The 576,716-nt window shown below is 44.3% G+C and overlaps 1 protein-coding gene across 1 annotated transcript; it reads left to right on the top strand.

Moving 5' to 3' along the window:
* Nucleotides 1-173,049: 173,049 nt before the first annotated feature.
* LOC138265619 (putative serine protease K12H4.7) lies at nt 173,050-486,466 on the top strand. Its single transcript, XM_069213485.1, has 9 exons — nt 173,050-173,260; nt 196,392-196,579; nt 201,721-201,953; nt 258,365-258,500; nt 328,324-328,438; nt 386,167-386,368; nt 405,001-405,091; nt 427,694-427,902; nt 484,652-486,466. The coding sequence occupies exons 1-9, from the start codon at nt 173,090-173,092 to the stop codon at nt 484,759-484,761; spliced, it is 1,455 nt and encodes a 484-aa protein (XP_069069586.1). The 5' UTR covers nt 173,050-173,089; the 3' UTR covers nt 484,762-486,466.
* Nucleotides 486,467-576,716: the final 90,250 nt, after the last annotated feature.

The raw sequence follows: 576,716 nt of genomic DNA, 5'->3' as shown, positions 1-576,716 counted from the left end.
CTGTTCCCCAGAATCCTTTGCAAACCTCAAAATGTGGCTAAAAAAACACTTTTTCCACACATTTCGGTGACAGAATGGTTCTGGAATCTGAGAGGAGCCACTAATTTCCTTCCACTCAGTGTTCCCCCAAGTCTACCGATAAAAATGGTACCTCACTTGTGTGGGTAGGCCTAGTGCCCGCGACAGGAAATGCCCCAAAACACAAAGTGGACACATCAAATTTTCCCAAAGAAAACAGAGGTGTTTTTTGCAAAGTGTCTACCTGTGGATTTTGGCCTCTAGCTCAGCCGCCACCTAGGGAAACCTACCAAACCTGTGCATTTTTGAAAACCAGAGACCTAAGGGAATCCAAGACGGGGTGACTTGTGGGGCTCTTACCAGGTTCTGTTAACCAGAATCCTTAGCAAACCTCAAAATGTGGCTAAATAAACACTTTTTCCTCACATTTCGGTGACAGAATGGTTCTGGAATCTGAGAGGAGCCACTAATTTCCTTCCACTCAGTGTTCCCCCAAGTCTACCGATAAAAATGGTACCTCACTTGTGTGGGTAGGCCTAGTGCCCGCAACAGGAAATGCCCCAAAACACAAAGTGAACACATCACATTTTCTCAAAGAAAACAGAGGTGTTTTATGCAAAGTGCCTACCTGCGGCTTTTGGCCTCTAGCTCAGCCTCCACCTAGGGAAACCTACCAAACCTGTGCATTTTTGAAAACTAGAGACCTAGGGAAATCCAAGATGGGGTGACTTGTGGGGCTCTCACCAGGTTCTGTTATCCAGAATCCTTTGCAAACCTCAAAATGTGGCTAAAAAAACACTTTTTCCTCACATTTCGGTGACAGAAAGTTATGGAATCTGAGAGGAGCCACAAATTTTATTCCAGCCAGCGTTCCCCCAAGTCTCCCGATAAAAATGGTACCTCACTTGTGTGGGTAGGCCTAGTGCCCACGACAGGAAATGCCCCAAAACACAAAGTGGACACATCACATTTTCTCAAAGAAAACAGAGGTGTTTTTTGCAAAGTGGCTACCTGTGGATTTTGGGCTCTAGCTCAGCCACCACCTAGGGAAACCTACCAAACCTGTGCATTTTTTAAAACTAGAGACGTAGGGGAATCCAAGATGGGGTGACTTGTGGGGCTCTCACCAGGTTCTGTTACCCAGAATCCTTTGCAAGCCTCAAAACGTGGCTAAAAACTGTTTTTCCTCACATTTCGGTGACAGAAAGTTCTGGAATCTGAGAGGAGCCACAAATTTCCTTCCACCCAGCGTTCCCCCAAGTCTCCCGATAAAAATGGTACCTCACTTGTGTGGGTAGAACTAGTGCCCGCGACTGGAAATGCCCCAAAACACAAAGTGGACACATCACATTTTCTCAAAGAAAACAGAGGTGTTTTTTGCAAAGTGCCTACCTGTGGATTTTGGTCTCTAGCTCGCCCGACACGTAGGGAAACCTACCAAACCTGTGCATTTTTGAAAACTAGAGACCTAGGGGAATCCAAGGTGGGGTGACTTGTGGGGCTCTCCCCAGGTTCTCTTACCCAGAATCCTTTGCAAGCCTCAAACTGTGGCTAAAAAACAGTTTTTCTTCACATTTCGGTGACAGAAAGTTCTGGAATCTGAGAGGAGCCACAAATTTCCTTCCACCCAGCGTTCCCCCAAGTCTCCCGATAAAAATGGTACCTCACTTGTGTGGGTAGGCCTAGTGCCCGCAACAGGAAATGCCCCAAAACACAAAGTGGACACATCACATTTTCTCAAAGAAAACAGAGGTGTTTTTTGCAAAGTGCCTACCTGTGGTGTTTGGCCTCTAGCTCAGCCGCCACCTAGGGCAACCTACCAAACCTGTGCATTTTTGAAAACTAGAGACCTAGGGGAATCCAAGATGGGGTGACTTGTGGGGCTCTAACCAGGTTCTGTTACCCAGAATCCTTTGCAAGCCTCAAAATGTGGCTACAAAACAGTTTTTCCTCACATTTCGGTGACAGAAAGTTCTGGAATCTCAGAGGAGCCACGTATTTCCTTCCACTCAACGTTCCCCCAAGTCTCCCGGAAAAATGGTACCTCACTTGTGTGGGTAGGCCTAGTGACCGCGACAGGAAATGCCCCAAAACACAAAGTGGACATATCACATTTTCTCAAAGAAAACAGAGGTGTTTTTTTCAAAGTGCCTACCTGTGGATTTTGCCCTCTAGCTCAGCCGCCACCTAGGGAAACCTACCAAACCTGTGCCTTTTTGAAAAACTAGAGACCTAGGGAAATCCAAGATGGGGTGACTTGTGGGGCTCTTACCAGGTTCTGTTACCCAGAATCCTTTGCAAACCTCAAAATGTGGCTAAAAAAAACACTTTTTCCTCACATTTTGGTGACAGAAAGTTCTGGAATCTGAGAGGAGCCACAAATTTCCTGCCACCCAGCGTACCCCCAAGTCTCCTGATAAAAATGGTACCTCACTTGTGTGGGTAGGCCTAGTGCCCGCGACAGGAAATGCCCCAAAACACAAAGTGGACACATCACATTTTCTCAATGAAAACAGAGGTGTTTTTTGCAAAGTGCCTACCTGTGGATTTTGGCCTCTAGCTCAGCCGCCACCTAGGGAAACCTACCAAACCTGTGCCTTTTTGAAAAACTAGAGACCTAGGGGAATCCAAGATGGGGTGACTTGTGGGGCTCTTACCAGGTTCTGTTACCCAGAATCCTTTGCAAACCTCAAAATGTGGCTAAAAAAAACACTTTTTCCTCACATTTTGGTGACAGAAAGTTCTGGAATCTGAGAGGAGCCACAAATTTCCTGCCACCCAGCGTACCCCCAAGTCTCCTGATAAAAATGGTACCTCACTTGTGTGGGTAGGCCTAGTGCCCGCGACAGGAAATGCCCCAAAACACAAAGTGGACACATCACATTTTCTCAATGAAAACAGAGGTGTTTTTTGCAAAGTGCCTACCTGTGGATTTTGGCCTCTAGCTCAGCCGCCACCTAGGGAAACCTACCAAACCTGTGCATTTTTTAAAACTAGAGACGTAGGGGAATCCAAGATGGGGTGGCTTGTGGGGCTCTCACCAGGTTCTGTTACCCAGAATCCTTTGCAAGCCTCAAAATGTGGCTAAAAACTGTTTTTCCTCACATTTCGGTGACAGAAAGTTCTGGAATCTGAGAGGAGCCACACATTTCCTTCTACCCCGCGTTCCCCCAAGTCTCCCAATAAAAATGGTACCTCACTTGTGTGGGTAGGCCTAGTGCCCACAACAGGAAATGCCACAAAACACAAAGTGGACACATCACATTTTCTCAAAGAAAACTGAGGTGTTTTTTGCAAAGTGGCTACCTGTGGCTTTTGGGCTCTAGCTCAGCCGCCACCTAGGGAAACCTACCAAACCTGTGCATTTTTTAAAACTAGAGACCTAGGGGAATCCAAGATGGGGTGACTTGTGGGGCTCTCACCAGGTTCTGTTACCCAGAATCCTTTGCAAACCTCAAAAGGTGGCAAAAAAAACACTTTTTCTTCACATTTCGGTGACAGAAAGTTCTGGAATCTGAGAGGAGCCACAAATTTCCTTCCACCCAGCGTTCCCCCAAGTCTCCAGATAAAAATGGTACCTCACTTGTGTGGGTAGAACTAGTGCCCGCGACTGGAAATGCCCCAAAACACAAAGTGGACACATCACATTTTCTCAAAGAAAACAGAGGTGTTTTTTGCAAAATGCCTACCTGTGGATTTTGGCCTCTAGCTCAGCCGCCACCTAGGGAAACCTACCAAACCTGTGCATTTTTGAAAACTAGAGACCTAGTGCCCGTAACGGGAAATGCCCCAAAACACTATCTGGACACATTAAAATTATCAAATAGAAAACTACCTGTTTTTGCTGGGGGGCACCTGCGTTTTTGGTCCTGGGATCAGCAGCCATCTAGGGAAACCTACCAAACCCAGAAATTTCTTAAAACTAGACACCCGAGGGATTCAAGGGAGTGTGACTTGCGTGGATCCCCCAAGGTTTTCTTACCCAGAATCGTCAGCAAAACTCAAATTTAGCTAAAAAATCAAATTTTTCACACATTTCTGTGTGGAATCACCACACCGGGACAAATTTCCTACCACTCAACATTCCCCTTCGTCTCCCGGTAAAAATGATACCTCACTTGTGTGGGTGGGCCAAGTGTTTGTAACAGGGAAGAGCCAAAAACACGTCAAAATTGAGGGGGAACCACAGTGGGTCCAAAAGGGCAGTTTGAAACAAAACATTTTTAGGCTGACCAGTGCAGCAGAAATGTTATCGGTATAGATGAGATAATTATGGGTGGTAGGAATTTTGTGGATTCCTGCAGATTCCGGAAGGTTCCATCACAAAAATGTGGGAAAAATGTATGCTTTCGAGCAAAGTTACAGGTTTGCACGGCATTGTGGGTAAGGAAATGGTGCGGGGTCCATGTGAAGCACGCCACCCTGGAATCAACTAGATGTTTAGTTTTCAAATGTGTCTAGGTCTTGTGGATTTTCCTACATGGCAGCGTCCCAAAGTAAAAAAAAGTGCAGCCCTCACCATTCCAAGTGGGACGATTTTGAGAGTTACCTAGCTCTCATGGCCCAAATGTAAACCAAAAACCAAAAAAATCAAATGTCCTCTTGCATGCCATGGAGTAAGATGTTTTAGTGTGCGGGGGAGAGCTGAATGACTGTTAGTCCCTTTAGTTCGGGTGAGGGCATAACCAGGCTCATACTGGTTGGTAGTCACCACCCCACAATTTTTTATTTTTAAAAAAATGTCATGGCATCTAGTAGACTTTCTGCCCCCCCGGGGTGTGGATCAGGGTAATTGCCCCATCTGCCCACTGGTGGCCGGAACAACTTTGGCCCCATTTATTTGGGGTGGGGGGTATGGCTATAACCCCACCCTCTCATTTTGAAAAAAAAATCTTCTCCGGTCTCTGGTGAGCTTTCGGCCTTCCAAAAATAGGCCAATCTTCCCCCAACGGGGCAGGTATGGCCAAGAGTAATGTGTCCCCATGGGGAGCGACCCTTGCCCAAGGGGCTGTTCCCCCAAACAAAACACACTCATACACACATACCCATCCCTGGTGTCTAGTGGTTTCTGCCCCCCTTGGGGCAGATTGGCGTAACAAAAATAAATGGCCTAAGTACAATTTGCCCCCCAGGGGAGCGACAAACCTTTGTCTAAGGGGTCGCTCCCCATACATAAAAACATAAAGTAAAAAAAAATATAAATATATCCCTGGTGACGAGAGGTTTCTGCCCCCCCGGAGGCAGATCGGCCTAATTATATGAGGCCAATCTTCCTCCGGGGGGGCAGAAATGGCCTAAAAATAATATGGCCCCTTAGGGAGCGACCCTTGCCCAAGGGGCCGCTCCCTTTATCACAAAACACAAAGAAACAAAAATCCCTGGTGTCTAGTGGGCATTACTGCCCCCCCGGGGACAGATTGGCCTAATTATATTAGGCCGATCTGTCCCCGGGAAGGGCAGAAATGGCCTAAGCACAATTTGGCCTCCACAGGGAGCGACCCTTGCCTAAGGGGTCGCTTCCTGCACATAAAAGAAAAAAAAGAAAAAAACAATTCCCTGGTGTCTAGTGGGCATTTCTGCCCCCACCTCCTGGGGGCAGATCGGCCTAATTATTTTAGGCCGATCAGCCCCCTTTCCCAAGAGGCCACTCCCTTTATCACAAAACACAAAGAAACAAAAATCCCTGGTGTCTAGTGGGCATTTCTGCCCCCCCCTGGGGACAGATCGGCCTAATTATATATCCCTGCACATAAAAGAAAAAAAGAAGAAAAAAAAATTCCTGGTGTCTAGTGGGCATTTCTGCCCCCCCCCCCCGGGGGTAGATCAGCCTAATTATTTTAGGCCGATCTGCCCCCCGGGGGGGAGGCAGAAATTACCTAAAAATTATTTGCCCCCCTAGGGAGCGACCCTTGCCCAAGGGGCTGCTCCCCTCATGTAAATGTAAAAAGAAAGAAATTCCCTGGTCTCTAGTAGGCATTTCTGATCTCATCGCGATCGGGCAGCTGAAATGCTCAGAATGACATCGAAAGAAAGGAAAAGCCTTTCCTTTCTTCCGATGTCTCTCCCGCCCCCCTCCTCCTGAGCGGAAGAAAAATGCTAAGCATTTCTCTTCCAGCGTGACGGGAGGCGACGTCTGATGAGGTCAGCACGCGATCGCGTGCTGACGTCATCAGACGTCACAGAGGGGAGGTCGGGGGGTCGGGGATGAAAGGGGAAGCAATTCCCCTTTCATCCCTGACAGGAGGGCGTGGGTGGCGTGGGTGGGGGCCCCATGGGGGAGCGCTAGCGCTTCCCCCGTGGGCCCGGTGCAGGACGAGGTGGTCCGAGACCACCTTGTCCAAGGCACCCTAGGGGTTAAGACTTTGGAACTACTTTTAATTCCAAAGTCGAATTTGCATTTAACTTTAATTTAAAAGCAGGCCTGCCTTTAAAATGACACTGGGCACCTCAGCAGTCCACCTATGGGGGACTACCTGGGGTCCCTAAACCTCCATGCCCTCCCATATACTAGGGACTTATAGGTAGGTTAATTTTGCCAATTATAATTAGCCTAATTTGCTTATCCACTTTACACAGAGCACTGACCCTGGGACTGGTTAGCAGTATCCAGGGCACCATCAGAGTCAGGAAAACACCAGCAAAAAGTGAAAAATGGGTGCTAAAAGTTAAGGGGCCTCTGCAATCAGCCCTGTTCTCTGATACTGCTGTATTGCAGGAAAGAGCCTGGGTGCCTCCGACCTATGTGGCTATATCTAGAGACTCAAATTAAGTGGAGAAGAATAAGTTACTTACCTTCGGTAACGCTTTTTCTGGTGGATACAGTAACTACCTGTGGATTCCTCACCTAAAGAATTCTCCCCTCGTGCCAGCCTAGACGGAAATTTCTTCTAGCTCTGCACGTTGACGATGACGTCACAATCGCCCGACTCCACGCGACGCCACATGACGTCATCCAGGCAATAAGAAGCCCTCGTCGACGTGCAGACGTCAGTTATCACCATTTTTTACGTGCCATAGAGGCGAACAGGTTAAACTTAAAGAGTACACATTCATCCAGAATAGATGAAAATAAAACATTTAATGTAGAACTCAATATATATATCACAGCTATGAATGTTTAATTCAAGATAGAAATAAATATATATATATATATATATGTATAATTACAGTCCAAATTCCTCACCTAAAGAATAGAGTCCCAAAGCAGTATAACCTCCGGTGGCGGGTGCCCGAATGGTCAAACCAAGAAATCTTGCAGCACCGAGCGAGCAAAATGGCCATCCCTCCTAACCTCAGAGTCCAAACAGTAATGCTTGGCAAAAGTATGGAGGGACGCCCAAGTCGCTGCCCTGCAGATGTCAGCCACAGGAACACCTCTAGCCAAAGCTGATGAAATTGCTTTGGCTGTGGTGGAATGGGCACGAAGCCCCACAGGTGGATCCCTCTTCGCCAAAGAATGGCAGATCTTAATACATAGAATGACCCACCTGGATAGCGTTCTCTTGTGGACCGCTCTACCTTTCCTCTTCCCCGCGTATCCAACGAAGAGCTGATCATCCTGTCTGAACTCTTTCGTCCTGGCGACGTAGAAGCTCAGAGCTCTTTGCGGATCCAGCCGGTGGAGCCTCTCTTCCTCCTTGGATGGGTGAGGTGGAAGCATAAATAATCAGTCATAATAATAGAGCAGAGAAACAAAGGCCTTTCATCCCTGTGTGGAACTTAACTTAGTCCACAAAATGCTGGGAAGCCCTCTACCGCCTGCTTGGACCTCTCTCCCCCTCAAGCATCACGGTCAGCAAACAGGGAGGCAGTGCTGGGCCATGGCAGCTTTCACAACTCCATCTGCGAGCTTCAAAACCCTCACCCACACTTCAGTGCTTAAATAACTAGAAGCTTGGATTCTATCTCATTCTGGCATTTTCTAGCTATGTTATCAGTACTTGGCTGCTCTGCCCTTCTCTAGCCTTTGTTTTCATTCCATCTTTTCCCTGTACTCTCGTTCTCAAGGTTGAGACGGAGTCTTCTACACAAACAAGCTTGAAAATAATATCATGAACTTTTCAACATTGTTTTGGGGGGGGGTTTCAACATGCATCACACTCATCTCCACTGCTCAAGCTAATTACCCCTTCGCGTCACAATGTCTTCCGCACCTTTCCCTATACTGATCACTCCACCACTTAGATGAGCGTGATGCATGTTGAAACGGATATCATTTACTTTGACATTCCGCTAGCTAGGTTGCTACTAATACTGGTCAGCGTTATTCTAAGCGCCTGCATCTTTAGTATGAAGCTGTTTTGTGCATACATATAGTCTACATAGGGAGGAGCCAAGATGGCGGCCGGGACGGGAGCTTAGTTTCGGAGCTCCGGCCCGTGCCTTTTTAAAAAACATCCTGTGGGCGACCCCCGTGCCGCCGAGTGGGGCGCGGTTGAAGCGGGGAACGGCTTGGGCGCTCGACGACCCCCGGGACCTCTGAGCATCCGGCAAGGAGTCGGAGAGCCGGGAAGCCGCAAGTACCGAGGCGGAGGGTCCCCAGACACAACACAGCTCAGAGTGGGGGGGGAGAGAGCAAGGGGGTGCCGCCCCCCCCACACGAGTGGAGAGGAGCGGACGCTGACCTGTGCATGGGCCGCCCCTCCCCCACAGAAGATGGATCGGCTGCGGTGAGGGAGACGCTCGGCCGGCTGCCCGGGACTAGCGGGCGCAGCGGTGAGATCGGCGGGGGAGGGGGACTTGAGGAGAGGCTGCAAAGTGAATCACCTGCCTGTGGACCCCCCCCCCCGGCTGGGTGGAGGTGGGGGCACAGGTGAAGACAGCCTGCTGGAGGTACGCCCCGTGGGGCGCGTTTGGCATTGGACTGGGGGGTGGTGTTCCGTCAACCCCCCTCGCGTCGATTGCATCAGACTATTGCGTCTCCCCTGTCCCCCTCTTCCTGTGCCCACTGGGGGCGGGGGCGTGGAGGGCGGCGACGAGGGGAGAGATAGGCAGACCCGGGACCCCCCCGAGTGGAACAGAGGGGTCACCCAAGCGGGCCATCAACAGATGCCAAACTCAGGACCCAATGGAGCACGGAACGCTCAATCCCCCTGAGAGCAAATAGCAGCGACCAACCGGAAGAGTAGCAGGGCACCCAATAAAAGGCTCGAGCAATACGCTAGGTCACAGTGCCTGATAGAGGGGGAGCAAACGGGGCCCAATCCTCAGGGGGACAGGACGGAGCCCCCCGTCTCGTGTGTGCAGCGAGCGAGGGGAGACAGCAAACCACCTGGAGCGGCGGCCACCTGTTGCCCCCACGCTTGACCTGCGCGGTGGACTCTGCGGGCAGTATCAAAGGGGGAGGACCGTCCAGCTGAAATCAAGGGCCACGCCGGAGTCCTACACTAAATAGCAGTCGCATGAATATCTGGCTCCGCTTGCGGCGAGCCACCCGCCTGCCGCATACTATGGCTGCTAGAAACAAATCCACGAAAAACCAGGACCGGCACACACAGGGGCAGTCAACGGGTGATCAACAGTTAGCCCCAACCCTACAAGCTCTGGAATCTACCCTGCAATCCCACTCAACCCAGTTTGAAAAAGTACTGCAAGCAATTATGGACATTAAGGGGGTCATTCTGACCCCCGCCGCGCCGGATGGCGCCGGCCTGGCGGGAACCGCCAGAAGAGCGGTCATTCTGAGTTTCCCGCTGGGCTGGCAGGTGACCGCCAGAAGGCCGCCCGCCCAGCGGGAAACCACCTTCCACGAGGATGCCGGCTCCGAATGGAGCCGGCGGAGTGGAAGGGGTGCGACGGGTGCAGTTGCACCCGTCGCGATTTTCAGTGTCTGCCACGCAGACACTGAAAATCTATGTGGGGCCCTGTTAGGGGGCCCCTGCAGTGCCCATGCCAATGGCATGGGCCTTGCAGGGGCCCCCAGGGGCCCCACGACACCCGTTCCCGCCAGCCAGGTTCTGGCGGTGGAAACCGCCAGAACCAGGCTGGCGGGAAGGGGGTCGGAATCCCCATGGCGGCGCTGCTTGCAGTGCCGCCGTGAAGGATTCCCAGGGACAGCGGGAAACCGGCGGGACACCGCCGGTTTCCCGTTTCTGACCGCGGCTGTACCGCCGCGGTCAGAATGCCCATGGAAGCACCGCCAGCCTGTTGGCGGTGCTTCCGCGGTCGTGGTCAGAATGACCCCCTAAAACTTCCCTGGAGAACAGGATCGATTCAGTATCACAAGATCTAAGTCTGCTAAGAGTGGATCACCGTAACCTAGCAGAAAGGGTAAAGTCAGCGGAGGCGGAGATAAAGGAAATTAACCCCTCGGTCTTGGACAACCAGAAACAGATACAGCGATTGGACGCAGAGGTAAAAACACTCTGGCGCCGCGCCGAAGAGGCGGAAGGCAGATCACGGAGAAACAACGTGCGCTTCATAGGGTTTCCTGAAAAATTAGCAGAACAGAGCACAGAAATAATCCTGGAGCAATGGTTGATCAAGGAAGTGCTGAATGGGTCTCCGTCTAAATTCTTTTTGGTAGAAAGAGTGCACAGGATACCGGGGAGACCTCCGGCCCCGGGCCAATCACCGAGACCTCTGATAGCAAGATTTTTAAACTACCGGGACCGCGACTTAATTTTGCAGCTATTCCGCAGCAAAGGCCCATTCAGACACGAAGACTCAGAAATAAACGCTTAACCAGACTTCAAACAGGAAGTACAAAAACAGCGCAACTCATTCGTGAGGGTCAAACAACGCCTCTGAGAGCATAATATAAAATATGCACTGCTATTCCCTGCTAAGCTACGAGTCACAACGGATGAACGTATCCATGTATTTACATCCCTTGAGGATGCCTGGACGTGGCTGCATGCGAAGGGCCTGGCGAGACCCCAGTCCGGAACGGAGGACAGAGAGGAATGGCTGACTGCCCCACTGCGGCAGCGCTCCAAAAGGAGGCCAAGAGGCTGGCCCTCAGAGGAGCAAGCGGCGGAAGAAAGGGCAAAAGTTTTGAAGGCCACTCCACTGCACACGCAGAACACTTTTGCGGCTTTGAGGGAGATCTCGGCGACAGCCCGGACTCTGATTCGCTCAGCTCGACATCTGGCCTCACGGAATCGCCAGCAGGGCCGAAGCTCACCCCGAGCGGCGGACGAATTGTAAACATAGACAGACTCCTTCTCTTCTTCCCCCCCTCTTCTCCGTCCTTACTCTTCTCTCTATGACCCCCTTCCCCGCCCTATCTCTCTCCCCCCTGTCTCCTCCCCTCTTCCTCTCCCCCCCGGCGGCGGGGGGCAACAACCTGGTCGAGGTGCCGAGCCGAATCCACGCCTATCCACGTGTTGGTTAATGCTGCTGCGGGCCCTGAACGGCCTCGACTGTATCACGGACGGTATTGTTTGGCCATGGCGCCCGGGAGGGCGGGGGCTCCAGGGGGGCCCAGTAGTATAGGCAGCCGACGGCTGCGGAAGGGTGTGGGCCATGTGTGCGGGCTGCATCTGGTTGCTTATATGGCCACCCCATGGGAGTTGGAATGGACACCAAGTTTGTTGTTTGTTTGCGAGATTAGTAATTTGTTATTAGTTAAAAGTTTTAAATTGAGTGTGAGTGGTGGGTGTGCAGCGGGGTCAGTAGTTAAACTGCTTTCAAAAGGTCAACACAGGACATAGGAAATATTGCTAGCGCAGACACATAGTTGGGCAGAAGTGACTGAACAGGAGGGGACCCGTGTGGACACAGCTGGGCTGGTGGGATGGGAGGCAATCATACACAATGTAAAATGGCGCTAAGTGCAAACCCATCCACACACCAATATGATATAATCACGTGGAATGTAAGAGGGTTGGGGGCCACAAGTAAAAGAAACAGGGTACACGACCGCCTTAGAAGACATGGCACACATATAGCCATCCTGCAGGAGACACACTGTCTGGAAGCTGACATCTGTTCGCTGCGTGGAAGATGGGGTGGACAGCTGGTGGGCACTACATTTTCGGCATACGCCAGGGGAGTGCTGATTTGGATAGCAAGGGGGTCCCCTTTGTTATAACACACCAGACGATTGACAAAGGTGGCAGATATGTGGCACTAGAGGGGGCCCTTGACGGCAGACAGTTAACAATAGTTGGAGTTTACGCCCCTAACAGTGCCACAGCCGAATTCCTGGGTACACTCACCCCAGCTTTATTGGAGAACCCTGAATCCCAGCCATATGGGGAGGCGACTTCAACAGCATCCCAAACACAGAGCTAGATAGGTCCACCAGTGTCCCAAAAACAAACCTAAATAGAACAGCCAGAAGCCCCCTGCTCGGATGGGCAGCGGAAATGAGAATATTTGATTTATGGCGCATGAAACACCCCCAACGGAGAGAATATTCATTCTATTCAATACCACATAAGGTACACACAAGAATAGACACTATGTGGGGGACCCGGGATATTTGCGCCCTGACAAATAAGGCAGAATACTTGGCCAAAACACTATCCGACCATTCCCCACTACGAATAATGCTGAACTGGGGCAGGAGAAGTTCGCAGATCCCCACCTAGCGGATGCAGGGGGAGGCCCTACAGGACCAAGCGTTTAAAGAGGGATTAAATGCAGCAGTGAAACAATACTGGGAAATAAACAAGGAATCAACCACTTCCAGAGCATTAGAATGGGAGGCACACAAGGTCGTAGTAAGAGGGTACTGCATCTCAACTAGCTGGGGAGTTAGGCGCACGCTGCAATCGGAAATAAATAAACTACAGAAGGAAATGGGAAACTTGGAAAAAGCGGTGGCAAATAAAGTGATTCCCTACGTAACACTGAAAGAGGCACGTACAAAATACAACGAAGCAGACGACCGCCTCCGAAAACATGATCACAAATATCGCTTAATGTGACTACAAGCGGAGGGAGACAGGTCTGGTAGGATGCTAGCGTGGCTTCTCCGTGAGAATCGGCAACACTCTCCGATCGGATCCATAAAAGGGCACGCAGGTAAAATGCTCACCACGCAGGACGAAATTAATGGGGCTTTCAGGGAGTACTATACCAAGTTATACACCAAACGAACCACATGCACTCTCCAGCAACTGAGGTCCTTTCTGGAGGACTCCCCAATGACACAAATATCGTTAGCAGACAGGCAGCAACTAGATGCCCCACTCACAATGGAGGAAATAGACAGAGCAGTGTTGCAGATGCCCAGGAATAAAGCCCCAGGCACAGACGGACTCCCATTAGAATACTACTCCACATGCTCGCTGCACCTGAAAACACACTTGATGAAGGTGTTTGAAGAGGCATGGGTCAGCAAAACCCTACCACCTACACTGAGAGAGGCTATGGTGGTGGTTCTCCCTAAGGAGTGACGAGACCCCACCGATGTTAAATCCTACAGACCACTATCACTCTTGAACCTAGACTGTAAAATTCTAGGCAAGATTCTCGCTAACAGGCTCGCCCCGCTAATGCATACAGTGATACATGAAGACCAAAACGGCTTCATCCCAAAGCGCAACACTTCCTTAAATATCCGCAGACTCCTGGGAGTAATAGGGGACACCCCCCCAGAGGCTCATGAGGAGGTGGTACTATCGATAGACATCGAGAAGGCATTTGGCACTCTGGAGTGGGACTTCCTATTTGTCACAATGCATTGCATGGGAATAGGGCCGAATTTTATACAGTGGGTGCGGACACTGTACACCAAGCCACACGCCAGGGTGAAAACAGGTGGGGTCATATCAGATAGTTTCCCAATCACAAGGGACACAAGACAGGGTTGTCCACTGTCCCCCCTGCTGTTTGCCATGGCAATGGAGCCGCTGGCCATCCGCATACGGGCTGCACAGAGGAGTTGGGGGGTAGTCAGGAGCGGTCTGTATCACGCCATATCGTTGTATGCAGATGATGCGTTAATATATGTGCGAAAAGGGCCTGAGACGATCCCTTTGGTAATGTCTCTGTTAATTAAATACGGGGACTTATCGGGGTTGGTGGTAAACTGGGACAAATCATGTATATTTCCGTTAACCAGATGGTCCCCGGTAAGACAAGAGAATGCTACGGCTGGCCGTCTGAAATGGTGCTTCGACACATTCAAATACTTGTGGGTACATATATACCACAAAAAAGAAGACCTCAGAGACGGGAACCTAGGGAGGGCACTGACCTCCATGAAGGGGCCACTACGTTTTTGGACTAAACTTCCACTGTCACCCCTGGGCAGGGTGGCGGTGGCAAATATGTTACTGCTGCCTAGGTTATTATACTACTTCGCGGCTTTGCCTATCTGGGTCCCCAGGAGTTTTTTCAAAGGCCTGAACACAGTATTACTGCAACTAATATGGGGAGGCGGCAGGACAAGGGTTGCACTCGCCACCCTGCAGTGCCCGCTTGAGGCGGGCGGATTGGGTGCCCCTAACTTCGAACTGTATTATGCAGCTGCACAATTACAATGGATACTGAACTGGTTGCACAGGCCAACACAGGCGGAGTCCAAATGGCTTCTAGCGAGGCTGGAGGGGACACCGCTGACCTCATGGTTAATGAATAAGACACCCAAGGGGACCCCGGGCAATCCGCTTATGGAGGTAGCGCAACTATGCTGGCAAAGATACATACAAAAAGACCATAAAACACTCCCATATTCACCACTCCTAGCACTAGAATTGATCCCAGGCTGCGTTGATACGATGGGCTCACATACACTTAAGATCTGGACAGAGGCCGGGATAAGGACGGTTGGGGATTGCTTTGAAGACGGGAAACTGATGACATTTGAAGCTATCCAGGCCTTAACGGCAGTGAACCCTGGACAATTCCTGTCTTATCAGGCAATTACCCACCTGATCCAAAGGGCGTGGGACATGGGGGACGCGGAACCTGAGTGCTCTCCTGCACTTCACCACATGCTGCATTTCGATAGCCAAACAAAAATAGTATAGAATCTGTACAAAACTCTGAACAAGCCCTCCGAGCTCAACCAGGAGAGACCAAGGGACAGGTGGAACGCAGTCCTCACCGACCAGATCCCGCAAGAGGAGTGGTTGAAAGCCCTCAATCACATAAGGGGGGTGTCCAGAAACTCCAGGTTTCGCTACGCACAATTCAATTATGCGCATCAAACATACCTATCCCCAGCCAGGATATGCCGCATGTTCCCTGGGTCGACATTGAACTGCCCGCGGTGTGGCGCCTCAGGAGCGCACTTTTACCACATGGTATGGGAATGCGCCCACATACACAGGGAATGGAGGGGCTTGACAGAAGAGGTAGCGGAAATAACATGCCTGACACTCGCAGAAGACCCCAAATCTTGTCTGCTAGGGCTGAGAGCCAGAGAAAAGAAACACCGACATAAGTTTGCAGACCTAGCATTTGTGCTATACAAAAGGCTGATAGCAATGAACTGGAAGGCTGCCAGGGCACCCGACCTGAAGGTCTGGCTCTCCTTAACGTTGTGCTGGACCAGGACGGAGGCCCTAGTGCTTAGTAAACTTGCACGTACGGGACAAAATCACACAGGGGAGGAAACCTGGGAAACACTGATCACCCGGCTAGCTGCCAAAAACGATGAAAGGCCGCCATGACACAGACAGTGAGGCCGGGAAGGCACAGAACCACTAGACACCCTTGGAATGCTAGATTAAGCAACCAAACCCGGAGCACAATACAAGGCAGAGATGGAACTCATCCCCCCCACCCCCTCTCAGTGAGGCCACCACAAGTAATAACAGGGGCCCGGTGAGGAATGTACACACGCACCAGCTACATGCAAATAATGCATACCACCGAGCCACACACATGTCCCAAAACAAACAGCCGCGGCTGCGGAATTCCGCCACAGCTATTATGACCCACATCTCGGAATCCGCCGAAAGTCAGACACCCACACAAGTCCGCCACACCAAAGGTCAGTGTTAAACTGGCGAAAACAAAACCTCCACCTCCACGCCAACAGAAACACGCCCATGCTATTACGACCCACGAATCCACGCGGCGGTCTTTCAACAGCGGTATTCCATTGGCGGTACATACCGCCGCGCTCAAAATACACACACATCTCCAAAACACGGCCACATTGGACAATTACAAATACACACACCTGATACACATACAAACACCACTCCCACACACCCAATACAATATAAAACACACACCCACATCACCCACAAACCCCTACGGCCAGAATTCACGAACGAAGGCCAGAGAGACAGCACAGCAAAGACATCCCCACCATACAGAGGCACACAACACCATCAACCACACAACATCCACGCACAAAACACCACACACCACTACACATCACCACACACATCAACACTCACACCGCCCCACACATCACACACACCACCCCATGGCACGCCAAAGACACCCCCGCTTTTCCGAGGAGGAGCTCCGGGTCATGGTGGAGGAAATTGTACGGGTAGAGCCACAGCTATTTGGCTCACTGGTGCAGCACACCTCCATAGCCAGGAAGATGGAGCTATGGCGAAGAATAGTGGACAGGGTCAACACTGTGGGACAGCACCCAAGAAATCGGGAGGACATCAGGAAGAGGTGGATCGACCTACAGGGGAAGGTGCGTTCAACAGTCTACAGGCACAACATCGCGGTTCAGCGGACTGGCGGCGGACCCCGACCTCCTCCCCCACAACTAACAACATGGGAGGAGCAAGTCTTGACCATCATGCATCCTGAGGGCCTCGGAGGAGTCGGTGGAGGAATGGACACTGGTAAGTCATATCTTAACTATCATATCCCCCACCCTACCTGCATGCTATCACACACCCCCACCCTCACACCCTCCCCTATCACCCCAACTCCTCCCTAATTTACTAATAACCCAAACTACACATCCCAACACCAAGCCCTGCATGACACAACTAAGCATGGACACCCATCACCTAAGCATGCCCACTGCACATACCCAGAACAACCCCCTAACCATCATCACACAAACCCCCACTCAGGAATATTTTCACTGGGGTACACAAACACCCACCCATTGCACACCATCACACACACACATGCAATAATCATGCTCTTATGCCCCTGCAGGATCACGAAGGACCGTCACCACACCAGAGGGTCCAGACAACTCCACTCCACCCACAGAAGAGGCCCACAGTGACGATAGCAGCTCTGCCCTACTGGAGCCTGATGACCAGCCCGGACCATTGTGGGCCTCGGGACAGTCGCTTCCCCTTGCACAGGCACAGCTCAACACTGACCTTCCACCCTCTGGTAACACCAGCACTGCACCCACCCAGCGGGCCCAAACCTCCGTACCCAGGACAGGTCAATCAGCGGTGTGTCCACCACTACAGGGAACCCAGGATAACCCACCACCCCAACAAAAACAGGGACCTGGGGGCAGTGGTAGTGGGCACACGGTCCAGGGGACGGAGGCACAGGAACACAGGGGAATTGGGAGGGCTGCTGTGCGACAGGGGGCGGACAGGCCAAGGGAACCCACTCTCCACGAGGCCCTATCCTCCATCATGGGAGCATACCACCACTCCCAGGAGACTATGGCGACGGTCCTGGTCAAGTTTCAGGAGACCCAGCGCCTGCAGGTGGACCAGTATTTGGAGTTCAGGGAGGAGCTCAGGACCATCAGCTCCGCCTTGGGCACCATCGTAGGGGTGCTGAAGGACATACAGCAGACCCTGAGAGACACCGTGGCACTCCAAGGAGCCCCTGACACTAGCATGGACGATGAACTGCCCACCACCTCCGCCGGTGCTAGTGGACAGGACCCCCCGCCAGAGGACCACCACACCAGCACCCCACCCCCTGCAGACGGACAACCACCACGCAAGCGGTCCCTGAGAGCCAGGAACAGGACAGAGCAAGATGGCAAGACCCCCGTCAGGAAATGAGACCACCCTAATTGTCCCCCCACTGTCCCACTTTGTTACCCTGTCCATACTTGAACTGCCCCAGCTCCACTTCCAATGCCCATATGGGCAGTGCACCTATGAGACTAATAGACTGGACTCTGCCATGGACATTCCTCCACCATCACCCATCACCATTTTACACCCCCTTCCATTTTTGAGCACTTCAATAAACACCCTTGAAACACAAAACAATCTGGAGTCAGTCTATGATTTGGTAAAATGTAATATCTATGACAGTGTCAAAATGCGTTGTTAGATGTAAAGGCAACATACCAATGTCACACATCACAAGTCCTTGAAGGATGCAAGCAGATGACACACGTTGGTAACCACACCTGTGAAACCGTAATGGAAAGAAACAACTCAATTACCAAATAATCCCATGAAATAACACACAGGATAGAGGAGGACGTGTGACAGTGAATGTTATGGTAAAAATGAAAATGTTCTCACCTGTGTCACTGGAAATATTGCTGTATGACTGACTCTCTGTTGTCTTCTTCCTCAGCTTCCTCCTCATCACTGTCCACAGGCTCCACAGGCTCCACAGCTGCCACAACACCGTCATCTGGACCATCCTCCTGCAGAAAAGGCACCTCGTGTCGCAAAGCAAGATTGTGAAGCATCGAGCAGGCGATGATGATCTGGCACACCTTCTTCGGTGAGTAGAATAGGGAACCACCTGTCATATGGAGGCACCTGAACCTGGCCTTCAGGAGGCCGAAGGTGCGCTCAATGACCCTCCTAGTCCACCCATGGGCCTCATTGTAGCGTTCCTCTGCCCTGGTCCTGGGATTCCTCACTGGGGTCAATAGCCAGGACAGGTTGGGGTAACCAGAGTCCCCCTAATAGCCACACCCGGTGCCTCTGGAGTTGACCGATCATATCAGGGATGCTGCTATTCCGCAGGATGTAAGCGTCATGCACTGAGCCAGGGAACATAGCATTAACCTGGGAGATGTACTGGTCTGCCAAACAGACCATCTGTACATTCATGGAATGATAACTCTTCCGGTTCCTGTACACCTGTTCACTCCTGTGGGTGGGGGACTAGAGCTACATGGGTCCTATCAATGGCACCTATGACGTTGGGGATATGTCCAAGGGCATAGAAGTCACCTTTCACTGTAGGCAAATCTTCCACCTGAGGGAAAATGATGTCTCTCCTTACGTGTTTAAGCAGGGCAGACAACACTCTGGACAAGACGTTGGAAAACATAGGCTGGGACATCCCTGATGCCATGGCCACTGTTGTCTGAAATGACCCACTTGCAAGGAAATGGAGCACTGACAGCACCTGCATGTCAGGGGGGATTCCAGTGGGATGGCGGATTGGTGACATCAGGTCTGGCTCCAACTGGGTACATAGTTCCTGGATTGTGGCACGGTCAAACATGTAGGTGACGATTACATGTCGCTCCTCCATTGTCAACAGGTCCACCAGCGGTCGGTACACTGGAGGATTCCGCCATCTTCTCATATGTCCCAGCTGACGGCGCCTAGGAAGGACAACAGAGACGATCAAGTCAATTTTTTTCCAGGTATGTACCCACAGTTACACAGAAGACGACACCAAACACAAAACCCTTCCTGTATGTGTGTTGAGTGTAGGCCTAGCTATGTGTGACGCAGAAGTAAATGAAGCCATGTGGGCCCCTGAAATGGCGGCTGCCTGACCTCTAAACTGGGACAATGGGATTGTGGGGTAACTGCGTTGGCGTTGCACACCGTCGTGGTAGGCGGTCGTAGACCGCGGCGCAATGCTGCATTGGTTAACATAGGACCCTATGGGTCCCAGGAGCCAATGTACAGGTGCGCCGGCAGTGATCATACGCACCGCCGCGGACGTCACCGCTATTTTCTATCTGTTCAGTCACTAGATACCTGATCTTCGACAGGAGAGGACCTACACTGCAAGTGCTGCTGTGACCTCGGTCTGGAAGAGACAATGGCTGCTGCATCTGGGGAAAGGGCCCCTGCCTTCACTGCTCATGAGTTGGAGAAACTGGTAGACGGGGTCCTCCCCCAGTACACGCTACTCTACGGTCCTCCAGACCAACAGGTTAGTACACAGGGAGCACGTTGTATGGGCTAGGCCTGGGTGGAGAGGGCTGGTTGTAAGAGGGAAGGGGGCAGAGTTCAGGGAACATTAATGCATGTGAATGAATGTGCCACATGGCTAGAGTAGGGAGGGGGGCCACTCACATCGACGGTGCAGTTTGTAATGACTTCTCGTCTTCCCTTGTGCATGTCATGTAGGTCAGCGCCCACCAGAAGAGGGACATTTGGTGTGCCATCGCCAAGGACGTCCGGACCCTGGGGGCACACCAGAGATGGGGCACCCACTGCCGGAAAAGATGGGAGGACATTCGCCGCTGCAGCAAGAAGACAGCGGAGGCTCAGCTGGGGATGGCCTCCAAACGTGGGAGGGGTGCCCGACGCACAATGACCCCCCTGATGTTCCGGATCCTGGCGGTGGCCTACCCTGAGTTTGATGGGCGCTTGAGGGCATCACAGCAGACACAAGGGGGTGAGTACAACAACATTCTGCGGACTTTGCGCGTAGTGGAGGGGTCTGGGTGGGGGAGGAGGCCTGTGGGTGTACCTAGGCCAGCCAGAAATATGTAGACTAGGCCCCTCTGTAATGCAGCCCATGTGGCACTCAACACCCGCGCAGTAGAGTGACAAGTACAGGTATAGATGCCCCTGTGGCATCCATGTGTGCAGATGTCCACCATAGCCATGTAGGCCAGATCCCAGGAATTGCATCTGCAGAGGCCAGGAGCACGGTGTAGTGCAGGGGGCTGCTGTGTCTGTCTTGTCCGCCAACGGTAGCGGTATGCCATGCACTCAACCTGTTCTTCTTCTGTCTTCCCCCCCCTTTTGTGCATCAGCATCATCAGGCGGAGGTACAGTGGCACCGGAGCTGCATCCCACATGGCCATGGAGGGCCACACCACGGACTCAGAATGCACCAGTGGGACGGAGGGCGAGGGGAGCTTCACGTCGGCCACCGGATCACCAAGCAGCGACACGGACTCGTCCGCCGATGTGAGCTCCCTTGTGGTGGCGGCACCATCTGTGTGCCCCACTTCTACAGGTACAGCCGCCACCTCCCCTACCAGCAGCGCCCTCCCAGCAGCCCCTCAGCGTTCGCCCCGTGCCCGCTCACCCAGGAGGGTGGGCATCACCTTTGCCCCAGGCACCTCAGGCCCTGCCTCAGTCACCCCTGCTGCCCTCAGTGAGGAGGCCATTGACCTCCTCAGGTCACTCACTGTTGGGCAGTCTACTATTGTGAATGCCATCCAGGGTGTAGAAAGAGAGTTGCAACACGGTAATGCATCCCTGGGGGGCATTCATTCTGGTCAGGCTGCTCTTCAGCGAACCCTGCAATCTCTGGCCTCAGCACTGATGGCAGCCATTGTTCCTGTGTCTAGCCACCCCCTCCAACCTCCTCCACCCAGACCCATTCCCCTGTACCCCAGCCCATCCCAAGCACACCTACAGACCAGCATGCACACAAGTCAACACACAAGGGAAGCTCAAGCAAACATAGGCACCACACAACCCACAGGCACTCACGCAAGCATCACCCACATACAGACACAGCAACATCCACTGCCTCCACTGTGTCCCCCTCCTCCTCTTCTCCCTCCTCCCTTCCAGTGTCGTCTACACTCTCACCTGCATGCACTACATCTACAGACACCAGGACTCGCAACAGAACACCCAGCACCACACCCCGCTCACCTGCACTCACCACCTCCACTACCATTTACACGTCCCCTGTGTCCTCTCCCAGTGTGTCTGTGACGCCCCCTCCAAAAGTACACAAACGCGAGCACCCACACACCCAACATCCATCCACCTCACGACAGCCTCCAGTACCTGCACCTGCACCCAAAACACCTAAAGTGACACCTCCTACAACCACCTCCTCTTCCTCCACTCCCAGGCCCCCTCCAACTACCCATCCCAGTGTTCGTCAGAAACTGTCCCTCTGTAAAGTTGACCTTTTTGCCCACACCCCCCTCCAATTCATCAGTCCCGTCGTAGCGCCTCAGCCAAAAAGCCTCCAATACCAGTGGTGCCTGTTCAAGGTGTGTGGAGTGCACCGGCCACCAGGGCAGGCAGTATGACCCGGAGCCAAGGCACTGGTACCCCTCCCCCTGTAAAGGCTCTGAAATTGGAAAGTGGCCGACGGGACCCTGTGAAGACTCCTGGAGACAAAACAACTCACAGGGGTCCCAAGGGGATTGCAGAGTCAGCTGTGACTCTCCAAAGGTGGGGAAGGGCCAGAGGAAGTCTGCACAGCCTGTTGTGAGCATCACGGCGGAGAAGGGCAGCATCCTTCCCGGCGGTCGAGACGCCACCGCCAGCACCGTCGTCACTGGTCAGGAGGCCACCGCCAGAGTCAGTGCCCAGGAGGACCCAAGTATCGTCACTGGTCAGGAGACCACCGCCGGAGTCATTGCCCAGGAGGGCCCAAGTATCGTCACTGGTCAGGAGACCACCGCCGGAGTCATTGCCCAGGAGGGCCCAAGTATCGTCACCAGTCAGGAGACCACACCGCCACCGCCGGAGTCAGTGCCCAGGAGGGCCCAGGTATCGTCACTGGTCAGGAGACCACCGCCACCGCCGGAGTCAGTGCCCAGGAGGGCCCAGGTATCGTCACTGGTCAGGAGACCACCGCCGGAGTCAGTGCCCAGGAGGGCCCAGGTATCGTCACTGGTCAGGAGACCACCGCCACCGCCGGAGTCAGTGCCCAGGAGGGCCCAGGTATCGTCACTGGTCAGGAGACCACCTGGCTTTGCAGTCATCCGGCTGAGGTGCCCACCCTTCCCTTCCCCCTGAGGTGCCTGTAGTGTTTCTATCTGATGCCCCGGCAGTGTTCTCTCCGATTGTGGACAGGTATCTAGTGTGGGCCTCGCCCATGCATTTTTGGACTAGTGGTGCACGGACATTGATATGTGCATATCTGCACTACTTCTCGTAATGTATATATTTCTGACTGATTTTATAAAATATCTGTATATTTTTGACACATGTGTATTGATACATTACAATGTTTGAACTGATTTCGTTTTGTCTTAGCATTCTTCCGGGGGGATTGTGGGTTGTTACTGTGATTTTTGTAAATGCATTGGTGTGTGTGTTGTAATATGCGAGGGTGGGGGTGGGGGTGTTTCGTGTGTGTAACCCTAAGTTTTGCCTCCCCCCTCCCCTATGTCGGAAGTGCAGTGCTCACCGTTGTCTTCGCCCGCGCCGGCGTTGGTCTTCGTAGATGAGTAGAAATACAAGGGCCGGTAGAATGTGTAATTCGGGCTCCATGGAGTCCTCGTTCCTCGTGGGATGTGTTGAGGTGAGCGTTTTCCCATTGCAGTAACTGTTTCTGCCATGTTTTTATCCACGGTGCATCCGCCCCGGAAAAGGTGGCGGATTGGTGTGTTGTAATATTGTGGGCGGTACATTGTCTTCCGCCTGTCTGTTGGCGGTGACCGCCGCCCTGCTTGTCTGTACCACCGTGGCGGGCGGTGTGTTAAAGTGGCTGTCTTTGTTGGCGGTTTCCGCCAGGGTCATAATTCCATTTTTTTGTCCGCCGGCCTGTTTGCGGTATTGCCGCACCTTTAACACCATCCGCCAGGGTTGTAATGACCCCCATAGTCTACATAGTATAGTCATTAGCGTAACACAAACAATCAATAACCAAATTAGCTGTTGTAACACTATATTTAGCGTCTTCATAGCTCCTAGTGCCCAGCCTAAGAAGATGTCATACCAGTGATGCTCAGTTATTTGCTGGATGCATGAAGCAGTGTGCATAAGCTGTTTAGCGTTTATGGTCATCAGTATGGCTGTATCCTTGGTGTATTTAGCTGCCATATCAAATTTAGCAAAGGTAACTTTTGTGTAGTGCCTGATTGCCTCTAATCTGGGTAGCTTAACAACAAGCGAGATGTTCCACTCTAACTGCGCACGCATTTGCGTCTGAAATGTGGTTATGGTGAACTTAGTCGATCGGTACAAGATGTGAGTGCTTATGTCAATAATGATGGTAATATTGCGCATACACATTACTTGCTCTCCGGTGGTTTGTATAAATCCGTTAATAAGTAAGGGATGATTAATGACATAACATATACTCTCTGTCCCTATCTGATATAAGTCTGTGCCATTTAATAGGATAAGGTAACCATTCACATTCTCCCGGTATTGTGTGAAGACATGGATCTAGCACCCGTCCAGTGTGGGTACATACCCACCCCTTAGACCAATCTGCACATCTAGTGGGATCTACAGTGTGATTTGTTTAATCAATCTACTTTTTGTCAGTGTGAGGTATCCACCATTCTTTTACATATCACTACGGGGAGCAATATAAAGGGGCACCATATGTCAGGAGGCAAATCACTAATTACTATATCAAAAAGAGCATAACACATTTCTTCCTCACCGTGAAACTGTATGGGCTTTACCCATATTTCTTCAGGCAAATGCAATTGTTGTCTCCAATATTCACCCTGAGGCTGTCCCCATTCTGCGTTAAAGTCAGCATACTGTAGATTAACAATGCTATGCCATAGTATGCACTGGATGCCCTTGGACACTGCTTGTCGGTTTTAAAAGCTTTTTTTTTTCCGAATTGTTCATAAGTGAAATTATACCATTGCCAATCGCGATACAACCCACGCAGGACTTTCCATACTCCTTGTGAGTGTGTGGGCCCCCATTGAGAAATTACTTTTATGGCCTCTCCTGTACTATATCCTGTAGAAGATAGCTTATTCCTAATGGCTTCAACATCAAAAGAATTCAGGGCCCCTACCCCGATTCCGGTGGCCCCAGCTATCAAGGACCCTAGATCTCTTCTATTGCGTAACTTTGGCCAGGGCCATAACTGTGGTGTCCATGGTGCACATAATGGATCATACTTTGAGACATTCCCCTTGGCAATATTTATCTTTAACACAATACGATTAATTATGCTTGCATGCAGAACTTGCTTACATCCTATTCTATATCGCACTATAGAAACGTTGCTTAAGTTGTTAACCATGCGTCTTTCGATTACACAAAGCATGAAGGCTGGTGTTCTATTGTTCATTGTAACAACCACCATGTGTCCTGGTATGACAATATTTACATATCATGTTTAGCATATAACTCAAAGCCTGTACTGTTGCTGGCGTCCCCTTCACCTTGTTCAGTCCGTTGGCATGTCGGATTTGCTGTCCAGTTACCTTCCAGGTCACAGGTTTGGCAGCCATCCCCTTGCCTCCAGGTACCTCCATATTGCAAAGTGAAACATTTCCCTTGTCATCAGTTACGTTAGCGGCTTGAGGTGCACAAGTGACATGAAGGTTCATAACGGCATTCTCTGCTATCATCAACGCAGATGTCATTGTTTATGACCATGGGGTAAGTCTCACTGCATGTACAAATACAGGTACATTAGAGTTCTTTAAAAGTACAATATACGTACTCCCCATCCCTTGACTCAATATCTCTCCTGCCTCTGGCTTTTTCCCTGGATGATGCACCCATACTCTTCTTCCTGTGCTTCCAAATCCTCCCTCACCTCTCTGGGTGTTATCGGGGGGCAGATCTTTCTTCAATGTGGGGGGTATACGCTTGTTCACAAATTATTTGAGCAAGTCTGTCATGTGCTTGATACGATACAGTAGCATCTCCTTGGTTCAGTGATACTACTTTAACCTCTCCTCTAAAATCTGGGTCTATGACTACCCCTAGCACCAACAATCCCTTGATGGCTAGGCTGGATCGAGGGGAAATTCTACCATATGTTCCAGGTGGTACTCTTACTCCTATTCCTAAGAGAACAGTTTTCACCTGTCCTACGGGTATTTCTCCATCCTCTGGAGCAAACAGGTCCAGTCCTATACTCCCAGAAGTAGCCTGTAAAGGTAATCAAGCTCGAGGGTCTGTTTTCCAGACAATCATTGTGTGGGTGATTTCTTTATCATGCCCTGTCATCCGAATGAAAGGAGTCTGCTGCCCAACTGGTCTATTGTTCAATTTGAACAAGGCTTCATCTAAATTACCACTCCATCCTTTTAGAGTCTGATGTGCTGATAACTTTTTTAGCTGTTCTTTCAACAATCCGTTATATCTCTCAATCATGCCTGGAGCTTGTGGATAATAACTAAGGTGTAAAATCCACCGAATTCCCTGTTCCTGCGCCCAATCCTGCACTGTTTTATCTGAAAAGTGTGTGCCCCTATCTGTTTGGATTTCATCAAGTACCCCATAATGTTTTATCAGGTAGTTTAGCCCTCGCAAAGTGGACTTTTGGTCTGCAGACTTACAGGGCATACCCAACATAAGGACAGAGTAGGTGTCCACCATGGTCAATACGTAGTTTTTTCCTCCTTCCTTTGGTAGCGGCCCAATATAGTCCAATTGTCACACTGTAGCAGCTGCGGTTCCTCTTCTGATATGGCCGCTAGGCTTCTTTTGCAGGGGCATTTGTCTTATCTGGTTGCATGTGGGGCACTCTTTTACTGCTTGTTGCACCTGTTCTTTAGTAACTGGAATCTGTTGTTGCTGTGCCCATGCATAAGTGCCATTCTCTCCTAGATGTCCAGATGTTGCATGGGCCCAGTTTGCTAGAGCAGCTTCAGCCTCCTCATTGATGACCACTGTTCGTGTTTTGGCCATCTGATCTGCGGTGTTGTCGAATAGAGATGCAAGTGAGGTGTCCGATGGGCGATGGGCATCCACATGTCCCACATAGATTTTACAGTTTTGCCCTTTCCCCCACATCTCTTCCCATAGCTGCTCGCCTCCCGAAATGGGGGTGCCTTTAATTTTCCATCCATCCTTGCGCCAAGTCGGAGCCCAGCTTACTAGTCCTTGGTAAGTGGCCCGACTGTCAGTGTACACAAATGTTTTCTCTCCGATGGGGGTTTGTTCGATCACTGCTGCTACCCCCTGCAGTTCTTCAAGCTGGCTTGATTCATTATCCCCTCCTCACAGCAACATCGTTTCTATAGCAGGCTGGAATGCGACTGTTTGCCATTGTCTTTTTCCTTGATAGTACCGGGCGGTACCATCTGTGAACCATGCATTTTGCCGTTCTTCTTCAGTGAGTTGTTCAAAAGGCGGGCTGTCTTAAATGGAGAGGATTCCATTTCAGAGGGCTCTGGCGCAGGGGCCATTGCCTGCAAGTCCACTGCCCCTAGCTTATCTTCTTGTAACTTCAACACTCCTGCTGGTCCCGGTTTTGCCCTCTGCTGCAGATACCATTTCCACTTCACGATGGCAAACTCCTGCGCTCTGCCTACTTTATTGCCAACCCCTCCTTCTCTTGTCCAACCTAGTAAGGGGACCCATGTTTTTAAAGTGACCGGCCGATCATCAGTTATGGGTTCTATTTCCACTAAGGCCCAATCTTGTGGCACCCTCTTTTTTCCCTGCCTCTGCCATAGGCTCCACATCACTACATCATCTACATCATCCTGTACTATCATGTCCAGCTCAAACGGGTCTCCTTCTGTGATGGGACCTAACGTAAATAGATTCTGTAGTGCATCTTTTGCTCCATTGTCCCACGATCTCACCAACCATTTAAACAAAGGCTCTGCAGGCATCTGCCTAAACATACGGGTTCTTTCCAACAACTCACTCTGCGTATAATCTCATACCAAACGAGAATTCTGTATCTTCCCACCATTCACTCCCTTTTCACCTTCAATTTCACCTACACATCCTTCTCCACTTTCAACTCCACCTAGTTCTGTTACACATACTTCCACCTCATCCTCCCAATTCCAGTCATCATCTGAGACTGTTCCATCCCAAGTATATGGATCCCAATTTTCTTTGCATACCAATGCCGTCACTTGCACAGTTGAGGGTATTTTAGGCTTCTGCCTACTCTTCTGTTTGCGTATCAGTGCCCTCACGTGCACAGTTGAGGGCATTTTAGGCTTCTGCCTACTCTTCTGTTTGCGTATCAGTGCCCTCACTTGCACAGTTGAGGGCATTTTAGGCTTCTGCCTACTCTTCTGTTTTGCTACTCGTACTGCTAATGCGGTGCACCTTGCCTCCATTTGATCACCCCTAGTCACTGCACTTTCTATGGTCTCTTTCATAAGTAACTGCCTTTCCTGCAAGGCTGCAACCTCATCCCGCAGTTTTCTTATCTCTGCATCTTGTGTTAATGTTTTCCTGTATACCGTACGGAGCGCAGACAGGAAAAGCCATCCCACTGCTTTCAGCTCCAGCTTCGCCCCTCTTAGCTTCACGCTCTCAACCGCATTTTCCACTAAGAGAGGAGTCACTTTCTCATCTAATGCCTCCCATAACACCGGCGCTGCCCACCAGTTCAGGAGTCCTGCCACACCAGAGAACGGGTCAGTGGCTAACCACCCGGGAATGGATCTGGCTTCTGCCCCATGCTGCCTTCCGCTCTCTGCCTCACTTTTCTTACGTCCCCAAAGAGGCATTATTGACTTATACTCCACTCCTTGTACCAAATGTCTTATCCAGGTGACTGGTTGACACCTGTTCGGTATAAGTCAATAAGGACGCTCAATGAAGGACCACACGCCAATTATAAATACAATTTAGCTTTACTAGAATTGCAGGGAAATGTAGGCATTTAGCACATTAACAATAGTAGAATAAGAATAGCAATGAAAAGCATCTATTTATATATAAGTACACTACAAAGAGTATCTATGCATATATATGGAAGCAAAGAGTTAATTGACAGATATAAGTTTTGATTAACTGTATACCAAAATGCATCACGCTACGATATTCAGGAAGCAGAATATAAATGAGTTGAATACTTCAGATAAGCTTTGATTTACTGCACACCAAAATGCATGTTTCAATTACTGCAGCAGGCTCTCACTACGATGTTCCGGAGGCAAAATAGAAACAAACTGAATACTTCAAATAAGCTTTGATTTACTGCACACCAAAATGCATGTTTCAGTTATTGTAGCAGGTTCACACTACGAGGTTTAGAAAGCAAAATATAAACGAGCTGAATACTTCAGGTTATAAACACAGTGCAAGCATAAATAATCAGTCATAATAATAGAGCAGAGAAACAAAGGCCTTTCATCCCTGTGTGGAACTTAACTTAGTCCATGAAATGCTGGGAAGCCCTCTACCGCCTGCTTGGACCTCTCTCCCCCTCAAGCATCACGGTCAGCAAACAGGGAGGCAGCGCTGGGCCATGGCAGCTTTCACAACTCCATCTGCGAGCTTCAAATCCCTCACCCACACTTCAGTGCTTAAATAACTCGAAGCTTGGATTCTATCTCATTCTGGCATTTTCTAGCTATGTTATCAGTACTTGGCTAGTCTGCCCTTCTCCAGCTTTTGTTTTCATTCCATCTTCTCCCTGTACTCTCGTTCTCAAGGTTGAGACGGAGTCTTCTACACAAACAAGCTTGAAAATAATATCATGAGCTTTTCCACATTGTTTTGGGGGGGAGGGGGATTCAACAGGCATCACACTCATCTACACTGCTCAAGCTAATTACCCCTTTGCGTCACAATGTCTTCCGCGCCTTTCCCTATACTGATCAATCCCAATTTACATTTGTATCAGAGAATACCTTTCCTTCTGACTAGGTGGATAGGAGAGTTGATGAGGGAATATTCTGCTGACAAATTTTCTATTATATTGAACACATGCACCACATATATATTCCAATCTCTGTTGATAAATTTTCATGTCCTAGCTGACGACATAATACAGGTTAAAGTTTGCAGTCCAACTGATGGAACAACAAATCAGATTCCTAGCTGATGTGTGATTTGACTATGTGTGTAGATGCTGCAGCATCAGCATCTGTCATAGCAGCAAGGCAACACAAATGGATTAGGTCGAACAGAGGAGGAAAGTCCTCAAAATGGTCTGATTATGCATCTTCCCATCACCGATTCAAATGTTTTTGGACCTCAGCTTGAAAACCAATTTAAAAGATCAGTGCAACTACAGAATCCAATGTCTCCAGTCCATCCTGCCTTTAGAGGGCTAGTTGGGGTACAAGAAAAGTTTTTTGATCAGCCACACAATCCAGGACATCTTTTAAGCCCTCTTGTGGTAGGAGTCACTAGAGGGTAGCCACATCTGCTAAAAAAAAGTCTCAGCTCCAGTCTTCGGTTAGCTCCACCCTTCCTCTAACGAAGGTTGCCTGTTGGGGAAGTACTAAAGATTTTTTTGATAAGGCTTGCAAGCTTTCATCTCATGCTGCATATGCTGAATATCATAATGGGTGGTCACCAAGTTCAAAGAGCAACTGCCCATTTTTTCGACTAACTCCTTTTGGCCTATCCCATTCGTCATCAGCTCTCCTTCAGGGTATAAGAAAACTGCTTTCAAAAGCTGCAATTATACCAGTACCACAGGAAGAGGAGGGCTGAGATGTCATTCCAGGTGTTCCTGTATGTGGATAATTGGTTAATCTGCACTTCTTTTTTAAAGGGATGCAAGAATGTCAACAAAGAACACAGATTCCTGTAAAAAAGATAACATCTCTTCTAACTCCTGCTCAGATGCTGCAGTATAATGGAGTAGTATCCGCTTGGAAGTGAATCAGGTCTTTCTTACAGAAGAAAGATTACAGAAACTGAGATATCGCCTGAGAAATCTCTTATCCCAGGACAGTCCAATGGCAAGAGATTGGTTAAGACTCCAAGGAGACCTGGCAGAATGCCCTTAAGTGTTCCCATGCATCCGAATTCATCTACAGAGAATTACGAAGCTTGGATCCCAGTTTCATCCCAGAAATGCTGCTCCCTACGACCCTACAATGGGAGTTGAGTACTCAGAATGTGAACCAGGGGATGTTTCTGTGATCCCTCTTTCCCTTAGGGCTGACAACAGGTGCCATCAGGATAGGATGAGTGTCAGTCTTGGGTTGAAATGTAGCCCAGTTCCTCTGGTCTTGGAAAGAGTTGGGAAATTCAAAGAATTGGAAAGAGTTGGTAGCAGTGCAGTGTGTCCTTCAGTACTTTGCTCCTCAGATATGAGATTTGTCCATATGTGTGAGCACCAACTATCAGAGGTCAAAGCTTGCTGCCATAGCTCAATCAGGTTCTGGGCACAGAATCATGTTCCAGCTCTGAGGGCAGTATGTCATCCAGAGTGAGAATATGACCATTCTAGTCATCTCAGTCTGACCTTTCCTTCCTTGGTTGCTCTGACCTGTTGCCCCACAATTATTTCAGAAGCTTATGGCCAGGTTCAGTCAGCCCTGGTTTGATTAATTGCAAAAGGAAAAACTGCTGTGATTCAGTGGTTTTCCCTGTAACATCATGCCAGGAGGCCTGGGAGGGGGGTGTACTCTCACAACAGTGGCCAGAGAGTCTCCTGTATGAGTTTCCTCTGAATCCATTAATTTCTCAGGTTATTCGAAAGATAAAGTAGGATCATGCTAAGGCCCGTCTTGTGGAACCATGTTGGCCAACAGCTGCAGTTTCCTCTGTTCATTTAGCCATCAACCTGTCTACACTGAGCATTTCTGACTCTTCTGTTGCTCCTGAGCTATTCTTTAATACCTCCAGGCCTCTATTTGTTATCTAAGATTGGGGGTTTGGAGCTTGAGAGGCAGAGGTTACAAAGGCAGGCATGTTCAGAAGCAGTATTTATATATATCCAGCAATCTAGAAAGCCTCACAATGTGAAGGTCTTTGGTAGTCCCTGGCATACTTTTCAACCCTTGTGTGCCTCTAAAGATTTAGAAGCATCTTCCTGTGGGCCAGTTAGAATCTTGGGTATTTTTAGGGAGTGTTTTATCTTATGTCTGGCTGTTACTACAGTCAGGGCGGTGTGAACTGTCATTTCAGTCTTCATGGGGCATGAGGTTCAGAAGATATCTGAGCTTGCCACTAGACTCCTTAAGAATGTTTTCTCTCAGAATGCCAGTAGTACATTCTCCAGTCCTTCCTTGAGACCTTTCCTAAGTTATTTAAGTCTTACAGGAAAGTCCCTATGAAACCCTAGAAAAGTCAATTTAAAATGTCTAACTGCTAAGTTTTTTTTTCAGAGATCTGTTCTAGTTCTTGCTTGGTGTAGTTAAGGTCATTGCTTTCTACTGCTTTTGTCTTAGATCTTTGTTTTCCCAGGTGAGTTAGTCGTATCTCCAGTCCCATCTTTTGTACCTAAATTTCCGTCTGATTTTCATGTCTTGCAAGACCTAGAGCTTCCTGTTTATGGTTCCTCTCCTTCCTCAAACCAGTAGGTATGTTTGCACATCCTAGATAAACACAGAGCACTTTCAACATACCTAGAAAGAAAGTTTTTTGTATGTCACTTTTGATCTGCCTGTAGAGAACAGTTTTCACACAGTGACTTTTTAGGTAGGTGGTGCAAGTTTGCCCTTGCAGCTTTCTATTGGGTAGCAGGTGTAGATTTTCTTTATGGTGTACAGGATCTACCTGGGCAATGTTTTCTTTATGAGCAGTCTAGTGGTGGATATCTATAAGAGCTCTTGTTAATGCTGCAAAGTGGGTGTCTCATCAAAATGTTATGGTCCATTAAAGATTGGAAGTCAGAGCAACATTATCCTCAAATGTAGGGTCCCTATTTACTTACATCTGTTTTACCTGATTAGAAGGTGCATTTTACTCTTTTCTCATATTTTGGGTTTGGTTTGTTTTTGCACACTTTATCCAGGTCACATCTACCTTTTTCGGCTTTGGTATGTCCTTAAGTAGTAGGGACTGGGACGTGGAAGACAGATGAGGAAGTAATAATCCATCTATTTACAAATAATCTTCGTTACTCTAAGCCTTAACAATCTTCCTCATCACAGTCCTTAATTCCCTCCTTGCTTCTTTTTTACTGACCACAACATTGAGGAACAGCTTGTAACTGCAATGTGGTGGATGTGCGCTATCTTTCTACGATAAGAAAGAGGGGGAATCTAACCAGGCGGAACAGTGTTATGCACTGAAAGTAAATCTGTGTTATATTTTCCATTAGCTAGGATAAACAAATACTTTCCTGTTTACAGGGCAACCTCAGGAGGTAAGGATTGGAACAAGGAAGGTTTGGGCTAGGAGTAAGAATTTTTCTGGCCACTTGGGCCCAGATTTATTAAAAGTTAGCACCGCGTTTGCGCCATTTTTTGACACAAAAGCAGTACTAACCTAACAGCAAATTTAGATTTTAACACTAGAGTAGTCTAGCGTCAAAAGTTTCGACTTACCATCATTTTTGGGAGCGCCACCCCAAGGTAGGTGATCTCTCCCCAAAAAATGATGCTAGGCTGCTAGTGCCAAATTTACAACCTGACGGAAAATGATGCACACAAAGGACCGGCTCCAAAAAATGACGCTAAATCTGATTAGCAGCACAATTTTAAAACCTGATCAGACCAGGCATTAAAATTAGACCCACACACCACTACATATGGGAAACACACAGAAAGAGCATTGGAAAGCAACAGGATACCATGGAAGTGTTAATCCTACAGCTTGGCACCCGAAGATGATGACAGCGACGACACCAAGTGCCACCAGCACCACTGCAGCAACCGCAAACACCACCACAGCAGCCACAAAGGCAGCGTGGAGACAGGAGAAGATCTTTCGCCAGCGTGCAAGCATCCTAGCCCTCAGGGAAGAAGAGGTGATCATACTCTACCATCTGAGACGGTAGTCCATTGTACACCTGCTCCACCACATAGCACCAGACATCACAGCAAGAGTACGGAGTCACACAGCAATTCCACCCATGACCAAATTCCTGGCTGTCCTCCACTTGCTGGCATCATTAATTCCAAACAACTGCCGCACAAGTGGGTGGGGTCTCACAACCATTCCTCTCTGCCTTCCTTACAAAGGTTCTGGGCTCCATCATCAAACTCACACCCCACCACCTCTGCTTCCCCAACACCCAGGAACTACAGCAGGATCCCAAACAAGGTTTCTACCAGATTGCTGGCTTCCCGCATGTGCTGGGTGCTATGGACTGCACCCATGTCCAACTTGTCCCTCCTGCAGCAACCGAACACCTCTACAGGATACGCAAACATCACATACCAATTGTAACTTGCACATATCTCATAGAGCATGACTACACCACAACAGTTGTAAACAACTTTGGGACAAAGGCCCGGATTTAGGAGGAACTAGTACATCCTTGTGCAACAATGGTGTCATACATTTTACGCTAATGTGGCCCAACGATGCAAATATCTAAGCAGCAGACACTCATAGTGGCACAAGTCAGGCATTGTGCCACTTTGTAACACCTTGTGCCACAAAATGCCTGTCACAGGCATTAAGTATGCAAGGGGGGTGTACAGCTGGTAGGAGGGGAGCCAAAATGGTGCAGTGGACTCTAACAGAAACAACTGTGCCATATATTGCTGCTACTTTTGACACCTGCTCCGTGCAGTTGTTTAAAAGGGGCACACCATTGGTATGGCACTAATGGGACCCTGAGTACTGTTCATGGCCTAAATCTTAGCTAGAAACCTGAACAGTACATCAATGGCGTCTAATACCTCAAACGATATTGCCCCCTACCCGGTCCCATGGTATTGAGTTTGTAAAATACTGCGCACACATTGCTGTGGTAGAGGGATGCTAAGGGTAGAAAGAAAAGTGGCCCTGCACTGGCTTCTGCGCCATTGTACTTTAATCTGCCCCATAGTCAGGAACAGTAACATCTCCTAAATAATTCACTACCACATGAATGTGTTGGTGGAATGCAGGCATTGTCTCTATATAATACAATTTCCATTGCCACACACATGTCACACAAGTGTGTTGGCTTGACATGTGCTGTAGCAATCCAGGAAATATACGTGAAGACTAGCAAGTACCTACAATGGCAGGTTTGTGTCTGCTAGGTAACCTAGCTAAGTCTGAATGACAACACCAGACATGAGTACTGAGAAGAAACTTCTCAGTGCCACTCACATGTATTATCAAGAGAGTGATATACAGGGACCAATACACACAAAAGTCTAGTGTATTACATCCAATTAACTCAGAATGTGCATGTAAGTCAAGCAATGTACTAATAAGTCACAGCCCCCTGCCAAATTGTATGTGTGAAGAAGGACACAGAAAACTCGACTATGTCATTCCCTCTACTCATAGCTGACATGAGTAATCACAGTACTAAAATACACTCATTGGGAATGTTACATACGTTGTGGAAAGCAAATGTGAGCATGTAGCCATGTATGAAAAATAATGTCAAGCCACTGTAGAACAGTTGTGAGAGACAATGGAAGACTTGGAGGCTGGCCCTGCTGAAAGGATCTATGGCTACTCGTGGTACCTCAAAATACCAAGAGTCCGGAATGGACCTGTTTGTGGATGATCTCATCCTGAAGCAACTGCAAACATGTGGACTCACAAAAATCTTTTAGGTGGAGGGAGCCCACTGCATCCCAGGTGCACCAGGAAAGCCTGGAGCACACCCTCAGCTCATCATAGTGAGACTCATAAACGTCTGACACTGGGGTGTGAGTCACCAAGCAGCTTGGTCTGCACGCCATTGCTTATAGGTAGAGCTTGGGTTACCTTCATCCACAATTTCTGTCTTTGGGTCCAGAGGCTTCATCGCAGTATCCTCTAGGTGGATCTGAGAAAACAGGATCACAAGTAAACAATTACTTTTCCGGTACAGCTTTGATAAGTCGCAGCATGCAAAACTCACTTTTTAGCAAGCCCAGACGCTGGTTGTGATTGGCTGGATTGATTGCCATCTGGCAGGAGGGTCAAAACACTGGAACCGCCCTAAGATGTACCAGGGTGGCGGCATGGCAAAGGAGTATACTGAAACACTTGGAGGTTGTGATGCTACCTGTATTTAACCACCAATTCCATCTTAACCACTGACTTAATTTTGTGCTTAGCTTAGCTTCAAATGCCGTCACATTGGTGGCGCATGTATTTTTCCATGCACAGCCTGTTAACGTGTTTTGGCTTTTCTCACCAAGGAAGAGAACACAACATGGGGGATGCAACGTTGATAAGAGTGTGCAAGGATGAGAATGTTTATGGCAGAAAAGGGTACAGCCCAGTCTTGGAAATACACCTTGGGATCTGGCCAATCTCTTTGCGTGTTTTTCAACACTGACCTAGTACAGCCAGTGCTTTAATTTCACAACTTACCCAAAGGAATGGGGTTTACTGAAACCTTCCTCTTAAGTTTGTTTAAAGTATATAAGGTAGGGAAGCTTGACACTGGGGCAGAAGGAACTGCTTTCTGAGGGTGGACGCATAGCCCAGAACAATCCCATTGTGGAAATTCTTCCTGTCTCAGCTGCTCCGGGTTCCACAGCTTGACGTTGGCAGACAAGGATGATGTTGGATTCGATCCTCATGGTGATGCATTTTTAATTCTTATTATCTAGCTTTACTGTGTGCATGCATAACTATACTTATTCACTGTCTATATATTCATTGTTGATATATTAAATTTTCTTTGATTATTTTCTAACTGTTCTAATTATTTTAGTAGCTGCACATATGTTGCTGCATTCAAATTAAGTGCTCACATTATTATTTTTGTATATTTGTGTTTGAGACGTGGGAACTGTCTTAATAAATTCATTACTCAGACTAAGAGTGCTGCATTCTTTGCATTCTTCGACTTTGTTCCTTCTGAGTCCGAAGCAAAGCAGAACAGAGGTGTGGGTCAAAACATATAACGCCTAGCCTGGGGAATCATCCAGAACACCCAAATAGATCTTGGGACTCATGAGGAGAAGAGAGGGACTCATGGGATCGTAAATGTGGCCCTGGATATACACCCAAAGCATCTTGTGGGTGGCCTAGGAGCAGTTTGCCATGGTCCTAAATCAATAATTGGGAGCCCGATTGAGACAGAGGATATGAGACACCAACTTGATATAGACATTTCATTAAGGGGCTGGGTGGAGGCCAGAAGGCGGTAGTGATGCATACTAGTTAGCAATATGTTTGGTTGGGGCAACAGGTGCTATGTGATGTTGGAGAGGGAGGCAGTTTGGAATCTGCAGTGCAGTGTAGCAAGGAGGGGGGAGTGATGATTGCAGAGGGTTAATCGCAAGATACATAAGGCCAGTTAACATAGCTGAGGCACACAGGATAATCACTCTTACAGTTTGAACCCCAAACAGCTTAGGGCCGGCACCCCCAGTGTGTGGTCCTTTAACCATATAGTGGAATGTCCAAAGTTAGTACGTCAAAACTAAGGATAGTATCCTTGAATGTCAATGGCCTACCCCACAAAGTCAAACGGGTAGTGGTGCCCCAGTACATCAAACCAGATTCCCCTGAGATGGCTCTCCTACAAGAGACTCACCTCCTAGGCCATAGGTGGCCCTTCACCATTAGGGACATAATAAGGCTGCTGATGTGGGCCATACCACCTACTCTAGAGGAGTAATAATGTTTGTGACGAGAATGCTGCCTGTGGTCATTTGGTAAATATGAGCCGATCCGCCGGGTCCCTATGTGGAGCTCTCTGGAACCTGGGCGGTGGGCATCTTAAACATACCTCCAGTAGCTATCACAACATGACTTCATTACTCCGTACTACCAGCCCTGACCACTCTGCTACACAGTCTTCCAGATAGGGAAGTGATCATGTAAGGGGACTTCAACGCAAAGCCGAGTGATAGCATACACAACATCCCCTCAGGCCACTGTACTCAGTCAGATGACCAATAGGGGACTTCCTCACTGCCTAAGGACTGGCATATGTATGTTGTACACTTAACCCAGCAAGCCAGCACTTTATCCTTTTACATGGGGGTGCATGATAGTCTTTCCTGATTTGATCACTTTCTCATGCCTACTCACCAGCTGTTAAAAGTCAGTGAAGCCACTAACATAACCAAGGACATTTCTGACTTTATCCCCTGTGGCTGGTGAGTGGGGCCAGGAGGACAAACACTACCTTCATCATACTGAGGCCTTGGTACTTTAATGAGCCAAAAAGTAGAGAATGGATGTTAGCTGCAAAAGACCATCATTTTCTGGGAAACAGACAGTAGTCAAGGGGGTGGGTCTCACCCTGATGGCGCATGAGAAACAACTAAAAAGGAACAAATTGAAGGTTCTTGAACGTGCGTTTTTGTCCCTTGAGGCCGGCATGCCTGATGAGGAGGGATCAGAGGGAACCCACATCCTAGCCCTGAAGCAAAATCAATAATGAGATGTGACCCAGGAAGCTGCAAATATGCCCTATAGGGCAACACAGCACAACAACAGTGTAATGGGGGACACAACAGGAAAAATATTGATCTGGCTTAACAGGTATGTGGTGGCGGATAGATAGGTATCTGGGATCCAGAAGGAGTCAAGGAAACTTGCTAGTAGTGGACAAACCATAGCCCAAATGTCTGGCCACTACTGTGGGAAAATCGATTATGCAACGTATTTCACCACAAAAAACAAAGCAGGTGAGCTCCTGGGTGACATGCCCCACCCAAGCCTCAACACAGAGGACAGGGAAATCTTAGAAGACGCATTTTCCCTGGAGGAAATTGTAAGAGCAATCAGGGATGTGAAGCCCGTCAACTCATCAGGGCCCAACGGGGTAACAATGGAACCATATAAGTTGACAGCCAGTTAGCTTACCTCACATCTGAAGCAGATGTATGAGAAGAGCCAGAAAGGGTGAGTTCTCCTATTAGACCAGTGCCAGGCTTCCACAATGGTCATCTACAAAGAAGGGAAGCCCAGGGTGTACCCTGGGTCTACAGACAAGACACAGTTAAAAAATATCAATGACCTAACCAATTATCCAAGGAAAAACCACACTGATTCTTGGCAAATCATGTGAAACAATGGGAACTGTTGAGATATGTCCTACACAAACAAGCTGCCATTCACCAGTGTATGATAGGGCAAACCTGACATCAAGCCCCTCAAAGGCAACTACACATACTTGGCCATGGGATCACAAATGTGCAGATATATGCCTGCAGGGGACTGTGCATCGCAGTGAAGATGAGGCATCAGGAGTATGTGAGATCACCAACCAACGCACCCTCAGACTCCTGAGTAGGCTACATTGATCCTTGGCACAGTCAGGGGCATGCTGATTGCACACAGTGAACTGAGCTGAGGTGACCACAGTCAACCGGTGTTCATACATGCAATAATGGCCCTGTATGGTCATTCAAATTGCAAATTGATGACTAGGATGCCATCACTGCATGAGAGCACCCCTGCCGTACAGATTGTATTCAATTTCATCAATCTGCCAATACCATACATGCTTGAGTAATTGAACTTAGAAAATCTATGCTGTTAACACAAAATACCTAAATGTATCCACACATGTCCCAGGTAGGTGGACCAGGCTTGTTGCTGTCAAGTTTCGGATGGACAAATGAGTACAGTTAACATCATAAAATGTTTATGTGTCACATGATTACTTACAACTTATCATGGCCACTACAAATGCCCCCCCCCCCATTGTCAAACATGTGTTACACAGATATGAGTACACAGCTTTAGAACAATGGGCTCCATATAAGATAGCTGTATTTGAGATTTGGTATATTTCCAATCCCTAAACACACCACTGTATCATGAAGCACTTATCAGACTTGATACATATATTATCACACAATATACATGTCACATGTATACCTACAATGACACATGTCAGCACACTATCTTCAACATTTTGCATGCATGTGGAACCACAGCTTACATGTGTTGCTCTTCATCATTAACTCTGCTCCTTACAGCACACCAGAGTGTGCACATAGGTGCAGTCACATTTAAATGGCTGATAGGATCTTATGTTGGCCTTAGTCAACAGCATACTTTGCTAAAGATTTGTTAAGGGTATGATATGCCAGAACATGTATTGCACATGGGCCTTCCCATCCTATGTTGTATATAGTAATGTATAGTCAGAATTCTAACATGACAATGTGTTAGACCCACAGCATGAGTAGCATCACATATGTACACTCAGTACACATGTGTAAACATGTATGTAGCTAGAGTCTTCATACACAGGCACATTTGCAAACTGTATCAGTCCTCACATGCATCACACACACATACATACATATGGTAACACATTCCTATGTTACCGGTACACAATAAAATGCATATGCACACATGTAGCCATACCATACAAACTACATAGATGCATAGCCCCTGTAACAAAGAATGTGAATGTGGGTGCAATGTCAGCCTTTCCACCTAAATCCACGCATGGACGTTATGCGTCAAAGATTTTGAAGCATATGGGACCTCTCCATACAGCGCAAATCACCAAAATGACGCCTGGCACCATATGCGTCTCAACTGTCTTCCTGTCTCAGCCTTCCCTCAAAAGTCCACGCATGCCTGACACATGCCATTGTCCAACAAACAACGCAAACTCCAAAAATGACTCCTGACCTCTGCACGTCAATTGCAAGTCGACAGTCCTTGTCAGCCTTCATGGAGAAAATCCATGCATGGCCTTCATGCGTCAAAAAAACAACAGAAACATGACGCATCTACCCAGGAAGTGATGTAACAGGACTTACTTGCTGCACACATGGAAAAGTGAATTTACTTTCACTTTTACTGTTTGTGGTTGAGAGAGGCTGTATGGAGCTTGTGCTGGTTGAGGAGTGGTGGTTGGTGAGAGTTTTGTGCTGTCTCCTGTTCAGTCCTTTTTGTTGTATTTGTAAGTTTTGTGTAGTGTAATTGTCCTGTCATTGTATTAGTACTGTCGGGTGTTCATCTTGGGGTAGTTTGTTGTGTTATTTGGGGTTAGGTGGGCTTACTTGCTATTTTTTTTGAGTCATTGTTTGCTGTGGAGGGAGAAAGCAGGATATCTGGCAAGGGAAGGGACCAGTGCATGAGTCCTGATGAACTGGGGGTGGGGAATTCATTTGGTTAGTGTGCCACTACCTCCCCAATATGTTGAGAATGGGTGGCCTTGTGATCATGGGCTACCCTACGGAGGCCAGAAAACTGCGCTGAAGGAAGGTCCTGTTCCAGCTGCGCGGGATCTTCAAAGTGAAGCGCACAGACCACCAGATCAAGCACTGGTGAGCGCCCAGGAAAGCGATCTCCTGCATCACCGGATCGTTCGTGTTTGCGGGCCTGTTGGTAAGTAAACCTGTAGCATTGCTGCATCCTCCTTTGCATGTGCATGACAGTAGGGCATAAGGAAAATAATAGCATTTCATGAGAAAGGAGAGGACATCAAGGGACAGATGTAAGGCAAGTGGCTCTGCACGCAGTGAGGCTCCACTTTCCTTGCACCCCTTAGCACCCCCCTACCGCCACCGTGTGTGCGCTGTATCTAAGATACGGCGCACCATGGCACAGGTTAGGTGGCATTTGCGTCATTATTTTTGATACTATTGATGTGCTCTTCAGGGTCATTTCCATCAATTTGCCTAAAACCCTGACCAGTACATAGTGGGCCATCAGCATATGATGGTGTGCCCCCTTTTTAACACATGCTCTGGGCAGCGGTTCAAATTTGCAAAACAAAAGGTTTTAATGTGCTATTTCTTCAGCCCCCATATTGGGTAAACACCAACTTTGCATACATAATGGCTGGTGCAGGCATAATGTAGCGGAAAGGGTGATAAAGTTCCATTGTGCCACTTTGTGAGCCTATGGACAACATAATGCCTATGCCATGGATGATGTATGCAAGAGGGCCATTCCCCTGTTAGGGATGCCAAATAATGAATGGCATAGAGACAACAGAGAAAAATCTTTGTGTTAATCATTCTGGTATTTTCTATGCCTGCTCAGACCAGGCTTTAAAAGGGGGCACACCATAAATTATAAAGGACCCCTATGTACTGTTCTGGGTTGGACCAAATTCTTGCCACTAACCCTGAGCTGTACATCAATACTGTCAGAAATTATGATACCATTGCCCCCTACCATGCACCTTGGTGAGCCTTATCTTAGATACAGTGCACACATGGTGGCAGTAGGGGGGCGAAGGGGTGCAAGGACAGTGGCCAGACACTGGGTGAAGTGACACTTCCCTATTATCGCCCCTAAGCTTGGCAAAATGAACAGTGTCCTGTCCCCCAGTAAGTGTGATGAATCAGAGACATGTATGTATGGGTGAGTCACATTGCTATAAATGTTTTTGGGTGCTACCTATATCTGTGTGACAGACATGTAGATGGTAGTGGGTCATTCCGAACACTAAGTTGACTATGTTTTCCTGTCATCCCTTGCAGGTGAACCTCCAAACTACACCATAGGAGAGGTTTCAACTTTGGAATGACCCTGATGCAACCAGTAAGTGTCACCTTGTATTTCACATCTGTACATACGGGGGTCATTATGACGCCGGCAGATGGTTTACACCATCCGCCGAAGTCCCAACGGGTAGGTTGCCGCCAGTTCGGCCACCTTCCCACGGGCCCCTTTATGAGTTTCCCTCTGGGTCCGCGGGCAGGAACAGAGTTTCCGCCCCCTGGTCCAGTGGCAAATGGCCTACAGCATTGTCTCCTGCTTCTAATCAAGCTGGTGGCAATGCTGTAGTACGTAGAGTGCACCAGCACCTGTCCCAATGTTCACTGTCTGCAAAGCAGACAGTGAACATCATGACAGGGCTGGCCAGGAAAGCCCCTGCACCTCGTCTCTGTCAGCCGTTTCATGGCGGTGCTACTGCCATGAAACCGCAAGCAGAGAGGGGAGTCGTAATCCCCAGGGCAGCACTGCTTGCAGCTCTGCCCTGGCGGATTAGGACCTCCAGCACAGCAAGTCCATCTTATGGCAGAGGAGTGGTGGTGCTGGTGGTAGCGCAGCGGTCAAAGTGGTCCAAATACTTTGGCGGCAGTCAGACCGTCACTGCGACCATGGCGGTCAATAGACCGCCAGAGTCCTAATGACCACCACAGTGTTGTGTCTAAGAGGGTTTGATGTGTATTAAACCATGTACAAATGGCATGTGTGTCAATTAAGACTCCATCATCTATCCTTGGGTATTGACATCATGGCTGATGGTATTCTGAGGATGTGGAATTTATAGAATGTTGTACAGGTGTCAATGTGTGCAGCCATGGATTAGTGGGTCTCGGGAAATGTTTTGTGTGGCCAGAAACACACTGATGTTAGTCACGATATGTGTCAGATCTGCTGGCTCTCTGCAATGCATGGATATAGCAAACATATGTTTTCACAGCACCCGTTCCTGCACTGTGTGCCACACATTGCACAAATTTTATCAGGACAAAGTACAATATATGTACCTGGGGATGCTCTCCAAGAACCTTTGGCAAGGAGACACTTGCACCCTCAGTGCTTCACTGCTCTTCAATAATGAAGTGAGGCACCGGACATACAAGGAGCTCTGTTGAGAAGGGCAACAGTCAGTTGAGTACACATTGAAATTTGCGTTCTTCTCCAGATGGATGTAGGACAAGTCCCTGGATTGTAGCAAATAAGATGTGTGAAGATGAAATGACGAAATGACAGGTTTTAGCCATACTGTTAGTTGTTAGCATGCTTGTTCACATCACATGATATGAAATGTGCATGGTGAGTGTGTACCTGGTAGTTAGGAGGTTTATCAAGTTTGTGCACAGATAGGGGCAGATACAGGTAAATAGACACTGCAGCCAGTGTTGCACCACTTCTCTTGCGGTCCTTAGCTTCCCCCTATCCACCACCATATGTGCCGTGTATGATATACAGTGCACCATGGCACTGTGTATGTGTCAATTTTGATTAACATCTTGATGGACATGATGTGGTTAGTGCAAGATAATCTAATGCTAACCCTGGATTGTACATAGGGGCCCAATGTGACCAATGGTGTGCCCCCTTTTAGTTCCAGCTCTGAACTGGCATTAAAACTAGGGACAAAAATGAGGCAGACGAATCTCTTAGATTGCAGTGCGCCATTTTGGCAGTCACCCTACTGGGGTAACGGAAACCATGCAGGCATCAGGCCTTACACAGGCCTAATGTGGGGCAAGGGGTGACAAACTGGCACAATACCGTTATTTCACCACTTTGTTGAGATTCTGCTGACCATTTGGCCTTCTAGTGCCTTGTTAGCGTCATATTGCTTATGAGGCTAATGTGGTGGAAGGAGGCCCTAGACCCTCTCACATCTTGGCCGTAGTGTGCAACTTTGGATAGCCATTATCTCTGTGACATGTACTGAATACTGTAGATTCTTGCTAGGCAGATTTGTATGGACTTGGGCCTTGCCCTTGTTAAAGCTTACTGCTTGACAACATGTGTCATTGCAAAATGCTGTTTGCAATGCATGCTTGTTCTTCCTCTACCTAATGCAGTTACTGATGACATGGTCTCCTTATGTTTTAGCTGCCACAATGACTCCAGCACAGAAATTCACTAAACATGTAGAAAGGGTCCGGCACATTTTCAAGGTCCAGGCTGGTTACAGGAAGATGGCACGGAGATTCCACACGGAAAAGTCATCTGGGCCATGGAAGGCCTTCCCTAATGGTGGACCAGCCAAACATCCTAAAAACACCTCAACTACAGGAGTGTCCTCAGCACCCAGAGTCCGTAGTGCTCCTTCAGGTCCGGCACAATTAACATCTGCAGCACATCAGACGGCACCAGCACCACAACAGACACCACCATCTGCCACTGGGCCCAGCTTTGAGGCAGAAATGCGAAAAGACATGGCCAAGCTGACGGCTAGGTTGACCAGACCTGAGGCAGAAAATGGCCGAAATTATAAATTGCTGAAATTCATAAAGAGAAAGCTCAAAAAGCTGTAGGTGTGGCCACTCACCAGTTCCATGGGCCTTCCCTTCTCTAGTGTGCATCGTTCAAAATTTTAGTGGGGTTTATGGGGTTAGCCATAGGTTAGGTAGGATAGTGTAGGTTAGTTGTAGGATATAGCTAGTGTAGTTTGGATGGTGGGATTTAGGCATTGTTTTTGTTTTGGGGGTAGATGGGTGGGGAGTTATGTTTAGGGGTATATGTAAATAAATAAATAAATATATATGAATAAAAAAATGTTTTAAAAATGTAAAAAATATTTATTTAGAACATAGTATGTTTGTAGTTCAGTTCATGTTGTCCTACACGTCTATTGTCTCATAAGAGGAGTGGGGGGACAATGTTTATCGAGTGGGGTTATGTGTATATGTTAAATTCAGAATTGGATAGATAGCCGTAGGATTAAGTTAAGATAAATTAGTATAGGTTATCTTAATGTAGCTTAGTGAATAGGTTAGGTTTTTAATAGGTTGTGTTTTTAGGTACCAATAATTCCTGTTATATTTCTGACAATTAGGTGTCCATGATGATTAACTGTCTGGGTGTTCTCATGTCTGCACTGGCCAAGTTGGGGAAATATCTTAGGGTATTCATTCAGTATTGATTAACCTGTATGACTATGTGTATCCCCAATGACCAAGGACCTGTCTGATTGGCAGCTACTCAAGACAGTTTTCATTGCAGTTTCTGACACTATGATTGTGTATGGATTCAATATATTTGACATGTAATGATGCTACATTAATTGTCATTGCGGAGACTCATTTAACGGCCGCTGAGGGCACAGCACTGCACAGGAGGACGAGGGGGCAACTATTTTACACTACTTATTCAGCTTATGCAAGGGGCACCTTGATATGGATCAGGGCGGGAGTCCCGTTCCAGGTCACTAACACATTAACAGATCCCGACGGGCGGTATGTACTGGTTACCGGCCGGCTGGGAGGACGGGATATAACCTTGATCAATGTATATGCTCCCAACATAGAACAGGGCTCGTTTCTCAACAAACTAACAACCATGCTGGCACCACACATGCTTCACTCAGTGTTGAAGGGGGGGGGGGACTTTAATTGCGTGGCTAACCCAGGCTTGGACAGATCCCACCCACCGCTGCGGGAATCCCCATTTAACGCGCTTGCTAGAAAGTTCACAGATTGGCAGGTAGAGTGGCATCTGGTAGACATATGGAGAACTCTTAACCCTGTATCTAGGGAATATTCTCATTACTCCGCTGCACATGATCTCCATATACCGTGCACAGACACGGAAAGTGGAATATTTGGGGAAAACCATTTCCGATCATCATCATCCGTTACTATTGCACTTGTCCTGGACAGGAGCTGCCACTTGCATTCCCACCTGGAGACTTAAGCCAGACTCGCTGACAGACCCCGCTTTCAGGGAACAGATCAGGGAACACATAACCCACTATTTGGAGGACAAAGAGCCCACAGCTCCTTCACCGCAGACACTCTGTGAGGCCTTCAAAGTGGTGGTGTGCGGCCGCTGTATGGCGGCTTCCATCAGGATTAGAGGGTCCTTGCTGTGGGATATAATGATCGCAGAGAGAGACCTTAGGTCACTGGAGAAAATTGCACTGGATCACCCGGAGAGGCGAGGGGAGGAGCGCGAGGCCAGGGGAAAAGTGGCAGAGCATACAGAGACACTGAGATGCTTCGACTATAAGCAGTACACTGCAAGGGCCCACACTGAAAGGGATAAAATGGGGGCACAGCTGGCATGGTTAGCCAACCCCGCTAAGAGAGGGACTCCTATAATGGAGATTATCACCTCACTGGGTGCAAAACTTTACCATCAAGCCGACATAAACTCGTATTTCCACGATTATTACTCCGCCCTCTACACCAGCTCATCCCCCGGGACGGGAGCGGAGTTACAAGATTTTCTATCGGAACTGTCGCCCGAGCAATGACCGAGGCGGAGCACGCGGCCCTGGGTGGGGGTATCGAGATATCGGGGCGGCTATAGCAGGCCTGGCTCGCGGAAAGACCCCGGGCACGGCTGGACTCCCCATTGAGTTCTATGCAACTTATGCACGGACACTCTCCCCCAAACTGGCGTCACTGTATGACGAGGCACGAGCGACTGCCCGCCTAACGGCCTCGACAGGTGAAGCCTTAATTGTTCCATTGCTAAAGCCCGGTAAACCCCTTGACGAAGGAGGGGCATACAGGCCCCTCTCCATGCTTAATACAGACTATAAAATACAGAGTAGGGTACTAGCGATGAGATTACTACCACACATGACAAAGCTGGTCCACTCAGACCAAGCGGGATTCATCCCCACTAGGGGCACCGCCCAGAATGTGCACCGGCTGCTATCCCTCATGGAATTGGCGACCCCTGCTGACCCAGGTTCTGCGGTCCTTGCCATAGATATAGAGAAGCCATTTGACAGCCTGGAGTGGGATTACCTATATAGAGTTCTCGCACACATGGGTCTTGGTGAAGGCTTTATTGGGTGGACACAATTGCTTTACGCAGACCCCAAGGCAAGGGTAAGGACGGGCACATGCATCTCAGCGCAGTATGCAGTTGGCAGGGGCACCAGACAGGGATGTTCACTGTTGCCTCTGCTGTTCGCCCTGGCGATGGAGCCGTTGGCCACTCAGGCCAGAACAGCCACTTGATACCAGGGTCTGGTCAGGTGCGGCTGGCGCCATGTGATCGCACTGTATGCGGACGACCTCCTCTTATTCTTACGTAATACCGGACCGGAAAGGGAGGGGGCGCAGACACTACTGGCACGCTTCAGATGGTTGTCGGGGCTGCGGGTCAATTGGCAAAAATCATATTTGTTCCCAGTGGTAGGGGGAACCAGCACCGCCAACAGAGCTGGGCGGAGTGACATGGGAGCCGTGCTGTATCACGTACTTGGGGGTGAGAATCTTCCATTCCCAGTCAGATATCCTAGACGATAACATCGGAAGGGCAGTGGGAGCTCTGAGATCGTGCTTTGGTTTTTGGGGATCGCTCCCGTTATCGGTGGTCAGACAGGACGCTCTCCTCAAGATGGTGGCGCTACCTAGGTTGCTGTATTATTTTGCGGCATTGCCCCTATGGGTACCGCGCAACCTGTTTAAAGAACTGGACATGGCGATCACCGAGTTTGTCTGGGGAGGGGGCAAACGCAGGGTGGCATTGGCGACACTGAAGAAACCTCGTGCGAGGGGCGGTCTTGCAGTCCCCGATTTTGAAACATACTATCTCGCTGCACAGCTGCAGTGGTTTGTGAGATGGGTAGGAGACGGCAGTGTTGGAGAACATGTAGAGGGCCTGATGGTTCCTCAACTCCTGAACTGGCTGGAATCTTTTTTAATATTGCAGAGAGAGGACGGACGAAGTCTATTGAACCTGCCATTGTCCACAGATGCTGGAGGGGATGCCCCCGTAGGGCGGGACTGAGTATGCCGCACTCTACTGATATACCATTACTCTGGCTTCGCTGGCTTCCTGGGGTGGGAGAGAGGAGGGGCCTACTCACCTGGGCTGAGGCAGGGGTCGCCCGGTTGGGGGAGCTGTACAGAGGGGGCAACCTCCTACCCTTTGAGGATTTTAGGCAGGAACATGATCACCTGCAGGGTCATTTTCTATTGCACTGCGCGCTCACCCACTCCGTTGGGCGACATTTGAGGACGGGAGCTGCTGAACCTCCTCAACATGGTGTCAGTAATTATTTGCTGACAACAAGGTGCACACATAAAGCGGTCACTAGGCAGTACAGGGTGCTCATGGAAGAGGAAGGGATTCCCCTACAGGAACTGAAGCAGAAGTGGGAGCATGATCTGGGGGCGCAGATACCGGATACCGACTGGGTACGCATTCTGGCAAGAACGCCTAAGGTCTCCAGAAATTGTAGGTTCCAGCTTATACAGTTTTACATACTACACAGAGCTTACCTCCCTCCCTCAGATTACGGGATCACTTTAGAGTAGGAGAGGGGAAATGCCCCCGCTGTGAAATGGGGGCGGCGGATTTCCTCCACATGGCTGGAATCCTACTCTGGCCACAGTGGTCGCAGAAGTGGCTAACATAACAGAGATAGATATTACCCGCCCACCCGCTAGATGCATACTTCATTGGTTCCCACATACACCCAATAATAAGGCCACTAGCAGATTCCAAGACCTTGCATTTATATTAGCCAAGAGGGAGCTGACGAAGAACTGGAAGACCCCGGGGGGCCCGTCGGCTCTGGGACTGTCGAAGGGAGCTTAGGAAGTGGGCCGAAAGTGAGGGAGCAGTGCTATACACAGAACTTAGAAGAGGTATAGGGTCCCCTGAGTTGAAGGAAGCTTGGGATCAGATTATCATGGCATTGCAGATGGAGCATTCGGACCCCGGTAGAGATGCCCTCAACCAGGCAACTACACATGCAGATTGATGGCCTCTCAGGGTTCACGTCGCATGGCACACACTAGGAAAGGAGGGGGTCTCCAGGCGAACCACTTGGGACACTCCGAGTGACTAAGACTACCCCGGAGGATCAGGCACGACCAGACAGGATATATATTCACCACAAGGTATAAGCTGAGAGGGGAGGGAGGGGACTAGTTACATTTTGTTTGGGCACCATACACTCACAACGGACACGCATACTCTCAATCACCAGGTGCATTTCCATTTAGCTGTTATCTGTGCACGAACAACCGGATGAATAAGCTAGGCTGGCTTGACCCTCACGCTAGCAATAGAGATATCAATCAGAATGAAACTCTCTAACAATGATGGAAAATGTGACATTTGTATAAAATTGCTAACACCAGTTATCCCATTGATTCTGTAAAGGAGCGAACGGCAGCTACCAATATCATATGTACAGTAAGAACTTTAACGCACCTGACTCGTTAATATATGCACGAATCATCACCACTTTATGCCAATAAAATTTGTTTACAAAAAAATGAAAAATGCACAGGATACAACATCTGAGAAGTTTGGGATGGAGTATCCCTTTGGCCAAACTCTTATTAAGGCCGTTTTTCTTTTTGATTTTATCTAGCATATCAATCCATCATGTTTCAACCAATATGGCAGCAAACCTGTTAATTTTATGATTTGTTTTTTGTTTTAATTATTGTGACGTTGAAAGCTTGTCTCAACCACCATAAGCTTGACTGGCCTTTTGCTATGATTTGAAATGAGGGAAACCAGCTTTGCTTCCGTCAAACTCCACTCTTCTAATTTCTTTCATAATCCACATTCTTCTTTCTGCTATTCCAAGCCACCCAGTACTCAGCAGATCTTTTAGTGTAAGGCAGAGTGGGAGCTGAACCAAACTTGTACTTGGGGTAACCTCAGCCACATCTGGTGGCCGAATCTCTTAATCTGGTGGTTCTGTCACCAGCCCATCTCGTCACTAGATTTCCCTGCCTACCCAGGACCATCTTGCGGGCTTGGCACAGCGGGACAGGGTCACGACTCAGTGGCCTCCATGTGCAGGGCATGAGAGGGCAGTGGCTAATTTCAGCTAGTGGTAAGGTCACATTTTAGAGCAAGGTTTCAGTTCAAGACCCACAATCTATCACTATGTCACTGTTGGCTAATCATGACCATACCTCTCGCTCTCTTACTGGCCCACTAAACCCCTTCTTCCAGACAACTTCCATACCCTAGCATTAGCCATGTGGCTCACAAACAACCCCATGTAATGTCTTACATTTCCATAACCCACCACTAAAGAATGCCTAGGACACCAAAGAAATGGCTATGTCTAACCCAATTCAGAAAAAACATCTTCCTCCACTTAACACCATACAGCCATATCCAGAAAATATGTTCTATGCAAGCACACAGATGCAAATGTTCGCAACATCTCAAATCCCTTATACCAGGCCAAACCCTTTATTTGTTCTTTCTTAGTGAGACCTTGCTGCCACACCACCTCACCCCTAATTGACATAGTGTTACCACATAAGTATGCAATTATCACAGGCAGGACCAATAGGATGGCGGGATAGCCACCATTCACAAGAGCATATTATCATGCTCCATCATTTCTGCATAATCTTTCCCATCCTTCATGTATTACAAGTTGAGGTATCCACCAAATCCTCCTCCCTCAAATAACCCTCAAGGAAATAACTCCACATTCGTGTACAAATTTACTGAACTCCTATTACCTTCAAACATCCTCCATGTACAAAATGGGTTATTAGTTGGGGATGATGTGAGTCATTTCCAAATAATTAGTCCAAAATCCTATCAGGTTCAATACACAAGTGTGGAAAAAAACCTGGACTCGAGCCCTTGTAGCTATGGTACGTAGCAAATATGCTTAACTTAAGAAAAATATGAAAAGTATTTAGCTGTACCAAACAATCAAGAATGTCAAAACACAGCACAATAAAATATGCACAACCAAATAGTGACTATTTTATTTGGAAAAAAACACAAAAATTATTAAAATCTATTCAGGGGAACTAGAGATGTGGAAACTCGCCAAGAAAATGTTGTGTCAGTCATTTACTGTTTGCTGTTGACCAGGACCTAGGTGGGATTTCATTTCAAAGGCAATGGAGAAGACACTACCAGGTCGAAGATTTTATGTTCTGACTTAACCTCTGTAATGAATGTCGAAACCCTCGAGAAGGGCCAGGTTGTGCTGTACCCGGAAAAGTCCTTCCAAAGTCATATAGGCATTGGACTAAGCCCCACTGAAGCCTTTGGTTTTAGCAGGAAAAGTTCAGAGGGAGAATTCAAATTCTGCACCCTCTGAAGTCCTCTCGTTGGTCGTATACTCTTTGTGGCTTTGCACATTCAAGTCTTCTAATTTCAGAATTAGGGCCTGACTTACAGTTTGTCAAACAAGTTACTCAGTCACAAACTTTACATATATCCTGTCTGACCTAATTACAAGTTCTATAGGATAAAATCACACTTTTAATGAGGTGGACAGGATATTCGTCACATTTTTGAAAGAGTAACTCATTCACCAAACCATAAACTAGGGCCATAGTCTCTTCTCTAAGTCTCAAAAACTGTGTCCAACAAAGATCTCTCAAAATCAGATCTGTTTTTCATGAGATCCCACTGAAGCGCTGAGGTCTTAGAAGCCTAAACCTTTTGTAAATCCCAATTTTTCAGACTTTCTGGAGCTGTTCCTTTTGTTCTCTTCTAAGACTCCCAGAATCTCAAGTTCAGTTCTAGAGGCCAGAACTCACTCCAGCCGAAGCCACCAGCAGGGCATAGACCAAGTCAAGTTGTTCCTGTTTAGATGTCAGGAAAAATGCCTCTTGCAGCTTGATGTGTCTCTATATCCATAGAGGAGGTCAGCTAACAGACTCTTATGGCCTCATTATGAGTGTGACAGTCTGACAACCGCGACACTCAAGTTAACATTCAGACCGCCGCACTCTGGGCGATCCAACCATTCAGCTACAACTCTGGCACGCGGACCCGCCAGGGGACTGCCGTCCCCGCCGGGAACATGGTTCCTGATGGCATGATGACGGTCAGAGTTTTACTCAGCCAGGGCGGCGCAGAACCTAGCACAGCCTGGTTGATTACAACTCTCCTCACGGCCAGCCTTTCCATGGCGGTTTCGCTGATTTGGAAAGGCTGGTGGTGATGTTGTGCTGGGGGCCATAGGGGGTTCCTGCACTGTCCGTGCATGGCAAGGGCAGTGCAGGAGCCCCCTGCCCAGAACAGTCCAAATGTGCACTGTATGCCTAGCATACAGTGCGCATTTCAAGGGTGCTGGTCGGCCCCCTCTGAGCTTTAAGGGAGCTGAGTGCTATTTAATAGCATTGTTCCTGCCGTTCTGACCATCAGGAATGCTCTATTGCAATGTTTCAGCCAGTCAGACCGGGGGGAACATTGTAATAGGACAGGAGGTGGTGGCGTCCTCCTCATGAGTTTGGCAGTCCCGCGGTGGGACCGCCAAACTCCTAATGAGGCCCTTAGAGTCCAATTCTCAGCCCTAGGTATACGTGGGATCCAGTCCAGGCCCCTCAGGACTTCACATAGGTTAGAGAAAGCTTGTCTAATCCTCTTTTGTTCTTCCACAAGCCCAGAGACTGTTCTGATGAGCTGAGGGCAAGGTGCCACTTTAGCAGGATTCATTAGTCAGTGGATGTAGGTGAATCCTGGACACTCCTAACCAATGAGAACATTCCCAAGGCTAGTCTTCCCACTTTAGAAGCACCTCCTGTTTGCCTTGCTTCAAACTAGCCCACAGTGCACCATTCTGAATAAAATCTAACTTAGTGAAACCTTTCTGCCCATGTAGTTGGCTGGTGTCCCAAGTAGAGGAGTGTCTGGGGAAATTAGTAATTGTCTCCTACTCAACCACAGCAACCAGATTCTCAGGCCAGCTTCCACACCTTTTCCTCCCTGATTTGTCCAGAGCTGGCTTCAGTTGGCCCACGGAACAAAGACCTTTCTTCTGTAGGTCCCCCATTACACATACAAATGTATTGACCAGCCTGATCCTTATTCCTGTCAAGGTAGTGAAGTTCTGAAACCTTCCCAGCTGACCTTTCTGAGGTGAGAGGGATCACATAATTCCTGCCCAGGTTTTCCTGCCAAAAGGTCCAACTCATTGCTTCTGCTCTTGGAGCAGTTTTCACCCCGACGAGGTGGTGACAGTCAGAGTTGTGGTCAGCCACGGCAGCGTTGAGTTCAGAGCCGTCATGCTGACCGTGAGTCCTCTTTCCGCCAGCCTTTTCATGGGGGTCCCCCAGCACTGCCATGCTCATGCCCGCTGCCAACACTTTCGGAATGCGCACTGTCTGCACTGCAGACAGTGCACATTTGAAGAGTGCTGGTATGCCACGGCATTGGCCACGGCTTCCTTATTGGAGCCGAGGCCAATGCTATGGCACTGTTTCCACAGATCTGACTGGCAGAAACATCATAACATGATGTTTCTGCCAGTCAGCCCGGTGGAAACATCGTATTATGGTTTGGGGTGGGGCGCCGGTATGACGGAAGCCTCCCCCCCACAGCTTTTGTGGTCGGCTTAGTCTGACCACCAAAGTCATTATCAGGCCCAAAGTCTTACTTTGTAAAAGTAATTTTTCTTAAATAGTCATAAAAAATCCAAATTCACCATTGAATTGGGTTTTTAATAATTATATTATTATTAAAAACAGTGGTTGGATAATTTCTGTAGCTTATCACACAAAAGAGTTAGTAAACATTGTATTTTAAATGTACTTTCTTCTCACAGGATCAGCTACAGCCCTGTACAGTGAAAATAGCTTTTGGGGGTTAGTCACCATAAGAACATGCCAATACTGAATTCTTGTACGCACCACTTTTTTTTCCTAGAAATTGGTTTATTAAAGTTTTATCAGGAAATAAAACGAGACATGGTTTCAGAGTCAAGTCCACAACGCTTATGTATAGCATATTACATTGGTAATCAGCACAACAGGTATGCTACAATATTGAATTAGAGGCAGCTAGTGTCGAACACATTACAGATATAGGCAAGCGACGGGTGTACACATAAAAAAACAGCTAAAAACAAAACAAAGAATGCAATAAATTCCAGGCCATAATGCACCCCCGGGGAGAGCCAAGCCCACACTACTTTATCTGAGATGCGTGAGTTAGAACCATCTTATGGGGTAAGCAGAAGGATGTATTTCCAATACATAAGTCACAGCCATGTTGATGAGTGAGCCCCTTATTCAAAGGGTTGTAGTGCTTTTAGCATGGGTAGGATGAAGCAGGTTTGCTCAATCGGGACAGATAGTCAATTAACACCTATCAGACATAAGTGAACTCTTAATCAGTGTGTAACTCTTTGTAGGCTAAACTCCATTGCCAGCACATGCCAGAGATGCTTGAACCAGAGGGCTATAGTAGGGGCTGTGGGTTTCTTCCATGCGTGGCCTATGAGCTGTTTTGCATTGCCTTACACACGATTGTGTGCCAGTCTGCATGCGTCATAGGCTCAAGTGTAAGAGGTCGCATGCCTAATATGACAATGAGATAGGATGCTGGGATTGGGAATCCTACAGTGCGTATATGCTCAAGAATCACCTTCCAATATTTGGTAATAGGGGAGCAAGAACAGCAAATGTGGTGGAAGTCACCTGGCGCAAATCCACATCGCCGGCAGGTAATAAATGCAATGGAGAAAATGGCATGCAGGTGTGTCGGAGTGTAGTACCATCGTACCTTAATTTTATAAACTGTCACTCGTTGGGGTATACTTAGGTGTGTCACCCCAGAGTGTCTACCATTGTTTTTTTGAGAGATCCTCGGAGGTGCTGGAGTGCCACTGTATTTGGTACAGGTGAGTGCAGGAAAGCGTTCCGTGTTGGATAACTTGATAAGTTTTAGATATGAGCCCTGTGGACCATCGAAGGCCCTAACTAGATTCTCAAAGGGAGTGGAAACCTGTGTGCCTTTGTGAGTGTTGAGGGGGTGAAGTGCCCCATGTTGCATTTGGCAGTATTGCAGCCAGTATGTTTCAGGATCCTTAAAATTTAGTTTGCATTGTTCAAAGGACTTGATATTGCCACCTATAAAAAGGTCACACTGGTTTCCACATTTGCCAGATTCCCAACTTGAAAATGTGGGAGGCTGAAGGGCAAGAGTAAAGTGAGGGTTTCGGGCAATCAGCTTGTTGGGTAACGGTAAGGTAGCGACACCCCTCTTGAGTGCTAGTTGATCCCATATCTCACGGACTGTTCTGGTGGGAGTAGCAATACAGGTGCTTCTAGATGGGTGTGTTTGGGGAGCAACGCTAAGTCCCACAAAGGACAACAAGCCTCTGCATGGTCCATGTGAAACCAGTGTTTGTCACTTATGTGAACAACTCATTCAGAGATAAAGTAGAGATGAGCCGCCCACTAGTATTTCAGTAAGTTAGGTCAGGCCAGTCCCCCTAACTCTAGGAAGCATTAGTAAAGAGTTAGAGATCAAGGGTCCTTCACATCCCATTGTCAGCACATGATGTCCTCATAAGGGATGGGTGTGGGTAGAGTTTGGAAAAGGTAAAATATCCTGGGGAAGACGTTCATATTTATAACATTAATTTGACCCAGCCATGAGATGTGTATTGGTTTCCTGAGACTGAGTTCTTCTTAGATGGATCACCGGTACTTCAGCCAGTTGGCTTGTGTCCAAGAATGCAATGTGGGGGTGATGATAAGGCCAATGTATCGTATTGAGCATGATGCCCATTGGAAGGGGTCTAGAGACTGTAAAAGGAGCAGTTCCTGCTGAGGAATAGTAAGGTTCAATGCGTAAGATTTTTTTCATGTTTACTTTAAAACCTGACACTGCTTCAAAGACAGCGAGGCAGTGGACACCTGCGGGTAAAGAGGTAGCAGGATGTATGAGAATAAGTAGCAGGTTGCCCACAAAGAAGCTACTTTGCAGGACTGACCACCAAAAGGGATGCCAGAGATGGCAATAGCAAGCTGGATAGTGATGGCTAAAGGTTCGACTACTTGGGCAAAGAGCAAGGGTGTTAGTTAGTAGACACGCCTGTCAGGTGCCCCTGATGAGTGTGATAGGCCTTTTGTGTTGTCCGCTAAAACAAATTTAAGCTGCCGGAGCTACATAAGATGCCATGATTTTACCTATCATTCCAGGGCCAAGTCCAGTCGTGCCCAGAACTGTGCGAAGAAAGGTCCAGTTTACCCTGTCGAATGTCTTCTCCACAACTAACAAAAGAAGGCACGCTGAGATATTGTAAGGATTGTACTTTTCGACCAAGTTTGGAATTTGATGTATATTGTGAGCACCCTGTTGATTGCGAATGAATCCAATCTGATTGGGGTTTATAAGGAGGTGCAATTTAAGCCTATTAGCCAAGATTTTCATGAAGATCTCGGTGTTTGAGTTTAGGAGAGCTCTGGTGTGGTATGATAAACATAATGTATGGTCCTTACCAGGATTAGGTATAAGGGTAATTTCTGTGGCGGCCATGGTGGGAGTTGGGCCTATATCCTGGTTGAATGAATTAAACGGTGTCAGCATGTGATTATGTAGGCTGTAGAGGAACGTTCTGTAAAAGATGACAGGGATACCATTGGGCCCAGAGTTTGTCTAATGAGAAGCTCCCTGAGGGCCCTGTGGAGCTCTGCTATTGTAACGGAGGCATCTAGGACTTCAGTGTGACGAGGGTCAATTGCAGCCCAATCACATTTGCTAAGATAAAGGGCCTGAGGGAACTCGTTCTGTCTGTAAAGTGTTTGGTAATAGTTGTGAAAGGATTGCTGTTTGATTCCTTCAGTGATTGCCCAGGATGTGCCGCCTCTCTGTATTTTAGAGATGTGGCTTTTAGACCATTGGTGGTGCAATTTACGAGCAACTAGTGAGCCAATTTTACCACACAACCACCCCTCACCCCCCATGTATTATTTCTGTTTCAGGGCTAGGAGGGAACGCTCTGCTTTATTAGTCCTGTATGGTGGGAGCTGTCCCTGCAGGATAGCAAGCTGACGCTTGTTGCGTCGGGTGGGAGCAGGGTGATCAATTCGTTCAAGAGGTTTAATCCATGCTGTGAGGCCTGCCTCCATCTATCAGGATTCCCTCACTCTGGCAATTGAGATGGTCAAAATTACTTTCTGATCGAGGCCTTAAACCTTTAACCCATCTCAGAGTATATGGGGAGGCTTCTCTGGGAGAGCATTTAGCTAGAAATATTCTACAATTGCCCTTTGTATCTCTTTTGTGTCCACGGAGTGTCTGAATAGCTGCGGGTGGAATGACCAGCGAGGGGGCCTGCTGAGAGGACGTGCCACCAGTTCCACATGTACATGGTCAGAAATCAAAGATTCAGAGGTAGCAACCGAATCAAGCGGAGCAGAGGGTGTGTAAGGAAGACATAACTAATGAAGGACTAGGAAGCATAGACGTGGGCGTAGAAGGATTAATCTCTTGCATCAGGATGTCTAGAACGTCAAGAATCAACCAACCCCAGCTCCCTGTAGAAGATTGTGCTAGAGGCTAATTCTGGGTTCCATACAAGATTAAAATCGCCACCCATAATTATACCTCCCACCATGTCAACAAGCTGTTCCTTGAGTGTACATCATATGTAGGGGTCTTGTGCTTGATTGGGGAGTAAATTTTAAGCAGGGTTAGAATGTGGTGCCTCCTAGGAGGTTCAATTTCAGAAAACTTCCTGCCTTGGTTGTGGAGACTGAAAATCTTAGAGCAAAAGCCTGCTTTGCACAGAATGGCTGCCAAAGAGCGTAGCAAATGGAGCTTCCCATTCCACTGAAATATAAGAGCAAATGGGTGGCCTCACTGGTATCAGATGTTCATCATCATCAGTTGTCAGCGACCGGCTTGAAGTCACGCTTCTTATGCAGCATGACTGGCGAGAGGTCCTGGAAGAGCTGGATGCTGTGGCTACAAACGACCAGGTCTGCTTTCCCCCTTGAAGCTCAAAGAATAGCTTCCTTTTCTGAGAAGAAGTAGACCCTTGTGAGGATGTCTGGAACGGCACCAGGATGCCCTGGGATAAAGGACACCCAGTGAGCCCTGTCTAGGACCAGTATGCAAGCCCCCTCATCACCCCAGATTGCCTGAAGGAGCTCTGTTGTGAAGGCCATGATAATGTCACCTTTGATGCCCCTGGGAACTCCTTGGACGCGAATGTTGTTGTGGCAACTTCTGTTTTCTATGTCCTCCTGCTTCGCTTTCGGTTTCACCTGCTGTCCTTCTAGTGTTGCACCCTGCACCATAGCATTTCTTGGCCTTCCGCTCGGGAATCAGCCACTCGTTCCAAATCATCCACTCATGTCCCTATTGTAGAGATATTGTGGAGTAAGTCTTGGAGACAGGATTTATAGTCTGCTTTCAGAGATCCTATTTCTGAGTGGATGTCCTTAAGAAATTGTTCAATGTATTCCTGAAAGATGGGCATAGAGGCTGAGCCACCAGTTGCAGCTGAAGGCTTGCTCTCCCTAGTGTCCCTGTCAGCTGTTGAAGCTTTATGACAAAGGGAAATTAAAGAGCGGACTTAAGACGTGGCATAATGCGTTAGTTCGTCGAGGGGAATATGCTGAGCCAGCAGTGGGTTGCTGTGGCTGTCAGCACCTTTTCAAGCAGCCGGTGCCCTGCAATACTTGCAGACAGCAGTGCAAGCGCCCTCAGTTGTCCAGGTGGCAAAGGCAGGTGCCAGTCCCTGTGCAGCTCAGTTGAAAAGGGAGGTGAGTTGCAGAAAAGGTCCCTCAAGTTGTAAGACATACACACCAATTCCCCGGGCCACAGTTCAATGACAGCTCACCCCTTGGGGCCCTCACCTGAAGTGACCCCCAGCTTAATCATTATCAACCTCAAGCAAGCTCTGAGGGCAACATGACCACGCGCTCCCCCAGCTGTACCCCCAGCTCCTCATGGCTCACCAATTTTAGCAGGGGGACCCCGCCGGGTCCTAGTCGACCACACATAGTCTACAGCAAGGGCAGGGTAGCAGTTAGGGCAATTCCAATGCCCCGAACGACAGAGCTGCCGGCGGGGTGCACCACAGCTGGTCCTGGGCCAGAAGCTTTAGCTATCTCTGACAGGGGCCAAATCAGGAGGTGCTGAGCGTCATGCGGGAGTACATAGGGGGCCGAGGCAGTTTCATCATCCACAGGTGCTCCTCACAGCAGTAGGCAGGCTGGGGGGACCTATTTTCTCAGAGGCCGAGAGCAGCCAATGAGGACCTAGGATGGCTGAGGGCCTGCAGCTTCAGCCTCTGGCCTAGTCCAAGCCTGGTCCCGGAAAATCTTCATGTCGTGCAGACCCCAGCCCCTGGTACAATCACTGTCCACAATGGCTGGCCCAGGGGGCGCCCAGGGGGCGCCCAGGCGCACCCTCACACTACCACATTTCAGGCCACAAAGCTCAACGTGTGGTGGGGGGTCATGCAGAGTGTTAGAAATGCGGTCTTTGGTTGGCAGTCAGGTTACCCCCTGTCCAAGTAAGGACCCTCACTCTAGTCAGGGTAAAGGAGAATCACCCTCAGTTAACCTCTCTTCACCCCCTTGGTAGCTTGGCACGAGCAGGCAGGCTTAACTTCAGAAGTAATGTGTAAAGTATATGTAACAACACACACAGTAACTCAGTGAAAACACTACAAAATGACACAACACAGGTTTAGAAAAATAGGTAATATATATCTAAACAAAACAAGACCAAAACGACAAAAATCCCACATGCACAAGTCAAGATATGAATTTTAAAAGAATGAGAATCTTAAATCCTTTAGGAAATAGTGAGAACGCTGTTCACACACAAAAGTACGCGGGTAGCATGAAAATAAAGCTACACGGGTGAGTGAGCGTCGAAAAAGGCCAGCGATGCGTTGATTTCTCACATGCAAGCGAGACCGTGCATTGTTCCTCCTCCGGCCGGGTCGGCATGTGTCGTTTCTTCTCTCCTTCGAGGGAGCGATGCATCGATCCGGACATGCACCTCAATTCCGGGCAGGCTTTGCGTTGTTTTTCCGCACGTTATAAATCCGGTCGCATGGTATCCCAAAACTGCGCTGCTTGGGGTTTGTGTCATTATCAGCCTCCTTAGCGGGTGTTGCACGTCGTTTCTCCAGCCCAGTTGCATCGATCTTCGAGCCGCAGTGCAGGTGGAGCATTGATTTCAGCCGCTAAGCCAGCGGTGAGTCATTTATCAGCCGCATCACGGAAGATGCGTTGAAAATTTCCCCACACTGCGGTCTGTGCGTGGATTTTCAGTCTTTGTCTGCCAGCTTCACCTTTCAAGGGCCCAGGAATTGGATAGGGCACCACTTGGCAGGGGAGGTTTCTCAGCAGAGAGTCCAGGTGCTGGCAGGAGAAGTCTTTGATGGTCCTGAGACTTCAAAAACAGGAGGCAAGCTCAGTTTAAGCCCTTGGAGATTCTTCACAAGCAGGAATGCACAACAAAGTCCAGTTTTTGTCCCCTTTCACAGGCAGAAGCAGCAACTGCTGGATAGTTCCACAAAGCACAGTCACAGGCAGGGCAGCACTTCTCCTCAGCTCTTCAGCTGTTCTCCTTGGCATAGGTTTCTCTTGATTCCATAAGTGATCTAATTTTCAGGGGTTTTGGGTTCTCTTCATCAGCACACATCAACAACCTGGGAAACAGAGGCAAAAAATTAGGGGAGACCATGCCAAGGATGCCAAGTCTAACACGTCTTCCCCCAGCTGAAAGTAGGGAGCAACTACCCAACCTCATGGGAGTTCTCATCACTAAGGCAGAAGAAACTGGACAGACCATCAGCATTGGCGTGTTCTGTTCCAGGGCAGTGTTCCACCTCAACAGTTTTGGATTCTCACCCCTCATCTGCATTCACCATCTGAGGGGCCTCTTGTTGGTCTGAACCCGGAAGTGAGTCCCAAACAATTAGGGTCTTAGCTTCTTCACGGCCCAGACCACAGAGACACACCAGGGGGTTGGAGACTGCATTGTGTGAGGGCAGGCACAGCCCTTTCAGGTATGAGTGACCACTCTTTCCCTCCCTCCAAGCAAAGGTGGCTCATCGGGATATGCAGGCTACACCCCAGCTCCCTTTGGGGCATATTTATACTTTGTTCGCGCCAAATGTGCGTCAAATATTTTGATGCACATTCGGCGCAAACCTTGCCCCATATTTAAACTATGATGCCCGACCCCACGGACGGCAAAAAAACCTCTGTGTGCATCATTTTTGGGATGCGGGAAACCACCTTGCATTAATGACATGCAAGGTAGGCGTTCCCGTCCAAAAAATGACTTTAAGGCATGTGCGCCTTATTTATACTCCTGCGTCATTTTGACGCACGCGAGGGAGTGGGCCTTAAAAAACGGCGCACAGCCTGATGTGCGCCATTTTTTAACGCCTGGGTGAGGGCAGGAGTTAAGGGACCTGTGGGCTCACTTCCATGGTCTCAGACCATCAAAGGAGTCCAGAGGTGGCCTGCCACCCTCGCCCATCCCAGGAGGACACCCGTGGATGGGGGGACCCATCCCAGGTAAGTACAGGTAAGTTGAGATAAGTATTATTTTTTTATTTTTTTAAGTGGCATAGGGGGGCCTAATTTCTGCCCCCCTACATGCCACTGTGCCGAATGGCCATGCCCAGGGGACAGAAGTCTCTGCTAAGACAGGAGTCATTTTAATGGGGGTTGTGCGTCAAAAAATGGCGTAAGTCTGGTTTGAGCCATGATTTTTTACTCAAACCTGACTTGCACCATTTTTTGACGCTCAACCCCCATTTTCCCCTACGCTGGCGCTGCCTGGTTTGAGCCATTTTCTTTTTACTTTGACCAGCCCGCCGGCTAACTTCAATTCTTAAATAAGGCGCCCGCATGGTGCGTAGGAATGGTGTTAGCCGGTGGTAAATTTTTTGATGCAAACCAGCGCCGGCGCTGGTTTGCGTCAAAAAGTATAAATATGGGCCTTTGTGTCACTGTCTAGAGACACGTGCAAACAGCCCAACTCTCAAACTAACCTAGACATGGAATCCACAAACAGTCAGAGTCACAGAATGGTTTAAGCAAGAAAATTCCTACTTTTTAAAAGTGGCATTTTCAAACACACATTCTCAAAACCAACTTCACTAAAAATTTATTTTTAAATTGTGAGTTCAGAGACCCTAAACTCCACATGTCTATCTGCTCCCAAAGGGAATCTACGCTTTAATCATATTTAAGGGCAGCCCCCATGTTAACCTGTGAGAGAGATAGGCCTTGCTACAGTGAAAACCGAATTTGGAAGTATTACACTGTCAGCACATATAAAACACGTTAGTATATGTCCTACCTTAAACATACACTGCACCCTGCCCATGGGGCTACCTTGGGCCTACCTTAGGGGTTTCTTACATGTAAGAAAAGGGAAAGTTTAGGCCTGGCAAGTGGGTATACTTGCTAAGTCGAATTGGCAGTTAAAACTGCACTCACAGACACTGCAGTGGCAGGTCTGAGCCATGTTTACAGAGCTACTTATGTGGGTGGCACAACCAGTGCTGCAGGCCCACTAGTAGCATTTGATTTACAGGCCCTGGGCACCTCTAGTGCACTGTACTAGAGACTTACCAGTAAATCAAATTTGCCAATTATTAAACTCCAATCACACATATATTTTACATAGGAGCACTTGCACTTTAGCACTGAATAGCAGGGGTGAAGATCCCAGCGTAACAAAACCAGTAAAAACAGAGTCCATCACACATCAACAACCTTGGAAACAGAGGCAAAACGTTAGAGGAGCCAAAGCCAGGATGTCAAGTCTCAGGTCGCAATGCAGGTCAGCAGAAGGCCAAAGCCACCCACCGGGAGGCCGGTGGAGTTCATGGCAGGAGGAGGTGGCCAATTTGGGGCAGCGCAGGGTTTGGCAAGTGCCCCAGGATGACACCAGCTATTTTTCACGGCCTCAAGGGAGGCCGGCATCGGCACTGTGTCCGTGCCACACACTCAAGATGGCAGACCAATGAAGCTCCTTTCAACGCTGTAGCTCAGCACCACTCCTGAATCGCCACGTGTCAGGAGTCCAGGTCCTCAACCGTCTGCAAAAGACTGCTGGGGAGCTGTCCTGGCAGGGAGAGTCACTGCAGGTAAGTCCCAGTGTGTTAGAATGGTGTTAAAGGCCCACAGGAGCTGAGACAGTGCACGGCTCACTCCATATCCATCAGGCCATGTCCCTACAAGCACCACTTTTAAATAAAAGTCATCCTAGATTGTAGGCTACAAGGCCTAGTTAGGGGGACTTATTAAATATTTAAAATTGGGGTTCACTTTGAAAAGCCACAAAAGTCAGGCTGCACAGGTAGACCTAAAGCCCTATTTTCTTTGTCAGATGAGTAAATGGCACAACGTCTGCTAAGTCCACACGTGGAATTTCACTTTCCATGCTATTGGTATATTTTCCTGCACCATGTGCAAGTCTTATTGAAAAATTCAAATATGACAATTAGGAGTTAGCCAATTCTGCAAGGTTTTATGGGTCAGAGTGCAAACACTGGAGCCTGGTAAGCAGTGCCCATTGTAAAGATTAAAAAAACAGCAACATCACTCCACAAAAAATGGGGATGATCAAGAAGAGGGCTTTTCTCACACTCCAGCTTGAGCTCCCTCAGAGACATCAGTATTAAATTGAATCATTTCTCTAACCTTGCTGTTGCTAAACGTGCACTATTCAGCTAAGAATCTGACATAATACTGCACAAACCCCACACACATCCATGGATTTATACTCAACTTCATTACTGCTAAACAAAATGTAATAAGAGCCATGGAACCTGTAAAAGTCAGTTAGTCTTACAACTCCATAATCCCCTTCTCTATCTGCCACCTAACTTCAGCCAAAATGTTAATATTCACAGGAGAGAAATGTCAAACACATAAACATAGGGGATTTTAATACAATGATCTCCTTGAGAATAGCACACCTACATCCCAAACCAAACTCAAATCTACAAGGAATCTTGTCAGCTTTATGTCTGTTCATCTGTCCATTCATTTGGAATATTCTCAGACCAATGGATGAACAAATACGCAATATGCCTTTCAGTATTAATGTACAACAATTATAACAGAGCAGAAATCGTCGAAGTAGGGGAAGAAGATGCAAGACCCACATCTATATCTTTTGTATCAAAACTATACATTAACTTCCACAGTTTAGTAAGCTTAATGTACGTCTAGGCCTGTATCTCACCAATAATAATCACAATAGTAATCACTGTTTAACAACTCCTATTTAAGTAACAAACTGTCACAAAGGTAAATATCGGAGAATATAAAATCAGATACTCATATTAAAGATAACAATAGACTTCATCATAGACTCCTCATCCAGATACCTAGTGTATCTGAACGGGCTCAACCTTGATAGCCAAGTGTGGTCTTTGGCTATTTAGGGGGATCCTAGATTTTAAATAATCTACAGTGTCCAGGGGCTTACATTTATTATAAAAGGGTCCCTATATATGAGTATGGTGAATAGAAGTGTCACAATTGAATGCACACAAATAGGATACTTGTGAGGTCCTGATGAAAGCCACCTAGCCCAGTGAGGCATTGGTATGATTGCTGAAACAATTTGGCACAGGGATATAAAGGACACCAATTGCCTTAGTGTATCCCAACCTGGTTTTTAACTCCGTCAGCATGCCCTTTGAAAATAAAACTAACTCTCAGGACACTCTGGGCTATTTTAAATTTAAAATCACATCCAATAACCAAAAAGCTTCTTTGGTTGCCAAGCCTGAGCCTGTCAAGATACACTAGGTATCTGAAAGAGGACTCTATGATAGGCATGCCTCTTGGAATCCCAGTGGGTAAGAGTCTTTTTGAAACCATAGGGTGCACCCCATGGACTGGCGTGGAAGATCAACAAGCACAGTAGGGGTACTCTCCTGTTGTTTTTTGTATAAAATTTACATTTACATAGTGCCTTTTACAAGCTATGGCAGATACAGGGCCTAAGAGATGAGGGGATGAGACCTTCTTCTCACTCTACCCACTACCCAGTGTCAAAGTCACTCTCAAAAAATATATCCAATAACTGAATGGCTCCATAAACTCAATGACAGATGTGCCCTGTTACTCTGTCCCTCCCTAGTGAGTCTGTCTATGCACAAGTTGGAGTAATGGGGACAGTGATGAATCCCACCTTGCTGCCTGACCTTGGGTCCCCTCAGTGGTGGCATCAGTGCAATGTGTGTTGCAGCCAGTCACAGCAAGCAGAACACACATCATGCTCTCATGGCCCATGCAAAGGTTAGTTAATGACGACTTCACAAATCCAATTCCTCAGGCCTCCACTCTGGACACCAACATTGTCACAGCCCCCAAGATGCATCCCGAACATCACCACTCATATATTTTGAACACGTTGCTGCATTATGGCCCTTTTCAGGTCCACTCTAGGATTGCAGCAGAAACCACCTCTGAGCACAACTCTCCTGTCACCACTGCAAGCAAATACTCAGCACGCACACCGTGCCAACCAGCAAATTCCAGGTGCCCATTGTCAGCACCACTCTGAATGTTTTCTTTCTAAATCTCCTCTGGGGTTCCAAGCATGCAGGTAACTCTGCTGTGCTCTCCTCAGCCTACATGTGAGGTTTAGCAGTCACCATCTCAGCAGAGCATCGTGTCTGCACTCCCTGGAATGCAGGGGTCTCAACTTCACAGTGTGAAATTGCAGCTTTCCAATTGGGCATGTGCTTAGTTTTTGCACTCTGTGCGATATCACTCCTGCATACCAAATCCATTATAGGTAGGCAGTGATGATGAGGGTCTGTGGATGGTAGTGAAGGGATCTCAGGTATGTTGGTTGTCATTGACAGACTCACGTTTTGTCATTTATATTGTGGGCAATGTCCACACCAAACTCTAAACACAGTTTCCAGCTTTGATAACATTAATCATTCGTGCATGACCTTTCTGTGACAGAAAACATGAATCTGTGGGTGTTTGCGTGTGTGGATGAGTGAATGTCTCCATTGGCAAACCAAGAAAGGTGTTGTTAGACCTGACAGCCTTAGGGTGGTCACCCCTAATTTTTTGCCTGCCTCCCTCCACTTTTTGGACACTGTTTTTGCTGGCTTTTAGACTCTGCGCACTTTACCACTGCTAACCAGTGCTAAAGTGCATATGCTCTCTCCCTTAAAAACATGGTAACCTTGAATCATACCTGATTGGACTATTAATTTACTTATAAGTCCCTAGTAATGTGCTCTCTATGTGCATAGGGCCGGTAGATTAAATGCTACTAGTGGGCCTGCAGCACTGGTTGTGCCACCCCTTTTCCTTGTCTCAGGCCTGCCATTGCAAGGCCTGTGTGTGCAGTTTCACTGTCACCTCGACTTGGCATTTAAAAGTACTTGCCAAGCCTAAACCTCCCCTTTCTCCACATATAAGTCACCTCTAATGTGTGCCCTAGGTAACCCCTAGAGCAGGGTGCTGTGTGGGTGAAAGGCAGGACATGTACCTGTGTAGTTTACATGTCCTGGTAGTGTAAAACTCCTAAATTCGTTTTTGCACTACTGTGAGGCCTGCTCCCTTCATAGGCTAACATTGGGGCTGCCCTCATACAGTATTGAAGTGGTAGCTGCTGATCTGAAAGGAGTAGGAAGGTCATATTTAGTATGGCCAGAATGGTAATATAAAATCCTGCTGACTGGTGAAGTTGGATTTAATATTACTATTCTAGAAATGCCACTTTTAGAAAGTGAGCATTTCTTTGCACTTAAATCTTTCTGTGCCTTACAATCCACGTCTGGCTGGGCTTAGTTGACAGCTCCTTGTGCATTCACTCAGACACACCCCAAACACAGGGTACTCAGCCTCACTTGCATACATCTGCATTTTGAATGGGTCTTCCTGGGCTGGGAGGGTGGAGGGCCTGCCCTCACACAAAGGACTGCCACACCCCCTACTGGGACCCTGGCAGACAGGATTGAACTGAAAGGGGACCTGGTGCACTTCTTAGCCACTCTTTGAAGTCTCCCCCACTTCAAAGGCACATTTGGGTATAAAACAGGGCCTCTGCCCTACCTCATCAGACACTTGCTGGAGAAGAAACCTAAACCAGAAACTACATCCTGCCAAGAAGAACTGCCTGGCTGCTCAAAGGACTCACCTGTCTGCGTTCTACAAAGGACTGCTGCCTTGCTGTTGGCCTGCTGCCTTGCTGAACTCTTGTCTGGCTGTGAAAGTGCTCTCCAAGGGCTTGGATAGAGCTTGCCTCCTGTTCCCTGAAGTCTCAGGACCAAAAAGACTTCTCTTTTTCACTCGGACGCTCCGTGCGCCGAAATTTTCGACGCACAGCTTGTTCCGCGGCGAGAAAAACGCCGCAAACCGACGCTGATCGACGCAACGCCTTTGGGAAGACCGGAACTTCGACGCACGGCTTCGCAAGGACAACGCCGCCCGACCTCCAGAGGAGAAATCGACGCGACGCCTGCCGTGAGATCGTAAATTACGACGCACAGCCCCGCAGAACTACGCGCAGCCGGAAAACAAGCAGGAAAATCCCCGCACAGACCCGGGACATCTGGTAATCCCCGCGATCCACAGAAAGAGACTGTCCGCGTGCCGGAAAATGACGCACGACTTCCCCGCGTGAAAAATAACGACGCAAATCTGTGTGTGCTGGGCAGAAATCGACGCACACACCCTTTTTCCACGTATCTCTTCTTCTGTGGCCCTCTGAGGAGATTTTCCACTCCAAACCAGGTACTTTGTGCTTGAAAGAGACTTTGTTTGCTTTTTAAAGACTTAAGACACTTTGGGGGTCATTCTGACCCCGGCGGTCTAAGACCGCCGGGGCCAGGGTCGGCGGGAGCACCGCCGACAGGCCGGCGGTGCCCCGCAGGGCATTCTGACCCCGGCGCTTCGGCCGCGGTCAGAAGAGGCAAACCGGCGGTCTCCCGCCGGTTTACCGCTGCCCTTTGAATCCCCCATGGCGGCGCAGCAAGCTGCGCCGCCATGGGGGATTCTGACACCCCCTACCGCCATCCTGTTCCTGGCGGTTCGCCCGCCAGGAACAGGATTGCGGTAGGGGGTGCCGCGGGGCCCCTGGGGGCCGCTGCCGTGCCCATGCCAATGGCATGGGCACGGCAGGGGCCCCCGTAAGAGGGCCCCGCAAAGTATTTCAGTGTCTGCTAAGCAGACACTGAAATACGCGACTGGTGCAAACTGCACCCGTCGCACCCCTGCAACTCCGCCGGCTCAATTCTGAGCCGGCGTCCTCGTTGCAGGGGCATTTCCTCTGGGCCGGCGGGCGCTCTTTTGGAGAGCGCCCGCCGGCCCAGAGGAAATGTCTAAATGGCCGCCGCGGTCTTTTGACCGCGGTGCGGTCATTAGAATCAGGCCCTTTGGATCACTTTTCAGTGATATCTCTACAAATTCACATTGCAACTTTATTCGTTTTGACCTACAATTATCCTGATAAATATTCTATATTTTTCTAAACACTGTGTGGTGTATTTGTGTGGTGCTATATGGTGGTATTGTATGATTTATTGCACAAATACTTTACACATTGCCTTCTAAGTTAAGCCTGACTGCTCGTGCCAAGCTACCAGAGGGTGGGCACAGGATAATCTTGGATTGTGTGTGACTTACCCTGACTAGAGTGAGGGCTTTTGCTTGGACAGGGGGTAACCTGACTGCCAACCAAAAACCCAATTTCTAACAGGTGTGTATGTGAAATCAATCGATATTATGATGGGCAGAAGCATATGAGAAAATTCAATGGTAGTATGATGCTACCAATGGATCATTTTTCCATCAACTTAGCCTGAAGGGTAAGATCTAGTGGTGAATTTCGGAGTGTCTACATTATAGGCCCCAAACGGCATCATTCATCTGTAGCTGCTCATTACGTTTATAGCTTGTATGTTCAAAAACATCCATTGTCCTTATGGGTTCTGCCCATTCTTGTGACTTTGATGGTACTATGGATATCCAGTGTCGTGACAGAAAGAACTGAGTTTAGTAATCGATTTTGGTGATTGTTCAATCCCTCTATATCTAGCGTATCATGCAGTAGTGTCATTTCCATAGTCTGGCCTGACGTGATTGGAGATTTACAGAGCCGTTGTGCTTAAGGGAACTATTGCCACAGTACATTTCTGGCTGGACCTCACCTGGTGGGGTGATCTCTCCCTTCTGATATTGAATTATGTTCTTGTGATCCTTGTGCCCCGTGTTGTAGTTGGTTTTCAATACCCACCCAGTTTGGGCATTCCACGTGTTTGGCACAATGGTAATCCAGTTGGGAAAGATGTTTTGCCTTGTGATATGTTTCTAGTTTCAGGAGTCGAACTCTGCTCAAGGCGGTAGTTGCATAGAGCTTAGGCATGGCTGTTCTCGGTTAATCATCCTGTCTTATGTACTGTTGAATGACTTAGGTCCTGATTGAGATCTTGGCAGATGAGTTACCTCATCACAACGGTGACAGATATCCCATCACCCGAAATATAAACCTCATGGGATATTTGTGCGGATGGGATATACACCACTGTTGTGACGAAGTAACTCATCCACCAAGATCTCAATCAGGCCTTGAGTCTTTTCAACAGAGCTGTGATGAAGGGACTGGGTAGTGGTAGCATGATAAAAATGTAGTTATGTCTTGAATCCACCCCCATTTTTATAATCTGGATTTAGGCTCACGTTGATAGTTGCAATTTGCTCCACTTTGCAAACTCTCTCTGCATTTGTGCATTCAGCTTTGCCAAATGTACTTTAATCATCATTTGGAAGTTGGTGCTGATCATCATCCCCAAGGTCTTCATCTTATCAGGCAACCAGATGAATGGATGCATATCAATGCCACTTTATATGGTGATATGAATAGTCACAGGTAGGGCTTCACTTTCGTCCAATTCATTTTATAGATGGAGAACTCTGAGTAGGCAGAGATGATAGACATCAACACAGGTAATGAACTTTCTGGTAATGTAATGGTGAGATGTATGTGATCTGTCTAGAGCAGAGGTCTTCAAACTGGGGGGCGGGCCCCCCTAGGGGGCCTCAAGTGGTCCCAGGGGGGCAACAGACTCTAGCCAAAAGAAGCATTATACAGATAACAGGCCTTTGTTTTAAGCAAAAGCATGTTATTGCATTTTTTTTAAAGTAACAGTACTTAACAGCAGTGTTTAAATTGGTCTAGACATATTTAAACATTGCCATCTTTATAAAATAATTGTGAAAAATTCCGAAGGGGGGGCACAATGATTTTTATTTTTCAACCGGGGGGGGGGGGGGCGCAGCATTAAAAAGTTTGGAAACCACTGGTCTGGAGCATTATTTTGAGAAGCTGGAGTGACAATACCTTGTTTCTTATCTGATCAGCATATTGTGGTCATTGACGCTCTAGAGCAGTTAAAAGAGTAGGGGGTGAGAGCAACCCTGTCTCATGCAGCAACCTATGACTGTGTATGGGAAATAAAGCCATAACAGTTGACCAGAGCTGTTGGTGACCTGTATAACCACTGCGTCATTCAAATACATTCAGACCAATCCACATTTTGGACATCATTTGAAGGAGGTAACTCCATTCCCCGGTATCAAATGCCTTTTCAGCACAGAGGGAGAGGGCCACCATCACATCCACATTGTTTCGGGCTTTCCAAAGCAGATATAGAAGATTCTGCATGTGGTTGTATGATGATCAGCTGGAATGAATCCCATCTGAGGTTTGTGCACTAAGATCAAGATACACTTTTTTACGCCCTGGCCAGTACTTTTTCCAGAATTTGGATGTTGCAGTTGATAAGGGAGGTTAGCCAGTAGTTTCCTCAGTGCAAAGGGTATCTGCCCTATTTAGGGATAAGGGATATGAATGTCCTATTCAATTCCTGTTGCTGGTCTTTTTCTTATCACGGTTCTTGAAATATCTTTTCCAGGAGCTGGACTGTATATTTAGAAGTAATTTTATAGTATTTGCCACCTTCCAAAGGTGCTTTAATGAGTTTTCCAAGTGATCCTTTTATGGGACTTCTGTTGTGTACAGTGTGGAGTAATAGGTGGAAAAAAGCTTGGTGATATCATTCAGACAAGTAAGTAGATCAAGGTGGGCATTGTATAGTGCCAGTGTTGTAGACTTAGATTCTCCTTGTTTCAAATGAAGAGCAAAAAGTCTCCCAGCATTTTCTCCATGTTTGTAATGGTGCTCTTCAAGTTGTTGTAGAATCTTCTCTGCAAGATGGGTAAGCAGTGAGTTAAGTTCACATTTCTTTCGTGTTTAGAGTCGAAAGTGTGTATCCAAGGCATCAGATTTGTATAGTGGGTACATTCAAGATATTTCTGCTTCCAACTCTGTGAAATGTCCCTGATACTGTTTATGGCTCGCAGAGGAGTCATTCATTAGTAGGCCTCTCACATAGGATTTTCCAGCCTTCCGAAGGACTTGTGATGAAGAGACAGATCCTAAATTAAGATCAAAATAGTCTTTCAAGGGCTAAAAGGTTTTTTTCTCCTCAGGGAATTGCAAGATGTTCCATTCTCCAGGTTCTGCCCTTTAAGGTCAGTAGATCCAAATTCAGTTGCAAGTTGACCAAAGAGTAATCAGCTGCATTACAGTCCCTAATTGAGCTGCTGACAGTTCTGGAAAGAACAGTGACATGGGTCAACAAATAGTCTATTCTGGATTCAGTACCATGTGTACAAGATAAAAACATGTATTCTCAATCTGTTGAGCAGGTGTGTACATTCACAGGAAATAACTAGGGACAGTTCCAAGATTAATACCCTCATTATGACATTGACAGTAAATCCCGCTTACTACCACGCTGACCGCTGCAAACTTACCACCGCGGTGGCGGATATTCGTTCACCATATTATGACACACACACACACCAACCGACAGAAATCTGCAACATACTCAAATCCGCTAGACCAAAGGTCAGTGCAAAAGTGGCGGTCCCAAAACCCATACCGTTACGCCATCAAAACAACGCCTACCACATTATGACCCACGAATCACCACAGCGGACATTAAACGGGGGTACACCATTGGCAGTACATACCGCCGCACTCAGAATGGACACCCACAGACAAAACAACACCACATTGGCCAATACTAAAGACACACACCTGACACTCATACACACACCACACCCACACACCCACACCACTATAAAACACCCACCCACATTACCTACAACCCCTTACAAACAACAATTGCCGCCAGGAGACTGAGAAGAAGAGCATAGAAACAACTAGACATACACACCACTTACACCAAAACACCCCTCACGCACTCCACATCACACACCCCACCACATTACCCAACACACCCTTACCAACACACATCGACCAACACCCATGGCACCACAAAGGCACCCCGTTTCACTGAGGAGGAGTTAAGGGTCATGGTGGAGGAAATTGTCAAGGTAGAGCCACAGCTCTTTGGAGCACAGGTACAGCAGATTTCCATTGCAAGGAAGATGGAGCTACGGCCGAGAATCATGGGGAAAGCACCCAAGACCAAGGGTCGACATCAGGAAGAGGTGGAACGACCTACGGGGGAAGGTACGTTCTATAGAGGCAAGACACCAGCTCGCCATACAGAGGACTGGCGGTGGACCCCAGCCTCCTCCCCCACATCTCACACCATGGGAGGAGCAGGTACTGGCAATACTGCATCCTGAGGGACTTGCTGGAGTTGCCAGAAGACTGGACACTGGTAAGTCAACATTTACTACTTATCACCCCTAATACCTGTATGCCTTCTCACACCCTCAGCCCCACTCCCATCAATCCACTACATCCCACACATCCCACTAATCCCAGTGCCAAGCCCTGAATGCCATACCAATGCATGGACACCCCTTGCAGCCCTGCATGGACACCCATCACTAAAGAATGCACAGCATAGGGAAACTAACAATCCCACAATACATCACCATACACAAGCAAAAGCTGGCAGGGTAACACCAACCATAGAGGGGAAGCTACGGAAGTACACATGTCATACACATGGAGCATAATACATCATTTACATCCCCGCAGGTACCCCAGCCAATGTCAGTGGAAAGGATGTGCCACCACTATCCAGTCCCCCAACAGAAGAGGCCCCCAGTGATGATAGTAACTCTGGACTTCAGGATCTGGATGGCCTACCTTGCCCATCAGGGACCACTGGACAGTCAGTCACCCAAGCCCACTCACTTACCACAACAGGGGCCTCCCCCATCAGGACCCAATACCACAGCACCCACCTAGCATACACACACCTCCGTCCCCAGGACACGTCAATCAGCAGTTTGCCCACCTGTACAGGGACCCCAGTCCACATCTCACAGCCAAGAAAATCAGGGGCCCGGGTCAGTGGCTGAGAGCACACTGTTCAGGGGACAGAGGCATAGGCCAACGAGGACACTGGGAGGACTGTGGGCACCAGGGGAGGACAGGACCATGGAATCGATCCTCCAGGAGGCTCTACGAGATCCTGGGAGCCTACAAACATTCCCAGGACACAATGGGCCAGATCCATGACAACGTGCAGGAGAACAGGCGGCTGCACGAGGGACAGTATCAGGGGATCAGGGAGGACGTGCAGGCCATTAACAACACCCTGATCTCCATAGAAGGGGTGCTAGCAGACATGGCCAACATCATGAGGGAGGTAACAGCACACCAGCAGGCCCCTACCACTAGCCAGTCCATCGACCAGCCCTCCACTTCCGCTGCCGCTAGTGGGCAGGAGGCCCCGCCACAAGACCCATAGGCCACCAGAATCCCTCCCCCTTGCAGAAGGTGAACCACCCCGCAAACGTTCTCTGCATCCCAGACAGAAGCCAGAGACAATTGCCAAGACCACTGCCAGGAAATGAGACCCCCCATGATTGTTCCCCTTGTGTCCCACTCTGTGACCTTGTCCACCTTTAACTGCTATTGCTCCCCTTCCTATGTCCTCCTTGGCCACTGCACCTGTGCTACAAACAGACTGGAACAATACCCTGGACTTTCCTCCATCATCACCCCATTCCATTGCACCTTCCCCTCAATATCTTAGTACTACAATAAACACCCTTGGACAAACTTCGACTACTAGTATTTCATGTATTGCAAATTGGTATTAATTGAAACAGCTACATCCATTGCAAATGAACTGTACACAGAGAGAGCATAGAATGAATGACCTGTTGCTGGCTGTTGTGATCACATCAGGACATTGTTGTCATATCACCAACATCTGTAAATTGACAATCCATAGGTAACAGTAAGTAGGGAAAACAAGTGGGTAATGCCAGCATGCCAATTACCACACAGAATCCAACAACAATAGTCATAGAAATGTGAAGTTGCACTGTCTCACCTTTGTGTCACTGGAAGTACTGACGGATCACTCATGCTCTTTTGTCCACATCTTCATCCTCTGCCTCCGCATCCTCACTGTCATCAAGGGCCATAGCTGCCACAGCGGCATCTCCAGTCTCCTCCTCCTGCAGAAAAGGTGCATGGCGTCTGAGGGCCTGGTTGGGCAACATGCAGCATGCCACTACTATCTGGCAGGCCTTCTTGGGTGAGTATCACAGGGATCCACCTGTCAGATGGAGGCACCTGAACCTGCCCTTCAGGAGGCCAAAGGTTCTCCCAGTTATCCTTCTGGTTCACCCATGTGCCTCATTATAACGTCCTTCTACCCTTGTCCTGGCATTCCTCACAGGGGTCAGCAGCCATGATAGGTTTGGGTAACCAGAGTTACCTAAAAATATTGAGGGATAACAGTTAGCCACACACTATTCTGCTTGGCCAACAGCATAGGCATACACCAACACACACTGGGTCGGGACCAAGGCTCACCTGTAAGCCACACCCTGTGCCTCTGTAGTTGGGCCATCACATTTGGGATGGTGCTATTCCTCAGGACAAAGCATCATGCACCTACCCAGGATACTTAGCATTGACGTGGGAGATGTACTGTTCCGTCAGGCACACCATCTGCACATTCATGGAGTGGAAACTCTTATGATTCCTGTACACCTGCTCATTTTGCCGGGCGGGGACAAACACAATATGTGTACCGTCAATCGCCCCAATTATATCGGGGATATGTCCCATTGCATAAAACCCGGCCTTCACAGTGGCCAAATCTTCCACTTGGGGGAAAGCAATGTAGCTGCACATGTGTTTTATCAGGGCGGACAAGACTCTTGCCAGCACTATTGAGAACATTAGCTGTGACATTCTTGCTGCCAAGCCCACTGTCACTTGTAAAAAGAACCAGTTGCCAGGAAATGGAGCACTGATAGAACTTGCACAAGAGGGGGGAACCCAGTGGGATGACGGATAGCTGATATCAGGTCAGGCTCCAACTGGGCACACAGCTCTGTGATTGCGGCCCTGTTCAGTCTATAGGTGAGTATTATGTGCCTGTCCTCCTGTGTAGCTAAGTCCACCAGGTGTCTGTACACGGGGTATGTATACATCTCCTATTCATCTGCAGCGGTAGGTATCTAAAGGACACAAGAGCGAGTAGGCTGCCATAATTTGAACAACTATACCACAACAGCAGTCCACATCGTACAATCATGTTTTAGGACAGTGGAATTTAAAAGTATCTGCTTTTTATCCTGTGACACAGCAATTATCGATAGGCCTGTCCCCACCTCTTGAACGGCAACCTCCTGTCCTGTGTGGAGGGACAGGCGGAAGTGAGGTAATTACGCCGACGTTGTGCGCCGTAGCAGTAGGCGGTCGTGAACCGCTTTGCAATTATTCATTGGATAATATTAGGCTCTCTGGGGTACAGTGGCCAATGGGGATGTACGCAGGCGGTGACGGTATACACTTCTCCGCATGTGACCGCCATTTTATTTCTCAATCCTCATTTGTTTCCTGACCTTCCACAGGAGAAGACCTACACTGCATGTGCTGCTGTGACCTGTGTCTGGAACCTACCATGGCCCATGTGACCGGGGAAAGGGCCCCAGCCTTCACTTCTGAGGAGTTGGAGCGACTGGTGGATGGGGTCCTACCCCAGTACGGACTGATGTATGAGCCTCCGGACCAACATGTGAGTACACTGTGCATGTGGCATGAATGCATGTAGTTGTGTGCGAAGGCATTGGTTAAGGGGGGGTGGATTTACTCTTGGCGGTGTTGTCATGACCCCTCAAACCTGCCATGCTGTAACCGTGAAAAGTCTAAGAAGAGCAATAAGAATGCAGGCAAAGAAGTATCCACAGTGGAGACAGAGACATCCTAGTTGAAAGAAGGTTTGCCGAGTTGTGCTGCGTTTGTTACAAATAAAAGGCCAAAGAAAGGAATCCAAGATGGCCGACGAGAAGCCGGAAGGTTAAGTTCTAGTTCTAGTGTTGCATTCCGTTTAGTTGCTAGGATACGCGTGCAGCACTTGGGAGCTTCGCACTTCAACTGTGGTCTGACAGGAGTCCAGATGTGCAGAGAGAGCGCGCCTTTTGAGGTAAATGTTCTTGTGAAGAAAACTAAACGTCACATGTATTTTCAAACATAACGGGTTAACTGCAGATAATAATAATTCATGGAGAGCAAATACAGAATTTTTTTTGAGTGCTCTAAAGAGTTTATGACAGGAATGAATTATTAAAAACATTAAAAAAATATAAAGACAATTAAACAACAAACCAAATTATTTAGTTACCAATATACAATAATGAACTTAAGAAAAACTATATATCAATTCAACAGAATAATTAAATGTTAATGAATAAGAAAGTATAGTAACAGATAATAGTGTGTCCCTAATTGCGAATGTGATTTTTCAGGTGCCGGTATCCAGTCAAATAAGGTGTGAGGTGGCAGATGAGTATTTGATGAAACATCATCTCTGAGGCAGTCTCTCTGAATCCCCTTCCCCTTTCCCCTTCCAGGGTGCTCAATACGGAGATTCTAATTCATTGCGAGTAGTCTGGGTTGGGTCTGAGGATATAGCTTCTGCTCCTGAGGAAATCAAATCAAGGTACTCTGACAGGTGTACATGTTGTGAGCGGGCCTATGTGTTTTGCCATGGTGATGGGATGGGTATGGTGGGCCATGTGTGTGACAAACTGGACTGTTTGTTTAAAGGAGTTTTCCTGTATGTATTACCTCTGCAGGTCAGCGCCCATCAAAAGAAGGGATTATGGTGTGCCATCGCCAAGGAGGTGCTGACCCTGGGGGTCTATTGCAGGCGGAGCACTCACTGTTGCAAACGGTGGGGGACCTGAGACGCTGGGCAGGGAAGACCGCGGAGGCCCAGCTGGGGATGGCCTCCCAACGAGGAAGGGGTGCCCATCGGACCTTGACCCCCCTGATGGCCCTTATACTGGCGGTGGCCTACCCTGAGGTGGATGGGTGCTTGAGGGCATCACAGAAGCCACAAGGGGGTGAGTACAGTGGGTATAGTTACAACTTATGGCTGGTGGGGTGGTATCCGGGTGGTGGTTGGGTGTTAGTGGGTGCCCCTAAGGCCAGGCCAGACATAGCAGCGTAGGTCCGATGAAGGGTAAGGGTTGCATGACAAAAACGTGTAACAGGCTGTTAGTATTCACTTCTAGGCAGGGCTGCGTGGGACCCAGGTGTGCTGCAGTTGGCGGTGTGTGCTTCTCCTCATGCCTTGGTGACTAGCCATATCACAAGTAGTGCAATGCATAGTGCGTAAGCCTGTTCCCTGTGTGGGAGGGTGCTGCGTATGCTAACAGTGGTATTGGTGCAGTCATTGACTCAGTGCATCCTTTGTCTCTCTCCCCCCTTTCTTGTTTTGTCATCCTCTCCTTAAGTGCATTAGCATCATCTGGCAAAGGAACAGATGCACTGGCGACAGAGGGAGCTGCATCCCACAGGACCGAGGGAACCAGTGGGACGGAGGGCAAGGGGAGCACCACGGCGCAGACTGGAGGGGACCACACAGACTCTGATACCTCCTCTGATGGGACCACCCCAGCTGCAGGTACAGATGCAACCCCCCATACCATCGCCGCCCTCCCAGTAGCCCCTCAGCGAGTTGGCTGTGCCCACTCACCCAGGAGGGTGGGCATCTCCTTTGCCCCAGGCACCTCAGGCGTTGCACCAGTGAGCCCTGCTGCTCTGAGTGAGGAGGCTACTGACCTCCTGAGATCCATCTCTGTAGGGCAATCAACCATTGTGAATGTCATTCAGGGGCTGGCATCCCAGATGCAGCAATGCAATGCATTCTTGGAGGGCATTCATGGTGGATTGGCAGCGCAACAGAGCTCGATTCGGCCTCTGGCCTCCTCTCTGATGGCAGCCATTGTCCCTGTGTCTACCATCCCCCCTCCAACTTACACTTCCCAGTCCCTTTCTCCTCAACCCCAACCCATCCCAAGCACACAAACAGACGAGCATGCACACAAGACAACACCCATGAGTGACACAGGCAAACACAGGCACCGCACTTCATCCCACAGGCACTCACACAAACACCACACCGTTGCAGACACAGCAACATCCACAGCCTCCACTGTCTCCCCCTCCTCCTCCTGCTCCTCCACCTCCCTCCCAGTTACATCCACACTCACATCTGCATGCACTACATCAACATCCATTACCAGCATCACCACACCAAGCAGAACACATACCTTACTTGCAGACACCTCCACAACATCCATGCACACGTCCCCTGTGTCCTCTCCCACCGTGTCTGTCCCCCCAAAAGACACAGACACAAGCACTCAGACACCCAACAGCCATCAACCTCACATCAGCATACAGTCCATGCACCTGCACCCAAATCCAGCAGACATACACCTCCAAAAACCACTCCCTCATCCTCCACTCCCATTACTCCTCCCCCCTCCCGTCCCAATGTCCCTAAAAAGCTTTTCCTTTCCCAACTTGATCTCTTCCCTTCCCCTCCCCCCCATCCTGCACGTATGGGCAGGGTACCAAGGACACAGCTCAGCACCTCAGCCAAACAGTCCACGGGGACAGTGGTAGCACCACCTACTCGTGGTCATAAGGATACAAGACCTACGACACTGAAGGTGAAAGCGCCAGCACCACCAGCGATGAAAGGGCAGAGTCCTGCACGAGCTGTGAGAAAGGGGAGGAGCCTGAACCAGCTGCGAGGAAGGGGAAGGAGCCTACACCAGCTGTGAGGAAGGGGAAGGAGCCTGCACCAGCTGTGAGGAAGGGGAGGAGCCTGAACCAGCTGCGAGGAAGGGGAAGGAGCCTACACCAGCTGTGAGGAAGGGGAAGAAGCCTGCATCACCAGGCAGCGAGGGGAAGAGCCCAGACACCCCTGCCAGGAAGGGTAAGGGATCCCCGACCCATGAACAGGAGGACAAGAGGCACTCTACGCCAGCAGAAGCTGTCAAGCTAACACCGCCACCACCACCAGCTGTCACGGGGCTGTGGATGTGCAGCCATCAGTGAGTGCAGGGGCTACCCAGGAGCCTCCCCCAACCACCACCACCATGCAGCCAACAGTGAGTGCAGGGGCTGCCCAGGAGCCTCCCCCAACCACCACCACCACCAGACAGCCAACAATGAGTGCAGGGGCTGCCCAGGAGCCTCCCCCAACCACCACCACCATGTAGCCATCACTGCCGGCGGACGCCCCCTCCAGAATTAGTGGGCAAGACACCCACTCGAGAGACTGTGGCCTTGCACTCCCCAGGACAAAGCAATGGGCATGTTGCCCCCTCCAGAACCATTGGGCAAGTCACCCACTCGAGAGACTGTGGCCTTGCATTCCCCAGGACAAAGCAATGGGCATGTGGCCCCCCCTCTAGAACCAGTGGGCTTGTTCCCACATCCGGCTAAGGGGCCCCCACTTGGATGCCCGCCTAGTTGTAAACTGATGTCCCTGCAGTGTTCTATCTGGATGTGTTGAGGATTCGAGTTGGGCCTTAGACTGTGCCCTGTGGCCATGTGGGCCCTTTGAACTTTGGACTGGGCAGTGTCCCTTTTTTGTACATGTGTACATATCTGTTTCATTGCCAAATCAAAGTATTAATTTTGCTGTTGATCGGATTACAATCACTTTAGTCAATTCCTGTTGCCCTTAAATTATTCTGCCGATTTTCGTGGACAAATTGTTTTTCTTGTGCAGCTGGTTGTGTGTATGGTGTGTGTCGGGTGTGTGTGGTGCATGTGTGTGTCACTCTCACTTTCTTCCCACCCTCCCTTGTGTGCTAGGTGGCTGTACTGACCGTTGTCGTCTTCGTCGACGTTGGTGTTCCAGGTGGAGCATAATGTATAAGATCATCGGGAACACTTGCAATTCGGGTTCCATGGCGGCGTGGTTCTTCCCTGTGTCTCCAATGGTGAGTCCTTTCACTTCTAAGCTCCGTTTCCGCCAGGCTTTTGTTGGCGTTGGTACTGCCCTGGAAAAGATGACGGTTTCCTGTGTCATAATATGGTGGGCGGTACTTTGTCTTCCGTCTGGCTGTTGCCCGCTACCGCCGTGGTGGCTGTTGTTCCGCCCTGGCGGTTAGTGTGGTACATTGGCTGTCTATGGAAGGTATCACCGTCATGGTCAGAATTTGGCAGTAATTACCGCCAACCTGTTGGCAGTATTACCGCCACTTCATCACCCACCGCCAGGGTCGTAATGAGGGCCTAAGTCCTTTAACAGTCCTCTGTCAGCTACATTCTAGAATCAGGTCTACTAGACCAGTCTAGCATTGGAGCAGAAGCTAGATTCCAGTTCCCAACAATCAACAACTGGTCTCAAACAAGCTCTTAGGGGACACTACTTAGAGAAACAAAGAAGGGAGATTTTACAGTGTTAGGAGCATAGATGGATCCAATGCCTAGGGTGGGGTGGTATTTAAAAAAAACAATCTCTACCTTGGGGACCGGTCCATATTTTTTGTATTTTTGCAGGAAAATGTGGGTGGACCAGGACAGCATCTCCTTTTGATCTGCTACTGTTAGGGTGGATTGAATGTGCATGGCAGAAGGGGTGGAATCTGAGGCAGATATGATTTTTTTATCCACCCAATCGCTTTTTAGTTTGTCCGCATCTAGTAGCAAGAGGTGGATCTACTGGAGGAGAGATATATATCAGTTTTCTTGGATTTGAAGTAGGAAAGAACTTTCTTACGTTTTACAAACTTTGTGAGGATGTTTAAATTGATAAACCAGATAGAGAGAGTTCTGGCCATAGTATGATCTGGAGATGTTCATAAATGGAAGAATATATAGATGGTTGGGTCTCAGTTCTCACCAAGATATATAAGACAAGGAAAATACAGAGCACTAAACAATACTGTCTTTATGAGGGTGAGATCATCTGTAGGAATCAACAGGTCATGCCACATTTATTAGCATTATGGGGTGTACAAATGCTCTGCAAAGTAACAAAAACCATGGATGGGAAGGTTTGAGCAGCAGTGTACTGCATGAGAGACTTGTTGTAGGTGAATCGCTGTTATAAGAGTTTATCTTAAGTCTTGAGGGTAGATCTGGATTTATATCTGTTTCATGGTGAAGTATCTTCTTACATTTAGGGGGTCATTTTGACCCCGGCGGGCGGCGGTCGCCGCCCGCCTGGAGGGAACCGCCATATGGCCGCTCCGTGGTCGAAAGACCGCGGTGGCCATTCTGGCTTTCCCGCTGGGCTGGCGGGCGACCGCCAGAAGGCCGCCCGCCAGCCCAGCGGGAAACCCCTCCCCACGAGGAAGCCGGCTCCGAATGGAGCCGGCGGAGTGGGCATGTGCGACGGGTGCAGTTTGCACCCGTCGCGTATTTCAGTGTCTGCTAGGCAGACACTGAAATACACAGTAGGGCCCTCTTACGGGGGCCCCTGCCGTGCCCATGCCATTGGCATGGGCACGGCAGGGGCCCCCAGGGGCCCCGCGGCACCCCCTACCGCCATCCTGTTCCTGGCGGCCGAACCGCCAGGAACAGGATGGCGGTAGGGGGTGTCAGAATCCCCCATGGCGGCGCAGCAAGCTGCGCCGCCATGGGGGATTCCAAGGGCAGCGGTAAACCGGCGGGAGACCGCCGGTTTACCCTTTCTGGCCGCGGCAGAACCGCCGCGGTCAGAATGCCCTTTGGAGCACCGCCGGTCTGTCGGCGGTGCTCCCGTGGCCGGTGACCCTGGCCGTCACCGGCCGCCAGGGTCTGAATCAGGCCCTTAGTCTCTGTGGTGATTTCTGTATCACTGCGGTGAAAGATGACCATCTGTCTTGGAGGGGTCCTTAGCAGAGGGAAGTGGGCTTTCAAGTACATGTTTTTCTATATAGGAAAATGGCATCACATCAATAGAAGGAAGACCCATTGCATCAAAGAAGGATCCCAGCTTTTGCAGATCTTGAAATTCTTGTGTTCTCCCATCTATTGTGACTAACAAACATCAAGACAGCTTTATTTAATACCTCTGTGTTTCAATGCTGGACTGAGGAAAATAAATGTCTTCACGATCACATTAGTTTCATGGGAGAAGTCTCCTGCAAAGGATATTCTGGAACCCTTGTACATGTATGTAAAATGTTGTTGGATCATTTGGAGGATGAGCCATACCTGCTGGTGATGAAGATGGTACATGATAATGAGATGCAAAGAGTTGTGCTATCATTTCTCCTTGTGCAACGTCTGCACCCTGCTGGAATTCTAGAGGTTCAGTGAAGGTAACCTCAAACAGCCAGGGTATAAAAGGTACTAAGAAGCCCATCAAGCCACACCCGTCTTCTCACTCGGAGGCTGTATAGGTGAATATTATCCCTCTGACTTCTGTTGCCCAAATAAGTGATCTTCCTCTGCAGATACCAGATGTCTGTGCTCCAGTCCTGTGTTTCCTCAACCATGCATTCTAGAGTTTTGATGCACTTTTAGGAGTTATTGAGGTGAACCTTGACAAGCAACAGTCCTGCATGCATTGACTTCAATTCCTGTGTTGTCCTCATCGATTAGGTTTCCACTTTAGCAACTCTGGACTTGATATTTTGAGTTCAGCCATGAGACTTTCCAAGGTTATTGAGGACCGAGCTGCATCTTAAGATACCTTGTTGGGTTTCTTCTTGCCATCAGTCACTGCTTTTGAGAATGAAAAGGAAAGACACCTGGGCGCGATTCAGGTGACAATGGTTTAGCAGAGAGCTAGTGAGAAGAATAAAGGAATGCGGTCTAAGTGTGTGCAGTTTTCCATAATTGTCACTATACGGAAGAATCACCATAAAAACTAACTGTCCCACCTTTAGAAAGTTATGAGGGACAGTATGTACACACCTTTCTCAAGCCAAGATGCACACTATCAATATAAAAGGGTCCCAGATCCTGTGATCTCTCCAAGGGGGCGTGAAGATCCAGAGCAGGCACCTAGAGGATGTTAGAGGCAACCCAGGGGTGCATGAACTCAAGCAAGTCCCCTTTATGAGTGATGTAGGTGTCCTAGTGGTGGTGTTTTGGAAGCAGTCATGCAGATTGGCGCATGAGGGGGGAAAGGACTGCTTGCCAACACAGATCTCCAAGGCGGCAGCACCAGCACCCTTTAAGCTATTCTAACGACCTCCTCTCCCTCTGCTCATGGTCATTCCTGGAAATTCCCCATGCTGCCAACTGCAAGCCGCCATTGTCTCTATAGGCAGCAGGTGAGTAGAGATCATCAAGAGCAGTAGGCCGCTGATGGTGGGACCGGCGGCGCTTGCTCCTTGGTACCTTATATTGCTCAGTATTGATTGCTGCCAATCCCTACAGCAGGAGTAGGCATGGCATCTGTTCAGAGATCCTCAAAGCAGTAGTATGCAGCTATTAAAGCACAACTTTGACTGGAGTTTACTAAAGACTTGCCATGTTGTCTCCTAGCTAGGCTCTGCCCCCCTCAGCCCTCCTCCAAAATGGTAAATAAATATACACATTGTCCAACCAGAACATGTTACTTGGACCTTTTTCAAGGGACACTGACTCCAAATCCCCCTAGCCTAAAGGCCCCTGATTCTGAGAAAACCTCAGGCCCCCTAGGAGATTATTACTAGAACACTTGCCTAGGCTGTGTCTCAGGGTATAATGGGCAATTTTAATGGTAATTGGACCATTCACACAGACTCATGTTGAAATCTTACACCTTAAATATTGGTCAATTTACACATCTTAGTGCATTCCTTATTGTTCTATTTGTATAAGAGCCCAGCCCTACCTCAATACTGAGGAGGTCTGGCATCAACAAGAATTTCAATAGCTATTACGCTTCTCTTGTAGAAATTCCTGTCACAGATTCCTGTAGTGCCTCCCGCAGAATCAGATGCCTATCTCTAGGGACCCACTGCGCAGGAGAAGTAGGGCACAGAATCTGGCTATTCCCATACGGAATAGCGTCTTGTCACCACGCAATCTGTAGCACCTTCGAATATCCTTACGAGAGGTATTGTCAGTAATCTAAGAAAAAATGTTCACATTACCTCAAGTATTGTAAATATATTCCCTGATTCTGGCTTCTTAAGGAATACTATGCGTTGTAGTACAATACCCAAAGAAAAGTACAGTTTCACTTGTAAAGTTTAACAACAAGTAAATAGACGAGCATATTGTGAGAGCAACATGCATATACTGTTAAATAGGTAGCTCTATTTAAAAGGAAAGATATCGGATTTGTACTACTAGGTCGTCATTTGCATACATATAATTCATTATGTGAGATGCGCTTGCATCAATGATGTCATTCTTTTTTTTTTTGTCCTCATTCATCCCAGGCTCCAGGTCTTTCTTCACTCTTGTAATCGACCTGCCTCCTTAACCGGGGAGAGGGCCTTCTTCTTGCTCTCTCATCATACCCACCGCGGGGTGGGTAAACATACCCCCTGATTTCACAACTATGAGAGACACGAGGGAAGAAGAATCATAGGACAAATTTACGTAGACTTCACCGTGTGTTCCTCCAACCAGGCTTTAAATGGTGACCAAAATTTATTTGGCTTAGTAATCCCCATTACCGTGTCCATTTTATACACATATGTCAGTTGATCCAACCACTCTTTATAAGATGGAGTGACCTTACCTACCCATTTCCTACAAATTTCTTGCCTAGCTAACAATATAGCGTAGAACAGCAATTTCTGCGAGCCACTTCTTAGATTTCCTATCTGCTCTAATGTTCCAAAGATAACTAATAATAAGGTAATCTTAATCTCAACACCCAATACCTTTGAGGTCGTATACCTCACTGCCTCCCAAAAAGGTTGGATTACCGAACATCCCATAAACATGTGAACATCCATGGCCTTTTCCATTCCACACTTTCCGCATTTAGCCACCTCTCTCTTCCCCATTTTTGAGAGCCTACAAGGTGACAAGTATGCCCTATGTATTACAAATAAGTGATTTCTTCTATACAGGGCAGGTTTAACGTACGCATAGATGCCTGCCAGACCTCGCACAACTGCATTTCTGGAAACAAAATCACTCCATAAATCGTTGGCTAACCTAAACTCCCCATCTACTACATCCACCATCTCCCAATACTAAGTAGCCACTACTTTTCTTTTTTTTTGGGGGGGGGGGGATCTTCCGTAATCTTTTCCTCTATCTGATACTGCAAGCCACAACTCTTGCCAGCTTTCCGTACCTACCCATTTAGTTGGAGGTACTTTAGTTTTAACAAGCCCCCACCTGTTTTCACCCAGAGTTCCTCCCAGGGGAGTAAACAACCTTCCTTAACTAACTCACCCGAGCATTTAAACCCTGCATTTTTTATTGGAGTGGCCAATACATCTTTAAGGCACTCTGGCGTGCCTGCTGAATCCCAAATGGGTGCCCGACTACTGTAATAATCCATTTTACACATACACCTTATGCTATACCATAATTTTGCTGCATCCCTCAAAACCTTCACTTCAGCTAGCATAGCCTTAAACATAAACCCCACCTCTGTAGCGTCTAGGGAGGAGCAGAGCATCCTTACGTTTTTAAGTTGAAAAACCCAACCATATAGCTGCAGATCAGGTAAACTAATCCCCCTTTTTCCCTCCTGCGTAGCTTCTTCCAAGAAATTCTTGCTCCCTTCTGTGCCCATATAAATGAATTAATATCTTGTTGAAATTTGGCTATCAATGTTTTATCAAATTGCAAAGGGATTGAATTAAATACGAAACTAAACTTGGGCAAAATTACCATTTTCACCAAATGTATTCTACCCAAAATTGACAAAGGTAAATACATCCAACTTTTCATCAGATTACAACACTCCCTGTGCACTTTTTTAAGATTAACATCTGAAATCTGCTCAATATCTTGCACTATCTTGATACCAAGGTATCTCATTTCAATTTTTATTAATGGGCACTCCGACCACTGTTTCCATACCATAATTTCTGTTTTATCGTCATTAATCTGATAGTCCGAAACTTTACCGAAATCCTCAACTATATCCAAACCTTCCGGCAATGCTGTATGTAGAAGAGGCGTACACAAGAGCAAATCATCAGCACATAGAGAGACTTTTTTTCCCATCCACCATACGAGAAAGATGGGATCCTCTGATCTTGCCTTATTCTTCTGGCCAGAGGTTCAATATATAAATTAAACAATATCAGTGAAAGTGGGCAACCTTGTCTCGTGCCCCTAAAAATTTGGAAAGTAGAAGTCAAACTCCCATTTACTAAAACCCTAGCCGTAGGTTTCAAATAGATTTGGCTCATCATCCGACAAAATTTATCCCCAAAATCATATTCTTTTAAAATGGTAGCTAGAGAATCCCAATTCACCCTATCAAAAGCCTTTGAGGCATCCAGTGTTACCACTGCTAAGGGGAGGTTAAATGTTGTTGCCATTTCAATAGCCCCTATTAGGCTGGATGTCAGCTTGTGAAGGTGCCTACCCTTTGTAAAACCCTTCTGGTCTTTATGAAGAAGGCCACCCACCACTTTATTCAATCTTTCCGCCAACACCTTAGCAAAGACCTTATAATCTGCGTTTAACAATGAGATTGGTCTGTAGGACATTATTGGCACAATTGCATCCCCCAATATTTTATACAGCTGCAGCTTTCCCTCCCTTACTTAACATGATTGCAAACTTAACCTCTTCCATAGTAAATTATTTTGTTCATTGTTTCCTTCTCTGTAGCTCTAATTTTGGGGAGTATATCCGCACCCAACCATCTTCGTACCTCTTCGGTCAGTACCACGGTATCCTCCTTATATAACTCTGAAAAAAACAATTGGAAAGCCTCCCTTATGTCGTAACTGCTGGTCCGTCTCGTCCCCATTTGATCAATAATCTATCTGATATAGTTTTTGGTCATGTCTGTCTTAGCTTTCCAGGCTAACAATTTACCTGGATTCTCTCCATATTCAAAATGGGCCAATTTACTAGCCTCCCATCTTTTTTTTAACTTTGTCTGTAGTAACTCCTCCAATTGGGATTTCAAATGTCTCCCCGTGGCATCCAACTTATCTAAAGACTCTGACCCACCCATTTCTAGGTGATCACACTCGATCAGTTTGCCTTCCAATGTGCCGATTTCTATCTTATACTTCTTATTCCTAGCAACAGTGAGATGTGTTATTTTGCCTCTTAGAAATGCCTTAAACATGTCCCACACTTATTGAGGCCGATCCAATATTAAATTTAAAGAACTCTTCTGTCTCTATAAACTGTTGCGTCTTGACTACATTCTCCAACAGCAAAGATCTATCTAATGTCCACCTCCTCCCTCTCTTTTGGTGGTGAATTTAATTGTTGAAGCCACCGCCGAATGGTCCGACAAATGAACAGCCACATATTCTAAATTGTCAACCATTTCCACTAATCCTTGATCTATCAAGAAGTAATCTATCCTAGATGCATGGCCGTATTTCTTATTCTTAAAAGAGAAAACCTGTTGAGTTCCTGCTCTTACTCTCCAAATATCACGCAAACCCAGTTCTCTCATTCTTGACTTGAGGAAACTCTGAGATTTTGGCATAACTGTGGACCTCGCACTTGATGATCTGTCAAAGTTATTATCCAACAGCACATTGAAGTCTCCTGCCATAATAACTGGGCTGGGAAAGTCCAAAAGAAGCAGAAACATCTTCCTCATAGGCTCCACATCATCAGAATTTGGCCCATAAAATACGACCACTGTTAACACTGTGTCATATACCTGAAGTTTAGCAATAGCCCAACCTCCCATGTTATCTGATACAGATTTTAACACTACTGCATTAAGTTGCTGCTTAATAATTATGGCCACTCTCCTAATTTTAGAATTATTTTCAGTGAACACCACATGTCTAACCCACTTATGAGCCTTAAATAGCTTACAACATTCCCTCCCTGTCAAATGGGTCTCCTGCAAAATTAAAATGTGCCTGAATTATCCCTCAAGTATTGCAAAATTCAGTTTCTCCTTCTTCTTATTCTCAACCCGTTTACATTCCATGTCATGACTTGCAGCAAGCTACTATCCCTACCAGGAATCATATCATCTTTACCCATTTCTTCTCCTTTTTCCAAATTGCAATGCTACCTGGCGTGCCTGAGGTGAAAGAGGTTTATTTCCCCTTTTTTCTCCCGAATGCTCCCCACCCTGTGACCCCGACCCTCCCCCCCACTAGGGGAGCCCATCCCTGACTCATAATGGGCTGGATGGTAAGCCCCAGTTAGGAGCGCCTCAAAGAAAGCCTGGCTAGAGGGTCATGAGAAAGGAGGACCCAACCTTCATATCTAGGATGATCCATTTCTAATCGACCCTAACAACTCGGCCGCTGTTTTTATATCTCTTACGTTGTAATTCTTATTGTTATACATCACACGCAAGAAGGCTGGGAATTTAAGTTGCGATGAAGCACCTAACTTCTTGAAATCCTCAAGGCGATTCCCTAGTTCCCACTGTCTATTGAGGGTACTTCTAGCAAGATCCGACCTAAATTCAAAGGAGAAATCCTTCCCCCTTAAAGTTTTTTGCTTTAATGCTTTTGACAAGATCTTCTCCTTTAATGCATATGTCTGAAAATTAATCACAGCCCTACAAGTTTTTTTTTTTACCAGGATCTCTCCTAAACAGATCCCTATGTATCCTCTGAATATATGCAGCAATATCCTAATCCGTCTCTTCCAACTGCAGAGTAATCTTGATGAGTGAGGCAATATATACGACTTGATATCATCACCTTCTGCCCCCTCTGGTATATTTAAAATTCTCAAATTATTCCTCCTTGCTGCATTCTCCAGCCGTTCCAGTTTATCCTGTAGTTCTTGTTCGCTAACTTTCGATTGCCGCAAGTCCTGCTTAATTAATGCTACATCTTCTTTCAGAGACTCCACTCTGTCTTCCAATACCTGTGTTCTTTTAGCCAATAGATCAAATTTTGTTTCCAATATTTCACAGGCCTCTTTTATACTAACTTGATTTGACTCAGACACCGAGAACCCCTTTTTAATCTCCTCCATTAACTTTACTATCATCGCTTCGATAGGAGAGGTCCTAGGGATTTCCTCACCTTTCTCCATCATTAACGTTTGTGGTTGACCTGGTGCAATGTTTTTTTTTTTTACTGTTACAAAGGGGGTCTCTCCAGTCTGTTCATCTTGCGACTCCGAATTTACCGCCGGAGCAGGGCACTGATCTTTAGTTGTCTCACCCTTGTCCACCATTACCATCCCTACTCCTTGTGCCTCAGCCCCCACCTTCTCCACCACTGTATTAGCAAGAGGCTCTGTTCCCTCTTCTCTCTCTTCCTACATGAGCCTGCTAGAATTGTCTAACACCACTAAGGGGAGGATTTTAAAATAAGACTGTAATGATGGGGTGATTCTTGGCCTTACAATCACAGGGGGCTCCGCTTTCCCTTTTTATCCAGCTTAACTCCCAAGTCACTTTTCCGCTGCGAGCTCTCTATCAGGAACTCCTGAGTGCTCTCCGACTACTTCCCCCGCAGCCCCAACTCTTCCCTTTAATGGTCACCTCCCCAGTGGCATAATCTTCTTTATTCCTCCAGAGGCTTCTCTCCCCGCGCTTCCTCCTGCCTCTAGCCGAACCTACTGTCTCTTCCGCAGTTTGGCCGGTGAAACCTCCTCCTCTCACTCCAGCTGCAGATGCTCCATTTTCTGTCCTCTCCTTTAGAGCCAGCAAGGTGCTTGTACTGACTCTGCTGCTGCTACACCCTCCTTCCCTCTCCCTCCAGTCAGGCCCATCTACTTGCGCGCTCCACGGCCCGCCTCTCTGCCGGCCTCCATATTCCCCCAAAGTTATGATGATGTCATTCTTGAAGCCATGTGTGAAAGTCTTTGGCATTTTAACTTTCTCTGAGCTTTTGGAAAATGATAATTTTCTTAACAAAAGTGTTTATTAAATACACACATTTTACATCTTTTCGGTAGATTCGGACCCTGATGCACCCTCATAATGGATGACCTGGCTATGGGACCATTTATATTTGATGACCTCTTGAAAAATTTGGGACTCAATAGTTGCTCAACGCAGCCAAAATATCTTTGTGACTCTCAGTGGAAAAACTGTGGATTAACAGGGAGTAAAGTGTGAAATTCCCTATTCCTCCCATAATTGCTCCTCTGTGATGGTACCCTCAGACTTCAACTCAGAATCCCGCAATATACACTACAAGGGCATCAGTAACTCTGGGAGAGAGTGGGAAACACCAGGCCATTTTACAGCCACTTTCATTTTGTCTCTGCACCGACTTCTCTGAGGTGCAATGTCAGAGAAGTGTGATTGCTGTTAAGAGTTTTCATCCAAACACCACCCTCACCCTTAAATCTTTGCCTCTTCAACAGTCCTGACCCACATGACTGGCTCTGAGCCTCAACTGGTTCAAGGTCTTTGACTTTTACAATTAAGCTAAGACATTAATAGAATTGGCATTCAATACAAAGAAATAGATCCAATGCCGTGTAATTAATATTTGTAAAAAATAAAAAAAAAGTAGATACATATTATATGCAACAATATACCTGGACCTAGAAAGACTGGTATTATTTTTGTAACCTGAACCTACAAGTCTGACATGTTGCTGGCCTTCAATATATACTTTTAAATATGAACACTGGAAACAAAGTCCCTTGCAACAGTGCTCTGTCCAGGGTACTAACTGGTGAATTGGGCTACCATCTTGTGATGCATAATTCATACTTTACAGGCTAAAAAACAATCATACTTATGTCTAATAATTCTGAAAAAATTATCAAGATTAATATGAATGTGTTGTTTAGTCGATCACACTTTTGGTTTTACCTGGAGAATGAATGTGAGGAGTAGATTTACAGGATGCTTATTTCTACATGCCAATCAATTCACTCCAACAGACGTATTGTGCTATGTAAGGGGGCCCCTGACTGACGAACCCTAATCAGGGCGAAACTGGTCTTGGGTTGCCTATGTTCCCGTTCAGAGAGGACCTGGCCTGACAGTTCAGGCTGGATTGTTTCTGCTAGAGCAGGAACAAGAATGATTTGCATATGGCTGTGTCCAAGCTGAGGTGCCATGTTGTGCAAAATAACGATGAACTGAGATACTACCTCAAGCGATTGATAAGACTTATTGTAAGCATTCTTCAAACCAACTTGTTGGTATCTGTGTAAGGGGGTGCCATTGGCAGTTTCAAGACCTTCTCTTTGGCCTCAAATCATTGCCAAAGATTTCTTCAGAGGTACTGGCTCCTCTTGTTCCAGTTCTACACAATTTAGCCATTCCGATTCACCCTTTAACTGGATGACTGGTTGGTCTATTTTCCATCAGCAGCTATAATCTGAAGGGACCTGGAAGAAGCATTCTGGTTTTTTTTACATTATTTTTTATTGGCATCAGTGTGTATAGTCAGTCAGGCAATGCATAAGCAGTACATATTGGTGATCAAAAGGCAAGTTAGTACTTAGACACAATCTTCATATTTGGGAAGCGCCTTTTCATAATAACACATTCAGTGGGTTTTGCATTGTATCTTGAAATTGCTAGAATTTACCAATGGTAGATGCCATAAACTGGGAAACCAACCCATCCTCTCAACTCTGTGAACAGATAACAATTAAGAATCACTTCATCTGACCTCACTTCTTGAACCAGTAATAGTTATGTGTTGTCAGAAGGATTCAAATCTAAGGTGCGGTTGTGTGTGGGGAGGGGGCAGGGGGGGTTGCGAAGAGGTGGCGGAAAAGGGGAAACGGAAGATCACAACCGAATCCCTCTTTTAGCGCATCACGTTAGACCAGGAGAGCAGGCTATCATTTCCACCTATGCTTAACCAGCAGCCCCTCCTTGTTACCTATATCAACTGCTAGAATTGCAGGGGTGGTACTCGTGCCTGCCAGGTGCGTGCAACTGAGGCTACATTTAGTGAGAACGAGTCATGCACGTGGTGGATGGCTTTAGTGCTTTCCATATGTTAGGCCCTCTGGGGGTTTATTGCCATTTTTAATGTGGGCCTGCAATTGTTCCATGAGCTTGCTCAGTCTGAGCTAGGGGAAATTTTGGAGGCTTCTCGATTCTTCAGCATACAATGCTTGCTGTTCCTCAGTTATCCACTGTTTCAGTGCATTCTGCCATTGAGTCAGAGAAGGGGGATAAAGACTTTTCCATGCCATTGTTAGCATGCGTAGGGCTAGTTAGAGAGCTAGATCCACCAGCCAGGTCTTCTTCCTGTCAGTCTTGGGTCTCTTAAATAATCTAATATACAAGTATCAGAGGTACATAAGCCAGACACTCCAAGTGCAATAACTAATGTGTTAGTCTCTCGCCTACAATAGTGGGTAAGCTGTGGGCACGCCCATGACATGTGGAGGAAGTCAACTCCAGTGACGCACATCTGGGGCAGTGTGCAGGAACGGTCTGGAAGAGTTTTCCTAGTCTAGGTGGTGTAAACTATGCCCTGTGAAGAATGTAAAGCTGTATTAATTGAGTTATGTGAAACTCTGTGGGGGTATTGCATCACTCTCTGCCAGTCCTTATTATTGAATGTCCTACCTATGTCTAGTTCCCATGTGTCTTCTTTTGAAGGCAAAATTGATTTTTAATCGGCCTGCATTATCCCAGTTTCAGGATTGCAAGTTTATTGGGGCACAATTCCACACTCTACTGTGGACAATGTGTTTACACGCCCTGAGGGCTACAGAGCTTCAGCAGCTTTCAACTCTATTGAGTTGCCACCAAGCTCTAGCCAGGGACTATCTCCAGTTTAGGAAACCCTGGTGAGCTTCTATTGGGTACAAACCTGGGAGAGGGCGCCTGACTTGCTTGGTGTAACCTCGTTTTGGGTTTCTATTTTGTGTTTCACTCTAGGCTTCACCTGTATTCGTATTATCATAGGCCTCCCCACATCTGTGACACCTGGTTCCACATCGCCTTCACCATTGGAATTCTGTATCCAGGAACCCAACCAAACTGATACAGTAACTAGGAAGATATGCAATGTATTTCAATGGTGAGTGATCACAAGAAGGTTGTCTTCTTGTCCTTTTCATCACAAATGGTGTTGACATTGGATGCCAGCATTTGACACAGGGGACTGACTCCTGGTTCTCCTGTGGTATGCTGTAGCAGCTTCTGGTCAGAGGTTGAGGCGGAGGTACTCTCCAGGAAATTTGTTTAGCAGCTACTTGGGGCTTCGCCCTCTACAATATTTTTTCATTACATATTATCTTTAGGAGATGTACGATTTTTGGACTTTGGTACAAGGGTCCCAGCAGCTGTCACTTCTGTTTACATTTTTTTTTAAGGTACTTCTTTAAATAAGGATATGCATTACATTACTAAAAGAATTGGGGTATTTTGTTTGGGATCAGCCTGAGAGGCTATGGCCTTGGGCCATGTTCCTTTCGTAAGGACTGGTACAAAGTAGGATTGAGAAGGTAATGTGCCAATACTGCTATATTCTTTACTTGGATTGCTCTTTTTTCTCCCAGTACTTACAATACCACCATTCACTTCTACTCACAACTTTGAGCGCCAAATGTTTGGAGACAACAAACTGTGGGCTGGGTCGAGTTATTCTTCAATGACTACTCTACTGTTGTGTCCATCAAGGTTCTGTGGGAGAAAAAGAGGTTTGTTCATTTTGCTGTTTGTCAAGCAACAATGTGGTCCCTCATTTCATACGTGTGGGGGCAAGAAAAGGTAATGAAGGTTACTCAGCACATTATATTTAACATCTAACAGTTCTTCTAATAAAAACACAATTTTTAATCAGTTCTTCTTTATTTAGTTTTCATTGTTGAGGACAAATATCATGATCCTTAAAAGAAGTCATCCCTCTGGTAGCCTGATCGCATTGAAAAAGTATTTCTATGTCTTGTCTTGACTTCCATATCATGAATTTAGGAGAGAAACATAACGATGCTAGTGCACACACCGGCGAGATTCAGCAATATATATAGTAGGGAAGCCAATACAGTTGGAGAAACAGGAGCAAGTTGATACACTCATTCTCTGAGTAGCCCCAATTGGAAAATTGTTAAACAAGGAATGATTCATCAGAATGACTTTATCTTAAGCAGCCAGTCTCCTGAGATATCACAAGATCGCTGCTTTTGTCAATGATCTCAAGAGACCCTGGGAGCAGGCTATTTTGAGGTCAAGCTCTCCCCATGTGGAACAGAACAGCAGAGCAGTCAATTTAAAGTCAGGGTTGCAAGCAAGTCCTGCGTAGAGCATAAAAAGCCTTCGGGACTGTCAAAATGGAACAAAAATAAATATTTTCTGTGTACTATGCATGTATGAAACCAAGAATGTAATGTGTTATGTTTGAGTGCACTTTCTTGCTGTTAAAAAAGCCAGTTATGCATTGCAATGCAAACTGCCCACAAGAGATGGAATGGTACACCAAAGAGACAATATCATGAAGAGTGAAGGTAATATTCCTGTGGGGAGTAGTCAAAGCCAACTCTTTGAACACATTAAACCAGAACTGAAAACAAAACAATGCAAATCAGTGCTGTGTACATGGAAAGTGTAACACAATTCGTCTCACAGGCCTAGTCCCACACCCTCTACCCTTTTTTCGTCACACCCTCATCTGCAAGGATTCCAGCTGATGAGGTTCAACTCTTCCCTAAACAAACTAGAGGTGCATTCTGCTACTGGTGCAAGCTGTGCTACTGTTTTTAATATCAAGCTGTGCTACTGTTTTTAATATCATTTTATTGCCACTTCATAGTAATATGACAATGACGACAATTTGTTAGCCTGTAGTAAGTATTATTATAATAATATTTGGTTTTCCCTTCTACATTTTCCTAACACCAGTTAGTATCAAACAGACAATTTTGTCAGGATACATACTATACTTATTGTAGTTATTAGTCCTACATTGCAGATTTATTGTTCTTTGTGCATGCATTGTTTGTTGATGCAATGATTTGTATGTTCAACACCACATTAGCATTAAAAAAATTACACTAATGTGATTTAAGGAGGCGCAAGGGGCTCTTAAGTGTGCCCCTTAGTATCTTCTAGATGCAATAATATAGTTTTGGTTTATGTCCATTTATGGCGGCCTAGTTGCCATACCTTGAAAAAGGAGACCAATATGGCTTTGCACTTTATACAATTCATATGCTTTGCCGTGCATGCCACTGACCAAGAAAACTGCCCTAAAAGGAAGCAACTAGGATTAAATGTGTGCACGTGCCCTGTAAGTAATGTCAGTATATTGTAACTTGCATCTAATATTCACCTTTAGCCAGGCATTCCCAAAATACATACCAGAAGCCAGCCGGGTCACATGAACATCTCGGGCACTTTGATGTGGCAATCAGGTATATCTTGGGTAGCGTTTCAGGAGCTAAATAGACTGTGTGAAGGATGTTAACCTGAATATATTTAAAACAGGCATTCTGAGAGATGCTGTTGGTGTTTCGTTTCACACATAAGCTTTATTCGGCCACAGACCATCAAAGCAATATAATACAGTACAATATAAATATAAATAAACATCATAATATCATAGCAGAGTTTAAAAAAAAGAAGTAGAGTCCATGTTTGCCCGACTTGGAACAATTTCAAATCATTGTAAATAAAAAATGCGTATGCGCCATGCCATTACTAAAAACTTACTTACTGCATAAATTGTCACATTTGAATTATGGCTTTTTAAAATCCTCAAAGCTAAAAGACATTTCCTTAAGTTCAATTCCCGACATATTTTGTGAATCCATTTGAACCTTGGGATTGAGTAAGCGGGACAAAAAAACATAAAATGTTCTACTGTTTCAGAAGAAGTGCCACATACAGGACAGATATCAGAGTTTAACTTGGGTCCCCATCTGCTCGTCAAGGCCTTCAAAGGTAACGTTCCAAATCGAAATCTGGCATACAGACTTTTGCCTAGTAGATCAGGTATTATATCTAAATATAGTTTGAACTCTGGATACCATTTAAAGTCAATAAACAAATTAGTTAAATGACCATTCGATTTTTGAGAAATATAATTATTACGTATGTGGGACCAGTAAGCTCCTTTCAGTACTTTTACATGAGACTTCACGAGTTGCTGGTGATTTTTCCAAAAGTTCCTCAATCCCAGCGTGCAAAACCAACCGGATACGTATTTGATCCATGGAATGGACGTCGAGTTAGGGCATTTTAACAATTCTAATAGAGAAAACGTATATATGGCCAGTTCAGGAACTACCCAAAGCCTCACCCAATATAATAGAGGCCGTAAGATAATTAAATCAGCTATTCGTTTAAACCCTAGGTCTAAAAATAGGGGGGTTAATGGGGTGCTAATAGGGCAAGCACATAAAGCCCGTGCAAAGCTATTCTCAATTTTTGTTATCCTACTACTATCTGATGTGCCCCAGATCTCTGCGCCGTAAACAGCAGCACCCTGTGCCTTAGCCACATAAATCTTTACTGCTGGAGACACAACTTTAGCAATCGTATTCCTATAGAGGCGCAATATGGATGCTGCCCGGTGTTGCAAGAGCCCAGCACTCTTGCCAACTTGTTCCTCCCAAAGGAGTGAATCTGTAAGTCTCACACCCAAGTAGTCAATGGAGCTAACCTGGTCCAAAATAGCTCCATCTAACCTAATAGTACATTTCTTACGAGGGCCAGAGCGAAGCACCATCAATTTTGTTTTCTTCGTGTTCAGCTCCAAACCAAAGTTCCAGCAAAATGATTTAAATCTGTCCACAAGAATTTGCAACCCCATAGGGGTTTTTGAAATCAATAGAGAGTCATCCGCAAAAAGGAGAATTGGGATTTTCTGATTGACTAGGGTGGGGGCATCGTTCTGGCATGTCAATAGTTCTTGGACCACCTCGTTGATGAATAAAGAAAACAGAAGTGGTGCAAGCACACATCCCTGACGGACACCTCTTTTAATGGGAAATTTGTCAGTCAATTCACCTTGATTGCCCCATCTTACTTGCGCATATGTACCTTCATGCATGCGTATTAATAGATGGATAATATCGGGTGGTGCCCCTATTTTGTGTAACACTCCCCAAAGCTTATCTCTTGGGACCAAATCAAAAGCAGAACGCAGATCAACAAAAATGACATGTAAAGTTTGCTTTGCCAAAACTACATATTTCCAGTGTAGCACGGTCAGCCTAAAAGCCTGGTCAACCGTGCTAACTCTGGAGCGGAACCCTGCCTAGAGCGGTGAAAGGATCTGCTGCTCCGTCACCCAGCTCGATAGTCTGACTAGCAACTGTTTGGCAAAGATTTTTTGTAAATTATCAATTAAACTGACCGGTCTGTAATTGATTGGAAGATTTACATTACCCTTTTTGTAAATTGGGATAATTTCTGAACCCTTCCACGTCTCAGGGATCTGTCCTCCTTTTGTGATTTTATTTGACAGTAGGTTAATGTACCAGGTCCATATAGATAACTCTGATTTATAAAGGTCGCCTGGAATTTTATCGGGATCTGGGGCTTTACCTGACTTTAAAGAGTTGATAGCCTCTGCAGTTTCTTCTAAGGAGAAACAAATATAACTCTCAGAGTTATATAGATTCCCATCGAGTGGAGAAGTTGCAAGGTTAGTGTTTTGTAGAATTAGGGGGTCTAATCCCACTTTATCACAGTCAACAGCCCCAGTGGAGATAGTTCCTTCATACAAGAGAGAGAAGTGCTCCAACTAGGTTCTGGGTTGAATATGGTTCCTTAGATTAGACCTACCCCCTCTCTCATGCTTAGTCAGCAATACCCAGAAAAGCGTATTGTTGTTTGCTTTTGTAGCATCTAACAAGTCCTGCCAAATAACATCTTCCCAAGTTTTCTTTGATTGTAAAATTGCCTTTTTGTACATACATCTTGCTTGTTTGATCGCCCCGTGGACCCGGCCTTTATGGCCTTTCTTAGCTCGATCTTAGCCCTCATACATGCATCATTAAACCATCTACTGTTAGATAAACCCCCGTGTTGCCGGCTTACCATGGCTGCCTTTTTATAAAAAACACTTTGAAGTTTGACCATCATATCTTCGTGGATATCAAGAAGTGGGATGGCTTCGGGCTCGAGGTCTTCGTAAGCTGACAAATTATCTAAAAACACTTGATAAATCTTACGTAGCAAATAGGGGTTTGACATGACTTTAGGCCATCTCACCTTTGTATTAGCGTTATTTAAAATAGGGGGAGGGACCATTGATGGTTGCGTATTTGAGGTTCTGCCAAAGATATTCCCAGAAAGGGTAAGCAGCAGTGGGAAGTGATCACTCTCGCATCTTGAATCTACCCTCATGTCTAGCAGCAGTGGCCAAAGACGCACATCCACCAAAAAATAATCAATTACACTGGCCACAGAGCCTCGTAGGAATGTCGGTGCGAGGTTTAAATCAGAAAGGGTTCGACCATTGCAGGCCCTTAGGCCAAACTTTAAGCATAATGTAGCGAGCTGTGCTGCAACACGAGAGCGTGGAGGATAACTATCACCATCCAATTGTGCAATCCCCCATAATTCGTCCTCTTCCACAGTTAAATCACTAAGAAATGCAGAGGGTTCAAAAGTGCAATTAACATCCCCTGCGATAATTAAATAGGAATTAGTTTGTATCGTGTCTAAAAAGTCAGAGAGTAAAGTTAAAATATGTGATTCTGTACCACGGGCAACAGAGCGGGCATAAACATTGATAAGAGTTATGTTAAAATTTTGATGAAAAGAAATTTGTAAGCCCATCAAGTCGGGACAATCAAATTCTAAAACCTTATAATCACATTGGAGCTTTGAATTTAAAAGAATTAAAAGTCCCCCTTTTGCACGACCAGTTGCTTTCTCTGATGGCTGTGCAGGGATATTAAAAGAGAGAAACCCATCCATACTTGATTGGCCCTCGACCCAGGTTTCTTGAAACAGACACACGTCTTGTGACTTGATGTAGGCAACCCAGTCCACATCATCCAGTTTCCTAGCAAAGCCAGCAAGATTCCAAGTCATAATGGATACCCCATTGGTTCCCGTTACAGTCCCATGTTTATAATTCGGCTCATTAACAAGGGTCTTGTCTGATTTGTCTATTGAGGATGCCACTAAATTATCCTGAATGACGGCTTTCTGGGCGGAAGACAGTCATACAGAACCATGATGCAAAAATACGCCTTCCTCCCTAGAGCCTCTCTCAATAACATTGGCAGTAGGACCAGACACAGGAACCTGTTTGGAGTCAGTTAGATTAGAAACTAGCCTGATGCCTCCTCCTTTTAGCTCCTTGTGCTGTCCCTTGCGTGCAACAGAGTCAATAAGTTGGTCTGCCAAGAATTTATCCAAAAACACAATCATAATTACATCAAGATTTGACCCAGAGGGGCTCCATCTTTCAGTTTTTAGAATGTCCGAGCGTATAACTGAAAGGCATCCCTGCCGATTGCGTAGCCAGTGAATAACCTTGTTAAGTCTGGACTCTTGGCCCTCAACAGACCTGGATGGCAACTTTGGGACATTAGTTAGGAAAAGAGTGTTGGCTCTGTGTCTAGAACTAATACTATTTGGAGACACGTCTAGAGCACTGTTCATTCTTCGAGAGGAGAAAGTGCAAGCTGGATCCTTAGTTAGAGGGTTAACAAGTAACTTTCTATTAGTTAGAAAGGGGCTATCCCTATTTTTTGGTATATTGGTAGTAGGATTTTGCCTCGTAGTGGAATGACAATTCGGTGGTGCAAAGGAACTACCGATAGGGTCTTCCCCATTCCTTATCTTATCTCCACCGAGGGGAATACTGTTGCCCCCGGTGTATTTATTTTTAGGATGGATAATGTGAGAAGAAGTGTTACCTTCTACGGCCCTCCTATAGGATCCTGATCTCTGGGCATGGTAAGTTGGCCCCTCACATATTTTAGCATTAGATGTAACAGAATCAACTACCAAGGTTCCACCTGCCCCTTCTGCCTCTGATTTCTGACATTTACATCCCAGTTGATGAGCCATATTCCCCTTAAGCATTTTAGTTATCTGCAATACTAGTTCCTTGATTTCAACTACTCTCTGGAGAATTAAAGGCAGTTTAGCTACACTGGCAGACAAATCGGAATACATGTCAATAGTAATAGGAGGGGAAGTGGCAGCTTCAGTAGCTATGACAGCTGTATAGGGGTCGTGGGCCTCAATCAAATCGCTTTCGTCAGACAGAAGCTCAAAGCGATTTTTGCATGGAATATTAGGGGCCAACCTTATCTCAGGACTCAATGGTAGGGGTATACGTTGTATTTCCTCCACTTGCAAAATCCCATGGAATTGTGAAGGATTAGAGGTACTGCTGCATGCCACAATACCCTGTTGAAGTGAGGGGGCAGTGGCATTAGCAGTCGATGACCCTACGCAATCTGTTGAGCCCCCAGAAATTGCTGATTGAACTTTCTTTTTCTTGGTGAAGAACTCCTGGATCTTTTTAGGTTGGAGTGGAAGCTTCTTCGGGGACAAGAGGCCATGTGAACCTAGTTCGCTATTAAGTATAGCCTCCACCTCCTCAAAAAGTAGATCAATCTCATCAAGTGATTTCGGTTCCCCTTGAGCAGACTTAATAGTTGATTTCCTAGGTCGCTTTTTCTGCTTTTTTGTACCTTCCAATGGAGCCGGTGGGCCAGCAGCCTTTCTTTTCCCCATAATCCGAAATAGAAAACAACAGGAAGATATAACCTGGAAACTGTGGTTGTGTCCGGTCTCTTGGCAGCGAGACGCTCCTTCTAGCAGGCAAGCTGTGGCTTAGGCCAGATCAGGCTCCAAGATCTGGATGAAGGAGTAAAGAGACAGGGCCCGGCCCGTCCTCAGTCGGTTGAAGACGGGCGTAGACGGGCCCGTCTTGGCCCGGGCAGGCCCGCGCGCATCCCGCGAGGCGGGAGCGCTATTGAAGATTTAAAGGGCTCCTGCCCTTTGATGTGAGTCTGTGCCGGCCCCCGGATCAGCTGTGCCTGAAACGAGTCCCGCGAGGCGGGAGCGCTATTGAAGATTTAAAGGGCTCCTGCCCTTTGATGTGAGTCTGTGCCGGCCCCCGGATCAGCTGTGCCTGAAGCGCGTCCCCATGCTGTTGGTGTAAGCTAACATATCATTCCACTGTGTGTCACTGACCTATCTCACTAGGTCTATATTCCATTTATCTTTAAGTTGAAATATATGATCACTCATAATCTTCCTCAGGGCCTTGTATAACCATGTAACAAGATGTTGCCACTCTCCCATTGTGTCCGTGTTCTGTATATGCTTGTGGGCAGCTTGTTCAGTATCCGTAATGTGCCAATGTGCTTTAAGTGCTTTATTGAGGTCACTATGGCCCTCATTACAACCCTGGCGGTCATAGACCGCCAGGGTTGAAGTGGCGAACGTACCACCAACAGGCTGGCAGTACAATTCGCCATATTTTGACCGCACACCACTGGGACCGGCGGTTTTCCTCCATGGTTGTCCCGGCGGTTATAATCCGCCAGGGCAGCGCTGCTTGCAGCACTGCCCTGGGGATTATGACTCCCCTTCCCACCAGCCTGTCTATGGCGGTAGAGGCCAGCCTGTCTATGGCGGTAGAGACCGCCATGGAAAGGCTGGCGGGAAGGGGAGTCGCGGGGCCACTGGGGGGGCCCCTGCACTGCCCATGCATTTAGCATGGGCAGTTCAGGGCACCCAGGCACAGCCCCGTCCAGATTTTCAATTTCTGCCTGGCAGACAGTGAAGAGCGCAACGGGTGCTACTGCACCCGCCAAACCGATACATTGCCGCCGGCTGCAATGTTACGGCCGACATCCCCGCTGGGCTGGCGGGCGGAAACTCTGGTGACCGTCTGGCGGTACAACCTTGGCGGTCGGCCTCGTCCGACCTCCAAGGTTGTAATGAGGGCCTATATGTTAGAAAGTGACCTCTGTGTAATCCAAAGTTATTCATAATAGAGTCAAACAAAATAAGCTGACCATCCTCACACAGGTCTAATATTGTAAATATTCTTGCTTCGTCCCAATTCTCTAGGTCTTTAATATTGAAATAATTCCTTGCTTTAGGAAGACCTCTTAGCAGTAAAAGAGGGGCAGATTGGAATTCTTACGCTGTCTTACGTGTAACTGCTTTCAAGTACTGCAGTGCTACGTTCAATAATTTGGGGCGCGAGCTAGCAGATTATGTTTATCATACATTCTGCTAAATTGCTTACTATGCTGTAAAATATCAAGAGTGCAACCAGTCTCAGAGGTGTTAAACCAGCTAGCCAACGTGTCAACCACTAAAGCTGGGACAACAGGTAATATAGTTCTGTGTCTGGAGCCCCTAGCCCACCTTTGCCTGGAGCAGTGCTTAATTTGAGCTAGTGGTTTTCAGTGTGGGCCCAGCACTTACTTTTGAGGGCCGGCAGTTATTTTTCTGCCTCAAGCATTTACTGCAAGCAAGAGACACATATGGGAAAGAAGGAGGAAGAGCTAAATGGAAAAGCGTAACAGAGGGAAGAAGCAGAAAGCTGCAAGAGTGAGCTGAGGGGGCAGGGAGTGCCTGTAAATGGATTAAAGAGGCCCGAGATGGCTTTAGGATTACGCTGCCTCAGTATTTTGTGCTTGCACATTTAATTGCTGCAGCCGCATGTTTCAGAGGAGAGCTTTGGGCACTTTTTTTTTTTTTTTAATTTTTTTTACAAATTAGGCACTGGCCTTCAATTTAGCCAGTGCAACTCATCTCCTACCTTGCCCCCATATCTGTTCACCCAAGAGGCTATCTATTACCTTAAAGGTAGTTGAGGGAACCATCACTGGTAGGTAAAGCAATCTGGGGAGCATCATCCTTTTCGCAAAAGCAACTCGCCCAAATGTGCTAGCGGTAATCTCTTCCAAAAGGCAACCTGTGGTTTTAGAGAACCAGTTTTGGTTCCCAGGTTGCCCTCAATATATCTTTATCATTTTTTGGAAAACACTGAACTCCAGGTATCTAAATGTATACAGCTCCCATGTAATGTTAACTGAACTATGATTGAAGTAAAGTGGATGAGTGCTATCTACTGTACGATATTTGCAAGATTTGGATGTATTTAGTTTTATTCCAGTATCTCCATTTTGTGGAGTATCTCAAATATGGATTCTAGGCACAAATCCTTAATAAAAATGATCGTGCCGTCTCAAAGCAGTTGTAGTGCGGTATCACTCGAGGGGATACCGCAGTCTGCACCAGCTCTTCTCAAAGCTTTAGCAAACAGCTCCACTGAAAATGGAAATAAGATTGGTGATAGTGGCATCTCTGTCATGTTATATTTTCAATAGTATATTGTGAGATGGAATGGCCTATTTTTACTCTAGCTGTGGGACTTTTGTGTAGTAATTGTATTCATAGGAGCATATGGTCAATAATTCTGAATTTGTGTACTGTGCAGAAGTATTTCCAACTTAATGTGTCAAGTCCTTCTCTACAGCTAAAGCAAGTATGTCAAATATTGGTATTTTTGGAAGAACTTTTTTACTACATGAAACAGGTGGCTAGTTTTTAATGACACCCTGTGCTGTTCTGGTAATTTTAGTGGGTGTGTGTGCGAATAATGGGGATTATACAGTTTCTGCTGCGCAATGCATCCCCGATGCAGGACCCCTCAGATCTTCAGAACCACTGCTGTGCAATAGCTTCTCAAAGCAGGACCTGGCAATGCAACTCCCCAGCACCTCGGAACCACTGCTGAGTGATGCAACCTCTACAGAGGACCTTGCATCGCAGCCCGCACCTCATCAGAATTGCCGTTGCTTGACACATCCTCAATGCAGGGTCTTCCAAAACTCACAATCAGGATTTAAAGTACTTTGTTCAGCACTTCTAACTTGGGCCCCGTATCCAGCCTGTGCTTCAGCACAGTAGACCTCAACTTGAGACTTTGACCCGGTCCGTGCGATCAGACAACCACAGTTGCAGATTTGTACTTCTAAGCACTATTTCTACTGCAATGTTTAAAATTGGATATCTTTGGATCTACTGATTGAATTTTTGTCATTTTGGTGTCAAATAATTTATTACATTTTAGTCTATTCTTCTAAACTGATGTGGGATTTTACTTGTGTTGTGTTCTCACTTCATTATTATTTGAAGTGTTACATAAACACTTTACACATTGCTTCTAAGTAAAGGCTGACTGCTTTTGTGCCAAGCTACCAGAGGGTTAAGCACATGTTAATTTGGGGTTTCCTCGTATTTCACCCTGACAAGGATTGTGGTTGCTGCTTGAGTAGAGTTTCAGCCCCCTTAAACAGTAACCCAGTTTTCTACACCTGCGACTTCAGATTTACAATGCTCACTTTTCTTCCTAGAGGCCTTCTGTCAATACTTTGAACTTGACATTCTCTTTTTTTCACTCTATACCACCTCTCTCAGGGACATCATCTCCTCTTTTGCCTTTGCATAACAGACCTGACAATACTGAAATCTTTATCTCATTTTTACATTTTCTCCCCTCCTTCAGCTATGTGATTCAAACTCTCTCTTTGCACTGGATGATCTAATGCCCTCCTGTTTAACACCTCTAAAACCTAGGTCATGTATATTTCATCCACATTAGCACCTAAATCAGTAACTGAATCTCTCTTTTCTACATCACCACCTCTCCTAGAAACTGTGGGGTTATTCTCGGTCCAGCCACGAAGAGTGAATGCTTCATAACCAAATATCCACCACAGCACAATATCAAATATTGAATATACACAAGACACTCCTATTAATCCCATTAAGCCCTTCCAGAAAGTCGATCAGCTCACTGGTAGTCACCACACAAGGCTACTGTATTAGTTTACCAGCTCACCTACACCAAAATCTCTTCTCCTCTGTAGGCAAAGTCTAAACATCACAACTAGGAGTGCGTACAATCTAACTAGGGATTCTGCCACCTGGTCAGATCTCTGCCAAGCTGATTAGCTCTCAGCCAAATACAGATGTCTACACAAGCTGTTGATGCTTATACTGAAAGTGGTGGATGGCAATCCCACAACTATATCTCTGATCTCTTAGTCTGCTAAATCCCATCCTAAGGATCATCACTTTGTTGCATCCACACAAACTCTACCTGCCACAAAGTTCTGTTCCTTTTCCCATCCAGGCCCTCTTCTCCGGAACTCTACACTACATGACATATGGGCAACACTTCCGCTCTATAGGTTTAAAAAACATTGAAATGTTGTCTATTGCAACTAGAAATATGCAAATGAATTCCTTCTCACTTACTACATAGTACTGTAAATATGTAAATGCCATGCTTCTTATCTCATATTTATTTATGGTAATACACTTAACTTAGTGCCTCTATGACTTCACCAATGTTATCCATACCAGAATCCATCACCCACCGTTATTATACTAAATCCTGCTAATGATTATATTACAAACCGTTTCAGCTGAAAATGTAAGGTATTAAACTAATAAAGTAAACATATATTAAAAAGTAAAGCCAGCATTGTGCCCACTAATCACAAAGGGAGCACCTACCTTCATCCTTTTTTCTGGGTGCCAAAGCACAAGCTATGACTATACCATGAAGGTCACATTTCCAATGAGGATGGTTGAAAATTGTAATTTGTGCTTCTCAGGAGTCAGGATTCCCCAAACGTTACAGGATATACCACTCAAAAAACCAATTAGAACCGGTTAGGAACATGGATTAGCTTGTCTTGGTTCTTCTTTTCGTACATGCCTCGGGACAGATTCCAGTCCTTGCAGGGTCCACTTGAATTTATTAGTCTTTCGGCTCACCAGTGCTTTGCCCTGGTAAGGACTGAAAGTCTTAGCAACCATAGAATTTACAATAATCCATATTTTAGCACATTCGTTTGTGTTAAAATACAGCAAATTTAATATTGAAAGAATTATCTTTAAGAGAAACAGTGCAAATTAAGCATATTATGAGTATTAAATAAAAATGAATTAATTGTACTAATATTTATTTAAATGTATTTTATTAACGTGAGTTACACATGCAGAAAATAAATGCACATTTAAAAGTGTTCTAAAATGTCGTAAATGATGTTTGCTATAAATAATTTGATTTGCTTATTTGATTTAAATTGTAAGGTGCACAATAAGATTTATGTGTATTAATTGAATTACTGTGTATTTAGGCTTTTTTAGCTTGACAAGCCCTGAAGGTTTATTTTTGCAGCGGTTGAGGAAAATTATTTGCTTATTCTTTTCCCTCTGCCCTGATATTTTCCCTAGATTGCTGACATGATATTGAATGTTCTGTTGTATTGAAGACGAAGGACATGTTTCAATATTAATTAACAATATTTATTCTAGCTTTCGAACAAGACAGAATATCTTATTAATTTTCATGTGAGAAATGTTTAGTTCATCCTGTGTACTGTGAGAAAGGATCCCGAAGTAACAAACAACTAGAAAATGTAATATTATGGCAGATCTGTATGAATACATTGGGATGATCATGTATTTTGTTTGAGAAAATCCGGAATAGTTGCACAATTGAGGGTGTCAGCGGCTACCATTGGATGCTGAATCTTGTGCATAAGATGAGTCCACCTGAAGGACCAATCGAAAGGTCCATGGATATTTCTAATTAGTGAGAGACTTTGAAACTTTTAGTCAGTCTACTCCTGCCTTGAGTCTGCTGCATTCTGTTGAAGCCTGAAAGTTCTTCATGGGTGCTCATGCTGTCACGTCCTGTGCCTCTCTACATGTTCTAATGAGGGTTCTCCTAGGTCTAATTCCCCACTTGCTAATGCTGTTCAGTAATAATATGCTCAATCAATTCTGAACTGCTGACCTGCCCTATGTGTAGCATGTGTTCTGCACTGTCTGATGCTGCTGTCTACTGATGTCTTGAAAGGTGAGTGGTCTGTTTGACAAAACGTACGTGTCTCTTGTCCCATGAAGAGAGGTATAATATAAATGTGGTTTCTTGTTTCCTTTTAAGCTTCGATAATTACATCAGCATATTTTTACAGTGAGTTACCTTAGATGATTTTTCCAAAATATTTTTGTCTTTTTTTGTTTGGCTGCATGTGTTAGCCCGTTCCCACACATGCAAGTCTGAATTCTTGTTAGAGTTAAGGATCACCCAGCCCTGAAAACTGAATATTATTAGATTTAATTTTGATGATTTACTGATGTCACCATCATCTACCTTGAAATCTGAAATAAATGTGCGTATTGTAGTTTTGCTAATTTATATTATCCTTTTGGAGTGTTAAACAGCTATGATGTTTAGTAGGCTATATCTCTTTAGACTTTTTTGGTCAGTCTATGGTATTCATGTATGTTTATAACTTAGTTTTGTGCACCAATTACATTGCATTGATTTTGGGATTGTAATAAAGCTATGAAACTTTATTTAGTTTGGAGTTTGATTTAGTGTTTACATTATTCATGGTGTCTAGAATTGTTGATGGGTTATGTTACTGGTTTCTGATTGAATGAATCTGGCTACCACACTCCTCACTGAGTCCAAAGATCCAGTCCACTTCTAATGGTGGGATAAGGTATGGTGTCTCACCAGAGCGTTTGCGGTTTCTGAACCTGAGGTAGGAAGAAGACCTCAGCGAGCACTACAACAGTTTTTGGTAGCAGAGTTATGGTTTTGCCTCATGAAGAGTGGAGTCAGAATTGACCCACCTTGTGAGTTGTTTTTGGTGAAGTGTAGGGGTGGATGAAATTCCAGCATTGGGTTACAAGTGTATGGTATGTGTTTTGAGTAGGATTTGCACTTGCAATGCTGTTGGCTAAACTGCTTGAAGTATAATATATGAAGTGAGCATTGAGTGAGGAGGGAGTTTGCATACTCCAAATAAAAAAATGGGGACTTGGCGTACTTCAGCTGAATGTTGAGCTTTGTGCTGAAAACATTTCCCATGTGGTTGTTGTTATTGACGGGTCCTGCGAGGACTAAGATTTCAGATTACTGCACAAGTGTATGGAGACACTTGGTTAATTTATTGTCTGCAGTGACTTGTTGGTCAATTGAGCGCTGTCGACAATACCAGCAGATTACTTGAGTGTGTGGGTTGTTGGTTGGTATTAGGTGTAATCCTGAGTGCACAGGGACAATCCGTATCAACCAGAGTGAGATTTGCAGGTCAAATCTTATTTGCGCATCTGCAAAAGCTGCAGTTGGACGTGAAGTCGTACAGCTTTCAAAGTTATTGAGTACCTACTCGTAGTGAGCAGACAGGTTTGTTTTTTGGTGCTCACAATAGTAGCATTTAGGCGTTTACGTGGGAGGTGAATGAGAAAGCTCTGAAGGGAGTCGCAGCTGCCAAGTGAAGTGTGACATCATTTGGTCTGCCCTGGGGTAGGTCGGCTGGTGAGAAAAGCTGCGCACTGATTAGTGGACAAGACTGCACTGCTATAGGTTGAGAAAAGCTTGTGATGAAGTTTATCAGATTTAAACTATTTCCTGGGTTCGTAGAATTTGTGTTTGTGAATTAAATGTGTGTAAAAATGAAGTTTTTAAAAGTTTTAAGGAGTGCGTTGAAAGGAGACGTTTTTATTCCAGTTAGAGAGGGTGAGCCTACTCCACCTGAGGGTATGCCAGCATTTCAGGCAATGGATGAAAGAAGAGTTTCAGCACGCCTTTGGGTAAAACATGGTGGAAAATAACTGAGAAGGAAGGTACCTTGGCTTTCCCTGTTACAGAACCTTTAACTTAAGAGTATTAGAGAATCTGAGGAGGGTGTTGCATGAGTCAAAACTCCTTCCTAGACCTGCACAATTTGAAGCACTTGCCATTTGAGAATTATTTGCGAGGCAGAAAGAGGCTCATGAATTTGAAATGAGAATGAGGAAAGCAGAAAAGACGTTAGCAGAAGCTAGATGGGATGAGGAGCTTAGAATGTGGAGAGCAGATACTTTACATGCAGTGAAGTTATTCTCAGCAATTACACAGAGAGGTGATGGAAATGTTAATTTTAAGCCAAAAAGTATTCTGAAAAAGATCCAGGATAGAAGTTAGTTGAAAATAAAAAGGTTACAGACACCAGAAGTGATTCAGAGGATTAATTTATAATTCAGTTGTTGCAGAATCGCCCCCCACCATATAATACAGTTTAATAAGTAAATCAGAATGTAGTCCTGAGTATAGCCACAGCCCCATTTACACAAAGCCAGGCTTGGATGCCTCCAAACATACCTTCTGCTAATATTACACAGGTGCAACGGTTTATCCAACTGTTCCAATTGCCAATACAGTTCAGAATGTCACAGTTCTAATTGTGCCACGGCCAATTTAGAATTCAGGAATGACTCAATTTTAGTCAACGCCTTATATACAGACACATGCACAAATTATGAACCAGAGACAGACAATGCCTATGTATTACCCAGTAACAACGCCACAGAATGATGCCCCTAATCAGTCAAATCAGGCTCTTGGTACAGTATTAACTGGTCAAGGTAAGTGACTAAGGTTCCCGCTAAGTCAAATGAATTTTTCTGGACCAGATGCATTGACTGTTCCAGTGACAATATGTCCAGTTGTCCTGTTGTATGCCCAGGGTAATAAGAGTGGTTCACAGATTCCTATTTCAGTATCAGTTATGAATTCTCCTTTTGGAACTAATGCAGAATTAGAGAGACTGAGCACTACAGGGCCAACCATTACCCGTATGAATTCCTTTGGTTTTAATCAAACGTGATAGAGTAGGTCCACAGATTGATGTGGCATGTCCATCATGCTCTACAGGCCCATCTGTAATGATTCAGAAGCATGCTATGAGAGCATCCTGTACTCATCCACCGCCCCTATCTTGAAGCAATAACATTAGTTTACAGTGGTTATCAGCACAACAATTGACCAAATGATTAGACAGTCTAAATGAAGGGTCAGGTTTGAAAAACACCCCAGAAGGAGAAAATACATTGAATATGGCTAGACTAAGGCAGTAATTAAATAAAATGATTGAAGTACCACTTGAATTGGACAGAGTGGATTCTTACAATGAAAATGAATTAAGCTTTATTTGCAAGGACATTACTCTTCGAGCAGGGCAGATTTATGAGAAATTATGTAATTTAGCCGAGAAATAAGAAACTGAGATGAAAAAAAATCTAAATAGATAAAGGGAAGTTACAGATTAGAATTTGATTCGAAAGACATTGCAGACATGAGATCACCTGGAATGAAAATTCATATTCAACAATTAATTCAGAGCATTCAAACATGGGGTATTAGATAAATGGGAAAGCAGATGGGCAAAAAAAAGATAATAGAAGAAAAAGCTGACTGCTTCTTCAAATGATGTAGAGCAGACTAAGGGATCTGTAAAATGATGCCAATGTCATAAATTCTGGGAGGGAATTTTGTTCATGTTCCATGGAACAAAAGTGGCATATTGTCATTTACAAATGATTACCTAAAGTTGAAGGCAAAACAGTGGACTAGTACCAGCAAACTGAGGGATTTGTCAAGCTTGCAAAGTGCCTGTGGTAAGATTTGAACACTTAATTTGAGATCATGGTTCCAGCAGATTTGTGGGTTGATTGTAAGTGGAGTGTTGATTGGCCGTCTTGTGAGCAGCCAAGGGTTGCAGTGACAGGTGCGCCGTCTGAAGAGGTGATGAAAAGTTACTACAAGGTCATTTAATTTTTGATAACTAGAGTTTCCCCTAAATATGTTGGCTGGCAAATAATTGACAGGACAGGTCAGGAGACAAACTGGTATGTTCATGCTTATTATGAGAGATTGTTGTGGCATTCACGCAATATAGTGGCACAGAGATTATTGAACTGAGAGACATGGGTCATTTTGTGTTCAGATTTGTTCAAGGATTGAAGTGTAAAATCGGCAACATGATTAGGAATCACTTGATTTGCTGGCAGGGAAAACTAATGGGTGAAGTATTGCATTACATAAAATACTGCAGTGAAGAAATTGAGTTGAAACAGAAAAGAATAAGGGAGAAGGCAATGGTGATGCCCAAGCAGCAGGTATGCAGGGATTGCAAGGAATGGTGAATGAGGAGGAATGCAGGGAACACAACAGCAGGGCAAAATGGTGCCTCAGTTCAGAGGTAGAGGTCATGGAATTTCAGTATATTCAAATGTTAATGTGGCTGATGTTCAAAATATGAAAAAAATGCTTCCTTGTCATGCATGCGATTAACGTCAGACACTGTACACAGGAATGTCCCTATACTAACGTAAATAATTTGGTGCAAGGTGGTGTGGTTGCACAGATGGTTGACAACAGTCAATTTCAAAATCAAAGAGTTCAAAGGCCCCAAAATCAAATGCAAATGTTCCTACTGAGCAGTGCAAATGCAAGTTCCCCAGCAACAAATGCAATTTCCCCAGCAGCAGATTCAAGCACCACAGCAAATGCAGATTCCACAAGCTCCAATGGCACAGCAACAGTAATGGTTCCTCAGCAGAACACTAACCAAAAAACAAATGCAGATGTAAATCAGTTAATCACACAATGCCCATTGACAGATTTCAGTGATGATGAAATTAGTGAAGAATGTATGAGTGAGAGTTCAGAAGAGGAAGAATGTGTGTTGGCTCCCACACTGGAGGTAGATCAGCGTGGTCCTTATGTGAATGCAAGTGTCATGGGTCATGATGTTTAATGTCTGGTTGACACTGGAGCAACTTGTTCCACTGTCAGATTTGCTGAAGTCCATAATGTGCCCCTTTGCGGAAGGACAGTTCAGGTTGTAGAAGTAGCAAATTAGCACTTGGCAAACCCCATTACAGAGTTAATTCCAGTTAAAATAGGAACATTTGAGGATTAGCACCAATTTGTAGTCTGCGATTCCAGGCCTGTGAGTCTGTTAGGAAGAGACTTACAATGCAAATGAAAATGCTCCATCACTTGTACTTATGAACGAATAGCAATTTAAACAAATAGTGGTGATGAAACTTCCAATCATCATCCTCTCATTCCATTTTTTCCTGCCATGACAATCAGAGACCTGCCTGATGAATTACAAGACACGGTAACGTTGAGAGTTTGGGATCTCTCTGGAAAGTATTTAGACTAATATGAGGTGTCAAACTAGTCAAAGTGACTGTAAAGCCAAATGCAGTTTCCCCAGAACATCACAATATAACATGACCTTACAAGTAATTGAAGGAATATTCTAATAGTTGCAGACTTTTTCAAGCAGGGTGTTCTGAAAGAAGTGATGGGCAGCCCATGTAATTCTCCTATTATGGGATTGCGAAAGCCAAGTGTGAAATACCGCATAGTTCAGGATTTGAAAAAGGTGAACAAAATTGTGGTATCCTTTTGTCCAGTGGTGCCAAATCCAGTAGTAATTTTATTCCAAATTCCATGTAAAGCAAAATGGTTTTCCATTATTGACTTGTCACAGGCGTTCTTTTCTGTGCCCTTGCACAAGCAAATTCAATTCCTTTTCTCATTCACATTCAGCAACTGTGTATTCATGGTGACGCACTGCACAGGAGTTTTCAGAATCTCCATCTAGTTTTATTCAGATCTTGAAAAAGAACTTAGAGTCTTTAAAGCTTCTGCTTTGGTGCAACACATTGATGATTTGATGGCTGCATTTAATACACGAGAAGCTTGCAGACAACTTATTATAGTGTTGTTGAATCATTTGGCCATAAAAGGACAAAAGGTTTCCACTACCAAATTACAGTATTGCCAGAAAGAAGTATTGTATTTAGGTCACCAGATTAAGGAGGGTGCAAGGAAAGTGTCCCGAGAGAGATTTTGCAGCTATAATGCAAATGAATCCCCCAGTTACAAAGAGAGATGTTAGAATGTTTTTGGGCATGGTGAGATACTGTCGCCAATGGATTCCAAATTTTGCAGTAATTTCCAAACCACTGCAGAAGTTAACACACAAAGAAGTTACAGACACAGTCCTCTTCAATGAAAAATGTATGAAAGCATTCACTGAGCTGAGAGAGATTTTGTGTAGCGGTCCAGCCTTGGGAATGCCTGATTAGAAGAAAAGCTTTTTCACTGTTTTGTCATGAAGTGATGGTTGTGCTCTTTCTATTTTGAAACAGTTGCATGGAGGAAGAAACAGACCTGTGGCATATTTTTCCACCACACTGGAACCTGTTGCTGCTACTTTGCCTGGCTGTTTAAAAGCCCTGGCCGCTGCTGGTTTAACATAGGTAAATGCAAAGGCATTGTGATAGGAAACCCTTCAACTGTTTATGTCCTACATTCTGTTGAGGTTCTTTTAACCTGAACTAAGCCCCAGTATTTGACCAGTGCCCATCTCACTCGTTATGAGCTATTGTTTCTTGGATCCACAAATGTGACAATCAAAAAGTGTTCTGAGCTAAGCGCAGCTACTTTGTTACCTGTTATGTTAATGATTCAAACAATGTTAATGAAATGGAACTTGACTACCTCAATGTCACTAAACTGTGCACCAAATCCAGCCCTGACATTGAGGATACTCCTTCAGAGGAGTTTGATCAAGTTGTATTTGTTGATGGCTACTGTTTAAGAGACAATGAAGAAACTCAGAGAGCTGGTCATGCAGTTTGCACCCTCTAAGGAGTAGTCAAAGCTTCATGGCTTCAAGGCGTTGTCCCTGCCCAAGTAGCTGAATTGGTTGCTCTTACAAGAGCATGCTGCATATCTAAACAGCTCAAAGTGACAATATTCACAGACAGCCAATATGGATTTGGTGTGGTTCATGTTTTCAGTCAGATATGGCACCAGCCAGGTTATGACCTCTTCAGTATCACCCATTTGAAATGGTGAGAAAATCCACTGTTTGCTGCAAGCTTTGCAGTTACCAGAGAAGATTGAGGTTGTGAAGTACACATCCCACCAGAAGTCAAATGATAATGTATCATTGGGCAATTCCTAGGCTGCCCAAATAGCCAGATATTGTTCACTCCATTGTGTCATGTTCAACAAAGAGTGGGGTGGTGGAAGTAACACCAGTGAGACAAATCAAAGTTTCCAAATTTTAGTTGTTGATACCTGGGATGAAATTAAGAGGTTGCAGGAAGAGGCAACAGAGGATGAACACAGATTTTGGACTAAAGCAGGTTGTGTTCAAAGGGAGGAACATGATGTCTGGATTTCAAATTAAGTGAATGTTATGTTGCCGGATTGTTTGTTGAACTCAATGGCTAGATAGTATAATGGTCAAGTTTATCTCTGCAATGATTCGCACATTTAGACAGACATGGTACAACCCCAGATTTAGGTTGATTGCAGAACTGGCATGCAACACGTGTCACATGTCAACAAATGAATGTAGGGAAATGCACTGTGGTTAATATGAGTCACATAGGCAGATCAGGAGGTCCATTTAACAGAATGGAACTTGATTTTATTGAGATGCTTGCTTAGAATGTATTGAAGAATGTATTGGTTGTTGTTCATGTGTTTTCCCATTGGATAGAGACCAATCCAACAGGTAGGAATGACAGTCTTACTGTAGCTAAGGTGTTGCTCAGGGAACTAATACCAAGGTTTGGCTTCCCGACTTCTTTGTAATCAGATCAAGGAACTCATTTTAATAATGTGATCATAAAATTGCTGTGTGCAGCACTGAACATTGAGCAAGAAAGAACTGCACTGCAGTTACAGACCAGAGGCATCTGGATTGGTTAAACAGATGAATGGAACACTGAAAGCTCGACTGGCAAATGTTTGTGCTTCTACAACGTTGAAATGGCCTGATCATTGCCACTTGTCCTGATGAGCATGCGTCAGGAAGACAGGACTGTCACCACACAAGATCCTTATGCAATATGATTGCCAGCACTACCTGCAAATGCACTTGTGAACATAACAGATGACTTACTGCTGAATTATTGCAAAGGTCTAGCTGATGTGGTTCACAATTTGTCTCATCAGGTTGCTGCAACAACAGTTCAAATGGCTCAAGAACAGTGCTACAGCTTGAAAGCTGGAGATTGGATTCTTATTAAAAAAAGCACATAAGGAACACTTGTCTAGAGCCAAAGTGGAAAGGACCATATCAAGTTATCTTGGTGACAACAACAGCTGTGAAATGTGCTGGTCTTTAGATCTGGATTCATACAAGCCACACGCAAAACGTTCTGTGTCATCTTGAAATCACAGAGTCTGATTCCCTAAGAGGCAATGCAGAAGAAGGGGTTCAGATACATCAAGCTGTGAGAACTGAAAAAGTGTCTAATGCAAAAAATTGTGAAAATGCAAACATTCCAAATGCAAACAGAGATGCAGGTCAAAGCCAATTGACTCCTGCCAGCACAGCAAACATTTTGAGCCCAGTTGAGCCCAAAAAGAGAGCTGTAAAAGGAGAGCTTGGCCTGCAGCCACACATGAACTACTTGCTGATAAACTCCCAGCTATAACAGAAGCAGCTGAAGAGCTGAATCAAAGTGAAGACGAATCTGGTCTGTGAGAGGAACAAAAAGGGAAAGAGTGCCAAGCCATAAATACTCTTCACCCGAATAGATCTATTTTGTAACAAATGAATGGAAGAACAAGTTTATGGCCTTTTGTTGTGACCATGAGAATTCAGTTAAACATTCTGGAACTTCAAATCGCATTTGAACTGAGTTTTGAAATAACCTTTCCAATTGATCATCAGACTGTGTTTTATTGAAAATGAACATTTTAACTATTTTTGGGAACTTTATAGTTGAAACTTGATCTTTTTGAAGATCAAGAACTTTGTAAATAGTGCTGAAAGACTTTGAAAAGCTGCTTTGGATTTGATTTTCCCTCACTTTTTTTTTGTTGCTTTTGTTTTTTTTCTTTTTTACAGAAGCCATGAACCCAGGACAGGGTAAACTCAGCAAATGTAAATAATTCTACATTGGTTTAGTTATGGTATGTATGACTGTGTGCATTTTATTGTTTGCAGAAATTAGTGTTTCAATGAAAGGAGAGATGCAAAGCACAGCAGAGAATGACAACATCTAAGCAGGATAAGTTTTATAAGGATGAGGGATTGCTCAATTTAGATGACAGAAAGGGAGATTTGTCTTACAGTGTTTATTATAGCTTGCTGTATGAGTATGTGGGCACAATGAATGTGCATGATTGTTATGTGTGTACACAAATTCCTTTGTTAGTACAAGAAGGAATCACCTATCACAGCTTACCACTGACTTATGGCATTAGTTGCAACTTATTATTAACATGTTTGTACAATCAAGAATACATTCAGTATTTATATTCTAACTTTGATTTAGTCTTCTCTTTTGTTCCCATTAATCAGCATTTGAGCAGCATTGTAAAGGCTAAGAGCATAGATATAGTAGGTGGGTTCTTTGAACCTACACTAACTTTTGCCACTGTATATGCACACCAGAATATTTTAACGTGTCTTCTTACACACGTAGAAAAGGAGTTCATTAATCAGGTTAATGACAGAAGGAAAGCAATGAAAGACAAGATAGATATGGGTATAGTTTCCAGAAATAAATTAGTTCACAACAAACCTGATACCCAAGGACGCTTAGCTTGAGATTGGCAACATGTAAGGAAGCTTCGTTTATATAGACCGCAATTGAAAACTGACCATAAGTTTGTAGGAACGAGTGAATGCAGACATGTGTTTTGGCTTAACAATGTATGGGATTTTATGCTAAATGGACAAGACCCCGCTACACTTGGTTTATATTATATATGTGGAAGGAATGCTTATTATAAGTTACCGAAAGATTGGTATGGCACATGCTATTTAGGAGTGGTTTTCTGAAAATCTACCAAGTAGACAACATTGACAATCCAGCAGGGATTGAGAGACTTGAAATGGGATTAATAAAAGGAGCGAGTCTTCAGAGATTACTGGAGATATTTTTTGAGCTTTTATTCCATAAGTGGGTGTGATCTTGAATGACATATAGATAAGGAAGTTACCTACGATTGTAGATTGAATCTTAACTGATTTTTCACGTGCAATGCTCCTAATGGATATGGAAATTGTTGCAGTAAGATCAATGGTTTTACAGAATCGCCTTGCGTTCAACATCCTTTGAGCAAAAGAAGGCAGAGTTTGTTGAACTTTAAAGACGCAACACTGCTGCACTTACATACCAGATAACAGTAAAGAGATAAAGAAATACCTTTCTAATCTGACGAGTCTGAAAAATGATTTGAATGACCTAAAACAGACAAATGTTTGGGAGACAATAGGTGAAGGATTCTCAAAAGTAGGATCTTGGGTTGGAGATCTGGGTAATTGATTTGTGAGAATGATCCTGAAATCTTTATTGATTGTGACAGTGAGCATAATTTGTACATGATAAATGGGGTCTCTGGTTGGCAGTCAGTTTGGGCAGTCAGTTTGCACTCTGTCCAATCAGGGACCCTCACTCTAGTCAGGGTAAAGGAGATACACACCTAGGATAACCCCTGCCCACTCCCTTTGATAGCTTGGCACAAGCAGTCAGGCTTATCTCAAAAGCAATGTGTAAAGTATTTGTACCAAAACACACAGTAATACAGGGAAAACACTACAAAATGGACACCACACCAGTTTAGAAAAATAGCCAATATTTATCTAAATCAAACAAGACCAACACAACAAAAATCCAACATACACAAGTAAAGTTATGAATTGTTAAGTTAAAAGGAGACTTACTCCATAGGAAATAATGGATGCGTTGATTTTACACAAAGTACCTAGTTTGGGTAAAAAATAAAGCCATCAGTGGATTCCATAATTGCATGTGAGGCCGGGTGTCGTTTTTCTCTCCCGCAAGAGAGTGATGCGTTCATTTCAAGACGGGCACCTTGGGTCCAGGCAGGATCACGTTGATTTTGTCGCCCAGCAACAATGCGTGTGAAATATGGCCGCAGTGATGACGGACCACGCTGCATGGGGCTTGTATCAATTTCAGAAGCTGTAGGCGAGTGTTGCATCATTTCTCCAGCTGCGAATCAGGTGATGCATCAATTTCCCAGCCGCGATGCAGGAGGTGCCTCAATTTCCCAGCCGCGATGCAGGTGGTGCATTGTTTTTACAGCCGTGTTGCAGGTAGTGCATCAAATTTGTCACCGCACGGCTCCTGTGCGTAGATGTCCACCTTGGTTTCAGCAGCTTCACCTTTCCAGAGACTGGAGTGGGCAGCACTTGGCAGGGTAGGAGTCTCAGCAGACAGTCCAGGTACTGGCAGAGGATGTCTTTGACGGCCCGAGACTTCAAAACAGGAGGCAAGCTCAGTCGAAGACCTTGGAGACACTTCACAAGCAGGAATATACCACAAAGTCCAGTCTTTGTCCTCTTTCAGGCAGAAGCAGCATCTGCAGGCCAACCCAGCAAAGCACAGTCACAGGCAAAGGGGCAGTACTCTTCCTCCAATTCTTCAGCTCTTCTCCTTGGCAGAGGTGCAGAAGTCCAGAAGTAATCTAAAAGTCTGGGGTTTTAAGTCCACTACGTATACCCTTTTCTGACTTTGAAGCAGACAAACTTCACAGGAAAGTCTCTGTTGTTCACAAGATCCTGCCTTGCCCAGGCCTGGGCCTGGTCCCAGACACACACCCACTACGTTGTGTGAGGGCAGGCACAGCCCATTCAGGTGTAGGTGTCAGCTCCTCCTTCTACTCTAGCCTTGATGACCCATTAGGATATGCAGGCGACACCCCAGCTCCCTTTGTGTCACTGTCTAGTAGAGATTCACAAACAGCCCAACTGTCAGTCTGACTCAGACGGGGAATACACAAGCAGGCAGAGTCACAGAATGGTTTAAGCAAGAAAATGCCAGTTTCTAAACTTGGCATTTTCAAACTGACAATCTAAAAAACAATGTTACCAAAAGTTGTATTTCTAAATTGTGAGTTCAGAGACACCAAGCTCCAGATCTCTATCTGCTCCCAAAGGGAAACTGTAATTAAAAGATATTTAAAGGCAGCCCCCATGTCAACCTATGAGGGAGATAGGCTTTGCAACAGTGAAAACCGAATTTGGCAGTGTTTCATTGTCAGGACATGTAAACCACATCAGTATATGTCCTAACTTTAACATACACAGTGCCCTGTCCATGGGGCTACCTAGGGCCTACCTTAGGAGTGCCTTATATGTGTAAAAGTGACGATTTGGGCCTGCCAAGTGGGTACAGTTGCCTGGTCGAATTGGCAGTTTAAAATTGCACACACAGACACTTCAGTTGCAGGTGTGAGCCATGTTTACAGGGCCACCCATATGGGTGGCACAACCAATGCTGCAGGCCCACTAGTAGCATTTGATTTACAGCCCCTGGATACTTCTAGTGCACTTTACTAGGGACTTACTAGTGAATCAAATATGCCAATCATGGAAAAGCCAATTACACATACAATTTACACAGGGGGCACTTGCATTTTAGCACTGGTCAGCAGTGGTAAAGTGCCCAGACTATCAAAAACAAAGTCCAGCACACAGTCACAACATAAGAAGCAGAGGCAAAAAAAACAGGAGAGATCACGTTAAGGATGTCAGGACTGACAGTACACTTGGATTTTACAAGGCTTAAAATTTTGGGAAAAAACAAAGAATACAGAATACACAGAGGAGGGAAGAAATGGAAATTGAGAATATGAGAAACAGATATTACCAGACTATGAAGAGAATTGACAAATATCACAGACCTAGACGTATGCATTTTCAGACAACAAGATTTTGATTTATCTCATTGCAAATGAAAAAGTTATTTTGTGACAGCATAAATTGTGGGCAAGGGAGGGAAAGATAGAGATCAAATTTTAATAACACATTAGTGACATAGAAGTTAGTATATGGTGAATTACAAACCTTCATTTAAAAGCCTAAGACTGAAACTAAACATGGAAATGTAAAATGTGCACATTCAAATTATGGTGGTACTGTGACCTCCATTTGTATTTGATATCACATTTTAACATGAAGATATTGTGCATTTATATTTGAGGAAATTAATTATAAGAATTAGCATTGAAAGTATTATCTTTAAGAGAAGCAGTGGAAACGAGGCATATTAGGAGCCATAAATGAACATGAATTAAATCGTTCTTATGTTGATTTAAACAGTTAAACTGATTTTATCACGTAAGTTACATGTGCGCAGAAAACAAATACACGTTTAAGAGTGTTCTAAAATGTTGTAAATGATGTTTGCAATAAAATATTTTGCTTTGCTTATTCAATTTAAATTGTAAGGTGTGCAATAGGCTTTATGTGTATTAATTCTATTAATGTGTTTTTAGGCTTTTCTAGCTTGACTAGGCCTGAAGATTCACTTTTGCTGCAGTAGAGGAAAATTATTTGCTTATTCCATTCCCCCTGACCTGAATTTTTCCCTAGGTTGCTGGCCTGATCTTGAATATCCTAATGTATTGAAGACAAATAACATGTTTCAATATTAATTAGGTAACAATATTTGTTCTAGCTGTCGAACAAGACAGGAAATCTTATTCATTTCCATGTGAGAAAGCTCATCCTGTGTACTGTGAGAAACTATCCCGAAGTAACAAACTACTAAAAAGTGTAATATTTTAGCAGAACTGTATCAATTCATTGAGAGGATCATGTATTTTCTTTGAGAAAATCTGGAATAGTTGTAAACTTGATAGTGTCAGCTGCTACTATTGGATGCTGAATCTTGTGGATAAGATGAGCCCATCTGAAGGATCAATTGAAAGGCCTATGGATTTTCTAATTGGTGAGAGACTTTGAAACTTTTAGTCAGTCTACTCCTGCCTTGAGTCTGCTGCTTTCTGCTGAAGCCTGAAAGTTCTTTTTGGGTGCTCATACTGTCACCTCCTGTCCCTGTCTATGTCTTCTAATAAGTTTTCTCTTAGGCTTCATTGCCCCACTTGCTTATGCTGTTCATTATTAATATGCCCCATCAATTCTGAACTGCATACCTGTCCTATCTGTAGGCTGTGTTCTGCAATGTCTGGTGCTGCTGTCTACTTATGTCGTGAAAAAGTGAATGGTCTGCTTGATGAAACTTTCCTGTCTGCTGTCCCATGAAGAAAGGTATAACCTTAATTTGGTTTCTTGTTTCCTTTTCAGCTTAGATAATTACACCAGCATATCTTTATAGTGAGTTACCTTAGTTAGATGATTTTTCCAAATTATTTTTGTACTATTTTGTTTTGCCCATTCCCACGCATGCAAGTCTGAATTTGTGTTAGAGATAAGGATGGCCCAGCCCTGACAATTGAATATTATTAAATTGGATTTTAATGATTTACTGATAACACCATCATCAGCCTTGAAATCTGAAATAACTGTGGATATTGTAGTTTTGTTATTTATGTTCTCCTTTTTGAGTATTTAACAGTACTGATGATTAGTAGGCTAAATCTCTTTTGACATTTTGGTCAGCCTATGGTTTTCATATATGTTTATAACTCAGTTTTGTGCAACAGATATGTTACAGTGATTTTGGGATTGTAGTAAAGCTTTAAACATTATTAAGTTTGGAGTTTGAATTAGTGTTTAAATAATTCATTGTGTCTAGAATTGTTGATGGTTTATGTTATTGATTTGTGATTGAATGAATCTAACTACCAAACTTCTCAGTGAGTCCAAAGATCCAGTTGACTTCTAGTGGTGGGATAAGGTATGGTGTCTCACCAGAACGTTTCTGGTTTCTCAACCAGAGGTGGGAAGAAGACCGTAGAGTATACATATTGCTTGGGATGCACAGCGAAGTTGTGTTCTGTAGATTGATGGGCTGTAAACGAGATAAAGAAAACAAATGATGCAGTTAATTATACCGGAACCGGGACAGTGAATTGAATGTGTAGAAGGGGCAGTTTGCAGTATAACCTCTATTCTCTTACTAATTCACTGATACAACTATTTTCATCGATACACTCACTCACTTGTTCATTCATGCACTCACTCGTCCAAGTATTTATCCAAACTATTGAATCATACTTACATTTATCCCCACAACCATCCACATAACTTCTCACTCAAAGAATCAATAAATAAGCACTTTTACTTGTCATTTAGATCTTTTGACTTTGCTAGTGCCTGTTTAGCTATATTGCCTTTAGCGTCAAAATGTTCTTTGGTTGGGAGGATGCAAAGATATCAGAGGAGACAACCTCGTACTTTGTTACATAAAATATAAAGTAAACCTCAGGTGTTTTTTTGTGCATGAGGCATGAGTTTTTCACAGTTTTAGGTCTTTCATTTTAGAGATATATTTGCTGTTGCTGTTTTCTTTGACAAATGAATAAACCTTTATGCTATTGATTTTTAAACATTTCTTTCTAATAATATTTTATGGAATTCATTCTGAAATAATCTATAAGCCCCTTACTAAGCAAATACATTTTTGTCAACTTAGTGCTGGTCTTTTCGTGTGGTTTACAAAAAATTATTTGTTGCATGTATATGTTGGATCGGCTTTCCACAAACACTTATGCTTTTCATAAAGGCCGGTATACCTACTGCCATAAGGGAAACTTGTTATTCGCAGTTATGCACATTGTCCACATTAAGAAAATCATTTAACCCTCACTTATGTTATACAAAATTTGTCCTTGTTTTCTTTCGTAAACATTATAGCCATTAAGCCCGCAAATGGTTCCAAGCATTGTGCTAGGCCATGGATACTCGCACACATTTTCCCATGGGCCAGTGATGTGACAGGGGGCTGCACTAGTGCCATTAGGGTGGAGGGCTTGGTGGTGGGTGTGTGAGGTGGGCATAGGGGAGGCGGAGCATGTACATAATGTGAACAGAAAGTCATGGAGTTATTTTGAGCGTTTCATTCCATAATGCCTCTAAATTAAATTGCTAGTCTCTAGAAGAGTTGTAGATTTGACAATAGTGTGTTATGCTGTATCTGAGTCACTATCCCTCTACTGCATTCTGCGGTAAGCCTTCTATGATGGCTATTGCTACATTTAACGAGTCAAGTGTACAAAGAACTAACTTGATTATTAAATTGAATTGAAAAAGAATCCTAGGCCTCACAATCTCCTTATGCCTCAAGTCACGTATCTGTAAACATTTGGACTGCTTAGAAACAGGCCCTGTTCAGGTAGTGAGTGCAATAAGAACTTCTTGACAAAGGTCCCCAAACAAGGTGTACAGTTCACTTAGCTGGGCAGACACACCCCCCAATCTGCCCCAATAGACATACACAGTGGAAAAGTTTTTGCCATGGCACTATGATACTTGACATTTAATTGTGTGCTCCTGGGTAACAACTTTCTGAACATGTTTCTCTGTCCCTTTTTTAACAGAGAGAGGGAAAAAACGTAAACTAAAGTAAATACTGGTAATATGTGTGTAATAAGAAAACAGGACTTTAACCCAACAATAATTTGCTTTAACTCATGAGAGCGAACACTCCGTCTCATAGCCACTCTAATAAAATGCAGTAGTCAGAAAGTCATTAATCTTGCAACAAGGAGTCCTGCACCTTGGGGTTGGTACTCCTGCAAAATTGTTGATAGCCAAATCATATCCTTTCTTTGTCTACTTATTGCCATTATATGATAGAGGTTGGAAAGCCCCTGAATGCTCAATCTCCAAATGCCTGGCTCTGACTTAGCTCAAGCTTCTCCCGGATCCTCAAGCTCAACTCAAGCCAGACCTTTAAGTGGTTTCTATCTGCCACCCATGATCTAACCCCATGCAATAAAAATGAGAGACAAAGCATTACCCTTTGAAATAAAACAGGGAAAGAGAAATATATCTTGTGGTTTAATTGTGCAATATGAAACCAGAAAACCTGGGATCAATCCTAGCTTCCCCATTTGTCAAAATTGTGTGATCCTAGGTAAATGTTTTACTTTGTCTCCTTGAAATGTATATGTTCAGTGTGTGCGCTGTACAAAACCTTTTCTCGTGTATGATTTAATAAACAATAGTGTTCTTCCATGCATAATAAAGACCTAGGCCACACAGAGAGTGCACATGACAACTGATTTTCTTTTTGGTTCACTAAGGGCATTGTCGTCAGGGTGAAGGACGGGACATGAATCTTTCTAAGTTCATGTTTGAATAATTGCCTTTCAATGCATTGCTATAATCTGATGTAGGTGAAATCTTTTCGCATGTTAATGAAATACAATTTTTTTTAATTTTGATAAGACTTTGTTATGTTTCTACGTTTGTTACACACTGTCTTTAAAAATGAATTTGTTGCCAAAGATAAACAAGAAGTTCTATTTCTTTGTCTTCTATTTCAGCTGTTGACACTCAGCAGACTTGCTCTCAGGAATGAAATGAGACCGAACACGCCAACAAGTGCACATTGTGGTTTCAGAACAAATTCCTACAGACAATGGGCTCCTCATGGAATGTGAATTTAAGTTGCTCTCTCAGTATTTGCTGTTGTTCTGTTGTCCTTTAGTCATAATATAGTGCCTCTTTTTGGGTGAGAGGGTACAGCACAAACCACTGACAACTTTCTGTGTGAAAAAAAAACTGCTTTAATGAGGCAGGTGCACATCACAACATACATACATAACCCTAGGCAAATTTGCAGTACAAAACTATATTCCTCACTGTTCACCAATATTCACTATACCATTGCATAACCCACACCTGTAAGTAACCCCCCCAGCGATCCCCCCAACACAACTATTCATTAATGTACGTACATCCTGCACTGAATTTACTTCATAACATGGTAAAGATTTAGCTTCATGGCTGCTGGAAGTGTGAACTTACTCCCAACCTCCCCTTCAAAGTGCTTGTTCCCACAACAAGCAATAAAACAGTTTCAAACCATGAAAACATCTTGGCAAACTGCCATTCAAAAAAACTGTAAATTAACAGTTCTTTACCCCAGTCACCCCTGCGCCCCCAAAACTCATGTTTGTCTTATCCTGTACTCCTCAAACAAACCCCCAAAAGCTTCGGACAATGCTTCTCGCAGTTGCACCAAATATAAATCCATCTGCGTGATGGATAGGGGCACAGCATCTCCTCAAAAATATTGCACTTCGTCATACTATAAATCCGGATGCTCCACTCTACCAACACCATCTTTTCTGCAAACCTTCCTCAACTCACTGTTCATCTTTCACCTTACGTCATCTATTGCTGCCCGTATATCTGCCCTACATCACTGCCTCCAGGGAATCCATTCTGTCCATAGTATGACAGTACCCGACCCCTGTTCCTTAATTTATTTCATGTCCACTTTAATTTCCTTTATCAAAGCCAACCTTTTCAGTCTAACTAAGTCATTCTTCCCTAAATGGATGGCCAGTACATCTGGGCAACCCTCCCTAACTAGTGGCTTATTCAAACACTGCAACGATTGCCACAAAAACATACCACTTTTCCCAAGTCATTTAACACCTATTACTGTATCTTTGTAACTCAACTGTGTCCCATGGAGTCTACCACTTGCTTGTTCTTACGCCCACTTTACAAAGAAGTGGCCCAATATCCAGATTATCAACTGATCCCTTGATGGGCCTGGCCAGAACCGATAATGAAACAGCAAAATTAAATGAAAACACCCATTCATCACAATTCACCCCCTCTTCCTGCACATATCCCCAGAAGCACTCCGATGATCACTGTCCCAACTCCATTATCCTGTCCCCAGACCAATCCCACCTGACTTCCTCTGTTACCGCCCATATTGTAAAAGAATGTGTCTTGTACTCTGATGCCAATAGACCCAAACGCCCTAGCACCTTACCTAAAACCGCCAGTAGCTCAAAAACAGTTACTCTAGCCCATCTCTGTGCTGAAACACTCTTTCTACAAAAAGTCTCCTGGGTACTCTTTCAACCATATTGTCCACCTTCTTGCTGTTTGATCCATGTTTGACATTTTTTAAATAAATCCTAACATCTCCTGCCTGTTCTTCCACATCCTCCCACACTAGGCCTCCTCTGTCTTTTTTGCCCCCAACAACTCAGATGCTTAAAATGCCCCAAAAAACATCCATGGCATTAGCAAAGAAAACAGCACTACTTCCCCCTCGTCCCAACATATATAAAGGAGTCCACTGACTTATGAAGTACAGACCACAAAAAAAGCCTATGCCTCCTCCCCCACTCCCTTACCCAAACTTCCAGCAACCTACTCCCCACCACACCAACCTTGGGCGAGTATCCTCACTGTAACTTTCTAAAAAATGCTGTACCTGCCACCTTACTGAAACCATGACCTTTGTCCAACCTTTTTAATCATATCCACAATATAATGTATGATGCACCCCAGACTCAAGAAACTCTTTTCATGCTTGCACATATGTCCTCGTGTGAACGGCACCAATGACCCTACTGCCAGCTGCAACATCCTCATGTGGCTATCTGCTGCACTTTTTCTAGCATCTATGATTTAACTTTGTCGGCTCCCGCAGCAAGGCCACTGAGCATCTTCCACTGCGAATGAGACAAAGCATCTGCAATGCCATTGTCAATTCCACAGACGTCACACCCTAAATACTATGTTATGACGCAGACACCCTAAACAAAAACTTGCAACTACTTTAATACCCTCACATCTCTTGCCATCTGCCTGTTTACAGTCTGGACTACTGCTATATTGTCTATTTTGAAGAGTATTTTTTGTTTGCAAATTTGTCATTCCACAAAACTATGGCCACCACCAAAATAAAGAACTCAAGATATACTGTGCTCCAACCATCCTTCTTCTTCCACATGTCTGGCCACTGTTCTGCACTCCAAATATCTTACAGAACAAACCAAAGCCATTTCCAGCTGCTGCATCCAACTGTTTTTTCTCTTCTGCTTCCTCGCCTAGTCCTAAAGAGGAGATGCTGTTAAAGTGCACCAAAAACAGTGCCAAAATCTAAAATCTTCTTGACTCCTGTTGCTAGCCTCAGCCTATGATGTGGCGGTGTCAACCCTGACAAAGACAGACCCAGCCTTCTATAAAAGGTCCTGCCCACTTGCAAAAGGGCATGGCCAGTTGCACTACTCTACAGGCAAAAGTCAAATCTCCCAACAGGACTTGCACCTGCTGAATTTGGACCTTCTTTTTTGCCAACATTGCATCAATCAATGAAATCATCACCCTTTTCTTGTCCTCTGGCAGCTGTGCTTCCCTCCTTACTGAATGAATTTCTATGCTGAATAATGATAGCTCTGTCTGTGGTCCCACTGTTTTTTCAGCTGTCAGCAGCACTCCCAAATCATCCATTAGCTCTTGAAAACCAACCAGCATCTGCTGGCAGTGCCCAAACAGAAATCATCCTAGTAATGAGTCAGCGTCTGTTGCCCAATCACAAATGTGAAAAGCCAAAGCTATTGCAAAAATGAACTTCTCAAATAAAGCGCATGAATTAGAACAAACCGTTGGCAATACCTTGCCCACATATCACTGTACATTAAATTGGATACCCAATTAATCAAAATATTTCAGGTGCACAAGCAAAAGGCCGACTTAATATTGCACTTTGCCTTATGTGCTCTTTCCCCACCTGCTTCACCAAGTCAACGGCCACATTTACTAATTATTATGTAACTGCAGACAACTCATCTGAGATGTAGTCATTCACTGACTCTTCCTTTGGTCATGATAGTGCTTGATTCAATCTAAACTGTCCTTTCTCCTTCTTGGGCACTACCCCAACCAGTGAAACAACAGGTCTATCCATTAGCCAGTTTCTGAATGGACAGGCCATTATGCCTACTGTACCTCTATGTCAAGTTACTCTTGCATAGGGTGTTCCTTTACTGATTTTATGTTTTCAGCCCATCTCCTATCCCGAAGAACCAATGTAACCCTGCTCAAAGCCCACGTGAAAACCTGTCAGTAACAGTTGTGTGCCTTATCATACTGTCTCAGTGAGCAGGGTAACCCGTCTACCTTAACTGGCATATGACACTCTTATCTGCAGGTCTTTGTGTACCTCTGCCTCCATCTGTAGCTGTGAACTTCCCCCCTGCATCTCTTTAACCCTGCTGGTATTCCCCTCACAGGTGCTTGGCTTCACATCGTGAACATTCACACCAAAATTTACAATATTCCCTGGTACAGTAACTCTTGTTGAATACCCAACATGCTTCCCCCGACCTGTCTGGCTTCTACCTATTGATATCACCCTACTGTGGATGGGATTCCCCTGAAAGGCCCAGTAAACAACTGTCAGGTAACCGCCATAAATATTGTTTTTGCTGGCTGTGTCAAGGACATTGTGTGCAGCCACAAATCATTATCCAACTGCCCCTATTTTCCTGCTGCCTCCTCTGCCAATCGTGCCTGAAACTCCTCATCATACGGAACCCTGGCACATGGTCAGAATGTGAGAGGAGCCTTCCTTATCACATTCATATACTTAAAAAGGGCCATTTATTAAAAAAGTATATATATAACAAAACATGCTGATATACTTTAAAAACATGACCGTCCAGTTTTCAGTTGTCACTGAAACCTTTTGCGTCTTTGTCAGTTTATATTCATCCCCCTTCAATCCTTCTTTGGCCCTCACCCCCCCTTGTAAATGCTTAAACACTTTAACATATTCGCCTCTCGAAATCTTTTTCTTTCATTGCTACCATTAAAGGAGCCCCCAATGGCTTCACAATCCCTATGTAAGGTAGCTTTTTCACTTTCACCTCCTTATTTTCTTTTTTCTTTGTCTCCCCTTTCCTATACACTCTTATCCTTTGCCTTGTCAACCCCTTTTACTCACCTCACTGTCCTCCGCTTGTCCTTTTACTGTACCTTTCTTCATGCCAGATGTCTGTACTGTCTTCCTGTTCCCTTTCTGTCCTCAGTTTCCTCCATCCCAAAGCCTTTGTATGCCACAAATGTCCCTTTCTGTAGCCGTACCTCCGCCCTATCATTGCACCCTCACTTTGCACCCTAACTTTGCCTTTCCATCCTCTTGGAGAGCAACTCGGGTCACCTCCACCATTTGCCTGCTTATTTGGCCTCAAGGTCAGGGTCCGCATGAAACCTGCTGCTTGCTCACCAGTCGATTCGCAACAGACCGCTCTCTCGCTGCATCGACAGCCTTCCACTTCTTTAGAGCATGAAAAACATCAATCTGGATGGGACTAGAACCTCCCCTTTCCATACTGTGTGCCCACCACTTCCATTCCTCAACTTCTCCATCAGGCTCGTCATTCACCAGCTCCCCTTCTTCAACCTCCTCTTCATTAAAATCCAACTCGAATCTTTCCCCAACCTCATCTGTCCACACTTGTATCCTACTAGGGTCTGCCATTTCCCCATCATCTGCAAGATCATCTTGCCAAACCTCCAGTATCTGCCAATCCATACCCTTTGGAAAGGCCAAACCAAACCTATCTCTAAGTTCTGCCAAGGAAGCAACTCCAGACCTTTCCTAGGTTGTTTTACAACTGTCCCCATTGGGCCGGCCACAATTGACCATGCCATCTCTTCTACTCTTCTCCCAAATCTGGATCGTTCCCACCATCAAGAAGACCTGGTGTGCTGGAGGTGGCCAAATCCCTAGTTCTGCCTCCTTCCTCCTTTGGTACCCACATCCATTTTCTTACTCCACCTCCTGACTGCCTCCTTACCAGGTGCCCTTGAACACTACCACAGGACACGTGTTATACTCAACTTTTGATAAAACAAACTTGCCTTCCTTTTTTCCCTGGGCATCACACCCCTGCCCCCTCTATTCATGGCACATGCCTAAAGGTCTTACCAGGGAAAATTTAACCATCAAGGAATTTGACTACTTCTCATTTCCTGATCCTACTGATTCCACACTCATAGTGCCCTATTCCTCCTCATCGCTCCACTTCAGCCTTGCTGCCGCAAAGACTAAAGTTTTTCTCCCTTGTATGCCTGCAGAGGCACTTCTGTGAGGACCAACTAACCATGTTGCCATATTTTGCCTCTCCTCTGCCATCCCAGCATCAGCTAAGGACTTGTGGCTTCTTTAAGTTTTTAGTGTCCTTCTACCAGTGCCCTATTGTCTCTACAGGCCAATTGTCCATATCACACTTTTTAGGATGCTGCTCAAGCACCTCCTGCGGGAGCAGAGTCATCAGGGCGGGCTAACCGCCCACATCATCTCCTGAGTATCCCCTTCACGATCCTCCTTTTTGTTGCTCAGAAACCACCTAAATAAACCACCTGACCCCTTCTGTTAGGGTCCCTGACCCTGCCCTAGTCCCTTCCACCCCCAGGTTGCAAGGTAGGTTCTTCAAATGACCTTGCCCATACATATAGTCCCCCGCCCCAACTCTCTGTCCATAGGGGCGCTCCTGCTGTTTGCGCCTCCCTGGCCATTGTTCCACTGCCTCCTCCCCATTCACCTCAACCTCCTTCATTTAATTTACTGAGTGGTGACAAGCACACAAAAAATTATTCTGCCTACAGACTTGAGACTGGCTGGACGGGCTCTGCCTATGCTTGGACTGTCAGCCTGTGTGCTGTGGATCAATAAATTCTCATGCCCCGCCTCCCATGAGAGGCACAGAGCAACCTGTTGGTTGTCTTCTGCAATACTCAAATACATGCACTATAACTAAGAAAAATGTCCTGCCTAGACTACCACCCACTGTGTCACCTCTATCTAAAATGGTGGCTGCTAGCCCAAAGGACCCAAAGAGGAAGCACCAACCCCACCCAACCCACCTAGCTTACCTATCAAAACTTGCAGTCTCCCAGACTGCACTGCTCATCTACAACACCTGGGGGCATACCGTTGTCTGGTCACTTGCCCCCCAAACCTCTATGATTGCTCCCCTCCCCCCCCCCCCAACCCTCAGCAGGCAATCTGAAGCATCAAACCTGGCCACGGTTTTCCCTTTTCTGACATATGCAAAAGTAATGGTGAACATACAATAAAGGTCTTCGATGTTTCAACCTAAAACTAATATTTTGTCACAAGATTACTTCTGTATAACGCAAAATGAAGAAAAAACTCTAGAGGATTCTCTTGGCTAATTAATTTCCACAAAACAATAATGATTTGTGTAATTTAGTCATAACACAGTAGTAACACTAGATTTCCTTGCGATTAGCAATTCTGCTTGTTGGAATAAAAGTATATGTTTGGCTTGGACTGTACTTTGGGTAATGCCCCAAATTACAATTAGCCACAGCAAGCAACATGTACGCATCGGTTCAAAAATATGTCACTACAGACACATATACATATTTGCAAAAAGGTGATATTTTTACAATTGGGAAAACAAAGTTATACATATTAAAGGAACCTCGTATAGCAAAGTTACAATTACTGCCCCATCAAGAGTTTTGTTGCCTGAAAGTTCCAATCGTCTCATAGATGACAATGATTACATGTCCTGTGCTTTGGATTGGTTTACCAACACTCTTCTTTTGACTATACTGTTTGTGAGAAATTTGGGTGTCCTGTACAAAGTTTCATTTTAACGATGGTCCACCACATTTGAACTAACTTCGATCGAAGAGTCATGGACCTGTGGTTCTTTTAATCTGTAAAGTGCTTGTTTCACACACCTGAGATAATACCATATTTTGAGGATGATATGTTTATAGGTAAGTAGCAACACATTTTTAATCATCTGTGTCACGTTGTACTTTGTATTTTACCATTTCACTTGCTATGACAGAATTGTAAATAGACATGTCGAATAATGAATTAAAGAGTGATCAAATGGATTGCAACTATAACATGTCTGTGATTAATGTGGACTGACAATTGTATGTTTACATACATCAAATATTAAATTTTTCTGAGCGCATACTGCTGATTTATGGTGTGTTTCTACCACACAGCCGTAGCCTAGATGAATAGGTAGTGGGGTTCTGTCACTGACTGTTCCGATGGTGTTTGTGCCAGATTTCTCACAAGGGAGAACACAGTGATGGATTTCTTTAAGCCTAGGTACTATTGTTATTATTTTGATGTAATACATATATGTGCATTTGTGAATTGTAAACACTTTAATCACCTAAATCGCATTGCATGTTAAGTTTTACCATTTCACTTCGTATGACAAAGTTGTTAATAAACTGAAATTAATTTTTGTATGTATGGTCTTAGCCAATCTGATCTTTCGAGAAAAAGATAATGCGTACTCCTTTACTATGATGAAATCACTCAAACCATGTTTTTAAATATTTATCAATGGTATTAGTCCTTTTATGTTATTTTTTCAGATTCCCAAGGGCATGTTTGTTAAACATTTAGGGTCTTGCCTACAAATATATTTACTAGTTGAAAGACCTATTACAGAAAACACCACAATAGTGGGTTAGCCCACCTCTTCTAATTTCTTGTATTTCTTCTCACTCCCATTTGCTTCCTTCTTATTTAATGTCTGGCTTTCCTTTCTCTGCTTGCTCCCCATTACTCAGTATTTGATTTGAATGCATCCACATTGCTCTGTTGCTGCACCCCCCTTAATGCTAGGTGCCTCCCCTGCTGCCCGCCTCTCACTTTGTGGTGGCTGCTGCACTTGGCTTTGCTAAAGCCTGATGGTTTTATAATGCAAAAACATTAGCAATGCTAATAGTGGTGATCAGCCACTCTAAAGGTATACAATATAATTAGAAAACATTGTTTTCTGTATCTTCAAATTGACCTGCACTTTATGTGGTGTGGTGTTATGGTACAGTGTGGTAGCTGTCTGGAAAATATAGGAACAATTGTCTTCTATACTCTCAATGTGGCTGACACATTGAGCCGCAGAATGTGATGACATTCATGGTGACTATCAATCCTCAAAACAGCTGACGCTCACAATATTTGTAACTATCCCCTAAGGTTATGGAACAGCCTCATAGTAAAACGTTTACTGTGGCTTTCAGAATCCAGCAGGCTCTGGTAGGAGAACCTAGGGAGTGTTTTTTCACAATATTCAAAGCAACACCCAAAGACCAAGCCCGAAAGGACACAAGCAGCTCAAAGGATCTGCCTGCAGATGGCTCTGCACACTGCACTCGAAGATCAGGGAGCTGCTTTCAGGGAAAATGAATGGAGGTCTTCTACAGCTCGCTTGGGAGGCTGAAAGGTTTCTGTGAGCCCCACACTCCAGTGAAGGGCTCTCTGGTATACATGATTCACAAGAAGGGTGTCTGCAATAAACACAGCACATTAAGCATTGTCACTGGTAGCAACTAGCAATGCAAGGATTAGTATTATAACACGTTTCTGTAGACACTTTCAACTTCTGTTTGGTACAGATCACTGGAATTGCCGCCAGATACTTCAGCCATTTATCGTCAATGCTGCAGTCATGCCGCTGTGCAACGGCCGCACCATTGATGCCACTAGCTGTATGCTTTCCTACGACTGAGTATCGGAGCACAAGTCAAAAAATACAATGAAATAACCAATCAGCTTACTCAGACTACGATGATGTCACAGGAAGAGGTAACGTAAGAATGCTTTGGGCTGTAGCATGCTTTGATCTTTCATGATTGTGACCCTTATTTGCAGTCGGTCTAATATGCGCTGCATCTCACAAAATGATTATGTGCATGTATATTCTAATGCATATTAGGATATGCATGCACCTTCAATGATGTCATTGAAGGTGCATGCATATCCTAATATGCGGTAGTGGTTGAAATTACAGGTTACAAACTCGTTTAATCCTTGCAAGGTCTATAAAAAAGGTGCACCCGGGTTCATTAAGAATGGAATGTGTAAAGGACTAGCCACAGAAGAGCTATATAAAGTGTTTAATTTAATTATTCACTTGGCATGATATTCTTTGTTCGGGAGCGGGTTGCGGTATTGTTTTCGTAATTCGTATCAAAGCACAAAATTACATCCCTCAACCTATTCAAGAGATATCATTCTCAGCATTCCCAGGGCTTAATGCAGTGATTAGAGGGCAAATTGTGACCAATTCCCATATACGTCTGATAAAGTGGTTCAGAGGTGCCACCTACGACCGCCTTTACAGCAAAAATATATGCTGTGATTTAAAAGCACCATATGGAGCATCAATGGATTTGTATGGGAGACCATATCCCCATTCGACGTGCTTGCTGCTATCAGTCTGCATAGTGGTATATATCAAAATGGTGACATGATGTAGCCCCTCTGCAAAGTGTGTTGAGGGGCCCCCGAGTCTCCAGTATGTCTTAGATATTCATAGTCCTGATGGTGAGTGGGTGCCCCCTGATGGGCGGGAGGCCCCTGCTCCGCGGGGGCTGCGTTACACCATTGGTTAAAGTAGAAAACGAGACTACTCATCGGCTAATTGGAAATTGTGCCGACTCTCACCCCTCTGACTGAGATAAATGGAGCAGCACACTTACAGGAAAAATAGTGTAGAACGACGGCTGCTCATGTCCACTTGTCACCTCTGCTCTGATAATCTGTGTTTCAGTCTGAACTTCCTTTGTTACATGTGACTAGTCAGTGTAGGTGTTTTAGTGCAGTCCTGATGTGGTCTTTGTTGGTTGGGTATACAACAGGGCAGCGTCATTCCCTAGGGCAGCAGCGTCAATAACTAAATGGTGCAAGCACAGCTGTTTCGTTAAGAATATAAAAGGGAAGAAGAGCTTTGTTGCCACATTTCTGAAAGGTACTATGCAGATTACCTGTTCAGTTCATCTCGCATGCCTTTTAGCCTTACCCTCCATGTACACAGCCCCTTTTCACTGTAGGTTGTTTATCTCTCTCGTTTTCACACTTCTTACTGATGGCTCCACTTTACAGCCCACTTCCTCCCTTCGGCCACTTGCATAATTTTCTGACCAAAAATGAAATTATAAATCTTTAAAAAAAAGAGAAGTAAAACTCAGTAAATTGATTCTTATAGTGTTCCTAAATCACACACTGCCACACCTGCCATTTAATTGTATTGTTTTTTTTTTTATCTATGTTCGTTTTTTTGAGTTGTACTGAGAGGTGTGTGTCGAAGTTTGACATCTTATGGAGACTGAGAAATCACCAAGCTATCTTTTTTCCATGTCTTCCCAGTCTTTCCATCTTTACGTGGTCTCTACGTGCTCTTTCTTTAATCTCTACACAGTCTTTCATCCATTTCTATGGGGGTAGTGGTTATCGTTAGAAATAGGATTCCTGGTTGTGAGGGTATGCACCTCAGCCAGGCAGAGCCCACCACTCTAGTCAAGGCAAATCATATATACAGTAAGAGTTTACCTGCTCTCACCCTCTTGTAGCTTGGCACATGGCAGTTAGGCTAAACTAAAGAGGAAACGTGTAAAGTATTTGTGCAACACACATAGGAACCCAATGAACCACAGCAAAAAGACTCCACTCCGGTTTAGAGAATATTGACAATGTTTATCTGTTTGAAACGAGACCAAAACGATAAAAATAATACATTTAATAGAATGCAAGTTATTACTTTCAATAAATCAAGTAGTACAATAAAAGCAGTGCTTTATTGATCTGAGCGTTTCCAAATAGTCTCAGTTGTCCGGGAATCTTGAGAAGCAAGTGTGCTTCCTTTACGGTGTTAGGGCCCCAAGGTGGAATTAGGGAGCAATCCCAGGATGAGAAATACCCTGGTGTTAGTGCTGAGACCCCTCTGGTCTAAATGCTGGGAAGGTCCCTGGCCAATACAGTTGCAGACAAGGTGCGGGGAGGGCCGCGGCACAGCTGGAGTTCCCTCCTGCCGGGGAAGTCGATGAAGAAGGCAGTGGGCGGGGGCCCATAGTAACTGCTGGCCTCAATCCGCAGTCTTGCATTGCTGTTCACTTAGCGCAGACCTTGCAGAGCTTTCCCCACAGAGGAGCGCCGAGTTCAGCATGCACAGCGCTGAGGGAGTGCAGAACGCGATTCCTCAGAGTGCTCTCAGATTAGCAGTGTCAGCTCCAGAAATGCAACGCAGAATGGCTCTCATGGCAAAGCAGGAGATTCCCAAAGTCTTGGTGGGGGTGCAATAGTTGGTCCCACGACAACCAGACCGGCACGGCAAGTTACCAGATAGATGCCGGTCTTGAGTTCCAGTGTCTTTAATGTCCCTGAGACCTTGGGGAGAACAGGAAGCAAGCCAGCATGCCCTTGGAATCACTCTGGGTACAGTCTGTAGCCAGTTTTTGCATGGCAGAGATCAGCAGAAGTCAGGGCATCTCAGCAAACAGGTCAGCAGTTCCTGGGGACAGTCTGGCACACTAGAGAGGCAATCCTTTCAGTACAGCAGCCTTTGTTCCAGCAGAGGTTCTTCCTGGTCCAGAAGTGTACTGATTTCAGATGGGTCAAGAGATCCAGCACTTATAATGAAAAGAACCTTTGATGTGGCAGGGCGACTACAAAAGAGTTCTTGTGAAGTGCACAGATCCCCCTTTCAGGTTAGCCTCGGCTACAGACTGTTGGTGGGAGGTAATCAGCCCCTTTGTGTGGGCTCTAGTCAGTACCCTTTGAAATGTAAGTGTGAGCTCTTCCCAACCTCCTCCCCAGGAAGACCCATCAGTATACAGATGATTGCAGATGTAGCTGAGTTTTCTGTGTTGTGGATGTCTGAAAGGAATGCACAAGTGTAGATGTCACCTAGCACAAGCCAGACGTGTACTGGAGACAGGCTCTATGCACACAGGACAGTGAGGGTAGAGAAATGCCCACTTTCTAAAATAGTAACAATAAATCTGACTTTACCAGTAAAGAGGATTTACTATTACCATTCAAATGACACTAAACATGATGCAGCTACTCCTCTATGATCAGGATTTACAACTTAAAGATTTCATGAGGAATTGCCAATGATGGCCTATAAGAGGGGTATATCTCACAGTAATGAAAAATGACTTTAGGAGTTTTTGATTAGGAGGACATAAAAGAACTTAAAGGTACATGTCTTGCTTTTTACATACATGGCACTCTCCCCCATGGGTTACCAGGGTCTAGCCTAGGGGTGACTTATATGTAAGAAAAGGGGAGTTCTGGGCTTGGCAAGAGGTTTTAGATGCCAAGTCGGGGTGACAGTGAGACTGCACACCAAGGCTTTGCAGTGACAGGGATGAGACATGTTTATAGAGCTACTTATGTGGGTGGCACAATGTCATGGTCCCAGCAGCGAGCAGGGCTGGTCATGCCTTATCCCCCCCAAACCCCATAAGCGATATCATAGATGATGTTATTTTCTTTTAATCAATGTACCAGTTTGAATCATGTTATGTCCTTGAAACCTTGTGTAACTTGGCAACACAGTTATTAACATAATGGCGATGTCTAAAGCAGATCTAGACCAATGCATGTTGTCAAGATAACTTCTGAACGCCTGGGCGTCACCCAGGTAATCCAGGAAGCACATGTCAACTGTCTACAACCACAGTGGCCTCACCCAGGTAATCCAGGAAGCACATGTCAACTGTTGACAACTGCTGGTTCTTTAATTGATCTCCATAATGGAAAAAGACAGTTGAGAAACGTGCAATTAAAATAATGACTAACGAGTTCCTCTGTTTTCTACATGTGTTTCCTTGAACCTGGTTCAGGTGGGCTATAAAAGCTGGCGTTTCAGCCTAAATCATGCTGAACGTTGTTTAACTTGGAAGCAACGCTTACCTGTCTCCAGTGTTCAGCAGCCTTCCCTTCGCAGCAGTAGTCATCGCTTCGCAACGGCATCCATACCTTCACAGCGGCAGGCTTCTACTCAAAGAGGCGCTCTTATTGAGTTCTGACCTAGTATTTCTGATGTTCTCCACAGTTACCACAGTACCTGTGAAAAGGTGGGCAGCTTGCAATTCATCTCTTGCACAGCGCTTTCTTGCGCTGGCAAAAAGACACAAGTCAACCCAAATAAGTTAACATGAGTTTTTCTTTTTAATTTGGGATCTTGATCAGTGCTGATTAGAGAAAAGTTGTATTTCTTGTAATAGCTGTGCCTCCCTGGATCTTGTGCTCATAGTTGGTTTTCAATCCATATTTTCTCGATCAGAATTTGATGTTGGTGTTCTAAAGACTTTTGGGACAACTGAGAACTAAAATCTGATTGCCACAGCATATTCGAATATGAACCTTGAACTCCTGAACTACTGAAGACTTTGTAGTAGTTTTGCTGTGTTAAACCCAGTTGTTTTTTCTCAGTGAAATCCTTGTACATGATAATTCCAAATCCTGATGATTCCTGGATAATTTTTGAATCACATTGGGGAATGTTTCTAGTGTGAACTATTAATATGTTGATTTGATGTTAGTTAATGCCAAAGATCTGTTTCATTTTTCCTGTTTTAAAGTGTGGTGTCATAACAGGAAACCCTGAGTCCAGACCCTGGTATCTGAATAATCCTGATTGCCAGGATCCTGAATCCAAAACCAGAATCCAGATAACCCGGAGCCAAGAAGTGCCTGGAATAGAGAAATCAGAATATGCAGAAGTCTCTCTTTCTCTCTCATTCCAACCCCCATTCCCCTTGGGTACCCTAGGGTTACAGTGTGTCCTTCATTGCTGCTCTGTCAGTTCTCATTGGGATTCAGGGATTATCATCGCCCCATCGGAACCACCTGGAGTTCAAGCGAGTGGCTGGCAACACACAATCAGTGCTGCAGGCCCACTAGTAACATTTCATTTACCGACCCTGGGTATATGGTATACCACTCTACAGTGGATTAACATGTAAATTCAATATGCCAACTGTGGATACACCAATATTACCATGTTTTAGGGGAGAAGCACATGCACTTTAGCACTGATTAGCAGTGGTAATGTGCTCAGAGTCCTAAGACCAACAAAAAAGATACAGCAACAAAATAGGAGGTAAAGGCAACAAGTCTGGGGTCAAACCACCACTAAGGATGCCAGGTCTAACAGTTATCTTAAGACTTGGCTGAAGGGTTGCAGTCTGCTTTCTCCACTCACCATGTGTTGCCAATATAAAACTGACAGCACAAGGTATCTGTGCGGCTCATTACTATTATTTGACACACTGTATACTGCCACACCTGCCATATTGCTACATCAGGTTACTAATTTTAGCCTTCTCAATTTGTGACTATTTTTTTTTACAACATTTTATTGATTTTACAGTTCCCCATAAAAGGCAGCATCTTAAGCACAATACCAACATAAAATACAATACCATATTACTCTTCCTAGAAAAGGCAGGGCAGTCCACAGCATATCCACCATTCCTGAGCTGTAGACCACATAGAGTCCAGATGAGCCCATTTAAACCCTTTGTACATTACATATGTTTGCCTCCACTTCCCCTCTGGGTCTGCCCTCCATCCATGCCCTGTCTGGGCACAGTTCTAATTGTATCCTCCTGTATTCTGCCCAGTCCTTCCAGCTCGTAAATGTGTTTCTGGGGACAGTCCTGTGATAGGTAAATTGGGCGTTCAAGGTGCATATAATAGTCCATACCTTTGGCCCAGTTAATGTGTGACTATTTGTAATGAAGTAAGTTTTCCTAGTTTCCCAGATATTTGCATTTTAATTGTGTTGTTTTGACCTACATTAGTTTTCTACTAAGGAGTGTTGTTTGGAAGTTTGATGGCTTATGGTGACAGAGTAGGAACCTAGCAGATCTTTTTTTAAATTTTTTATATGCAGTCTTTCTTCTATCTTTACACAGTGTTTCATCCTTTTCCATGCTTCCCCTAGGGGTATCCATCTTAAGACTTAGAGAAAGGGTGGGGGTCTAGTTTTTCTGACTTCTCATATTCTGCCTATATAAGACTGACAGCACTGCACAGCAGGTGTGCACAGTGGGCGTTCACCAGCACGCCAAAGGACCCGTCTGGGGCTGTGTGGGGCTACATGTCAGTCATTATGCTAGTTTTTCCTCCTGTCCCATAAGACTTTCCATTTTGCTCATCTTAATAGCAAATGAGATTGATCTTATACCTAATCACAAAGATAGGTTAGCTTGGTTTTCAAATTTGACCGTACCTAGATCTGGATCAAGTAAGACTATTATAAACCATGCTATCACAACAGAAGCATCTCTATGTAATGACTTGTTCCTCCTGTGTGCCGCTAGCCAATCCCTCATGCCTTGCTAGCAAGCCCTGTTACCTCTTTTGATGTATGGTCCTTCCATATGGCTTACTTCCTGTTCCATGATCCCGGTGTTTTCCGTAGGTGCTGAGATCTCACGAGAGCTCGCTTACCCAATCACAGCAGCCATTTTGGATCTGGCGGTGCAGCTATAGGTACCACACCCATTCGGCCTGCCTTTGCTTGGCTTCAAGCTTTCCTTGGGCAGAGTACCCCGTATCGGAGTTCCCTTACCTTTTTGCCGACATTTGACACTTTCCTTTTCCTTCCTGTTTTTTCCTTTCCTGAAGCTATGGTCCTGCAGCTGTGCGACCATTACCCCGTATGCCCTCCCGGATCAGCTGGGATTGTTTTTCTGCTCCGGTCTCCATTGACATGGCCCGCCCTAAGCTGTTTCTCCCGGCTGGCAGTGGATCCATACTGCTCTTGGCTCTGGTGACGGCGTCTGCATCCCTGGTGTCTCTCATCCTGGCTAGCTAAGGACTTTGGTGCCAGTCTCTGCTACACCATATATCGCTGTGTTGCCTAATTCTTGTCACTTTGGTGGCAGCGCCCACCTTCTCAACTTTTGGCTCCCAACTCTTTCTTAGTCTTGGCTCTGGTTCTGCGTGTTACTGGAAGGTGCCTATTAACATATAAGGAACCATCTCAAGACTTTGTGGATAATAAGCTCAATGCATTGAACCTCTTTTTGTGCCTGTGTTTTCAACAGAGAATCCATATTACAAAGGACTGGAGCTTAGTTTTGACTTTTGCTTTGATTTATTACTCCCCACTCGAGTCCCACATGCCCTTACCTGAAGAGTTAATATACCTTTTCACATAAGCTGCATTAACCTGGGAATTATGTTTTTGGAGACTGCCGAAAATCCCAGAAAAGGTAATAGGCAAAAAGCAGAGTGCCATTTTGAATACCTTGGTTATATACCTTGTATGTGGAATATTTTGTTACTTAACCCATTTCCTATGTGTCTTTGTGTGCATAAGGTCTGCATGGTCTTTTGAGTTGAAGACACCTATCATCATGAACTCTTACTTGTCTAAAACAAAGCATCCCAGAGTACATTCTGTTAGACCTGGCACCCTTGGTGTGTTCTCCCTTGTCTTTTTTGCCTCTGCTTCCCATGTTTTGACTGTGTTTTGGACTCTGTTTTTGGTACACTGGGCACTTTATCACTGCTGACCAGTGCTAAAGTGCAAGAGCTCCTGTGTAAATTATCTATGTAATTGGCTTATCCCTGATTGGCCTATTTGATTTACTAGTAAGGCCCTAGGAAAGTTCACTAGAGGTGCCCAGGTCCTGTAAAATAAATGCTACTAGTGGGCCTGCAGCCCCGATTGTGCCATCCACATGAGTAGCCCTGTAAACATGACTCAGACCTGCCACTGCACTGTCTGTGTGTGCAGTTTTAAGCTGCCAATTCAGCCTTGCAAGTGTACCCACTTGCTAGACCTAAACCTTCCCTTTTTCTACATGTAAGGCACCCCTAAGGTAGGCCCTAGGTAACCCCATGGGTAGGGTGCAGTGTATTTTAGAGGTGGGACACGTACTGGTGTGTTTTACATGTCCTAACAGTGAAATGCTGCTAAACTCAGTTTTCATTATTGCAAGGCCTATCTCCCTCATAAGTTAACATGGGGACTGCCTTTAAATAATATTTAAGTCTAGATTCCCTTTCGGAGCAGATAGAACCTTGGAGTTTGGCGTCTCTGAACTCACAATTTAAAATACATCTTTTGGTAAAGCAGTTTTTTACATTGTTTGTTTGAAAATGCTACTTTTAGAAAGTGGCATTTTCTTGCTTAAACCAATCTGTGACTCTGCCTGTTTGTGGATTCCCTGTCTGGGTCAGACTGACAGTTGGGCTGGTGTGAATTCCCTCTAGACAGTGAGACAAAGGGAGCTGGGGAGTAGCCTGTATATCCTGCCATCTGAGCTAGGGTGGAGGGAGGAGTGGGCACTTACACCTAAATGGGCTGTGTCTGCCCTCACACAATGCAGTCTCCAACCCCCTGGTGTGAGTCTGGAGCCTGGCCTGGGCAAGGGAGGATCTTGTGAACAACAGAGACTTTCCTTTGAAGTTTGCCAACTTCGAAGGCAGAAAGGGGTATAAGTATTGGACCCAAAACCCCTGAAAATCAAATTACTTCTAGGATTCAAGAGGAACCTCTGCCAAGGAAAACAGCTGAAGAGCTGAGGGGAAGTGCTGCCCCTGCCTGTGGCTGTGCTTTGTTGGGCTATCCTGCAGTTGCTGCTTCTGCCTGTGAAAGGGGACAAAGACTGGGATTTATTATGCATTCCTGCTTGAGAAGAATCTCCAAGGGCATGAGGTGAGCTTGCGTCTTGTTGTTGAGGTTTCAGGGCCATCAAATACTTCCCCTGTCAGCACATGGACTCTTTGGTGAGACCCTGCCAAGTGTTGCACCATTCAGTCCCTGGGCCCTTGAAAGGTGAAGTTGGTGGAGAAGTACTGAAATCCATGCGAAAACCACTGTGCGGGGAAATTTTCGACGTACCATCTGCAACGCGGCTGATAAATGACGCACCTTGTGGCTGAAATCGACCGTCCATCTGCATTGTGGCAGGAAGATTGATGCATTGCAGCTGGAGAAACGATGCACAACACCCACTAGGGGTTGCTAATAACAACGCAAACCCCATGCAGCTCGGTTTCCTGACACTGTGCAACCAAATTTCAGACGCAACATCACAGGCTGCAGGTAGCACACCACCATGAGGCCATGAAGCAATGGAAACAGCTCAATTCTACCTCCATTGTAGGGGTGCTGCAGCGCCAGACAAACATCCAGTCTGAGTCCGCCACCCATCTGCAGGCCCCTTCCACTAACAAATCAAAAAAGAGGGACAGGGAGATTAAAGGTCCAGTGTACAGTCTCCCATCATAACCTATAAAAATAATCAAGTACACTGTTCCCAAAGAAAGAAAACAAACAGAGACACAAGGGGGCTCTGATGTCAGGAGCAAAGAAAGCCCTCACGCTTCCATTAGGATGTCAAGCATCATCACTGGGCCAGCTCCTAGCCAAACCAGCGTTGCAATCTCTGAAGGCACCCCTTTTGAAAAAGGGTGCTCTTAGCCGGAGATCTAATTAACTCTTGCTGGAAATGAGTATGCTGTAATGAACATAGTGAGGAGACCTAAAACATCATAATTTAATAGATCAGAGAAAGGTCTAGGCTAAGATTAAAAATAACGGAAAGTGCTAATGGACATAATGCTCACATACACTCTCACTTGATGCAATAGAGGGGAGAAAGACGCTGTCCTAACTCCTCTACTCAGGTCGACATGTTTCACGTCTCATTGGTCACTCGGGATCCAGCGACGCTTCCTCAGGACCGACAAAGAAGAAAACACAACTTCTCCTCTAGATACTAAATAAACCCTAAAAGGATACAGGTAAGTAATCGTAGTGTAGTCACTTACTCGTGTCTACTGCACGTCTGGTCAGTTTATTTAAAAAAAGGTTGCCCTGTAAATCAGAAAACAAGAGCAGACATACATATGCTATATGCAACGATGATAGTCAGTATATATACAGCATTATGGTAAGGTGCTCCGGTGCAAATTGTGCAAAATAATAAAGGTCATCTAAGTAAGCTTACCATCCCAATTAGAGATAGTGGCGCCCTAGGAAGACACAGGCCCATCACCAGGTACGCAGAACTGAACAAAGCATGATGAAATGCAGAAAAAAGTAGCAAGTCATTGTAACAACAATGTGATCAAATAGAAACATAGCTTTAATGCACTTTCATTAGAAACCATGAACATGTGAATAAAAAACGTTAAGCCATCAGCCGCAGTTCAGTTGATTTGGAAGTAGTTCAAAAGCCTGAGTCTAGTGTCAAGGAGTGACACCGGCAACACCTAGGAAGTTAAAACCAGACATCCCGATTCATGTTGACTTCGTAGGGAGAGTGCTGCTACACATGTAGTTACGAATGCAAACGCCATAGTAGCCAGGCAACCCTATACATATAAATTCCATCAAAAGGGTACAGTAGCACATATATCCACAGTTATAAACACCGTGGGAACGTCCCCTGTGTTGTCTTAAACAAACAAAGTGGAAAAACTATAAAAATGGCCAATCTCCTCATCGCATGTGTGTGGTATGTAATAGAAGCCAAGCTGACCCTTCATGGTGGTCGTGTTGCGGTCACAGACCTATTGTCAGTATCGCGTATATACAGCAAAGTTTAAAAGTACACACAGTGATATTAAGCCTATTATCGGTATCGTCAAAACAGAGGCACTTACTTTAAGACGCGCCCAGTGGAGTACGGGGACCTACCCCGACACCGTGTTCCTGCAGATAAGAGTAGGATGCATCAGACACGTTAAATAACAGCCGTCAGATGTGAAATCCAGAAGTAGGTATTAATTCTGGATAGGCTAATAGCTGTCATGTGATCCTTGTTCGAGATCGCGTCTTTAGGGTGAAAGAATGCAGAAGACAGGACGTCAGGATAGCGTCCAACTAACCCGCTGACAGCAGGTATATCAAAATGGAGGACGGAAGTCAAATGCTTACATTAGTGTCAGAGTCACAAAAAACAAGAAACACAAAGAAGGGACTGGCTGGTCCTCTCAGTCAAAAGAAATACTAAATAACTGGGGCGGACAGCAAGCTTCCTAGGAATATTGACTAAATAATAGATCCTATATGGTGAACGGTGTACAGGTGGGCAACCCATGACATGCCAAAACAGTCTACATTATGGGATCTCCCCCCTATTGTGGGCCATTTTCCATGTGGCATGTGCAATGTTTGGCCACTAACCAAACGTCTCTCAAAATGCTTGATTTGCATCCTATTGGTACCTGGCATCTCAAGAGACATACTAACTGCAACACACGGTACTGTATTTACATAATCACTTGCCCTTTGCGGCTTACGGTATATCGGGATGACCACTAGGTCAGTCAAGAACAGGATCAATGAACACCGTAGTAATATACGGTGTGCTAGGGCCACCACCAGTTTGAGTGTTCATTTTCAGAATTGAGACACAGTCCTGATGACCTCTGGTGGGTGGTACTCGAAGCCCCCAGGTGCTCTAACAATGATCCTAGAGTACTCTTTAAGATTGAACAACGTTGGGTGTTTAAATTGAACACCCATGTCATTGGACTCAATGATGACACCCCCTGGACCTGCCTCCCCCCTTGATCCATTTCGATTTTCATTAATTGTTCATTTTTTATTCCCCTTGGTTTAGTATTAACCAGTGTCCACTGTGACTCCCCTTTTCATGCCCCCCCCTTTTTTTCTGCCTTTTTAGATCACATAGATTATTTTTTTCTATGGAATCTTGGTGTTTGGTGCCCACCTGTACACCGTTCACCATATAGGCTCTATTATTTAGTCAATATTCCTAGGAAGCTTGCTCTCCGCCCTAGTTATTTAGTATTTCTTTTGACTGAGAGGACCAGCCAGTCCCTTCTTTGTGTTTCCGACAATCCAGATCCCTGATCTTAAAGAGGACTGATTAGTCAGTTTTTTGTGACTCTGACGCTGACGTAAGCATTTGACTTCTGTCCTCCATTTTGATATACCTGCTGTCAGCAGGTTAGTTGGACGCTATCCCAACGTCCTGTCTTTCGCATTCTTTCACCCTAAAGACGCGATCTCGAACAAGGATCACATGACAGCTATTAGCCTATCCAGAATTAATACCTACTTCCGGATTTCACAACTGACGACCGTTATTTAACGTGTCCGATGTATCCTGCTCTTATCTGCAGGAACACAGTGTTGGGGTAGGTCCCCGTACTCCACTGGGCGCGTCTTGAAGTAAGTGCCTCTGTTTTGATGATACCGATAACAGGCCTAACATCACTTTGTGTACTTTTAAATTTTGCTGTATATACGCGATCCTGACAATAGGTCTGTGACCGCGACAAGACCACCACGACCACCATGAGGGGTCAGCTTGGCTTCTATTACATACCACACACATGCGATGAGGAGGTCGCCATTTTTATAGTTTTTCCACTTTGTTTCTTTAAGACAACACAGGGGACGTTCCCACAGTGTTTATAACTGTAGATATATGTGTTACTATACCCTTTTGATGGAATTTATATGCATAGGGTTGCCTGGCTACTATGGCATTTACATTCGTAACTACATGTGTAGCAACACTCCCCCTACGAAGTCAACATGAATCGGGATGTCTGTTTTTAACTTCCTAGGTGTTGCCAGTGTCACTCCTTGACACTAGTCTCAGGCTTTTGAACTACTTCCAAATCAACTGAACTGCGGCTTAACGTTTTTTATTCACATGTTCATGGTTTCTAATGAAAGTGCATTGAAGCTATGTTTCTATTTGATCACATTGTTGTTACCAATGACTTGCTACTTTTTTCTGTATTTCATCATGCTATGTTCAGTTCTGCGTACCTGGTGATGGGCCTGTGTCTTCCTAGGGTGCCACCATCTCTAATTGGGATGGTAAGCTTACCTTTATTGTTTTGCACAATTTGCACCGGAGCACCTTACCATAATGCTGTATATATACTGAATATCATCGTTGCATATAGCATATGTATGTCTGCTCTTGTTTTCTGATTCACAGGGTGACCTTTTTTTAAATAAACTGACCAGACGTGCAGTAGACATGAGTAAGTGACTACACTACGATTACTTACCTGTATCCTTTTAGGGTTTATTTAGTACCTAGAGGAGAAGTTGTATTTTCTTCTTTGTCGGTCCTGAGGAAGCGTCGCTGGATCCCGAGTGACCAATGAGACGCGAAACATGTCGACCTGAGTAGAGGAGTTAGGACAGCGTCTTTCTCCCCTCTACTGCATCAAGTGAGAGTGTATGTGAGCATTATCTCCATTAGCACTCTCCGTTATTTTTAACCTTAGCCTAGACCTTCCTCTGATCTATTAAATTATGATGTTTTAGGTTTACAGCTATTTTTAACCTCCTTGTTTGTGCTCTCCTCACTATGTTCATTACAGCATACTCATTTCCGGCACTAGTTAATTAGATCTCCGGCTAAGAACACCCTTTTTTCAAAAGGGGTGCCCGTCAGACATTGCTGCACTGGTCTGACGAGGACCTGGCCCAGTGATGATGCTTGACATCCTAATGAATGCGTGAGGGCTTTCTTTGTTCCTGACATCAGAGCCCCCCTGTGTTTCTATTTGTTTTCTTTCTTTGGGAACAGTGTACTTGATTATTTTTATAGGCCCCTTCCACTAGCCAGGACACTGCCCGACCATCTACATCTGCAGCAGCTACTGGACTGGTGGCACTGCCAGAGGACTCACAGGACACCAGCACCTCTTCCCCTGCAACCCAGCTTCCCCCTCGCAAACGTGACGTTAGCCCCAGACATCCCACTGAAACAGCAGCCAAGACCAAGCCCACCTCCAGGAAGTTATTCTGCCCTGAACTGTCTCCCTTCACCTTGTTGACATGCCACTGCCATCTCACCATCTTCCAATGGCCCCATGGACTATACCCCTGTGCTACCACTAGCTGAGCAAATGTACCTGAGTATGTTGGTCACCATGTGCCCACTTCCTTCCAGTGTCCCAACACTCATGGATGTTTTGACTTTGAATAAATACACTTGTGCACTCAGAATATCTGTCCTTGGTCAATATGAGCAATCAATTGTGAATGCATTAGCCAGTTACCATCATAATGCTGCTTCTATTGCAGGGGGGGGGTCTAACAGACTGTCTGAAGTTTGTCACACTGTACATTCCATTGCTTTAGCACACAACTGTTTCTTCAGTCATAAAGTTGCCACATCACTGGTAAGGGACACCGCAGCACTTAGTACACAAGTCACACTGAAACAATGCAGTAAATCCATTACCATAATAGCAAATGTACCTGAGAGTCACTGGAAGTATAGCCAGATTAGCTGGGTTCTGGTGTTGATGTCTTCCCCCTCTTCTCTTCATCACTCTCATCCATCCTCTGAGGTGGCAGGGGTGGTTGGACAGCATCCTCCTCTTCAAGAAGTGGGATAGCTTTCCTCACAGCCAAGTTGTGCAGCATGCAGCAGGTCACCACTATCTAACACATCTTGTCAGGGTCATAGAACAAGGATCCCCCAGAGAAATGCAGGCAACAAAATCGTGTCTTCAGGAGTCTTATGGTCCGCTTTATCACCCACCTAGTGCGACCATGTGCCTCATTATAATGCCTTTCTGCATCTGTCCTGGGATGTCTCACAGGTGTCAGGAGGTATTGCATGTTTGGATAGCCAGAATCCCCTGAAATAGTGTGTGAAAGAGAGTTAGAAGACACACTTTGTACCTGCATACAGCCTGCCTGGCAGGTATGTCACTAACACAGTGTCATACTCACTCACCTATGAGCCAAGCTCTGTTCCCCTGTAGTTGTCCCATCATGTGTGCCACACTGCGGTTTCTCAGGACAAAGGAATCATGGACTGGTCCTGGGAATATTGCATTGACATGTGATATGTACTGATCAGCAGTACACACCAATTGAACGTTCATGGAGTGAACGTTTTTACGATTCCTGAACACCCGTTCATTTACTCTTGGGGGTATGAGGGCTATGTGGGTACCATCAATGGCACCTATCAAACGGGGGATATTTGCACAAGCATAGAATCAAGATTTCATGGCGGTGAGATCAGCCCTTTGGGGAAAGTGGACATAACTTTGCAGGTGTTGCACAAATGCATTCAAGAAATTAGACAGGATGTGGCTGAACATTGGCTAAGATACCCCAACTGCCTTGCCCACTGTCACTTGGAATAAGCCTGTGGCCAAAAAATGTAGCACAGATAGTACCTACACAGTTGGAGATATGGCATGGGGATTCCTATTAGATGGCCTCAGAACAGGCTCCATTTCTGCACAGAGTTCAAGGATTGTTGCTCAATTCAGGCATTAATTTATGATGATGTAACATTCCTCCATGGTGGCTAGATTTACCAGGGGTCTGTAAACAGATGGTGACCTCCCTCGCCACATGGGTCTGTACCTATGGTGGAGGAAGAGAGACACGTTGAGTTGGGACATACACTTGCATAACGTGGTAACCAATTCATGTTTTACATGTGACACAATTGTACCTCACACAGACACAAAGAACGAGGTGATCCTGGCAGGCTAATGTGTGGTGAGGTGTCTTAGTTTAAATGGCATCACAGTGTAGACACACTTTCCACCTTGATTCCATGAGGAGGAAAACTAATTATGACAGTACTCAGTGAAGGGGAGAGGGAATGGGGCCATGGATTAGGCCCCCAGCCAAGCTATGAAGGTGTGGTGCAAAATGACATCCCCCTCCCATACAGGTAGTGTAGTGTGGAAATTACTTCATTCCGCTTGCATAAGTCGTCATGGCGGTAGGCGTGTTCACTGCCATGTACTTGATCACTGGATAACATGGTTGTCAATGGGGAAGCAGGGCCAATCATGATCACCGCCGGTGGTGACGGTGCAAATCGCCACGGTATCTACCGCCATTTTGCCATGCCCTTGGCACTTGATTCCTGCACCTCGAGTAGGGAAGAACTCCACTGCATGTGCTGCTGTGCTCTGACTCTGGTTCCTGAGATGACATGTGCTGCAGGGGAACAGGCCCCGGCCTTCGTCACTGAGGAGCTGGAGAAGCTGGTGGATGGGGTCCTAACCCTGCATGAAAAGCTGAATGGATGACCAGAGGGTCAGGTGAGTTGCTATTTGTCCTTCTTAAATGTGTGTGAATGTGGCAGATGCCTGTAGGTGTTTTTGTCGGCTGTGTGAATGCTCACCCGTAGTGTGTCTGGCATTTTTTGGCTGGGCTATTGTCTATATGTATGTCTCCAAGGTCTATGTCAGGTTAAATTGGCATGGCATTTTTGTATGGGGCACCCACACTGACATCTGTTTCTTTACTCTGTGTTTCCCATGCAGGTCAGCGCCCATCAGAAGAGGGGATTGTGGCAAGCCATCGCCAAGGAAGTGCAGACCCTGGGGGTCTACAACAAGCGGAACACCCACTGCAAGGAAGCGGTGGGAGGACCTGAGGCACTGAGCCAAGAAGACCGGAGAAGTCCAGCTGGGGAAGGCCTCCCATCAAAGGAGGGGTGCCCGTCGGACCCTGAGCCCCCTAATGGCCTGCATTCTGGCACTGGCCTATCTGGATTTGAATGGGTGCTTGAAGGCAGCACAGCAGCCACAAGGGGGTGAGTACTAACACTGTTGTGATGCTACTATGATGAGTGTAGTTAGGTACTAAGAGGTGCATGCATAGTAGTGCCAGGTACATGGACAGGTGTGTCCCTGCAGTCCTGCCCCCCTCTACATCTGTGGGATAGAGCCTTAGGTAGTTATGGCAGGGTCTGTAGGCCTGTGAGGGGGTCCCCTGTCTGGGCCATTGTTTTTAATGTAGCCACATGGACTTGCAGATGTGTTGTCTTAGCATCGTCTCTCATTGTTTCACATTGCAAAGTGTATCAGAGTAGAGGGCTAGGATGGGAATTTAGTGCACTGTGGGATAATGCCTACCAGTCAGGGGCACATTAATTTCATATGCTGTGTATGCTGAGGGTTAGTGCCTGAGATGGGTGTGAGTGTATGTCCCAACACGTATATTTATCCTGGAATTGACATACTTCTTTCTTGTTTTGTCCCCCCGTGCTCGTGTCCTTGTGTACTTTAGCGTGCGTTCTACATGGACTGGCCTATGGCCTTGTTTGGACGTTGGTGATTATTTATGCAGATTAAATTTTAGTGCCCAGCAGACATGTTGGTGCAATGCCGCCCCTTTGTGCAGAGTTTCACTGTGGGAGTGTGGTGTGCACAGGGGTGTGCATTGGTGCAGATATTTGTTAGCTTGTGTCTGGTAAGTATATTTTGTTTGGGTGTGTTTGGCTTAGGATGGTGGGAGGGGTTGGGTGTGCATTGCGGTGTGGGCAGGGTGGGTGGGTGTGTAATTGTGCCCTTTCCTCCCATGTGTGCTAGGCTGCAGTACTTACTGTCACCGTCTTCTGCGGCAGTCACGGTCCTGGAGGAATATTGCTAGGAGAAGCACTGGGATTATTTCCAACTGTCACTCCATGTCAGTGTTGGCGTGTTCTATGTGCCTCCAGTGTGTGTTTCCCTTTATATTGGTCATTTCCGCCGAGCTTTGTGTGGCGGTGGTTCCCGCCCCAGAACTGATGCCGTTGAGGTGTTTTATTATATGGTGGGCGGGTAGGGCCTTTCCGCCGGGCTGAAGATGGCCTCCGCCGTCGGGACTACCAAAATGACGGTGGGTGGATGGCCCGCTGCCTGTTTCTCATGTGCTTCATTATTTGGCGAACAGGACCACCAGCCTGTTTGCGGTAGTTACCGCCACCGCTGGGGGTGCGGTGTTTACCGCCATGTTCATAATTACCACCTAAGTCTCACTTCTCTCTGCCCATAGATTTGGTTTTGGATCACTTTACCTCTTTCAATAGCCGGACAATTCACGCCCTCCAAGATGGTGATGCTGCCACATCTGTTATATTTTTTCCTTACCTTATCAGTGGTGGACCCTGAGGCTAACTTAATACCCTACTTATTGACGTAAAATGGGGCACAAGTAGACAAACAGAGAGCTTGCTTAAGTTGCAACTCCAGCCAGATGGGGGTGGAATGGGTGCCCCAGACATTCAAGCCTACTGCTACACAGGCTAACTGCAGTAGCTGTCATACTGGCTAGCAGGATTTCACCTGACTGAAATAGATTATACCCCCACAACAACTTCCAATGGGTTCCCTGCATACGTTACTGCTAACGGAGGTGTCCAGCCCTCCCCATGTATCATTACACTTAAATAATGCATTCATGTACTGGGAACAGACATTAAAATACACTGCTGTTCCCCCATACTACACCCCTAATATTCCTTTGAGAGAACTACTGACACAAATTGGCCCGCTCACATCCCGAGGCTGGAGTGCTTGGGAGACAGCTGGGGTGCATATACTGGGGAATCTGTTTGCTGATGGAGTACTGCTGTTGCACTAGAAATTCACTCAAGCTCATGAGTTACTCACTTCTCTCTTAATACATGCTAACATTTATCAATATGTCCGCAAAAACGGGGCACCAATGGAGAGCGAACCAGAGACACACTCCCTCATCCATGCAGTATATGAAATGGGTACCGGTAGACACTTGGTCAAATTACTGTATAAAGGCATCAGATCACATTTACACCTTTCATTAACACCCCACAGGAACCAATGGGAGGAGGATCTAGGTCGGGTCCTACATGACGAGGAATGGCGTTTTCCACTTGAATATCCCAGCGCAATTTCCTGTAACTCCTGGTTTAAATTAATTCAGTTCTCCCCTACATCACAGGGCCTACTTCACACCTCAGAAAGTGCACAAAATGTTTCCCCAATATCCTCTGACTGCCCCATATGCCATACCGCCCCAGCGGACCTCATATATATGCTAAGGGCTTGCCCCCCCTTAAGTACCTATTGTGCTGAGATCCACACTCCCCTGGTGAACCTGGCAGAAGTCCCCCACTGGAACATGATGGAGCCTTGTGTGTTAGGCATGTACCTGTAGCCCAAGCACTCCAAAGCCCTCTCACTCTTCATAGACCTTGCCCTTATACTGGCAAAGAGACCGATTGCCAGGCACTGTAAATACCTCATTGCTATACTTGCGAGTAGTTGGCGATGGGAGGTTATACACTGCGGTACTGAAGGAAGGAGTATTGAGGGCTCCAGAAATGGCTCACTGCCTCAACATGGGATGCCCTTGTAGAATTGTTCAAATCCCAGGCCGCTGAAAAATAGGGACCTGAGGGCACAACATGGAGCCCTCCTAGACATAAAAATTAAAACACTCCCCCCACATTCCCTACGATTATCTTCCATTGAATATGACTGATCTGAACAAACACATGCATAATGATAGCTGGTGTAACTAGTTTTCGTCTCTTGCTCCCCTCCCTTCTTCATGCATGACTGACAACTAGTTAGGGTTAGGGTGGGTAGCAGGGGTACTCTTACTTGTTATTATTACAATCTTTTGGGCACAAAGTTTTCTATTGACTTGATTTATTCTCACCAATGATAATACAACCTCAGATACATGAAGATGTACAAATCACCTGTTACAAATCCTCTCTTATTTATGTACTCTAATATGTTAAAAATGTGTTATGATAATTGTTTCTGACTATAAACTCCATCTTTTCAGATATGATTAAACTTATTAAAGTGTGTTTTACAAAAAAAGAATGTCCAGTGCAACCAAAAACTCTTAGAAAGATGGTGGCACTTGTAGACATGACAGAGACACTAGTAGGAAATTAAGCAGCTCGACAAGGAATGAGATCCCCATATTATCTTCTGTAACGGTCATGTTGACACCAAGACATTTCACCATAATGATAACATTGGTTATAACAAATGAGGTCAGGAAGGTGCTTCCAATTCTATTAGATTCTGGAGTCACTGGGGACTTTCTCAATATCACTTTAGCCAGAAACCTGGGTATTTCCTTTCTAAAAAAGGCCCAGCTAGAACCAGTACAATCTGTGGATGGGTCAGGGTTATCCTCTGGATTGACTGCCTTCCATTCTAAACCGGTAATCCTCATCTGTGACAACGGCCACTCCTAAAGTTTGAGTTTTGACTTAATCGATCCACCAGTATTTGGAGCAATTTTAGGTGTACCTTGGTTGCAACACAATCCAAAAATCAATTGGGCCACACTGTGACTGTGGACTCCCAGCATGGTTTGAAATATTGCCACCAGAAAGATGTAGATTGGGTAACCCCGTTGACTTATGCAGCATCTCTGGAACTGGCACCTTCAAAGGTTCCTGATACATACATGTCATTCTCCTATGTCTTTGATAAAAATGAAAGCAACCACCCTGCCTCCACATCGCAGCTATGACTGCAGGATTGACATAACACCTGGTCCTAGCTTACCCTCTAGCCGGATATACTCTTTGTCTGAGCCAGAAATGAAACATTTGAAAAAATACCTAGATGATCTACTAGTGTGTGGCTATATTCGGCACGCTACTTCGCCTGTGCCCCCTCTGCTGTTCTTTGTGTCAAAAAGAATGATGAGCTCCAGGCTTGTATAGACTACCAAGCTTTTAACAAGGTGGCTTTTTTTTTTAAAGTACCCGTTGACTTTAATTGCTTTGTTACTTGATCAGGTTTGGACTGAAACCATTTACACTACATTGGATCTGCGCGGAGCTCAGCACCTCATCTGCGTACGAGAAGGGGATGAATGGAAGACGGCATTCTGGACAAAATACGGGCTCTTTTAGCACTGTATTATGCCGTTTGGCCCTCTATAATGCTCCAGCAGAATTCCAGTTCTTCATTAACAATGTCCTACAAACGTTGTTGGATGCTTTCGTCATTGTGTACATTGATGATATTCAAACAGAGCAAGAACATACAACTCATATGAAGGAGTTGTTACAAAAACAACAATCACACTATCTTTTTGTAAAGTTGGACAAATGTATTTTTCTTGCCACCCAGGTAGACATCTTGGGCTTCAGTATCACTCCAGATGGGATTCAGATGGATACAAAGAAGGTGGAGGCCATTGGTCATTGATGAGCACCAATCTGTGCCAAAGACATCCAAATCCTTTTGGGTTTCCCAATTTTTTATCAGCAATTTATCACCCACCTCTCTGACATTACCACTCCCATCACAAGATTGTTAAAGAAGAGCATTCCCTTCATCTGGTCTACTGAAGCTGATCATACTTTCAAACTGCTAAAAGAGACATTTACCACCACTCCTGTGTTACACCATCCTGACCTCATTTGTCCCTATTTTGTAGAAGATGATGCCTCCCATTGCAGTGGGTAGGAGTCTCTTGCAAAGAGACAGGACATATGCACCTAATAGCCTTCTTTTCACGGAAACTGGTTTCAGTGGATCAGAATTATATGCTAGCGGAACACAAATTATTAGCCATCAAACTAGCCTTTCAGGAATGATGACATAGGGGGTCATTCCGCGGGGCCGGGGTCGGCGGGAGCACCGCCAACAGGCTGGCGGTGCTCCCCAGGGTATTCTGACCGCGGCGGTTTAGCCGCGGCCAGAAAGGGAAAACCGGCGGTCTCCCGCCGGTTTTCCGCTGCCCTGTAGAATCCTCCATGGCGGCGCAGCTTGCTGCGCCGCCATGGGGATTCCGCCGCCAGGAACAGGATGGCGGTATGGGGTGTCGTGGGGCCCCTGGGGGCCCCTGCAGTGCCCATGCTAATGGCTTGGGCACTGCAGGGGCCCCCGTAAGAGGGCCCCACCCTGAATTTCAGTGTCTGCTTAGCAGACACTGAAATTCGCGACGGGTGCTACTGCACCCGTCGCACATCCTCCACTCCGCCGGCTCCATTCGGAGCCGGCATCCTCATGGAGGGGTGTTTCCCACTGGGCTGGCGGGCGGCCTTTTGGCGGTCGCCCGCCAGCCCAGTGGGAAACCCAGAATACCCGCGGGCGGTCTTTTGACCGCGCAGCGGTATTCTGGCGGTTCCCTCCAGGCGGGCGGCTCCCGCCGCCCGCCGGGGTCAGAATGACCCCCATAATCTGTTGTGGGCTTGTTATGTCATCACCATCTATTCCAATCATAAAAACATCCAATTCTTTCGCTCAGCTAAGGTACTCACTCCACGTCAGATGCAGTGGGTCCTTTTCTTTGATTAATTCAATGTTGGTATTACGTATTGTCTAGGGGTAAAACCAGCAAAAAAAGATGCTCTATCACGTTTATACAATCCACGTCCAGAAAGCAGGGACAGCCAAAGAACCCTCCCCATGATCCCTCGGGATAGGATTAAAGGTAGTTGTGATTCCCAGTTTTTCTTTAAAGAAATATTAGAAGCCAAAGAAAAACTACATCCAGAGATCTGGTTATCAAACATGTCTAACACAATCCAGGATGGTTGCTTTTACCACAAGTCCCAAATATTTATCTCAGGAAATGAGAATTAAGGTATTATACTCGTGTCATTCCTAATCCCTAGCTGGTCCTCCTTGGGTACATAAGACAAGGGAACTCTGTGCTCATTGTTTCTGGTGGGATACCTTGCTTAAAGATATGCAGACCTTTGCCCAAAGATGACCTACATGTGCTCAACATAAGACCAAACATACACCACCCACCAGCCTGCTTATGCTGCTACTCATACCACCGGGGCCTTTGGAATTGATCATCGTGGATCTTGTCACCAACCTCCCTCTCACCGAGGGCTGTTGAACTATAATTGTGGGGGTTGATCAATTCTTAAAGATTGCCCATTTCATCCTCCTTAAAAAAACCTTCTGAATTCCAAAAAGTCAGCAGCAAGTCTGGCTCCATGGGTTACTTACCACCATTGTTTCAGACACAGGACCCCAGTTTATAGCCAGATTCTGCAAAGGTGTATGCATGGTTCTCCAGATTGATCATCTTCAGACTGATGCACAAATGGAGAGAACTAATCAAACAAGGCAACAATATTTGCGCTGTTTGTTAGCAACAATCACTAGCAATTGGGCGTAGGCCCTGCCGCTGGTGGAATTTGCCTACAACAGTGTGCAGTCTGCCATGGGCATGTTCCCTTTTTTCTGTGCTTATGGACGCCATCAAAAAAGCAAACCTGATTTCACGCTCCCAGGACTTGTCCCATCCCAGCTGTACAGAAACACTGTACTGTCATGCAACAAACATGGACCTAGGCACAAAGACGGCTTCTTTTCACAAAGGAGCAGATGAAAAGACAGGCTTATCGTCACAGACATCCTGCACTAATGTATGTTGTGGGAGACCTAGTCTTGCTCTCAAAAAAACACTTACATCTAAACAGCCCTCTGAAACTGAAACCATGATATGTGCAGCCATTTACTGTGCAGACAAAATATCAATCCTGTGTTTCTCAGATTGACTTCACCATAGACTTTTTGTGTCCCCCTGTGTTCCACACCTCCTTGTTGAAACCCTATCATCCTTCTTCCCAACCTTTTCCTCCTCCTGTTATCATAGTTGATCTGAAGAACTCTAAGTCACTTGAATAGTGGACTCCAAAATGTTAAGTGGCAGGTTACAATAGCATCAAGGGTTGGTTAACAGGTGCTTGGGATGGACTTGCTTTGCTCCCACAGACTTTTGAATACAGGTGAGAGGTACTTGACACTCTACGGAAAGTGGGTTATATTAATGAGAGGTCTTGAGTAGAACACACTTTAGAAACCCATAGTGCTATTTACTCACATAATTCGATTTTCATTAATCATGATTCTAGTATAGCGTCCCCGTAACACTGGCAATTCTTTTGTAAATGAATTTGCAAAATTAGCTTTGGTTGTATCTGGTCCACATAATAGCTATAATGTACTAGATTTTCATTTTAATTTTGATGACACAACTGACTCTGCATTACATTTCTTCTTGGTCCCATGAATGACTGCAATATGAATGAATGTAATATGCTTGATGATCATTTATCACACTCACATTGGCGTTCACATTTTAGACTCAGTTTGGCCACCTGCCTAAATGGTGATTTCTGTTGAAGTCAGTCCCCAGATATCGTCAGACCACTCTGTTATATTTATAGTTCTTAACAACCCAACTAAAGTCAAATGTATTCTAATTGACTCTTTTGTTTATCCCCCAATAATTATGGATCCAGAAATAGGATATTTCTATTATGTTAATTGGGCAGGGGCCATTGCAGATAAAAATTGCCCTATAAAATTAACTGGAAACATTGTAAGCAAGTACCTTTGTTTTCTGAAGCGTTAAAACTGGACACCAGACAGGCAGAATGAAAATGTAGACTGCATTATGATACGATATACAAGGCCAATTTATTATCAATAAAAAGGCCAACCATGCCAACTGAGAAAATATTATGCCATATGGTCCAACAGTAACTAACGAGAATGCTTCAGAGTTATTAGGGAACTATCATCTCCTTTACCTTCTTTTCAGAACAGATTTCTGATTTCACAATCCATTTGTGATGAGCTGGTGTCCTTTTTTACCCCAAATATTACTATAATTGGAACTGCTATATCTTAGCAAGACAACTCTAGAACTTCCTCAGAGCCTAAAGTACCTGTTCAGCTTTCTATTCATGTCATGACTGATCGGCTGTTCTTCTCCGGGTGAGTATGATTTATTTATTTACAGATATAAGTCTGGGTCTCCTTTAGGTACGTTCGCATTGTATCTGTCACACAAAAATATTCTTTGTATCAAGATGTTGTATGACATTATCTCATTGTCTTTAAAACTAGACTGGCCACAAGTCCTCTTAAGCAAGGCGTTGTTGGATCATAACTGAAAAAGAAAACTCAGATAATTTGTTTCCACAAAATTATTGTGCTGGTACTTTTCTGCCTTTGGTGGCCATTGTTGCCTTTCAATGTGCAATTTTTTAACCTTAGCAATCTTGTAGGAATCACTGCTAGATTTCTGTCCCAACAGAATCACAGATGCTGCACTAATAGTGGTGCAACAGAAGAACATCTTGAAGCTGCTGACAGCCACTTCCCTTGTGTCCTATTACAGTACTTGTTGGCAGCTTTCCATACAGCCACTCATACAAATTTGTTAGCTAGACAGGCTGAACAAGGCATTTGCCATACTGTTGTTGCTTGGCTTAAGTCATTTCTGACAAATCATGCTCAAGCAGGAATAATCCATCACTTGGTCTCTAACCCTTCTGATGTAGCTACAGGATTTCCCCTGTGTCCTTTCTTTCTCTTTTTATTTTATCATTTTTACATTAACCCTTTTTCATTCAATTTTGGGTGGTGTTGTTATTTTTATGCGTTTGACATTGCATTTGACATCCAGCATAAACTTAAATCTAATGGAGATGGGTGTGTTTCTAATCATCTTCAGTCTTGTCTACAATTTACTTAAGGCTGGATGTACATAAACGGATTGAAGATGAATGGAAAGGAGATAAATACAAAAAAACAGGAGATTCTCCTGGTGGGAAGACATCAGTTGATCTGCTCTCAAGTCCTATGGCCTCCACACTTAACTTCACATCCAAAACATCATTCTGTAATTAATAGTCTTGGTTTCAGACTTGATTCATCATTGAAATTTTATTCTCAGGTTTTATCAGTGATAACATCTTGTTCTACATCCTTAGATCACTGAAACCTGTTTTTTGATTTGTAGTACACTGATTGCTGCCACCATACCTTTGTGACTAGATTATTTTATTGCTTTATATTTATGTATATCCAAATAGACAATACAAAGACTAAAGAAAATTCCAGTTAGTAAAAGGGTTACCTGCAAAGTATTGTCTATTGCTTGTAATTGTATGCATAGACCAGCCCATGCCTTTTCAAAAGGTGCATTACATTTCTTACAACTCAACAATGACTCCACTCTTCTAACACAAATACTTTACACATTTCTTGTTTTAAAAGTACTAGGCGGGGTGGAAGATTGTTTCCTGTGCTGGCTGCTAAGGAATGGAATCAACTGCCACACTCTCTTAGATTAATTCCTTCACTCTCATTGCTTAGGAAACAGCTAAAACTGTACTTTTCTTTCCTAATTGAAGTGTGTTGTGAGCTTTTCCATTTTGAGCTTCAGGGCCATGAGACGTTCGGGTGTGAGCACGCTCTATAAATCCTAACAACATCACATAACATTTTGAGGTGAAATGTTAGCATTGGATGAAGTTGTGAAATATTCATGGAAGTCAGTTCATCAAAATAGCTGGGGTAGTGGAAGTGACATCACACAGCCTTTGTCCTCAATGACCTCATTTACCTTAATGATGATATCACTACATCATAGGACCTTTGATCATGAATTCCAGAAGTTGATACAACAAAGCCTTGATCTTGAAATCACAATAATTTCCATTACTGAAGCCTAGTGACATCTTAAAAAATTAATGTTTCAATAAATCACAAAGAAATGGACATGGCCTGTCCCCTTAGAAGTTTCTCTTGGCCGGCGGTGGATCCCTACCGCTCCTGGCTCTACCGGCAGTGTCTGCTTTCCTGGTGTTAAAAACAATATTAGTTGTGTTCACACGTATTAGTTCATGTGCCTCACATGTTGAATAAGAACTACAGTAGTCACTTGAATTACTCCTTAGAATTGCTAGTTTTATCACTTGTAAAGCCACTATTGTTTGTGCGAATCAAAGAGGTGACCGTTTCATTCAAAGACCTTAACTTTCATGTGGTCACAATAATTAAAAATGGAAATAAGTTCAAAATATATATGCTTTAAATGCTTTTTTTAAATGCATTTCTTTTTATTATGAATTATAAAGAGTGTGCATTGCACTGCTGAATATATTTATTTTATAGCACTGAAAGTATAATGTCCCACTGTTCCTGCATCTTGATACTTGGGTCTTAAAATTGTTTAACACAGCATCCAGTAGTTGTTTTCCCAATGGTCTGGGCTAATAAAATATCTAGGCACTCTTACAACAAATTTTTGCAATACCATATATTGTATGCGTGTTGTGATACAATACATAATGCAGGGAGACCACAGAGACAACATGGAAGCGTCCATGGATGGACCAGTAACCATGGTCCCTAAGGAGAGTAAAGGTACCAGAAGTAGTTAACCAGTGTCTATATTAACAATGTCCATTCGTATGACATGTTTGCTAATGTATCTTTTGAGGCTAGCTTGTGATTCTACCGATGATCTGGCACTCCTAAGTCTAGATTAGACAACAATTCGCTAAAATAAAAAAAATAAGTAGGAATTCAGCTGAATGTGCTTGTGCTAGCCTTTAAACTGAGGAGTAAGTGAAAGAAAGCACATCCCTACAAACACCAAAAACAGCCATTTGCTGTAACTGTGGGCAGAAGAGATGTTTACATGCAAATTGACTCTTTCAACTTAGTTCAACTCTTGGATTGCCTTGATATGGAAGGGGGAGAGAAGTGTTGAAAAGCTAGAATCTGAGTGAGAATAGTTGATAAGGGGTGGAATGGCTTAAAAGGATATCACAATGTTCACACAGAAGAGGTAAAGATCTAAGGCATCTTGTTGACCACCTTCCCTCCTTTTAATCCATTTGGCTGAGCTGCTTGGTCCATGGCAGGGAATTTTTTAGGGCCTCCTTGGTTGTAACAGACTGGATGTATGTGCTCTGAATTTGAATGAAAATAAAAATCCGTAGGGGGCAGATGAAGAAGCTTTCCTCCATAAACCTATGGATGGCTAGTCAGTCAGTCAGTCAGTCAGTCAAAATACTTTATTTCGATAAATAAATATCATAAAAAGGCATAAAAACGGAACAATCAAGAATTACAAGCAATCAACAATTCATATTATCTACAATGTTTAAGAGGAGGGTCAATAAAGTAAAACATCCTAGAAGCATCATTTAACGTGAATCATTAATATTCTCCCAAATTCGCAGAAATGACATTTCCTATAAAAAGTTAATTAATCACTCAATTCATTACAATAAAATAATCGGATTGATGGCGAACTTCTTTTTCTTAACCCTAACAGCTCCCACTAAAAAACTAGCGACATGGGACATAATCCTAGGGGTCTGCAATAACTGTAAAAACAAGAGAGCAGGTTTAACCTGTATAAACCCCTCCTCCTTTAAAATTGGGAACAAAAATTTCTTTCTTAAGGCAGCGTAATGATCACAGAATAACATAAAATGCATTGTATTCTGGATCGAAAAATTATCACAATTACACGGCGTTCCTTTTTCCGGAGGAGACCAGGTTTGAAAACAGCCAAGAGTTAAATGGATCAGGTTAAACCGAAAGCGTGTGAGTAGAAACCGGTGAAAGGGTTGATTTACAATAGACAAATATAATTCAGGGCCCACATAAGTACTGGCCCGCACCAATGGTTTCTCATATTCAACTTGTTCTCTTTCTAAACATAACAGATCTTTCATCATAGTTTTAATCAGTCCAATATCTTTAACAGTTATTGATTCCGGGGAATAAAAAAGATTCGATCTCCCTAATCTAACAAAACAATTTTTGATATAAACTAGCCACGCTATTTTATTTACTTTATCCAGCTGCAGGCAATCTTTTAAAATGGAATGGTTGAGCGGAATTTCTTGATTCAGCCAAATCTTTAGCCAGGCTAGAACGGGGGCCAGTTTGATCAAGTCTGAAATATAGCCCACACCCAATTCAGTATGGACAATGTGTGTGGAAGTAGACTGGGGAAGAGAGAGAACCGATCTTAGAAATTTATTTTCCGTGATCTGTATACTTTCCATAGAGCAGTGGCCCCATATCGCACTTCCATACGTTGCTATTGCAAGGCATTTTGCTTCATAAATTTTTAGCAAACTAACAATTGGCCTCGCCCCGAGTTTATTCATAAAACCCCGAAGAGCAGAAGACGACTTTACAAGGGCAACATTTCTATTTTTTATCTGGGGGCCCCAAGTGCCTTTCTCATCGAAAGTGATCCCTAAGTATGGAAATAATGCTACTCTACACAATTCTTGCCTCCCACAAGTAAAAGTTTTGGGGAGTTTATTTTTATTACCCTTACCCATGATCATAATCTGGGACTTTTTAACATTAATCCTTAAATCCAGGGAAGTCATAAAAACCTCAAAGGCATTCAATAATCGTTGAAGACCAACACCAGTACGAGAAAGCAGGACAGCATCGTCCGCGTATAGGAGAACCGGAATACCGAGTTCTCCTATCCGTGGGGTGTCCTGGGTAGCATCTTTTAGTGTGGATTCCAAGGCATTTATATAAATAGTAAAAAGGAGGGGAGCCAGAATGCACCCCTGCCTGACTCCCCTTTCTGAGTTAAAGTGGCTAGTGCATCGCCCCGCAGTAGTAACTCTAACAGAAGCTGTTAGGTCAGTATGTAAATCTACTAAGAGGTTAACAAGAGCCTTGTCCAGTCCCATGTCAAGTAAGATTTTCCATAATTTAGATCGATTTACAAGATCAAAGGCTGACGAGAGGTCCATGAACCCCAGATACATGGAACCCTCCTTCGCCTTCGTGTATTTCTCTATTAATAAATACAAATTCAAGCCTTGATCTATAGTACTCCTTTTGGGTCTAAAACCATACTGCACATCTGCTAGGACCCCTTTCTCTGTTAACCAATCATTCAAATTATTTAAGATAACTCGACCTAAAATTTTCACTGAGGAATCAATCAGTGAAATCGGCCTGTAACAAGATGGGTCTTGCCTATTACCCTTTTTAAACACTGGTATAATTATAGATTTCTTCCAGGAAGGCGGGATTTTATCAAATGCAAGATTATTAAAAACCTTGCATAATACCTTAGACCAAAATTTTGGAAAACTTTTAAAAACGTCCCCAGGTACCCCATCTGGGCCCGGGGCTTTGTTTTTTGTGGTTAGGTCTATAGCCCTTTCAACATCTGCGACTGCAAAAATAACTGCAACCTTGTCAGGGGAAATTTCCCCAACTTCATCTACTAAAATTCCACCAGGAGGACCAATATTAGAGTATATCTGACTAAAGTGTTTTATCCAACCCTCATCTGGAATGTTTGCCTCTAAAGGAGTATTAGTTTCATCAGAAAGAAAGGGCTGATTTATTATTTTCCAGAATAAACCACTGTTTTTTAGGGTATCTGGATTCAAAAGTTGGGCCAAGGCGTTATCTTTCAGAGTCCTTTTCCTCTCTAGGATAGTTTTTTTATACACTTTCCTAGCATTTATTATTTTTGATCGATCTTTAGGAATAGTTTTTAATGCCTTTAGTAATACACCATGTGCTTTAGAGCATTCCTTATTAAACCATCTATTGCCCTCTAGCGCCTTCTGGCTAGATTTAGCCTGGAGACTACGATTAATTTCTAAGCAAATCTGATCAAATGCTACTATAACCTCCTTGGGATCTGGATTTTCCGCTAGACATATAGAGATATCATCCTCCACTTTAGATAAGACCTCCTGAAAAAAAGTTTCAGGGACTATTTTTGTCCACTTCAACCTACGATTCTGGTCTTTGACTTTAAGGTTCAAGCCCCCACGTTCTGCGACTAATTTTAAAGAAATCAGTTCAGTATTCTTAAAAACAAGTACAACAGGATTATGATCACTAAAAACTGACACCTCAGTACATTAATTTAAAACACTATTTAACAAAAAGGAAGACAGATAAATATAATCTATAATAGTACCATTTTCTTTGCCCTTAAACGTAGGGGACCTACTATTCCCGTCTCCACAGCCAGACTCATATAAGTTCCATTTAGCGAGGAAAAGCTCAAGATAATCCCCCTGCCTGGTATGTTCTGGATGAGCAGTTGAGGAAAAGGGAGGGCCTTCCTCATCCCTCCTAATACATGGTAGGGTACATGGATGTATGTTAAAGTCCCCTAATAATATTAACTCAAAAGTATTAACATTTATACTATAGACTGACAAAAATGTATCCAAGTCATCCAAGTTTTGACTGGTGCAATCATTAGCATGCGAATTATAAAAATTTATAAAAAGAATCTTACCCTTATCCTGGGTGGAAAGCTCAACAATTAGACAATTTACTGAACCCGAGGGGCATTGAGTTAAGATGCCTTTCATATCCAGTTTGAAAAGGCTTAATAAACCCCCCTTAGGTCTTCCTGCCACACTGTTTGTAGCTGGAATGCAAAAATGACAAAAGCCATCTAGGGAAAAGCTATTCGTTTGATCCCAGGTCTCTTGTAAGGCAATGACGTCAAAAGATTTTAATGTCCTTTCCCATTCGGCTATCCCAGACTTGCTCTTTAAGCCAGCAATATTCCATGTAGCAATCCTGATGGACGATGCTGAAGACTGGGAAGAATTTCCCAAGACATTTGGCAGTCAATCATTTTCCTCCATAGAAGATAAGGCAACGAACCGATTGTGAAGAGGTAAAGTGTTAACGGTCTGCCTGTAATTCAGCTGATAATGACTTGGCTCCCCCCTAATTTGAGTCCGGGACATATTCGCAAATACATTCGGGGTACAGGCATCCATACCTCTTCCGTTCTCATTTGAACATTGCCCTTGCACATACTCCGAGCGACATTGAATATTGGCCCCATAATTGTAAAAGAAGCCAAGAGGTCTAGCAAGAACCGCATTTTCTAAAGTTGGCAAAATTGCAGCTCTCAGAAGCACTGTTGCCACGTGTTGTGGGTATTTAAAATTTATAATAATACAGTCTCCACCTCTATTTTTAGGGCCATTTCCAATCCAGCTAACTCTGCGGGTAAATAAAATGTCATTTGCAAGGGCACAAGGAAATCCACAGTTCTTATTCAACCAAGCAAGCGTCTTGTTTTTAAGAGCAGGATACGTTTCTACCCCAGAACCATTCAAGCACATATCAACCTCTGGGACATTTGTTAGAACCACAGTATATGGTGCACATTCTGGCGGGAGATTAATAGAATTATGTCGCCTAGTTATACTTCTTCTATCAATGACTGTCCCTCGTATAGAGTCCTGAGTACTCCTTTGTATTGATCGTGGTTGACTAAATGTATTTTGTACACTAGCCGACCCTACTGACGATGTAGACGAGGATGAGGCAGTCAGCACACTTACAGTCGGTGGGGCCTGAACAGTAACCCCCAGGCCCTCCACCCTATTACTGACTATAGAGTGTGTAACTGAACCCACTGAACGGTTATCCATAGAGCCTGTTGAGTCTAAGTGGGTACTCAGTGGAACAGTAGACCGGGTCAGACAAGATTCTACAAGGCCCTCCAGTCTAGTAGCCCTAAGAAGCACTAATTCTACCTTGGCCACCAGGGGACTGACAAATGCTTCCAATTTAGATTCAAGAATTGTAACCAGAAGATCAATTTGACTTGAGTGCAGACTAGTCCCCTCAATAATATTGGTGGGCTCAGGGACATTTCCTCTATTGGTAGTTGTTGGGCCAGCTTTTTTTGGCTTCCGACACCCTGCTTTCTTGACAGGCCCCTTCCTACAGGCACGTATCGCTCTCCTAGTGGGAGATTGAATAAGAGGAGACCTTGATGGTAATGCCCAATCCTGTACTTGAATTGGTTCGGAACAACAAGCCTGCTCTACCACAGAAACATCAATATTTAAATCGTTCTCATTATTGGAAATAGTCGAGACACTCTGAGACATTGATGTAGGGGGTAAGCACTGCCTAATGGGAGATGTTTCTGGACTAACCCTACTTAATGATGATCTCCTATCTTTGTTAATTTTACTAACTACTTTAAACAGATAGTTATCCAAGGTCTTTGAGTCATTATTTGTAGCCATTTTAGAGGACCTCAGTTTGGACATGATGGGAACAGCAGGGTCGTCAATTATCTAATGGAAATATTCCTCAATAAATCAACTGGTTGCCTATTTATCAAAGTGCCCCCACAACAATACACGTCAGCCGGTTATCTCGATTTATTCCCCGTTTGAATCCACTGCGATGGTTCATCAGCCAGAACATAGCATTCTCTGCCTTCGTGGTAATGACTCCCAGTGACTATCAGGGAGATTCCGCAACACACAGACCACGAGGCGCTACTTCCGTTCCTTTTACCTGTCGTGACCCTCGGTTCCTTCCTCTTTCCAAAATAGAACAGGATAACTTCCTAGTTTTCCTAGTTTTCGCTAGCGGGAGACTTCCTCTCGTGCCTGCACTTGTTCCGCCCGGGCTCACTCAGCTCCGTGGCCGCTGCTGCTCCGATACCCCCAAGGCCCTGCCCCTCTCGCCGTACCTCACACTGAGGTCCCCTCGGCGGGGGCTGCAGGCTCCAGTGCCGGTGTTGTTGTGCAGGCTGCAGCGGGAGGAGTGGGTGGGTTCCTGATTCTGCCCCCTCCCCTGCTCCCGGGTTTGCACTACCTGCGGGCTCGGATCCTAGTGCTTCCCTCTCAGTGATTCATGGCGGGGAGCGCAACAGGCGAGACGAGAAGCAGGGGCAGGGGCAGGTTATAGCGGGGGGGCCTCTGCCTCTGCCTCCCTGGGCTTGCCTCTCGGCTGCTCTCAGTCACCGGGCCCCCAGGTCGTCCCTTGGCGCTCTCGGGTGCAGCAGAGGCGTGCAGGGGATCTCGCCGCGCTGGGAGGCGCGCACCGGTATGGGGCCGCTCAATCCAGCTCCAAGCTCCAAGCTCCTCACCTCGAGGATGGCTAGTCTCCGGGTGGGAATGAGTTGGCGGGGAAGATTTCACTAGGTCACAGAACCTGTTGGATCTGGACAGCCAGGTGGTCATATTAGAGGGCCTAGTAACTTGAGGACTGCAAAAGGAGGATGGCAATTTTTAGACAAAAATGGCATACACAGAATGCATAAAGACGATAGGTCAGTCGAGGAGGGGACGGGTCAACCGGTAGCTCCAGAAAAATAAGGGAGGATGGGAGCTTTTTCCAGTAGGCCATATTTTGGGGGACAAAGCAAGGCAAAGGGTTATGTTTAAGAGGCTAACTATTTAAGAAAAGGGTTATAGGGCTGTTAGATGCAAGTGGGAGGGTTCTTTATGCGTATAAGTGAGGTCAGGAATGTAAACGTATTCCTTTGCTGTTTAGGGTAATATATAAGGCAGCAAATTTGGTGCAGCAACGAGTGAGAGGTCGGATAGGACACACCAAAGCAGCTTATTACAGCGGACCAAGCTTCATACACCTAGTGCAGTAAAGAAGAAATCGCCACCAGGAGGTGCTGCTTCTGCAGCAAAGGTAGCCTACAAATGGCAGTGTCTGACTATGTTTCCCCATTTCTCTATGCTCCTTGGCTCTGAAATAAGTATTAGGGCATTCAGTGTTGTACTGGCCTATAGAGCCATCAGGAGCATTGAGGGGCTGGTCTGACAGATTAGTGTGTTGGTCAGTTTTTTAGCAGTTTTAGGCCCTTTTATACTGTTTGTTTCCCATAAATTACCACTTTTCTAACTATATACATTGCTAAAAGGGGGCCAGTTTTATTTTAATTCCCGGGTCAATGTTTTGTTCCAGTCCAACCATAAGGGCACTGCTATGGTGCTCCAAATGTCACTGAACTTTGGACTTTTTAGCCTCATCACAACACTTCACAACTCCAGAGTACATGGACATGCCCTGAGCTGTCTGGTCTCCTTTGTCTCCCAAAGTACCCAGCGAATCAGGCTCCTGCCCTACACTTTCAAACTCATGAACCTCATATGTGTATTCCCTCAAGGATCATCGCTGAGAGCTACCCTCTTCAACATCTACATGGCACTTACTCACCCATGTCATAAGATCCCATAGAATACACTTTGTCTCGTAGGGAGATGGCACCAAGCTCGTCCTCTCCCTCACAGACAACAAACACACCACAACCTTCCTAACCTGCATGTCAAAGGAAGCAAACTAGATGAAACAGAATGCCTAAAACTTAACATGGATAGAACTGAAGTTCTGATCCTCAGGAATGAGAGCTCTCCTGGTGGCCAAAAGACCTAGCACCCACGCCAACACCAAAAACCTTGCCGTCATCTTGGACGACAGACTCGTGTCGAAGCCAGATTTGTCTGGAAGAGAAATGACAGTCAATACACAGTCATGGTGATTAAATTAAGCAAAAGTGTATTTGTTTTAGCCCAAGGTGGAAGACACATACACAGTGACACATGGTCGGGCACTTCGTGCTTCTCAAGTTGGGAGGAACCTTTTATAGGTTTCAACACTCATTGGTTTACAGTACAAATACTATTTCATCATCTATGAGCAGCTTCAAGACCTATAATTGATAGAAAAATAATTATATTTTAAAGGAAAACAAGCTTATCGGTAGAGTACAGTATGACAGTGATATCTCAAGGGGGGCTGTTCTCGTCTCGTATCTCAGCTTCAAGACCCCTGTTTGGGCTAATTGCATTTCATATGTCACAACCTAGCCTCCCTAAAGGTCACATTCCGGGTACATGGTGTAAAACGCTATCATTTTCTAACACGTCACTTTTATCTAAACTAAAAAAATACTATTCTCAAAAGTGAGTGCTCTGGCAGGATGTTCATGGCAAATTAGCCAATTATTTTCTCAGGTTTCTCAGAGCTCTGGGTTACAAAGCATACACAGAGTTGAGATAAGATGGCCTTGTGTGCCTACACTCTTGCACCTGCATATTAGAATTAATTCAGCAACACTAAAGCTTCTCATCTTATCTTAAGTCGCAACTTTCACAGGAATGTGAGCATGGTCTTTGAAAACTATTTTAAAAACACAATTCAAAATGGAGAATCTATTGTTAATGTTTGAACAATGGTTCAAATCTATAAATCTATATATTTTTTATTCTTTCACATTCACAATGGCCAAACAAGTGAATGCGTCACCTCCTCCTGCTTCTTCATCCTACGTATGCGCCGCAAAATATTCCAATGGCTCCCCACTGACACCAGATGTACGGTCACCCAGGCCCTCATCACCAGCAAACTAGACTAAGCACTCTACGCTGCCATCATGATCATCTCATACAATGACTCCATACCACCCAGAATGCTGCTGCCAAACTCATCCTTAACATAACATACACTGGCTACCAATGCAGAAGCAATGCCAATTCAAACTGCTCACACAAGCATACAAAGCCCTCGACAACGACAGACCTGTCTACCTTAACCACGGCCTCAACTTCCACCAACCCACCAGACACCTGGGCACAGCCACAGTTCACCTTGTGAAAATTCCTTGCATCCGCAAGAGGTGATTCCTTCCACATTGCTACCAGATCCTGGTATGGCATTCCATACCATACCATATCAGGAACTCCTCATCCCTACTTCAGTTCTGCAAGAAACTGAAGACTTGGCTATTCAACTAGTCAGGGTACCCAATGGGGGATCATAGCCCTATACAAATCCTCATAACATAGCATTTGGCATTTTGGAGAGAGTTCTCCAATTACTGTGCTGATAAACTTTTAAGTCTTCAAGCAGTAGCTGTAGCGAGTGTAGGAAAGTACCCTCTTTCTTGGCATGGTTACCCCCATTTTCTGCCTGTTGTCAGTGTGTCTGATTGTCTCCACTAGGATCCTGCTAACCAGGACCCCAGTGGTTATGTTCTCTCCCTTAAAACTTGGTAACTGTACCTTTTTCTCCCCACATTTGGCACACTGGTCGCCCCATGTAAGTCCCTAGCATATGGTACCCAGGGCATTGGGGTTCCAGGGGATCCCTATGGGCTGCAGCATTATTATGCCACCCACAGGGAGCCCATGTAAAGTGTTTTGCAGGCTTGCCATGTCAGCCTGCATGAAATGGGTGCACATACCCATTTTCACTACAGGTCACTGCACCAGGTCAATTTAAGTCACCCCTATGGCAGGCCCCCTCAGCCCACATTGCAGGGTGCAGGTACCTGTGTGTGAGGGCACCCCTCCACCTGCTGCCACCCCTCAGACAGGTTTCTGCCCTCCTGCTACTTGATCTGATCAAGCCCAGGAAGGCAGAACAAAGGATTTCCTTTGGGAGAGGGAGGTAACAGCCTCTCCCTTTTGAAAAAGGCGTGACTGGCCTAGGAGGGATAGCCTCCACAAGCCACTGGTATGCTTTGAAGGGCATATTTGGTTCCCTCTGTGCATAAACCAGTCTACACCAGTTCAGAGAACCCCCAGTCCCTGCTCTGGGGCGAAACTGGACAATGGAAAGGGGAGTGACCACACCTCTGTCATCACCATCCCAAGGCTGGTGCCCCGAGCTCCTCCAGAGGGTCCCTGGGTTCTGCCATCTTGAATCCAAGGTTGACAGGGACCTCTGGGAGCATGTGAGTGGCCAGGCCAGGCAGGTGACATCAGAGCCCCCTCCTGATAGGTAGCCACCTGGCTAGATGACCAATGCCCCTTTCAGGGCAATTTAGGGTCTCCCTCTAGGGTGGGTCCTCAGATTCGGCTTGCAAGATTCCAGCAGGACTCCTCTGCAACATAACTTCGACTTCTAGCCACTAGAAACCGCGACTGGACCTTCCAGGAACCGACAATCTGCATCCACGAAGAGACTCTTCTTGCAGCATTGTTTCCATGGCTCCTTCCAGCCTCTGCAACATTTCCCCGGCTGTGTATCCTCTAAGGGTGGCAAGTCTTCAGCCTTCATGAGAAGGAAGAAGGAATCTCCCTTGGAGTGAAGGAGTCACTCCCCTGCATCCGCAGGCACCTGCTGCCACAACGACCACCTGCTTGGATCTCCTCTCATCTGGCTGCGTGGATCCTTCATCACGGGTGGTGGTCTGGAGTAGTCCTCTTGGTCCTCTCTGCCAGCTGTCCAACTTTCCTGGAGGTAAGCCCTTGCTTTTCCATGCAGGGCAGTACCCCCGTGCACTGAGTCTCTTGCAGCTGCCAAGGCTTGTTTGCATCTCCTCCAAGGGAACTTCAAGCTACGTGCAGCTCCAGCCCAAAGGACTCCTCCCTGCGACACACAGCCCTCTACGTGGTTCTCCTGCGGCGTGGGACCCTACCTCTGTGTGATACGTGGGCTCCTTCTGCAACTTCTGCATCCTTGTCCTGTGGGGCTCCTGTGGGTACTGCCTCTGCTCTTGGGGACCCTCTCTGTCGCTGAGGTTCCCCTGCAACTCCTCCTCCTAGGTTGAGTCCTCCTGGGTCTTGCTGGTCCTCGTCAGCACCAGTTTTCTGTGAACTGCGAATTTGCCTTTGTCAAGGCTTGTTGGTGGAATTCCTGCACCAACAACCGTCTGCAATCTTCAGGGTGGGACATCTTCTACATCCGTCAGGAACTCTCCTCTGGCTCCAGTGTTGCAGTGCTGACCTGAGCTTCATCACCGTTCACCATCTCCTGCAAGTACAGCTGTGTGGGTAGTAGCTCCTACTCCTCTTGGACTCCACTGTGACTCTTGGACTTGGGCCCCCTCTCCACAGGTCTTCCTCTCCAGGAATCCACCGCTGGTTTCTTGCAGTCTTGTCTGAGTGTCTTATTTTCTTCTTTTCCTTCCTTTTGGGTGCTTTGGGGAAATTCCAGTGATTTACTCCTGCTTTCCTGGTCGCTGGGGGTACTGTTACTTACCTCTTTGGTTTTCTGGTACTCCCAACTCTTCTCTACACATTCCACTTACCTAGATGGGGGTCCTGTGTTTGCATTCCACTTTTTGAGTATATGGTTTCGGCTCCCCTTAGGGCCACTATTGTCTAACTGCATTTGCACTGTATTCTAACCTTTTCATTGCCTATAACTGTTTACTAGTGTATGTAATTAGAGTTTTACTTACCTCCTATTGGAGAGTTGCCCTTCTAGTATTTTGTAGTATTGTGTGACCAAAAATAAATTACCTTTATTTTTGTACAACTGAGTGGTTTCTTTCGTGTGTAAGTGCTGTGTGACTACAGTGGTTTTTTTAATGAGCTTGGCTGCTCTCCCACAGCTACATCTAGAGAGCCTGACTTCTAGACACTGCCTACACTTCACTAAGAGGAGATACCTGTACCCGGGATAAGGTGTAAGCACCTTGGGTACCCACCACACACCAGACCAGCTTCCTACAGCGAGATATTAAAATAATTATAAATCAGGAGTATGGCATGTACACATTGATGTATTCAAATTACCATAAGCTTATTAACCCACTTGTATCATCAGTCCATGCACTATGAAGCTCTATATCAAAGCCCGACCTATTGACTTTGACATTGCATGTACTTTGCGCTCTTGAACTAGTGTTACTTTTCCAATTATAGAAATGCAGGGCGACAGATAGGGAAACAGGGACTTTTACGAGATACTCACGCCTGACAATAGGCTGCTTGAAAGTTCTATGAAACACCCAGTGAGTACTGCAGGAGAATATCTCTTTATGTCTGCTTCCATTCAAAATAAAATGACGCCTCTTCCTGTGTGTCACGTCTTGTTCCTTTACTCTTCTTCAGAGGTCTCAGTTCTATCGCCCAGTTAAGGTCGTTATAGTTGTATGCTGGGATTTGTAGTCGTATTTAAATACCTGGAAAACCGGTATATCAAGTCCTCGAGTCAAAGGAAATACAAGCATGAATTAGGTTCTCACTCATAAAAGCTGAAAGCTAGAGAGCTCTACGAACTTCCTTATTTTCAGTTGTTAAGGGAACTTTGCCCTGTCCGGGAGCTTCTAAAAATAATTAGACTAACAAGGAAAGCGTTACGGCAGCGCACGTGCCTGTCAGCTGACAGTAGGTCATATGACCCGTTCTCTGCTACTCCAAGTGCAGACATGGCTTCCACGGCGCTGCGTGTGTTTGTGCTAGGTTCGCTGAGCCTAGGTTTGTTTGCTTTTAGGTATCAACAGAAGTTTGTTACCATACCTTCCCACCCGGCAGAGGAGCTATGGTTTGAGCAGAAACTTGATCATTTTGATGGAGCTGAAAGCAGAGTTTGGAAACAGGCAAGTAAACGCCGGTAACAATATTCTCTTTCTTTCCTGAGCTGCATGAAAAAGGCAAAATTAGTCGAATTCATATTTATAGGTGTTCCTATAGCCTAATTCTATGTGCACTCTCCTGTTAATTGGAGGCGACCTAATTGAGTTCAGAGATGGAACACAGATGGAGCAACTAGTCTGAAAGAAACCCTAAACGAAATGTTTTCTTTGACTTTTTTTTTTTTAGCAATTTCCCGATAATAAAAAAAGTGTTTTAATATACGTACCTCCTCCTCTGTACTTTAGAAATGCAGTGTTCTATTAAAAATTTAAAGATTGGAACGCCGATGCAAAAATTAATTCAATAACCGAAATGATCTCGGATTGCTTGCCCGCTGAGTTTTGTATGAAACAGCTGGGATTACTGTCATTGTTTTTATTGAGTGAGACCTCTGATTCTTCTAAAGAAATGTGAGTTTGTGACCAAAAGAATGAGCAGGCAAGCAGCAGCGGCTCAAGTACATTAAAAATAGTATGGACATGGTGAGCTTGAGCACAGTGAGAGCGGGGCCATTCAGTGGCGGGGGTGGGACCAGAGATGGGGGAGCATAAAATATGCTGCAGCTATTTTGTTGGATGTCACCTTCAGGAAATGCATACAATATATAACGCACACACCTTAAATGAAAAATGATTTCAAGGTAAATTAGTCTGTGGGCAAGACACACTTTTAGGACATGGAAACTGGGTTAATGCCGTCAGTGTAGATGTCTGAGTATGTAATCAGTCACTGAACTGACTCCTGAGTTTTGTAGTGGGAAATAGTGACATGTTTGTTTGTAATGCTGCGAGGTCCTACCCTGCAACTTAAAGCACTTTGGACATGTAAGTCCTTAATTTAAAAGTGTGCAACACACATCATAAGGTAGCCTGCAGCAAAATGTGCAAAGTGGTTTAGTGCTTTAGATAGAACAAGTATTTTCAGAATACGTAATATTAGTAACATGAAATCAGACTGCAAGTCCGGACCTAGTGCAAATCCTTTCTAGGATTCACCAGCATGTGCGCACTTGCGCACTGTGCTTGCAAATCTCTTTGTGAGTTAAAAACTTCTTAAAAGGGTCTTAGAACCCACACCTTACCTCAACTTCCCATTTGTTTATTGCAATGTCGCTTGTGATTGGCCAGCATGCCGTACTTTCACCTCCTGCTCTCTGCTTTGCCGTTGTGTGGAGCCTAGACCAGGTACAGCGTCCATTCACTGGTTATTGGCCATTGCCCTTCGACTGACCGCATACTTCCCAATGTATATTTTTTACTTTTACAAATGCAATCTCTAGGAATGCAGGTGTCTGCAGTCCGTCTGCTCAAGCACGCTGTATTTGCTTTTTCAAAGTCATTAGTGAAGCCCCTTTTTTTGCCCAAATCTCCCTCCCCACCAGGTTGTATTACTTTCCTTGCTCATTTTTTTCCAATACACAACCAGTTTCGATACGGCCAGGGTCTGTGCTGCAGTCTACAAAGGGACATTGAGTCCACTGCTTCTTGGCAACACAGTACGGCCTTTTTGCTCTACGTTCTGAGGGAAATGTGATAAATATTATGGAAATAAGTGCATGTAGTGCTACAGAGTTTCAAATACTGTCCAGCTAGATGAACTGCAGATCCATACCGGGCTTCTTTTTCGGCAGTTATTTAAATGTGCAACATTTATAGTGTGCCTCAGTGTTGAGCTTGGGATGTTTCTTTCATTTATGTCACACTCTCAGCCACAGGCGCTCTACACACTGAGCTACAGCGCTCACTGGTGGTACAATGTATATGTATGTTTATCTTTTTTAAAGCACATCTTTCTTTTAAGATAATGGGTGTTATGCTCTCATTTTTTAAAACAGTTTGGGCCCTCTTTACAAGTGGCTATGGGTGGCTCACAGCGGCAGACACACAACCATTGAGCTATCCCACTCTGTGGTGGCGCATGCTGTGAGACTTTGAGGGAGCGTAGCTCCTATACTCAAAATTAACATGAAATGTTTATGAACTAATGCATAATAATGCCGCATAGAAAATGTTTTTATGTGTTAATGCTAAAAACGCGCCTGAAATTCGCCCACGGGGAGTGGCCACCAATGTATGCAATGATTAATGAAGCTGACTAGTAATGAAATAATTGATACATTACTGTATGATTTTGTACTAATATTTCGAGTTATATATTATAGTTTTGCTAAGAAATCAATAGGCCTTAGTTAGCATGAGCCGAGGCCTAGCTGCCCGGTTTTATATTGAATGTGTTTTTCTAACGTGCAGTGTGCTGACTTGCTGAAGGACATGTACTCTTATTTTTCCAAAGCTAGAAGATGAGTGTAACCGTAGTAGATCCATTCTCATGAAATTCGACTTGCTCAAGGAAACATTTTTGCTGAATGCAACAGTGTAGACTAGATACAGGTACCAGGTCGCCTAAACCGGTACAGACAATGGACCTACTGACTGAGGATGCGAGAGGACCACGAGAGTATGAAATCATACCGGACATTCTTCCCGCTGGAGACGTCAATCACAAGAACCAATAAACTACGTGAGAACTGTTATGGGGTGACACATTTTTATATTACCAATGAAACCCATTGGATGGAGATAGTTGGGTGCCAACCCTATCCAATCAGAAATTAGGGGACTGTACAACAGAAAAGGGATAAAAACCTTGGACACAAGGAGCCATTAGGAGATGCCATTGCGAACTTTTGCTATGACCCAGACACTTTGTCACTGTACATAGAGACTTTGCCGTTTGGTTCTTCAAACCATCCTTGCCCTTATCTTGCCCGTCTTATACTCCTCCTTCTGAGGGAAGTGTCCCTTCTTTACCCGTCTTGCTGAATTCCCTGGCTGATGGCGAGTCAACTGATGTCCTGAGGACCAAGACTGTCTCTGTATGCTGACCCATTACGGAGGATAACTATTGATGATGAAATTGTAATTGTCTGTTTGCCTTTCCTTTCTAGGTACCAACTGCTTCTTTTGACAGAGACCATAGATAGATGTTTTCCAAATTTGTATTACTAAATTGTTTTGCATGAAGCCCAACATGCCAATGCTAATTCGAGTTTAGTTAAGGGGTTCACAAAACGGACGCAAATAGACAAATGACTGGACCAATGCTTTGTTGAATGATGCACTAATGATACTCTGCTAAGGTTAATTCATGCTGACGTCGTGCTATGTGCTAATGTTTGTGATCTTTGCTTTGATGAACTCTTATTCGAGTTGCCAGATTATGACAATGCTGATGTGTTTCATGGTTTTGAGACTAATAAACTTGCTAGTTGAATTGTAATCAATAGGGGATAAACATCACAAAATTGTACTAATGTGGTGTGGTTATTCATGACTGAAAGGTCATGGTGGTTTCTGAGTCTAATTGATGACGTTATTGACTTGTTGATTGACATGTTGATCAGTTATCTCGTCCTAAGGTGTCTTCAATCAGGGTCAAAAGATTCATTGGCCTAAAACGAGTCCCAGAGTGAATAAATTAACTAGATTGGGACGCGTTAACAACTTCATAACTTAAAAATTACTATTTATCTGTGCACCATTTATGGTGGCCTCAGTGTTGTGCTTGGGATATTTATTTCATTCATGGCACACTCTCAGCAGCAGGCGCTCTACACACTGAGCTACCTCGCTCACTGGTTGTACAATGTATGTGTATGTTTATCTCCTTATAAAGCATACCTTTCCTTTAAGATCATGGGTGTTGCACTCTCATTTTATTAAAGAGTTTGGGCCCTCTTTACAAGTGGCTATGGCCTGCTCACAGCAGCAGCTGTACAGCAAATTCAGCTCCCACCCTCAGTAGGGGCATAGTGTAGATGTTTGTTTATCTTTTAAGAAAGCACAGCTTTCTTTCAAGAACGTGGGTGTTGAAAAACATTTTTCTAAATTAAAATATGTCGCGATGGCTTTTAAATATTTTAAATGATTAATAGTTACTTTACTAAATAGTGTTACACTTAATAACTTACAAACCTCTTAAATATTATTTACAAATACAGGTAGCTATCTACCTGTAGAACATTTACAGTGAGCCTTAGTGTTGCTCTTGAGCTATTTCTTTCATTCATGGCCTGCTCATAGCGGCAGATTCTTCAGCCACTGAGCTATATCACTCAGTGTGGCTGCAATGTCCATGTGTGTGTATCTTTTACTAAAGCACACCTTTCCTTAAGATTGTGGTGTTAAGAAACACCCTCTTGTTTGATTATAGATTGCAGACCCTCTATACACGTGGATTATTACAAGGAAATGCTTTATCAGAATGCTGCTTACTTTTTCACACAATAAAAACATCATTTATAGGTTTCCGAAAATGGATTGCAATATAATAAAATTTTGAAAATGTGAGTCCAGCCTGAAGGCTTTGGAGGTCTTTATATGGACACCAGATACTTTACTCAATGCCGTTGTGTTAACAATTAACAAACATTTTAATATTTCAAACCACAGGTAGCTAGCAACCTGTAGCACATTTACAGTGACCTTTAGGGTTGCGGTGTGGATTTGTTTTATTCATGGTCTACTCACAATGGCATGCATTCTATTCACTGAGCTAACTCATTTACAGGGTGTGCAATAAATGTCTATGTGCATGTCTCGCTCAATCAGAACCACTTAACAAGCACTGTCAAAGCAATAGGTTGTGCCTATCCAAATTATATTGACTTTGTCAATGTTTTTTTTTTTTTAACATATTGCAGAGCAGCTAAGCTGCTGTCCAAAATAACTTGAAACTAAAAAAAAAAATTAAAAAATGACAAGGACAATAGGCAAAACCTGTTGGCTTTGCCAATGCTTGTTTATTAGGACGACCCACTCCAAAACTCAGCTGGTGTCACCCTTACATTACCTCTTAAAAACAAAAAACTCTGTCACATTGAAGCCTCAAATTATTACACCATTATTTGAATCCATATGGTGCCCCCCAAGCAGCTTTTTACATTTGCTGATTAGCACGCAGCATAGGTTTACCCTTCTTTACGGTAGCAGGCACCCTGGAGAAAGGGCTTGTTTCTTTATTCACTCAGTCTCTTCCTTGGTTTCATAGTACAGGAGACCCCTTCCCTTTCAGTCTCAAGCACCTCAAGGTTGGTATAAACCATTCAGAAATGTTCTTTAAGTATAGAGAAACTTTTTTTAAAAAAAATGTAAGAAGATTGGAAATGTCATACCCAGTAGATTCTGACGGCGGGGGAAACCTGATTAAAGTGTATGCCGGAGAGCTAGTCCCCGTGTCGTTTGGGCAATGATGTTACCCTTCGGTAGGAGATAACACCTGGTTCACTTATTATTCGGTACAGGGGATGCGTTGGGGCAGCCTGAACGCAAAGACCGTCTCAGTTGCCCAGGTGGTTTGTTAAGCATTCTCGTTGGCTTGAAAGTTCCTGCTGGGAATGAGAGCCTGTGCAGTTAGAGAAGATAGCACGTGGAATTATCTACGCCTCCACACACACGTGGAATGGCCACTGGAGTGCAAAAGGTGATGCGGACCAGCAGGTCCTGCACTAGAGATACAAAGCTGAAACTGACAGACTTCAGACGAGCATCACACCGTGTGCGACATAGGACTTTCAATATTTTTAACAACTGTACTGACTTTGATAGTTAACACAGAGAATACATAATATTGGTTTGGCCAGTATTTTTGTTGGCGTGAGCATGACATTGTTTATTTTTAAAGGTCACAATATAATGTTTTTATAAGCCATAAACCAAAACCGTATTTAAAACATTAAGTGGTATGAAAATGATGTAGGAGTGTCCATTTACATTACATTAGTAAGGTTCTGGTGTAAAAATTTGGTCAGCCTATAATGAGTAATCAGTTTCTGCAAATCTCAAACTTTTGTGGGCATCCTCTGGCTGCATGCACCACCTTTCGACAGTTAGACTCCAACTTGTGCCCCTTTACTGAGGTGGCCTTGTTAAAAGTCTGTATTCTCGCGGTGAACCATCTGGCACGTCTCAATCAAGTTAACATTCAAAACATGTTTACATTGTGGATCATGATCGGTTTCGTTCTTATTCAGTTTGTATTCGACCTGCAGGTATCCGAGCTACATCAGGCCCTTTGCTCCCATATATCATCACACCCATTGTAGAGTTTTTGACTTACTGCAAGGCTCAAAACCGTCTAGGGCCTGGAGTCTAGCAATAATCCATTCCAACGCATTGGACTTTTTGGTGAGTACTCCTCCCCATTTCTTATGCCTAAGGATGGTATTCCCTATCAATAGCACTCATAGATAGCCTTTCTCCATCAAGGCATGCTTTTCTGTGGTTAAAGAGGACTTCTGGAGGGAGGGAGAATACCCTTTGAATAATTAACAGCATAGTGGCCCAGTAATATTTTCAGCTATCCTGAAGAGTGAATATTAATGTTTTCACCTTTGCAGTGGACCTAGTGAGACTTGCAGAGACCCAACAGCCTAATCTAGAATGTGTATTAATCGGCAGGGAGATACTTTTTTTTTGTTTGCCGTGGCCCAGCCCTTAAATGAAAAGAAGAGTGTACGACAATGTAGCAGGCCCAACCGAAACTGATACAGGGCTTTCGTCAAATTATTTTCCTAAAAACATTTCCTGTTGTCTTAGACAAATAATTCCAGATATTTTAAACCCTAGTGATTTACCTAGAAGTAGCAAGTGGCCTGGGGCTTCCAGCCAGTCGCAAGATACAGGCTTCCCTAGTTAATATAGGGCTTGTATTTGCCAAACGTCCTACTAATGACCTGTAACCTATTTAATGTGGAGTTTAGGTCCTTGACATACAGCAGTATATTATTGACAAACAAAGATATGTGTGCATCCAAAGTTTTCAGACCCCCCAAAGGTCTCTTAACTAGCGCGTGCCTGGTCCAACAGGCCATTGGATCATTAGTAAGGCAAAGAGTAAAGGGGACAATGGCACTCTTCTTTTGTAGCCTTGTGAAGATTAGGGTGTGGAAAATCTCCTCTTTAACAGTTGTTCTGGCCATAGTCCTTAAAGGGCAGACTAAGCCAAGAAAGACACCTCGGGACCAATCCCTAATGGCTAATGTTAACAGCCCATGTGTTTGTGTAAACTGATTGTATTGCTACTTATTTGGATTATCTGAGGGAGTAGACTATGCAATTGTATAATCTATGGATATTCAGTCCTGTCGATCTCTGTGGCATGAAGCTTAATGAATTGGAGTGGAAGTATATATTCTACCAGGTCTGTAGAGCTCCCTCCCAGCAGTCAATGCTGTCCCTTTTGCTTAAACATGCCAACACCTTGCCTGTTTAATTTCTAGTTTCTTGCAGGCAACCTTTGAGCATTTAGATATTGCTTCTCCGTGCCATTCTCCTCTAGAGTATCAAATACTTCCTTCTTTTGGCTTTGTGTCGGTAAAGATTTAAGGGCCCAATTTTTATATTGGCGGATGGACTAATCTCCTTTAGCCTAGTGGAGGACTTTATGTCCGCCAGGCTGAGACTACTCCAACGCCAAATTTATAAATGTCCGCCAGGCTGGCAGTCGTTTATAAAGCACTGGCAGGAACCACCCTGGTTCCTGTCAGTGCATTTTCCTCTTTGGTGTAGAGGTCCATCAGCGGGATGGAGTCCTGTATCAAACAGTTTACTTTTTTTATTTTCAAAAAGATAATACTGAAACTGGATTTTTTTTTGTTTTTTTTAAATAAAATGCTTCTCCCATAGCCATGGGGACTGATAGTGCGAAGAGGATTTTTTTGCAGTTTTCCCTCCCCCTTACTCCAAGGCTTTCCTGGTGGTGCGGTGTTTTGCTTTATTTTTGACTAAGCCAAAATATACACACTGAAAGGAGTCGAAAAGATTCTCTGGAACGCACTTCTTAATCTGAAGAAGACATTTATTATAGCCTTTCGGAAGGCTCGTGAAGTAAGGTTTGAATAGTGTACTTTTAAAATGTGCAACCATGAAGTAAGACCATGTATAAAGAATCTTCAATCTATAAACAGCAAATATATACATGGAAGGATACAAACACTTATATCGATATATATTTATACACAATTCAAAGCAAATAATAAAAAAAAAAATGAATCACCGTAGGGCCTGTCAGGTATTTCATCTTTCTCCTGCCAGCAAGCAGATGACCCCGTTCGACCGTGAGATAAAGAGATCTCGACCCTCATGGGAAATATATATATCAGGCATTCGACATCTAAATCCTGATTGAGGTCTCTGAATCTCCTACTGTCGATCAGAGTCTCTTTTATATCTTTAAAAACCCAAAGAAGGAGCTTTCTGAAAAATCCCCTCCTGCTGGCTATTTTGGGTCAGGGTTGGAAGAAACAGGTTGGAATTGGCCAGTTTCGCAAGGTGTCTCTCCCAAGCCTAAGCCGTTCCCTGCTGTACCATCCTTATTGTGCTGACTGACTAACTCCTCCATATTATGTCCTAGCTCTTCGGTGATAATATGTCCTAGCTGTTTGGTGAGAAAGAGTAAATGCAGAAATAGGAAACACGTTGCATAACATGTTTGTATGGAAAACCACTCATACCCTTAACATGACAGTGAAGCAGTGAAACTAAGGCTAAGCTGAATACAAAATGGAGTCTGTAACTGGTGATCACTAGTTTGATGGTGGACATCCAAGCCAAGTGCAGAGTGGTGCTACACAAAGTCTGTGGTCAAAATACAAATATCACTACAAGCGGACAATGAAAACTGACCTGTAATTCCAACCATCTAAATTAGGTTGGCAAAATGACAGGTTGGCCTCTGACGTCCCTTACTTTGCTAGCCCATCGGCAGAGATTAATCATGGCAAAGACGGAGTAGCCTCTGACGTGACTATTCCTAAGGTCTGCCTTGTGTATAAATTTGGGTGTGGATCGTATGCTTGGTATTAAGGATACTCCCATCTACTGCCAAGAATTAAACCACGGCCCAAGTCCCCAGACTCATTCTAAAAGTTCTCCATAACCATGAAGGGCTCCTCTGTCTCTTTCATGTTCATAGTGTGTTCTCTTTCCACGTATTCTTGGTTTAGCACCATTCTACATCTCTACTTTGTATGCTTCCCTAAGTATCACCTAGGACTACAGTGCAATCATTTTCCTGGTGATAATAATCTGTCATCTCCATTAATTTTGTTAAAAGCAACATGTTGAGATTTCGGGCATCCATAGTTGTTTGAAGTGGTCAGTGGTTTCTTGATACCTCCTATAGGCATCTTTCTGAACGCTTGCCCTATGCTCAGCATGATAAAGATATAGTTCAGTCTGGAGTAAGTATGTGCTGTTGAATGAAATTAGTATTGTCTTTTAGCCCAGTGTGCAATTTTCCATATGTCATCCATTCCCATTGCCCTACAAAACCGTCCAGGTGTTATCGATTTTTGAGTATGGACGCTTCACTGGCCGAAAATCTGTTCTTCTGTTAATCTCATATGATGGTAAAATCCCCACCCAAAATCAAAATGATTTCCGGAATCTGTACTAGGAGTGCTCATATTTTTAGGGTCGAGCCTGCGTCACATGCGCATGCGTATCGCTAGCGAGACGCTTTAGGTATTAGAAAAGGGCTCTGAGCCCCATTGTCTTTTATTGGCAAGTTGGCTTGCCTGTTAGAATCCGCTTCTTTTGATTAGTGGAAGGCACGCACACGTCATGCCTTTTCCGGTGGTTAGTCCTCCTTGAGCGCAGCGACCAAGTACAGAAAACATGCGAGGGTCGCTGGGTTTGTGGACTACTTTTTCTCTATTTTCACAGTGCGATCTCGCCGGGCAGAAGTTGAGTGCTTCGCATACCATCGACCTTGTTTTTTTTTTCTTTCCTGAAACTGCAGTGCTTTAAGTGGGCCGGTACGAGTACTGGCGCTTTTTTATTTGGAGAGGGCAAGTACTGACGCATCTCAAGGAAAACGTAATATTTTTAATTGGAGAGTACCGGCACTTTTTGGAAAAAAGCAGGTACTCTGGCACAGGATACCTGCACTTTATATTTTCCATTTCAAGCACTGTCTGAAAGCACTGCATTTTGTCAAAAAATCTACATGCCCTGGTGCACTGCCATAATACACAGCAGACAAATGAGAGAACGTGAGGCATGGTTGCCTACAAGGGGTGCTGTATGTCGGGCAGTTTACAGAAGTCGGCTTTGGCACCTTGCTGCTAGACTGGACTTGAGTACGGCTTGTCTTTAGAAAGCCCCCCTCTCTGCCTCCCTGGCCGTCGCGTGCCAATCTGAGGTAAGCCTACCTTGCGAGGCTGACACCGCGCAGACCAAACAACACTCTGAAAGTATTTTTCCCCAGTCATATGTTTGACAGCTAAATCCTGGGGTAAAGTCAGATGGGCAGAGGTTGCATCCTACAACCAGCCTTCCCTCTCACCTGTGCCTTGTTCTCCCTCCAGCCAGCACTCAATGTTGTCCTCCTCGCCCATACCTTTGCCCCCTACCCACCTTCCATGTTGCTTCGGCCCCCGTCAACTCCCTGCCCCACAAACTGCTTCCCTATTCTTTTCTTTTTTTTTTATGCAATTTTGTGCTTAAATTAAAAACATCTATTTTTGTGCTGCCTTGCATGTTAGATTGTCAAACTTAAAGTACTTGCTGCATTTTGTGGGCGTCAGCATGCTTATTGGCGTGCACCTCCAAAATTACGCAGTGACTGAAAAAAGCTTTTTTTATTTATTTTTTTACAAAAATATTAACCATCTTGCACAGCATAGCTAAATATCATGATTATAGATAAGTTAGATTTATTGGCTTTGCCAGAGTTTATTTTTAGACATACCATTTGCAAGCAAACTTAAGTGTGGTGCCATCAGTCAGACTCATTTCAGTACTGGAAAGAAAGTAACAAAAAATGTAAGTTGTGGAAATCCACATTATTGTACTGCTTCTACCTACTTTTAAAAATATCTGCTGTAAAGTTCCTTGTTTGCGTATGACATGTTATAAATTATAATCCCATGGTGTTCCATGCTGAGCGAAAAATTGTTTATGCTGGAGGAGAACTGTTCGAGCACTCACCAATTCTCTTTGTAACACTTCTTTAAGCGCCCCTCTGCTTCTATTGCTTAAATCAGTCTTTCTCGGGTGCCAGTGCACCTGACCTACGACAGTGCAGAGGACTACGAGAACAAGAGTCCCCGAGGGCCACAGAAGAACTCTGTAACCACCCACAGCAGAGTCAAGCCATCCGATGAGTGCATTTTTTCTTTAAGTGTGTGTGTTCCCCCTTTTTTTTTGTTTTTTTAATTGAAGAACATTGGAATACAGCAGTGAGGAGAAGATAAGTTGGGCCCCAGAGTATGTGCTGGCCTTTTATTTTCAGGCATTGGGGGAACAATCAGTAGTGCCTGCACATTGTCCGGCTTCATTCAGAGAAGCAACCTGCAGAGATAGGGAGCTTTGTCCCTGGTGTAATCTCTCTGTGGGCTTGTAAACACACCCATGTCGCTCCCATCAGTTTGGTTGGTTCATGGGCTTGCTTTTTAAAATTCGCTTTTATTTCATTAGTGAAAGACATGCATGCCTTTTCTGGTGTTTACCCCTCCTCAACTGCACCGGCCAACTACTGAAAACATACGAGGCTCTATGTTTTCAGCATGGTTTCTGGACTACTTTTTCTCTTGATTTCGCAGTGTGCTCTTGCTACGCAGTAGTCTGGTGCTTTGCATGACATCGACCCTGTTACATGCATAGTTGCACTTTTGCCAGTTACACGGATAATTGTACTTTTGCCGATACGTTTCACTGCGAGCGAACTTCTGTTTCCTTTTGTGTGTCTGCTTTGTGCTGATGGCGGCCGTCTGCTTGCTTATGTGAAACTTTTACTTTTCAGTTTGTGGCAAGAAAAGTCCGGTTTGGAGTTTACAATGCTAATAGCTCTAGCTCTAACAAATGCGAGACCCACTGCATTGCAAATGCTTGTTTCCATTACAATTTTCTGTAACTTCAGGATAGGTATACAGTTATTAATACAATCTTTTTCCATGCCACAATCCCATTATAGCGGCACAACTCCCCGGTGGGTCTAACTACGTTCTCTGCTGGATCGGTGGTCCGTTTGATTGTACCTCCAGAGGCATTTACTAATAAATGGTATTTGCCTCCCCATGTGGTAGAGCAACTGGAACCTGCTAATTGGGTTTCTTCAATCAGTGTGATATCAATCCTATGTTGTACTGATGATTGTTCTTGTTTTGTTGCTCAGCCCATTAACATTCCAGGATAAAAAGCACCAAGTAACCTTTCTATTGTGACCCGCTCTATAATGGAACATCACTATGTGTAGAGGCCCTTTAACTCTTATGCTTCTGAGAAAAATAATGCGATCACCAAAAGCCATCATTACCTTGAGGTGAAAAATTGGCTGTCTTTGAGAGTACTTATGATCCTCAATGGACCAGTTAACAACATTGAATGTCATCAGCTTGTCATACCAACTTCTTTCTACCATCACGTTTTGTTGACTGGTGATCTAAATGCACTTTTGGGCAGATTCTCTACATTCTTGGCTCTAGTTCATAGGTGTTCTCCATTTCTCCTGGGTCAACTGAGACATCAAGGCAAAACATCACATCACACACCTTGATCAGTTGAAGCTTTGGGTCTGGTATCTCTTAGTCATTAAGTCAGTCTTTGCAAAGACTCAAAAATTAAGCTTTAAGGAGGTTGCAGAGAACTATCTCTCTCTGTCCCGTAGAGTAACGCTGTCTCCCAGACTTCAAAGTTATTCTGAAGATAGTGCCTTACAGTGTAAGTGCTAGAAAGCAGTTCAGATCATATCCTCGCCCCTGGATGTTTTGTTTCACTATTTTCTGCCTACATGTACATAATGACATATTCTTTTTAAGATATCACTCTGACTGGACATTATGTACATGATGTGCGATTTGTGTGTCAAACTACATGAAATCCGAAGGTACTACCACCCCTTAGATGCGTGACCTAGCTTTTCTTAGAGAAAACCGAGGACACCAATAAAAAAATGAGCCTCGGCATATCAAACAGTTCTGGCATTGGCTGTCAGCCCTTTGTCTTTGCCAATTCTTGTTTTGTTGAATTTTACTAAACTTTGTTGGGAAATGTCCATCAGCAATCTTAGAAAAAAAGCATTGACTAAAAGTTAAATATATAGGCAGAAATATGTCATTCACAGTGAAGCTAGCCAATTGCTTAAGTGGGCCAATCCATTGCCCCTTACTGTATGTTATAGTGGGCGAAACAAAAGTGTGAATGATAGTGAACAGTCCAGTAGATGGAGTGGCTGATTGAAACTGCTATAAGTAGACAAATGTGCATCACTTTAGCCAAATCAAAAGGTCTTGGCTAACGCCAGACCAATTGACAGTGCCCTCTACAGACCCTGCCCAAGAGTTCTTGGTTCCCAGAGGGCAAGTAAATTGCTTTTCATATAATTAGGACCAACGACCTGAGGCTGGTGTGTGTCATGCACATGCTTTGGCATCTTTTTGCTGCAGGCACAAAATCTTCATGTGTTCAGTGCTTTACATGGGAAAATAAAAGTGCAGTATTCACCAATTGAGCTATGACTGAGTCGGTATGGCGAGGAGTCTGGTTTAGGGATGGGGCCGGGGACAGAGCTACTGGGAAACATTTACTGGGAATCAAGATTTCCTTAGCATGAGTAATAACAGTTGCACTTCTGCAGTCTGTGGTTTGATAAACGTGGTTCTGGGTAAAGGTGCTGCAACTAATGTTACACCTCTGAAGCCATAGGGATTGTAAAATATCCAAGTATCACACAAAACAAAGTGTAGCAAATGTTACACCCAGCATGAAACTGGTAAGGTGTGCTATTTCACTGGTCTTGTATGATGTGGGAGTGCACCGGCATTTAGAGACAGCACATTCTCCAATGATATGACCACTAAATTGCACAGACATTAAATTTTACTGATAAAGCTATAGGCCTATCAAGGATAATGTGTGTATTGGGTTCCAGCTAGTGGCGTAGCCAGTGTCATGGTCCTGAGTCCAAGGAAGACAACGGACTTCTGTACAAACAAAAACAAAACTGCAGTAATCTGCGCTCAGTACGCCAATCGGACCTCTCTTCCACTGCACCAATGAAAGCTAGGCCCTTGGTTCCAGACAAGTACCATGCTTTGCTTTGATCCTTTTAAATTATTCTATGACACTTCAGAATTACAAAACAACTGCTTAATTTTTCCTCTTTTCTAATTTTGAAATATTTGAACAATTAATTAATTAATTTAAAGGTTTTTAGTTCTGTTGTGTTAGTAAAAAACGACATCCTACATACTTTAAAAAATCCTCTTGCTCTGCAGTCAGAGAAAAGTAGTAAACGTCAAACTCTATGTTAAAAGAACAAGGAGCAATTTGCTTGACATTCGACCTCGGTGACGAGCAAATACAATAAAATAAACAAAATTTGAGGGCATCTTTTATGCTCTTTCACCTTCTTAACTCAGTACGGTTATTTGGAGGGTTGGCCGTACTTCTAGAGCCTGCGCGTCTCCCTGGGGGTAGCAGCTTGACACAAATGTGGGGGAAAAAATACAAAAATCCACCCGACAATAATACAAGAGATTATGCTCATGGAGCGCAAACATTGACCTCGATGAGTGATTAGCCCAATTTACTTTTCTTATCCTTTGAAGATCACTGTAGCCGACCCTGTGTAAATGAAGAGTCTAGCAGCAACAGAAATCGAGTCCAGGGCCTTCATAGACGCTGCATGGATGAAGGGCCCAGCAACAGGAGTCCAGTCTTTGCGTCCTGGGTCCCAGATGGTGCTGGATGGTAGAATCCAGGCCTGGGTCCCTACTGACACTGGAGGCAAACCTGCTCAGTAGCTCCTGCTCCTGGCAACCCCCTCTTAGACTATCTTCACTACTGTATGGCAAAGAAGGAAGAGAAAGCCATCGCAAACTGTTTCCCTTCCATTCCGCCACATAGCGAGCTGGGTGGAGACGTCGCAGGTTTTTCTGATGCCACCATGCTCGTCACTGCCAATGTGAAATGCTAATCGTTTGATCATGCACCGCAAAGTAAGAATGCTGTGTATGCTCACATGGTCACCATTTCTTCCGGAAATCCCAACATGCTGCAGGCAGTACTGGTACTCTCCTTGGGCATTGAGAAGTTAAGGGGTGAAAAAGAAGAAGAAAAAAAAGTGCCGGTACTGCGAGTACCAGCCCATTTAAAGCACTGCATGTGTTTAATGTCTAATCTCTAATTTAAGCGTTTTGGGCTGTGCAGTTCTGATGTGCCTGGGTGCTGTATCTTTGCAAATATGTGGATCGCAGGAGCCTGATGAAGTGGCAGTTCTGACTATCGGCTTTCCAAGCCTATTTTCCATTGTATGCCCTTCTAGTGGCACCAGTCGGCAGTTCAAGACTTGTTGTGGCGTCTCGATCTATGCATGACTGTGCCTCCTCCAGGTTGCACCTGGCTTTTACAGATCACATTTCATCCACCATTTTCTTTTGGCATAAGACATTTACGCTGTCGCGTTATGTTGCACATACGAATAAAAGACACACAACACAGGTCGCTCCAATTTCAGATGGATATCAGATTGCATTTAATGATAAAAGTGAGAATCTCACATAGCTAGTTATGTCATCAAGGTTTGTTAGGACCAATTTATTTGCCACAAAGATAGTGGGCGCTATGCAGTATCGGTGTGTTCCTGGCATAAATCTGAATGCCAGAATAATTTTAGTGTATGGGCCAGAAGTCTCGTTTGAGGGCAGGTGAGTTTTGACACCTATTGGGTATAAGTGTACACTTTCAATGTTTTATACACTATAAGTGGAGCATGCAGTTGGAGTCAAGCAAAATAGATCTAGTAAGGTCTATATTTTCATACAAGTCTGTGCTAACAGCGGTGTAGTTGACCCAGCATTGAGTGCTTCTTTGCAAGAGTCCATTGATTCTTTGGGATCCTCTGTATCTTACATCAAATGTGTTGTATGAATTTCTGTCGCTTTTGCTGCCTCATCTTGGACTGAGTGCTGTATTCACTCAATTGAAAACAGGTGGTTTAATTGATATTAAGGGACCAAGGAAGTAATCATTCAGCTTGGTGCAATGGGCATGCTATGTATATAGTTGCAATTAAGGGGTGACTATAGTAAACTACACCGTACCATGTCCTGTTACCTACTGAAGAAAAGAGTAGATTTTCACTACAGTGTCATTTAGGCTAGTGGTCATCCTGGTGGCAAAGGCTATCCTTTTTTCTAAATAAGACCAGTTTTATCTTGATTTTATAAGAGGGGCTGATGGACCCAACTCGGGATCTGTGGCATACAGGGATTACTAAGCCACAACCATAGGGGTGATGGGTGTTTACTACTGTTATCCCAGGGCCATACCTAATGTGGCTTTTCAAATTAAACACCAAGTACCTCCCTGTAGCACCTGACACTCTATAGTAGATGTAGCAGAACAGACTAGGGTATACTCGCGGATGTGGTAAGGGGATTGAGACCTACAACTAAACAAAGTTCACAACAAGAACACAATTCGTGTTCGGACAATATTAAGTATTTTATTCCTACAATAACCCAACACTACATAGTTCTTTAATGTATTACAGGCAGAACACCGAACTAAATACTACCTTGTAGTATTACTACGTTAATGTCCTGTACTACCGCAGGAGTCCATACCACACAAGTGTGGAATCGCATGTTGAAGCTTCATATGAATATGGCAAATGTTTAGGTTATCTCCAACTCCTCCAGTTGGTGACCATCTGGTCAGTCTCTGGTATTATTGTTCAGAAAATTCTGGCCTTCCATAGTTCAGCCGCCTCCACTGGCTGAGCAGTTACAGCTTTACCTATGCCACAGATGCAGCTCAATCTCTGCCAGCACTACTTCTGGTATCATTAGGCCTCATGTCTGGCCCTGTCTCCTTCCCAGGAATGTTTACTAGAGCAGATAGTGGAGTGGTCTGCCTGAGAAAGCAGTGGATCTCGGACTCTGGGTTGGCATTCGTGCTGGCATGGATTTGTCTGAGGATAAATACGCCACACTCTCCATGTTTTCTTAGAGTAGGTGCTCCACACTGCGGCACGGGGAAGTTGGTCCCCCCCTCCCACCCAAAGGAACTCATATGATGTAGTGGTCCGTGTGGTGGGACGCAATAAATGTTAACCGACATAGGCAGGTACACTATAAAAAAAAAAACACATCCGCCCTGAGGCGCAACAATGTCATCACCATGGAAGTCCCACTGAGCGCAGTCCTACTGCTCTAAGACTCTGTTCTTCTGTGGTACACTACCACATTGGACACAAACTCCTGGTACAGTTCCTCTGACATCGACCTCCGCACAGGTACTGCACATCTCATATGCTTCGCAGTGTCTCCTTCTGGGAAGGAGTCTATAGAGCTCCACCTCACTGCTCACAGGCAGGGGACCACATATTGTAGTACTCTCTGGGTTTCTCCTCTGGGCAGACACTTTGCAGGCAGACCTCAAGTGCCCCTCGCTCAGCTCAGCTATCCCATTTCCAATGCTGTTATTTGGCAGCAGGTTGCAGTCATCTATGTTGATTGTCCCTCACAGGGCAACATTAGCAACACAAAAGGATGATGGACGGAGTGTTGAAACTTTTCAAACACCCCCCTTGCTATTCCCCAGTCCCAGATCTGGGTTTAATCCATCGTTCTTTTGCTCACCATGCCACCCCAGTTTGGACCCAGCCATATGCAAATCAGTCTTGACCGTAATCCCCATGGGAACAGTCCAGCCTGAACTGCCAGGCCAGGTCCTCCCTGGACCGGAAACAAGCATCCTAGGACCGGTTTCAGAGTATCACCCTTCATCAGCCAGGCTAGCTTGAATCCAGTGGCACAGTGAGCAAGGGACCCACGTCTGGGCATACCCTTCCCACTTAAAGCAACTTTAGCAGCACAAAAGAATGATGGACGGAGTGTTGAAACTTTTCAGAATTTTTGTCCCTCATCCCTTTTGGAAATCTGACAGTGAGAGCTTCCAGCTCACACAACTTCTTCTACACATTGGTGGGTGCGGCCTCCCTCAGCCATGAGAAATTCAGGATTACTGGGTGGAGAACCCAGCCACTGTTTATAGAGCCCTTCCAGGCATCCATTGTTGACTCTAGTTCTCTGTCCGCAAACGATTTCTAAGCATTCTACCATTTGCTGTGTTGGCCACAGCCAGTAATTCTCAGGTGAAAGCAGGAAGGAGGGTGGGCACTGGAAGATCTCTCTTAAGGCCATCCAGATCGCTGGTACATAAGGGAGGGGGCAGCCACCACATTTGCCAGTCAGCTAGCTTTTGTCTTTAATACCTCATGGGGAAGCAAGGCAGGACATGCCAGAGTAACACCACTCAACTTCAAACACACTTATGTCTCCTCCTGCCCTCCCTCAGACCAGTGAGTGAGTTAACCACAAAATGCCTAGGTCTGACAGCGGGGTTCTGCAATTCATGTATTCGACTGGGAGGTGACTTTCATTCTTCATTTGGTGTATAACACCTACACAATGGAATAAAAAACATTTTTAAGTGTCAATGGGCCAACCTTGCCCACATACTCCGTATACACTAGAGTGTGCATGCAAGTGCACAGGGTTGTGAGATAGGACTTGAAAACCCATGTGCCTCTCTAGGTATCAAGAACAATACCTTTCCTACTGTAAACCATTCTGCCACCACTTTCTATACCTTATAATCCAGTGAGGTGAACAGTAAGTCTTGCTCTTTAAAGGTGGCGTGCTTGATGCCTCATTCCAGACCACAGAGTCTGCCCTCTGGGGCACATCAGTTTACAATACCTATCCACAGCACTTCCTATCGCAACCCCTATGATGGTTGTGTGTGCAGAGATCAAAATCTAATTACAAAACTGGGCAGAGGGGTGCATGTGTGCTCAGTCTTCAGGCAGAGGCTCGTGCCATCAAATCATGTAGGGGTACTTTCCCCTCCCATCAGCAGCTGTGTCCCCAAAGAAAAGAGAATGATTCCCTACCCAGGGCTGGGTCTACTGCTTATGAATCATGTTGTCAGGAAACGATTCTAAATTTAGGCATACCTAATCCAGATGGAAGTATGCTTTTTTTCTGTCTGTCCCATTTCCAGGTGTTCAGCAAAGGGTGATGGAGTGGGGGTTATGTGTAAAACAGAATAGAAGTTGTCTGGAGGCACTACCAGTTTAATAAGGTCCTTAACCTTACCGTACATAATCTTTACACTAGTACATTCTGAAAGGCCAAGGGAATTTAATCTCTTTTGGGGTTTTCTTGCTAATGAATCCGTGTCAGGACCACACAGCCCTTTAGAAACCTCAGTTTCTCTGTGCGCCAGCTAATTCCTTAGTACAGAAGTTAAAACCTTTTTTCTTCTCCAACTCTCACCCCTTCCCAGTAGGCCCACGTAGAGATCATTCAATTTATCAACCTCTAGCATTTGCCACAAAGTTTCTTTCCACCTTATTTCCAGATCTGTTTTGCATGTGCTTACCTGTTCACAGCTGCAAAGTCCCTTATTTGAGTGGCATTCTATGGATCATTTCCTTGGATCCATAATATGAATAGATTGAGTGTATAAACATCTTTGTAAATGATCTGATTACTTTCTACTCTTGCCATCTACACTTAAGTCTTTGTTCTGCTCACCTAAAACCCTTCACTTTTCAAAACTCAGATGCGTGTAGCTCCGTATATTAATCCCAAACCCCGTGTAGTCTGTTCCTGCTATCTCCATTGTTCTTGATTCAGCCATCATGTTTCTGCTTAGTGTGACAGTCTAAGCAACTGTGCTTTTGCATGAGTTGCTCTTTTGGCGTTGAACCAGTGAGATGACTGGTAAGTTCGAAACAGCTCTCCTAACTGAAATATCTACTGGACAAAGGATGCAGGCAAGAGAGCTCGTGGAGAGGAGAATGTCCCTCTGATTACAGTGACCTCGCAGAGAGGCAAGTTCATAGGACTGTGAACTCTTACAGGCACAGGATAAAGGTCACAGGCACGGTGGGGAGATAGTGAAAGATAATGTGAGCTTCACACAAGCTCTAATTGCCTACGTTTCGTGGTGATTTGATAGTGAATGAATCCTCAAACGTTTTGTTGGCTTTATATTCAAATGTTCAACTACCAAGACCCTTACAATGCAGGTAAGGATACCCTCTCATTCGGTATGGGAGCTGAAAACAAAACTGCCAAGACAACATAATGTCACACAATAAGTAAATAATATGTCAAATCCCTACCCATTCTGTGGCATGCTTCATCACAAGATCTGCTGCTCACTGCAGTTGGATGCTTGGTCCATGGTGGGGTCCTAGCGAACTCGAAGGAGGTAATGCGTTACCAATGTACAAGTAGTGTTGCTTGCCTTTCTCTACTAAAAAAAATGTGCCTTAATTGATTATCTTTTTCTAATTTAGGTAACCTGTTGGGACACACTGAATATAATTCTGCAAGCATACTTGAACTGTATTAGTATCTCCTTATCTGAAGATGAAAAACAGGAGAGCGTATTAGGACTCTTCACAATCTGTTTTTGACTCTCTATAGTATCCCTAACTGGTATTTGGGGACAGTAGATATTCCAAAACATTCCCTATAGCTCTGAGACTCTGTAGAGCTGCAGTTCATTTTACCACATTTACAAAATACTAGTTACTACTAGTTCATGAAGGTTAATTTTACTGACAAAATATTTCCCTGACAAATTCATCAGAGCCAAAGATAAAGATGTTTGCTTTCCCTTCATGGTTTTGAAGCCTAGGAGGGATTGTAGGTTCCCTTAAGCCACATTCCCCACTCGGGCTCGACTCAACCGCTGGTGGATAGGGCAGTGGCTTCTTGTGTTTCCAAACTCATCAGTAAATTGTAGAGTCTTTGGGCTAGGGCTTTCTTCAGAATTGTTAGAGAAAAAGTAGGAAGCATTTATGACCTTGGCGTTTATAGAAATACAGTGAGAAAATGACACAAAGAAAAGGAATAGCTAGGCGTTAGTAGTGTCGAGGATTGACGCGGGGAATGTCAGATGATGGTCATACACAGAAATTGAAAAATACAAAATTAGTTAGTCTGATTGTTGTTTACTTACAGACCCTTGCGCAAATTATTTATTCATTAACACTGCAGGCTTTCACTGTTAGCTTTAAACTGGTTAATGTGCGTCTGAATGAGCATGTTCAAGAGATGCATCCTCCAACAGAATGCCAAGTAAGGCGGCCTCTATGGTGCGGCACCCTTGCACCATCCTTCATCCATAGTATTATAAAATTGCGTTCAAGAGATGTGAGGAATCTCTGGATGTGGCCAGCCAAGACACAAGTAAGAAACAATTAAGAGTTTAGGGACTGACCTACTATGTTCAGTGCAATACTTGCATTAGTGAAAGAGAATTAGCAGCAGTGCCGTACTAGCTTCAGTTCAGCGTCTCGAAGCAAGCGGGATGACATGCCTGTAAATGGGTTTTAAAGTTGCATTTCTTTGATTTTATTTTCATTCTTTTATTATTATTTGGTTTTCTGTTACAATTTCAACCTCCATATTTTCAGATTACATCTGCTTTTGGTTGCTAATTCGGGATTATAATTGTATCAACCTGGACATGTTAGTTTCCCTATACATTTATTTTGCATACATTAATTTCAACGTTTTAAATCCTTTTATTTTTTAGTAATGTGTAAAGATATTTAAGTATTAAGTCTTCACATGATTTATGTATTTTTTTTTCTCTTTTTCTTTTGGTTTGTGTATTGTCAAAGGAATGTTGTCATGACTGACAAAAGAAAAAATAATAGTCTGTTAATCAGTCATTTGGCCAGTGTGTCTCCTCCCCCCCCCCCCCCCCCCCCCCCCCATCAAGTACCACTGGAGAAAAGCTTGACAGTATGGGCAAGACAAAAAAAGTGTACTTAACTGCACGAGTTTCTAGTGTTTATACGAAAAATAAGAGCAGGTGCCAAGAGGAGATCATGAAAACAAGAGAACAAAACCACCACTATTAACAAAAATGCAGAGACCGTTTTGTTGTGGCCGCCATTAAAGGGCACGTGGCTGCTGTCCCCGTATCCAGAAAAATAATGAAAGGAGCCATAATGTTCGATTGGGAGGGATTTTTAGAATACATTATTTAAAACATGTTTTATTGTTTTTAAAGTTTGCGAAACCCAGGGCTGTGTCCATGGACCCCAAAACCTATCTTGAGCAAATCCTTCCCACAAAAACAATCAATTTAAAAAGGCTATACACAGCTGGGTTTTGTCTCTCCCGCCCTCCCCACTTATTCATGCAAGTCAAGGTAATGGGGCACTTTCGAAAACGAACATCGGTGAACAATTCTTCAAAACAAACTATCGTACGCTCACCGGGTGGCTGTGTAATGTGGCCATGTGAGAGTTCATTCATCTCAATTGAAAAGGTAGTAGTACTGAACAACAACTTTTAGCATCCGTTTTTAATCTGTGTAAAATAAGTCATACTTTGACATACAAATTGTTTGTCAAAGTTTTTTTTTTTTACAAATGACTCTGTAACATCGCACTCTGCTTCAAATGGTTACTTTTCAAAGGGGTTGACGCTTTAATGCTGATAGCCATTGCAAACGAAATACTTTAATGACGCAGTGCAGACGTGGGATGGGGGGGGAACACCACTCCTGCACCATTGTGCCCACAACAAAAATGTAGAGCTACTCTGCAGTAATTCTGTTCTAGTCATCTCTCAAAAATTAGTAGATAGGACTTTGTCGTTGGTGAGTAAGATACCAGGGGCAAACGTATCCTCCATGGAAGACTATGTACTATATAAACGTTTTACAACTTTGAGTAAACTTACTTTCCAAGCTTCGTTCTTGCACCTAGAAAGTTTGGCCTCGGAAGTATGTGGACCGTTGTGGAATTATTGTGGTGAGTATGTATGTTCTGACGAGAAATTGAGCAGTGTTATTAAGATGATCCTTCCGGGGGAAGGGGGTGGGAATGAATACAGCTGCATTTTCCAATGATCCGAGGCTTTGCACTTGTTTGAACTTACATGTTCTTGATCAAATTAGGAAACATATTTTTTTTAATTTTTTTTTTATTTTGGTATCATTAGATCTCAAATCAAAATGGCATATTAATTCAATTGTCTTCTTATTGCAGCGATATTTCATAGATGATTCATTTGCTTCAAACGGGAGCAACGGCCCGGTTTTCCTGATGATTGGTGGAGAGGGACCCGCAAATCCAGCATGGATGTCACATGGTACCTGGTTGACCTACGCTCAAAAAATGGGAGCGGTCTGCTTAATGCTGGAGCACAGGTTTTATGGGGAGAGTCACCCTACTGAGTAAGTTTTGTTATCAGATAACACATGTTCTCATAACATAGTTGTGGATAAATGTGTTGGTGTGGTCTTGTTTAAAAAAAAAAAAAAGAAAGAAAAGTGGGGAGGGATGTTTAACATGGCGCTCAGTCCTCTATCTAAACAGCTGTGTAGTTCGAATGAGGTCGTGCACATAGCAAAATGCACCGTCATAAGGGCCAATATAATGATCTAGCACTGGCATTTCAGCTTAAGGAGGAAGTTAGACCCAACATGTTTTGGGCATTAAAAGGCCCTCAATATAAAATCTAGGAATCGTCCAGGACATTTTTTTTTTCCAGTGTAACATCTGTCACTTGTTTTCCAGAATTAACAACTGAGATGTAACACTTCACTGCTGCCATCTTTATTCCTCCTTCCCTCTGTTGACCCTTCCTTCCCAAGGGGCACATGTTGCTTAGTTTCTTTATGCAGAAGGAGACTTTTCCACGTTAAATGTGTGAGAGAACAGAAAGGAGAGTTCCGGTAGCCATAGAGTTGCGGTGGCCAACGATCTGCTCAAAAGCCTTAACTGTTAGATGTTGGCGACCAAATGCAGTGTCTTCAATTCACCTCATGCCTCTTTGACCCATTACTAGACAGGCGTGACTCGCGGGAAAGAAAAGAGGCACCAACCATCCGCTCAGTCTTGTTACAGGCACAGGCTCCCAGCCTGCCCTTCAGCCAATCCTCATGCTGCTAAGAGCAGTGTTAGGATTGGCTGAGAGCACCCAGGCAGACTGGGAGCCTGTGCCTGCTCGCTCCAGCCCAGCAACACAGTGCCTACCTGGAGAGCGCCGGCGAAACGTACATGCTCACTGCCCCCTCTGGCCCTGTCACACCTGTTGCCGGCCTTTTATAGTAAAAACATAACCAAGTTTATTATGTTTTTATTATAAAAGTTTTGCAGCTGCTGCTGGTGGGAAGGAGTGACGCTCCTCTGCCGTGGCGGAGGAGCTGACCCTCCTACCACACACACCCTAACCCTTTACCTCTCTCTTACAGGCTCCTGCTTACTCCCTTTGAAACAGTTTTCTGTCTTTCTCTTCCTCCACGCTTGTTTTTCTCTCTCTAGCTCTCTGTAAATGTCATATGTGCTGGTCCCCAAAAATGAAAGCCGGTGGACTCAACCGGATCAAATTAAGCACTGGTGGATGCCAAGTTTCAACTATCAGCAGGTAAAGCTGAAAAAAGCAACAGATGTTTCATTGGAGAAAATAAAGTGTCTAAATGAATCTTGTTTTTTTGTATTATGGGCAAGGTCATATTGGGACAACACATAAGCCTGGCAATACACCAAAAAACTGACATCCATATGTGGATTGCAACCTTTCATGAACCATTGTTTGGTTAGTACTGTTGGTCTAATCTGTAGTATAATATGTGGTAAAACAGGAGTTCTTTCCCTAGTCGTCTTTCTAATATTTTAGCTCTTTTCATTCTTTCACCTCCCTTCGTATCTTATGTGCCACCATTCTTTTCCCTTCCGTCCATCTTTCTCTTCACTCTTACTACTTTGTATCTTCTTAACCGTTCTCCTTGTTTTCTCTTACTTGTTACTCTTCCTTCCATCCTATACAGCCTATTTTCTTTTTCACTCCTGTGTCCTTTTCTGCCCTTTAACCATTTTCGTTTTCATACCCTTTCCACTTCTCTTATCTTTTCCTCCCCTCGGGTCCTCCAGATACCTTTATTTTCCACTCAGCCTTTCTTTCTTTTCCTCCCTTCAGACTTCTTACCACCATTTCCCGCTGATTCCCCAGCATCTAGTTCCTCCTGTCAGCCTTGGAATATCTGTTTTCTCTCTTCTGCTCTGCCACTCACTCCTCCCCATACAATGCTACTCTTCCAGAGGCCAAGGTTGAGCTGTTTCCTGGGTGCACTGATGGTGCTGTGTTGCTCTGCTCTTACAGCCACCATACGGCCAATATTACATTATCACATCACAACGCAAACAGCGACCCATCAGTAAATGTTTATTGCAGTAGGGAGAAAGGGGGGGGGGTCGACGTTGCGAATTGCAAAGCACATTTTATTGTGTTTAATGCAATCTCAAACTCCTCCAAATCAGGCGTCAGACACTTTAAAAGATACAAAAAAACTGACTGAACACTGAGTTTATCAAGTATGGTTACTTCTGTCATGCTTTATCTGAATTCTGTACACTGCATTGCACCCTGAAATGAGCCTTTGATGTTAGCTATGGCTACCTTTCGAGAGTCAAATGTAGAAATGAACTTACTTATTTTGCAACTCAAATAAAAAGAGTAACCACCATGTGTTTGCATCCTGTGCAAAAAAGTGAGTTCCGGTGTTGCATTGCACGCCATGGTGCGGCAGACAGGCAGGTGCAGAACAGAAATAGAGGGCTCCATAGGACCCTGGTTAAACATATATTACCTATTGGCGGTGCAACTAGGTAGTTATAGTAAGGACCATGTTTCCACAGGAAAAGCGTTTTTTTGACTTGACTATATCTTTGGCACCGCTTGACGAATCTTCAAAAATGTTTCCCAAAAAGTGTTGCGGGGATTCTTGTTGCACACGGAATGTTTGGGGGGTGATCTTTCAAGCGGGGACCGAGGAAAAAGGGGGCTAAAAAAATGTTGTTTCCCATGTTAATTCCCATAGGATTATTTAGACGCATCTACAGCCTGAACCACTGGACGAAATTACACCAAATTTGGCAGCTAGCTTTCAGTACTCAGATTACGCTTTCGCTTATTTGGTGTTAATCTGTTCAATAGTTTTTGTGAAATTAAGGCAAGTTAAAATCTGTATAACTCTGGCAACGAAGCATTTGCGAACAAAGACGAGCATGTGCAAGGAAATGCACAGTTCTGATTGCCTTGGGACTTTGCTTTGCTTGAGCCAAGTCCAAGACTAAAGTAAAAAAAGAAAAGGGCCCAGGATAGAGTCACCATGACCCCTTAGCACTTGTGGGGGGTCCCAGAGAGACACCCCCCCACCCCCCCAACAGCAAAAAAGCATTTTTTTAAAATTATTTTTTTACCGCATAGTCACGATATTTGTGACCATATTTAAAAAAAAAAAAAAAAAAGGGCCGGGCTCCTCTGCTTATTTTGATTTTTTTTTTATACCCCCCCAATTGGGCCAGGTCCTTGGGGCATTAAAATTTTTGTGTGGTGTACCTTCCGGCCCCCTACACAGCCCCGGGGACTGCCACCTCCCCAGGGCTTTCATTATTATATATGCAGGGGGCCTGCTACCTCCCCAGGGCTTTCATTTTATATATGCAGAGGGCCCACCACCTTTGCTATGCACAGCTAATTAACCCACATATTATATCATTGATGACATATTCTGTGCCATCTTTCATATTCTCACTGCAACATTTGCAGTAAAATTATTGATGAGACAACTGTGCATGGCAAAGGCACGCGCAATAGTTACCTTAGAACTCCAACTATAACTGCTGAATTTCTATGGTTTTGTATGAGAAAATATTATATAGGCTTGCCAATGCTCATCTACAGGACCTGGCTACTTGGAGCAATGGTTGCCCCACTAGTCGGGCAGTTTAAACCCTAAAGTTATTAAGAAATGTATTTACAAATAATTGTTTCCTTCATGGTACAAAACTGAATCCACTGTTTTCTTTCCCTGGTGAAGAAAGTTTGTCTTCCGAAATACACATAGCTTAGCGTATGTATCCAAAAGTTTTTGCAACCTACAATTCGAATGTCTTCATTATGAGTTGTCCATTATTCAGTGTTGCAACATTGGTGCAAGGATGTACCTGCTTCAAATTACAGACTTTACAAGTATCGGGTATTGGAAATGGTAATGGTATTCCCTGTGTATCAGAGCGTCATCTCTGCAATAAATAAATATACTGTCATAAATGCCTCATCGGGCCAGTGAATTCATTTTCAGGGACGCAAAATGGAAAAGCTGCTTCTTTTGAACTGATTACCCAAAGCATTTGATATGCTCAAGGTTGTGTTCTTCACACTGTGCGCAGTGGTATCAGGGACTATGACTTTGTAATAAATACACTGTTATGGTAGGTTACAATGTCACAAATAGGCTTTCATAAGAAAAGTAGACCATGAAATTTAGGAAGCTTGCATGTGTTATAACCCCACTGTATGTGATAGCTGGAATCATGCTTGATATTGGTAAATTTGGGTGACTTGAGTATTACCATACTGTACCTAGTAACATCCCTGCTCTGTTTGCGCATCCGTAGCCGCTCTTATGATACCACTCCTTTCGTGGGCGTAGGTTAGTTTTGGTTCAGCCCACTGCCGACTGTTTGTAAGGGGTTTTGGTATTACTCTCTGCCTTCTCCACAATCGTTCTGTTTTCATCACCGGTGCCCTTATTCAGTCCATCATCATCAGTTTCAATTACCTGTAGATTCCTTGCATGCGCACACTTAGACTCATGCACTCTTGTGCTCCCTTTTGCTTCCTTTAATCTGTAGCACGTCATCTATCACCACTGCCCCTGTATTCATCGTTAAAATAAACTCTTCACCTACTTATCTTATCTTGTTCCTATAACATTCTCTACAATCTACCTTGCCATCCCACACATCTGTTCAGCATCGCTCATGAACTGTATTACTCATTAGCCTCTATTACGAATGGCCTGGTCGTCCTCCTGATAACTATACTTCTAGAAGCCTTGGGTGCAGAGAACTCTGGGAGGAGGGGAATGAAGTACCCTGGGATTACAAGTGAGGCTCTGAGGGCTCACTTTGGAATGAAGAATTTGCAGGGGAGTCAGTGGTTCTGTGTCTGATTCCGTGATAATTCCTTGTACTTCTCTTCAAACTTGCCTGCAGTTTCACCCAGATATTTGGGCTCTTGGTAGCTGAAAAGTGCAGGTGAAAGTAAACAGATCTACTGTGTTCCTGTGGAAGCTCACAATTCTGGTATTGCCTGGAAATTCAGTTAACGGTCACTATGGAATTTAGGAACCACACGTAAAGAGGGCCATTGTATTGTTAACATTTCAAAGTTGTGTTCAAATCTCCATTTTCTCAGTAGATTTGTGATTTGCCACAAATGTACATAACTCAGGTTTGTATTCATCATTTCACTGTGGTTTCTACAATCTGTGGAAAAGACATAACCTATTTCTATCCATCCTCCTAGGGACATGAGCACATCCAACCTACGCTACCTGAGCAGTTTGCAAGCTCTCGCTGACTTGGCCCACTTTCAGACTGTGATGGCTGAGAAGTTGGGACTGAGCAACAGGAAGTGGGTTGCATTCGGTGGCTCCTATCCGGGGTCCCTTGCTGCGTGGTACAGACTGAAGTACCCACACCTGGTCACTGCAGCTGTCGCTGGTAGTGCACCACTCAAGTCAGTCGTCAATTTTGTAGGTTAGTAGAGGATATTTGGTCAAACCTTTAAATATTCAAATATTGCCTTTTTTAGGAATCTGAACATATGCTCATTAACTATTGAATGCTTTCTAGAAAGTGTTCTAAATGATTTCTTCTGTTTACCTATTCTCTTTTTCACTTATTAAAGCTAAATTGTTGTTGCACTAAAGAGTTAATAAAGAGAGTACAGAACCTGTCACCATATACATGCCTTCCTCCCTAGTTCTTTGCCCAAGGCAGAAAAACTACTATCAGTCATCAAGAACGTTTTCCTGCTGGTTATAGAGGCCACTCCAAATCCAACATCACTGCTTTAGAAGTTCAGAATAAGGGAATGTTAATGTGCCCTTTGTGTAAGAAATGTGTGGTTAGGTTTAAAACATTCATTTGGGTACCGTTAGATAGCTACTATATATAGGAACTCACCAACATGAGAGAGTGGGCATTGAGAGGGGAATTTCCCCTACATATTGTACAATTGTGTTGTTAGGCCCTTAGTGCCTGACTGAGTATCAGATGTGCAGGTTTATGATTTTAGCCCCAGCCTTGCATTTATCTAGTGTGTATGTATACACCTAAGCCTGCCCTTTGATATGAGTGAGGTCCTCCACCCATTCTTTGATCTGAAGGGGTGCACCAAGCGTGCCCACATTATGCAGACAGTGGAGTACTGTCCCTGTCTCGGGATTAGTACATAGACTGGTGGTGGCAGCAGCATACAATTCATATGTGTGACCAGACCTTTTTAATTGTGTCGCTAGAGAGGTTTACAGGCCCACTTGATTAAAATTCTGTTTCCATGTTATAACATCCTAGGCGTGTGTTGTACATGGTGGTGTGCGGCTGCGTAGTACATGCATTCTGTGTAGGAGTGAACCACAGTCTGTGTGACATTACTGAAGCTGGAGGGAGGAGGCTCAGACATTGAATGGATGGGAAAAGAAACAAGACTTTTTTAGAAATTTATATTAAGTCTTTGGTTGGGAGGAGTTGCTTATCAGTCTTCCTACAGCACTGCCATTTGGTAGCTAGTGTGGATGAAGAGTATTGCAAGTGGAATAACAAAACTGGAGGGACCCCCCTGCAAAGAACATGGAGAGCCCCTCCCCCTCTGGGCTTACTCGCACCAGGTACTGTGCTGAGGGAGCCGCTTGGGGCCTCCCCGCACCGTGGGCCTTTGTAACTCCACTGGATGGTGCTGCAGATTCTGTTGTACAAGGCGAAAGGGACCCCTTACGTGAGGCCAGCCTTTTGTCTTTCACTGACTACTTTTTCATTCTGGCTGATGTCAGCCATGTGCAGAAATCATACAACCTTTTGTGCCTCTATTGTGGATGATCCTGGCTGGAGACTAATCTTCTGTGTGGTAGTTACTGAGTTATACCAAACCCAGACTACTATTGAGGCACTGGCCGAATCCACAGACTCTGATGAGAACTGTTGACTAAAAAAAATGTGCACTACTAAGAGTGTTGGGAGGGGGGAGATAACTGCACAGGAGTGTATTCTCACTATGCTTCGCCTAAGGGAGGAAGTTACATGAACCTAGAGGGAAGACCCAGAACCAAGAGGGGAGAAATGGGAGGGACACAGCTGGGAGAGGCATCTATGTACTCTAGAGTCAAATCACTAAAGTGCATTGTGTATATATGTGTGTGTAATACTTAGTGCTAGTGAGCCTTAAATTACTTTTCTTTTTGAAAGGCAAGCAATGGATTGGACAATTAGTTATTGCACTGCTATGTTTGTTGAGTACTAAGTTTGAGCAGGCCTATTCCACTTCATTGAGAAGCCTGTGATTGCTTTCCATCACTACCACAAAGGGCAGTATTGAATGGGGTTGTACTTGGCCCAGTTTGCAGAACCATAGAAGGGCACTCCCTGGGACAACAGAGGGAAGCTATCTCGACCCCCCCACAGTTGAGTCCCAGGAGACCCTGATTGTCCTGTGGACCCCTCAAACAGTACCTGACAGTCCGAGAAAATAACTTGCAGTTTGGACAACAGCTCATAAAATGAGTAGCAACCGCTGTCCAAGTCATAAGCTTGCACACACAAACAAGAAGTAGTTACCATTTTGACAAACCGTTGAGACTATTGGTAAAGACAGCTGGACCAGCAGTCGTGTGCTCTGTGGCAACTGCTGGAGCAAATAACCCATTGAGGCTTGCAGCAGATGGACTTGGAATGTTTAGAGTGATAAGCAGGATATTGCCATAAAAGTCTTGTGTGGATCTAATTGGATTCCTGCCGTCATGGGAGAAGTGGCACAACCCCCATTTCGTTATTTGGGGTAAATGAGTTTCCTACTGCTGATGGCAGGTGTGCTTCCTCTCTGAACGATCCCAACTCAATCCCAGTATTCAGTGAGAAATATGAACAATATATAGAAAATAATCAATGAAAATGATACATCAAGTTTACTGACCTATTCTAAATTGGGATGTGAAAAAGTCTTAAAAATATTTGAATCTTGGTGAAGGATTGAAATATGTACTAAAAGAAAGAACTCCAATAAAATCACAATTTCTTACAACAGCTGATGAGGCACTAAAATATTTAAACATGAAGAAATCGGCAACTGCAGCCATTTTGAAATTAAAGTTGAACTAGAGTTCTATAACCTTTCTGAAATACTTTACCTTCCCTCTAGTGACATAAAAAATGACAAATTTACAAAAATTAGTAAAATCCAAACAGTAAAGCAAACTGTGCAAAAATGTAATGATATATGAAGCCAAGCGCTTCGTTTTGTAAAGGTAAATCTGCTGAAAATACAAAAGCTGCAGTGCATTGTGGCTCTACTGTGCTATCAGGCAAACTGGTGTGAAGATCAGGAGTGTAGTAGTTTGGTTGAAAGAGGGCTTAACTTTTTTGGTTGTTTCTCTCTGGTTAGTTTGTTTACATTTTCTTTTTGGGGCTGATGTGTGGGCTGTGGGGTAAAAAGAGAATACCCTTCATTAACAATAAAAAACGTTTTTTGAGATGGGAAGTAAGAAGTGGTATTATGTCTATTTTATGTAATTTGTTAATCATTCACCACTTTTCAAATGCCTCCTAAATTCAATTTCAGGTTTCAACCAAAACACAATAATATTCAAAATACTTTTTTTTACAAAGTATTGATTTTTATATTTATAATCCAATATTTTTTTATTTGCTCACATGGGTTTCAATCATACGTCTCCTGCAGAACCACAGAGGGTGGACGCGGACAGAGTAACATGTGGTACCCTGTTTCATGCTCAAATGGGCAAAAAATGTTTTGCATAAGCTCTGTGCACTCTGCTTGTTGGGTTGGGTGTGTTTTCAGACCATCATTTCCGTGCTGAACAAGCATAAAGGTCTTGCTTTAAATTAGGCCTTCACATGAAAATAACTGAAAGACAATAGAAATTTTCTTTGTGTCAATAAGTATCCTATTGTTCTGTGATGAGCATGAAGACTAGAAAGAATTTTAAACCTCTTCTACGTACACCTTTTTTTGTAATGTTTTTTTATTATTAGACAATTGCAATAGTACAAAAATGGTTCAGAATTAAAACAGATTACAATGCACTGTTATACTTTTTGTAAGTGACAAACAAGGTCAACAGCTGTTATACCTAAGGAGAGAGGTGAAAGATAGGAAAGGAGGAAGAGAGAGAGGTGGGGGGGGGGAACCTTTAAAGGGGTAGAGGCACAGTAACACAGGATTAAGGGAGTTGTACATCTCGGCTGATGAGTAACAGCCTAGAATCCATAATATCGGCGAATACCAGAGACTCCTGGAGAATTCTCCCCCTCTATTACTATCGTGCAGTATGTCTGTGGGACGAGCTGTCCGCCTGTTGGGCCAGATGTGGAGGGCTGTGGGGGGAGAGGGCTGTAGGTGGGTGTGTTATGGCACAGTTGAGGCATATAAGTATGCGGAGAGTAACAACAGTTGTCGGAATGTGCCATCGGGTCATTGCTTCTGGTATGTAGGGTAGGTGGCCCACATCGGAGTTGGCAGGGGATAAGGGGAGGGAAGGAAAGAAGAGGGGGCAACGGGGTTCAAAGAGGCCCTGACAAAAGATAAGTGTATGCATTTGAGGGGGTTGGACTTAAGAAGAATAGTGTGCTGTGAGTCCAGATGATGTCGGGTGAGGTGAAGCATAGCATTGCGCTACGTGGGAAGGGTAGCATGGGTACGGTGGGGTAGGGTAAAATAGGCTATTATGCTATTATGGGGTATTTTTGGTGGGGACAGAATGATTAAGAGGTTGGCTACGCAAAGCAGGTTGAAGATGCACAGATAGAGTTCCAGAGCCTAAGGGAACCCAACGCCCACCTTTTCTGGGGGGGATGGAGGGGCTTGAGATAGAAAAAGGGACGGAGGAGGGGAGGGGCGGGACTGGGACAAGGAGGTGGGGGGGTCCAGGAGGGGTGGAGGGGGCTGTAGGTCGCAGTAATGGGAGCAATGACAAACAGTGGGGAAGGCATGTAATAAGCGGTCTATGATTCTACATCAAGGAAGTGTGCCCATGTCTAATTAAATAGAGCTTCTTGATCCTGCATAATATAGATGACCCGTTCATATGTGGCTGTCTTGACCATTTCTGCTATCCACTCTTTGGGAGTGGGGGGCGGTCGACCTCCAGAGGCGGAGGATGCAAATCTTTGCTGTCGCCAGCGCCGTATGAAGCAGTATCTGTTGCGGGTTTATGAGAGCAGGGAGATGTCCTGTGTTGTGCAGGACTAGGAGAGAGGGAGAAAGCGGCGACCAAAGCGTCAATGAGGTGGCGAGGGTGGAGCCCACAGGTTCTCACAAAGCCTGGACCGATGGGCAATCACAGAAGACATGAGTCAAGTCACACCGGGTCTCTGAGCATCCAGGTGGGCTTCTCGGGTACCCGTGTCTAGGGCATCTATTACTTCTGACCAGTCTTCATGTCGTAGGCCTTCTAAAGGCGCTTCTGCCATTTAGAGCGTAGTGTTTCAAGGAGGGGCTGCGACTATAGGTGCTGTGTAATCACCTCATATAGACCTGCATTACACCCTTATGGTGGCCCCATGTCTTAAGATAGGCAACTACGGGCGAGGTGTGGAAACCCAAGAGGTGTCTCCCATACCTTGTTGAAGGCAGTGTTTTAAGTTGTAGATAACGCCTCTCCTGTCGAGGGTGGAGATGGTTTTCCTCTCTTAGGTTCCCAAATGGTTTAAGTACTCCTTCTTCAACAATCTGGTCCAGACTGTCAGTGCCGGCCGCACTCCATTGTGGCCAGCCGAGGGCGTCTTCCCCCAACAAGTAGACTGTCATTTCCCCAAAGAGGGGCCTGAGAGTGTAAAAAGGAATGTATTCTGAGGAGGCGGTGCGCCCTACACCAGGCTGCCTGCATCGCTTTTAGTATTGGGTTGGCTGGGCAGGTTGTGAGGGGCGCTGGTGCAGGACAGGCCACTTAGTCTTCCTCGATGGGAGAGTAGCAACCTTTCCGTAACCACCCATTGTGGTGGATCCGGCAATCTGGGGATCATGTATGCCAACTGGGACAGATGGAGAGCAAGGGCGTAATGTTCTACCAAAGGGAGCCCCATACCACTGCAAGAGCAGCGTGCTATAAGTTTTGCTGACGCTAAGCAGGGGTGAGTGGATACCCACACGAAGGAGCTTATTGCTGAATCTATCTGTGTCAGGATTGACAGGTGCACCTGGAGGGGTATCATTCCTAACACATATGTAAAGCGCATTAACGTGACCATTCTCACCACCTGTACTCTTCCCCACATGGCAGGCCCAAGTGAGACCATTTCTCAGTCTATTTTCATGCGAGCAATGAGAGGGTCCAGGTTATTTGCCACCGTACGTCCTAGTCCTTGATTAACAAGTATCCCCAAATATTTGAGGTGAGTAGGGGTCCATCGGAACAGGATTCCATGTATCGCTGCCCTTGTCATTATGAGCGAGAGGGGCAGTGCTTCACTCTTGTCCCAGTTCACACAATAACTGGATAGGGTTGCAAAACGATGAATAATCTCAAGTAAGGCCGGTAGGGAGCGTTCAAAGTCTGCTAGGGTGAGTAGGATGTCATCTGCATATAAATACAATTTTGAGATTTCCCCCCCCCCCCCCCCCCCCATCCCCCTGCAGAGGTATGCCTGTAAGCAGTGTAAGTTGGCGGATAGTGGCTGCGAGCAGCTCCATTGCCAGTAGGAATGGAAGTGTTGAGGGGACAGCCCTGTCTTGTCCCTCCACAAATTGGAAAAGGTTTGGATATGAAGCCCCCACAATTGACTTAAGCTATGGGGCATTCGTATATCAGATGGACTTTGACAATGAATTGATCACCCAGTCAAAATGTTTGCAAGGTCGCAAACGGATAGTCCTATTCAATGCGTTAGAAGGCTTTTTCAGCATCAAGAGACAAGGCCAGGGCTTCGTCTGACAGGTTTCTGGCTTCCCACAGGGAATGGGAAAGAGTGTTTCAGGTGATTCCTAGAGTTACGTCCCGGTACAAATCCCACTTGGGTGTGATGGATTAAGGACGGGACAACGTTCCGCAAGCAGGCTACCAAGACACTGGCCAGAATTTTTATATCTCCATTCAGGAGGGAGATGGGCCGATAACTGCCACAGAGTAGTGGGTTTCGCCCGTGTTTTGGTATGACCGATATCATTGCCCTATTGGATATTGCGCCCAGCGAGCCCTCACAACATGCCTCTCTGTGGGCCTTATATACGGTGTTGACTGCCTCTTCTCTGGCCCACTTAAAAAATTCCACAGAAAAACCATCCTCCCCTGGTGATTTATGATAAGGGAGGTTGGAGATGGCTTGTGTTATTTCATTCTTATCTCCCCATCCAGCAGGATTGGGGGGGGGGAAGAGTGCTGTTTAAGAAGGCCTCTACTTGGGCGGGGCTGGCTGCCATTTCCAGGGTGTATAGACGTTGGTAGAAAGCCACAAACTCGTTGACAATTTCCTGTGGGCGGGTAAGTAATTCTCCGCTGGGGGACGTGATAGCGGGAATGGCTTGGGCAGCCGCTCTTTGGCGGAGTTGTGCGACCAAAAGTCTACAAGCCTTCTCCCCCTGCTTGTAGTGTCACCCTTGCAGGCATTGTAATGCTTATTCGGCCCGAGACATGTATAGCTCATTAAGTGCCATTCAAGCTCGCTCTAGGAGCTGGCGTGCAAGGAGAGAAGGATGGGTTGTGTATTGTTGGGTGAGATACACTATGTAGTCCTCCAGTACCTTCTGATGGACCCTTCTGTCCTTATTTTGCATCATTTGCCCACATAGAGTTGCTTTTGCAGCTGCCATAGCCCCCTCTGAGAGGGGGCAGTACCTGTGTTGTCACGCATGTGAGTGGACATGTGGGCCTGTAGTTGCGCTTTGCCCTGGGGTAACAGGAGCGGTGAATAGAAAGGCGCCATGGCTTGCAGCCTGGGGAGTTAAGGCCCGTGTCGACGGATAATAGGACGGGGGAGTGGTCTGAGAGGCCGCATTCTAGTATTCGAGATTCCTGGATTTGGGCCACCACACTGTGCATCACAAGGAAGTAGTCTAAGAGTGATTGAGTTTATGTACGGACAATAGAAATGTGTATTCCCTGTTGGTAGGGTGTATAAGCCGCCAGTAGTCCACCAGCTCATGATCTGTCGTCACGTCAGTCAGGATGACCCTGTCATGGTTGCTACCAACATCGATGGGTCCAGATCTATCTAGCACTGCATCTCGGGCCAGATTCCAGTCTCCCCCTATAAGGTAGCGGGTTGCCCCTGTCTCTGCAAGAAGATGGTTGATTTGTAGGAAGAACATTCGTTTGGGACCGGTTGGCGCATATACTGAACCGACACATATCGAGGAATCTCCCATCTTCAATTAGGCAAACACATATCTCCTCTCTGGGTCAGTCCATGATTTTGTGACAGTTACGGGCAGTGTCTTATGGAGTAAAATCACCGCCCCACATTTCCTTGATGCTCCAGTCCCCGATGCCTGCAGAGCAGGACAGCAACTAAATAACGATTTCCTCACTCAATCACGGCGCAGTTTACTTGATTCAACGTCAACTAGTTGTGTCTCTTGAAGAAGAGCTATATCAGCCCGCTTGGATTGGAGGTAAGGGAGTATCTTCTTTCATTTCACAAAGTGCGTCAGACCATTGACATTCCAGGATAGGATCAGGAGTGGATGGGCAGTGATTGGGGCTATTCCAGCTATGGCAGAACTGGAGGTTGGGGGAGGGGGGTGAGTGGATGGGTAGGAACTATGGGAGTCAGAAAGGGGAGGTGCTAGGTAGGACGGGGTGGGTGGGGATGGTGGAGGGGGGAGGGGAGGGCTGTTGGGTGTCAGGTGCCTGCCTGTGGTGGTGAAGAGAGTGTGGAGGCGGATAAGGTAGAGTGGAAAGGGCTAGAGGGGGTGGGAAAGGAAGGGGGTACGGAGAGTTGGAAGAGAGAGGAGATGTGAAGTGGTGGGGAGAGAAAGATAAGAGAAAGGGGAGGAGGTGTAGGGAGAGAACTAGGTATGAACTGGAGAGGGAGGAGGGTCGTCCGGTCAAAGGGAGGAGCCGAGCCCCAAGGGTCCGGATCTGTGGGCTGCGGGTCTAAACCTGTGAGACCTACATGCTCGGTTGGGAGGGCACCGTCTGGGGAAGGGCGCGCACAGTCGGCTGCTATGTGGAGGGCAATTGTGAACGTTATTCGGGACTGAGCATGATGCCACAGAATCCCAGGTGGAGGTCCTGGACATGAAAAAAGTTTAAAAGAAAGGAGATGGGCTGCAGAGAGAGGAGGAGAGCGAGAGGTGGGGCGCATCTCCCACGTCATCTACTGTCTGGGCAGAGGTGGGGAGGCGAGCATAAGTGAGAGCTCTGCGTGTATAAGAACATATAGTAGTGGTTAGTGACAACTGTGATGCTTTATTGGGTAGTAGCAGTGGCTGTGGGCGGTCTGGGGAGTTTGGACAGCCTGGTTCTTGTGTCAGTATAAACAGTAGGTCAGCGTGAGATTGGCCTAATGAGACATTGTGGATTGAAGTTCAGTACTTTTCAATGTTTGTTTAACCCAACAACTTTGCACAACATCCTGTATCTCACAGGTTACTCGGTACCTTATTCAGATCACTTATCCCTGCTGTTACACCAGCATAAGTCTGGTACACCAACAGGGTGGTAAGTAAATCGGGGGAGGGGGCAGAGAAATCAGAATGGGGCAGTGCCACAGACCACAAAACATAGTTGTACTAGACATTGCAAGCGAATAAGGCACACCCATAATCTGATTACGTCACAACTGTATATCATAGAACAACATAACATCATAACAATATGCGGCAAGATACTCATCTGTTCGCTGATACGGGAGCAAAGTCACTTCTCGATCAGGTCTCCTAGGTCCCGAGTGTCCCTTGTTGCAGCTGTGGCTTCATGTGGGGAGTTGGAGAGGTTTCAAGGGGTAGCAAGACTTGTCCCTTTCTGACATCTGGGTGTGGAACGCCACTGCCTGCAGTACTTGGCCTCTGTCACCATGGGTCCTCACGAGTCTATGTGTCTGCCTCTGGGGTGGGAATCAGTTTGGTGGCAGTTATTTCCCTCCAGTGTTTCTGTAGAGGGAGGTTCACCCTGAGTGTCAGTGGACCGTTTTTCAAGCCGTTCCAGGGGAGTTGTATCCATTGTCTGGGGCGGTAGGTTATCCAGGAAAAACCCTAGATCCTCTGGTTCATAAAAGTCCTTGAATATGCTGATTTTGGTGATCCACATTCTCGCTGGGTCAAACAAACCATATTTCACATCCAGTTGGCGTAGTCACAGTCTAAGGGACAGGAATGCTTTTCGACGATCGTTGATCTCCTTCGAGAAGTACACTTTGATGCCAATCTCATATCCCTCTTTTGGGAATGGTCCTTGAGATCGGGCCGCTTGGCGAAGTTGATGGGCCTGCCGGTGAAGTAGAAGACAAGCAATGATCAGGTGGGGTCTGGATGCCCCATCCTGCCGCTTTGGGCCCAGACGGTGCGCCCTCTGAAACTCCAATAGTAGGTCAAAGTTTAAGCTAGTTAGTGTGGGGAGGACGTTCCGCAGAAAAGCATGGGTGTCTGTCTCTTCTATTTGTTCTGGAAATCCAAAAAAAGCAAACGTTGTCTCTGCGACTCCTCTCTTCCAAATCTATAAGCTTGCTGCGGAGGTATAGACGTTCTTGGTCTCTGTCCTGTGTGGTGTTAAGATGGTCTCCCACGGTCGCTACCTGGTGCTACAGCCCCGATACGCGGGACTGGAAGCCTGCAATGTCTAAGCGTATGGATTTCATCTCCACTGCCAGCGAGGATATAGCAGAGTCCGTTCCCTCAAGTCTGCGACCCCCAGCTGTGATTTCCTGAAGTATGCATTCCCTAGTTGTTTCCTGCTCTGGACAAGCCGTGATGTGGGACTGGGCCACCGATTGTGGTCCTTTGGCAGAGGTCATGGATTGAGAGTTTTGGAGGGCTTTGGAGAAGAGAAGTTGTCTTGCTGGCTTACCAGGGGATTTGCCTGCCATTTTGCTGTTGGGCATCTCTAGGACCGTATACTTAGGTTTGGACCGAAGGCTTGAGTCCTTGAATCCACTCCTCCGGCAAGTTATCATGATTCAGTATCAAAGAAGGGGTGATATAGTGGGAGGGTATTGGGATCTGACCCTCTTGTCCAGCTATATGGTCTCCCTAAGTAGCATTATGGATGTGGTCCGTGGTCCGACCCTGTCCGGAGTAATGTTGTTGCCCGGGGTGGGGAGGGGGGGGGCGCAGTGTCGTCTTCTACAATTTGGAGTGGCTTCTCTATTGATGTATCACTGCAGGGTCCACGGGGCCACCTTATCCATCACACATTCAGTATTCCCCTTGAAAAAGTAGGGTTGGGGTAGGCGGGGTGGTAAGATGTCTCTGGTTCCTGGAGGGTCCCCTCTTTTGGGTACCACCTCCGCCTGGGCTACACCGCCCAAGGGCTCTCACCTCTTGTCTGAGTCCCACTGATGGCGCTGCACCAGGGGGGGCGGCAGGCGAGGCCTGCAGGCGCAGTTGTCGTAGAGCTATCACAGTTGAGGGTGCACCCACTTGAGGGGCCGTGCTGTCTTCGGTAGTTTGGGTCCATGCCTCCCCAATATTGTCAGTGACTTTGTTGGTGACGGTTCCTTGTTGCGGGGGCCTTCTAGGTGCAGATATCGAATGTCCCGTGTGGGGGCAGAGAGGGGGAGGCCACTGGGTGCTGGAATCAAACAGGTGGGACAAGGTGGGACATAATAAGGCAAGTTACAGTTGCAATTCTGAGTAGGGGGGAAGGAGGGAGCATCTACAGCAGTGACAGTGGCGGGGGGCACCGACCCCTCGGTGGCTCCCTCGCTTCCCCGTCCGTTCTCTCTAGTACCTCACAGGGTCTTCAGTCTCCCCCCTCCCCCTCCCTCCTCCTCCGGTCGCTGGGTGGCGGTATCTGCGCAGAGCCTTGTGATGCTTTGCAGGAGGAAAAGAGAGTGGAAGTCCCCCTGCTGTCCTTTATGGCAGTGCTGATGTGTTGTTGGTGCGGGGAGGGCCCCTCTCACGTCAGTGCCCTCGTCTGCCTTTCCACTATGGTGGTGCTGACCCGTGTGTCCTCAGACCGGAGCGGGCTTCTCGCAGGGAGAAGCTGACGGCTCTGTGGTGTGCTGTGCGGTGGGAGGCAAAAGGCAGGGGAAGTCTCCAGTACAGTGGTGAAGGGTGGATGCCCTTGCCGCATCTGCCGCTAGCATTCTGGTGTTAGGGCCACCGGCATCGGCCTTTAGGCATGTCTTCTATCGTTGCTGGCCCTACTCTGCTGGCAAGCATGGCAGCGGTCCCACGCGGCTGACTAGGCTTCTCCTGCGTGCTTTGCCTCTGAGCAGTGCCGGGCAGATGCACGCAGCGGAGGGTGCCTCTCCACCCCCCCAAGTCAGAACTCGTTGCCAGAGGGTCCCTCAGAGCCCAGCCGTCAGCTCGCACAGCTATCCGAGCGCCCCTGTTCAAGGCCCGCCGCCTCAAGATCAGGTGGCCATCTTCGTCCGTGGCCAGACCATGCCCCTACGTTCACCTTCTTGTTCAAAATCACCCACAATGTTTAACCAAAATGACATGCTATAATTATTATTAATATTTTATTGCATGCATATAGCTGCTGTTTGTTATTTTCCTTTTTCTTTTTGTGGTATATGCTTGTAATAAAAGTAAAAAGAAAAAAACCAATTAACTATGGCGCCAGCTTTCAATTACAGATATACTGACTTTACCAGTGCTTGTTTCAAAATGCTGTTAACAACTTTGATTGATACTGAAAAACTGTCTGTGAAATGCAGGCATGCCTAGACAACTAATCCAAGACTTGTGAAAACTAACATATTAACAGTATTTCCTTTTAGTCAACTTCATGTTCAGACCAATCCCTATACATTAATAATTTGTTGAAAGAAATTTGTTTGGTGTCAAAAAACTAAATTTCACAAACTAAATTAGTGTCACATCTCAACTCAGCCTCCTTTTTTAATCCTATAAGCACTTTGGGCTAATTGTTGCCACCTGAATGAGCCTTCAACTTTACCAAAAATAACAGAAAAAAACAAATGTTCTTATTCTGGCTCCATAAGTAGAAACGTTGGTCTCCTTCCTGTGATTAGCTTGTATAAGTCAACATAATGTGAAACCATCACAAGAGGTTGTAGGAAGCTGGCCTGGTGTGTGGTGAGTACCTATGGTATTATCACTTTACACCAGGTCCAGGTATCCCCTTGTTAGTGAAGTGTAGGCAGTGTCTAGAAGCCAGGCTCTCTAGAGATAGCTGTGGATGAACAGCCAAGGCTTATCAAGGAGACATGCAAAGCTCATGCAGTACCACTTTAGGCACACAGCACATACACACATGAAAGAACCACACAGTGTTACAAAAATAAAGGTACTTTATTTTAGTGACACAAGTACTAAATGACTAGATAGGCAATTCTCCAACAGGAGGTAAGTAAACACACACTTGTATGTACAGTAGTAATCAGAAATAGGCATAAAAGCAATAGAAAACAGTGCAATACCAATAGATAATAGTACCCCTAGGGGGAGCCCAAACCATATAGTAAAAAAATGGAATGCGAATGCAGAACCCCCACTCAGGTAAGTGGAATTTGAAGATGGGAGCTGGAGGAACTAGGAACCCCAAAAGGTAAGTACCACAGCCCCCCCCCCCCCCCCCAACCCCAAGCGATCAGGAAGAAAGGAGTAAGTTACAGGTTTTTCCACAAACCACCAAAAGAACTGTAAAGAAGAATAATGACTACCCAGAAAAGACTGCAAGAAATCATCAGTGGATCTTGAAAAAGAAGGGGACCAACTCGTAGGAGTGTCCGGTGGTGGCAGGAGCCCCTACCCATGTGTCTGTGGTTGCAGAAGTTGGTCGACGGTAGGATGAAGACGGTAAAGCAATGCAGCCCTGGAGTCAGTTAAGAATTCCTGGAGTATGCAGTCGACGCCAGACGCCGGATGGAAGATTGCAGTCTGTCTGTGGGGTGGAAAAGCCACCAACAAGCCTTCGCAAAGGCAAGTGTTGCGGTAGACAAATAAGTGGAGCTGCTGGGGACCAGCAAGGTCCAGGGGAACTCAACCCACGGAAGGGAGTCCCAGGGGACACTCAGCATTGTAGAGAGTTCACAGAAGAAGAGGCAGCCCCCACAGAAGACCCACTGGAAGAGGACCCAGGAGTCGCAAAGGAGCCCATGCAGCACAATGAAAAAGGGTCCCATGCCATAGGAGAAACACACAGAGGGCTGTGCGTTGCAGGGAAGAGAGCTGGGGGCTGGGACTACAAAGAGCCTGAAGGTCCCTTGGAGTAGATGCCAACAAACCGTGGTAGCTGCAAGAGACTCAGTGCACGGGGTACTGCCCTGCGAGGGAAGGCAAGGGCTTACCTTCACCAAAGTTGGACAGCTGGTATAGAGGACCAAGAGGACCACTCCAGAACACCACCAGTGATGCAGGATCCAGGCAGCTCAGGATGAGAGAAGATCCATGCAGCCTGGTCTTCCTCGCAGTTGGTGCCTGCGGATGCAGGGGAGTGACTCCTTCACTCCAAGGAAGATATCTTCTTCCTTCTCGTGCAGACTGAAGACTTGCCGCCCTCCGAGGATGTAAAGCTGGGAAAATGTTGTAGTTGATGAATGGAGCCAGGGAAACAGTGTTGCAGGGTGAAGTCGTCGCTGGAGCTGCAGATTGTAGTTTCATGTGAAGTGCAGTTGCGGTTCTGGTGGCCAGAATTCGAAGTAGACTTTGCAGAGGAGTCCTGCTTAAGGCTTGCAAGTCAAACCTGAGGACCCACCCAAGAGGGAGACCCTAAATAGCTCTGGAAGGGTTATTGGTCACCTAGCCAGGTTACCACCTATCGGGAGGGGGGCTCTGACGTCCCCTTCCAGACCTGGCCACTTAGATGCTCCCAGAGACCTCTGCCCACCTTGGATTCAAGTTAGTAGAATCAAGGGACCCTATGGAAGAGCTCTGGGCACTACCCCTGGGGTGGTGATGGACAGGGGAGTGGTCACTCCCCTTTCCATTGTCCAGTTTCGCAGCAGAGCAGGGACTGGATGTCTCTGAACTGGTGCAGACTGGTTTGTGCAAGGAGGGCACCAAATGTGCCCTTCAAAGCATACCAGTGGCTTGGGGAGGCTACCCCTCCCAAGCCATGTTACAGCTATTTCCAAAGGGGAAGGGTGTTACCCCCTATTCCAAAGTAAATCCTTTGTTCTGCCTTCCTGGGCTTGAGCTGATCAAGCAGCAGGAGGGCAGAGACCTGTCTGAGTGGTGGCAGCAGTGTGGGCTGCCCGGAAAACCCCAGAAAGCTGGTAGGAGCAATGCTAGGGGTCCTCTAAGGAGCCCCCAGAGTGCAATAGAATCATACAACCAATACTGGCAACAGTATTGGGGTATTATTCCGACATGTTTGATACCAAGCATGCCTAGTTCGGAGTTACCATTATGCAGCTGGACCTATGTCCAGCACACAAGTAAAATGGTGTCTCCGCACTCACGAAGTCCAGGAAAATGGAGGTGGAGTTTGTGGGGGCATCTCTGCTCATGCAGGGGTGCTCTCACAAACACGCACCTGCACCCTGCCCTCTCGGCTAGGAGGGCCTACCATAAGGGTGACTTACAGTGACCTGGTGCAGTGACCTGTAGTGAAAGGGCTGCATGCTCCCTTTCACGCAGGTTGCAATCGCAGGCATGCAGATACACTTTGCATGGGCTTCCCATGGGTGGCATAATACTTGCTGCAGCCCATAGGGGACCCCAATGCCCTGGGTACTATATACTAGAGACTTATATGGGGGCATCTGTATGCCAAATGTGGGGGTATGTGTGGTCCAAGCAACCACATGTAAAGGGAGAGAGCTTGATTACTGGGGTCCTAGTTAGCAGGATCCCAGTGAGCACAGTCAAAACATACTGACAACAGGCAAAAAGTGGGGGTAACTATGCAGGAGAGAAGGTACTTTCCTCCACAACCCCCCCCCCCTGCCCCTCCCCTCCCCTTCCCCCCCCCCCCCCCTCCCACCCCTCAAACGAAGGACAATAAGGCTAACCTTGCACAGGTCTGTCTTCATTGTTTAAGTGGAAATATCTGGAGAGTCCATCTGCATTAGAGTGCTTACTCCCAGACCTATGTTCCACTGTATAGTCCATTCCCTATAGTAATATGGACCACCTCAGCAGTTTGGGATTTTGTCCTTTCATCTGTTTTAACCATAGAAGGGGCTTGTGGTCTGTTTGAACAAGGAAGTGAGTACCAAACAAGTATGGCCGCTGCTTCTTCAATGCCTAAAGTACATCAAAGGCCTCCCTTTCTATGGCTGACCAACGCTTTTCCCTGGGGGGTCAACCTTCTGCTTATAAAAGCTACAGGTTGGCCCTGGCCCTCTGTATTAAGTTGTGACAGTACTGCCTCAACCCCTACCTCAGAATGAGCTGTCTGAACTATGAACTGCTTGGAGTAGTCCGAGCTTCTCAAAATAGTTGCAGAGCACATGACCTGTTTTAGATCCTCAACAGCTCTTTGGTAGCTAGCTGTCCATAAAACTTTCTTGGGCATTCTTCTTGAGGTGAGGTCATTTGAAGGGGCTTCACTGGAGCCACCGTTCTTAATGAACCTCCTGTAGTACCCAGTGAGGGCAAAACATGCTCTAATCTGGTTCTGGGTAGTAGGGGAGTCCAGTCCAATTCTTCACCTGCAGGGGTTAAATCTGGCCTCCACCTACCAGGTGGCCCAGATATGCAACATTCCCCTGCCCTATCTGGCACTTAGAGGCCTTGACAGTGATGCCTGCTTTCTGCTGGGCCTCCAAAACATTCCACAAGTGGACCAGGTGATCCTCCCAGGTGGAGCTTATGACAGCTATATCATCAAGATAAGCTGCACTCTAGTCTTCCAATCCTTGGAGAACTGTTCACCAGCCTCTGAAATGTGGCATGTGCATTTTCCAGTCCAAAGGGCATCACTGTAAAGTGATAATGCCCTCTAATCATTGAAAATGCTGTCTTGGGTTTGGCATAATTTGATAACTTGATCTGCCAATATCCAGTAGTCAAACAAAATGTACTCAGATACTTGCCAGATGCCAGTGTATCTGTTAGCTCATCTGCCCTAGGGATAGGATGAACATCTGTTTTTGTTAGTGTTGAGCCCTCTATAGCCAACACAAAACCTCATTTCTCTCTTTCGATTCTGGGAGTGAGGTTTTGGGACTAGAACCACAGGACTAGCCTATGGGCTGTCTCAGTTCTCAATTACTTCCAGGTGGAGCATCTTCTGAACTTCAGACTTGATGCAGTCTCTGACATGGTCAGGTTGCCTGTCAATTTTACTTTTGATTGGCAAACTGTCCCCTGTGTCAATGGTGTGTTCACACCAAGTAGTTTGACCAGGTGTCAATGAGAACAGCTCAGAGAACTGTTCCAGGAGAATCGGGCAGTGTTCTTTGTGTAACTCAGAGAGGCAGTCAGCAAGGACTACCCCATCAACTGATCCATCAGCTGCAGTGTGGGAGAAGAGGTCAGAGAGCAGCTCACTCTCTTCTTCCTGTCCCTCACCAGTGGCCATGAGCAGGGTCATATCAACCCTGTCATAGTATGGCTTTAGGCGGTTCACATGAAGCACCCTGATGGTGCTTCTGGGATTGCCTATGTCTACCAGGTAGGTACCTCCACCCTTTTTCACCACTATTGTGTTGGGACCACTCTACGTGTCCTGGAGTGCCCTAGGAGCCCACAAGCTTCAGGACCCACACTTTCTGTCCTGGCTGGTATAGTCAGTACAGCCTTCTGGGCATGCCATTGCTTTTGCAGCTCCTGGCTGGCCTGGCGGTTTTTAGTGGCCTTTTTCATATACTCAGCCATCCTTGATCGGAGGCCAAGTACATAGTCCACTATGTCTTGCTTCTGAGGCTTGAGGCGTTGCTCCCCGCCTTCTCTTGCAAGAGGACTCCCTAATTGGGTGCCCAATTAGAAGCTCAAATGGGCTGTAGCCCACACACTTCTGAGGGATGTACCTATAGACGAAGATGAGGCATTGCAATAGGACATCACATTTCCTCCTGTGTTTTTCAGAGAGTCCCTTGATCATGCCTTTGATAGTTTTATTGAACCTTTGTACCAAACCATTGGTTTGGGGGTGGTGGACTTATAAGTAACAGCACATTACCTTTAGGTATGCAGACATGAAGTTTGCACCTCTGTCTGTCACCACCTCTTTAGGAAAACCCACTCTTGAGAAGATTCCAAGAAGGGCTTTGGCCACTGTAGGCGCTATAGTGGTACTACGAGGAATAGCTTCTGGGTACCGGTTGGCATGGTCCACCACTACCAGAATGAATCTGTCCTCAGAGGCTGTAGGAGTGTCTAGGGTGCCAACAATATCCATCCCAGCCCTTTCAGAGTGTACCACAACGGGAAGTGGAATTAAGGGGGCCTTTGTGGTGCCATCTGTCCTGCCATTGGCTTGACAGGTGACACAGGAGCTACAGCACTCCTTTGTGTCTTCTGACATATGGGGCTAGTGAAAGTGAGGGACAAGTCTATCCCAAGTTTTTGTTTTGCCCCATGTGACCTGCCAGGGGAATGTCATGTGCTAGGGCTAACAAATATTCTCTGTTCTGCAGAGGGACCACCAACCTCCTTGTGGCACCAGGTTTGGGGTCCCTTGGTTCTGAGTATTCAAGGTTGTCTTCTTAATACACCCTATGGGTGACACTGATATCCCCTGCCTCCTGAGTAACATCTTGCTGCCTCAAGTCCTCCAGTGTGGGACATGTCTTTTGTCCTGTGCACCCAAGAGCTCAGCTGTGTCAGCTTGTAGCTCCTCTGGTGTAGGTTCTGCAAAGGAGTGGATTGAGTCTTCCCTTGCTAACCCTGAATCCTCACTGGAGGGGGGAGTAGAGGGCACCTTTTTGCCCTTCCTACTCTTAGGTTTGGGGAGTCCTTGGGCCATTGTTCCAGGCTCCAAGTTTCCCTGCTCTTTTTGATTCTTGGCCTGTGCTCTGGTGAGGCAAAAATATGCCCTGGGATGCCCTGCATTGCTGCATGTGCTTCTAACTCCACTTCAGCCCAAACTGAAGTTTCCAAGTCATTCCCTAGTAGACACTCTACAGGTAGGTCTGTGGACACCACAACCTTTTGAGGACCAGTAACCCCACCTCCCCCTCCCCTCCAACCCCGTCATCTGAAATCGACAACTGCCATAGAGTGGCACATGTTCTTATGAGCATCAGTCACTTGGTACTGGTGGCCAAGTAGATGTTGCTCAGGATTCACCAGTTTTTCAGTCACCATGGTGACCCTGGCACCTGTGTCCCTGTAGGCCTCAGCTGCAACACCATTTATCAGAGGACGCTGCCTGTACTTACCCATGTTAAGGGGACAGGCAGTAAGGGTGGCAAAGCAAATGCCCCCATCAGAGACTTACACTGCTTCAGTGGTCTCTCTAACCAACCCAGACCACACTACAGTCCCTAAAATGAGCTCACATACACCCTTAGACTGACTACTGTTTGTAGTCCCACCACTACTTCTATTGATAGGGGCAGTAGATGTAAGGGGTTGGTAGTGGTGGTTAGCGTGGTGCCTTTCTCAGGGCAGTAGCTGTCACCTGGCCTGTGGCCTTTGTTCTTAGACATAGCACCTAGGCTTTTTAACGTTTGAGGAAGAGGAAGGGGATTTGCCGCCCCCCAGAGGAATTTTGAGGGCCTGATGAAGACTCTTTGGATTTTTCTTTGTTACCTTCCCTTCCCCCCCCTCCCCCCCGCCTTCCCACACCCTTCTCCTGGTGCTTACCTGTATCTTTCTTTTTGTGGTCACTCCCTGTGTTCGCTTTTCTGCTCACCCTGGAGCGGACCCGTTTGTCTGTCTTCTTTCACAATTCTTGGGGAGAGGTCAGATCAGAATCCACCAGGTATTGATGCAACAAATCAGGCACACAGTTATTCAGAATATGCTCTCTCAAGATGAGGTTGTATAAGCCCTGATAATCACTGACTTTGCTTCCATGCAACCCGCCTTCCAGAGCTTTCACAGAACAGTCCACAAAATCTACCCAATCTCGGGAGGAGTCTTTCCTTGTCTCCCTGAACTTTATCCTGTACTGTTCAGTGGTTAGACCAAACCCATCCAGAAGTGCTGTTTTGAGAACTAAGTAATTGTCTGCATCCTCTTCTCTGACAGGAGTCTGTCCCTACCCTTGTCAGAGAAGGAGTGCCACAAAATAGCAGTCCACTTCCTTTGGGGGACCCTCTGTACCTTACAGGCACACTCCAAGCAGTGAACCACTTGTAAATGTCATCCCCCACCTTGTTTAGGTTTCTGGAGTCAAGAGTCCTCCCTGACCCTAGGCTCCCTGAAACTAAAACTGCTGCCACCATGAGGTTCTAACCCTAAACCCTGCCTCTCTCTGCCCACTGCCAAAGCCTCCCTAACTAGGGCTAGCTGCTGCTTTTGTAGCTTCAGCTTGGCCTCCTCCAGTTTCAGTTGCTTGAGCTCCCAGTCTAGGGCATCTTCACCTGAAGTTGAGCAGTGTGTCTCCACAGATACTGAGGCAACATGAGTGGGCAGATGAGGATCTGTCCCTATTTTAGTCACTCTCTCAACCAACTCTTCGAGTACAAAGGGAGCCCTACTTGTATGGCATTCCCTCACACTAGCAGTAGTGCTACCAGCTGGGCTGGGGGGTTACTAGGGGCTCTCTGATCGTCTAAGGGACCCTGCGGTCCCTCATGAGTGTCTAGATCCTGTCTTTCTTACACTGGGGGATAGGATTCTGCATCATCCCCTGCCCTCCTGACTGCCAGCATTGTCCTGGTCAGGCTTGGGCAGGAGGCCTAGGAGCATACTCTTGTGGGGTTCCTACCTGACTTCAATTTTCTATCTGAACACAACTCCCTCAACCCTTGGAAAGTGAGGCCCACATATTGTGAGTCCATGGCCTGAGCTGTGTTCTCTGCTGAAGACATAGTGTTGTTAGAGTGGTGTAGGTGTTCCTAACTACCCTAACTCTTAGTCTCCTTACAGAAGGTTGGAGTAAGGGCTATGCCTAAACCTGTAGCTTTCCTAAACTTAGGGGACTAATTTCCCTGACGGTAAGTACAGTGTGTACCCCTAGTCAGTAAGTGGTCTTTCCTGTGGAAAGTACCAAGTGACAGAGTGATAGGGCAATTGCAAGTGTTTATTTCACCTCTGCACCACCTATGTAGGAAGCTGGCCTGGTGTGTGGCGAGTACCTATGGTATTATCACCTTATACCAGGTAGCCCCTTATTAGTGAAGTGTAGGCAGTGTCTAGAAGCCAGGCTATCAAGAGGTTGCTCTGGATGAGCAGCCAAAGCTTAGCTAGGAGACATGTAAAGCTCATGCAATACCTCTGTAGTCACACAGCACTTACACACATGAAAGAAAATACTAAGTGTTACTAAAATAAAGGTACTTTTATTTTAGTGACACAAATACTAGATCACTAGATAGGCAATTCTCCAACAGGAGGTAAGTAAATACACTCTTGTATGTACAGTAGTAATCAGAAATAGGCATAAAAGCAATAGAAAACATTGCGTTAGCAATAGCCGATGGTGACCCTAGGGGGGAGCTGAAACCATATACTAAAAAACATGTAATGCGAATGCAGGACCCCCACCCAGGTAAGTGGAATCTGTAGAGGGGAGTACCACAGTGCATCCTCCCCTTTCACCCCCCCACCGCTCCCCCAGTGACCAGGAAGAAATAAGTTAGTTCCAGGTGTTTCCCCAAACCACCAAAAGAAATGAAAAGAAGAATAATGCACCATCCAGACAAGACTGGAAGAAACCAGCGGTGGATCCTGAAGTAGGAAGACCTGAAAAAGAAGGGGACCACAACCAGAATTAGTAGAAATGTCCAGTGGAGGCAGGAGCCACTACTCACCCGCCTTTGGTGGCAGGAGTTGGTCGATGGTAGGACGAAGACGGCCAGCAGTGCTGCCCTGGAGTCAGTGAAGAGTTCCTGGAGGATGCATGCGACGGTCCACGCCAGATAGAAGATTGCAGTCTGTCTGTGGCTTAGAAAAGCCACCAACAAGCCTTGACAAAGGCAAAACTAACGATAGATGAAAAGTGGAGCTGCCGGGGACCAGCAAGGTCCAGGGGGACTCAACCCACGAAGGGGAGTCCCAGGGGACCCTCAGCAATGTAGAGAGTCCACAGAAGAAGAGGCAGCCCTCTCAGATGACCCACTGGAAGAGGACCCAGGAGTCGCAGAGGAGCCCATACAGCATAACTGTAGAAGGGACCCACGCCACAGGAGAAGCACACAGAGGGCTGTGCATTGCAGGGAACTCTGCTGTGGGCTGGGGCTATACAGAACCTGAAGATCCCTTGGAAGAGATGGCAACAAGCCTTGGTAGCTGCAAGAGATGTAGTGCATGGGGGTACTGTCCTGCGTGGAAAGGCGAGGGCTTACTTTCGCCAAAGTTGGAGAGCTGGTAGAGAGGACCAAGGGGACCACTCCAGACCACCACCTGTGAAGCAGGATCCACACAGCTCAGAATAAGAGGAGATCCATGCAGCCGGTCGTGGTTGCAGTTGGTGCCTGTGAATGCAGGGGAGTGACTCCTTCACTCCAAGGGAGATTCCTTCTTCCTTCTCGTGCAGACTGAAGACTTGCTGCCCTCAGAGGATGCACAGCTGGGGAAATGTTGCAGTTGCTGGAAGGAGCTAGTGAAACAATAATACAGGGCGAAGTTGTCACTGGAGCTGCGGATTGTAGGTTCCTGTAAAGTCCAGTTGTGGTTCCAGGGGCCAGAATTCAAAGTAAAAATTGCAGCGGAGTCCTGCTGGAATCTAGCACATCGAATCTGAGGACCCACTCAAGAGGGAGACCCCAAATAGCTGTTGAACGGGTATTGGTCACCTAGCCAGGTGACAACCTATCAGGAGGGGGCTCTAAAGTCACCTGCCTGACCTTGCCACTCAGATGCTCCCAGAGGCCTCTGCCCACCTTGAATTCAAGATGGCAGAATCAAGGGACCCTCTGGAGGAGCTCTGGGCACCACCCCTGGGGTAGTGATACAAGGGAGTGGTCACTCCCCTTTCCATTGTCCAGTTTCACGCCAGAGCAGGGATTGGAAGTCCCTGAACCGGTGCAAACAGGTTTATGCAAGGAGGGCATAACAGTGGCTTGGGGGAGTCTACCCCTCCCAAGCCGTGTAACACCTATTTCCAAAGGGAGGGGGTGTTACCTCACCTCTCAGAGGAAATCCTTTGTTCTGCCTTCCTGGGCTTGAGCGATCAAACAGCAGGAAGGTATAAACCTGTCTGAGGGGTGGCAGCAGCTTGGGCTGCCCGGAAAACCCCGGAAAGCTGGTAGGAGCAATGCTGGGGGTCCTTTAAGGAGCCCCCAGTGTGCCTGGAATCATACAACAAATACTGGCAACAGTATTGGGGTATGATTCAGACATGTTTGACACCAAACGTGCTTAGGTTCTGAGTTACCATTATGTAGCTGGCCATAGGTAGTGACGGATGTCCAGTACATGTGTAAAATGTCGTCCCCGCACTCACAAAGTCCAGGAAAATGGAGCTGGAGTTCGTGGAGGCACCTTTGCTCATGCAGGGGTGCCCTCTTACACAGGTACCTGCACCCTGCCCTCTTTGCTAGGAGGGCCTACCAAAGGGGTGACTTACAGTGGCCTGTAGTGAAAGGGGTGCATGCACCCTTTCACAGACGCTGCAATGGCAAGCCCGCAGATACACTTTGCATGGGCTTCCTATGGGTGGATAATATATGCTGCAGCCCATGTGGGACCCCTGGTGCCACAATGCCCTGGGTACCATATAAAAGGAACTTACATGGGGGCACCAGTATGCCAAATGTGGGGTGGTTGTGGTCGAAGCAACCAAATGTAGAGGGAGAAAGCATAGTCACTAGGGTCTTGGTTAGCATGATCCCAGTGAACACAGTCAAAACATACTGTAAACTGGCTAAAAGTGGGGCTAACCATGCCAGAAAGAGGATACTTTCCCAAAGAGATCTTAAAATTACAAAGGAGATTGAATATTGTATTAGGTTAATTTTAGCTGCTGGTGGGTCTGCACATTTTTCAGATTGCCAAAGTGAACTTGAAGCTAATTGCACTGTCTAATTGGCTTATGTTTACTGATAAACCAATGACATCTGAAGGTGTATTCTCAAAAAACACATCTCTTGAGTTTTGTATTGATTCATTTTCGGGTGGTTATCATCTTCATCATGTTTCCGTACGCTGGGTGATTGCCGGCAACTAGTTGGAGAGTAGACCAAAATCTTCTGCATAACATAGAGCCTTGTTTTAACCAGGATATAAAGTTGGTGTAAAGATGTGTGGTGATTGAGCAAAGGATTTAAATAATTCATTATGATTTTCATAACAGTAATAACTAGCACATGTACTTGACGCACACCAGGCTTGATTGGGATTTTAAAAGTTCTGAGATCCCAAGCAAGTATTGATTAATTTGGCCTGTGTTTTATGTTGTAGTTCAGAAAGGATAGATATTAAGGATGTCTGAAAACCAAGAAGTGGAATTGTAAAAAACTCTTCCAGTAGGGAGAAAGCCGCTGCCGAATCTCCCCATCAACACATAAATCAAATCAGCGGCTAGAAGGCTGCGATCAGTTATGAGGGAAGCCTCCCCTGCATGTACGACTTGAAATACCAACACGCTTTGAAGTTGCTTATCTTTTATTTTAATTGTTTACTTCCAATGTCCCAACGAGCATCACACACTTGATTAAGTATTTTTTTTTTTTTCCGTTTGTTGTTATCTTCTATTGCTGGTCAAAGGAACTTTCTTTTTAATGCACCATAAGCTCATGCTTGAATTTATCAGTGAAAGAGTAATTTATTCATGTATGTGATCATAATCCTTTGCATTTTGGGATTAGGATTGATCCTTCGCCGGGAGACATAATTACTCATACTTTGTTATGTAGTAAGCACAAGCCTGAAAAAGCTGTAGAAAAAAGTATTCAAAAATATTCTTTAAATAATGGAGATTAACACGGTACCTACAGATAAAATACAATAAATGAGTGTATCATACTTATGTAGCTTGTAAATAAGATTAAGATGCTCCAGCAAGAGCCCTACTTTCCCCAATTAATTGCTCCAAGTGTTCTTGGTTTTCTAATCCAGCACCATTTTGAAAAGGTTTTAAAACAAAGCCTTGCAAAAGAGAAGCTGCATGTACGTAACTAAATAGTATGCAAGATCTGGTGCCCATCATGATTGAGAATGTATCATAAAAAACAGCGTATGGGCTAGAAACCTATATAAAATATGTGTGTGACAGTGTCAATAATAAGTGAGAGATGAATGCCTCTAGCATGAATCTTTTAATTTTTTTTCTCCTCATTTACCTTCCAAATTTCCCTCACATACTGAGGGGAGGGGGCAGCAAACGTTCTCACACAACTGCTCGCCACCCATCTCCATCCACATCCCCCCTGTTTGGGAAAAACCTTCCACCCAAAATCCAGTGTGGAACGCAAAGGAGAGAGTATAATCCTAGGATCACATCCTAACTCGTCATACCTCCCCACTTCCAAACCATTGCTTCAGCGGATTCCAAAATCTGATTCTCTTACAAACTTTGACAGTCTAACTTGAGATTATAAATTAGAGAGTTTTTCCATTCAACAAAAGTAGGGGGAACAGGGCTGATCCATTTCCTACAGATCTCCCTTCTTGCCACAAGCATCATATAAAACAACAGTTTAGCTCCAACTCTGTCCATCTTCTGCGCCTCATATGAACAGCCAAACATCACTATCAAAGGTCTTACCTTCGGACTTGTGGGAAGACTCTCCTTAATTGCTTCACCCACCTCTTGCCAAAAACTATGGAGTAGAGGGCAATCAACAAACAGGTGTAGATCGACAGCTGATGCAGAACCACACTTCTTACACCTCACCACGTTATCCTGTCTTAGTCTAGAAAGGTTTTTGGGAGTCCAAAAGACTCTGTGAATTGAAAATAAATGATTTCTTCTTAACGCAGCAGGTTTAACTGTATTATAAAGAAGTGTAGTAGATACTTGCGAAAGATCTTTAAGCTGCGGCTCCGGCAAACACTCCCTCCAGATTTCTTCCGGGAGGTTAAATTCACCATCCACAATGTTCATCATCAGCCAGTACCATCTAGCCACTTCTTTCTTCAGCGGGATATCCAGCTGCATCTGGTCCTCACGTCCGTTACTACTTCCCACTTCCTCTGTCACATTCCTCACCTAAGTCTTCATCTGAAGTTATTTAAACTTAGACAGCCTACCTCCATGTTAAGGTTGTCAAACTCCCTAATTTCACCATTATAACACAGATGTCTCCATTGGACTAATCCTACCTCTTTCAGAGGAATATCCAGGGTGTCTTTAGTCCACTCCGGGGAGCCAGGAGAATCCCAGATTGGCGCATACTCACTATAATACGGCAGCCTTGTGATCTTCCTCACCTCATACCACAACACTGCCCAATCCTCGAATACCTTAAATCAGATTTTTTTTAAAGAACTTAGGATCCCCAAACTTGTACAGAAAACTTTTCTGAACCTCCTGACCTTCCATCATAGCAATTAACACCTGCCCCATCTTCCAAAAGCAATGTTCTGTCTAAAGTCCACCTTTTTTCCCTCCTCTTCGTTGGCAGCCTAAGATCTAAACTGACCGCCAAATGATTTGATAAATGGGCCCCAATATGTACTACCGAATCAACAAAGTCCCTCAAAACCGTATCCATAAGGAAATAATGGATTCTGGACTGATGTCGATACTTCTTGTTATATAGCCACCCCTTTACTACCACTCATACAATTTGAGCTGGCTATCTGCTGAACCCACTGAAATGGCTTAAAAACTTCAAAACATTCCTCCCTAGAAAGATGGGTCTCTTGTAAGATCAAAACATCAAATGGTGCATCCTTCAAATATTGCACCAACCTTTTCTGCCTACTCTTTACCCTAAGACCATTTACATTCCAAGATAGGAGACTCAAATTCTTTACTGACATTTTCCAAAATAAAAACCACCTGCCTTCTTACACCCCCCACCCTTTACCTCCCCGCTCCCCTGGTCTACCTGCAACAATGAGGATCTTTTTTTTTTTTTCTCCCTATTACACTCCCCACCCATTGCTCCCCACCACCATCCCCCTTCACCTCACCCATCCCCCCTCTTCCCCAGGGAACCCACCCAATCTTTAACCTGACAAATGTCCGACGAGGGTCACCGTACCTAAATTGGGGCATCACCCCCATTACAAAACCTCCTTATTGGGAAAAACAATAGAAGCTTAGGCCAGACCTTTCCCACTCCTGCTCCCTTTCTCAATCTTCCTGATCAACTCGTCCATCTCCTTCCAATCCGTAAAATTATACATTTTGTTATTCACCATGACCCTTAAGGAAGCAGGAAATTTTAACTGAGCTGTTGCACCAAGCTTTAATATGTCTATTCTTTTACCCAGCTCCCACTGTTTATTTAAAGTCACAGACGCTAGGTCTGACTTAATTTCAAATGGGGATCCATTCACTGACAATGATTTATTTTTTAACACCAGGGCCAGAATATGTTCCTTCAATGTATATGTTTGAAAATAAACTAAAATTTTCCTTGGTCTATCCCTATTGGAAAGCCTTTTTGCCGGGACCCGGTGCACCCTCTGAATATCTTTAGCAATGTCCTCCTCTGATTCTTCCACATTCACTTCCTGCTTTATCAATCGAACCATAAAGCTTTTTAAAACACCTTCTTTCAACCCATTCCGGGACTCTGAGAAACCTCAGATTATTCCTCCTCTGATTATTTTCCAGGGATTCCATCTTGGCCATTACCCCTGCTTCCCCTTCTTTTAAATATCTAATTTGCTCTTTATTTTCCTCCACCACCATCCTTAACTTGCCCACCTCCTCCTCCAAAGCAGCTGTCCGGCCCGCAAGGTCGTCAATTTTCTTCCCTAAGTCTTCACAAAGACCCCTAATCTCTGCCTGATTGGCATTAGAAGTCTCAAAACCACCCTTCAGTTCCACAGATAATGCTTTCAACATATCTGCAATTGAGTGCCCATGATCTTCTCCGACAGGTTGAAGATCTTGCACTGCATTTGCCTCTTCTTGCCTCTCTACAGACCTCACGGAAAAGGAATACTGCAAAATACCTCTCCCATCCACCCTGAGGTCTGGGCTAATGCCCTCTGAACTGGCAGCAGACTCTAACTTGTCCGATTTAACCAACTCTTGCATGCTCGCACCCCCGGTTGGCATTCTAGGTGATCCTGGCAATACTCGAAAATAAGTCCTTACTGATGGGGTAACCCGGACTTTACTGTAGTTCAAACCTCCACCACTCTTCCAGTCTCTTTATAACAGAACTGTTATCTTGCTCCGCCTTACTTCTCGCTGTAGAGATTTTCTGGGGGGGGGGCCAGACTTTCAACTTCCACTCCTTTCTTACTTTTTATAGCACTGCGCAGGGAATACGCTACTTGTCCCAAACCATTTTTAAATGCCACCTTTCCCCCCCCCCCTTCCTTTCTGGTCCCAACCAGCCCTTTTACCCTGTCCACCATATGGTCTGAATGAATTACTACAGCGTTTGTATTAAAATTAGCGTGCCCCTGGCACACAAAACCTCCAAACCCTTTAAATCTTTGTTTTTCCCCTTCAATAACTGAAATAATCAAGTCCTCGATGTACTGTGGAATCCTCAATATCTTGCTCTTCTTTTCCGAAGAATCCAGCCCTGTGCTGGCTCCGTCCTGATTTCCCCGGTAGGGAACACAAGCCGCCGCCTCCCTGACCCAAAAGAGCTCCAGGGAGGCTCTCCGCAGCGGCACAACCCTGTGCTCCGATGCGACCCGTGCTCCCACCAGCTCCTTCACCACCCTCGTACCGCCGCAAAAACCACAAAACAGAGCAGATCCCCACCGTCGACCCGTCAAGTCTTCGTGTTTCTCGGTAAGGAGTAATTATTTCACCGCATTATTCACGGAACGGAGCCCTCCGCGACCGGCTCCTTTAGACGGCCGCCTTGTTCCCCGTCAATAGCTCTAGCATGATTAACAAAAACCAGTAGCTATAGGGAGAGAGGGGAGTGCCTCTTTGCTAATAGGTTGTCAGTTTGGTACTCAAAATGGTAACTAACCCGAATGCTGTCTTTGAGAGGCATGTATAATTGAGAAGCATAGAAACTATAAATGTAGAAGTGTCCAAGCCGGAACCCATTAATTATTAATGATATTCACATCAATTAGCAGCACACTGTACAGAATGGCCATCTCACAGATGCAGTTCATAAGCAGGTTTTGATCTAACTCCAAGACAATGTTTGAGTGTAAGTGCAGAAGACAGTGGCCTTGGGGAAGGAATTAGAACAGTAAAAGAGCAATAAAAGCTATAATAGAACACCCCATAAATATGTAATAACAAAACATGACCAATTGTCAGACGCACATCTCCATCCTCTCATTAAGTCCTCTTAGTTAAACACTTTCAATTGTTTTTGTAAAAAAAAATCAATTTGCAACAAAATCTTTCCCAAATCTTGCTCTGGATAAGGGTGCATGGTATCTAATGCTTGGAATTTCTTTTGACTGATATCACGTTTAAATATAACAAAACGCATTCAGGGTTTTGTCTGACGCCTCTCTGTAGTGTTGCTGTTTTGTAATGTTGTCAGGACTTGTGGTCCTCGGAGGGATGCGAGCAGGACACATTAGAGTATGCAACAGTAAACAAAAGTGAGGGACCAGTATACAAGTCATTGCAGTATCTGTTTATCCACAACATGCAGATTTAGAAAACTGTATCAGATGTGCCATTGCTTCAGTTATTTAAGTCCAGTGCTGCTGTAACAATATTTAATGAAAGTCATCGAAACAGTCGGATCGTCAAAGCACAGAAACAGATCACAAGATGCCTGAACAGGGTGTCCGGCCAGGAGAGAATTGCAAGACCTGTCTCCCATAGGATAACATTGGATTTGCTGTATTACAATTTTATAAGTGTTGTTTGGGAGCCAAGTGTGCTTTCGGGCTGAATGGGTTCTTCTTTGTTGTGGTGGCCATGCCTCTTTGCTGATTGTTGTTTGACCATCAAGTGTGGTTGGGGAAAAAATAAATTAGTCTCCTCACACAACAATGTCAACGCGAACGGTCAATTAGAGAAGACTTTTTACTGGAAGTTGTAGATTTGACCTGCGCACCTGCCTATGCCAAAAAAGACTCACCAGAAGTCGCTGGTGTGTTGCTAACTCTTGCGAGTGGGTAAAAAAATCTTGTTTGTGATTCGAGAGAGCAGAAGTCTTTCGTCTCACATCTCTTTTCCTCTGCTGTGTGGCGCTAAGCCAGGCAGGACCAACTAAGTGTGCTGGTGTGTGAATTGAACCTGTTGCAAAGGCTTGCAGCGCCACCGCACCCAGCATTGCCTTCAGAACCTTTGCAGTGCAACACTCCTTAGGCGCAGGCCCTCGCATCTTTTGTCGATGGCAGCCTCGACGACGACGTCGTAAGCAAGACTGCAGGTTTAGGGATGATAGCACTTTTGTTTGTAGGCGACTGTGCCAATCCTACAAGTCGCAACTGTCAGCCCAACCCTCACAGCTCACAAGCAGTATCTCCCCAAAAACCCAAACAGTAAAAGGTGATTTGTGGCAGGCTTTACGCATGGACTCAAGAGTGCCACATCTCAGGGGAGTCATGGTTGAACAGAGATTACCCTTTTCCCACATGAACAAGTCTCAGTCATACACAGGCAATGAAGGAGATGCAGTAGGTTTCATTAACTGCAATCTACTGTAAAATGCATGTGCTGCAATGATTAGGATAAGGAACAATGCAAGAAACATAATTTGAAAAACGAGAGTCGTGAATATAAAGACCCCCCCACCATCTTGCAATAGCATGAGATGTGATATGGGCCCTAATACCCTAGCATGATGAACCTGATCTCTAACCTAAAGAGAGCTAGGTGTGTTAAACCTAATCTGCCAGTACCATGTCCATGAGAAGAGCCACCAACCCTCGTTACCTTGGAATGAGGTCTCTAGATCAGACTCTGTGGGGACATGAAGGCTGGGTCTGCATCAAGGTGACGAGGCACAAATAGCAATGATGGCATCTGATAGGAATCCTTCTGATAACCTTGTCTGTATGAGATGTATTTATCCAAATCTGGTAGGACCCCTGACACAGGTATGTTCCCAAACAATAGATAAGAAGGCATGCTTGGGGCAGCAATTATATAAACAATTCCCTGAAAAGTACATATTTTCCTGTCACATGCAAGTGGGAAAGTACATCATGTGAATACCTGGGTATATCACTCGCCTTTAACGCTGATAATGATGCCTTAACAGAGTGGCACTGATAACGTGAAATCAAATCATCTTCCTAACTATAAACATAGCAACCAACTTGGAAGAAATAATTAGATAAATGCGCTAAAACAGAGCAAGCTAAGTTAAAAGTCACTATGTGACGGGGACACAGGCCTGCAAGCCAGAAGGCTCAGCTATCTCCTGATTCCTAATAAAACCAAATAGGATCCACTAAAATGACATTAAAATCCACATCACTGCCTAGCAGCTCTTTGGAAGCGACGCATCACCCCAACTGCACGTCCCATCCCTGACACCGTACTTCGCATTGCAAGCCCCCGTCAATGGGATCCTCGATGTCGACACAACAGGACCTCACACCTTAACCTTGTAGCATCTCAGAACCAACTCATCGCCTTGGCTCTCCTCTTTGAGGCCTTTGGATCCATGTCCTCATTATATCGTAAGACTAGGTGATCTGTTTGTGTCTGAGGCACTTCAGGTTATCTGTAATAAATCTTTGGCCATCCTCTCGGAAAAATTCCTCAGTGATCCTGCTTCCTAAACAAAACTTTGGTTACCTATCGCCAAAAGGATCCCTTATGAGCTTTTGTGTATTACTTTTAAAGCATTTTAAAGTATTCCATTGTATAGGCCCAGCCCATTTGCAGCAGAAACTGGTCTGTTACGCACCTGGCCGTATACTCAGACCACCTAATTCTGCCACACTCAGGCAGGTGGTCGGGCTTTCACTGTACGATCCCACATTCTGCCACTCTGTCAGGTGGTTGGGCTTTCTTTGTATTGACTACCAAAGCTTGAAACTTGCTTATATCACAGTTAATGGCCCATGACCAGCTTCCTCCATTTCGTAAAGCCCAAAAATGAGGCTTTGCTCCTCCTAACTTAGCCTTATCTTTGAACTTCTATAGTTTACTCTTTCCTCAGTCCCTGGACACCTTCTAGGTAACTGCACACCTAGCAAAATCTACAAATAACTAAAAAAATATGTATTAAAAGGTTATGCCGTGAGGATATGTAAACGTTACATATTGGGTAGACATTTTTTAAATGCTCTTGTGCATACTTTTCTCAGATAGGGTATGTTTACTATGATCTTGAAACCATATTGTAGTATGTCATAGCTTGTAGAATGTTTGAGATGTCATAGCATGTAGAATTTAGAATTGTGAATGTGTCCATTGGAACGGAAATGCATAATAATTGAGCAAGATAAACAGCCTTCAATCCTTAATCCAAGTCAAAAAAAGGATAGGAACGTGCAGAAGAGAATTAGGAGCTCCCATCAAGTATGGTCGTTTTATTTAAAAAATTGTTATTCACTTCAAAGTTCACAGATAAGTTACACAAATGACAAACAGTTGAGAGGGAAAAACTAAAACAGTCAGGCTGACAAAAGTTTTACTGTTTATGCATACCTTTGTAGACTGACACCAGAGCCATGAGGTAGAGCAATTGGGATATATGGTAGGAGTAAGACTGCTTCATTTTAATATTTCCATTAGGTATGAAAGCAAATGCTTCTGAAAAACAAATCTATGCGACGTACAGCACGGTCTGCTACCTCTGAAGTTGCAAACTGTCTCCCTTGAAACATTTTCTCCACAGTTCAAAGTGTTTGTGTTAGAAATTGGGTCTTTGGTTGACAGTCAGGTTACCCCCTGTTCAAGCAAGGACCCTCACTGTAGTCAGGGTAAAAGAGAATCTCCCTCAGTAACCCCTGCTTACCCCCTTGGTAGCTTGGCAGAGCAGTAGGCTTAACTTCAGAGTGCTAGGTGTAAAGTATTTGTACCAACACACACAGTAACTTAATGAAAACAGTACAAAATGACACAACACCAGTTTAGAAAAATAGGACATATTTATCTAAACAAAACAAGACCAAAACGACAAACATCCGACATGCACAAGTCAAGTTACGAATTTTGAAAGATTAAACTAAAAAATAGCGCTTAGAAACACAAAATGCTTCGCAGAGGTGTTAACACGGCGTCGTTCCCAACAAGCCGACACCATTGGCGCCGGACACGGTGTTGCGCAGACCCCCAAGTACAGTACCTTTGGTGAAGAGTGAAAACAAGTTGATGCACGAAGTCGGGGATCGTGGGGTCTGTGCGAAAGGTTGAATCCACGCACTTCGAGCGGCGTCGGTCATGACGTGGTGCGGCGACTTCCACGGAGTCGCGGACTTCAGCGGGCTGCAGTGGTGTCGGGCCTGCGAAGATTGTAGCGTTCCAGTGAAGGTCACGGCATCGGGTGCAGGTGGTGTCACCGGATTCAGCAGCGGCGTCGGTCCGAAGTCGATTTCCTTTCAGGTGTAAGTGACCTCTCCTCCCCTCCCTCCTAGCACAGAAGGCTCATCAGGAAATGCAGACTACACCCCAGCTCCTTTTGTGTCACTGTCTAGTGTGAGGTGCAACCAGCCCAACTGTCAAACTGACCCAGACAGGGAATCCACAAACAGGCAGAGTTGCAGAAATGGTATAAGCAAGAAAATGCTCACTTTCTAAAAGTGGCATTTTCAATCGCACAATCTTAAAATCAACTTTACTAAAAGATGTATTTTTAAATTGTAAACTCAGAGCCCGCAAACTCCACATGTCCATCCGCTCCCAAAGGGAATCTACACTTTAATCAGATTTAAAGGTAGCCCCCATGTTAACCTATGAGAGGGACAGGCCTTGCAACAGTGAAAAACGAATTTAGTAATATTTCACTGTCAGGACATATAAACACATTACTATGGGGGTCATTCTAACTTCGGCGGGCGGCACAGGCCGCCCGCCAAAATTCCCCCGCCAGAATACCGCAGCGCGGTCAAATGACCGCCGCGGTAATTATGACTTTCCTGCTGGGCGGGTGACCGCCAAAAGCCCGCCCGCCCGCCCGCCCAGCGGGAAAGCACCAGCAACGAGGATGCCGGCTCCGAATGGAGCCGGCGGAGTTGCTGGTGTGCGACGGGTGCAATTGCACCCGTCGTGATTTTCAGTGTCTGCCAAGCAGACACTGAAAATCAATGTGGGGCCCTGTTAGGGGGCCCCTGCAGTGCCCATGCCAGTGGCATGGACACTGCAGGGGCCCCCAGGGGCCCCACAACACCCGTTCCCGCCAGCCAGGTTCTGGCGGTGAAAACCGCCAGAACCAGGCTGGCGGGAAGGGGGTCGGAATCCCCATGGCGGCGCTGCTTGCAGCGCCGCCGTGGAGGATTCCCTGGGGCAGCGGGAAGCCGGCGGGAAACCGCCGGCTTCCCTTTTCTGACCGCGGCTTTACCGCCGCGGTCAGAATAGCCCCTGAAGCACCGCCAGCCTGTTGGCGGTGCTTCCTCCGTCCCCTACCCTGGCGGTCTCGGACCACCAGGGTAGGAATGACCCCCTATATGTCCTACCTTAACCCTACACTGCACCCTGCCCTTGGGGCTACCTAGGGCCTACCTTAGGGGTGCCTTACATGTAAGAAAAGGTGAAGGTTTAGGCCTGGCAAGTGGGTACACTTGCCAAGTCAAATTTACAATTAAAACTGCACACACAGACACTGCAGTGGCAGGTCTGGACCAAGTTTACAGAGCTACTTATGTGGGTGGCACAACCAGTTCTGCAGGCCAACTAGTAGCATTTGATTTACAGGCCCTGGCACCTCTAGTGCACTTTACAAGGGACTTACTAGTAAATCAGATATGCCAATCATGAATAAACCAATTACATACAATTTACACAGAGAGCATATGCACTTTAGCACTAGTTAGTAGTGGTAAAGTGCTCAGAGTTCAAAAGCCAATAGCAACAGGTCAGAAAAAATAGGAAGCAGGAGGCAAAAAGATTGGGGATGACCCTGCATAAGCAAAAAAGTCCAACAGTTTGTATGCAGAACATGCTTTAAAATAAAAGCAAATTACAATCTTGGGATCTGAAAAGGAAAGTGGGTACACCAAGGCCATAGTTCAATAGCAATACATTTACCTAATAGAGCATGTTACTACAATACACAGTTTTTTCTAGGCTTGTGCAAATAAGGGGAACAAAGTTCCAGAAATACGAGTCTTGGTCAATAGATATACCACACAGTCACTTGTAAAGCACTTATGCCTTTGTTGATTTGTGGTGCCTTTCGTGATGTCATGCGTGAGGTCAGAATGGAAGCACACTCCAAAATATGGACCACTGGGGATGTGGCCTAGATAGCGAAGATGGCACAGCAACTTCAAATAATTCCATGCCGTCAGGCCCATATCCTTAGCCATCCTATCTCCTATTCCCTAATGGATGATGTTGGGCCCTCAGCAGAGTAAGCAGCTAGCCCTACAGATCAGGCGGGGTCGGGAGATACTGCGAATCTTACAGCAGAGAGCTGAAGAGCTGGCAGAGCGGGAAAAGCCTGCATGGCCGTGCCTACATCAAACCTGAGCCCAGAGGGAAGATGGAGTGGGGCTGGCTACAGGGTCCCAGCAGGATTGAGCTTCTGCCCGCGCTAGAGGGGCTGTCTACCACTGGCAGCGGTTGAGCCCTGTGGCCCGGGCAGAGCCAGAGCCCTGCGCAGAGGCGACAGTGGGGCACTCCTGCTGTTCAGATTCTGTTGATTGCCAATGTGAGGAGCCCCATAGCGAAGTGGAAACCAGCTGATGGGCGAGGGAGTGGCAGAGGTGCAAAGGGTGCGGAGACTGCAGCAGACTGGTCGGGCCTACCCAGGGGGTGCACCAGAGGCGAGGTTGTGTGCTGCTGGGGCGGTGCAGTCGTGCCGGATGGTTTCGGCGGCCTCCAAATCCCTGAAGGGGTATTGAGTTGGATGGAGAGGGGGGACTGATGCTAATGCTGTTCTCCCCCCCACCCCCCATACACCCGGTGGCATCTTTGAAGACCTGCGCCCCCAAAGTCTGCCCTGGAAACAGTGGCTCCAGGCGAGCCGGTGGTTTGGGCCTAGTGCCGGCTGGTGCCTGGGCAGATTGTTTTTCCTGGGGTTGTTCACCTTGACCACTTTTGGGGAGGGGGCTCCCCCCCTCCATCATTGCCTGGTGCTGGTGGCCTGGAGCTCCCTGCCTGACGTGCACCTGACTCCTGTCAGCCATGGGGGACCACTTGGAGAGGGTGGGCTTGACGGCTGGCTGCCTGTGGATCCCTGTGAAGGCTGGTGGGTCAGACAGTTGAGGTGTTGGACTCCTTCCTGGAGGACGCCAACTACAGCATAATACACTGGAACAAGGTGAAAAATAAAGTTCTCCCTCTAGGTAAGCAAGGCAAGCTAGACAAGTTTCCCAAGACTTCGGTGAAACCCACCAAGGCTGCGGCAGGGAACAGCAGGGGACATCACAATGCTGCCCTGGGCACCACCATGATTTTGGCAGCAATAAACAAATCCTGCAATGTACTTCAGGCAAAATTGGTGCAGTCCGCACTTATGTTGCGCTGCTGCTCCAAGACCTCTGCAAGCCAGTGGACAGAATAGCAAAGGCAAAGAGGTCAGGGTTTCTGGCATGGAAGATGTGGTGATGGAGATGAGGCTGAAAATTTCAAAGCTGTCTTCCATTTCCTGGGACCTAGCCATGAGAGTAGAGTATGCGGAGGGGAGGCCTCTCAAGAATAATCTCTGCTTCCTGTGGTTCCCCAAGGGCTGCGAAGGGTCCACAACTGAGATTTTCCTAGATCAATGGCTTCTCTCTATATTTCTTGATGCATCCCTTTCCTCCCGTTTTGTTATTAAGCAGGTCCACAGAGTCCTGATTCAGAAGCCGACCCTGGGGCTTTCGACAGGTTCATGATAGCTTGCATGCTGAACTACCTAGACAGGGACACTGTCCTCCGGCATGCCCGCTGTCAGAAGTCACTAAGGTTCCAATCTCATGAAATAATTATCTTTCTGGACTATAGCAGACTAGTTCAAGAACAACAAAAGTCCTTCACGGTTACAAAAAGAGACTACCCATTCTTAACATTGGTTACATGCTGTTGTACCCTGCCAAACTTAAAGTGATCTCGCATTCCAAAACGTTTTTCTTTGATATGCTGGAGGAGATATTCCAGTGGACTGATGAACGGTTTCCACCTAGGCTTCACTACACCTCCCCAACACCCCACTCTCAACTTCATACTGAATCCCCTGCGGGGACCACAAGTTAGTCCTCCTCTTGGTAAACCAGAGATTGGGGTTGCACCAGGAATCGATTGAGCTATTCCTGGTGCAATGGTCCACATGCCCTGAGAAGGCCCCAGATGCCCAAGAGAAAGCTGGTTACCGCAGAGAAAGAGGCGCATGATGTGGAGTCAACTAGATTTGTCTTGCTGTATTCCTCAATAACCTGAATGTTCCAAGGCAGGAGCAAGACTGGGGGGGGGGGGCATTGAATTATGAGGGACTTGATTGGGCACTGCACTGCAGTAGTGCTAAAGTTTGTGAAAATTGGAAACATTATCTTAAAATGAGTTGGGACATGGCAGCACTGATCCTCTGTTGGCGTAGGGGATTGATCTGTCCTGCGACAGATACTTCATTTTCTAATGAATGTAGGGAGGGTGGAATGGTGTAGTTGTGGTTATTTTTATTGTTCTGAGTTTTTGCTTCTGTTGTTAGCACTGGCACTACACCTGACAGACACGGCCTCACATACAACCATGGAACTCACTCTCCCAGTGGCTGCCAGGTAGCGAAGGCCAGACCTGGTTCATGTTCAGTTCATGTTCAGTTCATGTTCAGTTCATGTTCAGTTCATGTTCAGTTCATGTTCAGTTCATGTTCAGTTCATGTTCAGTTCATGTTCAGTTCATGTTCAGTTCATGTTCAGTTCATGTTCAGTTCATGTTCAGTTCATGTTCATGTCTTGGAAAGCCAATGGTCTACTTGGCAAGGTCAAGAATACAGCAGTTCTGCGAGCCGCCAAGAGAATACAGGTTGGCCTCCTGTTTCTTCAGGAGACCCACAAACTGGGCAACAGAGTTCCCTTTTTTGCTTGTTAAGCTAAATTTTGTCATTCAGGGTTCACACGGGGCTCAAGAACATAGCGATAATAATCAAAGGAGAGCTACCCATTGTAGTAACACAGACCTGGACCGATCAGTGGAGTAGGTATATCACAGCTACTGGTGAGGGGAAATCTTGACACTGGTAAAATATCTATTCCCTGCCCCGCTAACCACCTCCTTTTTAGAGGTGCTCAGGAGATTCATTGGAGGCATCCCAGTGGGGTCCCTGGTGCTGGGAGGGAACTCGAATGGGGCAATAGATGACAGCCTTGATACTCTGAGCAGGGCCAGTGCGCAACTGCTCCCTGCTGAGGACATTCATGGATAATCTGGGGTTGTCATACGTCTGCTGCAGGCTTCTTCAGGTGGACAGAGGGTACTCACTTTACTCAGGGGCTCGCAACTCTCTCTCCCACCTGGATTATTTTCTCCTCACTAAAAAAAGAGAGATTAAGGTGATCGACCTGCAGATCTTAACTCTATGATTACCAGGTCACGAACCAATAACACTGGACTAGCGAACTGCTCATGCCAGAACATCTTTCCACTGGCGATTAAATGCCAGGTCGCTTTGGGACACAGCACTCACCTCTCATTTGAGAGAAACAATAGACACCTACCTGACCCAGAATCAAGAGTCTGTGGGATCCCTTGGTGTTTTGCGGGAGGCCCTCAAACCAACTCTCTGGGAGGAAATTTTAAGTGATTTAGTTGGGGGAAAGCGTAGAAAATAGCAATCCCGAGATTTAGAACTGCAAATTCCAACATTGAAATCGCGCTATGCCCATAATCCTGAACCGGGGTTGCATAGAGGTGTACTTCATGCTTAGTCGCCACATATGCTGCCGGATGATGCCAAAACCATATGGCTCTCCCCACTGTCATCTCTTTACTAATGGGGAGATAAAGCTATTAGACTGTCTCCGCACTAACTTAAAACATCAAACCACAATCATGTATCTTTTGGCCTCTTCTGGTTCGAAAATCATGAGACAGAGCTATAGCACAGCAGATTGCCCACTACTATGCTGATAATATGCCCCCCTGCAACCCTCTGCCTGAGCCACACATAATCCATTTTGTATCAGACTTCTCTCAAGACTCTATCATTGACTGAGAGAGAGATGTTGGATGAGGACCTTTTGTCCAATGAGCTAATGACAGCCCTTAGTCACTTCTGCTCTGGGGAAATTGCCAGGTCCCAACGAAGTCCCTGTAAAATTGTTTAAATTATTCATGTCCAAACTCAGTGACCCCCTTGATACGGTCATGAAAGAAGCAGTCTGAATCGGGCAGTTACCTCCTGACTTTCAAAGGGGGGAGACAGTGGTATTTCCCAAGTCAGGGAAACCCCCAGACCTATGCTTCTCTTACCGCCCTATTTCTCTCTTAAATACCGAAGTTAAAATCATAGCCAAGGCCTTGGCAGACCGCCTACTTAGGATAGGACCCTTGTTGATCCATCTTTATTAGACTGGCATCATTCCCTGGCGTGCCACTGGGCCTAACATCAGACTGGCTCTAGCTGACAGTTTGGATGGTCCTGCCGCAGACGTAGAAAAGACATTTGATTATGTGGGCTGGACGTGTCGCGTCGCTTTGCTTCAGCGTCTTAGCTTTGGGCGGAGGTTATTTCTTATGTATAGCTTTCTACCACTGACCTGTGTACCCATGTCTGGGTGGGGACCGCGGTCTCTGAGCCCTTCAAATACCTAGCAAGACACGTGTTAAGGGTGCCTGCCATCCCTGCTGTTCTTCACTATAAGCATAGAGCTTTTGGCCAAAGGGATTCATATTGATGCACAGGTGAGGGAGTTTGAATGAGAGGCGGGTATCCTTGAAAGGATTGCATTATATACGGATGATTTTTGGCGAGACATTGGGCCTCTCCTTTACCCTGACAAAGTCCTCTGTCTTTCAGTTTCACATGCGTCCCTGGAATGGGAATCCACCCTCCAAAAGGTCACACTTGGCTTCCGATATTTAGGAGTACATATTTCATACAAGGCCTCAGTAGCATAGGAGATGAATATTCAGCCTCTCCTGGTCACACTGGATACTGACATTAAGCATGGTCTACTTTTCCCGACCCCTGTCGTGGCGAATGGCCATATCTAAAATGGGTTCCCTCCACCACTTTCTATACCACCTGCAAAGCTATCCATACCCTCTGCCTCGCTCTTTTTCTGGACAGTGCATTCAGTGGTACCAAGGGCTCTTACGAAGTGTTTTAAGTCCACAGGCGAAAAGGGTATTTCAGCATCTGACATCGAGTGCTATTACCGGGCTACCCACCTGGTAGTTATTAATTAATAATGGAATGACACTGCAGGCGATTCAGCCTGCGCTTCTGAAAAGTGGGAACTTCAGGGCACCCTGATTTTCAACATTTATTGTATGAGGGGAAGACACACACTGTACCTTCCCCCTCCCCCCCCCCCCCCCCACCCCACCCCACGCCCCAAGTAATCAGTTGGTATTAGAGACTCACTGAGCAGATTTCGTTGTGGGTTGGGTCAGCACTGCACTTTGTGGCGGCACTTAATGTTTTTTCCAAGTGGGACATCATAGCTATCTCCAAGTTGGGGATGTAACAGAGATAAACACGCTGAACTCTTATTCAGCCTTCCAGAGCGAATTTAATCTGCGTCATAGCCAGTTCTATAGATAGCTTGCTTTTGCTGCATTTTCTGGGGCTGGAGGAACTCCCTGAATATACCCACTGGAAGCCAAACGTATCCTGAGGGAGTTAGGCGATCACAAGGTAACACAATTTTGCTGTTCACTGATACACCATATGCCTGATTCCTTGCTGTGCTAAGTGTGGCCTGGGACCAAGATGTAGGGGCTCTTACGGATGAGGAATGGGCAGAAGCCAGGACACCCCCAAGACACTATGCAATTGGGACACGATGCCGCTTTATGTACCTGAAATATCTCCATAGAGTGTATCTAACACGACGTAAACTCTGGTCAGTGGGCGTGATTCCCTCTCCCTACTTCATCCAATGCAAGTCGCAGCAGGGTGACTTCATGCATACTGTATGGGGTTGTAACAGGATACTTGCTTACTCGAGTAGGTACCCTCCTGTTTGGGCTGTGTGCTGGAGCAGCCCATACTGCATTACCCAAAAATGACTATTGCATATTTAAAAAATAAAAATAAAAAAAATAAAAACATTGCTGTGGCTGGGTCTGATGGTGAGTAAGTGGAATATTGCCCGTCAGTGGAAAGCAGAGGCACTGCCGTCAATTCATAAATGGGGAAAAATGGTCTGCGTGGTGCAAGAGTAGAGAACAACTTGTTTATGAGGCTAGAAGTTGTCCCGAAAAATACATAGAAATTTGGCATTGATGGGTATACTACAAAGGGATCATCATTAGACAGAGGGATAACTATGAAACTAATTTAGAGACGGAAATTCACATGTTGGGGTGGCAGCAATGTTGATGCAGGCTGGGCGGAAACCCTCTACTTGTTGTAGTGTTATTATACAGTCTAATTACTAATACCAATAAAATGTGTTTATAAAATACCCTGCATCTACAATTGTTAAGGTTAAAATTCTGTATAGCTGCACGGTCACGCTCTGTGAATTAGTCCTCAGACTCACTTTTTTGTTTTTTTTGTTTTAACAAACCTGATTAATGGTTTTCCTAGTTCACGGAACTCCAGGTTGTTTGTAGATTAATTCTGTTGTGATTAGCAAACAAAACGGATGAATTTTTTCTGTTCTCGCCATGTTGGATCAGCATGTGTCACTAGAAGACAGTAGGTTCCACCACAAAAGGATTTTGCTTGGAGCTCCATGAAGCAGTCTCTGGCACACATATGAGCCAAATTGAAGGTACACTCTATAGAGTTAGAAAATGCCTGCATTTCCTGAAAAACGTGGGCAATGTCCATTGGCTACCCAGAAGCACATGGTGATTGAGATCAGATATGTTTTCTGTTTAGATGCATGACTCATTGGTATCAAGCTTAACTTGCATGATGTGGGAGGCCCATTTACCCCAGTATAATGATCACTGTCAGATTACAGAAGAAATTAAATTTACAAGATAAGAATTTTACAAAACTAAGATTACAAAATTAAAAAATATATTTTTTAAAGAGATGGAATAGTTCAGATCAATTTAAACTTCAAAAGCCACTCAAATTGGTGAGTTGTGGTTTCGAGCAGCAGTGCAGCCATAATGCACACATGGGAACATGTTAGCTGCAAGAACCTCAAATATGGGTTCCTTTAGGATGAAGGTGGTGCCTTTAACCCCTTCGTGCTGAGGACGGAATGGTTCTGTCCTCAGCCACGGTGCTCGTGTGCTGAGGACGGAACTGTTCCGCCTCGCCACATGAGCAGGAAGTTCCACTGGTGCAGGCACCAGAGGGATTTCCTGTCCACAAAAACAGACTCGGGAAGTGGGGAACTCCCAAGGCTGTTTTTGGTTTTCAGTGAGATGACGAGCAGAGTGCATGGAGGCAAAGGACAATAGATTATATACCACTCTTTACACCAAACCCACAACATGGGATACCGTGTTGAGATATAATATCCATTATCCTCAGTCCTTAAAGGATAATCTCCCATTTGGACAATTCTTTAGGCAGAACTGCACCAAAAAAGATTACTTCAATGAAGCAAACAAACTGAAAAAAATCAGCTTGGTCGTGGATTTCCCTTCAGATTGGTCAAAAGGTTTCTTAAACAAATATAGTACAACCAGAGAGAAGCCTTACTGGAAATTGGACAGCGCCCTCAACTTTCCAAGCTTTTTTGTGTATCAAAATTTGGGACTGTTTCCAGTAAGATAAAAAAACGATACTCAAAAACTGGAATCTATTGGGCAACAACCCTATCTTCTCTGAAAAAAACGCTGTTTGCCTTTAAACGTGGACCCAATCTTAAGGTTAGATTGGTAAAAACATATTCTGAACTGTTATCTCAGAACATCCAACATATCTTACATCTTCCCCTGGTCCAGGGACATTACGAATGTAACCAGTGAATTGCATGCAATATCACCAAGACTGTTAAATCTTTTAACATCAACGGCCACTAGTTTTCCTTGAAGCATCTCTCTAACTGCAGTATGAGCAAAGTATTGTAGGAAAGTACCATGTTGCCTGGCATGTTACCCCCATTTTCACTGTATGTATGTTTGTTTTGTCCATGTGTCACTGGGATCCTGACAGGCAGGACCCCAGTGCTCATAATGTATGCCATGTATGTGTTCCCTGTGTGGTGCTTAACTGTATCACTGAGGCTCTGCTAATCAGAACCTCAGTGTTTATGCTCTTTCTGCTTTTCACAATTGTCACTGCAGGCTAGTGACTATCTTCACCAATTCTCATTGGCACACTGGAACACCCTTATAATTCCCTTGTTAATGGTACCTAGGTACCCAGGGTATTGGGGTTCCAGGAGATCCCTATGGGCTGCAGCATTTCTTTTGCCACCCATAGGGAGCTCAGACAATTCTTACACAGGACTGCCACTGCAGCCTGAGTGAAATAACATCCACATTATTTCACAGCCATTTTTCACTGCACATAAGTAACTTATAAGTCACCTATATGTCTAACCCTCACTTGGTGAAGGTTAGGTGCCAAGTTACTTAGTGTGTGGGCACCCTAGCACTAGCCAAGGTGCCCCCACATTGTTCAGGGCAAATTCCCCGGACTTTGTGAGTGCAGGGACACCATTACACGCGTGCACTACATATAGGTCACTACCTATATGTAGCGTCACACTGGTAACTCCGAACATGGCCATGTAACATGTCTAGGATCATGGAATTGTCACTCCAATACCATTCTGGTATTTGGGGGACACTTCCATGGGTACTGCCAAACTGCCTTTCCGGGGTCTCCACTGCAGCTGCTGCTGCTGCCAACCCCTCAGACAGGTTTCTGCCCCCTTGGGGTCCCAGGAAGGCAGAACAAAGGATTTCCTCTGAGAGAGGGTGTTACACCCTCTCCCTTTGGAAATAGGTGTGAAGGGCTGGGGAGGAGTAGCCTCCCCCAGCCTCTGGAAATGCTTTTGATGGGCACAGATGGTGCCCATCTCTGCATAAGTCAGTCTACACTGGTTCAAGGATCCCCCAGCCCCTCTCTGGTGCGAACCTGGACAAAGGAAAGGGGAGTGACCACTACCCTGACCAGTACCTCGCAGGGGAGGTGCCCAGAGCTCCTCCAGTGTTTTCCAGACCTCTGCCATCTTGGATTCAGAGGTGTTGGGGCACAATGGAATGCTCTGAGTAGGCAGTGCCAGCAGGTGACGTCAGAGACCCCTCCTGTTAGGTGCTTACCTCTTTCAGTAGCCAAGCCTCCTTTCTCAGTAGCCAAGCCTCCTTTTCTGGCTATTTAGGGCCTCTCCTCTGGGCTAATCCTCAGATAACGAATGCAAGAGCTCACCAGAGTTCCTCTGCACTTCCCTCTTCAACTTCTGCCAAGGATCGACCACTGACTGCTCGAGGACGCCTGCAAAACCGCAACAAAGTATCAATACGACTACCATCAACATTGTAGCACCTCATCCTGCTGGCTTTCTCGACTGTTTCCTGGTGGGGCATGCTCTGAGGGCTGTCTGCCTTCACCCTGCATTGGAAGCCAAGAAGAAATCTCCAGTGGGTCGATGGAATCTTCCCCTGCCAACGCAGGCACCAAACTTCTGCATCACCGGTCCTTTGGGTCCCCTCTCAACCTGACAAGCGTGGTCCCTGGAACACAGGAGCTGGGTCCAAGTGTCTCCCACAGTCCAGTGGCCCTTCTGTCTAAATTTGGTGGAGGTAAGTCCTTGCCTCCCCACGCCAGACAGCAAACCTGTGTACTGTGTGATTTGCAGCTACTCAGGCTTCTGTGCACTTTTCCAGGACTTGCTTTGTGCACAGCCTAGCATAGGTCCCCAGCACTCCGTCCTGCATTGCCCAACTCACTGAGTTGAAATCAGACATCGTGGGACCCTCCTTTGTGACTCTGAGCCGGCCGCTGTCCTAAGATCTTCTAAGTGCCTGTTCGGGTACTTCTGCGGGTGCTGCCTGCTTCTGCGGGGGCTCTCTGAGTTGCTGAGCGCTCCCTCTGTCTCCTCCTCCAAGGGGCGACGTCCTGGTCCTTCCTGGTCCCCAGCAGCACCCAAAATCCTCAACCACGACTCTTGCAGCTAGCAAGGCTTGTTTGTGGTATTTCTGCCTGGAAACACTTCTGCAACCTCCAGCACGCCGTGGGACATCTTCCATTCAAAGGAGAAGTTCCTAGCCCTTTTCGTTGTTGCAGAATCTTCGGCTTCTTCCACCCGGAGGCAGCCCTCTTGCACCTTCATACGGGGTTTAGTGGGCTCCTGCCCCCCTTGGACACTTTTGTGACTCTTGGACTTGGTCCCCTTCCTTTACAGGTCCTCAGGTCTAGGAATCCGTCTTCAGTGTTTTGCTGGTGCTTGTGGTTCCTGCAGAATCCCCTATCACGACTATTCTGTCTTTCTGGGGTAGTAGGGTAACTTTACTCCTACTTTTCAGGGTCTTGGGGTGGGGTATCTTGGACACCCTTACTGTTTTCTTACAGTCCCAGCGACCCTCTACAACCTCCCATAGGTCTGGGGTCCATTCGTGATTCGCATTCCACTTTTGGAATACATGGTTTCTGTTGCCCCTAGATCTATGCCTACCTTTTGCATCCTATTGTGATTCTACATTGTTTGCACTACTTGTCTTACTGTTACTTACCTGTTTTGGGTTTGTGTACATATAATTTATGTATATTACTTACCTCCTAAGTGAGGGTATCCTCTGAGATACTTTTGGCATATTGTCACTAAAATAAAGTACTTTTATTTTTAGTAACTCTGAGTATTGTGTTTTCTTATGATATTGTGCTATATGTTATAAGTGGTATAGTAGGAGGTTTGCATGTCTCCTAGTTCAGCATAAGCTGCTTTGCCACCATAGCTACCTCAAACAGCCTAAGCTGCTAGACACACCTCTTTTCTACTAATAAGGGATAACTGGACCTGGCACAAGGTGTAAGTACCACAAGGTACCCACTATAAGCCAGGCCAGCCTCCTACAGTTATTTACTGCATCATCTGCCCATGTGGTCTTCCCTATGTAGATAAAACTACCCCCAACCTATAAAGAAACATATATTTCAATAGCAGTCAAGACTTAAGTTCAGAGTGAACACTCACCCATCGTCATTCACTTCACACAAATGCAACATACATAGAAATATATATCCTGGTGGGTAAAATCGCCCTCAGATCCTCAAATATAGATTGTTTACTCAACATTAAGGAGAACTGATGGATCTAGAAACTGAATAGTGTACACAAGGGCCTAAATTCATCTATTTAATGGCTTACATTGGCAACTTTATGATTAGTTCAATACATATTAGTTCTGTATACGACTTTGTCCCTTGGGGTTTGTCTGTTACATGGCATTGTCTTTTGACCTTACATATTTGTTGCTGGTAAATACATTTGTACAGTTGAATTCTGACCATTATTTCTAATTACATGGTTGTTTTTTCTACATGTTCATTCTTACGCACCGTGTTATATTCAACATTATTGAAAATTGTATTTCATGCATTGTATGAAATCGTTTTCATGCTCACATCTTTACTCATTCTTCACTGTGTCTAATGAGTTTGTTATATGACACAGTATTTGTGTTCATACAGTCTCTGTATATAATTTCGAACTTTGAATTATTCACTATGGTGATGGGGTTTTGGTCTTCTCTCCTGTGTAATCCATTCGAGTATAGTCACCCCTGTAAAATGGCACCTGATTGCCATAGTCTAGTTCTTCAGCCCGCCGTTTCCTTAATAACTGCTGGCGTCATTTTTGACTCTCAAACTTTGTATGGCTTTCTGAATTATATAGACGCTTGCTGTATACTTGGGAGACAGCTTGCTCCCTGACTCCCACTGGCTTGACTTTCGAGTCTGGAGTGATTTCAAATTCTTTGAACCACCTACCCACCAAGGTATTGTGAAACACTGCCTCATCTGTAGCAACTTGTGGTACCCTGCTGTCCTACAGTACGCGTCCCCCCCCCCCCCCCCACTTTTTTTTAATACAAAATGAGCCTTAAGATATGTGCACAATCTTTCTGGTGTGCCATATGTTACTTGGGCAAGTGCCGGGTCGATAGAATCGCTCCAGCTTTTTGGTGTGCCGTATGTTACTTGGGCAAGTATCGGGTCCAAATAATTGCACGGCTCATAATTCACAAGTACTTATTCTTTTGGTCTCACTAATTGAGACTTGAGTGACTCTACTTTCTGCACACTCACATACCGGTAGTACGTCCCCGCACGCAACTCAGTGTTACTATGCAGTAACCTCTTTGGCTCGCCTTCTGTAATTGAGTTTGTATCTTTATAGTACCAAAACTATGTAATAATTCTCGACTGCTGATGTTCTTATTCAGCTTTTCATTTCCTGTAAAAACTGATTCATTAATTTCTTCCAGATTTGGCGTCTATTATCCATTCCTTTGTCGATTTCTTTTTTAGCTTAGGCTTCCAAGTAAGTTGTGTAATAGGTTTGGTTTTAGTTGGTAATGCACTTGCTGATATTTGGATTTTACTGAGCACTTGTGTCCACCTTGTTTCTTCACACACATGGACTTTACTTCACATTCCAGTGGCTGTTAAACTTAGTGGGAATTACATCACAAGCGTTACTTCCTTACTTGACCTTCTATGGTGAGGGACTTCTCTTTCTATTCTTTTAATGATTTGCAGGCGCATATTATAGATTATTTTAATTCCCCTAGGGGGGGGCATTTATCTTTCCATAATTTCAGTCCTGAGAATGGTCCTATTGGCAACTGAGACCGAAATATCGATGCACAACCAAACTCTGTATTCATTCTCGAGTGGAATACCCCTGTTTTTAATAACTTTGGCTATATTAGTGTCTGAGTGGGTTATTACTACATGGACCTTTGGCTGATACTACCCTAAGTACCATATAAGACTGTTGCCTTGTACTTTTAATGCTGAAGATTTCTGTTCATGTACCCTAATGAATGTTAATCTGGATATTCTCATATTTGTTTAATACACTGATTAATGTGTAAATACACCTGCGGTCTCAATTTAATTGAGTGATTCATATACAACACTTTACATTTGCAATAAATTGGTTTGATGTTATGTTTTAACATCCCTCAATTCATATGAATTTGTTTACCAATATTATCTTTATCAAATAAGTCTGTTGTTGACACCCTTTTACTTTTCATGTATCTCGTTGGTATCACAAAAAATTCCAGATTGTATGCTCAGTACATAAAATGGATATTCATTCCGTAAAATGAAAAACGGACTGTGCTGTGTATAGTATCATTTTTGTATAAATATCCCGGGATAGGGATCAGTCCTTTCCACCACAGAAATCCATATATTGAGGGATTTACACTGATAAAAGCAGCTTCAAGGCTGTATTTTTTAAATAAAAAAAAATACAGATTTTCCCAAAATATGACAAAATAAAGAAAAGAAGCCTTCAAAAAAAGTCTGGTATCCAGAAGACGGATAATATGATGATCTCCTTGCTGGTAGATCAAACTTAGAAATTACTTTGCAGGTGGCAGCATGCCTCAGTGAAGCACAGTGAGTTAGTTAAAAACGTTATTCAGTTTCATACAAAAAACATAAAAGCCAAGCATAACATACAGGAATATACATATTAGTTACTGCTTTCTCAACTATTCCCACAGTCAATGGTCCATACCTAAAAGAAAGGACCAAACTAGCTAGTCTTTGTAAAACTGGCACAATCCTTAAACTGATACATGTATTTAAAACATTATTTTACCTTACAAATAAGCCTAGTCCTTCAGAGTATATCAATTACAGTTTAGAGTATGCCTTTATCAGCATAAAAATATTTTTTAAAGTGCTGATTAAGACCAATTAAACATACAATGACTATAATACAAATAAGTGGAACCCTTTTGCACCGCACTTCCTCCTTTGGTACTGTTGTGTACCAGTGACTGTCTCACTATTGAAGTAACCTGATCCCACTAGGATTCCCACCCAAGCAGAAGCGCTTCCAGTCTATGGGTCTAAAGTTCAAATACATATGCTCCCAGGGCACCCTTTTGTACAATTTTTTATCTCAGTCTCGAGGCATGGAGAAGACGCCTGGATAATGAATATGCTAGCCATTCAGTGCTATAGGATTTAAGAATTCTAGTGAAGTCCTTTATATGACTCCATACCAAAATGTGACATATCGGCATTAACCACGCACTCGTAGTGTCAATATATCTTGGGTAAAAGAAAAGAAAATGCTCCACAGATTCCATGTTGGCTGAACACAAGGGACAGTTTGGCATTGTGAAATTACCTGCCCGTCTACTACAAAAGCCATTCAGTGGAAGGATGCCATGTCTAAATTCCAGGTATAGGCTTTTTGCCTGCGGGTGTTTGATTCGGTCTAGCATGCTCTCACATTTCAACTGATCTTTGAAGGTCAAAAACCTCCCGGTGAGCTCCCCCACAGTACCATGATTTAACCATTTGTCCAACGTGTAATCTCTGCTTGAGGATCTTAAGTGAACTTTTCTGTATACTTTCAGGATTATACCACCATTCCCTCAGCCTCAACAGAATGAGTTTTTACAAATTTCAGCCATGGCATTCACCCTCTTAGATTGTGTATAATAATTTCCCAAACAGTTAGTTTCATCGGGAGAGGTTGAGTTGCTATTCCATATTCGGATCCAACAGGCCAGAGTTCTAAAAGCAGTAATGTGCGCTATGTTTTTGAGACCCAAATCTAAATGAACCGGAGTTAGTGGCACATTTTGAGGTATCAACCTCATAAAAGTATTCTCTGTTTTTTTTCTAGGGCCCCCACACTATTCCAGCCCCAAAGCTCAGCCCTGTAAAGCGCTGCTTCCAGGAACTTTGCTCTATAGATTTCAGTTGCAGGAGTGACTGGAAGATTGTAGTTCCTTACGGATAGCTGATGTTGCCTGCTGAAATGTCAGTTGGCTCTTGTCAGTTTTGTGGGGACTGCAATAAGGTGTTAGTAATTCTAATCCCTAAGTAGTCAAGTTGCTTAACTTGCTCCAAAAGGAAACATCCCAGTTTACCCCTACCCCTGAACAATTTGTGAAGGTTGAAGCTCATAAAATTGGTTTTATCTAAATTAACTTCCAGCTCATGTTTCAGGTTCATAAAAACCAGTCAAGTACATTTTGTAAACCTATGGGATTCTTAGATATTAACTATGTGTCAACAGCAAAAACAAGGATGCAATCTTTCGACCTGCTATCACTTGAGGGTCACCATTGCAATCAGCTAGAGATTCTATCAACCTGTTGATATATAAAGTGAACAACGTCAGGGCTAAGACGCACCCCTGTCGTACATCTCTGTTTACATTAATGCATTCAGTCAGGTCACCCTTGCTATTGCACCCAAATTTGGCGAAGTAGTTATTATGGAGCCTAATTATTAATTGCGAGATGTTCCTTGGTTGCCCCATCTGCTCCAGAGCTACCCAAATTTTTTTACTCTTGGGGCGAGATCAAAAGCAGCTCATAGGTCTACCAAAACTGCATACACATGCTCCCTTCTTATCATTACATATTTCCATAGGATACCCAAGAAGTGAAAAATTTGATCTGTGGTGCTAGTGTTTTCTCTGAAGTCCGCCTGAAGTGGTGATAAAACCTCTTCCACTTTTATTTAAGTTTTTACCTACTCTAGCAAATGCCTGCAAAACAGTTTCTGCAAGACATCAATCATACTGATTTGTCTCTAGTTTGCTAAAACATTTTATCACCCCTGTTAAATGTTGGAACTATTTCAGCACCCAACCAGGACTCTGGGATCTCTGCACCCTTAGCTATTGCAATAAACTCTGGTTAATATAAATCCACAACACGGGTTCTGAGAGAAAAAGATCTCTCGGTACTTTGTCCATATGGGTTTTTTACCTCTGTTCAGGGTAGTGAGGCTCAGCCTGGTATCCGCCAGACTGAATTTGAGTTGCTTCTCATCAGCTGGGGTGCAAATACTATCTGGCACACCCTTGTCATTTTTACCTGATCCATTCTCTCCATGCCTCCATATAGAGGGCACTAGAATGGGTTACCCAAATCTGCAGTGGGATATGACGGTTTTTATCCTTAATTTGATGTTTAGAACCTTTTTCTACCAAATGCCAAAATTGCTTGCTATCTGTAGATTTAGCTGCTTATGTTCGATCCCTCCATTTTTCCTCTCAACAGGAACTTTTGGCTGATATGTGGGTACTTGCGTATTGTTTCTTAAGTTAGGCCACATTAACTCTGTCCCCCGATTTGATGGCCCCCATCAGTTCCTTCCTAGCTACTTTGCAGCATTCATTGAACCATTCTACTTGATTGTTACTAGCCATTGTAGTCCTCTTCCCCCTGAAAAAGCTTCCCCAGCAACCTACAAAACAGCTCAACAGTGGTTAATACATATACATCATATTCATTAATATCGATGATCGTCTGAAGGACTACACAGTATATTTGTGCTAGAGTAGCTATGTTATTCTCTATTGTATGCCACTTAACCCTTTTCCTTCTATTACTAGCGACTGTTGGGTTCAACATTTTTCTCTCAAATGTGTATGGGATTCAATATACTTACAATCCAATTTTAGTTCCAGTGCATTGTGGCCACTATCAAGTCTTTCAGTTATTTTCATATCAATCACGCACTGCCAAGAATATGTATCCAGGAGGAAGTAGTAAATTCTTGTTCTACTGTTGACCTTCTTGAAGGGAAGTCTAGGGGGTTTATCTGAATCCAAGGGCCCACTGCAGGCCCAAAGTCCATATTTGAGGACAAAAGAGCAAAATTGAAATGCTGCTTTAGGGTTTCCAATGTTACCCACACAAGTCAGGCTATGGATACTTCATCCTTCTCCACCAGATTTGCCATAACCTTTAATGGTTTAATATTTGTTTGAGTGCTCGCTTCTCTTTAGGGCATGGGGTCTAGGTCAGTGAACCCTAGTATGTACTTGCAACCCCCTCTACTCCAATCTGGGGCTCTCAGGGGGCCGCAAACTGATCCCTTCAAGGCAAATAAAACTGCCTGTTCTCCCTACCCGCTAGTCCCAAGCCCTGAGTTTTAGAGGAGTTCCTCAAACCAATTTCCCCCGGAGTCACCCGGTGGCACCTTAAAGGCAGCTCCCCTGAGAGCAACTGTTGTCTGGGAGCTGCTATTAAATGGACAAAAATACTGGGGCTTTTTCTGGGTTCCCACTGTATGTACCTGGTGCATGGAGTTTCCCCCCTCTACCCCTGTAGTCCCTTTTATTTGCAACCTCAGATTTTTCTGTCCCCCACTTCTGACTTTACTTTTCTCCAAAGCTGTATGAGGTCAAGTTTGTTTGTGAGCTTGCCCATTGATTCTTTCAGCATAGAAACTTTAACTAACTTGTTAATTACAACTTTGAACTGGACAAGCTCAATCTGGTAGGTGCAACTGAAACACACTTGACTAGTTCCTGCCCCGTTGTGGTCCCCCCTAAACAATGACTGTTATTATCCTCAACTTCATTATCCTTCCTTCAGTGTAGGAGTGGACTAAAGCAATTGGAGCATTCCCAATCATACACCTGGCTCATACATTGATAATTTACCTCTGTAGAATCTAGTGGTGCGTGGTCAGCACCACCATTTCCACTGACCCCGCATGCTACAGGTTTGGGAGACTGCACTGCATGTACTGATCTCTCTGCCGGAGGTAATGCGGTCACTTTCTTCTTTTTGAAGGTGTCCGGTACTTTCTGTTTGGGTCGGAGATTTTTGAAGAGGTGCTACGACAAAGCAGGGACTCTACTTCCTAAGTTGTCAATATCATTTACTACATAGTTTATATCTGCGCTGGAAGTAGATATTGTGGGCTTTTTTGGTATACCCGAAGGACTGCCTTTTGCCTTACTCTTACCCATTCTAGACCTGCTTAAGGTTCAGACACCTGCCTTAACCCAGCTGCAGTACAGTGACCCAAGATGCACAGCACAAGGAATGCCTAAGCTGCATAGAAAACCTACCCAACCTCCTTCTTCCCACCCTCGTGTCAGTTAGACCACTGAGATCTTCCTAAATTAAAGGCAGAATGGTGCAAGGATCAACACGTTCAATAAACGCTCGACATACACAAAAAATGATTCTCAAAAGCCACTGCTTATGGGTCCATGTTCACAATAATAGTCACCAGGGAGTCCAGATCAAGAGGGGAGAGTCTACCCCCTCCTTTATTAGTTCCACACCTCCAGGCAACAAGGGTTATCAGGGATTTGGCCCCTTCAGTAGGTTACTGCTATGCCCATGAAGTGGATCCAAAAAGAGAGATGCAAAGGCGGTGGAATCCCAGGGCCCAGGATCAAGGCGGGTGGCCCTGCCTTTTCCTGGTGCTGATGGACTCAGGATGGACCCGCCCTTGGTACGGGCTTTACCCTGGCACGTCCTGTGCAACGGAAGCAGCTGTGGCACTTTGTAGTGCTAGTACCAGGTAATTGTCGCTAGTGGGCACAATTAATCCGCAGACTGAGTCCCTTCCTGGCGGCCTTGGGCAAACTGAGGGCTTAACGCACACACACAGTGATGCCCAAGTCCTTGCGGTGAACCTTAGAGAGCCCAGGAAGCGCAATATTAGAAAATAATTTTAACTTGCTAATATGAAAGTGCATTGACACCCATAAATTCAGGTGTATACGGGGTGACAGAACTGAATTAGGAATATTTGCTCATACACAGATTGATAAATAAAAACATTGAGGTATACATCAACTTTAGTCTGTGAGCAAGGACATATGCCCCATATGTGGGAAATTTATGGATAGGCATATTGGAACTGCCCACAGCAGACCTTTTAATTTGAGCAAAAATCTGTTTCTGTTTTTACTCTACCCTTCCATCCTCGACCTCTCCCCACCTCATGAAATGTACATGACCGGAATTCCAGCTGTATTCAATGCCTAATAAATACAATGACAATAATCTGGTACAGATCAAGGTACCCCTCTGACGTTAGTAAAAAGCCCAGGACTGTGCCCTTCATGTTTTAAACTGCTGTACTGTAAGCAGTGCGCATAGTTCCGAGTGACATGTAAGTAAAGGTCATGCATTACCTTAGAAAGGTTATTATGACTACCCATCTGTACAATGTGCTTTCTAGTAAAATAAAAAAAAAGCATAGCCGCTAACGGAGGTAAAGTGAGCCCTTCACACCACTAGCCCAAAGGGCCACCGCACTCACTGCACTGTTGATAGCTATGCCCCTGACTATGCGTGCACATTTTGTGACTCACTGAGTCAGTGTTTCTTTTTTGTCTTCGGAAGGAAATAAATATGCATGTCTTCTCTTTCACAGCCAAAACTAATCAGTGATTTTCATGTGTGACCCTCCCACCCCCACCCTCCCCAATCACGTTTCCACATTGAGATTTTGAGATCCGAAGTTTGGCAAATCCACCAAGACTGGTGCACTGTTGAAATCAGTGGCGTAGCGTGGGGGGTGCAGGGGGGGCCGGGCGCAACATGTGGGGGGGGGGGGGGGGGGGGGGGCGCTCGCACTCGCGAGTGCTAAAATCCACGGGTTAGGGGGCGCAAATTACTTGCCTTGCCCCGGGTGCTGACAACCCACGCTACGCCACTGGTTGAAATTTCAGCTCGCTGCAGCCAATCTGATGCCTATCTCCAGATATCTGGATACATAATTCCATCGTTATGGATTCTATTTAAATAAGTGTCCATGTTCTCATTAACCTATGATTGCAAGCTATATGTTGTGCTGCGATTTTTTTTTTTTTTTACGTTTTTTTTTTTAGCACATTTGCTTTTTAATCCATGTCCATTGTAAAATGAACAGAGAGGAGTCCTTTGGGACTGCCGTTCTTCAGTTACTACCATAATGACGCATTAATTCTTACTTCAATTATTATTTGTTTATGGGAGTCTGGCTTGACAGTTTTGTGATTGTTCAAGAGGGACCAACATTATAACTAATAGGCAATCTTGATATCCATGAAAGTGGAGATTTAATCTGAACTAGAGCTGATGCTTCTGACTCTAAAATATACACATTTGTGAAGGTATCAATGGTAAAAAGGCTACGTTTCAATAACCTTTTCCAACTGCCATTGTTTCAATTAAATTTACGTTTGTAAATCTTAACAAGCATTTGCAATGCAGTGGGTCTCACGTTTGCTCGAGTTAGAGCTATTAGCGTTGTAAATTCCTAACTGGACTTTTCTTGCCACTTAAAGTGAAAATGAAAAGTAAAACAGTTGACATAAGCGAGCTGATTCAAAGCGCCATGGCCACCGCGAGCGTGAAGAAGAGACACAAGAAGAAAAAGAAGTTTGCTCGCAGGCAAACATATCAGCAAAAGTGCAATTATCCATGTAATAGGATTGATGGCCAAGGCGGTAACAAAACCGCCCCAAGGAGGGACAAACGTAAAGCATTTACCAATGATGATAAAGGATTTTTGAAAAGCAATCCTCAACCTAAAAAGCGGATTATAAACGGAGCTAATTGCTTTTGAACCAAGCATTTTGCGTAATATTTTTAGACAAACATATATATATATATATATATATATATATATATATATATATATATATATTGCCGAAAATTGGAAGCGGCTTCAGCCTTCTCACTCAATAATTTGTTGGCTATGTGGGAAAACAGAAGATTTTGAGATCTATTGTACATACCCAGTAAGAAATGTCTGTTTAATAAGTCGTTTCAAACAAAGACTATGAAATGTCATTGTGTAAAAGTACTAAATCTGTGGTCTTGCCTGTTAGCATATAGTTCAAAGAAGTTGCCACATATTGTTTATTTTGGAAGCATGTGAGCTATTCCGCTGCAGTACTTGCATAACCAAAGTGCCAATAAAGTCTGTACGGAACACATGTTTCTAGTGCCACGTAGTCTCCTGCAGTTGATTTAAATTTACAAATGTTAGGATTTTGTTTTAAAATCATCACCTACTATTGCTGCTTTTGAATCTCCCACCTACATATCCTTCAGCAGTAGAGGATTGCACACTATTACTACAAAGTTCATTTGTGAGCATTCATAAACTGAAATGCAATAGTTTTCCACCCTGGAAATAGTTACAAAGTTGCTCCTCTTTCAGGAGGGAAGGGGAATGGACCCTAGATTTACTCGAGGCTGAGAGGAAGCCCTTCTCCACAGGGAAAAACGTTTCCACTTTAAAACTAAAAAAAAATGTCTTTATTTTGTGAGCCAGGCTCAGTAAGTCAGTGTGGGTCTTTCTTAGGGTAGATCACAAAGGAGTTATGTTCTTATACTGAATAAAATAATCAAGACACTTTAATTTAATCATCGTTTCTAATCTTGAAACAAAAAAAAATAACAAACGTCTTTATTGTGCGTTCACCTTTATTGCTGGTGCTTCCTCTTTATAATGTGTTTTTAACATTTGTGTTGTGACTGTATATCGTGCATTCTTTGAATGAATACTGGAGCACTGCAGTTAATCACAGAGCCCCTCCATGGAGCGGGGCCTGGGGAACAATGCCTGGCTCATGCGTGTGCTAACAAAATATATATGACTCATTTCAGAATATTTGGAAGTTGTCCAGCAGTCACTTGCTTCATATGACAAGGAATGCCCCAAAACGGTGAAAGCTGCCTCTGCCACTCTGGTTGAAATGCTGAAAGACAAGGGGAACTATGGAAGGATCACAAAAGATTTCAAGTAAGCAATTTTAAAACAACATCCATCATTATCGACATATAGAAGAGTTTCAGTGGTCTCCAGTTACCACTAATGGGTTAGTAGTTGCATTGTCTATCACAGATGTTACTCCTTTAGTATCAAAATTTAAAAATGTCGTTCTTGAGATAAAAAATATACAGTAGCTAGAAGCATAGTAAAGATTATAACTGCACACAGTTTTAGACACCCTACCCCGCACATTCAATTAGTGTTAAGTAAAACCGAACATGTGAGTCTAGTGCTCATTACTTACCTTATGAGGCGTGTCCTCTCTGTGGAGAGGCCAGTCTTCCATTTGTGCAAAGATGGAACTTGTTTAGTCTATTTTTAGGACTCATCAACAAACATCTTTTGCTCTCTTCTTTACAAATATAAATATTGTGGACAGTACCAATACTTACAGAGGGCTCTGGGTAAGCTCATTACTTGTTGTTGGTTGGGTTTTCTGTCAGTTTCATTTCTTTGCGTTTAGCAAAAGCTTTTGTTCCTCTTATTGAACTGGTCCGTCGTCTGTTCAGCACACGTTTGTGTGTATGTGGCGTGATTTATATGTGTCTGTGAGTGATGGAATACATAGAGGCTTGTAAGTTCATATTGGAAGCCGAGGGCTCTGAGAAGGCAGGTGGAGGATCCACTCCCCCACCCTGACAAATTTGTGTATTGCTACTTCTCTGAGAGCTGAGTGAGCCACACAATGCTGGAAGGGAGAGCCAGGCGCCGCAGTGCACTTAAAGAGCCCTTTACTTTCTTAAAATGTCACATGGGTGTTGGTACATCCCATGACGGAGATGGGGATGATCAGGAAATCATAAATATTAGAGGTGGGGGCCTTGGCAACCTTTTGTTAGGTTTATATAATTGAGGTGGACATTCAAGTGTGATCCACAAGGAACTCTCATGGCCTGCATTGTGGGGCTATCTGGGTTGAAGTCTCTCATGCTGTGACAAACTGCTTTCTAGGCAAAGGACCGAACAGAGAATGGGGCACTTCAAAGGAACACCCCCGCATCATGAACTTCAAAGTATGAAACATAAATCACATTTGTGTCTTGAACTGGATTGTAAAAAGGGGAGCCTGAGTCTGCCAAATTGTTGAGCAGTCAGTCACAGCTGTCCCTCGACGTGGTAAAGCTCAGCAATACTTCTGACTTGTGTGACCAGGACTGAGGATCAAGGTAACCATTCTCTCAGCTGGGAGAAGAGACATCACCCAGGAAAATCCAGACCTCCCGCTTGGAGCCCCGGCATCTACCTGCCAAGACTAGAGGCCCCTGTGAGAATGAGGACAGTGCCTGGAGGGAGTGAGATCCAGTGGTGATCCTGGTGGGTGGCTCCCTGAAGTGAGGTATGACATAGTCACTGCACTAATAGGGCCGTCAGCCTCATGCTGTCAAAATGTCAACACTTGTGTTTGGTACATGATGAATAGCTTTGCTATATGAGAGCTTTGCTTTTAGCCATGTTGCACAGCAGCCCACTTGCTGTGCAACATGGCTAAAAATGTTTTTTTTTTTTAAATAAATTAAAAAAAACTAACAAAAAAACACTCTGGCAATGTCATGGTGCATTTTGTATTCCTTTCAACCATGCAGCTGTACAACCTAGCTTGAAAACATTGAAAAGCCACAACGTAGAGCTATTTGGCTTTGCAAATGTTTTCTTTGCCATGTTGTATAGTAGTGCAGCTGCACAACAGGTGGGCTAAAAAACATTGATAAAGCCAATAGAAGTCACATAGGTGAGACCCCTCGGCTTTCCCAATGCTTGTTTCTAAACTGATGCAGTCCTAAGAAGCAGGTTATAGATAAAAGGGTAAGAGGTCACCTTAGATCTCCACGCCAGATCTGTGAATATGTAGTCTGAAGTTTGTCTCCGTGCATGTGTGTCAGTGCTGCCTACTGAAGTTGCAGGACAGCCCGCATTACACCCCCCCCTACTCTGCTGTTTTGATTCCCCTCCACACCCGCCATGCTGCTTTACTCCACTCTCACCTCTAATGTTGCACTGGGCCCTTTGTGTTGCTATTGCCTGCCTGTGCTCTTCGTGATGCTTTGCCTCGCCTTCGCCGTCCATGTTGCTTTCCTTTGTGTTTGTTCTTTTCTCCCCTATCCCACCCTCCCCACGCTCCACATTGCTTTCGTCTGTTTGCCCTCTTGCATACTACTCACATTGGTTGCCGATTCCAAAGGAGTCCTTTCCCCAAAAATATCCTACACATACTCTTACCTTTGTGTTGCTCATTATTCCTCGCTCCTTTGTCGTCCGCTAATATAACTCTTTATAGCGAGAGGAAATGTGACTTCAAATAATCTTCAATCGGTGATGGAGACTCCAATTTCTTTTCGTTTCTTCCTTCCACGCGTTAAAAACTGTTTACTGCATGCCTTTCACATTTATTTATTTTTAATGTCATTGCTTTTTTGTTCATTTTGTGCTTTTGTTTCTTTCTTAAAACGCAATGTAATTTTTTTAATAAGCAATCCCCGATTTTCACTTTCTATTTTGTTGTGCCTCCTTCTGTTTGTTTACACACACACACTCTGATATTTTTACTGTGATCTATTGTGCTTTGTACTACGCATTATTTCACCTTTTAGTGTGCACTTGTTTTCCTTTGCCACATGCATTATTTACAGTTTATTGTTGTATGTCCTATTTTTTGAACACCTATTTTAATGATTAGCAAAGGTGCACTCTGTGCTTTAGGAGAGTTCCAAAAGCATTGCTCAAACGTTTGTCTTCGCTTTCGTTATTTTGCCACACTCATTATGGATCCATTACAGTGTGCCTTTTTATTTTAAATATACATATTCTTTAAATATTACTATGCACATTTCTCTGTGTCCCACCGCCTTGGTTAAGTTTTTTTATTTTGTTCCTGTGCTACATGCATTTTTCAAAATTTACTCCTCACCTAATTTGTTTTCACACATCCATTATCAAAGCTTTCGCATGTGCTGTTAATAATTTTCCACACATGTTGAATTTCCTTTACTCTACACTCTATCAAATCAAACAAGATTTGTAGAGCATGGCTGATCACTGGATAGGGTATCCCGGTGCTTCCAGGACTCCAGCACCCTACTGAAAAAAAGATCTTGAGGGCCCTACAAAATTCTGCATGTGAGGTGATGGACTGGTGTCATGTGAGAAGGCTGTTCCAGGTTTTTGCTGCTATGTGGGAAAAGGATCGTCCTCCACTTCTGCTTCAGTGAATCCGAGGAATGTGGGGCATTGATAAGAAGGCGGAGCATAGTCTTCTGAACAGTTGGTGGAATTTGAGGCAGTGGTTAATGTAGGTGGGTCCTCGTTTGTGTAGAGACTTGTGTGCGTGAGTCTGCAACTTAAATTTGACATTGCTTCTGTCTGGGGTTTGTGGAGTTGCCTGAGATGTGGTGGGATGTGGGATCTTCGATGAAGGTCAAGAAAGAGTCTGGCTGTAGCGTTCTGTATAGTCTGAAAGCTTTTTAAGATGTGTGTGGCAATTCCTATGTAGAGGTTGTTGCCTTAGTCCGGTCGGCTTGTGATGAGGGCCTGTGTCACTGTGTCTCTTGTGTGCATGGGGAGCCACTTGAAAATCTTGCGTACCATGCCATGGTGAGGAAGCAGGCGCAGGAGCCAGAGTTAATCTGTGATTTCGTGGTAAGCCTGTTGTCAGTGATGATTCAAAGGTTTCTGTTGTGTTCTGAGGGAGTGGGTGCAGGTCCTAGTTCTGAAGGCTACCTGGAGTTGTTCCATGTGTTGCTGCTGTTGCCGAAGATCAGAACTTCGGTCTTGTCTGTGTTCAGCTGCAGACAGTTGTCTTTCATCCGGTAGGTGACGCTTGTTATGCATCTGTGTACGGTGGTTTAGGTGGTGGTGGGGGCATCAATGAGTGTGAGGTTGAGTTGGGTGTGGTCTGTGTAGGAGATTATGTTGGGACCGTAGGATCTGACAGTGTTGGCTAGTGGGGTCATCTATGCATTGAAAAGCGTGGGGCTGAGGGATGATCTTTGGGGACACTTCTGGTGATATATTTGGGTCTGGACTGGAGGGGAAAGAAGGTAGGTCGACCCTCTGGGTTCTTCCAGTGACGATGGAGGTAATCCATCTGAGCTCATCCCCTAGGATGCCTATGTGATGGGAGTCTTTGATTAGTGTATGGTGGGATATGGTGTTGAAGGCTGATGAGAGGTTGAGGAGGATCAGAGCTGCGGTTTCTCCTCAGTCGAGGAGGGTTCAGTTTTTGGTGGCCAAGATCAGGGCAGTCTCTGTGCTGTGATTTCTGGGAAAGCCGGATTGGGTGGTATCAAGTAGCTGGTTCTGCTCCAGGTATGTCAGGAGTTGCATGTTGATGACATTTTCTAGTACCCTCACTGGGTATGTGAGCAGGGAAATTGGTCAGTAGTTTTTTAGTACTCTGGGGTCTGTGGGGGAGATTGAGTAGTGGTTTGACTTCAGCGGGTTTCCAGGCATCTGGAAATGTTGCAGTGATGATGTAGGTGTTGAGCAGAGTGGTGAGTTCCTGGCTAATCCTTTGGTTTCCAGGATTGAAGATGTGGTACAGGCAAGGGTCTGTGAGCGCTTCCAAGTGGATGGATTTCATGGTGGAGGTGGTGTCCTTGTTGGAGAGGAGGTTCCAGGTGTTCAACCTGTAGTTGGTGTTGGCTGTGGTGGTGGCGCATCTGTTGATGGAAGTTGGTAGGTTGGGGTTTGAATTTTCGGTATATGGTTGCAATCTTATTGAAAAAAGAAGTCGGCAAGGTTGTCACACAGCTTCTGTGAGGGTGTCATGTTGTTTTCACTAGCAATCGGTTGGAGAATTCCTTAACAATGTTAGAATTCCTTGGTGATATTGCTTCTGCTTTCGCTATGTGTGCTAGGGCTACTTTCCTTGTTGCTCTCAACAGGCGGTGGTAGAAGTTGAGGGAGGTCTTGAAGACTGCCCTGTCGGAGGTGTCTTTGCTGGTGCACCGTTTCCTTTCCAGCTGCTTGCCATCTCGTTTAGCTGTTCTCAGTTCTGGGGTGTACCAGATGGCCTTTTTGGTGGTCTTTTTCTAGATGCTGCTCGATGGGGACAATGTTGATGGTGCAATTGGAGATCCAGGCGTTGAAATTCTTTACACTCTGAGGTTGGTGGAGGTGTTAAAGCTGTCCATCCAGCTGGTCATCTTGGCCTTGACAGTGTGGGGGCTGGAGATGCTAAACTGGCGGTGGAGTGATCAGTCCATGTGAGTTTCGTGATGTGGCTGTGTTCGATGCGGCTGCTGGAGGTGAAGATGGGGTCCAGCGTGTGTCCTGTGGTGGGTGGTAGGGTTGTGGACGAACTGGGTCAGTCCAAAGCTGCTCATACTGTAGAGGAGCTGTGCTGTGTTGTTGTCAGTGGGGTCGTCAATGTGGAATTTTAGGGTGCTGAGAAAGATGTAGTCTTTGGAGTCAAAGGCTAAGGATGCAGTGAAGAATTTGATGCTGTTAGCGGTAGCTGGTTGAATGTTACATTTTCCAGCTTTTCAGGAATCCTCTGAGCTTCTCAGTCCATGATTTATATTCCTTTATTATCCCTGCTCACTTTATTTCTTCAAAATAATTTACTCCGCCCCCTCTTGCTCATTTTATTTACCTTTGCGTCCTTTTTTTCCCCTCATCCCAGCTCCATTGATATCTTGAAAGGCAATGCAATTTTTATAACCTAGGCCCGGTTTATGTTTTCCATTTAGTTTCCTATGACACTTTGTTTCTCCCGGGGGCTCTGGCTGGGCAAAGAACCTGAAATCGCTGTGATCAAGAATGAGGAATAACCAGGGGACTTGGATTCAGTACCTCAGATTTTCTGGTTAGTCCACATTTCCTTGTGGTTATTCAATATCGAATTTATTATGTGGTTGTTTCGCTAGGGTGACTAGGCATCCCGGATTTGCCAGGACAGTCCAGTTTTTTCATTGTTGTCCTGGCAGACTGCACCAAATTTGCCTTGTGTCCTGGTTTTTAGAGGGGTTTAACTGAAAACAGTGAGAGGCACTAGTTAGCAGCTGCTATAAGTAAAGCAGACTTATAGTTAAAGACAAAGCAAGATATCAAGTCGCTTTATAAAACTATCAACTTGCATGTAGAACAGGTAAGCTGATGTTCTATTCAGATAAAATTGAGGTAGCTAATACTGCTCTTCAACTCTTTTTAGGGTTGCTAGGAACCTTTCTGACCAGGCCAACACAGCCCATACCATCTCCCATATGCAAGTTCAGTGCAACGAGGTTGCTGAATTTTTGCTTAAAAAGTGGTGGATATTCAGTCCTCCTTTACAGGTTCAAACGGGGTAAATCTAGTCATGGATTTTACGGTCACTTTTTGTACCTTGGACTCCTTTTATGCTTCAGACCTAACTTCATTTGGTGTCCACCTAGCTGCTATTAGGTCTGGGTCACCCATCAATCAGTGTCCTCCCTCAATAATGTGTAAGCTTGCATTACCAGTTATGGAACAATTCCTGCGAGTACTTAACACTTAACTCCTGTTTAAATGAGGGTATTGTCCCTTTAGTCTGGAAATGGTCCTTTGTTACCCCTTTGTAAAAAAAAAAAAAGAAAAACACAAAAAAATAAAACACAAAAAAACCCCACTATTTAGACCCCTCGATCTGGCCTGACTACTGCCCGATCTCTCTCCTGCCTTTATTGGTTAAGGTACTGGAGGAACACGTTAATCAGAAGCTTAGCTTTTTATGTTGAATCAAATAGCTTTTTACATCTTTCTCAATCAGGCTTTAGGGCAGATCATAGCCCTCCTTGGCGTAACAGAATACCTGAACTGTCAATTAGACAAATGGGGCAAAGTGGTGCTGATCATTTCCGATCTCAGTGCCACATTTGACACTGTGAATTGTGCTATTTTACTTTCTAGATTGAGTAAAGTTGGGGTACAGGGCACAGCTTTAGCTTGGTTGAGTTCTTTCCTTTCGGGACCTAGCTTCCATATCCATTCACAACAGCAGAGGTCCAAACCATACCATCTGACCTATGGGGTGTAACAGGGTTCTATTTTAAGCCCTCTTTTGTTCAATGTTGATATGAGTCCATTAGCAGAGATTATGGATTCCAACTGGTTCACCCTGTTTTTCTATGCAGATGATACCCAAATTGTGGTGTCTTTATCATCTCAGGACAATAATTAGGTAGAACCTCTATACAGCTGTCTTGCCCAAGCAGCATCCTGGATGAATGTGAACTCCTTAAAATTTAATGGAGACATGATGGGGGTTCTGCTTGTGGGCAGCCATCCCCACCTCTGGGGTCCGCATCTGTGGCCAGATATTTTGGGATGCGCCCCATCATCGATATGTGTGGTTAAAAACTTGAGAGTGTGGATCGACAATAAACAGATTATGGACCATCAAATTAATAAATTTGCTAGCACCTGTTTTGGCGTTTTGAAGTGGGTCAAGAAAATTCTGATGTATCTTCCAGCACCTGCCCACAGAACAGTAGTCTGAGCCAATGTAGTCTCCAGATTGGGCTACTTAATGCCTTTTACTTGGGCATTGCAAAATATCTACTAAAACTGGTTCAGATTGTACAAAATGTACCAGCAGGGCTTCTTCATCATCCTCCTAGATGTACTTCTTAAGCCACTCCGCTTCACATTCTTCATTGGTTGACTGTTGAGCGTCAGATACAGTTTAAAGATCTTTGCTTTATGCACAAATGCCTTTTCAACTCCGGCCCCTTGTATCTGTGCTCCTCGGTCTCACGGCATTATCCTAGTCGTTTACTCCGCTCCAGTTTCCAGCACCGCGAGAGGGTCCCCAGAATTAGGAGAACCTGTCAAGGAGAATTAGTTTTTCTGGAACCAAAATTATGGAATACTCTACCTGTCTATCTAAAAACCTGTGAATCACTTACAGCCTTCCACAAAGCTCTTCAAACTTTGCTGTTTCCACCCCTTCCTCTGCATTAACCCATTTGTTGAGGACTTTGTTAGGTTCAGTGAGGAGATCAGCACTGGGAACCTTGATTGGTAGCCATGTGCGCTATACATCTTGCAAATAAAATAAGTATGATGCTGGTTTACATTTTTTTTTTTCTGTTAGTGCCTCTTCTTTGTTTCTAAGTTGATGGCAGCTGTCATTCTGTGAGGCCCTGTTGGTGGATCAAATCTGTTTATTGATATTTTGGTTTAAAGGAAAAGGGGTACACATTATATGCCTACAACCTTACAGGCGGCAGCGTTAATAGCACTCCCTTCCCATGCAATCTGATGAGGGTTTCTTCAAGGGGTCATGTTATAACCATTGTCCTGTATGCATTTAAGTACAAAACAGTCAACAAGAACAACTGGTGAAAATTAAGCAACTCCTCCCTACTGTTATGTCAAGAATCTCCCCAAATCCTACTCCCACAAGTACACAAACTATTTGTCCAGTTCCCTTCACGACCCAGAAGATAGGCAGGTAGCTGTAGCTATAATTGGTGGGGGTGAAATCACTTGTCCTTCAGCAGACGCAGGGTCTTTAAGTATGCAGGGCAAGTGATTTCATTAAATTCTGCAGCCAAAATATGTATAAAGGTTTCCCATAATGTGGAAACTTCTGCTACTTGCTGTTTCGCTGACAGAGATAGTTTCTCCATCCCTAAAAGGAACCATAATTTGTGCAGCCACAATGTGTGGCTTGGAATCCTATCCATGCCCTACAGGGCTAATATCGTCTGGTAGGCAGCACATTGAGGGCAAGGGCGGTCTGCCGTCCTCTTAAGGATCGGAGAGGGAAGGTGAGAGGGTTATGTAAGCCAAGGATGGTGTATGTTGGGAGTCTGGGAATCTCTGTGTGGAATACTCTATCGATTTTGTCTAGGATGCTTCTCCAGTATCGTTTCAGCTTGGGACAGTGCCATAGCAGGTGTATGAGTGTGCCCATGCTTCCGCACCCCCTCCAGCAATGTTCAGTTTCAGTGGGATTCCACAAATGTATTCTCGCAGGTGTGTAGTACCAATACGTTGCTACTTTTTAGGCTGTTTCAGCGCCTGACATGTTGTGAGCTGTGTGATGTGCTCTGTGGTGTATTCCTTCCCATTCCTCTTCCGTTAGGTCCCGCTCCACCTCGGCCTCCCACCTTTTTTTGTCCCTTGGTTTTACGTATTGATGTGGTGGTTGTAAGGTGTTTATAGAGCTCGGAAACCAGCAGTTTGTCACCTTTTTTAAGCATTAGCCACTTCTCGAATGCTGAGAGTGATCTCGTCACTAGGGGCTTGACCGTTTGTTGGAGCACCCAGTGTCTAACCTGGTAGTATGTCATCCTATCTGCCTCCGTGAGCCCGTAAGCGTCTTTTAGGCGATCAAAGGGTATAATGCCGTCCGGGTCAAACAGGCTCCCCACCCTCTTGCATCCCCCGTAATGCCATCTATGAAAGCCTTGAGGCCGAGGGCAATGTCCGGTTTAGCGCAAATCAGAGTCATAGGGCAGGGAAAGGACATCAGACCATTCTTGGTCGCCACTAAGTCCCAGACCTGGAATGTCGTGCTAGTGATAAGGGAATAATATAGCCCTACTGCTCTGTGCCTGTGCTGCAGCCAGGGCTCCTTCCATATATGTGACCCTGCAACAGCTTGGTCCATGAAACACCAGTGTTTCTCAGTGAGCGGGTGGCTCCACTCCCGCAGGAACCGCAGCTGAGCCCCCTGATAGTATTTCAAGAGTCAAGGGACCGCCAACCCCCCTTCTGTCTTAGGAAGATACAAGGTGCAACGTGAGATGCATGCAGGTTTCCGGTCCCATAGGAATTTAAGTATCGCCGACTGTAGTGCAGCTAGGGTTTTAGGTGGCGGGGCAAGGGGGCTTGCTTGAAATAAGTATAGTATGCGCGGTAGGATTGTCATTTTTATTGCTGCTATTCTGCCTAACCCTGAGAGTTTGTGTTTACTCCATACCTCCAAGTCCTTCAATACGGCATTGGAGAGGGCAGCGTAGTTCCTGTGAGCTGTTTTTGTGGTCTTATTTGCTAGGTCAATGCCAAGGTACAGGACATGCGATGACGTCCAAACGTAAGGGAGTTTTGAGCGTAGTTCCGCTTCATGGGTGGGGAGGACTCAAAGATTCAGAATTTGCTATTTTTGTACATTCACTTTGAAGCCCGATGTGGATCCGAATTCGTGTAAAGCGTCAGTTAGCGCCGGTAGTGAAAACATAGGTTCTGAGAGCATAAGGATCATGTCATCTGCATAGAGGCTAATGAGGTGGTAATCACCCCCGAATGTAAAGCCCGTTACAAGTGGATTGGCCCGTAATGTCTGTGCTAGGGGCTCCATGTAAAGAGCAAATAGAAGCTGGGAGAGTGGGCAGCCCTGTCTCGTTCCTCGCCTAATCAGGAATGGCAAAGACAACGTGCCATTGACTTGGCAGCCGCTTTGGGTTCTTTATATATGCATTTTATCCAATTCAGGACTGTTGGTCCAACACCGAAGCGCTCCAACACCTGGAAGAGGTAGGGCGAGTGCACTCTGTTGAACGCCTTCTCCACGTCTATATTGAGGAGTAGTGACTCTGTGCGCGACCTATTTGATTTGTCTATTAGGTGTAAGAGTTGCTTTGTGTTCTCCCCGCATTGTCGGTGAGATACAAAACCCGCTTGGTCCGGGTCCACTAGCCCGGGGATGTAGGGGTTGAGGCATTGCACCAAGATGCCAGTGAACAGCTTGACATCTATGTTTAAAAGGGAGATGGGCCGGTATGAGCCACACTCCTCCGGATCCTTTCCTGGCTTGTGAATTACAGTGATAGTTGCATACTGGAGGTGAGGGCATTGGTCTCTGAGAAGGAATTAAAAAGTCTAGTGAGTGATTTGGCCAGTTCGGGGCAGAACGTTTTGCAAAAAAAATTTAAAAAAAAGGGGCTGTAGCTATCCGGGCCTGGCGACTTCCCTGTCGTAAGATGGGAAATGGCCCATATCACTTCCTCTATTTGGATTGGTTTGTCAAGAAGAGTTGTGTCTCTCTGTAAGAGTGGAGTGAATGTGCAATTAGTGAGGTATGTGGATGGATCTAGAGTGATGGAGGTGTCTGCTGTGTACAGCGCTCTGTAAAATTAGGAGAACACCTCTAAGATTTGCGAATCTGTACGCGCTTCTACCAGAGAGGAGGAACGTACTATCTTGATGGTGTTGCCATGGAGTTGTGCCCTTAGTTTGTGGGCAAGAAGCTTCCTACAGCAGTTGCCCCCAATATAATATTTGTTTGAGCCGCGCAATAATATATTCGGCTTGATCCCAATCTATTCGTCTCAGTTGGAGATGGGCTTTCTCCAATTCCCTCAAGACTCTTGGGGCTCCTGTGCTGCGATGCCCTGTTGATGTAAAATTGTAGTCTATTTTTACAAAATGTCTGTTTCTTTGTTGGTGCTCAAGATCTGGCCTGCCATCAGAGTTACAATATCAGAGGTATAGGATACCCTCTGGGGAAAAAATACCTGTCTAATGGGCCACTCCTACCCAGGGCCATAGACTGCAATGCAGCGTAAATAGTTCAAGCAGAGGTTAAAGAGACTTTCTGGGATGACGTGGAGGGTTTTTGGGAAATATGATTGGGCTGTCTACACCATTATATTGAGCACACTATACATACATTTTGAATGTGGTTCCAAAATTGCAAAATGTGAATATTTATACAATATGGGTTAAATACTAATATTTCAAATGCCACTTTAAACAATATATCAGGGCGGGTGGAGGTGCTTGCAGTAAATAATGTCATACATATGGGACAGTTCTATCCTGTCCAATGTATAGCTGCCACCTGGCCCTACGCCTTGTGACACTTTCAGAGTTTTGTGGTATTTTAGGCCATAGTAAGTAGCATTTTGGAACTTGCAGTTCTGGTTTTTAAAAATGTCCCAATGCATTTCATGCACATTTATTTTGGTTAAAAAGCAAGGACTGACTGTTCTAGAAGATAGGTAGCCACTTTACAGTTTTTGTGCTTACCTGCATGTCATTTTATTTGTCATGCCCAATATGCCATTGTTTTCCATATACAATCAGTATTTTGCTATGGAGTAAGAAAGACTCTAGCCTACATGTTAGGAAACAATATTACATTCAGACAAGTTTCTGAGATGTTATTTTTAGTGCAGGAGATTAAAGTGTATTCCCAGAGGTTGCTGACAAACTGCTTTAAGTGCCAAAAAAGCTAGCCTGTTTTATCAGCTTCTACATGCCTGGAAATTCACTTCTGTACAAGTTGGAGCCTTTTCGGGAGATGTGAAAGTAGGCTTTGTGTGTGGGAGAGGCGAGAATAGCACATCCGTTTATTTAGCTGTCTCGCTCAGAGAAGCGCACAAGGTCCCCTTTCCCCACAGCTCAAGTGTTAAAGAACATTTGCAATTTAAATTGCCTTGTCAGAGTGGGAGGGCACTCTGTCTTCAGAAGTGGCATGTTCTCGTGAGGCCACTGCCTTAAATATAAAATCTGCTACATTTACTTTACAGCTTTATTCTGATTTACTTTGAGGAGTGAAGTTTCTCAGGTTTGCTGAAAAGGTTCTTCCAAAGTTGTGTGTGTAATATCAGTGCGTCTGCCTGCTATCTTTACCTCAGACGTGCCTAGATTGTTCCCAAGGCCCCATCGGGCTAGAAGGTGCAGAATTAACCAGACCACTTCAGAGCAAAAGGCTGCCTTTATTAGAAAAGGCACCAGACTGTGAACTTTTTCCTGCCTCATTAATACAGTAAAACATTCCTGCACCCCAGCATTAAACTCCCCCAACAATAAACATTCCCTATCCCTCATACAAACCTTCAATCCTCGCCATCCTCTTTTCTTCCATGCTCTGTCCTTCACAGCCAACCAACCATCGCCCTGTATTCCTTCTGCCATGCCTACCCTGCAAGGCCCCCAACTCTTCTGGCCTGCAGCGAGCTCCTCCATTTCTGCCACCTTTCCTAAAGTGACAAGCCTAACAGGCTGCCTATGTATCCCTACAGAACAACCTGCTCTTACTAGAGACCCCCCCCCCCACAAATTAGGGATGGTAGTGGGTGACAGAATGCTAACAACCTACCTCCAGGACTATATTGAACTAAATGGGCCACACCCAAGGTGACAGGGACCCTAACTGTCACTGAAGCCCTACCTCCGAGCCATAATACCAAATGGGAACCGCTGGTGGCCTGGATTGCGCCACCCATACAAAGAACCCCGGGGGAGGACATCCTTTGGATGCCACCTCCGGGGACCCCATTAGTAATGCTGCACAGGATTACCTTCCTATTTGCATGCTAATTTTTTCCCATAGTCCTAGTCTTATTAGTTTTAAACTTTTGAAAAAATGTGAGCTGAGACATGGGGCCAGCAAACAAATTATAGTGACAGTGCTTGACAACGGAATTTGGCTAAGGGGCAGCGAATTCTACTCTGGAATATACAAAATAGATGCCGCCATGATGTGACTTACTGTTATGACTTTCATATCTGGTCTGGTGTTGGTAGTCATTAGCTGTCTTTATCCAATTGTTTTTGAAGAAACGGACGGACTGGCTAGTTCAGTCCCAATATAAAATGATCATAAGCAAAGTTCTGTACATTTTGAGAAACAATAGTGTGGATTATTGAGGGCTATGTGTGTTGTGCACCTTGTGCAGTTTGGCAAGGATTTCCCTTAGGAGGTCCTGGTTGGAAAGGAAGGTTCAGTAGCATAGATGCCAAGCGTTGAGCTTACATTTGTGAGACATTTTCCTTTTTTAGTGCGCTTCTGTGTGACATTTCAGGATCTTATGTGTGACATTTTATAGCGAGTTCAATGAAGAGGTTATTTTGATGTCCTGATATGAGTAATCCGCCATTAGCCATTTTTCTGTGTGTAGTAGTTCAAACACTTGTTACTTAAACCTGCTGCCTCTGCTCCTAAAGTGTTTAGGTAAGGTCACTCACCTGTACCTTTTCTAACATGGCATGAGCACCTCAGAGCAGAGGGACCTGAATGTTCTTCCCACTGTATCTCTGGTCCCTCATGCTGGGGACAGATTTTGTGCCAGGATGAGCCCTGAAGGACATTGATACCCTGCCATTGACTTTCTGTTTGTTGGTGCTTGACATTCCTCATAGACCTTCAAAGGCTTGTTGTCAATGACTTGAGCATGCTTACTTAAGTGAACCAAAGGACAGAAGAAGCCCTGTTTCTCTTCTGGCAGCCTGTGGGCTGACCTAAGGTCTGCATGAAAGTAGGGAGGAACGGCTATAACTGCAGGCAAATCCAATGGTTAAAGGAAATTCCAAAATAGGCCCCTAGCTTTAGGACTTTTACAAATAATCTAAGGACTCTACATTACCAACCACATCTGAACTTAGACATATAGAAAACCAGGGGTTTTCGTGCAACGGATGCAATTTCCATCCTTCCCTTCCCACTGACTGGGAAGCTCCTAAATTTTCTGTCCCATCTTTCACTTTATCTTAACTTCCTCGCTCCCTTTGCTGTCTTACTCCTTTGCAAGTTTGCTTCCCAACTTTATTGCTACACTTATTTCCCAAACTTCTGTTATCCCCCATCTTCATCTTTTATCACTCTGTTTCTTCCTTTTCCCCTCCTTGCACTCCTTCTCCCTCTTCTCCAGCTCTCCTTTCTCTGTTACTCTTTCCGATTCCTCGTATTGTCTCTCGCCGTCTCTCGTCTCCCTGTTTTGTCTTTCTTCTCCCCTGTCACCTTTTGGTACTCTTAATATGTCATTCCTCTTCTTCACTCTTTCTTTTTTGCACTCTTTCTCCTATTGTCCTACTCCAGCTAAAATATCCGTACATAGCCGGTTAACCCTTTATACTCCAGTGGTTCAAATTTACTTGGGCAATGGAAGTCTTTAGTAATGATCAGGTTGGTCCTTGTGTCATTTTAACAACAAGGTCACATAGGTGCATAGCCAAGCAGGAAAGTCACTAGCTATGTACCAATGAAAACAGATGGTGCTGCACTGTGCTGCATGAAGCCATCACTGAAATGAGACAATACTTTCAGTGCCATTGAGTTGTTTCCTCAATACAGGGTCGGGCAACTGCCCTGGGGTGGGATGGTGGATGTGCATCCTCCAAGAGGCTGCCAGGACACAATGGGGAGTGGTGTTCTGAGCAACACAGGGTGGGCCTGAGTAGAGCTCACCACCAAGGTATTAGTATGTGCTGGTATGGGGGCATTTTTATCAACACTATGTGCCACCCAGTGACTGGTAGACTACGTATATGGCCTGCTCTGAGCTTATTGATTCTGTAGCTTATGAAGGCCAATGTGGAGCATAACCTGACTTGGAATGCCAATACAGTTTCCAAGGAAGGGTGTCTCACTGAGGGCAGAGCTCAGTATTCCTCCTATGTTATCAATCAATCAAAATTTATAAAGTGTGGATAAACACCCAATATAGGGTATCCCTTCTCTTGCAGGTCCTTGAGGGTTAATTGAACAGCCAGGACTTAAGGACCCGTAGGAATTATGGCAGTGAGGTGATGGTCTGGAATTGTGTGGGGAGGCTATTTCAGGTCTTTGCTGCGATATGGGAGAAGAGAGTCCACCACTTCTGCTTCGGTGGATGTAGGGAGTATGGGCAAGTGATAGGGAGGCGGATTGTAGTCTCCTCGAAGGCTGGTGGCAGTTTAGGTGGTGGTTAATATAGGCGGGACCTTGGTTGTGTAGAGCCTTGTGTGCTTGGGTTAGCAGCTTGAATTGGCATCTCTTCTGTACGGGGAGCCAGTGGAGTTGTTGAGGTGGAGTGTGATGTGGGTTCATCTAGGAGGTCGAGGATGAGTTTGGCTGTGGTGTTCCGTATGGCCTGAAGTTTCTATAGGAGGTGTGCACCGATTTCCTTTGTAGAGAGCTTTACTATTTTCCAGTCAGCTGGTGATGAGGGCCTGTGTCGTGGTGCATCTCTTGTGCAGGAGTAGTCACTTGAAGATCTTACGTAACATGCACAGGGTACGGAAGCAGGCGGAGGAGTCGCTGTTGATCTGTGATTTCATGGTAAGCTTGTGGTCAATGATTCTGAGATTTCTAGCATAGTCTGAGGGAGTGGGTGCGGGTCCTAGGTCTGATAGCCACCAGGAGTCGTTCCCTGTGTTGCTGCTGATACTGAAGATCAGTACTTGTGTCTTGTCTGTGTTCAGCTGCAGGCAGTTATTCTTCATCCCGTCAGCTATGCCTTTCATGCATCTGTGGAAGCTGGTTTTGGTGGTGGTGTCGTTGGTGAGTGAGAGGATGAGTTGTGTCTGTGGCATCTGACAATGTTTGCCAGAAGGGTCCTATATGAGTTGAAGTGTGGGGCTTAGGGATATGCCCTGGGGGACATTGAAGATGATATCCTGGGTTCGGAGATGAAAGGTGGGAGGTGGATCCTCTGGGTTCTTCCGGTGAAGAGGGAGGTGATACATTTCAGTGCGTGCTCTTGGATGCTGATGTGGTGGGATACAATGTCAAAGGCTGCCAAGAGGTTGAGGAGGATCAGAACTGCTGTTTCTCCACAGTCAAGGGTTCGGATGTCATTGGATGCGATCATGGCAGTTTTGGTGCTGTGATTACTGTTGAAGCTGGATTGGGAAGTGTTGAGTAGCTGGTTTTGCTCCAGGTGTGTCATGAGTTGCTTTTTGATGACCTTTTCCACTACCTTTGCTGGAATGGGAGCAGGTAGATGGGTTGGTAGTTTTTGAGTTTGCTTTGGTCAGTGGAGGGTTTTTTGAGTAGTGGTCTGACTTTGGCATGGTTGAAGGCATCTGGAAATATGGTGGAGGTGAGGAAGATGTTGAGCAAGTGGTGAGTTCCTGGCTTTTCCTTTGGTTTCTGAGATTTGAGACAGGAAGCCTGTAGTGGGTCTGTGTGTGCTCCCGAGTGGATTGATTTCATGGTGGAAGTGGTGTCCTGGGTGGAGAGTAGGTTCCAGTTGGTCAGTCTGCGGTTGGTGTCAGCTGCAGTAGTTTTTCATCTGTCCAGGAGGTCCATAGGTGTGGGGCGGGTTTCGAATTTTCTGTATATGGTTGCAATCTTGTTGTGGAAGAAGTAGGCAAGATTGTCGCACAGCTCCTGTGAGGGTGTGATGTTGTTTTCGGTGGTAGCTGGGTTGGAGAATTCCTTAACGATTTTGAAAAGTTCCTTGGTGGTGCTGGTTTTGATACATGCAGCTAGCGCCATCTTCTTTGTTGCCCTCAGCAGGCAGTGGTAGAGGTGGAGCGAGGTCTTGATGGCTGCTCTGTTCGAGGTGTCCTTGCTGGTGTGCCATCTCCTTTCCAGCTGTTTGCTGTCACGTTTATCTGTTCTGAGTTCTTGAGTGTACCTGCTGCCCTTTTTGGAGGATTTTCTCTGGATGTTGTTCTTGATGGGGATGATGCAGTCAGCCTAGTTGGTGATCCAGGCGTTGAAGTTCTTAGCTCCCTGTTCGAGGATGGTGGTGGTAGCAGGGTTTAAGATGTTGAAGGTGTTACGTCCAGCTGATCCCTGAAATTTTGTTTCACCTCTGGTAGGGGACACTAGTCATATTTGATGTGGTTGTGCGGGGACTGGAGATGCAAAAGTGGATGATGGAGTAGTTGGTCCCTGTGAAATATGTGACGTGGCTGTATTTGATGTGATTGCTGGGGGTGAATATGGGGTCCACCAAGTGCCCTGCCGTATATGTGGAGTCGTGGATGATCTGGGTCAATCCTAGGCTGCTAATACTGTTGAGGAGGTGAGCGGTGCTGTTTTTGGGGTCGTCGATATGGAAATTTAGGTATCTGAGGAAGATGTAGACCTTGGGGTCTAGGCCTAGGGGTGCAATGAAGTCTGCAATTGCAGAAACTGGAGTGTTGGCCGGCCAGGGTTGTATGCAAGTGTGTTTCTGATGGTTGTCTTATTATCTATGTGGAGCTTGAAGTTGAGATGTTCTATTGGGGTGGTGGTGGTGTTGTGGTAGTGATGCACTGTATGGCCTGTTTGTGGATGTTGGCTATTCCTCCTCCCAGCTTGTTGGTGCGGTTGATTTTATACCTGTTTGGGATTGCTGTGGCAATGTCTGGGGTGGATGTCTGGTTGAGCCAGGTTTCGGTAAAGAAGACCATGTTGGGTGCAAGGGTGGCAATGAGATCACATAATTCAGAGGAATGCTTGCACATCAAGCGTTTGTTGAAGAATAGGCAGTGGAGTCAGTGTGTCGCTTCTGGCACGGTGTGACGTGACATTGGCGCTGTGGCATGAGGGTGGTTGTGCTGGTGTAGGAAAAGGTGCATCTGGAGCAGGAGAACGGTCCTACCGGAGAGTGCAGTACAACGTGGCAGCAGCATTTGCTGGATTGTCCTGTGTTCAGGGTGTAGAAGGTGGCAGCGTCGCTTCTCAGTGGGGCAGTGAGCAGGGGTCCTGGCAGTGGGGGGTAGTCCTGGGGTGGACGGGCGCAGGTAGTCTTGATTTTGGCACGACCGACGTTCAACTGATGGTTGATTGATTGATAAGTCAAGGAAATAGTTTCAAATAGGAGGAATACGGAGCGCTGCCCTCAGTCAGACACCCTTCCTTGGAAGCTGTATTGGCATTCCAAGTCAGGTTATGCTCCACATTGGGCTTCATAAGCTACAGAATCAATAAGCTCAGAGCAGGACATGTATGTAGTCTACCAGTCACTGGGTGGCACATAGTGTTCATAAGATTGAACCCCCCCTCCCCTCCCCACCAGCACATACTAACACCTTGGTGGTGAGCACTACTCAAGGCCACCCTGTGTAGCTCAGAACACCACTCTCCATTGTGTCCTGACAGCCTCTTGGAGGATGCACGTTCACCATCCCGCCTCAGGGCAGTTGCCTGAACCTGTTTTGGGGAAACAACTCAATGGCACTGAAAGTATCATCTCATTCCAGCAATGGCTTCATGCAGCACAGTGCAGCACCATCTGTTTTCATGTTTTCATTACTACATAGGCAGTGACTTTCCTGCTTGGCTATGCACCTGCTATGTGATCTTGCGTCCTTCATGAAGTAGGTCCTCAGAGAAGAGAGAGGTGCTGAGAAGCAAGGGGCAGGGCTAGGTGACAGCCAGGGGGTGGCCAAAAGAGGAAAAGGAAGAAAGCAATGGAAAAACATGGGAACAAAGAGAGAAGAAAAGAAAAACAATGAAAAACGGGTGTAACAAGGAGAGCAGCACTAAGCAATGAAAATGCAGTGAAAAAAGAGGGAACACAAGGAAATAAAAAAATAAATAATGAAAGATGGAGGTAACAAGTAGCGAAGCACTAAGCAATAAAAAAGAGAAGGAAACAATGGAAAAAACAGTGAAAAAAGCACTAAGGAAACCAGAGAGCCAAATAGAAAGCAGGAGCGATGCAGTAGCCTGGGGAGAGCTAGGTCTAGGACCTGCTCAATGGGGTTTTGCAGCGGCCTCCATTAATTAGGTCCTGGGAGGAGGGAGGGGCACTGGGAGGCGGGGAGAGAGGGAAAAAGGGCGGCAGGCAGCAGCGGGTGGCCAAAAGAGGAACATGAGGGAAGCAAGCAGGATAGTAATTAATGAAAAAACAATGGAAAAACAGGGGAAGAAAAGAGCAGCAATGAAAAACAAGGGTTACATGAGAGAAGTACAAAGCAATGAAAAGGCAGTGAAATAAAAGTGGGGGACCAAAGAGAAGGAAGCAATGGAAAATGGGCAAAAGAAGCACTAAGAAATCCAGGGAACAAATTAGAAGCTGAAGCCATTGAACAGCATGCGTAGAGCTGGCAGTAGGACACTTGGCTTTGTGTTGGGATGCTGGCTACTTACTGTATGTGTGGTCAAGAGACCTTCAAAGCAAATCGGTGCCAAAATCACCTCCAGGGGACCAGCCTAGTCTTTCTATAAGATGGCATTACGGAAAGAATAATAAGCGCCCTCAAGGAGCAGCAGCTTGAGTGGGCTTGTCACATGCATGCCTTGATTTAAGGGCTGCCGTCACAATGAAGTTCCCAGGCAGCACTGTAAGACTAGAGTATTGAGTGTGTCCCTGCTGGAGTTACACCATAAGCACGGAAGACACATGGAGAATGGCAAACCGATGGATCTTAACTGCGTGACAGCAGTCAATCCTTGTGATCTGGGGACACGAACAAAATGTGTTAGTCTAACCCAAGAATCGTGGTACACTGCAATGCTGGTAGAATACAAGGAGTCCAAGCCAGAACTTGGTGGATACCAGTAATGAAACTAAAGTTGAACGTATGTATCTTGGTGGCATGTGGCAGAAGTGCATAAGGAGCATAGTGGAGTTGGAAAATGTCCCAGTGGGGGAGAGAGACCCCGCCATTTTATAAATCAATTGTGCCCTAAAGAACATATTTTTGCGTACTGAAGAAAAAAAAAAATATTTTGAAATAATTTAAAGTGGGTTTCTGTGGTTCCCAACACAATATTTCCTTAACGTAGACCCATTCTCCACTTAATAGTACATTTGCCAATAAGAGACCAATATATTGCTTAGATCTACAAATCTAAATGTAACTTATTACACAATTGATTGAAAGTAACTCACAGTGTGCAGTAGTAACTTGACTATGTTGATAGGTAAGGAGTAAGAAGGCCAGGGAAATGTTCTACAATGTCATAACTAACGGATGAGCCCGAATAAGCATTCCAACTATCACTTTGTGTATACTTCAGTGCTAAAATGTCATATTGCGTAGGAAAGTACCATCTTTCTTGGCATGTTACCCCCATTTTTACCTGTATGTTTTTGCCTGTCTCACTGGGATCCTGCTGGTCAGGACCCCAGTGCTCATAGTTTATGGCCTAATGTGTGTGTTGTGTATAGTGCTTTACTGTGTCACTGAGGCTCTGCTAATCAGACCCCCGGTGCTTATGCTCTCTCAGCTTTTAAATTTGTCACTATAGGCTAGTGACTTAATTTACCAATTTGAATTGGCACACTGGACCCCCCTTATAAGTCCCTAGTGTATGGTACCCAGGGCATTGTGGTTCCAGGAGATCCTTATGGGCTGCAGCATTTCTTTTGCCACACATAAGGAGCTCAGACAAACCCTTTCACAGGACTGCCACTGCTGCCAGCGTGAAATAGTGCACACATTATTTCACAGCCATTTTCACTGCACTTAAGTAACTTATAAGTCACCTATATGTCTAACCTTCATTTACTGAAGGCTAGGTGCAAAGTTACTAAGTGTGAGGGCACCCTTGCACTAGCAAAGGTGCCCCCACATAGTTCAGGGGCAAGTCCCGGGTCTTTGTGAGTGCCGGGAAGCCATTACACGCATGCACTACATATAGGTTAATACCTGTATGTACCTTCACAATGGTAACTCCGAATATGGACATGTAAGGTGTCTAAGATCATGGAATTGTCCCCCCATTCCAAATCTGGTATTGGGGAGCCAGCCAATTCCATGCATCCTGGGGGCTGCACCATGGACCCCAGTATTGCCAACCCAGCTTTCTGAGGCTTGCAATGCAGCTACAACTGCTGCCACCTCACAGACCGGGTTCTTCACTCCTGGGGTCTGAGCAGCTCAGTCCCAGGAAGGCAGAACAAAGCATTGTCTTTGGGAGCAGGGTGTTACACCCTCTCCCTTTGGAAATAGGTGTTACGGGCTGGGGAGGGGTAGCCTCCCCCAGCCTCTGGAAATGCTTTGAAGGGCACAGATGGTGCCCTCCTTGCATAAGCCAGTCTACACAGGTTCAGGGACTCCCAGTCCCTGCTCTGGAGCGAAACTGGATAAAGGAAAGGGGAGTGACGACTCCCCTGTCCATTACTATCCCAGGGGTGGTGCCCAGAGCACCTCCAGTGTATCCCAGACCTCAACTATCCTGTTTTCCAAGGTGTTGGGACACTGGAGACCTCTGAGTGGCCAGTGCCAGCAGGTGACGTCTGACACCTTCTGATAGGTCCATACCTGATAAAGTAGCCAATCCCCTCTCAGGGCTTTTTAGGGTCTCTCCTGTGGGTTCTCTTCAGATTCTAATTGCAAGTTTCCAGCAGGAATCCTCTGCAACTACTACTTCATCCTCTGACATCGGATCAACCGCAGACTGCTCCAGGAACCGCTATAACAGCAACAAAGTATCCAGAAGGGCTACTTTTCCTCTGCAACTTCAGCTCCAGCTAGCAGTGTCATCAGTTTCCACTGTGTGCACGTTCTGTGGACTCCCTGTTTTCACCCTACACCAGAAGGACCGAAGAAATATCCAGTGGAGTGACGAAGTCACTTCCCTGTTCAAGGAGGCACCTTCTAAGTTGACGACTGGTTGTCTTGGACTCCTCTCGTGGCGATGAGCGTGCTCCTTGGAACACAGAGGGTGGACCCCTTCGACACAGACTGTCCTGAGGTCCTGCTATCCCAATTTGGAGGCAGTAACATCTTGCCTTCCCCGAGAACAACAGTACCCCTGTGCACTGCATCTTCTTCACCTCCTGAGGCTTCTGTACACTATTTACAAAATTCCTTTGTGCACAGCCTGGCCCAGGTCCTCAGCACTCTATCCGGTGACGCTCAGCTCGCTGAGTTGACCTCCGACAGTGTGGGACCCTCCTTTGTAGTGCTGCACCAACCGCATTTTGCACCTCCTTTGTCCCCGTGTCCTGGGACTCCTGTGGCTGTCTGATCTTCCGAAGGCTGAGTGCCCCCTCTTCCTCCTTACGCAGAGTTGAGGTGCCCAGGTCAATCCTGGGTACAGACAGCACCACTTTGACGCAAAACGTGACTTTGCCAGAACCAAGGCTTGTTGGACGAATCCAGCGCCAAAACTCGCCTTCATGGGGCATCCAGTGCATCATGCAGGAACCCGCTGACATCTTCCTTGGGTGCATTTCTGCAGTCTTCGTCCAACATGGGACTCTTCTTTTGCACCCTATTCTGGGTTGGCAGGGGCTCCTGTCCTTCCTGGAACTTCTTCTGACTTCTGGACTTCGTCTCCTTCCTTTACAGGTACAGGAATCCACCATTTGTTGTTTGAAGTCTTGCTTGGTTCTTGCAATAACTCTAATCACAACTTGTAGTGTGTCATAAGGAAACTTGGAGTACTTTACTCCTATTTTCCTGGGCTCTGGGGTGGTTATTTTACTTACCTTTGCTGTATTCTTACTCTCCCAGCGATTCTCTACACACCACACTTGTCTAGGGGGGAATTTGTGATTCGCATTCCATTTTCTTAGTATATGGTTTTTGTTGTCCCTAGACCTATTTTCTCCCATTGTATTCTATAGCATTTCCTATTGTTTGCACTTTCCTATGTCTAATTACTTACCTTATGTTGGTGTCTAGTGTATATATGGTGTATAATTCTTACCTCCAGAAGGAGTATTGCCTCTAAGATATTTTTTTTGCCTTGTGCCACCCAAATAAACTACCTTTATTTTTGGTAACACTGAGTATTGTCTTTACTTATGTATAAGTACTGTGTAACTATAAGTGGTATTGCAGGAGCTTTGCATGTCTCCTAGTTCAGCCTAAACTGTTCTGCTATAGCTACCTCTGTCAGCCTAAGCTGCTAGAACACTACTACATTGCACTAATAAGGGATAACCCAAGGTACCCATCACAAACCAGTCCAGCCTCCTACATTCTGCAATTGAAATATACTCTTTTGGTGATGTACCACTTAAATGTGGGAACGTTGAATGGTCAGCTCTTTCCTGTTCATTGAGTTTATAGACCAACTGTGATGTGTGCATGAAAGTCTGACTAAGAAAAACTGTCAGCATTAAGGCGAGCCACACAAAGCTGGATTCCCTTGGAGCTTCAGAAATGCCTGATGTTGGAGGCTTCCCGTGTGTTGGCGGACTGCCAGCACAAATACAGCATTAATCCCTCAGGAGTACAGCAGGGCTTAGGAACGTAGGATCAGATGCCAGGGCCTAGGAACACAGTGTCCCAGTATTTTTCTGAACCTCAGTATCTTATGCACCCTGATTTTTGCCTCAGGAAGTTCTGCTCTGTGATGTCTCATGGATCTAGCAGCAAGTCTCTCTTCCCAATCAATGAAATATTAATCCAGCAGACTAAATCAGATTAGAGACTGCAATTATTTAATAACTGACCTCTTGATCAATATAGAGTTTAAAAGAATTATTACATAATTGTTAATAAAACAATACAGAAAAAACATTATTTGCCATGAAGGCTCACATACAAAACACAGAATGATAAATCATAATGAAATCCCTATTTAGGCAATTATTCTCTCCAGCATCTAAGTGCCAAACTCGTAACTAGTACTGACATTATCCTAAAGGAAGAAAGGAAATTCTCCAAATAGTTGAACAGTTTTTTGAGAAAATAAGTCGACCCAAACCTACAAAACCAGGGTTTTTTTATGCATAACAGTCTAAAAAAAAAAAAAACAGCGTCAGTATGATATTGTCTTGCCTGGTTTGCATAGGCAAATCAAAAACAGCCTTGTAATGCACTGGAGTCCTTTCACAACTGTCTGAAAGGCATTTTCAATTGGCTAGGCAGCAACTCTTTAACATTCAATGGGGACAAAACAGAGATTCTGTTGTTCAGCGAGTATAGTCCCCATGAAACTTCCAACTGACGTCTGGCCACTGGCAAACGATGATGTAGAAGCTTTGCAAAAATGTCTGCAATCTGAGGGTTACTTTTGATAATAAGTGATCTATGGCGAGCCATGTTAATATGATAGCAGCTACCTGCTTTGTACTTCTTCGGAACTTAAGGAAACGCCTGCCGATGTTACCTTCTCAACTCAGAGCACTGATTGTGCAGAGTGCCATTCTAAACAGGCTTGACTATTGCAATGCTTTGCTGCTAGGAGTACCAGGCAACTTAATAAGTAGATTGTACAGAGTTAAGCAGCCGCTGCAACATTAGCAATAAATAGGCCTAGAATGTCATCTTCCTCAAGCGCCTTAAAGGAACTTCACTGGCTTCCAATAAAACAAAGGGTAGCCTTTAAATCACTTTGCATAGTTTTTAAAGTGTTTCAGGGTAAATGCCCCAAAGCACTGCAAAAAAAATTAAAAAATACTTCCCTAGAAGGAGCCGTGCGTTCAGCAACTGCAAATCTGTGTGTTCCAAGATTCTGGAAAACAAGACAGGGTAGACGTGCTTTCATGGTCAATGCGGTTCAGCTTTGGAACAAATTACCTGCCTCCTTGAGGACTTTTACCAACTTAATGCATTTGAGATAAATGGAAAAAAACTGCCTTTTACTTTTAATCAGTAGCTACTTTTTTAGCCATTTCAATAGCAGCTTGTTCTTTCTCAGGGACGCTTTTAGCACCAGGATACCTGTTAGGTGACAGTGCACTCTATAAATACTATACTTAATAATAAAATAATATTATCCCATTTCTTATGGTAAAAAAATGTCTCCAGCTTGCCTTCTCAGCAACTGCACTCCAGAGATGGGCAACATATTATGAAACATTTCTCAAACAACATCTCTTACAATTATGTTCTTCTGCACGCCTACCTCAGTACTTCCAACCGAATGCCTCCAAAATGATACATCAGGTACACGATGGAAAGTTAAATTCACAATACATGCTTGTAATACAGTTGCTCTGATACATCCTTGCATTCCATGCTCTGTGGAAATTGTGAAGAGAAACGTCTTTGATTAGGAGGGGGGGTTGACATGAGCACGATGAGCTGAACATTAGGGACCTCATCGATTCTATTAAAATGGAGTCTTACATGAAGAAGTGGCCTAACTATAATAAATTATTAATCACACTTTTAATCAACCTATTGAAATTGTGTCAAGTGTATTTGCATTAATTTATCTATTTCAACCATATAGATCATTAAAATAATTAATTTGCACAAGTAATTTGTCACCCACATTTTTACATAAAAAACGTTAAAAGCAGCACACATACAGCCGTCATCCCCTCGGAAGAATGGCAAGGCATAGGAACTTAGAGATTCAAAGTCAGGGCCTAGGAAACCCAAGGGTGTCAAAGAACCCAAGCCCCTTCTGGGGAAGTAATTGTTCAGAGGATAGTGAGAACCTTAACAGTTGAAGTCTTCCTCCTTTTGAGCCATGGATGGAAAGACAAGTTAAACTGGTAGTGTAGGCCAGGCTGAAACAAAAAAAGAGACCACCCTTTGTGGAAAAAGAGAGCTTGGATTGATGTTGCCGCATTTTCTTCAGTTTGGTGCGGACCCGGATGCATGAATACTGTAAGTAGGCGTAACGACAACACATAAGAGAAAGGTGGAAGTTACTAACATGTCTTCCCTTCTTTTGTTTGTGCTCATTCTTTCTCTAAGCCAGTCAGACAAACAGTGAAGCGTGCATGATTGGTAGTTGTCCAAGTCTGACAATTTGGAAGCATTTCAGGCATGTGCTGCTAAATAAAGCACACAATTGTTTAAGTGAGCACTGTCCGCACAAGTCAACCTATCTTTATGAATCTGTTTGTCAGATTTCTATCACGGCTAAGGGCTGATTGTATGCACCCCTGTATTCAGCATGGTTGTTTTTCACTACTACATATAGTTGCTTTTACCCCAAATGTAATATTTGCAAGGCATTATTGTAAAGTACGCTGGTCACACCTACCTTGATCCTGCCCAATTCCGTCAGTGATTGGTAGGTTTTAATGGATGGACCATCATAATATTTGAAACTGCAGAAAGTAGTAGGAGGCCAGAAAGGGGCATCCTTTGTCCCAAAGTACCTTACTTCCCAATCAAGTCATATTTTTTGGTGTCACAAAAATATTTCTTTTGTCCAAGGGGCATTTAATTCCCCCCAGAAACGGCAGAATGCGTTTGGGGGTGAGAGGGAGAGGGAGCCGGTTTTTACACCAACTATCTACTCTCCCACCCTCTATGTTCCTAAAATACAGAAGGTGTGTGGAGGCAGAGAGAGCCATGCCTGTTCCCATCTCTCTACTTGGTTTCTATTTTCTCATTTTAGAACTATGTCATGTTGTCCAGGGGACATCTGATGTCTCCCAAAATGGACAGATCACGAAATAACACCCCTAATTTTCTCCACCAGATAACTGAAATGCAAAGATTGGGCACAGGTTGGACAGAGAAATTGGTTACTCCATGAGTAAGCAAAGCAAACAATCCTGGCATGTAATATTCTTGTAGGCCGTTGGTGTTTCAGAATATTGAATATCTCCCCTTAAATATACCTCACCCCCTTGGAAACTGACTGTGTGAGAAGGTTAAGGCAGACTCCCATAACTGTGTTCTCACCCTGGATCAGCATCCTAACATTGCCCTAGAAGCATTAGCAATGCCAACACTAAGTGCTGGGTATGAGGAAGGTTGTCACTTATGATATTTTAGAAAAAAAAGTTGCATGTTGAACTTTATATTTCACTTGCTCAGATATATTGGCTAAATAGCAATGACTTTTACAGACTTGGCTGTAAGTGCCGTCTGACTCCGAATCATTAACAATAACTGCACACAATTCATCATTAACTGACACTCAATAAACGTTACTTGTGTCTAGGAAAACACGTTTTGTTAAATATATTCATAATTCTTCACTAAAACTCTTTATTTCAACCCCCCTTCCCACAAACAAACATATTTGCAATATGAACTCCAAAATCAAGCTTTTCACTGTTAATCCCATGATTTTGACCCTAGATGGCACGTCGTCAATTTAATTATTCACTTGTACTACAGACCCAATGGAAATAATCTGACTCAAATGCTTATGCATTATAATCACAAGTAAGGTATGCTCATTATATGCAATCTGTAGCCACCAGTTGTCAGGGATACCCACTCTATATGAGGATGCCTATTAGAATATTTGGTTTGCTCCAATTTGTCATGATTAGAACAATTCATAGTAAAAAAGTAGCATAATAAACTAAGGAGGACCACCTTATGCCGGGGTATACTACTTAGGCGGGTATTTGTGTGCTAGGTGCCATACTGTAACAGCCATTTGATGCCATGTGAAATATACCAGTCTAACACAAGCACACGCTTTTTTCCCCCATGTCTGTACAACCAGTGTGTGATCAGAGTGTAAATTACAAGTCTAGTCATAATGTCTAATCTAATTAGTATCTGATCCACTGATATGACAGTACAGGCTGGTGAGGACCTGGGCTACTGGAGCAGCCTTAAAAGCTGCATCCACCATCTCCACACTCTACAGCTGCCCAGCGGAACCAAAAAGGGGGTGAGTGTTTCAGAAATAGGGTGGCTCGACTCAAGGAGCAGCTAGCCCCACAATTCAACCATCCAACTATTTTCAGTAATCCATCACCCAGTTCACTGGGGGTCTTAAAACATTTTTGTGCCACGGAGATAAGGACATGACACCCAGTGACAAGAAGGTTTGGCCTGCCCTACTCCATTCATCAATTTTACTGCAATGTTGTGTTCTTTGGTGTTTAGTGATACTTTCAGTCTATTTAAGGCATATGGATTTTGGATATAAAGGCTGGCAGGGCCAGAGGTGGGGAAAGATTGCAGCCCATTGCAGAGGGTGCCAGCCTCCCTGCTCCATCATCAGTTGATTAATTTTGAAATCCTTGGGGCTGTATCCTGATGGGCTGAGTGTCCGGTTTTTCTTGTGTGCAAGGTGTTCAAAGTACAAACCTAAACCTCAGAATTTCCCCAAGTTAATGCATGAACATTAAACACAACAGATTGGAAGCAGTGGGTGGGTATTGCCTTGCTGTGTTTCCATCTTGTTCTGTCTAAAGTTAATATACTAACTGAGACACTCACAGTTATATGTTTGAACTTTAGTCCGTTGTATGCAAAGAAAACAGGTGCTCAGCCCATTATGGTACAGCCCTTGGTGTTTAGTAGTGCTTTTCAGGCCCAGGGGACAGGCTGTTTGGGGGTAAACCCCAATCCACTCTCCCCAGTGGGCAGAAAGGCTGGTTGTGCCATGTGAGGTGTGGATGGGGGTAAAGCTCTGCGCCAGGCGTGGCAGACTCTCCCCTGCTGTTACTTGAATCTATTTCTGTGAACTATTTTGCATTTGTGGTGTTTAGAACAGATTTTTGTCCCCACGAGGTCTAACATTTGGGGTATATCCCTCAATCTGTCCAGGGGTTCTGGGGGGAGAGTAAGGCTGGTTCTGCCTAGTGGAGATAGGGGAACGAGTCATACTCTGTGCGGAAAGTGCTCCTTAGGGCAACAATTCATGGTGGAACCTTGGGGATTCCTGCTTAGGGGGCTGTGGTTCTCAACCAAATATCCACTCAGGTGAGGTATTACTGAGAAGTGGAAAACTGTCTCCTCCCCTCCCCCCCACATTTAGAGGATTTTGAGGGCCAAGAGCTATAAGCTAAATGCCACAAAGCCAAACAGGTGGTACTGCTGAACAGCCCCTGCATCTTCCAAAATCCCCGTTAAATGATATCAGCCCTACACAATATTGAAAAAAAAAATCAAAGGTTGCAGCAGAAGCGACTCTACTGCTTGCCCGGATAGGGGAAGGAAGGCCAAAACACTCCTAAACCCTGGTGGGAGGATATGATCTTCATATCCTCTATTTCTGAGGGAGTGCTGAGCCAATGAATGTTGCATCTTCTACATTGGAGAAGTTAAGCTTGCTCTACTCTCTGTAGAAGTGGATACCAGCATTCTAAGTAGCTTCCACCGACAGCGATACAGCATGGCAGTTATAGAAGGGTTGGTGTGGGTTTTGCTTCCAGTTAATCCGTCATGGAAGCAGATCCAGACCCATTTTGATCAGCAGAACACTAAAGTGTAGAGAACTTGCAGTATAGTGCACTGTTTAGACACTGTTTTCTAAATATATGTCGTTTTGGTGATCATCTAATGGGGTTACGTGCCTTTCATATTTCCCTGTCTAATATTGTTTTTTTTAGACAATATTTTATTAGGTTTTATTTAGTTACTGAAATGTATGGTAAGAAACTGATAAAGGTCTCTCCTGGTGCTGCCTCTTCCAGGGTGTTGATGTGGGTTTCCCAGTGTGACTTAGGATTCTCTAATTCTTTCTTGTTCATTAATGCACTGTATATTAGAGAGATTGCCTTCCTATCTAGTCTGTCTTTTTCAATATCTGACTGATGCTTGTTGCTGTTCTCTCTATTTAAACATTTGGAAACCTTCCAACTGATATTCTGTCTGTAATTAACTGTGTGACTGTTTTGAAGTCTGTGTTACTCCGTAGCTCATCCATTGTTGATATTCCAATTTCGCCCTACCCCTTGTAGTTCCCCAGATTGTTTAAAACCAGCAGTCTAGTTCTGGTCTATAGTAATTGTTATAAACCTGAGATATATATTCCATCTTGAATCTTTAGTACATTTTATCTAAGTTATTATTAGTAGTTTATTGGCTTATAGTTGCCAATCTCTGAAACTCCTCCTGTAGTGAGATTAATCACAAGTCGCAACAACAAATCTCCCTCATAGCTTTCTCCCTACACTCATAAAGTGCCATTATGCATATCCTTAAAATAAACGTAAAAAACATTTAAAAAAAACTCTGACAGAACAGTTCATTTGGTGGGGCATTCATTGCATGGAGAAACTCAGGTACCGACATCACAGAAAACTGGAGACAAATGTGTCATAACCATTTACGTCAACAGGGAGCAAGGGAGGGACAAACAAAACATGATTTAAATCTTGGATGCTGGCAAAAAAAAAATTACATTCTTTTGCTGAACCATACCATTTTGCCAACAGCACATTCAGAGGTAGCAATCGCAGATGCAGTAGCAGCCAAAAAAGCCTCACCCCATGCGGCAAGTTCCTTGTTACATATGGTTGTGCTTTTTTTTTTTTTTTTTTTTTTTTTTTTTTTTTTTTTTTTACCACTAAGGATTTTGCTAGAATCGAAGAAAAACTTTTTTGCACAGCTCTCTAAATCCAATCGATAACTTAAGGACCACGTTGCCTGTGTTAAATTGCTTTTCATTTGCAAAGATGGGGTAACCAAGGACTGATTGAGATCTACCTCAAGGATCTCTAGGGCGTACATAAAGTTTTTACCGAAGATATACCTAAAGGCATTATTTTCTGCAAAGATTTCTTTTTGCACTAAGATCCTCCGAGTATTATCCTCTGCCTTATGAAGGGAAGCAGCCCAACGTATAACCCTGGCTAGTCCCTGGACAAACACACTTCTTAAGCCCAGTTCCAAACTTAGGGCAGCCACCAGTACAGCTGTATTTACCAATAGGAGCTTTCGGAGGATCTTACTTTCCAGAAGATTTAAAAAAAAACATTTGGAGCAATCTATAAATTCCAGGCCATAAAGGAGAGAAGCTGGGATCTTAGCTCGATAGACCACTAAAAGGTGTGCAAAATGCCATCTTCCCGTGGCCAGATATAATGCCCCCAAACCTCTTGCTTGACTATCGGCTTTAGATTTATTAGAAATAATATGGGCTATGTCACTAAGGTTCCTGCATTAAATTTTCTCTGAAAAAGTGTATGATTTCACAATTTCCAATTCTTGTTTACCTAATGTCCAATGGAAGTTAGCAAATTTCGCTTTCCTATTACCATGAAAGCATAAAATCTTACACTTCGAAATATTGATCTTTAAAAATTGGGACTCCAAGAATTGTAACAAAGATTGAAGGCGTTTTTTAAGCCTTTAGGGGTTAGGTCAAGAATAATATCATCGATGTACAGTAAACAGCAGATCGAGCGTTCGCCTATTTGGGGGGAGAGGGGGGAACCCTGGCTCTGGGATAAAAAAAAAAAAGAGGGCAAATCCGAGATGTATAATGAAAAGAGCATGGGAGCCATAAGGCATCTATGCTTTAAACCATTCAAAGAGAACATTTCAGGCAAAAGGCCTCTGTCCCACCCCAGAAGAATTCTACACCAGGTAGAAGAATGAAGAGCGATCAATAGCTCAAGAAGGATGGAAGGAATGCCCACAGTAGCCAGTTTACTCCATAAGAGGACTCTCTCTGCTTTATTGAACACCGTGGTAAAATCAATAAAAGCAGCATAAACCGATCCACCTCTTAATCTCACATATTTTTCTGTGATGACTTGTAACATTGCAATATTATCTTTTGTACCATAATTGCGACTGAACCCTATTTGCTCCAGAGGGATAATGTTATTCTCCTCTGCCTAATCAGTGAGTCTAGAGAGCACGCGTTTAGCGAACATTTTTCTTACTGCATCTAGGAGGACGATCTGCTGATAATTGGCCTAGTAATTACAGTCGCCCCTTTTAAACTGAGGTATACTGATGTTACCAGTCCATGGGGGGGAACACTTCGAAAGAAGAAGCACATACGAAAAACCACAAATAAAATCTGTCTCCAAAGGCCGATTTCTTGTTTTATTATGGAAATGGGCACATTATCGGGGTCCATTGTAGCAGAATAGTGCATAGAGCAAATAGCTTGCTCTGTCTCTTTCACTGTCAGAAAGGAGATAGAATACATCTTCTTACTCCTAAAAGGCCAAGAAAATACCACCCCATTTAAAGCATACAAGGAGATGTTAAATTCAGACCACCGGGCAGGAGATATGGCAACGGGAAAGGACTGAATTCTAGCTCCACATCCCTCCCTGACCAGGGCCCAGAAACATCTAGCTTGCCCCTTTACTGCTGCTTGCCTGAGGAGAATCCAAAGCTTGTTACAAGCATTTCTTGCAATACGTAGTTTCATACGCTTCCTTCTCCCTTTTAATAGAGCCACCCTGGAGTTTTGTACAGATGAATAGTCTAAATACTATGCCCGAACCAAACTATTTATTTCTCTATTTTGGGTGAGTAGGGGATGTGGAATAATACCCTGGCCACTTTTAGGGGCACTCGTTGGGGGTGGGGGGGGGGGAAAGAGGGGAGCGGGGGGGTTAGAGTTGTTTAACAACTGCTTCATACATTTTGTAAAGTTTTGCAGTTCCTACCCTCCCCAGGTATCCACAATTACAACCGCAGATTCTGTTGACTCCCTAACATCCTTCTGGGGTCCCACTGAGTCCTTCCTGTCTTTTTTATCTAAGACTGGATTTGCCCCATCCAACTCCTGAGCCCCCGTCATTAATAGATTCAAATCTAATGTAAATAGGATAGGTTTATGATCACTAAGCAGAGTGTTTATAACCTTTAGATCAAGTAGCAAGGAGTAGGCACCATGCCCCAGTATCACATAATCTAGAATTGCCTTTTCCCCTGGAAACATGAGTAAAAGAGACAGGCGAATCAGATAAAGAGCTTCCATTCGCAATGATACAATCACTTTTCATAAGGAGCTTAAGCAACAGTTTCCTTCTTTTATTTGTTCTAATTGATGGAGGAAAAGGGCAATCAGGGATTCGCAAGGCTGTCTCTCTCTCAACCTAGCGAACATACTATATGGCATGATAAGTTATCTTACAATTTAGGTCACCTACCAAGACTATAGAGGAAAGAGAATCACTGTAGCGTTTTTTAATGTGCAAAAATACCTTTTGTAGCAGGGCATCATAGTCCGAATCAGGCGGACTATATACATTTACCAATAGCCGAGAGGTAAAACCTGTATTATTTTGCAGCTGGAAAGATCAAGCCATAAAAAGGTTACTGGGATCTTTAAAACATTCAAAATTCTACTTAAGTCTAGTTGATCACAGGCAGGCCACACCCACCTTCGCATGCCCCCTCCTAGAGGAGGTAGCCTTGCCATCAATAACATAATAATCTTCCCTCATTAGATCTTTATCATGCCATGTCTCCTGAAGACAAATCAAATCAGGTTTTAGAGAGCTAAGGGGCAATAGCCTTTCCTTCGCATATTTTACCCCTGCTATGTTCCAAGAAATAATGTTTAACCTCTTCGCTGCCAGACCTTTTCCCCCTCAGGTGCCAAGCCCTTTTTTGGCTATTTGGGGCACTTCGCGCTTAGGCCCTCATAACTGTTTGTCCACATAAGCTACCCACACCAAATTTGCATCCTTTTTTTTCCCCAACATCATAGGGATTCTAGGGGTACCCAGACTTCGTGGGTTCCGCTGAAGGAGACCAAGAAAATACAGTGAAAATGTCGTTTAAAAAAAAAAAGAAAAAAGGCTGCAGAAGAAGGCTTGTGGTTTTTCGCTGAAAATGGCATCAACAAAGGGTTTGCGGTGCTAAAATCACCAGCTTCCCAGCTTAAAGGAACAGACATACCCCATTTTTACGATTTTTTTTTTTTGTGCTTTCAGCCTCCTTCCAGTCAGTGACAGAAATGGGTGTGAAACCAATGCTGGATCCCAGAAGCCTAAACATTTCTGAAAAGCAGACACAATTCTGAATTCAGCAATGGGTAATTTGTGTAGCTCCTACAAGGGTTTCCTACAGAAAATAACAACTGAAATAAAAAAAATATTGAAATTGAGGTGAAAAAAACAGCAATTTTTCTCTACGTTTTACTCTGTAACTTTTCCGTGCAATGTCAGATTCTTTAAACCAATATACTGTTACGTCTGCTGGACTCTACTGGTTGCGGGGATATATAGGGCTTGTAGGTTCATCAAGAACCCTAGGTACCCAGAGCCAATAAATGAGCTGCACCTTGCAATGGGTTTTTATTCTATACTGAGTATACAGCAATTCATTTGCTGAAATATAAAGAGGGAAAAATAGGTATCAAGAAAACCTTTGTATTTCCAAAATGGGCACAAGATAAGGTGTTGACAAGCAGTGATTATTTGCACATCTCTGAATTCCGGGGTGCCCATACTAGCATGTGAATTACAGGGCATTTCTCAATTACATGTATTTTTTATACACAGTCTTACATTTGGAAGGAAAATATGAAGAGAAAAACAAGGGGCATTAACACTTGTTTTGCTATTCTGTGTTTCCCCAAGTCTCCGGAAAAAAATGGTACCTCACTTTCGTGGGTAGGCCTGATGCTCGCGACAGGAAACGCAACATGGACACATCACATTTTTACATTGAAATCTGTTGTGTTTTTTGCAAAGTGCCTAGCTGTAGATTTTGGCCTCTAGCTCAGCCGGCACCTACGGAAAGTTAGCAGACCTGCGCATTTTTGAAAACTAGACACCCAGGGGAATTCAAGATGGGGTGACTTGTGGGGCTCTCACCAAGTTTTGTTACCCTGAATCCTTTGCAAACCTCAAAATTTGGTTAAAAAACGCTTTCTCCTCAAATTTCGGTGACAGAAAGTTCTGGAAACCGAGAGGGGCCACAAATTTCCTTCCACCCAGTGTTCTTCCAAGTCTCCCGATAAAAATTATACCTCACTTGTGTGGGTAGGCCTAGCGCCCGCAATAGGAAATGCCCCAAAACACAACATGGACACATCACATTTTCCCAAAGAAAACAGAGGTGTTTTTTGCAAAGTGCCTACCTGTGGAATTTGGCCTCTGGCTCAGCCGGCACCTAGGGAAACCTACCAAACCTGTTGAAAACTAGACACCTAGGGGAATCCAAGATGGGGTGACTTGTGGGGCTCTCACCAGGTTTTGTTACCCAGAATCCTTTGCAAACCTCAAAATTTGGCTACAAAAACACTTTCTCCTCCCATTTCGGTGATGGAAAGTTCTGGAATCTGAGAGAAGCCACACATTTCCTTCCACCCAGCGCTCCCCCAAATCTCCTGATAAAAATGAACCCTCAATTGTGTGGGTAGGTCTAGTGCCCGCAACAGTGTTTTGGGGCATTTCCTATCTGGACACATCTAAATTATCAGATACAAAACCACCTGTTTTTTTTTGTGGGGGGGGGGGGGGTGGCATCATCCTGCGTTTTTGGTCCTGGGCTCAGCAGCAATCTAGGGAAACCTACCAAACCCAGGGAGGTCTGACTTGCATGGATCCCCCAATGTTTTCTTACCCAGAATCCTCAGCAAACCTCAAATTTAGCTACCAAAAAATCACATTTTTTGCACATTTCTGTGTGGGATCACCGCACCGGGACAAATATCCTACCACCCAACGTTCCCCTCAGCCTCCCAGTAAAAATGATACCTCACTTGTGTAGATGGGCCAAGTGCCTGTGACAGGGAAGAGCCAAAAACATGTTGAATTTGAGGGGTAACCAAAGCAGGTCCAAAATGGCAGTTTGAAAAAAAAAAAAAAAACATTTTTAGGCTGACAAGTGCAGCAGAATTTTTATCTGTATAGATGGGACAATGTTGGGTGGTAGGAATTTTGTGGATTCCTGCAGATTACGGAAGGTTCCATCACAAAAATGTGGGGAAAATGTGTGATTTTCAGCAAAGTTGGAGGTTTGCAGGGCATTGTGGGTAAGAAAATGGTGCTGGGTGTATGTGAAGCACATCACCCTGGAATCAACCAGATGTTTAGTTTTCAGATGTGTCTGGGTCTTGTGGATTTTTCTACATGGCAGTTTCCCAAAGTAAATAAAAAGTGCATCCCTTACCATTCCAAGTGGGACGATTTTGAGAGTTACCAAGCTCTCATGGTCCAAATGTAAAACCAAAACCCCAAATAATCAAATGTCTTCTTGCTTGCCATGGGATCAAATGTGTTACTGTGCGGTGGGAGAGCTGAAAGTTGGGGTGGGGGCATAACCAGGCCCATACTGGTTAGTAGCCACCACCCCACTTTTTTTTAATTCCATGCCATCTAGTAGACTTTCTACCCCCCCCCACCCCACACACCCCTCCCCCCAGGTGTGGATCGGGGGTAATTGCCCCATCTGCCCATCGGTGGGCTGAACAACTTTGCCCCATTATTTGGGTTGGGGGTATGGCCATACCCCCACCCACTTATTTTGAAAAAAAATCTTCCCTGGTCTCTGGTGGGCAGATATGGGGGGCAGCAGTAATTTGCCCCCATGGGGAGCGACCCTTGCCCAAGGGGCAGTCCCCCCCAAATAAAACACACACACCAATCCCTGGTGTCTAGTGGTTTCTGCCCCCCCTGGGGGCAGATCGGCCTAATTATATTCGGCCGATCTGCCCCCGGGGGGCAGAAATGGCCTAGCAACAATTTGGCCCCCCAGGGAGCGATCCTTGCTGAGGGGGTCACTCCCTAAACATAAAAGAAAACAAACAAAAATAAATCCCTGGTGTCTAGGGGGTTTTCTGAAATGGCCTAAAAATTATTTGTCCCCCCCCCCCCCCCCGGGGAGCAGAAATGGCCTAGAAACAAGTTGGATCCCCAGGGAGTGACCCTTGCTGAAGGGGTTGCTCCCTAAACATAAAAGAAAAATCCCTGGTGTCCCGGGGGGGCAGAAATGGCCTGAAAATTATTTGCCCCCCCCGGGGAGCGCCCCTTGCCCAAGGGACCGCTCCCCTTATGTCCATTATGGGAAAAAAAAAATCCCTGGTGTCTAGTGGGCATTTCTGCTGCCCGATCGCATCGTGATCGGGCAGCAGAAATGCTTGCAGAGACATGGAAGGAAAGGCAAGACCTTTCCTTTCCTTTTCATGTCTCTGCTGGCCCCTCCTCCCGAGCGTAAGAGAAATGCTGAGCATTTCTCTTCCGTAATCGGGAGGTGACCTCTGATGAGGTCAGCATGCTTTCGATTGTTGATGTCATCAGACGTCAGTGGGGGGTCGGGGTGGAAGGGGAAGTGATTCCCCTTCCAGCACTGACCTGGGGGGGTAGCCCTCTGGGGGAGCGCTAGTGCTTCCCCCGAGGGACGGTAATGGACCTAATGGTAACGTCTATGTAGCCACACAGGCGCAGCCATGGATGTAACCATTACGTCCATGGCGGCAAAGGGGTTAAGCCTGTGCTAGTTAAAGTGGCTGGATAGGTGTCTGGACCCCCGTGCCTGACTCAATATTCCCGGGAGCCAGCTCCACCCATCCAAATCAGTAACACTTTGCTCAGGGACAGCCCGTATCTCTCGCAGAAACACTTTCCTGTTATCCCCCACTGAAGAGATTTTAAGGGCCTGTGTATCCAGCCTAGGCCTAGACTCATAATGGCTGGGCTGATTGTAAGGCTCAAAGGCTGGATAACAGTCTGTTAGCCTATCTGCAGGCGTTTACCCGCCCCTCTTATTGCCCGTCCCAGTATAAGTAGAACCTAGGAAGGGGACCACATCAATACCCTGACATTGCAGGAAGTCAGCATTTTGAAGGAGCAAGGTCATCACATGGTTGCAACGAAATGTACTCCTTGATTTACAACCTATATCAGAATCCAATAATGAAACCAAAGCAGTATCTTCACTTTGGATTGCCTTCCATGAACTAGTATCTGAAAAACAATTTAACATGGTAGATCTGTTCAAAATTAAGTCAACATCAAAGAGTGGGGAAAGATCTAGAGTAAGGGGAGCCCCATATTGTCCCCACACAAGGGAGCCCACCAATAATGAGGTGCCAATAAAGTCTCTCGAAGACCTCAGAGACAAAAATACTGAAGCTGTTGGATTCAAAGCAGGAAACCCACCAAGAGGGGAGAGATGGGGGGTTCAATCCTAGGGGCCCCTCCACGCTCCTTTGGGGAAGACAAGGTTGAAAGAGTAGGCACTGTTGTAGGGAGAAGCTCCAGAGTAGATTGAGTAGTCAAATTTAATGAGTCCAGCCAGACTACAGGAGAATCACTTATCTAAGAAAAGTGTACTTTTCTTCTACCGTTTTTAATAAAACTTTGAATCTGCTTTTTCCGATTTATCTCATTTTTTTTTTAATTCTTCCTCTTATATGTCTTATTTTTCTTATACTTTCCTTCCACTCTTTTTAAAGGAGGTTGCAAGTCCGAGGAGCCCTTATTAAGGTTAGATGAGATTTCAAAAATTGGGAATATCTCTTGGGCAGGCTGATCAAGGATTTCCTGCTGTTATGTTCATCTCTAAAGTGGGAAAAAAGCACCCCCTTGTGCCGGTTTTGACAATTATGTGCCGGTGCCAGGCACCGGAAACCACAAGCTCACATTAAGCACTAGCTGTCGCATTGTGTCACCATATGTTGAAGAGGGCTTCAAACGTAGTCTTCTGCAGAGTTGATAACACTACTGCAGTGGGCCTTTTATTTCCCAATCAAGCATCTCACCAGATCCCTTTTTTTAATAATATCAGACAGGCATTTCATATGGCCAGTCTTGTAAGACACACAAGAAGCGAGGAAGGGCAATCAATTTATACAGTGCAGGTTAAAAGTAGTGAGGGTGATTTTTCAAATGGGCAATGTTGAGGTCTAGCTTGCTAAGCAGAGATTTTAGCTATCAGTATAGAGTTTAACAGAGTGCATTGAAGTCTGTACACAGATATTTGAAATGTTCCCCCTCTATTCTCAGTGCCAAAATGAATTGCACAACCGTAAACATTGCTTTACAGGTATAAAAACAACTTTGTCCCATTAACATGAAAGCCAAATTTTATATATATATATATATATATATATATATATACCCAGTCTAACCAATGTTTTAGTCTGGTCTGCTGTGTATAGTCACCATTCTTCCGCATGCAGTATCATCTGCTCTTACCATTCCCTGCTCCGTTTCTATCCCTTATCAATGCATCCCCTCATAACCAATCCTCTATTGACAGTCCAAAAAATATCTGGGACAGCGCAAAAGTAAATGTCCTAGATTGAGTTCTATTGGTCTGGTATTCTAGACAGTGGGGCACGGTAAAGTAATTTAATGCAGGATAATAAGTCTGAACCAATACCCTCTTGCTCTAGTATTACTAGACTACTCAGTGGAGTCAGTGGCTCTGTGTGAATATAATGATGCCATGGCAATCAGTTCCCTGACTCTTCTGGAATATGATGAGCACATAATAAATCTATTTGACATACTGGGTAGCCTGGCTAGGAATTCTGAGTGGATCATAGTATGGACTGTCTAAATCAACTGGTCACTAGTATTTTGTCAAGGTTTGTAGTTTTGATATTTAGCAGAGAGATGGGGTGGTTAGAGGAGATGTCTTCTTCATTTCCCCCTCCTTGTATATCAGGGTTATAATATGTTGGTAGGATACCCTCTAGCTTAGGTTCTCTGAATGCAGTCAAGAAATACTAAGCAACAGTGTTTGCTATCCTTTTGTAAAATTCTATTGGTAGATCATTGGGTTCTACAATTTTTGTCTGACTGGAGCCATGTAAGCTTCTTCTTCACCTAGGGCAGCTATTTTTTAAAGTGAATTTCTTTTTTTTTTTAACTGTTATTTCTAATAGACTACACTCTGGCACAAAATCCTTCAGCTAATCCTTCTTGCACATCCTTTAATTATCATGGAATTTTTTGAAGAAGTGTGATAGCTTATTCATAGACTGACCTATTCTAGGTTTAAACCTTTAGCAACTGATAAAACCCCACCGAAAGGGAAACGCCCACGTCACTGTAAACATATTAAAATACTGATAAACAACTGTGCAACTACAAACTAAAATGCCATTCAAAGAAAGAACATTGAGTGCATCATTTTATTTCTTCCTGAAGGGATCAACACAATGTAACTTTGCTATACAAGGCAGCAGCAAGAAAGACACGCTTACTGCACCTAACGCGGGCTGGCATATATGGCAGCAACAAAGGACCTCAACTTCTGTCTGTCTTGGGCAAGTTTCTGTAAGGTGCCCCCAGCTGTGGTTCAGGCCTCTAGGTGTATTTAGGCCTGCCTCTCTCCAGTTTGCTCTCTGCGGTCCAGTGGAGAGGTGTTCTTGTGATGCGGTCTTGTTCTCTTCTGATGGTGTGACCTATCTATCCCCGTCCTTTTCTCATAATGCTGGTGCCTGAGCTCTCTTATTTGCAAGTGGTGAGCAGTTCCTGGTTGGTGATGGTTCAGGCCAGAAAATGTGCAAGATTCTTCTCAGGTTACTGGTGTGGAAGGCTACCAACATTCTGATCCACCTAATAGTGTGGACAGAATGCAGCTCTGCTAAAGCCTCAGCTTGGTGTTGTACTGAGATGACCTGCATCCATTGTTCAGCATCCTGAAGGCATTCCTGGCCTTGTTCAGTCTGCTGTTAATGTCACTGCCTGCCCCTCCATCATGTCTGATAGTAATGCCTAGGTAGGTTAACTTCTGAGTCATGGTTAGGTCCTCTCCATCCACCTTGTTTGGTGAAGGGGTTGGGATGTTAAGTGGCATGACATTGGATTTCTTTGTGTTTACCTTCAGGCATACTGCATAGATGTTGAGGTGAGACGTCATTTCGTGCATATGCTGCTTTGTGTGAAAGAGCAAGGCTAGGTCATCTGCATTGTCAAGGTCCTCCAGTGTAGAGAATTGTTTCATCTGATGCCTCTGGCTTTATTCTTCTGATTTGTGTCACATCACGCAGTCAGTGGCTAAGTAGAAGAGCAGTGCTAAAATCACACATCTCTGTCTCACACTGGTCTATACTTCAAAGCTATGCTCACTATCTCCCACTTTGTAGGTAAAATTTTCATGGAGCTCTTGACAAGGAGAACTATCTGCTGTGGTATGTCATACGCTCTCAGTATACACCAGAGGCTGTCACGGTGGATACTGTCAAAGGCTTTCTCAAAATCAATGAAGTTGATGTACAATTGTCTATGCCAATCTGTACACTCCTCCATGATGTTGAGTAGAGTAAGAATATGATCAACAAACCCTCTGCCCTTGTGCAGCCTAGCGTGTCCTTTTCTCAACTGCTTGCCCTCCGACCTCAGGAATGTGCTGTATAATGATTTTCACCATGATTTCTCTCTGTATTGACAGAAGGCAGATTCCACACCAGTTGTTACAGTTGGTTAATTCTCCCTTCTTTGGAATTGGTGCGATGATGCCTTGGTTCCAGTCATCTTTCCCTCCAAAATCAATGTGAACAGTGGTGGAGAATTTTAGTTGATGTTTCAGCCTCTTCCTTGAACATTTCTGCATCCCGGCTGTCTTGGACAGGAGCTTTTATGTTCTTAAGCGATCGGATGGCAGTGACAATTTCTTCTTTCTGTGATGGGGCTGTGTTCAAGTCCTAGGGTGTCTCTACTTATTGGAAGTCTGCTTCATTTGTTTGCACTGGTCTGTTCAAGCCTTCTTTGTGGTGCTCCACCCAGCATGCTACGTGTTTTTTCTTTGTTGTGAGTACACTGCCTTGATTGTCCAAGCTAGGGGTGTTGTATGTTGCACAAGATTTACCACTGACTATATTTTTTTATATTGAAAACCTCCACCCATTCTCCTCTACTGGCTGCTGCTTCTACTTAGCTGGCAAGGTTCTTCATGTACGTCTCCTTGTCTGCTCTTGTTGTTCCTCTGACTGCTCTCTTCCTTCGGTATACTGTTACTTGTACTTCTCCTGCAGCATCTCAGATTTGGCATGCATGAGTTTTTTTTTTTTTTTTTTGCTGTGCTGTCTTCAATAGCTTGCCATTTGTCTGGTCATATCCATTCTTTCCTCTTACTTGTCTTGGTTCCCCAGCTCGTTTCACTGATCTTCATATATACTGCAGGGACTTGTTTCCATTTCTTTTTGACTCTGTCTGCAGCTGGCTAAGACCAATCTTCAGTGTGTGCCAGGATTTGGAACCTGTTTTTGATTTGTAAGGCAGATGCTGTTGTTGTGAGGTGTTGTGTTCTGTTTTTCTGAGCCTCACTAGAGCGGCCACTAGATGGAGGTCACTGCAAACATCCGCTCCCCTTCTTACTCTGATATCTTGCACTGAGCATCTCCAGGTGCCTCTTATCATTAGGTGATCAGTCTGGTTTCTGTCTCTGCCTTTGGTTGAGCATCAAGTTAGTTTATTAATATCATGGTGGGTGGAAGAGTCCTTCCAATGACCAGATCATTTGTGGTGCACAATTCCAAGTATATTTCTCTATTGTTGTTCATTGTTCCACAATCTTCCTTTCCCATGGCTGTCGCAACTTGTGTTGTCATTTCCCACTTTAGCATTCAAGTCTCCCATCACAGTCTTCAGGTCATAGTTTGGCACAATTTCAAGCTCAGCTTGTATCTTTTGTTTGAATATGTCCTTGACTGTTTCCTCTGCATTGTTTGTTGAAGCGTAGTACTGAATAATGGTGTTGATGTGTTTATCTTTTAACATGGCTGTCATGAGTCTGCTGTTGACTAGCTTCCACTTAATTAGACATTTCTGTGTCCCCTTTTCAGGATGATGGATACTTCATGATGTTTGTCTGTATGTTCCAAATTCTGATTCTGGTTTTGCAACTGACACTCAGAACTTCCTTCATCCTGTCAGTAGCTTCCTTGCGGCTTTTACTACTGTCAGTCATTCATGCATGTCTCATGCAGTGACTCTGAAAGTCCCTTGCGCCCAGAAGATTTAGTGGTTCTTACTGCTGCTACTGTAACAAATGTTTTTTTTTTCTGGGACAAGGTCGTTCGACTTGTGCCCAGCCCCCAGGACCAGTGGTTTGCTCTTTGTCTGGACTCTACCCTGTGACCTCTCCAGCTTGGGCAACCGTGCCAGAAGACTAAACTCCTTTAGCAAAGCTCTGAGGTCAGGTCACTTAGACTCTCAAGAGCCATGACCACTTCAAGGTTGCGATCCATGAGGAGAGCAAGAAAGGCTGGTTTAAGATTATTCTGCTTGAGTTTTATTGTTTTGGGATCTCAGTAATATGTTGTTTCTTCTTCATTTTGTTTCCTCCAACATTTTGTGCTTGTATTAAAACTGCAGGGGTTAGAGCCTGTTGTAGGACCGATCTAATTATTTTATACACTATAAAGAATCAGAGTATATTAAAACGATATTTGATCTATTTGGCACTGTTTATATTTCACTGATTGGTAAGATATCTTGCTCATAAGAGTCTTGGCCAATGTGTACTATTACCCATAGACACAGAATGGGTAGATGGGTAAAAGTCTTTGGCCCTGCTTCTAACAAAGCAGTATTGAAAGCAGGTCATCTGCCAAACATCCCAGTCACTAAACATTAAATGTGAGGTGTAGTGACAGGTACCTGTGAAAAGAGGGCTGTCACCATGCACATAGGGTAGTGGGGAAAAGATCACACTCGACTTTCCACATGCCAGCAAAATGTATAGCTGCAAGGTGTCCCATTCCTATGTGTGATACCTTCAACTAATCCTGGATTTTTACGCAGCCGTACTTTACTGGTGGGTTTTTAAGTAGAATATTACAATGTTAACAGCAAATTTTCATGTCATAGAATACAATGTGATGTCTTTTCAAAAGTCAGGACTGACTTAAAGAGAGACATTTGCCTTGGGGACACTTGACACCTGTGTACGTCCACACAGCAGAAGCACCACCTAAATGTAATCAGGCTAAGAGTGCATAAAAGCAGTGGCGAGCTTGCTTAAAGCTTCAAGTTTTGTTGTCTTAGTATGCCGGGCTACAAATGTAAAGGTTACACAAGGCACTATGCTGTTGACAGGGTAAACCACCCCTACAATGTCATAATATTTGGTAAGAAGTAGGTGAATGACCCTCAACCATGTCCAGGAATTTGTTCATTAAAATACTTGAATATAGCACTTTTGTCTTTTTAATCCATCAGTAGTCCAGTAAACTAGTCATAGTCCTGACCGAGCGAGTGTGAGAGTTGAACAGATGTGAGAGAGGGCATTGAGAGTGAGAGTGCAATGCGCAGACTTTCCATGCTTAAAACAGTGTAATTTAAGTCCATTGGACACACCGCCAATTGAGAGTCACTAAATACCCTGCATTATTTATCAGTTAAATTAAGTGTGTGCTTTGTAACACTCTTAAAAAACATGTTTTGCGAACACTACAAAACACAGCATTTTATATTTTCGTGGTTAGGCAGCTGAATAAATACTAATAAGCACTGATATGAAAAGTTTTGGAAAAGAATGATAAAACACCACTGAAATCCACAAAAAATAAACACAGAAAACAGGACTGCCTACTTATTTGTGTCCATTCTTACAGTATATCTGTTGCATACTGTGTTCATGGTCGTCAATGAAAACAGTCTACCTAGCTTTATTCCTACTTCGTATAACCATCTTTGTGAGTTTAGCTAGTGGGATGGACATCATTTATCAAAAATGTACCGTACACAACCAGTTCAAATGTATTCTTAACATGTAAAATATCCTTACTAGACACCTTTGCCTTGTTACAGCCTTTACTTCGTCACTAGTCACTAATCCATAACCCTTATTACAGTCAGGCTTCGAACTCACACCCGCTGTATATAAGATGTTCATATGCAACCCCCAAATAGAGCTGAGAGACTGTAGGGAGTAAGTCTAACTCTTTCCAATAGGTGTAGTGGGTAATGGCTTCGCAAGCCATTTTTTAAGTAACAATTGATCTAAATGGTGCATATTTAAACACAATGTTTCTAATATCTGAGGTAATCCTATCAAGGCATGTCATGGCAGCCTATCCCGCTACGAAAGCAGCCCTCTAAGTTGCAACCCACTGTAAAAATACAAGAATGTCCAACTAGGTACTTCAGCTCTTGTCCTTACTTCAACCCTTACATGTGGTAAAGGTATAACATTTCATAACAATGTGCTATCGGCTTCTAGATAAAAATGACAAGTTACCAGGAATGGGGTGATGCGTGTGTGCCCTGGGCACAAAAGAGGCAAGGACAATATCCCCTACCTCCATCACTAGCAAGACAGTAAAAACAGCTGTATTTGGGGCCACATGAGCCCCTCAGACCATTGGAACATGGTGCCACTGCACCTGCTGGGCTGTTAATATCTACGCTTCTGGTTAACGGTATGACGAGGTAAAGCAAACAATCAAGAGTTGCTCACCGGTTATAATGTTTTGCTTTGCTCACCAACTCTGCCACTCTCATAACATTTGGTGAAATAAGAAATATTTCAGTGGGAATGAAGTGGTTGATGGGGTGGACTGTGTATAATTAGTGACTAATTGTCCTCTTATTGTTTATGAAAAAGCATTGTTTTATCTAGCTTTTTAAATACACGGATCAAACTGAGTCCTGAAATGTGATCGAAACGAGTCATCACAATTTAACTACAGATTATTTGAACTAGAATTTTTATTACTATTTTAGGAATGCAAATTAATCTTGTATTCTGATGTTAGCTATAGATGTAAAAGTGCCTAGATTCACCCAGGTTTAAAGCAGTACTTCTGACAACAATATAAAAATAACCTCTTTTTCCACCATCTGCTAAAAGTGTTACTCAGCCTGAGGCAACTTTCTGAATACGCATAGACAAGACTTTTCAGATTAAAAAGGTGTGCTTTTTAACAAGTACACATGCATTTAAATATCATCTGAATCATCTAGATCACTCTTTAGACTTCCTGTTGTATTTATAAATATTCACACAGAAAACACATGGCAAAAAAAGATGATTGACATCACGATTACTTTAGCTACACTAGAGTACTGAGGACAGCTGAGGAGGTGTTTTATGGTAGTTATGTTGTTACTTGGTAGTTTTGGTTACCTTTCTCAGTCACACTAAACGTCGATGTGTATCTCAGTTTAAGCATGACCTGCAACCACACAGCAGTGAAGGCAAATGGAAAGAAATCAAGTAAACAGTCTAACATAGTCAGTACCCTTGTGCAACATTCACCAAAAGCAGGAGTCCAACTAAATCTCTAAGAAAAACAACTTGCAGACTTACGAGTCCAATACTAGATGCCTGATATATGTTTAGCAGGTGAATCCTTAGCACTGCATCCCTTGGACTGGTGCTTTCAGAGTAAGTGGCACTATCCATTACCACTGATAGATGTTTTCATGATGGTGCTTGTCTTAGTTTCTTTTGTTGTGTTGTAATTGAAAATATATAGCCACCCACACTGCTGCCATTAGGGTTGCATTCAGGTAAGAAAAACTTTACAGAAGTAATGTAGTTGGAGGATTTGGAATTTCCATACTGGCTAGGCAGATGTGGTTAAACACAGTGTAATTGTAGATGTCACTACTGTCTTCTTCTGGATCTCAAGATTTGTTGTGTACTTTACTTAGTTATTCCTCTGCTGAAAGATTACTCCTTTATTTTTTTGGTACTACCTCATCTGTTGTGTAAAGAAGGAACCCTCCAGTTGAGAGTTGTTTGTGTGTTTGGTTCAAAGGGTTAGAAAAGATCACCAAAGCTTATTCAGGGAACAATGTTACTTTTTAAAATGCAATATTGCTAGTTGCATATTTTGCTTTGGGTACTTGCGTGATGTGCCCAGGTTGCAAATTTATCTAGGTACCTTCAAGTTATGTTATGGTCTTCAGCTTCTTTCAGACATTGAGAAGTGGTGTGGCAGAACTGATGTGTAGAGGAAGTTTGTTCTAATTTTTGGTGGTAATTAAGGAGAATGCGCACCCTCCTATATTGCTTCTGCGGATGCAGAGGTTCATGCAGGGGAGAGAGGTGGAGTGTAGCTGTCTGGAGGGTTGGTAGAGTTAGGTTCGGTACCTTGGTGCTGTGCAATGGAGGACTTCATAAGAGTGGATGAGCAGGTTGAATTTGCACCTTTTCTAGATGAGAAGCCACTGTTGCTCAGTGAGATAGGGAGTGTTGTGAGCTTTTTCTGGGGACTTTTAGGATGAGTCTGGCGGTGGTGGTTTGGAAGGTTTGGCATTGGAGTTGAATGGAGATGCCTATATAGAGTATATGTACATAGTGTACCAAGTCAGGTACAAACACATCCACCATTTTCAGACTGTCAAAGCTTCACTCAGTATGCATACGTTAATGAGTAGTTGCAACTTTTTTTGTACACAACTATAAATATTAAATTATAAAATTCTAGATGGATAGCTTTAAATAACAAGTTTTTGTTCAATTAACATCACATAGACGAGACGTAAAGAATGAAGTTAAAGTTGTTACTGGAAGCCGGAGGTGGAAAACTCTGCCAACTGAGAGTTTCCCACCTATAATTGTGTTATGCAGACCCCAGCTCCGCCCACCCCAAAACTAATCTTGCTCCCCTGTGCAGCTGATTCAATGAAAGACCTCCACAAGGGAAGCTGTGCAGCTGATTCAATGAAAGACCTCATTCAATGAAAGACCTCCACAAGGGAAGCTGTGCAGCTGATTCAATGAAAGACCTCCACAAGGGAAGAGAGGTCAGATGGAAGCTGTACACAACACAACTTCCTTCAGGTCCCTCCCACTTACTAAACATTTTTTTTTTATTTACCTTGTCCTGCTACCCAGAAACACAGCCCTTCTTAGTGCTCTCCCCTCACCCAATATACAAAATTGTGGTATCTTGCCATCCACCTAAATACTCCTGTTGGTGCCCTTCACTCATCAGAATAAACAAAATACACCTCCTATGTGCCCTCAAACCCCCTCCCACCCAAACACTCCTTGATAACCTTCCTTCCACCCACCCTTAATGCCATGCTAACAACGACTCTGTAAGAGCCCTTGGTTATCGCTGACAGAAATTGCCTTGCAGTATTAGTCTGCACAGACTGGCTCTCATAGAGGGTAGAAGACGTGACAACCCTGCCTTTGTCCTGACTATGTGGACCTGAGACCAGTGGAGCAGACAACAAACCATAGACCTCCATCCCACTACCTTCCCTAGTTCTCTGTACAATCAACTGTGGGAGCCGATCAATGTCTGGCAAAACAATCACTTTAAGCCCTGATTTGTCACTGCTCACACACTGGAGCCGAGCAGTGTTTTTTTTTTTTTTTCTCTGAGTGCAAATAGTCACTCTGATCTGAACCAGAATAAGCAACTAGGTATTGTTATGTTAATTTCTATATGCACGTTAAGGCCTGATGCCGCAGCTCAGTAGATTGTCTGGCAGCTGCTTGGCACCCCAATGTTGTGTTTTTTGAAGTAGATGGAAAGAGAATCTTTCAGGATAATCCACTGAGTATCCTAGAAACTTGCCTGTACATTTGGTGCGCTGTCCTAGAACTCATGATATATCCTGATACCAATTCCGTCATAAAAGTAGGAAGAAGGCGGTGGTTTTACAAAATATAAAATTAAGATTCTTTCACATTCAAATAATTAAAGTTTAGAATATAGTCTTTTTAATTCTAAAGTGTGCATTACTCCCTCGAACATTATTGGGATACAAACCTCTTGTCAGCTGAAGAACCGTATTTCTTGCAGGATCTAATATTGGTGATAGGACAGCCTGCCATCTAACTCAACTTCAGAAGCAGTGAGGCTGCCTGTTAATGCGTTACTCTGATAGGACTAACTTACTGTTGGAAGCACATGCTTGAACGCCATTGTGAGCAGTACCTGGTCGCAGTGATTCCCTGCCTCTAGACTTTAGGAAAGAGAAGTGTTTGCCAACTAAGTCACAAGATCACATGGAGAAGCCAACAGAATAGGTGCTTGAATTCCAGAGAGCCTGACTATGGTGTTTGCCCACAACACGAATAATATCTGGAATATGGGACCAGCTGTGTTTGTGATAAATCAAAAATCTGTGGAGGGGTAATGGATGAAGTAATCTACATGTTTACTCTCCTCTGGAGCTCGCAAAATCTGAATATCTCCTGTAAGAATCTAGCTAATGGTGCTCTTGTCCAGGGCCCTGCCGATTTACCCAGCCAGCAGATTAGACTGAAGTTTACAACTTCATGAAGTTGTGAAGTTTGTGGAGATTGCACAACTTTACTTATCGGCTAGGATCCTACAAAAAAAATGTTTTAGCAGGAGATGTCTTTTGAAATGTGGGTAAAAAGTCTTCAACCAAAGATAAGTGTTTTGAGTTTTAATCCTCTGAAAAATATTTTGCAGAACATTTGCGCCCCCTCCCCCATTGTTGCAGAAGCATTGAGTGACAGTGACTATGCCTTCAGGGATTCACCTGTCCTGCTGTGTCTCCACAGAAACCGGAGTAGAGAGCCGAAACTCTGCAAGGAACTAAAGTGCAAGATTTCATCACACGTAGTATTGGAGAAGCAGCTATTTAAGTATTTTGTTTTGGATCAAAAGTCCCTTATTTTGTTTGTCATATCTGCCAATATTTCAGTTGACTTAAGCATGGCATGTCTGTGTTTACAGTGTGTGTTTCTGTGGCATTTCCAAACCTTACAGGTGTCACAGCAAGACTTCCAATGTCCCTTTGCAAGGTCTCTACCACCCTCATTACCTTTATTGACATTACCTTTTTGGAAGCTTTGGTAGTGACGTAAAAGATGTTTAACAAAGTGCGTTCTCCCAAATTTACGCTTACGTTAAGTACATAGTCAGTGCGGTCTAAACTATGTCCAGCATTTGTATTTGGGGAAGACTGTGAAAGACACACAAAAACTAATTGTACTTTGTTGTAGCACCAGACAGAGCTCACTTCAACAGATACGTGGGCTGCACAACGATTTGTTCATAAAAACACTAACTCAAAGCTTAAGACTTCCCAAATAACATCGTCTATTTGGGGTGGTTCATCAAACAAATTATCTCCTCGTGATGACCGCATGATGTTAATCCTCCAGTTGGCAACTTGAAAACAATATCAACATGCAAACTGTGTGGAAATGGGGGCCATGAGAATTTAATTACATCAGTCAAGGTGATGCGGCATTAACAAAGGCTAGGTCCGCTGACCTTCCAATATTGGGAACAAGGTCTGAATTAGGGCCGCAGCTTAACGTTCTGTAATTTTGGACAAGTGGCAGTGTATACGTGATTGGGAGCCTGGCTTTAGGAGAAAACATTTTACTGTCTTCTGACAAAGATATGACCTGCACTATATTTCTGCTACAAAGAAGGTCTGAACTGGATACAAGTGTGTTCAAGGTGGAAGGGAAAAACAAGGACTGGAATCCTACTCCGCCAGATGAAAAAAGCATGAATACAAGGGAAAAACACTCAACAATTGTTCATCCTTAAGCTGGCCTTAACCTGAAGATGCAATATATTGCAAAAATCCACCAGGAGAAGAAAGGATCCAGAATAGCAGAACGGAAGTGCTGAAACCCGGAAAATACCAGAACATCCACAGCGAGCAACTGACCTGCGAGCTGGAAGAGGTGATGCGTTGAGTACCTGAACCCTGCTCTTTATAGAGTCTATGATGGAGGATCACCTTGAAGTGGGAGGTACACGAGAAATGGGAAGCAAATAGTCACCATAGTCAATTGGGAATTAAAGCAAAAATGCACATAGGAAAACTCAAGAATCACAAAATAGTTGCTGAAGTTGATTACTTGTGACTTGGAAGAAAAAGTGCTGGAAAACTCTACTACTAGATTTATTAAAATCAGTTGCCAAAGTCAATGAGGTTATTTTTTCTGAAGGCACCAATAGAGTTTGAGCACAGGGTTTCTGCCAGCGGGATCCAAAGTGAGAAACGCGCTGTAGGCATGCTGGGCAATCTGCAGTATCTGAGAAAAACATTTTCAGTAGAGAAAGGCGAATCCATGATGTGCCCAGCAAATATGCAGTGAGCGAAGATTCTGCACCTAACCCTCAACATCTAAATACTGAAAAAGAGTGATTCTAGAAAGACCTCAGTCTTTGGTGATATTTTATAGCACGATGCTAGGGCTTGGAATTTTAGCATTGTTTAAAAAGTGTCACAATGTATTTACCCGGCATTTGGCATCATTAGTTTTAGGTTTTGTTAATATTACTATAAGTCTCACTGGTGAAACGCTTATTCCTGAACTTTACTGTTTGTCCAAGTAATAGCAATGCAATTGGGGGGCTGAAGGAGTGATAGTAAGACTATGGTTAATATATGAGCTGCACATAATGCCATCAAATTATATGGCTATTGACCGCTTTTGAAGACAAAATGGACAAGGACAAATTGCATTGTCTGTTAGGTACATTGTGTCACTCCAGTGGTGTGGGGACTACTTCCGTTGATTGAGTGGGGCCCTCAGCTGACAGGCAGCATAGTTTTGATGTTTAGTGAAAACCAACTGTTCTGCAGCCTGAGGCAAGTCCATGACGCAGCAGGGCTGCCAATAGTTCTGGGTACTTGCATGCGTAGTTCATCCAATTCGAGCATTTCCTGAGAGCGACAAATTGCACTGCCAATATGAGAAGGCCAAGATGCAAAGAGATCTAGCCTCAATCTCAAGAACTGAACAGGGACTGTCCCAGGGTGGAACTATCACCTTGACCGGCTAGGTATCCCATTAGTTGTTTGGAGCAAAGCTAACACACAGTGGGACGGCTCCAAAGAACTAGCTGTCACCTTTTGAGCAGCTTATTCACAGACTCCATTAGTCTAAGGCCAGAGGTCTTCAATCTGGGAGTCGCAACCCCCGGGGGGCTGTGGAGACCTGGGCAGGGGTTGCTTATCCTCCCAGCCTCACTTCATCCCATCATTAAAATGCCACAGCTGGATTTTCATTTACTAAGTCTTCCGTGCTGCGAAATAAAGCCACACAGACAGCTAAAAACGCTTTCGTGCCAGGGTGCTTGCTTCCTGAATGAAATGCAAATATGCGCTACGAGTTGCTCTGCAACTTTAAAGGATGCTTGGGAGCCGCTTCTTGGCTTTAAATAGTTGTCACTCCAAGCTTTATTATGACAAACATTTATTCTATGAGTGGTTGTGCAGTGTTAACTGTACTGTGAAGTGTGATTTTTAATTGTAATTTTATTTACATAGCGCTTACTTCACCTGGAGGTGTTGAAGGGATAGCTATTAAATTTGTCATTACATATGCTCTGATAATACTTCAATCTACATTTTGGAAGCACTGTTTTATCTTAAACCTTTTTGTTGTGGCCTATCTTATACTGTGTGTAATGCAAGCATGAAATAATGCCTTGCGTATTCACAGTGCTTTCTGTCACAGGCTGTGACTCGTGGCACTAAAAATACACAAGTCGCTATTTTCCACTGCACCAAATAAGACTTAATTCTGTTGCTCTTCGGTTACACTTGGACCTCTGCAGTACACTAATAGAGATTTTGTAATGCACTACAGTGCATCTGCCAATGAGTAACATCTTCCGTTTATTTATTTTTTTCATTTAAGCTCAAGCTCAAGCCCTCAATCATACCTATGAGGTGATGCAAAGCCACTCTGCCTGGCTTTGCATGGCTTCATAGATATGGAGTAGGGCAAAGCAGCGAAAGTCACAGTGTTGCCTTTCTTTGCATCAAGGAAGCAATCCATGGGCATTGTGATGGGTGTTCCCATGCAACACGCATGGATTTTGACGCTGCCTTAGATTTACAAAATTACGTAAACTGGAGCAGTGCCAAAGCTGTACACCTCCCCAGAGCAGACGTAATGACAAAAATGTTTTTATTTCTCCTTGTTTTTGGCTCTTTCCATGTGTGTTGCTACCAGCCGCACATATAGAAAGAGGAAAATGCCTCTTAGGATTGTTTTTGTGCAAGAAGGTACTCCTTCCTGCACAAAACAATCCTGCCTCTGGTGCTAGGCAGCAATTTGTGCACCAGCTCAGGGGGAAAGTTCAGTAACGCACTGTATTTCATAAATACGGTCCATTCCTGCCCTCTTATATTGCCGTTTGGCAGTGTGGCAGGAAGACTTGTGCCACTGCCCTACGCCAAATCCTCATATATTCTGACCTTAATTTTTTTAGCCAAACCTTTGACCACGCCCCCTCACACAACTGATCTTTGGTTGTTAAACACTGTTTAATATTATTTCTTAACGGTAAAAATTATTTCATATGGGAATTGGAGACGTGTGTGATTGTCAATGATGAGGAGTACTGGGTTCTAGACATTTTAGTCAGAAGGGGTCCTTACACCTAAAACATTTTGAAAGGGAGTCCCGGCATCAAAAAGTTTGAAGACCTCTGGACTAAGGTATGAAGTGGGATACTTTTCAGAGCTCTTCAGCCTCTGGCACTGCATTTCCTTGCCTAGGACTTCTTTAGCCAGTGTTCTCACTCGGCAAAAAAACTGTCAAGCCTTGCACATTCCATGTAACCCATTTCAGTCATTGCCTTCGTCGTGCTCCAAGGAGGCTTCATTTTTGAGCCATGGAGAAAGGTAACTTTTTTCTCTAAGCCTTATTATCATCGACAGGCCGACCAAGTCCACTTACAGCTATTTTTCCATATTGTTCTGAGCCTTGCTGAAAAAGCCATTAAGGGCCCAAAACGAGTTTTCAATATATTCTGCCCCTTGCCGAAGTCTTTGTTGCGCCCATATTGATAAAGCTCCTAACAAGCTCGCCTTTGAAGATGGTAAAGACTACTTCTACACCCCTAGCTCACGTTTTCTTCCCCCGTGTTTTGTGGCTTTCGGTTAACACATTGTTATTTTGTATAAATACCTTGGTATGCAAACCGCATTACTTTGTCTGGTACTTTATCGAACCCCCACCTCACCTGGAGAAGGTAAATCTTGAGCCCTTCCATGGTACATCTGGCTTAAAGCGCCTCTTTGTCCCTCCTATTTAAAAGGATTCGGTCCTGTGGGAGCTTGGCTCTAGTGGCCTCTACTTGTTCTCTGCCACTGTGCTGTTTAGCTAGTAATCTGTGAACGTCTAGAAATCTGCCTAAACTTCTGGACCTCTGCCTGCAATTGTAACCCCTGCCCGGCCGTGAGTACCTAGCTTTCAAATGCGCTCAATACTTATCTAAATTAAAGGAAGTCATTAAACTGCGCAGGCATCTCCCACCAAATGATAAACTCCCGAGGGAAAGAAGTATCTTCAGAACTTCCTGCTGTTTTTGTCATTTCACACGAACAAGTTTAGCATTAACATACGTTTTCTCCGACTCAGCAGACATGTGCCTTTTTTCGCTCGTGCCCTGCCTTAAGCCCGTTTTTCATACAAGCACTATCCCAAACAAGAAATGATGACAAACGGGGCAAGATATTGCGTCTTTGAAAGAGGAGCAGATCTGCTGCTTAACTCATGTAATGACTGAAACAGCGGAGTATTTTTAACACAACACATTTATCGATACATTTTTTAATGGGTTTTCGAAAAAACTTACAACATTAGGGATGAAAATAAGATGTAGACAAAATAGCTGCGTACAACATCATTCATGCAAAGTATAAGCATCCAGCAATGCTGAGAGAATTGCTTGCACGGCCGTGTGGCCATGTATCGGGGCGTAGTGTATTGCTCAATGAGTTGATGGGGGGGGTGTTGTGTGCTGCATTTCAGACTAAGCAACTGGGGAAAGAACTGCATAACTGGGGAAGGCGGGACGTTGATAGTGGCAGGGTATTGGCTACAAGCACATCTCTGATGCAGGAGAGACGCAAGGTATGGGGTGGTACTATATAGGAGACAGCAACATCGCTCAGTATTCGGCGCTAATTATGGGGACGCGTGGCGAGGTCGGAGAGGCGGGGAGAGAGGAGGGTGTTGAGTTGGGTACCAACTGTGGGGTTGCAGGGAGCAACAAGGCGTGTGTGCTTCCTTTCTGTTGGAAGTCTGTTAGTAGGGTGGCCCATTGAGGGGAGATGGGGCATCTTTGGGGGCCTTAGGGCTTGGGCCTCCTCATAGCGGAGCGCATACTTTTCGGTTCTGCTTCACTTGCAGACTGCCCCCTGCCATGCCTCCTCTGGGGGTGGAGTTGGAAAGTGCCAGTCTATCGTGAGGGCACGCATAGTGAGGAGGTGCGACAAGGCTGCAAAACGAGCATGCTCTTTTGTGTATCTTTCGTGGCCTGAAGGGGACTACAGCACATGCTTTCCATGTTTGCAGGCCCGAGAGTTCTATGACCTCTTGGAGAGTAGTGTGTATCAAGGGCCAAAATCCACTCAATGCAGTGCATGCCCAGAGGATGTGTTTGAAATCTGCATCTAGGGCGCGGCAGCTTGGGCAGGTGACGTGTACACTGGGATAGAATTGGTTCAGCCATGTGGAGGTGAGATATGCCTTGTGCCATATGTAAAACTTGATGTTCCTGAAGCAGGAATTCTATGAGACCTGTCCGGGGGTGCAATAATGCTAGTTCCCTCTCCTTGTCTTGTGGTGCCCTCCCAAAGTCGTCCTCCCATTTGTTTAGCAGCACTTTTAGAGTTACATCTGAGAGGTCGCAGATGGCTTTGTAAAGCCAGGTGATAAGGTGTGGGCCTACTACCATCGTGTAGATGGTTTTTACGACCTGGTGAGTAGGTTGTTCCGAATCTGGAGTGCCCTATAAAGTGCGGTAAGTATTGTAGAGTTGCCTGAACATCAGGAATTGACCTGTGGGAAGAGCCTAGTCTGTGGTAAGTTGGTCGAAGGAGAGGAGTTGACCTTTTGCAATTGAAAGTAACCCTGTTCAGATTTCCAGAAGTTCAAATTCAACAGTTATCGTAATTCAACAGTTATGGTAATGAACAGTTATGGTAATAACTTGTCATCTGTCATCTTGTTCTCCTATTATTTAGGTGTTTTGTGAATGGCAGACACCGTGAGTTCATATGAGAGAAATTTCAGTGGTTTTAAGCATATGAACCCAAACCAAGACTTTCAACTGTGGTGCTTTCCAGGGAATTGTATGTGTTTTTTGTTGTAATTATTTCCAACCGCCAATGTGCAGTGCCTGTCATATGGGTAAGCTCAGCATCAAACCGGCTATGACGATCCAACCCCTGACCTTTAGCGGTGCACACTGGGGGTTGGAAGCAGAGCCTGACAATGGTATAGATGGGTAATCCCGTCTCTGCACTGCCTTCAACTTTTCACAGTGGGGTCAGTGCCTAACCACGCCTCACTTTAGCCTTTGGTCCTGCACCCTTCCTGCTGCTTTCCAGGAAAATCCATTTTGGTCTTTGGCTTTGCCTATTTTATTTCTTTTTCTTAGATGCTGCCTGAAACTCTAAAGTTAGAAGTGACCTGCAAATGAGATGGAAATGGCAGTTAAATACAGCACCTAAAATGAGTGCTGGAGAGCTTGCAAGTTGGCTCAGATCCAACAACAAACGTTCTGGGGGGGGGGGGGGCACGTGTCATGTCAGCAGGCCCTTATCTGCTTATACACCTGCAGATGGCCTGTTTGATGTAAAAAGTAAATACTGTAGGCACCCAGATCCAAAAGAAAGTCTTTGTATTCCTTGCATGAGGGTGCGCCTGTGGAAAATTAAGGTGTAGAAAGTTAGTGTGGGCATGATTTACAGATTTGCGACCATTTCACTGAGTGCAAGCACCAACTCACTTTCAATGCTGGTGTTTTCCCTTCTTTGATTGGTGCTTTGTTTTTAATTGGGTGTGCCAACCCGCCTTCTTGCCCTTTCCCTTCCCATCCTGCTGCCAGCCATTTTGTCATCTACAACATCATTACTTTTTAATTAGGTGCTGCAGTGCAGGCTGGGAAATGTCTGTCAGCAAGAATGGTATGGTACAAAAAACGCATACCAGTGGGCACATGTTGGAAATGTGGAACTCTGTGCACTTTACCATTGCTGACCATTGCTGACCAATGCTTAAGTGAAAGTGCTCTCTCCCTAAAACCTGGTTTGATTGGTATATACCTAATTGTCACATTTAATTTACTTAACAGTCCCTAGTAAAGTGTACTCCATGTTGCCCAGGGCTGTAAATTAAATGCACTGTTTGGGCCTCTTACTTAAATAGCATTTTACACATGGCCCAGGCCTGCCGTTCCAGCCTGAATGCAGTGTTACACTGCTATGTCGGCTTGGCATTTAAACCCCTTGCCAAGTCTTAAATCCCCCTTTTATTACTATATGTCACCCTAAGGTAGACCCTAGGTAAGCCCACAGGGCAGGGTGGTATGTAAATAAGAGACAGGACATATACTTTTAAGTTTTACATATCCTGTTAGTGAAAAACTGTTGAATACGTTTTTCAAAACTGTGAGGCCTACCAAAGGATAACATTGAGGATTCCTTATTATATTTAATAGGCTTTGATACCTGATTGGGAAGGAGTAGATCTGTCGTGTTTAGTACCCATGGAACTGTAATAGTAAATCCTCTTTAATGGTAAAGTCAGGTTTATTGTTACAATTTTGAAAATGCCAATTTTAGAAAGTTGGCATTTTCCTGCTCTCAACCCTGTGTACCTGCAGCCTGTCTCAAATACACATCTGGGGTGGGGCGACAGCTGGGCTTGTGCATTCCCTCTAGACAGCCACACACAAAGGGAGCTTAGGTGAGACTTGTGGGCCATCAGCATCCTGATGGGCCATCCTGGGCAGGATGCGGGGAAGAGTTGGCCACAGCCTCACATTTAGCCCTAAATAGGATGTGTCCTGTCACCACACAAAGGGCTGCATACCCCCCTGTAGTGAGTCTGGAGCCATAGCAGGAAGGAAGGAAGGACCTCTGTGCACTTCAGAGAGCTTCTTTGAAGTCCCCCCCCCCCTACCCACACACACTTCAAAAGCACCACTGGATAGAAGAACTGGACTTCTGAACTCAATACTTTGCCAGGAAGAAGTGCTGTGCTACTACAAGGACTGCTACTCTGTTGGACTACTGCACTGGAAGAACTGTTATCTTGCTGTGCTGACCTGCTGACCTCTCTGCCTGAGTGAGAAGAACTGGGCCAACATCACTTGAACCCAGAACCAGAGTGACTCTAAGGGTTTGTTTGCTTGCCTTCTGTTCTTCTGAAGTCTCAGGGACACAAAAGACGTACAACTCATCACCTACAGCATCTGGACTCTGCCAACTGTAAATCTTGCCCTGCCAAGTGGTGGCAGTCCAGTCCTGGGCCCTCGGAAGTGGATATAAAGTGCTGTTCCAGCAAGAATCGACAGAACCTGTGCATTACATTTGTAACTGCTGCACCTTGGAGCTCTCGCATCACCGCTACTGTATGGGGAAATTCGTCACATCTCCTTTACTGCTTTGTGAAAATCTACGCGTCTCCTCTGCTGTGGGGATCAGCTCCAGCGCCTCGCTTTCGGAACCACTGCACCTTGGTATTGCTGCATCGCCTCTGCTGCGCAGAGAAAAGAAACTCATCTGCTAGACTCCGTGTGGAAAATCGAGGGATCTCCTCTGCTGCTGGGATTGACAACAGCTCATCGCATTTTCTGCTCTCTGCATCTCCATCAACGCAACCAGTATTAAGATACTTTTGTTCAGCGGGCCTCACTTGGTCTCAGTAGCCAGCCTGCACTCCATCCCGGTCTTTCTGAACTCGAGACTTTGTCCCGGTCCAGCACAACCAGATAACCCAGGTAAGCGCTTGTTGCTTCCAAGTGCTATTTCATAGCTTATTCTTTAAAAATTCACATCTCGAGTTCCACTGATTGGATTTTTATCATTTTAGTCTTGTTTTATTTATTAAATTAAGTTCTAGTTTTCTAACCAGGTTTGGTATCTTTATTTGTGTGGTGTTTTCACTGTTTTACTGCTCTGTGTGTTGCACAAATACTGTAGACCATGGGTCTCCAACCTTTTCTATAATGAGAACTACTTATGTTCAGTGAAACTCATCCCAAGCTACTGTTAATAATATTAGTGCTGTAGTAGTGGCCACTGATCGCTATCAGACGGCTAATCAGACAAATTACATTAGTGACTACCATTGCAAGATCACCAGCAGTGATCATCTTGGGCGTAGTTACCAGCAGTAATGTTAAAAGTCTGTGTCAGAGTGGAATGCCTCTACATGTGTAATACATAACAGCCTAAGCTGCAGTGCTGCTGGCACTAAGGTAATACTGTTAGTAGTAAGTCTCCCCAAGGCAGCTTTAAATATGTTTAGTTAAATCAACCTTTTCTTTAAAAAAAAAAAAAAAAACTCATCTTGTGAGTTTTGAACATAAACACATTTTCTTCTCAAATGTACACTAATATTGGTATAGATATATTAAGTCAACCAAATAAACTTCTAATTTTGTTGGTTTTGTTGCACACAGGAGAACTACTGGCAGGAAGCTGGAGAGCTACCAGTAGCTCACAAGCTACTCGTTAAAGGGGCCTGCTTTAGACATTGCTTCTTATGTTAAGCCTGACTGCTCTGTGCCAAGTTACCAGGGAGTGAGCACAGATTAATTGTTGGTGTGTTTGTGACTTACCTTGACTAGGATTGTGGTTCCTGCTTGGACAGGGTGCTTACCTCTGCCAACCAGAAAGCAGATTTCTAACATTACGGGTTTGATATTTCAGCATAATGCATATAAACTGGCAATGTCAGCAGTTGCACCACTATTTTTTCACCTTGGAGAGTGAAGCGACAGCCCCACAGTTAATGCCCACAATGTGTTGAATAAACCAAAAGGGTTCATATTGGACAAAAGTATTTATTTAAGGTTTGGAGCAGTGGTTCTTAACTTTCTGACTTCTGACCCCCACTTAGACATTACTGGAATTGGGGGACCAACACAGAGTCATTAATGGAAGCGGGAACCGCGGCTTAAGCATTTTCTATGATTTAAACCTCAAAATAAAACATAAAAATACAGAATCAAGCATTTAGAAAACAAATACACAAAATTATGAAATAATTTATTTAATTGAAAAACGAATCTAAAAAACAGTTTTTATTTTAATGGGAAAAATGTGGCTTTCCTAAATTCACCTGAAGCCTCTTATCATCCACTCTTTATTCTGTTTGAAGCATCTAAATTGCTCCCACAAATCAATCTGAGGACACCAACTTAATTTTTAGCCTTCATTTTCAAATTCTGAGTATGCATCGTGAAAGCCTGGGGGTCCCCAAACCTCCGGGTAAGAACCGCTGATGAAGAGGTTTGATTTCTTGTGTAATTCTGGCTTAAGAGAAATCAACTTGATAATTTACCTCTAATTAAACATAGGTTCCCGTAAATACAGTTTGGCACACAAGGAAAAAGTTCGAGTGGGGTCCATTCCTTTCCTTGCCAGTAGTAAGTATATTGTTCTGGAGCAGGTCGTCAAATGCGTCTCACCAGATCTCTCACAGATTGATAACATATGACAATTATTGTCAAAGTATTCCGCCGTGCGCATTCTTGTGGCAAGAAATATCTCCCAAGGTGGTGTTTCACACTTTATCACTGGCCGTCGTAGTGAGTTGTTACTTCACTGACTCATCAATAACATTTTGAAGTTTAGGACATGAGTCACACACTCCTCCACCCCTCAAAATGTTGCATTACTCACTCATTTTTCATCAAGCCACTTCTTTACCACCGCGACACACATGCTTTGGCAACAGATGTGTACTATACTTATCATGGCTGGCTTTGTCTGCAATAGTGCATCATTTGTAAAAAAAAAAAAAAAAAAAAAGTAAATCCGTAAACACTTAAATAGGCCCTCAGTTTTTGCGAGGAGCCCGCCGCTGGCACTGCCGACGCCAGGAGTTATGGAATACCAACTCTGACTATGCTTGATTTTACCTCATGTATCTTCCCCCACTCAAGTTTTTCTGGCTCCATCTCACGCTTGCGGGGTCTTTTCAAACCCCTTTCCCTCTGTTTCTCATCTTTCGTTGCCTCATTATTTCTCCCTTTTCTGTCTTTCTTTCTCTTGGTCAGGCTCAACATCTGATTATGCAAAATAAGTGTTGCCTCTAAAAATGAGTGCCGCACTTGAACAGTTAAGCAGCGAATGTATGCTGTGGAAAGTTGACGTCCAAGTTAAGAACTGTAGTCCAGTACATCGAAGTCCACAAATCAAGTCTTAAGTGTTTTGCTTCACTCGCCCAATTACAGGTTTTAGATTTGCGTCTTTCTGTCATTCAGCAGTTACTGTATTTTTTTTATACCAATTCTTCTTTTTCTAAAAAGATTAATCTATATCTGCTTTGCTTGCTGTATTTTCCGATTCAAAATTGGTTCCGCTCTCCCTCTCCGCGCTTATCGTTCTTCTGGAGACACAGAGGAAAGAATACTGTTTTCATTGCTTCTGGTTCACATGGATAAGCTCCCTTGTCTACTCCTTCTGTGAGTTATTTGGAAGACTGCCAAGCAACCGGCTTCAATTAAAAATGCTCTCTTCTGTGTGTCAAGTTTCAATTCAACACATTGCATCACAGGACTCCGTGTTCGCCTGTGGCCCTGCAGGGCTACCGTCCTTGTCCCACCCGGAGAGGAACATGGGGAAAATGAAGCCCGTTTCCCTGCCGCCGAATAAAGTGCACTTATTGCTCCACTCTTCAAAGTGCAAAACGTTATTTTAATGCATAAGGATGTTCAGTAGTCACATGTGACACGCGTTTGTCTCCAAATGTATTTGGACATTTGTCTATTAAAAAGAAAAAAACGAAAAGGAAAACAAAAACTCCAAAATATTTGTAGAAGGCAAGAGCAAAGAAAAAAATCTGCCTTGTAGATATGCTCACACCTAACATATGAGGATGGGCCACATAGATGAACATTTGTGTGCTTAAAAAGGGCATTTCCACCAATCTTTCAGCTGGAGTGATAAATAAAAGAGCAACTGGTATTTGCAATAGGGAGAAAACTGTGTACAAATAAATGGCGAAAATAGATTATTTCCACTAACCAAATGTGTCAGACGGGTTTAGGCTAAGTAGCAATGTTAGCTGAAATGAGTTTATTTCACAGACGTGTCACTTTTTAATGGTTTTACTAATTTAAGATGATTTCTAAGCATTAACATGTTGAACGTGGGTCAACATTGGCTTTGCTGCAACGATCTTCAGCATGGAAGAAATCAAAAACTCTTAGGTCCTTTCTGTGTCACAACTAACAAAAATTGGCCCACAAATATTTGCCTTATCTAGCTAGCACCAGTGGAAAGTTTCTACAGTAAGGCAAACATTTAATTCTGTATAAACTTTTGGTCCAAAGTAAAGTTTTGCATTAGGGAAAACATGGAATAAGCTAACTATGCACAATGGTTGCTGTGCTCACATAGTAAAAAAAAAAATAGAGTAAAACATTTCTTTGTTTGCCATCTAAGTAAGAAAATAATTGAAAAAAACAGTTTGTTTCTCTCTTTTAAACGGTGAAAAAGGACCAGGAAGTCTCTATAAATCTGTATCGCACACAGACACACGACGTTTTATACACAATAAATCTAGTATCTTTACTGTTGGTTCGAAAATAAATGTCCACAATTCTTGCTTTGGCACACAAAAATTACAATAAAGACTGAGGATAATTTTTTTACTTCATTCCCATTTAGAGTAGCAACAAATAGCACAAAAAACGAATTCCCCTATTTATTGTGCACTCGAGAACACTTTCAGAAATATGGCCTCTTAACTCTCTGTACATTAAAGTGTTTCTCTGCTCATTATTATATACAAAGAAACGTTAAGTTATATGTTTTCTAAGGTCAGTTATTTTTTCTCGTACATAAATCATACCTGATGAACTCAGTAATGAAGTTACTCATGATCTGCAATGGTCAGTTTTCCTTTTCATGAATGGTTCACATTGGTTATGTGACTTTTGTATCCTAATGAAACAGGACTCCATGGCATAACTGTATGGAATTGAATACAATATTTTAAACCCATTTTAAGGTCTTGTCCCACTTAAAAATTATTTTAATGCGTTGGCTACAATGTAAGGAATTAACACAGACTGCTTTTGAAAATGTATAGTTGTGTATATATGTTGACCACAAACCTAGTCAAAAGGTAGCAGAGCCCTGTACAGAGTCAAAGTCAAGTGACAGTCAATTGGTGAGTGGGGTGGAGGTCGGCTTCTGAGAGTAAAGAATGACTTTTACTTCATTATGGTATAGTGCTTTTAAAAGAAGTGTGTCTTCAGCTAATTCCTAAATTGGAACAGGGGTAGAGCAGTCCTTATGCATTTCAGGGTGGGTGTTCCATATCCTAGTTGCACAGACTGAGAAGGCCTTTTTCCTGTTTTTGTTTAATTTCTGGACTTTTGTGTTATTTTTGAATGTGTCCGGCTGCAGGTGGGCCGAGAGCCACCAGAGATGGTGAGCTTGTCAGCCAGCTCGGCAGAGGTGTTGTTTATGATGGTTTGCAGAGGATGCAGCTTTTTTGAAGATGGTGCATGCTAAGTAGGGGAGCTAAATGGTGTTCAGTGATAATGTGAGTGATGTTATCTTTGGCTGACTACATGGTTTGAAGGAGGTGATATGTGCTCCCCTGGGTTATGGAGGTCTCCCTTCCATGGGGTTTGGGAATCCTCTAAGACTCTTCACCGGCCTTCCATGAAAGGCTTAGTGAATCCTTGTCAACTTCTGGATCCATTAGTGATGGAGTCTAGGATTTGGGTGGTGGGTTTCTTCCATTACTGGTTGGCCTTACCACTACCCAGAACTGGACCAGTAATTTAAAGCAGCCCTGGCAAAAATGTTCAAACTAGACCTTTCACTTCCACTTTCTTACTATTCATTCTCTTTTATTGTTAAGTCTCTGTACAGACAACTTTTAGTTGTCAGTTGTCTAAGACTGATGTAAACAGTACCTAAAACTACAGTGAGCTGTGTGTCAGCCCATTACTTAGAATTGGTTGGCTTTCTTGTCAATCTCATTTGCTTGCTTCTTAGGCAGTGAGTTTTCTTTTTTGTGTGTGTTTGTCTCTCTTATGGATCCTAGCGTCTTTCCAGGCCTTTCCATTGGGTGACTTATATCCTTCCACTGCTCACATTCAGGGAGCTACGTTTTATCTTTTTACTTCAGCACCCCATGGGAGTGCATGCATTTTCTTGCTCTCGTCCTCATGTGCTAATTTCTTCTTCAAATAAAATCCCCTGTTGTTGAAAATGTCCCTTTCTGCAGGGTTATTACCAAAACGTTTGCCTTCCTCCTCCCATTTTTCTGCCCCTCTTTTTGTTGGTTTTAGGACTCTGGTCTCTTTACCACAGCTAACCAGTGCCTAAGTGCATTTGTGTACTCTCTCCCCTAAAACATGGTAAATTTGGCTTAAATCTGTTTGGCAAATTTAATTTACCTGTAAGACACTTGTAAAGTGGTACACCATATACCCAGGGCCTATAAATGAAATGATACTAATGGGCCTGCAGCACAGATTGTCCCATCCTCAGAAGTAGCCTTTTAAACCTGTTCTCAGGCCTGTCACTGCAGTGCCACTGTGCACAGTTTACTGATGCATTGACTTGTCATTTCAAACTACTTGCTAAGGTTTAAACTCCCCTTTTACTACATCTAAGTCACCCCTAAGGTGGGCCGTAGGAGTGCTGTGCATTTAATAAGTAGGACATGTATGTTTGTTTTACTTGTCCTAGTAGTCACAAGTAGCCCATTTTGCTTTTTACTACTGTGAGTGCTGCTCCACTCATAGGTTAGCATTGAGAATTCCTTTATATTTTTTAAAGTGGTAATTTTTAAGCATTCGCATGTTTGGTATGTTTGGAATGGTAGTGGAAAATCCTGCTTACTGGTATAGTTGAATTTTACATTACTATTTTAGAAATGGCACTTTTAGAAAAGGGACATTTATCCGTACTTATAACAAGTGTTTTGCAGCCTGACTCCAATCCACGTCAAGGGCTGAGTGACAGCTACACTTTGTGCATACTTTCCAAACAGCCACAACACAGGAGGAGCTGGGTGTGACAGGAGAGGTATCTGCATACTGATAGTCTTCCTGCGCTGGTAGAGGGAGAGGTTATTCACACCTTACATGTCAAAGGTGTCCTGCTCTCACCCAAGGGCTGATTTACTTTCTACTGATGTCTGGAGCCAGGGCTGGGGTGAAAGGGGTTGTGCTACACTTAAAGCGTTTCTTTGAAGTCACCCCTTAAACAGAGACATTTTGGAGTATAAGTGCAGTGGCTCTGACCCCATGTTTAGAGAGCACTTTTGGAACTGAGGCTGAACCTCTGTCAGAAGGACTCCTGCGATGCTCAAAGGACTCATCTGGGCTGCTCTTCTGCTGTTGTTCTGCTGCCTGCTACATGCTGGCTGGCCCAAAGGACTCAGTTTTCTGGCTGTTGCCTTGCTGACAGCTGCTCCCTGTCTTTGTTCTACTGGAGTACGGCAGTGCTACCAGGAAAGATCGCCATTGAATCCCCAGTTTTGCGTGCTGGTCTGCCTGCTTACTGCGGTTTGCTGGTGTACCCCCTAGTGTCCTCCCAGGAGCCCAGTGCAAAAAGAGCATTGGTTGTGCTCCTAGCTGCTGCCACCAGTGCACAGAGAGTGCCTAATCTTCCACTTTCGAGCAACCTAGCACACAGTGAAAGCTTTGGACTCCATTGTGTGGTGAGTGCTTCTTTTGCCTTTCAACTTGTGTGGAGCGCTTCAACTCCCCTTACAGGGCCCTTTACGTTGGTAACCAGTGCCAGGGAGACGACGCTGTGCTGATGGTCCGTGACAGCGATTCTGTCTTCCCAGAAGTAGCTTGGGTGTGATCCAAGCTGGCCAGGAGTGTAACAGGCTGTAGAGGAAGACCTGACGCCTTGCGCTCCATCACAGGCAGGCAGACGTGTAGAGGACCAAACCGTCAGGTCTCCCTGCTGGAATCTGTGATATCTGTGTCACCCTTGCAGGGGACACACCTTGGGGCATCCCACATCTTTGCAAGCCCTAGAGGAGGGGGTCACACAGCTGCCACGCGGTGCCTTCGGTAGTGGTGCTGTTTTCTTCATACCAGAGGTCAGAACTCGGTGGCCACAGAGGGCTCTGGGTTACCACCTGATAATGTGCAGTGTGTTTCCTGGATGCGTGACTCATTGTTATGGGGTGAATCCTCAAGGGAAGCCCCATTCACCACCAAACTGTGGTTTCTGCTTTGTAGGAATTTGCTCTAATTACAGAGTCACTCCTAGTGGGTGCTGATCAACCTAAAAATAAGTGGGCTGAAATGGCGAAATACATCCTGTTCCCTTAGGGGAGAGACCCTTGCCTAAGGGGCCGCTCCCCGACACATAAACATAAAAAAATGGCCACATAAACAAAATTCCTGGTGCCTAGTGTGCATTTCTGCTGCCTGATTGCATCGCGATCGGGCAGCAGGAATGCTGAAAGAGACATTGAGGGTAAGGAAAACCTTTCCTCTCCCCTGATGCCTCTTTCTTGCAATCCCACCCCCCAACCTCCGACCGGAGAAGAAACTCACCTCCTCTTCCCTCGACGCTCCAAGCAAATGGCTTCCAGCACATCTGGCACCCTCTGATGATGTCAGTGCGCAATAGTGTGCTGACGTAATTTGGGGTGGGGGGGTTCAGGGGTGGAAGGGGAACCGATTTCCCCTTCAAGCCCTGCCCAGGGTGGGTGGGGGGGATGAAGGCCCTCTGGGGAGCGCTAGCACTTCCCCCGAGGGACTGTCCCAGGACGTAATGGTTACGTCCGTTGCACCTCAGCGCCGTGCCACTGGACGTAACCATTACGTCCATGGCGGTAACAAGGAGCACATCCACACTCAAGGTATTTCTCTTCTGTGCCAGTGTTATCGTTTTCACTTTACTTTGTTGTTACCTTTGTGTTCAGAGCCTGATGCAGGAAAGCAGGTACTTTCTAACATATGTGAACATATGACACATTCCAGCTGTATCAGTTTCTGCTTCCTGCAAGAGCTTTTGAATTATCTTTTGTTTATCTGACTAGTGGTATTTCACAACATAACACACTGCATCCATTTGAAAAGTTCTGTATTAAGTTATTCACTTTTTATAATGCGTGCAGTACACAAACCAGAAGTTTCAATATTATACATGTGATTTAATAAGTGAAGAATGCTTCAGAACATGTTTATTCTGGACTGTATTTTACCAATGATTCTTTAATACATTTTCCCCAGGAAGAAAATCAGCCGTTATCGTGTTTAATTTTCAGCATTTGTAGTGCTTTTTATAAATGTATTTCCTTCTTTCTTTTTTCTTTCCTTTCTTGCTTTTTGTCACCCCCTCACTGTGCTTTTCATTTACTCTTTTTTCTTTCTTTCCTTCCTGTTTTGCTGCTTTGTTTGCTTCTTTCGTTCCATCTTTTTTCTTGTCTTTCTTGCCTTCTTTTCTTTCATCTTTCTATTTTTTCATTTTTTCTTCTATCCTTCTTTCTTTTCATCTTGTCTTGCTTTCTTTCCTTTTTTCTTTTCCATCTCTTTCTTTGTCTTTATTTCTTTGACAGTTAGATGTAGGGATTTTCAGCCACACTTAATCCTTTTGTCTGTGTTTGTGTGATTTTTCTCCAGACCATTCAAGCATGCAGCGGGGCAATGTGTCAGCCCACTTAAGTCATTGGCTGGCTTCTCTATGAGTTACGGCATGCTCCCTTTTCACATTGAAACACATGCACACACAAAGAAGTTCCCTTCAGTGCCAAGGAGTACTATGATGGTGTTTGTGTTTTTTTTTTGCCCCAAAAAGTTTTTTGGTTTTAGTAAAAAAAAAAAATCAAAAATTGACGAACACCCAGCACATTTCTGAACTGTAAAGCTTTGTGAAAAGCAGGCCAAAACAAGAATTGCCAAAAGGCTGGTGGGCAATATTAGGCATATTGACTTTGCCAGTGCTTGTTTTAGATGTGTTGCTTTCTTGTGCAAGTCCATTAATAATTTCAGTAGTAATATTACGAAACACACTGCACCAGGAGAAAGGACCTAGTACTGTAGTGTTCTATCAGATATTCTTCCCTGCTGTCCTTGCTCGAGTCCTATTCTTTCATTACCATATGGAATGAATGGTGGAGTAGAATGTTGTTTTTGAAGTCCTCTGCCAGGGGCATTGTCGTTTCAGTTGGAGATGGACAGAGCATAGTTCATCTACTGCTCCTGGTGGGATATGTATTACATATAATTTATTATATCTGAAAATGATTGTTAATAAATCAGTTTGAGTCCACCTCATTAATACGGGCATTGGGCTCAATTTCTGAGCTGTCTATTTTTTTTCTCCTTATCTAGCGTCTTACCAAATTTGTGGGTTTACAAATAGACAGCATATAGTTTTTTCTGATTCAGTGTTTGCTCTGTGCATCAGATCTCACAATATTTTTTGACCGGTGCTATTTCTTGTCCTTCGTGTTAATTAGGACTGTACTTAATGCAAACTCCTTTTAATGCAATATTATGGAAGAAGATTTATTGTTGTGGTAATGTGCAACAGAAACGTTCTTGAACATGTGTTGGGTTGTATTTTGTTGGGATAGTGACATGTTTTTTGCACTTTAATGTCTTCTGTTGCTGTTTTCCTGCACTGTATGTTTTGTGCTGCATTGTGGTTTATCAGTTTTGTTGCAGTTGTGTTTCTTGGGTTATTGTGCATTGTTATCTTGTTGTGTTCTGGTGTGCTACTAATTTGCCAGCCAAATCAAGCACTTTCTTTGAAAGTGACAAGCACACTTACCACTCTCTAAGGTGATAAAACACGAAGCTCCAGCTCTTCAACTATTTAAGACACTAGACCGCCCAGCACATTGCCTGAGACCTGTATTAAATTATCACTTACAGTGCTTACTCTGTGATAAAACCTTAATTGTCCTAAGTGATCCCCTCTACACATGGCACCTATATTTTGACACACCATCAACATTCCCCCAAATCCTAGGTCACGCATGAGTAGCTTGTCAAGTACAGGCTTTTGGCTTTGTGTTCTGGTGTTTGTACTCCTATAGGTCGCTTTATAAAATCAGTTCACAAGTTCCAGTGTACGTAGAAAAACCTTTGACTGGATGAGCTACGCGCACACAGACTTGGGCAACATTCATAAGCTGATAGGTCCATAGGAACCTTCCAGTTGGTATGTGGACTTTGGCCTGCCAAATTTATACTGCAGTACAGGTATTTCGCGACCTGTACTGCAGCACTCAATTAAATAGCCTGCTGTTGTTGGTGGCAAAATACCTTTGGGCACAGTGGGAAGGGCAGCATAGGCTGACTACAACCCCCCAGCCCTCTCCCCGGTTAAAATAAATAAATAAACAACAGTTCCAGCTGGGCAAACACCGGCTTCCAGAGTGCTTTGACCTATGGATCATTTCAATTTGCAAAGAGTTGTAACATATCTTCAAATGAGTGAGTTTGCTTTTCATTTAAATATTACTTCATTTTAGATTTTCCTCATACCTTTTGGAATTCAGAAACTTATCTCTGAAACACTGGCATACTTTCACAGCTATTGCGATTAAAATGTTCTGTTTGTAATTTAATTTGTAATCTTATGTGCCAATTGTTGTTCTTGAACCCCTGCAATTTGAAAGGCCATAACTCGCTGGTAGAAATATTCTTGAATTTTGATTCACCTTCTGATTACAACTGTTAGCTAATTGTATTTAGTTTAAGCTTGGAAATGTCGTACATTATGGTATTTAAAGGGAGCATCGTACGACTTTTATGATTTTAGTACTGTATACACAAATGTATGTCCCTGAAGGTGAAAGCAACCTTGTTTATCTGTCTGAAACAGAGATGATGCATTTTGTTCTTTTCTAGTTTGTGTGAGATGCTTCAAATTGAATCTGAAATGGATTCTGCTTATTTCCTTGAGACGCTGGCTGGCACCTTCATGGATGTTGTGCAGTACAATAAAGACAACCGTGCTTTTGAAGTAAGTGGAGGCAATTTAATTAAATGTCATTGCTTTTGTGTAGGAGTGTGCTTGTGTACTTTAAAACTTGTTCTCTGGGTTCTTTATAGAAGGCGATCAGTTTGATTTGTTTTTTTCCTTTTGTTTCTGTGCCATGACAAGACAGGCATTCTCCTCTTGTAATTTGTGTTTTCTTTAACAAGTGGTTATTACCAGCCTGGGCTTATTTTATGGATAGGGCCCACTTTCCCAGTTAGTAGGTGCACCGGGTGCAAACAGGGAAAGTGCACCCTATTATGAAGTAGAAGAAATACGGAGCAGCTATTTAACTTTAAAAAGTGGCTTTGTGATACTCTGTGCAGACAGCAGCCTGCCTGCAAGAGGGGAGAGAGATCCCCTTGCAGGTGGGTGCACTGAGTGACGGAACCCACCTGCAAGGGGATGTCTGGGAGGTCCATGGTACCCCCTTTCTCCCCTTTTAGAGGGCTGCCTTTTGGAGGCACACTGAAAGTGTGCCACCTTTTTGTGGTGCACTTTCAGTGTGCCTCCTAAAGGCATGCTTTCTTCTGCGCCCACATTGGTAATACTGGGTGGGCGCAGAGGTAAAGATATGCTCTAATTTTTATTGGGAGGGAACAATCCCTAATGACAGTGCTGGCGCTACACATGTGCTATTTTCATGTGCTGATACAGCCTGACTGTGTTCTACTGGAATTAGTGGGTCCTACGCAGGGAGATAATGACTGCCCATGCAGCACAGGAGCGGAGCCTACTGTCCAGGTGTCCTCCAACCTTTCAGGGGAGCCTCCTTTCGGCACAAGGCTAATGAATATCTGAGAGATGTAGGAGGCTAGGGCCCTTCATCACATTTTGTAAGTGGGCCCGATAGTTTTGTGGTACGCCAGTGGTCCTATGGTTGGATGACGTTTTATTCACTGGCCAGGGTCTCCATTTTGAGCATCGCTGTCTTTTCTGGTGCCGCTGGTTGTAGGCCTGCTCACCACAAGGCCTCACGTCCTGTTTCAGGTGCACAGTATAGAATTATGTATTCGCAAAGAACGAGTAATTGCTTCCATAATTTGCATCAATTTAAACCTGGTGCAGATCATTAGGGCTAATAGCACACGTTATTTGTGCAGCTGGGAATGTAAAATAACGTTCTACTAGAGTGTGTTTTCCCCCTCCAAAGTGTCAAACTCTGAATCAAGTCCAAATGGTGCCCCAACTAATATGCACATTTTTGACAATCACAAATGATCAAGTATGCAAATTTCACCTGATTTTTGCTTTGGGTAGCCCATTCACGATTAGGTCCCATTGTGCTTGATCTTAGCAATGTTCCTGATTAAAGAGGGCAGAGTTGTTTACTCCTGTTGCTCACTTTCATGGTTGTGAGGTGGGTTTTGTTCTGAATTTCATGTTATCGGGATGGATGTGTTCTGCTTATTGACCTCTTGTAGGTATTAGTGTCTACTCTTTTCATTGTGGCTTTTCATGTGTTTACTTCCTCCAATGCAAACCATGTTTCCACCTTCTCAGTTGTGACAATTTAAGACTGGGATTTTGGGCAGCGTCTGTATTATAATAGCTATACCAAACAGATTAATTTGATTAACGCCTACTCCCACTCTACTAAACTGAGAACACCCTGAGCACATCAGTAACATCCACAGGGGACCCTTATGTAAATTGCCTGGTTGATACAGTTTTCTCTGAGCTTGCTATTGCTGAAGAGGATGCCTCTGACCACAGCAGTGGCGGCCAGTCCTTCAGGGCGGAGGGGCCTCGCCCCCACCTTTTTGCCCCTCATGAAGAGTGTCTGTCAGGCTGAACAAAGGTCAGCCTGGCAGACACTCTCCATGTTCAGCTCAGGCAGCCAGGAGTGAGACATGCACGATTTGCGCACACTCCTGGCTGCCTGAGCTGACCTTTGCTGGGCTGAGGAGATCACAGCTCCTATGGGCGTGACCTCCTCGGCTCAGCAAAGGTGCCTTGAGGCCCTCCCCTGGGTGACGAGGAAAATGTCACCAATAGACACTCTCCCTGGGCGCTTCAGTTTAAGCCCTGAAGTGCCCAAGGCGAGTGTCAATCAGTGACACTTCATCACAGAGTGGGGTGGGGTCAGCAGTCTCACTGACCCCATCCCACTCTGTGACGAGGCCTAGGGTCAGCCAGTGAGGGAAGGCAGCAGTCCCAACCCTCCTGGAGGCTGAAGGTAAGTGTGTGTGTGTGTGTGGTTGTGTGTGATGTTTTAAATTGAATGTTTGGTGCACGCGTGCATGTTTGAGTGTTGTTAATGGATGTGCGTGCGTGTCTGTGTGAAAGAATGAGTGTGTGTGTGTGTGTGTGTGTGTGTTGCCCGCCCCCCTCCCTCCTAAAGCTGCCGGCCGCCACTGGACCACAGTATTGTTTCCTCAAAGTGATGTGTCTCACTTGTGTCCGTCAACAGAGATGTTTTCCCAATGTAGAAGTTCTGCTTTGCTGCAAGAGTTCTTCTCAACAATTTTCTAGATGGGATCCTTTTTTATCATCGTGTAGTGTTTAGATAAACATCCAAAAGCAAAACATTGATTGATTACACTGGGTCTTTTCACGCTGATAGAAAGCTTCTGAAATCTAAAGCGTTACTATGTTTATTCAAGTTAAGAATGCAGACCAGTTTGTTTTATTGCTACTGAGGTTACACTCTAAAACCTTAAACACTGCAAGAAACATTATTTTAAGCTATAATCAATTTTCTAACAATATTAAGTGGATTAGTAATGGACTTTGGCAGGATCTAACAGGTGTCCTCACATATTTGGTGTTCTACAGAATGCAGTTCAGTAAATTGAATAAATTGTGAAGGTATTGTCTTTTGGTTTTTCCATCAGTTTTGTTTTTGATGTGAGACAGATCTCATAAGCTAAAGCCCGCAAAATCCTTTCCAGCTGTCATCTCAGTGAAATAATCACATGAGAATATCTGGCCATAGTGATGACGCTGTTTTAAAAACGTTGTTTCCTACCTTTTTCAGATAGGATCCCATGGTCTGTATGGTGTGTTATTTCAGCCTGCCCAGAACTGTACATGTCCCCCAGGGCTGGCTTTTAGCGTGGGCATGCTGGCCCCAGGCCCAGGTGCCAATATTCTAAGGGGCACACAGAGGTGTGTGAATTAACATGATGCCAACAACAGCCTGTTATCTTGCTCCTGCCTTGTCCTGCGTGCTCGTCTGTCGACTTTGTCAGCTTTAAGGGGCTATAATCCTTCATTATCGTACCGTGGGAGGTGTTTTTAACACTTCATTAGCCCCCTTCCTGCACTCTTTCACCCCTGTTGACAGACCACAACAGAACCATCATCCGTGTGAGGCAGCTAAGCTATCAGTGATTTAGGTGAGCTGGGGCAAAGTCCAGGGATGTGTGTGTTCAGGGGGACAGTCAGTGCTCAGCCAAGTACTGACCAGTGGACACAAAAAGGCCCACCTGCTGCCTCAACTAGGTAGCATCAGCCCCAAATTTTTCTCCACTCTGGGTGCTGTTTTACCAAAGGCCGGCTCTGCTGTCCCTGTACGGGCTGTGGAAAGAAAACTACAAAGGCTGCTTTATCCTGCCTACAGTGAGAATATCACTTGACCAATTCTGCCTCATAGCAGAATGTTTGCTACACTTTTACTATTATGTAAGTATATACTACATGGAGAAAGAGGAAATACGTCTAATTTTTGAGCAAGAACAGTCATGTGTGTGCAATGATGCTCTGTTTGCTAACAGTCCAATCGCCAATGAGTGAGTTGTTTGAAATCATACTCGATTTTCAGCATTTAATGGGCTACAAATTCAAGTTTGCAGTATACCTTATAAATACTCAACAATAGCCCCTATATAAATATTAAAGGCCCGAATTAGATCTTGGCAGACTGGGTTACTCCTTCACAAACATGATGGATATTCCAGGCCGCCATATTACGATCTCCATAAGCTGTTACGGGATCATAATATGGCGGACGGGATATCCATCACGTTTGTGACGGAACAACCCCCTCCTCCCAACTGTAAATCCAGGCCCATAGTGTCTTTATCTCGACTGTGAAAATCATGGCAGTCTGACTCTAGCTCTTGTGGACAGTCAGTAAGTATCCATGAAATAGTCTGATTTTTATACAAATGCATAAAACAGACACATTTAATAATTCCGGCATTGTTAATTGCAGTGCTCTGGTGAATACAATCAGTTGGGGTATACGGGTACATTTGAAATGCTGGCAATTCTGCAGAGGTTTCTGTAGTAATGTTTGCAAATACACAACAATTGATTTATCAGGCCACTAATTCTTTACCACCAGTTCTCTACTGCATTACACTTAATTCGTTTTTAAGGAAAGTGTCATGCAGTCTGGCTATAAAAGAATGTCAGACCCAGGAGAATTGTGGTGAAAAGAGGCTAAAAAACAGGAACTGGAAAAGACATGGTGAAATATTATTGTTACAAGACTAACATTACAGAGAAACCACAATTTCAGGAACATTACTCATGGGCTTTTGCTCCTACACTTGAGAATTAGACTATTTCAGCAACCTTTTCTAAATATAATAAGGAAGTGTGTCAACCAGGCATAGAGTTAAAGGGTTTTAACATGCAAAAAATGAAAATGAAGATGACCAGACTCAAGTGTGTTATATGAAAAGCTTAGGGCTGCAGATGAAGGAAACAAACGAAAAACCAAGTGTGCATATGCATTTATCTGTAGGTATGGGGCAGCAATTCATTAAGCATTTACTCACTAACAGATGGCAATGCCATAGAAACCTGAAAGCAGGTTTAAGCAAGAATGAAGAAGATCCCTGGAGCATGACAAGGAATGAATCACCAAATTATCATAATTATCGTGGAGCAGCAGAGGTCTAGCTGGGATGCATAAGGATCATCATGGCTTCATGTCATAAGGATACCATGGTTCGCCTCCTAAGCATTATTTTGCTGCAGTATTGTGTTACTCTACTTGTTTCATTTAAGCTCATTGGACCATCTCATCTGATAACTATGACGGGTTAAAGCAAAGCCTAAGATTTAAAAATGTTTCTTTATAAAAATGGACTCATGCATATTGTAACCCAAATCTGAGTTTGTGAGAGTTGTTAAGGCGGTGTTAATGCAACAATGCTATATTCTTTAAAATAAAGAAAGCATGTTGATGCCCAACTATGAACGTTAATTTTCAGTCGGATTTCACTTGAACTCTTGTGTTGGCATTTGCTAAGACTGAATGCCTTCTTTTCAAGTTAGTTTGACCTAAATTGGATCAGTGTACACAGTCAAGTACTTGGCACATACCCGCTCTTAGGTAGTTTTTAGCACTGTAGAAATTTGCAGTTCATTTAGCTACAATCAGTCCTATTGGTGGGTTTTACTGAAAGCTGTGGGTGCTCTTAATGAGCAAATTGCAAACACTGAAACCTCTGTTTGAGTTTCCTGTTTACCAATATAAAATTTGATATGGATACAGAAAGATAAACTGATGCAGATGCACAAAGATAAGCTGATGCAGTAAACTCATCTCCCCTTCAAGCTAAAATAAACTGATTTGTAATCTTCGTTATGCATCATCAGACACATCTTTTCTCCTGCTGTCTGATCAGTGTGTCTAATTACCATTCTCTGCATCTTTTTTTTAACTGTTTAAATGCTTTGATGTACTTGAGTGAGTCCTATAAAATTTCAGAGCAAGATTATGTGCTACTGGTGAGAGCATGACATCTCATACCTTGGTTACCGTGGGCAAGCTGGACTGTTTTACCCAGATAAATTCTGAATTGCTCCTGCTGTTCTTCTTAACTCAGCAGTCTGATTATTGAGGACTGCTGCTTTAACAAGGGAGGACATTTTAGAAATCTGTCCTCTTTTTCTTTGCCCCACCCGGTATAGTGGTTGGTATGATTTGTTTTTGTAGTAGGGTTCTGATACTAGGCAATCCAACACATTGGCTAGGTGTGCACTACAGAAATACCACTTATATACATACAATGGAGCTACTTATTCGGTCAAAGTCCAGTATAAAGATTAAAAGTGGTAAAATAATTAGCAGGCTTGTGGACTACTAATGCATTTTGATGCAGTACTCTTTAAAGAGGTAGTCTTCCACTGTTTCTTACAGTAGAGCAGTGTTAGGGCTGTCGTTACTGATGGACACATGGATATTGTTTGAGATCCTGGGTAGACGAGTGGAAAAGGACTGTCTACTTGTTATTTTACTTTTTTTACTCTGTTTAGTCTTCAGTCTGATAGTGTCTTTGCTGTAAGTATGCCAAGCACCACCAGAGATGATGACCTCAGTAGGTGAGGGTGCTGGCATTCATGGTTTTGTAAATGATGCTGCTGGTTTTGATGATGAGGTGGGCCAGCAAGGGTTACCAAAGGAGCTGACTCTCAGTGGATGTGATGCAATCATATTTTTTCACGACCTGGATGAACAATGCTGCAGCGTGTAGGATGCCTTTAATTTGTTCCAGTTTGGAGTCTGGAAGCCATTGGACAGGGACTTACCACCACCCACATGCAACAGAGTCAAGGCTTGAACATCAGCCCTGAGGTCAATGTCTGGAGGAAATGGTTTCTTTTTTTTAAATTTTTTTAAAAAAAATTTAGAAGAGAGAGCAGGGGGAGCAGTCTGTCTTTGTTTTTTGGCACTGTGTTTCTTGAGGGTGATGTTTGAGTGAATGGCAAGTCACTAGGGTTCACCCTGCACACCAAGTTGAGGTTCAAAGTTGTCATGGTTCACTGTGTATTTCTCCTCCTCCTTGGCCTGCATTTACCTCCTCAGGCAATGCCTTTGGACACCATTTTGGTCTCGGTTACTTTACAAAAAGGGGGAAAAAGAGGATGCAAGTTATTTAAAAATGTACCTTTGTGTTGGTTAAACTAAATATACTTGCTAATAGTGTGGGTGTATAATTTTATCCTTGCAGAAGTCTTATGTATCGAAGTGTATCATGAATGTATGTTTTTTTCTATAAACCCTCATTTTGTTTGCTGAGAGTATGAATTTGACCTTGAGATCACGTCTGTTTAGTGGTTTCCCCTGTTGTACTCACCTAAGTTGTCCATGCAGCTAACAGTACTATAACAGCCATTGCCTTTTAGGCTGTGTGCTAAATGTAGGAACTTTGTGGGCAGACGCAGCTCTGTTGCACGTTCTTCCTGGTCTTATCCTAGACACATCTAAGGTTTCTATGGTTACAACTACATTTCCTCTTTCTAATTTGTTAATATGTAAGGTCTTCTTTAGACACAAATGCAGTCCTTACCACCAGCAGTAGGCTCACAAATGAGCTGTCTGTCCCGGGGCTCAAGAGAAATGGATTTCCATTAGCTTAGGCTGTTCTGTGACTTGATTTGTGACATGCTCCAGCAACTTTATGGCCAGATGATTTGAGTCAGCTCATTCGTTGTTATAATAACTGTGTTAGTGGCAGCACTTCTTCTTATGACTGGTGCACAGTGCTTAATTTATGAAAGAAAAAGTGCCAGGGCCCAAACTATTCTGAGAAGTCCGCCGACTCTGCTGCTGAAAGTCAGGGTTCACAAATATCAAGGTGGTTGAGTCATTATTTTACCTCATGCTTCTTTCATACACCAGTATACTCTCCCTGCCCGTTGGAGGTTTTTTACATCTCTACTTCCTTCGCCGCTGTTTTTTCATCTTTCTCTTCCTCCTCCTTTCTTATTTTTGTTTTATTCTCTCTCCCTCTGGGTCAAATTCTGATGATTAAAAATAAGTGCCGGACCACGAAAACGAGTGGCGGAGGGCCCCATCTGCAACCACTGGTTCAAATTAAGCACTGCTGGTGCACATAAAAGATTGATATTCAGGATTTCTGGCACCGCTTCACAATAGTAACAGGGATGTAAAGAGCAATAATTGGCAGTGGTCCAGGCACCGTAATGTACTTGTACCTTATAATTGAAGTAGTTGTGCTTATTTGTATCAAAGAGAGGCAGTGCAGATATCTAATGGCTGTTGTGGTTTCCTTTGATCTGTACAAGACACTTTCATGCTGATAGTCCAGCACAAAGCTCATTTACAAGCTTCATATAGCGCAAACGCGATAGAAAGAGCACTTTACATGACTGTGAAGTTTCATATAGTGCAACCTCGTACTTTTTTTTTTTTTTTTTTAAACAGCGTGTTACTCTTATCTCCCCTCCCTCATAATCTGAATGCACAGCGTAACACTTTACACAAAAAGGGTGCTGCGCTTCATTTTTCAACACACCACTCTTATCTCTTTGAATTCAACATTGCAGGATGCAGTACCTTATGTGGCCAAACAAGATACCAAGGGACACCTAGGGACAGCCTATGATACGGCACTCTTCCCCTACTTCATCCACATTACAACATTAAATGTTGTAGGCATTTTTCAGCCAGTATATTAGAAGTATAAAAGCGTTTACGTAACCGGGTTGTTCCTGCTTACATTTCACATGCTTTACTCAGTCTTGTATTCTCTGAGTGTTTGCTTTTTCCAGGATGTTGTTACTTATTTCTTTTTTTCAGCCACCATATTATCTCCTCACCCTCGTAACCTGAATGCACAGCGTAAAACTTTACTGCGCTTCATTTTTCAACACAGCACCCCATCTCATGGGGGATGTATTGAATTCAAGATTGCAGGATGCAGTACCTTATGTGGCCAAAAGAGGTCCTAAGGGACACCTAGTGACATTCTGTGGTACAGCACCCTTCCCCTGCTTCGTGTACATTAGACCAGTAAATGTTGCAGGTTTTTTCAGCCAGCATGTTAGAAGTGTAAAAGCATTAACGTAACCATATTGTTCCTGCTTACATTTCCCATGCTTTACTCAGTCTTGCATTCTCAGAGTGTTTTTTTCCAGGATGTTATAACTTATTTTATTTCACAGCCAGCTTATTACTCTCGTTCTCCCCCCCCCCCAATAACCCATTTCTCATTTTCTGGTTCTCCAGTGCCACGGTGTCATACAAATGGCAATAGTGCTATGCACGTGATCACTCCACTGCATTCAAAAACTGTTTTTAAAAAATGCCATTTTCATCACCAACAGCTCCAGCTTTCACAAATGCGAAACCTATTGCACTGCAAATGCTTGTTTGAAAGGTTGACTAATCTTGTTTAGGCCTGCTTTTTCTTCTTTATTCTTCAGCTTCATTGTTAGGAAGAATGGTATTGCGTAGTCTGTACCTGGGCACAGGAAAATATCATCTTTGTTGTCCAGTTGAGCTTTCAGTAAGACATTGAACTCTGAAACCATGCCTTAAATGTTATCTGATCTGTGCTAGGTATGCCTTCCTGTAAAAGGGGGATGTACATGTAGCTACAAGGTCTCTTTCTTCCATGTTTGATATAATGGAAAGCCCAAAATTATAGCTTCAAGGACATAGGACTTGCCTTGATTTGGTCAATTTGTTACTGCACCCTTACACATTTCTCCAACCAGCTGTTAGGGATGATCACTGAGGAGTGTGCACTTTCCTTTTGGTTTTGTGGTAGATGTGCAGCAGGCATGTTTTTTGGCACCCTTTTTGTTCACCCTTTACAATAATGGATTTGATAAACATTTTCTGGTGTTCCCATTGATACAGTTCCAACCAAAGGGGGGGGGGGATCTCTTCCACTTTTGCTTTTCCATGAAGATGCCAAACTTCTTTCATGTACAACTAATGGACAAGAGAAGTTTTTTAGTAAATACAAATATGAATTTGTGTCTGCAAACTAATTTGAGTAAATCTCATAATTCCTTGTACAACTAACACCTAGACTAGAGATATCTTGGTCAATAAAAACCATCTCAGGAGAACTTAATTTAACTGATGTCAGTATGCCCAAAACTTAAACATGCAGGTTAGAGCAGTAAAAGTAAATGGGTCCCTTTTTCAGTTTTGCTAAGAATAATGGTGCATTCAGTGTTAAAGACCTATAGATGCGTTTCTTCCATTAGCATGGCACTTATATTTGGGACCATCTTAAGGTTTTTGCAGAAGGATGAGAATGAGAAATTGCAGAAATATACTATAAGATTAACTGGGCACTAGTGACGTTGTGGCCAGTAGTTGGACAAGGCATCCGTTTCTTGATTCATTGTAAATGATGCCATTAAGTCAGCCATGACGTGTTATTCTCTGGTATGATTGTATAACTATTTTACCAGCTCGTAAGTGGTGCCAATTATCTACTGACAAAGCTTGTTCCCCTGATTTGTTGTATTTTACCCCATGAGTAGAATGGAATGCAGCTGAACTCTCAAAAATCTGTCATAGTGATGTATCCCATTTAAAAGCAGCAATGGTATTAAACCATTTTTGCTCCGAGTAGTCTTCAATTTATTTAAATATCTTCATTGGTTTTGGGCTTCTGTTCAGCTAACATTTCCAACTACAGCAGGGGCGGCTCCTCCATTAGGGCGGAGGAGCGTTGCTCCTTCTCCAGCAGCGGCAGCTGCAAAACCTTTTCAAGAAAACGATAAACTGTGTTTATTGTTTTCTTGAAAAGGGGTGGGGAATTGGGGTGACGCGCATTTGAGGGGAGTGCACAGAGCACTGCCCTCAGAGCGCATATGTTTGGCCGGCCGCCTCAGTCCGGCAAAATACACAGGCGCAGTAAGCTCCCATGTCTGCCTGGGAGCGCCCTGGCTGGGCACTCCCAGTCAATCCTGATGCTGCTTTGAGTAGTGTCAGGATTGGCCGCAGGGCAGGCTTGGGAGCCTGTGCCTGCCTGGCCTGGAGACGAAGCAGAAGAGTGGCATGGCGCGGCAGCAGAGACGGTAAATGTTTTTTATATAATGTAATGTCAGCCCCCCACCGCACACCTCCCCAGTTTTTGCGACCCACGAGCCGCAACTGAACTTCAGCAGCCCCAGAAATCAATGACCCCTGCTTCCCTTGTGATGGTTTCATTACATTCATATATGCATTTTTTTTCTTGTTTGTAAACCTCTTCAGTACAGAGATTACAATTACTAAACCTTTTTTAATCGAGATTAGACAAAGATTTTTCTCACCATTTTTTAATCTTGTGCTGCTAAATACGAAATAATATGTTTTGCTGCTGTTGTATTTGTACGGGCTGTTAATTTGCAGCAAAGAGCATCTGAAACTGAACTATGGCTTTATATCTTTCTTCAAAAACTTTCTCCATATTTTCGACTTTTTTATGTTTTTATGACCTGTTTCTGATAGTAGCAGTGAATGTGGTTTTAGAGTTTAGTCTTTCTCAATGGCATTTCTGTACATTATTAAGGTACCTCTGTAAATACTACCACGACCTTAATTTAACATTGTCAGAGCACATGGATGCACATTTTACTTTAAAATAGCTGGTGGAACATCGGTGTAAACACCCTTTTCAGTGCATAGTTCCAAGTGGGACACGCCTGTTGAAAGATAAGATATATTCAATATAGTGTCATCTTTCGGCTTGAGAATGAATAAATCCTGCAGTTTCTCTGTTGCTTCTCTGCAGCCTGGGCAAAATGAACGAGTATGGCTGCTACTGAGATATGTTATTGCAAGGAGACTAGTAGAAATGAAACTGCTAAAATATTCCACAAATTGCTTACACCAAGAATACAAACCTATGAGATAGGGATCATAAAAACGGCAGTCTGCTAGGTCAGGGTGGCCTTGTAGGAGAGACGCAATAAAAATAATTTATATCAAATATTTCATTTAGTATGAAAAACAAAAAAGTGATATATTTGCTGCAGAGGATGTTTAGGGTTGCATAAGGGAACCCAGCCAGAAACGAAATAAAATACAACACAGCCGGTCCTGGTCGCTTAGATCCAACACAATTCTGATATGCAGTATTATTGGCTGTCACCTAGCTCCATGCATGCTTTCCTATCCATCAATTATTTTTAGAGAGGCCATACATTATAAATGTGTACTTAATTCTAAACCAACAGAACACAGTGCACAGACTGCATGCAACTTCACGTGTGCACCGAAACAGAACCATTTAGTTGGCAAACCTTTGCCACCTCAAAAGCACCAGTTTCTTTACACTACTGTACATTTCAAGACCAGTTACACTAAGTCGGTATAAACACATCACTTGCACAGCTGTAATTAATTCAGCGAATTGGCTAATGATGCCTTTAAATAGGACAGTCTCCTTATGCAGGATACAAAAAAATGTGTGCTCTAGTGTAACCAAATACAAATAAACCCCTTGCCATATACATCCTTAAACATAGTTTACTTCAAATATACATATTCTGCTCAGACACTCACAATGTTTCTGTTTTTCCCTTTACACAGTGATTTTTTTCCTTTAAACAATGATCATTTTTCTTGTGTAGTGAGGAATATAATAAACAGGTTGGTGGTTTGCTGTGAACAGTAAGTGCTCCTGTAGGATATGAAGCTGGCCTAATTTTGGGTCGTTTTCTGCCACCAACACATATTTGTGGGACATCAACAACTCAATTGCAAAGTATTTGCCCTATGAACTAGCTAATGGGCGACTAAATTGCATCTCACCGGCAGACCATTTGAACTTAGACACTGTACTGCATGTAGCGCAAGTCCACATGGCACACTTTCACCACAAGCGGGAATAAAACCAATTGTGCAATATTGTTCTGAGCTTGGAAGTGAAGCTCTGACAGTACCACCTAGATGAAGGCAGTCCTTGCTTCAAATAGACTCTGAATAAGATATTCTCGTTCTTACAATCTGTGTTTCTGTTATTGACGGGAGTTACCAGAATTCTTCAATAAATCACAGTTGCTGGTAGGCTGATGTCTTATTTCGAAGTTCATACTATCACAAGTTGATATCACCGAACTTTTTTGTGAACTTTGTTCCGGTAGAAGCTTATTCCATGGAAGTTCACGTAGTAGCTCATTAAAAAAATTGAAAGCAAGCCAAGAAATAAAAGGTGCATGCATAGGTGTAAGCCTACAGAATATGCTTAATTTATAGAGACACATCTGGTGCCAAACAGTCAACTCCTGCCTAAACAAGAGGTATTCCCATTTTGTGTGACAAGTGTTGCTTTTCAGCTAGTCTGTGTTTTTCTTTCTGACTTTTTCCTTCAGCCACGTAGATGCAAATAACCCTAAAAGGATGTACTTAATCTCTTGCTAATGAATGAGTTTTTATTAATTAGATTTCCATTTCATTCATTTTGGTCGCGTAGAACATAATTCCTGTTCTTGCTAAAGGTTATTCTGGGTTGTTACTAAATTGGATTAAAATGTAATACTATTGGATTTGTTAGGAACAGTTCCAAATCGCAATAATGTAAGACTTCCGAATGAAGGTAGATACGAGTTGTTGTTGCCGGTTAAATCATGCAAATGGAAATTTAATTAAGGGTACAGATGCTCTGGGACAGCATACCACCCATTGCTTGCCATTGGCTTTGTGGTTTGTAACTCACAATTTCTGGATCTGCACCACTGCACTCTGCACCACTATGCTCTACAACACTTCACTCTGTGCCGCTACTCTACCCCACTTAATCAATGCCAATGCACCCTATGCCAGTCTATACCACTGCACTCTTCACCACTGTACTCTACACCATTCCAGTCTAGGCCACTCCAATCTTATCTGCACAAATCCCTCTACACCACTCCACACCACTCTGCAACACTGCTTTCTACACTACTGCATTCTATTGTAGTACACTATGCAAATGCACCTTACTCTGTAACACTCAACCCTACACCCCTGCACTGTATGCCCATGAACTGTACTCCACTCTAATTTACTCTGCTTCACCTCACTCTATGCCACTGCACTCTGCACCAATTTACTTTACACTGTTAAGCTCTGTGCCACTGTACACCACTACATTGTACTCTGAAACAATCTACTCTTCCCCACTGCACTCTACGCACTCTGCTCTAGACCACTGCACTCGACACAACTGTACTGTACATCGGTGCATTCTACATAACTGCACTTTCACTGCACTCTACACCAATGCAGTACTGTACTCTACACCACTGCTCTCTATGCAAGTGCACTCTACGGCACTCTCCTCTGCACCACTCTGCACAATCGCTCTCTACTGTGCACCAATGTAATCTAGGCTGCTGCATTGTGCACCAGTTGCCACACTCTACACCACTGTCACTATACTCTGCAACACTCTATGCCAATGCACTCCACACCAGTCCAATGTACTCTACTCTGCACCACTGTGCTCAACACCACTGCACTGTATGCCACTCTACTCAACACCATTCTACTCTATGCCAGTGCACTCCACACTAATGCACTCTACACCACTACACCACTGTACTCTGCACTGCTGCATTCTATGTCAATTCACTCTATGCCACTCTACTCTGCATCACACCACTCTATGCCACTGCACTCTACAGCACTCCACTCTGTGCCACTGCACTCTATTGCACTATATTCTACTAACACAACATATCAAAAGCAATAACATGAAAAGCGTTAATAAACCCTTAAGCAGTCGCGACATTCGGGATGATAGCCAGTTGAACAAACCCTTAAACCATTCATCTGGGGCACCTGCTTCATCCATCGTTTTCTTGTGTAAATTGTGCAAAGTTTGTATGGCCTCTTACAATGTTCCATTGTCTGCATCATTTGCAGAGACATAAGTACAACAAACAGTTCCTATTTTGGCACATCCTACTTCCAAGAGCATCATAAGATCAAGTACATAATGGTGCTGCATGACCATCATTCAATCAGCTCTTCTTTTATGGCATTGAATCCGTAATTTGTGGCATTGATCAACATTATTAGTTCCTAACTAGTTATTTGCAACCATTGAGCAGTTGTTTTTGCCTGAACGAACAATAAGGCACTTCCCCCGCCCCCTGAAAAAAAATAGCCTGGTATAATTGAACAACAACTTGTGCACTTGGTGAACATCTTTCCAGGAAGCTGTGTCATTATATTCTGCAGCTTTTCTCCTCCAGTGATGGTGCAACAAGGTTGTTGGATGGCTCCTGTGGTGTTCATGTAACTTGGAAATAGTTATTCCCAGAATTACCAAGACTGGTGTGTGAAATGTAACCAAAGAACAGAGGCTGTTCCAGTTAAGTGGCAACTGGGTGTATAGCAGTTCTCTGCACTGCCAATAATCCATGAGGCTGGAGCTGCCACCCTGCATGTCTGCGTTATTTATTGTGTTCTTGCAGTTTATATTTTTCCCAGCATTGATGGTGCCTTTCTCTCTGAAACATAAAGGAACAGATATTAATCTAATGACTGTCCCTGGGGCTTAAAGCACCATCAATCCAAGTATATTGCACAATATTATTGCCCCATATACACGCAGACTTTCCTATTGTATCCTGACTAATATCAGTGCCGTTCGATAAGGACATGGCCCTACAGGAGAATTGAATATCAAAATGCCATTGTTCATGAGCATAAACTGATCCAGTAACCATGATTCCTAGCCTACAAGCACAATCTGGGGGCAAGGTTTACTGTGTAATTATTGCAGCTGGTGGGCGAGTGTGCCACCCCTTAAAAGCCTAAGTCCAGAACCATTTCTGTCTATTTTGTAGTCTTGTAATGACCTATTTTCTGCAATCGTGATATTTTGTTGTTCTGTGAGAAAAATAAAAACACTTAACTTTCCATTCACAAATCAGAAAATCGTCCCAAATCAGAGGAGGAGGTGTTTACATTTGAAGTAATCTTCCCCCGCCATTTTGTTTTCCCTTTTATGTGGCTGACAGTACTCGGTGTGAAGCGGGGTTTATCCGGCCATCCGATAGGTGTATCCATGGCTTTGGGCCATCAACCTTGATTGCTGTGGGAGAAACCATTGGTACTGAGAATGTGCTGTCAAACTTGAAGTCCTTTCATTTACTGACAAAGTTTTTTTTTTAATGAACACTCGATCTCCTATTTGCACGGCTGGGAGGTCAACCTCCATGGGACACGCTTTTCCTTTGCTTTGGTTGCCTGTTTAGAAATGGCCTTGACTGCCTTTGTTAATTCAGAGAGTTAAACATGCATTTCATCATTCAGAATTTCAGTTGTACTTTCCGCCTGCACCTTAAATATAGTGGCAGGTATTTGTGTGTTCTTGAGCCTTCCTGTTACTCTCTGATGGCAGTTCAAGGAGTAGTCAGAGCTGGGTGTGTTCCTAAGAGAAAATAGTGCTGTTGGTAAACAATACAGCCATGTTTTATGCAATGTGTCGCATAATTTGCTTATCTTATTTTTTACCAAGCCTTTAACGCACTCAACTATACTATTGTGTGGGTGGAAGGCTGAAAAAGTTTGTCTTTTTCCCAGCATTGTTGTGAGATGTGTGAAAATGGAATTAACAAAGTATGCCATTATCAGTTTTTCTTTATCAGCTGTGGAGTTCCCCAAGGGTCCTCTCTGAGCCCAACTCTTTTCAAAATATACATGACCCTACTCGCAGCCATCATCAGAAGCCAGGGAATGAACATCGTGTCATACACTGATGACACACAGTTCATCATTTCCCTCACTGAAGACCCAGACATGGCCAAAAGGAACTTCCACTCAGAAATGGATGTTATCGCCACTGGATGAGAATGCAGCCTCAAGCTCAACTCTCACAAGACAAAGTTCATCATCTTCGGAAACGCCACCTAAGCATGGGATGACTCCTGGTGGCCCACATCTCTCAGCACCCTGCCTTCACCGATCGAGCACATTCGCAACCTAGGCATCATCCTTGACTCCTCCCTATCTATCTCCCGACAGGTAAACTAAGTCACCTCTTCCTGCTGGTACACCCTCCGCCAACTCTGGAAATGTTTTAAATGGATCCCAGCAGACTGCCGCAGGACAGTCACACACGCCTTAGTCACAAGCAGGCTTGACTACGGCAACACTTTCTACACCAGCACCACGATAAACATCAAAAATCTGCAACCCATCCAAAACGCCGCTGCCAGACTTGTCCTTAACCTCCCATGCCAAGAACATATCTCCCAGCACCGGAGGACCCTCCACTGGCTCCCAATAGAAAAACGAATCACCTTCAAGCTACTCACCCACACGTACAAGGCCATACACAACGTTCGACCTGCATACCTGAACCACCGCGTCTCCTTACACACCCCCACCTAATCCATCCGCTCTGCTCAACTGGCTCTGGCCACTATCCCACGCATTTGAAAAACCACTGCCGGAGGACGATCTTTCACCTACATCGCAACAAAGAGCTAGAACAACCTGCCCCTAGACCTCAGTCAAAGCCTATCGCTCACCATCTTCAGGAAGAACCTCAAGATGTGGCTCTTTGGATGAGGCTCCACCCTTCCTTCCCCGCAGACCTAGAGACCCTCACGAGTGTATAGCCGCGCTTTACAAAAACTGATTGATTGATTTTTATCCCTTCGGGAATTCCCCGATGAGGGATCACCTAATGAATCAAGAAAGTAGCAGCTGACTTGGCATCACAGTGGACACAGGATCCTGCTTCAATCCACCTGGAAAAAAGACAAACCACAACTATGAGGTAGCAATAGATGTTACATTGATCAATCATGTCAATAAAATCAGTATGAAGAGCCTTAAAGGGACCTTCTGGTCTTGGTATGGTGGAATTTATTACCTTCAGTGTGTGGTTTGGGGAGAATTGTTGGCAAATGGCACAATTATGAATGTACATAGTAAGCATATCATGCAAGTTGGGAACAAACCAATCTTTTTGTGTCTGCATAGCTGGTAAGTCCAATTGATCAAGGACTATTACGAGTAAGACCTGAGGCATCACTGGATTACCTGTGGATATTTGTCTGTAGATAAAATAATCCCCTGATTGGGAGCACCTTCTAGCCTCCCATATTTCTTAGGCAGCCGAGCAGCTTCCTGTAGTTCTCAAAGGTGTAAACGTGCTGTCTCAGCATAATGAGGTGTAGTAATATCTATGTTAATGTTTGATTTGGGGTCATGCAGTGAGGCGGCCTGGGCCATTAAGACTGGGATATGTTGTGAACCTGATGGTACGGATGCGGATGTGCGCTTAGCTGCATCTTCAGCTGTCCAATCTGCTAATGCATTTCCCTGTGACACAAAGTCCTATCCATTTATGTGTGCCACACACTTAACAACTGCCAATGCTTGTGGTAGGCAAGTGCCTCTATTAAGGCCTCCAAGAGGTTTCTATGTATGTCGGGGCTCTTGTCTGAGGTGAGGAAGCCCCTTCTGCTCCATCTCCTGATAGTTAAATGTACTGTAGTAGTTACACAAGCCGAATTTGACTAGATGGTGCTAACGTTTCCTATTCCTAGCTCACAGGCCGTTATCAGGATTATCAGGTCTGCTGATTGTGCAGAATAATGTTGTGGCAGTGTTAATTGCTCAACTATGGGAAGGGTGTCAGATGTATTGTGCTGCTGTGCTCCAAGCACCGCCACAATTTTCTGTCATATTCCTGTGTCCTGGTTGATAATGGAGGATCCGGGAACACAATATAAAATACTGCCTAGAATGGGGTCCTCTGTTGCTTGGCTGGATTCATTAGGGACATATGGTGTGCAATTGTGTGCATCATTGCCATAGACCACTACAGGGGGAGAAAAAAAATGTTCTGGGGTTTACTGCATGGCATTTTAAAACTTTAAAGGATGGGCATGACAGTATAACCTCGTACCTGATTACTCTGTGCAGTTAGGGTAGTCTTAGGCTTTTGAATGATGGCAAACCATGCATGTTCTGCATAGAGCATCAGAGATGCCCCCGTGACAATGGGGGTTGGGCTTTTATGTACTGCAAAGGCTGCAGTGGTGAAGGCTTGTTCACAGGATATTGTCCCTTCATTACTTAGGCCAACAGACCACTGAAGTATGCAATGGGTTTGTGTCCTAAAGGATATTTTTGTGTGAGGACAACCGTCATCACTTGACCATTGGAGTGGTAGAAGAGGTAAGACTCTTGGTGTAGTCCGGAGTCCCCAAAGCTGGGGTGTTTATCTCAGTTTTCAATTTTTCAAAATTTTCCCTCATTTCTGGTGTCTGTGTTATTTTGTCCTATCTGTCTTTTGCTTAATAGAGGTCAGCAGGCATGCAATTAAAATGCTGTAGTCAAAAACCCTGTGCCGGACATAGTTGGAGAGGCCATGGAACTTCTGCATTTCCTTAACATTTTCTGGTTCAGCCATTTGGCGCACAGATGCTACTTTCTCAGGGGTCACTCATCGACCTGAAGCTGACAGTAGTTGCCCCAGATACTGAACTTCCTCCTGAGAGTACTGAACTTTGTCTTTCTCCACTTTATATCCTACCTGTGCGAGAGTGACCAGAAGGGACACAGTATATTTCCTAAACTGTTGTTCTGTGGGTCTGCAGACTAGTATATCATCAACATATTGCAACAAAGCACTGTCACACTGAAAGTTTGACAGATCAATTTCCAGCACTCTGTTGAAAATACTTGGGGTTCACAATACTCTTGAGACAAACAAGGATACAAATAGGGAGTCCCCCAGTAGGAAAACACTGCCAAATAATTACTGTCTGAGGAAGAGGGATGCTGAAGAAGGTGTTTTTAAGACCTATGACGGAGAAACATTTGGACCCTGAAGGATTTTTCTCACAATAATGTAAGGGTTAGGGACAATTGGGAATTCTGGTACCACTGCATCACTCGGAAGGGTGGGGGGGGCAGGATTGAACCGTACACCAAGAATTACCCTTGGACTTCTTAACTGGGTAAACCGGGGTATTACTCCTTGCTCTGGTAATGCCTGAATGGTAGGGGGGGATGCTCTCATCTGCTTCTTTGTAGAGTGGATACTGCCTTACCTTAGGTAGGATAGCACTCTCCTTTAATATTATTCTGACTGGGGTGGGTGCAAGTAAGGGCTACGTCATGGGGACCCTTGGCTCACAGAGTATCTGGTACTTGGGAAAGATCATCATCTCTGACAGAATCGAAGGCTGTACCTGGTGTGGGCGTCCTTACTTCCAGTACTGTCCTTAATGGTATGTCATCCTGAAGAACTATAATCATTTTCTTTGGATTGTCAAACGGCTGGTGATCAAATATTTATTTGACCATTTTACCCAACTCAATAAATATAACGCATGCCCATAGGGCATGGTTATGATCACAGACTGTCAGAGTGCCATAGGTCTGTGTTATTTTGAAGGCCTCTATTTGTAATATCAACTCCCTGTCAGGTATACAGGAATCCTGCTCCTTCTATGAGAAAGGGAGCTCCTTGGGTAGCTGGACCTCCCTTCACAATAGCTCTGGTGTTTCTGCTGCTATTGTGTATGTGGCTGTGGTAAATGCCTCTGTCAGTGGATCGAGCTATGATTTGGTCTCCAGTGGAAGAATCTACTGTTACAGCCATCATCCTATAGGGAGGGACTCCAGGAATAGAACACACCATAGTACCGTCAGGCTAAAAATGGATAGTCAATTTTTAGTTTAGCCGTAAGATCTCTCCTCAATAAATTGGCTGGGGTGGCCCGAGAAAATAGTAACCTCAACATACCTTCCTTCTATCTCTATCTCCATCTCCATCTCCACCTGCTTAGTGAATGGAAACCTCATTAGGACCCCAGAGAACCCTTGTGTGTCCATTGATCTGTTAGAAATTAGGAGACCTCCTTCTCGGATACAAGATCGGGTTGGTCCCTTATCTATGAGGAATTAATTCCTCTTATTGATTGATACAGTGGGTTCCTCATCTGGCTTGTGCCTCACCGACAATACTGGACACATCGGACTACTCCGTAGGCATCTTCATTGCATATACCATCCCATGGAATTTGTTTGGAAGGAGTTTCCTCCTCTCACAGTCACACATCCTTGTCCACCTTGGGGGTGAAGTCCCCATTGGTGGTGCTTGGTAGCTTTGCTGTGGTGACATTTGTTGCATTTGAGACATTACTGGGTGCTGGGTATTTTGTTGTGGTGGCTGGGGGACATATACTATTTGTGGGGTTGCATTATTGCATTCCCCAGCTAGTTATAAACCCCTGCCCTTCCTTCACCCCATCTCTTGGCCCTGCATTATTTAATAAAATGTCATATCAGTGAAAACAATTACATGTCTGCCTCATGGGGTCCTATTCTGCTCCTTTCTATACCTTCTTGCCCTCCTCTGGTACTTCCTTCTGCCCTTGCATTATTTTGCTGTTGTGGGTAGTGTTGTGCGGCAGTCTCCTGGACCCAGCCCCACACACATTGTAGCTACCTGAGTGGTGGCTGCTATTACGACCCCTTCAGTTGCTCCCTTCTTCACTAGTTTATACTGGCTATCTTGGCTGCTGCTTTCTCCATTACCCCGTTTGTTCCCCTTTCTCTTTTGTTGCTTTTCACAAAAGTGTATTGTGTGTGTCTGTATCTCGTCCAGGATTTGGCCTCCAATGCTACAATATTGTTGAGATTATCCTGCACATCAGAGAGTAAACCCTTCTTTATTACATTATAGAACAGCACAGCATTTCCCCCTGCTACTTCCCAACCCCGGACTGCTTCTTGAATCCATTTCTCTTTCATCCTGCTGAGGAATTGGGTGGTGTCTACATTGGATTGCATTGATAGAGCCAGTGCAGACCCAGTATCTGGCCTATCAGGATACATTTTCCTCAGCTGGTCCCAGACTGCAGTCCAACCCAAGTTAAATGGGGACCGATCATACCTGGTTTCAGTCAGGGTGACATTTCTCATTTCAGCCTAATAGAAGTCAGTGTCTGTTTCATCTCATGTAAAGGAGGTTAAGAAGACTCTTTATGTCCACTATTGCAAGGGTGACACTTGCAGTTTGTTTTTCAAAGGTCCTAATCCATTTCCCTGCTCCCTCTGTAAGTGATGGTAACAACTTTTGAGGTTTTCCTTATCCATTTGTGGCCAGGGAACATAATGAGGTCCCTCAGGTCCCTTACGTATCAGGAGCATCTGGTATACAGGGGTAAAGTGATATTGGGGATTATGCTGTCTTGCATACTTTTGCCAAACACGCAGACTCTTGCACATATTAGGATAGTCCCACTCTCGATTCACCTCATTGTGGAGGATACAGTCTTCCATGTTTTCCTTGTCGCGTGGATCGAAGGACCCTTCTCTAGACCATGGGTTAATCTGCAGGACTAAACCTTCAGTCCACCCTGCTAAATTGTGTGTATAGGGTACAACATTATATCAACCGTTTTCCCCTTAGGCGACTATCGTATTGGGGGTGAGATCATTGCCATGTGGAGCCGATTGAATACTCACTCATCTATTGCATCGCTCTATCATGTGATGTCAATCTCCAGGTAACCTCATAAGATCCCATTCTGGGATATGGCTGACCAGGTGTTCCCTGGAAGCCTAACTGCTTGAGCTCTGTTGCTCAGGGTTTCCTGGTATTAGAGAAAGTGCCCTGTTTTCCTTCTCTTGTGGTTTTTATAAACATATTAGTGTGGCTGGGCGACCACATTGATGCATCCATTTGGTCATGGTCGATGAGGGGCCTCTCTCAAGTACTATTGTTGTAAGTGGGGTGTCTAGCCTTGTGAGACTAAAGTATCTGGCCCATGTCATCTGCATCTCTTTGTATTGATTCTATTCTGTCTGCCATCCTCCCCAAATTTCCCTGAATTCGTTCTGATATGTTGTCACATTGCCGTTCTCAATCTTTGTCCCGCACATCACTTCTGATTACACTTGGTGGAAACCATTCCTGAATGCTTTCTGGTGGAACGATATTGCTTCCCTTCTTCTGCAGAGGTGACAACTTGTCCTCAGTCTTTTTAGGGTCCTCATCTTTTCCTTGAGTTACCGACCATTGGGTCGTACCAACAGCCCTATCTACATAATCTTTCCACTTTGCATCTTCAGCATCTCTCCTTTGTGGATAAGCAGCAGTTCTTTGACTACCCTCCATTATGTTTTTTTTGTTGTTGTAACAAATGTGATGTTGCTGATGAGATGAGTGACTGGTCATCATTGTCCCCTGGTCCCTGCCTTTATCTGTAACCTACTGGGGAGAGACCCGATCTAAATGTAGTGTAAACTGTGCATCCAATTGTCCTGAAAACTGTCACCCACCCTTGTTTGTAGCTTGAGAGTGCTTGTGTGTTTTGTCTTTTTTATCTGTAGGGCAACATTAGGGGGTCCCTTCAGAAATAGTGGAGGGTTTTCAACCTTGGGATTCTCAAATCCCACTTCATCTTCCTCTAACTGCACTACTGGATAAATGCTGGATACCTTTGGAGGGATATTTGTAGGGGAATGGGAAGGCTGATAAGGTCCAAGATGTGCCGGTCTTCAGACAGTCTTTAGACTTTTCACAAAAGGCTTGCCACAGGGCTAAGGTGGCCTTTCGCTTCTGCAACTTAACTCTTCTATATTTGCTTTTGAGTTGCGTGGCAGTATGGTCTAATATATTATCAAATGTCCCTTCCTGTGGCCAGGAATATGTATTTCTGGGTAGCCTTAAACCATTCTTTACAGTGTTTTTGTATCCCTTTCTGATCACCAGGGAAGTTCTTCTGCATGTGTTCTAGGGGGTCTACATAGTCACCCATGTTTCTAGTAACTTTTGTAATTTTTTTTTTTAATCTGTTCACTCAGTGTGTGACCTATTTAAAACTTTCTTTCCTAAATTATTACCCTGTGCCTCACAAGAGAAGGAATCTGTCAATTGTTTCTCAGTTATATTTTGTGTATCATAAAATCATAAAATGACATTACCCTGTGGACACATTTCTCTTTACATGTGCATACGTATATTTATCACCAGTATGTTTGCCCTTACATATAAATGCTTTTCTAACTATTTCTAAATCTGTTACAATCCCTTGCCCTAAACAACACACTAGGTTGGTAGTCTGTGGTCGCTTCCTTACATACTCAGGAGGGGATTACTTCCTTCCATGGAACTCATAGGCCAAAGAACAACTTCCAGATGTAAGGCCTTGTGTCTGATGATTCAAGTGGTCTGTTCTTACTTGTGGGTAAAGCTTAACGATGACAGCCATTCGGCTGTCACCTTGTGTCAAAAATGTTGGAGCACACATTGAATCACCTATACTGACTTGACCACTACCAACTTTGCATTGGAATTAACTGTCTACCAATTATACATTGTGCTTAACTTATATTTTGCGGTATTGCATGCACAGTCTTGCATGCGATTACACATTACATTTCATCCATGTTTACTATTGCCAAAGAAAAAGTCAGATAATATACAAACATGGAACGAAGTCTGCTTTGGGCTCACCTTAAAGATGGGAACTCTGGGTCCTACCTGCCCCCGTGAATAGGCAGACGTTTAGGTATCACGATGTCTGCTTACCTTGTCATAAATGGGCAATAGCTTCTGCGCAGAGGTGGGTTGAGGACAAACAGGACTCCTGGCTTGGCTCACGAAATGTTGGGGGGCAACTGGAATAAAGAGAGAACAGTCTTCTCTGGCAAGGCAAAAGCAGGCTTGATCACAACAGCCGGGAGATCAGTTACCTCCGTAGAGCTAAAATGCTGATGTCAAATGACTGCTTGTAAGCAGCTCTCTATATAGTAGCAAAAATGCTGACTTCATACATATTATCTTAAAAACCAAGAGCAAGTCACAGAATAAAACATTAATAATATACTTTCACATAAACATCACCTGCATCCTTAAATTCGTGTTCTCTTCTCTAGGTTTTCCATATCATAATCTAATCAGAGCTTTGATAAAACATTAACCTTCCTTTCCCAAGTGTGTTTATTACTCTGTTCCCAAGACTTCTTATCTGACTCTGTATACTCTTGACTACAGTTACCTTTGACCAGTATGTTTTAAGTCATGTTTCTATTGTCAATGAAATACATACTTACTTGTGCACTGTGATCATAAACTCTTCAAGTCTTGTTAAACATACTTTCCCATTTAACTGAAACTAGCTGAGTTTATGTTCTGCTTTCTGGTGAACTCTCACCTACTTTGTGTTTCTTTGCACCTGGAGCGTGTATTGCTCTTTAACTACGTATAGTTCTACAGCACTCGCTACTGATGCCTGAGGTGGTGAAATTTCCTTGTATTTTATTCTTTTCTTAACACCACTCCACTCTATTAAGGTCCGCTCTGTGCCACTCCAATACATGACACTCCATGGCACGCCGCTCTGCAACACTATACTCCACTTTTCTCCGTTCCACTCTGACCTTCCATGCCAGTCTCCTCTACTCCACTATTAGCCATTCTAAACAGCAGCCAAACTGGTGTACAACATGGCTAAAACACATTGGCAAAGTCAATATCTCTTGCATAGGTGAAACTTATTGGCTTTGCCAGTACTTCTTCGTGCAGTCTTCTGGAGCATATGGAGATGGGAGAGTTTTTGATTTTTCAGGCGGAAGGCTGTGAAGTCCCAGGGGTGAGTGAAAGTGTGTATTCCTTAGTTTAGGGTAGGTAGTGTTCTGTGTGCTGATCACCAGTAAGATCTTGGCTTTCTTTACTTTTGAGATCTGAGGTATTTCTAGGTTTTTGATCTGGTGCTACTGTTCAAATTTTGATCCAGTAAATTCTGAGGATATCCCTTGCTTTTTGTGATTTGGCTCAGGTGAATTTTCTATTACTCCTGCCAGTTACACAGATTTTGCATTGCACAAATTGTATTCACTTTTTTGCCAATTCAGTTGCACAATTTTGTGTAATGTGTGCCTGTGGGAGACTGGTTGGAGTAGATAATGGCGCATGAGTAAAGTAAAACCACAGTTGAGATGCATTTGTTCCTCAAACCAGTCTCCTGTCGGTATTGTGTGTGACATTTGTACGCTCCTGTGTTCAGACGAGAAACCAGGCAAATATATTTTATGCAGTATCCTCAAGTTTGCTTACTTTCATAAAATTGCATGAATTTATGAAAGTCGCCCACCCCTATTTATAAGTCAGCAGTGCAAGCAATTATGTTCAATGGCCTGATATTGGGCTTGCTAACATTACATATGCAATAGCTGCCTACATTTCTTGTTGGTTGCAAGATTAATCTTCATTAGGTGTGAATTTTCAACTGTGTCAAAGCTTTGTGAAAGGTTTTGGTGATTGATAAATCTTAGTCTGGAAATTGGCTAAATAGATTGACCTGGGAGCAGCCATTACATGTTTTTCTAAAGTAATGATTGTAAGCAACAAAGTGTAAATGAATTTGAAATCTGTGTTTAGGATTATTCATTCTTTGTAACGAAGATATTCAGTGGTGGCTGGTGACTTTTCAAAGTGGTGGGCCGCCTTCAATCTTAGGACAAGGGGCTTCAATAATAGTCCCTGTGGTAACTGAGCTGCTGAACATGTCACTATCAGTCAGCACTGTTCCTCCACAATGGAAACATGCAATTGTGAAGCCGTTGCTTAAGAAGCCCAGTCAGGATCCACATCCCTGGCAACTATAGCCCAATCTCTATGCTGCCAGCCCTTGCCAAATTACCTGAAAAACATGCCAAAACTCATCTTTCGAGTTTTTTGGAGAAAAATAATATTCTCCATCTGTCTCAGATGGGCTTTAGACCATTACATAATATTGAATCTGCATTAATCGCAGTCACTGAAGAAGTTAGGAAACGTGTAGATCAGGGTTTGGTCTCAGCAATCGTGCTTCTCGATCTTAGTGCCACCTTTGACACAGTGGAGCACAATATTTTACTCCAGAGAATGAGGGAGAGTGGAGTCTCAGGCAGTGCCCTTAGTTGGTTTGCCTCATTCTTGGAAGCAAGATCATTTCAAGTTTTAAGAGTAAGTGGGAGGTGCTGCAGGGCTCTTCTTTGAGCCCTACGTTATTTAATATCTATATGGCTCCTCTGGCAAAAGTAGTGGAGCCCTATGGACTCTCTGTAGTGTCATATGCAGATGACCCCCAGCTTGTAGTATCATTTTCTACCGATCAGAGCTAAACCAATTATTGGCTCATTCCTTGTCTACAGGCAATTTCCAAATGGATGTCCAGCTGTAGACTTAAGTTGAATGGAGACAAGACAGAGGTTATGTTTCTGGGTCACAAGGCAAAACCAAACTCAATCTCCCAAGCATTACAACCATTAGAAGAACTTACATTGCCCAAAGAAAGCATTAAGAGTTTGGGAGTATGGTTTGATCCATGGTTGACCATGAATCATCAAGCAAAAAAAACTATCCTCCTGTTTTGGCATACTCAGACTTCTTAGAAAGATTTTCAGAATACTTCTGTTCATTACAAAGAGGCTCATCATACAGGCCTTAATAATCTCTCGGCTGGATTATGGGAACGCCCTGTTTCTTGGTGCACCAAAATATGTTATGAAGGAATTGCAGGTGGTGCAGAACACTGCTGCCCGCCTTCTCTTCAGTCTACCCAGGCATGAATCGGCCAGATCAGCTTTATCAACGTTGCACTGACTTCTTTTGGAGCAACGGATACAATTTAAATCTTTGTTACATTCATAAAGCGCTATATGACAAAGGCCCACCAATATTGCGAACCCTGGCTTCTTACAAACCTACCAGACATCTTAGATCATCCTCCACAGCCCTAGCTGTCATTCCCCCAATAAAAAAGGCCAAATGGGGAGGAAGATCAATATTGTATCTTGGAGCTAGACTGTGGAATTCATTACCACTGAATCTTCGTCAAACCAGCCATGAACTGTTGTTCTGGCGACTATTAAAAACTTGGTTATTTTAGTTTGTGTCCCAAAGCTGTATATTCAAAGGTTTTTAAGTATAGTGCTGGGAGGCCTTCGGGTAGCTATGCGCTCTATACATTTTCATAACATAACATTTAATATGGGACGTCAGGGCAGAGTGCCAACGCTCCCCACGCCCCAGTGGAGAAACCGCTGCTGAAGAGATTGCTGTAGACACACCAAAGCATCATTCTCAATCCAAATTTGAACAAATTAGATCTAAAGAAAAACAATATAGAATATGTAGGTGTCTTATCCAGGTGACTGGTTGACACCTGTTCGGTATAAGTCAATAAGGACGCTCGATGAAGGACCACACGCCAATTATGAATACAATTCAGCTTTACTAGAATTTCAGGTGAATATATGTATTTAGCACATCAACAATAGTAGAATAAGAATAGCAATGAAAAGCATCTATTTATATATGAGTACACAACAAAGAGCACCTATGCATATATATAAGCAGAGTTCATTGACAGATATAAGCTTTGATTAACTGTATACCAAAATGCATCACACTACGATGTTCAGAAAGCAAAATATAAACGAGTTGAATACTTCAGATAAGCTTTGATTTACTACACACCAAAATGCATGTTTCAATTACTGCAGCAGGCTCACACTACGATATTCAGAAAGCAAAATGTAAACAAGCTGAATACTTCAGATTATAAACACAGTGCAAGCATAATAATCAATCATAATAATAGAGCAGAGAAACAAAGGCCTTTCATCCATGTGTGGAACTTAACTTAGTCCACGAAATGCTAGGAAGCCCTCTACCGCCTGCTTGGACCTCTCTCCCCCCCCCCTCAAGCGTCACGGTCTCTGAACAGCAAAACAGGGAGGCAGCGCTGGGCCATGGCAGCTTTCACAACCCCATCTGCGAGCTTCAAATCCCTCACCCGCACTTCAGTGCTTAAATAACTCGAAGCTTGGATTCTATCTCTTTCTGGCATTTTCGAGCTATGTTATCAGCACTTGGCTGCCCTGCCCTTCCCCAGCCTTTGTTTTCATTCCATCTTCTCCCTGTACTCTCGTTTTCAAGGTTGAGACGGAGTCTTCTACACAAACAAGCTTGAAAATAATATGAACTTTTGGGTTTCAGCAGGCATCACGCTCATCTACACTGCTCAAGCTAATTAACCCTTCGCATCACAATGTCTTCCGCACCTTTCCCTATACTGATCAGTAGGTAAATGGTCAAGGCCGTGAGAACGATGTTGATATTTGGCTAATTTCGTAATTTTTGATTCCAGTCATTTAAAATGTTACTTCTCTTGTGATTGCAGATTAATTTGACATCACTGTCACATGCAATCAAAATTGTTTACTTAAAAGTATTCCTCGGAATTAAAAAAAACGCAAAATATTTCACTTGTCAGCTGTTATGTCGTACATAATAACTAATTTTTAAGTGTCTCCAGGAAAGCAACATGACTAATTAACACATCTGTGCCGACCTACTTTCAGGAACTGAACACTGACCTCCTGGGTCAGATATTAAACAAGAACTTTTGCAGACAAAAAGAAGTACTTTAAACAGATGAACTGAGCAGTAACCAAGTAGGCTTGTGCTCCTAGTGTAGCTTTATACATGTTTTTCACAAACGATGTATTTCTACATGTGAAGAGGACATGCCAAGGGTATTACAAGTACTTTTGTCTGTCAACTCAAGTCTAAATAAACCATTAACTGTTGCAAAATAATATTTTGTATGGTTTCAGTCGAATGTGCATCTCTATAAAATAAAAAGAATTGGGCCTGTTAGATAGTAATGCTTCGGAATATGCCTTCACAAGGCCTTACAAAATAAAAATCTGTGCAAATATCATTGCCTAGTAAACGAAGCCTTGCCACTATTGTCAACAGTGCTAACAGTCTCCTGTGTACCCCAACCTCACTCCGTTTGATGGAACTAGCTTGAAATGGATGTTTTTTCTCGTTCTACTGTCAGCGAAAGTGGGTCATAGGGCGAGTTGTGACATTTCACAGAGCCGCTTTCGCTTGCCAAAAAATGAAGGCAAGAGGAAGGCAGCAGGCGCTCAGACATGACGTGAGCTGCAAAATGTCTGTGGGCTGTTTCTTCGGTGTTGGTTGCGCTTATGCTTGTTTTGCTGCTCCGGTAGAACCACGGGAAATAACTGACTTCCTCCCATTTCACCTTCAAAGTGGACAATTTCACTTTACAAAACGATCGGGGGAAAAGGGCACATTTTGACATTTCACAATTTGGGTAACTTGTTTTCCCAGGCCTAGTAATAAAATAGTAATGACTTTAATTAGGAAACTATGACTGAGTCAAATCCTTAATGAGTATTAGGCCTTATGGAGGACATCATGAATATCCTGAAACTTGGGGAGGCTTTCTTGATGTGTCACATTTTCAGTGTCCTTCTAAAAGGTCGAACTGTGCTTGTAGAGAGCCATCCGGGCTCTCCCCAACATTGTATCCTGTTCTGCGCGTCAGGGCGGAGCGCAGAACAGAGGTTATAAAAATAAAGACGGAGCTGCGCTGACGCAGTTCCCACTGGAGACCTGAACAGTGTGGTGTCTCCATTATTGTGCCCAACACGGTTTGGGCCTGCATACTTTACATTGGCGACGAGGTGGGTATCCAGTAATCCCGCGTCACGAACACACTCTTAGGCAGGCAAGGGGGCATAAGAAAGAAAACCACAATAAAGAAGCGACTGGCGCTGTGCCCTGCACCGCATCGACAGCCTGCTGAGGAACCTGGCTGCGCGCAACAGGCAGAAAAGAAAAGGAACGGCGGGTGTCCTACCTTCCAAGGTGAGCCTGCCTCCGCACCGGTGCGAGACCCGCAGTGATTGGCGTCGCCGCCTGCCCCGAATGAGCCGTGCACCCAGCCTCTGGTGAGTCCTCGCTGCGGCCCGGAAAAGGTAGAGTTGTGGCCAGCGCCGGACTCTGCTCAGCGCGTGTGCCCCAGAGGCCCGACTACGCCACGTGGGGGGCGGTGCACGGCAAGGAACACCCGCGTGTGCTTGGGCTGTGCTCCCCAGGAGAGGGGAACGCAGCGTGTAGAGCCAGAGGGGCAGGAGACCCATACTTCCAAATAAACAGAAAAAAAAGGGGGAGAAACCCCTAACCAACAAAAAAAAAAAAAGGTTTATAAACACAGAAGTGGGGCATAGAGAGACGTGGGTGGAGCACCCCCAGAAAAAAAAAAAAGACTTAAAAAAAAAAGAGGAGACGCATACAAGGCAGATAGAAGCCTAGTGGAGCCAGAAAAAAAAACAGTAAATAGACGTGCCGACACTTCACAACATGTAGTACACAGAAGTACAAACAGCTAAAGTTCAACAATAAATGACACTCTAAAGAGAGAATAACTGTGGAAATAAAAAAAAAAAAGAATATTACCATTGTCAAAAGAGACTGCAAGTAAGAATCCTGCAATATCGCAGCAAAGTGCCTGCACAACCAAAGACATAATCAGCGCCCCACAACAAGAAAACCCCCAAATGCCCGTGCAGGCGGGCACCAGTGCTCACTCCTCAGTCACTGCGTTTCCCCCGTTCAGCCAACTGATTGACCCGGCCAAAGCAGCGTCAAGATGGCGCCTTTGGTTAAATCGTCTAGAAAACTACTTCTGCGCCACAAGAGAGACAGATGGGGCAGTGCGCAGATCTCTCATGCTGCTGATGGGAGGAGACGAGCTGCAAGAATTATTTGATTCACTCCCAGGTATTGGTGATAAATCAGACTTCAACGCGGCAGTGGAAGCCCTAAATAAACACTTTGACCCACAGTTAAACACAGACTTTGAACGCTTCTTACTCCGGCAGGCGCAACAAACGGATGTTGAGTCAATGGATATGTTCTATGCACGCCTAAGGAAATTGGCAAGTTTGTGTGTAGGCCTTAATGACCAAGAAGAGATTAGGGCACAGATCATTCAGGGATGCCGGTCAAATGCACTACGGAAGCTCATCCTATGCCAGCAAGGCATGTCCCTCGACGACATTTTGGTTCTGGCACGTTCCCACGAACTATCGACAAGCCGGGCAGATGCCATGGTGGCGGTGAGGGGACAGTCGCTGGCGGCTGCATCAAACACACGCCCAGTTCAGGTGAAGGAACAGCAGGTAGACCCCATACAAACTCATCAACCGCTAGGGCGTAGACCAAGCGCCGTCAGACAAGGAACACATGCCTGCGGAAGCTGCGGGTAGGATCAAAAAACGACAATGGGATGCCCGGCGAAAGGTAAAACATGCGACAAATATGGCAAAGACAACCACTTTGCGAGGGTGTGCAGGTCAGGGAGAGGCTGGCAAGGAAGCCGGAAAGGAAAAGACTCCAAAGTCAGGAGTGTAACCAAAGAAGTTGATGAGTCCAGAACAACCACGGACCAAAGAGACCCAGTTTTTGAAGAAGACGAGGACAAAGACATCTTCGTGATCTCATTCACTGGCGAGGGAAAGCAGAAGAAGCGACCACCACCCATGAGCAACATTCAGATTAACGGCAAATCGGCGACAGTGCTCATAGATACAGGCGCGTCTGTAAATGTAATGGATGACACCATGTTTAAGCTATTGACTCCAATGCCATCGCTTACCCCAACCACCACCAAAATATATAACTACGGGGGTCGAGAACCGCTTCCTCTAAAAGGCACTGTGGAAGTGGCAGTATCCAGTGGGCAGGTATCAACACAGGCAAAATTCTATGTGGTGACCGGAGACCGAGGCACCTTGCTGGGATGTCACACCGCGGAAGAGCTGGAATTGGTATTCTTAGCGCGACAGGTATACGACGCCCATGCTGAGCACCTGATCAGTGAATTTCCGCAGCTCTTTGAAGGGTTGGGCCGGCTTAAAGATAAAAGAATCAAACTCCACATAGATCCAGGAATCACGCCCGTTGCCCTAAGACACCGACGTGTACCGTTCCATTTGCGGCCAGCAGTGGAAAAGGAGTTACAACTGCTCGAAGACCAAGGAGTAATCGAGAAGGTGGAAGGACCAACACCATGGGTCTCGCCGTTGGTGATCGTGCCGAAGCCCAAGCAACCAGGAGCCCTCCGTCTTTGTGTTGATATGCGCATTCCTAACAAGGCCATCAAGAGGGAGAGACACATGACACCTACGTTAGATGTCATCATAGCTGATCTGAATGGGGCACAGTGGTTCGCGAAATTGGACCTCAATGCCGGGTATCACCAGCTGGAGCTGGATCCAGATAGTAGGAACATTACGACATTCGTTGTATACATGAGCTGGAGTATCCTCCGGGTCCATTGACAATTTGTTGTTTGTTTTCCTTTTGTTCTTTTTCCCACCTTTGTGTTTCTACTTCTCTTTTATTTGCATGTTCACGTCTCCACCACTCTAGTATGGCATGTGTAGTTGGTTATGGCTGCTGTGTATTAATTTCCTCTTCTGTGTGAAGTAAAACATGGGAGGGATGTATAGAGCCATCAGGGCTCTCCCCAACATTGTATCCTGTTCTGCACGTCCGGGCGGAGCGCAGAATAGAGGTTATAAAAATAAAGACGGAGCTGCGCTGACAAAGGACTACAAAGGTACAACCTTCCTCTTCTTATCAGATTTTGGACTGAAGCCGAACTCTAATGAGGAAGAGCTCAGGTAGATCAGTTACGGACAGAGGTTTAAGTGTTTTACGGTTTTACTAAGCAATAATGTGTGCATCAGAAAAGGCACTTTGTACTGGTACCATTCTTGGTGAGGAAGCTGGGTAACTTTTTAGTATTGCCTTGTAATGCTGACACCTATGTGAAGGAGTTAGGAAGTCTATTGCATTGCTAGAAGACCAAATACACAAAATACATTTTATTTTAAGCCTTTCACAGGTCTTTGAAAAGATAAATTCACATAACAAAACAGCATTGATGTGAGCTTCCACCATGTCGTGTTCTGTAAATCACATTTGAAAATCTTCCAAACCTAACCTTTCTCAGCATGGCTTTACCAGAATTTCAAAATTTGTCTAAGTTCTTTGAATACTGAAAGAAAAGGACTGAGGTATGGGAGTTAGCAGCTCTGTAAGCAGGTGTAAGGCCAGAAGAAAGGTGATAATTATGGAATATAAGTACATATTTACTATGGAAATTAGCTACATTGAGCTAGAATTAATAAAAAATGGTGCCATTAAAAGTTATTGTTTCCTGTTACCAATATCTTATGTTAAAACAAATACGTTAGCAGAATTATTGCTAAGTATTGACAGTTTAAATTATGAAATTAATTTTCCAGCTGATAAATACATTATTAATATCTATTATTATAATAAAAATCCAGTTCAAATGTGCAAAAGACACAAAGGGGTTCTGTCTAAGAAGGCAAATTAAGCTTTCTGCTGGGCTGGTCAAAGATCAGGAAGATTGTTATGGGGCCTCAGCACTGGACTGATCCTAGACGCTTTGAGAATGGGCCCATTGGAATGTGAGTGGGTGGCACATTACACTTTAGAAAAGGTTATGTAAAGTGCTGCAGAAACTTGACTGGTGAGGAAAATCAGTGGAACTGGCATAGACAAAAATTATCTGCAAGCAGTTCTAATTGATTAAAGCTTGTAAGTCCTAGATCTTTTAAGGACCAGTGTAGGGTGCTTTGTAGTGCACTCTCATTGAAAAGATAGCAACCAGGACAGGTGAAACATTCTCAGAAATGTAATCACTTCCATGTAAAATCCTTTCCAGGAAAACTGCAGTTAAATACCCTATTAAATTAAAAATAGAGTTCTGGTTTCAAAGAGGCGCCACATTTGGCATTTTGGTGGCTTAGTCTGGTATTGCTGCTGAAGTCTCACAACCACTAGCAAATAGGAGTGTTAGAAAATGTGCCTGTAGTTGGCAGAGGTATGCACCCTGTCCAAATAGTGACCACAATCCTAGTCAGGGTAAGTGAAATACACAACCTACATTAGCCTGTGCTCACCCTATGGTAGCTTGGACCAGAGCAAGCAAGCTTAACTTAGAAGGCAATATGTAAAGTATTTGTGCAATATACAGACAGTAATCACAAGAAGTACACCATAAAGACTCCACAAAGGTGTAGAAAAATCAAGTTTATCTGTAGAAGTTAAGATCCTTATAATAAAAGTCTGATCAGTACATTATCAGGTATTCACTGGTTACAGTTATAAAACTGTGCAGTTTTCAGAAGCGAGGGGTTCAACACGATGTGGAAAACACAACAAGGTGTATGCATCTCTCTTAGAGACAACACAGTAATCACTGCAGTTGTGCTTCCCTGCTGGAGCGGCCATGTTGGTCGCTCAGTAAAAGTCTAAAAATCTCAAAGTGGCAGGGTAAGTTTCACTCAGGCCACAGGGAGTAACAGTAAGCTCCAGTAAATTAATGCCAAAGTCTTAGAGAAGGTTGCAGGGGTTGGGGTTGCTGGCAAATGGGGATTCCCTCTGAAGTACTCCAAGCCTCCCATACCTGTTGAGATGTCCGTGAATGCGGGGAGCAGAGTGCTGCAGCCTGAGTCCAGGGAGCCTTCTCTCTGGCTGGAGACTGAGTCCTTGTGTACCCCACTGCAGCATCAGTCAGTCCTGAGAGTGCTCTCTGGTGCCCAACAGCTGGCCCTCTAGTTATCATGCAGGTCGTCCCTTGCTACAGGGCAACCTGCCACCATACTTGTAAGGGAAGGTGGTCAGTCCCGCAGCAGTCTGAGGGCACAGTAGTTCACAGCACCAGACACAGGGCTCACTTTGCGATGCTGGATAGATCAGGGACTTTGATATCCTGGAGACCAGCAGCAGAACCAGAGGAAGCTACCCCTCAGAAACACTCTGGGGCTGTTTGGTGGAGCTTTGGTTGCGAGACAGAAATCAGCAGGCAGCGCAAGGCAGCAAGGCAGGGTAGCTGTTCCTGGGATCAGTCAATCCTGCCAGAGTGTTGCGGCATGGCTAAGCACCAGCCAAGATGGCTGCATTCAGCAGAGCTATATAATTAGCTTTCTATTGCCCCCAAATATCTGCTTAATAATCTGTGCCGCCCATCGGGAGCAGTGGTCCAGGTGCAGTCCGAGCGGTGGGGTGACCGTTTAGGGGGCTGCTGGGAGCTGGGCCCTGCGCACCCCTGTAAATGGCACATGAGCGGCCTGATGACGGCAGCGTGGCCACATAGAGCCTGATGCCCGGACGCGGAGCCCTGGGCTGGCGCGGCTAGATCACCAACTGGCTGTAGAGTTCGTGGCGACGGACAAGGTGGGGGTTCCCGATTGGGGGACCTATGAGTGCTGGGCCCAGTTGTGGGCTGGGAGCCATTGCGACTGGCAAGGTTGAAACCGGGGACACTTCGTGCCTCTCCCCCAGCCCTTTTTGATGACTGGAATTTACCGTATTTGGCTGCCGGCCCCGGCGAGGAGCTGAGGAAGCAGTGCTGGGGACAAAGCGGACAGGGAGCTAGATGCGGCCGTGGGGCCTTGTTCTGCCACCTGCGTTGGAAGATAGCTGTGCTCCTCCAGAGGGAGGCGAGCGGTCGCCCCCCACCCCAACTAAAACCCCACAGAAGTGACCATTACTCTGGGAGTGGCGTGGCCCCACTGAGAGGAGGAGAAAGGTCTGGGCCCGGGCAGATTACGAAGCAGTGCTGGTGGGGGGCCTCTGTGATGGAGGGGAGTGCTGCCTAACACTCTGGATTCTGACTTGGGAACATTTGAGGCCCACATTCGAGTGAGGCTCTGGCCAGGTGGGTTGCAGACGGACCTCCTGGGAGGGGGCAACCCTCCAGCGTGGTCAGGAACAAAGGGCAGCTCTCGCAACTGACAAATAAAATGGACATATATGCTGTACCGAGGGGCCCGTGGTGCCGGACAATGCCGAGTGGGGGGACAAAAGACGGACCAGGACCCCCCCGATGAACCCTCCCTGGGTGCAATAATGGCTGCCATTCAAGACTTGAAGGGATTGCTGGAACTCAAACTTGATGCAGTAACGGTGGATGTCACCCTCCTTCAAGCGGATCTTAATAAAGTCACGAAAAGGTCCCGAATGCGTAGACGGACATTGCCAGTTTACAGTCTACATCCAAGAAACTTGAGGCCCGGGTACAAGATCTCACTGCGGAACATGAGAGAATTGTGGCATGCTTGGAGAATCTGGGGGGGGGCACAGAGAAACAATATGGGAGTGGTCGGGTGCCAGAGGGAGTTGAGGGCTGAGTGTTGAGCTTTTTCTGGAGACTCTGATCACAGACTCCTTTGCCCTACCAGACTATCTAAATTCTTCACTGTTGAGCAGGCGCAGAAGGCTCCTGTCCCCCTCTTCCTCGACCGGGGGCCCTTCCAAGGACAATCAATGTGAGCATATTCAATTTTCGGGACGGAGATGCCCTCCTACAGGCCGCTAGATCCCAGGGGGACCTCCAATACAAAAATGCTACTGTCTGCTTTTTACCGTATTTCACATTGAAGGTCTAACAACAGCGCCAAAGCTTTCAAGAGGTCAAAAAAGCACTACGGGAACATGAACTCAAATATATGATGCTTTTCCCGGCGCGACTGAGGGTAATCATGTATGGCAAAACATGGCACTTCGCCATGCTGGAGGAGGCCTGGGAGTGGCTGGAGGGGTCTCGAGCTGCGGGCCACATGGCTCCCCGGAGTATCAGAGGAGGGCCTGGCTGAGGGAAGAGGGTGGTCCCCCCCGCCACAGCGACAGGAGCAAGGACAGCAAGATCTCCAACATTATAGCTGGTTGAATCTGCCTTGACCCACCGCCAAGACTATAGATTCCGAACACTGGGGGTTCCTGGCTCCGGCTGGCGGTGGGCTGGATGACGTCCCCCCACCCCATTCCCATGGGCTGAGATGACACTTCGACAGGGGCTGCCTGCTGGCTGCTGGCAGTGGCCTTCAACGACTCGGAATGGGTTGTTGGCAGCGAGTTCAGAGCTTAATTAGAACGGGCGGGCAATACAAACCACAGAAATGTACATTGGGGGATTGATTTGAATGAACTGTTTGCATAGTAAATGGTGAAGGTTGGAAACGGTGGCATTAGTACACCCACACGAGTTTGAGATGTTATTGGCGACAGGCGCTCCGATGATTGGCGAAAGTGGGCAGTACAAAGCTTACTTTGCGGGGTTGCAGGGTGGGGGGGGGGGGAGTTCCTAGTTTGGTATTGCTGATTTACAGTTTACGGTTATATACTGTTTATATGCTATTGCACAGCCATGCGACGCCATGTGACATCACTCGGTTAGGTAGAGAAAGGCGCCCTAATGGCAGAACCGATAGCTGCACCCCTAGGGTCATAACATGGAACATGAATGGTTTGGGCAGCCACATTAAACGGACTATAGTCCTTCAGTACCTTCGCAGACATGGCCTTGATCTTATCTTATGTCAGGAAACTCATCTAAAGGGGAATTACTACAAGGCGCTAGACAGGTTTGGGTACCAGCTGATGGCACATGCAGGTTACACAACGGACTCCAGGGGAGTGGGCATCCTTCTTAAAAAATCAATACCATTCATTCTGGCACGTACCCGGTGGGACACACTGAGACGGTATATGGCGGTCTCAGGATTTTGGGAGGGCCTCACTCAACATGTGTTCAGTTTATGCTCCGCTGAGACTTCAGGGATCTACTCCTGCAGTATTGAAACACAAATAGAGAATATCAGGAGTGACTTAATCCCACAAAGACTCCCGTTTGAACAAGAATCTATAAACACATAAGAGTTGTGGGGTGCTGGTAGAAAGAACAGGACTTTTTGGCCCTATTCAGAAGGCGGTGATTGGGCGTGTGTTCTCCAAGCAAGGTGCGGGTGTGAAAAGTGGCTGTACCGTCAAGGGAGTTCCCTTTACGGACTAGGTGGTCTCACACACATTATAGTGTCATGCTTCATCATATGACCACCTAGCCCCACCCAGGTAAGATGATACCACATGGGCGGACTCAACCTCATTGTTAAAAGAACTACAGAGGGAGTGCTGAACTTAGATCTAACTGGATAATTCAAGGGATCCAGATACATAATTGTGAAATATAATAAAATTACCTTACAAATCACCTACTTAGTTTGAGAATTTTTTAATGAAGGTGTTTGTAGGTAAGAATAAAAGCAAGGGCAGAGACTCCGTTGAGAATGATGACTCAAGGGTGTCTAAAAGTCGGGGCCAACATGTTTCTGCCCACGCTAAAAGCTGGAAGGTCTGGGGCATTTGTCAGGGTCGAGGATCCCTATCAGATGGGGAGCATGTTTATAAGCTTGATAATGTAGAGAGTGCTCAAAAAGAATAAATGTATAAGGGGCCTACCTGAATTTCTTTTATTTGGGGGAAGGCCTAAGAGGAAAAGGAGAAGGTAAATAATAGTGAAGTAAAAGTGCCAAATCAAAAAACACAGCACACAGGGGTGTCTGAAACTTGCTGTGAAAGGTACACACAAACAAATGCAGGAGAAACTAGGGACCTAGAGCAGGGGGGGGCCTATAGGTTAGACTTACCCTGCGGATAAAGGCGGTTAGCCTCTGGCCTCGAATATTTACAGAGGCGGGGTTGCCCCTTATAGTTACACTCTGTGAGAAAGACTGAGCTTTTTACCAAAAAACGTAAAAAAGATGGACGGAGAGTACCTTATATCATATTTTATGGACATGCCCTGTGATACAAATGTACTGGCAAGGGGTTGCCGGGGTGGCGGCCCGGGAGATGTGGAGGGTGGTTCTTTTGGATCCCAAGTTGCTTCTGCGTAACATAGTGGGGGAGGAACACTGGCCGAATTAGCAAGCATTATGGTTGGTCATAGCAGTAATGGTAGCTGAACGCAATATAGCGCAGGTGAGGGGGTACTGAGTTGCCGCCCAGTATACAGGAATGACAGACAGACCTGGACTGGTGCCGAGGGCAGAAAAAGTAATCTACCAGAGCAGGGGTTGCTCCAGGAAGTGGGGGAAAATCTGGGGAAGGTGGTGGGCGTACAGGAGTAAGGAGTGACCCTTTATCAGGGTATGCACGGACGGTTGGAGGGACATAGATACGGCTATTCCAAACTATGTTACCTGGGGGATGCTTGATTGAAATGTTATACCTTTGATATTTGACACCTACTGAAATCTGTCTCCGAGTTGGCGATAAATTATGGGTCTTTTATTGTCACATGCTACATTGTACAGTGGCTTTTTTGTTCAATAAAAAAGATTTAAAATAAAAATAACTAACCAGAAAGACCCATCTTTATGCCGATGAATGCAGATGGAGTTGAGTATCCTGTGTTGTGGGTGTCTGGAGGGAATGCACATGTGTAGCTGTCACCTAACCCAGGTCAGACGTGTATCGGATACATGCTGTAGACGCACCTGGCAGTGAGAGCAGAGAAATGGCCACTTTCTAAAAGTGGCATTTCTAAAATAGTAATTATGAATCTGCCTTTCCCAATAAAGAGGATTTATCATTACCATTCGATGGTATACTAACCATGATGTAGCAACTCCTCTCAGCTAAGGAATTACATCTTAAAAGTATTTTAAGGGATTGCCAATATTGGCCTATAAGAGGGGCAGGCCTCACAGTAATGCAGAATGACTTTGGGAGTTTTTCATTACCAGGACATGAGAAACATAAAAGTACATGTCTGGCTTTTTTACTGACATGGCACCCTGGCCTATGGGCTACGTAGTGCCTACTTTGGAGCTGACTGGTATGGAAAAATAGGGGAGTCTAAGGCTTGGCAAGAGGTTTTAAATGCCAAGTCGGAGTGACAGTGAGACTGCACATGCAGGCTCTGCAGTGGCAGGCCTCAGACATATTTACTAGGCTACTTGAGTGGGTGGCACAATCAGTGCTGAAGGCCCACGTTTAGCATTTAATTTACTGGCCCTGAATATGTTATACCACTTTACAAAGGACTTGCATTCAAATTAAATGCCTCATTTGTGGATACACCAATGTTACCATGTTTAGAGGAGAAGCACCTGCACTTTAGCACTGGTTAGCATTGGTGCAGTGACCAGAATGCTAAGGCCAACAAAAAGATATTGCAACAAAACAGGAGGTAAAAAGCAAAAAGTCTGGGGTAAGACCAGTCTTACAAGGGGTGTTTACATTGTATTGCTGCTATGTTTTATTCACTCAAACACACCACTAAAACATGAAGTGGGATTCCCACACAAAATATTTGGTATTGACAGTGCCTAAATGACTGTTCCAAAATAAAAATTCCAGTTTAAAGTTACCCGGAAGTTTAGGCTGGGTAATGTGAGGGTTCACTAGATACAGTTACATCCACAGCTCATATCCAAATTACAACAGAGTGTATAGTTGCTGAAAATAGCCTAGCAAACACCCAACATCATGAGTCTGTATCTTGTGAGCGACTGGTCATAGACAAACCTTTTAGTTGAGAAGAACATCCAAAGAATGTAGGGCACCCAGAGGTCTCCTGTAGCTTTAGTGGAACAGGAATGTTGTGGTGGGGTTTCAGTTGCACCACTAATTCCCGATTTATTTATTTATTTTTCCAACCAATTTTTTAAAATGTGGATAAATGGTATGTACATTGATAGTGATACAGCATTGCAGCAGAATGTGTAACATTAATACCACAACACATCATGTACAGGTGGTCAGCAATGTAGCACAATCAGGAGTTGTGGTTCTTTGTGTATTTAACATGGGCATCAACAGGAAACAAAGCAAAGAGAAAACAGGGCATAAGAGGACTGCAGTCAGCACTAATTCATGATATCACTGAAACTGTAGGGATGAGAGTTAATTCATACAGTTCAGGAATCTGGATCATCAGGCTGAAGGGTAAAGTTTGATGCCTACCTCTTGAACTGGAACTGAGGATCTCCCAAAAATTCAGTGATGGTAAGGGGGGGTTAATTTGTCAACTCAGTGTCACATTACCAAAGTGCTAGTTTGTATCCTGCATTACATTAACCCTTTTGCAAAAATCAGTCTCTCCAGATTGGATCTAGCTGAGTTACAAGGTCCTCACTTCCTCTAGATAAATCCCCAAATAGGTCACCTTCTATTTGCTCTACTTTTTGTGCTTCAGGTTACTTCTCACCTCTTCACAACAGGCAGTGCAGCATACTGTCTTTCCAGGGCTGGAAGTGTAATTGTCGTCCTCTGGAGGCCTAGTCTTTTCTCAGTATAAGACAAAACACCAGCTTTGTGGGCATTTTGCCTGAGCAGCTGTCTCTGCTTGTTTATTAGAGCTTCTCCTGAAGTACAGAAGAAAATACCCTATGGCAAAAGAAGTAAGTAGCAACATTTATGCCTCTGAAATGATGCCAGGTTCAGTCAAAGGAGGGTGGTGCACAAAGAAATAGAAAGGGCAGGCATGAACTGGTCAAGATCATGTGGATTAAATTAGTTTGACACTTGTGTTGAGGCATGACTCTTGTCTAAATGTATATTAAAACTAGACACTCCTCAAGGGGTAGCTGAGGTACAACCCCAAGAGCTAGTCCAAGAACTAGAGATCTGGAATGGCCCTTCCCTGTACACAACAAAAAAAATGCACAATTTTCTGTATTATCCCCACAGGGTGCACCATTCATGCTGTCCGCGGTCTCCATCTAAACTACACATAACCCCAAATAGACAACATTTAGTTATATGTGAGAAGGCCTTTATTTGTGTACTGTACACAGAGAGTCATGAGACTCCTCTAATAGGTGCACATCAAAATACCTGTAGAACCAGCTTAAATGTTAGCTGCCAGCAAAAGTATGTCTCCTTATAACCTGGATATATGGGAACAGTCACTCACCACCCTCTTTAAGGGAGGAAGAACACTTGTCCACTGCCAGAGCCTTGTGCTCTGCTGGTGAGCAAAACAAAAAAAGAACAAAGGGAACTATCAGGGACTAGCATTTGAATCCACTAGAGTCAAAAAGGTGTTTTAATGTTGAATGAAAAGAGCTGGATACCAAAGCTGCTAACACAGCAAATATTTTTGCCACTAAAACCCTTCCAGTTTGAGGGTTTGATTCTGATTACTTTAGACTGAAAGCCATCAGGGAGTGTCTCGTATACATATTCGTCTTTCAAGGGGTCAAGTTGCAGGCCTTTGACAGATTCCTTCAGATGTAGAGGCCTTTGTCAAAATCTCTCTGATTTGAAAATTTTAGTTTTCCTGACATCTCTTGGCCAGAAGCCCACCAACAGGACTGTCTTGGCTCCTACTATGTGATCCTTTGTCAGTGCCCCTCAAACATGAGTACCTGTGCAACCCTGGGGGCCCAGTGAAAGTCAGTCAAGACTAATGTATCTTTCATTGGATTCATCACACTCAAACCTTGACAAATGGTTTTAGTGTTGGTCTGTTATGAGTGTTTGCTGTAGTCCTTTACTTTTCCAGTTTACTTTTCTAATATATAACCTTGGCATTCAAGAAATCTCTGACCTGCTTACCTCGCTTTAGTCAGCGTCTGGTACCCCCTTTGCACAGCAAAGTAACATCTCCTTGCCAATGCAACTCCAATGTGCTGAATCCCTAGTGAGATACATCATAATTTTATCCCAGAGCATTCTCTTCTCTGGAAACATTATTAAAGGCTCTTGAGCGTCATGGAGACACACTAATAGGACTTGTGCAAGTCCATGACCTTTTGGGCACCACTCACCGCTTTGATACATTTCCCCTGAATGAATGTAACTTATGCAAGGACATTTGTGTTGTCTATCACTGCATCACTTAGACTCCACAAACCTACTTTGGTATCATATTGCCAGGGAAGGCAGCATATGTATGCATGCCTGTGACTTTACATTATTTTTGCCACTTTCAGTCAGTCTTTCCGAACCTGAGGTTTCAAACCATTGGCAAAGCCAAAGTTAGTGACTTTACAGCTCCATTTGAATCACACATACGAAATCACAATAAATACTCTATACACCTTTTTGTGTGTGTCCAATTTACAAAAATAAACTACTGCCATTCTAAAGTTCAACAAAAATTTTGTAAATTTTTTAAAATCAAATATAAATATATTTAGTTATTTTTGGAATGGGAAGAGGAATGTGAACGTTGACTAGGCTGAAAACCTATCTTGCTTCCTGCAGACTCCAGTGCTTGAGTGACCCTGGATCTACTGAAAACTGGAATTCTCAGGATCCTCTGTCCTTATATCACTTTTCTGCAGCTGAGCGACTTTGTGGAGTCAGTCAATCTCTAGTGAAGCCTTTTGGGCAAAACTCTTCTCAATGCAGTCAAAAGGAAAGTGGCCAATATAAGAGCTCAGAGGTTTGTAATAAAAACCCCAATCTATATGCTACTCGGAGGGACAACGAGCCCTCTAATTCCTGTAGCAGCTTAGTAAATTCTTTCATGTGAGTATTTTCCTAAAAGCCTTTAAGTACATTAGTGTAGGAATTATGTAACCTATAGTCTGCTTCGAACATGTCAGGGAGGTTTTTATGTAGATGAAGTAATAGGGAGGGTCTAGGAAAATGGGCTCAAAGGGAACAAGAGGGTTTCTGGTCTGGCTCCAGTTCACATTTCAGATATATTTCTTGTCAGATCGCAGTTATCTCCTGACACACTGACATGCACACAAATCAAAAATAGTAATTCGAAGGAAGAGCCCATATGCAGAGGTAAATTTGAGCTACAGGAAAGACCTACTATGAAGACATTTTCTGACACTGGCTTTGACACAGTATTGAACATGCAGATATGAAAGTAACATGAATTCTTAGACCTCACCTTGAAGACACAGGTTGAAATGTGCTACACAGTGCAGATTTAGAGCTGTGTGAATATGATGTGGGGTTTTGGGAGATGTGCTCTCTAGGCTCTAGCAGTGTAAGTCTGCAAACCTTCAGGGAAGGTGATGGGTCAGAAGTCTACTACAATCCTTCAGTGTATTAGCGTGAACTTAGAGACCATGTATCGACTTTCAATTAGGAAGTGAGAAAAGAACAGACTGATTGTTCCTGGAATAACTAATTTCAGTCAAAAACTGTTACAATGGTTGGCACTGCATCTCAGATTCCCAGTGAGGAAAAGGCTATGTTTACACACATGAGAAGGGCTGCAGGTATGTCATATATAATGACTGATTCAACAAATACAATATTTGTATTATTTTGCTTCTGTAGAGTAATTCATGTAGACTAATTCTTAACAACCCACCGTGGTTATCTTCAAGCACTGATTGTTCTCATCTTGCTGTTCTGTTATAATAGAATAAGTCATTCAGGTGTGGGGGATTTGTGTGAGGGAGCAAAGCAAAATGGCTGCCTCTCTGTAACTCTACTGCCCGTATTATCGATGACATTTTCAGACTGATTAGGCATTAAATTGTGCTTAATTGTACCTGTCATAACTGCTTACGTGACGGCGCTGTGGAAAAGTGCCTTTGCTGGAGGTCTGTCCCAGTTTAATGCCTGTGTCCTTCACCTGGAGCTTCTCGCTGGTCTCTCTTGGACTGCCACTGAACTTTCTTGTCAGGAGTGTGGAGTTTCTACAATGAAAGAGCGAGGCTGAGGCTTTGAACACTCCCACAGGTAGGTTTAGCTGCCACACCTCCCAGTTTCTTAAGGTGACTTTATTTTGCTCTGTTTTCTGTCATTTCATATTAGTTCTTGCCTAAATATTCAGTAATTTCTTAAAATGGTAATAAAAAATGTGCATTTAATTGCCAACAAACAAACGAGGACTTCTCCTGCAGTTAAGTCATAATTGGTGGATACTAATGAGCCTTTGTTAGCCACTGTTAGACCTGGCAGCTTTTTTGGCGTGTCTCCCCAGTCTTTTTGCCTTCTGACCTCCTGTTTTTATGGTGTACTGGACTCTGTTTTTGCTGGTTTATTGTCTCTGCGCACTTCACCACTGCTAATCAGTGCTAAAGTACCAGTGCTTCCTATATGTACCGTTGATTGGTTTATCCATGATTGGCATATTTGATTTACTGGTAAGTCCCTAGTAAATTGCACTGGTGGTGCCCAGGGCCTGTACATCAGATGCTGCTAGTGGGCCAGCAGCACTGGTTGTACCACCCACAATAATAGCCCTGTAAACATGGCTCAGACCTGCCACTGCAGTGTCTGTGTGTGCAGTTTTAAACTGCCTATTTGACTTAGCAAGTGTACATACTTGCCAGGCCTAAACCTTCCCTTTTACTACATGTAAGGCACCCCTAAGGTAGGCCCTAGGTAGCCCCATGGGCAGGGTGCAGTGTACGTTAAAGGCAGGACATATACTGATGTGTGTTACATGTCCTAACATTGAAATACTGCCAAATTCGTTTTTCACTTTTGAAAGGCCTATCTCTCTCATAGGTTAACATGGGGCTAGCAATATGGAGTTTATGGTCTCTGAACTAACTCACAATTGAAAAAATACATCTTTTAGTGAAGTTGTTTTTTTAGATTGTGTTTGAAAATGCCACTTTTGTATGTGGATTCCCCGTCTGGGTCAGTTGACAGTTGGGCTGTTATGAATTCCCTCTAGACAGTGACACAAAGGGGTCTGGGGTGTAGCCTGCATATCCTGTTGAGCCATCTGAGCTAGAGACGAGGGAAGTGTGGTCACTCAAACCTGAAAGGACTGTGTCTGCCCTCACATAATGCAGTCTCCAACCCCCGATGTGTGTCTGGGGCCTGGCCTGGACAAGGAAGGATCTTAAAAACACTTGAGACTTTTCCTTGAAGTTTGGCAGCTTCAAAGGCAGAAAGGTGTATAAGTATTGGACTCAAAACCCCAGACCTGGAGAATCTTTCTGGAATCAAGAGGAACCTCTGTCCATGCTGATGCTCACTGACCCACTTCGCACCATGACCCTGGTCTTACCGACACCATCATCGGACAACTTCACCGAGCCGCTGCTTGCACCGCAACCTGTGGGCCTGCACTCTGGCATCGCCTGCTCACACCGAAGCTTGGGTATCACTGACGACGCTCCTGCTGACACCAGCGCCGTTGCCTGCACCGTTGCCTGTGGACACCGCTCGTGAGGTACACAATGCACCGTCGTCCCGCACCGCAGCCCCGGTCCACCCACGCCAGCGCCATCGACTCCAGTGTCGTCACCAGGCATCCCTGGCTGCACCGTGGCCTGTGGACACCGCTCTTGAGGTGCACGAAGTACCGCGCTGCACGCACTGCTGGCTTGTACCTATAGACAACAGCACTTCAGCAACGACGGCGATGCTGCATGCACCGCATTTCGGATCGTCCCGCTTAGCAGCGCAGCCCCAACGCCATCTACACCAGCACGCCTGACTTCAGCAGCCTGGACTTTGATCTGCAATGCTTGTGACTTGAAGGGCCCGACGACTCTCACCCCGACTCCAGAATCAACACCGCTCTCCAGAGCTCACAGCGAGGATCACAATGCCCTTCAAATCCAAAGGTACAGTTTGTGGGTCTTACTGACACCGCAGCTGGCCTGCGACACTGTGGATGGCATGAACTGTTGGTTTTGTTGATCACGACACCATGATAGCCTTAGGTGGAGCTATCGACTTCAAGGAACTGTTCTAAAACTGGTGTTGTGTCCTTTTGTAGTATTTTCACTGTGTTACTGTGTGTTATGTGCAAATGCTTTACACATTGCTTCTGGGATAAGCCTGACTGCTTGTGGCAAGCTACCAAGGGGGTGAGCAGGGGTTATCTGAGTGGGTATCTCCCTTATCCTGAATAGAGTGAGGGTCCCTACTTGGATAGGGTGCAAACCGACTGCCAACTAGAGACCCCATTTCTAACAGCCAATATATTGGAATAAGTGCAAGCTGTACGAGCAAGCACAGATAATATTGCAACAGAAATGCAAAATATTCATAAAGACATGGCAAGTCTCTCTACTAAGGTTTCTGATAACACAATTAAAATTCAATATAATCAAAATGTAACCGAATTTTACCTATGACGGTAAAGGTTAATCCGATGAATAAACTATTACTGGATTTGGAAAATCTCAATCTGCAGAAAAAATTGCACACTTTTATCTTGCCAGAAGATGTTGAAGGTAATAACTGTGGGCAGCATCTGGAAAACTTCACTTAAAATGTGCAGAAAAAAATGAAATTTATAAGGCACATAGGATTCCTTCCCTCTGTAATCCAAGTTACACTAAACGCATCAAATGACTTTTACAGTACTGCATTATCATCATTTGGTAATGATATGGAAGGCGGCAACATAGATTTCATCTTTCTTGATGAATGGCAGTAAGTTTGTACATCATGACTTTGCAAACAAAACAGTTAATATTCACAGAGAATGTATAGCGTTCGTCCTCGACTAAAAAGTTCTAGATTTAAACATGGCCTCTTCGATCCATGCACCATGAGAATTTGGAAAGATGGTTTTTCCAAATCATTTCAGCATGCTGAAGATCTTCATGCATTTTTGGACCAGCATTCTCCCCTCTCCATGAATGATAATGAGAATGACACTTAAATGTTATGTTTTAAATGTTTTCTTCTAATTTGCATATCTTTCGGCTTCTTCATTAGGGCACAGTCTCTGCTGGTCATTTTTTTACTTTTGTGTATGTGATTCCGTCACAGTATTTATGTTTTTGTTGACTTATCTATGTTTGTCTGTGTTTTTCCTTTTTCTTTTTGGCATTCATTATTGGAGCTACTTTTTCTGTCTATCCTTTTACATTCTAATTCTGATCATTTTCTTTCATCGATATAGCTAATGTCAATAGAATTAAAATTGTTTGTTTTAGTGTGAAAGGTTTAAGACAGCCCTCTTAAACGTGAAAATTTTAGACTGTTTGGGAAGACAAAAAGCAGATATTTGTCTACTCCGAGACTCATCTAGATGACACAGTTTTACAGTATATGAATAAAAAATGGGTGGGTAACATTATTTCTTCCCCTGCAGTTAAAGAAATAAAAAAGAGTTGCTCTGTTTGACAAAAAACGTAATCTCCAAATATTAAATAAATATTCAGATGCAGAAGGTCGATATCTTATAGTCAAACTTAAAGTTGACCATCATGTTCTACATATGATTAATGTTTATGGTCCAGCAAAAGATGAACCACAATTCTGGTCCCTCTTCACATCAGATGTACTTAAATTAGGTAATGTTCCACTTATTTAATCTAATTTGTGATAATCTGTTGGACAGAACATCTTCAACTAAATATCATTCCCCTAAAGCTTTTTATACTCTTAAATCCGTTATTTTTTTATTTATTTTTTTAGTCTACCAAAGCAGTTATTTGGCACCCATATCACCCTACTTTTCCTATAAACCTCATTCATACTCCTGATTAGAATATTTATTAGTATCCTGTCAATTAATTCAGCCTCTGCCCCTATTCATAATAGTGATATTTCAGATCACAACCTTATTTCATTTGTTTTACCACTTGATTCCACTAAGCAGTCTCAACATTGAAGGCATATGAATGTTAGAATTGCCTTAAATGGCAAAATTAAACCTAGACTATTACACAAAACATTTTTACATTTAATAATGAAATTTCTACCTCACATATTAATTGTTGGGATGCATTGAAGCGTATATCAGAGGTGTGCCATATTCATTATGGCTCTTGACAATAAGTTGTTTAATTCTAAACTTTAAAAAATAGACAAGCAGATAGCCAAGTATAAACACCTTTATATCTCTTCCAATGATATCTCTTATAAATAACAACTACAAAAAGTCTGTTATGAATTAAACTCTCTTAAGTAATAGGTCTGGACTTCAGCTTTCTAAAAACAAAGCTAAATTCTGTGTCAGTGCTAATAGATCGGGTAGACTTTTAGCAAATTATCCTTGTATCAAATGTGATAAAAGTCAAATTAATGTAATTCATGGTTGTAATGGCAAAATTGCAGTCACACACGAAGAAGTTGTTAATGACTTTTTAGATGATTACTCAACAGTATATAACAACCCTTCTTCCACAGATACTCTTGGCTTTTATACATTTCTAGAATTTGCTGGTTAACTTAAAATTTCTCAATCAATTAGAGATAAAATTGATTTACCTATTTCTCTTCACGAAATTGATTTGGTCGATACATCCCTTCAATCAAATAAATACCTTGGACCAGATGGTACCCCTGCTGAACTTTATAAAAAATGCACTTCCCTCCTTCTACCACACCTAATTCTCAATCACTTTAGGATTACTGGAGCAACATCTGGATCCTTCACTGAAGCATTAATTGTTTTTCCAAAACCCAATAAGGATCCTACTAAAATTAGAAAACTATTGTCCAGTCTCCCTACTCAATCAAGGTTGTAAACTTTATGCAAAAATATTAGCAACTACATTATCGCCTGTGCTGGATAACATTATTCATCTAAATCAATCTGTGAAAATGAGACACTCTGTGAACAACACTAGATTATTATTATTTGATATAATTGAAGCTAGTCCATCATTTGCTTTTCTTTCCAGAGTCCTGGCACTTGATGCTGAAAAAGCTTTTGATAAGGTACAAAGGTTTTATTGATTTCGACCTGTATCGGCTTTTAATTTTGGCAACTCATTTGTTCGCATGATTTCAGGTCCTTCTGCCACACTCTTTACTAATGGCTGAATTTCTAGCAATTTTAATCTCTATAGAGGCACCAGACAAGGTTGTCCCTTATCCTCAATGTTTTTCCTCCTAGCCTTTCAACTGCTGTATGCTATTAGACATTCTAATTAAATTGAAGGGCTGTGTATCAAAGATTCTGCTATTAAAACTTCAGCATACACAGATGATGTGTTGCTGTATATTAGTAGAACAGAATCTTCAATTCCTCCTCTGTTAAATCTAATTCAAACATACTCTCAGGTTTACGGATACACTTTAAACGCAAAACTGTTTTTTTTTTTTTCCCCCTTTGATTAACCAATGTACCTCTGAGTTGCTTCCTGACAAAGATATTATATGGCAAAAATCAACATTTAAATACCTTGGTATGTTATTTTCTTACTCTATTGAACAATCAATCATGTTGAAATGTGATGACATAATTAAACATATTAAAGATACATTACTTCTTTGGTCCTCATTACATTTATCTTGGGGGGAAAATTGATGCTGTAAAAATGATTGTTGCTCCTAAATTGTTTACCTTCTGGCTGTTTCCTTTTCTGCGTCCTCTTTAGTCCTACAAAACTATAGATAAACTCCTATTTAATTTTATTTGGAATAAGAAAACCCCAGAATCAGTTATAAAAAGTGTTGATAAAATGAGTCTTGGTTTTGGTTTATTTGAATTTCTTAAATATCATAAAGTGTTTATTTTACAATAAGGTTCCTTCTGGTTCAGTCATATAGAACCCAAATAATTGCCTTCTTCTAGAACAAATATTGGTATCCTCCTTCCCTTTACCTGCACTATTACCCCTGTCCAATTCCAACATCCTCATTAAATCACCAACCATTCTTAAGTCCACTAAACTAGTTTTGCATGACTTAGATTTTTTTTCATACTCCAATTGCACTTCCCTCCAATATGTCACGGTTATAATCCATTAATCAAACTTGTGCGCTCAACAAAGTTTTGGCAATCATGGATAAATGCCGGTATTATATATTTAAAAAAAAAAAAAATATATATATATATATATATATATATATATATATATATATATATATAATAATAACTTCTTTGATAAATTGCACCAATTTCATCCACTTTCTTCAGAAATTTCCAAATATGAAAATTTGTTTAATTCAATTCTTGATTCATTTTCCAATAACTTACTGCAAAGTGACATCTCAGTTCTACAATTTTATCTTCAAGCAGTAGCTGCAACTTCACATGCTGGTCAATATTATGTAAAAAAAAAAAAAAAATGAACACTATTTCTGGAGATAATATTAACACTCTTTCAACGTTTTGGAATAGTGGACTTAACATCTGTCTCATCATATATGGAAGAAAGTATGGTTATCTAGTATTGGCTGGCTTCCCTTTTCTATATACCATACTAACTCACTTATACTATTCAGTTGTTTATGGACTCCTGTACGGTTGTTTAGAGCAAACCTTTACACTCCCCAAATGGTTGGCATTGCAATCTGACTTATCGTTCTCTTCGACATATGTTACATGAATTCAGTATCATTTCTAAGTTTTGGAATGAAGTTTGAGATATTTAAATTTCGGATAATCTTTCTTATGATATGGTAATTTGTAAATCTATCTTACGTTCAACAAAAATGTCAGTTATGAATAACAAACTATTTGAATTGAACTTATAGCAACTGCTTTAAAATGAATCATTACTAATTGGAAAGATGCTTCAGCATTGTCAATCCACACAAGCTGGTCATGGATAATTTTTACTGGACGTGTAACAAATGTAATTCATTGGGGTGTGATTCATAATTCAACTAATTAGTAATCATTTTGGAAACCGATTGATTATACTGCAATATATTTTTAAATAAGTTTTCATAATTTGTTGCATAACTAGCTCAGATTGTAGAGATATGAAAGGATAACTTAGTAGCTCTTAAGTATTCATTCAATATATTGAAGTTGTATTTTCTAATTTTTATAGTAACACATAGCAGTGTTCAATATATAGGTACTTCTGTTATATTATGGATGTTTTGTAATTTTTATTGTGTACCTTTTCGGTGCTCTTTTTTGTATAGTGTCTCGTATCATGAAATTCAATAAAATATTTTGAACTCAAAACAAGTTATTTCATTCCGCATGGGCACTGATTCTGATGTTTACGTTAGCTCCAAGTTTCAAGATGTGTACTTTAAAAGACACTGAATTTTATTGGTTAGTAGCACTGTAACAATCCTAACTTATGGCTTGATTTTAATGCACTCTAGTAGTTTGGAAGAGCCTGACCTCATTGAGTATAAGGGTGAAGGAGGTGAGAGTAGGTGGCTGTAAAATGTGGAAATTGGCTGCAAACCTAGATGATTTTCCTGTCCCACTGAGACTATTTTCTTACTAGTCAAACAAACTCACATTGCCTCCAAATGATAACATACGTATAATTTTTTAACACTAGTTTGTGCTTTAAATTATTTTATCTGCTATGGTTATAAGTCTTTTTTGAGGGTTTGGCTTGCCTACACAATGGGGTTATTTGCTCATTATCACAAGGTTGGAAGGCATTAATGCAAGACCTGAACTGTATTAAGTGAAACAGTTAAAAAAACTAATGTCTCGATCTTAACTCTTTAATACAATATCTATAAGCTTCCTAGGGCCATCACCCTGGAGTACAGTATCATTTATCAAAGCATGCAATATTTTTCCTATAAAGACTCTTCTAGTAAAGGAGTTAATTGGCCTATGTGCTGGATTGCTGTACACATATAAGGGCCCTTACAACCTGTGACTTGTTTCTGGCATTCTAACAGAGAACACCAGCCATTGATTTCGCTTTGTAACTCATTTGGAAGCTGCGACTTAGTAGGTGTGCCATGGGACTCTAATGTAAGCAAGGGAAATGGGTCCCACTATCTCCCATTCTGGGAGTCAATGCCGGGGGTAACTGAGGTGCAGAGATCTCTTTGAATCCCTGAACATGGTTCACCTTACATCTGCTACACTTAGGATCGCTATGCCCCATTTCTCATTGACTGTAGTCTTAAGATCTCATTGTGAGTGACCTCTTAATTCCCATTAGAGTTGTATGATCTTCGGTAGCTCTTTCAGTTGCTGAAAGGAGCCAAAGTCCCAGTGTGCATATCTGGGGTGGGTGGGGGGGGGGATAAGAAATTACCTAGGGAATCTGACCCAGAATTACTGATTCCATCAGTAATTTCTTATTTCTGAGGGGAACTTGACAGTAGAAACATGTTGAGTTATCAGACTGTGACTTGTAGAGCAGAATGTGAGGGAGTTCTGAAGTGATTTTACCAGTCTCTCTTACTTAACCTTCTAAAAATCACAACTTCTCAACTCCAAGAGGCACTCTGGTTTGAGAGTGATAAGATACAAGAAGGCTGCCCAGAAGATTTCCTCTCTGCCTAGAAATGGACTGAGGAGTCACCAGCCATTGAGTGTGGGATGCTGAAAATGTAGCTTCAGAACTAGAGAAGTAAAGGCAAATTGTGGTCCATGATGTCTGACTGGGAGTGCCTGCTGCTGTGGGCTGTCATTCGTACACACTGGGAAGAGAAGCAAGATCAACAATGAAAACTGCCCTGACTCCATGACATTCGGGGAGTAGTCCCTGAATAATTTGGGCTATTTGGAGCACCAAGAAAGAAGTTTTACAACTTTTGAGAAAGTTGAGACTGAGAAGAAATGTCTTTTCAGGATGTCTAGGACAAGGTGCTTTAAATCCAGGTGGGCAAGATTTGCTGGTTTGGTGTGGTCTGTGACTGAGCATTTTACTGTACCTCTCTAGGCTCCAGCAGGACAGTGAAATCAAGATCATTGTTCTGTGGAGCCATGCTGTGCTGTAGCTATAAGCCTTGCTCCACTGATGATTTTCTACCTCAAAAAAGTTTCAACGACCCAGTGTAAGCCATGAAAGCGTGAAAAGGTGGGTTGATAAATTGTGCTTTTTAGAAAATGCAACATTGGCAGCTGTAGATTCCAGAGCTTCTGGCAGCAAACTTTGACACTACACGAGGACCCCAAATTTGGACCATGGGGATACCTGTCCAGCCACAGCTCTGTGCCTTGTCTGGTAACTGACTACAAAATATGACCTATGTAAGACATTTGACCAGGGCAAACAGCTAGGCCTTGCCCAACCTCACTTTATCACAGGGTAGCTAAAGAGGCTGCCTACAACCTGTAAATGGGGCCCCTCGGAGATACATTGGATTTTTGGTTTTTCATGCGTCTCTGTGGGCACCTTTCAATAGTTTCAAACTTTAATAATTCTGCTGCTTATTTTGTCTCACTTTTTTTTAATAAAAACATTTTCATTTGCAGGATCTTTTTAAAGTGTGGGAGCTCATTCATAGCTCATATCTCTACCCCACAGTCTGGCTTAATTACCATTCTGGTTTCGTACAAAGAAGCATTGACAGGAAGATATTAGGTAAAACATGTATAATTTTTGTATTGGACAGAATTCAAAAGGAATACCCTCTGGAGTCTACATAAATGAAACGATCCAAAGCATACCAGTATCCGTGATTAATTTTTTTACTTTTTAATTATTCACTGATAAAACCCTGAACTCCCTGATTTATGGGTGTGTATCCTCACCTCACCGCCCTGGAAAGGATTTACTTGAGCTTGGTACAGAAATATATTTGTCTGTGTTTTCAGTGTGGAAAAAGATGTGTAAATGTTTTGTGAATACCTACAAACGTGCGAGTTTGCAGGTGATAATTAAAATGTTCCACTTCCATATTATAACTGAGAAAATATATTGAAATGGTCTATTCCTTGCAATCTTAAAACTATATACGAGAGTAAATGTCGACTGATACTAATTTCTTGAATCTGTATCGTGAGACTTTGCCTCACAAATTGGCTTCTGGCACGTAGATTCTAATAAAGTCCACAAAAAGCTTTTCAATTGCACATAGTGATTGCCAAGGGGCAGGCCAGGTTGGCAAACCATTATTTTAACCCACTTTAAGAAGTAGGCCAGTTAGCACATTTAGAACCTTTTCTCTCTCCTCCTAGTCCTCCTAATCCTCTTTTTCTCTCCTACATTAAACCTTTTGTTTATTGGGACCCTTCCTTGGTCTACATCTTCATTCCCATTTTTCCTCTTTTTCGTTACACCTTTCTCCTTATTGTTATTTCCTCTCAATCAAATATTTTTTTCATCCATTCTTTCTTCCATTCTACCCCTCCTCACTTTTTCCTTCTTTTACTTTCATAACTACCTCCAATTCCTTTATGGCGTCCCTTCCTCATCTCTCTCTGTTTTCCTTCTTAACACTTGCTCTTTCCTTGAATTCCTTACCCTCCTTCTGCAACCTATTTCCTGTAACAAATTAAACTCCACGTGGTAAACAGATAGGGTTGCATCACAGTACGTCATGGCCTCCCCATCTCTTTAAAGGCTGCATTGCTAGCTGTCCAATTGAGCATTTGTGCAACAGAGTGTACCACAGGATGGCTTCCTGATGAGCTAGTTCAGCTTTTCATCTTTTCAAGGCCATAAAGTGCTCACCCTCGAGTATGCTTGGATATGTTTCCAGTGCATTACATTTGTGGTGTGCCATACACATCCAATTTGGCAGGCAACTGTTTTATATAACGTTAGCCATAAATTGCCAAAGGTGTGGGTTTGCAAAAAGATTTGCTGGCATAATGAATAGAGAAGAAACATAGCTGAGTATCGCAATTAAGGACTAAAATATAGTAGTGCAAAGTTCCTTAACTGTTATACTAGCAAGCAGAAGATTACAAACATGTTGTGAAAGAATTTAGGCTATGTGAAATGTGCGATGCAACAAAGGGGACTGGTGAAACCACATGCAACACTCAAAAATGTTAACTTCCAATGATTTGATTTTATTAAAAAAACACTTTGAGATGCTTATGAAAGAACTCCCCATTGTAGCGTTTGGGGGGTGGGTTGCTAGTCACGAGGGGCCCTCAATCAATCAAAACCAAAGATTGTTGAAATGCCCTTGGCTACCCAATTAAGAATGCAATTCAGATTGAAGACTCGCTGTCCCAGATGTGGCGGGGTGCAGGGTTAACAACTCAAAAAAGAAAATCAGTTAAAAGAATACCTAATTAAAAGCAACACCCATATTCTAGAAACACTATGGGGGTCATTATGACTTTGGCGGATGAAAAATCCCATCTGCAGGAGTCCCGGCAGGCAGGTTGCCACCAGTTCAGCCACCTTCCCGCTGGCCCCATTACGAAAACAGTCTTTCCGCCCACTGGCCCAGCGGAAAACTGCCTACAGAATTGTCTCCGCTGCACCACTACTAATGCTGTAGTGCGCAGGGTGCACCAGCATCCATTGCAATGTGAACATCGCTACAGGGCAGACCAGGGGGGCCCTTCTCTGCCCATGCCAAGTGCACGGGCAGTACAGGGCCCCCCCTAGGACCACCTGCACCCGATCTCTGCCAGCCTTTTCATGGCAGTGCTACCGCCATGAAACCGCTGGCAGAGAAGGGAACTCCTAACCCCTGGCGGATTAGGTCCCCCAGCACCGCCAGACTGACAAACTCATAATCTGGTGGTGCTGGCGGTCTGACCGTGGCGTAATGTGGTGGTCAGAACGCCACATCAGCAGTGGTCTGACTGCCACCACGGCCCTGGCAATCTTAAGACCGCCAAGGTGGTAATGACCCCCTATGTTTGGGTTACACCAATAACTATTCAGGTAAATAAAGTTTTCACTAAAATCAAAAGGAAGGGGCTATTAACATAGTCATTGAAATTGAATTAAGACTAAAGAAAAAGTATTAAAACAAAAAAAAAACCTTCTAAATGACACCCTAGTCCCCATGAAAATTCTCATGGAAGCTGGAACAATAGACTTGATTTTTATTGATTGCTCTACAAAATGAATTCCATACTATATGGGGGTTTGCATTCTCCGGTTGAGCTTTTACAAGGATCATGTTCCTAAATGACATCTGCATAATTGAGATAAACAGTATTGGCTTATTGACAGCATAATGGCTTATTGGCTGGCTGAATGAAGCCGAACAAACCGATTGATAGCTGTGTGCAGCTACTCCTACCCTGCTGAGAGGATGTAGTCAGTATGGACCTAAGGTGGTAGAACATGTGACAATAGCTCTGACAAGCCATCTAGGTAGGATATGTGTGGCCAGTTCGTCTCTCCACTTTGCTGCAAGAGTTCTCCAACAAGATGAGATGTGTTCACTGTGGACCTAGTAGAAACCAGAATCCATATTTTGAATAGACTGGTTAGGTGGGCTGCAATATACTTGTCAATACATGTCGGGATTCTGCATTCATAAACTACTGTACTGTTTGTTCCCTCAACTAGTCGCACTCTGAAAAAAGTAAAGGTTGACACCTATACATAATTTCTTTTTTCATTCATATTTTAATTTTAGTGGCAATATCCAGACTAGTATTTTTTAACTGTAACACCCTGACTCATTTTGTACATACTCACTAGTTTTAACAGGCGCTTATGGGCCAGGTATTTTTTATCATTTACATATGTTTTATTTTACTGTGAGTTTAAAGCCATTCTATCCAGTGCCTGTGAGTCCCAATGTTTTAGCATGTGATTTTAAGATTGCCTTTCCTGCAGTACTGTGAAAGATTCCACACATCTTAGTTTTCAAGGTATTCTGCATTTATGAATCATCTATTTTTCACAGGGTGTGAAGTGGACTAACATTACCATCCAGGTGGTGTGTAATGTGATGGCGAATTTATCTCTTGGAACACCATACCAAAGATATGCAGAAGTTGTTCATTTGATGCAGCAAGCATTGGAGTCAAAATGTGTGGATGCCAGCTACAAGAAGTTTGTGCATGATATGAGTGACCCAACGTGGCAAGGTCCAGCTGCTGAGGCAGGTAAATGCATTGATTGAGCGATTGTAAATGCCTGACATCAGTTCATCAGCATCTTTCAACCATTTTAGGCAACCAGCTTTCGGGAGTCATCGGGGAACTCGATGAACAGTTTTTCAAATTGAAATATCCTATAATCAAGCCATAGACTAAGTGTTACGGGATAAAATAGCTTAAATTAGAGTAATAATGACTACAGAAGAAAACTACCCAGATGCATATTCAATTAAAGACCTAAAATAAAGCTGTGCAAAGTTATTAAACTGTTGGAGTACCTTGTGACGCGATGGGACATAAAACCAATGTGATTTGTTCCATGAATATGCATGCAAGTTTGAAAAATTTTAAGAAAAATGAAATTTAATATATATTTTCTGCAAATGAATTAACTAATATTCAGACTATAAACACACTGTGAAGAAATTTAGACAATCCGAGATATGCAATGCAACAAAGGGGAATGGAGACACATCGTGCTAACTGTGCAACACGGGAAATTTGTAACTTCCAAGGATTTGATTTTATAAAAAAACAAAAAACAATTTGAAATGTTAATTAAATAACTCCCCCCCCCCCCCCCCCCCCCCCCCCCGGGCAGCGAGTGGAGAGCTTTTTGCGTTAGGCTTTCACTCAGGTTTCCAAATCCAAGACAAGCAGTGCCCACAATCAAAACAAAGATAATCTTGAAATGCCAGTGGTTAACCAATAAAGAATGGAAGTCAAACCCATGACTTACTGTTCCAGTTGTAATGCACGCAGGGGCCAACAGCTCAAACAGCAAAACAATTAAAAGAATACATAATGTAATAGCAAAACCCATTTTTGAAAAATACTACTTTAATAAGTTACATCAGTAACAATTCAAGAAAAACAAGTTTTGACTACAATGAAAAAGATGGTGCTGTTAAAATAGTATTTGAAAAAGGATTTAGGACTAAGGAAAAGGTAAAAAAAAAAAAAAAAAAAAAAAAAGAAAAAAAAACCTTGCAAATGACATTTATAGAGTACGATTGGGGTAAAAAAAGATAGGATGGCATCCCAATGAACATGGCCAGTGTGGCATGAGTTTATTGTTGAGGGTCAGGCGTCTGCATTAAATCTGATTAGGTATCTAGTGAAGACCCCAAGAATTTGGAAGGGCTGAGGCACAAATCATGGTGAAGAGTGTTGGTGCCCATTCTTTAGTGGTTGTTCTGCAAACGATTTCGGTAATAATTGGGTGTCCTCACACCCCAGAAATCTTCAGACTGACTGCCTTATGACCAGGTCTCAGCATTAACCTTCTCCTGACCAGCAGGTATGTGCCAGAGTCTCATAGGGGTACCCATCTGTAAAAGGCTTTCAGTACGCAAGCTCTCTGCTTCATGGAGCTAACTGTGCCCTTCCCACGCACTCTGTATGACCTTCACAAACTTTCTAACGTGGTACTTCCACCACTAGGCATGCTAGGCCAAAGCAGGCAGTAACCTTCCTCACTAGCCCTGATGATAGGTAAGAAAGATGGCTTTGCAATATCTGGTGGTTTGTTCAGTTCCGGATGGACACTAGTACAGTTCAGAATATCTCTCCTTCGTGTCAAAGAATGCCATTTTCCACAAATGGCAAGAACATCTGTAGGTACCTCTGAGGGGTACATGTTTTTTAGCAATAATTCTAATGCCATTGGTACATTTTCAGACCCTTTAAGTGACTAGTCTGAACCTTTTCTTAAACTGGCATAGAAGCTGGTATAGAATCACTTTATTCAACTGGGTAGCATTACCAAAAAGTTTAAAGGATTTTGTTAAACAGACACAGCACATATTCTGAAGACTCCAGCATGTGTCCGGCCTTCATTTTCTATTAACCCCTTGGGTGCCCGGGACGTAATGGTTAAATCCTCGGCAACAGCGCTGCTGTGCCGAGGATGCAACCATTACGTCCTGCACCGGCCCATGGGGGAGCGCTAGCGTTTCCCCTATCACCCCTGAAACACCCCCTGTGACGTCTGATGACGTCAGCGCGTGATTACACGCTGACCTCATCAGAGGTCTCCCCAATTAGACAAATTAGTTTCTCCTCTATACGGGTTAAGGGGGAAGTCAAAGAAGCATGGGAGGAAAGGAAAGGCTTTTGCTTTCCTCCAGTGTCTGAGCATTTCTGCAGCACTATTGCATAGCTCTTGTGGTGCAGAAATGCCCACTAGACACCAGGGAGGATTTTTTGGCATGAGGGGAGCAGCCCCTTGGGCAAGGGTTGCTCCCCAAGGAGGGGCATTTCTATATAAAGACATTGCTGCCCCCCTTGGATGTAGATCAGCCTCTATTAATTAGGCACATCTGCCCCCAAGGGGGGCCAAAACCTCTAGACGCCAGGGATTACTTTTTTTTTTTTTTTCTTTTTTTTTTTAACTAGAGGGGAGCTGCCCCTTAGTCAAGGGTCGCTCCCCTGGGGGCCAAATTTATTTTAGGCCATTTCTGCCCCCCTTTGTGTCAGATAAGCCTATTTTTATTAGGCAATCTGCCCCCAAGTGGGGCAAAAACCACTAGACACCAGAGATCTTTTTCTTATATATAAATTCATAACGGGCAGAAATGGACTAAAAATCATTTGCTCCCCTGGGGAGCGGCCTTGTCAGAGGGGCCGCTCCCACAATGCGCAAGTATGAATAAAAATAAATAATCCCTGGTGTGTAGTGTTTTCTGCCCCCGGGGGGGGGGGGGTAGAAATGGCCTAATAATAATATGGCCCCCCGGGAGCGACCCTTGCCTAAGGGGCGCTCCCCAAACATAAAAAAATTAAAAATAAAATAAAAAATAGCCTTGGTGTCTAGTGGTTTTGGCAGAAATGGTCTAGAAATAATTTGCCTCCCCTGGGGAGCGGCCCTTGCCCACGGGGCCGCTCTCGTTATTTGAAATATGGAAAAAATAAATTCCCTGGTGTCTAGCGGGCATTTCTGCTGCCCGTTCGCGCAGAAATGCTGAGACAGACAGGAAAGGAAAGGCCTTTCCTTTCCTTTGTCTCTCTCGGTCGGAAGAGAAATGCAAAAGCATTTCTCTTCCAGGATTCTTCCATTGCAATTTGCGCGATGATGTCAGCAGATGTCACTGGGGGGGAGGGGGTGAATGGGGAAGTGATTCTTCTTTCATTCCTGACGGAGGAGTGTGGGTGTGATGCCCACAGGGGGAGTGCTTGCGCTCCCCCCGTGGGCCAGTCGCAGGATGAGCTGGTCTCGTCCCAGGCACACAGCAACCGTGTGACTGGACTAGACCAGCTCGCCCGGGGCACCCAGGGGGTTATTTTTAAAAAATAATTGTGAAAAATTCTGAGGGGGGAGCCAATGATTTTTATTTTTCAACTGGGGGGGGCGCGGCATTAAAAGGTTTGGAAAGGGTGCTTTTTGCAAAGACCGTGATGTGTTCATCAAATTGTTTGGGCTGCTTACTATTGTCTTTTCCGCTTTAATCTCACTGAGCGCCCACCAGTTGGTCCCTCTGCCTCATATTTGCGTCACCTCCCAAATAAACACACTTGCCAAAATACCAGTGTGCATTTCCTTGTAAAGGGTTGTTGTTGACCTGAAATAATCCTCCACTTGTGAATAAACGCTGTACTTTGTGCGTAATTGTTTCCATGTGTGCTTCTGAGTTCGGAAACATTTGTGTCAGCAGGCTGTTTGATTTCTGTGTGCCCTGGTTATGAAAATAAGCAGCCACCTGCTCGCAATCCGGAAGGGGTTGCGTGTCAGAACTTCCCAAGTTGATGGAAATGTTCATCACTACTGCATCAGAACAAAACATATCCGTTTTTCTCAAGAAAAGGTGCAGTGATGAGACTACTATAATATTCTTAAAACAATATTGTTCCACGAACGTCAGTTCACCAAAATGCTAGAGATAACAAAGTGGAGCCCCATCCGACGTCCATAAGGAAGAGCTGCTTCAGTGTTTTTGGCACTGATTTTGCAGCATCTGAGGACATTGAACGCAAAGGGCAAGCCAGGGGTCCCCAATTCCAATAATTTTCATTTCACATAAAAACTTTAGCTTTAATTGCAGGAAACATTAAGGCGATTGCATGTTCTAAAATGGCATTTCCATCAATACATCTGATTTAAAAGGTAGTGTTGTGGTGAAATATTGAACAAATTTAGGGAGTGAGTAAACATTGCCCAACAATTGAAAATACAGATAATCATGTATAAATATGTTTGATATCAAATTTGCCTGGAATTCCATGGCGACAATGGCCATTGACAATCCATTTTTCTTTTACTCTAGAAAATGGCATTCAAGGTTTTATCCCACAACTAATAAGCAAAAATCCCTTCCTCAGCTCCATGTTAGGTAATTTTTGTATGCGTGGATGTGCATTCACAAATTAAAAATTACTGACCTTCAGTGAAAGGGACTACTTAATACAAATATACTCTATAACAGGAGCCTTACTCTATTCAACAATTGCTTTTCAGAGAAAAAAATAAATAATTTGTTGATTCTGTATCTACCTTGTCCACTGCGAAATACAACTTTGAATTAATTTATGCTTTCTTAAATGTAGTCACAACTTTATTGAAGGTTGATTTAATGTTATTTGGTAACTACTCCTAACTCTACAGTTTCTGAAGGCTGCATTGTTGCTCTGAGCTCACACCCATAAGTGACCCAGAAATCCTAATAGAAACATGTATGCCTCTTAGAACTCGACTGCTGTGCATTTCATATTTAGAACAAGAAACAGAAATGCAAAGTGTAGGATATTTTTCATACACGAAAGACTCACCCTTGTATGTAGGAGGCTGACCTGGTTTGTAGTGGGTACCAAAGGTACTTACTCCTTATGCCAGGTCCAGTTATCCCTTATTAGTGAAATGTAGTCAATGTCTAGAAGCCAGGCTGTCGAGGGGTAACTGTAGGTAGAGAAGCCAAGGCTGAACTAAGAGACATGCAAAGCTCTGATAACCCCACTGCAGTCGCACAGTACTCACACACGAAAGATAATACTTTGTGTTACAAAAATAAAGTTACTTTATTTTAGTGACACAGTGCCAAAAATACTTTGGAGACTATAGTCCCTTATGAGGTAAATAAATTACATAATATATACACTAGTAACCAAAAACAGGTAAGTACACAGTAGGAAAACAGTGCAAATAGTGACAAATCACAATAGGTTGCAGTGGGCCTAGGGGGAACACAAACCATATACTAAAATAATGGAATGCGAAAGTCGGTTTCCCACCTAGGCAAGTGTAGTGTGTAGAGGGGCGCTGGGAGTGTAACCAAACACCAAAGGTAAGTTAAATACCCAAGCCCAGGAAAGCAGGAGTAAAACACAGCAAGATTTCTAAAACACACGAGAAGTCGTGATAGAAGATAATGCAAGAACCAGAAGAGACTGCAAGACCAACAATAGATTCCTGGACCTGAAGACCTGTGGAAGAAGGGGACTAAGTCCAAGAAGCACTGAAGAGTCCAGGGAAAACAGGAGCCCCTGCTAACCCGGATAAAGGTACAAAAGAAGAACCACTGGTGAGAAGACAGAAAGTATTGTACCAAAGAAGACAGATGCGGGTTCCTGGTTGGTGCAGAAGATGTCCCACGCTGGATGGATGAATGCAGTCTGGTTTGCGTCGCTAGATTCCGCCAACAAGCCTTGGGACACGCAAAGCTCGCGGTTCACGGAAATTTATACTGCCCGGGACCAGGAGGGAACTGGTGGCCTCTACCCAGGAGAGGGAGACAGAGGGGGCTCTCAGCAACTCAAAGAGCCCTCAGAAGACCAGGCAATGCGCAAAGGAGTCCCACAGCAGGGGGACAAAGGAAGTGCAAATGGAGGCTGATGCAGCATGACACAAAGGATTCCCCCGCCCCCGCAGAACCACTCAGGAAGCTGTGCGATGCAGGATGGAGTGCCGGGGGCCTAAGCTGTGCTGTGCACGAAGAACTTCATGGAAGGTTAAGCCTTGGCAACTGCAAGTCACGCTGTGCACGAGGTACTGTCTTGCCTGGGGAAGCAAGCTGTTCCTCCTCCAAAATTGGACAGCTGGACGTTAGGACTGCCGGAGTCACTTTAGTCCACCGCCCATGCTGCTGGATCCACCCCTGTCGTCTGGTAAGGGGACCCAAGCCACTGGTCATAGCTGTAGAAAGGTGCCTGCTGAAGCAGGGAAGTGACTCCATCACTCCACGTGAGATTCCTTTGGTTATTCTGGTGCAGGTTGAAGACAGGCAGTCCTCGGAGAATGTATGACCTGGAAACTGTTGCAGTTGCTTGCAGGAGCTGAAGATACAATGTTGCAGAAGTCATCTTAGCTCCTTTGTTGCAGTTTTTTTTTAGAGTTCCTGGAGCAGTCAGTGGTTGATCCGTCGGTAGAAGATGAAGTAAAGGATGCAGAGGATTCCTGCTGGAGTCTTGCAATCCGAATCTGTAGAAACACCCAGAGGAGAGACCCTAAATAGCCCTGGGAGGGGGATTGGTCATCTAACCAGGTAAGCACCTATCAAGAGGGGTCTCTGAGGTCACCTGCTGGCACTTTCCACTCAGATGCTCCAAGAGTGCCCCACCACCGTGGAATCTGAGATGGGAAAGCCCGGGGACACTGTGGATGAGCTCTGGGCACCACCCCTGGGTGAGTGGTCACTCCCCTTTCCTTTGTCCAGTTTCACGCCAGCGCAGGGACTGGGGATTATGCAAAGAGGGCACCATCTGTGCCCTTCAAAGCATTTCCATAGGCTCTGGGAGGATACCCCTCCCATGCCTGTAACACCTATTTCCAAAGGGCGAGGGTTTAACACCCCTCTCCTAAAGGAAATGCATTGTTCTGCCTTCCTGGGATTGAGCTGCTAAAGCCCCAGGAGGGCAGAAGCCTGTCTGTGAGGTGGCAGCAGCTGGGACTGCCTGGAAAACCTCAGAAACCTCAGAAGGCTTGTATGGCAGTACTGGGGGTCCCATGTGGAGCACCCAGAGTGCCTGGGATTGTGCAACCAATACTGGAATCAGTATTGGGGTACAATTCCCAGTTGTTAGACACCTTACATGGCCATATTCGGAGTTACCATTCTGAAGCTGTACATAGGTATTGACCTATGTCCAGTGCACGCTTAAAATGATGTCCCCGCACTCACGAAGTCCGGGAAAATAGGTGGTGCAGGGGTGCCCTCACACACAGGTACTTGGCACCCAACCTCCTGACCTGGTACAGTGAAAATGGCTGTGAAAAAGTGCATGCACTATTTCACACAGTCTGCAGTGGCAGTCCTGTAGAAGCCTTTGCATGGGCTCCCTATGAGTGGTAAAATAAATGCTGCAGCCCATAAGGATCCCCTGGAACTCCAATGCCCTGGGTACCTAGGTACCACATACTAAGGACTTATAAGGGGGTCCAGTATGCCAATTGTGGATGAAGCACTGAGTTACCAGTATGTAAGGACAAATTTGGAACCGGAGAGAGCATAAGCTCTGGGATCCTGGTTAGCAGGATCCCAGTGACAGTCGAGCATACTGACAAAAACAGTGACACATACTGACAAGTAGGCCACAAACCATAAGCCCTGTGGTCCTGACTAGCAGGATCCCAGTGAACAGTCAAAACACACTGACAAACAGGCCAAAAATGGGGATAACCATGCTAGAAAGAGGCTACTTTCTCACATTGTGCTAAAAACAAGGTCAGCAATAGAAGAATTCCAGTGAGTCCTCTTACCTTCACTTGCTTTAATGAAGGTATGCAATGCAGCATACATGAAGAGATAGATGCACTTCCTCTTTTTGCTGAGCTTTTGAGGGAACAAACAATGTAATACATTTTGCTAATACCACACTTGGTATGTAACCTTTCACCTCTATTTCAGTGATCCGTTTGGACACTTTTTATAACTTGGACAACAGCTGTTCTTCGGTGGGTGGTGCTACAAATTTCTTTTTTTTTTTTTCGTTTTTTTGTCCTTATGAAAACCCAGTATGGAAAAATCAACAAACATTTGTAATTGAAACTGACTATTTTTGTGGACTGATTTGGAAATATCTGTTATCCCAGTGCTTTAAGTGGAAAAATAAAAGTGCAGGTACTCACCAATTGAGCCATGACCGAGAAGGCGTTGCAAGGAGGTGGGGTCAGGGGGCGGAGCTACTGGTAAACATTTACTGGGAAACAAGATTTTCCAGGCATGAGTAATAACTGTTGGACTTCTGCAGTCTGTGGTTTGATAAACGTGATCCTGGGTGAAGGTGCTGCAACTAATGTTACACCTCGGAATCCATAGGGATTGTAAAAAATCCAAGCATCACACAAAACAAAGTGTAGCAAATGAGTTATACCCAGCATGAAAGTTGTAAGGTGTGGTACCTAACTGGTCTTGTATGGTGTGGTAGTGCACTGGCACTAAGAGACAGCACATTCTCCATTGACATGACCACTAAATTGCACAGACATTACATTTTTATGATAAAGCTATGCAGCCTACCAAAGATAATGTGTGTGTCGCGTTCCAGCTAGTGGCATAGCCAGAGTGTCATGGTCCTGAGTGCAAGAAAGGCAACTGACTCCTGTGAAAAACAGCAGAAATCTGGGCTCAGTGGCCCCCCCAGGCCTCTGTTCCACTGACCTGGCTGCACCAATAAAAGCCAAGCCCCTGGTTCCAGATTATATTTATTGTTGTACCTCACCCACTAAAGTATCATGCTTTGCTTTGATCCTATGAAATTATTCTATGATACTTCATAATTACAAAAGAACTGCTTTATTTTTCCTCTTTTCTAATTTAATTTTGATTTTTTTGTAAAAATGTGCAGTTTTTTAGTTCTTATGTTAGCCAAAAATGACGTTGTACATGTTTTTGAAAAACCTCCTGCTCTGCAGTCAGAGAAAAGTAGTGAAGGTCAAACTCCATGTTAAGAGAATAAGGAGCAATTTGCCTGACATTCGACCTCCGTGACAAGGTAAAATAATAAATAAAAATATAAGGCATCTTTTTGCTCTTTCACCTTCTTAACTCAGCATGGTTATTTGGAGGGTTGCCCATACTTCTAGGATCTGTTCCTCTTTCTGGGAGGTAGCAGCTCGACACAAATATGGGGGGGGAAGCTAAAATCCATCCAACAATAATACAAGAGATTGTGCTCACAGAGCACAAACAATGGCCTTGATGTGAGCCCAAATTACTTTTATTATCCCTTGAAGGTCTGTGTAGCGGGCCCTGTAAACGTTAAGGATCCAGCATCTGCAAAAATCGAGTACAGGGCCTTCATCGATGCCGCATGGATGAAGGGCCCAGCAACAGGAGTCCGATCCTTGCATCCTGGTTCCCAAATGACGAGGGATGGAAGAATCTGGACCTGGACCCCGAGCTGTCACTGGAGGCAAACCTGCTCAGTAGCTCCTGCTCCTAGGAAGCCCGTCCTAGCCAATCTTCGCTATTTTTTGGCAAAGAAGGAAGGAAAAGCCATTAAACTGGTTTCCCTTCCTTTCTGCCACACAGTGATCTGGGTAGTGACATCACAGGTTCTTCTGAGGCCACCATGCTCATCACTACCAGTGTGAAATGCTAATCGTGTGATCATGCACCGCAAAGTAAGAATGCTGCGAATGCTCAGATAACCACCACTTCTGCCGGAAATCCTGACATGCTGCAGACAGTACCAGTACTCTCCTTGGGCATGGAGATGTTCCGATACTGAAGGGGTGGAAAAAAAAAATACCGGTACCAGCGAGTACTGCCCCATTTAAAGCACTGCGTTACCCACATCTGGTCTATCTTCATGTAAGTGTAGCCAGATTTATTATACCACATGGGTTGAAAACTGTATTAGTTCTTTGACTTGTCTGGACTTCACTTTGGACATTGTGCTTTATTTTCACACATTTTGTGTATCAGTAGTGTAAACATGTCTATCAACGTAAGCTTTCAAGGCAATTGTTCCTCATTTATTTCTTCATGGGACACTGTTTTTCAGGCTAAGCTAAGTGATGCATTATGTTAAGTAATACTAACTAGTTGATGGTGTTGTAGGACAGAGGTGTCTTGTGTAGTGCTGTTATGCTGAATTCGTTAAAAAAAAAACTGTTTGCGATTCTCTCCACCTAACACTTTAAGCCCATCACATATTTGTTCCCTTCATGTGAGTTCACAGACACAGACCTAGACCTCACCATTACAGGCAAATGTATGGTACTGTTCGGGTCATGAAATCTCAGGATTAACTTTAATTAAGTGTTCCATTAGTTGATGCCACAGTTGCAACAACTCATACCTCAAAATTCCTCACATTCATCATCCACAGGCAAAGGCAAGAATGTGGATAATGTGCATTTGCCTTTGGATGATGGTTTTGAGGAATGTTCATACCACATTCATACATTTGCCCTTTAGATCATAACTGTTTTTCTCTGTCTTTGTAACTTGCAACTCCTGCTATCACGTATCGATACTGTACGCAAATGTCAGGCTCTACTTTTAACAAGATTTGCAGATAATTTCTATTTGCATTGGGAAGGTTATCTATGCCTCCCCATGTGCTATCTAAACATTCTTCTTGATTGAAATCCCCTCTCAGTCATGTAATTCTTCACTTCATGCCGCCATATCATCACTCATGCCCAAATTATGTAATCTGATCTCACTTCACTTTATTAGATTGCCTTACCTATCCTCAGTCTTGCAGTTAAGCATACAACCTTGCACGTGTTCTAATGGAGAAAGTCTAGAAATGGGACACACAGACATGTGAAACAACTCCCCCACCACCACCACCATATCTCTTTAATGCAACTCTTAATATGCATATCATCCTTTTCAGAGCTCAGGTGAGAAATGTGGCTCTTGCACTATAAAGAGGGTCACATCTTCATACAATGTGAAATGTATTAGATTTTCAAATGGTGTGCTTAGTTGAAAGTCACACACCCCACCCAGTGTTACTTGAATGGGTACAGAAGCCTTAGGTTGTATAAATATGTAACTGCTTACAAATAGACACTGCTGCACTACTCTGAGCTCCATAGGGAGCAATTATGAGTGGCAGTGAATCAAAGTATCAGATGAACAACTACAATGCGAATTTGACACAGTTCCAAATGTCATATTGCTTTCTAACTTGATACCTTTTTACCTTGATCAGGGTCATGTGTAAACAATGTAATACTTCCATATTTGGACACAACAAATGTTTGCTATAGTAAGAAGAACATAGCACCTCTGGTTGCCAGATGTGCCCATCAAGGTTGCAATTCTAGCATCAGTGCTATTTATAATATTCATTAATTCCTTGGACAAAGTACTTCAAGAAGATAATATGAATACTCCTAAGATTGCTGCTCACTCTTCTCCAATTTTCTTTTGTGCAGATGGGACAGTTGTAGTCCAATACGTGGAAAACACTGTCAAAACACTTTTATGATCTTTTGTCTCCCTTTGCAAGCAGTGTTCCTTATGTGAAGCTGTGGTCTTTGAGCCAGTAAACAAAATATGTTTTCATTTCTGTTGTAGATTCATGTTATATACTATTTATTTTTGACTGTCTCATAGTTTGGTTTTATAACATTTGAGGCTCGGGCCCTAGAGTACTGAAAATGCATTTCTTTATGGAACCAAATCACTGTTTGCGCATCATGTTCATAGGAATTTTCATGACTGCTGCTTTTCAACTCTACTGAAAGTCTTTGAAGGCAAGGTAACTTCAGCTGCACTCATTTTGGCAGAGCTGTGGTGCTTTTGAAAACTTCACATTAATCAATAGGGAATAAAGAGCAAAGAGGTGATGGTTCACTTCACCTCCAATGATAATTGAAATAACAACCTTCGGTCAAAAAATAGGTGCTAAAAAAGTTGTTGAGGACATTGTTAAAGACATTCATCCATGAATTCTACCTCAGTTAATCAATCCATTTGTAAAGCAAGGCTAATCACCATCGGGAGTATCCAGGCACTCTGGGAGGATGGTAGTGTGTCTGTGTCTACTTCTCAAACTGCCCTGTCTTATGAATCTTCCGAATAACAAGGAGGGTGTGAGATGTTCACAAGTGGAGAGGGAAGTCGTTCAAGGACTTTGTGTGAGGTAGGAGAAAGAGCTACCTCCTCTCCGGGTGTATTGGATTCATGGCACCTTTGTGAGGGTGAGAGTTGTAGAGCTAGGCACCCTTGTTGCCTGGTGGAAAGAGAGTCTGTGGTTTATAAGTTTGGGCTCAATGTTGTGAATGGCTTTGAATGCGATTGTGAGGATCTTGAATTTACATCTTTTGTGCACTGGCAGCCAGTGTAGCTCTCTGAGTGGGCCTTTCTGGGGAGGTCTAGGACGAGTCTTGCAGCCCCATTTTGAATAGTCTGACGGCGGTGGAGGAGCTGGGCAGGAATTTCCGTAGTGTAGTCTGCTGGTGATGAAGGCCTGGATGGCCGTCTTTCTAGTTTTGATTGGGATCCATTTGAAGATCTTACATAGCAATAACAATGACAATAGTTTTATCAATATACCTAAGAGCCATTAGTTCTCCTTATCCAATTTATTATTTAATAGAAATTTAGATATGACTTGATCAAATCGTTTCACCATTTCCATTACATTTCTCAATAGATTTTTCTTTGGCCTCTTCAACTTCAATTTTCAGAGTGCGGGCACTTGTGTGGTGGTGTTCACCCAGTATCACCGACCCACAACCCTGTAGTCCTGTTTGACTTTAATTTAATTTTGGACCTTCTCTTGTATGGAGTTATAATATAATTTATTCTCTCTGTCCGTTTATATTTTATCCCCACTTTCCCATTCTAAAAAGAACACTGTAGAGACACAAGGATAGTCACTTTTCTGTTTCCCATTCATGTATTTTGGATCCATTGACGTTACACCGACACGGCGACATTGCAACCCTTTTTTACGTCCAATAGCATGTCAAGACAACACGGTTCAGCTGATCCTAAATTAGTCCAAACTTGTGGATATTGAAACCACTGCATTCCTGATCCTTCCTCCCAGTTCGAGTGAGACATGGCAAATGGCTTCTGATCTTTAATGCACAAGAAAGTGAGCCTTCCTTGAGAGGGGAGGATTTGATTTTTCTTTGTTAATTACTTTCTAACTTTTCATCATCCTCCACTGCTCGTTTAGATGTGTCTTGGTCAGGCGGTCTTCTTGACACTGTGAGGCTTCCTCTCTACATAAATAAGGTATTGTTTCTGCAAACATTATCCTTCGTTCTTTGCTCTCTATTTCATACAATAGTGTATTAACAATAGCCCACATTAACCATTTTAGAAAAGCATTCTATTAGTATGTTACCAATCTTAGCTATAATAATAGTAAGAAGAAAAATGTTTAATATAAAAGAAAGATATCTTTAGCAATGGCAACATCTACTATTTGTATACGAGAAATAGCATATTTCTCTTGGTGCCTATTCACAGGGTACTTTTTGAGGAAGTTTGACACGTGATGTTCAGTGACTGAGGATTTAGCGTACTTCCTGCATAACATGCATGACGAACAAAGTTTTGGTATGCCTCATCACTTTTTTGGTGTCTTATTTTTGTCCTTTTTAGGCTACTTGAATGTGCCTTACTGAATAATGTCCAATGAAATAGCCCTCTGGAATTCACATGTAAGTTAAGAGAACTTGCTTAGGTTGCTCATTTTAGGGCTTAACCTTTACTTACTTGGTTGTGATGAGTCACTGACCCATATGGGCTATTAATGGCTGAAACATGTCGATCTATTGCACGAGCTGTACAGGATTGATAATTTTTCCTGACGTTTCTTTTTAACCTTATCCCTTTTTATTTTTTATTTTTTATAAAAAATGTATTTTTAAGACTAGAGATTATTTTAGATTCACTCACACACTACATTGGTCTTACCAAAGACGATATACCTACAGGAGCAAGGTTTCTTCACCTTGAGAACGGAACACTTAGGTGAACTCTGACTCTACTATGATACTAACCAGGAGATCACCCTGAGCAGAGAACAAATATACAAATTACGATGTAGAATACGTGGATGAGGGACTTTAACAAAGTCCTCTGTTACTTTATTAGCACCTGTTTTTTGATCGGAGGGTCATTTTTTTTTTATTATTTGGCTTTTGAAAACTTGGTGTCCTCCTTGCTGCCTAAAACTGTTTTTTGTGCTACTTATTGAACCTCCCAGTAGCCAGACTTTTAATAGTCCTGAAGTCTGAGTGGGCATGAGATCAAATTAAGTACTCTGCAGTTCTCAGTCCCTTACAGCTATGAGCTTGAATCTGGAAAAATCCTAATGCGACAACCATTAAAGCAACTTTGAATTATATCCTACAGCAAAATTGTCTGACTGGGATTCCCTGGTTCTCTCATGCTGAAAAGACTCATCTAGGTTAATTGTGCAATACTACATATTAGCCACTGTCCTATTACTATGAGCTTTATTGTGAATGTTAGTTTCTTGTTGGTCAAAAATAGAGAATGAATCATTATGTTTGAGTTATTTGAAGTTTAACTATTTTTCACATATTCATATCCCAGACAGTGACTGCTACCATGATAAAATGTTCACAAGTTCTTTTGTGGTACTGTATTTCAAATGTAGGCATGGAATTGTTCTTTTGTGCTACAGATGAGTTGATTCTATTCACAATCTGCTGTTAGCTTATCTTTTTATTCAGTGTACTATTATAATTTGCACGTATAATTAGAAAACTATTGTAAGTATACATGCAATTACAGTGGTTCTTGTTCGCTGAAATCATAAGGTAAGTATGTAACCCTGTTAACATACACATTGATCAGATACAGGAGATTGGACTTGCTGGCTAAATTAATCTCTTGGTTTGTTTCTTGCAAAAGAAGGGGATTTTTTAATAAATAAATAATACTGACGTGTCCAGGAATGCTAACAATATTAACAGACAAATTGTGTTTCAAATCTGAACAGCTGAAATCCTAAATTAAAACAAATGTAAAAGATGGCACAGCACAATCTGTAAAAGTGTATTAAATTTAATTTACTAAACGTAGACAAACACTTAATAAAAATAATCAATATTGACTCTCTTGTGTTAGGTTTTTATCATTTAACCAGAAGAGGATGCCAAATCAACCAACCTTTATAAAAGTAATATTTTTAACACTGCCCATTTTTATGATATGCTATTGTATTTACACTGGCTGATGTAGTGGTATGAAGCCTCATAACCTTGTTGTAATCACTGTGGTAATTTGGGGATTTTAATTTAACATTTTTGTCTTTCTTTGAAATTAATCTGCATCAACAAAATTCATAGCACAAAATCACCCAAAATATTTGGATGAACTATGTAATCAATTGATAAGAGTGCTTATATGTAACTGGAATGAGGCCGACAAGTGAATATAAAAAAATAAGATTGACTGGATCAGGTCAAGTGAAAACAATGTTAGGACAAAAAGAAAGACCTTTTTTACTTCTTACAATAACTAATACACCAGTATTATATTTAGTTTCAAAACATCATAAGAATTTTCAAAAGTTACAAGAAAAACGAATAATTGATGCAAATAAACTATTACTGCAATATGCAATGCAATTGCTCACCTTATAGCTGGATCATGTTTTCATATAAATTATTATGGAATTTGAGTCTTGTATTAGATATACTTGTAATTTAATCAATAATGTCATGAATTGACACAATCTGAGGTATATACATTCACTAGATTCCAAATGTCTAATACTTAATTAGCTCATCTAGGGAATGCAGTGGCTTTTAATCTGGCTAGTTGAATTTGCAACAAGCAAAACTTTCCCGTTACAATGACTTCATATGATACTTTATCTTCTATTGCCATGGGATCTACTTTTCCAAGTGTGTGGGGAAAGGTGGGTTGCAAGTCAGAGCTCGGATGAGCAAAAGCGTCAGAGGTTTGTAAAATCAGCTGCAATTGTTGATGTATGCTGAGCTAGTGATATCTGTTGCCTTTTAAATGGGAGAAGTTTGATTTGGGCTCATTTGTATATGGGGAGACAGTGGAGTTCCTTGAGGTGTGTTGCGATGTGAGTGTGGCTTAGAAGTTGGAGAGTGAGTTTGGCTGCTGAGATCTGCATGGTCTGCTGCTTTCTAGTGAGTTTTTGCTTATCCTCACATAAAGGATTCCTGAAGTCTAGCTTGCTTGTGACGAGGGTGTGCATAACAGTTTTCTGGGTTGTGGTTGGGAGCCATTTGAAAATCTTCCTCTGTGTCGTCGGGTAATGGAAGCATGAGGCTGTGACAATGTTGACTTGTGAGGACATTTCTGAGTTTGCTGTCTATGGCAATACTTCACAGTTTTAAATTCAATATTAGTTACACATATCCAAAACATCGATGAAGTGAATTGTGGCGATTACCTGTGTTTCACTTGGAGTATAAATATAACTATAACCAGGCTTGAAATAAAAAAAAAATGCTTTGATTTGCTAAAAACGAATATTGTTTGGCAAGTGAAAACGTGTTTCATTTTTTTCCCAAGAAAATAATGTTAAGCTGTGAATCCTATTCATAATAAACATAGATACACTGTTTATTACTTGGATTTAAAGGTCATGTTAATTGGGAGTGTGTTATTGGGATATCTGGCTATGAAGAGCCAACAGAGAGAAATGTTTCTTTATCTTAAAAAATGTTCATCCTTGAGTCTAAATTTAAGACATGCCATTCAGCTAATTGTTACAGTTTAAACAAGTAACCTCAAATGGCCAATAATTTTAATTTCAAGATAGAAGATATCCTTATGTCATTTTTACATGACCCCCCCCCCCCCCAAATAAAAGGAAGTAGAGCCATTGACACCCAAACTACATCACAGGAATGATAAAATAGATTTTAATAGTGTATACTCAACTGTAACCTGTAAGATATACAAAGTAATCAACCAATATTGACATATACTAACATTTTGTAAGATAATTTTTTGGTATAAAGCAACATGTACCTGAAAAGAGAAATGAATAGCAAGAAAAGCTAAGAGTAGTAGTGACAATGAGCAACAATGGTTTGTGGATAGAAAAATAGGCTATAATTCTCATAGCCATGCTAAGATACCTAAGTGGGGTAAAATTGTCCATCTTTTAACAGGTAAAACATTTTCACTAAAAGATTTTATATCTGTGACAGTGGGTGCAAGTATATTACGTGTGGCAAATAATAGGAAAAGAAAAATAAAGGTTGAGATAGCTTATGTCTAAGAGACATATGCAAAATTACTGCAGTGTATTTGAAAAATAAAAATAATAAATTCATAGCTTATTGCAAAAGACTTTCCAGATTGTTAATAAGGTGCCTAAATTATGACGACGAGGTGACACTTAAAGGTTGTTGTCCCAAAAGAGACACTTTGTTTACAGTTTACATGTGCAGGCATCAAAAGGCTAAAATTAATATAAAAATGTAATATCCTTTTTATGAAATTTAAGTAATCTTCATGGTAACCAGTTATAGTGAGGATTTGGAGCAATAAGATGACAGATAAATGAATCTAGTAAAGGTAATGCCAACCTCATGGCCCCACTTCCTGAAAAGAACAATTTGTTTAAGTAGGTATACCAGAAATAACAAGGTATCACCTTGACATGCACGAACACTGCAGGGCACAGACACACAGAAAATCAACAGTGTGGTCTAAACCCTGGCTGGCGTTCTAGAGTTAAAGTGAGACAGGGACAGTTGGTATTAGTACTGATTTCTAATAATTAACAGGGAAAAATAGGTAGTATGTTCTCCTTTTAGTTATTGTTCTGTTATAAATACAGCCTCACATGATACTAACTTGTCACCTTAACAATCATCTAGATGTGGAGTTCAGGAGATTTGTTGGCAAAGGCAATACAATTAGGGGAAACATACAAGTTTCATTTGTTTATCCTGTATTTTTCCAGACTGAAAACATCTCTAAAGGCTTAATGTAGTGAGCATTAATGATAAATGGCATTTTCTGATAGGAGTCATAACACTCTGAAACGCACTTTGTGAACTAATGAATCTTACATCTAACATATATAGCAAAGGCAAATTAAATAAACAATAGTTTTGCTTTGAATAATAGTTTTCGGTGAATAATGTAATTGAAATGTCTTTATATTCAAACTATGAATTGAAAAATGTACTTTTGTTTAGAAAATCCAATGCAGAGAGTACAGAGCATTCTGGGAGTAATAAATAACTACCCATTTATTTCAATTTGCAAAGTTTATTACTAGCCATATGATATCAAATGAAGAACCAGGTCTGAGGGTTATCCCCAACATCTTTGTTTCTAACCGGTATCAAAGTGCACTCTTTCCCACATTCAAAAGTGAAAGCTGACACATTATTTGGTGCAATGAATCCTGATATGTCTCTCCCACCTGATTTTTATATGTTCTTATTTTTAGAATTGGCTACCAATGACTACAAGATATTTGGCTTAATTTCTTTTCAGGTAGTCCATGAGTTTAGTGTTTTATAGTTGGCGATCAATTTCTGCAAAATATTTGCCCTAATTTATTTTCAGATAGTCCATGAGAGTAGTGTTATAAATGGATATGTAAAACCTAATTCCATCACATGGATCATTTTTTTGCTGTCATCAAGGCATGACCTATTATTCTTAAAATTGTTGTACAGTTTTGTGTTATCTGGAGTAGATAGTTAAAATGTGCTTCTATAATTTGCAAACATTTAACTTTACTTTTCACAGGTAGACAGTGGGTTTATCAGACCTGCACAGAGTTTGGTTTCTTCCAGACCACAGATTCCGCTAAGCAGCCGTTCTCTGGGTTCCCATTAAGGTAGTGCAATTGTTTTGTTTTAACATTACCTGCATTATTTGTCATTTTCATGTAAAACACGCAAAGGGTGGGTAGCCAAATATGATAGTTACATTTGTGTTAGTCATTGCATTAAACCACTTGATGGTCAGAGTGTTCAAAGGAACATGCCAGGAACTTGGGTGTTAATAATATCTACTTAAAGAATTAACATGTATTTCACTATGTTTGTGTTAGTGAACAGTGGCATTCACACTATCCTTTGCGTGCACTGTAAACATATTTATATGTTTAAGTAAATAATTATTCTTCATGGACATTGTGAGATTCAGTTCCACTGAAAGGCAATTTCCTTTCTTTTCTTTCCTTTTTCCTTTTTTTTTTTTTTTTTTTTTTTTTTAAACCCTTGCACTTCGGCTGCATTATATAACAAAGACCACATACTATATTTGTTAAATCCTTTATATAGAATCTTTAAGAAGATTAACCTTTCCTCCCTCAAAAGCAAATTAGGATTCCCTATGGTAGTGAACATGCCCTGAACATTTTATATTTAGCAATCTGTAAGAGTGCTTGTTATGGATCATAGTTCTGTGACTACTCCATTGCTTCTCCTGACAACCTTCTTCCTATTTGCCTGAAAATGGGCTTAAAGAACAGAAAGAACGTGTGTGGGAGGGTTCGCCTCAGGGTTAAATATCAACCTGGCCTTTGCAGACAACACTGACTTAACTTGTGCTTCCTTTTTGTCCTAGATACCCACTCCTTTGGTAATCCATATAGTTCTTTCATTGTAGCAGTGAAATATTGCCTCACAAGCCTACAGTTTTGGATGAATTCTTGGAACAGACACTCACAGCCCAAAGGCAACAAAATATTTGATCATTGGGGAGTTCATTCGATGAGTAGATTGGAAATATTCCACAAACTTGCTTAACAGCGTCTTCCAGTAAGGGTTCAGCAGGCTAACAAATGATGATAGCAACACCTTTCACCTTATATACATTTGTGACCTTGACACATCTGACCTTGAATTGGTCCTACAAATATGGACATGCAGCGCCTTTATCTAAATTAACCTGATGATTCAAATACACAAGTTCACCACCAGTAACAACAGAAATAGCCCCCCCCCCCCCCCCTTCCCCATCAGGCATGTTAGAAACCTAAACTTAGCAGAGTTCGGGTCATTCTACATTCCAGCTAAAACTAACTTACCTGGTAAAGCAAACCATGAAACCTTGCTGGACAACCTCTACCAATCACAGTACTTGCTAAATACAAAAACCATAAAACGTTTATTAAAGCAGCTAACAAATGGTTTTTCTAGAGAATTTGCAGAGATGAAATCTATTCGCTGCCACTTGGAAAATCCATGACAAGAGACTCATACAGAAGAAAAAAAACAAAATCTCTTACAAAATATATAGGAAATATGAGCACAACACCATTATGCCAAATGCATTCTCACAACCCTCAACCAAATGAATTATATCTAGAACAATCATTTACAGAAAATGGACTAATCTACTTCACAACACTGCACTATGACGATTTCCTCAAGTTCTCCTATTCTCCAAAAATATCAAGATCCGTGAAGACATTTCCTAGTCAAGACACTTGCCCTCTCCTTCCCATTCATGTGCTGTTTTACAGTCTACTTTCACTTCATTCCTGCTACTTACTTCTTGAGTCTGATGAGCAGCTATGCTCTGCCTAACAGACAAAAGTATCTAAAGCACCAATTAACAGTTGCTCATCTTCATGCTTCAAACGACTCCTTTCTTCCTCTGCACTATACTACAAAGGTGAAACATTCAATCCTCCAACGAGAGGTCATTCCAGGTCCACTGAAACAAGTCATCAAAATCCTGAAGAAACATTCTGCTACTCCAAAGATAATTCTTGGCCTCCGCCAATCTTGAATCACAGCAAGATTGCAGAAAGGAAGAAAGAGCAAAAAGATTGTGTGATGCAGCCATTTACACTTTGACCACAAATTGTAATTCCAACCGATGGTGGGATCAACTCGGCCTTACCAACACCAGGGAGGCAAGGCTCCAGGATATTCTCCTATGTATGGACAGGGGGGGTCAAAATTAGCTCTGATACTCAACGTAATTGCATTTTATGATACTTATGACCACATGATTCTTTTGAAAAGCTTTGAGTAATGTTACAGGACAGCTTAGGTGAAGCAGAGTTCCAGTCCATAGGTGCAAGTGGGAGTTCAGGTATTCAACTGTAGTTTCATGTTCCAAACAAATACATCTAAGTTTCCCCAGCTAATCATTAACCTGAGGCCTCTGGAGAGAGTAATGAAAAAGGTTGAGGAGTTCCAAAGATACTTAGAAATTCCTTTCAAAGTTTCAAAGATGTGAGGATATTCTTTAAAGTTACATTCTAAGCAGGACTGCAAGCAGAAAATTCCTAGTAAGATGAACTCTGCATCTGGCTTGAAGATTATCTCCGCTAGAGAGCTTGCAATGAAGACGAGGAGCAGAACTCAGAGTATGGCATGTCTGTAGCAGAGCCAAAGCAGAGGCATCCTCCTCAGAAGGGAAAAAATCAAAGCTCCTTGCCAGGCCCTAAAAATCCTGTCAGGCATCTTCAAGTCTTGCTGTAGCCTGCTGCTCAGATGGTGCACACTGTCATGGCTTTTGGGGTGCCCATTTGGATACAAGATTGATTGTGCTGGTGATAGGGTATTCAAAACTGGCCAGCAAACATGTGGCTGCCACATTCATGGGCATCATGACTCCTGTCTCACATTTTAAACATATGAAGATTTTACAGCTATGTTATAGAAATTTAGGAACAGGAATCCGATTTGTCCTAAGTATGTTAATTTGTTACTGTGAGCAAAAATGTAAACCTCTAGTAGCTTTGAGGCCTTCCAAAATGTTCCTTAAAAGCAGATTCCTGTATATTTCCTCTTGCAAATGCCATGTTTGCATTGTAAGCATTTAAATGGCACTGGCCATTAACATTACCTAATCTGATCCAACATTTAGTTGCCCACAGTAGTCATCAGTTGGTCAACAATTTGCTACAATGATTGACGCATTGCTTACCTAACTAACTATTTTCATGTAGTATCACTCAGGCCATTATGTCCTAAACATTCTGGCCAAGTTTTGTCAAGTAATACAATCAATTTTGGATGAAAAAAATGTTTGATTTTTCTTATTAAAGTTCTTTCTTTAGGAGAAGGGGCTCATGCATTGCCCCCTAAGTATCTGGACAGGTTTGTTAACAGAATTTTAAATAGAGGGTTAGGGGCAAGGGGAGCTGCCAACCTTCCTGCACCTCTCCACCCAATACACTCTGGCAGATGCAGTCCTGAGTAATGTTCATAATTGCACATGCTCAAGAGTTGTCTCAATGAGTACTCGATATTCTTGCATACATGTTTCGTGCTCGTTAGCACTCATTAGCAAGGATCACTCAGTTGGTTTAGGAATGCTTGGTATGCCACTTTTGATATATTTGGTTCTGTACCATTCTGAGCTTTGGCAACCCAACATCCTTTCGGAAATATAAACTGTGAGGGAGGTAAACTCTCTGCCTCTGTGCTCGCAATAGTCCACCTGGTGATTGTTGAATCGTTTGATTGTCCAGACTTACAGATACATCTTTAGATTGCTTAAGTGCTCAGCTCAGGCCCTGATACATGTAGAGTTTGGCCTCATCAAACAAGATTTAGAAAGTAGGAGTTTGTTGCTTAAAACTAGTCGTTGCCTACATACAGCCAGTTGGAATCTCTGGATCATTTGATATGGCACAAGATGACTACAACAAACTCAGCCTCATCTACAGATTTTACCTGTAGGAATCCGTAGGTCACCTATAGGCAGACCATCTTTGGTCTCAGTCAAGAACAACAAGTTCCAAAAAAGCGTTGAACAAACTGGCACACAAAAAGTCATATTTAGAAGACAAGAGTTCAATTACGACACAAAGCTAGGCTTGGCAAATTATAAACATATCACCACTTTAAAGCCACAGCCCTACTTTGATAAAAGCATTTCAAGAAACTTAAAAAGTAATTTCATACTTCACAGCTTCGGCATTCACTCCACATTATCCAGGCTTCTACCTTTTCAGACAAAACCAACATCCGCCTAAATAACAGGCTCTGTGGGTCCTCAAAATAATCACTGCCTCAAGTCATATGCATCTGTCTGGTACTTCTAAAAGAACAGCGACTCTTGCTCTGCCCACTGTTTAATCAGCTGCTAGTTTTGACATGGAGGCAAGCTTTTGTGAAGGTGCTAAATCCAGTAAACTAAAGACTAAATGCACATTTTACAAAAGTTCTCCTAATATTTGTGGGGAAAAGTAGACGAATTGTAGAGTACTGAACCCTGTGTACACAAACTGTAGTCCTCTTAGTACTTCGTTGAACGTTTAACTGACAATTTCTGTTTGTTGGCATAATAAAACAAGTTGTGGAATGTAAGTATTGCGGATACCATAAGACATCTTTTCACCACTGTTTTTAATGTAGTTGTACTTTTAGCAATTTCGAAATTAATTAGCAGACAGTCATTGGAAATTGATTCATCGTAATTTACACTGACCTTTTTCACTATTTAATTGATTATTCGCTTTTATGCATCTGACAGTCTTTACTGACTCTGAGGTGGGTGCTTTAAAAAAGAGATTGTGCATGATGAGCCACCTATCTGCTACCTTGGCTGCAGTTTCAAAGTCAATATCACCTATAGTAAAAGCCCCTCAGTTTGACATTGGTACTACTGCAGGGGCCTGTCCAGGGTCCATCGTCAGTGCTGGAGTCAACGTCTTGATGCCATGCCTTCATGGTGATCTAGGGCACAATACTAGTCTGATTTTGACCTCACACACTAATAATGGTCCACCTGCTAAGCTTAAAAGACGCCTGGGAGCAAGGAAAATTAATCCTTCCTTAGACTTTCAAATCCAACGCTACTGTCTATGATCTGGAGGTCCCCATCCCTTAGTATCGAGGGGAATTAGACAAGGCTGCGTTCTCTCAATTTGTATTTTCCTTTTATATTAATGGGGTGTACGATATCCGGAGGTCTCTGGAAGCCGACGTAGAGCTGGATTTGTTTCTAGGGAAACTGTTGGCCTGTGTGAAGGGGCGCTTTAAAGTTTGTTGGCCCCAATTCATGTCTGGTTAGGGGGGATTGAAGATTTGTTATGTAGTTTTAAAGCAATGTATTCCACTAAACATGTGAGCTCAGCAACTCAGTCCACACATAAGGCATTAAGGGTCCAGCAGCCTGGCCTTGAAGCTCCATCAAGACAATAATTCCACCCCCTAACAGGCCTAAGAATAGTTACTCAGGTTGTCCCTCTCTTGTGCTTAATATCTATTTCTTATATCATAGTCGTCCCAAGTTGATTGTGGGGCTCATAATGTAGGAGGACTTCCAGAGAAGAAGTTGAAGTCTACCTTGGCTCAAGTCCCGGAATTCCTTGAGTTTTTGCAAGCCACTAATCACCATTTGGACAAAATTACTATTCCGGTCTGTGATCCTAGTAGTGTCCTATCTCTTGAACCCTTGCCAGGTGTCACCCCCAATGAATTAGGAAATATGCAAACCCAAAGGGAAGAGTGAGCACCTCCCAGCATGGTTACACACAACTTATCTCCTGCTTGTTGCCCATATGTGGTCACAATGACTGATGTGCCTCTCTCCTGGGTACAACGGAGTTATCCACCCAGTTAAAAGTTCTCGTTGGCTACAATTCAAGTTTGTCTTCCCAATCTCTAGGGTCAAACAAATCCTGATGACAAGGAGGGTTGGATGGATCTGGCCAACTAAAAAAATGTTCAATGGGGATTGTGTTATCATCAATTTTAAACATCCTATGTCTGCAGGTGAGATTTTGTCCAGCACCCTGACCTCCTCTCCAAGCATTGGAAATATTGCACTTCTCCCTGTGGGTTTTGTTTATCGTCACCTGCGTCAAACTTCATGAGCGTCCAATTTTCCATCATCTGGCCAATCCCATCCCACTGATAGTCCATTTTATTGTTCCATTTCCAAAGGGTTTGAGGCTCGAAACGACCTTTTAGCAATAGATTGACATCATAACCATGTAGGGACTTGTCACTTCACTAGTGTGGACAGCACTACTGATCAGACTGCCCATCTTTTATTAACGTATTTTGAACCTATACCTGGATCTCCTGTTTGTTTCCAATTGCTCCTTTTTAGCAACAAGGACGAGTCCATCTAGTTCCCCTGTTTCGTCTCCATCGTCACCCTCAATACATCTGGGCAACAAGGGGATTAGTTATTTTACTCCTTGAAATATTTTTGGTCTTCAAAATAAATTAACTCCCCTGGACAGGGCCCATATTATTTCTATCTCACATGTGATCTGTCTCCAAGAAACCTGTAATATTGAAGTGATCTGTGTTAGATGGTTTACCTATGTTATTACTTCATCTACTCCATCGCACCCAGGTTGGCCTACAGGCCAATTTGTTACCTCTGGTTATCAGAAGCCCTCCTACTGTCTGACCTTATTTTCAGCTTGTGTGGCTGTCTTTTTAAGGCTGGGTCGGATTTGGTGGTAATCAGTTTTTACAACAATGTGTTTGACTCTTCTCGGAGGTGGTTGTTACTGCTCTTAATGCCAATCTGTATGCATTATTGCAGCCTACTAAATCAAATGTCCTATTCTCAGGCTGGTGATTTTTAGCAATACAAATGCTCCCTTCCAGCAAAGCATGTGTGGCATAATCAATCATATGGGTTTGGGTGCTTCCTACTTCCCACACAATTTCTATGGTCAGTCCTTAAACAATAAATTTTCAAATACAACTTTGTACTTCTTGAAAGTCCTAATACAGAAAACAATGTGCAGATCCCCTCTTTATTTGGCAGAGTAGCCCATTCAACTAATGATCACATTTTAATTTCCTCCGTTGCTGGTGATTCTATCCTCAAGCTTAGGGTAATATCAACTGCAGTGACCCTTTAGTATTGTCTGTCTTTTTATGCTGACATCCCTGCAATAAATACCCCGGTTGTTAATGCTGAAACAGTTAGATCTAATGGTGTTAAAATTAAATGGGTGGGGGTAGACCCTCTATGTGTACAGGGAAATTTGCTAACAACAATTACTCCTGAGTGTAGTCATTGCCTGGGTAAGGGGAAGGACAATGCTGGGCGAATTGTGTATATGAAAACATTCCTAGATCCCTCACTGCCATACTGACGCGATTTCCTAAGCCAAGGTTTTTAAAGAGACATGGCTGGTTTGACTACACTTGTACTCGGGTTTCTAAGCATCTCTAGATTGCTCTGCATAATTCACCCAGGGACCTTGCCACTTTTACACAATTAAGGAAGGACTATAGCCTGGTCCTTTTCTCTAGAATTTTTTTTTTAGCTTAGGGCGAAGAGGCTTGGACCAACCTAGCTCTGGCAGCCAAGACCAATTATTCCACTCTGTCCTGGAAAACAGTTAATGCTCCTTTTTAAAATGATACTGTACCAAAATTGAATTCACTAGTCCCCATTGTAGATTGTGTTGAACACTTTTCTGAGATTTGTTTGTTCTCTCAAGGGGGATGCTTGTAAGAGTGTCAATTAAACAAGTAATAGACTCCTAGAAGATAATCTGGATGAGGTCCTTAGTGCCCTAGATTGCAGTACAGGAGGTAACGATCCTGGTCCTGATGGCATACTGTTTGATGTCTTTAAGGCAATAGGTGAACTCTGGATCCCTATCCTGACTCAAATACTCATTGCGGCCACTGAGGGTCTGATCCCTTCAGACTGAGCTGGTTCCATTATTGTGCCTATTTTTAAGACGGAAGATAGATCTGACCCGAAGTGTTATCGTCCCATCTCCCGCCTGGATTCCTCTGCAAAACTGATGGGAAGAGTCCTCCTTCAGAGATTAGACCAGTGGGCCACCAACAATTCAACCCTTTCGGGTGGCCCAATATGGATTCAGAAGGGGTTTGGGGACAGTAGAACAAAGTGTAAATTTGGATCTGCTTATTGGGAAGTACACAAAAGCAAAGCTTGGTTCTCTCTACTTGTGCTTTGCCGATTTTGATTTAGTGCACCATTCATTCGTCTGGCACACACTGCTGTCATTAGGAGCCACAGAGAACATTGTGCTTTTCTTGCCTAACGGGAAATGTTCCCCATCGCTTAGTATCAAGAGGGGAATTAGACAAGGCTGCGTTCTCTCAGTTTGTACTTTCCCTTTATATTAATGGGATGTACGATATCCTGAAGTCTCTGGAAGCCGACGTACCTAAAGTTTCTGGTTGTTTTGTTCTGGTGTTATTGTATGCTGACGATGCAGTCCTGGTGTCGAGGTTTGCAGAGACTGATGGACACGTTTGCTTATTTTTATAGAGACTAGGAAATTAAAGCTTAATAAAGCCAAGACATTTACAATGGCATGTGGGGAAAAACACACAAGTGCAGGACTTTCTTTATTGGGTGATCCCCAATTGCGAGGATAAATTCATTTAACTGATTTGAGTATTCTTTTTACCAATAATGGCTCATGGTTCCAACACATTCAAAATGTCAGATCTAAAATGAGCAGTTATGCGAGGGAGTCTTTAGGTTCCCCCGAAAACTAGGTAGTCATCTCATTAAGATAATGATTAATATCGGCAAGGTAAAAGCATTCTCTGCTACTCTCGGTGGAGAGGGCTTGTGGGGCTTTACATGTGGTGGTCCTCTACAGTTTGAGGAGAATGCCTTTCTTAGGCATTTGCTATGTACTCCTACCTCTGTCCCATCTTACATTGTCCATAGAGGTCGTTCTAACCCACCTTGCGAGCTTACACTTGCTCAAGTTAATAATGTTATGGTGCTCAGTTTGGTCTAAACATGTAATGGCTTTAATGAAATCTATTATTTTGTATTGCCTAGAACTTGAGTATCCCCTGGATCTCCCACATAAATGAAACTTTTAAATCATTATTCGCACCCCTGTGCTCCAAAACCCACATAGTGTTTGCCTTCCATAGGAGCACATAATGCCCATTTTTTTAGGTGACATCTGAATATAGGGTCCTTACTGAATCTAAGAAATCCACTGTTTCGTATATGTCACTTAACTCAGGAGCATCTCCAATCATTTTTGTCCTTGGTATCTAACACTGTTTTATCCTTGCTAGATTGCGATTGGGTATGGTACATTTTCTCATCGCTTTTCCCGCCATGCAAAATTTGGTAACGTGTCCGTTTGACAGTAGCGCAAAACAGAGCACACTAGAGTTTATGATGTCCTTAGAAAATATTATTTGAAAGCAATTTTTATTGCACATAATGTTAGGGGTTGCAATGTTGCATTAATTCTCTTGTGTGTGCTGGTGGATGTCTTTTTATATTTCATTATTGCTTCGTATATTTGGGGAGCAAATCCTACTAGAAAGACTATTGTATTTAAATTGTTGTATATGACAGAACCAGGGGATTTTATGTTATGGTTTTATACTGCATGGGTGTATTTGTTTTTATCAGACTTTTACCTACTTGTTGCTGTATTTTATTTTTGTACTTTTATGGCTGTTAATCTTGCTGAATAAAGATATTGAATTGAATTGACTCTGCACGTTTTATAATAAAACTTGATACTTAAAAACATGAAACAGTCCACCAAGTGTCTTCTGGTATGTGCTGGTTGGCACTCATCCGCAGGGAGCAAGCTATTCAATTGTGGGCATCCAGGAATATACTTATTCACTGGCTGCACCAAATGTTGGAGGACACTCCACACTTGTGAGTTACTGAAAATATGACAAATTGCATTTGCCAGAATGTGATGGGGGAATGTTTGCAGCAGTGCTAGCAGTGTGCTCCCTCCTCCACCTCAGAAGTTCATTTACTGATTTCAGAATCATAAATTGTTTAAGGTGAAGGCTTAGGCTATTAGGATATGTCTGGAAACCCAAACCCCACATTTTGTGCTATCTAGTTTAAATAAGGGCCATGAGAACCTAGCCCCTTTATCTGTGCCTATCAAAAAGATTTTAATAAATGTGTATCCCTTTTTAAATACCTTTTATGGAATAAAAGAAGTGCACATGAACACAATATAGCAGTTAAGGTGAGTATTAAATTACTTTTATCTTTGAGAGTGCACATTAAAGGTATTTATCAATGGGTATGGGTGTTCCTTTAGTTATTGTAACAGGCCAGTGTGTAATCTGATCATAAAACCATTATTTAAAGACTAAGTATATTAAATACTTTACAGCATCAAATTTCAAAATCTGTATAGGCTATGCCATCCCAAAATAGTAATTACATTCTAACAGTTCTCTTCTTGTTCATTAGATGATGTGATAGACCTGGATTTAGACTTATCAATTATATGATAAAATATTGTGACTTATGATAATTTGTTGAGGTCACTAATGCATGTATATGTTAGAATTGGGGCCTCTAGTTGGCAGTCAGTTTACACCTGGTCGAAGTAGGGAGTCTCACTCTATCGAAGGTAAGGGAGTTACACTCCTAAGATAACTCCTGCTCACCCTCTTGGTAGCTTGGCACGAGCAGTCAGGCTTATCTCAGAGGCAATGTGTAAAGTATTTGTACACACACAGAAGCATAGTGAAAACACCACTAAAGTACTCCACACCAGTTTAGAAAATTAGCCAATATTTATCTGAGTAAAACAAGACCAAAACGACAAATGTCCAACCTACACAAGAAAAGATATACATTTTTGGAGTGGAGTCTTAGTCCATAAGAATCAATGGATGCGTTGTTTTAGCACAAAGTACCTTGTGAGTGTCAAAAATAAAGCAGCAGGAGAGGTGATGTGTCAAAAAAGCAAGTGATGCGTTGATTCCTTTCTCGCAAATGAGGCCTTGCGTCAATTATCTCCCCGCACGAATACAATGCATCGATTTTCCGGCGATGCAGTCTAGGCTCCTTGCGCTAATGCTGAAGCTTTGACGCCCAGGGACGATAGGTGGAAAATCCAGATGCACTGCCATGATGAAGCTGTGCTGAAACAGACTATGCGTTGATTTGGTCAGTGCTGTGTCGCTTTTTCAGCTGTGGTGCAGGCGCTGCGTCGATTTTCCTGCCGCAATGGCGGCGAGGCATGAACATTTTTTGGGTCACCAGCTTCCACTTTCAGGGGCCCAGGGACTGGATTTGGCACCACTTGGTAAGTCAGGACTCTCAGTAGAAGAGCCCAGGCACTGGCAGATGAAGTCTGTGATGTCCCTGAGACTTCAGAACAGGAGGTAAACTCAGTTCAAGCCCTTGGAGAACCTTGCAAAGCAGTCCTTTCACCCCCACAGCCAAAGTAGCATCAGCAGGCAAGAACAGCAGTGCAACAAGCAGAGTGGCAGGCCCTCTTCAAGCATCCAGCTATTCTCCCTGGCAGAATGTCCTCAGTCCAGAAGTGTTCTGAAGTTGTGGGGCAGCAGCCCAATACGTATACTCATTTCTGCCTTTGAAGCAAACTTCAAAGAAGTCTTTGTAGTGCTCAAGACCATGCCTCTACCTGTCCTGCCCTAGACACACACCAGGGGGTTTGAGACTGCTTTGTGTAAGGACAACACACCCCTATTCAGGTACAAGTGTCAGATCCTCCCTCCACTATAGCCCGGGAAGACCCATCAGAATGCAAGGCACACCCCAGCTCCCTTTGTGTGACTGCCCAGAGTGAATTCACAAACAGCCCAACTGTCAATCTGACCCAGACGTGTATTCCATAGCCGGTCAGAGGCACAGAATGGTTAAACGAGAAAAAGCCCACTTTCTAAAAGTGGCATTTTCAAACTTAAAATCTAAAAACCATCTTCCCAAAAAGATGTATTTTATAATTGTGAGTTCAGAGATCCCAAACTCCATATCGTTTTCTGCTCCCAATAGGACACTGCACTTAAAAGATATTTCAAGGCACTTCTCATGTTACTGTGTGGAGGAGATAGGCCTACAATAGCAAAAAACAAATTTAGCAGTATTTCACTATCAAGACATGTAAAACACACTAGTACATTTCCTACATTTTGACAACCCTGCATTCTGCCCATGGGCCTAACTTAGGGGTGGCTTACATGTAGTAAATATGAAGGTTTGGGCCTGGCAAGTGGGTGCACTTGCCAGGTTAAACTGGCAGTTTAAAACTGCACACCCAGACACTGCAGTGGCCGATCTGAAACTTGCTTACAGGTCTTCTCACGTGGATGGTACAATCAGTACTTCATGTCCAGTAGTAACATTTGATTTAAAGGCCTTGGGCTCCTCTAGAGCACTTTACTAGGGACTTTCTAGTAAAGCAAATATGCCAATCATAGAGGAAACCAATCAGTAGCCCAATTTAGACAGAGCACTTGCACTTCAGCATTGGTCAGCAGTGGTAAATTGCCCAGAGTCCCAAAGCCAGCAAAAACTGAGTTCAGCACAGGATCATAACAGGAAGTCAAAAGCCAAAAGGACAGGGGAAACCAGATCAAGAGTTAACAGGTATAACAGTATGTATTTTAAAGGTTTCTCTAAATTCCTTAGATCACTTGTGAGTCAACCGTTAACTACCTTTGCACAATTTATGATTTGATGGTTGCCAGATAGAAGCTGTTAGAATTTATAGGCCATGGCCAATGCATTAACCAGATGATGTGGATAACCAAACCCAAATATCTTTTCAAGGCTTCACAGTGGAGGAAATTCACCCTACTGTGATAGAGCAGTGACTGAAATAATATAAAATTCCCTAGCTCTTGTAACTTAAAGTTTCAATTCTGTTAAGGGCGTGGCTGTGAGGATTATGTCCTCCACTTTAATGCATATAGCAGCCTTAAAACAAACTACCTTTTTCAGAAAACTAAAATGGGAAAAGAAAACATCCTAAGCAATTAGTTCATGTAAAATAGTCCATTGTCACTGTACATGCCCACTCTTTCTTCTTGTAAGAGCTGCTTCCCGATGTAAGGCTTCAAACTGCCATTGGCTCAATCTTGTTTGGAGGAGTCATTTCCTAAAAGAGAAAACAATCCTGTAACTCCTTTCCACAAAATTTTAGATATCATACATTGCTAGACAACATAAAAAAATAAAATTGAATTATGATTACAAATCATACACCTCATCATGTACATACAGTCGTACACCATACTATGTTGTCATCAACATAACTTTCTCTTCACAACAAAACCTTAAGTATACTTATACCCCATGAAATCAGAAACTTCACAATGATGCAAACACTTAAGGGCAGGAACAATCATCCTTGACACGGGTGAATAATCCTCACTTCCATGTCCTTAATAGAATTGAAACTTTCTGTTACGACAGTTAAGAAATTTTATTTTCTGTCAGACCGGAGTTGAGGATTATGCTCGTTCAAATCTTATTCATTTCAAGGGTCGCCATATCTTCTCCCAGTTTAAAACAGAACGTCTTAAATGTAGAATCTGACAACCAATCTACCATAGTCAATATGTCCTCTAGGCGAGCCCCTAAAGAAAAAGCTTTAGATGCCACAGTACTTCTTGCAGAGTGTTCGCCTAACACAGGGATGTCAATTCCTGCCTCTTGCATGACACCACTTATCCAGCGGGCTATGGTAAGGGAAGAAACTGCCTTGAACGGGTTATGTAGAGCAATTAGAAATTGGCGTTCTCCAACGAGCAAACTCTTTTGATATATCATATGTCTTAAGGCAACAGACTACACTCAACTTTGGGACACCCACAAATTATGTATAAGAAACAATTATGGAATTACATTTCGCCCATTGTGAGATATGAAAGGTAACCCCTTCCGGGGTGAATACCCTCCTTGTGATATCCAGGGCTTGTACATCCGAAACACGTTTGCAAAAAATCAAACACAAAACATGGCCAACCTACCTAATACCTGTTTCCTAGAAAGATATTGATTACTTTGCCAAGAGGGAAACAAGTTAAGAATCTTATTACCATCCCCCAGGGTGGAGTACCTGGGCACAGGAGCCACCAAAAGTCTCAATCCTCTCATCAATTTCCTAACCATTGGTTGTTCACCCACCTGGAAAATCTTTATGGGCAGATGACGTGCCGAAATGGTTGAGCAGAAAGTATTTACTGATCTGTAAGCCATACCATCATTGACCAATGAGGATAAAAAAAAAAAGATCGGAACAACTGATTCCAAGGAATCAGACTCCCTCTGCACACACCAACGCACACAGCTTCCCCAAGCAGACTTGTATTTCTTATTAGTCCATGCACCCAAGCCTTGGACAAAAGACTTTGAGCTGTTTCCTAAAGTCTTCTTATTTTCCACCTAGACCTGTAATCCTCCATGGTATGAGGGGCAGTTTTCCCTCCAGGACTAGATGGTGAAGATTCCCCAGAGAGTCCCTCAGAGTGTCTTGTCTCTGGGGTAGATGGAGATGTAAAATCCTAAGAAAGGTCCGTCGTCACTGGAAACCATACTTGCGATCTCCAAAGAGGCATGATCCCTTCCAGATTCACTGTTTGTTGTTAGACCTGTGTCACCACTCGCATCAGCATCGTGAACGGGGGACTCACATACCCCTCTTCCAACCTCCAGTCTTGTAAGAAACCATCTGTCATCTCTGCTTGCGGATCCAGCCTCCAACTGAAGAACCAATACAGCTGGCAATCAAGGCAGGTGGCTAAAAGATCTACTGAGAACTTCCACCGGATCCTCCAAAGTATCCTGAACACTTCTGAGTGCATTTGCCAATCAATGAGCTCTTGAAGGTGGCAAGACTATGTTGGACTTTCCCAGAATATGCTCTGCCATCGCCAACGTGTTGCGATCCAAGCTTTAGTGCCAGAAACCCCTTTGCCAGCTCCACTAGCATTTTGATTGTGGACCACTCCCCCCCCCAAGTTGTTAATGCACTTCACTTCCGAGATGGTATCCCTCTTCAGCAGAACTGAGTGACTTGCATTATCTTGTGTCCAGCACTGGACCAAGAAGGAGCCCACCAGGATTCCAGGTAGTCAATATGCAGGGATTTCTCTTAGGGCAATCATTTACCTCCTGTGGACACACTGGCACAGCTAACCTCCCAGCCAGTCATGCTGGCATCCGACTCAACCACAAACTCCGGACTGGAATCGAAGATGGCCCTCCCTTTCCGGTCCTCTATGTGAGTCAGCCACCATCTAATTTTTTTTCCTTGGCATCATCTGACAACAGTATCATCACAGAATAAGTCCATCCTTTCTGAAGGTGATGTGCTTTCAATCATTGCAGAGCCCTGTAATAAAGGAGCCCTTTGAAAATTGCTTGAAAGGAAGATGCTAACAGGCCCACCAAATGGGCCAACTGTCGGAGCGACGTGCTACCTGGCCATGGCCTTTCTGAGTTAGTGACAAATCTTCGCCATTTTCTTGGAGAGCAGACTCAAAGTGGACTCCAGAGAATTGATCACAAAACACAAAAAGTTTGTCTGCTGAGAAGGGACCAGCAGGGATTTCTGTTCGTCTGTCACAAATCCCAGACATTCTAGGAAATCGAGCATCACCTGGAGATGTGCAGAGTGTACATGGGCATTGATCCATCAACAGAATGTTGTCGAGATAAACAGTTAAACATAAACATACTCACCTGGTGCAGAGGAACTCCAACAGCAGTTTGAGCACCTTGGTGAAAAACCAAAGGGCGGACGACAGCCCGAAAGGCAATGTCTGAAAATTGAAGACCCAATGACGCCAAAAGAATTGCAGATATCTGCAATGAAACTGGAAGGCAGGGGCCGTAATTGGGGCCCAACCGTACCAACCACTACCCCGAGCATAGCAGGTCTAGAAGGAAATGGATTTCTTCCATCTTGAAATGGAGATATAACAGCCATTCGTTGACTTTTGAGGTTGATCACAGAACACTGGCCCCCATCCCTCTTCTCCGCCAGGAAGATGTTGCCTACAAACCCAAATGAGTGGAGTGTTGAAGGCATGATAGCTCCTTTCCTCACCAGTTCCGTTACCTCTTGACTGATGAGGGAAGATTGACTCTTGTTAAAAACTAAAGGACATGGTTTGGAACTGTTAATGGGTGGCCCCAGGAATTCTAACTGGAAACTCTGGATTATCTGTGCTACCCAAGCATCAGACGTGACCTCCCTCCACTTCTCTTTGAATAGAGCCAGTCGCCCTCACACTTTTTAGTGGTAAGAAAGAAGAGTACTCACCCTGGGCAGATCCTTGCGCATCGCCATGTCCACTTCTTCTTCCCCCATAGGAGCCCTAGAAACAGCGGGAGGAGGAGAAGTTGCCAAACCTCAGCCTTGATTTTGCCCTGGGGGGTGGGGTCTTGGGCTTTTTGAGAGGGCATTTGTAGTGAAACGGATGAACGAGCGCACCTGCCACATCAAGCCTTGACAAAAATCTTGGATGAGAAAATCTTCTTGATAGAGGTTTGTGCCCTATCAAATGAGTTGAACGTGGCAACAGATTTCCAAACTCGTTTATAAAGGGGACCCCGAGCAACCCCCTTAATCTGTGGGGCCCGCTTCTGAAGCTGCCAGTTCCCTTAGCTTTGGGTCGACCTTAATTAAAAGCCTCTCTGCTGAGAGTGCATAATTTGCATTACCTAGAAGTATGACCCCAACCAGACAGGATTTGGGGGGATATGAAGTCCCGACTGCTTGGCCTCCTCTGCCATATCTTAAACTTTTGTAAGTTGCCCCGTAATGTCCAAAAGCTTATCCTGACACGACCGCCAGAAGCAGTTGGTGCCCTTCTTGGGGTCCCTAATACACTTCAGCAAAAGTGTAGCCATGGGTTCGTCTGTCTCGGAAGAGAGGACCACCTTGCCCTCCAAATATGGACAGGGGCATTCCACCCTGACTTCTGTTTTCTAGTGGCTTGCTTAGCCTCCAGGCCACGTAGATAGGTACTTTCTCACTTGGCGACCACATGAAGGACCTAGGATGAAGTAAGTAATCCAGGTCTAGCATATTCACCACTATGGTATCCGCCGAGTTGGTCAGAAGGAAGCGAGGTAGGGGAGCCTCATCTGAAGAAGGTCGCCATAGCCTAGAAGGGCCCGGGTCACCATTGGAATCTCCTTGGGAATTGTCATCCCGCATGTGGTCAGGTGCTGAGACCTACTATCTGAATTGCAGGAAGGCCTTCTTGAGGTGCTTGAAAGCATCTTTATTGATGCCCTGGTCAGCTTGGGTACTTGGCACGGAGTTGTCAGACATTCTGCCTCTGCACTGGATTTTGGGTGTGCCTGTGTCAGCTTCTCAATTTGTTTCTCTATGGGCGCTAAGGCTATTGACACAGCATATTGTATTGAGGCGCCCACTGCCTCACTAAACTGTAGAGGCAGGAAAGAAACAGACTCCTCCTCCAGAATATACAGCCTCCCATTCCTGCATGCTAGGAATCACTGTAGCACTATGAAGCCTAGCTGGTATGGAGAGTCAGGGACTAAGTGATAAATGGGACCACACCATATAAGACGCAGAAAGTAGATAGCCTGGGCCGGTCCCTTCGGTGATGCATAGGGGCTTGTTAAGGCACCAGTAGGCAGCAACTGGCCTCTGTCCCAGAACACGAGTAGCAGGCCTAAACAGGATTATGAGCTCTCAGTGGGCAACACTGCCTGCAAGGTTGGTGTCTTGACCCCATTGTATCAACAAGCCCAAAACTACTGCCACTGGGCATGTGAAACTGACCCAGGCAGAAACTGCACAGTGCAGTTAATTTTTTTTTTTTTTTTACAGACCCTGTGGGCGTGGTGGTCCCCTCACATGCACAATTGAATTTATGAGGGCTGGAGCCCTAAAATACAGACTCTTTGAAGAGCATAGAGGCTTCCAAGCTGTTCTGGGGCACCTGCATATGGGTCCATGCCTTGCAATACGAGACAAGGTCTCTGTGACTGCTGAAATGGTGCACAATTCTCAAGGAGCCAGAGGGGCATCCCGTTTGCTCTTATGAGTGGCCTCAATTGGTCAAAGGGCGGAACTGATAGCATGCGGCTCCCGCTGCAACCTGCAAAAGAAATAAGCATTAAGCACCCGAGGATTAGTTGGCAGAACTACTGTGAAAAAAACATTAAAAACAGTATATAAGCCATGAAAAACACATTAGATATGCACCACAATACAGGAAGACAATAAAAGCACTTAACTCATGGCTGCTGAGCAGCGAAGAAAGAGGGTGCAAAAACTGCACTATATTACATGAATTGATTGCTGATTGTTTGGGATGTTTCCTCTTTCCCTTATGGTTTTCTGGAAAAGGTAGTTTGTTTTAAGACTGCTGTAGGCACTAAAGTGGAGAAAGATGAGCATAATCCTCACTTCTGGTCCTGACATAGAATTTATCATAATAATTTGTTTTTTTTAAGGCATAGCCTAACACTATAGCTTAGATTTGTAAATTAGACTTTCTACACAAAATAAATAGAGAACACCGTGATTTACACTAAAGAGGTATACAATATCCACCATTTGTTTCCAGTATTCTTATGATCTAAGACTGCTGTCAGATGGACCTCAAGGGTCTTTTGTCTAATCTTCTTGAATTACTTTGGTGAATCAACATCTAAGAACAAATGCTCTGAAGCCAGTCCTTTGTATTAGTGGATCAAAAACACACACATTCTACTAAGAACAGTGGCCCGATAAGGATATTTTCAAGGGTCAGAGCTCATCTCCTTTTCAACTTAATAATGTTCTTACAAGAAAACCCAGGACAGGAGTTGGCCCAAATAGACCATATTAAAATGCTGCCAAGATATTGTCTGTGATCTGATTAAAAATGGGGAAAACAAAGTAAGAATGACAAAAATGCAAATCTTTTTCAGCCGAGCAGTCAATTGTTCAGGCTGTCTTTTTATATCGCAGCATATTTTAGAAGCAAGTGTTTAAACATTATGCTAATGATTACAGGCCTGTAGAACGTGAACTGAACCAGTAGCAGCAGACCTTCTGCCATGATGCCTTTCAGTTGGTACATTGTACTCACATATCTAATGCTCCAGCAATGTTGTACTTGCTCAGCTTTTGCTGGAAGTCTTACGGACATTGGTTTCATGATTCATGGAACTCATCTGAGTGGAGTATTCCTTAATTTAATCTGGAGGAGGAAGGGCTACACGTATCTTATAATTATTTGCTGCAAAATACCAAAGTGTAATTGCAGTTTTTCTGGTTCAGAAAACCAAGTACCCCCTCCATGCTCTGAAGGAGCCTTTTAACATTTCACAGGTGAACACTTCACACCAGGCTATTTGTGCCAGCAGTGCATTACTAGTTAACAGCAATTCAGACAGTTCATTCTATTCCCATTTCAGCAATCAAGTCCATGCTCACTGTAGCAAATTTGCCTTTGCTGAATGATCATTCTGGATTTTTTGTCTTTTTCTAGAACCTATTTTTGCTGTGCTCTGCACACTGCTCTTTAGTGCGGCAAAACATGTGCTCTGGTCTTAAAATGGTATTGCTAAAATTGGTTTCACCCAGTTGATCTATGTAACTTTGCATAAACGCTGTAGTGATGGCACAGAAAATGCCCTAATGTCACTAATGGCATACCAGTTAAATGTCACGTGGGCTACAGTATTTACACCCACCCACATATATAAAAAATATATATGGTTGCCAAAGACACTTCTACCCTGGCTGGGCTGTATTTTTGCGGCTTTAACGTGTGGTAAGAACATGTGCTTTTACCATATGGTAAAATCTATTTTATACATTACCAAGTTGCCACCAAAGTGTGCTTTGTAATACCACAAAAAAAGCACACTATATATTTTAAGAAGTGTGCCCTCATCATGACTAAATGCCTAAGACTTATGTCCACAGTGTATGTTCAGCTACACTTTCAATAAGGCATGCCTATATGTGGCTAACACGTGTTTTGCAGCTTTGCTTGGGAAAAGCTAGAAAATAATTCAAACCTATTTTCCACTTAATCTCTGATTTAGTGGTCCTTTAGAATTTTGATGACTTAGTGGGCAAATACCTATTTTAAAAAAAAATTAGGTTGTTATGCCTGAACCAGAGCTGGCCTAAAACCTATCCTGCCACAACGACTATTACCTATTCCTCAGTCAAGTTGATGATTTTGCCTGAAATAGGACAATAGCCTGATCTTGGGTTCTGGAAGGAAAAAGTGTTGTCATCAACTTGCCACCTAGTAGGCCTGTTGGCAGAACAAAAGAAAGGCTTAATTAACTGTTCTTCGTTTGCCTTGCCAACGCCAAATGTGGCTGACAGTTTCTGCCTTACCAGGTCACTTCTAAACTCATTAGTTCTAACATTAACAAGAATAACCAATTCTGACAAGACAGAGGAGACAGGAACTCTTCTAAATACGGGTGCGGTTAAAGGCCTTACTGGAATCCCTCTATAGGGAAGACATATTCGACTACCTTAGATTAAGGATTTCTGGTAATATTTACCATAACTCTGACCACAGGGGAACCCTGGCTAGACAAATAACTAGTGTCTAGAAGCCTGCCATGAGACTATGGGCCTGCAGGAGTGACCTCAAGAACCTTTCTAGTAATACTTTCCACCTGTGGAGTACCAGGACAAGATACTGAGCTTGACCTACTGGTGTTGCACCAGAGTTGGGTCAGAAAACCATGTTTGTCCAACTCAGAGTGTTTTGCAAAGTGGAAAACAGGCTCAGTGGCACTGCACACTAAAGGTGTCCAGCCTTGTTGAGCCCTCACTCGCTATAGCTTCCAGCATTGCCCCGCTAGATGTTTTTGAGAAGCAAAAAAGTGAATATGTCTTGTACCAGGGTAAGGAAGTAAATCTACCCAACAGCAGAAACGACCTTGGTAATCTTGCTTAGTACCCACTTAGAGCATTTGGCGCCTGAACCAACAGCTTGAGTGGGAGCTGAAATAATGACAAATCAAACTTAGAGTGCCACTGTCTTTGATCTTGCCCCAGTGAAGGAATTCGATTTCCATTTCAGAGATTAAGTCAGAAGGTAAAAAGTTTGACCTAGACAGCCCTCCGGGTGATCTGATCTCTGCTCCATCATAATCAACCTGAAATTGCATGCAAGTCATAGAGAACCATATACTGTTTTTCAGTGGCACTTTACTTTTTACTTTTGTTGTAGATGTTCTTTATCTTAAGACTTCAAAAATGCAATTCATATTGTATTATCACATTTTAATAATTGTAATGTATTTTTGTTCATTGAATATTTCACTAGTTTTCTATATTGTTTTTAGATTATTTTTGTTGTATTCTTTGTTTGAAATTGTTATTACTGCTTAAACTTAGCACACTGTTCTCCAGGGATTGCCTCCTTCACCGCAACTACCAGGGGTTGAACAGAGATTCTGGAAGAACTGTGTTTTGGTCTAACCACCGTCTCACAAATTAACTAACTTTCCGACTCTCGGCCAGTGCTAGAAACTCCACAGTCAGTTACAAACATTGTTGATTTGGTGAAATTCATTGTGAGATTCTTAGTGACCCAATTTGCAATAATTCTAGAGAAGCGTTTATGAAATATAATCTGTAAGAAAATGTGTTACAATAGAGTAAAGCATCATTGGTCTACTAACCCATGACTAATTTACAGGATGTCCACATGAAGAAACTGACATCAGAAAGTGGTTGGTTAGTTGAGGTGGGTTGACCTCCTCAAGTAAGTCACTGTCTTGTTGGGTACAGTAAAAGATTTCAGCAGTTTAAACCGAAGTTCAACTGCCGCTAGTTATGTCCCAGAGCAGACAGGCTTACCCTAATGAAAATGTGTGCACGTACCAAAACAGATCAAATATCCAAACCACAGCATAATAACAATGACCCAAAAACGGTCAAATCCAGTAAAGGGAACTATAGATATATATATATTTTTTTTTAGCAATTTAAGAGAAAATGGAGTAAAGAAGCGCAAAGTGACAACTCTGGTCAATGGTTGCGGTAGAATAGAACCTAGGCGCTCTTTGAGGTTGACTAAAATAGGTCTATTTGGGTACAGCAAGTAGATTGGTCCAGTTAGGGCCCGGAGGTATGGAAGTCTGAAAACGTTTTGAAGTCTCAATCTGAAAAGGGACTTTGTCATTTTTCTGAGGGAAAAAAGTGTCCCATGAAGGACAAAACCTGAAATACAATCCAACACCAGTCAGATATGTTATGCAGTCTGTCACCTTGAATCCTTGGAGCAATAGGTTATGAAAAAGCTTCCAATTTTATTTACTTTTTGGTCCCCAAGTAACCACAGGAGTACACTTCCAACGCTCCTGGCATCTCAGGGGGTGCACTTAGAGACTCTCAGGGTGTCAGGCAGAGGGCATCAGCAAAGTACAGTCCAGTTTAACACCAGCTACCTGAAATATTCAGTAATTTGTTGACCCTTCTACATAACCAATGAAATGTTGTTCAGATAGCTTGTAGATTTCTCCTGAATGTCCATCAGTCCTGATTGCATAGAGAATGTATTATCCAAACTTGGGGTATTCATGATAGTGTTGCACTAACATTAGGGGCAGCTAAGTCATGTTAATACTACAAATTAAGAACTTGAAATCACATCAATAAATCCCAAATAATCCATATATTTCAGTGCCTTTCTGATAGCCTACAATAAATCCACTGAAAATTAAGATTAAGAAGATGTTGTTTTCTTTGGGTAACAACATGACCTGCACTCTTTTGTCTGGTTTCTTGCAGCTACTATGTACAGCAGTGCACAGATATATTTGGTCCGGAGTTCAATCTTACAAGAGTTGTGAATGCTGCACAACAAACCAATGAGAATTATGGAGGTTGCAATATACAGAGCAGCAACACTGTCTTCCCCAATGGCATGATTGACCCATGGCACATCCTAGGATTGACCCAAAGTACAAGTTTGAAATTACCTGTTGTACTTATGAACGGTAAGTGTCTTTCTTTAAATTGATTTATTTTATGTCCCGCTCATTTATTAGTAGGAGCAGGTAGTTTTAAAATTGATATGGGCAATAATAGCTAATGCAAACTAAAGCTAAATGCTCATGTTTTCATTGCATTTTTTTTTCAACTTGCATTTCCTTTGTTCTTCATGTAACCAGGTTTCTATGGTGTGGTAAAACAAGCACTGGCAGACCTAATAAGGATAGCTTTTGATGTCTGATTTCATATGGCAATATTGAATGTATTATGTTTTGTAAAAGAATGACAATATTTGTATGATTTTAAGGTTTCACATGTTTTTTGTGCCTGTGTCTTGTGGCAAACATATTGTATTCAATACATAATGCATACAGTTAGGAAGGGTCTTCAGTTTAGCGTTCTTCCGCTATTGGTTTGAGACATTGTGATAATCCACATGTGAGAATAAAATGATACTGTGTGATGATCCAAGATGTGGTTAACACAGTATCATTTTATTCTCACGTTTTTTCAGCTTAGATGAGTTTGTCTTTTTTTTGTGGAATGTATGAGGAACTATTTTATATCTGAAAAGCAGACTCGGTCTTCAGACACTTAATTATTAATGTCATTCATGGACTGTGAATACAAAGAAATGTTCTGTTTTGCACTGCAGCTTAGAATATTGTACGTGCTTTTATCACCTGTGGCCAGGGAACATGATTCTCCGTGCAAACCAAAGGTGTAAAAGGCCAGTCCCCCTTTTACCTGGAGCACCATGAGGTTGCCACTGATCATCAAGCTAGAACCTGGAAAGTTGCAGATTTGCTATACAGCCAGCAGATTTGCTGAAAGGGACATACAATTGCTAGAAAGCTGCATTATACAGCCAAAGGATGTCCTCACAGAAGAATGCAATGGAGATGAAAAGCTGCAGTTACACTGTGCAATCAACAGAAGTTATCACAGAAGATGAAGGATTGTAGTTGTATTAAAGAAAAGACCAGCATGCTCATCTAAAATATTTAACGTAGGGTGGAGCAAGACCTGGGGCTGTGTTAAACAGTCTCTTATAAAAAAACAATTGCTAAGGCAGGGCAAGAGGAGGCAAAAAATTCAGAGGATGGCAGTACTTTCCAATTGTCTCAGGTTTTACTGGATGCACAATTAATGACTAATCAGTTGAATGTTTTTCCTGAATTCTGGAATATCAATATAATGTAAGAAAGAAAATCAATCTGTCCTCCTCCACTATGCATACATAGACTTTGCAAGAGTGAGTTATGCAGCCTTTGTATTTATTCTATCAAAATGTAAAACCATACTCGCAACGTAGAAAATGAAGGAAATTGCGGATCTTCAGTGTTGTCATCTTGAGAAAATGAATACAGCATTGCCCTACATCTACTGTTTGAGTTTTCCACAGCCGAAGATGAGTGCTGGAAAGCTGAAGTCTCACTTTGCAGCTTACAGATGCCATCACAAGAGAGTACAATGGAGATGGAAAGCTTGTTGTACTGCACTGCAAGCAACCCTCTTACAGAGGAGAATACAAGAACATTTGAAGGCTGAAGTTGCGTTTTTGCACCAACAGATGTCCTCACAGAAGAGCGCAATGCAGATGGAAAGCAGACGTTGTGCTATACTACCAAGAGAGGTCCTCCCAAAAAGGTGCAAAGGAGATGGAATGGTGAAGTTGGGCTATACTACCAATGGTGGTCCTCACAGAAGAGTAGAGTGTACATATGAAACTTGTTGCACCCTAATGCCAACAATAGTCCTCACAGAGGAGTGCAATGGAAAGAGCTTGTTGCCTGATACCACCAAAAAATGTACTATGGCATCATAGCTCTTCCTGGGTGTATACTTCTACTTTGGAAGGGTGAGGTACGCAAAAGACACACAATGTCGACACCTCGATAATATACATATACTACTTTTTTGCACTTGGGTCAAAGTTTTCCTCAAACAAGTGAAATAAACAAACAAATATCTGCAAGATCACATATGCCATGGAATTTCTTCCTCCATTAATCTTTCCCCCTCCTTGCAGCAGTCAGGATGGGTACCGCAATGGAGAATAGCAGTTGCACAACTCTTCTGGGATGGCGCTAACATCCAGGAATTTTTGCACACAATTAATAAGTGTGGCTGCCTCAACATGGTATCGGATAAACGTGCGAGGGGTGCAAAGCTGCTGCAATTAAGTCATTTCTCAAGGTCCCTCGCAAGTCAGAGACAATTGCTTGAGGTGTCATTAACACAGCTGTGGGTATGTGGTTCAGTCTAGAAATTTGCACATAAGCTCTGCCTAGTGTTATGCCTTGTGCTAGGTTTTCTAAAGGATAAATAAATATACCAAAGTTGGTTGATAGTGAAGAGCCAACATTGCAATATACAGTAAATGTCTAGAGTGCTGCGGAAATAACTGAAGACACCCTGCATATATAGTCACTGGGAGGTTCAAGGGTCTTAAAAGTTCTGTTCACGGGGAACTGTTTTGAGGTTCATGCATATACCTGCAAGGGAAAAATGCTGTCACTAAAAGTGAAGGAATCCAGTGACTGAAGTGGGCTGGTTCATTGACATATACTACATGCTGTGGTGTGAAGGAGGGAGCATTATTTGAGTAACATGTAGAAAAAACATTGTTAAAATGGTGTTGATTGATCGTGTTATACGGTTCCTACTAAGATAATAGGACTGTGTATTTAGGATGGCAGAACTTCAGAATGTGGGGATCTGAGTCTTTCCACACCATCAGAAACCATCAGCCCAACTCATAGCCAACTCGAAGTGCCCCACCTACAAGCCAAACCCTGCTGGAGAGAAAGGTTATATTGGCAAATTCTTAGACATGACACTGACTCCTCAGGAAAGTCATGAAAACAGATTTCACCCTTTTGTTGTATTACTCATGCATGCCCAGGTAAAAAAACAAGAGTGATACAAAATAAGTTTTCAGTACATTTATTTGAACAGGCGTGATCTTTCATGGAGAAAATGAGGTGCGATCATTGGGCAGATGAAACAAAGCAAGGTAACCAGCATAAGGAACATGGAAAAGGACAATGAATAATCCAGCCATGAGAAATGAATTCTAGATGTTCCTACCTAACCCTAAGACCATACTGAGAGCCCAGATATCAGGGGCAGAGCCTAAGATCAGATCTTATGGTGAGATCTGATTTGCTGCCAAACACTTCAACCAGGAAGTGCTGGCAGCCATCTTGGGACTAATATACATGATAGCACTTTCTGTGTTTGTGAGGGGCATTTAGTAATGTTGCCACTGTTTTAGTGACTTAATATGTATATTGTCCCTGTTTCTCTTTTTATTACATATAAAGGAGCTGGATGTAATTTTATCCACAAATGGTGTAGATCTCCCGAAGCCTGGGGCATCGTATATTGTGTCTCCTATATGCGGATGACTCAGTTCTTATTGCCCAAACAGGAAATGGTCTCCAGAGGTTATTAGAATTGTTCACATCTTTTATAGAAAACTTAGATCTTAAAGTGAACTTCACCAAGTCCTTTACGATGATCATGGGTCATGAAAAGATGAAGTCAAGGAGGGGGGGGGTCATGATAAATAGAGTTCTAAATTGTAATTACCTTGGTATCCCTTTTTGATATGCCCCTAATGTGGGCTCATTTATTAAAAAATTAGGAAAAATCAGTTGCAAGGTGCCATGGAAGCAATTCTTTTTTTTTTTGCCAGGTTTGGAGCCAAATAGATAAAAGAATTGCTACTTTTATATAAAAATAAATGTGTATCAGTTGAGCTCTCTGGGGCAGGGGTGTGGGCCGTATAAAACTTAGTTGTCTCCAAGTGGTGGAAAATCACTTCATTTGTTATACCTTGCAAATCCCACCCACCATAGTTTCATTTATTGGAGCTTGGTATGGATTTCTTGGAAGTTATGGCTCAGATCCCCCCTATAATGTTATGGTTTAGGATCTGGCTAGCACTGGAGCTCGCGTTTACAAGATCTGTCATGGGAGATTGTGTAACCTTGGATAGAATGGAGGTTTCTATTATCATGCTTGAGAAGAACAAATGTAAGGCTTCACAAGAGTGCACTTATTTGTTTTCAATGGATGGAAACAATAGGAGTTGGTATGGCTGTTATAAATTTTATAAGGACCGCACAGGCCATTAGAAGAAAATATGAGAGTTAATTATATATTCCTTCTTTGGTTGTAAATTATAAATAGATCTGAGATGATATGTCATTTTAAGCTTGTGATTTATGTTTTAATTAATTAATACTATTGTGTGGTGGGTTATTTCTGTTTTAAATTATGGGTGGCTGTTTTATTCGATTCTTTTATGGTCAAATATGACCGAATAAAATGTTCTTGATTGATAGCACTTTCTAAATAATTTACAGAGCTGAAAATGAGAACTAAACCTTAAATGTAGGAAAAATGCATTTTAAGGAATATGAATGTGTGTGTATAGGTGTGTGTGTGTGTGTGTGTATATATATATATTTATATATTCATTGAAAAAACAAAGGTTACAGGGACATTATAGTTAGGGAATATAATTTTTTTTTAATGTAGAAATTCAATTAAAAAACAAAGGTTACATGGACGTTATAGTTAGGCTCACATTGTAAACATACCAAATCATCAAAATTCACCTGTTAGAGTTAGTTATCTCAAGTAACTATTACTTGTGCCCTAAGGTAACTGTAACTCACACCCCCGCCATGCACAGTTTTTTGCTAAATAATTTTACTGCAAATATTACATTGATATTATCAAAGATGTAAAGAGTGATATATTATGTGGGGTAATAGCAGTGCACGGCAAGGGCACGAGCTATAGTTACTTGAGATAACTCTAACAGGTGAATTTCTATGGTTTGGTACATTTAAAATGTGAGCATAACTATAATGTACCTGTAGCCTTTGCTTTTTTCAGTGAATTTCTTTGTTTTTGTTTTTTTTTTGGATGTAAAGTAATTTTCAGTACTATGGATTAATTCTACCGCAACCATGCACAGCTTTTGGCCGTGCGTGGCAGCGGTTGGCCACAGGGCCTGGCTTGCAGCCGGGTCCTGCATCCAGCCCCTCCAACAACCCAACCCTGTGCTGCGCACAGCCTTCACAAGCATCAGGAGTTCCCGCTGGCCAGTCCCTGTGGCCAACCCCTTTAACTACCCAACCCTGTGCTGCAGTGGGCATGCAGCACCCCTCCTCAGGCCTATGTCGGACCGGAAATGCCCAACCCCCAAAGCACTGCCTTTTTTTTTTTTTTTTTAAATTTTTTTTAAGGGGTAGGGGGGCACCCCACCAGGCTTATCTCGCCCCGGGGTCACCATCCCCTGGGATCTGTCCTAATTATTCAATTTTTTGGGGGGTGAAAAGAAGTCTGGGTGGCCCGCCTCCTCAAAACTGATCTAGGCCCCAATTCATGGGGCCCGGTCATATGACCTGGTTCCCCTTCCACGGCACCCAGTGGCAATACTGGGGACTGTAGGGGGAGCCTGAAGGCAACTGCGGTGCCAGCCCCCCCACCTCATATGGGAGCCGGCATTGCTAAAGGAGCTCCCTCTCTGCGAGAGCAGTTTCCTCTGTTTTCCTGCCAGCATCTTGCAGGGAAACAGTGGAAACCTCTGCTCGCAGAGGGGGAGAGCGGTTCAACAGCTCTTCCTCACTGCAAGTGGGGTGTGTGCTCTGGCTTGGTGGGAGCTGTCAGCTCCCGCCAAGTAACAAAATACAGCTGTGTCCTGGGGTGGGCACCCCGGGACATAGCAGGAGCCACCTCTGGGGGATGCCGGTCCAAAGGGCCATTAATGGCTCCTTAAGGGGAGGCCTTCTCCAATATATTGTATTTAATGTCCTCGAAGGTGGTGGACCCCGGGGCTGCAGGAAGGCCACGCAGCCCCCCACCTGCGTTTTATTTTATTAGTGCCCCAGGGAAGTGACGGCTGCGGGGGGGGGCTGGGCAGCCCTCCTGCATTGTATTTTTTAATGCCCTGTGGAGGTGGTGGTAGAATTGATGTATAATATCAAGCCCTGCGGAGGTCGCGGTCCCTGGGGCTACAAAGGGGCCAGGCTGCAGCTCTGCATATTTCTATTATTGCCCCAGGAAAGTGGCAGGCCCGGGGCTGCGGGGGGGAGGTGGGGCAGGTGCCACCTGCATTATATTTACTTCTAGTCGTGGGGACATGGCAGTCCCCAGGGCTGTGGGGGGCTGAGTGGCACCACTGCATTATTTATTAATGCCTCAGAGAGGTGGCCATGCCTGGGGCTGCAGGGGGGGCAGGTGTCTCCCCACATTGCATTTACTTCTAGCCCCGGGAAGGTGGCAGTCCCCGAGGCTGTGGGGGGAGGGGGCTGGGCGGCCCCCCTCATTGTATTTTATTAATGGCCTGGGGAGGGCGCAGTCCCCCCGGCGCTGCAAGGGGAAGGCTGAGTGCCCCCGCATTGTGTTTACTTAATGCCCTGAGGAGGTGGCGGGCCCCGGGCTGCAGGCAGCCCCCTGCATTACATTTACTTCAAGCCCCGGGGAGGTTGTGGTCCACGGGGCTGCAGGGGGGGGCACTGCCCCCACACTGCATTTTATTAATTCCCTGGGGAGGTGGGGGTTACCGAGTCTGCCAGTGGTGGGCTAGGTGCCCCCTTCATTGTATTTTATTAATGCCCTGGGAAAGTGGTGGTCCCCAGGACTGCTGCAGGGTCCCCTTGCATTCAGAATTGTAATGCCCCTGGAACCTTACCAACCAGGGGCTTTCAGTAAAACAAGTGTGGAAGCCCCCGCACTTATCATCTTTTTTTTTTTTTTTTTTTTTTTTTCAGCAGATCCGTGGATTCATCACACTTTTTTGCTCTGGCACCCAGAACCAGAGCTAGTAGGTCAGGGTGTCCCTACCCTGGCCCCTTTTCTTTTTTTTCATCTTTTTCTCAGGTGCTCAGCTGAAGGCGAGCCCCAACATGGCTGTCAACACTTCTTACTGAAGTATTGGCACCCGATCAGATCTCAGCAAGAGATCTTGAGTGTTCGTGGAGCTTTCACGTCCTTATGTGTACAAATTTTGATTTTCTTTAATTTCTCAAAAACTACTGAACAGATTTACACCAAAAATGACGCTTTATGAACCAAGAGCTTTCCTTCTACCAAATTTGGCATAATTCCGTCCAGTGGTTCAGGCGCTATTGCTGTTCAAAAATCCCTATGGAAAACTGCATGGGAAAACAACGTTTTGGGACAAAAATGTGGCACACTTGAAGCCATCTTGATTGAATCAAACTGGTATAACTTAAAACATTTAATTAGAAAGGAACAAAATGAGAGTTTTCATTTTGTCATATAAATTATGGCTAGTGCTGTAGAAAAAAAAAATTAGGACATGTTTTAAGTGAGTTCTCAAATATCTTCCTCTTCTATTTCATTAAATTATTCGATATGCAGTCTAAAACATGCACTTTCAACACCAGCAGCAGACCACCAGTTAACTCCCTGCTAATCAGCAGTTTACTACAGTGTTCTAATGAGCAACTAGTGTGCTAACGTTCTGAATTTATGCCAAGAGTGTCGCACATCTGACCTCCATCTTGATAGAATCCAAGTGGAAAACTGAAAGCATTTTCTACTGTGCAGCAAGCTAAGCACAGATACTAAGCAGGAGGGTAATGATGGGGTATAGAATTGGGCAGCAGAGTGCAGGAGAAGTGGGCCGCGACATCAAGCTAAATGGAGGGCAGCGGCAGCACATTGGATTGTGCACTGCAAGAGGGGAGGGTGCTGGTGCAATAAAAAGGAAAAACTGGAAATTCACAAAAAAGCCAAAGGTTACAGGGACTTTAAAGTTAGGTTCAGATTTTACGTGCACAAAACCATCGAAATTCAGCTAGAATAGTTATTTCAAGTAACTACAACTTTTGCTCTAGGGTAACTAAAACTTGCACCCTCACCTTGCTTAAATACCCCCAGATATTACATCAATCATGACATCTTCGATGACATAATTGATAATATCACTGTAACATTTGCAGTCAGATTATGGATGAGCAAACTGCATGACGAGGGCACGAGTTCTAGTTACTTTAAATAACTCAAACAGCTATGTTTCATCATTGGTGTCCCATGATCTAAGGCACTATTTTATTCCATTTGAATACCCGAGTTATTTCCACTTTTAAATGTATAAAGTGTATTATTAATATCTTGTTGCCTGTTTGAGGTTATGCTTTGTGCAGGAAGATTCTATTTCAGAATCGTCAAATACAAGATATTGGACCATTGTATTGTAATTGTAACTGTATTTATCTAGCGCTTACTACCCCTGACGATGTATCGTAGCACTTTTCAGCAAGTAGTAAGCTACTCTGAGACCCAAAAGGATTAGTGGTGGATTAGTATAGGGAATAACATGTATAGTATTAGTAAAGGAAAATATGAGTTAATTTGAGCGGTGGACATGTGAGTATGTTAGAGATAGGGGTGGGGAGAGTCCGTAGAAAAGGATAAGGGAGGTCATAGTAGTAAAATGAGGTTTGGGATGAGTCAAAGGAGAGATGCATCTTTGCTGCCGGGGTCAGATGGCATCAGCCTGTGGAGGGAGTGGGTGGGTTGCTTGTGCCGTTACAGCCTCACATAGTCATCTATGGTAATAGACAGTGCTCTTGCCGGTGGACAGACCCGTCTTTCTGGTCACTTCTCCGTTTTTCCAGCCCTGTGGGAGAACCACACACTCCCACATCTTCCTCTCGATCCCGGCTGAGTTTTTTTTTGTAGGCCTATCCACATTTTGGCCTCTGTCTGTTTCATTCCACTTAAAGCACTGCCTGCAGTACTAACGGGGCCATACTGGCCATTGTACTACTGTGGTAGGTGCCTTATAGATTTAAGATTAGGGGGTCTGTTTTCAGAGCTGGATATGTTTCAGTGACCCAATCATGCATTAATTGCTCCATTCTAGCTGTGGCCTCCTGCAATGTGGAAGCTGGTTTGAATATTTTTGCAGGTGTCCGCTCTGGTTCCAGTCCAGCCCTGAGTGCTAGTCACGTGCTGAATTAACACTGTGCCACTTGGTGGTTCCCCGACCCCTGCTAGAACTGTGACCCTCTCTGTGCTAGAATCCCTCACACGGTCTCCCAGTCTCCCTATAATAACAAATGGGAGGGGTTCAAAGAGGCGCAAATGGACATGTGAGGTTCGACAGTAGATAGCAGCTGCATTCGGCTAATGGTACCCCAGTGTGCCTCTGCTGCAGAAAAATGTTAAAGAATGTTCTAATAGCTTGTATAAAAACTGAATAGATAGTAGTGTGTTATGAAATTTATTTAAAATTGAGTTTGTTGGTTATATATACATTGCTGTAGATAAAACATGTTCGTATTTTCAAATCGTCTGTCCTTTTCTTAAAACAAAAAAAATCACCAAAACATTGTTAGGACAGTGTTTCTCTGGATAATACAGCGAGTGCATGACAACTTCACTTAGGCTGTTATCTTCATAGATGCAATACTCATCAGCAGGTGCTGCTGGCCAAGCAAGCTAGAGAAGTACATGAAGAAATTCAAGTTTAAAAGTGTAGATAGATGCGTCCGGTGCGTCATAGCTCTGACCCCCACGTTGGTCAACCTTGAGTGACCTGGGCAGCTCCCTGATCTGGCTTCAAAACGGAGAACTGCGATTGTAAATTGGGAACGAATCCTCCAGTTTTGTTGTCGAATAAAACGTTAGCTTCAAATTTTCCTTGAGTATGGCAATGTAATTATTAAAGGTTAAAGCAGGAAGTTGAGCAGGGGTTTCCGGTCATCAGCCAAGTAACCCATCTCCCTGAGCAGAATCGGCAGCTACATTTATACCCTTTTATGAAAGGGTCTGGAGCTGATTACAGGCCTTTGAATTTGGATATTAAAATGCGCCGGAGAGGAGTGAGCTCATGGCACATAGAGCCCACAACCTACAAACCTTTCAATAAATAAACCGGTTCTACACATACATCAGTTTAAAAAAAAAAAAAAAAGATTATTAAAGGTACTCGTTTTACTTACGAGATGCGAACTACCTATTTACTGTCTTGAGCATTTGCAAGAAAACGTGGCTGTCATAGATTACGTTATTCAAGCATGATACGTTCGTAGCACTTCACATTTCTTATATATTATCTTGCAAACATGAAGGGCAGTGACAATTACATTTTCTTCTGCCTTCGACTTTAAGCCTCTGTATGTTCCGTCGAGCTACAGTGATATAGTCATTCTTCCGTAGTCTGATGCACACTGGGGCGTGTTGTTTGGTTTTCAGAATCCCTAACAGATTCTTGTTTACACGGGTATGAAGGGCATTCACATAATGTTGACACACGTTAACAGTTGAACAAAACACAATACGTTAAAAGTTTGTGGGAATCATGTGATAGTTCTTAAACTGCCACGTTGGACGCAAATATCCACATGTTTATCGACTGTGTCACCTAGACAGATCAGATGTGTCAAGTTTCCCAGGTCCATGCCTGATGTGCAGCTCCAGACCAAGGTTTCATTCACTTCAAGGATTTGCAGTCATGTTTATTCAATTATTAAAACAACTATAAGTCCCACAGTTCAAAGAAACAAAACCTAGACTAGATCAGTACATTGCACATGGACCTTGGAAACTTGGCAGCTATGGCAGACCGCTCGAATGTCTACCCTGAGATATTATTTATTAGTTACTTAAAAGAGAAATTGGTGATGTGATGAAGTGAAGATTTTAGAAGTTAGGGTAGTCCTGAAGACAATATAGGTTGTGCCCCGATTATGTTGTAACCAGCATCCAGTTTACATATAGTACAATGGATTTATAATGATATGGTTGAAAGCGCACCTTGCCTCTTGTAATGAGCTCTAGAAGTAGTATGAGATACATGTTAATAGTGCACTGCAGTAAGGGTAAACCATAAGTGTCCCTTATAGCACAAATTGGTAATATGACCTAAATATATCAACCACATCTTTGACACAGATTGTATCTTTTTTAAATAGGTAACAAAGCAGAGTCCTGTTTACTCCCCGAACGGTCCCTTTCATTTGGTTGTGGCGTGGTGAACCATGTTAAATGCTGCTGACACATTCCGCATTACCAACAGTGCAGATGATTTTTATCCAAGATGTTTCTTTAATCATCGTCAAGAGTTAGGTAGACAATTTGGTGGCGTGTCTCGGGTGGGAGCTAGATTGACATTACTCTCAGCGTCTATGTAGTACAGGTTCATCCTGTTCTACACACCTCGCATAACTATTATTATAAAAAATTCAGCTTACAACTGTCCTTCCATGTTATCTGAATTGCATACTGTTGGACCTGACTTTTTGACAGGGACATCCCCAAACTTTTTGCCTCCTTCCTCCTATTTTTCCTGACCTGTTGTTGTTGCCTTTTGACCTCTGGGCACTTTACCACTGCTAACCAGTGCTGAAGTGCATATGCTCTCTGTGTAAATTGTACTACTGATTGGTTTATCCATGATTGACTATTTAATTTACTTGTAAGTCCCTGGTAGAGTGCACTACATGTGCCTAGGGCTCCTAGTGGGCCTGCAGCACTGGTTGTGCCACCCACCTCAGTAGCCCCTTAACTTTGTCTCAGGCCTGCCATTGCAAGGCCTGTGTGTGCAGTTTCACTGCCACTTCGACTTGGCATTTAAAGGTATTTGCCAAGCCTAGAACTCCCCTTTTTCTATACATAAGTCACCCCTAATGTGTGCCCTAGGTAACCCCTAGAGCAGGGTGATGTGTGGGTAAAAGGCAGGACATGTACTTGTGTGGTTATATGTCCTGGTAGTGTAAAACTCCTAAATTCGTTTTTACACTACTGTGAGGCCTGCTCCCTTCCTAGGCTAACATTGGGGCTGCTCTCATACATTGTTGAAGTGGCAGCTGCTGATCTGAAAGGAACAGGAAGGTCATATTTAGTATGGCCAGAATGGTAATATAAAATCCTGCTGACTGGTGAAGTCGGATTTAATATTACTATTCTAGAAATGCCACTTTTAGAAAGTGAGCATTTCTTTGCACTAAAATCTTGTTGTGCCCTTCAATCCACGTCTGGCTAGGTTTAGTTGGCAGCTCCTTGTGCATTCACTCAGACACACCCCAACACAGGGTACTCAGCCTCACTTGCATACATCTGCATTTTGAATGGGTCTTCCTGGGCTGGGAGGGTGGAGGGCCTGCCCTCACACAAAGGACTGCCACACCCCCTACTGGGACTCTGGCAGACAGGATTGAGCTGAAAGGGGGCTTGGTGCATTTCTTAGAGACTCTTTGAAGTCACCCCCACTTCAAAGGCACAACTTAGTATAAAACAGGGCCTCTGCCCTACCTCATCAGACACTTGCTGGAGAAGAAACCTGAACCAGAAACTACATCCTGCCAAGAAGAACTGCCTGGCTGCTCAAAGGACTCACCTGTCTGCTTTTCTACAAAGGACTGCTGCCTTGCTGTTGGCCTGCTGCCTTGCTGAACTCTTGTCTGGCTGTAAAAGTGCTCTCCAAGGGCTTGGATAGAGCTTGCCTCCTGTTCCCTGAAGTCTCAGGACCAAAAAGACTTCTCTCTTCCTCTTGGACGCTCCGTGCGCCGAACTTTTCGACGCACAGCTTGTTCCGCGGCAAGAAAAACGCCGCACACCGACGCTGATCGACGCGACGTCTTCGGGACGACCGAAACTTTGACGCACGGCCTCGCAAGGACAACGCCGCCCGACATCCCGGGAGAAATCGACGCGACGCCTGCCGTGAGATCAAAACTTTGACGCACGGCCTCGCAAGGACAACGCCACCCGACTCCGCAGGAGAAATCGACGCGACGCCTGCCGTGAGATCGAAACTTCGACGCGCAGCCCCGCAGAACGACGCGCAGCCGAAAAACAAGCAGGAAAATCCACACACAGACCCGGGACATCTGGTACTCCCCGCAAACCACAGTAAGAGACTGTCCGCGCGCCGGAAAACGACGCCCGACTCCCTGCGTGGAAAATAACGACGCAAGTCCGTGTGTGCTGAGGAGAAATCGACGCACACACCAGTTTTCCACGCACCTCTTCTCCTGTGGCCCTCTGAGGAGATTTTCCACCAGAAACAAGGTACTTTGTGTTTGAAAGAGACTTTGTTTCCTTTTCTAAAGACTTAAGACACTTTATATCACTTTTCAGTGATATCTTTACAAATTCGTATTGCAACTTTGATCGTTTTGACCTGAAGATACCCAGATAAATATGATATATTGTTCTAAACACTGTGTGGTGTATTTTTGTGGTGTTATGCTATGGTGTTGTATGATTTATTGCACAAATGCTTTACACATTGCCTTCTAAGTTAAGCCTGACTGCTCGTGCCAAGCTACCGGAGGGTGAGCACAGGCTGATTTTGGATTGTGTGTGACTTACCCTGACTAGAGTGAGGGTTCTTGCTTGGACAGAGGGCAACCTGACTGCCAACCAAAAACCCCATTTCTAACACATACATTATTACCTACAAAACTCATCATGACCGTATGCTCCTCGCAGCTACTTAAGGTATTGTTCTACCCTTGAGAATTTTTTCTCCTCCCTTAAGACTTCTTGGGCCATAATAACATCTTGATTTCTATTCCTGAGCAGTTTGCTTATTTTCCTCCTATTGCAACCCAATTTCAGTGTCTAGCTCGTTCCATACCTCATGAACCAATCATTGGTTTGTGTCACCTTTGTTCTGATATACAAAAAAAAAACACTGAGGAGTTCCCCGACCCATCACAATTAAATGGGTTTTCCTTATTCACGTGTTTAGCCAGATGGGGGAAGAAATACTCAGCTCACTTCCTCATTTGAAAAAAAGCTTGGAGAATGAATACTTCTTACCAGCTTTTATGAAAGTTCTGGGTAAAATGTCCCCCTCCTCTCCTCACTGCATTAAGGTACTGAAAATAATGGCCTTCTGAATGTGTTCTTTCTCAGCTGCACAGTAACTCAAACACCAAGGCCTTTCCATTTACATGCATTACAAAGGGTGGAGTGAGCAATTGAATTGCAATCGGTTATGTAGGCCTAGTTTATTATTACACCAGTGAGGTTCTAAAATAGTTGTTTATTCTCAATTCAAGTCACGATTTATAGCGCACAGCTACTCACCCGTAAAAGTCTCAAGGCGCTGAGGGGGTTGTCCTTTGTACTTAAGTTGGAGGGCCAGGGTTTAAAGTTCTCTCTGAATTAAGGTAACAATGGTGACTGCCTGAGTTGCAGGGGCAGGGTGTTCCAGCTCTTTGCTGTGGCGTAGGCAAAGGATCATCTGCCAGCCGAGGTCTCCCGTATGCGTGTTACAGTGGCTAGTGCCTGTTGAGGGGTGAGGTCTGGTAGGAGAGTTGAAGGTGATGTAGTGGTTGAGGTAGGTGGGTTCTAGGTCGTGGAGGGCCTTGTATGCGTGGATGAGGAGTTTGAAGTTGATCCTTTTCTCGACAGGAAGCCAGTGGAGGTCTCTTAGGTGATTGGTGGTGTGTTTGCGGTGGGGAACATGAAGGATGAGTCTGGTGGAGGCATTTTGGATGTGCTGTAGTTTCTATAGGTTCTTCTTCTGGGTGGTGCTGGTGTAGAGGGCATCGTCATTGTAGAGTCTACTGGTAACCAGTTCGTGGGTTGCGGTCTGCGGCAGTCCTTTGGGATCCTTTTGTAGATCTTCTGGAGAAGTCGAAGTGTGTGAAAACAGGAGGATGCGACTGAGTTGACTTGGCGGGTCATGGTGAGCAATGAATCAAGGATGAAACTGTGGTTGCGTGTGTGGTTTGTTGGGGTGGGTGAGGGGTGCCAATGGTGGCTGCCCACCAGGGGTCGTCCCAGGCTGATGTGGAGGGTCCCAGGATGAGAATCTTGGTCTTGTCAGAGTTGAGCTTGAGGCAGCTGTCCTTCATCCCCGCGGCAATGGCTTCCATCCCATCGTGAAAATTATTCTTGGCAGTTGTGGGGTTTTTGGTCATTGATATGATATACTGGGTGTCGTCGACATAGGAGACGATGTTCAGCCTGTGGTTCCTGATGATGGACGTCAGCGGGGCCATGTAGATGTTGAAGAGTGAGAGACTCCGGGAGGGGCCCTGTGGAACTTCACAGCTGATCTCCATAGGATCTGACTGGTAAGGGGGGAGTCTGTGTTCTGCCGGAAAGGAAGAAGCATATCCATTGTAGGGCCTTTCCATGGATGCCAGCTGCATGGAGTCTGGAACAGATAGTGTGGTGTGAAACCGTGTTGAAGGCATCCAATAGGCCCAGTAGGATGAGGGCTCCTGTATGGTGAAGGAGCCAGCGGATGTCACCTGTGGCGGTGAGGAAGGCGGTCTCTGTGCCGTGGTTGCTTCTGAAACCTGATTGGGAGATGTCCAGAATATTTTTGTCCTTGATGTGCTTACGGATTTGTGTGTTGATGGCCTTAGCTGGGAAAGGCAGCAGAGAGAGGGCGCGGTAGTTCTTGAGGTCCAGCGGGTTGGCCAATGGTTTTTTCTGGAGCAGACAGATCTCAATGCTTCCAGTCCTTGGGGAAGGTAGCTGAATCTATGGAACAGTTGAGGGTGTGGCGGAGCTCTGGTGCAATGAAGGTGTTGGCTTTGTTGAAAATGTGGTGAGGGCAAGGGGTCTGTAGGGGTTCTGGAGTGGATGCTGGTCATGAATGAGCGGGTCTCGTCCATGGTGAGGCTTGTCCAGCAGTGCAGGATCTGTGACAGTTCGGAAGGTTGGAGCTGGGGGTTGTTGGAGGGCTCTGAGGGTCTTGGGGTCCGAACCTGTTGTCTATGTCTTCGATTTTTCACTGAGAAGTTGGCTAGTCTGTTGCAGAGGTCTTGAGATGGAGGGAAGTTTGCTGTTTCTGATTGAGGTTTGGCGAACTCTTTGACCACGGCAAAGAGCTCCTTGGTGTTGTGTGCGGTGACGCTGATACAGTCCTGCAAGGCGGCTTTCCTGGTGGCTCTGATGAGGTGGTGTTGGGATTTGATGGCAGCTCTGAAGGCCTCGAAGTCTTCTGGGAACCTGCTGTTTCTTTGAATTTTCTGTAGCCATTTGCAGGTGCTCCTGGAGTGTGGGGCAGAGCCAATTGGCCTTCTTAAGGTGGGGTTTAGCTGAGGTCTTTCAGAAAGGTGCTAGGGTTTTGGTGCATTCGGAGATCCATTGGTGGAAGTTCTGTGCTGAGATGTTAGTGGCTGTGGTGAGGGGTGGGGTAAACTTGATGAGGGTGTTGGTGAGCTGTTCCGAGGTGATCTGATTCCAATTTCTGCTTGGAGGTCAGAGTGTGCGAAGTGGATGGTCGGTGTGGTGATCGTGAAATGAATGCAGTGGTGGTCAGTCCAGTGAAGCATGGAAGTGTTGTCGACGGTGATGTTGTTGCTGGTGGAAAAGATGGCATCAAGAGTGTGCCCAGCAATGTGTTGGCGAGGTGACCAGTTGCTTTAGTCCTATTGTGGTGAGGTTCTCGAGAAGGGAAGTGGTGTTGATGTTGTAATTGCCGATGTGGTAGTTGAGGTCACTGAGGAGGAAGTAGTTCTTGGAGGCAAGTGTGTGAGTAGAAGTGATACTGACAATGGAGTTGCTGAAGGGTGGGGGGGGGAGGGGTGGGTGGTCTGTAGATGAGGATGCAGCGGAAGGTAGACTTGGGGCTGGCGTTGATCTGGAAATGGAGGTGCTCCGTTAAGGGGGAGTTTGCTTCCGCATTGATTGTCAGACAGAGGGCCGCCGCCTGGGGGAGAAGGCTTGTCTTTGCGGAGCAGTTTGTAGTCGCTGGGGATGGCGATGTCCAGTTCTGACGCTGGGTTTGTCCATGTTTCAGGTGGGAAAGACTAAGCCCGGGCAGGTGGAGTCTAGTAGGTCACAGAGTTCTACTGTGTTTCTGGAGGGAGAGAATGTTCAGGAGGATGCATCTGAGGCACTCCGGGTTGGTGTTTGATGGCTCAGTGGTGGTAGGGTCGGGTGCTTGGTGTAGAGTCAGGTTGCGGTGGCAGTAGAGGCAGGAGAACGGTCCATGGGTGTCTCTGGGTGATGCGAAATTGCAGGCAGTAGAGCGTCCTGTGTTCAACGTGTAGAGGGTCTCTGTGTTATAGTGATGGAAGGTTGGAGGACCAGGGTTCGTGGCACTGGGTGCGGTCCAGGCGTAGACTGATGCCTCTGGCGCGCCAGCAGAGCAATCACCATTAAGAAGTGAGAGAGGTGGGAGGGTCCAGTCAGCTGAGAGTCTTAGGACAACCCCTGGAATATACATAGCAAGATATATTCAGTTAAAAGCTTTCTTAACGCAGATCTTCATACCAAAGGGTTGAAATAAGTGGCGGATTAGTTTCTGTGCAAATAGTTCTCATGCTGGTAGCTATTGAAAAAGCAGAGCTATTAAAACTTGCATAAAAATATTTAATCAAAATATCTCTCCAGTAACAGTAAAACCCACATACTTCGCCATAAAATAACTCTTTACCTTGTTTTTCCCACATGCTACCAAAATGTTTACTACATTATTACTACATTATTGTACTTTCACTAAAGATTTGTATGCATAAATAAAAACACTTTAATCATTCCAGATTAATTATTACATGGGTATAGACAATGCCCGTCTGACATATGGGCAAAAAATACTATCTTGTGATTATGACTTGGGGAAAAAAAAATGTGCTCTTGTACTTCAGATTTATATGATAAGCACCCCTTGATTGACGCATTTAACTCTGTAATCCTATGCACTGAATTATTTGAGGTCTGCGTTTACTATTTTCTGTAACTTCAAATGACGTGCTCTGGTGAATATAAACACAACAGATTTTGTTTTTTTCTTTATTTACTGACCGCCTGGTTCCACTCTGCAGATTTTCTCAGACGTCTTTTACTTAAAATTAGGTATCTTTACCAATCGGCTTACAAAGGTGTAAAATTATTTAAACACTCCAATGGAGCATTTTAAATTACATTTTCCTGCTAGGGCAATGTCTTTGGTTAGGTTTTGCAAGTAATACAGCGTACAAACCACAGCCTCAGTTTTTTGGGTTCTAGATACCCTCCGATATAACACTCACCTCGGCATTCCTCACCATGCCAGCGCCCTTCCATGGATTTATTGTCGCGCGCACAGTGGTATGTGGCACGTCTGTCAAAGATTACCTAACCTATTAGCTATCTGATACTTTTCTAATTTTTGGGCACCTATCAACTGGCACTTCCGTTTAATGACTAGGGGAGTTTGTGTTTGTTTAGCTATTAACAATCTTGGAGCAGAGGTCTTCAAATTGGGGCTGCCTCAGTTCCCGCAGGGCCTGAATTGATCAAGGTGCAGGCACTGGCCAGGAGGAGCATGGTGCTGAAATCAGTGCTGGCGTTTGTATGTTGCCGGTTATGTATTTGACTGCGTTTTTAAAGCGGGTAACTTAGCATAACTGGATTTAATAATTGTTAAAACAGAATATGTTTGTCATTCCGGAGGGGGCAATATTTTTTGTGTCAATAGCATTAAATATTTTGAAGACCAATGGCTTTGCCGGCTGCTCTGCGTCGATTTCTAAGGAATATTCCGTTGCAGTGAAAAAATAAAACTTTTAAAGTTAAAATGGTTTCAGCATGTTCATTTCCAAATGCCGTTGGACCTCTAAGGTGTTCTTGAAAGCAAGGGAGCACGTGTTCAAGAAATGTGCAATAACAGCTGTGACAAGAAGATAACAAACGTAGGCCCATGTGTCCCTACTTTCACAAGACCGTCCGCTACGACCATACTCATGTCTACTTTGCAATAGCCCAGCTGGATTGCCATTCTAGAGGTTGGGTCAAGAATGTGTGCACATTTACCCTACCCTATAGTAATGCAGTCAAACTTTTACTAAACAAGCCTGGCTATACCCCGTAGCTACCATTTCTGGCCCCTACTGATAAAAAAAACAAGGTGTCAGAGTCACCAGATGATCGGGGTCTGCGCACGTTCCCAACACGTCCACCACAAGACCGCTCCAATACTCTGATTGGAATGTCACAGAGTCTAAGAGTCCAAGCGGGGAAAAGGGGATTAGGTAGGGAACAGCTGGGAAGGAGACCTGTAGGAAGCAAAAGGTTAAAACACACAATATCAAGATTATATCATATTAATCATTACTAGACTGATTCTAAGCATTGTCATACTGGAAACATGGATAACTTAAGCATGGACTAAATAACTAGGCCTCAAGATGTCTGGGTACCTGTGAAGGAATCAAGAAGGATTAATACAACTTTTCAGTGAACTTCTCAATGAAATGTTACACATGGATTAGAAACATCCGAACCTTCTAGAGTTACATTTTCAAATTCAAGCATAGTCTTTTGCATGAGGACAAGAAAATAATTTGAATGAATTCTATAACACCATAGGAATTGTACTTAAGGGACTTCTTATGCACATACAATATAACATCTAGAATACTAGCACTTTAGTTTCTTAGAATGCAGGAACATGAATTGCGCACATTGCGAATTTCCACAAGAATTTGTAAATGCCATGCAATGGTTGTGCACAATGAATAACATGAGTTAGGCACAAGAACTGAATCGCGCGTCTTGCTGATTCGAAGGCCACCAAGTAAATGCCATGCAATGGTAGCGCACAATGAACATCATGAGTTGAGCACAAAAAAAGAATCTGGCGTCTTGCTGATTCGAAGACCACCATGTGAATGCCAGGAAATGGTAACACACAATGAATATCACAAATTAAGCACAAGAAATTAATCTCGCGTTTTGCCGATTCGAATGCTACCTTGCGAATGCCATGAAATGGTAGCGCACACTGAATATTAAAGAATTAAGCAAAAGGAATGAATCGCGCGTCTTGCCGATTGGAATGCCACCATGTGAATGCCATGTAATGGTAGCGCACCATGAAAAACATGAATTAAGCACAAGGAATGAATCGCGCGTGTTGCTGATTCGAATGATACCTTGTAAATGCCATGAAATGGTAGTGAATAATGAGTAACACGGATTAAGCACAAGAAATGAATCGTGCGACTTGCCGATTCGAATGCTACCTTGTAAATTACATAAAATGGTAGCGCACAATGAATATCAAGAGTTGTACATGAGCAAAGAATCGTGCGTCTTGCCAATTCGAGTGTCTGCATGTAAATGCCATGAAACACCAAACGCACATTCACACGAACAAGAGCAAAACTGTTTTATCATGCAGATTAGGCCCAAGAACTCGAAAGACTTCGAGAACGGGATCAGGGGCCCAGCACGACCTCCGTCTTACCGCCCTGATCAAGAATCACCAACAAAGCTACTGCTCTGCACCGGGACCTCTGAATAGTGAGCACGTGGAGCTGGGCTGGCTCCCTTATATAGAGTCTTGGCCCAGCCCACAAACCACACCCAGGCATGCTGCAGGGAAAGCTTCTAGAAGGCCCTGGAAAGGAACCCACCCTGACACTCTGAAAGCCTGCAGCAATACATTACAAATGAACAGTATTTATAAGCAACTTGAACATAAGTCTTCAGGATTAAGCTCTGCAATGCAAAAGGTTAAATACAGCACAATGCATAAATTACGTTATCTTGAAAGTGCTTGGTTTTTGCATTCTAGTTGCCCGTAGAGCGCGCACTGCCCTGATGTTGACACAAGGTCAGAACAATTTGCTTCTGTTTGTTGTGCATTGGCATTTAACATTTACGCACTCTACATCCCCTTCTCATTGTGCGCCTAAGACTCTTAACATCTTTAATATAGGGAGAAAACACATGCAGCACAACACGCACACATACACAGCAGTTAATAATGTAAACAAAGTTACTTTGCAGATCAAGCACCTTTGTTCAGCAAACACCTCAAGCTCTTAAGCTTGTTCACTTACCTCACCTTCACTCCCATCTGTATCCTCCTTCCCGCAAACCTACAACCGGTACTGGAGCTTCACTGATTTCAGAACTCTCTTCTTTGGAAGTACCACCAGCTCCCTGCCACAGTGCTCAGATGCAAGACCTTACCCTCGCTCAGCTCGTTGATTTACATCCCACTTATTTAACACGCATAGTGTCGCTGAAGTATGCTTCTGCTCCGGCAACTTTGATGCTTTTTTAATTTGACCATTTCATCTTACTCGCACCCTTTCTAGTTTCATAATGTTCCTTAAACTTTGCCTTAGGCTGTTTCATCCTTTCCCTTGCTACTGCTATGGACTGATCTACTTGTGTGGCAAAAACATCCATCCTGGCATGTCTTGGAGTTCACCACACTATATCTCATGAAATTAAACCACGACTGGTCTAGAGAATGCTGGAATTCAAGGTAATGTGGAAGTTGTTTGAACATGTGACTTAGTGGTGAATGAGGCAAAGCCGAGTCTGGGGTCCAGTTTGGCTCAAAGAGCCAAAGCACTAGCAGACTCCACTCCACTTCCACTTGGGGATCATGCATTTTGTGGCTAGGTGAGGCAGAAGAAAAGCTCCAAACAAGGAGTTCCCTACAGTATTTAACTCTGTGTGAACTTGGGTGGAAAGGTGTTGCACTTAAGGAACAGTTCGGCTGCACGAAGCCTACACAATGTCATGTCTTCTCAGTAGCACCCAAACTGCTATCCCCAAACATCCCAGGGTCCACGTGAAGTCGAGATAGTCTTATTTCTTCTGCACCCTTCCTCCTGTAACCAAGTAGATCATGCAGTTAAGACCAGCATTAAAAAAAAAATCAACATTTAGAGTGTGTGCTGTTTGCACCCTGCACCTCACTTTCCTTGCTTGGCAGCAGAGAGATGTTGCTGAGCTCCCTCCATATATGGGGATAAGGATTAATGGGCACCTTATCTCAGCCCTTCACCACCACAGCACCACCCACCCCCAACTGCCAATGGATTAGTCAGGGGTGACTCAATATGAAAATCTTGTCGCTTGCCATCAACTTTTTCTGCCGCACCAAGAACGTTATAAAGTTTCGACCTTTATCTTGCCTTATTGTTGGCTTGAGCATCCCAGGGAACCTCGAGCCAACCCAGACATCATGTTCTAGCTAGGCACAAGCCTTCAGTGGCTCGCCTACGTTTGGAGATTTTAGCCTTTAAGGGAATGTTGTACATGGGTTTGAAGTTGGTCAGATCTGTTGGATTCGAATAGGGTTTTTTTCAGAATGACTTTTATCTATTATTCTTTTAGAGACTTTTATAATGCTATATGTCACACTGAACTCGTGGATAATTACTACATAATTTAAACATTCCTCGTGGATTGACTGCTAGCGGTATCAGTATTTATTTTTGACAGGATTGTGCAGTTCTGTGGGATAATGACATTGTTGCACGTGTATAAATAGTTTTATAGTGCCAGATGCTGGTCAAGCCACAAGAGTTTTCAAGTATCCCCCTGCCCACCAGCCGCCATCTACCAAAGAGTCTGACGAGCCAGTTCTGCACAAGGAAAGTGCAATGCAGATTTATGAAAACTGAGCAAACCGTACTGATTCACAAATGTTTTGGAACTAGAGTATCGTTGTGTGGATACAGCTTTATTAATAAAGGGTGCCTCCTAGCCTAAAACACTAAAACGGTATTGTGGGTACATGACAAAAGACCGGTCAAATAAGTACTAGCAACAGGCCGATTCACTCGCATGGGCTGCTCAGTCGCTTTAAGACCATGTGAGAAAGATAAGAAATGTATTTGAAAAAATACCGGCTGTGAACTTGAATTCTATTTTTAAAAACTTTCAAACCGTGCCTGGTTTCAGAAGTCTGACTATGCGACTTATGTTAATATGGTGTTTGTGAAAGCCATCACCATGGTTTCCAGGCACAGAGCCCAATACATCTCCACAACTCTGCCACTGAAAAGTCAATCTCATAAGCATGCATGGTTTGCACCTCTGCTAACTCGAGATCTGAAGTCTCCTAGGGAAACCGTGTCAGCAGCAAGGAATGGAATAATCACTTAAAACGCTTATTTAAGTCAAGATTTAAATGTTTATGCATCTGGCAAACTCGAAAGCAGGACAGAGATCATTCTGATCTTTAGCGTGCACACAGAAACATATAAGTAGATTCTAGAACTTGTTTTCACTGTAATGAATGTTTTGTTGTAATAACTGTTGCGCAAAGCACTTCTAGTAACAGATGGGAATCCTGTTAGGTAGATGCTCCATGCACCGAAACGAGAGTGAAGAAAGGGCGCACTTAGTAGGCGAGGTTTGTGAACAGTTCCAAGATGCATGTGTTTAGGCATGCTTGAAGGCCGAGGGGTCTTCACTGTGTAACATATTTGCGACCCTTAGCCCAATGTCTGACAGTTAGGCTGCGCTATAAGTTGTGGGGGGTCTACACTCCATTGGCTAATTCAATGTAACTTCCATGGAGGAAGTACTGCTGGTTTAGCAGACAAGGGAAAGCATTACACGGTACCCCGGGGGCGCAACGGGTGTGTTTGCTGTCGGGCACTGTGGCATCACAAACGTGGGCGCAAACACTTGTGACAATAGCACTGGTGCACATGTAGAGCCACCACTATCTTCAGAGATCATTCAGTTTGCTCCTGGGCCCGTGTCCTATTAAGGATGTAGGAACAGAGGCAAACAGGCCTTTAAGGGGTGCTCTACTGTTACTTCCATTGAGGACAGCCCTCGGAAGATGTGATAGGGGTCCCATGGACCCTCTAGGCCTTCCCTCTGAAGGTGGATGCTCTCTCTGCACCTGCCTACAGAAGGGTCTCTGTTATCTCTTTAAAGTGAATACAGCTGTTAGCTGCACTGAAACTGGGGCGGCTTGTACCCAGCAGCTCCATATTCCATTGAATGTGCTGCCCCTAGGGTAGCAGCGCGATCACTGCTGCCTTGGGTGCGGTGCATTGATTTGTGATGCTTTTGTGAGTAGCCAGTAACTTTATACATTTGTACATATTTCCACTTCCCCTCAGGAGGGTAAGTTTGACTTGACTTTTCCTGCTTTGGGCTCTCTTTCTTTTGGCTAGTACCAAACCCAGTCTTAAGAAGGACTTTTTGACTCAAGTGTATACATCTTCTCGAATGTTCAGTAGGGCTACTTTAGGACTATTTTGTACTGTGCGTCCTAGTATTCTTTTATATATATATATATATATATATATATATATATATATATATATATATACACACACACACACGTGTATACACACTGACATTTTGACACGCAGTACAGGATATAAGGCATATCATAAACAACAGCAGGTATTATTTGCAAGGTTCAGAATCATGCTAGAGCAAAGTCACTGACACTGTTTGCTTGTGAACTGCATTCACCAATACCATAACAGATAATGTATCAACTACAATAACAAACCTCCCAACCCGCCGCCCAGCTTCCATCTAGCAGCTTGTCCGCAAGTATAGGAGAATGTCCAAGTGGATCTATAGGTCTCCTGCATGTTGACAGGACAAGTTGTGACCAGTGTCACAGCCACATTTACAAATCCTTCCCCCATGCGACTCTGCCACACTCCGCATCCCACTCCTCACCTCATAGAATGCAGATAAGTCATCTGGGTAATACCCTCCAGAGGTTTTGTCAGAGCCTGCATCATAACTACCCAGGAAAGCAAATTCATCTGCCACTTTTTCATCCCTAAGTATCCTTTGCATATGTTCCTACTCCGCCCCAGCCCATTCCTGAAGATCCTTTTTTCAGTCCTGTAGCAAGGGAGTTATAATGCTCTGCCATCAGATACAATACATCGCTTTGCCACTATGATACCCAGTATTGTGAATCGCTTGCCCAATTTCTTCTTAGCCCTGTTGGGGAGCAAGCCCAACAAACACTGTTTAGTTGTGCATGGAATGCCCCACCTTGCTATACACCAGGTATGGAATAGAATCTCCCCCCATTAAGTTCTGATAACTGGGCAGCTCCAAATAACTTGCAGGAAGTCTGTCACAGTGGCAAAACATCTAGCACAGCTTTGGTCCCAGGTGGGTTAAGTAACGTGAAGTCTTGTAGGGAAGAGGTTGGCCATATGTACAAAATTATATTGCACCAGTGAAAATCTTCCATTGGTTGACACAATGCGTACACCATCATGAATTCTAAGCCAGGTCTTTGGGGCATATTGGATCATCACTACTTGCTGCCAGGCCTTTTTCACTCGCATTGGTGGTTGGCTGATGTCCCACTGCAAAGCACAAAACAGGTGGGTGATCATCTTGCATCCCTCTGCCAGGGAGAGCAAAGCAACCGTTGTCTGTGGGCTCAGGGGTGTCTGGAAATGATGGCCATAATTGTTGAGCCGTGGCTGAAATTTTAGCATACTGGAATAACTGTCCCTGGCCTAGCCCAAGCAAACTGAATGCTTCTTGCATAGTGACAACACCCGTAGCCTGGTATTGTTTGTAGAATGTCAGAGAGGTTTCCAGTATGACCTAATAGTCCTACCAGACCAAACAATATGAAGGAAACCTCCTCTTTATGTACTGCATCTCAGACAAGTGTGGTCTGTGCTCAGTTGCGTTTTGCAGAGTCTTGATGGTATTTAAATAAAATCTGTATAAATATTTGGAATTACACTATTTCTAGTTGATATCTCCGATTCTCTGGGTGCCATAAGGGGCAATAGCCATCCCTCATCCATAAGGTGCCTGATGTCAGTCTCCTGAGTAATCCCTCAATTTATGAAAGGTGTCATCACTGTGTACATTCAGGAATTTGAATACTAGGTAGATGAAACCTCTCTGTGGTAGTTGGCATTGTGATGTTTGCCTCCAGGGGGCTACAGCCACAGTTTTTTCAACTCCAGTCAAATAGAATGACAAAACACAAATTAGTGTGTATCTCAAAATCTCTAATCTCTAAATCTTCCTGAGCATTGATTTATGGGAAGTGCCTTCCTGACCATAGAGTGATTTTACCAGTGAGTTTGTTGAACCATCGCATTTGTCTCAGTGTAGTGTGCAACACTTCCAGCATTACTCCAGTGACTAGTGGTAGACATTGAAGTAGTTTGCCCACCATGTAAGTAATGCAGGGAGGAAATGTTGCCCTTTGCCCAGATTAGTTTTTATATGCGGGGACTTAAGAGAGGCCATACATCGTCATTTATTACTTGTAGGTGTGTGGCTCCTTAGTAAGAGACAAGGTCTCCCACGTCCAGACCATCAACAAAGGTGATTGTAAAGCACTTGGTCAGTTTCTGCCATACAAATGATATCTTTAATAACAAGTATTGTGAAGAATCAGGTTTAGAGTCTGTGTGTACTTTTATGCAATGTACAGGAACTTAAAGGGAAGGATTATTTTGATCCAAGTTTTTCTTCCCATTAGTTATAGTGATTGAGCAAACCAATGTTGGGTGTATACGCTATGTATATGCTGTAGTAGGTGCTGTTTTTTTTTCCGCTTGGGCTATAATTTCTTTATTTGATATGATTATACCTAGGTAACAAGTATGTGGTGACTCCCTGTATCACCAGGCCTTGTAGTTGTTCCCAGGGAGCAAAGAAACAAACACATCTTGTTCCAGTTCACCTTCAGTATAGAGTGTAATTCAAGAATAAGCAGTCCCATGGGATGATAGCAGAAGCCTTCTATCTATTAGTAACAGAACTAGGTTCCTTGGAGCCTACCATTTATAGCTGGGCATTGGAATCTCATCGGACATTATGACAAGTCAGTCTGCTGTGCTTAAAGATGCTTTGATCTGCATGGACTATAACACCAATTTGGTTGTGTAAATGGTTTGTGGAAATCTTTGCAAAGATATTGGTGTCTACAAGAGAGTTTCCTTTGTCTGGCCAATCTTATTAAGAATAACTACAATGTATGCTTCAGAGTTCTTTGCAGAGGATTACTGTGGCTTTTGTACTTTTATATAGGCATGCAACGGTTCAGGAAGTGAACTTATCTGGCCTCTAAAAATGTGCTTTAAAATCCATTCATCCCTAGTGCTTTGCTTGGATATAAGTTGTATAGCGGCCTCTGAAATTTCTTCAGGTGTTGGTACTTCATCTAGATTAATTCATTCTTCATTAGAGAGGTGCGGAGAAGAGAGTGTATTTAAATAATCTGTTATAACACCCTGAGAGGTGGTTATAGTAGGGCTATATATCATGCTATAGTATTGGGTGTTTTTATTACCTGCGTCTACATGTAGTGACCGAGGTTCGTCATATTTGCTTTATAATTGGCATGTACATCTAGCATGTTCACCTAACACTTTCTTTTCTTTGGCTTACCAGTAAAGAAGCTTACCCAATTTGTTACTCTGGCCATAGAGTCTGCTTTGAGAGGTCTACCATATTTTTCTAGTGTTAGAAATGGTGTCTTTGGTTGACAGTCAGGTTGCCCCCTGTGCAAGCAAGAACCCTCACTCTAGCCGGGGTAAAAAAGAATCATCCTCCGCTAACCCCTGCTTACCCCCTTGGTAGCTTGGCACGAGCAGTAGGGTTAACTTCAGAGTGCTAGGTGTAAAGTATTTGTACCAACACACACTGTAACTTAATGAAAACACTACAAAATGACACAACACCAGTTTAGAAAAATAGGAAATATTTATCTAAACAAAACAAGACCAAAACGACAAAAATCCACAATACACAAGTCAAGTTATCAATAAAAATAAAAATGCACAAAGAGTATTTAAGTAGTTTTAAACGCACACTAAGTACCTTGAGTGCGTCAAAAATAACCCAGCACAGGAGAGTGCGCGTCAAAAAAGGTTTGCAATGCGTTGATTCTACTCACAAGCGGGACCTTGTGTTGTTTCTCCTTTCGCCTGGTCGGGGCGCGTCGTTTCTTCTCTCCGCAGGAAAGCGATGCATCGATCTGGTCAGCACACTCGGGTCCAGGCAGGCCTTGCGTTGTTTTTTCCCGCCCAGCAGTACTTGAGTCGGAGATACTGCGGCACGATGATACAAAAACCCAGCAGCGCAGGTTGCAATCTCCCAGCCTCCATCAGCGATGCTGCGTGTCGTTTCTCCTGCTCCATGCGTCGATTCTTTGGTCGCGTTTCCGGTGGGCATAGATTCTTAGCTCCGGAGCCGGCGGCTCATCGTTTCTTCAGCCGCAGATCGGAGTCGTGTCGATCTTTTCCCCGCACAGCGCTCTGTGCGTGGATTTCCTTGTCTTTAGGATGCCAGCTTCTCCTTTCAGGGTCCCAGAAACTAGATGGGCACCACAGGGCAGAGTAGGAGTCTCTCCAGAGACTCCAGGTGCTGGCAGAGAGAAGTCTTTGCTGTCCCTGACACTTCAAACAATAGGAGGCAAGCTCTAAATCAAGCCCTTGGAGATTTCTCAAGATGGAAGGCCCACAAAGGACAGTCTTTGCCCTCTTACTCTGGCAGAAGCAGCAACTGCAGGATAGCTCCACAAAGCACAGTCACAGGCAGGGCAGCTCCTCTTCCTCAGCTCTTCAGCTCTCCTCCAGGCAGAGGTTCCTCTTGTTTCCAGAAGGGTTTCTAAAGTCTGTGGTTTTGGGTGCCCTTCTTATACACAATTTTTCCTTTGAAGTAGGCCTACTTCAAAGTAAAGTCTCTCTTGAATGTGAAATCCTGCCTTGCCCAGGCCAGGCCCCAGACACTCACCAGGGCGTTGGAGACTGCATTGCGTGAGGGCTTGCACAGCCCTTTCAGGTGTGAGTGACCACTCCTCCTCTCCCTCTTAGCACAGATGGCTCATCAGGATATGCAGGCTACATCCCAGCTCCCTTTGTGTCACTGTCTAGTGTGAGGTGCAACCAGCCCAACTGTCAAACTGACCTAGACAGGGAATCCACAAACAGGCAGAGTCACAGAAATGGTATAAGCAAGAAAATGCACACTTTCAAAATGTGGCATTTTTAAACACAGTCTTAAAATCAACTTCACTAAAAGATGTATTTTTAAATTGTGAGCTCAGAGACCCCAAACTCCACATGTCCATCCTGTCCCAAAGGGAATCTACACGTTAATCAGATTTAAAGGTAGCCCCCATGTTAACCTATGAGAGGGAGAGGCCTTGCAAAAGTGAAAAACAAATTTAGCAATATTTCACTGTCAGGACATATAAAACACATTACTATATGTCCTACCTTAACCATACACTGAACCCTGCCCTTGGGGCTACCTAGGGCCTACCCTAGGGGTGTCTGACATGTAAGAAAAGGGAAGGTTTAGGCCTGGCAAGTGGGTACACTTGCCACGTCGAGTTTACAGTTAAAACCGCACACACAGACACTGCAGTGGCAGGTCTGAGACATGATTACAGAGCTACTTATGTGGGTTGCACAACCAGTGCTGCAGGCCCACTAGTAGCATTTGATTTACAGGCCCTGGCACCTCCAGTGCACTTTACTAGGGACTTACTAGTAAATCAAATATGCCAATCATGGATAAGCCAATTACATACACATTTTGTAAAGGAGCACTTGCACTTTAGCACTGGTTAACAGTGGTAAAGTGCCCAGAGTAACAAAAAACAGTAAAATCAGAGTCCAGCTTACATCAACAACCTGGGGAACAGAGGCAAAAAGTTAAGGGAGAACACGCCAAGGATGAAAAGTCTAACCAGCCTCCCCCCCTCGCTGAAAGTGGGGAGCAACTACCCAACCTCATGGGAGTTCTCATCACTAAGGCGGAAGTACCTGGACAGACCATCAGCATTGGCGTGCTCTGTACCTGGACGGTGTTCCACGATAAAGTCCGGCCCCTGTAGGGAAATGGACCACCTCAACAGTTTTGGATTCTCACCCTTATCTGCATTAACCATCTGAGGGGCCTGTGGTCAGTCTGAACTCGGAAGTGAGTCCCAAAGAAGTGGGGTCTTAACTTCTTCGGTGCCCAGACCACAGCAAATGCTTCACGTTCTATGGCACTCCACCTATGTTCCCTGGGTAGTAACCTCCTGATAATGAAGGCTACGGGTTGATCTAAGCCCTCTTCAATAAGCTGTGAGAGTACTGCTCTAATACCATGCTCTGAGGCATCTCTTTACACAACAAACTCCTTGGAGTAGTCCGGTGCCTTCAGCACAGGTGCTGTGCACATGGCAGCCTTCAGGGCATCAAAAGCGTTCTGGCAAGCCTCTGTCCAGATCACTTTCCTGGGTTGCTTCGTAGAAGTCAGCTCAGTGAAGGGATTAACAATGGTACCATATCCCTTAACAAACATCCTGTAGTATCTTGTGAGACCTAAAAAGGCTCTCGCTTCAGTCTGGGTCTTGGGAGGCTCCCAAGCCAGAATTGTGTCAATCTTAGGCTGTAGGGGTGCCACCTGGCCACTTCCCTCCTGGTGTCCTAAGTACACCACAGAGCCCTGCCCTATTTGGCACTTGCTCACCTTAATAGTGAGGCCTGCCTTCTGCAGGGCCTCTGACATTCTCTAGAGGTGTTGCATGTGTTCCTCCCATGTGGAACTAAACACAGCAGTGTCATCCAGGTAGGCGGCACTGAACTCATCCAGCCCAGCCAACACCTGGTTGACTAACCTCTGAAAGGTAGCAGGGGCATTCTTCATCCCCAATGGCATCACTTTAAATTGAAAGTGTCCATCTGGGGTAGAGAATGCTGACTTCTCTTAGGCCCCCTCACTTAAGGCAATCTGCCAGTACACAGAAGTTAAATCAAATGTACGGAGGTACTTGGCAGCTCCCAACCAGCCAATTAGCTCATCAGCTAGGGGGATGGGGTTGTGCGTCAGTCTTGCTGACCGCATTGAGACCCCGGTAGTCCCCACAGAACCTGAGTTCTGGAGTGGCACCAGGTGCAGCAGCCTTTGGGACCAATACCACTGGACTGGCCCAAGGCCCGCTGGCGTGCTGAATATAACCCCCAGGGTAAGCATTTTAGATACTTCATCATTAATGCATGCCCTGACCCTGTCAATCACCCTGTAAACCTTCTGTTTAATAGGTGTACTGTCCCCAGTGTCCACATCATGTGTGCACAAGTGTGAGACTCCTGGGATAAGGGAAAAGAGTGAGTAAAACTGTCCCAACACATGGCAACAGTCACCTTGCTGCTCCTCAGTCAGGGAGGGGGATAGGATCACTCCCTCCACTGACCCATCCTTTTCTCCTGCAGACAAGAGGTCAGGAAGAGGCTCGCTATCCTCCTCTACTCCATCATCTGTTGCAAGGAGCATTGACAGCTCAGTCCACTCAAAGTGTGGCTTGAGGTGGTTGACATGCAGGACCCTTAAAGGGTTCCTTGGAGACTGCAAGTCCACCAGGTAAGTGACTTCACTCTTGCACTCCACCACCTCAAATGGCCCAGTCAACTTATCCTGGAGCGCCCTAGGCTCCACTGGTGCCATTACCCACACTTTTTGTCCAGGTTGAAACTCGACCAGAGTGGCATTCTGGTCCTACCAGCGTTTCATGTCCTCCTGGCTTGCTTCCAGGTTCTTCTCAGTGAGACTCCTGAAGCAGGCAGTCTGGTTTCTCAAAGCCAGCATGAAACTGAATACATCCTGGGGGAGTTGACTAGAAGCTTTCTCCAAATCTTCCTTGACCAGACTCAAAGGTCCCCCCTCAGGGTGGCCATAGATCAGCTCAAAGGGACTAAACCCAAGTCCCTTTTGAGGCACCTCCCTGTAGGCGAACAGAAGGCATGGCAAGAGGACATCCCACTTCAGCCTCAAGGGCTCTGACAGGCCCATGATCATGCCTTTCAAGGTGCGGATGAATCTCTCAACCAGACCATTACTTTGGGGATGGTAAGGGGTGGTGAACTTGTAGGTTACCCCACACTCCTTCCACAGAAACTTCATATACTTGGATATGAAGTTGGTACCCCTATCAGATACCACTTCCTTGGGGAACCCCATGCGGGTAAAAACCCCAATCAAAGCACAACCCACCACAGGGGAAGTGATTGAATTCAACGGAATGGCTTCTGGCTACCAAGTGGCATGGTCCACCAAGACCGGGATAAACCTGTTACCCATGGCTGTCTTGGAATCCAGAGGCCCCACAATGTCAGTGCCTACCCTCTCAAAGGGAATACTGACAACAGGCAAAGACTGGAGGGGAGCCTTACATTTCCTCCCACTCTTGTCACTGCCTGACAAGTGTGACAAGACCTGCAATGTGCATCTGAGTGCCTGCGCATTAGGGACCAGTGAAAGTGGGTGACAAGCTTCTCAAAGGTCTTGTCCTGACCCAAATGTCCAGCTAAAGGCACATCTTGAGCCAACCCCAGTAGGAAGGCCCTGAAGCACTGGGGTACCACCAGAACACGGGCTGACCCAGGCTCCGGAACCTTAGGCTCACTATACAGGAGGTCATCTTCCCAATAGATCAGGTGTGATCCTAGCTCCTTGCCAGCTGCCTGGTCTGCAGCCTGCTGCTGCAAACCCTCCAAAGTAGGGCATGTCTTCTGTGCTGCACAGAATGTTTCCCCGGTGGGCCCCCCTTCCTGCTGCCACTGCGACAGCTCAGGGACCTCCCCCAGTTCAGCGACCTGTTCCCCTGTAGGCTCCGTGGCATCACCCTCAGGCTCTGCCTCCTCCCGGATCCTGGGAACTTCTGGGGCCGGGTTCCCGTGCCCCCTGCCCTTCCGCTTCTTGGTGGTCCCCTGGTCCACTGTTTCAGGCTCTGGGGGCTCTTGATTACCCTGACAGGCTGCCATTGACCGGGTGGATACGCATACCCACCCAGGCAGACCCAACATCTCCAAGTGAGACCTGTGTTCCACCTCCTTCCAAGGGGAATCCTCCAGGTCAATCAACAGGCTTGGTTGGACTCACAGCTACCTTCAAGGAACCTGAGAACCCCCCCCCCCATTCAAAGGGAGCCTGCGCCACTCTGCACAGGCGCTCTGAGTTGTCCACTGCAACTACTTGGTGATATACCCTGGGAGCTAACTGTCCTTCAAACACCATTGAGGTATCCCAGTTAATGATAGATTGGAAATAGGTGTTTGCCTTCTTGGAGTTTGTCTCTCAAAGTTGGTATGAATAGCTTATTTTTTTAAAGATAGGCAGGTTTACATTTTCAAGCCAGATCAAAGTAATGTTTTATTTTTTATGTGGTCTTTGAATAGAAATATCAGAATTTCTGTCAGTTGCTCTGGGTTTTGTTGTAATCTTGTTACAAGAGAAGTCATCAAGCAACTTTGCCTTTGAATACTCAGATTGGTTTATCAGCTTTGCGAGTCCCCATTTTCTAGGTGGAAGTAAATCTCTGTCAGATTTTTATTTTGCTTTTGCTCTTTCACACACTCACTTCATTAAATAAGAAGAGCGTATCTCTGGGCAGAGGGAACAACATTTTTACTATATAGTTCACTCATGCATTGACTTCACTGCACTTTTCCAGAATTTATAAGTGTGTTACCCCATATGAAGTTAAGCATCGTTACCCAAGCTTTTTGTCCATTGTCTGATTCCATTTTCCTTTTTCATAATCTCTGCAGTGATCTTTTTTGTGGGAGTATATGCTCTTTTTGAATAAAGTTTCGAACTATGAAATATAAATCAGTATTTGGAGCTTATTGATGGAGAGGGTCTACTCCCAATTTATTTTGCCAAGCTTGTGGTTTTAGAAAAGTTCCCCCATGAACTGTATAAAATTCAAGGCTTTTGAGCTAAATAATTGTAGAGAGACAAAAGATACTGCTAGTGTACCTGTTTGGAAACTGTTCTTTTGTGGAGTAGGGAGGTGGGCAAGTTAATATCACTCAATTGAAGATCAAGCTACAATTATAATTTTTCAGCTTTCTCTGATAGCGTTCTTACTATAAAAATATATAATCTGTAGCACGTTTCGCTAGTTATATTTTCCCAGAATATACCCTATTATTCATCTTCTCAGTATGGTAAAATTTAAGGACCAGTCTAAGAGTGGCCTCCCTCTTGGATTAGCTGCCTGATTGTAAAAGAAACTTTGGAAGGAATCAACTATTGCTTATCTAGCATTGAGAGATTGCTAGTATAATAGAAAGTTGGGGCAACTCAATTTTAAAATAGCCTATTATCAGGATTTCTGCTGAGGGATTATCCCATTTGGTATTAACCCCTGCCTTTAGCATCCTTTCAGAAATTGGCAGATTTAGCACTTACAGGGAATATAGAAATTTCCAATTTCAGTTTTCCTATTCGTTATCCATTTATATGTCATTTAGAGTTTTCCAGATAAGTACATTGTGAAATCGGAGTTTAAACATTCGGTTGTTATTTTATTTTTCCTCACCATCCCATCATGTCCCTTCGAGGGAAATTGTAGGCAGAGAACAGATGGATCAGCTAATATTTTCTGTGTACTGTCTCCGGTGAATTTGTAGAGCCTGATTCCCGAAACAAATCATAAATTCACATCGGTCGATTATACATCTATGTGCAGGTTTGTTACTATTTGGTATTCACCATTATTTCCAATACCACATTAAGAAAGCTGCGCAAGGCACAAACAAACCTCTAATCCTTTCCCATCCTGGAAACGATCTGAGATTTGCTCCATGTTGGTAAGCATAATGGAACAATGCCAAACTTTGAGGTGTAGAGAAAGAGGTTTCTCAATGGGGAAATTGTTTCCTAGTGGAGAAAAAAACAGAAAAGGGTAAGATGTGCAATTGTACTGCAGGACTGGCTTTCGCCAGTGCGTAATGTATGCAGTTTTCCATTAGGACAATATCATTTGTTAATAAAAAATGTTTGACTTAATACATATGGGAATCTGTGTGAGTGACACAGATTGCTCAACATGGAGCAATTCGAAAAACTGAAAATCTGCCCAAGAGAGTGGTGATTCATCATTCCCTCTTTGGATCCAACACAGTTCTTTGCATAAATAAAGCATGCAGTAGCTCACAATTTATTATCATAGAGTTAACAAAGTGCATCGTAACACGGGGGGAGTGCAAAAGAAAAAAAAAAGCCCACAAAGAATTTGTATCAAAGCAAAGTCCAATAGTAAAGACATAAAAATCGGTCTGTTTAAAAAATTTACTGATAGGACCTGTGGATCTTTTATCATTGATGATATCTCCCTCGTACACATATAAATATCAGTCGATAATGATGCTTCAAACTTCATAAAGAACATACAATAAAAACGTCAAAAATTGCATTTGTACTGAAAACTATCATATGCATTGAATTATGTTAAAGTTTTGAAATATTTACCTTTCTTCTTTCTAACTAAGCATACAATGTGCAAGTATCTGCTGAGGCCAAAAACAATAAAAGGGAAAGTATCGGTTAAAATAGACTAAGCAATTGTTGAGGAAAGGTGCAGGAGCCCAAGGTAAGCAACAGAAGTCTAATCAATGTATGTCTAGGTTTCACATACATAAGACAAAAAACAAAAACATGTTTAATGTTTTTCAACAGCACAACTAGTGCACAGATCACATAAAGCCCCATTATCAGTGCCCTTTTTCCACTGTGTGCTTACTGATTTTAAGGACACCAAAACACAACTTCATGAACAAGGACCTGGCCAACAGTGGTTGAATGGAATCAAGGTAGGACTGCCAATACCGGGCATCAGTTGTTTCCTTGAAAGGCTGATTTTGTTACCGGGGGCCTGATTTGGAGCAGTGCAGCAGTTTTACAAGTACTGCAGTGTCCCATGTATAAAGCAACATCACAAAACAAAATAAAATGATGGACGGAGTGTTGAAACTTTTCAAACACTCACCCCCAGTCACAGATCTGGGTTTAATCCATCGTTATTTTGCTTGGCACATAACCACAGTTTGGACCCAGCCATATGCAAATCAGTCTTGACCCTGTTCCCCATAGGAACAGTCCAGCCCAAACTACTAGGTTAGGTCCTCCCTGGACAGGAAACAAGCATTGTGGGACAGGTTTCAGGGTATCACCCGTCATCAGCCAGGCTAGCTTGAATCCAGTGGCGCAGCAAGCAAGGGACCCACATCTGGAATTGGAGTTACCAGATTCAGCCAACAGGACACTACTCGGATACCTAGACTGTGATGTCTAAAACAGTGAGCTGAAATGGAGTGACCTTCTGGGACATTGTTTGGGATTTTCGATTTCCAGTGAAGATTTGTCACATGGCACAGTCCTTCATACCATGTATGTCCTTGACACCCAGATATAGCAATTATCATGGGGTTGATCAAGGGCAGGGACTGCATGTTTTCATTGCTCCCGTGCAGGCTCAGTTCCTTGTCCCTTCCTCCTTGCTCGCAAAGGCCTTGCTCCCACTCTTCAATAGCAGGTGGTTTTTCTTTCCCAAAGCGGTAACATGCTTAGAGCTCTTTCTGGTGTCCTATATGTCTCTCATCCTTTAGGGGATGGTCAAATGTGTCTCTAAACTGATACTGTAAATGTTATGATGTTCATGTACATATGACCTATTGACTCAAGTATTGCAGTATTTATTCTGTAATGGTGGAACTGATGCAAAGCTGATGCCAGTCATGTTGAGAGGGCTGGCCATCTATACCGTTGTTGAATTTTTTTTTTTTAAAGTGGCAAAGGGCAGGCCCTAACTAGCCAGGTGAAAAAAAGCAGTTCAGATCATTGTGCCCTTGGCAGAATACAAAAGTGAGAGGGACACCAAACAGTCTTAGGATGCAGATTGAGGCTGTTGTTAAGAAGTTTAGGAAGTGAGCTGCGGCTTCCACTAACAAGTTTGATCAGGTTTTCCCTTCAAGCAGAGCACTCAGCAGAATGTACAGCACAGACTGAAAACCAATATGGGTAAAATTGCTACAAGGTCTATGTTAGAAATGGGGTTTTTGGTTGGCAGTCAGGTTACCCTCTGTCCAAGCAAGAACCCTCACTCTAGTCAAGGTAAGTCGCACACAATCCAAAATTAGCGCGTGCCCACCCTCTGGTAGCTTGGCACGAGCAGTCAGGCTTAACTTAGAAGGCAATGTGTAAAGCATTTGTGCAATAAATCATACAATACCATAATATAACACCACAAAAATACACCACACAGTGTTTAGAAAAATATATAATATTTATCTGGGTATTTGCAGATCAAAACGATCAAAGTTGCAATATGAATTTATAAAGATATCACTAAAAAGTGATATGAAGTGTCTTAAGTCTTTAAAAAGCAAACAAAGTCTCTTTCAAGCACAAAGTGCCTGGTTTGGAGTGGAAAATCTCCGCAGAGGGCCGCAGAAGAGGAGATGCGTGGAAAAATGGTGTGTGTGTCGGTTACGCCCCTTCACACACGGACTTGCGTCGTTATTTTTCACGCGGGGAGACATGCGTCGTTCTATGGGAGGAAAAATGGTGTGTGCGTCGGCTGCGCCCCTTCACACACGGACTTGCGTCGTTGTTTTTTACTCGGGGAAGACGTGCGTCGTTTTCCAGCACGCGGACCATCTCCTTCTATGGGTCGCGGGGATTACCAGATGTCCCGGGTCTGTGCTTGGATTCTCCTGCTTGTTTTCCGGCTGCGCATCGTTCCGCGGGGCTCTACGTCGAAGTTTCGATCTCACGGCAGGCGTTGCGTCGATTTCTCCTCTGGAAGTCGGGCGGCATTGTCCTTGCGAGGCCGTGCATCGAAGTTCCGGTCGTCCAAAAGGCGTCGCATCGGTGTGCGGCGTTTTTCTCACCGCGGAACAAGCTGTGCGTCGAATATTTCGGCACACGAAGCATCCAAGTGAAAGAGAGAAGTCTTTTTGGTCCTGAGACTTCAGGGAACAGGAGGCAAGCTCTATCCAAGCCCTTGGAGAGCACTTTTACAGCCAGACAATAGTTCAGCAAGGCAGCAGGCCAACAGCAAGGCAGCAGTCCTTTGTAGAAAAGCAGACAGGTGAGTCCTTTGAGCAGCCAGGCAGTTCTTCTTGGCAGGATGTAGTTTCTGGTTCAGGTTTCTTCTCCAGCAAGTGTCTGATGAGGTAGGGCAGAGGCCCTGTTTTATACTAAGTTGTGCCTATGAAGTGGGGGTGACTTCAAAGAGTGTCTAAGAAATGCACCAGGCCCCCTTTCAGTTCAATCCTGTCTGCCAGAGTCCCAGTAGGGGGTGTGGCAGTCCTTTGTGTGAGGGCAGGCCCTCCACCCTCCCAGCCCAGGAAGACCCATTCAAAATGCAGATGTATGCAAGTGAGGCTGAGTATCCTGTGTTTGGGGTGTGTCTGAGTGAATGCACAAGGAGGTGTCAACTAAACCTAGCCAGACGTGGATTGAAGGACACAGAAAGATTTAAGTGCAAAGAAATGTTCACTTTCTAAAAGTGGCATTTCTAGAATAGTAATATTAAATCCGACTTCACCAGTCAGCAGGACTTTATATTACCATTCTGGCCATACTAAATATGACCTTCCTGCTCCTTTCAGATCAGCAGCTGCCACTTCAACAGTGTATGAGGGCAGCCCCAATGTTAGCCTATGAAGGGAGCAAGCCTCACAGTAGTGTAAAAACGAATTTAGGAGTTTTACACTACCAGGACATACAACTACACAGGTACATGTCCTGCCTTTTACCCACACAGCACCTTGCTCTAGGGGTTACCTAGGGCACACATTAGGGATGAATTATATGTAGAAAAAGGGGAGTTCTAGGCTTGGCAAGTACTTTTAAATGCCAAGTCGAAGTGGCAGTGAAACTGCACACACAGGCCTTGCAATGGCAGGCCTCAGACAAGGTTAAGGGGCTACTGAAGTGGGTGGCACAACCAGTTCTGCAGGCCCACTAGCAGCATTTAATCTACAGGCCCTAGGCACACATAGTGCACTCTACTAGGGACTTATAAGTAAATTAAATCATGGATAAACCAATCAATAGTACAATTTACACAGAGAGCATATGCACTTTAGCACTGGTTAGCAGTGGTAAAGTGCCTAGAGGTCAAAAGCCAACAACAACAGGTCAGAAAAAATAGGAGGAAGGAGGCAAAAAGTTTGGGGATGGCCCAGTCAAAAAGCCAGGTCCAACAGTCTCATACACAACCCCAGTGGATGAACCATTGACTCAGATGTTGTAAGATCTACAACATGTACAAGGCACCACCATCACCATTTGGTGCTGCATCAAAGGTAAGATCGCAGAAGAGACCAATGATGCCTCACCTTTTATGCAGACTTAATGTGAACCCATATACATTATTCACGTTTGCAGGATGTCCTAAAAACCAAGTTACTGGGGACTGAACAAAACCTGTGACGTCAATAGATGAAATGAAAAAGGCTAGTGCCTCTCCGCTCACTACAGAGTCAACCTCCACCAAACTTCAGTTTCCATATTGCATGATTAGGGAGCACTAGCCAACTTCAACTACAGGTGGGAATGCCCATGCCAGGGCACTTATGACGCATCACAACCATGTACTGTGCTCACAAGCATTATAACAATAATGCAGATTACCTGTAGTGAGCCTGCAGATGAAGAGCTCATAGGAAAACACAGGGCAAGCTAGAAAGTTGCTGAACTGATAACATGTCACAGTTGTCCACACACTGCCTGAACTTTCATTCGTACTGCATTTGGGGGTGGCCCGCTAGATTTCGAGATCCCCTGCCGGCATGGTAGGGATCTGTACCCTCAGTGGGGCAGGGTGGGCGCTGTGTTTCATCTGAACAGTCAGCAAAGTATCTTGTTTCCGGAAAACAAACTGCCAAATTGTTCTTATGTTCACAAAACCAAAAAAAAGCCCCTGATGCACAGGCAGTTTTCTCCTTAAATGTATATCACCTTCCATGCTGTCTCAGCTTTAGAAACCAAGTGATAGTTGTCCCATCCTAAATAGGCAAGGTGACCATTATTGTAACCTGTGAACAGGACTTGCTTGCGGGGCTTTGCTTGGGGGGGGGGGGGGTGGAGGGGTATGAGAGGTGGTTAGGAGACCATTAATAAAAATAATAAAAATTTGCTTTCCAGCTTTGCTCCCGCACCACTCCTCTCACGTTCCTTCTGCAGGCACAGGCTCTCTCCAGTCCAGCAATACAAGAGCCTTGTGCCAAACACACATGCACTCTGAGGGGATTGCACAGTGCACTCCCCTCTGATCGTCTACCCAATGCCCTGCCCCTTTTACACCAAAAGGATAATAAACAGGGATTAGCGGGTTTATTATCCTTTCCCTGTAAAAGGATTTGCAGAGGTTGCTACTGGCGGGCGACACTTCTCTGCCCAAATGGAGGAGCCGCGCCTGCCTGTGAAAGGCAGACCAGCATGTCAGAGGTTTATCCTGATGGAGCGAGCAACCACATACAAGGTGCTGGAACTAATTCTTGAATTAATCTTAGCCCCTAGCAACCACTCAAGGATGCATTCCAGTCCATAATTTTTCCCCATTGTGCCAAACTGGAGAGATCTGCAATTTGCAGTCGGAACAGTCCATTGCAAATTACCAAGCCACATCCCCTCTAGACCGGAATACAAGCAAGACTACATAATTTAAGCCTATTTAGGCCTCATCAGAGAAGTGTAACTTGTGTTCTGTGGCACAGTGCCCAAAACATCCATGTCTGGACATACCCATTGTACTTAAAACTTCAGTTGACACAAAAATAAAGTGATAGATTTGAATGTTTAACTTTCTCTCAGCCATAGGAGAACACGTGATTGGTTGGTCTTGACTGCGCTTGCTGGAGCGGGACATAGACTGACTTGCACAAGGCTGATTCGTGTTTAGAATGACAGAGTGGGTGGATAGCAATGGTCAGAAATGCAGCAAAGGGCAATTGTCAGCTTCCGAGATTAATTCATGCATTGCTCCCATCACATTTCTGTTTGTTGCTGTTGCATGAGCCAACTATGGTTCAGCTGTATTAAAGCCAGTGCATCCTCAACTCTAAACAGATTGGATGAAACACAGGTTTGGCACGGCAAGAACCCTGCTTATTTGCATCACTGCTTCTTCTCTACCAACCTCTATACTTGCCCCCTAAAACAGTTTCCCCTTTGCACAGGTATCAAATCTATAGAGTAAACATATTTTTGTTTTGCTTGGTAAAGTTTTAATTGAAGGGCACACGTTGAACTTGCGACATTTTTATTTTCCTTGTTCCAGTAAGTTGTGGGTCGTGGTGAAATGCCAAGTAGGATATGTTTTTATAGACTCTGGAGTGGAGTTATGAACTTTGAGAATTGTCTTATTTTTAGGGTGACATAAATAGGAACCTGTTTAAGAAGGTGTGCGACACTTTCGATCATGGGATTTTCGTGCACTGGGGCTTTGCCCGCATAGATAAACTGGATGATTCTCATCACTTTGTAGACCCAACATATCTGGAGTTGGTGTTTGTGAATTAATCGATTCAGGGCCTTGCAGAAAGGTGGGGCACATCATCACTCAAGACTTTAGAGCAACAACAGATCCATTGAATGCATCATGGTAGGTTGCCACCTCTTGAGTGAGCCTTCATGGAGACATTAGGCCAGGGAACCCCACCAGTTCATTTTAAATTCTACCTATATACAGTGTACAATTCTTTTCCTTTAAATGCATTCATACAGTTAGTTAACAAGTCTAGAAATAGGACTGAAAACAATCCAGAAAAGTGTCAAGAGATCTAGATTATCCACTCTAAGAGGAAGTAAGGGAGATGGTATTCCTGGCTGCTGCTCCACTCACTCAGCTTCTATGTCAAATCAAAACATAATGGATATTTAACCAGCACTAAATTTACAACATCCACAAAAAAGTTCAATCTTGAAAAATCACTAAGGTAGCTCTGTATAAACACGAGGCTTAACAATTTCACTAGCAGAGTTCTGAATCTGTATTTAATGGAGCTTAAAAATGGTTTCTGGAACCAGTATATTGCAATTAAATACCTAGCAGAGCTCTCAGGTTGGTTATCGATGAGCAATCAGGAGAACCAAAATCTGCAAGTATTTCAGGGCGTGCTTGAATACATATTTACCTTGGCATGAGTCAAGGAGCTAGTGAAACCATAGGTATTGCTCTTTGATACATCAATAGTGATGCCAGTAACATAAAATACAAGACCTTATTGAAATGGTCAATTTCTTCTCTGGAATGTAACCAGGCTGATACAACCTCACAAACTGAGGCTGTTGTAGACACATTAGTTTTAGCAGAATTGTTTTCCCATTGGCGCCTCTTTTTAATAGTAAAGTGGTATTTCTCTTTGGTTCACTACGTTACGCTACGTGAAGCAGAGCGCTGAGATGCCGATTGACTGCTGCCTGCCGCTGTGGACCGCTGTGGCCCCGGAATTGTTGGGACCCGGAAACACTGGACTGTTGGGGCGTCGTGGGGGGTGGCCGGGCAGCCAGCCGCGGACCTGGCGGTTGGCCCGCTGATTCCCTCAGCGGACTCCCTTCTGCCCTACTCTGCTAGGCCCCGCTAATTACGCATCTACTCCCCACATTGCCCCCTGTTGGATTCAGGAGAACGGGTATCAGATTCTGTTGGTCAGCTATGGGGGAGGGCGTCTTTTTGGCATTCTGACAGTCAGTTTACCGGCTGACTGCTGGTTGACTGCTTTGGAGACCCACGAAGGATAACGATAAGCCTCAGGCAGTCAGCTTACCAGGTGGAGGGCACAAGGAAATGAAGACCAAAAACACAGTTATAGGCTGAAGCTGCAGCAGTGGGAAGCCCGAGGTAAGGGCATTCCCCCTTGCAAGTTTGCAAGCGTGATGGTCTTAGATGTCCGCCACTGTGTGCGCGCCCCGACTCTCTTGCGGAATCAGCCCAACTAGGTCTGGGTGCAGCTTGTGGGGCAGGCCGGGGAGACCCGCTCGCCCCGTAGCCACGCCATACCATGCTAAGCGGCAGCAAGCATGACAAATATAATAACTGACCGGATTTGCAACCGTCAATTATGATCTTCACCAGAGTTCCACCAGAATTCCAAGTATCCACTCCTGTGGTCTGTTGGAAGTGGTCTAATAGAAGCAGACGTGTTGTGGAAGAGCATAACCGCGCTGCCTCCTCTCTGTTCATTGTGGGTCCTTCTTGGTTCCTGGACCTTTCGAGGAGTTACTGAGACATTTTTTAAATCTAAAATTCCCCCGGTCACGTTGATTGCTGATTATTGAGAATGAGATCAGGCAAAATAAGAGGCAATATTTCAACCTCCAATAAGAGAAAAAGGAAGGAGGAGTCAGTACTAATTGAAACACAGCCGAAAAGAAGAGCTAATAGCACAGTTCAGACTGCAGGACCACCAAAAGACGACAGTACAAGTCGCTTGTCCAACTATAGCACGTTCAGGCAAAACCTTGGGAAAGCATTGAAAAAGACGGGTGTGGCAACAGCTGATAGTTCTCAGTCTGGGGAGGGGGACTCCCAGAGCAGGGAGGATGTACATACTGGCCAACCATCAGCCCCAGTTAAGTGCCACAAAATAACAGATTACTTTGGGGCAATGAGCAGGATAACCGACCAGAGGATTCTGTCTGGCCTGAGCATCAAGCCCTCCCTGCCTCCCATATCGGCTCAGGCCTTTGATCTCAGAGAGGTTCTGTTGGATGAAGGCACCTCACCCTGTCAATTCCTCTCTCCCATGTCAATTCCTCTCTCCCCCATCAACAACATTCTGGGATGTAACCAGGCTGATACAACCTCACAGATTGAGGCTGTTGTAGACACATTAGTTTTAGCAGTATTGTTTTCCCATTGGAGCCTCTCTTTCATAGTAAAGTGGTCTTTCCCTTTGGTTCACTATGTTACGCGGAGCAGAGCAAAGTGCTGAGACGGCAATCGCCTCCCGCTGCAGACTGCTGTGGCCCCGGATCGTTGGGACCCAGAAACACTGGACTGTTGGGGCGTCATAGGGGGTCATCAACAGCCTGCAGAGCAGAGCCATAAACGTTAGGCCCGTGGCGGGTGCCAGTGGAGCTCCCCGAAGGAATCCAGTGACTGTGGCCCTGGGGGAATAAAAGGGCCGCCAGCACCCATTCCAAGTGGTCAGGGACCTGTCTCGCATCTGCCTGACAAGTTGAAAAGCTTGCCCAACCAGCATCCCTTTTTATGTTCGGCCTGCTTATCTAATCTAACCATTGAAGGGGATGGTGATCAGATTATGTGGAAAAAGAGGAGCCCCAGGTCCTCACAAGTAGCCCCAAATCCAAGTTTAATTACTTCCCGACCTTTAGATCAAGAAATGCAGAGCTAGAGGGGATACCCACAAGCATATCTGAGCAAGGCAGGGGACTAGGGATGGCCCCTCAGCCCAGTGATGGTTCCCAGGAAACCCCAGGGAAAATTCAAAGAAGTGAGATCAGGGAGCTGCAGCCACTTCTGTTCCCACAACGGACATATGGGCTGCAATTTTGAACTCAATGCAAACAACAGTATCAGCCCTACAGTTTCATTCCTGCAAAATGGACATCCAGGTGGAATTGCTAAATACATTGGCTGTATTTGTGGCAGGAATTGATAGCAAGTTACAAGAACTAAACTCACTGATAACAAGGATACAAAAAAAAAAAAAACTAAATGACTTTACTATTTGCTCCTGCAAGGAGGTGGTAGATTGCCTGGTACAATTGTCAGCAACCTTTCAAGGAATCCTGAAAGAGATTTGTAGCCCACACACCAAGGATGGTGCAGAGCTCACCCTGTCCCAGGGTCTGCCCACTACTCCCCAAGTATCAGTGATTCCAGAGGTTAATCATCATAGACTGTCCGGATCTCTAGTTAGAAGAACAGGTGATAGAGGGAAACACCACTAGACTAACATCCATAGCTAACCAAGAAAACCCCAGGGGATCCTATTCAAATTGCTAATCTTAGGGAATCAGAAGGGCTTCCCCGCCAACATTTGACAGAGAGAGCAGAAGCCTGCAAGGAAGGGCAGGAAGAGTGCCCAGGTGACCCCCAGCGACATTACAAAAGTAATAACCTGCACTACACAGGATGAGTATGTGGGGATGAATACCCGAGGATCTTCACAAAAGGAAATAGGCCCTTGGAGGCCTTCCCCTCCTGCCCCACCAATGGAAGGGCCAGAACCAGGAGACACTGCTAGGCCCATCCAGTATTGGCAAGTAATCCTCCCAATGTGGGCCTTAGAAGTCAATCAGGAGGAGGTTAGTGGCCTCATGGGAAAGCAGGTAGAGAAAGTACCCGGGAGTCCGCGGTCAGGAGGGGAAGACTTCACAGCGTGGAACAGTCTCTCGAGGCCAAACCGAGTAGGGACTCCTACACAACAGTCAAGCCGTGTAAATAAACCAAATCAGACCATTCTGGGCCAAGACCTCCAGTTGCTTTGGATTACAGAATTTAAATCTAGAGGTCCCCCAGATGTGCTAAACCGCTCTACTGTTCTCAAACTAATAAATCCTCTCGCGGGCATGGAACTTGGGCCACAGATGACATTTCTGACACAAAATGTATACAAGCCCAGTGTAGTCAACAAATGGACCCCACTGTAGTGGTATTTGCATCATCGGACCTCCCCACGCAAATCATGGAAAGGAAATAAATCTTAAAAGACTGGGGAATTAAAGTTATATTTTATCAAGGGGAAAGATACCTGCACTTGCTACTGCAGGACAGTTTGTTGAAAAAGAACAAAGTAACGTCCTGGTCCATTTTACGAGTGGCAAACGGGAAGCCCTATACTGGAAAATTTGTAAGTTTGAAGAGGTAAGAGAAGGAGCGGCAGTTCAATCAGATCTGAAAATACAAATATGGAAAGAGGGAACCAAAAAAGGATCCTAGCCAGACAATCTCCGAGGCTACCCCAGGATAAATGGACCTGGCTCCCAACAGCGCTAGCCTCCAGAATATCTCCAAAAAGATGAATAGTAGTCCGTTGGTTAGCTCATTTGCAAGGATCATTGAGTATTTGCTCTTGAAACAATGGGGGTCTACAGGCACAGCTGGAAGATCCAGCAATTATTTAATTTTTGGGCTCCTTTGATATCAAATGTTGCAGGAGACATGGGCACTCACAAGTCTCCCTTTAATCGGATACAAGGAATTTAATAAACCAGCAGTGAAACTGGAAGGGCAAAAGGAGGTTTAGTAACCTATATCAGCACTAGACTCATGGCTAAGATGTCAGGACCCCAGAGGGAAGATCCGCTATTCCTGCTGGTTCGTTTGGACGTCTGGGCAAAAATATATGTGATCCACTGATTCAAATTAATGTTTGTCAATCCTAAAAGAAAAATGACGGAAGTTAATAAAATCTTAAAACATCTGCTCCACATAAAAAATTCATCCACCTCTGACTGTTGTCTTGTCTCAGGCTAATCTATTTCATTCACCAAGTGTGGACCACGTGCAAATAGCAGTCCTGCTGCCCAGCCAAAATTTGCCAGAGAAAGAAAGATAAAATCTGAGATAATTAAGAGCTGTGAGTTAGCAGGCCTTTTTGCACCTAATGGGTAGTTGCCTGCAGATATTCTGCCCTCTTGGACAAGAGCCTCAGAAAAGGTGGTTTCATATCTAGACTATACCCTGGTAAACACTCCATTATTTAAATTTGTGAGTGATTTTAGAATTCAAGACCATGTTGAAAGTGACCACAACCCCCAAATAGTTACAGTTCAGAGCAAAGCACATATCCAGGAAGAAACAAGACTTATCAATGGGGAGCCCTGCTCTGTAAAGCTTAAAGCAACTGAAATGGAGCTCTTACTTGGTCAAAGCTCAAGCGGAGGAAGCGGTCTCGATCTTGGAAAACATGGATCTACAAATACAGTTTCCATATGGGAATCATTCTCAAAAAATCTTATTAATCAATGTTCTGTGAATGGAAGGTCTAGCGGTGCATACTTGGAGCACAGTAACAGCATTCTTATGTCACGAGCAGTCCGGCCTTAGGAAATCGGTAGTGAACAGGCTCTTGAGGCAACTGCGGAAACATCCGGAAGATGGAACACTCCTAAAAACTCTATGGAAGGAAAGGAAATTTCTAAAAAGGGACAACTGGGGCTTCAAAAAAAAATCAAAGCAGGAAATGCTATGGGCAAAATTGCATCATGCATCAGCAAGTTCAAGATGCTTTTGGAGATTGGTCAACAACATTGAAAAAGGCCCTAAGGCTGCCAATTACGCAAATATAAACGAGAAGTCATGGGTGGCATATTTGAAATCCCACTTTAAGGAATCCTCTTTGGCAGATGCTGGTCTGGCTCAATGGGAGATGGGTGCCTGTGGGTCCAAGGTCCAGGAGTCCATTTAGTATGACAGGAAATCAATCTTAAGAGGGGTAACAGTAGCTTTAAGGAGCACTTGGAAAAAAGTATAGCACAGCTGGAGCTGGGTGACCTATGCGGTAATACATTGTCTGTCCCAGTCTTTAGGAAAGCAGTAAATAAATCAGTTAAAATCCTAAGATGGGTAGAACTTATGGAAGAGCTATCCAAACAGTCACACAGATGGTTGGTTTAAAATTCATATAAACTAGGTAAGGAATCACCCATCCTGTCTGCCCCTATATGCCTTAAAAACAAGCAGAGCCTTTTATGACTAAGATTGGGAGACATTCCAACTCTGGATTTCCTACCCAAATAGAAAAAGGATGCTGTGACAGTCCCAGAAATACAGGCTATGCCATCAGACTGGGGAGAGGCTGACCCTTGTGGTCTGTATATGCCCAGTCCTAGCCAGCCAGAGAAGGGAGTTACTGAGAAGGGAATTGAGTGCCCTAGGAGTTCGATCCTGTAGTCCAGCTGTCATGACAGCGCTTGATCCAAGAAATGAAATGTTAAACATTAGACTAGTTCAGTTTCTGAGAATTCTTGCCTCCCTGGTTGCCCCCATCCTGCTCCCATTAATGCAGGAGAAGGTGTTGTTCAGACAGATAATTTCAAAATGACAAACCTTCTAAATGTCAAGGGAAGCAAGGGCCATAGATGTTTTGGATAAAGTAGGGAAACTATCCTATCTAACATCTGTCCCTGCCCTTTTCTGGCATTATGAAGTAATTAAGTGATGGCTAGGATGTTTTTTTTACATTAGTGCTGCCCGGGGCATCGGGCATTTTTATTATGATTGTGTTTTTATTATTTCGGTGATTTATTGTCCTAGTATTGGGTGTTTGCATGCCACTTTCATACTGCACTTTATTAATGTCAGTATAACAGTCTTGTATACCAACTATGAGGATTTAAAGATAGGTATGGCCAAGAATACTTATGGTACTGACAAACAGGTTTGCCTCTTCTCGGATAAAACTAGATAAAGTTAGGGAAGTATCCTATTTAACGTTTGTCCCTAGCCCATCAGGCATGGTGAAGTAACAATGTGGTGTACAGGGCGACCTCTACATAAGTATTGTGTTTGAGGACTGGACGTTTTTACCATGATGTGTTTTTATCTTAAATGCGTTTTACTAAATGGGTGTTTGACACTTTTGCATTGCATTTTATATAGTACAATAGTTTTGCAGGTCAATTGTGAGGACATAAAGATAGTTATGGGCAGGCAAATGGGCCAGAATACTTTTGGTATTGTTAAACAGGTCTGCCTTTTCTCGGAATGATGTACTATGATCAGATGTTTTATGGTTTTGATTAACTAATAAAATATTTCTTAGCTTGTTAACCTTTGGTTGTGTAATGTGTATTCTAGGAAAAATGAATAAAAATGTAGTCTAAAAAAAGTTTCTAACACATACTTTCCTGCCATTGATTTCCAGTAGCATGATCAACTGTTGTACTTTGTAATGTCACAGTGTATAAGGAAAAGTCTCACCATATCCTTTTTATAAATATACCAAGAGAATGTGGTAGGTAAACATGTGTACAAAAGTCCAACAGAGAACAAACTTGAGGTTATCAAGAATCAGATAAATTGGAAGGTGCAGCAAAAATGGTGATCTCTCTATTCAAAATGTACAAATATATTCATATTTGGAAAGCAGCGTAATTAATTGGTAAAGCAGGCTTAGGAGTCCATTGAGAATTATGAAATTTGCACACTGAAAGTTCTCTCCGGGAAATTGACAGCCATAGCCAACCAAACCACAGGCCCTTTAACATCTTGAGATTTGCTACTGTATACGTAGTCTATTCTTGTCAGAAGTACGAGTTCACTGCGTGGGTGCCCTCATATCGAAGCACCTTGCCCACATATCAACAATTTCCTTTCAAATATCTGAGGTTGCTGTGCAACAGCAAATCATGAGATGAAAGTAGAATTGGTTCAATTAGAATGAAAGGATAGATTTATAAAGTACATGCAAACATTTTACTTGAGCAAACATATTTTTCTGCTCTCCTAACCACTTGAATGCTGGGAATGTGTCCTAACTTGTGCTCCTGTAGAGCTCTGTGCAAGTTTGCTAGATTATGTTCTTTGTCTATAGGGAAGGGCGGGTCCTCATAGTGCAGTAGGGAATTTCGAAAAATGTAATGCCGTGTGTTGGAGGAAAGGCCTCCACAGGGAAAAGTATTTTTATATCAGCGGATCCCAACCTTTTGACTTCTGACGACCTCAGTTTATCGTTACTGGAAACCTGTTGGTTGATGGAGTGGACCGGGATGCTACTAGAAATATGGTTAGGCCAATTCCAGTCAAAGGTTTTGAGAACCCCGGACTTCCTTTTGCCAGGCACTTTAGCATTTTTAGGCAATTTTTTCGGACTGGTAGTTTTGTGGTGGAGCAGAATGCATCTGTTAGCAGTGGCATTAATGTAGCATAAGCCCAGGGCCAGAATGCGACTGCAGCCCAGTTTTTTAACTCACCATATTTTTCCATATATATTATGATTAAAACACATTGTTTAGAACCTTTGGTATGTGACCTCTGAATTGAACCTTTATCATTCAATATCTTGACTCATCAATTGTTAGCCAGGCTTATGCAATGATCACAATACGGAAACAGCAATGGTCAGCATTGATGATGATGCCTATCCGATGCTCAGTAAAGGTGAAACTTGCCTAGTCATCTTACTAGACTGGCAGTCTTTGATACTGTTGACCACAGTATTTAAAACTCTTTGAAACATGTCCAGCGTTGGCAGTGTAGTTCTCTAATAGTCAGTGGCAGCTGGTAATATGTGAAAGTGGTGGGATGTAAAAGTTGCTGCTAAGTATTGCATTGGCAGCGATCAAAGCGATTGAGCGCCATTATCATAGAGGGTGGAGGGTGTTCTCCCCAGGGAAAATTTTGAAAAAAGAGTGGCAAAATCGTGCACTTTAAAGCACATTTGTGAACAGACTGTTTATAAAGCAAGTGTGATATTATAGGCTTTAAATATGTGAACACATGAAAAATACTCCATATTTTATGGAATTTAAATTGTTTAGTTACTGTAATGTGCGAATTTTACACAGCAACAAGCAAGGTTTTTTTTATTATTTTACCTGCACACACGATTGTCAAGATGCTCTGCAGCGCACTGTGACGTTCTTCTTACAGTCTTGTTGACGTTAATAGTTAATAAAGACATTTAATGATAACGATATGGCTTCTCCGTTCTGTAACTATAGAACATTATAATGGACGAGAGATTACAGAGCTTAGTACCTTACAGATTTGTTTATTTAAATATCTTTACAAATAAAATCTACTAAGAAAATATAAGCTATGTATTGTGATTTGTCGGCCCGGACGTAATGAGACAACAAGACATAAACCTTTAAGGGCACCCTCCTAGATGTTTCACGTCTTGTTCAGGGGGTGAAGAAATATGATCACTCCCGCCCTGATGCTGGTCCACTTCAAAAACCAGTTGCATCATTTACAAACATGGTAAATGACACAGCTGATTGTGAAGAAGTAGTAGACCAACAAAGTCGCTGTGACCAGCAGAACCCCACTTATCTTTGGAACATGCTCACCATCTCTGATGGCTCTCGCATTCCATCAGCCAGGATGCAATCACAGCAGGCTAGAAAGGATAAAAAATAAATAAGACGCTATACCTTTTCTGTCTGTGCACCAAGGCTCAGGAACAATATGTATGTACCCCCAACACTATCTGCTGCAATGTAGGAAAGATTTGAAGACATACTTATTTGAAGAACACACTATCACAATGCAGTAATGAGCTACTAACCAGTTACCAGTCCTATCCATCGTTGACTACAGGTATGAATGCCTTTCTTTGACCTAACCAGAACTTATTTATTTGTTTGAACAGATTACAACTATACAAGTAGTGTGTGTGTGTGTGTGTGTATATATATATATATGTGTGTGTGTGTGTGTGTGTGTGTGTGTGTGTGTGTATATATATATACACACACACACATACATATACATAAAAGTTATAATCTGCATACTACTCTCTGCAATGATACATCTTACTAAATGCTACCTTGCAATATATTCACATCTTGTAATCCCCACTTGTTAAAACAGGAGTGTAACGGCATAAAAGAGAAGCAGAACAAAGGAATCTGAGTGTTTTTAATACAATAGCAATTGCAAAGAAGGCTGTATCAGCCTGTACAACATAAGAAGTTAGATGTTGCTAAACAAAAGATAAAGGACTCCGCTATATATCAAATGCTCAGTATTCGTATGGTAAAAGATAGACACATTGGATTCTGGCATACACCAGTGATTTATTTCACTGACTCCAAGCTCTCCACAGCAGATGAGGAACAATTGACCATGTCACAAATTACTAGCAGTGTAGAAATGTTAGGTTTAACTCATTGTATTTACTTCTTGTAGACAAAATCAGCACGTCTGAATTTATTAGCTGCAGACTCTTCAGTGACTTGAATATTAAAGTCTGGAATACTCTCAACAAGGTCTCTGTCTATAGAATTAATTTCTAAAGCAGTTAGTATTTCCTTTATCATGGTGTTCCTCAAGAATGCTTTAATTCTGTCCAAGGTTTAGAAATATCGTTCAGGCTCGGCTGTTGTCATGAGAGTAGTTATGAGTATTTTTAGTAAAGAGATTGTAAGAGATTTCTCCATAATATGCTTTTGATCTTAAAGCGAGCAAAGCAATGGCATCAGTATTCTGTTGGAATACATGTATTCTGTATAGTACAGTTAACTCAGTTTTAAGATTCTTTCCTGAGCATAGGATAAGCTTCTATAACTTTATTCAGTGCTTGCTCAGGGAAGGAAATATCATAATTTGCAAACCGGTCAGTATGCAGTAATGTGGCACTCACCAAATGTTTGGTAAATGAAAAACGTTCCTCTGCATGCACAACTGTAGTGTCACATATTTCATTTGCGATTTCGATTAGGCTGATTATATTTTTCCTGCGGTTTGAAAAACTAGAATGTTTTGGCAGTCTGTCTATTTTATCAGTCCCTTCTCTATGTTCATGAAGGTGACTAACTGGATTGTAGCTCTTTGTACAAATACAGTATCTGTTTCTCGTTTTTTGTAGCTGGTTATATAGTATGTCAACATGAGGCATTATTTGGTGAAACAAAAACAGAAAGAACTGGAACTCCTTGTCTTGTAGTGTTCTTGCAAAGCTACAGGACTCGTTTAGACTTTTGCATTCAGAGTCACTCCTGGCTTCTATGATGTCATACCATTTCTCAAGATCAAACTTCTATTTATATATGAGGTTGATTGTGCGTATGTGAAAGTGTCAACAAGTTGCCGATCCCTTTGGAAGCCTTTTGGCCACAGTGTCCTGAAGTAATTAGTTTTTTCTTTTTGGTGAACATGAGAAGAATGCTGCCATTCCTGCTACATCCGAAAATAAAATTGTCTCTCCGAAATCTTTCCGACTGCTTGCTGCATAATAAGATGAAACTGATGGGCAAAACAGTGCACCTAATGGGCATTATGGTACACATCTCAAATTCTTTTTTGTACTCCACCAAAAATTCCAGTTGTAACTGAAGCACCATCATAGCTCTGTGCAATTAGTTTTGTGCAATCAGTATGCTCTGGAAATGTTGAGCTGACTTCACGGAGTATATGTGCAGCCATGGTTTCTGCTCTAGGTTATTTCAAATGTGTGAATCCGTAGAATCTCTCCATGTTTTCACTGTCATTGTCAATATACTGAAAGATTTAGTGGCCGTATTAGTGGTGTTGTCAGCCTGGACAGCTACAAAGTCTGCGGGTTTCAACTGTTGTATAAGACAGCTTCCTAAAATCTCTAGCATACACTCAAGAAATTCATTTTGTATGGTTTTAGAGGTGCCTTTGAAGAAGGTAGCACTTTCTAAGTGTGCTTCTATTTCGCTCTCTATGCTTAAAGTTAAATGTACAAGGCCTCTGAATATACCAGGATTTTAGTAACTTTAAGATTGATTATGCCTTTGTAACGCAAGATCGAAAGCACCACAGAAACAAATACAATCAATTATTTGTGACTATGTGTATCCGACAAATGAGTTAAGCCTGTCACTCCTATTTTTTGTCCAAGGAATGTCACCACCAAACAGCAAGCAGGTGAAGCAGAACAGAACTTTTGTTGAAGTACTCCCTGTAAGCCAGTCAACTTTTGTATACGAGGAGTTTGAGAATGTACGTTTATGCATCTTCCCTCTGTCCTGGGAAAAGAATAGCAAAAGCTGAAAAGATAAATACCTCTTAATTAGTGGTACAATTTAGACACAAATTATACATTAAAGCCAATTTTTCACACTATTCAGTGAGAATCACTTAAGACAACATGGATTCCTTCACAGAGGCTCCCTAATTTGGGTGTTGGAAAATAAATGGTAGGCAAAAATAATCATGATGAATTCAGATGATAAATATGCAATAAAGAGGCCTTTCATGTTTGTTTTTATCTTGTCACATGTGTGATTTCCAGTTTGGGGGGTGGTTACCAAAGAGATGTGAAAAGGTACAATGTAGGCAATGTTTTCTGACAATGGACAAATTGCTTCTTCTACTTTTATCATTGAGATTGGTGTTTAGTCTGACTGCTAAATGAAAGTATTTTATAATGTTACCTTTGTGATAGTCTTGCTGTGTTCCAGGGGAGTGAAAAGCGGCAGGACTTAAACTCATTTCTCCAATACACCAAAATGTGAATAATACTTGCAAATAAAGTATCTAAATGTTTGGAAAAGTACAAGCAGTTAAGAAGGAACAAAATTAACTATTTGTTCCGGAAGTGTGATTTAAACCCAATTTCCACACATTGTTTGTGTACCATATAATTTTATCGATAGAACTGCCTGACTTTGCAAATGTAGTGGCTATTTCTGTCCGTAAGCAATAAGTGCCCCAAAAATTAACCACCGGCTACATACTGTAACTATACCCTTACTATCACTTTACTTTCCTACTACTGAGTGGGTGTAGGGAGGCTGTAGCTTGTTTGCAACACTTTTTCTTTGTGCAGCCCTTAGTTTTTAAAATCCCTATGATTTCCATCCCACAAAGCTCAACATTGATTGATAGCAGCATCCCCACTCTGAAAAATGTCCCACCACCACTGCAGCCGTCAATCATGGCACATCAGATCAAAAGACCTTGACCCAATGCCTGCCCATGCACTTCCGTTTAGGTCCTGAGGATGCCACTAGTAAGTGCTGCACTTTCCATCAGCACCCTCTGGCCCAGTAAGGAAGCTGCACATCTAACTGTTCATTGTAATGGGAGATGTGCATTTTCACTGCACAGATTCTAATTTTCCCTGTGTTGTAGCAGCCAGCTTACAGTGCACTTTTCACACCTTGAAAACAGCGTCATAAAACATGATCTGTGCATTTCTTTTCAGTGTTTTTTTTTATTGTCTCCCACCAAACACACTTAACTGGACAATTCATAGCCTTTTGTATGGGTGTAACCTCTATGTGTCTGAAAGATTTAAAAAAAAGAGCAACATTAACAATTCTTTCACTTCCACCTTATTTTCTACTCCTCTCTTGCTCTCCTTTGGTCCAGTACTTGAGCTTATCCTTTTTATTTTGAATTTGCTTATCTGTTGGTCATGCTTGGAAAGTCATGCCATCACTATATGAACAATACCCAGCTTCGTAATAGAATGCACACAGATACATTCAGTAATAATACGCTCAACATTTGCCTCAATCAAATACAGATTTGATTGGCAATTTCAGCTCTGTCCCAAGTAATAGGACAGTTGCTTACTTACATCATCATCTACTGACTACAGACTTTTGTACAGCAGACACAGTGTAAAACAGTAAATCACTAAGCTTCATCCTAGATGACAAAATGCATTTGAGACAGCACAGTGATGCAATTGTGAAAACCTCTAGCTTAGACTGTTCAAATATATTAAAAGCTTTCACCTCCAAAGATACCATTGAACAAGACGTCCAGGTGCTAGACATCTCTTTCTTTGACTTGGGTCACCAGTTCTTGCACACCTTCCTGCAATTTGTACTTCTCCTGTAAAAGCTGTCACATGTAGCAGAAAAATGGTCTCTGAAATCAGAAACCATAACCATATAGCCAACACTCGTCCTACTTATTCTAAAACAACTTATGTTTAAATTGCACCTTCAGATAATCCAGAATTGTTTTCAGGGCCTTACATTGGAGGACCCTGACCTATCTGCAAATTAAGCTGGATCAGGTGGAGGTACGAAGCTTTGTGCTGAAACTCTTCCTCTAAATCGTGCACCACATCGTAATCCTTGTCATGATCTGCACCTCCAAGAGGTATCTTATAAAACCTTATATTCTCATCCTTTATAAGCAGACTGATAAAACTCCTCTTAAAAAATGTTAACAGATAATATTCCTCAGTCTGTCACACTTTGAGTAATACCATTGACAAATCGGACCTCTGGTTTGAAGTATCCTGTCTCCCCCCCCTTCTTTGTGGACACACCATCTCGTGATCTCCCTGCATCTTGTCATTGTTTTCTTCCCTTATCCTAACTTCCTGCTAGCTTCCTGCTCTTTCCTTTTTTAACTTCCCTCTTCTTGCAAAATCATTTTCTTTTCAAGCATTCGAATTGCCTCATAGTTTTCTCTTCATACTCTACCTGTCATACCCTACTCAACATCAAAACTTTGATCTGTAATTAATCGTTCTTCCTTTACCTAGTGATGCAGAGGGTACTACTCCCTTAAGATGCAGGCCTCCTGGGAGTACCCTGGAAAGTCACATTGTGCATTCCTGTAACTCTCATAATGTTCATCTCACCCCGTTTGGGGAGCCAGAAGGCAAGCAGGGGCTACTGGAACTCAGACATGGGAGCCAAGGTAATTTCATTCTGACGTTTCGAGGTCTGTCCTACTATGGTTTCATAAAACTGGGCCAAGTAAGCCTCTTTTAGCTCTCAACTGACAGTTGTAGTGATAACAAGCATCTGCTTCTCAGGAAAGGGTGTATGGGTGTTGTCAACTCAGAACTCCACAACCACCCAGCAACACAATAATAAATTGTCCAACACAACTATTCTTTTGTAACAAAAAGTACTTTAACACACATTACCCATGATAGCCCTAGTACTGCATAGATCAGACTGTGGGCACAATTACCTTACTAGTGCTTGAGCAACTACTCCTCGAAACATGGTACCCTTTCTTCTGTTTTCCAGGGTGCCCCTCCTTCTATACAATAAGCAAGTGACACACCCCACATCCAAATTGTTCAGCTGTTAATTTTTAAATCTGTCAACATTTCTGTTTTTGATATTCTTGTAAAGTTCACTGAAGTTCAGCTGAGTTTTGTATGTGCTATATAAATGCTGAAAATAAAGGTGTGTTAAAAAAGACTTTTAGTGAAAAAATTGAATTGGGTTATAAATAGCGAGAGGTTCAGTAGCACATTAGGGGTCAGGCACCACACTGTTTTAGCAATGTGTTTGTTTTAAGCCATGCTAATAAGGAATTAATATATTATATAGGCTTTCCTGTGTGAGCCTCTCTTACGTGGTGGGCGGTTGGAGTGATTGTGACAGGTGATTCAGAGCACTGATTCAGCTCTTTGCAGGAATGGACCATTCTTGTAGTCTGTTACAGCTTCCCAACTGGTACTTGGCAAATGAAATTAACATGATGCCTCATTGGAAGAGAAAAAGGTAAATGTAGAAATAAAGCGCGATGATGATGATGATGATGATGATGGTGCATAGCATACTACTAATAAAGGGTGTTGGATAAAATATTGAATGAAAGGTACCATAACTGCAATATATTTTTTCTCAATGCTACAGATGGGGCTCATTGTGCTGACATGTATCCCGAGGGTGATGAAGACCCTGTCTCTGTCAGAAATGCCCGGGAGTACATTTACTTCCTGCTTTGGACAATGCTGGATTGTTAAGCCAATTGGAAAGCCTGAAAGATCCAGCTGAAGTATGGTCATCTGTCTGTGGTGCATGAGCACAGACTTGAGCGCTGAAGTACACTTGACGTACATTCTTTACAGGCAACCTTCTGAAGCCATGACCGGTCTATGACGCATAATTTATAATCCATTGTAAGCTACTCCATTAGTGGCTGGAGACTGGCACACATTTCACTTAGTTTCTCAGTTTTCTTTCTTTAGTCAAGTTTTTCCCACCTATGAAATTTGTTAAAGGTCTGTTAATGTTTTGGTTGTCCTGTTAGTTTTTTTTTATTGCATTATTGTTTACTACTGTGATGTCACTAAAGTATGGAACTCTCACTGGGATGCCACTATGGTAGGTCTCTTTCACTTTGATACCACAGAAGTATGGAATACTGTCCCTGTGATGTCTCCCAAGTCATGGTGTCTAGTGAACAATAACAATGATGATTTTGCAGTAGAGCAGTGTGAGAACCCATTGTGTACAAGCCACAGTGACTGAACTGAAAGCATCAGTGAAACGATATTCCAAAGTGAAACACATTAAGATGCATTTCGTTTTCACAAATGGGCTGGATACTTTTATTTGTATTTTTCTTTCCAAAGCATTCCAGTCACAAACTATCAGCCACTGGCTCAGATAAACATGTTTAGCACAATACCCGACAACCTTAAGGTCATGCTCGGCATTCTCCTCAGTTCTCTTTGCTCCTTGTTGCATTAGTACAGAAATGTTTCTAAATTGATTAAGCATAGGTAGACTTTATTACCTATGTATTACCTGTTTGTGGAACTCTGTCTAGCAATTTTAAAGTTCAATGTCAAAATGGCTGTCAGACATTTTAGACTGGATACTCCAGCTGGGACATGGGCTTTTGGGCATTCAATTAATTGTCAGGGAGGCAATTCCATTTGATTCCAGATTCTGGGAGATTAGTCTCTTTTGATTTCAGTTGGTATCCTTAAGTAAACCAATAGAACGGGTATTAAAACGTGTCAGTGAGTATGACGTGACAATCATGAAACATTACCATAATAGTAATTTGAGATTAATTATTTTTCGAACATCAAGTCTATCTCATTATTTTTGTTAGTGTATAACATTGCAGCATTTGGAATGTTACAACTTTCCTGTTATTTCCTAGTGCCTTGTGGAAGGGTTCATGCAAGATAAAAGTAGTGCAGTTATGTTCCATATGAAGTGCGAAATAATAACTTAAAAAACGCACAATTTCACTCTGCAGGTAAACCAGAGAAACAAGAAATGTTGGAAGTTTTCATGCAGTTCTTCCAGAGAGAACCACCCAAGCTGCCCACAGATTTGATAGTATTTTGTGAGAAATTAATGTTCTGCCTTTTTCTTTTCTATCCATTGCTGGCGTAAGTAGGTCAACCGTAGTCCACTTTTGTTTATGGCTGAATGGAAAAAAAAGCCACCCAGCTCCACTTGTGTGCAAACCAATGAAGAGTTTAGGTTTGAATGTAAAATCTGAGACATTTTATCCTCATGAAGCTAACAAAGTTGTCTAAGGGATTCAGGAGGATGACAAAGTTGGGTACCGGACCTTGTGTGTGTACTGCATAATTCATTTCTATGCAAAAGGAGCTACAACTATTTGTTGCGCTAAATTTTGCAGAAGAATGTTTTTTGTATGTAAATAAAAATGTCTTAACACAATAAATGACTGGTTACAAAGAATGCATTGGTTTCTGTAGTCATTTTACCAGATGGTAAAAATGTCAGCTATATGAACTTTTAATTAGCTGAGTAATAATCAGTGGCTCATACAGTACTGTCAATTGTTATGCATTTAAATATCCGTTTAGTTTTCTAGTGGAACAGCTGAGTTGTTTTTTTCCACAGCTGTCTTTGACCAGAAAAGTAAAATACATAAATCACTAACCTTTCTTTAAGGCTTTTTCATTTTTTGGGCGTTTGGTAATGACAGTGTCCCTGGCATGGCCCACACTTATTTGATGGTCTGGTGGGTCTTACAGAGTCTATATGCAGTATCCTGCTACCTGTCAATGTTTGTTTGTACCCTCACCCAAAAGCACAGTAAGGCCCCTTGCCCTCAGAAATGGTTACAGCTTTCTGCCTGGGGTTCTCAGGATAGACTTTATTTCATGGGAGACCCAATGTAGTGCTCCATGGGAAGTCATGTACAAGGGAGAGTCTCAGATTACCTGCCTGCGTCCAATATTTATACACTTCAACAGGCATTGAATACAATAGCTGGTTCATACATAACATTCCAGCAAGCACATCTGTTAGTCTTGTGATTTCTTTCTCCGCCTCTATCTTTTTTTGTAAGAGATGCCCTGCTCTCCCATGGCTGGGGGTGGTGTTCTTCTAGATAAGATAACCCGTTCTGTTTCTTGGAACAGTTGGTGTTCTTTCTCTGTCTTGTAACTAATTTTTTTTTAGTGAAACTCTGACGTAACACATACTGTATTGGTTTGTTTTCTGGACACTTATTTTGTTGATTTGGACAAAATGGAGTCTCTTTTCAAGAGGTGTTTTTTGGAAGGCAAAAGGTGTGTAGGTGGAAAAACTGGATCCAAAGAGTTGTATGAGAGTACCTCCGAATCCCATTTATGGGTATATTTCGTACATGTCTGATTATTTGCTGTATCATTTTTATACCTTTCCTTAAACACCCTTGAGGGCGCAGTCCGTCGTCGTATTCCCTCACCACTGCCCCCTGACACGAGCCTGGGCCTGGAATATTAATTGAGACCAGAGTTCACAGGTGAAGTCACTCTCACTATTAAACTTCTGCCCTGCATCTGCCACTGTTTTCAGTATTGATTTTGGTTGTGTAAGAATTCCTGACTTTTCAAACTGGCTATAATCCTGAAACCTTGTTTGAGCTCCTTTGTCTAATATTGCTGTGGAATTCCATTTTGATATTGGAAAGTTTCAACCATGAAATTGCACTTTCCCTTTGATGTAACATGACATCAGTGGTATCAAACATATCAGGCGTGGGCTTTCTTGAACCCTTATTTCTTGACTATCAACAGCGAAGATATATGAAGATACAAAGAAAGCATGATACATTGAAATGTGCGGTAAATGTTGTGTATAAAACTTTCTACCACATGTTCTGGTGCCACAAGGGATGCATAGAATGCTGCGAAAGTTTTCTTTTTGACCTTAATAATTTGTCAGTTGCATCTGTAATTTCCCAAGGGGCTACTGATGCTAGCAATGTTTCATTCATTAGACTACCTAGAAGACCCTTGTCTCTTAGGGAGGGTGGTCAGCAAGATTTCATTCATCAGACTACCTATCCCATTGAATACCCCTCCACACATAAGGCTCTTAACCTCTTCACTGCCAGGCCTATTCCCCTCAGGTGCCAGGTCTTTTTTTTTTGGCTATTTGGGGCAGCTTGCACTTAGGCCCTCATAACATTTTGTCTACATAAGCTACCCACGCCAAATTTGCGTCCTTTTTTTTCCAACATCCTAGGCATTCTAGAGTTACCAAGAGTTTGTGGGTTCCCCTGGAGGAGACCAAGAAATTATCCAAAATACAGCGAAAGTTTCGGTTTTTTAAAAGAAAATGGGGAAAAGGGCTGCAGAAGAAAGCTTGTGTTTTTTCCATGAAAATGACAACAAATGGTTTTCAGTGCTAAAATCTGCATCTTCCAAGCTTTCAGAAACAGACTTGAATCAGAAAACCACATTTTTCAACTCAATTTTGGCATTTTACTGGGACATTCCCCATTTTACTGTTTTGTGTTCTTTCAGCCTCCTTCTAGTTAGTGCCAGAAATGGGCGTGAAAACAATGCTGGATCCCGGACAGCTAAACATTTCTGAAACATAGACAAAAATCTGAAATCAGCAAGGGGTCATTTGTGTGGATCCTTCAAGGTTTTCCTACAGAAAGTAACAGCTAAAATAAAAAGAATATTAAAATTGAGATGAAAAAAGAGCCATTTCTGTCCACGTGTTCTTCTATAACTTTTTCCAGCTATTGCATATTTTTGAAAGCAATATACCATTACGTCTGCCGGACTCTTCTGGTTTCAGGGATATATACGGCTTGTAGGTTCATCAAGAACCCTAGGTACCCAGAACCAATAAAGGAGCTGCACCTTGCAATGGGTTTCCCTTGTATACAGGGTATACAGCAATTCATTTGGTGAAATATAAAGAGTGAAAAATAGGCATCAAGGAAACCTTACCAAGATAAGGTGTTGAGAGGAAGTGGTTATTTGTACGTCTCTGAAGTCCGGGGTCTCTATACTAGCATGTGAATTACAGGGCATTTCTCAAATAAGCTTCTTTTTTACACACTGTCTTGATTTTGGAAGGAATAAACATAGAGAAAGTCAAGGGGCAATAACACTTGTTCTTCCATTCTGTTTTCACCCAAGTCTCCCAATACAAATGCGTGGGTAGGCCTAAAGCCCGCGACAGGAAACGCAACATGGGCACACCACATTTTTACATTGAAATCTGACCTGTTTTTTGCAAAATGCCTAGATGTGGATTTTGGCCTCTAGCTCAGCTGGCACCTAGGAAAACCTAGCCAATCTGGACATTTCTGAAAACTAAACTCCTAGGGTAACCTAGGATGGGGTAACTTGTGGCACTCATATCAGGTTCTGTTACCCAGAATCCTTTGCCAACCTCAGAATTTGGCAAAAAAACACTTTCCTCACATCTCCGTACTGCAAAGTCTGGAATATGAGGGGGGCCACCAACTTCCTTCTAACCATCACTCCCCCACATCTCACGATTAAAAAAAAAAAAGAAAAAAAAATAGTACCTCACTTGTGTGGGTAGGTCTAGTGCCCACAACAAGAAATGCCCCAAAACACTATTCAAAACTACCTGCTTTTGCGGGGGGCACCTGTGTTTTTGGTCCAGGGCTCAGCAGCCATCTAGGGAAACATACCAAACCCAGACATTTATGAAAACTAGACACCCGAGGAAGTCTAGGGTGGTGTTACTTGTGTGGATCCCCCAGTGTTTTCTTACCCAGAATCCTTAGCAAACCTCAAATTTAGCTAAAAATTAAAAAATTTCCCACATTTCTGTGTGGGATCACTGCACTAGCATTTCCTACCACCCAACAGTCCCCTACGTCTTCTGATAAAAACTATACCTCACTTGTCTACGTGGTCCAAGTGCCTGTGACATGGAAGAGCCAAAATTGTCTAAATTGAGGGGGGAACCAATGCGTGTCCAAAAGGGCAGTTTGAAGAAAAAAAAAAAAAGGTTTTAGGCTGGCAAGTGAGGCTGAATTTTTATCGGTATAGATGCGACTATGCTGGGTGGTAGGAATGTTGCGGATTCCTGAAGAATCCGAAACGTTCCCTCACAAAAATGTGGGGAAAATGTGTGAGTTCAAGCAAAGTTGGAGGTTTGCAGGGCATTGTGGGTAGGAAAATGGTGCGGGTGCATGTGGAGCACACCACCCTGGACTCACCCAGATGTCTAGTTTTCAGATGTGTCTAGGTCTTGTAGATTTTTCTACATGGCAGTGTCCCAAAGTCCGAAAAGTGCAGCCGTTCCAAGTGGGACGATTGAGAGTTAGACAAGCCCTCCTGGCCCAAATGTAAAACCAAAATCCAAACTAATCAAATGCTGTGGGCTAAGATGTTTTAGTGTGTGGGGGGGCGAGCTGCAAGACTGTAACCCCCTTCAGTTGGGGTGGGGGCATAACCATGCCCATACTGGTGGGTAGCCACCACCCCTCTTTTTTTTAATTTTTTTTTTATTCCCTGGCATCTAGTAGACTTTCTGCCTCCATGGGGTGTGGATCAGGGAGTAATTGCCCCATCTGCCCACTGGTGGGCAGAAACCCTTTGTCCCCATTTTTTTGGGTTGGGTGTATGGCCATACTGCCACCCACTTTTGTTTGAAAAAAAAATCTTTCCTGGTATTTTCTGGGCTTTCTGCCCCCATTGGGGGCAGATGGGCCTTACAAAAATAGGCCAACAGTAATGTGCCCCCATAGGGGGTGACCCTTACCCAAGGGGCTGCTCCCCCTAAACAAAACACACACCAATCCCTGGTGCCTAAGTGTTTTTTCCCCTTTGGGGGCAGATGAGCCTAATAAAAATAGGTTGATCTGGCCCCAAGGGGGGGCAAAAATGGCCTAAAAACTATTTTCCCTCCAGGGGAGCGACCCTTGTCTAAGGGGCCTCTCCCCACCTGTTAAAAAAAAAGAAAAAATGTAAATAAATAATCCCTGGCATCCAGAGGCTACACTAGGCTGATCTGCCCCCAGGGGTGCAGAAAATGCCTTTAAAAAATTGCCTCCCAGGGGAGCGACTCTTGCCTAAGGTAGGCTCCCCTTTATTGCTTATAAAAACAAAAACCTCCCTGGTGTCTAGTGGGCATTTCTGCAGCCCAATCGCTTCACAACCGGGCTGCAGAAATGCTCAGACACATGAAAGGCCTTTCCTTTCATGCCTCTTCCTTCCCCCGATCAGAAGAGAAATGGAAAGCATTTCTCTTCCAATTGCATGAGGGTGGCCTCTGATGAGGTCAGACGTCCCTGGGAGTGTGGGGGTCGGGGTCAAAGGGGAAGCGATTCCCCTTCCATCCCTGCCCAGGGGAGGGGGGTGGGAGGCCCACGGGGGGAGCGCTAGCGCTCCCACCGCGGGCCGAGTGAAGGACAAGCTGGTCTCGTCCTTGGCACACTACAACAGTGGCCGAGGGCGAGACCATCTTGTCCACAGCACCCAGGGGGTTAAAAGAGTCCATACCCTCTTCTGGTTCTGTGTCCCAAGTCCTCACATTTACAAAACCCCAAAATAAATATGTACCATACTGAAACTAATGGAATTAAGCAAAACAACCTTTACCAAAAGAGAACTATGGATTTTGACTGTTATCCAATGGTACAAGGGATATCCTGCTGGCCAAGTCCGGGATGGTTCGAACATTTTTGTTGTTAAATGCCAAGTGAGATTTTGCTACCCTTCTCTTTACAGTTCAGATGCATTTGCTGTATGCAGGCCCATTCTGTCTACTTCCAGCTCCCATATTCCTTTTTAAGTGACCCTTTTGTCTCTGATCAAGGAGTTATTCTGCACTTCATCAAATAAATATTCACTGTCGGTGGAAAGAACTAAGTGGAACGTACTTAATTACTGCTTAAAACTTCCACGAAAGTCGCTTTTATACTATATTTAGCAAAAATAAACCTACACCACTGAATGCAATTTTTAATAAATAATGAAGATACATTTGAATCAGCTTCGTAATTGCTTAACAGCCTGACTTGTCTATAAGTGACATTTATTAATAAGAAGGCCTTCTCGATTAGAAAAATCATCATCAAACTTTATTCAGTTAGTCTTGACCGTAACAGTCAACAAAGCAAGAAAATATAAATATATCACACCTAAATTTCAAAATAATCATGAACATCAATTCACCAAAATGCTATGGGTTGTGGAAGTGATATCACATGCCATTTGAACAAAGTATTCACCCCCACACAGATGCTTACGCATAAACACACAATATCACACACAAAAGTTGCAATATTTTGGCGTTTTCACAACAATTATATAGCTAATGAACACTGCAGTCAAGTGTTTCACATATATCAGTAGTTAATTGTGAATTTGATCTATGTTACCTGTAAAGTGTATGTTATAGACTCAATTTTGTATAGAATGCCACATCTAAGTGAGTTGTATCTGTGGTGGCAGTTGTAATGGTGATTATTTCCTGAGCTATTTTATACTTACTGTCAGATCTCTAATGTCATATTAATTTATAGAGCAATATGGGTGATAGTGACGTTTGGACAACGTCATCAGTGATGTCGTCATTTAAGTCATTTGAGATGTAATCAGTGATGTCAAATTATGGCATAGAACATATCATGAGTGATGTCATATACGATGTCATTAGCAGTGCATGGCGGGGGTGCAAGTTATAGTTAGAGCTATATGTAGTTGCTGAATTTCTATGTTTTATTATTAGGTCAAAACGTTAATGTTGTGAGTGAGAAATTCACCTAACTATAACGTTACTTTAACCTTTGTGGGTTTTTTTTCCAGTAAACTTCTAGGGTTTTTAAAGTAAACTAATTATTTCTGAGTGTGTGTGTGTATGGTAGAATGATTTTATAGTATATGTTGTGTTCAGACATGATTTTGGAAAAATAATGTCTTTTATTGTAACATACCAGGATATGGTTCACAGTTTGCAAAATCTTTCTAAAATATGGGTGAGTATTAAACAGATCATATTTCAATATAGATTGTGCATTTGCTCCATTATGTTAACTCTGATATTGAGACATGTTGCCAGCAATCTTTTTTTTGAGTGGTCATTATTCTCGCAAGAAGCTTATGAGAGAGTAAAGTTCTACATTTCATTGTAATTTATTGTATACAGTTCTTCACTATGTCTTTAGTTTTTACTTCATGCTAATCTATAATAGAGTAGTGAATAAAAGATGGCTGGATATTTATTTATTCATTTTAAAGTGATGACTCTTGCAAGACACCCGTAGAAGTTGGATGCATAATACCCTGTGAGGAATCCAGGGGGGCTTTACTTCCTGTTCAGCTCTCACTAATCAATCGGAAGATCATACAGTTATAATTAAGTGAATTGCTGTGTTTTACTGTAATTGTGAACATAATAGAATATTTGATATGTTGATTACTGTAGAGAAATTAATTATATATTGTTCTATAGAAGATATAAAAGAAGTATTTGTTTACGGTCCCACAAAGTGCTTGGAAGACACTTACTAGCGATCTTGGAGAGGAAGCAAACCCTCTAGAAGTATTATGATTGGTTCATATAGACGTCCTCCCAACTAACACCCGTCTCTCTAATAATGGGTGCGCATAGTAGGGTGACGGAAGACACTGTTCTCTACTCACAACTCTTACCAAGCTGATGGGCATAAATAGTAGACTCTTATAATCACCATCTCCAGTAAGACTCCTCACTGTTGAAAGTGTGTATACCACAGTATGTTCAAAGATCACCTACTTCTTTCTACTTTTCACGATCCCACAAGAGCCTTGCAAGATCGTAACTTTAAAAAAAAAAAAAGAATTACCTATCTACTCATCACAGTACTTATCTCTTCCACACTTCCTCTCAAAACAAGAAACACAAAATCCATTCTTAACAATTGAGTGTATTAAGAACTCATCTACTCATTATGACTATTCACAATCCCTGGAGCATCCCACAAGATCATAAAAATGAGCTTAAAATGATATATTTATTATCTTCACAGTGGTTATCCCTTTGACACCTTCTCTCTGAATGACGGGGCCCTAGATACCTTTCAGCTGCCCCCTTCTATAACTTTTCTACTTCATTCCACAACACCTCCAATTTTTCACAGTAAACGCGTTCATTTCATTTGACATTCCAACTGCAATCCAATCAGAATGCTTGCATGACTTGTTGAAGGCTCTAATTCCGGCGAGAGAGTGAGGGCTCACAGGAAAAACTGGCCTCTTGACCAAATCACAGGGCACCATTTTTGATTTTGAACTCTGGCGGGGCACTTGCAAGCCCATGCGCCAAAATATTAACTTCTGAAAAACTACTGAGCAGATTTACACCAAATCACAAAGAGCACAATCTGTTGACCGTTATCTAGCTTCCTGTTGAATTTGGTGTAAATCCATAGAGCAGTTGTTGCTAAAACCGGTCTTAAAGAAATCTGTAGAAAATGCCTGGGGATTTGGTGTTTTGTGACCTCCCTTTTTTCTCGGACCCGGCTCAACTGATCACCCTGAAACATTATAGGAAGGTGGATTAACTTTTTTTGGGAAAGTTTTGTAAAGATTCGTTAAATGGGGCCAAAGGCATTAGCAAACCAAAAGACGCTCTGTCAGTGGAAAAGCAGACTGAACTATAACTACCAAGTGGTGACCATCTTCAGGAAAATGTGGTGTATATATATATATATATGTATATATATAAATATCATACTTGCAGTCACCACCTAGTTAGTCATGTCAGAGTTTCCATAGGAAGCAAGTTTATGTTTTGCAAATAACTTTTGTGGCATTTGACAAATCTTTACAAAACTTTAAAAAGGAAAAGAAAAATCTACTAAAGCTCTTTCCTGGAAAGTTTTGGAGTGATCTGTTATTCGAGAGCTGAGCAAATTCAGGTACCTCTCAAAATGTGTTTTCTCCATGTAGTTTCCCAAAGGAAATTTTAGACCATGTTTTAGGAAATAATAACGGATAAACAGGATTACACAAAATTTGTCAGAAAACTAGATACCTACTCATAAAAGCATGTTTTGTTTTTTTTTAAACTTGGACCAGACCTGCTCAATCGTTTTTTGAGAAATTAGGGTTCAGAAGCTAGTGATATCTGGACAATTGGTGTCCAGATATGCAATGATTGTCCAAGAGATTTGTTGGTTGGTCACAACCCGAACAAAGGGCACGTGAGAGGGCAGGCCATAGCATGCACAATATGTTGTAGCAGCCATTTCAGGACTCTTGGACATGGTACCCACTGAAATGCATTTTAGTGTAAGTTTGTTTTACTAAGACTACAAAAAGAAGCATATACAAAGGGTGTGAACAGATTTTAGTCACACTATAAATCATTTGCTGGTGGTGCCATACTAAGTTTAGGGATTGAAGTGTATTCTAAAGTGATATTGCCCAGCATAAAGTACAAATCCTGTACTGGATTTGATGAACCATGTTTGAAAGAAAACTGTTTTAGCCATGTGAGAAAAAAGTGTTGCATACTGAGTAAGCACCTACATTCAACTGTCTGTTGATTCCTCGGTGCTCTACTGCAGCCTTCCACAGTGTTCTAATAAATAGCTAGAGCGCTAACATATTTATGACAAAAGTGTGCCACACCTCAAACCTCCTTGATTGAATCAAAGCTGTAAAATTTAGAAAGTTTGGCTTAGAAATAAACTTTATTAGGGGATTTTTTTTATCATAGAAATTATGGTTAGTGCTGTCGAATACAAAACTAGGACAAATTTTTTATGAGGTTTCAAACCTCTTCCTCATCCATTTCAATAAAGCATTCCAACATGTAGACTGAAACATGTATTTTCAACACCAGCAGCAGGCTGAGAGTTAACTCCCTTGGGATCAACTGCAACTTTACCACAGTGTTCCAATGAGCAGCTAGAGTGCTAACATTTTATATTTATGACAAAATTGTGGCACACTTGAATGCCATCTTGTTGGAATCAAAGATGTAAAACTGAATGCATTTCCTACAGAGGACTCTGCAGTCAATGAAGAAATGAGGGTGCTCTATAACAAAAAGTCTCTGGAAATGGCCACTTGTGAAAAGAAGAGTCCAAATGTTTCAAAAATATTGCCCAATGATAAGTGTGCAAAACACTTACGTAACTTGTGCAACAAATAATCAAGTCATCAATTGGGTAAACAACATAAACATTGCTACCAGTTTAAAAGCCCTTTGTCGTTATTTGAGAAGTTAGTAACTGTGTCCTCATTTTAGCTTTCTAGAGCACTAACCATAATTCCTATGATGAAAAAGAACCCCCTTCATTTTGTTCCTGTCTAAAAGAAATGCTTTAGGTTTACAGTTTCAATTCCATAAAGGTGACTTCGGGTCTGCCATACCTTTGTCATATGTACAGAATGTTACCTTTCTAATTGTTCTTTAGAACATGGTGGAGAGGAAGGTGGTGGGGGCATGTACCTAGGCAGTGGAGGTGAGGAGAGCTGAAGAAGGGGCAGGAAGCCGACCACTCAGGGCCAGCAGCAAGAGTAGTAGCAGTGAAATATGCCACATGGCAAGTGGGAGGGAATTGGCAGCACAACGGATCAGGGAGGTCAAACGAGAAGGGACAGAGGTGGGCTCACAGACAATGGAGGGAAGGGGAAGAGGGCCAGGGGCAGACAGCTGACCATGCAGGGCTTGCAGAAGGGCCAGTGGCAGCACAAGGCCCTAGGCAGGGCACAAGAGAGGGTTCAGAGGCACACCAACAGATCAAGGAGAGCAGGATTGAGGAGCTATAGCTATGTACTCTGACAACGTAGGGCACATGGGAGGATGGCAAGGGCAACAAGTGACCACACATGGCAGGTGTGAGTTGCAGTGGTAGCACAATGGACCATGTAAAGAAAGCAGGAGGGTTTGAGGCAGCACAACATGCAATGGTGGGCAAGAGAGAGAGTGAGCAGGGACATGCTCAAAGGGCCATGTAGGGCCAAAGGGGTTTGAATATGGAGTCTGACAACAGAGGGTAGAGCGCCAGGTGGGAAGGGATAGGGGCATGAACTTGGACTATGCAAGGCAGGGGGAGGAGGACAAGACAGCAAGCTGACCTTAATGGGCAAGCAAGAGAGGCAGTGGCAGCACAATGGGCTATGGAATGCAGGAGTGGGGGGCCGGAACGACCACACGGATAATGGGGGTTAGGGGAAAGTGGTAAGGGCAAACAAGCTGACCATTCAGGGCAGAGTGGAGGGCAGTGACAACACAGTGGATCATGCAGGGCTCAAGAGAGGAAATTGGACAGAGGAGGGCAGCTGGTGGGCAGAAGTGGGAAGAGACCACAAGCTAACCACAGAGGGCAAGCTAACCATGGAGGACAAGTGGGAAAGGCAGTGGCAGCTGATTGTCTCAAGCAGGGCAAGAGGGAGTGGGGAAGGGCATGGAATCAGAAAACAGAGACAGGGAGGAGGATGGAAGAGCCTTCAAGCTAAGCATGGGTGGTATGCAGGAGAGGCATCAGCAGCACCAGAGACCATGAGGGCAGGAGTGACGGTCAGTGCACAGACTTGGACATCAGAGGGTGAAGGAGGTGGTGGGGCAGCAAGCTGACCACAGAAAAAAAACTTGCAGGGGCACCAAGATAGAGCAGGAGGGAATTGGGGCATGCGAACAGAGAATGAAAAGCAGTCAGGAAGTGTAGCAAGCAGGCCAGCAAGGAGAGCAAGCTGTCCACAGAGGGATGGTGGGATGGGGCAGGGACACACAGATGGTGAACAAAGGGCAGGCAGAATGGAGGCTGGGGACTAAGGAGGGAAGAGTAGTGACATGACCTTGGAGAATGGAGGACGGGTGTGGGGAGCAGGGATAGTAAACTGGCTGCAGAGGGCAGGCCAGTATGGGCAGGGTAGAACAATGCTATGCAGATGACAAGTGAGAGAGGACAGGGACAGCCAGCTGACCAAAGGGGACAGGGTCATTCAGATGAAGAATGGAAAGCAAGCAGGAGGGAACAGGGGCAGCAAGCTGGCAACAGAGGGCAGCCTGCAGTAGGTTGGCATCAACAGGGAGTGGGTGTGTGCCAAACCCTTGTGAAAGGCTGAAGGATGTGTACAATAGGTGTATTGGCTGAATATGTTAAAGAAACCCCAGAAAATCAATGAAAAAAAAAAGTTTAAATAGACATTCTAGTCAGATATGGTAATTCGATCTTCCCTAACATGAAAAAAACTTGAGAAATTCACTGAAAAAATCACAGGTTAAAGTGATGTTCTAGTTGGGTATGGTCATAACATCTTAGCTTACATAAAACAAAACCTAGAAATTCACAAAACAAGTTTAATGTAATGTTATAGTTAGGTGTTGAAGTGAGTGAAACACTAACACTTCTAAACAAAAACCATACTGAAATTTGGCAGTTATAGTTCAGTGAGCTAGCTATAAAGTGTGTACCTGCTATTCACTGCTTATGGCCTGATGGCCTTGTCTAAGCTACTGCTCCTCAAATCACTCTACAAACATCTTGATCATTTTAGAAAGGAAAGTAAGAAGTAAAGGTCTCACAAACGTGCACAGCATGCATTGACTGTATGCACATTTGTGCATTTATGAAATATAAATGGTGTAGTCCTAGAAACAAGTCTGATTCACTGTGGTAAAATTTATGTGGTGCACAGTTGAACTATTAAAGTAAAAAGTTGTACACAGTTCCAAAAAAAGGCAATTCATGCGTCATTGTTTTAATCAGCAATTGATATGATGGGGACCAAGATTAAAAACACAAAAGAGGAGTACTGGGTGAATATAATGGTCACCTACTCACACTATACGAAGGAGGAGAAAACCAAATTATGGAACCTCACTCTACTAAGTCTACATGTTTCGCGTCTAGGTGGTCCAGCCGGATCCAATGACGCTTCATCAGGACAAGAAACTTCTCCAAAAAACTGAACTTAAAGTAGTCAAAAAAAAAATTCACTTACTCAGTTGAACTCGTTAAATAAGGTTACCCTAGATAAATGCAAACAGAAAACCATGGTGAATCAACGCGAGTGAAAATACAGTCACAAAAGATAGTGCACGTATTAACTTGAAGTGCTCAAAGAAAAACACTCATGTGATAAATTAAAAAAGTTTCTGCTTAGCATCCCCAATTTCAGAATAGGGTTCAGTAAGGATCGCTTGTCAGAACTAGGAGCTAAAATTCTGTGGATTAATAATCATACAAAAAAGCCATGACATAATGAGTTCAATGGATACTCAGCTCGCAGTGTGTTTTGTTATACCAGCCATAAAAACGCATATTTATTAATTCCTAGGTACAGACATAGATAAAGGAAGAGCAAGAAAACAAACTATTCTATGGAATTCTCAGATGTCACCTTCCTCTATTCCATCCCAACATACGTCATTATCGAACTCTTGATCTCAGAAATAAAATATTGGAGAAAACCGACCGTAATCATAAAGTATCGGTATGTTTTATAGTTTGGCACATGTAAATTACACTTCGCTTAGTCAATCTATACACGTAAACAACAGAATAGTCTTCTAACCACGTTAACATTGGACGTCGATAAAAAGTCCCGAAATCGGTAAAGTGAAACCCAAATCATGGGTCTAACAGTTACGGGGACTTACTTTTGGTGTCCTCGTGTAGGCAGATTAACCTACCCGTCTGACGCGCGTCCTCCAAAACACGGGCGCTGCGTCCGGTCGGATCTTTTAAAGAACAGATCCGCGGGACCCGGAAGCCAACATCGGCTCCCATGGTCATCGAAAGAGAAAACGGACTACGTGTAGTCCGAAAGTAATCATACTAGAAATTGAACCGCAATAGTGGAACAGTGTACAACTTTTTACTTTAATGGTTATAATGGGAGGCCGTACACTGGACCACTAATCTCCCTGGTCCCTTCGCACAGTTTAACTAGCAAAATGTTAAGTTCAAACACTACTTCATTCAAAAAAGTTGGAGACTGAGCGTAACTTGTTTGAGCTGTAGTTGCGTTAAGGAAACATATTTTTTTTAAAGGTTACTGAATACTGTGTTACTACCTAAGGAGCACTGCAGTCATATTTGGGAATTAAAGAAGGCATTATGACCAGCAATAAAACAATAATAATCAACAATAAAACTTTGTTTTATTGTTTATCATATTTCTTTTTTATTTCAATAGGTACTACTATACTTCATAGATAGTATCAGGGTACTCAGTTACCTTTTTAAAAAGTATATAGAAAAATGTAAATGTTTCCCTAATTTCGGTGAAAAAAATATAGCAATAAGCTATATAACTAACACGGAACCCAAGAACTCCGCCATTTTGTTGCTACATCTGTCTTCAAAGTCAATAGAAAATGAAAGACACTTAATTGCACTGCAAAACGCAGCACTCCACTCTAAAACATGCCACTTCACTCTGACATGCACCCTTCTCTATAACACGCCACTCCAGTCTACACCACTCCACTTAATTCAACTCTCCCCACACCATTTTACTCCCCTCCACTGTAAGACACTTAATGACATGCCACTCTGACATGACCCTATTCTTCACTCTACATTACGGCATGCCACTCTGTGCCATTTCAATGTACGCCCCTCCGCTTTACACCTTCACACTGTACACTATGAAACTCTGTCTTATGACACTCTAAGACATGACATTCCACGCTTTTCGAATTGACTCTATGCCACTTCCCTCCACACTGCTCGGTCACTCTACTCAACTCTGACACTGTGCCTCTCCACCCTACCACACTCCACTCTTAGACACTCCACTCTTCAAAACTCTACTCCAGTCTGTGCAACTGTATGACGCTCTACTCCACCTCACTTTACTTCACTCTACTCTGACACACTACTCTACTATATTCCACTGTACTCCACTCTACACTACTCCATACATCACTCTGTCACTTAACTCAGACACTTTATGCCACTCCACTCTAGCGCAGTCTACCACACTCTACTCTATGCAACATCACGCCACTCCACTTTGTGACACTCTACGGTGTGCCACTCTATAACACGCTACTATACGCTGACACTTTGCTCCACCCCACTCTACTCCACTGTATGATTCTTCATTTCAGTTTACAACACTGTACGACAGTCTACTCTATGCCCCTACACTTTACTCTACAAGACTCTTCTCCACTTTATGCCACTCTCAACACTGTACTCTGTGCCATTCTGTGGCACTCTAAACAGCTTCCTCTAAGCCACTTCACCACACTTTACTCCAGTGTACTCTGACACACTACTCCACTTTTTTCCACAATACTACACTGCATAGAACTCCTATCACAAGCCGGTGCACTCCTCTCTGCAACATGCAACTCTACTGTATGACAGCACTCCACTCTACTACACTTCTCTGTTCTACTTTAAGACACTGTATGACCCACCAAGCCACATCATTATGCGCTATGACACACCCATCTACTGTACACCACTCTGCTCTTCAGCACTCTACAACATGCCACTTCACTGTACAACACACCACTCCACTCTACGACACGACACAACACTACTCCATTCTATGACATTCCACTCTGTAACACACCAATGTACTCTGACATGCCACTACACTAGGACGTACTACTTCACTCTGTCGCTCAATTCTACAACACTGCACTCCACTCTGCCTCTATATTTTCTACAATATTGTTCTCCACTCTGACACCCCAACCCAGTGTATGACAGGTCACTCCAATTTATGACAGAGCACTTTACTCTGACACTCTTCTCTACAACATATAAAGAAAAAAACAATTGTGTTTAGTTTGTGTTACGTAATAAAAATATTTTATTAAATAAAGAAATGCAAATTCAATGAAAAAACGAAGGTTTAAACTTAGTTAAGAAAACTCAATTTATTATTTTTATACAAAACCAACTTAAACTACACACACTTTAGAAATATAGTTATATTTTACAGTTATAACTTAGTTATTATTAGGGCTCCAGATTTATGGTATTTATTTTTTTATAATTTCTGTCTTTATCCATATTTGTTTTTTTTTGTCATCTGTATTTATTTAGTTTTTTATAAATAAATGAAGCTGCCACTTGTTTATTTCCGCATTTATTTCACCAATAAATGTGCAGTCATTTTTTTATTCCTGTTTGGGATTTAGCACATCAAGCAGCCATGCATAAGGAAACAATTTACCTGTGTTAAAATATTATTATACTAAAAATATAAGTAGCAATATGCATATATTTAAATAAATATTTAGTTTTTCAACTCGTAACAATGTCAGTCTGCCCGGATAGTGGCCTGGAATTTCTGAATGACAGTCATATAAAAGAAACCAAACTGTCTGTTTTTTTCTACTTTAAACATATTGTTTTCTGTCTGTATTCATCTGTAATATCAGTAAAAATGGAAAACTGGGAGCCTTAGTCATAATTTACACCCCGCCGTAGACTTACTTTAACTCGTGCATCTCCGAACACGGTGTTGTGAACTCACTAACCAGACTACGTTAACTATAACTCACCCCTCTACCATGCACAGCTTATACCCTTTCATATTACATCACTTATACTATGTTAAATCATATTGTATATTTCACACCGCGGAGTATCCATGGGGCTGACAGATCTCAAGCTGAAATCTGATTGGCAGCCATGGCATACACAACAATGAGGTGGCAGCTACCTTAGGACATGTGACTCATTCCCATGATAGGTGAATGCAGGCAGCCGTCTGGGGCTTTAGGGGGCCCTCAGGTTCCCCCTACCCGACCCACAACTTACTGTTTGGTGGGTGCGCTGGTTGGGCACCGAGGCACTCGCACACAAGGACCAGAGCCCTGGAGATGGTTTCCCCCGGGCCACTATAGGAAAGTTGAGGGGTACGCACACCCACTCCATTTCAAGTTGAGTGCACCTAGAGGAATGCCGTCCCTGGGGCCTATTAAGGCTCGCAGAGGTATCACACGCAACCGCCCTCTCATTATGAATGCAAATCTCCCACGAGAATGGTGTACCTGGGTGTTTTAAACTCAAGGAGGGAGCCGCATTCTCTGAAAATATGTTTTGGCCTGGAGGATGTGATCTTGGGGCCACTGTTCAGCATGGGAGGGGGCCATCACCTCCTCCCCTTAAAGCCCCTGGGGCAATGTCCCTTGTGGCTCGGGGAGGGTGGCCAGGCACCAGTCTTCCTTTTCAAAATATCTTTTGGCCTGGGGATGATGTCCCCAGGGACACTTTTGGCCCAGAGAGGTGGGCTGTGTGCCCCCTCCAGTTATATATAAAAAAAAACAAAAGGCCAGGCCCCGGGGATAGGGTACCCAGGCCTTTAGTTCCTTGGGGAAATGGGCTGCAAGCACCCTCCCCTTAATTAATAAAAGAAAAAAAAAAAGTCCCTGGGAGATGGAGTCCCCAAGGCCTTAAGTCGGTTTCAGAGAAGGGCTGCGACGATGAGTTGGATGCAGGGCATCTCAACACTGCGCATGAACATAGGCCGTTAACAGCGTGGGGTTGGGGGTTGCCAAAGTGCTGTCTTAACATATGGTAATAAAATATTACTTTGCATAAAAAAGGCCTACAAATTATCTGGAAAAAGGTTAAAGTAACGTTTTAGATACTTGAAAATTTCAGTGAAACGTAACATTTAAAAATTCAGCAGTCATAGTTATCTCAAGTAACTATAACACGTGCCCTAAAGTAACGATAACTCGCTCCATTGCCAGGCACTGCTAATTACCTCATCGTGACATCTCTATAACATCATTGATAACATCACTGCAACGTTTGCAATTAAATTATTGGTGTGAAAACTATGCTGAGATAGGTCAGCATTTCCATGGGTAGCCCATTTTTTCTTTTGCTTCTAAAATTGACCTTGTTTGCTGAGTCTGCATGAAACTTCTCATAAAAATCCGTTCATCCAACTCTGTCCCTTCCTGAAAAGTTACAGGGTGATGTATGAATCAGGGGCCAAGAAAAGGGGGTTCGACAATGCTGATTTGATATCATGACACAGAGGCTAGGACTATGCAAAACTCCCTTATTGCCCACTCACAACAGCAGACACAATTGAAGGAATTCAGAACTTTAATAACATTCTAATAAGGTATAAAATGCATCCACGCGCTGCCATCTTCCTTCTTTGTTGATGCTGCTCACAAGATAAGTACACTCCATTTACTTCCTTGTAACCCTCCTATCCTCCTTCCTTTCAGGGAGATTGATTTATTATGTAACTATATTATACCTCTCAACGTTTTCTTATATCCCTATATCTTTATTTTCGACATATTGTCATATGACTAGTTTTTTATGATTTTTTTGTTTTTTATGATCTCTATTACATTTCTGTATTTCCTCTATTAAAATAATACCTTTCCTTTCTCTTTCATCGTATCTTTGAACACATATTTTAACTGCCTTACTCCCCAGTTGCCACTAGTGCCACTCTCCAATGCAAGCACTCCTCGTTCGCACACACACCCCTGCCTCTCCCAGCTGCTGTCCTGAGGACCGCAGATGCCCCGCTTCTCTGTGAGCACGCCTCTTCAAAGAAAGCCATCCTGACCCTAACGCACTTGACTGCACTTGACGAGCTCTTGAGCTCGCATAACATTAGAGAAAAGTACCTTGAAGTGCACAACGTTTACATCAGGCACCAGTTTAGGAAGTTAGGAAGCTTCCTATTTTTTTTCAGTGAGACAGCCATTTTATTAATTTGGCACAATCCCATTTACACTGCAACAGTATTCTGGCAGTTGTAGTTTGTTACAACCCCAACTATCTGACTCATAACTATAAATTGCAGGCTCTTTACTCCCAACTGACAGATAACGATACATTTCTGGCTCTTTTCTTCCCTTGCTTAGCCATTAATTACAGTTTCCTTCCTATTATTTTCTGGTTTCAGAACATGTCTGAGGCACAGAGAGGGGATACAACGGAAGAGAGATTAGAGGGCATGATGAATAAGGCTCTTGAAAGGCTAATGGGATTGCTTGATAATACTATTAAAAAGAAATTGGAAGCCTTTGCTGAGAAAGGTAATGTTTTAAAAAACATTGAGCAACCTGAGGGTTCAGATGGGTACTTAAAACCCAAAGAAAAAGATCTCTGTTGATCCACCAGCTATAAAAGTAAAAAAGTCAAAAGCGACAGGCCATGATACCGCACACAAAACTGGCGCTGACAGGACTATGCCTCTGGCACTACAGATAGGCTGGAAAAGCCCAGATGTTCCCATTTCAATGATAGCAATGAGGCTTCTGAGCTGAGAGATTGATCTCCCTTACTCCTCTGATTCCAAGGCATTGGGATCCAAAAGGGGCATTGTTGACCCACCTCAGAGACAAAGGCCCTCATTATGAGTGTGGCTGTCTGAAGACCGCCACTCTCGGGGTGGCAGTTGGACTGCCACAGACAGGGTGGTCCGACTGCCGACACTGCCAGGCTACCCCCAGCCTGCAGCCTGGTGGTCCTGGTGGTTATAATCAGCCCTGGGGGATTACGAGTCCCCATCCCATCAGCCTTTGCATGGCAAACGCTGGTGGAATGAGGGTGTCAGGGGGCCCCCATGGACAGCCCTGTCGTGCATTCCACTGCCCGAATTACGGGCAGTAGAATGCGTGATAGGTGCTGCTTGACCCGCCGCACCACCACATTGGCGCTGGCTCCATTAGGAGCCAGTGTCAATGTTAAGGTCCTGTTCACCGCAGTGCTGGCGGGCAGAAACGCTGTTTCTGCTCGCTAGCCCTGTAGTGAACACTTAATGGGGCTGCTATTGTTCAGGCAGCACAAGCAGCCTGAAGGTGGAATGAGCTTGGTGGGCGGCCTCCGCCGCCCGCCAAACTCATAGTGAGGCCCAAAACATTTGATCCCCTACTCATTAAGCAGCCCCTATCTCCTGAATAGGCTTTGTCCAGGCATGCCGCTGATTATATTGCTTTCTGGCTTGGAAAAGAGATCCCCAAATAAATCTGATCTCGGTTAAGATCTCAGTGCCCCTGCCCTTCTCTCCTTGATAGAATTGCAATGACCACAGTATTGGATGTTAAGGTGGTCACATTGATTAGCAGGAGCTGCAGGGATCCCAGAAAAATACATGACAAAGGTCTGAAATCTTGCCAAGATCGGCTATTGGACCTTTCTGGCCCCTGACTAAAATGTTCAAGATGACCTAGGAGGCCTATCTCAATGAGACATAATTGGATTCCAAGGAATAGGCCAGTGGGTCCAAAGAGCCATCTGTCTCTTAGGAAATGTGAACACTGTGCTCTCTAATGAGAGAAGGATAAGCATCCTTCTCAGGATTTATCCCAAATTAATAGATCTAGCAAGCAAGGAAGGATGCCCTTCCCCGCAGGGTGATCTCTTTGGATATGACGTCATTAAAGGCATGGTCAAGTATGTAGGATTCTTTTGCTCCATTCAAAAGTGTCAGAGGGACAGTAAAAGGGTTTTCTAGGATAGGGTTTTTGGCAGGGTTGGGAGAACGAGGGGTCAGTTCCTCTGTTGAGGTCAAGCTTCATCCAGACCCTTTCTGGGACGTGGCAGCAAGTTCGCCCAGACAAGCTTTGGGCCTCACTAGGGCTTCTATCCCCAGAGACAAAGGACCCGTACCATGTTTTCAGAGGAGATTGGAAGCAAAGAGGCTTTTCCACATGTAAGAGTTTCCAGAGACCCTCTACATACCCCTACAAATTTGGGAGGCAGATTGGCCCAATTTTATGCAAATTGGAAACTAGTGGCACAGGACCCCTGGGTTTTGGATACCATCAAGGGATACAAGCAGGAGTTTATAGATATTTCAGTCCAGGTAAAGTCACCTCAAGGGATAACATTTTTGGAACAAGACTTGAAGTTGGTCATGAAGGAGGTAGAACATTTACTGGCCAAAGGGACTTTTTAGGATGCCTCAAACACAGGTTTTTTCAGCAATATTTTCCTGGTCCAGAAGAAAGACAAAGGTATTAGCTCAGTAAATAATTTGAAAGAGCTAAACGAGTGGGTGGTTTATCGCCACTTCAAAAATGGAGGGGGATATACTTGTTGAGGGATGCCCTGAGAAAAGGGGACAGGTTAACAAGATCAGATCTCAAAGATGCATATTTAACAATTCCAATATGGGCTCCTCATCAAAAATTATTTCAGTTCACCTGTTAGGGAAAACTTTGAGAATTTTGCAGTCTACTTTTCGGCCTCTCCTCAGCATCTTGGTGCTTCACAAAAGTTCTCCGTCCTGTAGTGGCCTGGCTGAAGGCAAGGGGGTTAGGTTAATTATCTACTTGGACGATATTCTTATAATGGGTCGGTCTAGGGACGCAGCCTCCTATCATACAGTAATGACCATCCAACTACTGGAGCATCTGAGGTTTGTAATAAACCAAGAGAAATTTTATCTGATTCCATCTCAGGAGGTTCAGTTTCTAGGCTTTGTGGTAGACAATATGCAAGGAGTTAAAGAGGGTATTAGCGAGAAAGGAAATTCCAATAAGTTTTTAGCAGTGATTCTGGGCCTGTTATCCTCCACAATTTAGGTGATATTTCCTGGCCCTTTGTACTACCGGGCTTTCCTAAGACTCAAAACAAAATGTTTAGGAACCAATCGGCCGTACTCCCAAATGTTTTCCCTAGATCAGGAATAAAGGGAGGAGCTCTTGTGGTGGCTCAAGAATGCAGAAACATAGAACAGCAGAACTATTCTATCGGGAGGAAGAAGATATAATAACAGAGTCAGATGCCAGTTTAGAAGGGTGGGAAGCGAGATGTAGGAACTCATCCAACGGGGGTCTTTGGTCAGATTAAGAGAGGAACCTACACACCAACTGCTTGGAATTGTTGGCAGGTTCTTTTGTGATTCATCGCTTTACCAAAGATATGATGAGCTGTTGTGTGATGTTGCGTATGAACAGTGTGTCAGCAGTGAGATACATCAAAAGATGGGTGGCCCTCGCTCGAAGGGCCTTTCAGATTTAGAAAAACATTTTTGGGGGTACTGTTTGACCAAGGGGATTTCTATTGTAGCGAAACATATTCCTCGGCTAAAAATGGTTTGGCAGACTGGTTTTCCTGAAACTTCAAAGATTCCAGCAACTGGAGATTAAACAGGAAGGTATTCTTGAGTGTTGAGGAGAGATGAGCCCCTTTGGGGTGGACCTCTTTGCAGACAGACACATAACTGGCAAGATTCTTCAGTTGGCGGCCAGATTCTCAGGCTTTGGAGGGTGGACGCCTTTCTCCAGGATTGGATGGGCTTCGCACCCTATGCTTTCCCTCCATTTGCCATACTACCAAGAACCCTATTGCATGTTCTCAGATCCAGGGAAACAGTTGTAGTGATAACACCCATCTGGAGGCCACAGGCTTGATTCCCAATCATGTGGGAAATGACTGTGTACCTCCCTAGCCTAATTCCAACATCCAGGGATATAATCTCAGGACCAGGACAGGTCTTTCAACCTCTCGTAGAGGAGGATCTGCTGGTTCTGATGGCTTGGAGGATTTTAGGAGACAATGGGAAATCCCAGGATATTCAGGAGATGCTTTTTGACTCATATTAGAGTTGTGTGCACATGAGACAAAGAAAGCATATTGACTGGCTTTGAAGGAATGGGTATGTTGGTGTGTTCGACGGAATTATGACTTTGTTTCAACTGATCTAGTGCATGTGATTAACTAGTTATCAGAGTTGTTCGCATCAGGTTTATCTTAGAGGACAGTGATTGAATGTTTGCAGATTGGCTATAGCTGCTGGTCATTGTTTGGTGAATGGTACATCTGTCGGCCATAATTTACTGGCTTAGAAAATCATGTGGAGTATGCAGGTCTTGAACGCACCTACTGCAAAGTACACTACCTTATGGGAGGTTAGGGATGTTTTTTAAGTCCTGACAAGATGGGGAGAGAACTCTAATGTATTGTTAAAAGGTATTTCTTTCAAAGTAGCAGTTTTACTCTTCCTGGTGTCATTTACACTGACTTCGGATGTAAGAGCCTTAAATGTCATTTGCAAGTCCTACCAGCCTGAGGGAGTCTGTTTTTTATATTAGAAGAAGAACAAAGACTCTATTAAACTCAATTTTCTACCCTTACTTTGTATCGAATGAAAAGCTTTGCATTGTGAAATGCTTGAAAGAGTACGAAAGAAGAAGTTCAAGTTTGAGAAAGAATGTGGCACAGTTGTTGATTTCACATAGGTGGCCTCATAAGGCGGTTCCTTTCCCCACCTTAGTGAGATGGGTAAAATAGGTAATGAGTGAGGTTGGTGTGGATATCACTAGATTTGGGGCCCACTTCCTTAGGGGTGCATCGGCCCCAAAGGATTTTGTCTTGGGAGGTGGTTTGCAGGATATCCTTAGAGCTGCAGATTGGTCTAATGAAAGTATGTTTAAAAGTTGCTATTTTAGACCTGTCGCAAATATAATTGATAATGTGTTAACAGCACTTTAAACTTGCATAATGGTAGGCTCCGTGTCATGACATAAAATGTAGATTTTTCACCACCTGGTAGGCAGAAAATCTGGAAGTTTGTTATTAACACAGAGGCTAAAATTAGCCTACTACTCTAATACCCTCACTAATGGAGTAGGGTAATAGAGTTGTCTCAGTTTAATTTTTTCTTTCAGATTAAGGACATGTCTCTTTTTTGGAATTCCACTGGTGAAGCCTTCATTGTTCAAGATTAGTTCTTTGTTGGAGTTATCTTGTTCAAAGCACTGAAAAAGGAAGATGGCAGCTCGTGGATGGACTTTATACCTTAGTATGTTATTAAAGTTCTGAATTCCTTCAATTGTTGCTGGTGTGAGTGGACAATAAAGGAGTTTTGCATAACCTATGCGTCATTAATAAAATCCAGTTTTTCTGCCACCAGGCTCTGCATCATCAGCATTTTCGATGTTAACTCTAAAAGGAGATTTTTGGGAAGCGATACAGAAAAAACATGCTGAACTGAATTACACCATATTCGGCAGACACTGAGAACTTTACTCAGAAAGAACATTTTTCATCATCTGGTGTAAATCCATTCAGCAGTTCTTTAAAATTGTGTGATTAAAGAGGTGCTCAGGGTGGTCATGAATGAATAAAAACGTTAGGTATATCTGTACTTTTGTTGTCCAGATATGCTCTGATTGGCCACTTCAAAGGAGACTAGTTAGTCCTGTTCAGACCTAAACTGACTTTAAGAATTGGTTTATATTATGTCATTTGTATTTGTAAAGTGCACTATCAACCAGGGCGGTATCCTGGCACTGAGCAGGTGTGTGTTTTTGCCTAACCCCGCTTATTGTCGGTTGGCAACCTAAAAATCCATGTCTTTCATTTCTTGCAGAATTCATGAAGTCAGGGTGAGGTTTTTATATGGAGTGGAGGCCTTTCACGCTTTAGGGGAGATGTAAGAGAGTGTCCTTCATCCTGATCTGGTTCTGTGTATGCATGGGGTGTGTATAAGTAGAAGTCATATGGAGCGGTGGTGCCTCAGTGCTTGGTGGAAGGAGATGGAACTGTTCAAATAGTTGGGAACTAAGTTGTGTAGTACCTTCAATGTGTACATGAGGAGTTTGTAGTAAGTGAGATAAAGATCTCAATAAAAGGGTCATGACAACTGGTGATTAATGTTCCATCTGGAGAGATATCAGAGTTTTATCTAGTGACAGTTTGAATCAACACAAGGAAGCTAAGAAATATTGTGATAGCATGTAAGGGCACACGTTAATATCAAATGTTATTTACATAATATGAATCAAAATAAAGTCCTTAGATTGTGTCCATTCCAAATTTTCAAAGAGATGTTTATTCAAGATGACTTGTTATGATCCAAGTTATATTAACATCTGCAATCTCCAAAAATGAAATACTGTTCCAAATAAATTCACATATCCAATCTCCAAAAGTAATTTCAGATTCCACTTGTTCAAAAATAAAAATCACAATTTCGATATTCGATAGATTGCTCAGATAAAAAGAACGCAGGGTTTGTGCCAACACACAGCCTGTTCCGTACAGGTATTTTCTGAGTTAGACTACTGTTGAAACCTACCTCAACTGAATGGAGAGCTCTGAGAAGTGAGAAGGCCTACAGAGATTCATATTCCTTCAGTTTCTGCAACAGGATCTCTCTTATCAAGATCAAATGCTGCTTAAAAATCTAGATTGCAGGAATAGAAATGTCCTCCTTACTCTATCATCATAAATGCTAAAGCTCATAGGCTGAAACAATGATCCAACATCCAGTGACCCTTCTCAGAACCTTCCCTACTGAATTGGAATTAGGTTGCACTCTTCCTTCCATTCTTTTAATAGATTCCAAATTATGTGTCATGTTCTTTATCCAAAATGTCAATTAATTTATAGGTAGGGGTCCACTTTCTGTGTATTGGTTTAATCACAACCCGGGTTGTCTGTGCCAGCCCTTCAGCCTAGGTTTAATTAACACAATGTTTTATTCTTTACTTTTACTGTAAATCTACTGGTGGAGCGTTTGGTGTGATTAATAGTTGGGGACAGGTGCTGTCAGTCGGGTGTGGTGAGGTGTCTGTCGGATTTCACCAGGAATTTTTACATACACACAGTCAAAAACGCACACATATTCTCTCCCTCTTTCTATTGAAAGTCCTCCAAAATGTTGGTTAGTTTACAAAATATTGTGTTTTTCTCTCTTCGTTCTCCTACCGATCTGCATTCCTTTCTATTTCTACTGCCCCTTTAGCCCCTCTCTTTCGCCCTGCTTGTGGTATAATGCATTTTGACATTATCGGGGTCATTCCAACCCTGGCGGTCGGTGTTAAAGCTGCGGCTAAACCGCCAACAGTCTGGCGGTAAAAAAAATGGAATACCGACCCTGGCATAAACCGCCAACAGAGACTGCCACTTCTACACACTGCCCGCCATGGCGGGACAAACAAACAAACAGCGCAGCGGTCACCGCCAACAGACAGGCGAGAGTCATTGTACCGCCCACCCCATCACAACCTACCAATCCGCCACCTTTTCCGGGGCAGTAGCCCCACCGATAAAAACACGGCGGAAACAGCCATTTCAAACGGAAAACGCTCACCTCCATACACCCCACGAGGAATCAGGACAGCATGGAACCCGAACTCCACATCCTCCCAGCGATTGTCTTCCTGCTCCTCTACCAGGAGCACGAACGCCGGCGCAGAAGACAGCGGTGAGTACTGCACCTACGACACAGGGGAGGGGGGAGGAGAAAAATTACGGGGACACACATACGCGACACACCCACCCCCACCCTCACCCACTACAACATATGCATCAATGCATAGCAACAACTCAGAGTTACACCCCCCAAACCCCACGGAAGAATGCAAAGACAAAAGGAAATGATTCTAAACATTGGAATATATTGTATCACTGGCTTAAAAATATATCACACATTTAAAACCTTTATATACATAAATTTTAAAGTCTGAACATTGTAGCAGGCATTGTCCGTGGACCACTGGACCCAAATCACATGGGCAAAGCCCACACAGGATACCTGACTCCAACGGAGAGAACACTGCAGGGGCATCAGATAGCAAAACTACAGGCACCTCAGGGGGAAGGGAAGGGGGGGCACCTCAGCCAGATGAGTCCACGACGCCAGATCCACGAGGGGCCTCCATGGCCACTGTTCAATCCTGGGAGTGCAAAGCCACAGTCTCTCAAGTCTATACAGTGGGTGGGTTGACCACTGTTCCATCCTGGGGAGTGCAAAGCCACAGTCTCTCAAGTCTCTACAGTGGGTGGGTTGCCCACTGTTCCATCCTGGGGAGTGCAAAGCCACAGTCTCTCAAGTCTCTACAGTGGGTGGCTTGCCCACTGCTTTATCCTGGGGAGTGCAAAGCCACAGTCTCTCAAGTCTCTACAGTGGGTGGGTTGCCCACTGTTCAATCCTGGGGAGTGCAAAGCCACAGTCTCTCAAGTGGATAACAGTCTCCACTGGTTCTGGAGGGGGACTGGTGCCCAGAGTGCCTCGTGCAGCCCTGCCCGACACAGATGTGGGCCTGCCCCTTCCGCCAATGTGCCAGCGGTGCTTGAGATGAAGGCCCCTGTTCAGCGGTGCTTGAGATGAAGGGCCCTGTTTAGCGGTGCTTGAGACGGCGGTGCCCTGTTTAGCAGTGCTTGAGACGGCGGTGCCCAGTTCAGCGGTGCTTGAGATGAAGGGCCCAGTTCAGCGGTGCTTGAGATGAAGGCCCCAGTTCAGTGGTGCTTGAGACGGCGGTGCCCTGTTCAGCGGTGCTTGAGACGGCGGTGCCCAGTTCAGCGGTGCTTGAGACGGCGGTGCCCAGTTCAGCGGTGCTTGAGACGGCGGTGCCCAGTTCAGCGGTGCTTGAGACGGTGGTGCCCAGTTCAGCGGTGCTTGAGACGGCGGTGCCCTGTTCAGCAGTGCTTGAGAGGGCGGTGCCCAGTTCAGCGGTGCTTGAGATGAAGGGCCCAGTTCAGCGGTGCTTGAGATGAAGGGCCCAGTTCAGCGGTGCTTGAGACGGCGGTGCCCTGTTCAGCGGTGCTTGAGACGGCGGTGCCCAGTTCAGCGGTGCTTGAGATGAAGGGCCCAGTTCAGCGGTGCTTGAGACAGCGGTGCCCTGTTCAGCGGTGCTTGAGATGAAGGGCCCAGTTCAGCGGTGCTTGAGATGAAGGGCCCAGTTCAGCGATGCTTGAGATGAAGGGCCCTGTTCAGCGGTGCTTGAGACGGTGGTGCCCTGTTCAGCGGTGCTTGAGACGGTGGTGCCCTGTTCAGCGGTGCTTGAGACGGCGGTGCCCAGTTCAGCGGTGCTTGAGATGAAGGGCCCAGTTCAGCGGTGCTTGAGATGAAGGGCCCAGTTCAGCGGTGCTTGAGACGGCAGTGCCCAGTTCAGCGGTGCTTGAGACGGCGGTGCCCAGTTCAGCGGTGCTTGAGACGGCGGTGCCCAGTTCAGCGGTGCATCGGATGAGTGTCCAGCTCAGCGGATCCGGCCATGGCATGGAGGTCATTCGCCACCTGACCTGTGGCTAGCGGTGCCTTCCTGCCCATCTGTCGTGTGGCTGGCGGGGCCCTCCTGGGCTGCAGTACCGGGCCTGTGGGTGTCCTCCTGCCCACCTGGGATGGGGCTTGCGGGGCCCTCCTGGGCTGCAGTACCGGGCCTGTGGGTGTCCTGCCCACCTGGGATGGGGCTGGCGGGGCCCTCCTGGCCAGCTGGGCTGCTGGCGGACTTGTCGGGCATGCTGCTCTTCCCAGCCTTCCCTGTTCGCCTGTGGCCCTTCCCCACCTTTGGCGGTGTGCCAGGTGGCACCACACTTCCTGCCGGAGCCATGGTAGGGATTTTGGTCCCTGGTGTCTTCGGCCTCTCGCGCCGGCCACTGACAATCTTCAGATGTTTTACCGGGGGTGGGATGGCCGTGCCTTGGCTCCTTACTGAACAGGCCGCCCTTGGGGGTGGGGGACTCCACAGTCCATGGCACACTGTCTTTACAGGTCCCGCTTTTGTGGTGGCTGAGGTGCTGACTGGAGTCCTATGAGATGGACGGGGTGGGGGAGTTGTTGGAAATAGGTCAAGTTTGGAAAGGAAAAGCATTTTAGGAACAGAGGGACGGGTAGGTGTAGTGGGTATGGGAGTGGAGGAAGAGGTTGTGGTTGTAGGAGTTTTCAGTCTGGTGTCTTTGGGTGCAGGTGCTTGGGCTGGATGCTGTCGTGAGGTGGATGGCTGTTGGGTGGGTGGCTGCCTGCGTTTGTGTAGCTTGGAAGAGGGGGTCACAGACACAGTGGGAGAGGACACAGGGGATGTGTAAATGGTAGTGGGGGTGGTGACTGCACGTGTGCGGGGGGTTCTGGTGGGTGTGCTGGTGATGGACGTAGTGGCTGAAGATGTTGTGCATGCAGGTGTGAGTGGAGACGTGACAGGGAGGGAGGAGGGAGACGAGGAGGAGGGGGACACAGTGGAGGCAGTTGGTGTTGGTATGTCTGTATGTGGATGTTGCTTGTGTGAATGCTTGTGTGATGTGTGGTACTTATGTCTGGATGAGCTTCCCTTGGGTGTTGAGGTGTGCAGGCTGGTCTGATGGTGTGTCTGGGATAGGCAGCGGTACAGGTGATAGGGTATGGGTGGAGGAAGTTGGAGGGGGGAGGCTAGACACAGGGACAATTGCTGCCATCAGTGCTGAGGCCAGAGTGTTGAACGATCGCTGATGGGCAGCCTGACCAGAATGAATGCCCTCCAGGTATGCATTACTCTGGTGCACCTCCCTTTCTACACCCTGGATGGCATTCAAAAGGGTAGACTGCCCAACAATGAGCGTCCTCAGGAGGTCAATGACCTCACTGAGGGCAGCAGGGGTGACAGGGGCAGGGCCTGAGGTGCCTGGGGCGAAGGAGATGCCCACCTTCCTGGGTGAGCGGGCACGGGGCAAATGCTGAGGGGCTGCTGGGAGGGCGGTGCTGGTGCGCTGGGTGGCGGCTGTACCTGTTGGTGCGGGGGGCACAGATGTTGCCGCCACCACAAGGGAGCTCCCTTCAGAGGACGAGTCTGTGTCACTAATGTCTGCACGAGTCCCCGCTGTGGAGCTCCCCTCGCCCTCCGTCCCACTGGTGTATTCGGAATCCGTTGCATGGCCCTCCAGGGCCATGTGCGATGCAGCTCCCTCGTGCTCCGATGCCACTTCTCCTCCGCCTGATGATGCTAATGCACACATGAACTGGAAGACCACAAAAAAGGGGGGGGGAGAAATAAAGACATGTTGAGTGCATGCATTGGCGACACCGTTGGCAGAGAGGACAGACACAGAAGCCCCCTGCACTACGCCGCGCACTTGGGGTCCACTACTCAATCCGTGGGACATGGCCTACAAGCCTATGGACGACAACTGCACACATAGATGACACAGGGCCATGGATAACAGTACTTGGCACCCTACAGAGGTGGGGGGCGGGGGCACAGGGCTATGCCTTACGGAGGGGCCTAGCCTACAGAAATCGCCTTGGCCTAGGGATACCCACAGCCCTCCTCCCCCACCCAGACACCTCCACTGCGCGCAAAGTCAGCAGAATGAGGTTGTACGCACCCCCTTGTGTCTGCTGTGATGTCCTCACACGCCCATCCAAATCTGGGGAAGGCCACCGCCAGGATCCGGGACATCAGGGGGTCAAAGTACGACTGGCACCCCTCCCACGTTGGGACGCCATCCCCAGCTGAGCCTCCGCCGTCTTCCTGCTCCAGCGTCGGATGTCCTCCCATCTCTTCCGGCAGTGGGTGCCCCGTCTGTGGTGGACCCCCAGGGCCCGGACGTCCTTGGCGATGGCACGCCAAATGTCTATCTTCTGGTGGGCGCTGACCTATGTGAAATGTACAGGGGGAGAAAAAGAGTCATCACCTTCTGCACCCTCAATGTGAGTGGCCCCCCATCCCTACCCTTGCCATGTGGCACATCCTGTCATCCGTTGTCTGATGCATGCCTCATTCGCTCCCCTCCCCACCATCTTTCATCCACCCGACTCAACACAGGCTTTGGCCACAAAGCATGGTCCCAGTGTACTTACCTGTTGGTCTGGAGGACCGTAGAGTAGCGCATACTGGGGGAGGACCCCATCCACGAGTTTCTCCAATTCCTGAGCAGTGAAGGCAGGGGCCCTTTCCCCAGTCGCATGAGCCATTGTCTCTTCCAGACCGAGGTCACAGCAGCACTTGCAGTGTAGGTCCTCTCCTGTCGAAGATCAGATATCGAGTGATTAAGCAGATAGAAAATGGCAGTCACGCCCGCGGCGGTGCGTAGCGCGGCGGTGCGTACCGCGACCGCCGGCGCCCATCGTCATTGGCTCCTGAGACCCATAGGGTTCAATGTTAACCAATGCTGCTTTGCGCCGCGGTCTTCGACCGCCTACCGCCACGGTGTGCCACGCCAGCGCATTGACCTCACATCCCATTGTCACACTTCACAGGTCAGGCAGCCGCCATTTCAAGGGCCCACATGGCTTACTTTTAACTGCGTCACACATACCTAGGCCTTGCATCAACACTCCTACAAACCATTCAATGCATTGGGGATTGTGTTTTGTGCAAACTGTGGTTACGTACCTGTGGGCTGATTGACTCTGTGCTCGCTGTTGTCCTTCATAGGCACCGTCCGCTGGGACATGCGAGGAGATGGAGGAATCTTCCTGTGTACAGACCGCTGGTAGACCTGTCGACAATGGAGAAAAGACATGTCATACTGACATACAGGCTTGACCGAGCCACTATTCAGGAACTGTGTGCCCAGCTGGAGCCAGACCTGATGTCACCCATCCGCCAACCCACAGGGATCCCACCTCTAGTGCAGGTGCTGTCAGTACTCCATTTCTTTGCAAGTGGGTCATTTCAAACAACAGTGGCCATATCATCAGGGATGTCCCAGCCTATGTTTTCCAAGGTGTTGTCCAGAGTGTTGTCTGCCCTTCTGAAACACATGCGGAGCTACATTGTTTTCCCTGAGGTGGAGGATTTGCCTACAGTGAAAGGTGATTTCTATGCCCTTGGACATATCCCCAACATCATAGGTGCCATTGATGGGACACATGTGGCTTTAGTACCCCCCAGCAGGAGTGAACAAGTGTACAGAAACAGAAAGAGTTATCATTCGATGAATGTACTTATGGTGTGTTTGGCAGACCAGTACATCTCCCATGTTAATGCCAAGTTCCCTGGCTCAGTGCATGACGCCTACATCATGCGGAATAGCAGCATCCCTTACGTGATGGGTCAACTCCAGAGGCACCGTGTGTGGCTAATTGGTGACTCTGGTTACCCCAACCTGTCATGGCTACTGACCCCAGTGATGAATCCCCGGACAAGGGCAGAGGAACGGTACAATGAGGCCCATGGGCGAAGTAGGAGGGTGATCGAGCGGACCTTCGGCCTTCTGAAGGCCAGGTTCCGCTGCCTCCATATGACAGGTGGATCCCTATTGTACTCACCAAAGAAGGTGTGCCAGATCATCGTGGCCTGCTGTATGCTTCACAACCTGGCTTTGCGACGCCAGGTGCCTTTTCTGCAGGAGGATGGTCCAGATGGTGGTGTTGTAGCAGCTGTGGAGCCTGTGGAGAGTGAAGAAGAGGAAACCGAAGAGGACGACATAGACAACAGGAACACGGTAATACAGCAGTATTTTCAATGACACACAGGTAAGAGTCCAACCCGTCATATTACATATACTTAACCCCTACTACCTCTCTACTGTCTGACCTTTTCCCCCTGTGTATGGTAACTGAGTTGTGACTTTCCCTTCCAATTTCAGAGATGTGGGTCATACTGCGTGACATCTGCTTTGTTTCCCCATGGACTACAGCTGTGTGACAGTGGTATGTTGGCATCACAATGTAAATATGCATTTTGGGACAGTAATGTCTAATACATTAGTACAAAATCACAGCCAGACTCTTGATTGTTTTGTCGAATAACTGTTTATTTCAGTGTCCTATATTGGTGGGTGGTTGCAAGTCGGTGAGGGGTGATGGTGGAGGATTGTCCATGGCAGTCCAGAGTATTAGTATCACAGGTGCAATGTCCAAATGCCTGTGGAAAGTGGAGCATGGGCAGTATAAGAATGGACAGGGTGTCAATGTGGGACAGTGGGATGACAATCAGGCAGGTATCCTTTCCTGGCGGGGGTCTTGGCATCTTACTCTGTCTTCTTCCTGGATCTCAGGGCCCGCTTGCGGGGTGGTTCTCCTTCTGCAGGGGGTGGGGTGCTGGTGGCCTGTTGGTCCTGTGGCAGGGCCTCCTGTCCACTAGCGCCGGTGGAGGTGGTAGGCAGTTCTTGGTCCATGCTAGTGTCAGGGGGCCCTTTGTCCTGCCACAGTGTCCCGCAATGTGGTGACTACCTGATTCAGAGCCCCTACTATGGTGGCCAGGGCGGAACTGATGTTTCGTAGTTCCTCCCTGAACCCCAAATACTGTTTCTCCTGCAGAAGCTGGATCTCCTGAAACCTGGCCAGGACCGTCGCCATCGTCTCCTGGGAGTGGTGGTAGGCTCCCATGATGGAGGAGAGGGCCTCGTGGAGAGTGGGTTCCCTGGGCCTGTCCCCCCCCCCGTCGCACAGCAGCCCTCCCAGTTCCCCTGTTTCCCTTGGCCTCTGTCCCCTGGACCGTGTGCCCACCACCACTGCCCCCAGGTCCCTGTTGTTGTTGGGGTGGGGGTTAACCTGGGTGCCCTGTAGTGGTGGACACACCGCTGATTGACGTGTCCTGAGGACTGAGGAATGGGCCCGCTGGGTGGGTGCTGTGCTGGTGTTGCCAGAGGGGGGACGGTCTGCTATGGGCTGTGGCTGTCTGAGGGGAACCGACTGTCCCGAGGTCCCCGATGGGCCGGGCTGGTCATCTAGATCCAGGTCGACAGAGGTGCTGTCCTCACTGGGGGCCTCTTCTGGGGGTGGAGTGGACATTTGTGGACCCTCCTGCGCGGTGACGTGGCGTTCGGGTCCTGCAGGGGTATAAAAGTATGGTTATTGCATTTGTGTGTGCCATAGCGTATAATGGGTGGGTGCCCTTGTACCCCAGTGCTGGCATTCCCGTGTGGGGGCTTTTGTGACGGAGATTTGGTGGGGGATGGGTATGTGCAGTGGGCATATTTTGGTGATGGGTGCCCATGCTTTGTGGTCGCATGCAGGGCTTGGTGTTGGGATGGGTGGGCTGTGATGGTGAGACATTTGCAAGGAGCAGGATGTGATGGGGTGAGGGTGGGGGTATGAGTTGGCATGCTGGTGGGGTGGGGGGATGAAGTAGTGAAGATGAGACTTACCAGAGTCCATTCCTCCAGATACTCCTGCGAGGCCCTCAGGATGCAGGATCGCCAAGACTTGCTCCTCCCATGTTGTAAATTCTGGGGGAGGAGGTGGGGGTCCGCCGCCAGTCTGCTGCACCGCGATGTTGTGCCTGGATACCATTGAATGCACCTTCCCCCGTAGGTCATTCCACTGCTTCCTGATGTCGTCCCTATTTCTTGGGTGCTGTCCCACAGCGTTGACCCTATCGACTATTCTGCTCCATAGCTCCATCTTCCTGGCAATGGTGGTGTGCTGCACCTGTGTCCCGAAGAGCTGTGGCTCTACCCGTACAATTTCCTCCACCATGACCCTGAGTTCCTCCTCAGTGAACCTGGGGTGTCTTTGCGGTGCCATGGGGTGGTGTGGGTGATGTGTGGGGTGGATTGTGTGGTGATGTGTAATGGTGTGTTGTGTGTAGTGCGTGGAAATATTGCTGGGTGAAAGTAAAATGCGCGTCTGGGTGCTCAGTTCTCTTTTTCTCAGTGCGTGGTCCCGGTTCTGTAGAAGTGGCGGTTTGCCGCAGCGGTATGTTGGCGGTCTTCTGACAGCGGTAAGCGGCTTTTACCGCCAAGGTTGGAATGACCCCCTATATGCCATTGTGGTTGTAGGAAAAATCTGAAGGTCACACCCCCAATCTTACTGACCAAGATATGTTTCTGCTAAGTACCCAGCCCTCCTTTGAAAATGCTTTAGATTGTGATGGTTGTGAGTTGTGGCCCAGCAATTGCCAACAATTCTTTGAGTTTTGTGAGGCTATGGCATCTGCCATTATAGACTAGCAATTATGATAACAAGAATGTTTCTTGTAAATGATCACATTTTTATATTTAATTTAGAAGGCATTAAACTCTTGACAGCGCTAAGATCCTTCACTTTAGTTTTTTACATGCAGTCTTAGTTTCCTTAATTGTCTTTTAGCCTCTTGACCAGACCTATTAAACCATTTCCTATATTTTATATGGGGAATTGTTTGGGGAAGCAGAAACGTTTTTCACAAAACTTAAGCAAAATACTTCATCTTTTATTATATTGTTATATCACCCTGCCATATTATGGTTTATAGCTTGGTCGTCTAAGTAATAGAGAGGCAATGGAAAAGCAATCACTGCCTTTGTGGAATCCTCTGCTTCCTCATGTTTTACCATGCAGCCCTGGGTCTCCTAAATGGAACCCATAGTCTGCCATGTATTTTACCATTCACTGGCACGCATATACCCAGCATGCATTTAACCGTCACACACTGCATAGCACTGTACCCTTCATGTACTGTACTACTCATAGGCACCCATACACTCAGCACTTGTATTTTAACACACACTGCACAGCACTGCATCTGTCATGCATTTTACCACTTACAGGCACACATGCAGGCAGCACATGCATTTAACATGAACACACTGTACAGCACCACATCCTTCATGCACTGTACCATTTACATACACCCATCACATGCATTCAACATGTGCGCTGTGCCCAGTACAGCATTTTTCCTGTTTTGTTCCCTTCCCAGGAACACATACACCCAGCACACATACACCTCTCATGTGCTGCGCAGCACTACATAAAAAATAGAATTGTGTCAAAGGTTGAGTTAGCACACAGCAGCGGAACTTTGATTGAGTGAGCCTGGAGGCCTCATTCAATTGGAACAAGTTGAAAAGGACCTGGCCACTTCAATTTGCAGAGCACAGGTGCTTGGCCTACATCAGTTTTTTTCTGTAGTGCGGCGCAGTGCATGTGTAGTGTACATGTGCTGGGTGTATTTGTGCCTGTGAAGGGTACAATACAGGAATAATGCAGTACTGTACAGTGCATGTATGTTATATGCATGCACTGCGTGTATGTGTGCCTGTGAGTAGTACAATACAAGATGGAGTTAGTGCTGTGCGGTGCATGTAAGTTGCGTGCATGCAGAGTGTTTATGTGCCTGTGAATGGAACAATGCATGGCAGACTCTGGGTTCCGTTTTGGGAGACCCATGGCTGCATCGTGACACATGAGGAGAGGAGGTAAAGGAATAACCCGAAAACAGATGTGTGTATTGCTGCAGTCCTGTAAGATGAATGGAACACACTGGAGAAAGAGAACCAGGCTGGACTCTACACATCCAAGGGTATTCTTTGATTCAGAGAACGGTCAGAAGGATGGGGCCTGGTCACATCTCAGGAAGGAGATGCAGCTGATAAGAGTATCATAAAGAGAAGGGCTGAGGCCCTGGGGTAACCTTTTGATACACATATCACTGTGGCTGACATCCTGGTGTGAACCTCCAGTCACATCCATAGCCTGTGTTGTGGGTTTGTCAGGTTTGAAGTTGCTCCTCCTGTGACAGACTGCTTATAGGAAGAAGAGAGGGCAGAGGATAGGACAATTTGATAGGAAGCTGACCCCAACATTAACTTTAAAGACTAAGGCCCTCATTACAACCCTAGCAGTCGGTGTTAAAGCGGTGGTAATACCGCCAACAGTCCAGCGGTAACAAAAATGGAATCATGACCACGGTGGAAACCGCAAACACATACTGCCATTTTAACACTCTGACTAGCACGGCGGTAGCATCAAACACCGTGGCGGTAACACAATGTACCGCCCACCCCATTACAACCCACCCATACACCATCTTTTCCGGGGCGGTACCAACACCATCAAAAGCACAGTGGAAACAGTACTTTGAATGGAAACCACTCACCTCTCGACACTCAAGGAACAACCAGGACGCCATGGAGCCCGAACTACAGGTGTTACCCATGCTGGTGTATCTTCTCATATACCAGGAGTACCAACGCCGGCGACGACGACCACGGTTGAGTACTGTACCTAGTACACAGGGGAGAGGGGGAGGAAAAAGAGAGTGACACACACACACGCAACACCCCCATCCCCATCCTCACCCCCAACACCATACACACAAACACATGCACCAACATTACATATACACTCCGTAACCCTCCGGAATAATGCAAGGACAAAAGGAATGGAGTCAAATGAGTGTAATATTAGAAATTTAGAGAAATACGTTCATAAATAAATAAACAGTATATACAATATATACAATATGAGGGACAATGTCCACACAAAAATAGTCCGTGGCCTATAACACATAGGCCAAGCCCAAACTTGCCTCAAAACGGGAAGAACACTGAAGGGGCATCAGGTTGAAAACACACAGGCACCTCAAGGGGGAAGGGGGGCAGATGGTACTATGCCACTGCTCCTGGAGGGGGCTCCATACCCACTGATTGGTCCTGGGGAGTGAGTGCAAAGCCACAGTCTCTCAAGACGGTGGTTTGCCCACTGCTTGGTCCTATGGAGTGCAAAGCCACAGTCTCTCAAGTCTCTCAAGGGGGTGGTTTGCCCACTGCTTGGTCCTGGGGAGTGCAAACCCGGAGTCTCAAGTCTCTCAAGTGGGTGGTTTGCCCATTGCTTGGTCCTGTGGAGTGCAAAGCCACTGTCTCTCAAGTAGGTGGATTGCCCACTGCTTGGACCTGGGGAGTGCAAAGCCACAGTCTCTCAAGTGGGTGATATGTTCCACTGGTTCTGGAGTGGGCTTGGTGCCCAGTGTGCTTCATCCTGGCAAGGATAGGGTGAGTGGATGCCTTTCTCCACTGGTCTGGAGGGGGCTTTATGCCCAGTGTGCGTCATCCTGCCAAGGATAGGGTGAGTGGATGCCTTTCTCCACTGGTTCTGGATGGGGCTTTGTGCCCAGTGAGCTTCATCCTGCCAAGGATAGAGTGAGTGGATGCCTTTCTCCACTGGTTCTGGAGGGGGCTTTGTGCCCAGTGATGCAACACATGGGGGGTGCCAGGTCACAGTCCCTCACCTGGGTGTCAGAGCCACGAGATTTGTAGTGACCAGGATGCATGATAATCCATGGAGGAATGGCTACAGTCCATTCGACGGCGGCTACGGCTGCACAGTGTTGGTAGTGCCGGTGCTGCCAGTGGTGGGGGGAGGCTTCAGCCCTTCTCCTGCAGCCTCAGACGGCTGCCCACTGGGGCTGCTGCTGCTGGCAGTGGTGCTACTGACAGCAGTGCAGGTGGCAGTACTGGCCGCGGTGCAGGTGCCAGCGCTGCCAGTGGTGAGGGGAGGCTCTAGCCCTTCTCCTGCAGCCTTGCAAGGCTGCCCACTGGGGCTGCTTCTGCTGACAGTAGTGGTGCTTGCGGCAGTGCTTGCGGCTGTGCCGGTGGCAGTGCTGGCCGCGGTGCAGGTGGTGGTGCTAGCGGTTGTGCTGGTAGCCACCAGGCCTTCACCTGCAGGCTCGGACGGCTGACGTGCCTTGGCTGCTGTTTTGTGCCCCATCCTGCCCTTGGCAGATGGTGGTGTCACCTTGGGTCTGGCAGCTGGAGTCTTTGAGGTGGCCTTGCTTGGGTGGTTGTGGCTCCTTCCCCTTGCTGGATGCTGTCTCCTTCTTCACCTTGCCAGGTGGCGGAATGTTCTTGGCGTTGGCAGGGGTTGGTGACACACTGGCTGGGCTGACAGGTGCCCCCTTTGAGCCTCTGACAGCTGCAGACACCACAGCGGACGTGGATTTGGTGGTTGAGGTGTTGGGCTGGGTTTTGGCCACCCTGGCCCGAGGTGAAGGACGGGGGGGAGGGGTAGAGAAGAGGTCAATGTTTGCTAGGAAGAGCTTCTTCAGGACATTGGGGCGGGAAGAGGGTGAAGGTTTGCGAGTGGAGGAAGAGGGAGTGGTTGTAGGAGGTGTCAGTCTGCTGTGTTTGGGTGCAGGTGCATGAGCTGGATGCTGTTGTGAGGTGGATCGCTTTTGGGTGGGTGTGTGCTTGGGTTTGTGTACTTTGGGAGGAGGGGTCACAGACACAGTGGGAGAGGACACATGGGACATGTGCATGGATGTGGGGGTGATGACTGCCAGTGAGGGGTGTGTTGTGATGGGTGTGCTGTGATGGGTGTGCTGGTGATGGAGGTAGTGGATGAGGATGTAGTGCATGCAGGTGTGAGTGGAGCATAACTGGGAGGGAGGTGGACGAGGAGGAGGAGGGGGACACAGTGGAGCAGTGGATGTTGGTGAGTCTGCATGGGTATGGTGCTTGTGTGAGTGCCTGTGAGATGAAGTGTGGTGCTTGTGTTTGCTTGAGCCACTTCTGTCTTTTGATTTGGGTGAATGCTGGTCTGAAGGTGTGCTTGGGATAGGCTGGGGGTGAGGGGACTGGGACTGGGTAGAGGAAGTTGGAGTGGGGAGGTTGGATACAGGTACAATGGCTGCCATCAGTGCGGAGGCCGGAGCCTGAAATGCTCTGTTAGGCCACCATGCCAGAGTGAATTCCCTCAAGGCATGCATTTGTTTGTTGCAAATGCCTCGCAACACCCTGGATGGCATTCAGTATGGTTGACTGCCCAACAGTGAGGGATCTCAGGAGGTCAATAGCCTCCTCACTGAGGGCAGCAGGGCTGACTGTGGCAGGGCCTGGAGTGCCTGGGGCGAAGGAGATGCCTACCCTCCTGGGAGAGCAGGTATGGGAAACACACTGAGGGGCTGCTGGGAGGGTGGTGTTGGTAGGGGGGTGGCGGCTGTACCTGTTGGGGTGGGCACAGAGGTGTCCGTCACCGCCAGGGAGCTTCCATCAAAGGAGTCGCCGCTGTCTGTAGCGTCCCCTCCTGTCTCCGTCGTGCTGCTCCCCTCGCCCTCCGTCTCACTGGTGCCCTCACTCTCTGTGGATTCGGCCTCCAGTCCCATGTGGGATGCAGCTCCCTCCGTTGCCGGTGCCTCTGCTCCTCTGCCAGATGATGCTAATGCACGCAAGGACAGGGTGACAAAGCAAAAAGAGGGGGGAGAGACAGAGGATACACTTGGTCAGTGCCAGCAACACTGCTACCGTTGGCAGACACAAAACACAGGGAGCAGCCCTATGCACTAGGCCATGCACTACCAGTTACAAAGATAGCCACCAGCCCATGGGGTACATAGCATAACGCCATCAGTTGCACACCTGAAACAAACAGAGCCCTGACCAGTTGGAGATGGCGACTAACACCATTGGGGTTGGAGTGCTTCAGAGCATGCCCAAAAAGTGACCTACCCTGCCATGTTTGCCCTGGCCTAGGGGCACCCACAGTCCACATCCCCACACAGGTAAACCCTTAACGCGCGCAAAGTCATGATTCTGAATTTGTACTCACCTGTGATGCCCTTAAGCGCCCATCCACCTCCGGATAGGCCACCCCCAGGATGCGGAACATCAGTGTGGTCAGGGTATGACGGGCACCCCCCAGCTGAGCCTCCGCCGTCTTCCTTGCCCAGAGGCGCAGGTCCTCCCACCATTTGCTGCAGTGGGTGGCTCCGCCTGTCAAAGACCCCCAGGGTCCGCACCTCCTTGGCGATGGCATGCCAAATACCCTTTTTCTGATGGGTGCTGACCTGCAGGAAAAATACAGCAGAAAAGGGATTAGTCATACCGTCCGGACTGTCATACTCCTGGACCACCATATCCCTCCCATCCATTATGCACATACATTGACCACCATACATGCAGCACTCTGCCCAGAACACCTCACCCCCCCCATACATGTGGCTTGCACACACAGCACTCCATACATTCATGGACCACTCATCATGCTCACAGTGTAGTCACCTGTTTGTCTGGAGGACCATAAAGTAAAGTGTACTGGGGTAGGACCCCATCCACCAGTCTCTCCAACGCCTCCGAAGTGAAGGCAGGGGCCCTTTCCCCAGACACATGAGCCATTGTCGCTTCCAGACACAAGTCACAGCAGCACTTGCAGTGTAGGTCCTCCCCTGTTGAAGGTCAGGTAGCAAGTGAGTGAACAAATAGAAAATGGCGGTCAAGTCCACGGAGGTGCGTACGGTCACCTCCGGTGTACATCGCCATTGGCTCCTGGAACCCATAGGGCCTAATGTTAACCAATGCAAAGTTGCGAGGTGGTCATTGACCGCAACGGCGCACAGCGCAAGTGGAATTACCTCATTTCCATTTGTCCCTCCTCACAGGTCAGGCAGCCGACATTTCAGGGGGGCACAGGCCATGGCACCTAACTGCGTCACAGCAGATATTGGCACATCAACTGACTCTCGGATTCACATACTGGTTCTGTAAATGAAGATATGCATCATTATGTGTGAATATGACCCTAGGCTCACTGGCGACAATGGAGGACAGACACATTATCCTAACCTACAGGCTTGATAGGGCCACAATCCAAGAACTGTGTGCCCAATTGGAGCCAGACCTGATTTCAGCTACCCGCCACCCCACAGGTTTCCCCCCTCTAGTGCAGGTCCTGTCAGTGCTCCATTTGCTGGCAAGTGGTTTCTTCCACACAACAGTGGCCATGGCATCAGGGATGTCTCAGCCAATGTTCTCCAACGTGTTGACCAGAGTGTTGTCTGCCCTGCTGAAACACATGCACAGCTACATCGTATTCCCCCAGGTGGTGGATTTGACCACAGTGAAGGCTGACTTTTATGCCCTGGGACATATCCATAACATCATTGGTGCCATTGAGGTCACCCATGTAGCATTTGTCTCCCCCCCCCCCCCCCGGAGAAATGAACAAATGTTCAGGAATAGAAAAAGCTATCACTCTCTGAATGTGCGGATGGTGTGTTTGGCAGACCAGTACATCTCCCATGTGAATGCCAAGTATCCTGGCTCTGTGCATGAAACTTTTATCTTGAGGAATAGCAACATCCCATGTGTGATGGCTCAACTCCAGAGGCACCGGGTGTGGCTAATAGGTGAGCCCAAGGTCCCCACCAGTATATATTGGTGTATGGGGTTGTCCCGAAGGGTGAGTGTGTGGCTAACAGGTGTCCCTCGCTATTTGCAGGTGACTCTGGTTATCCCAACCTCTCATGGCTACTGACCCCAGTGAGGAATGCCAGGACAAGGGCAGAGGAACGTGACAATGAGGCACATGGGCAAACAAGGAGGATAGTTGAAAGAACCTTCGGCCTCCTGAAGGCCAGGTTCAGGTGCCTCCATCTGACTGGTGGATCCCTGTACTACTCACCCAAGAAGGTGTGCCATTTCATCGTTGCATGTTGCACAACCTGGCCTTGAGACGCCAAGTGCCTTTTCTGCAGAGGATGAGCCTGGAGATGGTCTTGTGGCAGCGGTGGAGCCTGTGGACATAAGGAAGAGGTGCAGAGGATGAAGATGTGGATAACAGACGTTCTCTCATACAGCAGTACTTCCAGTGACACACAGGTAAGACACTGTAACTTCACTTTACATTGCAGTTTTGTATTGGACATGGCAGCATGATTTCTCTGTCTATGGCCACTTACTGTACCCTTTGGCATCTCTATTTACAGATCTCTGTGCCCCACTCTGGCTCCTGGTGTGTTTACTGCTGCCCACTACAGGTCATACCAATGTATATATAACTGTACATATGAATTGCAATGTTTACAGATTGTTGAACTAATACATATTTCAATAAATTAACAGACTTGTATTTGTTCCAAGGGTGTTTAAGTGCTAAGAGGTTGAGGGTGATATGAAATGGGCTTGGGTGATGGTGGAGGAATGTCCAGTTAGAGTCCAGTCTCTTTTTTTCTCACAGGTGCATTGTCTAATGGGGCATGGGAAGGGGAGCAATGGCAGTTCAAGGTGGACAGGGTAAGAGAGTGGGACACAAGGGTGGCAATCAGGAGAGTCTTATTTCCTGGTGGGGGTCTTGGCAATGTTTTCTGGCTTATGCCTGGATCGCAGGGACCATTTGCGGGGTGGTTCTCCTTCTGCAGGAGGTGGGATACTGGTGGCCTGTTGTTCCAGTGGCGGGGCCTCTTGTCCACTAGCGCCGTCGGAGGCGGAGGGCTGTTCTTCAGTGAGGTTCGTGTCAGGGGCCCATTGGTGTGCCACTGCCTCCCTCATGGTGTTGGCCATGTCAGCCAGCACCCCTGCAATGGTGACCAGGATGGTGTGGATGTGTTTGAGGTCCTCCCTGATCCCCAGGTACTATCCCTCCTGCAGCCGCTGGGTCTCCTGCAACATGGCCAGTATCTGGTCCAAGGTCTCCTGGGAATATTGGTATGCTCCCAGGATCCCTGCAAGTGCCTCATGGAGAGTGGGTTCCCTGGGCCTGTCTTCCCCTGTCCCACAGCAGTCCTCCCAGCTTCCCTGTTGTCCTGTGCCTCTGTCCCCTGAACCGTGTGCCCACTGCCACTGACCCCAAGGTCCCTGATTGTCTTGGGTTTGTGGGGTTGCCTGGGGTCACTGTAGTTGTGGACACACTGCTGATTGACGTGTCCTGGGGACAGTGGCATGGGGCTGCTGGGTGGGTGCTGTGCTGGTGTTTCCTGAGGGGGGGAGGGTCTGTGGTGGTATGGGACTTTGCCTGGGTATCCGACTGTCCAGAGGTCCCTGATGGGCCAGGTTGGTCATCGTGATCTAGGCGTGCAGAGCTGCTGTCATCACTGTGGGCCTCTTCTGTGGGGGGGATTGGATGTTGGTGGCACCTCCTCCCCGGTGACGTTGAGTGGGGGTCCTCTGGGGATGTAAATGCAGTGTTATTGTATCTGCGTGTGCCATCTTGTGCATGGGTGTGTTTCCCTGTATGGTTGTGATTGCCCTGTCAGCTTTGTCTTGTGTCCGTGGTGATTTTGTGGGCTAGGTGATTCTCTCTAATGGGCATGCTTTAGTGATGGATGTCCATGCAGCTCTGTGATGGGTGTCCATGCATAGGTGTTGCATGCAGGGCTAGGTATTGGGATGGGTGGGTTTTGATAGTGGGGTATATGTGAGGTGGTGGAGTGATGGGGGTGAGGGTAGGAGTAGGGGTTTGTGATGGCATGCAGGTAGGGTGGGGGATATAGTAGTAAAGATTTGACTTACAAGAGTCCAGTCCTCCTGCGAGGCCCTCAGGATGCATTATTGCCAATACTTGCTCCTCCCATGTTAGTTGTGGTGGAGGAGGTGGGGGTCCACCGCCAGTCCTCTGTACGGCTACCTGGTGTCTTGCAACCACGCCGTAGTTCGTTCTACCTCTCCCTGATGTCATCCCTTGTTCTGGGGTGCTGTCCCATGGCATTGACCCTCTCCACGACTCTCCGCCATAGCTCCATCTTCCTTCCAATGGACGTCTGCTGCACCTGTGATCCGAATAGCTGTGGCTCTACCCGGATCATTTTCTCCACCATGACCCTTAGTTCCTCCTCTGAAAACCTGGGGTGTCTTTGGGGTGCCATGGATGTGGTGTGAGTGGTATGTGTGAGGATGTGTGGGGTGATGTGTTGTGGTGTGTGCTGTGAGGTGTGTGGATGGTGTATGGGTGATTGTGTTCTGCGCTCAAATTGAGTGGGTGCTCCTGGCTTGTGTCTCTCTCTCTGTTAGCTATCTTTTTTTTCGTTGAAAGGGTTGTGGGTAATGTGGGTGTGTGTTTTATAGGGGTGTGGGTATGGGGTGTGTGTGTCAGGTGTGTGTAGTTTGAATTGTCCAATGTGGTGGAGTTTTGTAAGTGTGTGTGTGTGTATTATGAGCCCGGCAGTGTGTACCGCAAATGGTTTACCGCGGTTGAAAGACCGCTGCAGTGATTTGTGGGTCCTGATACTGTGGGCGTATTCCTGTTGTCATAACGGTGTGGGTGTTGGTACTGCCAGTATATCACTGACCTTTGGTCTGGCGGACTTGTGTGGGTGTCTGTATAGTGGCGGATTTCTCTGTGTGGGTCATAATACCCGTAGTGGTATACAGCCGCGGTCAGGGTTTGTTGGAGGCCGTCAGCACTTCGGTATGCGGCATTTACCGCCAATGTTGTAATGGAGGCCTAAGACTCTAAATCACATTTGGTGTCTGCGAATGGACTATAAGAAAAGGAAGCTTGAGCCCCCAAAAATTGTCAACTGTCAAGCAGCCAGTCAGGCTGTTTGAGGAGAAGATTTGCAACATGCTACCTGTGACCAGGACTGGGGGCCAAGGCTTGCTAGTCTCCCAGCTAGGCGAGGGGACATCAACCAGGAAATCCAAGACCACCTGCCCTGAAAATGGAGCACCAGCACCTAGCTGCCTGCCAAGACCAGTGTGCTCTGTGAGGGAGATGAGAGCAATGGAGCGAGCAAGCTACAGTGGAAAATCCTGGCTAGTGTAACCTCTTAGCAAGGTGTGGGGAAACGGCTGCTGCACCTATTGTTCATTGGCATATACAGGGAACGTCAGAGACCCTTCCAGGTCCGGCCACCATGAAGGGACTGCCGAGCTTCTGTGCTGAGTGCGGTGGAAAGCCAGTAACTATGTATGGCAGGTAGGACCACCCTGAAAAGAATGCTGTGCTGAGCGAGCTTTAGCCTATATCTATTGGAAAACCAGAAACCCTGTATGTCTGAGTAGGGTGCATAAAGAAACCTGCTGTACCGATTCAGGCAGAGTTAGAGTGCAGTGAAGAGGTGGTGACCTCATATGCCAGAGGGGGCCACCAAGACCATACAAGAAGTGTGACCCGGTCGAAATCATCATTGAGGGAGAAAGGTCACTACTGTGACATTAGTGTGCCCTAGACCATGACTGAGGACCAGCACCAGAATGTTTGCACTCCCACTCACCAACCATGGAAGACCCGAAGAACTTACCCAGCTTGGAGGAGCAACAAGAACCCTCTTGCCACTGTGGATGCACAACCACTTGTGATGACCCTGAGAACTACCAAGCACAGCCCACCTGGACTGCATGCAAAGAGCCTACCAGAGACAGCAGCAGCAGCTCTGCCGCCTGCAGAGGGGGCGCACGCAGAGACTCCAGTCACTTTTATCCCACTGATTGTGGGTAAGATTGATTATGGGCCATTTGGCCCTGGGGGAAATTGCTTGCCAGATAGTGTTTTGCACTAGGACAGTTTTGACTTTAATACACTCCTGGGACTCTGACAACTGGTGGAGCTTAACCTGAATGTTGCTTATAGTGAATGGGAAATAACCACTAAAGCTAGCTTGAGGGAAGTGGGACTTGGGGTTCCACATATGTATCACTAGACCCTGACCTCTGGTAGTTTGTAAATGTCACATATTTTCTTTGCTATTATCACAAAAGTGGGTATTTGATTGGACCATCATTTATTGCTGCTGCTGTGCGTATTTTGAGTTTTGAGCCTGTGTTCACCATCTTGTGTCTACCTCCCCCAGGAAGGCTTGGACTGCCCGACCTGCAACATTTCTGAGAATCAAGTGCTGAAGGGATACTTGGCCCAGTTGCTCATTATCCAAAGGTTGGGCCCTGGGATATCGGAAGTAAAAGTTCTCAACCCACCTGACTGGGCCCTAAAACCCATGCTTTCTGATGCTCTCAGAGCAGGGTTCTGACATGCACAGACAGGTGGAGGCAGTGAAAAATAAAGGGAAAATCATCCCAGCATTCCTCTAACCTCTCTGTGTTGTTCAGGAGTTGGTTCTTGGGCACATTTTGTCCCTTCCACAGAATCATCCATCACATCCTCATGCCAGAGATCGGGGAGTGGCCCACTATCTTCCTTAAACTCCTTTGACATTTTCACTGAAAATGTTTCAGAAGGTATGGATTAGACTGGTACACATGGAACTGGGACCCTGTGTGGTACTTGTGTCAACTAAGTACATCACTTCTGATACCTGCATTACTACTCTATGTAGTCCCCAGCACTTGTCCTCAGAGCACTGGGAGAAATTGGCTTTAGCACAACACCTCTTGAATTAGTGTTTCTTTGACTACAGGTTAATTCCCCCATGTGAAACCTTCTTGGCTTCTTTCTTCTAATGAACTGTATTGGTCACTAAAAGCTGGGATGAGGAAGCAGTATTGGTCTTGCAAGCACTGAGCACAATCTGCTTTATATCACAGAAAAGGGGTAATACAGGGTGATTATGTGACACATGTGACACATCTAACCAACATATTCTGTTTATAGACAAATTGACTGTCATACTATGGCATTGATACTGAAAGTATGGCCCAGGAGCCACATGCAGCCATCTTGACCTCTACATGCAGCCTCCAGGTCAACTGCAGCATTGGGCTGGTGATTACACAATTCAGCACACAAAAATACATTAAAGAAACAGGCAAGCACTTACTTAAACATTTATTGGTGTTAAAGGAAGTAACTAGGGAGTCCTGCACAGGTAACATTAGAAACACCTTCATTTTTAAAGACATCTTGCAGCAAAAGTGTAAGAATATGATAACGTCTCTTAACAGGCAGAACCTTTTCACAGTAGATTACATCACTGCATTGAAACATATTACTTTAAAAGTGATAGTTTTCAAACATGAATTTAGAAACACACATTCTTCCCCTACCCAGTTAACAATGCCAATAGTGATCTAAAGAGGCAAGTCAGTTCTTATGTGCACTCATTGGGTGTCCACGGATCCTTTTATTCATGAATAACATTATATTTATTAAATCAAACACAGGGCAAGGTTTTGCACAGCCCACATCCGGAACTTATATATTTCTAGTTTTTCATATACGTGGTAATAAAGAAAAAGAAGGGAAAGTGAAATGACACAATTGTCTAGGATCATACTATTTGGTAAAGTCGGGAATAATATCAGGTTTTCTAGGGACATAGGTGGTCATTCTGACCCTGGCGGTCTTTGACCGCCAGGGCGGAGGACCGCGGGAGCACCGCCGACAGGCCGGCGGTGCTCCAATGGGGATTCCGACCGCAGCGGTAAAGCCGCGGTCGGACCGGCACCACTGGCGGGGTCCCGCCAGTGTACCGCGGCCCCATTGAATCCTCCGCGGCGGCGCAGCTTGCTGCACCGCCGCGGGGATTCCGACCCCCCCTACCGCCATCCAGATCCCGGCGGTCGGACCGCCGAGATCCGGATGGCGGTAGGGGGGGTCGCGGGGCCCCTGGGGGCCCCTGCAGTGCCCATGCCACTGGCATGGGCATTGCAGGGGCCCCCGTAAGAGGGCCCCTACATGTATTTCACTGTCTGCTGCGCAGACAGTGAAATACGCGAAGGGTGCAACTGCACCCGTCGCACAGCTTCCACTCCGCCGGCTCGATTCCGAGCCGGCTTCATCGTGGAAGCCTCTTTCCCGCTGGGCTGGCTGGCGGTCTGAAGGCCACCGCCCGCCAGCCCAGCGGGAAAGTCAGAATTACCGCCGCGGTCTTTCGACCGCGGAACGGTAACCTGACGGCGGGACTTTGGCGGGCGGCCTCCGCCGCCCGCCAAGGTCAGAATGAGGGCCATACTGTGCAACTCAGTCGCTAGATGTATCTGCTTCGCTTTCCCTACATCCAGCTTACCACCAACACCTGCTAATATCAATGTGGCCCTCCGTTACATCGCAGACTATACTTTTTGGCCCCTGGGAAAATGTTGCGAATACCCTTGCTCTATGGCATGGTGGGTTTGTGCAAACAGTAGCTTAAGCCCTCAATCAATCAATAATACTTTATTTCAGCTTATAACAATCATAAAAACAGCACATACATAAAGAAGTTAAAACGTCCTGTCACACAGAATTATTAAAATATTATTTAAAAAGACAACATGAAAGTCCATATTTACGAAGTAACAAGAACACTACAGTACCATCATATCATGAAGGTTGTAGCACAATATCATGGTACTGATCAAAACCTTTAAGTCTCATTTGGCACTTCACGCAATCTTATTGTCCATGCCCAAAAAAGAAACTACAATACATTGAATGCAATTTGATCCTTTGTGTCATGTTTAGAAGAGTCTGTGGGCTTCCAAAAAATGGACCGTGCCCTTAAGTTTACAGAGTTCAACAATCCACTTTCTTCGTGGCAAGTTGTAGCCTCGGCAGAAAAAGAGGAACTGCTCCTCTGTTTCCTAACATAATGGGCAAAAAGGGCATTGGGATAGTAAATGCCTTGTTCTATCCTATTTACCAACCCTAAATTTTAAATGAAGGATTTTAGCTTGTGGTGACCTAATCCTGTCCCAAAATGGCTCAAAGAAATGGGTTCATTTATGTTGGAAATATTTTTTAGCCATGCCCCCACGTTTTGAGCCTTCTGCCTTTGCAAAAGCATTACTTCTCTGAAGACCTGCTTCAGCTTTGTGGATGTGGCTTAATGTGGGGTTTTGGGTAAACCCACATTTCCTCCAGTTTGATAGTTCCACAAAGATATTTTATCTGCTTGAGACATGCCAGTTCCAGAGTCGTCCATAGCCGCACCCAATGTAGAGGTTTTAGGAGCACCCTAAGATCTATCTTATTTAGAGCCAGGTCAAGGCGTAGTGGAATAAGGGGAAAGCTTTGGAGCAGGCTGAACAGTGACCTAATGAATTTATTTTCAATTTTGGTAAGTGAGGACATATTACCACAGCCACAGACTAACGCCCTGTATATGGCTCCCGCCAACACAGTTGTGCTTAAGCTCTCTTCCATTGGAGTTAGTATAGCAATAAGGCAGTGTCCCAGATTTGAGGGAAGCAAGTCTGAGCCCTATGATTGTTTTTTTTTTTTCTTGAGAAACTTGATAAAAAGTCTTAAAACTGCCAAGCCTGTTACAGGCTTTTGTGGAGCCTGGGTCAAAAATTACAAATGGGTCCGTCTTTGTGATTCTCATCCACAGAAACGTAAGGGACATTAATGTGAAGGTGCATGTTTTGGGCTAAATTTTGACTGTATTATTGAGGACAACTAGTTAGAATGTAAAGACAGCTTTACAGTGGATTTTATCTATGTCCCACTACTTTTCATAAAACCCTTTGTGGCAAATAGTGTTTATCAACGCACACTAGGTCAGTAACAGGTTGTTTCAACCTTGCAACATATTTGACACATTTCTTAAGTCAATGGGACATGCACACCAACAAAAAGGGCTAGCTCAGGACTAGGTCCATGTTGTCATGTAACCCAACAGCACATACTATTCTCTAATTTCACCACGTAAATGGCACATATCCTCAGTTCAATGATAGACCAAATATGAAGGTGTACTGTACATTCCTCATTCTATTAGTGCTAACGAGTCCCAGGATTTACGAGCACTAACACATGTTGCTGCATAACTGCACTGCACCCAAGTATAATGCCCATGCAACAATAAGTTCCACAATGGCCAAGAAAACACTCTTTGCCATTTTCTTTAATGACCCAAAATTGAAAATAAATTGCTCAGTTCCCATTAATTTCTAGTGAAAGGCATTGTTAATTTTAACTATTCCACAGCAATGCACATATTTCTCATTTGCTAACACACCCACCAAATATATGTTTGGGATTTCCCACATTTTCTGAGTGAATACAAATTGTACATTATCACACTCTAGACAGACAGAGATACACTGGCACGCACATGCATAACTGTGTGCAGGCACCCACACAAGCATTCACTTACTGGCAAACAGCAGAACAGACAGGACTGGGCAGATGTAGAGATGTATAAAGGAATCCAGATGCAAGCACACCTATAGTCTCTCTTGTTTACCCAGTAATATACTGTAGGGAGAAAATAAGTAGAAAGGTAATGAGACAACTTAAGTGAACTCTTGGTAGGAAAACTCGTTCACGCCCCCTTTGGTGAAAGCTGTAATAGTAGAGACCACTCTAAAGTCAAGACTAGAAATGGTTATGGTTGTGCAAGCTTCCTCTCTCACAGTGCAAGCACAGCAGCGGCAGTGTAAGTTAATCCTCACACACAAAATGTTTTCTGCACTAGAACATCCCAGAAAGCTTCACACAGTAAGAATAGACATACCACAAACATCCCCATACACAAAGTTACAGATCAGTAAATATGAAAGTGTAAGCTCCTCATACACGGAAAAGGCATACAAAACAAAAGAACAACCATTTTCTTTTACACAGAAATGGTATATATATATATATATATATATATATATATATATATATATATATATATACACTCACACTTAGGACATGTATAAACAGGCAGAATAAAAGCATGATCCTCTATAGACCATAAAGGAACATAAGTGCAACAGCAGAGAAATCTTCCAGATGCAGTGTAGGAAAGTTATCCTTTTTGCCCGGATAGACCCCATTTTTTCAAAAAGAACAGTTGATGGACGAAATGGAGACCAAATCAAACATTTACCCCCAGTCACAGATCTGGGTTTAATCCATCAGTTTTTGTTTGCTCACCATGCCATTCCACTTTGGACGCAGCCATATGCAAATCAGTCTTGACCCTGTTCCCCATGGGAACAGCCCAGCCCGAACTGCCAGGCCAGGTCCTCCCTGGGCCAGAAACAAGCATCCTGGGACCGGTTTTGGGGTACCACCACTCTTCATCCAGGCTAGCTTCAATCTGGTGGCATAGTGAGCATGAGGCCCACGTCTGGGCATACCCTTCCCACTGGGGCAACAGATGCAAAAAGAACAGTTGATGGATGGAATATAGACCAAATCAAGCATTCACCCCCAGTCCCAGATCTGGGTTTAATCCATCAGTTGTTTTGCTCACCATGCCATTCCAGTTTGGACCCAGCCGTATGCAAATCAGTGTTGACCCCGTTCCACAGGGGAACAGTCCAGCCCGAACTGCCAGGTCAACCCAATTTTTTTGGCTGATGCTGGTAGTGACTGACACTCAAAGTGGCATGGACTCTCCTTACCAGGGCCAGTTCTCTGTCCTCTAAAGGTATGTGGTAATTGGAATAATTCTAATTCCCAATACAGCCTACCTGTAAGTCCCTAGTAGATGGCCAGGCATGTAGGTTTAGAGACTGGTGGACTTAATGCACTTAAGTGTGTAATGCTGTGGTGCCAGGTGTCATTTTAAAGCCAGGACTGCCTTGCAGGATGGTTGTAACTAAAACTACGTCCAAATTCGACTTCGGAATTAAAAGTGCTTCCTAAGTCCAAAAATACCTTTTCATAACTTATAAATCACCCCAAGGTCTTCCCTAAGTGCCTCAGTTGTAGGGTGTCTTGTTCTAAAAAGCAGGGACACTCTGAAGTATGTTTCACACCCTGATAGTGAAAAACAGCCGAAATTGTTTTCTCTGTTGTAGTGCTGCTAGACCCATACATTCATTAAACTTTAATAAGGTCCGACTTTGAATTGGAGCTAGCTAGAAATATCATTCAAAGTTACAATACATTCAACAACTTGCCAAGGGTTGGATTTATTATAACTAGCACAGGAAAGTAAGAACTTACTATCCTGGAGTTACCTAAAACAGCCCATTCCAGCACGGACCACGTGGAGGGGGTGAGAGAGGCATCAAAGGAAGGGAAAGGCCTTTCCTTTCCTTTGATGTCTCTCTCAGCATTTCTGCTGCCCAATCGCACTGCAGAAATGCCCACTAGACACCAGGGAGTTTTTATTTTTTATTTTTATATATGCATAAGGGGGCCGGCACCTTGGCCAAGAGCCGCTCCCTGGGGAAAAATTACTTTTAGGCCTTTTCTGCCCCCCTGGGGCAAATCAGCCTATTCTAATTAGGCCGATTTGCCCCCAGGGGTGCAGAAACCGCTAGACACCAGGGATTTTTTTTTTTTTGTGTTCTTTTATTTTTTTAGATGTGGGCGGGTGACCCCTCAGGCAAGGGTCGCTCCCCTGGGGGGACAAAATGTCTTTAGGCCATTTCTGCTGCCCTTGGGAGCAGATCAGCCTATTTTTATTAGACTAATCTGTCCCCAGGTGGGACAGAAACCGCTAGGCACCAGGGATCATTTTTTGTCTTTGTATTATTTTTTTAGATGTGGGGAGTGACCCCTTAGGCAAGGGTCACTCCCCTGGGGGGAAAAAATATTTTTAGCCCATTTCTGTCCCCCTTGAGGGCAGAGCGGCCTATTTCTATTAGGCCGATCTGCCCACGGGGGCAGAAACCACTGAGGCACCAGGGATTTCTGTGTGTGTTTTGTTTGAAGGGGCAGCCCCTTGGGCAAGGGTTGTTCCCCATTGGGGGCACATTACTGTTGGCCATATCTGCCCTCAGCCTATTTTTGGAAGGCCCATCTGCCCCCACTGGGGGCAGAAAGCCTATCAGAGACCAGGGAAGATTTTTTTTTTCAAAAAAGAGGGTGGGGTATGGCCGTACCCCACCCCAAATAAATGGGGCCAAAGTTGTTCTGCCCACCAGTGGGTAGATGGGGCAATTACCTCCGATCCACTCCTCGGGGGCCAGAAAGCCTACTAGATACCAGGGAATTTAAAACAATTAAAAAATAGTGGGGCGGTGGCTACCAACCAGTATGGCCATGGTTATGCCCCCACCCCAACTGATTGGGGTAACAGTCTTTCAGCTCTTCCCTGCACACTAAAACATCTTATCCCACAGCAAGCTAGAGGACATATAATTATTTTGAGTTATGGTTTTACATTTGGGCCACAAGACCTTGTCTACCTCTCAAAATCGTCCCACTTGGAATGGTGAGGGCTGCACTTTTTGGGCTTTGGGACGATGCCATGTGGAAAAATCCACAAGACCTAGACACATCTGAAAACTAAGCATCTCGGTGAGTCCAGGGTGGTGTTCTTCACGTGCACCCCACACCATTTTCTTACCCACAGTGCTCTGCAAACCTCCAACTTTGCTGGATAGCACACATTTTTCCCACATTTTTTGTGATGGAACCTTCTGGAATCTGCAGGAATCCACAAAATTTCTACCACCCAGCATTGTCACATCTATATCGATAAAAAATCTGCCCTACTTGTCAGCCTAAAAACTTACTTTTTTCAGACTGCCCTTTTAGACCCGCTTTGGTTCCCCCTCATTTTTTACATGTTTTTGGCTCTTCCCTGTCACAGGCACTTGGCTGACCTACACAAGTGAGGTATCATTTTTACCAGGAGAATGAGAGGAATGTTATGTAGTTGAAAAGTTGTGCCGGTGTGGTGATCCCACACAGAAATGTGGGAAAAATTGCATTTTTTAGCTAAATTTGAGATATGCTGAAGATTCTGGATAAGAAAACACTAGGGGATCCACGCAAGTCACACCTCCCTGGATTCCCTCGGGTGTCTAGTTTTCAGAAATGTTTGGGTGTGGTAGGTTTACCTTGATGGCTGCTGAGCCCATGACCAAAAACGCAGGTGTCCCCCTTCGCAAAATGAGGTAATTTTGTATTTGATAATTTTGATGTATCCACATAGTGTTTTGGGACATTTTCTGTTTTGGGCACTAGGCCTACCCACACAAGTGAGGTACCATTTTTATCGGGAGACCTGGGGGAATACTGGGTAGAAGGAAGTTCATGACTCCCCTCAGATTCCAGAACTTTGCAGCACCGAAATGTGAGGAAAGAGTGTCTTTTTGCCGAATTGTGAGGTTTGCAAAGTATTCTGGGTAACAGACCCTGGTGAGAGCACCACATGTTACCCCATCCTAGGTTCCCCTAGGTGTCTAGTTTTCAGAAATGTCCAGGTTTGCTATGTTTTCTTAGGTGCCGGGTGAGCTAGAGGCCAAAATCCACAGATACTCACTTTGCAGGAAAAACAGCTCTGTTTTCTTTGGCGGAATGTGATGTGCCCATGTTTTGTTTTGGGACATTTCCTGTCGCGGGCACTAGGCCTATCCACACAAGAGAGGTAGCATTTTTATCGGGAGACTTGGAGAAACAGTGGGTGGAAGGAAATTTGTGGCTCCTCTCAGATTCCAGAGCTTGCCTTCACCTAAACCTGAGGAAAAAGTGTTTTTTTGGCCAACTTTTGAGGTTTGCAAAGGATTCAGGGGCACAGAACCTGGTGAGAGCCCTATACGTCACCCCATCCTAGATTCCCCTAGGTGTCTAGTATTAAAAAATGCACAGGTTTGGTAGGTGTCCCTAGGTGCCGGCTGAGCTAGAGGCCAAAATCCATTGCTAGGCACTTTGCAAAAAACACCTTAGATTTCAATGTAAAAAATGTGATGTGTCCATGTTGCTTTTCCTGTCGCAGGCACTAGGCCTACCCACACAAGTGAGGTACCATTTTTATCCGGAGACTTGGGGGAAAACAGAATAGAAGAACAAGTGTTATTGCCCCTTGTCTTTCTCTACATTCTTTCCTTCCAAATGTAAGAGTGTGTGTAAAAAATAAGTCTATTTGTGAATGCCCTGTAATTCACATGCTACGTTGGGAACCCCAGAATTCAGAGATGTGCAAATAACCACTGCTTCTCAATGACTTATCTTGTGCCCATTTTGGAAATACAAAGGTTTCCTTGATATCTATTTTTCACTCTTTATATTTCACCAAATGAATTGCTGTACACCCGGCATACAATGAAAACCTATTCCAAGGTGCAGCTCATTTATTGGCTCTGGCTATCTAGGGTTCTTGATGAACCTACAAGCCCTATATATCCCAGCAACCAGAAGAGTCCAGCAGACGTAACGGTATATTGCTTTAAAAAATCTGTTATTGCAGAAAAAAGTTACAGAGACAAATGTGGAGAAAAATTGATGTTTTTTTTTTTACCTGAATTTCAATATTTATTCATTTCAGCTGTTATTTTCTGTAGGAAAACCTTGGATGATCTACACAAATGACCCCTTGGTGAATTCAGAATTTTGTCTACTTTCCAGAAGTATTTAGCTTTCCGGGATCCAGCATTGGTTTCATACCCATTTCTGATACTAACTGGAAGGAGGCTAAAAGCGCAAAGAAATAGAAAAATGGGGTATGTCCCAGTAAAATGCCAAAATTGTGTTGAAAAATGTGTTTTTCTGATTTAAGTCTGCCTTTTCCTGAATGCTAAGCTGGGAAGATGATGATTGTATCACGGCAAACCATTTGTTGATGCCATTGTCAGGGAAAAACCACAAGCCTTCTTCTGCAGCCCTTTTTTTTTTTTTTTTTAAACTGAATTTTCGGTGTATTTTGGCTAATTTCTTGGTCTCCTTCAGGGGATCCCACAAGCTCTGGATACCTCTATAATCCCTAGGATGTTGGGAAAAAAAGAACACAAATTTGGCGTGGGTAGCTTATGCGGACAAAACATTATGAGTGCCTAAGCGCCAACTGCCCCAAATAGCTAAAAAAAAGGCCTGGCATCCGAGGGAGAAAAGGCCTGGCAGCGAAGGGGTTAAGTCTTCATTTACCAGAATGCAAAGAAATAGCTAAGACTGAATTAGCATGTGATTGCTGGCATGGGACAATTCAAGACTTCTAGTGAGCTTAGATTGTGAGAAGGAGCAGTGCAGGTTTCCATTGTGACCAATGAACAGTGAAGACTTGAGGAAGCTTCCTTCACACAAAGCACAAGGACAACATGGACAGTAAAATAAAATTGTGGGGAAAGGAGAAGACTGCAACAAAGTTATGTCAAAATGTCATCCACTGAAAAAATAGAAGGGTAAAAGGTTGGGTTACAAAAAATTGAAAAACGTTGTGCCTTTTAAGGCAAAGGTAAGTGTACTGGGAGCAGGGGCAAGAGTCATCCTCCTGCTGAAGTGAAGGGGAGCTTTTACATTGAAGTGGGGAAGAGGGTGGTGAACTAGTAGGGAGTTTTTAGGATTCAGGTAAGGTCGCAGTAAGAGGTTGGTAAAGATTAGTGATTGGTAACAAAAAGCGGTTGGAAGTGTCTTTTATGGTTCAAGGAAGGGTAGTGTTAAGGGTTAAGTGTTTTTGAGGCACATGTAGAGTAGTAACAACAGATGAGGCAGAGTTCTTAGGATTCAGGAATCTGTAACGTGAAAGGGTAGAAAGCTTTTTTAGGGTTCAGATAAGGATTGTGTTAGGAAGTAGTAAGGATTTTTAGTGGTCAGGAAAGGGTAAAAATAGGAGGAAGAAAGGGTGTTTTAGGGTTCAGGGAAGGGTAGCATTAAGGAGGTTTAGGCCATTTAGACCTCAAAGATGGATAACATAAAACAGTAGTAATGGGTGTTTAGGGCTGAAGAAAGGAGTAGTAAGGGTATTTAGGGATTCAGGGAAGGGAGGCAATAAGAGGAAGTAGGAGGTTGTTATGTTCAGGGAAGGGAAGACTTAAGAAATTGTAGGTGGATTTTGGGGTTTGTGAAAAGGTAGTGCTAAGGGGTAGTTCAGGGGAGAGTAGCATTAACGGATGGTTCGGACTGTTCAGGGATGGTAAGCATTAAGGGGTACAGAGGGATTAACTGATTCCAGTTAGATAAACTAATCGTCAGTTAGTAATGCAGAACACATTATTACCTCTACAATTTCAAATTGGCGTCAAAGTAGTCATCATTTTAAAAGTCAACTGTATTACATATAGCGTATTGATACCCTCTCTGGTGATTAGTGCACTATACAAATCAACATAAAATAACATAACCTACATAAAGCCTCCCACAGACAAAGTCACACAGAGATCATGTACACCACAGCCATAGGCAAAACAAGCAAGGGGTCACTGGAACAAGCCCCATCTGAATTCCTCAGAAACCACTTAGGTTAGTCAGTGCTGAGGGTACTGTCTACTTTATGAAGTGAGCACTGTTAATATTTGAGCCGGGAAAAAGATGTAATTGCTATATCATGGAAGAAACCCCAAAGATCAGCTTCTGTTCTCTTTGATAAGGAAACTAGACCTGGGTATAGTATGGAAAGGTAATTGCAAGACTCTGATCCCTGTCTCATATTAGCTTCCCTTCAGGGCCGGATTAGAACCTTTAGAGACCCTAAGCACTTAAAAGATTATGGTGCCCAATATATATATATATATATATAGTTCAAAATATAAACAATAATAAACCATAAAATATATATATATTTTTTTTAATGAAACAAATCTTACTGTAAGAAGGAAAATAATGTTTATTTTTGTATACTTCCACTTTATTTATATTTGAAATGTTTTTTCCTACTTTTTCTAATTGCAAATTATTTGATCAGACCCTCAAAACTAATCTTACGTAACACATCTGCTTCTATACATAGTAGAGATAAGACATCCAGCCTGCCTTGTTGCATAGTTCTGTTGGGATTTTTTTTATTATACTTAGAAAATGAGTGCCCAGCTGAGCAATTTGTGACTTAATGTTAAAAATATATGAAATCAAATATCTACATTTGTAAAGGCACACTCAATATTGTCTTCTACAATTATTTTATAAAGTTCAGCATGACTGAATCTTATTTTTACATTTTTGTTGCATTAAACTAGCATATCTGAGTGAAACTGAAGAAGCTCAGCTGAGAATTTAGTGTTCATGTCCAGTGGGTAAGCATCAGTTAGCTTTTGACAACACTGAGAATACCTTTCAATTTCAGTAGATGAAGAAGTGGCATTATTGGCCACATCACTCAGAAAAGAATATCTCTCTGCTATTTCTTTGTATATTTCTGCTCTTCGTCTTGTCTCAGTTTCAAGTTTGTCAACAATTGTGTAAAAAGTGGTGATACGAAATGTGTCTCTGGCATTCAGATATACTTCAGGTGAAGCATCTCCATCATTGGATAGTTTCTTTCTGATACATTTGTGAGTTTGAGCTGCCTTGTAATCAACATCTGGAAGTATTTCCTTTGTAGCTGCGTTGTATCTTTCAAATTATTCTTGTGAAGTTCACAATTGGTCAGCTAATGATCCATACAGATCTTCTCATGTTTTTAAGTTCACATTGTGTGGCAGATACCAGATTCTAATTTTGTTGTATTCCCAAGATTAATGTATATCCTTAACCTCTATTATTACTATTTTATTATGATTATTATTATATATATATGTGTAAGTCATTTTTTCCCTTATTGTGTGAGCCCCTTTTTGTGGGACCTAGTTCAGCTGCACAATTTCCAGTTTTGCACCATATTGTCTATGGTAAATCTGGCAAAGAAACATTTCTGTGGTGCACCCGGCCCATGATAACTTAAGCATGTGCTTATTTTGCTTAATGGTTAATCTCGCCTTACTTCCCCCATCCATAGAACGTTTTCTGTTTACTTCCTTTACACTTGAGTGCCATATTGTGGTGAGTAGATCTTCAGATTAGAACACCTTGTTCTGCCTCTACAGGCAGTGCCAAGTTGTGGCGCAACCTAGTGAAAGCCCTCCTTCAATTCAGTTTCTGTGGACAAAGAAGCTCATCCTTATTATGAACATAGTGAGAGAGAGGCCTATCTCTGCAGTGTAATGCATGCATTTTCCTCTGCTGGCTGCACCCTCTAAATGTGCTGTGCCCGTGGTAGACAGCTCAGCTGCACCCTCCCCTTATGACAATCATGGAAGCTGCAACAGATAGGCCATTGCCAGTGGATCCATAATCAACCGACTAGTGAAGTATTTATATATTGATTAGTTTATTTGTTTATTGAGATTTTCGTTCAACAGTTGGCCGTACAACATCTGAGCTCTTTACATAAAAATCACTGCACACAATGTTCAACATTCGGTCCAGTAATCTTAGGAGAGCGTACACCTACCAGGTAACACTGCGAAGTAACAGAAAGTTGAAGGGTTGAAAATAACATCCACGTAAGAAGTACTACTCGCCCATAGAAGAGGGCCACAATTGGTAAGCAAAAGAAACATCACTTCCTAAGAACATAAAAAACAGAAAAATAGGCCCAAAAGGTGAACTAACACAACATTTCTAGTTAATTGAAAGCTGTCATAAGGACACATCTTTTTTTATATAAATCTTTTATATTGCATTGTGAAAAACATATACAGCAAAACGATACCGAGAAATCAGAGGAAATTTGACAAAAGAAGCATCTCAACACAGCCATTTGCTACATAAGAATCTTTAGAGTAATAGTACACAGCAGGAAGCCAGTTGGGCCTAAATAACCAGTTTGTCTAGTTGTCAATGATCCCCGATCTTAGCATGTTTCACTTTGCATCCTCTCCATTTATACACAATTTTTCCACATCAGCATAATCATAGGGCCACATCTTAATCAGAAAGGAAAAGGAGGATAAGAGTTGTCCAGCACACACACAAGGATTCAAAAGGCACTTATGGGTACAGATTTCAACGCGGAAGTGGAATTGATAAGCTGCTGTGGACGGTAATATCTGGAATTCTGGGTAAATAGGGTTCTATATTTTGGGAGCACAGCCAGAAAAGGACTGTGTTAAAGTACTTTGTTGCTTGAAGACTGGAATCTAGAGTAGATGCATGTCTGTTCTCTGTAGCTGTCAAGATACCCTACAGAGTTTGTTTCATGGCCAGCTAGTGCGATTGATCAATGTTCATGGGTTTATGAACTAAGCAAGCAACTTTGAATCTGATCTCCCCTCAATAGGTAGTCAGCTTAAGGAAGGCGAAATAGGGCTGATGTGGGCAGCTCCGCAGGCCAAGCATGCTGCATTTTCCATGGTTCACCGAACAAATCTCTATCTGCGACAGAAGTTACCCAAGACCATCTGAACAGACACTGTACAAATGCCATATTAGCTCCTCTTTTGCAGTACTCTGTCCACTTGGTGTTCAGTAAAGAAAACACAGCCTCTTAGATGAATGCCCGTGCCAAAGTAGACATCATGTATGCATTCCCCGGGCAATGAGTACACTTAGGGCCTGATTTAGAGTTTTGCGGAAGGGTTACTCTGTCACAAATGTGATGGATATCACATCACGTTTGTGATGAATTACCCTCATCTGCCAAACTCTAACTCAGGCCCTTAATTCCTACTTGGAGTGTGGGACATAATCCTAAGGTATCTAAGACTTCCCATCACTCAATACCTGTTTTGTGGCCCAGAGAAGTATAACTGAGTATTGCAAGCTGCCCCTACAAAGTCACAAAATTGGCAGCATAGGTAAAAAACGAAATCTCCGAAACTTACTTGGGGTAAAGTATTAGTATCAAGCAACCTTGTTAGAGTTTAAATTCCTGTAAATTGCTCCCTACATGGTTGACTTTGCCAAAGCATGCACAAATCCTCACTGATTTAAAACGGAGCAAAGCAGATGGTTAACACCAGAGACATATTACCTATCAACCAGCTGCAAAATCCGCTATACTCTACAGCAGTGTGTACTGTCACATGGATGAGTAGGTTTGTAAGTAGATTTGAAAGGCTGTGCAAGGAGACACTGTGCATATATTGAGCCCACAGAGGTGCAATGTGATGGGATGTGGCACAAGAAAGTTGTGAACATTCGTTTTCAACTTATATTTGTCTATGGATAATAAACCACAGGCTGATACTAAACAGATGAAACACACCAAACATTACATGAAACTGGTTAACCTGGCCTTAGCTTTGTTTTCGTGCTCAATTGCAATGTCTTGGAAGGCAGCTCAGCCCTTGACTATTGTTTGTTGGCTCCGAGTGGTTCATGAATGGGTGGTGGCGGAGGTGGATGCTTATTCTCATGACCTAGGGGTTGGGGGCGTTGCCACACTTTGGGATTCAAACATACTCAAATTGTTTGCCAAGTAAGACCGACCTGACCACTAGTTTGCCTGGTTCGTTGACCTTGGATTGTTCCCATCCTTGGGTGTAGATTTATTGAGAGTTATGGATAAACTGCCCCCCCCCTTGCTGATGATCTCAGGATGAGCTACTCGGGGGCCCCTCCGCTCCCTGCTCACCCCCACAATGATGTCAATACTATGTATATTGGTGATATTGTGATCATATGCATGTGTCTCAGATTCCATCCTCAAGGCGCTAGTCAGCTGTTCGCAGTTGTTTTTTCATTATCTGTATATTATTGGCAACACTTCTACTGAGTGCTTTGCACTGGCTTTATTCAATTTGGTCTTGCATTGGACCAACACATCCACATGCATAACGTTACACTTTCTCTTTGCCATTTGCTCACTTGCTATGGTTTTATTGATATCTTCAGTTTGAACTCTAGTGTTGATACTTTATTTGGCATGTATATGACCTACTGATATAGTGTGTAAAATTTCAGTAAATAAACATTTTTTTTTTTTTTAATAATAAACAGCTGGCTGGTGCAACCAACAAAAAAGAATAAAATCTAAAAGGAGTCGTGACAAAACTGTTCTACAGAGGTTACACCCACACACCCAAGTACAGAAATAACCTAGTTTTATGATAATGTGGTTGTTTATTTTAAATACGTTCCATTTATGTGTTTTCCATAAACGTGGTACTAGTGAGGTTTATCGAACTTTCTGTATTGGGATCTCATCGCTCCTAAAAACAGCACTTCTTTTTCAGTCTTAAGGAAACTGTAAGCACTTTATAACGGAATTCTCTGTACATTTCCAAGGTCTTCAGCCTTGTGAACAATATTAAGCAAAACGTTTCCTGTGGATTGTATGCACCCTTATATGCAATTCTTCTGGAAAAGGAAACATTATTCTTCATAGGATTTTGCACACAGTTGTATTGTAAAAAAAAAAAATAGGAGTATTAGTTTTGAAGTGTGGTGCAAGAGACTTGTAAACTAAAGTGTCTGACTATTTTCGTTGACAAAATTTAAAACAGGGGCTAAGATCAAGTGCATGAATGTCTTTAGTGCCCTACCGAACTCAGTCAAAAATCGAGGTGCAAAAATTACCTGTTATTATGTGCATGCTTATTTAAATATCTTCCAGTCACATATATTTAAAAACAAAATGATATTATGGAATGCGAAATTTTCAGCGCTTCAGTATTGTCTCAAATGAAAAGTTAAACCTTGTTTTTCATTTTGAAGGATTTTACAGAGAATTCTGCGCAGACGTGCAAAGAAAGGTGTTGACAACTGAAAATTAAATACCGCATTTTCGATAAAACAGTTGATTCTATAAAAAATAAAGCTAGGTAGATAATTCAAAAGCAACCTGGTTCTGTGAAATTCGTCAATTCCTCTGAAAAGTATGTAGTTGGGATATTTCAAAATGTTTTCCGTGGGCCATAGATTCATCAGTTCTGAAAATAATTACTATGACATTGAATGCCAGTTCCTGGGCCTGTAAAGTTAGTTTGAAAACACACTGAGCACAGCTTTAATTCAATCTATATTAATATCTACTAAAAGAAGACGGACCAACCGATACTGTAAATCTCTCCATCAGGTGTTATGAATAATATCTGCAGATTTTGGAATGTGAAGCAAAAGAATTGTGTGTGTGTTTTTTAACTGAGCAAATTCCTCAAAGTCGATAATACAATATGAGAAAAAATATATAAATTCCCACACCAGACAGAGGGTCTCCCACATTAAAATTAACAAATCAAAATATACAAAAACTGCCAATCGATCATATATACACTATCTTCCAAGAAACGTGCATAGTATTATTATGGAACAAAACCCGAGAGCCCGCTCATCTCACCCTCGCCTACCCCGAAGCTATGGCTTTTAATACGAATAGGCTGCTTGGTAAACAGAGAAATTGCTGAAGGGCTAAAGGCTTTGATACAGAATAAGCTGTTTAGTACAAAAGTGCTACAGTACCTTCCAAAAAGTTGCAAATCACAATCATCTAAATATTGGACAGCTTAGCATGTACGGACATTCTTCTTCAACATATTTATAAAATCATCGCACAGAAGAGGGATCAACATAGCTTAAATAGAGCAGCATGTGGTGCAAAATAGCCAGTATGATACTAAAAGTGGTGCAGTAGTTTACTACGGATTGAATCTGAAAATTAATCAACAGAACACCTATACGAACTCATTGTATTCTTAATTGTGAAACCCTTCCTCAAAACAAAGAGCAATAGTAAAAAGAGCAATCGAAAATAGAGACCTGCAGCTCAGTTTAAAGTGAATCAGATCATAAAGTGCTTCCTTACTTTGCAGGGCTCGCATTCTGGAACGAAACTGATGGTTCATAGGCATTACCCCGAACTAAAATATTGAATTCTACTGAAGCAACTTCTTTACACTGAATAATTGTATACCCTAGTCCCTTTGCATTCTCAGAGCACAGTGTTGCTTAACAATCAATCCCAGTAAAACGTACGTATTCCAACGCTGCTGTCTAGATGGGCATCGCTTCTAATGGAGCCCACATGCTAAGATACTTCTTCAGGCTACCCATTAGCCTATATATCGTGTGCTTCCTCAAATCGCCCTGCCCTCTGTAGCTTCGCTAACCACTGCTCAGAAGTTGTGACTATATTTGAATGCCAGCATCGTAAAATGAATGACCTAGCGATGGCTAATGATGCTGAGACAAAATTCGGAGTATTCCTGCCCAGCCAAGAAAGTTTGACTTGATGCCCAGAAAATGACCAACTTCGATTCCGGCTTCATCGTCACCTGTACTCCTTGACTCAATTCTCAAAACGCCACTTCCCAGAACTGCAACAGTTTAGGGTATTCAAAAATGTGTAACCAATCTCATTTTATCTCTTGGGCACGCCTAAAGCATTTGTTGGTAACAGATGGATATATTTTATAAATAGTTTTAGGTTTTTAGATGTATAATATGCTAACCAGCGAGATAAAAATGTCATTCTTTTAAAATTAGCTGCCCTAAGAGATTTATAGCCTAGTATCGAGATGCGCTCAAAATCTTCCAATGTCAATCTGCATCCTTTCTCCTGGCCTACATTACTTAAATGCCTTTCAATCAATATTGAATCCGTATATTTTTAAAGAGACCCATACCAATTTCCTATTCCCACCAGCTAACTTGTGTGCCACAGTTTTATAATTGCCTCTGACGAATGCCAGACTGCTATTTATCAAACATTTAAATTAAAGAAAGATGTACCATAGCTTTCTCGCCTCTGCCCCAATTGGTGTTTTAATCTCCACCCAATTAGCAAAATGTGTGCCTAGGAGAAAGTGTCCAGTAACCTTTAGAATTCCAAATCCTGCAAATAGTTTCTGAAGTTGCCAAATCCAATCCCTGGCAGTCCTGTAGCCTTACCAACAGAATTGTCAACATGTATTTTTAATCTGTTTGTTTTACAGGATATCAAACAGCCAATGGATACAATCAACAAACAAGTATTGGCAAAGCCAATATGGTTCACCTTTGTTTTGTTTTTTTGCATTCTATCTTATTATCTAACTGGATTATAACTATTAAAAAAGGTTAGACTAATACTTGTTTTAAATTCAATAAACAGTTAATAGCTTTCCCCCTCCTGTGTGAAGCCTTTTTTTGGCTATTTGGGGTACTTTTTTCCAACATCTTGGGGATTCTAAAGTTTTGAAAACGTTTTTTTTTTTTTGCAAAGTGCATAGCTGTGGATTTTGGACTCTAGCTCAGTCAGCACCTAGAGAAACCTACCAAACCTGTACATTTTTGATAAATAGACACCTAGTGGAAGCCAGAATGGGGTGACTTCTGGGGCTTTCGCCAGGCTCTGTCACGCAGAATCTTTTGCAAATCTCAAAACTTGTCCAAAAACAAATTTTCCTCATATTTTGGTGATGCAAAGTTCTGGAATCTGAGGGGAGTCACAAACTTACTTTCACCCCGCTTTCCCCAAGTCTCCCGATAAAAATGCTACCACACTTGTGTGGACAGGCCTAGTGCCCGCAACAGGAACCACCCCAAATCACAACGTGGACACAACTCATTTTTCTACTGAAAAATGACTTGTTTTTTAGCAAAGTGCCTATCTGTGGATTTTGGGCTCTTGCTCAGCCGGCACCAAGGGAAGCCTACCAAACCTGTACGAATCCAGGATGGGTTGTCTTGTGGGGCTCTCACCAAGTTATGTCACCCAGAATCCTATGCAAACCTCAACATTTGTCTAAAACACATTTTCCTTCAATGTCTGTGATGCAAAGTTCTGGAATCTGACGAGAGCCACAAACGTTCTTCCACCCAGCATTCCCTTAAGTCTCCCGATAAAAATGGTACCTCTTAAGTGGGTAGGCAGGCTTCCCACAAAAGGAAACGCTCCAAAACGCAACATAGACACCTCATATTTTTCAGCTGAAAATGTACACGTTTTTTGCCAAGGGCTTAGCTTTTTTTTACTGGGAGACCAAGGTGAATGCTGGGTGGTAGGAAATTTGTGCCGGCATGGTGATCCCACCTAAAAAGGTGAGGAAAATGTGATTTTTTTTTAAGCTAAATTTGAGTTTTGTGGGGTAATCTGGGTAAGAAAATGTTGGGGTATCTATGCAAGCCACACTTCCCTTGACTCTCCCAGGTGACTAGTTTTCAGAGAGGTCTGGGTTTAGTAGTTTTCCCTAGATGACCGCCGAGCCCGGGACCAAAAACGCTTGCAAAAAGAGGTTGTTTTGCTATCGATATTTTTGATGTGTGCATGTTGTGTTTTGGGCCCTTCCCTGTCGCAGGCACTTGGTCCACCTACACAAATGAGGAAGCATTTTTATTGGAAGACTAAGAGGAATGCTGGGTGCTGGAAAATCTCTGGTTTATTTCTGTTTCTGGAAGAATATGGCACAGAAATGCAAGGAAAATGTGTGATTTTAGTCACATTTTGAAGTTTGCAGGGCATTGTGGTTAAGAAAACATTTCTAGAGTTGGTAGATTTTTCCTAGACAAGAAGCGAACACGCTACCAAATGTTTTACTTCTGTGATACCCTCAAACAAATTGTGAAAAAACACTCTCAGTTTTTGTTAAAAAAAAGACCCCCTCACCCAACAACCTAGTTGATGACATGCTTCATCATTGGGGTCCCATCCGAGAGACCTAGCGTGTTAGGGGTGTGCTTCGGTGTTTGATTACAGCTTGGTGTTTTTTTCATGACAACACACACATACTGGTTGGATTCGGCACGAGTGTGAGTAATGGTTCAATATATAACATTATATTAAGAAGAGATTTCACAAAAATGAAATGCACTGTTAATACTTGAAAGGTCAAAAAACGGAACCAATGACTCACAGCTTGTGAGCTGTGAAGTTGTGTCAAGGCACCAACCACTTTACAGTCCATTCACACACCTTTCAAACTTGACACACACAACACCATTCATGCTGCCAGCCATGGGCCCACCACATTACAACACTCGCATCAGCAGACAGCACCATTCGATGGGCCATCATTTTCATACGCCCACATGACTAACACAGCATTCACACCGGCTGATGGAGTGTGTGACTGGCCTTTGGCTAGCAGTGTGTGTAGTGACCAGCAGCAAGTCACTACTCACAAACTGCCAGCCAAGCGCCAGTCCACGCACACCACCATCACATGTTTTTTAACAAAAAAGAAAACACAGACCACCTGTAAGTAAATACAAAACTACAAACACAACAGCGCTAACTAAATACATCACACCAATGCCAACCACGAAACTGATCAAAAATTATAATACAATACAGACCAGGCAATGCTCACGATGCTGCCAGAAATATTTTTTGGTGTGGTACTTTCTGAAGCAGGCGGGCACACACAGCCCAGGTTTCGAAGGACAATCAGGGCAGTGCATACAACTCACCTTCCGCATTCCTCTTTGCATACAGACTCTACATTGCTTACAGGGATTGGTTTTTTTGGGGGTGTGTGGGAGGAATGTAATTGGCAAAGTGACAATCTTTCAGTCTACCCACATCCTCCACCACTTCCACTCTAGGAACATGTGCCTGTTCCACTGCAACAGAGCTGCTTCCCACAGATGCCTGAAACTGAAAAAAAGTCACCTTTGGCTCTGGAGAACAATTCTTGAACACAACAAAAGAATTAAATGTTGCTAGATGGATAGCCAATTTCTTATACCAAGCGTAAGCATTATGAACAGCAGTGTAAGGTTCCAACCTTTGATCTACTGCGTCTGCACCACCCATGTGCTTATAGTAGTCTAAAGAGGTTTGCACACTTCAGCAACCTAACCCCAAACAGCCACAGGTGAAGTACTTTTGTCATGGATGGTAGTCAGCATGTAGACATCCTCCTGTCTGCCAATTTTCCAGCTAGCAATTCATATTTACACAAGGCACTGCACTGTCCCCTCTCACGTTTTTACACACAAGCTCCCTTGGTTAACCTTTAAAGTTCGATGACACTGTGCCATAAGCAACAGTGTCCATTTTGAACAATTCGCAGAACAATTGCACACAAGTGTAGAAGTTATCTAGGTACAAATTGTGACCTTTGTTAAAAAGTCGTCTACCAAGTTCCCACACAATTTTCTCTGTAACTCCAAAAGTGGATGGAAAACCAGGGGGTCAATAGTAGAATCCCCACCAGTGTAGAGCTGGAAATTATAAACATATACTGTACTACTCTCAGACAGCATATACACCTTAATCCCATAATCTGCCCTCTTGCTAGGCATGTACTGCCTAAATATTAAATGGCCTTTGAACAGGACCAAAGACTTGTCTCCATCTATTTCTTTCCCTGGAACATAGAGCTCTGAAAACCGATCTGCAAAGCAATCAAGGACAGTCCAAATCTTAAAAAGATGGTCACAATCAGGGTGATCTTGTAGCAACGCTTAAGCATTATCAACAAAATGCAGCATCCAAAGCAGAAGCAAATACTGATCACAACTCACGATTGCAGGAAATATGGCTGTTGTCATCAAGGGACTGTTAGACCAACATGAAGAAAGCGACTGCTTCCTTATCAAGCCCATCAAAAAAGTTAACCCCAAGAACTTCTTCAACTCTTCCAGATTCGTGGGAGTCCACCGGGTTGCTCTAGAGCGGGGCCTAAGTCTGACACTGTTGTCCTTCAAATAATGTTCAGCACACAAATTGTCTGCTCAACAATCTTGCCCAAAAATACATTGTCCATAAACAACTCAAATAAATTTATAGGCAAAACGTTTTCAGTATACACTCTACACCCTGCGGCACCAGTAAAGGGAGGCAACGCCTGCTGCACCATGTTTGGGGCTACCCTGAGTTCAGCCCTTCCAATAGGAAGCCTTGCAGCCCCATACTACAATCCAGATGCCTCTTGCTGCATTATCAGCACATTGGGGTCTTTCTCAAAAACTGCCACTTCATCCACACTCAGAGTGGCTTCATCATCAGATGATTCCTCTTGGATAGAAGATTCACTGCCAGAATCTTGCACTTCCTCCTCTGCCCCAGATGCATAGTCAGTCTCATAATAATGGTCAGAGGAAGTTTAAAAAAGTATACAACAACCTGCTGAGCGGTAATCCTGTGGCTAGTCATGATCCTTTATAATAAAAGCAGCTTGACAAATAAGTCAACAGCAACCAACACTCTGTAAAATAAGGAATAAACAAAGTGTGGCTTTATCACAAAGACCTATATAATAAAAAACAATATCACTCACTTGTCAGAGACAGTTAGACTAACCAGCACCTACTCTGCACAGACACAGCAAGCACCAACGATAACCTACTAAAAATGAAAAACAAAATAAAATTACCCATAAGACAACACAATACACATCATGCACAAATGTAAGGAGAATTTCGCACACAATAGAACATAAGCTAAATATGCTGCTATTAATACACCATTTAAAAAAAATAAAATCCATGCATGGCAACAATACTCATTTGCAGTAGACAGTAAAAAATGTTTTTTGTTTCTCTTTACAAACACATGCAACTAAGCAAACTGCAGGCTTACCACTACCAAAACTGCAAGCAGGAGTCACAGCGAAGGAATCCAAAACTTTGAGATAGAATAAGAAGGAGAAATAAAACATGATCACAAATGCAAATAATGCGGCAGTCCGCAAACACCATGCCACCAAATATTCAGAAACTTTCACCGGTGTCTAATGTTATTCTACATCTCTTGGTGGGCAGATGGACCTAAAGAAATGGCAGATATGCCCCCAAGTGTGGCAGAAATTGCCAAAATATGTTCTCCCCAAAGAGGAGCGACCCTTCATCAAGGGACCACTCCCCAAACAAGCAAAACATGTGCCACAAATCATCCCTGGTGCCTAGTGGGACTAACATAAAGAGGCCTAACTGCCCCCAAAGGGGCACAAACAGCCAAATTGAATGCCCCCGAGGGGGGAGTGACCCTTGCCCAAGGGGGCATTCCCCAAACAATAATAAACATGTGCTATAAATCATCCCTGGTGACGAGTGGTTTCTGCCCCCCTTGGGGACAGATGGGCCTAACATAAAGAGGCTAATCTGCCCTAAGAGGGGCAGAAACAGACAAAATTAATTCCCCAAAAGGGAGTGACCATTGCCCAAAGGGCTGCTCCCCAACTAAAAAATAAATGTGATACAAATCATCCCTGGTGTCTAGTGGTTTCTGCCCCCCTTGGCGACAGATGTGCCTAACATAAGAAGGCCTATCAGCCCCAGAGTGGGCAGAAATAACCAGAATTAATGCCGCCCCAAAGGGGATCCTCCCCTGCCTAAGGAGTTGTTCCCGAAACAAAAAATACACATTGAATAATTCATCCCTGGTGCCTAGTGGCTTCTGCCCACCTTGGGGGCAGATGGGCCTAACATAAAGAGCTCAATCTGGCCCCTTTGGGGGTCAAAGTGACCAAACCCAAAGGGGAGTGACATTTGCCCAGGGGGCCACCACCAAGCAAAATAAAATGCTCAGATAACATCCCTGTTGTCTAGGTGGCATTCCTGTTGCACTATTGCGGCACAATTGTGCAACAGGAATGCTCAAAGAGACATCGGAGGAAAGGAAAACCATTTCCTTTCCCCCGATGCCTCTTTTAGAAAAAAAATAATAATAATAAAACACTCCGGAAGAGAAATTCACCTGCATTTCTCAATGTAATGGGAGCAAACGGCTTCCAGTGTGTCGGGGGTGACTTCTAATGGTGTCAGCAAGCGGTGTCCACTGATGCCATTAGATGCCAAGGGGGGGTCGGGGCAGTGGAAGTGCTTCCTCTGCCATCCCTGGTGAGGGGTGTAGGGGGGTGTCCCACGGGGGCGTGCCAGCGCTACCCCCGTGGGTGGGTGCTAGGACGGCGTAACATAAACAACCATTAACAGTTTATGAAATTTAAAACAAACATAATAACCTTCTTCTAATATTTATAATCCAGTTAGATAGTAAGATGGAATGCAAAAGAGAAAAACAAAGGTGAAATACATTGGCAATGGTGTATTAGTCAATGAAGCACTATACAGTCCAACACAGCCAGTGAAATTATTGACCCTTGTACGACATGGACATGTTTTGCACTGGTACTCTGACACAGCTGGCTCAGTTCAATACTCATGCTCCAGTTAATCGGAGTCAAAACCCCACAGGCAGCTAATGGAGTAGTAACATGTGGCAAGGCGACAGACAACTAAAACCAGGTGAATGAGAACACAGTGAAGAGTCACTATGTTTGGTCCCACTCCTGACAGGGCTGGCTCAGTCATTCAACCTCCAAGTCCCAAAAATTGTACATCACTACTACAGCAACAGCAGCACGTGATATGTTCAGAGCAACAAAATGCAAAAATGTAGTAGCAACAATGCAAATATTAGTAACTCCCTAAGTAATACATATATATATAAATAAATCATATGTACTTGCTGTCCACAACTCTCATCTAGCCACTGTTGGGTCATTGGCCATTGCACAAGTGTGGGGTTGTGCGATAAATCAAGATCCTCATTCAGGAAGCATTTTACTCACTGCAATGCACACCATTCATTTGCACACAATGAAAACCATATTAATGTAATTAGTTTTTTGTTCTTGGAGCAGAAATAAATGGTGCAACTGGTTTAGCTGGTGTGCGTGTTTTCCATGACTGAAATGCTTTCAGAAAACAAAGGGCCGGCATCAAAGAAGACAGCATAAAAAGAAGACAGCGAAGAAAGAAGACGGCATGCGGTGAAGAAGAAAGAAGATGGCTGCGAAGCGAAGAAGGAAGACTGAGAAGATGGCATTCAGCAAAGAAGAAAGAAGATGGCAGCGAAGCAAGAAGACAAAGAAGATGGCATGCAGCGAAGAAGAAAGAAGACTGCAGGAAAAAAGAAGGGAAAAAAAAGACGGTGAAGACGGCATGCAGCAAAAAAGAAAGATGACAACAGCGAAGAAAGAAGACAGAGAAGATGGCATGCTGTGAAGAAGAAAGAAGACAGAAGACTGTATGCGGCGAAGAAGAAAGAAGACGGCATGCATGGAGAAAAGAAGACAGCATGCAGCAAAGAAAGAAGACAGCATGCAGTGAAGACAGAGAATGGCATGCGGCAAAGAAGAAAAAAGACATCAGCAATGAAAGCATGTAGAAAGGAAAAATGTTCCACCTTCAGTGTCCTAGCCAGAGGAAGGACACTGGCCAGTCTCCAGGGGCAAGTGACTTGAAGGAGTACTTGGTCCGAAGGCAACATGACAGCATGAACGGAAAAGGAGACAGCAGGCAGTGAAGCTGAAGATGGGCAAACGACGGCTGGCCAATCAGAAACACATAAATTAAAGCAACGTTGGACCAAGCCAATGGTAATTCAGGTAAGTAAGGGGCTGTTTCTCACCCCACCCTTTTAATTTTTTTTTATCAGCAAAAACGTTTGCAAGCACAGTGCGCTAGCGAAACCCAAAAATTGGCAGGATAGAAATCTAAAAGTGTCAGTAAAACTGCCCTTGTTACCCCACAAAAGCCTCTTTGAGTTTCAGACACTCGGGAAGAGAAATAACTAGGAAGTCATTGCAATGTTGGATCTTCCAGATATTCGATCTTTAAAATACAGGATTCACAATTTCCTCCAAAAACTATAGTATTTTCGTTTACCTCCAAATTCCATTTGAGGCCCAATATGATGTTCTCCTATAAGTTTAATTTTTGCAAAGTTTTCTAATCATAAACATGAAATACACTCAATCTTGCACAATGGAGTGTCAAGTTTAAAATGTACACATCATTGAGGGAATATCTGTTTCCATTTCCAGATTGTTTATGATTGTATTTATTTAATGCTTACTACCCCAGACAAGGTCACAAACAGTTAGGAGCGCACCTGCCTAACATCCCAGCAATTAATCTGCCCCATTGCATCATGATAAATGTAGTTTCCTCAAAAAACGAACTCAGTTACTTTTAAATATTTCACCTCTAAGTAGGTACAGCCTTTGCTGTGCATCTCTGGACACATGTGTTTCTGGGTTAATCCCTTCTTCAGCAGAGAACAAATTTGCGGGGTGCTGGAAATGCTGCCATTAATCATCCGGTTTCAATACCTCTTCACTGGCATGCCGGTCCCTGCTCCAGAGCTCGTCAGCCCAGTAGCTCAAGGGAGCCTTTTTAAAGTCACAAACAGTTAGGAGCGCACCTGCCTAACATCCCAGCAATTAATCTGCCCCATTGCATCATGATAAATGTAGTTTCCTCAAAAAACGAACTCAGTTACTTTAAAATATTTCACCTCTAAGTAGGTACAGCCTTTGCTGTGCATCTCTGGACACATGTGTTTCTGGGTTAATCCCTTCTTCAGCAGAGAACAAATTTGCGGGGTGCTGGAAATGCTGCCATTAATCATCCGGTTTCAATACCTCTTCACTGGCATGCCGGTGCCTGCTCCAGAGCTCATCAGCCCAGTAGCTCAAGGGAGCCTTTTTAAAGTCACAAACAGTTAGGAGCGCACCTGCCTAACATCCCAGCAATTAATCTGCCCCATTGCATCATGATAAATGTAGTTTCCTCAAAAAACGAACTCAGTTACTTTTAAATATTTCACCTCTAAGTAGGTACAGCCTACCAGACAAGGTGTTGAAGAAATGTTCGGTGAGTAGCTGAAATATTTATGCCCATATACTAATTTTTAAAGAACAGCACGTGGGCCATCTAACATTATTTTAGTGAAATACAGTTAGAATTGGTTTCACTGAAATTATAATTTTTTAAAATATTTCGGATAAAGACATGTAATATGAAGTTCTGTGAATGTGGGGGTGATTTCCTATACACCTCTGATGATGTTAATTTCATGTGTAATTAGCGCTCCGATTTTAAAATTAACCTGGTCTGACTGTTACATGGTTCAGTGAAAGAAAACTAATTCAGTTTGAAATTTAGTGGAAGACGATTATAAATTAAGATGTATGATCCATTTTTAATCCATAGGATTTCAAACAGTGTGGTGTGACAAGTGACAAAAAAAAACTCAGAAGTAAGCACCCTGTGTGATTGTCAGAATCTCCATTGCTGGCAGAGTGAAAAAACAGGAAAATGGCAAGGGACACAATCTACCTGTCATAAGATACAAGAATATATTAATTTAAAATGTCATTGATTTGAGAACTTTGCCTCGGGAAAATACATAAGCATTGTCATATTTCTGAAATTTCTACTACTAATTCATAAAGGTGGCCCATCTCTTTTTCTTTAGTATTAATTTTAAACCACCTGTTGATGAATTATCTATATATTGTCAACAATTGTGTTCATCTATAAAAAAAATAATTATGAAAATGTTTTTGGCAGAGTACAAACCAGTGGGCAGCCCATTAGAAAAATGGAATTGTATGAATCAATTAAAAATCTTTGTCCCTTCAGGGGCATTATAAAGATTCTCATTTATAACAGGGATGCTTACGTTCTGAAGATGTTTTTAGAAAAAAGTGTATTTGTTATAGACAATTTTGCAACTCATATCATTTCACACTTGGGATATTTTTATGTTGATTCCTCCAATGAACAGTGATGGTCAAATCAAGCAAGGATGGACAAGTAGAATTGCTACTTCGAACTCCAGAAAGGTGCCAGTGATCATATGGCATGGCTGTCCACTAAGCCTTTTCCTTGACACAATAAACTTTGCTCTTGTTCAAAAGGGATTTGTACAATCGGTATTAAGAAGCACCTGTATGCAGGTGCTTTAGAAACAGAAGGCAGTCTAGTTTCTAAATGAAGTACTATCAATTGGTTGATAGGGAAAATACAGCTGCGTACCCCATAATAACTTCTAAATTGTTTTACTTGTCTTATATACTATTTCCTCTTTAAATGGGTATACTTCAAGTTTTAATGTTTTCTTTGTACAGTTTTCTTTACACACCATCTCCTCCTTTTAGGTCTCGTCCTAACAGCACATGTGTGCTGTTGTTGCGAGGGGTATTGTATACAGTAAAGGGCTTGGAGATTGCCCATTACATACCATCTGCTTGCTTGGTTGTCATTTTTTAAGTGCCTCCTAATTGGTCACTATTTGCCTCACATCCCTTCCTTTTGTTTCTTCACAGCATGGACCAAGTACTAATTGATTTAATTTGATTAGTGTCTTTCCGTTGTTTGTGCTGTGATTCTGGGTACATTTTTTATTTTTCTGCCTGTCATTTTCTCTTTCAGGCTACACCTGTGGGTTGCTTTTAAATTCCATCCTACAAGTTTTTTTGTTGTAGCCTTAATTTGTTGTGGAGTTTAGTGCTCTAGTTGACAGTACCAAGCAAATAACAGTCTACTAAAGTAGATTGTGACTTTTACAGTTCTGCGCTTCCTTTTATAGAACCAAACAAATGGGACAGAATATTATTAAAGCAGTCTGTGTGACTGCATGTTTTAGTAGGCTGTGTCTCTTCTCTGCGCATACAATGTATGTGTCATTTTAAAACATACACTAGTTTCAAACACAAAGTATGTAGCTTTTTAAAGTGCCCCAATTTTGGGCAGAGTTGCAGATATTCAATTTCTCCTTAAAACCTGTGTTCTCGGTCTTATATGTATTTCACCTCTTCTGTAGTGTAGCCATTTTAAATATAGCTTCATGCACGTTAATTTGACATACTAGGCCGCTGTGCACTTTGCTCTAGATATATTTTATTCTGCTTCGCACTGTTATTTTACAATAACCAGTTTTTACGGTCTTGTTCTAATTTCTTCTATCACACTGTTTAGCTTAGTTCAGCACTGTGTTCTCAAATAATGCATTCTTGCTCGCCCTGTGCTTCAGTCAAGGCTACAGTCTGGTACATTGCCGGTAAACGTGGTAGAAGTTTAGTCTCCAGTATTCGTAGAAAATACACATCCTTTCGTAGGGACATTTTCTTAGAACATCTGCGTGTTAGTTATAAAAACACTTCCTAGTCCTAGTACACGTCAATAGGGAGATTCCAGCCAGGGACCTACAACTAGATGCTGAATGCCCCATTGCAGATGCAGATTACAGGCCTTTGCTCAGGTATGAGGGTTGATGTCCTCCCAGGGGTACCTGAAAGGCAGCCTTAGAGCTTAAAATGCTGTGCTCAAAATATAACTTAGAGAGAAAATAATCTAGCGGCACTATGATAGCCTTATTCTTGTGCTTTACTCTCATTGTTACTATTTTAATCTTACTGTGTTGTATAGTTCTAATTATTGCAGCTCACGCTTTGCTATCTAAAATGCAGTTGTTTTATTAAACCAATCTTTAAAACTTCAAACTGCCTTTGTCATTTATATATGAGACCGTACTGTGTATGAGAGAACCGGTTGTGACCTGAGTGACCATGACTTCCCTGAGAAGTACTAAGATGTCATGCGCTCGGCTGCCCAATTGTCTCTTCCATTTGGGAGAGATGAGGCACTGCTAGTTATCCGGAGCAAAACCCGGATTTAGAGTGACAAGTGTCATTCACCGTGGGTTAGACTCAGTCCCCCACATCGTGGACGATCTTGTTGCTCAAAATCCAGCAGTCTCATTAGGATAATGAGAGCCTACCTGACATGGTACCCAACGTGGGGCAGGCTCTAATTTTTGTGTCCACCGGCATATCTCAGTCTCATTTTTATATAATGACCCCTCAGTTCCGTATACGGAGATGTCCATGGTACTGAGGATTTCCACCACCGCCGTATAGGTAATCCTATTTTTCAGCTGGTGGTTGTTCAAGCTTGAACCTTAAAAGGAAAAAAAACCCATCTTGGTGTGCCTTCTCTGAACTCTTAGTAATTCTATGATGGCAAATCCCCAGGTTGTAAAAATAGCTCTTAACATGAGACAACCTCTTACAACACATTTACTAGCAAATGGTCTTACAGCACAGGGAGGTCCAGTCACGTTTGTGGTGGACGCCCACTCAGCCTATAGAACAGAGCTTTTTTACTCTTGGGTCACATTTCCAGCAGTTGATGGGAACACAAATACATTTCATACATATACAGTTGCGAACGCGCCTGGGCAATACAGGGTGTACGCATACTTAGAGATACCTCTATCTTATCAAGAACATAATAATTGGCTTGATGGCGCCCTACCCCATGCAATAATACCAGTAAGGTTAGGTCCACTAAGTAATGATGATGGTCCTACCTGGCCTTTATTGGCCACATATACACCTCATCCTGTGGCTGCGAATATGGCGGTAGCTGAGGTTCGACGCTTATATATTGAGTTCACAGCAATATACAGACAATTAGTACAATTTGTGATGCTGACGTTAAATACAAACCTAGCGCGTGCTGCTCCAGCACAACCACATGCAGTAACACCAGGTATAAATAGGGTGACTGTACACTCTATTATGGGAAAAGTCCCAGCCAAACGAAAGGAGACTCCGTTTTGGCTACCACAAAAAATCAATACGCTGGAGGCAGTATTTCCCCATACGGGACCTCAGGATAAACATGGAATATTAACTATGTTCTTGCCCTTTGGGAGGGTTCCTACAGTTGAACACACACGGGCACTGTATTTGCCGCGCTCTATACAACGGCACATGGTACACCGACACTAGCCAACCTACCGGAAGTGCTTAAACAAATTCAAGATTAATACGGGGCTGCCCCGGCCCTTGATTTGGGAATGCAACTGATGGGCAATTTTGCCACAGTTTCTTCAATTATCCTAAGTAACCTTAAAGGGGAAGCAGTTGCACTTGCAGTGCGCATGCGGCTCTGTGACGTTCCGCAACAATATCAGGAGCGAGAGCTGCCTAAAATAATAGCCGAAACATATTCCAGTATCGGTTGAGATAGCCTTGGGGCTAAACCACAAAAACCTCAATTTCAGGGCAAAGTTAATAAAGAGAACACTAAACAACAACCTGAGTGTAATAAGAAACGCCGGGAGAAAAAACAACAAACACCTAAAAAGGAAAGGGGAGAATCTCCACGAGTGGAGACCCCACAGAATAGATATAATCTCAGAAATAGAGAGAATATAAAAACGCCTGATAGATATCAATATACTGATACACGCCAATCTCGTTCCTTTCAGGACTCATCGGAAAAGAGAAATGAGAGAGGTGGGCGATCAGAGCGCAGAACAGAGTACGTGAAACCGAGACAGGAATCACAACGCTCTTCTGAGGTTTCTTTTAAGAAGGAAGAGAAACCGGTACAACAAAAACAGCAATTTAAAAATAAAAAAGTGGCAGCTGTCTCAGTTAGACATGCCACTCAGGAAGAGGGTTCTCTTGAAGAACAAGAACTGGGCTCTAGCACTGCTAGACAGCGCGGCTGAGGTCACAATAGTGCGCCGGAATCTTCTAGAGCATCTGGAGGTGAAAGTAACTGATGACTTTATACAAGTAGAAACAGCGGACATGCGTGTCTCCGAACCCGATAGGGTGTATAGAGTAACTCTACAATTGGAAGGAGACATTGAACACACCATACACGCAATCTTTTGGGACCGTGTAGTTAAAATATATGACATTTTGTTGGCCGAACAAGATTGGTGGCCTGATTTTGTCCGCACCTGCCCATATGGAGAAGAGGTTATTAAACCCTCCTTCTCGCCCCTTGTTCCAGAGGAACTCGCTGTGTCCTATTCTATAGAATGGGCTCTAGCACAAGCACCTGCGTTATATAGAAATCACGTAGGGTGGGATAGGGATTCTCCATACTATGTCATTCCCATTAAAAGTGAACCTCAACCACAACCGCAGTATCCCATAAAACATGAAGCAAGGGCACCGGTGAGAGAGATACTTATGCAATTAGAATACCAGGGTGTGATTGAACCCTGTGTCTCACCGATGAATAACCCCTTATTCCCTGTAGCTAAGCCGGACCATTCATACAGAATAGTCTTAGACTACAGACATTTAAACGGACATACACGTACATATGCTATACAAAACTCACATAGCACTGCACTAATAAGCAACATTGTGTGGAAAAAACATAAAACAACTTTAGATATCTCGAATGGGTTCTTCTACGAGAATACAGTGCCTGAAAGCAGGGACTTAACAAGCTTTAGCGCATTAGGCTCCCAGAAAAAAATATCTTGTTTGCCTCAGGGGTATAAGAACAGCCCAGGACTGTTTGCGGCTCGTGTGACTGCTATTTTACACGAGATAGACCCTGAAGCTTTGTCATATGTAGACGATGTATATATCATGGATGACGAGTTACTACAACATTTAAGACGGGTAGCCCGCATTGTTGTAGGGTTTGCGAACTCGGCTACAAATTTAACTTCAAAAAGTCAAAAATTGCCTTCCTCAACGTCCTGTTCCTGGGATATGAGCTGTCGAGTGAAGGGAAGAGCCTAGCGCCACAATTTTTAGAAAAATGTGCACAATTGCAACCACCAAATACGATAAAAAAAACTACAATCATTGTTGGGCTTTCTAAATTTCGGCAGAACATACATTCCGGATTATGCTACACGCATAAAACCTTTATATGAGTTAACACGTCCTGATTTTTCAAGCAAATTCTGGACAATTGAACATACACATATTCTTCGAGAGTTACAGGCAGATATGCTAGCAGCAAAACATTTACACACACGGGACAATAAGACACATTTGGTCATCAGGGTAATAGCTGGGGCCATTGGTTTTACTTATGTCACATTTAATGAAGGTGAGACAGTCCCGATTGCATACTAATCACATTTGTATTCCGCTGCTGAACAACGCTTTGCACCAACGGAGAAAATACTCACTGCTGGGCAGATGGCTGTTATTAAAGAAGGACCTCTTGCCTAAGGAAAACGCATTATTGTTGTTTCTCTTATTCCGGCCCTAGAGGCTGTTACAAAAGCTTGCGTCCCGAACGCAAAAGCACTCCATCCACAATGGACACAATGGGGTACGTCTTTAACAGCCACTGATGTAGACTACATTTTCGACCCAAAGTTACAAACTCAAGAATTTCTACAATATGAAGTAGAATATCCAGTTCCCGCTGGAACCTTGCCTATTGATCAATATCATGTAGTCATGTTCACCGATGGCTCTGCGCAACCAGTGATTGGAACTAAACATCAATATTCTGCTGCATGTTCGGTCGTGAGCGGCTATATGGAGGGGGAGAAATTCTGTCCCCAACAAACCTATACCCAGACCATAGGGGATTGTACATCACAATTGGCTGAGCTAAAAGCTCTACTGATGGCACTAGAACATAAGGATCCGACACAGTTCACACTGATTGTTTGTGATTCATATTATTGCGTCCAGTCTTTTAATGAATACCTGCATTACTGGCGCTTGAATGGGTTCAGAGATTCAAAAGGCAACACCATAAAACACAGACTCCTGTGGGGGAAGGTAGCAGACCTGAAAGAGACGCTACCCAAAGTCCATGTTGTGCATACACTTGGACACCAGCGCGTTGGAATACACGTTGCTGGAAATACTTTAGCTGATGAAGCCGCAAAGTCAGCAGTGGCAGTCGCCACTGTAGCTGCAGTGACTCGTTCGAGTTCTAAAGCAGACACAGACATTATGGCTGCCATAAAAGCTACGGTTGATGGTACGCCTTATCCTAACGTGTTTCCTAATAAATATCAATACTTGATGGGAAGCATGCTGAACGCTGAAGTAAAAATTCCAGGCATAGGCGTACGCGACATCCCCAATAAAGATGTAAGACCTCAATTGATTAAAGCAGCGCATGAAGGGGTGGCATCTGCACATGCTGGCGTGGCGGCTACAATTTCACTCTTACAGGCCCGTTATTGGTGGCCCGGTCTCTATAAAGAGACTAAGCAGTATGTCCTCTGTTGTGACATCTGTCAACAAATTAAAGTTTCCACGGCCAAGCACCCGCCGCAGACACCCATCTTAATTTCCAATAGACCATTACAATGTGTGTACTTGGATCATTGTGGTCCACTAACACCTGATAGTGCATACAAATATATATTAGTCGCTGTTGATTCCTGCTCCAGATTTGTGTGGGTGTGGCCACAACGCTCGGCTGACGCTCGGACTGTTATTAAAGATTTGCGAGTCTTTGTTGGTACATATGCAGTTGCGGCATTCCATTTGGACCAGGGCCCTGCTTTTGCCTCAAGAGCATTCAGGGACACCATGGCTTTGTTGGGGGTCCAACTCGAGTACTCGTCTCCATTTCATCCCACGGGACATAGTGTCATGGAGCGATTAAACCGCGATTTAAAGCAATCCTTGATGGCCAGAGTCTTAGGTACGGGTCGTAGTTGGCTAACCCACTTGTATGGAGTTCAGAGAGCACTAAATAACCTGCCTAGAAGGGCCCTGGGGGGTCGTACTTCATATGAGTGCCTGACGTGGAGGCAGCGGAAACACCTTGTGACATAAATGATCGTGTCACTGTTTTACAGGAATTACAGCAGTTCCGTGAAGATAACTCTTCTAAAAGTGCTGCCTCCACAGGAATTAAGGATGTGCCAGTAACACCTACTGGCTGGATTCCCGAGATGGGGATCTTGTGCGTGAAAAGGTTGCAGTGAAAAAAGAATTTGGCCCTTCTTATAGAGCACCAGTCCCTGTGTTGGGGATACACGGTACCAGAACTGTTATTCTACCACCGTTGCCAGGTGCCAAAGAAAATCGCTTTGTTCCCATTGACAATGTCAAACTACAACATGTGGCTGATTCTACACAGCCGACCAAGAGGAACGTCCAGTAGTTCCTGAATCCCTCTCACTACTGGAGAAGAAGTTCCGCATCAGGTTGTTTATACCAACGCTGATACCTCTCCGAGCTTGGGGAGGGTGGATGATGATCTTGCGTTAGTTCCATTAACAAGTAATTTAGAAACATTTGATCAAGTCACTATGACTACAAGCCAGACGGATGGTCCTGTCTACAGTGTACCACCTCAGGAAACACCAACTCCACCGTTGGCCACGGCTACGCTATTTGCACGAACAGCCTCTCGTTATTTTGCCGACTACGACGACGGTCTAACGGACTAGTTTGCCTCTTCGACAGCTGACTTGTCAGGTGCACGTAAGCTAATACATTGGCTTAAAGAAACATATTTCATTTTTCCATGGAACTATGTGTGGCTTTCCTTGACTGTCCTAGCCTTTCTGCTCTGGATTGGGTTTGTCATTACCTTTTTCTTGTTAATACATGGTCATTTTCTTCCCTAGAGAACAGCGGTTGAACAGGTGGAGGAGGTTTTGAAACCACACTTTTCGTCACATAAGATTCAATGAGACTTGTCTTTTGTGAACATTTCTGCAGTGCCAATTCCAGGTAGGATTGTGTGGGACAAAGTAATGTTTGATATATATATGGTCCCACTGAAATTATTCAAATACCGTATATGTTAAAGTTATCCATATACGATAAAGTTATACCAGGCATTGTATCTGATGATTGGGATGTGAAAACAGTTGATTCAATGATGACAGAATTGCAATATTATACTGTCTATGAAAATGAAGAGGTTTACCAGTTTAAAGAAAATTATGGTGACATGTTTTGCTATAATTATTATGGGCACCACTTCATACATGAAGCGAGCAGTCTAAAGACGATATTTGATTATACACAATGCAAGGGAGTTCAAAAACGTATTTTGAAAAATTTGCGTATTTTTCTGGGCATCATCAAAAAAATGCTGAGTCATATTATTTTAAGGTAACTCCGACTAAGGATAAACATATGTTATTGACCGACACCAAATTTATATATTCGGACTCCTTTGTATCCCGGTTATCAATTGAAGGTTTTGAATATTGGTCAAAAAATTTTGATTTGAAAAGTGTTTGGGGAACAAAAAATTGGCAGACCAAGGGTAGAGAAACATTGTTTAGAGCATGTCTCATCCCTGTTCAAATGATTTTTTTAAATGAAACGGTACAACAGACAAGTTGTTTAGGTTTAGCAACAATTAGAGAATTAAACATGCCCGGTATACCTGCCCCTGCAAAATTTAATAACTGGCAAAAGTACACGAATGCAACTTTTAGTGAGCTCAATGAGTGGGTCCAGAATGGTACGTTTAATGCTTCACTGACACGTCCAGGCGGGTGGTTATTGTGGCAAATAGATACCAACGGGTGCCATCAACGTTTTGTCACCTCCTCGGGGGATTTCTGAAAGAGTAGGTCAGACCCTCGCTATATATCACCAGAACATGCTGACATAATTACAACATATAGTGTAGGAAAATTGTGCCAACAGTGGCTAAAATCATCCTCACTAGACGCGGTTAAGACACATCTCAGTCTCCTGTCTAACAACACTGACTTACAAGATTTTTTGTCAGGCCCAAAGATACCATGTAGGAAGCGTTTCTTGTATGAGGTATACAATGAAATATGGAAACTTTCCCAACAATAGGCTGCAGCCCGGTTAAGGTAGATAGATCAAGAAAATCTGAAAAAGCCATTAGCTGTTGTGGATAATGGGATTCACACCTTGTCCGACCGGATATATACAATTAACAACATTGTTTCTTCTGCTATAGACATTATACGATCTGATATGTCTTCTTTATATCATGGACAGAGTCAGACCAGGTCCATTATGCAGTTGGGTTGGACACTTCAGACATTGAAGGCGGGTTGCGTTCTATGGCAGCACATCAGTGCCAGGGAAATATTGTTTGCTTTAATTTGACGCAACAACAACTACTAATGGCTAAAAAGGAGGCGACTTATGTCATGCTTAACATTGAAAAGATAGAAAGATTGCCTTTTACCGTGGCCGAGATTTCTTCAGCAGAGTGGTTGATACACGGGGTTATTAATCTGCCTATTCCTACATTACAATTCACTTCTTGTTTGAAACATGTTCCGGTGGGAAAATATGAAAAGTTGGGAGATAGTTACATCCACGAGGAGTGGGAGCTTCTCTTCTCGTACAAATGCCTCAATGGCATGAAAGAGGTTTTTCTTAGTGGTAGTGAATGCAAGACTTCAGTCAGCCATTCGATGATTTGTAAGCAGCTGTCATTGCATGGGGCGTGTAATGCCTCAGTTGCGAACTTGGCTTGCTATCTGAAGGGAGTTCCAGTCCCCTTGAATAAATGCACGTTCCAGGTGCTTTCAAACGGCAGCTACGTCCTCCTCAATAGTGAATACTTTTTTGGCATGCGGGCTGGAATAGTTTACGTTGTTTCGGTCTCCAAGGTCGTTACATGCTGCGGAAATGTGTTGTTTCCCCCCACCAAATTTAGGGAGGTAGCTGATATCTGGCCTCACATTGCTACTTCCAAGGTGAATTTTGACAAGTTAAGAAGACTGAAGGCTTTGTTGTTTCAGAAGCATGTGGCCCTTACATCTGCACGCGAGACCTACGCACCTCAAGTGGCAAGGTCGTCGGCAGAAATACAGTCCCTGTTAAATACAAACTTTCCAAGACACTTTGGTGAACTCGTGGGACGCATATTCAATGCGTTCAGCACGACTGGATTAGCACAACTTTTCAAAGCTGTTGGTATTGGTTTTATTCACACCTTTTCCTCTCTATTCGGTTTAATACCTTTGGCTATTCATTCAATTTTCGGAAGCATTTTTGGGGGATTTCCGATAACTTTAGCTTTAATAGCTGGCATTTTGCTGTTGCTGTTGTTTTTCCTCAATGGCTGTCCCGCCGCAACAAGGACAAATGAAGGCGCACCCATCAGCGCAGCTGTGTCGTGAACGCATGATGCAGCACTTTGGAGCAACACTCCTGGAACATTTGGGGTGTGACTGGTCTCTGTCATTCAGACTGGTTTTGGATTGTGTGCAGCCCGTGTTTCGGTGCCCTTTTGAACATTCACTGGAAGTTTGTCTTTCACAGCAACGCCCCCCAATGATTGATGCTGATCTGTTGATGTTCTCGTTGAGGGTTCATTACCAGACATGCACGCTGCGGCTGCGTTTGCTCAGAGAAGCTGACTACAAGCTACCCTTCCTGGAGGAAGTTACCATTAACTCGTTAATAGGCACTGCATGGGATGCCGCCTTGGTTGATACTGGGGCTATGGAACACACCTGCTCCTTAGTGGTTTTTGGCGTGGATTTACCGGTTTTGTCATCTGCCGAGGTGGAGGATCTCCTGCTTTCCATGACTGATGCTTGATTTGGAACTGTCCTAAATTTACATTTTCCTTTGAATTCGGCTTTTGGCCGCATGCTCATTTTTAAAATTGCCAAATAGTATGCTTGTGTGTCCTCTTGACTTGTTAAAATTAAGTTGGGTTTTAAATATATTTTAGGTTAGGGCATTTTAGCTTTGGCTTTACGCCACTTTCTACCGACAAGGGGAGGGTGTAGTGTAGCCATTTTAAATATAGCTTCATGCACGTTTGGTTGACATACTAGGCCGCTGTGCACTTTGCCCTAGATATATTTTATTCAGCTTCGCACTGTTATTTTACAATAACCAGTTTTTCCGGTCTTTTTTTAAATTTCTTCTATCACACTGTTTAGCTTTGTTCAGCACTGTGTTCTCAAATAATGCATTCTTGATCGCCCTGTGCTGCAGTCAAGGCTACAGTTTGGTACATTGCCGGTAAACGTGGTAGAAGTTTAGTCTCCAGTATTCGTAGAAAATAAACATACTTACGTAGGGACATTTTCTTGGAACATCTGCGTGTTAGTTATAAAAACACTTCCTAGTCCTAGTACACGTCAAGAGGGAGATTCCAGCCAGGGACCTACAACTAGATGCTGAATGCCCCATTGCAGATGCTGATGCAGATTACAGGCCTTTGCTCAGATATGAGGGTTGATGTCCTCCCGGGGGAACCTGAAAGGCAGGCTTAGAGCTTAACATGCTGTGCTCAAAATATAACTTAGAGAGAAAATAATCTAGCGGCACTATGATAGCCTTATTCTTGTGCTTCACTCTCATCATTACTATTTTAATCTTACTGTGTTGTATAGTTCTGGTTATTGCAGCTCACGCTTTGCTATCTAAAATGCTGTTGTTTTATTAAACCAATCTTCAAAACGTAAACTGCCTTTGTCATTTATGTACGAGACCGTACTGTGTATGAGAGAACCGGTTGTGACCTGAGTGACCACGACTTCCCTGAGAAGTACTAAGATGTCATGCGCTCGGGTGCCCAATTGTCTCTTCCATTTGGTAGAGATGAGCCACTGACAGTTAGCCGGAGCAAAACCCGGATTTAGAGTGACAAGTGTCATTCACCGTGGGTTAGACTCAGTCCCCCACATCGTGGACGATCTTGTTGCTCAAACTCCAGTAGTCTCATTAGGATAATGAGAGCCTACGCAACACTTCTCTACCCATAAAAAATATATGTCTGCTTAAAGCCCATCAGTTTTGTGCAGTGCAGCACCTACTCTATTTCTCCTTAAAAACTGTGCCTAAATCCTCATTCTCCTATGTATTTCACCGAAAGCACTTTCTGGTGCCCTATATTCATATGCACCTTAGGTGCAAGAGATGGAGCCTAATGGCCTCAGCTACACTCCACTCGAATCTACCCCACTACATTTCACACCAACCTATCCCACTCTACTCCAATCAACCGACTCCACTCCAATTCAATCTACTGTACTCCACTCCAGTCTAATGCACTCCATTCTACTCCCTCCACTCTATCCTACCCCATTCCAGTCTACCCCACTCCAGTCTACCTCACCCCACTCCACTCCAATCTACACCACTCCAGTGGAACCCTAATCCACTCCATTCTACCTGGCTCCTCTCCAGAGTACCCACTCCACACCACCCCAGCCCAATGTGACCCACTCCACTCCAATCTACCACACTCCACTCCAATCCAGCACACTCTACTCCAATCTCCCTAAAGCAAGTCTACCCCACTCAGTACCAATCTACCCCACTCCACACCAATCTACCCCACTCCAATCTACTCCACTCCAAACTACCCAAGTCCACTCCACTTCAGTTTACCCCACTCCAATCTACAACAGTCTACCCTTTTCTGAATCTAGCACAATCCACCCCACTCCACTAATCCCAATCTATGTCACTCCATTCTAGGCTATTGCACTCCAGTCCACCACACTCCACTCCAAACTACGCCACTCTGATCTACCCCACCTCACTCTACCACAATCCACCCCACACCAATCTATGCTCTTCCAATGTAAGCCACACCAGTCTACCCACTCCAATCCACCCCACATCAACCCAGTCTACCCACTCCCCTCCAATTTAACCTCACTTTACTCTATCCCACTCCACTCTTCCCCAATCAACCACACTTCACTCCAATCCAATCTAGCCCATCCACTCCACTCCAATCTATCCCAATCTACATCACTTCACTACAGACTATCCCAGTCTACCCCATTCCACTCCAAACAACCCAACACCACCCTTATCTACCCCATGCCATCATAATCCAATCTGAACCACCACACTCAACGCTACTCGAGTCTACCCCACTCCACTGCAATCTATCCCAATCTACTCCCATCTGCTCTACCATACCCCAATCCAGTCCAGTCTAACCCACTCCACTCCACCTAATCTACCCCACTCCACTCAAATCTATCCTACTCCTATCGACTCCACCCCAATATACCCATTTACTCCAATCTACTCCACTCAGATCAACCCCAATCAACCCCACTCCACTCATTGTACCCCACTCCAGCCTCTACTCCACTCCAATGTACTGTATTCCACTCTATTCCAATCTACCCTACTCCCCTCAAATCCACTCCACTCCAATCTAACACAATCTTCCCACTGCATTTCAACCCATTCATCTCTACCCCACTCTGCTACACCCCAATCTACCCCACTTGACTCTACTCCTAAACACTCTACCTGATCTAGCCCACTCCATTCTACTTTCATCACTACATCCACTATAATCTACCACTCTCCAAATTACTCCACTCTACCCTTACTGTAATCTACACTTCTCTACCCCAATCTACTCCACTCCTCTTCAATCTTCACCCCACTTCAATCTACCCCATTCCAAACTATCCCAGTCCACTCTAATCCACCCCAATCCACCCCACTCCAGTCTATCCCAGTCCACTTTCATCTACCCCAATTCACCCCACTTAACTCCGCTCCAATCCTCCATAATCTACTTTACTGCACTCAAATCTACCTCTCTCCACTCCACTGTACACCAATCTACCCCACTCTAGTCTTCTCCACTCCAATCTATCCCACTCCATGTAACCTCACTCCAGTCTGCCCCAATCTACCCCTTACACCCCAGTCTACCTGACTCCACTCCAATCTACCTCACTTCACTCCAATCTACCTGATTTCATGTCAATCCAATCTGCCCTACTATATTTCTTCTCCAATCTACCCCACTCCAGTCGCCCCTTCTCTCCAATCTAACCCACTCCACCCAACACCACTCCAGTCTACCCTAATTTTCTCCAATCTCCCTCAAACTCCTCCGCTTCAATCTACCACATTCTACCCCAATCCATCCCAAATGACCCCACTTAACTCCAATCTAACCCACTCCAGTCCACCACACTCTATCTCAGTCCTCTCCATTCCTCTCTACCCCAGTCTACTCCATTCCACTCCAGTCTACTCCACTCTACCCGACTCAAACCTACCACACCCCAATCTACCCCCTCCACACCAATCCACTCTAGTCTACCACAATCCAACCCAGTGGCCCTCAGTTCACCCACCCCATCCCCATCTACCATACCCCATTTCAATCTACCCCAGTCCAATCTATTCCACTCCAAGCTTCCCATTCCAATATACCCCACTCCACACATATCTACCCTAGTCTTCCCCACTCCACTGAACAGTAATCTACCCCACTCCACTTAACGTCATTCTATCCAAATCTACTCCACCTACCCCAGTCTACCCCACTGCCCCAATCTACCCGAGTCCCCTCCACTCCAATCTATCCCACTCCAATCTACCAGTCTACCCCTTCCAAATCTAGCACAATCAACCCCACTCCAATGTATTCCATTTTGCCCCACTCCACTACACCTCAATCTACTCTACCCCACTTCAGTCTACCTCACTCCAGTCTACAGCAATCTACACAGATCTACCCCATTCCACCCCACTCTACCCTATCCAATCTACTTCACCTCAATCTAATTTACTCCAGTGTACCCCACCACACTCAATCTATCCCACTCTAATCTACCCCACTCAAATCTATCCCAATCTCCTTACTCCACTCCAGTCGATCACACTCCACCACAATCTACCCTAATTTATCCCATTCCACTACAGTCTACCCCAAATCTACTCTAATCTACCCCACTCAGTTCATATCTATCCCACTTCACTGCAATGTACCCCAGCCTACCCAATTCTACACCAATCTACCCAACTCTAAAACAATCTACCCCCCTTCACCCCAACCTAACACTACCACACCCCATTTTACCAGTACCACACTCTATTCTACCCAAATCTATCACACTGTACCCCAATCTTTTGTGAACTACCACACTCTACTGTGATCTACCCCCACTCTACTCCAATCTACACCACTTTACTCAAATCTATTTTACTCCACTCAAATCTACGCCAGTCTTCCCCACTTCCATCTACCCCAAGCCACTCCATTGCAATCTACCCCTCTTCATCCCAATTGACCCCACTCCAATCTATCCCACTCCACCCAACCTACCACCCTCCACTCTGTTCCACCCCAATCTACTCCACTCTACCCTAGACTACCCCACTCCACTCTACCGCAGTATAACCAACTCCACTCAAATCTACCCCACTCCACTTCACTCTATCCAAATCTACCCCACTGCACCCCAATCTACCCCACTCGACCCCATGGCAATCCTCCCCACCCAATCTACCCTTCTCCAGTCTACCCCAATGCACTCCAACCTACCACACTCCACTCTACCCCAATCTACTTCTATCTACCTCACTCCACTCCAATCTACTCCACTCCACTCTACCCCACTCCACCCCACTCTCCCCATGCCTCTCTACCCCAGTCTCCCCACCCCACCCTCCTCCACTCTACCCCAGCCTCCTCCACTCCACCCCAGTCTACCTCACTCCACTCTACCACAATCTAATCCATTCGATTGTACCCCAATCTGCCCCACTACACCCACCCACCCAACTCCACCGACCTCACACCACCCCATCCCACTATAGTAAGGTAGACAATAAGAATGTTTATACTGTGAAAGGTGGTAATGTTCTGAAGGGGAAGCCTGTGTTGTTCCTTCAGTGTACATATCTTCCACCTTAGCAAGAGGTGCTACGCCTCGTTCGTACTCATTATTTTACAGCTGTGCCCATCATAAACATGCTGGGGGCAGGGCACCAAATCTCAATTAAATTAATCGTCTTTGTGCAGCTCTTCCAACACTGAAATTGCTATGCTGCAGACAGCACACCTCTCTCCCGGAAGAGAGAGTCAAAGTTCTGCACCTCAGTCGGCCAGTTATCCAAGTACTCAGTGTTTTGTTTTGTAGAATATATAAATACATAAAGAAATGAATAAATAAATAAATAAATAAACAAACAAGTGCCAGGCCCTGTGGTATTTTTTGGGAAACAACCACTGCTGGCACCACACACAACACAAGCCTGTTCTGCCTGAATGCCATTGTCATCGCTACGTAGTAATCGTTCCACTCATACAAGTGGGACTTTTTGGACTAGTCCATGCCAACTCATGCAGTTTTATTATTCGGCTGATTTACGTGATAAATACCAGCAAACACTGGCACAACTTAAGAACTGCACATGAGCCTGGTTGCTCTTTATCACTCAAAAACACGTAGGAGCCAGGCTATATATTTATTCACTTGCCCAGCTAGTTTGTGGTGCACTACAGTAGCTTCAGTGTGGGATGTGAGTTTTGCCCAAAATATGCAGATTCTTTTATTTCTTAGTCCACAGAAGGGAATCGTTTAGTGAGGCACCTTTTCAATGCCATCCATTGTGTGCCTAGTTGCACCTTTGCCTAGTTGCGTGTGCTAATATTTAAGAGTGTGTGTATATATATATATATATATATATATATATATATATCTTCATATCTTCACACCAGTTTGAGAATTAAGTCAAGGATGCAGCACTCAACAATTCAAAAACATGAACGGGGAGGTGATAAGGTTCAGAGATTGAGACGTTTGGAGGCCAGATATATCATTAAATTGAAGACCAAGAATCCATTTGGGATTAACTACGATGAAGAATTGTATTGTCATCTCTAAGTTTGAGCATACAATATGAACTAGATTTCACTGTCGCTGCAAAAACCAATGTAGTATAGTAATTGATATAAATGAAACAGCTATAGTTTAGAATAGTGGGGAGAAGTATCCCTATAGTTAAATGATGAAACATAAGTTGAAATATTATTGTTTAAAAATTGGAAAAATGGTTATGGAAATTTCTGAGGCGGAAATGTAAATAGCAAGG

This window comes from Pleurodeles waltl, chromosome 11 (genome assembly GCF_031143425.1).
Source record: "Pleurodeles waltl isolate 20211129_DDA chromosome 11, aPleWal1.hap1.20221129, whole genome shotgun sequence".
NCBI lineage: Eukaryota > Metazoa > Chordata > Amphibia > Caudata > Salamandridae > Pleurodeles > Pleurodeles waltl.
Note: the sequence above shows the minus strand (reverse complement) of the source record. Positions and strands in the feature narration are given on the sequence as shown.

Excerpts from the sequence above, each read along its gene's own strand:
- LOC138265619 (XM_069213485.1), top strand. The coding sequence starts at position 173,090 with ATGGCTTCCACGGCGCTGCGTGTGTTTGTGCTAGGTTCGCTGAGCCTA. Across the intron at positions 173,261-196,391 it reads AAAGCAGAGTTTGGAAACAG|CGATATTTCATAGATGATTC; the intron begins GCAAGTAAACGC and ends TTCTTATTGCAG. Across the intron at positions 196,580-201,720 it reads GGGGAGAGTCACCCTACTGA|GGACATGAGCACATCCAACC; the intron begins GTAAGTTTTGTT and ends CCATCCTCCTAG.